The sequence below is a fragment of the Dipodomys merriami genome, unplaced genomic scaffold, assembly GCF_024711535.1.
Source record: "Dipodomys merriami isolate MVZ:Mamm:240054 unplaced genomic scaffold, mDipMer1.0.p SCAF_39, whole genome shotgun sequence".
Lineage (NCBI taxonomy): Eukaryota > Metazoa > Chordata > Mammalia > Rodentia > Heteromyidae > Dipodomys > Dipodomys merriami.
The window spans coordinates 7,831,371-8,386,841 of NW_027205492.1; the positions used below are offsets into that span (position 1 = coordinate 7,831,371).

General features: G+C 57.1%; 11 protein-coding genes and 3 long non-coding RNA genes across 27 annotated transcripts; 7 read left to right on the top strand and 7 right to left on the bottom strand.

Moving 5' to 3' along the window:
• Nucleotides 1–8,680: 8,680 nt before the first annotated feature.
• On the bottom strand, nt 8,681–47,662 carry LOC138805265 (ubiquitin-conjugating enzyme E2 variant 1). 3 transcript variants are annotated; one of them, XM_069989984.1, is made up of 8 exons: nt 47,492–47,652; nt 41,740–41,859; nt 37,616–37,707; nt 36,446–36,590; nt 35,797–36,009; nt 17,119–17,267; nt 10,904–11,029; nt 8,681–10,286 (listed from the first exon to the last, which is right to left on the bottom strand). In XM_069989984.1, exons 1-8 carry the CDS (start codon nt 47,616–47,618, stop codon nt 10,140–10,142), a joined length of 1,119 nt encoding a protein of 372 aa, XP_069846085.1. In that variant the 5' UTR covers nt 47,619–47,652; the 3' UTR covers nt 8,681–10,139. The 3 variants fall into 3 exon arrangements, with proteins under 3 accessions (XP_069846085.1, XP_069846084.1, XP_069846083.1); XM_069989982.1 differs by lacking the exons at nt 8,681–10,286; nt 10,904–11,029; nt 17,119–17,267 and adding an exon at nt 34,108–35,559 and having other exon boundaries at nt 47,492–47,662; XM_069989983.1 differs by lacking the exons at nt 35,797–36,009; nt 36,446–36,590; nt 37,616–37,707; nt 41,740–41,859; nt 47,492–47,652 and adding an exon at nt 27,112–27,215.
• A 14,362-nt stretch (nt 47,663–62,024) lies between these two features.
• Cebpb (CCAAT enhancer binding protein beta) lies at nt 62,025–63,717 on the top strand. Its single transcript, XM_069989981.1, has one exon. It carries the CDS (start codon nt 62,327–62,329, stop codon nt 63,368–63,370), a length of 1,044 nt encoding a protein of 347 aa, XP_069846082.1. The 5' UTR covers nt 62,025–62,326; the 3' UTR covers nt 63,371–63,717.
• Nucleotides 63,718–80,401: 16,684 nt separating this feature from the next.
• Nucleotides 80,402–93,042, bottom strand: LOC138805162 (proline-rich protein 2-like). Its single transcript, XM_069989747.1, has 3 exons — nt 92,560–93,042; nt 89,606–89,739; nt 80,402–80,603 (listed from the first exon to the last, which is right to left on the bottom strand). Exons 1-3 carry the CDS (start codon nt 93,040–93,042, stop codon nt 80,402–80,404), a joined length of 819 nt encoding a protein of 272 aa, XP_069845848.1.
• Nucleotides 93,043–175,474: 82,432 nt separating this feature from the next.
• On the top strand, nt 175,475–180,533 carry LOC138805279 (uncharacterized). The gene is made up of 3 exons (XR_011365476.1): nt 175,475–175,547; nt 178,295–178,467; nt 179,700–180,533. It is a non-coding gene; the product is annotated as an uncharacterized lncRNA (long non-coding RNA).
• Nucleotides 180,534–201,505: 20,972 nt separating this feature from the next.
• On the top strand, nt 201,506–251,360 carry Ptpn1 (protein tyrosine phosphatase non-receptor type 1). Of its 2 annotated transcripts, none has more exons than XM_069990000.1 (9): nt 201,506–201,740; nt 236,554–236,644; nt 239,561–239,661; nt 241,878–241,976; nt 244,326–244,472; nt 246,942–247,151; nt 247,464–247,625; nt 247,778–247,992; nt 248,742–251,360. In XM_069990000.1, the coding sequence occupies exons 1-9, from the start codon at nt 201,678–201,680 to the stop codon at nt 248,971–248,973; spliced, it is 1,320 nt and encodes a 439-aa protein (XP_069846101.1). In that variant the 5' UTR covers nt 201,506–201,677; the 3' UTR covers nt 248,974–251,360. The 2 variants fall into 2 exon arrangements, with proteins under 2 accessions (XP_069846101.1, XP_069846102.1); XM_069990001.1 differs by having other exon boundaries at nt 244,326–244,463.
• A 926-nt stretch (nt 251,361–252,286) lies between these two features.
• On the bottom strand, nt 252,287–323,083 carry Ripor3 (RIPOR family member 3). Of its 3 annotated transcripts, none has more exons than XM_069989992.1 (22): nt 323,013–323,083; nt 274,455–274,578; nt 269,507–269,653; nt 269,323–269,401; nt 267,900–267,923; nt 267,365–267,418; nt 266,094–266,243; nt 265,923–265,986; nt 265,642–265,685; nt 264,989–265,114; nt 264,736–264,881; nt 263,797–263,926; nt 262,976–263,518; nt 257,866–257,990; nt 257,587–257,734; nt 256,790–256,925; nt 256,478–256,645; nt 255,886–256,047; nt 255,420–255,622; nt 254,604–254,687; nt 253,654–253,744; nt 252,287–253,412 (listed from the first exon to the last, which is right to left on the bottom strand). In XM_069989992.1, exons 2-22 carry the CDS (start codon nt 274,568–274,570, stop codon nt 253,312–253,314), a joined length of 2,841 nt encoding a protein of 946 aa, XP_069846093.1. In that variant the 5' UTR covers nt 274,571–274,578; nt 323,013–323,083; the 3' UTR covers nt 252,287–253,311. The 3 variants fall into 3 exon arrangements, with proteins under 3 accessions (XP_069846093.1, XP_069846092.1, XP_069846094.1); XM_069989991.1 differs by lacking the exon at nt 323,013–323,083 and adding an exon at nt 292,144–292,227; XM_069989993.1 differs by lacking the exon at nt 323,013–323,083 and adding an exon at nt 277,655–277,700.
• Nucleotides 322,495–340,768, top strand: Pard6b (par-6 family cell polarity regulator beta). Of its 2 annotated transcripts, none has more exons than XM_069990002.1 (3): nt 322,495–322,667; nt 328,621–328,843; nt 338,065–340,768. In XM_069990002.1, exons 1-3 carry the CDS (start codon nt 322,602–322,604, stop codon nt 338,889–338,891), a joined length of 1,116 nt encoding a protein of 371 aa, XP_069846103.1. In that variant the 5' UTR covers nt 322,495–322,601; the 3' UTR covers nt 338,892–340,768. The 2 variants fall into 2 exon arrangements, with proteins under 2 accessions (XP_069846103.1, XP_069846104.1); XM_069990003.1 differs by lacking the exon at nt 322,495–322,667 and adding an exon at nt 323,151–323,872.
• A 3,277-nt stretch (nt 340,769–344,045) lies between these two features.
• On the bottom strand, nt 344,046–349,696 carry LOC138805280 (uncharacterized). Its single transcript, XR_011365477.1, has 3 exons — nt 349,502–349,696; nt 345,509–345,628; nt 344,046–344,191 (listed from the first exon to the last, which is right to left on the bottom strand). It is a non-coding gene; the product is annotated as an uncharacterized lncRNA (long non-coding RNA).
• A 223-nt stretch (nt 349,697–349,919) lies between these two features.
• Nucleotides 349,920–378,566, top strand: Bcas4 (breast carcinoma amplified sequence 4). Of its 2 annotated transcripts, XM_069990005.1 has the most exons (6): nt 349,920–350,075; nt 351,576–351,686; nt 357,782–357,853; nt 362,459–362,560; nt 365,460–365,594; nt 378,307–378,566. In XM_069990005.1, the coding sequence occupies exons 1-6, from the start codon at nt 349,989–349,991 to the stop codon at nt 378,409–378,411; spliced, it is 612 nt and encodes a 203-aa protein (XP_069846106.1). In that variant the 5' UTR covers nt 349,920–349,988; the 3' UTR covers nt 378,412–378,566. The 2 variants fall into 2 exon arrangements, with proteins under 2 accessions (XP_069846106.1, XP_069846108.1); XM_069990007.1 differs by lacking the exon at nt 351,576–351,686 and having other exon boundaries at nt 349,923–350,075.
• Nucleotides 378,567–388,284: 9,718 nt separating this feature from the next.
• Nucleotides 388,285–420,167, bottom strand: Adnp (activity dependent neuroprotector homeobox). Of its 3 annotated transcripts, XM_069989987.1 has the most exons (5): nt 420,055–420,167; nt 417,928–418,102; nt 397,144–397,256; nt 394,667–394,759; nt 388,285–392,432 (listed from the first exon to the last, which is right to left on the bottom strand). In XM_069989987.1, exons 3-5 carry the CDS (start codon nt 397,249–397,251, stop codon nt 389,337–389,339), a joined length of 3,297 nt encoding a protein of 1,098 aa, XP_069846088.1. In that variant the 5' UTR covers nt 397,252–397,256; nt 417,928–418,102; nt 420,055–420,167; the 3' UTR covers nt 388,285–389,336. The 3 variants fall into 3 exon arrangements, with proteins under 3 accessions (XP_069846088.1, XP_069846090.1, XP_069846091.1); XM_069989989.1 differs by lacking the exon at nt 417,928–418,102; XM_069989990.1 differs by lacking the exons at nt 397,144–397,256; nt 417,928–418,102 and having other exon boundaries at nt 420,055–420,165.
• Nucleotides 420,168–424,379: 4,212 nt separating this feature from the next.
• Dpm1 (dolichyl-phosphate mannosyltransferase subunit 1, catalytic) lies at nt 424,380–445,980 on the bottom strand. The gene is made up of 9 exons (XM_069990004.1): nt 445,790–445,980; nt 443,738–443,837; nt 438,105–438,138; nt 435,214–435,290; nt 435,088–435,113; nt 432,299–432,394; nt 428,581–428,649; nt 426,221–426,335; nt 424,380–424,662 (listed from the first exon to the last, which is right to left on the bottom strand). The coding sequence occupies exons 1-9, from the start codon at nt 445,948–445,950 to the stop codon at nt 424,558–424,560; spliced, it is 783 nt and encodes a 260-aa protein (XP_069846105.1). The 5' UTR covers nt 445,951–445,980; the 3' UTR covers nt 424,380–424,557.
• On the top strand, nt 438,852–469,742 carry LOC138805281 (uncharacterized). 2 transcript variants are annotated; one of them, XR_011365479.1, is made up of 3 exons: nt 438,852–439,184; nt 440,524–440,688; nt 469,636–469,742. It is a non-coding gene; the product is annotated as an uncharacterized lncRNA (long non-coding RNA). The 2 variants fall into 2 exon arrangements; XR_011365478.1 differs by lacking the exon at nt 469,636–469,742 and adding an exon at nt 443,918–444,964.
• On the top strand, nt 446,234–449,587 carry Mocs3 (molybdenum cofactor synthesis 3). The gene has a single exon (XM_069989999.1). The coding sequence runs from the start codon at nt 446,240–446,242 to the stop codon at nt 447,620–447,622; it is 1,383 nt and encodes a 460-aa protein (XP_069846100.1). The 5' UTR covers nt 446,234–446,239; the 3' UTR covers nt 447,623–449,587.
• On the bottom strand, nt 463,995–480,565 carry Kcng1 (potassium voltage-gated channel modifier subfamily G member 1). 4 transcript variants are annotated; one of them, XM_069989996.1, is made up of 3 exons: nt 480,512–480,565; nt 469,357–470,156; nt 463,995–465,465 (listed from the first exon to the last, which is right to left on the bottom strand). In XM_069989996.1, the coding sequence occupies exons 2-3, from the start codon at nt 470,128–470,130 to the stop codon at nt 464,695–464,697; spliced, it is 1,545 nt and encodes a 514-aa protein (XP_069846097.1). In that variant the 5' UTR covers nt 470,131–470,156; nt 480,512–480,565; the 3' UTR covers nt 463,995–464,694. The 4 variants fall into 4 exon arrangements, with proteins under 4 accessions (XP_069846097.1, XP_069846098.1, XP_069846095.1 ...); XM_069989997.1 differs by lacking the exon at nt 480,512–480,565 and adding an exon at nt 479,425–479,627 and having other exon boundaries at nt 469,357–470,147; XM_069989994.1 differs by lacking the exon at nt 480,512–480,565 and adding an exon at nt 479,425–479,627.
• Nucleotides 480,566–555,471: the final 74,906 nt, after the last annotated feature.

Below are 555,471 nucleotides of genomic sequence, written 5' to 3' on the forward strand. Positions count from 1 at the left end.
AGGGGGGAGGGGAATGGGGAGGGGGGAGGAGAAGGAGGGGGAAGGGGGAGAGGAGGGGAGGGGAAGGAGGGGGAGGGGAAGGAAGGGAGGGGGAGGGGGAGGGGAGGCGGCGGCCCGTGGAGGTCCTGCTGTCCCTGGCTGGGGGGGGGGGGCGGCCGCTCTCGGTCTCCGCAGCCCGGTTCTGGGTTCTGAGCGGCCCGCCCCGCCGCGGCCGCCCCCCCCCGCTGACGGCTTCCAGATGCGCCGGCGGCTCGGTGAACAGCTCTGGGCGCCAGATGCGGCGGCCGGGCCAGGCCGAAGGGCCGAGCCCGGGGCCGAGCAGCACCGAGGCCCGCGGGACGGGAGGCCGGAAAGGGCGCTGTTTTCCCAAGGACGCCGGGGACCGGGGCGGGAGCTGCGGGGCGACGCGGGCGGCGGGGCGGCGGGGCGGCGGGGCGGCGGAGCGGGCTCACCCCGGAGACGGGCGGCCGTGTGGGGAGGCGGGCGCGGGGGGCCGGGGGAGACGCGGGGGGCGCGGGGCCGCGGGCTGCGCACAACCTGCCGGCGCCTTCTTCTCTTTTTAAAAGAAAAAAAGTTGTGTTTATTAAAGTCCTGCCGAGCGGCCGGAGAGCGGCTGCGGGTAGAGCGGCGACCCCCCTGCCCGGACCCGCGCCGCCCGCACGCCCTCCCTCCTCCCCGCGCCGTCCCCGCCCTGCACGCCCTTCCCCCCGCACGCCCTCCCCCCGCGCCGTCCCCGCCCCGCACGCCCTCCCCCCCCCCCGCGCCGTCCCCGCCCCGCACGCCCTCCCCCCGCACGCCCTCCCCCCGCCCCGCACGCCCTCCCCCCCCCCGCGCCGTCCCCGCCCCGCACGCCCTCCCCCCCGCGCCCTCCCCCCGCACGCCCTCCCCCCGCGCCGCCCCCGCCCCGCACGCCCTCCCCCCCGCGCCGCCCCCGCCCCGCACGCCCTCCCCCCGCACGCCCTCCCCCCGCGCCGCCCCCGCCCCGCACGCCCTCCCCCCCCCGCGCCCTCCCCCCGCACGCCCTCCCCCCGCGCCGTCCCCGCCCCGCACGCCCTCCCCCCCGCGCCCTCCCCCCGCACGCCCTCCCCCCGCGCCGCCCCCGCCCCGCACGCCCTCCCCCCCGCGCCGCCCCCGCCCCGCACGCCTCGCCCCGCTTCTGCCCCGCACACCCGCCCTGTGCCTCCCCGTGCCCGCCCGGCGCGCCCTGCCCCGCGTCCCCTCCGCGCCCAGGCCCGGGTCCCAGTCCTCAGCACAGAGCAAGCCGAGAGCGGCGCTGTGGCTGGAAGCGGTGGGAGCGCTGGCCTTGGGTGAAAAAGCTCAGGGCAGCGCCCGGGCCCTGAGTTCAAGCCCCATGACCGGCCAGAAATAAAAATAAGAAGCAACTCCCCGGGCCGGGGTGGTGAGGCTCAGCCGCAGCCCAGAGCCCGGGAGGACCCGCGTGGTGAGGCTCAGCTGCAGCCCAGAGCCCGCCCGGGAGGACCCGCGTGGTGAGGCTCAGCTGCAGCCCAGAGCCCGCCCGGGAGGACCCGCGTGGTGAGGCTCAGCCGCAGCCCCAGAGCCCGGGAGGGCCCGCGTGGTGAGGCTCAGCCGCAGCCCAGCGCCCGCCCGGGAGGACCCGCGTGGTGAGGCTCAGCTGCAGCCCAGAGCCCGGGAGGACCCGCGTGGTGAGGCTCAGCCGCAGCCCAGCGCCCGCCCGGGAGGACCCGCGTGGTGAGGCTCAGCCGCAGCCCAGAGCCCGGGAGGACCCGCGTGGTGAGGCTCAGCCGCAGCCCAGAGCCCGGGAGGACCCGCGTGGTGAGGCTCAGCTGCAGCCCAGAGCCCGGGAGGACCCGCGTGGTGAGGCTCAGCTGCAGCCCAGAGCCCGGGAGGACCCGCGTGGTGAGGCTCAGCTGCAGCCCAGCGCCTGGGAGGATGGAAGGGTTGCTGTGGGAAGCCAGCCAGGCACCAACTTTGCAAGACTCTCTCTCCACAAGCAGCTGGCATGGTGGTGCATGCCTGTAATCCCAGCTAGGAGGGAGGAAGAGGCTGGAGGCTGGAGGAAACCCGGGCTTCTACCTGAAAACACCAACAGAGGCAGAAAGGGCCGGAGGCACGGCTCCAGTGACAGCTCTGCCTCACAAGCCCCAGGCCCCAACTTCCAACTCCAGTGCCACCATAAAAGAAAAAAAGGGCAAATTCCAAGTCAGGGGGCAAGCCTGGAGGGGCCAGGGCCTCCGTGCAGAGCAGGCGCAGACCGGAGAGAGGTGGGTGGGAGGCTCCCCGGAGGAGGCCGGGTGGAGGCAGAGCCAGGCCGCCGTGGGTGGCGGTGCTGCGGGGCGCCGGCCGGCCTGGCTCCCGGGCCAGCCTGGGCACAGACTGGATCATAGTCTCCCTTTGGTTTAAAGTGTGGTGGCTGTGACTGTGAGTTTCTCTGTCCGGCCTGCGTGCTGGCCGGGCCTGGCTGAGGACGCAGCTGTCCCTAAGGGCTTTGGCGGCCGCCGCATCCTCAGGGCGCACAGGTGGCGCTGGTGTGACGTCGAGTTGCGTCCCCTCCAGAGGTGGGCGGATTTGGAGATAGGGTCTCTCACGTTCATTCCTTCATTCAGGCTGTGGAGCTGAGGCGGGCGGGTGGGTCCAGAGGCGGCGGCGGCGGCAGGCCCGGGCCTGCGGGGCACACGGGGCGGCCCCCCCGAACCCCCCAGCCCTGGGTTCAGCTTCTGCCCCCAGAGCTGGGGGAGGGGCGATTTCTTTAGTCTTAACCAATCCTGGCCACGTTGGTTTGCGGTGGCGGTGGGGCTTGAACTCAGGGCTCAAGCGCTGTCCCTGGGCGCGTGTTCTCTAAGCCCGCGCTCTACCACTGGAGCCTCGCTGAGCCTCAGGGCCTCTCCTGCCCGGGCCGGCTTTGAACCACGATCCTCAGATCTCAGTCTCCTGAGTAGCTAGGATTAAAGGTGACCCCATTTTGGGGGAAGGGGGACCGAGGGGAGGGGAGGACCCCCGCAGGCACCCTCCCCCCTGTGCTGTGTGGGCCGCACGGCTGTGCCTCAGGCCCGGGGCTCTGGTGTGGGGGGCAGTGCCCAGTCTCTGCCCGTGGGACTTGGGAAGGAGCCCCCGGGGTGCAGCGTCCGCAGCCCTCCCTCTGGGGCCTGGAGGGCCCTCCCCTCCCCCTCTGGTCTGCACCAATGGGGAAGCTGAGGCTCGGCCCACTGGGACAGCTCCATCCACATCTGGGGTGCAGGTGTCCCCCCAGACTCTGGGTCCCTCCCTGTGTCGCCCCAGCCCCCAGGCTGAGTGGAAGGCGTGGAGTGTCACTCGGGAGAGCGAGGGGACATGAGGATGGGGGCGTGGCTCAGTGGCCACTGGCCACGGCGCCTCGGTGTCTCAGCCAGGACGCCGCGGCCACCTGGGCGAGGGGGGCCGGGCCCCGAGGCCACACTCACACCGGCTCACACCCCTACAGACGTGCGTGCACGGGCGCACACTTGATGCGTGACCGTAGCCCCCGCCTCACCAGGACCGGGACCTCGCCGCTGGCCGAGCCCCTTCACCGCGGCCCGCGGGGTGTCTGCAACGCGGTGCCCTCTCCGTGCCTCCCAAGGCCTCCCCACCCAGGAACCCCTGAGGCCCAGAGCCCGTCCTGGGGGTTGGCCTCCAAGCACCAAGCCCCGCAAGCATCTACACAGCTGGACCTTGCTGGCTGGCTGGACTCCACGCCCGCTCCCCGGGGTCCCCGGGACCCCGCTGAGGGTCACGTGGTTATGACCTCATCAGCGCTCTGGCCTTGAGTGATGCGTCAGGGCCGCAGCCTCATGGACTCGGGCCTGGCTGTGGAAGGACGCAGTCACGTCCCGCCCCGCACCCCTCGGATCCTCTCTGCCTCACTCCCCTCCAGCCACGCTGGCTTCCAGGCTACCTCTCCCAGCCCAGCCTGCTCCTGCCTCAGGGCCTTTGCACTGGCTGTTTCCTCTGCCTGGACATTCTTCCCCCAGATGTCAGCATGACTCACTGCCTTCCTCCCTCACGTCTTCTTCGCTCAAATGCCACCCTCCCGGCCGTCTCTCCTTTCCACTGGCGCCTCAGGCCCGCCCCTCCCTGCCAGTGCTGACACCGTGGGATCTGCCTTGCCCCTTGCCCCTTGCCCCTCAGCGCCCCTTCCTCCTGCCCATCCCGGCCACCCCCAGGGGCCTGGGAGGATTTCTGCTCCCCGCTGGGCCTACGCTCTTCCCAGGCCTGGTGTGCAAGCCAGGCTCCCGAGCTGGCCCCGATCTGGGGGCTGGGGCAGGAGGGCTGGGGCCCAGCCCGAGCCCCCGAGGGCCTGTCGCGGCCAGTGTGCCAAGTGCAGGGGTCGGGGTGTGGCGAAGCCTGTGTGGCTGGAAGTGGTCGGCCCTGTCTTCTGGCCTGAATAATCTGGGAAGAAAAACCACTCCTAGAAGCTGCAGAGGGGCCCGGAGCCGGAGTCGGGGGGCCGGGGAGGCCGGGCCACCGTTCTGAGCTGTGTGGTCCCTGAGTGCTGGGATTTTAGAGCAGGGGAGACCCCCCAGCTGATGTTGTTTGGGGGGCCGCGGGGCCCCAGCTCCCACACTCTGGACTGGAGCCCGGAGCTGCCTGGGCCTGGCCATGTCCCCGTCCCCGGGCCCATGGGGCCACTGAGCCACCAGGGGGGACCCAGGGGCCCCCAGCTCATGTGTCTGTCCAGCATCATTCAATGGACACGCGTCCGGACAGACTCTGGGGAAGTTGGCAGCCGGGCCGGCTCTGCACCTGGATAAAAGAGGCTGCTGCAGGAAGGGGGGGCCTGGCCCTTCCCCGCGGGTCCCCAGTGGGCGCCCGGGTGCCGCCCCAGCCCCACCTCTGCCCAGCGGCCACATCTGTCCCCACTGTCCTTCCCCCAGCCGGCCCGGGGAGCTGACGGGAACCCGGGCGTCGGCGGCCCTCGGGCGCCCCCCGCTGGCCCCGCGGGGGAGTTCATTGCGTTTGGTTCATCTTCATCGGGACCTGGGGCTTCAGCTTTTCTTTTTTCCGCTTGTGGGGCTTGAACTCAGGGCCTGGGCGCTGTCCCTGCGCCTCGGTGCTCAGGGCTAGAGATCTACCACCCAAGCCACTTCTACTTTTTGAGTGGTTTGTTGTAGAGAAGAGTCTCATGGGGACTTTTCTGCCCAGGCTGGCTTCAAACCATGATCCTCAGATCTCAGCCTCCCGAGTAGCTGGTGATAGGCATGAGCCACCGGTGCCAGTTTTCCCTTCTTTTTTCAGTGAAATGGGGCAAGGACTTCACCTATTTGAGTACTGGTGACATGGATCCCAAAAGGCACAGAGAGACTAAGGCAGCAGCCCAGGTCACACAGCTCATGAGAAGAGCCTGGTTCTGGAGCGGAGCGAGGCTGCAGCGCGCTCTCCCCGGCTTGCTCACCCCTGCACGCCCTTCCACCTTTATGTTTGTTTCTGTTTTGTGTTGGTACTGAGGCTTGAACTCAGGGCCTTGGTGGTCTTCCTTTTCTTCTCCTGCTCCAGGCTGGTGCTCTTCGACTTGAAGCCACAGTGCCACGTCTGGCTTTATGCTGGTTAATTGGAATTAACAATCTCACTTTTCTGCCCAAACTGGCTTCAAAATGCCATCCTCAGATCTCAGCCTCCTGAGTAGCTAGGATCGCAGGCGTGAGCCACAGACGCTCAGCTCAGTGTCTACTGAGCACCTACTGTATGCCAGACGGTCCAGTCAGCCCGCAGGTGGGGTGGAAGCGCGGATGACACACGGAGCAGAGCAGGTGTTTATCAGCTGTGATAGGAACCTGGCGATAAGCCTGCGCGTTCTCGATCGCACGCCCAGGTGACGCGAGGGCAGCCACAGGGGAGTGAACGCTGCCTTACCTGGCCTTTGCCTCTAGACAATGGCTTTTACCTCAAATGCGTCTTAGAAGCCACTGTGTCACATGAAGCCAGCGTCAAGGGTGGCCGTGTCCTGGGGTGGGGTGATGTCGTGGTCCGGTCAGCCAGTCCTTGCCAGCTGGCACTCACGTCTGCCTTGGGGACCCCAGATGACGGCAGCCGAGGCTGTGGATGGTGTCCCCTTGCCTGGCGCCCACCCCTGGCTGTGCCGGGGCATTGTTCCCCAGCTTGGGCCATGGGCCGCTGAGATGCTGGGCGCAGCAGGGGAACGCCAAACCCTCCCCCCCCCCCCCCCCCGCCCTCCCACCGCCCCGCAAGCAGCCGGCAGGGGGGACAGGGAGGGCCAGGCTGGGGCAGGTCAGGGGCGGCGGGGGAGGGGGACTGGCTTTTAAAGGTAGAGGGCAGCCAGGTGGGGCCGATGGCTCAGGCCTGTCACCCTAGGTACTCAGGAAGCTGAGATCTGAGGATCACGGTTCAAAGCCAGCCTAGGCAGAAAAGTCTGTGAGACTCTTACCTCCCATGAACCACCAGAAAACCAGAAGTGGAGCTGTGGTTCAAGTGGTAGAGCGCTTGCCTTGAGCTGAAGAGCTGAGGGACAGCGCCCAGGCCCAGAGTTCAAGCCCCACGACCGACAAATTAATTAAATAATTAATTGAAGGTAGAGGGCAGCCAGGTGTGGCCAGTGGCTCAGGCCTGTAACCTAGCTACTCAGGAGGCTGAAATAGGAGGATCGCGGTTCAAGGCCAGTCCAGGCAGGAAAGTCCGTGACACTTCCATTAACCAGCAAAATGCCAGAAGTGGAACTGCGGCTCCAGTGGCAGAGCGCCGGCCTTGAGGAGGGAAGACGCCAAGTGAGAATGTGAGGCCCCGAGTGTAATGCTGGCACTGGCAGCCGGGCGCTGGCGGCTCACGCCTGTCATCCTAGTCACTCAGGAGGCTGAGAGCTGAGGATCGAGGTTCAAAGCCAGCCTAGGCAGGAAAGTCCATGAGACTCATCTCCCATGAACCACCAGAAAACCAGAAGTGGCGCTGTGGCTCAAGCGGTAGAGCGCTCGCCTTGAGCTGAAGACCTGAGGGACAGCGCCCAGGCCCAGAGTTCAGGCCCCACAACCAAAAAAGCAACAAAACCCAAAACAATGCCAGTACTGGCGCAGCGACACAAAGGCAGAGGGCCACAGCTGGCCACAAGCCCACCGCGCTGCACAGCGCAGCCGCGGCCGGGGCGTGGCCGAGTGGTGTGAGGAGCCGTCCTTCCTGCCACGGGCTTCAGGGCAGCCCACCAGGTAGAGGCTGAAAATGCACCCACGGAGCCTCACGTTTCCCTCCTCCGAGTGCCACGGCCAGCACAGCTGCGCATGGCAGCCTGCCAAACCACCCGGAACCACTGGGCTTTACCTGGTTCTACAGGCGCACACCTGCAGTCCCGGCTACTCAGGAGGCTGAGAGCTGGAGGACTTTGGTTTGAGTCCCGGAGTGGGCAGCGCATGCTAGGCGGAGGCTTGGGCCGGGACAGTGGTGGCCTGAGGGGCTGCCGAGGCCTCCTGGCGCTGGCGGCACCGCCCGTTAGGTTTCCAGCCGCTCGTTCTGAAGCCGCCGCGCACTATGCCGGCGCAGGGGCTGGCCGCCCCACGCCGCCCTTCCCAGGCAGAGCTCACCCGGGAGGCAGGGGGGCAGGGAAGGGGGTCTGGGGTGTGGCCTGTGGCCGGCACTGACGCCAGAGCAGGCCCAGGGCCAGGCCCCCAGCTGGGAACTCAAATCCTGGGTGAAGCTCCACAGTGGGTGGCAGCGCCCACCAGAATTAGGCGACTTCACTAGTTTCTCCCTTTTGCAACCAAGACTAAGTAAGCCCAGCCAGTCAAGAGCTGTTTTTAGTTTTGTTTTGCCAGTCCTGGGGCTTGAACTCAAGGCCCAGGTCTTGTCCTTGAGCCTCTTTGTGCTTGTCTAGAGCTCTGCTCTACCACTTGAGCCACAGCACCACTTCTGGCCTTTTCTGAGTAGTTTACTAGAGGAGTCTCATGGAGTCGGGCATCTGTGGCTCAGGCCTGTCATCTTAGCTACTCAGGAGGCTGAGAGCTAAGGATTGTGGCTTGAAGCCAGCCTGGGGTCTCATGGACTTTCCCACCTGGGCTGGCTTCAAATCACAACCCTCAGACCTCAGCCTCCTGCGTAGCTAGGAAGACAGGCCTGAGCCAGCAATCCCAGATAGGAAAGAACTTTTATTGTATATTTAACAACCCAAATCCTACAAAGCAACAGAACCAAAGAACCTTTTTAGACAGAGTGGCGAATCTATCTGAATCTGTGGTCCAAATCAGCCCATTTTTGTGTGTGAATGCCAATGCTGGACTTGAACTTGGGGCCTCATGCTCTTGCTTGGCTTTTTCACCCACTTGAGTTACAGCTCCACTTCTGGCTTTTTGGTGGGTAACTGAAGATAAGTTCACAGCCTTTCCTGCCGGGCTGGCTTTGACGCGTGATCCTCAGATCTCAGCCTCTAGTGTAGCTAGCATGACAGGCTTGAGCACCAGCGCCAGCCTGGAACCTACTTTCAGGGCAGATTTCAAAACCAAAGCAGCTTCCGCCCTCACCTGGAATGGCAGGGGGAAGCGAACACAGCTCGGTAAATACTAACTCACACTTATTATTCCCACCCAGGCAATGTGGTGACTTCAAAGGCTGCCGGACACTGCTGAGAAACTTCCCCTACGGGATGTTAGATCCTCACCCCCTAGATTTCCCCACAAAAACATCCACGAAAAGAAACACTTTTCCAGCCGTTGTAGCTGCCGCTTCAGATGCCACACACACGAAACCCTTCAGAACACGATGAACTGCCTTTATTTCGGTTCACGTCCGCCCAGCGATTAGTGGTCCTAACAGAGAGGGCCACCCCCCCCACAATCCCCCACCTCCCGTGTTGCCCAGCTCCCCCCAAGCCGGCAGAGGGCCTCAGGAGCAGCAGTGGGGGGCGCCCCTTGGGGGGCTCCCACTGACTCGGTGGACCCGAGGGGCAGGGCGGGCCTGTGCAAACCTTCCACATTTCAAAGCAAAGCGGTGGGGACCGGGAAGGAGAGGATGTGTGCTTCGGGCCTCCTGTGGCCGTCCCCATCCCGGGCTGAGCTGGGGCAGGTGCCACCAGGAGGCTGTTACCTACAGACCCGAGCTGAGGGCTGGCTGAGGCGGCAGCAGGGTGGGGTGGGGTGGGGTGGGGCGGGCCTGGCTGGACTGAGGAGGTGTCAGATGCAGGCCTCACCTGGTAGCTGGGGTGTGGGGCAGCAAGCGGGTGGAGGAGAGGAAGGAAGCGCCCCCCCCCCCCCAGCGCAGGGAGAGGGAGGGTGGGAGCGCGTCCAAGGGGCTGGAGGGCTGCAGCGCGCCTCGGCCGCGTGGGGCTGGAGTGGGGCGGGAGGTCTGCAGAGAAAGCCGGGCCCGGCGGCAGGGAAGGCCTCACACCACGCGTCCCCAGGCTGCATCTACTCTAAGGAGCCACCGTGCTGGGGGGCCTCGGGGGACAGGGATTGGGAGAGACCCCGGCGTGCCACACGGAGAGATGAGGGGAAAAGGAATGAGGAGGGCAGGAACAGGGAAGGAGGGGTGCACCCCAGACGTGCCAGCATGGAGGGATGGGGACAGGAGCAGGGAAGGGGGGACAGAGCCCAGACATGTCAGCATGAAGGGCAGGACGTGGGGAATAGGAATGGGAAGGGGGGAGCACACCCCAGGAGTGTCAGCATGAAGGGCGGGGGTGGGAACGAGAGCAGGGGACAGGACTGGGGAGGGGGGCAGACATCGGGTGCACTGGCAGGGAGAAGGGGGGACGCAGGACAGGACTGGGGAGGGGGGACAGATGTCGGGTGCACTAGCATGGAGGCTGGGAGGAGGGGGGCAGACGTCGGGTGCACTGGCAGGGAGGGAGGCAGGGAGGAGGGGGACGCAGGACAGGACTGGGGAGGGGGGCAGAGACCCCAGGCGTTGCAGCAGCAGTGATTGTGTGCCGAGTCTGTTCACAGTTGAGTCAGCAGCGCCCGCCGGTCAGCGCGGGTCAGCTCGGCTGCGTCCGATCCCGGGCAAGGAGGACAGTGGTTACATTGACAGATGGTCTGTTATAGCACAACTCATATATTTCAAACGGACAGAATTAGTATCATGTACAGTGTCTTAGGATGAACTGCCTCGAATGGGAGCTTCCTTTCCAGTACTTGAAGGTCTACAGACGGATCTAGAAACTGACTACTGTGGAGGATGGAGGCCCGGAAATCGAGGGGCGGGGCTTTCAATTAGTTGCTGTAACACTGTCCTTCCGGCGGCTGGGGGAGTTTCATGTTTTCTTTAGACATCATCAGGCGCCGCAGTTCTTGCAGGACGACTTTGATGCTATAGGAGTTCTGCCACTTTGCTAGCACGGATATGGCTCTTGGGTCCACCTATGAAGAGGAAAGCAATCCCAGTGAACTCAGGCTCTCTGCAAAGGCAGTGCACGCGGGGCCGCAGCTGCTGTGCACCCTGGGAGCCACGCCGCAGCCTGGAACAAGCTGCAAGGGCCCAGCAACAGGATCAGGTCTGAAGCCCTTCTGGCCCCAAAGGTCAGGAGTGCTCAGAGCTAGTGCTCTACCACACCCGAGACAAACCTCCACTTCTGGCTATTTTGGTAGTTAGGAACTTTCCTGTTTGGGCTGGCTTTGAACCAGGATTCTCAGATCTCAGCCTCCGGAGTTGTGAGGCTTACAGGTGGCTGGTGCCTGGCAAGCCTGGTATTTTGCAGCAATCGGACTTCACATTTTTGTGTTAGGTGTTTGGCCTACACAAATGAGTTAAACGAGCAGCAAGCACAGGCAAGCACTTCACCTCTGTGCCTCAATTTCCTCATCCTGCTGAGAGGACTGAATGGGCTCACATCGTAGTGACTAGGAGACACGACCAGAGCCAAGCCTGTCAGCCCACCGCACCCCACCGCTCCAACGCGGAGCAGCCCACGCCCAGCGCCCACAGGAGGACGGAGAACCGCCAGAGGACAGGGAAGTGGGAGACAAAACCAACTTACCACTCCATTAGAACTATTAACTCCGTTCATATTAGTTTTTGTTACAAATCTTACAAAGGGGGGCGCTTCTGGGTACTTAGGTCCACATTCTATTTTAAGGCTGTATATTCGGTTTTCATAAATTGTCTGGAAAAGAAGAGGACAGAGATGTCAGGTGTCATGAGCAACAAAGCAGTGTGTGTGTTGCCCTGTCCCTGCCCCCACAGGCCACCTGCCGCACCCCAGCCAGGTCCCCCCCACACATCAGGATAGGGGCCGGGCATGTTCTCCACTCAGCACAGCCACTTGCCCCGCCCCCCACCCCCCACCCCCCGCCTGGGGCACAGACCTGCACTCAATGCCCGTCCACGGTGCACAGCACTGCGGGTGAGGCAGGACAGTGGCCCCTCCCGCACACTTCCCTCTGCCAGCCATGATGGACGGCCCTTTGTGGTGAAGGCAGAGGCCAAGGTCTGGGCCTACATGGCCAGAACCAGTCCTTACACCGCCAACAGAGCCACTGGGGAGAATCAAATAGGTCCAAGACCACACCCAACCTTTCCTGTAACATCCAGGCTTCTCCTCCCGCTCAGAGCACCTCCAAATCACCGGCAACTCCAAGGGCCCTGGACTCGGGACTTCCTGTCCTACATGAAGTCACCCTGTCACCATTTGTGTCTGTTTCAGGTTCAAAGGTGACCCAAGTTCCTCTGAGACCGATGGCATGGCAACCGCCCCACGCAAGGCATCACCTAGAGGTCTCCAGGGCGACTTTCAGCCCTGCCATGACAATGCCAGGGTGGGAAGTCACTCAGCACACACTCAACCCACTCTGTTGCCCCATGACAAGCTAGCACACTCCCTCAAATCTGCAGCCTCTGCCTCCAGGGAGACGGCAGGGCTCCGCTAGCAGGTTCCCTCAAGGATCGAGCTTTGCCCAAGCCCAGCCTCGGCTGCTTTGGTCTCCAAGAAGCCAGTATGCAAGCTGGAGCCCGTGGCTCACGCCTGTCATCCTAGCTACTCAGGAGGCTGAGATCTGAGGATCACAGTTCAGCCAGCCCAGGCAGGAAAATTTGTGAAACTCATCTTGAATCAACTACCAAAAAGCCCTAAGTGGAGCTGTGGCTCAAGAGGTAGAGTTAGCCTTAAGCAAAAAAATTCAGGGACAGTGCCCAGACCCTAAGTTCAAGCCCTAGGACCAGCACCACATAAATACATAATTTTTAAAATGTAAGGGATTTGACCCAAGTGCACTCTAGGTATGCATGAAAAATACCACAATGCAACTCCTTTGTACCATTCACACACACACACACACACACACACACACACACACACACACACACACACACACACACACACACACACACACACACACACACACAGTTAATGAGAGGGTTTGCCTATGGTATTATACGCGGTGACAGAGTGCACAGGCCGTCTAAGAGCTCCTCTGACCTGTGGGTTAGACGCAGCACAGACGCGGTGGATCGGTGAGGGTCTGTGGTGTCCCTGGGAACCACAGCAACATCCCACAGTAAACACGCAGGGGCGGAGCCAGGCTCCTGCACACTGCCTGGGGCGTCTGCTGGGATGCCCCAGTTGGGCTGTCAATCATCTTCCAGCTCCAGCCCGTGAGTGGCAGAGCTGGGGACTGTCCTCTGCAGGGGATCCTTCTGCCCCCTTCTACCTGATCAGCCTCTGCATGGAGCCACTCTGGCTGACTCTAGCCTGGCTTGGTGCTGTGTCTCCAGGAGGCACCTGAACACCTGGCTCCCTGCGGGGGAGCTGTTACGCGCGGCCCAACAGCCAAGACCAACAACACCTCGGCAGCAACAGACCAACAGATAAAGACAGACACTCACACACAAGTACGTGCATGTGATGGAATATTATTCAGCCTTATATAAACAAGAAAAGCCACCCTCCCAGTTGTACTGACAAAGACAAACATGGAGGGGCCGGGAACGCAGCTCAGTGGTAGAGTGCTTGTATTGCTTGCATGCATGAAGCCCTGGGTTCGATTCCTCAGTACTACATACACAGAAAAGGCTGAAGTGGTGCTGTGGTTCAAGTGGTAGAGTGCTAGCCTTGAGCAAAAGGAGCTCTGGGACAGTGCCCAGGCCCTGAGTTCAAGACCCAGGATTGGAAAAGGGGGGGAAAAAAGACAAACATGGAGGCATGACACGAAATGACAAATGCTACACGGTCTCACTCCCGTTTGCAACTGTAAAGGCTGAACTCAGAAACAGTGAGACAGGGTGTGTGTGTATGCATGCGTACACACACATACACATGTATACATGCAAGCCAGAGCCAGACCTCAGGCCAAAGAGCCCAAGCTTAGAGCTACAAGATGCTAACATGCGGGGTTGTGCAGCAGACTGGCCAGCTGGTACTGGATCACTCACATGAAGCCATCCTCGGCAGCACTGCTGTGGTGAACGCCACAAGGAGGAAACGACTTACAGAAGCCGATGCTTTGGCCAGCACACCACTACACAATGCACATGAACATAAACAGCCACACTAGTGGCTCACTAGCGCTGCCATGACGGTGTCAGGAGGGCTGGGGGAGGGCCTCACACTGGCCGCTGCACGCGCAGTGGCGCAGCCTCTTGGCAAACAATCTACTCAAAGCAGTAAACAAGGGCTGGGAAGGTGGCTCAGTGGCAGAGTGCTTGCCTAGCATGCCTGAAGCCCTGGGTTCGATTCCTCAGTACCACATACATAGAAAAAGCAGCAAGTGGCGCTGTGGCTCAAGTGGTAGAGTGCTAGCCTTGAACAAAAGCAGCTCAGGGGCAGTGCCCAGGACAGGCACTTGAACTCAGGGTTCAAGCCCCAGGACTGACAAAACAACAGCAGCAAAAACGTTAAACAGTTACCATGCTGGAAGTAGTTACTTAACTACTTAGGAGGCTGAGACCTGTGATTTGAAGACAGCCTAGGAAGAAAAGGTTGAGTCTATCTCCAATTAGCCAGCAAAATGTAATACTGGAGTGCCAGCCACGAGCAATAAACGGAGCAAAAGCTCAAGGCCCTGAGCTCATGTTGGGTATTGTATGTAAACACACACTCTGTCTCTGTCTCTCTCTCTCACACACTCACACACACACACACACACACACGCACATCCCCCAATAATTAATAAACCAGCACAACGTGTCATTTCCACACTGAAACACTTTGATCACGAAGAGATGCTGCAAGGCAAGCTATGCTAATTAAGGGCAGCAGGACAAACACAGCACCCGCTCTTCCACTCAATGCAGTCCTGAGGAGGTAGATTTGGATCCGAAAGCAGATCAGAGGCTCCATCTCTGGAGGGGGTTGGGGAGCAACACCAATGGAGTGGGTTTCTCCTTGGCGTCATGAAATGTTCTGGGATTAGCAATGGTGAAGGTTTATCCTAAGTCAGGTGTAGTAGAACATAACTGCAATCCCAGCGCTTAGGAGGCCCAAGCCAAATTTAGGGAGATTCCTTCTCAACAAAACAGCAGGGCACACTTGCCTGGCCTGTGCAAACACAAAGCTCTGGGTTCCAAATACAGCACTATTAAAAAAAAAAAAAAGACACCCTAGAACCTGAAGATTACATTTAATAAAGCTCTTATTAAAAAGATAGGCCAGGGCTGGGAAGGTGGCTCAGTGGTAGAGCACTTGCCTTGCATGCTCAAGGCTCTGGGTTCGATTCCTCAGCACCACATAAGAAAAAAGCCGGAAGTGGCGCTGTGGCTCAAGTGGTAGAGTGCTAGCCTTGAGCTGAAGAGCTGGGGGACAGCGCCCAGGCCCTGAGTTCAGGCCCCACGACCGGACCCAAAAAAAAAAAAAAAAAAAAAAGATAGGCCAGGCGTTGGTGATTCACCCTGTAATCCCAGCTATTTAGGAGGCTGAGAACTGAGGATCACAGTTCAAAGCCAGCCCGGGTAGGAAAGTCCATGAGACTCCTATTTCCAATAAACCAGCAGAAAACTGGAAGTGGTGCTGTGGCTCAAGTGGTAGAACACTTGCCTTGAGCTGAAGAACTCAGGGGCAGTGCCCAGGCCGAGTTCAAGGCCCACAACTGACCAAAAAAAAGATAGAGAGTTGACTCATGCCTCTAATCCTAGCTACTCAGGAGGGTGAAATCTGGAGGAACATGGTTTTGAGGCCAACCAGGGCAAGACATTCCATCTTCAAATTAATCAGCAAAAATCAGGGATTGGAGGTGTGACTCAAGTAGTAGAGTACTACCCAAGCAAGTGAAAGCATAGTGGTAGGTACATTCCTGTAATCTCAGCACGCAGGAGGCTAAAGTAGTTGGAGGGTCACTAATTCAAGGCTAGCCTGGACTTCAAATCAAGACCCTGTCTCAAAACAAAACAGATGTGGGCTGGAATGATGGCTCAGAGGTAAAGCCTGCCTAGCAGGCACAAGATCTTGATTTCAGTTTCCAGCAGCACACAAAACACTATCTCTCACTATCTCCCCCCACCTAAAAAACAAATAAAAAACCACAAAAAACCAGACATAAGAGCAGTGCCTTCCCGTCAGGACCTCTCCCTTGTAAAGAGATAAACCGAAGCAGTCTTAGACAGACAGAGGATTTTAAGTACACAATCTGTGGCCTTACACACGGGTTGGTGGTCTGCCCCACACCTGCCCCAGCCCCAGGCACTTCCAGAGCCTGGGGCGGAGATAGGGGTGGGGCCAGAGGAAGAGGCGAGGCGCATCCACAAGAAACCAAAGGAAACTATCTTAGGAAGAAGTTCTTTAGAGACATTGAACAGATTCAGAACAACCCAGTTTTCATAGGGAAGGAGGAGAAAGAAAGTAGCAAAAACAGAACCCCCTAGCCAGGCACAGATGGCTCAAGCCTGTGATCCTAGCTACTCAGGAGGCTGAGATCTGAGGATCGAGGTTCAAAGCCTGCCCAAGCAGCAAAGTCTGTGAGATGCTTATCTACAATAAACCACCAGAAAACTGCAAGTGGAGCTGTGACTCAAGTGGCAAAGTGCTCGCCTTGAGCTGAGGAGCTGAAGGACAGCGCCCAGGCCCAGAGTTCAAGCCCACGACTGAAAAAACAACAACAAAAAAACAACAACAAAAACAAAAAAAAAACCCCAAAGACCAGAGCCCCACGACCATCACACAAAACTATTCGGCAACAAAACTGACTTAAACAACATTAAAAGGTAAAAGTGGCCAAATGCCTGGAGCTGACACCTATAATCTCACTTCCAATCAGCTAGCAAGATGCCAGGCTGGAGGTGTGGTTCGAGTGGCAGAGCACCAGCTGAGTAAGTCAGCTACGTAAGCACCAGAAAAAAGGCACAGGCAGTCACTGGGCATGAGCCGACGCCGTCTCAGAAGAGTGCTGTGGAGCTCAGGACACTCCTGTGCCTGTCCAGCCCTCACTCTGCACACTGTGCCCTGCCCTCCCCACGGTGCAGGCTCGGATTGGAGCCTAGCCCGAAACCCCAGGAAGGAACAAAGCCTGTGAGGCTGGAAGGGAATACACCAAGTCAGCCCTGTGCCCCCAGGCAGGGCCTCCCGTGCTATGAATTCACCCAGCAATCTCTCCTGTGGCCTCTGGGTCATTCTGCAACGGTGACAGGAAAGCGTCACCATTATCTGCTTGTAAAGCCAGCAGTGTGCCGAGGCGGGCGGTCCTCCCTACGTGACAATGGGCAGGTGACCACATTTGAGACAGCCTCCTCATCTGTCACACGGGATGCGGTGACCCAACAGCGCCAGGACCCGCAGGAAGCGAATGACACTTCCTGCGTGTTTCCTACGGGCCCTCAAGAAAGGTGGCTGGCACTGAGGCCTGGGGCAGCAGCTGACCGCTGCGGGCCTCGGCTGCGGTGAGTTAGGACACCGAAAGGATGGATGGCGAGCACGGGCGCAGCCTCCCTCCTCGCATTCACCTGGTGCCTGGTGGCAGCTCTGCCAGCACCAGGCGCTCAGTGGTGAGCCGCTCGCTTTGTTCTAAACTACACCACGGGCACAGCGACCTCGGGCCGTGGCCCAGACGGTCACGGAATGTCGCAGTGGGAGTCTTCACGGGCAGGGTGCTTACCATTCGAGGGCTTAAACAGCATCAGAGGAGGCTCAAATACACACAGTGAAAGTGCTCAGACAGAGCAGGCACATGTGAGAGAGTATAGCCCGGGCGTGCCCGCGACAAGCGCCCGGGGTAAAGGAGGCACAGTGCATGTAAGACATTGACATTATAGCCGCAGCTCGACGCTTACTCTTGGAGGCCCAATTATCATCCCTGTCCATCTGGTAAGGGTCATGTCTTCGTCATCTTCCAGACCCCAGCTAACTGTGCCATCTCCTACTCCCTTCTGGCCTTCTTCGAGTTCTTCCAACAGGCGGAAATTGCGAGGGACTTTTACTCCTAAAATAAATGGAGAGAAATTCAAGATACTGGCAACTCCAAGAAACTCCATAGCCCAGAGCAAGCGGCTGGGTGTGGCACCTGAGACCACGCCACAGTGCCGACACCACCACCATGCTGTTCGGCTGTTCGCAGAGCTACAGGACAGGATGTGACCAGAGCAGCCCACCCTGGACAACTCTGCAAAGTGTCCCCGCGCCGCAGGCTGCCCGGCTCAGTCCCGCCTGAGGCGACCACCACCATCTGCAGCGCTCACCGGTGCACCCTGGAGCAGGGCTCTTTTCTGGGCGCTCCCGAGCACCCACATCTGAGGCATAGGCAGATGTGGCAGGCAGATGCGCAACGGCAGCCCCTTTTGCATGTGTAGGGCAGTTTCTCTGCTGACGGTGACTGCACGGAGCAGGGTGGCCAGTCCTCAGATCTGTTTGCACAGCCGGCCAAGAGGCTCCAGAAATCAAGGTGGGAATGCACAGTGCACCGCAGGCCACAGAACTCAAGTTCAGTTGAGGGCCTGGGCATCCTGGGTTGTGGGAAGACAAAAGGCCACTTTCTCCTGGGCCTGCGCATCGGACACTACTCCTAGCCACTTTACCAGCCTCTCCCACTTCTCTGGCACCTGCATCACACTCTGTGCATCCAGACTGGCTACTGGCTTGCCAGCCTCATGCCAAGTCCCCTCTGGGCAGGCTCTAGAAGCAAGTGGGATGCAGCATACAACTGTGGAGAGGGGGGGGTCTGAGCACACTATTCGCAAGGGAATAGATCCGACCCTATCTCCGGCGCTGAGATGCAGTGCCTGCCCCCATGGAGCTCTGCAGCGCATCACTGGATGGGAGAATGCGGGAAGCAGCAACGTGGCCTAGAGAGGGGGAGGGGTGTATTGCAAGAGGACCGAGGGGAGTGGGCCTGAGGCAGGGGCAACAGTAGGAAGGAGGCCATGGTACAGTTAAAGGCATGGACAAGACAGTGAGCAGAAGCAGATCAGGAATTCCATGCTTCCCAAGTGACAGGAGCTACTGGAGTTTTGAACCAAGTCTCACAGCTCCGGCTCCTTGGCTGCGTTGTACAGGGCGCTCCAGAATGGCGGCGGTGATGGTGGCAGATATGCAGGGCAGTGGTAGAGTGGCAGCTGTGAGTGGTGATAAAGCTAAGGGACAGCATCCAGGCCATGAGTTCAAACCCCAGTATTGACACCAAAAAAAGTGGGGGCGGGTGGAGCAGGTCACAGTAAAGGTTGCACTAGCTCCACAAATACGCACGAACATACTTTAGAGAAAATCCAAGCCAGGTGCCAGTGGTGCACGCCTGTAATCCTAGCTACTCAGGAGGCTGAGACCTGAGGATTGTGGTTTAAAGCCAGCCTAGGCAGGATGGTCCGTGAGACTCTTATCTCCAATGAACCTCAGAAAACCGGAAATGCAGCTGTGACTCAAAGTGGTAGTGCTAGCCTTGAGCAAAGAGCTCAAGGATAGCATGCAGGCCCTGAGTTCAAGTCTCATGACCACACACACACACACACACACACACACACACACACACACACACACACACACACACACACACACACACACACACACAAACTGATTTTCTATAGACGGTCAAGAACACAGATGTGAAAAAGCTAGCCAAGTGCTCCACCACTTACCCCCACCCTGAGCCTGTCCCTGCCTAGCAATCTAGCTAAGCTAAGTCACAGAGGGCCACCAGCCCTAGCTGTGCTGGTGACAAGGGAGAGGAAGGGAGGTAAGGCTGGTCTAGAGAGCACGCAGGCTTCTTACTGACAGGGTGTGTATGTGCTACCAAACCCTCCATCAGCACTGTCTCATCCAGCAGAGAACCAAACACAGGCGAACGCTCTGCTCTACCAGCCTTGAAGCACCACTCTCCAGTCCTCAGAGCCACAGCTCCCGGCCCAGCAGCCTCCTGGCCGTTCAACACCCTTACCTATTCACTCTGGTTCTCATGCCAGGGTACCCCGTCCCATCCCAGCTATACTGTGGGGTCTGTTCTCCTGGCCCAGCTTACTGGCTTCCTGTGCTAGAATTCCAGACCCTAGCCACCAGGTTCAGGATCCCAACCTCTGCCTCTGGGGAGTCTTGACCCAACCCACAGCTCAAGTAAGCTAAAGTTACCAATGTGCATTTCCAATCAGATGGCACTAATGACGGGTTTGCCCCAGCCCTCCTCCAGAGGAAGCAGCTGGGCCTGCTTCACACCCACTTCAACGTGAGCAGAGCCGCCCTCTCACAGGCTCCCTTCAGGCCTCGGATGGCACAGCTCTCACCCTCACCGCAGCAAGGCACAATTCCCCCCCCCGGCCCCCAACCTTGCTTGGCCAGTCATTTCGGGAGCTCCTGCTCACTGCCACCGCTAGCCGTGCTAGCCCGTGTAAGCCCTGCAGCTCTGAGATCCAAACTGGGGACTCCTCCACAGCCACCAATGAGCGGGATCCCCTCTCTCACCCGGTATCTTCTCCCACCTGATCAGCTGACCAGAACCAGGGTCCACCTGCTTCATCTACTGCCACATGAGCAGTCTTCTTACCCAGGCTGGCTTTGAACTACCCTCCTCAGATCCCAGCCTCTTGAGTAGCTAGGATTACAGGTGTAGGCCACTGACACGGGCTTCAGGTGAGCGTTGAACTACCTCCTGGGATCAAACACTGGTGCCATGTAATTGAGATTGCTAAGGTGTTTTTTTTTGGTTGTGGGGCTTGAACTCTGGGCCTGGGCGCTGTCCCTCAGCTCTTCAGCTCAAGGCTAGTTGTCTACCACTTGAGCCACAGTACCACTTAGGGCTTTTTCTGTTTATGTGGTGCTGAGGAATCGAACCTATGGCCTCATATATGGGAGGCAAGCACTCTACTACACTGTGCCACCTTCCCAGTCCTCTAAGGTCTTTTGACAGAAATAAAACTTGGAAGGTTATAGTTATTTTAATGAAGAAAAACTGGCTCACCACCCAAACTACACCACTAGAAAATGAAATTTGTTTTGTAAGATCCATTCTAAGCCAGGCGTTTGTGGCTCATGTCTGTGATCCTAGCTACTCAGGAGGCTGAGATCTGAGGATTGTGGTTCACGCCAGCCCAGGCAGAAAAGCTCATGAGTCTCCAATAAACTACTCAGAAAAGGCTGGAAAGAGGTGCTGTGGCTCAAGTGGTAGAGCACCAGCCTTCAGCAACAAGAGGCTCAAGGACACCACTCAGGCTTTGAGTGCAAGCCTCAGGATTGGCAAAAACAAAAACAAACTCACTCTAAACCACCTGAGAAGCTGCATATGAGGTTGGTGTATCAACACTTTCTTTTTATTTTTGTCGGTCGTGGGGCCTGAACTCTGGGCCTGGGCGCTGTCCTTCAGCTCTCCAGGTCAAGGTGAGCACTCTACCAGTTGAGCCACAGTGCCAATTTCAGTTTTCTGATGATTCATTGGAGTTTTCTGGTGGTTTATTGGAGATAAGAGTCTAACAGAGGGCTGGGAAGGTGGCTCAGTGGTAGAGTGCTTGCCTTGCATGCATGAGGCCCTGGGTTCGATTTCTCAGCACCACATAAGCAAAAAGAAAAATAAGCCGGAAGTGGTGCTGTGGCTCAAGTGGTAGAGCTCTAGCCTTGAGCTGAAGAGCTGAGGGACAGCGCCCAGGCCCAGAGTTCAGGCCCCACGACCGGAGCCAAAAAAAAAAAAAAAAAAAGTCCAACAGGGCTGGGAAGGTGGCTCAGTGGTAGAGTGCTTGCCTTGCATGCATGAGGCCCTGGGTTCGATTCCTCAGCAGAAAAAATGAGAAGTGACACTGGCTCAAGTGGTAGAGTGCTTACCTTGAGCTGAAGAGCTGAGGGACAGCGCCCAGGCCCAGAGTTCAGGCCCCACAAAACACACACACACACACACTCTCTCTCTCTCTCTCTAACAGACTTTCCTGCTGGGGCTGGCTTTGAACATGGATCCTCAGATCTCAGCCTCCTGAGTAGCTAGGATTACAGGAGTGAGCCACCGGTGGCCGGCAGTGTATCAATATTTTCTTACAAAGCAAAGGACATTTCTATCTGGATAAGGCTTAATTCTGGAACTTCAGATTTGTATCTGCTTCAGAGACATAAATCCAGATATAGATGAAGGTTGGAGATCTGTCAATCTGAGGATAAACCAGTTACAGCCAAATGGAGAGGGGTAATTGAAAATCATGACAACTCAACCCAGCAAAATGAAGTCAATTATGCTAGAGAGCAGCATCAGAGTTGACCACAGAGCCTGTACCAGCACATCTCACTCCTCTTAACTCAAATGTTAAGATTTCTGACCCTCTGTGTTTCTGACACTGAAACAGCTGGAAGAAGAACATCAAGTGCAGGCTCAGGAAAGGGGACTCATGTCAACCCTGCAAAGCCAGGGGAGCTCCAGGCTCTGTAAGAGCTGGCAGGGTGCAGGGAGACTATCCAACAGCAGGTGCAACTAAATAGGCTGTGGCTATTAAATTAACTATGGGCCAGAAACCAGTGGCTCACTCCCACAAACCTAGATAACTCAGGAGACAGAGATCTGAAGACTGTGATTCAAAGCCAGCCAAGGCAAGAAAAGTCTGAGAGTGTTATCTCAAATTAAGCACCAAAAAGACCCAGAAGTGTGAAACTGTGGCTCAAGTGGTAGAGCACTAGCTATAAGTATAAAAGCTCAGGGCCCTAAGTTCCAGCCTCAGGACCAGCATATACACACACACAAGTCAGCCTGCTTTTTTCTCTTGGCTAAATATAATTAAGTTAAAAGTCAGCAGGTGGACTGAGAAGGCAGCTCAGTTGTAGGATGTTCACCTAGAATGCATGAAGCCCTAGGTTTGATTCTTCAGCACCACATAAACCGAAAAAGCCAGAAGTGGCACTGTGGCTCAAATGGTAGAGTGCTAGCCTTGTGCAAAAGCTCAGGGACAGTGCCCAGGCCCTGAGTTCAAGCCACGGGACTGGCAAAACAAACAAAAAGTCAACAGGTAGCCGGGGGCCGGTGGCTCACGCCTGTAATCCTAGCTACTCAGGAGCCTGAGATCTGAGGATCGAGGTTCAAAGCCAGCCCAGGCAGGAAAGTCCGTGAGACTCTCATCTCCAATAAACCACTAGAATACCAGAAGTGGCGCTGTGGCTCAAGTGGCAGAGCGCTTGCCTTGAGCTGAAGAGCACAGGGACAGCCACCAATCCCTGAGTTCAAGCCCATGACCCAACTGGGGGGGAAAAAAAGTCAACAGGTATAAGATATTACAAAGAAAACTCTGACAGTCTGGTTCAAAAGGCTGGTCTGATAGTTTTATTCCATATCTTAATAAGACACTTCAACATAACAATAAAAAACATAACAACACACTCAAATACTTGTGGTACAGGATGATTTTGAAAGCCAGATGTGGTGTTGCACACAGGATTCACCCAAGAACCAGAAGATGAGGCAGATCTCAGGTTAGAGGCCTGTCTGGAATACGTAGCAAGATACTAGCTTCCAAGACAGAAAAAAAAAGCCCTTTAAAACATCTGAGGGGGGGCTGGGAAGGTGGCTCAGTGGTAGAGTGCTTGCCTTGCATGCATAAGGCCCTGGGTTCGATTCCTTAGCACCACATAAGCAGAAAAAGCCAGAAGTGGCATTGTGGCTCAAGTGGTAGAGTGCTAGCCTTGAGCTGAAGAGCTGAGGGACAGCGCCCAGGCCCAGAGTTCAGGCCCCACAACCGACCAAAAAAGAAGAAAAAAAAAAAAATCTGATGGGGAACTCATGGCCACAAAGCAGTAGTATTGGGCTGGAAAGGTGGCTCAGTGGTAGAGCGCTTGCCTTGCATGCCTGAGGCCCTGAGTTCGATTCCTCAGCACCATATAAGCAAGAAGAAAAAAGCCGGAAGTGGCGCTGTGGCTCAAGTGGTAGAGTGCTAGCCTTGAGCTGAGGGACAGCGCCCAGGCCCAGAGTTCAGGCCCTACGACTGGACCCCCCCCCCCAAAAAAAAAAAAAAACCAACAAAGTAGCAATCTTGGTAACAGGTACCACGGCCGAGCCTGTGTACCCATGCAGCCCAATGTGACAAGAGCTAGTGATAAGCTGTGATACCACAAGCATCTCTGCTGGTAGGCCCAACGACCACAGCCAAGGATCACACCTACTAATGGGAAAGGGGACACAGTGAGGCCTCTGACAGAGACACCCCTAGAGTCTTCTTTGCTGAAATGTTTCTCTAGTCTCAAATTCATACATGTGGCTAAACAAAGAGAGACCTGCAAGGACTTTGCTGGGTGCAAGGCAGAGAGGATCAAACGCAGGCTAGTACAAAGCAGACAACACAGGAAAACCAGCAATGACTTCACATGGGAAACTGCGCCATGAGGTGAGGCGCCAGGGTGGCCTTTCTAGGAGCCACCCCTGGAGAAAGGAAACAGACATGAGGACAAGGCACCGCCAGCAAGAGCAGATGGGACAGACCTGTGTGTGCCACCACATAGGTGCCAGGCAGCAGGGCCATGGGCAGAGGGAGGGCTTCCAGAGGGGCGGGCTGGGCTCTGACACTGTGTCTGCTCCAGAAAATGGATGGAAAAGGGCTACAGGACCCTCAGCAATCAAACAGTGATGGGGAGTGCTCTGCTCGGACTCGTGCTAGGGTGAGGTGCGGAGGCATCAGACCCCCACCCGAGGGTCTTACTGTCTACCAAATGTGTCAACAGCCAAGGCAGGGGCTGGAAGACTGGCCAAGCACACTTGTCCTGGGGCCCTGCAGGCCCATCCCTGAACTCTGGCTGTGGCCCCAGGCTGATCACGTCTCCTCAGAAGGCCTGTTTCCTCATCTTTCCAACAGGTATCTGCCTCAAAGGGTTCTGAGAAATGAGAGGACATAGTTAACACAGCAGCCAGCACACTGTAAGCCATGACGTCCAAGTAAGAAGTCTGAGGGCTGGTACACAAGCAAGGACCAGAACCTCCTTTGTGCAAGACATGCAAAGGCCCAAGCCCAGAAGATGTGGGCTACAAGAGCATCAGTAAAAACAGACCACGTGATGGGATGTGGCGGAAGTCAGGGAGGACGGAGGGAGGGAAGGAAGGAAGGAAGGAAGGAGGAAGGAAGGAGGAAGGAGGGAGGGAAAGTGGAAAAGGAGGGAGGGAGGGAAAGTGGAAAAGGAGGGAAGGAAGGAAGGAGCTGCAGCTCCCCTTCCAGTAGGCAGCACATTATCCAGAAGGCCAGGAATACTGTGGTGGAGGGATGGGTAACAGAACTTTTCCTTAAGTCTCTTCTCTCACCAGGACTTACTTTGGCACATGCCAAAATCCACTGGATCTCTCTCTCCTAGCTAAGACCCTGGAGCAGGAAGCCCTGCTCCTGTATGTCAAGGCTTCTCAGGCAGCCACCGACGTGGTCTCCTGGGGGGCCTGGCTCCTTTCTGGGGCACCCCCTCGCTCTGGGTGCTCACTGCATAGCTGCACTGGCTGATGGGAGACCAGAGGGCTGCTCTGTGATCTCTTCAGAATAAAGCAGAGGCTTCGCCAAGTTTGTCCTTCCCAGGACCAGACACAGAAGAGTTACAATTCACCAGAGAAGGAAAGGGAAAAGGAGACAGGAAGGGAGGAGGAGGGGGGGGAGGAGAGTGTTTTTGAAGTTCCTCTGAAGGTGTGAAGATTATCATCACAAAGAGCAAGGCCAATACCCCAGCGCCAATCTTTGGCTGGGTCTCTTCCCTTGAATCCAGGCCCAGGAGAGCTCCTGCAGGGAGACAGCAGGAATTGCAGCTCCAACCTTCTTCCCAGGCCGGGCGCTCAAGAATGGGGAAGGGATGACCACTTCATCTCCAGCATTCAAGAGGTTATTTTCATGAGCTGGGGGGGGGGGGGGCTATGCAAATTCACACCAGCCAGGGCTGATCCTCAGCAGGTTGACTGCCTGCCTGCTGTGGGTTGCAGGGTGAGAGGAAGACCCTGGCAGCCAAGGTACTGTGCAAGGTCCCACAGTCCTGGACAAGGCAGGAGGAAGCAACTGGCCACTGTGTGGGTATCCTGGGGACCACAGGGCTTCTTACAACCCCACTTTGTGCCATCTGTGCAGGTCTGGCACAGGCAGGACCACAGCAGTGACCACGGACAAGTTCAGCCTCACAGCTGGTTCCCAACAGCCGGGCACAGATTAATCAAGTTGATCACAGGTCCTGAGCACATGGGAAAAGCTTCTCAAGAGTCAAGAAGAAAAGAGGCCCAAACACTCCCTTCATTTTAACCCACCAAGGTTTTTCTGCCATGTATGTGTCCATTCATTCACCTAACCATTCATTCATTTATCCAACAAATACCAAAGGCTGTTTACTGCACACCAGACATTAGGCTAGTGACTTCTCCTGTACAATAAAATCCAGAGCCAAACCTCTCCAACTCATCTTTAAAATCTCCCGTGGGCTCTAAGGACTTTTATTCTGTTCCTACAAGCCAAGCTCCACCCTACCACAGGACCCTTGCACTGACAAGTCCTTCACCACTTCCTGCCTGTGACACCTGTGGCAGGGGGCCCAATCCATCCTTTGCCTTATCAAAGGCCCTCTCCCCAGGACCACCTTCGCAGACACTCTAACAGGTGCAGTTCCCAGTGAGACCCTCAGCGGCCTTCTCCCCGCTCTGAATGAACACTCCACGGGCAGGATGGGTTCACCTCGCTCGTCGTGCACCAGGGCATGTGCCAGGCTTTCAGTGAGTATCCATGTGGTTAGTAAAGACACAAGTTTCAGGAAGCCGACTCTAAGGCCCTGTCGTCCGCATCACACCCAGGGCTCTCGTCTCCTCCTCGGCCGCCGCCCCCAGCGGTACTTAGGGAGCACTCTTCCACCGGCAGGGCCTCAGGAGCGCGGGATGAAGTAGCTGTTCAACCGGACTGGAGATGCTCATCTCAAGCGTCTGTGCGCAGCACTGGCCCGCACCGCCCTCCTCCAGGACGGGCCGGCTCTGCCTGCGGCGAGCGCTGGGGCAGGCTCTGCCCGGCGAGCCGACTCGGCGCGGCGGCGGCTGGAACCGAAGCCGAGCCGGGTGAGCCGGCCCCGCCGGGCTCCAGGAAGACCGCGCGGCGGGAGGGCCGGGCCCCGGGCGGCGGGTCCGCGCCCGGCCACTCACCCCGCACCGCCACCGAGGGGCCACATCCGGGGAACACGGGCTCAAGGACCACCGGCCCCGCCGCCGCCGCCCGGGGTTCCCCGGCCCAGGGTGTCAGTGCCCGGGTCGCTCATCAGAGGGGGGGACCCTCCCTCCGCCGCCGCCCGCAGCAGGGCGACGCCCGCCCGACCCCCGGGCCTCCCCGCCCCCCGGCCGCGGCCTCCCGGTCCATCCCGGAGCCGCCGGTGGGCGCGGCGACCTCCACGCCGCGGGCCCCGCGCCGCCCCGGCAGCTCTTCCCTCCGGAGGAGGCCCGACTCCGGCCTCGCGCCCCCCGCGGGGCCGCCCCGCCGCCCCGGGGGCCCCCGCCGCCCACCGCCCGCCGGGGCTCGGCCCGGCCTCCTCCCGCGCGCCCCGGGCGGAGCCGCCGCGACCCCGCCGCGGGGAGGAGCCGCCGGACCCCGCCTCCCCTCCCCCGCCCCGCGGCTCTGGAGCCTCCGGAGCCGGCGTCCCGGGCCCCTCGCCCCCGGCCCGGCCCGCCCCGGCGGGGCGCTCGCCGCCCGCGGCCTCGGGGCCCCCGCCGCGCAGCCCCCGGCCCTCCGGCCCCCGCTTCCGGCCGCCGCCGGCCCCTCCCCGCCGGCCGTCGCGCGGAGCCCAGCGGCCGGAGGCTGGCGCGGGGCCGCCGGCCTCGCGGCGGAGGCCTCGGCGGCGGCCCGGCCCCACCCCGGCCCGCGCCCCGCCGGCCCGCCGGGCCCGCCGCCCCCGCTCACCCGAGCCTGTGGTGGCTGCCATCTTGCGTCGCTGTCGTTCGAAGGCCGGCCCCTTCTTCACCCCCCGGCGTCCCCGGGCCCCGGCGCGCACGCGCGTGCGCACGCGCAGCCGCCGCCGCCAGCCCCGGACCGGAAGGGCCTTCTCTCCGCGGCCTGAGACCGGAAGCGTTTACGTGCGCGAGGGCGCGCGGCCGGGGCGATGGGCCGACGTCGAGGAGCCCGGCGGGAGCGGCGGGGTGAGGGGCTCGGGAGGCCCCGCGAAGAGCCCCGGGCTCCGCCGCGCGTCGCCCTCTCCAGCTGGACCCTCGCGCGTCTCAGCCCCGGCGGGACTAACGTCGAAAATGAAGCCGGGAGCCGCAGCGTTCGAGCCCACGCCGGACGGCCTCGGGCCCGCCGTCCCCGCCAGCTCGTGCCTCCAGACCCTACGGACCCGCCTGCGCCCCGGGCGGGCAGCCTTGGCGGGAGCCGCGCCGCCGAGCACACGGAGGCCCGGCCGGGGCCGGGCTCTGCGCACCTACCGGGCCTCGGTGGCCCGCGCGGCCACCCCGGCTGCTCGGGAGGCCCAGGCCTGAAGACTGCGGTTCGAAGCCAGCCCGGGCAGCGAAGTCCCCGGGACTCCGCACCTACCATTCACCACCGGAAAACTGGACGTGGCCCAAGTGGTAGAGGGCCAGCTGGCTTTGGACCGAGGCCCTCAGTTGAGGTCCCAGGACCCACGCGTGCAGCACGCGCACACGCAGAACTCCTTTATCAAGAAGCCCTTGTATGGATGAGGAGCAAGAAACTGACTCAGTCACACTAACCCCAGCAGAGAAATGATGGGTACAAAAGGACAAAGAACATGGACTGGGAAGGTGGCTCAGTGGCAGAGCGCTTGCCTCGGGCATGCAGGCCCTGGGTTCGATTCCTCAGCACCACATAAGTAGGAAACCCGGAAGTGGCGCTGTGGCTCAAGTGGTAGACCGCTAGCCTTGAGCTGAAGAGCCGAGGGACAGCGCCCAGGCTGAGTTCAGGCCCCACGAGTGAGAAGAACATTGAATACTTACCAAGTATGTCCTCCCCCCCAGCAAGCCTCATTCACCACAAGCCTTACTGGACGTGCCAGCCAGAGTCCACATGGACACACGCTCCGGCTACAGCCATCTTTATCACGTCCATCTCTAGACAAAGTGAACAGTACAAACTGGTCACTGCCTGGAATCAGGGGCTCACGCCTGTCACCTTGACTACTCAGGAGGCTGAGGTCTGAGGATCGCTGTTCAAAGCCAGCCAGGGTAGGAAAGTCCATGAGACATCTCCAGTTAACCACCAGAAAACCAGAAGTGGTGGTGCTATGTCTCAAGTGATAAGAGCACAAAGAGGCTCAGGGACAGTGCCCAGGCCCAGAGATCAAGCCTCACAACCAACCAAACCTCTTCCCTGCCCTAGCCCCCCAAGACTGACTACAATAATCATCCACTGAGAACAAACGTCAGATGGAAAGGGCCACTGTCATCGCTCCAGGACTGCAGGAAACCAGGTCTATAGCAAACCAGGATGGATGGTCACCTTGCCCACAGGCTGTACACCCTTGCTGGCTTTTTGTTCTGATCTTCACTGTACACACTCCCCTAAGAGGGCCATGACCTTCAAGGGCCTCACTCTAGCATTGACACTGTGCTTGTGACATGCAGCACCTCTCTGTGGACACTGGCTTTTTGCAAGGACTGTGGGTCACATGTGCAACGCCACTCCCCCCCCAGTCCCTCCCACTTAGGACTTTTCATGTAGGGCTTAGGACTCTTCACTTCTCAGCTCCAGTAACACCCTTCAGGGAAGCCTTCCATGATTGCTTCAACTGCATCAACACAAGCTTTCCTCGGCTAAGACCAGGTGTTCCTCTTTGTCTGAGGTAATGAAATGGTCATTCTGTGCCAGATGATACAAATTTGCTTTGAGGAGGCACAGAAAACATTTGCTCTGCATTTTGGGCCACTGTAAAGCACCAGTGAGAGCTAACTAGAGCCGTTGAGCTTCTTGGAGAGTTCTAGGTTTGAATTTTCACCACTTTTCTTTGGTAGAATATTTGTGATGTCTGACATTCATTTCTTCTGGAAAGGGGAAAGATCTCATGATGGCTAGGGAGATAAGACAGTCAAACCCTCAAAAGATGCCACTTACTAGGCTATTATGTCGTTTACTCAGTGTGTGTCACACACATGTGCTAGACCATACCTTCCCAAAAACAGATAAAGGAACCAATGACAGAAAGCAGCCAGGTACTGATGGCTCACACCTATAATCCTAGCTATTCAGGAAGTTGAGATCTGAGGATCACAGTTAAAGCCAGCCTGCACAGGAAAGTCCATATGACTCATCTCCAATAAAATATTCAGGAAAAGCTGTGAATGGTACTATGGCTAAAGCGGTAGAGCACTAGCCCTGAGCATAAATAAGCTCAGGGACAGCGTCCAGGCCCTGAGTTCAAGCCCCAGGACCCACAAAACAACAAACCAGCAATGAAAAAAACACCTTGTTTCCATTTCCTGAAAATCATTTAAACATTTATATTTTGCCAGTCCTGGGGCTTGAACTTAGGGCCTGGGCACTGACCCTGAGATTTTTTTTTTTGGTCCAGTAGTGGGGCCTGAACTCTGGGCCTGGGCGCTGCCCCTCAGCTCTTCAGCTCAAGGCTAGCGCTCTACCACTTGAGCCACAGCGCCACTTCTGGCTTTTTTCTCTTTGCTTATGTGGTGCTGGGGAATCGAACCCAGGGCCTCAGGCATGCAAGGCAAGCGCTCTACCACTGAGCCATCTTCCCAGCCCTGGTGTTATTTTATAGGATGGGGTGTGCGCAGGCGCTGCGGCCTCTGTCCCCGCTCAGCGCGTCCTCCCTGCCGTGCGTGGACGCATCCCTGGTCAGGTCCCCGGCATTTCAGCTCCGGGCCTCCGCAGGCGAGGGAAGCGCGGGCTGGTGGCGTCTCGGCCTGGCTGACCCCACTTCACGTGGTTTGTGCTAGGTCCATCTCGCACCGCTTTCACGCAGCTCAGACGCAGCCTGTTCTAGAACGCGGAGAGTAAAGCGCAGGCCTTTCACCCGCCGCGCTCGGGGCTCACGGAGCCCCGCACGTTGGGAATGGCCGGCGAGCTAGACGGAGCCAGCGGGTTCCCACGCCCAGCTCCCGGAGGAAGGCGGCTCTGCGCGCGCACGCCCCCGGGGCATGCTGGTCATTGTAGTCCGCCCGTGTTGCGGCGTCCGCTGGGAGTTGTAGTATTCCCGCCCCGCGAGGCCCCGCCCGCGATGGCGTCACAGCCCCACCCCAGGGCAGGATCGCGCCGGCCGGCTGCCTGCGCGCTGCGGATCAGAGACCGTGCCTTATCGGATTTGCGAGGTTAATAGAATCGGGGAAGCAGGCGAGGGCTTGGCGCGGGCAAGTGCTGCGCGAGTATTAGTTGTTATTATAACTCAATCCTCTGTGACCCTTGCCAAGGAGCTGTTACCAAGTCCCGTAAGTCCGACAGGGAAACTGAGGCTGGAGAAGTTAGATGGCTTTGCTAGCCTTGGACGTCTGGAGTCCACTTCCTCCTTCTTCTTCCTCTCCTTTCCCCTCCTCCTCTTTCTTCCTCCCTCCTCCTCCTTTTGTCCTTTCTGTCGGCCTTGGGCTTGAACTTAGGGCCCTGGCTCCTTTGCTCAAGGCGAGCGCTCTACCACTTCGAGCCACAGCCTCACTTCCAGTTTTCTGGTGTTTTATTGAAGAGTCTCAGCCTTTCCTGCAGGGCTGGCTTTGAACCAGGGTCTTCAGACCTCAGCCTTCTGAGTAGGTGGGATTACAGGTGTGAGCCACCAGTGCCCGGCTTTCTTTACATGTGTGTGTTTACTGGTTCATGCCGATCCTGGCTTGAATTCAGGATCTGGGAGCTCTGGAGAGGCTAGGTTTGTAGCAGAATGTGGCTGGTTTTCCTTTCCGCCAGGCTGCCCAGCTGCGGCTGGGAGACTGGGCCAGAAGGCTGGACTAGGCCTCGAGCGTGTTTACTTCCCTCTTTGTTAAAAGCTGAGGAGAAAAACCTTTTTAAAAATGTCCTATGTAGTCGGGCGCTGGTGGCTCATACCTGTAATCCAAGCTATTCAGGAGGCTGAGATCTGAGGATCACAGTTCAAAGCCAGCCTGGTCAGGAAAGTCTTATCTCCACGAAACCACCAGAAAACTTCAAGTGCAGCTGTGGCTCAAAATGATAAGAGCACTAGCATTAGCCTTGAGCAAAAGAGCTCAGGGACAGCGCCCAGGCCCTGAGTTCAAGCCTCATAACAACAACAACAACAACAAGAAAGTCCACAAATGAAGTTGAGATAGTTAAAAGTTGTGGTAACCACAATGAGACCATAAGGCATAAAAAGAGAGACCAAAACAGAAAACCTGAGGCCTAAATATGGAGAGTACAAAGATGTGCACAGGCCCCGGAGGGTATAGTTAGTAGGTGAGGTAATTCTGGGGTCACCTACCTTGACGTTTTTCTTTAGGTATAGAGCCCAGAATTGAAAGTTGAATCAATCAACCCATCGATTTGCTCTATTCCAGGAGTGTGTAATTTGCAAATCTTGACTCAACCTTTATGACTCTCCTGATGTCAGTGCCATCTTAGAACAGAGACCACTGAGGCACAGCATGGGGAAGGACCTACCGTTCAAAGATTTGAACGGTAAACTTTTTTTTTTAAGGGGGGCAGTCAGTCATGGGGCTTGAACTCAGGGCTTGGGCACTGTCCCTGAGCTATCTTGCTCATGGCTGGTGCCCCAGGTCATACATCCCTTTTTATAGTCACCTGTAAAAGGCAACTTACAACCTGGTGCCAGTGGCTCACGCCTGTCATCCTAGCTACTCAGGAGGCTCAATCTGAGGATCTCTGTTAGAAGCCAGTTCAGGCAGGAAAGTCTGAGAGACACATCTCTAATAAACCACCAGAAAACCAGAAGTGGCGCTGTGGCTCAAGTGGTAGAGCGCTCGCCTTGAGCTGAAGAACTGAGGGACAGAGCCCAGGCCCTCAGTTGAAGCCCCACAACTGAAGAAGGAAAAGAAAAAGGGGGATGTATATGTGTGACCTTCAAGTCCACCTGGGTTGGTCATGTTGCTGCCTGGCTGCACCACCAGATGGCAGCAAAGGGCTTCCTCAGGCCAGGCCCTTGGCCCAGGCAGGATGTCCAGGCAGAAGTTAGCCTTTGCCAATGAATGTTTTTTTGCCCATGGTGTGTTGAAGCTTTTGTTGCTGTTGCCTTTTTTTGGGGGGGAGGCGGGGGTCCAGTTGTGGGGCCTGAACTCTGGGCCTGGGCGCTGTCCCTCAGCTCTTCAGCTCAAGGTAGCACTCTACCACTTGAGCCAGAGCGCCACTTCTGGCTTTTTTCTTTTTGCTTATGTGATGCTGAGGAATCAAACCCAGGGCCTCAGGCATGCAAGGCAAGCGCTCTACCACTGAGCCACCTTCCCAGCCCTGCTTTTTTTTTTTCCTTCCTTCCTTCCTTCTTCTTTCCTTTCTTTTGCAGTAGTGGGATTTGAACTCCAGGCCCCTTGCTTGCTAGAACAATGCCCTTTCCCTTGTGCTTAGGCCTTAGACTTCTTTTGAGACTCGGCCTGGTTTGCTCTTGTTCTTGTGGGCTCAAGCAATTTTTCAACCCAGGCGTCATGCTCAGCTTTTCTTGGTATGTTTTCAACATGGCATCAGTATGTTTAAAATTTGGATTTTTGGATTCTGTCCACCCCCATCCCAGCCACCTTTGAGTCCAGCACACAGCCCAGCCCACCCTCCCTCATCAGCCACCGGGCTTGGGGACAGACAGGAGCTAGATGCTGGTTCTGACCCCATTAGCTACACATCCCATACTTTCAGTCTTAAAAGTCTTAGGGAGGAGCTGGGAAGTGACTCAGTGGTAGAGTGCTGGCCTAGCAAGCATGAAGCCCTGGGTTTGATTCCTTAGTACCACATACACAGAAAAAACCAGAAGTGGTGCTGTAATCCTGGCTCAAGTGGTAGAGAGGGATCCTTGAGCAAAAGAAGCTCAGTCAGGGACAGTGCCCAGGCCCTGGGTTCAAGTCCCAGGACTGGCAAAAAAAAAAGGGTTAATTCCACCTCTGGCCCAGGAGACTGTGTCAGTCCTAGCCAATCAGAACACCCTGCTTTTCCTGGGCAACCTGACTCCTGGGGGGCACATGCCCACCCTGGGCCGGTGAGAGGCAATCTTGCAAGGCTGGCTGCAGCCGCAGCCCGTGGGTGGGGAGTGCCCCACCATCCCATCAATTCAGGAAAAGCAGACCGGAATCCTGGGTCCTGCCAAACCCCAGTGTGAACCGGCCAGGCACTTTCGCAGCTCTAGGAATTGACGGCCTTTAGTTCTCAATTGTGTGTGGTGGGGGTCGGGGGGCAAACTTCTAATACCTCTTTCTTTACCCATCCTCAGACATGGCGTCAAGTTAATTTTGAGGATGGGGTTATAGCCATTTGGGGGGGGGGTTGTGGGGCCTGAACTCAAAGTTAGCACTCTACCACCTGAGCCACATCGCCACTTCCAGCTTTTTCTGTTCATGTGGTGCTGAGGAATCGAACCCAGGGCCTGATGCATGCAAGGCAAGCGCTCTATCCCTGAGCCGCCTTCCCAGTCCCATGGGTTATAGCATTTTTAAACAAATGCCTTACTGAGGCTGCTCTTCCGTGCAGGCCAGACTCCCCCCACCCTGGGGATGGACACGGGTCCCCGTGCGTGTGGCACTCTACCAACAGAGCCATCTCAGCCCTGTGTCACCCCTGAGCCCCAGGAAGGACCTTTTAACGACTTGCTCAGAAGATAAGCACGTTTCTTCTCGTTCAGAGGTGCCCAGTGCTTACCACCTGGGCCGGCAGCTGTGTGACACACCCTGGCTCCCAGCTCCCCTTCCCCCCCCAGGACCTCTGCAGGAGGACCTCCCAGGAGGAGGCCCCTTTCCCAGGCCTCCTGCAGGCCCCAGGAGCCTGTTTCATTTTCACACATCATCAGGGGAAGTTCCATGTGCATTTATTCACATTTATTGTCTCCCCTCACCCAGCCCAGCGACTCCCGGGCAGGGCTTTAGTTCACTGTAGTCCAGTGTCAAGACCACAGTCTGACACACCCACCAGCCAGTGACATGAAGGAACTCTCCAGAATGGACCAGCCTTTATCTGTCATGGTCCCCTGAACGGTCCCCCACCCCCACCCCAAGCTGGGGTCCCCTTGGAAAGGTGACAGTAGTTTTCTTTTCTTTTCTTTTCTTTTTTTTGTAGGTCGTGGGGCTTGAACTCTGGGCCTGGGCACTTCAGCTCTTCAGCTTGAGCTCTTCAGCTCAAGGCGAGCGCTCTACCACTTGAGCTACAGCGCCACTTCCGGTTTTCTGGTGGTTTATTGGAGATAGGAGTCTCACGGTCTCTCCTGCCCGGGCTGGCTTTGAACCTCGATCCTCATATCTCAGCCTCCTGAGTAGCTAGGATTACAGGCGTGAGCCACCGGCGCCCGGCATGACAGTAGTTTTCTACCTGGGCTAACAGCCCCACCTGGAGGCCAGGCCGGGGAGCTGGGGAGGGGGCGGAGCTCATCCTGACCTCTTGGCCCCACCCCAGCCAACCAGGAAACACCTTGAGGCTGCCAGGGTGAAGGAGACTCTTGCTGCTTTGTTATAAATATATTATGTACATCCAAAACAGGACATTAAAATAGTATTCCGTGTTACAGAAAAGATATTAAGGCGTTCTATTATACATTAACAAGCAAGCACCTTTAAAAAAAACCCAAAATAAAAAAGCCCCGCTTCCTTCCCACACACCTTGTAAGGAGACAGGATGTCCTTTCCCAGGTGACCAGCCCTTCATCGGCTGTGACCGCAGCCAGCTGGAGCCGGGGACATCAGAGGCAGCTGGAATGGGGCGGGCGGAGGGAGAGGGTGCCCACACGTGACGGGGGTCTTGGCCTCTGCCGCTGGCTGCCCTCGGCCCCTCTGGCGGGCGCCATCTTGGGTGACCACTGGCGGCAAAAGCTGTCCACCTGCAGGGGCGCCCAAGGGTCCGGGTCTCCCTGGGCCACTGGGGCCAGAGGGCCATGTCAGTGGCCTCGTTCAGCCCTGGGGCAGGGCAGCGGGCGTGGGGGCGGGGCTCCCTTTTTCTGCAGTGCTGGGCTTTGGGACAGCAGCTCAGGCGCTTGGGGAGGGGCCCAGGAAACAAAAGGAAGAAGAACTGAAGTCAGTGGCTCAAGTATTGTCACGGGTGGGCGGGTCCCCTGGGCGAGGCAGGGATTTGGCAGATGGCTTCCGTTCAAGGCTGGGGAGGCTGGTCGTGGAGTGGGCTCCGGAAGTCACTTGATCTTCTGGGCCCACTTCATGTCGTCCGCCCGCGGCTTCTCCCCTGTGAGACCCTGGATGAGACCCTCCAGGCGCCGCCAGAAGCCCATCTTCTCCAGGGGGTAGTTCAGCCAGCCTGTGGAGACAGACCGACAGACATGGCCCTTCAACTGCTGGCAGGAGTCCCTCCCCCCTCAGGCCTTATTTAAAAGGCAAGGACCGCCCCCCATCTCTCCACCACCCTCCCCTCCTTGCGTCCACTCACTGCAGGCGGGACGCCTGCCTGCCTCCCCCAGCGCTGGAGGCCAAGCTCAGGCCACACTAAGTGCGGGTAGGTGCCAGGCCCCGCGGGGTGGGGGCGGGGCGGCCCCACCTGTGGTGATGCAGAAGTAGGTCTCGTGGGGCGACACGTGGTGGACGCGGTGGTGCCGGCGGGGCAGGATGATGTGCCAGTCCTGCAGCGCCTCCACCCAGCGCGGCAGCCCAAAGTACGTGTGCGACCACTTGTGGATCTGGTTGGTGAAGGTGCCGAAGAGGATCAGGCAGAAGACAAAGCACTCCCAGGGGTACAGCGGCTCCAGGGCTCCTGCGGGGATGTGCATGCCCTCACACTGGGTCCTGCCCTCAGGCAGCTCCCTGGGCCTCAGGCCTTCGGGTTCTGGGGCAGACAGGCTCGGCGTGGTGGGTAGCAGGCTGGGATGTGGGTGTCACGGGAGGAGAGGGGGTGCAGCGGCTTGGTGTTGGCATGAGGTGGGGGGGACAGGTTGGGACCTGGACCCCAATGGCTATCACTGACTGCCAGGAGAGGCTGGGAACTGGGGCCATCTTGTCCAACACCACAGGGATTTGAACTCTGGGCCTTGTAAAGGGCTCCACTGCTTGAGCCTTGGACTGAGATCCTCCGCTTCTCTGCCTCCTCCACACCCAGGACAAGTGTGCGCCACCATACCTGGCCCAGAACCATTCTGGCGTCACTGGACAGCCCTGGAAACGCACACCCAGCCCGAAGGTCCTGGCCTCACCTGGGCTCAGGGTGCGGAACTTGTAGGCCATGTTCAGCAGCGGCAGCAGGGTCACCAGGCAGTTGTCACCGTTGGTCTCGATGAAGTCGTGCCTTGTGATGGCTGTGGGGTCGATGTGGTGTTCCCGGAAGGGCCGGATGAAAGCCTGGGTGGTACAGGGGCCACCGTGGCCATCAGCCCATGGCCCGTGCCTTCCAGACCCAATCTGCCCATGCTAGGTCACCTCCTGGGCCTGGAACGCCCGCCCTGACCCAGCCCTGGAGCCCTAGACTCCTCCACAAGGTACCCCAAACCCTACAACACGGTGCGAGGCACGTGGAAATGATCCGACAAGGATGTGGAGGCCACCTGCTTCCCTGCACCCCCGGACTAAGTGGCCGCTTGCAGTAAGAGACACCGAGCACTGTCACCTTCCACGCCTGCCTTGGGTTAAAATCCTCCCTTTCTCTTAGCACCACTGTTGGGCGGGCTGACCCATCCCCACAGTGGGTATGTGACCAAGCCTGGCCAATCAGAATCCAAGTCCCTCCAGCCATTCAAGATGGCCACGTGACGGAGACTGGCCAATCAGAACCCAAGTCCTTCCAGCCATCACCAGCTTCAAGACAGCCATGTGACAGGGGCAGGGCCCTGGGACTCTGGTTGGGACCTAGGACTGGAGGCCTCTTCTCTAGAGAGAGGATGGAGGTGGGCAGGAAGGTGGGAGGCTGTCCTATGACCCCAGCTACCCTGCCTTCAGCTCTAACCCTGAGAGCTCAGCTCCTCGCAGACTTTAAGAAAACCACTTCACATTAGATTTTCTGACAGGTACAAGATAAATCCACTTTAGACAAAGCAAGACAATGGATAGTGCCTTCGATGCCAGCCTGGTCCACACAGTGAGACCCCCCCAAAAAAACGAAACCAAAAATCCAAAAGCTCTGCACAATCAAGTCTCCCCACTGTGCCTCAGCCAGGCCAGGAGAGCTGCTCTGACTGGGAGGGGGCCTGCTCTGCTCTGGTCTGAGAGAGAGCCTGCTCTGCTCTGCTCTGAGAGAGAGCCTGCTCTGCCCTGCTCTGCCCTGCCCTGCCCTGCTCTGCTCTGCCCTGCCTGGGAGGCCGCTGACCCCCGGACAGGGGGAGGCTCCAGGGAAGGGCACCCACCCAAGGCCGCACGGGCCGAATACGCACCTTCCCCACAACGGGCAGCTCCACGGAGCCCCATGTGTCGGCCCCCCAGTGCACCAGGCCAGACAGGAAGTCAGCAACGAGCGCGCCGGCAACTGTGAGGAGAGGAGGGTGAGTGAGGCCTGCGCTTGCTCACCCTCCCCGCCAGTCCATTCACTCCTTCTTGGGGCAGGGGCTCCTTTCCAGTTTTCTTCCCTGGAGAAAGGGGTTCACCTAACTTTCTTGGCCCTGAGCTGCCCCAGGGGTGGGGCACCCTCCCTGCTGGGGGGGCACTGGAGAGACAAGCGGGGGGAAAGCCACACAGCCCTCCCCGGCTTCCTCCTGCCTCGCTTCCTCCTCTGCTCTCTGCGCAGAAGCAGAAGCGGAGCCCTTGGAGACCCCGGCCCCAGCCCCAGCCGCAGGGCTGGCACCGTGGGCGAGGCTGGCAGGCGCCGCCCCTCTGGGGCGATGTGGGGGCCTGGAGACTCACATGTGACACAGCGGGGTGTCATCCTGCACACACAGGGAGGGCACGGGGGGAGGGGCAGCACCTCACTATCGCCCTGCCCACTGCAGCCTTCCTGCACCTGCCCCTTCCACACCTCCCCCACAAGACCTGGAACATTCTTGCCCCGTAGTACAGCTCCCCTCCTTCACCCCTGGGGTCTGCGCTTGCGCGCTCTCCACAGTCACCATAGCCTCCCAGGGCCAGGACTCAGCACGACATCCTGAATCCAAGAAGCCAGCCACACAGCCGGCCTGCAGCATAGCCCGCTCGGCCATGGGGTGCCTGTGTTCCCTGGGACCCAGGGCAGAGGACCAGAGGACCACGCAAGCTGGTGGCTTTGGGCCAGCCCCTCCCCATTTCTCTGACTCTGTTTCCTTTGTGAATTGCGTGTCTGCAGCCCCTGGGTGACAACCAAGCCCAGGGCACCTTCCCGGGGACGGGAGCCGCAGAGCACTGTGGCACAAGTCACGCAGCCACAGAGGGAGGATCTCCAGCGGAGGTGAGCACAGGAGCGGCTGGAGGGCCGGGGGAGGGTGGGACGTGGCCGAGACCAGCCCTGCAGAAGGGCAGAAGGCGGGTGGGCTGGAGTCAGGCAGCCTGCTGCTTGGCAGGGGTGGGTGTGGAGTGGGGGGAGAGGACAAAGAAGGGCTTTTGTGCGGCCGCTGGCAGGCAGCCTCTCCCCGGCACAGCCTCCCCAGGGCCCCACGCCTTGCATTTCCTGTCTCAGCTCCTAGGACAAGGCAAGGCCACGTCTGTCTGTCCGTCTGTCTGTGGCCACAGGTCTGGTGCCAGCATCTTGGATGTCTTACCTCCTCTGATCTCTGCACTGCAGTGAGCAGACCTAGGAGGGTCTGTGATGGTGGCTTGACATTCCTGGAGGCTGACTCCCACACTGTGCACGCTTGGTGTGTGCACATGGGTGTGTCAAGTGAACTCGGCACACACCTGGACCCACAGGCAATCAAGGGCAATGACCCACAGCACTGCTGACCCTGCTCCTACCTGGGCCTGGGACCTCTGCCCCCCTCCCCAGGCCTCTCCTGATCACCAGAAAAGCTCTGCAAAACAAGAGCTTGCTAGAGCGGTGCTCCGCCCACCACAAAACTGTCAGGGCCACCAGGAAATGGGAGGAGTCTGAAGGTTGGGTGTGGCTTTGGCCATGCAGATAGAGGCAGTGGGAGAAGATGGAGTGTGCGAGGCCTGGGTTCCACCCCCAGCACGGGCGCACACACACGCATGCACACGCACACACGCATGCACACGCACACACGCATGCACACGCACACACTAGATCACAGTTCAGAGTCAAATCTTCAAGTGACAACTCCACATAATGTGGCCCCTTGCTGGGTGCCGGTGGCTCACACCTGTCATCCTAGCTACTCAGGAGGCTGAGATCTGAGGATTGTGGCTCAAAGCCAGCCCGGGCAGGAAAGTCCATGACACTCATCTCCAATAACCCACTCAGAAAACCAGAAGTGGTGCTGTGGCTCAAGTGACAGAGCACTTGCCTAGAGCTGAAGAGCTGAGGGTCAGCGCCCAGGGCCAGTGTTCAAGCCCCATGACCAGGAAAAATGTGGCCCCTTTCCTGGGACAGGAAAGGGAAACGGCAATGGCTGGAATACAGCCTGCACGCCGTACGTCAGTTGCGCCAAATGTCCGATGTTAATGCAAGATGGCAAAGTCAGACACTGGAGGGTGTGTGGGAACAGTGCATCCATCTTCCTGTGCATCCCAACCTCCTAAAAACTAGAGGTTGCTAAGTAAGCAAGCACCGTCTCTTTTCCATCCCAACCGCTTGGCTTTCCTGAGGCTGCTCTGTGCGCATGCGTGGGGTGTGGGGCTCCTGCGGTCACGGGGAGCAGGGCCAGTGGGGCTGCCAGGGCCAGAGCAGGGCCGCGCTGTGGTCACAGAGGCCAGGCTCAGGCAGGGATGTGGGAAACGGCCCACGGGCCTCTCCGCAGGGTTCACGAGCGCTGGGTGGGCCGCGGGTGGCAGCTTCGGGGCTGAGGTGCCCTGGCCTCGGCATCTGTCCAGTGGGTGCCCAGGCCCTCCTCGCTGCCCCGCAGCACTGGCAGTGAGGCCACCGCCCCGGGCCCCGCACAGCCGTTCCTGGAGCACAGCTCTGGGCTGCCGGCCTACCAGGCTTTCTTCCACAGGGCAGGCGCACCGCCTCTTTGTCCCCTGAGCACAGAGACTGGACAGGGGTAGGCAGGGCTCCCTCCAGGCCCCCACCTCCGAGGCCTGGTGTGGAGGACACAGGGCAGACTGGGGGGGGGCTGTGCCAGGGTCCCTGGTAATTGTCACAAACCCAGAGGCCCCTGCTGCCCATGATGCTCCCCCGACTCAGCGCATGGGCACGCGCCAGCCTCGGGCCTTTGCGCTTCCTGCTGTGTTTCCGCAGGGCCGCTGTACTTACACTCCAGGCTTGGCATCGCTGTGGCTGGCTAACCTACTAGACACCTTTCGCGTTCCAGGTCCTTTGATTTCCTGTGCCAGCCTTGGGCGTGGAGCCCGGGGGCCAGGGCGGGGCTGGCAGTGCTGGCACGCACCCTTATCATCTCCTGAGGCTGACGGGCAGCCCGGGGTGCTGCTCCTATCAATTAGGGCCTGTGCAAACATCACTATCTGCAGACGGTCTCCCTTATCAGCCAGAGGTGGAGGTGTGGAAGTGGAGCCCTAGGACAGCTTCTCCAGCCACCCAGGCGTTGGAGGCGCTGAAGGAGGGGTGACCTGCCTGGGACCCTCCCCCCCACCCCCCCACCCCCGCCACCACCCTGCCCACCCTTTATTCCTTGTGTGTGCACTGGGGGCCGTCTGGCCCGGCTAGGGGTCTGTGGGGTGAGACGGACTGACCGGGTGCGGCCCAGGTGAGGCCTGACAGGCAGGTCACAAGGCTTTGTAAAGTATCCATGCTCAGCAGGGGCTTGGTGCTGGCTAAGCTGACCAGCAGCGGGTGTGGTGGCCATGTCTCTTCCCGCCTCTTGTGGTCCCAGGGCCAGGAGGCAGGAGTGTGAGCCTCACGCGTACCCGCCCCCTGCCTGCCAGGCACCCCCTGGACCAGGCCCCAAGGCTCAGAGCACCTCTGTCCAGCCCTGAGGCTGAGCAGAGGGCAGGCAGGGCTCCTGGGGCCTTCACACATTCACCAAGCACACAGCACCTGCTGTGTGCCAGGCAGTACTAGTGTTTGAACTCAAGAGTCCCTGCTTGCTTGCTTGCTCACCTAGTTCTCTACCAGCTGAGCCATAGCCCCTGCTTGGCTTGTTGCGGGCTACTTTGGGAGATGGAGTCTAGTGGACCTCTGTACCCTGTCTGGATCCTCCAGTTTGGTCTCCTGAGTAGCTGGGATTACAGAGATGTGAGTTACTGTTGCCTTGATTTTTGAGGAGCAATCAGGGAGAGCCTTTCTGGCACAAGGAACAGCACAGGCCAAGGCCCTGGGGTAGGAGTGAGTCCTCAGGTCAGTGGCCAGTGCAGTGTACGCAGAGCGGCTGTCTGCACAGGGAAGGCAGTGCCTGTCTGGGCCGTGTGTGTGGATGCTGGGGGCAAGCTGGGAGCAGGGAGCGCATTGGGTGGGGGGAAGCATTTCGAATGTGCACACACGCACAGGCAGGTGGGCGCTGGGGGCCCCAGTACTCACCGATGCCCACGATGACCAGGGGCATGTGCTCCCAGCGGGCCAGCAACAGGAGGTGGACCAAGTTGTGGGCAATGAGGCCGAAGCACAGGATCACGCAGCACCACTCCTGGAACCGCTTGCCTGTGGGGAGAGGGGGGAGGGCCCTGAGAGCCTGAGAGCACTGCACCCATGCCCCTCCCTGACATCAGGCCACGCCCCACCCTCGGCACACCACCAACCACCATGCAGCACCAGCCCTCCCTCACAGCAGGCCTTTATGCAGGCCTCCAGGGCCTTGAAGCCCTTGGGAACGGTTTTACCCTGAAGCCTCTTGCACACCTGCTTCCCCCCTGCAGGTGACTCCCTAGAGACTGCCTGCATAAGCTGCAGACCATAAGCTGGGAGGTCCAGGGGAGCCAGGGCCTCTGGTAGTGGCCATTACCTCGAGGTGGCTGCAGGGAGGGAGCAGGTGCTGTGGGCTGTCAGGATGGAGGGGGGGGGCCTTAACACTGCCGTGTTTGGACAGTGCACTGTTCTGTCCACGCATCTGTCACCTGGGGACCGGCTAATGAGCTGGCCCTGGCATCGCTGTGGCCAGAAGGAGCTGGAGGCACAGCGCAGCAGCTCCGGTGTGGCTTCCCTCTGAACACACCACAGCAACACTCTTCCTTGCACTACTAACGGTACTAGAACTTTTTCACTCGAGTCTGGTGTTCTACTACTTATGCCACAGTTCCACTTTCAGCTTTTTTGGTCATTAACTGGACAGAAGAGTCTTGTAGACGTTCCTGCCTGGGCTGGTTTTAACTTCAGTCCTTAGATCTCAGCCTCCTGAGTCGCAAGGATTACAGGTATGAGTCACTGGCGCTCAGTTACTAGTGGCAAGGTGTTTTGTTTTTTGTTTGCTTTTTGCTGGTCCTAGGACTTGAACTCAGGGCCTAGGTGCTGTCCTTGAGCCTCTTTGTGCTCGAGGTTAACACTCTACCACTTGAGCCACCATTCCACCTCCAGATTTTTCTGAGTAGTTTTTTTGAGATAAGAGTCTCACGGTCTTTCCTGCCTGGGCTGGCTTTGAACCGCGATCCTCAGATCTCAGCCTCCTGAGGCATGAGCCACCACGTGTGTGAGCAGAGCCCGAGCTACTTTCCAGGCGAGACCTCAGCGGCAGCCATGCCGTCACTGCGTGTGACATCGCGAAGCCAGGCTCCGCCCTCCTGAAGCCAAGTAGAGATGGAGGAAGTAGCCCAAGGCCATCAAATCTGAGGGCCAGCTCCTCAAGTGCCCCAGTGCCCACTTCTAGTCTATTCCTAAGCAGGGCCCCAGCACTGCGCTGGTGCTCAATAAATGCTGGAGCGGGGGCACATTCCTGAGCAGGGCTGAAGGGACGGGGCCAGGCTGTGACGGGGGCCTGCCCCGTGCACCCTGGGAAGGAAGTGTCAGCACACAGCCGCCTCTCGTCCCTATGGTGCAGGGGACAGCGGAGGTCACCTGCAGGGAACGGGTCCCAGGGTTCCCCGCTCCTGCTTCTCAGCCAGCCTCCTGCTCCAGCTTGGGGTCATGGAGGCCATGGTAGCAGGCCCTCCCATTTCCAGTTCCGGTCTGTGGGACAGGACCAGGTTCAGAAGCAGGAAGCCCCCGGGGGAAGCCCAGCAGGAAATGAAGGGCAGGCGGCTCCCGGGCTGCCTGAAGGCTGATGCGGGCAGATCGATGACAGCGACCCCTCGTGGGCCCAGCTGCCAGCAGCTTCTGCTGTCTGTGGGCTTTCTGTTTGTTTTTAAGTGAGCTAAGTGAAGTCGCGCAAGTTCCTGGTTCTTGCTTCCTGTGAGAACACAGGGCGTGGGCACCCCAGGGCGGCCCAGCCTCTCCCCCTCCCTCCCAGGTGCCCATGGCCTGTGGCGCTGGGACAGCTGCATTTTCTTTTTTTTTTTTTTTTTTTTTTTTTTAATTTTTTTTTATTGTAGAGATACTATACAGAGGGTTACAGTTACATGAGTGAGGTAATGAGTACACTTCCACTTCCTCTTGAACATTGTTACCCCCTCCATTGTTTTCCCCCTACCATCCCCTCCCTCCCTCCCTTCCCCAAGGTTCTTTTTTTTTTTTTTTTTTTTTTTTGATCGTGATTAAGTGATTACTTAATTTCCGGAAATTCACAGTATTGTGGAATAATGATGCTCATTTAAAGTCACAAGTTCATTCTAACTTTCCTGGAGCAAATTGTCTATCACAGTCTGTAATATATAACGGTGCTCATATGTTATATGCCATATATGTGATCAGCAGCATGGGGATATTTAGTAGTGGTTCAACCAGATGAGTGGGAGTTCTTTGTTTCTTAAGTCCTTTTAGTTTTGTCATATCACCTAACATTTTGGATTCATCATCCACTTATCAGGGAGACCATGTACTGTTTGTCTCTTCGTTCTTGGCTTACCTCGCTCAACATGATTCCTTCTAGCTCCATCCATTTCCCTGCAAATGCCATTATTTTGTCATTTCTAATGGCTGCATAATATTCCATTGTGTATAGATACCACAATTTTTGGATCCATTCATCTGTGGTGGGGCATCTAGGTTGTTTCCATATCCTAGCTATTGCGGACAGCTGCATTTTCAAGCCCCGGTGAGCGCGTTTACTCAAGGAAGGGGCAGGAGGACTCTTCTAGATGAGGAAACCAAGGCTCGGCCGGGCTCAGGGGCCAGGCTCCGTGCTGGCCTGCTGTTCTGCGCTGCCCTGAGTCTAGAGACGGCTCAGCCCGAGGCCTGCGCCGCTCCACGCCCTGCTTCGCTTTGACTCTGGGGCCTCTGCAGTCTGGGCCCCCGGGCCTGGGACCTCAGTTGCTGCAAAGCCCGGACGGTGCCCAGCGGCCTTGGCCGGCGCCTGCGCTGCCCTGCGCTGCCCCGCGCTGCGGGCGGGCTGTCCTCCCAGCCTGGCGGGCCTGCACGCGGCGGGCCTAAGCAGTGTCACTGGCCTTCCGGTGGCGGCCCTGGACCCTCGCCCACCAGCTCCTTCCTGACAAGCATGGTGACCAGCTGAGTCACAGCAGTGACCTCTGGCTGGCTGGGGGGGGGGGGCTGTGCACCTTGTCCCCCACAACAAAGGCTTGGTGTCATCTCCCTCCTTTCTCTGTGCCTGGGCAGAGACATGCCTCAAATGCAGGAGGGACAGGTGCGGTGGGTGGACTGGGGAAAGATGAGAAGTGGACGAGAGAGATGGAGAAGAGAGGCAGCCGCAGGGCAAGGGCTCCGCCCTGCGCGGTGCGGACAGGGGCTCAGGCCCCAGGGATGAACCCCGGGCTCCAGCTGGGCTCTGCCCTGCGTCCTGACCTTCATGCCAAGGTGGGCGTGGGGGGAATCAGGACTGCTGGACCCAGGATGCTGCACCCACAGACCCCACTCCCCCTGGGGCTGGGGTACCTGTGTGGCACACACCAGGGGCTGTGGCGGGCCCTGGGGGTCCCCAGGCCCTGGAAAGGAAAGCCAAGCCCCGGGTGGAACGCTGCCTACGCCCTTCTGTGGAGCTCAGGTTTGGTGGGGCAGGCCTCACACCCTGGCCAAATCTGCCAGGCCATGTGCCAGTGTGCACCTGATGTCCCTCTATCCCTGTGGTGGCCGCTCTGGGTCCTCGGCCACCAGGCCACAGCCCCCCACCCCCCACAGCAGACAGCAACCGCCACACCCCAGCGAAGAGCAGGGACCCTGGCGCCGACCCTGTGGAACCACATCTCACAGGCCGACTCCACCCAGGCAGACGGGTGCTCCTACCAGACCTGAGCAGCGGTGGGGGCAAAGCAGCCTGACGACCACCAAGGTGGAGCCGAAAAGGGGGGGGGTGCAGGGCTTCCAGTTCCCTCCTCTGCAAGTGTTAATACAGGTGCACTTCACTCACTCTGAGGTGATGTAACAGCCCGCACACAGTTAGTGCCCAATAAATGCCAGTTACCGTCATTGTTCTTGCTGTGACTACCAGCTGTCACGTACCCAACACCCTTCCACCTCTGGACCCAGGAAGGACAGGAGTCCACTCCAGGGGCCCAGGAGCCTCTCTACTCGGTGGCTGAAAATGTGCCAGGCAGCGCCCACCTCAGTGCCTTTGCACTTGCTGTTTCTCTGGTCTGCACCAACCCTTCCTCAAATATATCCAAGGTTCCTCCTTCCCGGCCCTTCCTTCTTCAGGTCTGCATTCAAACATCACCTGCCTAGTGTGGCTGGAACTGCCTGCTCTGTCCCCCTTCTTCCGCCCCCAACCCCATTTGCCCTTCCTACTTTGTATTTGGCCACCATTAAGGAGGACAAGGGGGGGGATTCACTGCCCATCTCCCTATGAAATGCCAACCCCGGTTCTGTCCTGTTTGCTGTTAGTTTTGTCTTGTTAGCTGTTACCTTAATGTACATTGGACCTCGTCTCTCATTTTACAGGTCAGGTCCAGAGAGAAGTCAGGTACTTCTCCAAGGCCACACAGAGAGTGAGTGGACACAATCAGCTAGAGGAGCCCATGAAAAGGAACCTGGAGGAACCAGTCTGGCCAGTCTCAGACTCCCTGTCCACTCGGCGGGGAGGGTGGGCTGTGATTGTGAGAGCGCTGCGGGAGGACAGACATGCAGCGGGACACGGGTGGGGTGTGTGGATGATCTGCGCTGCCTGGCAGCAGGCAGGATGGGCAGAGGCTGGCAAAGGCGGCTTCGAACCCTTGCTTCAGCTGCAGCCCAGAGCCCAGGACTCACTCCCAATTAACACAGGGCAGACTGGGGTGGGGGGGTGGGGGGGACTGCAGGCATCCTCTGTGGTTGGCCAGGCCTGGGCACCTCGGGGGGCCACATTTCCTGTTCCTAAGGACTCCTGAGTCCTTAGGAAACAGCTGGGGAAGAAAAGGGGCCTGACCCAGGTCACCCCCACTCTCTAAAAACGAGGTTTTTACTTGGAAAGGCTGAGTGTTTGGGGTGTGGACCAGATATCTCAGCAGGTCTGGAAAAACATAGCTTGGGGCTGCCGGGCCGGGCCAGTCTCTGGTGACCTGGGTCCAAACTCCTAAGTGGCCCAAGGTCATCCAGCCGGGATGAAAGACACTACGTGGAGCCCAGGCTGGCGGGGCAGAGGGCAAGGGGGAAGCAGCCTGGGGGTGAGGGGGGTCCCCAAGGCATGGGCTGCCAGACAGAAGAAAAGCTGTTCGAACGCTGGACAAAGCTGGCGGTGAGGCCACACCGGTGGCTCCGGACACCCGACTCGGGGTGGTCACAGGCGCTTCCTCCAGGCTGGGGAGCGCTCGGGATGGAGGTTCCCGGGGACCGGGGCGCCCAGCGCAGGGCTGCAGACCGGAGCTGGCTGCTGGGGGGGGGGGCATCGGGAGGGAACGGAGCCCAGCTGCCGACCTGGCCCGGTGGTACGGGGTCCGGGAACACGGGGGTGCTCCGTCCTCACGGAGAGTACCGTCCAGACCAACTGAGGCGCGGGGCCTTCGGAGGTCTGGAAGGAGGAGGAAGGGAGGCGATCGAGGTCTTCCCCGGACTAACTAGGGTGGGACGCGGGGGGCGCCCGGCCCGGACTGCAGCCACGCGCCCCCAAACCAGGGCCGCGGCGTGCCCGGGGCCGAGGGCGAGGGGCCCCGGCGCCACGGGTCCGGGGGTCCGGCGGGAGCCGAGGCCCGGAGGCTGCGCGGGGCGGCCCGGGGCGGGGTCCCGGGGGCGCCGCCGGCGGGCGGGGAGCCGGGGTCCGGCGCCCGGGTCGCGGAGGGCCGCCAGGCCGCTGCAGGCCCGGAGGGGCCCGGGGTCCTACCTGGCGAGTAGAGCGCGGCCAGCTCGCGGGCCCCGGCGTGCTGCGCGCCCCAGCGCCGGCCCGACGCCGCCTCCTCCTCCTCGTTGAGCTCCGGCCGCGGGCCCGGCCCGTCCTCGGCGCCCGCCATGGCCTCTCGCCCGGCCCGCCCGGTGCGCTCTGCTGGCGGCGGCGGCGGCGGCGGCGGCCGCCGAACCGCGGCGAGATCACGCCGCCCAATGACCGCCCCGCGCCCGCGCCGCGGGCGGGGCCTCGCGTCACAGCCAATCGGAACCCGCGCCCGCGACCGCTCCGGCCAATCAGAGCCCGCGGGTAGGAAGGGGCGGGTCGCAGCTGGATGCAGCTGGGCGCGGAAGCGTGGGGCGGTGGCACGTCGTCCCCGCCCCGCCCTCGGCCCCCGGGATTCCAGGCGCAGCACCATCCTACTCTGCCTCGATTTACCTGTGGGTGCCACGGGCGGAGGCCCGGCCCGGACGTGGGCGTTGCGCACGCTCGCATCGTTAAGCGCCTACTGTGTACGAGGGAGGGCGCGGGGCTGGACCCGGGAGCGCCCGGCGCGCACTTCGACGATCGACGGTTGTAGCTGAGGAAGCCTACTGTGTGCGGAGGGGCCACCGACTGTGTGCCCGCCCCGCGCGGGGGAGGACACGGCCGCCGCGGGCACCGGCGGGGCGGGCACGGGAGGAAGGAGGGGAATGGAGCGGTGAATGGGATGGGCACTGCGAGCAAATGCGACGTCCAAGTGAAACCCGCTACAGTACAACTCAAATACACCCGAGGAGTGCTCTACCTCGGGGGCTGGAGGCCCAACATCGAGCCCAAGGACCACTGACTAGCCGGGCCCTGCAAGCCCAGCCCTGGGGAGGCCGAGGCCGGGGACTCGGAGAGGGAGGCCAGCCTCCCCGCGTCCACGGAGCCAAACAAACAAAAGTGACCAATGCCTCGCCGTCCCGGGCAGGCCCCGCCTCCGTGACGTCCCCGGGCAGGCCCCGCCCCTATGACGTCACCCGACCGCCTCCCGGCTTCCCCTGGGCCCGGGCCGCCCCGGGTCAGAGCCGCTGTGTGGCGGGAGGGGAGGGGACGGGGCTGTGCTGCTCGCGGGGAGCCTTGGGCCGAGGCTGGGGGACCACAGAAGCCCGGTGTGGGAGGACGGAGCCGGGGTCCGCGGTGTCCCTGCACGTCAGCCTCCAGCCCCGCTGCCGCTGAGTCCGGCGGTGAAATACACGATCGCTGCCCCGCCCATGCCGTGGCTGTGGCCGGGTGTGGAAGGACGGTCAGCGGGCCTCGAGGGCTCCAGGCGCCATCTAGTTTTCTTTGAAGAGTGAGGCCTGGATTCTTGGGCAGGCCTTCTGGCCTTTGTTCCCTGGGCAGCTTTGCCTCCGCGGTCCCGGGGGCCTCCTCCCGTCTGTAACTCTAGTCCCTCCAGTGAAGCCCGCTGCTGGTGTCATCTGGACACTGCACGGTTAAAATTTTACCCCCTGGGAGCTCCCGCTTCCAGAAAAATCTTCCCTAGCTTGCTGCTGGAGTCCCAGAGCCACAAAGGGTGTGTGTGTGGAGGGGGAGGGGAGGTAGGATGAGTAGGGCTTTCATCAGTGACCAGCCCTGGACTGGACAGCTGAGGAACCCACAGACGCAAGATCCCACTCTCGCAGGGCCCGGAAGTGTCAGCCTGGCCCTGGTGCTGTTGGGAGCTCTGATTTGGGCCAAGGATCCAGCACACCCCACCTACTCGAGGCATGGCTAGGAGAGGGGGGTCCAAAACTGGCCTATGCAGCAACATGAAACCCCACCTGCAAAACAGCCAAAGCAAAATGGGCTGGGCATAGCTCCAGTGTTAGAGCACTTGCCTAACGAACCTAGGGCCCTAAGTTCAAATCCCGTTAGTGGAATTGTAGGCACAAGCCAGGCGCCAGTGGCTCACACCTGTAATCCTAACTACTCAGGAGGCTGAGAATTGAGGGTCATAGTTCAAAGCCAGTCCAGGAAGGAAAGCCTGAGAGACTCTTACCTCCAATAAACCACCCAAAACCAGAAGTGGCTTAACTGGTAGAGCATTCGCCTTGAACTGAAGAGCTGAGAGACAGCGCCCAGGCCCAGAATTCAAGCCCCATGACCACCACCACTAACAACAAAGTAGACACAAATGGTTGTGGGAAGGGTCTTGAGAGGGTCTACAGGTCTCTTGCTTTGCTTTTGCTTAAAAATGACCTGGGAAGCCCCTGAGTAGAGTGGGGCAGTGATTTATAGCTTTAAAAACCCACTGATGGCTCACGCCAGTAATTCTAGTGGCTCAGGAAGCTGAGATCTGAGGTGGTTTGATGTCATCCAGGGCAGGAAAGTCTGTGAAACTCTTATCTCCAGTCAACTCCTCAGTAAAGCTGGAAGTGGTGCTGTGGCTTAGGTGGTAGAACGCTAGCCTTGACCACAGAGAGAGGCTCAGGGACAGAGTCCAGGCCCCGAGTTCAAGCCCCAGGACTGGCAAAGTAACAACAAAAACCCCACTTGTGTTAGGGAAGACACTGTGAACGCAGTGCAGCGGTTGGCACGGCTGGCAGTGCCAGTCTTTTACATTCAACTTGGGGGGCACTGTCATCGGTGTGGGGGCCAGGGCACAGGAGGGATCCTGTCCTGGGGATGTGGCCACAGGTGGGTAGGGGACAGGACAGTGGGTCAGAAGTTGCAAGCCGGAAGGGAAAAGCTGGGGCTTTTAGAACCCGAGCGGGGGCGGGGGGGGGCGGAGGGGGTGGCGTCTCAGGGTGGCCAAGGAGGGCCTGGCGGAGGGGGTCATGGCGCCATGGCGCGGAGTGGCCTCGAAGGCAGGGCCTGGAGGGCAGCCCCGGGGCCTGGGAGTGGGGCGCGGAGCAAAGGGCTGGGCCGGGAGGGTCTCCTTGGCCGGGACTTTCCTGCCCCAGGCTGGCTTTGAACCACGCTCCTCAGAGCTCAGCCTCCCGGGTCGGGCTGACGGGTCGGGCTGAGCTGCTGAGGTCCGCGGCGGCGCTGTCGGTGGCTGGCCGCACCCGCGGGCCTCGCTGGCCGACGGGCCCCGGGGGCGGCACGGTGGCAGTGTGGCCACGAGCCGGCCCTGCGGCGCCAGGGTGGCAAGGGACCCGGGATGTCAGGGTGTCCCAGTGGCGGTGTGTCCGGCCGGGGCCTCGTGCTCCCCCAACCAGCCCCCGGGCAATGCCCCCGGTCCCCGCGAGCGCAGGAATGCTCGGCGCGCAGCAACGCCAGCGCTCAGCACCCACCGCGCCTGCGCCGCGTCCCGGCCTGGCGGCTGCGGACGTCAGCGCTCAGCACCCACCGCGCCTGCGCCGCGTCCCGGCCTGGCGGCTGCGGGCTTCAGCGCTCAGCACCCACCGCGCCTGCGCCGCGTCCTGGCCTCGCTGCTGCGGACCCCAGCGCTCAGCACCCACCGCGCCTGCGCCGCGTCGCGGCCTGGCTTTTGCAGACATCCATCTCGCACGGTGACAGTCAGGACACTATTGCTGGGCGGTCTGGATGGGCGGGGGGCGGGCCTGCGTGCCGGGCCCAGCTCCAGGGCAGCGGGTGTGGCCACAGCGCCCGGGGGCGGGGCCCGGCCCACTGCCCAGCCCCTGGCCCGGCCGGGCAGTCCGGCCCCTGCCCTGGGCGACCCGCGCCGCAGCCCGGCCGCAGGGGGCACCAACACCAACACGCCCCTGGCTCCTGGGGTCCCTCCCCCATGAGCGCGAGCACCCCAAGACCCCGCCCGACCCCACGCACACTTGTACAGTGCCAAGGCAGGAGACAGCTTCACCCAGACGCTGGAACCTTGAACAAGCCAGGTGCCTGTCATCCTGGCTGAGCGCTGAGGATCGCAGTTCGAAGCCAGCCCGGGCAGAAAGCCCATGAGACCCTGATCTCCCAGTAACCACCAAAAAGCTGGAAGTGGAATGGTGGCTGCTATCCTGGAGTGAGACAGTCCAGGGACGGCACCCAGGACCCTGAGGTCAAGCTCCAGGACCAGCGAGGAGGGGGGAGGGGGAGGAGGGGGCAGGAAAGGGAGGAGGGGGAGGAAGGGGAAGGAGGGAGGAGGAAAGGGAGGAAGGCGACGGGGAGGAAGAACTGGCCGTTCCCAGGGCTCTGCAGGGCTGACTTCGGACCACTGGGATTCTCTGGTGACACCTGCTGGTGCAAGGTGACACTGCAGGCCAGCGGGGCTAGGTTGGCGCAATTTCTAGAGGGAGCCGTGTACTTTGGGAAACCAGTGGGTGAGGGGAGGGTGGTAGGGGGAGGGAGGAGGGAGGGAGGTGGCCGGAGTTGAGAGCACACCTGGGATGGATTCCAGCCTTCTCCCTTCCTCTGTGGCAGGCGTGGGCAGGTCTGGACTCAGCCTCTCCTGCAGGTGACCAGCTGCATGGAGAATTCACTCCCAGTCCCCTGGCGGCTCGCTGGGTACCAGGGAGTCAAATGGAATCTGAGTTGGTTCTGTGTGAGTGACCACTTAGGGTGCCATCTCCTTCTCCCATTCTCTTCTGTGTAAACACTGGCATCCAATTAGCGTTCTCGGGAGTAGGGCTGGGCTTGGAGACTAGCTCCTGAGAGCAGAGGATGGCAGGCATGGGGCCTGGCTGGCTGCCCAGGACCCGGCCTCAGGCACAGATGCCGCCACCCCGGAAGCCACGGCCACACACAGCTCTGCAGCACCCACGAAACGTGGCAGCCAGGTGGGAGTGAAATGCGTGGAATTCCCACAGGATATCAAAGGCAGTGTGGGATTCTCAAATGTCTCACATGACATGCGTGTTCATCGCAAGAAAAACCTTAGGTTTAGTGGCTTCATGAACTCAAACTCAATTTCAACTTTTCTTTTTAATAGTACCTGGATTTGAATCCAAGGGTGTTTGCCCAGCTGGTGCTCTGCCACTTGAGTCAGGACTCCAGTCCAGCAATTTGCTGGTGTATTTTGGAGATGGAGTCTCAAAGGCTTTTCCTGCCCAGGCTGGCTTTAAACTGTTATAACCAATTGTGAATGCCAACTTTTTTCCCACTTTTAAAACATGACTACTAAAATGCATAATTAAATGTGTCATTTGCATTTGTGACTCATTCTGTCATTATTGTGTGTGCTGGTCTTTGGGCTCAATGTTAGGGCCTTGGCTCAAGGTTAGAACTCTACCACTAGAACCACAGCTTCACTTCTGGCATTTATGGTGGTTAACCTGAGACAAGAATCTCATGGCCTTTGCTGCACGAGCTGGCTTTGAACCACAATCCTCAGCTCTCAGCCCCCTTAGTAGCTAGGATGATAGGCATGAGCTACTGCGGCATGGCTCTCAATTCTATTTTAATAGGGATATGGTAGAGTTTTCCAGAAAACTATGGCTGCAGTGGAGGCCTGGTGTTTGCCTTGGTGAGTCTCAGGGCCACGCTGCTCCCCAGCACCTGACCCCCAGGAGAGGGGCAGCAGGAACGGGGACCACTGTTGTCTTCTGCGGCTAAATGCTGGGGTAATTTATTCTAAGTTGTGCTTCCTCTGGTTGGTCCATGTTAAATGGTAGGTGGGGCTGGGGAAAAGCAGGTTCATGGACAGAGGGGCTGCCTCTGTGCCTGCGAGGAAAGATGGGGTGCAGGGGGCAAGAGACAGGGGAAAATGCATGAAGGAGTGTGAATCTCGGCCAGTGCCCACTGGAGGCCAGCGCCCAGTGACAGAGGACGGGCTGGCTCTGGGGGTGGACGGCAGAGACAAGGCAGGCCAGAGTCAGAGGGCTCTGCGCCGCCTGGTGGCAACTCTGAGAACTGCAGCCATCCATGAGGAGCCCAACTGAGCGTGTCATCCTAGCTCCTCAGGAGGCTGGGATCCCAGGATCGTGGTTCAAAGCCAGTCCAGGCAGGAAAGTCCGTGAGACTCTTATCTCCAATAAACCACTGGAAAACCGGACGTGGCACTGTGGCTCCAGTGGTAGAGGACTCACCTGGAGGGAAAGAGCACAGGCCTGAGTTCAAGCCCCAGGAGCGTGTTATGCTTGTTTGTTTGTTTTTGTGTCCGGTTGTGGGGCCTGAACTCTGGGCCTGGGCGCTGTCCCTCAGCTCTTCAGCTCAAGGCTAGCGCTCTACCACTTGAGCCACAGCGCCACTCCCGGCTTTTTTTTTTTCTTTTTGCTTATGTGGTGCTGAGGAATCGAACCCAGGGCTTGAGGCATGCAAGGCAAGCGCTCTGCCACTGAGCCACCTTCCCAGCCCGGGAGCGTGTTATGCTAGCGTGCTTGTGTGGTGGGGTCTGTGATGTGCTGTCTTTGTGTCTAGCAGTGTGTCGTGGGCCTGGGTGTCGGTGTGGTAGGTATCTGTGTTATGTATTTATCTTGTGTGTGTGCTTGTGTTATGCGTGTTGTATGTAGTATCTGTGTGGTATGTGCCTGCTATGTGTATGGTGTGTGCATACATGTAGGGTGCCTGTATTATGTGCCTATTATGTGTGTTGTACGCAGCATGTCTATGTTATATGTTGTGCATGTGTGGTATATACCTGTGTTGTGTTTCTGTATTGTATGTGGTATGTGTGTCATGTGTTGTGTGCAGTGTCTGTGTTGTGTGCAGCACTTGTCTGTGTGGTGTGTGGCAATGTCACATGTATGGTGCGTGTGTCACATGTGTAGCTTGTGTGCAGTGCGTGTCAGCATCACATGCATGTAGCAGGCATCATATCTGTTGTGTGTAGCATGTTTAGGATATGTGCCTGTGTCGAGTGTGTGGTATGTAGTACATGTCTGTGTGCTGTGTAGCATGTGTCTGTGGTGTGTGCCCATGTCACATGTTATACGTAGCAGGTGTCATGTGTGGCTGTTACATGTGTTGTATATAGCTTGTCTGTGTGGTATGTGCCTATGTCACATATGAGGTATGTAGTGAATGTCTGGTGCATACCTGTGTCATATGTGTGTCATGTGCCTGTCATGTTTTTGTGCAGAGCATGTGTATGTGATGTGTGCCTATGCCATGTGTCAGAGGTAACAGTGCAACATGTGCACGTCACATATGGTATGCAGTGTTATATGTGTTGTGTGTAGTGTGTCTGTGTCACATGTGTGCTGTATGTAGTATGTTTGTGTCATATGTGTGCTGTATGTAGTGTCTGTCATGTGTGTGCTATGTGTAGTGTGCCTGTGTCATGTGTGCTGTGTGTAGTGTGCCTGTGTCATGTGTGTGCTGTGTGTAGTGTGCCTGTGTCATGTGTGTGCTGTAATGTGTGAGTAGTGTGTCTGTGTTGTGTGTGCTGTGTGTAGTGTGTCTGTTATGTGTGCTGTGTGTAATGTGTGTGTAGTGTGTCGGTGTCCTATGTGCTGTAGTATGTCTGTATCATGTATGTGCTGTGTGTAGTGTGTCACATGTGCCGCATGTAGTGTCGGTGTCATGCATGGGCTGTGTGTAGCGTGTCTGTGTCATGTATGTGCCGCGTGTCGTGCATCTGTCACATGTGGCATGTAATGTGTCTTTGTCATGTGTGTGCTGTGTGTAGTGTCTGTCATGTGTGGTGTGTAGTGCATCTTTGTCATGTGTGCTGTGTGTAGTGGGTGTCATGTGAGTGCTATGTGTAGTGTGTCTGTCATGTGTGTGCTGTGTCATGTGTGTGGTGTCTGTGTCATGAGCATGTGGTGTGTAGTATGTCTGTCACATATGGTGTGTAGCATGTCTGTGTCATGTGTGTGCCATGTACAGTGTGTCTGTGCCATGTGTGGTGTGTGTAATGTGGCATGTATGTGCTGTGTGTGCGGTGTGTCGGTGTCGTGTGTGCTGCGTGTAGTGTGTCTGTGTCATGTGTGCTATGTGTAGTGTATGTCATGTGTGTGGTATGTAGTATGTCTGTTTCATGTATGTGGCATGTGTAGTGTTGATGTCATGTGTATAGCATGTCAGTATCATGTGTGCTGTGCATTGTCTCTGTCATGTGTGTGTTGTGTGTAGTGTGTGTCATGTGCTGTGTATAGCATGTCTGTCACATGTGTGCTATGTGTAGTGTGTCACATGTGCTGTGCATAGTGCATCTGTCATGTATGCTGTGTGTAGTGTCATGTGTGTGCTGTGTGTAGTGTGTGTCATGTGTGTGCTATGTGTAGTGTATGTCGCATGTGCTATGTGTAGCGTGTCTGTGTCATGTGTGTGCTATGCGTAGTGTATCTGTCGCATGTGCTGTGTGGTGTGTGTCATGTGTGTGCTGTGTGTAGTGTGTCTGTGTCATGTGTGTGCTGTGTATAGCATGTATGTGTCATGTGTGTGCTCTGTGTAGTGTCATGTGTGCTGTGTGTAGTGTCATGTGTGTGCTGTGTGTAGTGTCTGTGTCATGTGTGCTGTGTGTAGCGTGTCTGTGTCATGTGTGCTGTGCGTAGCGTGTCTATCACATGTGCTGTGTAGTGCATCTGTCATGTGTGCTGTGTAGTGTCATGTGTGTGCTGTGTATAGTGCGTGTCATATGTGCTGTGTGTAGTGTCATGTGTGTGCTGTGTGTAGCGTGTCTGTGTCATGTGTGTGCTGTGTGTAGCGTGTCTGTCATGTGTGTGCTGTGTGTAGTGTATCTGTCGCATGTGCTGTGTGTAGCGTGTCTATATCTGTCACATGTGCTGTGTGTAGCGTGTGTGTTGGGGTCCTGAGGTCACTGAGCACCCTTCTGCTCCTGCCTCAGCCCGTTCTGCACACGTGTTGGGGTCTTGTGGAGGAGGGCTCAGAGGGCTCAGGGGGCTCTGGCCCCCAGCTGGGGATGGGAGGGGGGGACAGGACGCAGGCAGGGCCGGCCACGCATGTCCTGGCAGACTCATGCCGCTGGGGCGGTGGAGCGGCAGGGGCAGGGAGGCTCCCAGCCCGGCCCACGGGGCTTGAGCACCCCTCTCCTGACCGCCCCCCCCCGCCCCAGCTAAGGCCGCTGCGGTGCTCTGCGGGAGGTAGAGCTGGGCCCAGGAAGAGGCAGCGTGCGGGGGAATGGGGAGGCCCCGGTGTGGCCTGGTGCCCGGCCCGCAGAAGCCCGAGCAAACCTGATGGCCACTCTGGAGCCCCCACACTCAGGGCTGGGGTGCGGTGCCACTGTGGTGGTGGGGTCGCCCAGGGACCGCACCCCACACCCTGGCCTGCAACTGGCTCTCAATCAAGGGTAGGTCTTGCAGATGGTTCTAGAAGCATTGCTCTTCATCAGCTCAAGTTCATGGCCAAGTTGCATGTGCCTGCCGAGCCAGCCCTGGGCCCTTCTGAGCTGGGCACCGTGTGGCCCGGGGCGGGGCTGTGGCCTCCCTCTGTGATGGGGGTGGGGGGAGGACAGGGACACACGCACCTGACCGCAGCTGGAGGTGACCGGGTCCCGGCACCCCGTCCCATCCCACGCCAGCCTGTGTGTGGCTGGCACTAGAGAAGCTTCCAGGCCTTCATGGTGGCTGGGCCCCAGGACTCTGCTGTGTCCTCCACAGGGCTGCTGCATGCGGGAGGACCTGCTTCATTCAAGGCTGGTGCTCTACCACCTGAGACACAGCTCCACGCCCAGCTTTTTTTTGGTTGGTTGTGGGGTTTGAACTCTGGGCCTGGCGCTGTCCCTCAGCTCTTCAGCTCAAGGCGAAGGCTCTACCATGTGAGCCACAGCACCACTTCCACTTTTCTGGTAGTTAATTGGAGATAAGAGTCTAGTGGACTTTCCTACTCAGGCTGGCTTTGAACCGCGATCCTCAGATCTCAGGATTACAGGTATGAGCCACCAGCTTTCTGATGGTTAACTGGAGATGAGTTCCTCAGGTCTGTCTGGGCTGGATTTGATCCTCAGTCCTCAGCTCTCTGCTGAGTAGCTGGGATTACAGGTGTGAGCCACTGGTGCCTGGCTGCTTTTCCTTCTTTATGGAGTACTTGACACCCAGAACGCGGAGCTGGCTACCGGCAGGGAGGAGCGCCCCGCTCCAAGGCTCTGAGTGCAGCCTGCAGCACCCCAGACCCCCTCCCACCACCGCCCCTTCCCAACCCCATCCAGGCAGTTCCCAGGTCTGCCACTGAGCACGATGACCCCAGGGGCCCAATGGAAGTGCTGCTGGTAGTACTTGTCCGTTCATGTCCGGCTTCTTTCCCTTGCCCAGGGCCAGCCTTGGACCACAAGGCTGGGATTACGGGAGTTAGCTACCACGCCCAGCCCCATGAGGAGCTTCGCTGAGTCACGGCACGGAGTCCCACCGCGGCTGCACAAGGCCTCCCACTTCGTCACGTGCTCTTACACTTATTTTTTTGTTTTTGTTTGTTTCATGGTGTCTGTCCTGGGGGGAGCGGGGCTGCATTCACTCCGGCGGGTGCAGCCCTCGTTCAGGGGATAACAGCCTCTCAGGGAAAAACTCTTTCAACTTCTCGGTCCATTTAGTTGGCTTTGTTTGTTTGGTTTTTGGTCGGTCATGGGGCTTGAACTCTGGGCCTGGGCGCCATCCCTGCGCTCTTCAGCTCAAGGCTCAAGGCGAGTACTCTACCACTTAAGCCACAGCACCACTTCCAGTTTTCTGGAGGTTTATTGGAGATAAGAGTTTCAGGGCTGGGAAGGTGGTTCAGTGGTAGAGTGCTTGCCACACAAGCACAAAGCCCTGGGTTCAATTCCTCAGCACCACATAAAAACAGAAAAAGCCGGCTCTGTGAATCAAGTGGTGGAGCGCCAGCCTGGAGCTGAGGACCAGGGCCCAGGGCCAGAGTTCAAGACCCACGACTGAGAGGAAAAAAAAAAAGAGTTTCAGCGGGGCGCTGGTGGCTCACGCCTGTAATCCTAGCTACTCAGGAGGCTGAGATCTGAGGGTCACGGTTCAAAGCCAGCCCGGGCAGGAGAGACCGTGAGACTCCTATCTCCAATAAACCACCAGAAAACCGGAAGTGGCGCTGTAGCTCAAGTGGTAGAGCGCTCGCCTTGAGCTGAAGAGCTGAGGGACAGCGCCCAGGCCCAGAGTTCAAGCCCCACGACTGACCAAAAAAAAAAAAAAAAAGTTTCATGGACTTTCCTGCCCGGGCTGGCTTTGAACCGCGATCCTCAGATCTCAGCCTCCTGAGTAGCTGGGATGACAGGCGGGAGCCACTCGAGCCCGGCTTGTATTTTTACTCCTTGAGGTGGGTCTGTCTGTGTCTCGCGGGCGGGCCTTGGACTTCCAGGCTCTGGCCTCCGGCCCTGGCAGCGGAGGCTGGTGTCGATGTACTCTCCTCTGTGTGCTTTGGAGGCCCCGTGCTTTGTCCTTGTATGTGACCACAGAGCGGGCGTCCGCGCTGCGGCTGATCATTCACCGGCCACGCTCAGTGCTCCACGTGGTGGCCGATTCATCAGCAACCCACCTTCAAACAGGTTCAGAACTGGACCACATCCACTCCAGCTGAGTGCCCTTCCTCGGCCGCCCGGGAGTCTCCCCCCACAGCCTCCCCCCCCCCCACCTCCTCTGCACGGGCCCCACGGCAGCCACAGGGTCCCACCGGGGCCCGTCAGGTTCTGTCTCCTCTGCTCAGAGCTCTGTGGCTCCAGCGTCCTGGACGCGTCTTCACAGGGGCCCACAAGCCTGCTGTGAGGCCGGCCCCACTGTTTCTATGACCCAATTTTGTGCAACTCTCCCTCTACACCACACATAGCTGCGGGGCGGGTCATGCCCCCACCCCAGGGCCCTTGCACTGGCTCTGCCCCCTGCCGGGATGGCTCCGGTCACAGGCCCCAGGCGATTGTGTGTTCAGGTAAATGTCACGTGCACAGGCCTCCCGCGCTGCTCTCCGGCCAGGAGCGCCTCCTCCCGTTTCCAGAATCACTCAGGACGCAGGCTTCACCCACTGAGCGGAGGGCAGGGGCCAGCCCCCTTCTCTGAGTATCTCCAGGTCACAGCCCCACTCCGTGACCAGCGCTGAGCGGCGTCTGTCTGTTCTGTGGACGTTTTCTGTTCTCCTCTGTGGCTTGTAAACATCTGTCATAGCCGCAGCACTGGCCTCCAGGGCTTGGTCCTCTAACCGAAGGAGGCGGCCAGGCCGCTCCTGCAGTTCCAGATCCTGCCACACGGTGGAAGCACAGGCCCGGACAAGTTTTCACTGCCGCCCGCTGCCCCTAACTCTTCCAGCCCCAGGTTTCCCTCTGCCAGGCCGGCAGCGGAGATCCCGCCCCATGGAGCACATTTGGAGGTGGGGACGCAGCTGGGGGGCAGTGTGGTGGGCAAATCTCTGATGTCAGGAACGGGGCGCTGGTTTTTAAGTCTGGCTCCGGGTTATTCTGCCGGGATCTCGGGGAGTCCCGAGGCCGCAGCGGTCCCAGGTGCTTGCCGGTGAGGTGAGGGCCGGGTATCTGGGGGGATGAGGGAGCTGACCCCCATGTCAGACCGGGGACATGGGCCACGGGAGGGGCAAAGCAGCCGCAGAGGCGCAGCGAGGAGCCTGCAGAAGAACCCGCCACCGGCCTCCAGTTCCTGTTCCCCCGGCAGTCTGACTTCTGGTCCCACCACCATGGTGTCTTCTCCACCTTGGAGGCCACTCCTGGCTCCGGGGCATGGGCCTCAATTTCCCCTGCGGTACATGGGTAGGGACAAGCAGCCGGTTCCACTCTCCCTGGGAGGTCAACTGAAAACTCCAGTGAGCCCCTACGAACCCCAAAAGAGGACCCCATGCTGGCTGGAAGCCAGGAGGGACCGGAGGCCCCTGGGCTGGGCCGGCGCTGGCCTGGGCAGCGGGCAGGGCCTGCCCTGCGCGGAGACGGGAAGGAGGGCTGGCACCAGGCCACCCTGGCGGGGGCAGTGACAAAAACAAAGCCCGCCCTCCACCCACGGCGTGTCCCAGGTCACCGCTCCCCAGGCCTCAGCTTTTCCTTCATGAAGATGGGGTGCAGCGAGCCTTGGGCGTCTTTATCCGGAAAGCAGAGGCACAGGATCACATCCCGCGCAGCGCCAGGAGCTTGTGCTAATAGACCACGTGTTCAGAGAGGGTGGGGGGACACACAGCACCCCTACAGCTCTCAAGGCTGGGGGGGGGGCTCTGAGGCTCAGGGCGGATGGCGGGCTTGCCTGAGGGCCCAGGGCCGGGCTGAGAGGCCCCTCCTGAACTCACAGGGCTGGTATTCACTGGACATCTCCGTGGGCCGGACCCTGTTCTAGGTGTGGGGAGCAGGTCAGGAGATGAAGAGACCCCTCCCCGCATCGGGCGGACAGGAGGCCCCAGCTGAGACCTGGGGAGGGAGGGAGGGAGGGAGGGAGGGAGGGAGGGAGGGAGGGAGGGAGGGTGAGCTGAGAGCTGTGAAGGAACCAGCCGGGCTTCCCATGTGCAGTCAGGGAGGGCTTCTCAGAGGAGGATGCGGCTGAGCCAGGGGAGGTAGGGGACCGGGGGAGGTGGGGGCTGTCAGAGGTGGGGGGCTGGGGGTGCTGGTGTAGAACAGCAGCCACCGGCCCTGGACTTCCACTGCCTGAGTGACAATGGCCCCCATGGTGCACAGATGGGGGGAAACTGAGGTAGAGGGAGGCCTTTGGAGAACGATGGCTGACCGGCAGTGGGGCCAGGGGCCCCAAGGAGCCCTACTTTGAAGGAGGGCCTGGCTGGGTGGCCCTGGGGACGCTGTCCCACCTCTCTGGGCCTTGGTCCCTCCCCGGCCCGGAGGCTGCCGGGAGAGGCGGCTGGCCGGGCCAGTGTCTCCCGTCCCTCCCCGCCCCCAGCCCCAAGGGCGCACGGAGATGTCATTTCTCCAGTTCTTGGGGGCGGAGGTCACCCCAGCTCAGCAGATAACACCCAAGGTTGAGCAACGTCTGCAGGCCTCTGGGGCCAGGGCTGGGTTCAGTGGGCCGGGGGTCAGCCCCGGGCAGCCCGGCCGGCACAGCGGGCCACGGAGGCCGGCCTGGTCCCCCGCCCATCCAGCAGGGGGACGGAGGAGAAGGGCCGTAGGGGGCGGCGCCCCCAAACGCAGAGCCCCAAGCAGACCAAGCTGTGGGGGCCTGGGGCCGGCGAAGAGGGCTAGGGGGGCCGGCGGCTTTTCCGTGGGACGGGCGTGGGGTGGGGCCGTGCGCAAGGCTCCGCGGGGCCTCTCCCGGCGGGGCCTCCCGGGGCCGTCACGTCTCCGAACCCGCAAGGTCTGAGCACGTCCGCCTGGGGACCGTGCGCGGTGGGGACGGCGCCCCGGGAAGCCCAGCGAGGCCACGCGCCCGCCCGCGGTCACTCAGCCCCGGCCGGGGTGGGCGGGAGGGGGCGTGGCCGAGCGGAGGCCGGGCCGGCCTCCCCGCGCCCGGGCCCGCGTCGCACGGCGGCCGCGTCCCCGGGGCTCCGCGGCGAGCGCCTTCCGACCGGCAGGGGGCGGGCGGCGGCCGCGGCGGGGCGGGGAAGGCGCCGCGCTCTGCCCGCCCGCGCCCCGCCCCGCGCCCCGCGCGCCCCGCCCGCCTCCCCGGCCCGCCGACGCCGCGCGCCCAGAAGGGGCGGCCCGGGGGCGGGGCGGCGCCGCCCCCTCGGCTTCCCAATCCCGGGCCGGGCCGGGGGCGGGCCGGGGGGGGGGGCCGCGCGGGGCCGCCCCCTTCCCCCCGGGCCGGCCGGGACCCCGGGGCGCGAGGCCGCCGCCCCGCCGCCCCCCGCTCGGGGTCCCGGGCGCCGCGGCGGGCGCGCTCCCGGCCGCGGGAGGGGCAGGGGCGGCCTCGGGCCGTGACGCGCGGTTGCCAGGCGCCGCCTTATAAATAACCGGGCTCGGGAGAAACTTTAGCGAGTCAGAGCCGCGCCCGGGACCGCGAGACCCCGCCAGCCCCGCACCGCCGCGGCCCCCGCCGCCCGCCCGGAGCCCGGAGCCCCAGCCGCCCACCTCCCCGAGCCCCCAGCCCGAGCCGCGCCGGCCGAGGCCGCGCCGCCCGCGGGCCGGGCCGGGCCGGGCCGCTCGGGGCCCCCGAGCCGGCGCCCGCGTTCATGCAACGCCTGGCGGCCTGGGACCCGGCATGCCGCCGCCTCCCGCCGCCGCCGCCGCCCGCCTTTAGGCCCATGGACGTGGCCAACTTCTACTACGAGGCCGACGGCTTGGCTGCAGCGCTCGGCGGCAAGCCGGCCCCGGCGGCCCCCGGCGGCCCCGCGCCCCCCGCCGCCCGCGCCGGCGAGCCGGGCAGCATCGGCGAGCACGAGCGCGCCATCGACTTCAGCCCCTACCTGGAGCCGCTGGGCCCCGGCCCCGACGCCTTCGACGCCGCCGCCGCCGCCGCCGCGCCCGCCGCGCCCGCGGGGCCGCACCACGACTTCCTCTCCGACCTCTTCTCCGACGACTACGGCGGCGGCAAGGGCGCCAAGCGCGCGGCCGACTTCGGCTACGTGAGCCTCGGCCGCCTGGGCGCCGCCAAGGGCGCGCTGCACCCCGGCTGCTTCGCGCCGCTGCCGCCGCCGCCGCCCCCGCCGCCGCCGCCGCCGCCCGCCGAGCTCAAGGCGGAGCCGGGCTTCGAGCCCGCGGACTGCAAGCGCAAGGACGAGGCCGCGGCGCCCGGCGCGGGCATGGCGGCCTTCCCCTACGCCCTGCGCGCCTACCTGGGCTACCAGGCCGTGCCGAGCGGCAGCAGCGGCAGCCTGTCCACGTCGTCGTCGTCCAGCCCGCCCGGCACGCCGAGCCCCGCCGAGGCCAAGGCGCCGCCCGCCGCCGCCGCCGCCGCCTGCTTCCCCGGGGCGCCCGCCGCCGCCGCGCCGCCCGCCGCGCCGCCCGCCGCCGCCAAGGGCAAGGCCAAGAAGGCGGTGGACAAGCACAGCGACGAGTACAAGATCCGGCGCGAGCGCAACAACATCGCCGTGCGCAAGAGCCGCGACAAGGCCAAGATGCGCAACCTGGAGACGCAGCACAAGGTCCTGGAGCTCACGGCCGAGAACGAGCGGCTGCAGAAGAAGGTGGAGCAGCTGTCGCGCGAGCTCAGCACCCTGCGGAACTTGTTCAAGCAGCTGCCCGAGCCCCTGCTCGCCTCCTCGGGACACTGCTAGCGCCGCGCGCGCGCCCGCCCGCCCGGGCCCGGACTCGCCGGCCGCGCGCCGGCCCGGGGTGGGGTGGGGGGGGGGGGTCCCCGCGGGGGGGGTCGGTCCGCGGCCGCGCGCGTGTGAGGCGAGGGGGGCCGGGTGACGCCGCCGCCCCCCGCCGAGGCCCCCCCTCCTTCCCCGGCCGGACCCCCCTCGGCCCGCCGGGCGCGGTGACGCCATCGGGCGCCGGGTCTGACGCAACCCACGTGTAACCGCGGCCGCCCGCGCGCCCGCCCGCCCGCGCGCCCTGGCCCCGGCCCCGGCCCCGGCCCCGGCCCCGGCCCGCGCCGGCCGCGCGGTTTTTGTATCATATAAAGACGTCTCTTTCTACGAGCAGACGCGCGTGTGTGTGCTGCCGCGCGTCCCCAGCGCCGCCGCCGCCGACAAACTTCCTTCCAGGACGGGGGGCGAGGCTTGGGGCGCCGCGGGCCTCCGGGCCCCGCTCGGCCCGGCCCGGCTCGGCCCGGCTCCCGGAGGCCGCTCCCCGAGGCCCGGCCCGGCCCGCCGCGGGCTTGGCTCGGTGGTGTTTTGCTTTTGCTTTTGCTTCCCCGCCCCGCCTCTGCCGCGGCTGCTCGGGCCGGGTCCTCGCCCGGGACCCCCCACCCCCCCGGGCCCGGCCTGGGCCGCGCCGGTCAACCCCGCCGGCCTCGGACCCGGGAGGAAGGCAAGGCGGGGTTGGGGTCCCGAGCCAGGCAGACGCTCCCGGGACGCGAGGGGTCAGGTGTTTAAAAGCAGCATGTGTGTGTGTGTGTGTGTGTGTGTGTGTGTCTGTCTGTCTGTGTGCGTGCGTGTGCGCACGTCTCTGTCCAGCCAGCCAAGAGACCCGGCCAGTGCAGGGGGTAGAGGCCGGAAGGGGGTCCCCACATTTCTTCTCCGTCTCTTGGGCTGGACACCCCACCCCCATCCCATTGGGGTCTGGCCCGATCTAAGTCAAAAGCGGCTGAGGCTGGCCTTGAACTTGGTCCTGGCTGTCCACAGGGGCCAGCTCCCCTTCCCTGCTCCCGGTGCCCCCGTCCTCCTTGCGGGTCCTCTTCGCTGCACCCCCCATCCCGGGCAGCACCCCGAGTGATTCACGGCCAGCGGCGCCTGCATGCCACAGGTGTCAGTTACATAAGCCTTTGCTCTGCTGTTATGTGTTGCTGGTTGCTGGCATCTGGCACCCTCGCTCCCAGTGGGGTGAGTGTTGGAGGGCTCACTCACGCTCGCTCACCCCGGCTGTCTGCTAAACCCAGGCCTTCCCAGCTCAGCCCGGGACGACCCTGGGGGAGGTGGGTGCCCAGCGGCGGCTGTGGTTGGCAGGTCTCGGTGGCCAGGACACTGGATGGGTTCCCCTTGCCAGGCAACACAGAGCGGCGCGCCAGGGCCCAGGGGCGGCCTGGAGTCTCGGGCAGCCACTGGGATGGCTGGAGAACGGGGAGAGCTCAGGCCAGGGGCGCTGCTCAGGCCTCCGCACCTGCCTCGTAGGTGCCAAGGTCCCGGGTGCCATTCTCAGCCCTGTGAAAGGACAACAAAACTTGTGTGGGAACCGGGGACGCTGTCCCCTGCCTCCCCTGGAGGGGTGGGGCTGCCGGCGCAGGGGGCAGGTGACTGACGAGGCCGGGCAGCCTCCCGTTCCCCAGCCTGGAGTCCTCCCAGCCCTGGACGGCTGGCCAGGCCCGTCCTCTGGCCCAGCGGTGAGCGCCAGCACTGAGCTCCTCTGCCCCCGGGATTTTCCTCTCCAGGGCAGAGTGGGGGCTGGGGGGGGTCGTCCCGCCTCTGCACCCCTTTACCCCAGGCAGGCAGTGCCCTTTCCCAGAGAACAGTGTGGGGTTCCAGAAGCGAGGCTTCAGCTCAAGGCCAGGGCTCCGTCTGCTCCCCACACCCCCAGGGAGAGTTCTGGGATGTGCAGCTGACCTCTGACACCGGCTCTCCCCACCTTGGCCTTCCCGCACACCCCCAGCCCCCCCCCCCAGCGCTGGGCCGGGTGCTGGGCGCTGCAGTCTGGCCTGGCGCCTGGCCGTGAGCCCGAGGCAGGCAGCAGGGCCGACCCCCGCGGGGTGCCGGGAGGAGGAGGACGGCGGAGAGGTCACAGGTGGGTGCCACCCCCACGGGGCACCGGGCTGCAGCTCTGCTCTTCAGACATAGCAGTCACCCATAAAGCCCACACTCATGCGGGACTGGGCCGGCCCTGTGTCCCGAGCCCACCCGGACGGCCGCTCGCGGTACCTGCGGCCCAGTGAGCGGAGCCCCAACCACAGCCGCCCCGGCCGGGTGAGTGGACACCGCGCGACCCTCCAGGGTGTCTGTGGGGCCTGGGCCTGGGCGGAGGCCGTTCACCTGCGCAGGGGCTCAAGCCCACCCTGTCGGCCCCCAGCGCCGTGGGTCGCTTGTGTCCCAGCCTCCCACCCACTCAGCGGATTTTCCTTTATCTGACACAGCGTTTATTGAGCACCTGCTACGTGCCGGGTGGGGTCCTGGGCCAGGAGGGACGTCAGGTATCCCGCCACGGAACGAGCGTGACGGGTGGCTCAGAAGGAAGAAAGTGGGGCAGGGAGGGCGGGCGGTCCCCAGGGCTGCCTGGAGGTGTCATCGCTCCTGGCCCTGTGGTATGCCCGGCGCCCGCTGCTGCTTTCCCTCCTCCCCTCTCCCCCCCCCTCCTGCAGTGCTCGGAGAACTTCGTCCTTCACAAGATCCAGCCAAGGGAGAGCCTCTAGCTGCCCTCCACATGGGGAGACTGAGGCACAGAGTTGAGGCAGCGGAGACTCGGGCCGGCCTGGGGCGGGGACGGGGGGGGGCAGGCCTTGTGGGGCCCAGGCCTCTCCGTGTGCAAAGCTCTCCCCAGGCTGACCCGCCGCCGTCTCCTGCTATGGGCGTTCCCTGCTCAGAGAGCCCCCGGGAGGGATTTGAACCCGGGGCCCTCCGTGCCCTCGGCTCAGGCGCCTCTCTCCAGTCCTGGCTGCTCGTGGGGGTGACAGCACTGGAACCCGCAGACCGAGGGGCCAGGCAGCAGCCCCGGGGGCCGAGGCAGCCCCGCCCCGCCCACCGCCGTTCGTGGGGGAGACAGGAGGTGGGCAGCCGCAGACAGCCGTGCCACTTCAGTTGAGATTCGGGTCTTGAAGCGCACGAAGCGGAGGAGTGGTAGAAGCGCTACCTACCATTGGGGTGACCCCAGTGGCAGGGATGGCAGGTGCAAAGGCCCTGGGGCAGCCTGAGCTGAGACCCTGGGAGGGGTGGGTGGGGCCGGGAGAGGAGGGCAGGAGGTGGCTGGGCCTCAGCGCGAGGCCAGGGCAAGGCTGAGGGAGGTTGTTTTGAGGATGAGGGAGTGGATATCCCTGCCAGGGCCTGGCACCCAGAAAGTCCTTGATAAGTCTGTTGACGAATGCAGCCGGCCCCTCGGCCCTGGGGAGGAGTTGTGGTGCAGTGGGTGAGGGAGCACGGAGGCCTGACCCAGGGCCTCAGGCCATGGCAGCCTTCGCCAGGCAGGAAGAGGGGCAGGGCTGGCGGGAGGGGGCCGGGAGAGCTGCGGTCCAAGGGAGGGAGAGTTCTCTGGGAAGCCCAGACTGCAGGGCAGAGGGCACCAGCCTGGCGTGGGCTGCAGCCGGTGAGGCTGCGAGGGGGGGAGGGAGGGGGAAGGTGGGGAGCCCTCCTGGGGGAGCCTTCGGATGGGGGGGGACAGGCAGGCATCTGGACCCCCCAGGAGGTGTTGTCTTATTTCATTTCCCAAGTCCCATGTGGACCCGGACAGAGGGCGGGGGACTATGGAGCAGTCACAAAAGACAAATACAGCCAGGCCGGGCACTGGCGGTGCTCCCTGTAATCCCAGCCACTCAGGAGGCTGGGAGCTGAGGCTCAGGGTTCCCAGCCACCCTGGGTGGGAAAGTCTGTGAGACTCTCATCTCCAAGTAACCACCAAAACGCTGAAAGTGGCGGCCATGCGGCTCTGGTGGCAGAGCACCAGCCTTGAGTGAAACAGCTCGGGGACAGCCCCCAGGCCCTGAGTTCAAGCCCTGGTGATGGGCCCCAACGAAAACAACACCAAAGATGGAAATAAAGAGTACCCAGCATTCCAACACTCAGAAACTCTTGCTGTGTGGCCTTGGGTCCAGGACTTTACCTTTCTATGCCTTGGTTTCCTTACCTAGTGAGTGGATTAACCACCCAGCCTGCCTCACAGGGCCGAGGGCTGGGCTCATCCACCACTGTGGAGATCATTACCCGTGGAGCAGAAGTCCCCGGAATCTTTTGTAGGCGATGGCAGGCCGTTAACTCACTTCCAGAATTGTCACTCCGTGTGTGTTCCTCCCCGCAAGCCAGCGTTCTGCTGCTCTTCACTCCCTGTCCTGGCATGGCGGGACCTCTCTGATGTTGGGGGCAGGTGCTCTATACAGAGAGACTGCTTTGGAAAGCGTCTCTTGCAGATAGGGGTGAACAATGAACTCTTAAGTGGGCGGGAGGTGGAGGTGGGTCTTCCAGTCTCAGCCCTGGGGCCCGACCCTTTGCCTTCTTTTTCCTTCTCCCTCACTTCTTCCCACTTCCTTGAACCTCGGGTGTGATGGCCGGGGCTGGCGGCGCCATCTTGGAGTGTGAGGCACATGCTGACACCTAGGCTTGTCCTTCATGTGCGGTGGGGAAATCAGAAGACAAAGGGCCTTTGAGTTCCGGCGGAGGAGCCGCCACACCAAGTCCTTGCCTGCCTCGCTCTGGGCTTGTTTGTGTGAGAAGCAGCCATCATGCTTTTGTTAGGGACAGCCCCGCGGCTTCCTCGCGCTGCCGCGCTGACACTTAGGGCTCTGAGGTAGAGGAAGGGCTTAATTGACAGTTTTTGCTGTCATGCCCGAAGGAGGATGTCCTGCCAGGAGCACCCCCTGTCTGTTGCCCTCCCCGGAACGCCGGGACCTCGGCGGGGGGGGGGGGGCTGCAGGTCAGGCTGGAGCCAGGCCCTTGGGACAGAAAGCCACGTCTCGGCTGACCTCAGACCCAGGGACCCTGAGTTTGGAAACCAGGAGGGCCAGCTCCCCGAGCGTGCGGGGACCACATGCCCCGGGCCGCCCCGAATAACCCCTGAGCCGCCCGGCCGCTGGCCCCCGCTGCCCCAGCACCCCGGGCACCCAGCTGCCAGCGGCCGCCCCGCTGAGCTCCCGGCGGGCGGGACCGCGGGCCAGGCAGCCAGCCCGGCGAGCTTTTATTTTTATAGCCGTCACCAGATCCCTGCCCGGCCCCGCTTCCCTGGCAGGCCAGAGGCTGTGGGGGAGAGAGCACGGGGCGCCGGGCACCGCTGCCCCCCTCCCCCGGCCTCACGGCCTGCGTGCGTCCGGGCCTGGGGTCCCCGCTGCTCCCTGGGGTGGCACCCCCGCCCCTTGGCACAGAGAGAGGGGCCCGGGGACGTTCCACGGCGAAGGACTTCTGTGTCGTGGCCGTGGCCTTCTCTGTCCGTCTGTCTGTCCGTCCACCCCCGAGGGCTGTCACGGCAGATCGGCCACGGTGCGCTTGCTCTGTGGCTGGTGGGGGTCCGTGTGCCCCGCTCCTGGGTCTCTGAACCAGGCCAAGGGGAGCCCCAAGGGCTCGTGCTGCCCCTGCCCCCCGCCCCGGAGCCCAGGCTGAGCCCTGGAAATGCCTGGGGCCGGCTCCAGATCCGCTTCTTCAGTCTTTCTCTTCGGGGGTGGTGATGGCGGCGCTGGGGTCTGAACGCAAGCGTGGCAGGCAGACGCTTTTCCGCTTGAACCACATCCTCAGTCCTCTTGCTTTATTTTTCAGATACAGTCTTGCCAGTCCTGGGGCTTGAACTCAGGGCCTGGGCACTGTTCCTGAGCCTCTCTGTGCTCAAGGCTAGCGCTCTACCACTTGAGCCACAGCGTCACTTATGGCTTTTTCTGTGTATGTGGTGCTGAGGATTCGAATCCAGGGCCTCATGCATGCAAGGGAAGCACTCTACCACTGAGCCACCTTCCCAGCCCCTAAAAGTGGATCTTTGATTGAAGTTACTAGAATACTAGAAGCCAGGCTCATATCTGTCATCCTAGCTACTTAGGAAGCTGAGATCTGAGGGTCGCAGTTTGAAGCCAGCCTGGGCAGGAAAGTCCGTGAGACTCTTCTCTCCAATGAACCACCTGAAAACCAGAAGTGGAATTTTGGTTCAGAGTGCTAGCACATTAGCCTTGGACCTGAGAATACTAGAGGATTGATTTCTCCCCTTTAATTTTGGCAGTAATGGGACTTGAACCCATGGCCTCACAATGACTAAGCAGGTACCCTACCATCCCTAGCTCCTGGCTGTGTGTGTTTATACTTTTTAAAATTTATCGATTATTTTTTAAAGTCACAAACACCTTTTAACCGTCACCGTGACAGCTTAGGGACACTATGACCTTTCACAATAAAACTGTTTTTTTACCAAAAACAAAAAAGTGGGCCTTTGTGTCCACGCGCATGCGTGCGGCTGTGGGCGCCCGAGGCCGCTTCTCCGTGGGACTCCCGCGGTGTTCTCCCCTTCAGGACGGTCGCTGGGCACACAGCCACCGTCTCTTCAGTCGGTCTTGTGTGTGTGTGGTACTAGATTTGAACTCAGGATGTTTCTGCTGGGCAGGTGCTCTACCACTTGAGCCTCGCCCGTCTGTGGTCTGGGTCACTGCAGCATCTCTGTGCATAACTCGGGTCCCCACCCCTGCAGGAAAACCCCAGAGTAACGCCGCATTCTCCGCCCGTGCCCTAGGCCGGAGGAGCTTCAGTCCCTCAAAGCTGTGCAAATCCGTTCAGTCATCAACCTTCCTGTCAGGACAGAGCTCCCTGTCCCCAGCCCTCACAGCGGTGACCCCCGGCCCAAAGATAGAGAGAAAGCAAGAAGGCCAGAACCACCCCCGTGGCTCACACCTGTAATCCTAGCTACTCAGGAGGCTGAGATCTGAGAATTGCAGTTCAAAGCCAACCTGGGCAGGAAAAGTCTGTTGAGATTCCAATTAACTACCAAAAAGTTGGAAATGGAGGTATGGCTCAAGTGGTAGAGCACTAGCCTTGAAGGAAAAGGCTCAGGGACAGTATACAGACCCTGAGTCCACACCCCAGTGTTTAACAAAAAAAAAAAAAAAAAGAAAGGGTAAAAGAGGTCAGGCATTGGTGGCCACGCCTGTCATCCTAGCTAGCAGGAGGCTGAGATCTGAGGATCACGGTTCAAAACCAGCCCGGGCAGGAAAGTCCATGAGACTCTTGTCTCCAGTTACCACCAGAAAATTGGAAGTGGAGCTGTAGCTCAACATGGAAGACCACTAGCCTTGAGCTGAAGAGCTCGGGACAGCGTCCAGGCCTTGAGTTCAAGTCTAGGTATGGAAACACACACACACACACACACACACACACACACACACACACACACACACAAGAGGAAGAAAGACCGAGATGGCAGTGCTGGGTGCACAGTACCCTGGCTTTCTGTGACGATCCTTCCTGGCCCTGGCTGAACACGGGGACCCTCTCTGTGGACTCCTTGGCCCTTGGGGTTCACCACGGGGCAGCTGTGGCTTCCCGGGGTGCTGGGTGGCCTTCCTGCTCTCCCCCCACCAGAGGCCGGGAGCCCCACCCACAGCTGTGACGGGGTGTGGGCCGGGGACCCCCGTCCCCTCCCCCAGGACCGGGTGAGGCCCAGCCCGCGGGAGCACCCACTCCTCTGTGCCCGTCCATCCGCCTGTCCGTCTGTCCGTCTCTCTCCCCGTGTAGGGCCTGGGCCACAGAATGGGCTCCTTCCCCCCAAGCGGGCCCGGGGCCAGGCCATGCTGTCCTTGGGGTCCCCCCGAGAGGGGGACGGGTCACAGTGAGTCACCCCTGTGCACCCCTGCATCTGCCCCGGAAGCAGCACACCAGCCCCATGCGGGCACCGTGGAGCCGGGCACGGCCGCCGCCCCGGGCTCCGGGCCCCGAGGCCACGGGGAGCCGTGAGGGTCAGAGGGTTAGGAAGAGCTGGCTGGAGGCTCCAGGTGGCCTCCATGATCCAGGCGAAGGGGAGGTGGGGGTGCCGGAGGCGGCAAGGGCGGCGCATCCATCCGCTCAGTAGAACACGGCTCAGCCCTGGTGGGGGTGAAGTGGAGCGTCGCCCTGCACAGCCAGGCCGAGCAGCGGCCGAGCAGCGGCCGAGGCAGGAGGACAGCGCGGGCCCCGGGCCTGAGAGCTTCCGCCCGGCCCTTCCTGCCACCGAGAAACTTCTAGAGCTCGACTCAGAGCGTGGTCCTGTGCAGGTGTCAACATCTACCCGTGCGACACCGAGGGCTTCAGATCGGCCTGCGGGAACCACGGCTAACCAGAGCGCGTGGAAGCTGAGGGCCCGGCCGCGGTGCGCGCCGTCACCTCAGCACGCAGGAGGCTGGGGCAGGGGATCGCACGCTGGGAACCCGCCGCGGCTACTTGGTGAGACACTGTCTACAAAGAAGGGGCCGGCAGCCTGGCTCAAGGGGTAGAGCACCTGCCCAGCAAGCGCAAGGCTCTGCGTTCAAACCCCAGGACCTCTCCTGCCCCCCAAAATGACAGAGGGTGGAAAAAAGGAAAGAAGGCCCCACCGTGCGCCAGGGAGGGTGGGGGTGCAGGAGCGGCAGCGGGTCAGGCAAGGTGAAGGGCGTCAAGCTGTGAACCACGAAGGAGCTCAGAGACACAGGCATCTTGCCTGAGGTCACACAGGATTGGAGGCTGGGTCTTGGGGTGGCCGGGCAGCCTTGCTGTGCTGTGAGGTTCTCCAGGGCCGGGGATGGGGACAGCAGCCCCAGGGGAGCCGTCCAGGCCTGGGGGGCAGCCTCCCCCCCGCAGTGAGCGGGGAGTGGAGCAGAGGCCGCGGCTCGCTGGCTGGCTGGGCACAGCCGCCGCCGGGGCCTGGGGCCGGGCCAGCGGGGCCTGCCGCTGCCAGCCCAGCCTTTGCCTTCCTTCCTGCGCCGTGCGTGGGCTCCGGAGCCGCGGGCTCAGGTGCCGGCCCAGGTCTGCTTTCAGCTGGCTGAGCGCCGTGGGTGAGCGGCTGCTCCGAGCCTCAGTTTCCTCTCCCGGAGCCTGGCCAGGCCGCCCGCCCCCCCACCCCGACCTGCAGGGCTGGGGAGCCCCAGGGGCCCTCCTTCCCCGCCCCCAGCCTGCGTCCCGCACCAACCTCTCTCGGATAGAAAGGAAAGTTCTGGAGAAGGGGCTTGCTGACCGCCTGGGGCTGTTGCCAACGTGCAGTGTTTACCAATGTTCTTGACAACTTAAGAGGCCGCCAGTGGGCTTCCTGGGGCTTGCCGGTGAGGTGGTGCAGGCCTCTAATCCCAGCATGGGGGGTGGGGGGTGGGGGGGAGTTTTAGGCCAGCCTGGGGTACACAGCCTTCCTGTTTCAAAAAGCAAAAGCAAGAGTAGAACGGAAGGAAAACTGGAGGAAGAGGGGGAGAAGGAGGGGGAGGGGAGGAGGAGGGGGGAGGAGGGGGAGCAGAAGGGGGAGGAGGGAGGGGGAGGGACCTGGCGTGGGTGCATCTGGAGCACAGGTGTGGGGGGCTGCTCCTGGTCTGTCTGTCTGTCTGTCTCCTCCCTGGGGACGGTGTGGAGGAGCAGCAGGCCAGCTCTGTTCTCCTCCCCCAGCCGAATGAGCCAGGGAGGCCGAGCTCATGGATGGGGCTGGGCGGGGCTCAGCAGCCCCTGCTCACGGCCGGGGCTCCTGGTTCAAGGGGTGCGTGATTCCCACCAGCCCGTTTGGTCTCCTGCCTCTGTGCTGGGGAAGGCCGAGTTCACTCCGTGCACAGTGCTCAGAAAGCGCAACGGTGCTCCCCCAGCTCAGGTCCATCTCGGTGACGGTGCTCCCCAGCTCGGGGCCGTCTTGGGTGATGGTGCTCCCCAGCTCAGGTCCATCTCGGTGACGGTGCTCCCCAGCTCAGGGCCGTCTTGGGTGATGGTGCTCCCCCAGCTCAGGTCCATCTCGGTGACGGTGCTCCCCAGCTCAGGGCCGTCTTGGGTGATGGTGCTCCCAGCTCAGGTCCATCTCGGTGACAGTGCTCCCCAGCTTGGGGCTGTCTTGGGTGACGGTGCTCCCCAGCTCAGGTCCATCTCAGTGACGGTGCTCCCCAGCTCGGGTCCGTCTTGGGTGACGGTGCTCCCCAGCTCGGGTCCATCTCGGTGACGGTGTTCCCCAGCTCGGGGCCGTCTTGGGTGACGGTGCTCCCCAGCTCGGGGCCGTCTTGGGTGACGGTGCTCCCCAGCTCGGGGCCGTCTTGGGTGACGGTGCTCCCCAGCTCGGGTCCTTCTTGGTGATGGTGCTCCCCAGCTCGGGTCCGTCTTGGTGATGGTGCTCCCCAGCTCGGGTCCTTCTTGGGTGACGGTGACGGTGCTCCCCAGCTTGGGTCCGTCTTGGGTGACGATGCTCCCCAGCTCGGGTCCATCTTGGTGATGGTGCTCCCCAGCTCGGGTCCGTCTTGGGTGATGGTGCTCCCCAGCTCGGGTCTGTCTTGGTGACGGTGCTCCCCAGCTCGGGTCCGCCTTGGGTGACGGTGCTCCCCAGCTCGGGTCCGTCTTGGTGAAGGTGCTCCCCAGCTCGGGTCCGTCTTGGTGACAGTGCTCCCCAGCTCGGGTCCGTCTTGGGTGACAGTGCTCCCCAGCTCGGGTCCGTCTTGGTGAAGATGCTCCCCAGCTCGGGTCCGTCTTGGGTGACGGTGCTCCCCAGCTCGGGTCCGTCTTGGGTGACGGTGCTCCCCAGCTCGGGTCCGTCTTGGTGAAGGTGCTCCCCAGCTCGGGTCCGTCTTGGTGAAGGTGCTCCCCAGCTCGGGTCTGTCTTGGTGACGGTGCTCCCCAGCTTGGGGAACCACCCACCCCAGGGTTTGAATCCAGGGCCCTGTGTGCGCCAGGCAGGTCCTCCACCGCTTGAACCACGCCCTCGGCCCTGTGCTTTCGTTTTGGAATAGGGCCTCCTGGAGGGGCCTGGGTCTTCCGGTCCCTGCCTCCTCGGGGCTGGGTGACAGGCAGGCGTGTGAGCGAGCGTGCTGGCCCAGGCCTCACGCCTTCCTCTCACCGCATTGCGTGTGTGTGTTTTCTGTCCTTTTTCTCCATGAGACCTTTGAAGATGACCTTTATATAAAACCCCTGGGGAAGTGGCGCTGTGGCTCAAGTGGTAGAGCGCTAGCCTTGAGCTGAAGAGCTGAGGGACAGCGCCCAGGCCCAGAGTTCAGACCCCACGACCAACAAAATAAAAATAAAAAGTAAATAATTCATGTATCAGTGGTAGAGCGCTTGCCTTGCATGCCTGAGGCCCTGGGTTCGATTCCTCAGCACTACATAAGCAAAAAAAAATAAAAGCTGGAAGTGGCACTGTGGCTCAAGTGGTAGGGTGCTAGCCTTGAGCTGAAGAGCTGAGGGACAGCGCCCAGGCCCAGAGTTCAGGCCCCACGACTGGCAAAAAATATAAATAAATAAATAAATAAAACCCCTGGCCTGTGTGTGCAGAGCACCTGGAAGTGCAACCCTGGGGCCTGCCATGTCCCCTGCCATGTCCCCTGCCATGTCCCGCCCCAGCTCCCCGCCGCCCCTCATTGGTCGCTTTTCTAGGTCCCTCATTGTTGGGGGCGGGATCAAGGGGAGAAGGACAGGTGGAGTGCGGGGGGGGGGGGGGGGTCAGGGCCTGCCCAGGCCACGGGCTGAGCCAGTGGACGGGTGGGGCAGCCTCCCTGGGGCACCTGCCCCGCTGTGGGTGTGCAGCGGGACCCTCACTGCCGGCTCCCCTCAGGGATAGGGCTGAGCCGGCCCGAGGTGGAACCCGGCTAACTAGTGACCCTCAGCCTCAGGACCCGCAGCTGCAGGACCTCCGGCCGTGCAGGCAGCTGCTCCTTGTCCTGCCCAGGGCCCGGCGTGGGCCTCACGGCCCTCAGCCTCTCCTCGGTCCAGGGGGCTGGGGGTCCGCCTGGCCTCCAGCCTCGCCTCCAAGGTGGCTTTTGCTATTCTGTGAGCCCTCCACACTTGGCCTGCCCCAGGACCTTTGTGTATGCTGCCCCTACCACCCCCCCATGTCTCTTCCACCTCAGCCAGTCACCCAACAGGGAGATCCCGCCCGGCCTCCCTCTCCCTTCTGTCTGGCCTCTCCTGCCCAGAGCCTGGCCATCTGCACTCTTGGTAGCTGTGTGTGTCTGTGTGTGCGTGATTTGTCAGTCATGGGGGCTTAACTCTGGGCCTGGGCGCTGTCCCTGCGCTCTTCAGCTCAAGGTGAGCGTTCTACCACTTGAGCCACAGCGCCACTTCCGGTTTTCTGGTGGTTCATTGGAGATAAGAGTCTCATGGACTTTCCTGCCACCGTGACCCTCCGATCTCCGCCTCCTGAGCCACCAGTACCCGGGGCAGCTTTGTGTCTTTGAGGCTGGCCTGGAACTCAGGGCCTCCTGTCTCAGCCTCCTGTGTGCCAGGACTATGGGTGTGCGCCACGGTGCCCGCCTTCTCGGATCCCGCCTTCCTCACTTATCCGACAGTGCTGTGTCCAGGAGCGCGGCTGCCCAGCTGGCCTCTGCCATTGCCCAACGAGTCCAAGGGCATCACAGAGCAGACCCCCAACCCGGCACGCCCTCGGCCGGCCCACAGGGTCCCATCGGGCCAACGTGAGGCTGAATCACCGGCCAGCGGCAGTGGCGGTCATCTCCGGGCCAGCCTCCAGCCTCCAGCCTCCAGCCTCCAGCCAGGTGAGGCAGGCTGGAGGTGCGTGCACGTGTGGGCGAGTGCTCGGCCCCCACCGGGCCTCGGGGCTCCCGAGGAGGAAGTGAGGTGCTGGGCGGAAGTGGGGGGCGTGCGGGGAGCGCAGGAGCCCTGAGCAGAGGCCGGGCAGGAGTGCGGGGCAGGGGGCTGAGGCTGGAACTTCGGGCGACTCCATGGGTGCTGCTGGGGTGACTCACCGGCCCCAGGGCCTCGAACACCAGAGGCCCCCGCTGCCTCTGGGGGAGCTGCCCGGGCTGGACGCCCCCCCCCCGCCCTGCCCGGCATGGAGGGCCCTGGGCGGCCACTATTGCCCTGGCCCCACCGGTCCCAGCCTCTCTTGCCTTCTACCACACACAGCTCCGCACGGCAGTCAGGTGTGAGTCACTCAGAGGATGAGTCCAACAGCCTCCAGCTGCCACCCCCAGCCCTCCCGCCCTCAGGCAACGTGAGCTGGCCCGGACCCTCCCCCTCCCCCTCCCCCTCCCCCTCCCCCTCCCCCGCTCCAGAATCAAGATGAACTTCCTTATTCTCAGCAGCTGCTCCATCCTGGTTCTCCTGGCCCTCCCTCCCCGACCCCCCCCCCCCACTCTGTGTGTCTGTGTGTGTCTCTCTCCTTACACACACTTCCTACTCTCCATTAGAGGCTGTGGTTCTTTCAGCACACCTGGCTCCTGCCTGCCCCGGGGCCTTTGCATGTGCTGTTTCTGGTATTGGAATGCTTTCTCTCCTTTCACCTCCTTTGTGCCCAGGTGTGGGCTGGAGCAGAGAAATCCCCTCCAGTGCAGGCTGTGAACCCCACCCACTCCTCATCTCCAGGCCCTGAACCCCCAGCTGCCACCCATGCTGGCTGCTCTGGGCCCAGCTGGAGACCTTTCTAGAAAATCAGGTCCGAGCTGGGTGCGGTGCCTCAGGCCTGTGATCTTAGCTACTCAGGACGGTGAGATCTGAGGATCGCAGTTCAAAGCCAGCCCCCGTCCCCACTCCATCCTGCTTCCTCACCGCGGCCCGCACCGCGGCCGGCCCTGTGTACGCACCCACTTCAAAGTACTCGCTGGCCCATTGTCCCTGCTCCAGGGAAATAAGGCATCAGGCCTATCTACTCGTTCCCTGTGTCTCAGGGTGTGTTGATAAATACTGGTTGGCTGATGGGATGGACAGCTGGGTAACTCAGAAGTTGCAGGCCTGGGCAGCATCAAGATCCTTGGTCCTTCCCACCTGGTGGTGATGCCAACTCCGCCCCAGCCCAGATCCTCATGGCTCCATCGTGGTTGCTGAAGCACCAGCCATCTTGTCCTCACTCCGCCAGGCAGAACAAGGTCCTTCTGTTTGTGGTTAAGAATGAAGAAATCTCCCCCAAGGGCCCTTGGCAGAGCTTCCCATCTCACTGGCCGCCTGTGCCCTCCTTGCCCAGCCTCAGCCAATCACTGAGGTGGAGGAGAGGGCATCATTTGTCTCTGGGGGCTGGTGTGGGTGGGGACTCTAGGTGGCTGCTAGTTGTGAGCCCCCTCCCGCAGGGGGTGTGTGCGGAGCCCATGGCAGCCGTTCTGTTACCACGGGGGTGCGGGGAGCTGTCCCCCGCGGAGGGGCACTGAGGTTCCTGGTTTCAGTCCTTCCTGCTTTATAAATGTGCCAGGCACGAGGGACGGGCCTGGGTCCCGCGGGCTGGTGGCCTGTCACGTCCTCTCCAAGCCCCTGCCGGTCCACCGGAGCCACAGCTCCACTTCTGGCATGTTGGCGGTTCCCTGGATCAGAGCCTCACAGACTCGGTCCTGCCCGGGCTGGTTTCGAACCTTGCTCCTCAGATCTCAGCCTCCAGAGTTGCTGGGATGAGAGGCTGGCTTTCGGGCAGCGTGTCGATGAGGAGGAGCTGGGGGGGGGGGATGGCCGTGGCTCTGAGGGCGGGGGGGGGGCTCGGTCCCCTCAGCAGGACGACGCCCAGGCCTGGTGCCGTGCGGGTCTGCGTGGTGCGCGCGTGCTTGCGGGCTGGCGGCGGGCGCCCGCACGCGGCCTCCGGGCCCTGCCTGTGATAACGGGGTGGTTGCAAAAGCAGAGGACAAATCCAGGGTTGTGTCATCCTGGGTAGCCTGGCTCTTCTTCCTTCCTGGGGCTGGGTGGGGCGGGCTTCCCGCTCCCCCTCCACCGCCAGCCCTCCCCACCCTCGGCCCGGAGCAGGGGGCTCCTGCTGCCCCGCCCCTCCCCCTCCTCTCTCTCATTTTATTTTTTCTCAGTCCTGGGGCTTGAACTCAGGGCCTGGGCGCTGTCCCTCAGCTCAAGGCGAGCGCTCTACCACTTGAGCCACAGCAGCACTTCCGGCTTTTTCTGCTTATGTGGTGCTGAGGAATCGAACCCAGGGCCTCAGGCCTCGTGTATGCGAGGCAAGCGCTCGACCACTGAGCCACCTTCCCAGCCCCTCTCTCTCATTTTCGTGTGTGGCAAAACTGGTATTTGAACTCAGGGCCTTGCGGTTGCTAAGTGAGGGCTCCACAGAGCGCGCTGCCGGTCCTTTGGGCGTTGGTGACTTTGGGGACAGGATCTCGCTGCGTGCCCAGGCCGCGGGCCCTGCTCCGGTCTGTGGCAGGGTGACCGGCCTGCGCCCCAGCACCAGCCATGGGCTGAGACGGAGTCTCGTGAACTCTGATGCCCAGACTGTCCGGGAATGACAGTCCCCTGATAGCCATCTCCCGAGGAGCTGGGATGACAGGTTGGGGCCGCCGCACCTGGCCCCTTGACTCATCTCCTGACCTACATCTGCGCACTGGCAGGAAATCCTGGCAGCGCCGCCTCCACCAGCTCCCCTCCCCACCTGACTCAACCTCCCCCCTCACCCACCGCGCCTCTGCGGCGGCCACGGCCTGCCACTCTCCCCGCTAGTGCGGCCCATCAGCTCCCCACCCCCTCCAGGTGGAAGGAGACACCAGCTCCACCCGGAACAAAACCCAGAGCCTTCTCTAGGTCCACAGTTGGCTTTGCACCAGCCACCCTGAGCTCTGTGCTGCGCCTCCGACACCCTGGGGACCGTGGACCCCAGGGCCTTTGCATCTGCCTAGAACACTCTTCCTTCCCTTAACTCATCCACACCATTGTGGGCTCTGTCCCTGGATGCAGTATCCTTGCACCTCCTCCTCCAGGAAGCCTTCCTTGCCCACCTGCTGGAGTCCCGTCAGCCCAGGCTTCAGTCTTTTTGTTTTTCCTGGACGTTTAAAGTCCTTGATGTTAAAATGCCCCCTTCTTCGGGCAGGGGCTGTGGGCGGCGCAGTTCGCAGTGCTCTGTGGGTCCCCAGTGTGGGCCTGGCAGGGAGATTTGCTGTCACTGGGTGGGTAAGAGCGGTGGCGTCGACTCTGGCTACAAACAACTCGGGTCCCCTCCTCAGGCTCCCAGGAGAGGGTCCCCGAGAACACAGCGTGGCTTTGAGGAGCCCCTGACGGGTACCCCAACCACCCGCCTCACCCCTGCCTGTACCCCCACCTCCCCGCAGCTCCCCAAGCTGCCCTGCGCCTGTTTTGTTTCAGACATGCTCTCTAGGGCCAGGCCTGTGTTGGCCTCGTGCCCCTCCCCCCGTGCCCAGCCCAGGGCCTGGCAGGGCCTGGGACTTGGGAAGCGATGCCTGACCAGGACTAGCTTTGTCCCCAGGCCCCGCAAGCGGCTCGGAGGGGTCGGGTGAGACGTGGGCTGGGCCTGCCAGGTCGAGATGCACAGGGGCCTCCGACACCCCCCCCCCCCAACTATCTGATACTCTATCTGCCTTTTTACAATAGACAGGATCAGCAAACTCTCCTTCCCGATCTCCGCCTCGATCATTCTCACGGCTTCTTAATTAGAGGCAGGCCCAGCTCTGGGCCAGGCCCTGGGCCCGGCTCCCGGCTCCGCTCTGCCCGGCCCTGCCTAAGCCGGGATCACAGCACTCCTACATGGCGGGTGGGGCCGCCGCGCCAGGCCTCCCTCGGCCGCCAGGCCTCCCTCGGCCGCCAGGGCTCCCACGGCCGCCAGGGCTCCCACGGCCGCTAGGGCTCCCACGGCGGGCCCCCGGGCCAGGCCAGCCCGGAGTGCTTTGGGCTGGGTCCCACAGACACCGCGCTGGGCGGAGGGCCGCATCCTGGCCGTGTGGGGCGGGACCACCCAGCCACCTCCTGGCCTCGTCCCGGCCTCTGAGTCCCGGGGCAGCCCTGCTCTGGGGCTTGGAGAGCAGTGGGTGGCAGAAAAGGGCCGGCCGAGAGTAGCCGCCCTTCCCCAGGTCTCCCCAGAGTTCTGAGCGCTGCGCCGGGGGGGACGGGGGCTCTGACAGGTCAGGGCAGACTCAGTGCCTGCCCCCCACCCCCCGCCCTACCCCCCTTCTCCCCCCCTCTCGCAAGCAGCCGCTTGCTTCACAGCTGTCCCGTGACCCTCACGGCCCGGCCACAGCGGCTGTGCGTGACGGGTGCCTTCCGGTCCCCTGGAGGTCCCCATAGCCGCTGGGCCCTCCGCCCCGAGGCCAGACAGGTGCCATGTTCAACCTGCATCCGGGATGGCAGGAGGGTGGGCTGGCGGGGGCAGGGCCCGGGGATGGGTGAGCGACAGAACACCATCCTGGTGGCACCCCGAAAGCGACAGGGAGGGGGGCGGTGGCCAGATGCCTACGCTGCCCGCTGGCCTGTCCAGCCACCCAGGGCAGCGGCCCCGCCCCTCCGTGGCTCCGCTCCACAGCGCCACCCATGGCCAGGAGGATGAACTGCAGCGCAGGGCCGGCTCCAGTCCCCAGCCAGCAGCCCAGATTGGGTCATGCTGACCCCTGGGCCAGCTGGCCCGGTGGGGGGGCACATGTGGAGAGCATCAGGCAGCTTGCCCGCCGTGGGGCCGGCTCCCCACTGACGCAGGGGTGAATAAGTCCTAGCCCTCGTGTGCGTCTGCTAAAAATACACTTGACATAGTTCTGCGTTGGGAAACAGCGTGGATTCCACACATTCTCGAATAGCAGAGAGGGGGAAAAAAGAAGAATGGAAATCAGGCTTGTGAGCTTAGTAATTAATTAGTGCTCGTAAACAAATGATTCATGTTCTTTCCTGGCTGTTTTTCTTTTCCATTTTGCGTGGATTTTCGCAGGGACTGGGGAAGGAGGCTGTGTGGGAGGGAGGCCCTGGGGGGGGGGAGGCTGGACAGGAAGGCCCTCAGGTGGAGGTGGTCCTGAGACCTGGGAAGTCTCTGGCCAAGAGACAGCTAGAGGCCTCAGGTGGTCGTAGGAGACTAGGGACCGGAGGTGAAGTCAGACCAATCCCTGGAGCCCAGGCTGTAGGGCCCCTCGGGGCTGGGTTACTTGGGTTGTGAAGTTGAGCCTGGGAAACATTGAATTATCTGATTATATAGTGGTGTCCTTTAAGAAATGGGTACAGGGCTGGGGGGCGGGTCTGTGGCAGAGCGGCTGGCCCAGCAGGCACAAGGGGCTGGGTAACAGGCTCAGCACGGCATCAAGAAATGGGACTTCAGCAAGATGTGCTCTATGTGGGCTTGTGGTTAGGAAGCTTCTGGAACTCGAATTTCCCACACAAACAATTACCTGGTGGTGACATTTCTTGAGGGTTTGTGCCTTTTTTTTTTTTTTTTTGGTCAGTTGTGGGGCTTGAACTCTGGCCTCAGCTCTCCAGCTCAAGGCAAGCACTCGACCACTTGAGCCACAGCGCCACTTCTGGTTTATTGGAAATCAGAGTCTCACGGACGTTCCTGCGGGGGCTGGCTTTGAACCGTAATCCTTAGATCTCAGCCTCCTGAGTAACTGGGATGACAGCGTGAGCCACCGGCACCCAGTGGGTTCCTGCCTTTTTTTTGGGGGGGGGTTCGGTCATGGGGTCTGAACTCTGGGCCTGGGCGCTGTCCCTCAGCTCTTCAGCTCAAGGCTAGCGCTCTACCACTTGAGCCACAGCGCCACTTCTGGCTTTTTTTTCTTTTTGCTTATGTGGTGCTGAGGAATTGAACCCAGGGCCTCATGCATGCAAGGCAAGCGCTCTACCACTGAGCCACCTTCCCAGCCCGGGTTCCTGCCTTTTAAGTGGGTCCCTCCCTGTGAAATACCAGCTCCGTGACAGCAGAACCTGGTCAGCCTGTTTTTCTTTTATTGTCAACACTGTTACTGTCTTTATTTTCAATTTTATATTATGATGATAAGGTGCTGTACAGAGGGGTTCCAGTTACTTTCTGAGTCCCGGACCGCCGCTGGGGTGTGGTGGGGTCTCTCCCCAAGGCCAGAGCTCTGCCCCCCAGCGCTGGGAGCCCTCCCAAGGCCGCACGGCCGCTCCGTCCCTGGAGGAGGCGGCTTTGATCAACTCCAAACTAGGGGGAGGTTTCATGGCTCAGAAATGTGACCTGCCAGCGGCTGAGCGCCCCCAGAGCAGGGCCATCATGGTGCCCACCACAGCCTTCAGGGTCCGATCTGACTCAGGACCGTCTCTGCTGGAGCCTGAGGCCCAGGAGCTGTGGCATGCTGCCGGCCAGGCGGAGACAGGGGCTGGACTCCATCTGTCCGAGAACGGCTTCGCTGAGCACTGCTGCGCGGACAGAGGACGGGCACTGTGCCTTCTCATCTCTCTTTTTTGTGTTTGTGTGGGCTTGAACTCAGGACCTGGGTGCTGTCTCTGAGCTGCAGCAGCTGCTGCTGCCGCCTCTTCTTCTTCTTCTTCATCGGGCCTGAACTCTGGGCCTGGGCGCTGTCCCTCAGCTCTTCGGCTCAAGGCGAACACTCTACCACTTGAGCCACAGTGCTACTTCTGGTTTTCTGGTGTTTAATTGGAGCTAGGAGTCTCACGGGCTTTCCTAACCTGGCTGGCTTTGAACTATGATCCTCAGATCTCAGCCCTCTGAGTAGCTGGGATGACAGGCGTGAGCCACTGGCACCCGGCTATCCCTGAGCTTCCTTTGCTCGAGGTTAGTCCTCTACCACTTGAACCACAGTTTCACTACTGGCATTTCTCTGGTTGATTGGAGATAGTGTCTTACAGACTTTCCTGCCACGGGCTGGCTTTCAGCCTCCATCTTCAGATGGCAGCTTCCTGAGTAGCTGGGATTACAGGTGTGAGCCACCACACCTGGGCAGCTGCTGTCTGAGCTCTGAGTCTCCCTCCTTTCAGTCCCTGCCTCGCAGGGCTGCGTGGTGGGGGGGGGGCTGAGCAGAGCGGGGAGCACCGCGCTTCTGCTTCAGCCCTTTCTCAGCTGGGTGCTGTCCTGGGGCTCTGGATTTACCCCCCCCCCCCCCGCAGGCTGGCCGCCCACTCCATGTGATTCACTTCGCCGTGAGCTCCCGCCTGTCTGGGGCCGGCATCTTCCTCCTTTTCCTGGTAAAACCACTGCCTCCCCTGATTGCCAGAGCTCCCCCCCGGGGTGCAGGGCAGAGGGGTACAGCCCCCCTCCCAGCCCCCCCCATGTGGCTGGGGACACGGGTTTCCACACGTCCTCACGGGGCAGTCTGGGGCGGGGTGGGAGGAAGACTCCCAGGGGACCTGGTGCTCAGCACCCGGAGGTCCGGGTCATGAGGGTGGGGGCGGTGCCGGGCCTGCGGGGGGGGGGGCTTCCTGGAGGAGGCCTCGGCTGGGGCATTGCTGCAGGACTCACCCTCAGCCCCGCCCCTTTCCTGCCTGCGGGGGGGGTCAAGTTCACGGTCCTCCTGTGCCTCAGTTTCCTCCTTTGGACAATGCGGCTGACCTGTGTCCCCTGCCTGGGGCCCAGTGACGCCTACCGTGGGGCCAAGGGAGAGGAGGCCACGCCTAGTGCGCAACAGCCCTCAGGCAAGATGGAAAGTTCTAGAACTTGGGCTTTCAGCGGGCTGGGTGCAAGTCCTTCCTTCTGTGTTTCCATCTCCTCACCTGGACACGGGGCTCTGAGGCGAGCGGTGGGGGCCTCAGAAGCCGAGTGGAGCCTGCGCGGAGCCCCTGTGGGCCTGGGCGCGCCGTGGGTGCCCGGCCAGGCCTGCCCGGCGCCCGGGGGCCCGGTGGCCTCATGGCTTGGCGGCGGCCCCTGGTGCGTGATGGGTTCGAGTCCGGCTGTGGCCTGAGCCAACTGCCCGCACTGCGTGGGTCCGTGGCTGTCTGGTGGTTGTGGGGTCCTGGTGGCCCCCGGTGTCCCCGGCACCCCTCTCGTAGGGAGGGGGTGCCGGCTCTGGGGCGCGTGCTGAGCTGCCCCGCGGGGCCTTTGGCCCCCCAGCCCGGGCCCGTGCGCTCCCACCCTGGCTCACAGACTTTCCTGCCCAGGCTGGTCTGACGTCACCGGGCCGGGCACCGCCTGGCAGCCGCCGGTGCGCGTGGGTGAAGCCGTGGTGGGGGCCTCCCGCCTGCCCCGCACCTCCATGCCGCGGGTGGGCGGCTTTGAGCCCCGATCTTCAGATCACAGCCTCCTGTGCGGCTTGGATTGTGGGTATGAGCCCCCCCACCCCACCCTGTGTCCCGCTAGCTCACCCCATCTTAACCCAAGCTGGTCACTAACTGCCCATCTGCACGGGGACTCCTGCGGGCCGGCCAGGCCTCCTCGGCTGGCTCCGGCTCCGTGCAGGCCCTGGGCCTGGCCCTGTGCTCCTGCCCAGCCGGATGCCAACAGGCCCCTGCACAGGCTGCCAGATGAGGAAAGCAGGGCGGCCACGGGGAGCCCTAGATTCCCTCCGGAAGGGCGAGTCAGCACAGGCCCAATGTGGGAGGAAGGGCGTTTCGGGCTGAAGGAACAGCACGTGCAAAGGGGCAAAGGCGGGATGGAGCGGGCCGAAGAGGCAAGGAGGCTGGAGGAGGGCCTGGGGCAGCAGGGAGGTGCGGGACAGGGGAGGGGGGGGGACAGAAGAGAAATGCTCTTCGCAGCATCCAGGGCCCTGCGGGGAGGAGGGGGGAGCGAGTCCCAGATCTGGGGAGACAGAAGAACACGGAAGAATTTTTTTTTTTGGTTGGTCGTGGACTTGAACTCAGGGCCTGGGCGCTGTCCCTCAGCTCTGCAGCTCAAGGCGAGCGCTCAACCACTTAAGCCACAGCGCCACTTCTGGTTTTCTGGTGGTTCACTGGAAATCAGTCTTGCGGCCTTTCCTGCCCCGGCTGGCTTTGAACTGCGATCCTCAGGTCTCAGCCTCCTGAGCAGCTAGGATGACAGGCGTGAGCCCCAGCGGCCGGCTTGTTTGTTTTCTTCTGTGGATCTGGGGTCTCACATTGTAATCCTGGACTGGAAGTCAGCCTCGGGAGAGCAGGATGTCTCGTCTGCTCCGCGTGCCCAGCACACACACAGGAGGCTGATCATGAAACAGCAGCCGGGCGGCCAGAATTTCCGTTACCAGCGTTTGAGTTGGGGCAGCACCCCCCCCCCCGGGACCCCAGCCTGTCGGGGCCTGGTACTGCTGGCCTTTCACAGGGGGAAAACCGCGGCCCAAGATCTCCGTGGAGGGTCTGGATGTGAGCCCCAGGTTGGAGAATTTTCCGCATTGGCAGATCTTTGGAAGGTCATTCGGCATGGACCAGGCCCAAACCCCTCTGTCCTGCTGTGCTGTCCCCCCTCCCACTGCCATGCAGAGAAGCCATCTAACTGTTCCCTGAGCCACCTCCATCCCGGCCTCTGCCTCCTGACCTCCCCTCCCCCCTCTGCTGCAGCCTCCTGCCACATAACCGGTTTCCCGCCCCGGGCCCTTTGCACATGCCAATCCCTCCGCTGGGAGCACCCTCTCAGTGCCTCCTCCCTGGGTTCTCAGCCCTGAAATCACCTTAGCTCCTCAGAGTGGTCCTCTGAGCACCTGAGCTCCGGTCCCCTCCTGTTCCTCTCGCGGGCTGCACGGGAGGGCTGGGGCTCCTGCAGGCAGGCGCGTGTCCTGTCTCCCGGCACACAGTAGGTGCTCAGTAAACTCAGGTGCACTCCATGGCTGGATGAGCTGAGTGCCTGAAGGAAAGGCTGGGAACAAGTTAGGGCTCAGGAAGCGGACCACAGGGCCAGGCCTGGCCGGGGCGGGGTGAGGCCTCCCTGACCCTCCTGCCCTGCGGAGGGGCTCTGCCTGGGCAGGAAGGGGGGAGGGGCAGTGCAGGGGGCCGCGGGCAGGGCGCCTCCACCCTCCTCCCTGTTTTCCTCCTCTGGGTAATTAAGGGCTCAGACACTGCGCCTTGCCCTCCCAGAATAATGGAATAATAGGACGCTGTTATCGGCGGCATCTCTAGGGCCTTCTCACAAACAGTCATTAATCAAGACTCCTGCGTCTCCCTCCCTCCCTCCTCGGGAGCCCAGCACAGAGAGGTGAGGCCACTTTTGGGGTGGCACACAGCAGGCGTGGGGAGGATGGGCCCCATGGCTCATCACCCTTGGGTTTGGGATGGGGAGAGCCTGCCATGACTGGGGTGCCCGGCCCCCAGCCCTCCCCGGGCCCCAGGGCCCTTGCACGGGTGGGCTCCTAATGACTGTTGGTTAATTAAGGATGTTAGACAAGTGGAGCCCCGCGGGCCTTCCTGGAGGAGGGGGGGCGGGTTCCCCTCCCGCTCCAGCAGGCCTGGCCCACCTGGGGTTATGGGGCGCACCTCCCTCCTTCACACCCCCTTCCCGGCCGTGGGGTGGGTGTGGGGCTCCAGGCCGGGTCGCAGAGCCCCTCCCCGCAGGCCCGCGCGTGGGAGGCCCTGGCACGGCTTCCCGAGGCTGGGCGCTGCCGCGGAGAGGAGGCGTTGGGACAGGTTGCAGGTCAGGTGAGTTTCGTGGGCCGGGCAGCCTGGTGGCTCCATGCCACGGGGGTGCCCTGGGCGTTGGGGGTCGGCGGGGATCCCTGGCTGCCCCGGCCCTGCCCTGGGCGCCCCCGGAAGACGTCTGGGAGGCTTGGGAGGGAGGGGGGGTGGGGAGGAGGTGGGGGTGGAGGCCATGGCACAGGTCCCAGAGGAGGGCCTCCCGCGGGCCAGGGGCTTCCACAGGGCCCGCGCCGGCCTCCAGCCACACGGGACCCCTGGACAGCTGCCATCTCTGCCCAGTGCTGGACACGCCCGTCCACCGCCGCCCGCCCACGCCACCTGCGGCTCCCAGGGAGCCCTGGGGCCGGGCCCTGGGGGCTGGGGCTGGGAGCTCCGGTCTCTGAGCTCCACTGAGCCGCTTTTCCCGTCACAGTGTGTGCCCGCGGGAGCTGATGGCTTGCCCCTGTCACGTGGGCACCACCACAGCGCCCCACAGCCAGGAGGGCCACGCGCCCCGCAACCCTGCAGCACCCCCGTCAGTCTACCCTACTTGTCCTCTTCTATTTTTGTGGTGTGTGTGTGTTGTGTGTGCCAGTCCTGGGGCTTGAACTCAGGGCCTGAGCGCCATGCTTTTGTTCTCCAGGCTGGCACTCTACCACTTGACCCACAGCACTACTTTTCTGGCTTTATGGGGGGTGGTTCATTGGAGATAAGAGTCTCGTGGATTTTCCTGCCTGAGCTGGCCTCGATCTGCGATCCTCAGATCTCAGCCTCCTGAGTTGCCAGGATGACAGGCGGGAGCCACCGGTGGAACTTTTTCTATTGAAAACATTCAAACATGGGCTGGGAAGGTGGCTCAGTGGTGGAGCACCTGCCTTGCATGCATGAGGCCCTGGGTTCGATTCCTCAGCACCACATAAGCAAAAAGAAAAAAGCCGGAAGTGGCCCTGTGGCTCAAGTGGTAGAGCGCTAGCCTTGAGCTGAAGAGCTGAGGGACAGCGCCCAGGCCCACAGTTCAGGCCCCACAACTGGACCAAAAAAAAAAAAAAAACATTCAAATGTGACAGAAAAATGCAAAATCCTCACCACACTGCGCCATTTGTCCAGGTGCTCTCTCTCTCTTTCTCTCCTCTCTGTCTCTCTCTCTCTCCTGTCTCTGTCTCTGTCTCTCTCTCCTCTCTGTCTCTGTCTCTGTCTCTCTCTCCTCTCTGTCTCTCTCTCTCTCTCCTGTCTCTGTCTCTCTCTTCTCTCTGTCTCTGTCTCTCTCTTCTCTCTGTCTCTCTGTCTCTCTCTGTCTCTGTCTCTCTCTCTCTCTCTTCTCTCTGTCTCTGTCTCTCTCTTCTCTCTGTCTCTGTCTCTCTGTCTGTCTGTCTCTCTCTCTCCTCTCTCTCTCTCTCTCTCTTCTTTCTGTCTCTGTCTCTCTGTCTCTGTCTCTCTCTCTCTCTTCTTTCTGTCTCTGTCTCTCTGTCTCTGTCTCTCTCTCTCTTCTTTCTGTCTCTGTCTCTCTGTCTGTCTCTCTCTCCTCTCTGTCTCTGTCTCTCTCTCCTCTCTGTCTCTCTCTCTTTCTCTCCTCTCTGTCTCTCTCTCTCTCCTCTCTGTCTCTGTCTCTCTCTTTCTCTCCTCTCTGTCTCTGTCTCTCTCTTCTCTCTGTCTCTGTCTCTGTCTCTCTCTCCTCTCTGTCTCTGTCTCTCTGTCTCTTTCTCTCTCTGGTAGTTCCAGGGTTTGAACGTGGCCTCACACCCTTGCTCAGCTGGTGCTCTATGGCTTGAGCCATGCTGCTAGCCTTGCTTTTTGCTGGCTAATTGGAGATAGGATTTCTAGGACTTTTCTTCCCCCACTGGCCTTGAATCAAGATCCTCTAGATCTTAGCCTCCTGAGTAAGCTAAGACTACAGGTGTGAGCCACAGGCCCTGGCTCCAGGTACATTCTTGTACTTTCCCTTTCCCTTTCTCTCTCCGCACACTCTCTCTCGCTGTCTGTCTGTCTCTGTCTCTCTCTTTCTCTGTTTCTGTCTGTCTGTCTCACTCTTCCTCCCACCACCTGCCTCGTTTGTACTGATCCCTCCCGGCATCCTTACCCTTCACCCTAAATCCCCAGTAGGCACCTGAGGAGCCGTGACACCTCCATGCCCACAGGCCTGGCCACAGCTGAAAATTCAGCATTGACTCCACCTTGCCCCAAACCATCCATGCCGGAGACCAATGTGGCACCCCGAACGCGGGGAGCTGGGGAGCTGGGGAGCGGGGGGCTGGCCTCTGTGATTTCATTTCCTTCATGCTTCAGGTTGAGTCCAATCTGGCTGAGCAGGAGGGGGTGAGCCTCCTTGATGTCCTTTTCTCTAGAACATTCTCTCTGTTCTGGCTGCACACCAGAACACACTCCACCCTCCTATTTCCCTAAACTGGGGAGGGGGAAAGACAGAGAGCCAGAAGGACAGACAGAGACAGACAGAAACAGGAGAGAGAGAGAGAGAGACAGAGAGACAGAGGCAGGGTGGCGCTGTGGCTTCATTGTGTTAGCGTCTGAAAGTTGCAAGGCTGTGGGGCACACGGCAGAAGTGTCCCCAGGTTGCTCTGAGGGCCACTCTGCCCCCCGCCACGAGGCGTGGGCCTGGTTTTACCCGTGGGGCCTCTCCATCCCCCGCAGTGTCACAACCACAGAGCCCCAGCCGCGGGCACGTCGGCGAGACCGTACCCCCACTTTCCCACCGTCCCCGTTCCCTGCAGCTCACACCCCACCGCCAAAAGCACTGCAGGCCCTGAGAAGCTGGCCCTCCTCTGCCTCCCACTCTACTCCTCACGGCCAGTTCCCTTTCTAGATGGTTCTAGAAGGCTCAGGAAGAAGTGTGCCCGTGCCCGGGCATTGTCCCCACGTGGGCCTGGTCTGGGAAGGGCCGGGATGAACCGCAGTTCCCCAGCGGCTTGGGCTCCCACCACCCCGCACCGCGACGGCCGGCGCTGGGCGCGGGCGGCACGCACGCCGCCTTCCCTGCGTCGCTCCGAGCGGCCGTCCTGGGTGGGGGCCACGGGCGGGGGCCGGGCTGTGCTCGTGGATTTGGGCACGGCCCACAGCCGCTGCTGGGGACGTGTGGGTGGCACCGGCACCGCACAATCGCCTCTTTGTGCGGCCGGGGAATTCCCAGGCCCAAGAGGAAGTGGGGAGAAGGGAAAGCTGAGCCTGGGGGCTGCCGGGGCGGCGGGGCGTGGGGCTGCGGCCCTCTCGGGCCCCAAGGACGCGGGTGACCCTGACCTTCCTGGCTCAGCGCGGGGGGCCCCCAGTCCTTTCCCAGCCACGTGAAGGCAGCACCTGCTGTGTGCGTGTGTGTGCGCATGTGTGAGTATGTGCACGCGTGTGTGCACGCATGTGTGTGTGTGCCTGTGCACGCATGCTGGTCGTGGGGCTTGAACTCCAGGGCCTGAGCACTGTCCCTGAGCTTTTCACTCAAGGCAAGCGCTTGAGCTACACTCCACGTCCGCCTTTTGCTGGTGCATAGGAGATAAGTGTCTCGGGGACTTTGCAGCTCAGGCTGGCTTTGAACCGCAATCCTCAGATCTCAGCCTCCCAAGAAGCTGGGATGACAGGCGTGAGCCGCCGTGCCCGGAGTGAGGGCTGAGCCGCCGGCGTCCGTGCCGGTTACAGACGAGAGGCCGCTGCCACCGCTGACCATTGGCGTGACCACGGCCACGCGTGTCCCTCTCACACCATGATGTGGCACAGCAAGTACACAGTAAACGCTCCTGCCTGGCAGGGTCAGGGGTCAGGGATCAGGGGTAGGGCAGGGCTATCTGTTGCCCGCCGTCCTCTGCTGTCCTCCCACGCCCCATGGCTGTCTGCTCAGTGCGGGTCCCCCCCCAACGGACACCAACCCCACGGACCGGGCGCCTGGCCACCTCCCACAGACTCGTGTTCCATACGGAGGCAAATGGTGGGACCAGGGCTGCGTCCTCCAAGTCACAGACACGTGAGGTGTGTCTGTCCCACAGGACACGGCCCTGGCTTTTTTTTGGGTGTCACTGTGGGTCTGGGGGCTCCAGAGACCCATCTCTGAACCCCAGGCAGCCGGGACCAGCCCCCCCCGCCCCCCCCCCCCCCCCCCCGTGCGCCACCAGAGGCTCCTGAGCCCGGACACCAGCCCCCAACCACATCCCTGCCTCATGGGACAGATGGCGCGCAAACCCGCAAACGTGCAGAACTACTTCAGGTGCAAACTTCTGGAAGAAAATGGTGGGGTGCTACAGAAGAGAGAGGTCCCTGGTGCTGAAAAGAGTAGCACGGTGTGAATTCCAACAATGGTGTGCTGAGAAGGAGGCAGGCCTGCAAATACCCGGGCGAAGGGCACATGGGGCAAAGGGGAGAGCAGGTGCAAAGGCCCTGGGGCAGCAAGGGGCTCGGCCGAGGAGGACAGGTGCTCAGACGCCAGACAGTCCTGCTGAGCATCTCCTACAGACCACTCTCCTTCTCGGATCCTTTGTGTGTTCCCCCCCCCCCCCCATGGGGAGGAGGAGTGCGCTGGGGAGGCAGCCGAGGCGTGGGTGCCTGGGTTTTTGGAAGTTGGTAATGGACATTATTTGGGGCTAAAAAGGACGCTGTGTGCTGCGTCGGCCCCGGTGTGAGGCGTTCACAGCCCACAGCTCTGGGCATGGCCGGGCCTTCCCGGTGGAGGGAGGCGGGAAGTCGGGAAGCTGGGGCGGGGTGGGAGGGAGAGCCTGGAGAGGCTGGAAAGACAGGTTGGGGCCTGGCAGCCCGAGCAGAGCAGCCATGGGGAATGCTTGGGTTTCTGGTTTGGTTTTCGATGGAAAGAGCATCAGTGTTCACGCAGTTAACACTCAGCGTAAGGCAGAAGGCGGCGGAGCGGCCCGGCGCCCCTCCCCACACCCCTGCCCGTGGCCCCCAGGCACCTTCCTTGGTGACTCGAACCCGGGGCCTTGCGCGCTCACGTGTGCTGGCGGCACTCGAGCCAGGTCTCCAGCCTGGCATCTGGCTAGTTGCGTTGGAGACGGAATCTCTGGATCTCAGGCCGTTCTGCCGCTTGCCTCGGCCGTGCAGGGCGGAGGCTGCGGGGCGCTCGGTGGGCACGCGGGCGCCTCCGCCCGGGAGCCCTCCGGGCCGGCCCGCGCTCCCCCGTCAGGCGCTCGGTTGTTGGCGTCGTTGCGGGAGCTGCTGGGCTCTGCTTTCTTCCCACGGCTGTGCGCGTTCCACGCACGGATCGGGGGAGGCCTCGGGTGGAACGTTCTAGTGTCCGCGGGGTCCTTCCTCCCGTCCTCCCGTGTGGACCACGTGCCAGCGCGCGCTCGTGGGCGCTGCGGGGTCTCCTCTGCTGAGCGGAGTGTGCGGGCGCGCGCGCGTGCGCACCCCGGGCTCGGGCGCGGCGCGGTGCTGCGGCCGCAGAAGGCTTCGCCGGGCCGTGGTTCCGCTCCCCGCTGGGCTGCGCGTCACGTGGGGGCGCGATGGGGAGCACGTGAGGAGGCGCGCGTGACGAGAGGCGTGCGTGACGGGGGCGCGCGTGACGAGCGTGACGGGGGCGCGCGTGGCGGGGGCGCGCGTGACGAGAGGCTGCGTGGCGGGGGGCGCGCGTGGCGGGGGCGCGCGTGGCGGGGGCGCGCGTGGCGGGGGCGCGCGTGGCAGGGGCGCGCGTGGCGGGGCGCGGCAGGTGGCTGTGGCGGCGGGGAAGGCGGGAGCCGGGGTTCGGGGTGGGGCTGAACCAGGTCTGAGCCCGGCTTCCACTTCCGGGCCGGGACTGCAGTTCACAGCCTCAGTTTCCCTCCCCATCCGGGGCCTTTATTTCCCTTTCCTGGCCAAGGCTCTGTAGCGTCGAGTCTCAGCTTCCTGGTCTGTGGGATGGACGTGCGTGCGTGCGTGCGTGCGTGCGCGCGCATGTCCAGCGTGCCCGGGACCACCTGGCGTCCCGCCCACGGGACCCCGTGTGCCGTGTGCTCCGGCCGGGAGGCGGGCCGTGGGAGGCGGGCCCAGGGGCCGGGAGGCGGGCCCGTGGGAGGCGGGCCGTGGGAGGCGGGCCCGTGGGAGGCGGGCCGTGGGAGGCGGGCCCAGGGGCCGGGAGGCGGGCCCGTGGGAGGCGGCCCGTGGGCCGGGAGGCGGGCCCGTGGGCCGGGAGGCGGGCCCGTGGGAGGCGGCCCGTGGGCCGGGAGGCGGCCCGTGGGAGGCGGCCCGTGGGCCGGGAGGCGGGCCCGTGGGAGGCGGCCCGTGGGCCGGGAGGCGGGCCGTGGGAGGCGGGCCGTGGGAGGCGGGCCCGTGGGCCGGGAGGCGGGCCGTGGGAGGCGGCCCGTGGGAGGCGGCCCGTGGGAGGCGGCCCGTGGGCCGGGAGGCGGGCCCGTGGCGCGGGAGGGCCCGGGGGTCGTGGGCGCCGGGGTGCGGCCCGCCATGCCGGCCTGGCTCTCCTCTGGCCCGGGCTCTGCCCTCCTCCCCCGGCGGCGGCCTGCGGGGAAGGTTCTAGAGCTCTGAGGGCGCCCAGGCCCACGCTGTCGGGAGCCCTAGAGACGCCCCGGGGCTTCGGGCTGAGCCCGGGGCGGGCTGGGGTTCGCAGACTGGGGTGCAGGATGCCCCAGCTCCTGGCCGCGGGGGGGGGGCCTGGCGCCCCGTGCCCCGCAGCTGCCCTCTCCCTGCTTGGGGTCGGGAGCTTCCAGAAGCTTCTGATAGCTGGCTTTCCTGGTCGCCCTGCGCGCGCCCCTCGGCCGCCCACGCGGGCACAAAGGCCCATTGTTTGGCGGGAAGCGGGCGGAGCGGCCCCCCACCCCGCCCGACCCGCCGGCCCACGCCGCTCCCCACACCGGGCCTCAGTGTCCCTGGCTGGGGGGAGCGGCTGTGACGGGCCGATCCTCGCCCAGCCAGGTGTCCCACAGGCTCGGGGAGGGGGGAGGGGATGGTTTGGAGGTGGTCTGAGCGCTGGCAGCCTCAGTTTCCCCATCTGTACGAGGCCCAAGTCATCTGGGGGATTTCTCGTTCTCGGGACGTGTGCCAGGCAGCCTGGGCAGCCGCATGGGTGGTCCCAGCGTGCCTGGGCTGGAGCTGGCCAGGGAGGAGGGGAGAGGAGGAGAAGGGGGGAGAGGGAGGGGGAGAGGAGGGGAATGGGGGAGGGGGGAAAGGGCAGGGGAGGGCGAGGGGGGAGTGGGAGACAAAGCCAGGAGCAGAGGGCCGGGGCTGAGCCCCCCCTCCCGTGGTGGGCCCCCTCCCGTGGCCCCCTCCCGTGTTGGGATCACCCTCCTGTGGCGGGAGCATCCTTGTGCTCAGCGCTGCTCGGCAGGGGGCCGGGTTCTGTGTCCCAGCGGGACCCGTGGGCGAGTCTAGGAGCAGTGGGAGCCCACCTTATGTGTTCCGAGGGGCTGGGTCCAGCTCCCTTCCCAGAGCTCAGGGACGCCCCCCAGGCCTGTGCGAGGCCCAGGCTGCCCCGCCTCTGCTCCCTCTCCAAAAGTGACCCCCAGTCTGTTCTGGGTCAGGGCCGCCCTGCACCCTGGCTCCCGCAGGCCGCAGGGTTTCTTGGTGGACCAACCTGCCATTCCTTCCCAGCTCTGACCGCTTCTGCTGGGGCATTGGCTGCGTCCCCTCCCTGGTGGAAGCCCGGAATGTGTTCTGTGGGGATTTTCAAAGACTAGGCCAGGAAGAGGCTTGTGATGGTGTTTGTGTGTGGTGTGTGTATGTGTGTGTGTGAGACCGGCCCTGCACTGTGTGGGCCATTGCAGGTCAGGGAGCCCAGAAGCAAGGGCTTCCTCTGTGTCTGTTAAGTATGAGGGTCTCAGAAGAGGGACCATTTGGGCAGGACTTCAAGGCATGCATAGGAGTTGGCAGGCCACACAAAGGAAACAGCACAGAAAGCAAAGCCACTTGGTGAGTGTCTAGCCACTGAGTCCTGTCAAGTGCAGGGGCCCAGGCCAGGCAGGGCGCATCGGTGCCGCCTGTAGATTCCTGGTCACTTCCGTCCCCGTTCCTGCCTATATCACCGCTGGCCAACAGGGGTGCAGATGACTCTGATGGCCGCACAGGGGATGGGAGCTGGGACGTGAACCTGGGTTGGCATTGCAGGTCTGGCTGAGTCCCTCACTGGGTGCCAGGCCCCCTAGCATCCAGAGAGCTGGCCCCTGGTGCCTGGGACGGGGGTCTGTGGGGGCGGGGAGGTGGCGCCACCTGGCCCCGTACCAGGAAGAAAGGGGTGAGCCGGCTTTGACCCTGGGCAGCTGCCCCTGTGTCCACGTGTGTGGGAAGGACACAGCTGGCGGATCAGAGAGGTGAAGTGCTGTGTCTGGAGCTGCACAGCGGCTGAGGGCGGAGTCAGGGCAGGCGTTTACTTTGACTCAGCGCGCTTGGCTCAGAGGCTCCCATTCAAGAAAGTGTTCCTCCCACGTCCCGAGGGCTGGGCTTGCTTTGTCTCTGTGCCCCCCTCCGCGCTGGCCCCTGGGTTGGGGGACCCCGTGGTGGATGCGCCCCCCCCACTGTCCCTGGCCTCCCCTGGCCACGATGGCGGCCGGGCTCGGGTGTCCTCAGTCCTTGGTCGGGAGACTGGCCGAGCAGGTGTGGGGGCGGGGCGGGCGGCGCGGAGGAAGTCCCTGCTCCTGGCTAACCTGAAGCTCCGCCGCCGGCCGCCAGGGGTCTTGGAGGCCTGGGTGGGGGTGGGGGCACCCCGGGGTCCGGGGCTGGGTGGTGTGGGGGCGCCCGGGCCAGGCCCCGGGAAAGCTGGCCCCACTGTGAGCGCCAGTAGACATTTGGGGAAACCAAGGCACCGAGGTTTGGCTGAGGTTTCGCACCCACGGGGGCCGAGTGTGGCAGCCCCCCCCCACTGCCCACGCTGTGGCCTCACTTTGATGGGGGCCCTGGACGGGGTCCTGGCTGGGGAGCTGGGCCGCGCCCTTCCCCCAGCCCAGGGCCTCCCGGCTGTGGAACGGGGGCTGCGTGGGTGGGGGAGCAGGTTAGGGAGGGGCCTCAGTGCTTCGCCTCCCTTCCAGAACCTTCTGGAACCGATCCTCTTTGCTCCCTGGTCTACCCCTGGGTGCTGTTGGCCCGGAGGCCATTGGGAGGCTGTGGGCAGGGATGGGGGTCAGAGCCCCCCCTTCGCTGGACCACCTTGGCGGGGACAGGGGGGCCCAGGGGCGCCTGCCCGAGAGAAGAGCTGCGGGGCGGGCGGGCGTGCGGCCTAATTGCAGGGTGGGGGCGGGGTGAGTCAGGGTTTCTCCCTGGCAGGGTGGGGGTGGGGCTGCCCCTCCCCCAGGGCTGGGCACCTGCGGGACGGCGGGGGGGGGGGGGGGCGCGGTGCCGACGCGGCGGGCCTTCCCAGTCCTGTCCTGGGTTCTGGGAGTGGGACGGGGCGGGAGAAGCTGCTGCGCACCGCCCGGCAGCCTGGCTGCGAGCCCCGGGCCTGGCCGGGCCGGGCACGGGAGACGGAGAACCTGCCAGCGTGGGGCATCGGGGCTCTGAGGCTGGGGTGTCCCCGTGGCTCGCCTTGTTCACAGTGGGAGGAAGCCGGGCGGGCCGCAGAGGCCCAGCCGCCGTCCTCGCGCGGGCCATGTCAGGTTGGAATCAAACACCACCTGCTGCCCTCCTCCCTCCCCCCCCCGCAGTGTCCCCCCCCCCGCGTGGCGGGCTCACTCCCTGCACCTGCCTGCCCCCCCTCCCGGCCGGGCACTTGGGGCGCTTTGCATACATGAACCCACTGCGGGGTCTCCTGGGGGCGGGGGGGGGGGATGGCACTGGGAGGACACGGCAGCCCGTCCCTGTCCCCGGGGAGTTTGGCCAGAACCCCAAATGAGGGGCAGCAGGCAGCTTGTCACAAGGCCCGGGGGTCTCAGGATCCTGGAGGGGCAGGGGGCAGGGGGCAGCCACCGGGGTCCCTGAAGGGGAGGATGGGGGCCGGCACGGGCCCTGGCAGGACCTTCAGCCCACCCACAGCTGCTGCTGCTGCGGCCTCGAACACCCCCTCCTCCTGTCCTTCCTCCCCTCCCTGCTCCAAGAGCCCTGGAGTAAGAGCCCGGCACTAGGCACTGGAGAAGAGATGGAGAGAGAGGAGCACACTGGCCAGAGACACACAGCCACGAGAGTCCAGGTGGCTCCCTGGCCCTGGCTGGTGCCCGGCCCCGCCCCACGCCTGCCCTGGGCCTGGGTGGCTCAGAGAAGCCAGGGGAGGGACTCCAGCCCGGCAGGGCTCCATGCTGCTCTTCCCATCCCTGTCTGGGGCTCCAGGTGGGGCTCAGAAATGTGGGGAGCGGCCTCCTCACCCCCAGCAGACATGGGTGTGTGTGGCCCCCAGAGCAGATGGGGCCACAGGGTGGAGGGTGGGCGTGGCCGCCCTCTGTGAGGGAGTCCTGTCCCCCAGCATGCACTGGGGGCCTGGGGGCTGCCCTCAGCTCTTCAGCTCAAGGTGAGCACTCGACCACTTGAGCCACAGCACCACTTCCGGTTTTGTGGTGGTTCACTGGAGATCAGAGTCTCACGGACTTTCCTGCCCAGCCTGGCTTTGAACCACGATCCTCAGATCTCAGCCTCCTGAGAAGCTGGGATTATAGGTGTGAGCCACAGGTGCTCCACAACCCATCTGCTTCATATTGAGCCAGCGTCCAGCAAGGTCCTGCGGTGTGTGTGTCCCCAGGGAAGTCTGGGGTCACCCCAGTCTGTGGCAAGGGCGGCCCAGAGGAGGGGAGCAGCACAGGGCGTGGGGGGAACGGGCCTGGGCACTTCCCAATGGTGCTGCAGCAGCCCTGATGTGAGAGAGAGGTTCGAAGGAAAGCTGGGGGGTGGGGGGCTGCGGATCACTTAAGGCAGAGCTGAGAATCAAGGGTGATGATCAAGAGCAACCGTTTTAAACCAAGACCAAAGTGACAAGGGCAACAGTGAAGTGTAAGCTCACCCTGGCTCACAGCCAGCCTGGCCCTGGGCACCTGGGCATCAGGACCTGTGCCACCTGCCCAGCCAGGGCCCAGCCATCTGTCAGCTGTAGCCAGGGTGGCAGATCCCACCAGGAGGGACTCCAGGGCCTGCTAGGGGAGAGTGGAGGGTTGGGGAGAGGGCAGGACTCTGGCAGCCACCATGTCAACAGCCCAGTGTCATTTAGGGAAGGCCAGGCGGTCAGCTGGCCTCACTCCTGACTTCCAGATGAGGAACCTGAGGTTCAGATGAGGGGAAGTGAGGGGCCAGAGGTGACACCATGAATGCGGGCAGAGGCAGGACTTGAACCCAGGCCCCCTCACGCCTGACCCAGACATTCTGAGAAATGGGCCTACGCTTCCCCTCTGTTCCTTCCTCCTAGACAAGGGAAGGGGGGTTGAGGTCGGCCCCCCATCCCTCTCCAGGGTTCCTCATCTGGGGCACTGAGCTGGGTCACTGGGCTGGGCAGCTGTCCTCAGTGGAGAGGGGCCGAGGGGGTGGAGTGGGGATGGCTGTGAGGTCAGCAGCCAGGCCTGGCTTCAGCAGCAGGCGCCCGGGCCTCTGGGTGGCTGTGGGGAGGGGACGGCCCCTGATCAGCTGAGAGGTGCGGTCGCCATGATTCTGCAGCCCCTGGATGAGACCCAGGACGAAGATGGAGCCCCACAGCGGGGGCCGTGCTGCGGGCTCCGCGGTAGACAGTGGGGGCCAAGTGCCCGGCGTCCTCACGCCCTTGGGTACTCGTTTATTTACTCATTTGTCAGCCCTGGGGCTTGAACTCTGGGCCTGGGTGCTGTCCCTGCGCTGTTTTGCTAAAGGCTGGTGCTCTGCCACTTAAGCCACAGCGTCACTTCCAGTTTTCTGGTGGTTCATTGGAGATAAGAGTCTCACGGACTTTGCTGCCCGGGCTGGCTTTGAACCGTGATCCTCAGATCTCAGCCTCCTGAGTAGCTAGGATTACAGGCGTGAGCCATTTTGTGCAAAGTATTTATTTTTAAATTATTATTAGTATTTTTATTGCCAGTCCTGGGGCTTGAACTCAAGGCTTGGGTGCTGTTTCTGAGCTTCTTTGTGCTCGACTACTGCTCTCTACCACTTGAGCCTCGGTGGCACTTCCAGCTTTTTCTGAGTAATTAATTGGAGATACGTTTCCTGCCTGGCAGCTTCTAACAGTGATCCTCGGATCTCAGCCTCCTGAGTGGCTGGGATTGCAGGCATGAGCCACTGGCGCCCAGCCACAGACTTCTTTTCTGGTCGGTCCTGAGGTTTGAACTCTGGGCCTGGGCGCCTTCCCTGAGTTCTTCAGCTCAAGGTGAGTGCTCTACCACTTGAGCCACTTCTGGGTTTGTGTTGTTTTGTTGGTGATGAGTTTCATGGACTTTCCTACCCTGGCTGGCTTTGAACCGTGATCCTCAGATCTCAGCCTCCTGAGTGGCTGGGATGACAGGCGTGAGCCACCGGCACCCGGCTCTTGCAGTTTTTACCTGTTGGCTTCCTCTGTCCCTGAGCCCCTCCCGGCAGGCCTTGAGGAGACTGGCGGGGTGTTTTGTGGGGTGACCCCTATGGAAGGTCCTGGGGTTGTTGTGTGTGAGGCTTCTGGGGGGGGGCAGTGTGGCTTCTGTCACCAGGGAGACAGGTGGCCCCTCCCGCGATCACTGTCTCCACATCAATTATCTGTGAGTCTTCTGCTCTCCTTCTGCCCTCAACCTGGGTTTACCCCAGCAGGAGCTGGATACATGCATTCGGTGCTACATCGGGTTACAACACCCTTCTCCGTTTCCACAGTGCTGGGGTTTGTGCTTGTTAGGCGGAGGTGCTATGACTGAGCCATAACCTCCAACCTTTTTCTGCACTGGCTGTTCATGAGATAGGGTCTGGCTTCTGGCGTGTGCACTGGACTGTAATCCTCTTGTTTTTACTTCCTGCCATACATGGGGTGACAGGCCAGGGATGTCATGCCAGCTTCTCCTGTTGAGATAGTGTCCCTGTGACCTGTCCTTCTGGTCTGGCCTGAACCCATGATCCTCCCTGCCTCAGCCTCCTGCTCCGCTGGGAAGGCGGGACTTACCACCGTGACTAGTTTCTATCAAGCAGACCAGGTGACTGGAACTTTTCTGTCCAGGCGGGACTTGCACAGCAATCCTACCTTGGCCTCCCTAGGGAGGGTTACAGTGGGAGCCACTGGCGCCCAGCTCCAGGTCCTCTTCTTACTTTAATAACTTGGCTTGATTTCGAGGTGCTGGGTAGAGAGCCCAGGGCTTTGGCCTGCCAGGAGACACAGGTGTGGAGGAGGCCCCAGCCTTGTCTCCTCAGCCCTGGACAGCTGCTCGTATCTCCTTCCTCCCTCCCTCCCTCCCTCCCTCCCCTCTCTTCCTTTCTTCTCTTCCCTTCTCTCTCTCTTACTTCCTCCTTTCCTGCCTCTGTTACCCCAAGGCCACCTTGTGGCCCTCCTGCCCGCCCTCCCAGGAGCCCAAGAGTCTTCTTGGAGGATGGTGATGGGAGCCAAGGTCTGCTCACCCCGGTGCTCAGCATGGCTGGGCTGTCATTTCACTTTGCCGCTGGCTGGCAGAGCAGAGGGCTGTGAGCATGGCCACCTGGCAAGAGAAGTCACTATGAGACAACATTGCCTGTCACCTGAGACAACACCCTGTCCACCTGACGCAACACCCTGCCCGTCACCTGAGACAACACCCTGCCCGTCACCTGATGCAACACCCTGCCCGTCACCTGATGCAACACCCTGCCCGTCACCTGATGCAACACCCTGCCCGTCACCTGATGCAACACCCTGCCCGTCACCTGAGGCAACACCCTGCCCGTCACCTGAGACAACACCCTGCCCGTCACCTGAGACAACACCCTGCCCGTCACCTGACGCAACACCCTGCCCGTCACCTGAGACAACACCCTGCCCGTCACCTGAGACAACACCCTGCCCGTCACCTGACGCAACACCCTGCCCGTCACCTGAGGCAACACCCTGCCCGTCACCTGAGACAACACCCTGCCCGTCACCTGAGGCAACACCCTGCCCGTCACCTGACGCAACACCCTGCCCGTCACCTGATGCAACACCCTGCCCATCACCTGAGACAACACCCTGCCCGTCACCTGAGACAACACCCTGCCCGTCACCTGAGACAACACCCTGCCCGTCACCTGAGGCAACACCCTGCCCGTCACCTGAGGCAACACCCTGCCCGTCACCTGAGGCAACACCCTGCCCGTCACCTGATGCAACACCCTGCCCGTCACCTGATGCAATACTCTGCCCGTCACCTGAGACAACACTCTGCCCGTCACCTGATGCAACACCCTGCCCGTCACCTGATGCAACACCCTGCCCGTCACCTGAGACAACACCCTGCCCGTCACCTGAGACAACACCCTGCCTGTCACCTGATGCAACACCCTGCCTGTCACCTGATGCAACACCCTGCCCGTCACCTGAGACAACACCCTGCCCATCACCTGATGCAACACCCTGCCCGTCACCTGAGACAACACCCTGCCCGTCACCTGAGACAACACCCTGCCCGTCACCTGAGACAACACCCTGCCCGTCACCTGATGCAACACCCTGCCCGTCACCTGATGCAACACCCTGCCCGTCACCTGAGGCAACACCCTGCCCGTCACCTGAGACAACACTCTGCCCGTCACCTGAGACAACACCCTGCCTGTCACCTGATGCAACACCCTGCCCGTCACCTGAGACAACACCCTGCCCGTCACCTGAGACAACACCCTGCCCGTCACCTGATGTAACACCTGCCCGTCACCTGATGTAACACCCTGCCTGTCACCTGATGTAACACCCTGCCTGTCACCTGATGCAACACCCTGCCTGTCCACTTAACACCCTGCCTGGCAACCTGAGTGACACCCTGCCACCTGAGATGTCCCCTTACCTGTCACCCAAGACAACACCCTGTCCACCTGAGACACCCTACCTGTCCATCTGGGACAACACCCTACCTGTCACCTGACAACACCCTGTCACCTGACACAACACCCTGTCAACCTGAGTGACACCCTGTCACCTGAGATGCCCCCTTACCTGTCACCCAAGACAACACCCTGTCCACATAACACCCTACCTGTCACCTGAGAGGACACCTCAGTCAGCCCCCTGCCTGCTATTGCTGTTTATACCAGCTGGGTGCACCTCTGAAATGGTAGTGTCCCAGATTGCAGTTCTTTTTTTTTTTATTGGGGCTTGAACTCTGGGTCTGGGCGCTGTCCCTCAGCTCTTCAGCTCAAGGCTAGCACTCTGCCGCTTGACCTACAGCACCACTTTTGGTTTTCTGGTGGTTCATTGGAGATAAGTCTCATGGATTTTCCTCCCTGGGCTGGCTTTGAACCGCCGTCCTCAGATCTCAGCCTCCTGAGTAGCTAGGATGACAGGTGTGAGCCACCAGAGCCCAGCCCTGTTTCTTTTGAGACAGGGTGTTGCTGTGGAGCCCAGGCTGGCCTTGAGCTTGAGATCCTCCAGCCTCAGCCTCCCAAGTGCTGGGATTCCAGGTGTGCATCACCGCACTCAGTGTGTCCCTGGCCCACGTCCCAGCCCGGGAGGCCCGAGGCTGGGCGCACAGGGCCCTGGCTCTGAGTCTCCCCTGGGAAGGGAGGAAGGCCAGGGCTGGAGCACATCTGGTCTGTTAGCATGCCGGTCATCTTGTGTGACCCAGGGCCACTGGGTGTGCACCGCCGGCCCGCAGGCTGCGGTGGTGTCCACAGCCACGTAGCTTGTGAGCTGACGTCTCTGGGTTCTGCTCTGACCCTGCGCTGCCGGGCTCTGCCTGTGCTGTTGCTGAGGACGGGAGGTGGACAGCGCCCTGGACCACACTGCCCAGGGGACATGGGGGGGGGACACAGCACCTTGTGGGGAGGTGGGGAGAGGGGTGGGTGAGGGTGGGGGCATGCCCCAGGGCCTCCACAGGGAATCTGGTCTGACCGGCCTGGCCTCCACTTCTTGGCTGGGCCTACCTTGGCCCCCAGCAGGCCCTGAGGGCAGCCCAGCCCCAGTCGGGCTTCCTGCTTCTGCTGGGGGGAGGGGGAAGCCTGTTTTTCCGCTGCCTCCTCCTCCTGGAAGCCTTCTTGGCTTGGCTTCCCGCCTCTACAAGCCTGCTCCATAGGCCTCACGGGCCATCTGTGGCCTTCAGCTTGTTCTAGAATGTCTGCTTGGGCCCACGTGGACTCACAGGTAAACGTGTATGCTCAGCGTTTCCCCTGTGTAGAAGAGAGCCCGACACCTTCTCCACCACCCGCCCCGCCTGTGCCTGGCCCCGCTGGTATTTGGCCAACGCTGGCATCGGGTCAGACAGGGGCTGTGGGTTTGGTGGCAGCCTCAGTTTCCTTATCTGGCGCTAACTCCACCTCGTGGCTCGCGTAGGCTTGAGCAGGCCGGGCCTCCGGAACGTGGAGACACCTTGCCCTCTTGCTTTCCCCCACTTCCTTGGCTTGGTCCCTCATGTCCCCCCCCCACCTGGACCCCAACCCCATTGGGAAGGGGCCGTGGGTGTGCGGGATACAGGGAGGGCGCCTTGTGGCTGGGTCTGGAGGGGAACTCCCCACGAAGGGGGGAGAAGTGCAAAGGTCCTGTGGCAGGGAGACCTGGCGCGTGCGGAGACGGCCGGGGCATGAGCTGGGTGGTTCCCCCTCCCCACCTCTCTCATCTTTCATTTTCTACTTTGACGGTGTGACTTGGCATTCTGTGATTCAAACACACCGCAGTGATTTATGAATGCAGGACCAGAGTCTGGAAGCTGGGGAAGGGTGGTGACTCTGTGGCAGAAGTCCTTTTCTGGGGTGTTCTGGAAGTTTCTAGAAGGGCATTTTGGGTGGTGGGGGTCTGTGGGCAGCCCCTGTGGTCTTCAATGGTGGACCCGGCATGGGGTCCCTGAGCCTGGAGTTTTGCCAAGGGCTGTCTGTGCCCAGCGGCCGGCTTGGTTGGACCTGTTGTCCCCCTCTTCCCCCGCTATCTGCCCCTCCCCTGCCCTGCCTGGGACAGGGCGCCATCCACGCCAGGGCCTTAGTTCATGCCACCAGGCTGCCCGCTGACAGGGCACAGCAGGACAAAGTGGCCCTGTGTGCAGCAAGTGCTTAATGCTTGGTGGAGCAGAGGACCTTAGTGTGTGTGTGTGTGTGTGTGTGTGTGTGTGTGTGTGTGTGTGTGTGTGTGTGTGTGTGTGTGTGTCTCGCTGCGGCTGGCAGCCCTGGGTACAACATCCGGTGGCCCTTCTGTCCCCGCTGTCCCAAACTTGAACCCCCGGGCTGCCCGGCCGCAGGGCCTTTGCAGGGCCGCGCCTCCACCTGGGGGGTCCACTTCTAAGTTCCTGCTGGGATGGCCCGGCCTCCTCCAGGAACCCTCCCCGGGCCTGAGGCGGGTCCCCCTGCTGACCACTTCCTGTGGCTGGCCCTGTCGCAGGCTGGGCCCCGGGCTCCGCGAGGGAAGTCAGGGCTGGGCCGTGAGTCAGCTAAGCTGCTTCCCCTCGGGCACTTTCCCTGGGAGCTGGGGGTTGTGGTCTTCAAGGCGGAAGCCTGCGGACCCCCAGATCCAGGGGTGTCATCGTGGGGATCGCTCTCCCCATCCCATCACACCAAGCTCTGCCTGAGCAGCACTGGGCTCCCCTTTCCCCTCCCCCAGCTCACCAGGCCTCCCTCCTCCCTGCATACCCTGCCCTCTGCACCCAGCTCCTCAGCATACTGCCCCCGGGCCTTTGCATCTGCTGTTCCCACCTTTGGAATAGTTTGCCCAGATGAATGAAAGACACAGGCCCTTCCCTCCCTCCCCCACACACAGAGTCCTCCTTCCCAGCAAGGCCTGCCAGAATTCCACCTTCCAGCTGGTCCGGCAGCTCATGCTGGTCATCCTAGCTACTTAGGAAGCTGGGATCGCGGTTCAAAGCCAGCCCAGGCAGGAAAGTCTGTGAGACTCTTAACTCCAATCAACTACCAGAAAACCGGAAGTGGCTCTGTGGCTCAAGTAGTAAAGCACTTACCTTGAGCTGAAGGGCTCAGGGACAGCGCCCAGGACCTGAGTTCAAGCCCCACGACTAACAAACAAAAAGAATTCCACCTCCTGGGCCTAACAAACCCACCACCCCTGACCCTGGAGGCTGGAATTGGCCCATGGCTTGTGATTCATCTGGTTTCCTCCCTGCCCTCATAGGCAAGTTGATGCCCACCTCTCCTTATTGAGGAATGAGCGTAGCTCTGGGTTCAAGATCTGCTCCATCATTTCCTGGCGTTTTCCTTGTTAACTCCCAGTGTTCTCTTCTGAAGAATCAGGGTGCGCAGGGTCAGGGCAGGCTCGAATGCAATCACAAGTGCTAAGGGGCTGTGGCATCTTGTGTTGGAAAGGAGGATGAGGCCTGGGCATCATCTGGGTGAGCAGATGTTTCCTCTTGGACTGTACAGCATGGATACTATGCAGGCATTAAAAGCCAACTGCTGGTTGTCCCAGGTAACTCTTTGTGTGTGCATGTGTGTGTGTGTGTGCGCGCGCGTGTGAGCGCGTGAGCGCGTGTGGTTAATCATGAGGCTTGAACTCAGGGCCTGGGAGCTGTCCCTGAGCTCTTTTGCTCAAGGCTAGTGCTCTACCACTTTGGGTCACAGCTCCATTTCTGGGTTTTCAGTGGTTTATTGGAGATAAGTGTCTCCTAAGGACTTTTTCTGCTCTAGGTGCCTTTGAACTGTGATCCTCAGATCTCAGTCTCCTGAGTAGCTAGGATCACAGGAGTGAGAGCCCAGTGCCCAGCCCATTTGTGTGTTCTCACGTTTGTAAACTAAGATCCACATGTTCCACAAAACTGCCAGGTGCGGTGGTGAACACCTGTGGTCCCAGCTCCCTGTCGGACGAGCTCAACTGCAGAACAAAAAAGTCCAAAGAGCTGGGGGCTGGTTCCCGGGTTAGGACCCTGGGCTCTGCCCGACACATGCGCGCACACATGGACACACGCGCACACACATGGACACACGCGCACACACATGGGCACGCGCGCGCACACACATGGACACACGCGCACACACATGGACACACGCGCACACACATGGACACATGCGCACACACATGGACACACGCGCACACACATGGACACATGCGCGCGCACACTAACCATTTTAATGAGCCGTCAACAGCCTAGAGGAAGCGTGTGACGGGAGCGCCGGTGGGCGCGCACTGCTGCTCCGTCCTGGTGTCCCAGCACCGGAGGGCCCGGCAGGAAGCCGGCTCACCGCCGCTGGGGCCGCGCCGCGGGCGGGCGCTGCGAGGAGGGGGCCAGGCCGCGCAGGGCCTCGGCTCTCCTTCAGGGCGGGAGCGTTCCACCGTGCCGGCCCCGCTGGGCACTGGCGCCGCGGGGCACCCCGTGCAAGACGGCCAGAGGACAAGCCCTCTGCCACGGCAGGCGCGTGGCAGGACTCCCCACGAGCGAGACCAGCTCACCCGGGAAGGCTGCGTTGAAGGCGTCGCGCTCCAGCCGGGCCCACCGCGCGCACAGCAGCGCATGCGCTGATGGCCCGCGGACCTCCCCACGCGCAGGAGCGCATGCGCCAATGGGCCCGCTGCCCGCCGTGCGCCCAGGAGCGCATGCGCCAACGGGCCCGCTGCCTACCACGTGCCCAGGAGCGCATGCGCCAATGGGCCCGCTGCCCACCACGTGCCCAGGAGCGCATGAGCCGACGTGCCCTCTGGCCACCGCATGCCCAGGGGCGCATGCGCTGATGGGCCCAAACCCCGCGCACGGGAGCGCATGCGCTGACGGTCCCGCTGCCCGCCACGTCCACCCAGAGACGGCAGTGAGCCAGCTCTGATTTTTTCTCAGTCCTGGGGCCTGAACTCGGCCTGGGCGCTGTCCCTCAGCTCTTCAGCTCAAGGCTAGCGCTCTACCACTGAGCCACAGCGCCACTTCCGGCTTTTCCTGCTTATGTGGTGCTGAGGAATCGAACCCAGGGCCTCAGGCATGCGAGGTAAGCGCTCTACCACGGGGCCACCTTCCAGCCCCTCGCTCTGCATTTGCTGGTTATTCTGGAGACGAGCCTGGTAAGCTTTTCTGCCTAGCCGGCCTCGCACCCCAGTCCTCCAGATCCAGCCTCCTGGTGCGAGGGTGAGGCCGAGGCGCCCCGCCGGCCGCCTTCCCCTCTCCCAGGCGGAGACCACGGTGGCTCCGCAGACGTGCGGTGGCCCCTGGTGCGGAGAGGCCCCTCCTTGCCCTTCAGTTCTCCGCTCTGCTTCTTCCAGGAAGCCCTCTGGCCTGCTGCTTGGCCCCGCTGGGCTGGGGCTTCGTGTGGACACGGCTCCTGCCCGGGCGGCCCAGGGCAAGTGGGACTGAGGTGACATGGGGAGGGAGAGGAGGAGGGCCACAGGCCCGGACCAGCCAGGAGCCTTTTCCCCCCAGGGAAGGTGTGTACTGTAGCAGGCTTTGGAGCAGGGGGAGGCCGAGGCCGCTGAGATTCCTGTCCAGACCCCACTTCCCTGGTCTGGGCCGTGGCAGGCATCTGGGTGGAGGCTGGACTGAGGCTGGGGCTGCCCCTGAGGCCCCATCTCTGTTCCCCTGCAGGAAGTGGGGAGCTGGCCTGCAGATGGCCGCCAGGCAGTGTCGGTGGGGTTTGGCCTCGGTTTCCATTTTCCTCTCACTGGTGGGGGCAGGGCGGCGGACTTTCCCAGGCGGCGCGGTGGCCATGGCCCTGCCCACAGCATCCCCATGCCTCGGGCTGCCGGCCCCCCCCAACCTGGCAGACCTGGCTTGTTCCTGTCCCCCGGACGTCGTCCCAGGCCCCGTCCTCTCTCCAATCCTGCTGCAGTGCAGAGCCCGAGCCTCGAGGCCAGCTCTGGGGGGGCTTGGTGGAGAGACCCCTGTGCCAGCCATCAGCCTCTGCTGCCAGCCTCTACCGCCAGCCTCCGCCACCAGCCTCCACAGCCAGCCTCCATCACCAGATTCTGAGGTCTGGGCTCTGGGAGGGCAGGTGGGGATGGGTTAGTGATGCCACCGCGCTCCCAGGAGGGGCCTCACCCAGAGGTGCTCGGCCGCCGCCCCCTCCCTGCATCTCCAGCCTCGGCCTCACCACGCTCAGCGCTGCTCCGGCCTCAGCTTTCTGATCTGGGAAGCACCGGGCCGCACAGCCCTGCGGACATGCAGGATTTGAACCCGGGGCCCTGGTGTCGGGGGAGAAGCGCGGCCGGCCCTGTGACCCAGGCCCCGTGACCCCACCCCGGTGACCTCAGGCCCTACTTCTGCTCTCCGGGCGGGGCGCCGGGCACACAGGAAGCCTGGTGGGGCCTCCCTGGCCACCGGGCAGTGTGCACTGGGGGGGGGGCCGCCCATGTTGTGCAAGCGGCCGGGGGCCGGGGCCGGGGCAGGCCGGTGGATGCCGGCTGGTGGCTGCCCGCGGTGCCCGGCCCGGATCCCCCCAAGATCAGGGGCCTTGAGCAGGAGTTGGGACCCCCAGGCAACATGGGGGTGTCCCAGCCACTGCACACATGCACGTGTGTGTGCACATGTGTGTGCACGTGTGTGTGTGAGTGTGTGTGTGAGTGTGTGGTTCTGTTTGGGGAGCAGCGGGGCCTTAAACTCGGGGTCTTGTCCTCACATGAGCCGTGCCTCCAGCCAGCTTCTTGCCGCTCAGCCCCCGAGGGGGCGTGGGAGCCGGGCTCTGAGTCCCCGCTGTGGTCCCGGCCGTCCCGGCCACACAGCCCCTGTCCACCCGCACACCCGGGGCCGCAGCGCCGCGGCCTGCCATGGACACGAGGGTTCGGAAAGTGGGTCCAGGCAGCCCAGGGCCTCAGTTTCCCTAGCCATCCCCGCTGCCTCTGAGCTAATGCTGGGGACAGGGCTGATGGGAGGAACCCTGTGCTGATGATGGAGGCTGGGGGAGAAGGTCAAGGGCGGCCAGCAGAGGCCAAGGGAGGAGGCTGGAGAGAGGAGGCCGGCAGAGGCTGGGGGAGGAGGCTGGAGAGAGGAGGCCGGCAGAGGCTGGGGGAGGAGGCCGGAGAGAGGAGGCCGGCAGAGGCTGGGGGAGGAGGCTGGAGAGAGGAGGCCATGGGAGGCTAGGCCACTGCCTCCCTCTCCCCGACAGTGCCCCACCCCCATGCTCCAGATGTTCTGTGAGGGATTGGGGGTGGCGCTCGAGCCCGGGACGGGCCTGCACACCGTCTCTCTTCATTCCTGCATCCGGGAGCTGACTTAGCTAAGCGCAGGCCAGGGTGGAGGGCACAGGGCCCTGCGTCCCCCTGACCCGCGGGGTGAAATGCACGGCCAGATCTGGTAGCACGTGCCTGGAGTCCCAGACACTCAGGGGGCTGAGAGGTGAGGACGGAGGTTCCCCGTCAGCCCCCACGGAAAGTCCATGAGACTCTATGTCCAGTTAACTGCCAAAGAGCTGGAAATGGCACGGTGGCTCAGTGGTAGAGCACTGGCTTTGGGCAAAAAAGCTCAGGAACAACGGAGCCCAGGCCCTGAGTTCAAGTCTTAGTATACACACAGACACATGCACACACATGTGCACACACACGCACATGCACTAAACCCCTCCCTCTCCCTTCTCTGCTCAGCTGCAGCTGGCCTGGCCTCATCTTGGTGCCGCAGACACACCCACACTGGCCCCAGGGCCTTTGCACTGGGCCGGGCTCTGTCCATGGTGCTCTGTGTGTGCGGTCAGCCTTCTGCTCCTCAGCTGCCCACAGAGGCCCCACGGCCAGCCCTCCATCCTCTGGCCTTAGGCCACTTAACTTTCCTTCGAGAACGTACCACCCCGCCCCCCCAGAAGTGAGCCTTGTTTTTCCAGTTTCTGTGCTGGAACACCCCGTTGCCGGCAGGGGTGGGCCCGTGTTGCTCATGGCCGCACACCCGGCCCCCGTGTAGGCCAGCCACAGCGGGCGGACGAGAATGGGTGGGTGACCGTGGGTGACATGGCTTGGGTCCAGCGTCCTGGCCTGGTGTGGCAGCTGATTCCCGGGCCGGGGCTCCCGGGAGGGGCTTTGGGAAGAAGGTTCTGGAAGGCCGGTCACTGCTAGCCCTGGGCCGCCCCCCCCCCCCGCGGCTGCTGACCCGCACTCCAGGCACGGACCACTGGCTGCCGCTTCCTGCTGGCACCCCAGGCCACGGCCCAGCAGCCCACAGCACCCCGCAGTAAGCCCCCCGCGTGGCTGCCCCCCTGCTCTGCTGCTGTGGGCTGGCATCTCCAGCTGTCTGGGAGTGAACCCCCCAGGTCCCTCCTTGGATCCCCAAATCCTTCGCCACCCTCTGTTCGCCAGATTCCCTGCGCCGCCGGCTCCAGGGCCTTTGCACTAGCCATGTCCACACTTCCACAACACGGATACCCGGTGCGGCTGGGAGATGGAGGACCAGAGAGGGAGGTTCAACTTCCCAAGGCCACACAGCATCCAGGGTGGGAGAGAGGGAGGGAGGGCGGGGCAGGGGGGCTTATTGGCCACTCTGGGCACTGACCCGACACCTTCCCCGCCCCACCTGGGGGTCCCAGCCCCCCTGGTCCCCTCCTGGTGTCTTTGGCCCAGGCTGGGGGGGGGCAGGCGTGGACCTGCAGTTCACAGACAGGGAAACTGAGGCCCCAGGGGCCGCAGCAGTCACTCATACCTTAGTATGAAGAAGCTTCCCAGATTGTGGGTCCCCTGTGACCTGGGGGGTGGGGACTGGGGGCTGAGCCGGACTTGGCTGGGGTCAGGCCCGCGCTCCTGGCCTCCACCCGCCAGGCCTCCACCTGGCTGGCCTCCGCCTCCCATCCCTGCCCGGCCTCTGCCCTTCCGGCCTCCCCCCCCCCCCAGCGGGCTGAGTTGCACAATCCCAGCCTCCCACGGTGACACTCGGCGACGCGCCCTGCTCGCGGTGGACTGGTACCTCTTCCTTCCTGCCGCGTCCCGGCTTCCCGGCCGGCTGACTGGGGCCAGTCCCGGCCCTCCGGGCCCGGCTTCCTCTTCTGCTGGGGATCTGGCCCCCCGCCCCCCACCTTGGGCTGTGTGCGGGCTGTGGTCTCGGCTCTTTGGGAGCCGGCAGTAAAGGGATGCAGTCAGAGGCCACTCTGGCCATCTCATCTCAGCCAGCAGGCTGGGCATGGTGGTGCACGCCTGTCTCCCCCGCGCCAGGGGAGCGTAGTCAGGAGGAGCAGTGCTGGGCTGGCTCCAGGCAAAGCCGCGCCAGACCCCGATCTGAACACGCAGGAAAAGCAGGGCTGGGCGCGGCCCAGGCGGGAGAGCGCCCGCCAGAGCACAGAGCCGCCTCAGCGCCAGCGCCGCCCAACCAAGCGCGGGTCCCTGCTGCTGGGGGGGGGGGGAGGGGAGCCCCGGGTCCCTGCTGCTGGGGGGCGGGGGGGGGAGCCCCGGGTCCCTGCTGCTGGGGGGCGGGGGGGGAGCCCCGGGTCCCTGCTGCTGGGGGGCGGGGGGGGGGAGCCCCGGGTCCCTGCTGCTGGGGGGCGGGGGGGGGGAGCCCCGGGTCCCTGCTGCTGGGGGGGGGAGCCCCGGGTCCCTGCTGCTGGGGGGCGGGGGGGGGGGAGCCCCGGGTCCCTGCTGCTGGGGGGCGGGGGGGGGGAGCCCCGGGTCCCTGCTGCTGGGGGGGGGAGCCCCGGGTCCCTGCTGCTGGGGGGCGGGGGGGCGGCCCCAGCTGCTGGCCGCCGGCTGCTTGTGCGTGTCTTGTGCTGCGTGTTGTCTGTCCTCCATAAGTGAATGGCGCCGTGCTCACCCGTGGCCGTGCTCACCCGTGGCCGTGCTCACCCGTGGCCGTGCTTACCCGTGGCCGTGCTCACCCGCGCGCCGCACGCCGCGCTCTTCCCGGCTCGGGTTTTGGGTTTTCCGTCACCCACAGACCACAAGGAACTGCAGGAGGGGCCTGTCCCTGACAGCGGCCTCTGGGCCTCTCCCCACGCGCCTCCCCGGACCAGCCTCCCTCAGGGTCCACAGGGTGGCTCAAAGGACATGGAAAACGAATAGACAGCACCCCGTCCTGGGCTCTCTGTGATCTTGTTGGCCGTTTCCATTCTAGAAGGTTCTAGGAGAACAAGCCTCCTCCACTGTGCAGATGTGTGTGGCCCTCCTGGTCTTGCCTGGGCTGCCCCCCCTGACCTCCCCAGCGAGGGGTCCCCAGGGTCAGGCACCTCCAGCCCCCCAGCCTCCAGGGACACCCCCCTCCTGCCCCTCCCCAGCCCACCACGCGTTTTGCCTATGTTGTTTGTTTCTAAGGCGGGAAATCTCTGGTCACTGATCACTGAAAACTCGGGGTACGCCAGGAGGACCCCAGTCCTGGCCACTGGCTGCTGTCATGTGACCCGAGCTGGCCAATCCCAGGCCTTGACCAGATTTATGAATCAGAAGTTGGAAATGTGCGGGGTGGGGGGGAGGGGGGGATACAGGCGCGCAGGCTGGGGTGGCTGCAGCCAGACTGCTTTGCCGAGGCAGGGCTGGGCCAGCTCTGGGGCGGTGCCAGGGCTGCTGCAGTTACATCCAGGAGGCTGCCCGCAGTGGGGGGGGTCACAGGATCCCCCTTCCCGCCCCCCGGTGACTGCAGTGTGGCGACAATGAACCCCTTTTCCTGTCACCCCACTCTGAGCCAGCGCCGGGCCACTGTTCTGCTGGTCGCTCACCTTACTGGCTTTGTCCTCGCCCACCCCAGCCACGCCCCTGTGGGCTCCTGGGATGTGGGGTCCCTGCTCCCCCCCCCTTGGCTCCCGAGCTGGGCCAGGGTGAAGCCGAGAACGTGGGATCCCGGGGACTGGAACCTGCAGACCGGTTCTGAACCCCCAGTGTGCTGCCCTGTGACCCCTCACCCGCCAGGCCGCCCGTGCCCCCAGCGCTGCGCGGTGGGCCGCGTTCACCTGCGCCCACAACGTGCGCGGCGCCTTCCACCAGAGGCAGGAGCGAGGGAAGGGCTCTGCGCGTGCGGACGGCCACGCGGGGCCGGGGAGACGGAGGCCCGCGGGCAGCTCGCAGGCACGGATTGTTCCAGATGTGGCAAAGGCAGTGCAAAGGCCCTGAGGTGAGCGAGGGCTGGAGTCTCGCGGGGCTGGGGGGAGGGGGAGATGCGGGGGCATTCCAGAGCAAGCTGCGGGACTGGGCCCGGGGGGCGGGGGCGCTCAGCCGGGCCCCCGGCCGGCGTCGGGCAGGAGCGTGGCTTTTCCTGCCAGTGTCTCCGGCACCGCTCTCTGAGCTTCTGTACGCGTGGCTCCTGACCTGTGGGTGGGGAGCCTTCCCTGTGGGCACTGTTCTGCGTGTGCCCTCCGGCATAACACCCCACCCTGCCCAGATGTCACAGCTAACGTGTCTCTAGACATTGGCAAGTGTGTCCCACAGCGCAGGGCACCCGGCAGGCAGCCCACGGTCTAAGCTGGAGCCACTGGTCTAATCTGGGAACCTGGGGTTCAGTCTGGGGGCGGCTGGTCTAACCTAGGGACCAATGGTGTAGCCTGGGAGCTGCGGGTCTAACCTGAGCATCAGCAGTCTAGCTTGGGAACCCACAGGGGCTAGCCTGGGAACCGATGCTGTAATCCTGGGGACCCGTGGCCTAGCCTGGGAATCTGTGTTCTACACTTGGGGACCCACGGGCTGGCCTGGGATTGGTGGTGTAGGCTGCACAGTCGCCAAGCACGAGCCAGCCTGAGGCCTCGCAGCAGGTTGGTCCGGGGCGTGCTGGGCCCAGGTGGCTGCCTGGAGTTGTGTGGAGAGCAGAGACTTCCCAGGAAAGCGGTCAGGAGGATCACGGGCACCAGGGACTGGGCCTCGTTCAGCAGACAAAGGCTGGGCCCAGGAGGCACCGCGGGAGGAGCTCCGGGCTCTGTGTCGGTGATATTCATTCATTTATTTATTTATTTATTTATTTACTTGTTTTGTCCGGTCGTGGGGCCTGAACTCTGGGCCTGGGCACTGTCCCTCAGCTCTTCAGCTCAAGGCTAGCACTCTACCACTTGAGTCACAGCACCATTTCCGTTTTTTTTCTTTTTTCTTATGTGGTGCTGAGGAATCGAACCCAGGGCCTCAGGCATGCAAGGCAAGCGCTCTACCACTGAGCCACCTTCCCAGCCCACGACATTGAGATTTAAAGCTTAGACGTTCCTAAGAGGGCAGCAAGTGTGACAGAATTGGGGACCCATGGTCTAGCCTGGGAACCTGTGCTCTAATCCTGGGACCTGTGGTCTAGCCTGGGAACCTGTGCTCTAATCCTGGGACCTGTGGTCTAGCCTGGGAACTTGTGTTCTTATCCTGGGACCTGTGATCTAGCCTGGGAACCTGTGCTCTAATCCTGGGACCTGTGGTCTAGCCTGGGAATCTGTGCTCTAATCCTGGGACCTGTGGTCTAGCCTGGGAACTTGTGTTCTTATCCTGGGACCCATGGTCTAGCCTGGGAACCGTGCTCTAATCCTGGGACCTGTGGTCTAGCCTGGGAACCTGTGCTCTAATCCTGGGACCTGTGGTCTAGCCTGGGAACTTGTGTTCTTATCCTGGGACCTGTGATCTAGCCTGGGAACCTGTGCTCTAATCCTGGGACCTGTGGTCTAGCCTGGGAACCTGTGCTCTAATCCTGAGACCTGTGGTCTAGCCTGGGAACTTGTGTTCTTATCCTGGGACCTGTGATCTAGCCTGGGAACCTGTGCTGTAATCCTGGGACCTGTGGTCTAGCCTGGGAATCTGTGCTGTAATCCTGGGACCTGTGGTCTAGCCTGGGAATCTGTGCTGTAATCCTGGGATCTTTGGTTTAGCCTGGGAACCCATGTTCTAACGTTGGGGACCTGTGGTCTAGCCTGGGAACCTGTGCTCTAACCTTGGGGACCCATGGTCCAGCCTGGAGACCCGTGCTGTATCTGTAGTGCTGTCGTGTGTGTCCTGTGGTGCGTGTGCACCTGCAGTGTGTGTGCCCCCGTGCTGCCATGTGCAGAGGTAGTGTGGGGGGTGGCGGGGGTGGCAGTGGGCAGCGGCCCCCCGTGGCACCTCAGGTCTGCCTCACTGTGCATGCCAGGAGCTCTGCCCGACGGGCAGCGCGGTCCGTCCCGTGTCCCCCACGGCCCGGGGCCTCACACGTGCCAGGCCAGCAGCCGGTCCTGTGCCATTGCTCTGAGCGGACCGCGGGACGTGGGAGTGAACCTGGTGACCTCCTGCCGCCCGCCCCAGGCAGCGCTGGGTGGGTGAAGGGGGTGGAGGGGGTTGGTGGGCTTCCTGGAGGAAGGGCTGTGGAGCACAGAGAGGTTGGCCAAGTGCCCACGTCACACAGCAGGAAGTGTTGCTGTCATTGAACCCAGCCTTTCCCCTGCTGCTCTACAGCGGGTCTCACGGGTAAACAGAGGCTCTAGAGGTGGCGTCTGGGGCTGGGGTTGGGCAGCAGGAAGGCCGAGGTCCAGCCTGAGTCCCAGGGCCGAGGGAGTCACCGCCAGCAGCTGAGGCCTGGCGCGGGTAGGTGTCCACCGCAGACACGCGAGGCTGTCCACGCCACACACACGAGGCTGTCCACACCACACACACACGCGAGGCTGTCCACAACACACACGCAAGGCTGTCCACACCACACACACGTGAGGCTGTCCACGCCACACACGCGAGGCTGTCCATGCCACACACACGCGAGGCTGTCCACGCCACACACACGCGAGGCTGTCCACACCACACACACATGAGGCTCTCCACACCACACACGCGAGGCTGTCCACACCACACACACACACGCGAGGCTGTCCACACCACACACACGCGAGGCTGTCCACGCCACACACACGCCAGGCTGTCCACACCACACACACGTGAGGCTGTCCACACCACACATGCGAGGCTGTCCACGCCATACATGCGAGGCTGTCCACACCACACACACACGCGAGGCTGTCCATGCCACACACACGTGAGGCTGTCCATGCCACACACACACGCGAGGCTGTCCACGCCACACACACGCCAGGCTGTCCATGCCACACACACGCGAGGCTGTCCACGCCACACACACACGCCAGGCTGTCCACGCCACACACATACGCCAGGCTGTCCACGCCACACACACACGTGAGGCTGTCCACGCCACACACACGCCAGGCTGTCCACACCACACACACGTGAGGCTGTCCACACCACACACACACGCGAGGCTGTCCATGCCACACACACGCCAGGCTGTCCACGCCACACACGTGAGGCTGTCCACGCCACACATACACGCGAGGCTGTCCACGCCACACACACACGCGAGGCTGTCCACGCCACACACACACGCGAGGCTGTCCACGCCACACACACACGCCAGGCTGTCCACGCCACACATACACGCGAGGCTGTCCACGCCACACACACACGCGAGGCTGTCCACGCCACACACACGCCAGGCTGTCCACGCCACACACACGCGAGGCTGTCCACACACACGCGAGGCTCTGTGGCCGGGTGGCTGGGGCCTGGCTCACAGTCGGCACTGCAAAAACTACAGCTAAACCGGGCGCCGGTGCTCACGCCCGTCACTGCGCTGCTCAGGAGGCTGAGAGCTGAGGATCGCGGTTCAAAGCCGGCCGGGGCCGGAAAGTCCATGAGACTCTGATCTCCCATCAACCAGCCCAAAGCCACAGATGGAGGCGTGCTCCAGTGGCAGAGCACCAGCGTTGAGGGGAAATGCTTGGGGACAGCACCCACGCCCCGAGTTCAAGCCCCGGGACGAGCACACATGCACTCACACACACGCACGTGTGTGCGGACACCGTCGGCAGTCAGGCAGTCGGTGGGATGCAGTTGTGGGCAGGGGGTCTGCGCCCGGCCTCCCTCCTGCCTGACCCGCGGGGTTGGGACTTGGGGGAGCTGCCGGGGGCCTGTGGTGGGCCATGCCGGGCAGTGGTGGGCAGGGGAAACAGCAGGCAGGGTGGTGGTGGGCGGGCGCAGGCGGCGCAGGGGGCGGTGGGCGGGCGCAGGCGGCGGTGGGCAGCGGTGGGCGGGCGCGGGGGGCGGTGGGCGGGCGCGGGGGGCGGGCGCGGGGGGCGGTGGGCGGGCGCAGGGGGCGGTGGGCGGGCGCTGGGCGGCGGTGGGCGGGCGCAGGGGGCGGTGGGCGGGCGCTGGGCGGCGGTGGGCGGGCGCTGGGCGGCGGTGGGCGGGCGCTGGGCGGCGGTGGGCGGGCGCTGGGCGGCGGTGGGCGGGCGCGGGCGGCGGCCCCGCCCCGCTTGGCGGGCGGGCTGTGTTTACTGAACCCGCTGACCCTTCCGGGAACGCGGCCCGGGCTTCCCAGAACTGCCGCGCGGATGACGGAGCCGCGGGCGAGCGTGACACAGCACTTCTGGCCGTGACTCATGACTCCGGCTCCCAGCGCCGCCCGCCGCCCGCCGCCCGCCGCCCGCCGCCCGCCGCCCGCCGCCGCCCCGCAGCCTCGGCCCGTCCCGGCACCGGCTCCGCTGGCCGAGGCCGTCCGCCCTGCGGCGGGGTGTCCGCGGAGCCCGGGCTGGCCTGGGACCCCTGGCCCCCCGCCCGTCTCCCGGGGCACAGCGGCTGCGCCGGGAGCCCGGGGCAGGGCGGAGGCCGGGGCAGGGCGGAGGCGGGGCCGAGCTGTGCCTCTCGCAGCCCCTGCCTGGAAGGATGCGGGGCTCGCGGGTAAACTGAGGCACGGCGGGGCCGAGCTGTGCCTCTCGCAGCCCCTGCCTGGAAGGATGCGGGGCTCGCGGGTAAACTGAGGCACGGCGGGGCCGAGCTGTGCCTCTCGCAGCCCCTGCCTGGAAGGATGCGGGGCTCGCCGCTGTGAACAGTCAGCGGGTAAACTGAGGCACGCACCCCCCGCACGGTCTGGCCCAGCACCGGCCCCGAGCCCCATGCTCCCTTTTGCGGGGCCTTGTGCAGAACCCGAGGCGTGCCGGCGGTGCCTCAGTTTCCCCACCTGTGGTCCCACACGGACAGTGAAGGACGCTGCGCCCGGCCTCGGCTCCCGGCAGAGTGGGGGCGGTGGTTTTTATGGGGCTGGGAACCAGACAGGTCTGGGGCACGGAGGGGCCTCCCGGCCCGGCCGAGCCCGGCTGGGGTGGCCAGGGCGGGGCCCACCTTTGATGTTCCTTCTGCCTTTCATTCCACAGCCACTGCTTGAGCGCCTGCTGTGCGCCGGCGCGAGCGCTGCTGTCCCGTGCGGGCCTGGGGAGGACACGGGCCCACAAAGCGGGCGGCATAACTAAAGCCAGGGGCGCTGAGCGGGGCGGCGGGCAGGAGACCCAGAGGGATGGCTAACCGGAAGTGTGCCAGCCAGTGTAAAGGCCCTGGGGTCACTGAGGATAGGGGAGGACAGCAGGGGGTGGGGGTGGTTGCGGGGAGGCCCAGGGGACAGTCACCCCCACCCGTGACCGTGGCAGGGAGCTCCCCCGCTCTGCAGCCTTGCTGTGGGACCCAGGGACCATGTCTTCACCCCTCTGACGCTTCCGAGGAATAGGGGCTTGGTGTACACTGTGTGGCAGGGGCGTGTGGAGGGAGCTGATGGAGGCTGGTGGTGTCATGGGGTGTTCTGGGCTCTGTCTGCTGAGCCCCAGGCCTTGTGGTCGTGGGGAGTCCGGAGCAAGTGGGGACCTGCCCGCATCCCTGCAATGACCCCGGAGCCGGCTGGGGAGCAGGGCCGCTGGCACCAAAGAGGGGGTCAGGGCGGAGGTCAGAGGTCAGCTGTGCCCCCCCCCCCCGTCCCCCCCCCAATGTGGCTCCAGCCCTGTAGCTCTGGCTGACACCATGTTGAGCTGGCTGGGAGAAGACTCTGGAAGTTCCCAATGCAAAGAACACAACAGAAAATATGAGCAGCAACTTGCATCAGGCTATGGACGGCCGTGGACGCTGCAATCACAGCTCCATGCCGGACCCAGACGCGCACAGTCAGGTGAGGAGAAAGAGAAACAACAGCCCCAAGTCCTGCAAGAGGCAGGCAGGGCAGAGGCTGGGACACCAGTGGAGTTCACAGGAGCAGGAGGTGGGGGTCAAGGGGCCCCGCAGGACCATCCAGATCTGGAGGAAGACTTCTGGGCAAGAGGCCGGGCAAGTGCAAAGGGCCTGTGGCCAGCCTAGCTCCGTGGGGCGGGCGGCAGCGGGAAGCAGCCGGAGGAGAGGAGAGAGGGGGCAGGCTGGGCCTTGGCTGGGGTTGGAAGTGTGGGTTCAGGTCTAGGTTTCTTGGGGAGCTCATTTCTGGGACTCTGCCAGGCTGGCTGTGGCGGGAGGGCGGCGGGGAGGGACTGGCGGTGGGAGGCGCAGACAGGAACGTGGGCTGCTCAATTTGTGTTTGAACCTATTCACCGAGTTCAAACCCCGGCTTCCCCAGCCTGTTATTAACGCGGCTGTGCCCTGGGGCGCCTGCCTTTATCCTCAGACAGGCCCGGGGCCGCCTGCCCCCAGGTCGACCCGAGGGGGGGGGAGGGGGGAGGCGACTGGCCGGGCAGGGCCCCCCCCCCGCCCTGCCAGCACCCTTGGGCGCCTGGGGAGGGGGGGGAACGCCAGGGGAGATGGAATTGGACCTGGAGAGCCGCTAAGCCAGGCCCCGGCCTGCAGCTTCCTCCTCCCCCACGGGGAGGGCAGAGGGGCCCTTCCAGAACCTTCTCTCCCAGGCTCTCTTCCCCCAGCCATCTTTGTCAGGAAATCAGGGCACACCTGGGTGGTGAGGTTCCCCTGGCCAGGCCTGGCCCCGCCGCCCCCCACCCACCCCTAGGCTCTCTCCAACTCGGCCCTGCCCTCCTCCCGCCACCCCTCCCATCCCACGGCCCCCTCCCATCCCACGGCCCCCTCCCGCTGCCCCCCCCCCCCCCCCCCCCCCGTCTCCCAGCAGCCCCAGCAGGCCGGCTCTTCTCTGGGATCTGACACCGAGGTGAAGCAGGATTTGAATTGAGGCGGCGCGCGGGCTCCTACACGCTCCGCTCTTCGTCTGCGCGCGTCCACCCCCTGCGGGAAGCCCTCCGCCCCCCCCCCGGCCCCCGGCGCCCCCCCGCGCCCCCCCCCCCCGCCGGCGGCACCGCACGTCCGCAGGCACACGGCACCGCACGCCGCTCACGGCCCAGGAACTGGGGGGAGTCCGAGCCGTCGTGCCTCTCAGGAGAAGCTGCCCTGCCCCTGCCCCTGCCCCTCGCGTTGGCCTCTGCTCCCCTGCGCACACCGAAGCGCCCAATAAGTGCTCTCTGCGCCCCCGGGAGGGGTGCGGGGCCGTGGGTGAGGCCGGCCGGCGTGGGGTCCACCGCATGGCCAGGCGGCGGAGGCCCGGCCGCAGAGGCTGGCGGGAGCCTCGGCACCACGTGACCGCCAGACCCTTCCACCCCCCCCCCCCCAGGGACACGCCGAGGTCACCCCGCAGTCAACAGCGGCAGAACGGCCAGGCTGTTGGCCAACACCGGCAGCTCATGCCTGGAACCCCAGCCACTCAGGAGGCTGAGATCAAAGCCAGCCCGGGCCGCAGAGTCCCGAGACTCTCCAGCCAGCCGCCAAAAGCCAGAAGTGGAGCTGTGGTTCAAGTGGTAGAGCATGAGCCTTGAGTGAAAAAGCCCAGGGACAGCGCCCTTCAGTGGAATCCTCAGGACACACACACACACAGGTTCCTGTTGAAGTGACTCCTTCAGTGACAGTGTGTAGTGGACGCGCAGTTATTGGGTACTTACTGTACCGCGCACGGCGCCTGCGCCGGGCAGCTGTGTCGTGGAACTCTGTTTTATTTTTTGTGGAAACATGGTGTTTGGAACCAACCAGCGTTTTCCAAGCATGGCTGCGAGGGACCAGCGTCTCTGGGATGGTAGGGGGAGGGCTCTGTGGTCCAGGAGTTTGGGAACTGTTTTGTTTGTGCATGGACATTCCCTGAAGGCCAGGGTCTTGGTGACCCTGGGGTCACCCAGGGGTGTGGTCCAAGTGACATCAGGATACGGGGCAACTGCACCCTGCCCCATCCTGTCCCCCCTGCCCTGTCCTGCCCTCCCCTGCCCCATCCTGTCTCCCCTGCCCCGTCCTGTCCCCCCTGCCCCGTCCTGCCCTCCCCTGCCCCGTCCTGTCTCCCCTGCCCCGTCCTGTCTCCCCTGCCCCGTCCTGTCTTCCCCTGCCCCGTCCTGCCCTCCCCTGCCCCGTCCTGTCCCCCTTGCCCCGTCCTGTCCTCCCCTGCCCCGTCCTGTCCCCCCTGCCCCGTCCTGCCCTCCCCTGCCCCGTCCTGTCCTCCCCTGCCCTGTCCTGTCCTCCCTGCCCCGTCCTGCCCTCCCCTGCCCCGTCCTGTCCCCCCTGTCCGGTCCTGTCCTCCCCTGCCCCGTCCTGCCCTCCCCTGCCCCGTCCTGCCCTCCCCTGCCCCGTCCTGTCTCCCCTGCCCCATCCTGTCCCCCCTGCCCCGTCCTGCCCTCCCCTGCCCCGTCCTGTCTCCCCTGCCCCGTCCTGTCCCCTCTGTCCCGTCCTGTCCCCCCTGCCCGGTCCTGCCCTCCCCTGCCCCATCCTGTCTCCCCTGCCCCGTCCTGTCCCCCCTGCCCCGTCCTGCCCTCCCCTGCCCCGTCCTGTCTCCCCTGCCCCGTCCTGTCCCCCCTGCCCCGTCCTGTCCCCCCTGCCCCGTCCTGTCCCCCCTGCCCCGTCCTGTCCTCCCCTGCCCTGTCCTGTCTCCCCTGCCCCGTCCTGTCCTCCCCTGCCCTGTCCTGTCCTCCCTGCCCCGTCCTGCCCTCCCCTGCCCCGTCCTGTCCCCCCTGCCCCGTCCTGTCCCCCCTGCCCGGTCCTGTCCTCCCCTGCCCCGTCCTGTCCCCCCTGCCCCGTCCTGCCCTCCCCTGCCCCGTCCTGTCTCCCCTGCCCCGTCTTGTCCCCCCTGTCCTGTCCTGTCCCCCCTGCCCGGTCCTGTCCTCCCCTGCCCTGTCCTGTCCCCCCTGCCCGGTCCCGTCCTCCCCTGTCCTGTCCTGTTCCCCCTGCCCCGTCCTGCCCTCCCCTGCCCCGTCCTGTCCCCCCTGCCCGGTCCTGTCCTCCCCTGCCCCGTCCTGCCCTCCCCTGCCCCATCCTGTCCCCCCTGCCCCATCCTACCCTCCCCTGCCCCGTCCTGCCCTCCCCTGCCCTGTCCTGTCCCCCCTGCCCGGTCCTGTCTCACCCTGTCCCGTCCTGCCCGTCCCCTGTGGCTGGGCTGTGACCCTCTGAGTCCCACCTGGAGCTGAGTCTCTCTGGGAAGACGCCTGCTTGCGCCTTCCTCTCACCGTCCCCGCCCAGGCTGAGCCGGCACTTGTCACTTGTCACCTTGCTTCTCGGGTGAGACACTGTGCGTCATCCCTGCTGGTGTAGGAAACAGAATGCTGGGTGCACAGACGGGTGTGGGTGGATGGTGAGTGGATGGGTGGATGATGGATGGATGCTGGGTGGATGGTGGGTGGTGAGTGGGTAGATGAGTGGATAGAGGGATGGGTGGATGACTGGCTGATGGATGGATGGGTGGATAGATGGGTGGATGGATGAATGGATGGATGATGGGTGGATGAATGGACGATGGGTGGGTCGGAGGGTGGGAGGCTGCATGAGTGCGTGTGTGTGATTGGATGGATGGATGATGGGCGGGTAGGTGGGTGGAAGGCTGCATGAGTGCGTGTGTGTGATTGGATGGATGGATGATGGGCGGGTAGGTGGGTGGAAGGCTGCACAAATGCGTGTGTGTGATTGGAGGTGGGTGGAGTGGGGTCTCTCTGGTGGAAACCCACTCTTTCCTCCCAGAAACCCCAGTGTGTGTAAGTTTTGGAGTTTGGAAATTCAGGGAAAGCCACCGATCGCATCCTCAGAGCCCAGTGCCCGTCATGGGCTGCAGTCCCATGCTGGGGCGGTAGTCGGAGCCTGGGGCCTTGAGCAGAGAGAGGCTGGGGGGAGGGTCAGGCCGTCCCAGAGCCCATGTGTGTTCCCCGAGTTCCTGCAGAGTGTCCAGTCCCCCTGTGGTCTGGGAGACCCGGCTGTCATCCCCTGCAGCCTCAGTTTCTCATCTGGACACTGCTTTAGGCAGAAGGTACCAGAAACCAAAAGGCAGGAAATACGATTGCATGCTCTGTGGGGCTGCGTGGCCCTGGCCAGTGCCTTGACCTCTCTGAGCTCTGGTTTGAGGCGATCCCTGGCTTCTGCCGTGTGCCTGGTTATTGTAGACGTGGGGGTGTGGTGTCTGGGGCTGTGGGTGCCTTGCGCAGTGTTCTGCGGGGAAGCACCATGTATTGAACAAATATTTACTGAGCTCTTCCTGTGGTTCAGGCTCGGAGAGCAGGGCTTAGGGAGGCCAGAGGCTGCTGCCACTGTGGACCTCACACTTTCCCCAAGCAAGTGAGAAAGGGGGGGAGGGGAGGGTGTAAATGCACAGTGCTCAGGGGTAGGCTGGGGAGGGGAGGGTGTGTGTGTGTGTGTGAAGAAAAGTTGCAAAGGCCCTGTGGCAGGTATGTGGATCACATGTGCAGCCCTCAGGAGCCCCCTGTGGAGCCCCCTTAGGTCCAGGTATCTTTGAACCAGGCGCTAGGGAGGCGGGACTCCCCCTCCCCCTCCCTCCCCTCCTCCCATGGACCCCAGGCCTCTGCAGCCTGGACGGCTCAAGCTCTGGCCAAGGCCCAGGACTCCTGGGGGCTGTCCATCAGGGTGATGGCTCTTCATGGCCCCTGGCCTGGGTGCCACACTGGAGCCACGCCCACAGGCCGGGGGCAGGTGTGTGTGGGGCCCGGGGCTTGAACTCAGGGCCTGGACGCTCTACCTCGTGAGCCACAGCTCCACGTCCACTCTTTGGTGGTCTGTTGGAGGTAAGAGTCTTGCAGGTTTCCTGACTGGTGGCCGGGAGCTGCCCGCGCCTCCCAGTGCTGCGCTCCTCGATCGCTGCCTCCAAGTGGCTGGCACGCCAGGCCTGGACCGCAGCCCGGCCGTGACGAAGACATACTCATACTAAAGGGCTGGGAAGGCGGCTCGGCTCGGTGGTAGAGCGCTTGCCTCACATGCATGAGGCCCTGGGTTCGATTCCTCAGCACCACATAAGCAGAAAAAGCTGGAAGTGGTGCTGTGGCTCAAGTGGTAGAGCGCGCTTGGGTGGAGATGTCGGAGGGGAGGGCTCTGTGGGGAGGACGGAGGGGAGGGCTCTGTGGGGAGGACGGAGGGGAGGGCTCTGTGGGGAGGACGGAGGGGAGGGCTCTGTGGGGAGGATGGAGGGGAGGCTCTGTGGGGAGGATGGAGGGGAGGGCTCTGTGGGGAGGATGGAGGGGAGGGCTCTGTGGGGAGGATGGAGGGGAGGGCTCTGGTTGGACATGCACTGGCTCCATCTCTGCGCCTGCGCTCAGGGAGCAGGGACAGCCGGGCCTTCTGGGACCTTCTGCGACCTTATGAGTCCTCCATCAAGTGAGGGGCGGCCCCGCTGGCCACTGGGTCTTCTGACGAGTATCCCCTGCTCCTCTCCCCCTCTCCTGCCCCCTCCCCCTCTTCTTCTTCTTCCCTGGAGAGCAGCCCATGGCTTCCCGGGTTTCGCAACAGCTGCACTGAGTCACGCACCATCCGAGGCTGGGATCCGCGTGGAGCCGGGAGCCTCGGAGCCCAAGCCTCCTTCCCCCAGGCCCCGAAGGTTTCCCTGCCTCCGGAGGCTCCGGGCAGAGTCCGCGGTCACTGGGCTCTCAGGGGGTGGGGGGGCGTGTGCAGGGCGAGTGGGGGGGTGGGGGCATGTGCAGGGTGAGTGGGGGGTGGGGGCGTGTGCAGGTGAGTGGGGGGGTGGGGGGCGTGTGCAGGGTGAGTGGGGGGTGGGGGTGTGTGCAGGGCGAGTGGGGGGTGGGGGTGTGTGCAGGGCGAGTGGGGTGTGGGGGTGTGTGCAGGGTGAGTGGGGGGTGGGGGGCGTGTGCAGGGTGAGTGGGGGGTGGGGGGCGTGTGCAGGGTGGGGGTGGGGGGTGGGGGCGTGTGCAGGGTGAGTGGGGGCTGGGGGGTGTGTGCAGGGTGAGTGGGGGTGTGGGGGTGTGTGCAGGGTGAGTGGGGGGTGGGGGTGTGTGCAGGGTGAGTGGGGGGTGGGGGGCGTGTGCAGGGTGAGTGGGGTGTGGGGGTGTGTGCAGGGTGAGTGGGGGTGTGGGGGTGTGTGCAGGGTGAGTGGGGGGTGGGGGCGTGTGCAGGTGAGTGGGGGGGTGGGGGGCGTGTGCAGGGTGAGTGGGGGGTGGGGGTGTGTGCAGGGTGAGTGGGGGGTGGGGGTGTGTGCAGGGTGAGTGGGGTTGGGGGCGTGTGCAGGGTGAGTGGGGGGGTGGTGGTGTGTGCAGGGTGAGTGGGGTGTGGGGGTGTGTGCAGGGTGAGTGGGGGGTGGGGGTGTGTGCAGGGTGAGTGGGGGGGTGGGGGTGTGTGCAGGGCGAGTGGGGGTGTGGGGGTGTGTGCAGGGTTAGCACGGGGTGGGGGCGTGTGCAGGGTGAGTGGGGGCTGGGGGGGGTGTGCAGGGTGAGTGGGGGGTGGGGGGCGTGAGCTGGGTTTGAACCCAGGCCCCTCCCACTGCTGTGGACAGCCCTGCCTGGCCAGCCGGCCTCTAGTGACTGACTGGGGACGGTGGTGATCTGGTGGTGATCTCGGTGACTGATGGTGATGGTGGTGAGGTTGTGGTGCGCCGGCCCCTCCCACTGGGACAGGAGCCAGGTCTGGAGGGAGCAGAGCCAGAGGCCCTTGCCCCCTCCCCTCGGCGGGTAATTACCTGCCTGGTTAACAGCATCCACTTCCTGTACCTTTCATCCGGCTCGGGCTGCGGGCAGCAATTAACCCTGCCAGCACCCTCTGAAGTCCGCCCTAGACACAGACATGTTATTAAGTCCATTTTTACAGGTGGGTAAACTGAGGCAGGGCTCCTTGTGACCCCGGAGCCTGCAGTTCCCTATGAGTCTCGTACAAGCAGCGGCCGGCCTGGAGCCCTCCCGAGGGCCAGGGTTAGAGTTGGCAGAATGAGGCTCTGCGGTGTGACCCTGGACAAGCCCCTCCTGCCCACCTCGGGGTCTCCACGTCCTCCTTGGTAATGGTGCGCCTGTCCAGAGCAGAAAGCTCTCCCTCTCACACAGCCCCCTTCCTGCCACAGGGCCTTTGCATGTGCAGCACCCTCTGCCTGTCTCCCCACAACTGACTTCCTCTCCCGTCTCTCCTTAGCCTAGGGCCCCCCATTTAGATCTGACAGCGCCTAGGGATCCCAGTGCCTCCCCCTCGGACCCCATCCCCGAGCAGGGGTCATGCCAGACGGCTGGCCCCTCCCTTGCCCCTCCCTTGCGTCTGTCAGCGCCCTGGGGGCACTTGGTAGGGGGAGTGAGGGAAGAAAGCGGGGTACAGGCGTGCCCTGCACCTGTGCAAACACTGCAGCCTTGGCCCACTCGGCCTCACCCCTTCCTGGGTGTCTGGCTCTCCAGTGTTTTCCTTGGCAAAACCCTGAGGTGTGGGATTTCGGCCCTGGGGACTGGGCTGTCATCTCTGAGGCGTGTTCCCAGGCCAGGGCGGGGAGAGCGCCGGCCACACCCCGTTCTGTCCCTGCAAGTGCCCCCCCTACCCCTGTTCCAAGGGAGTTCAGGACTGTCAGGGTTTGATCAGAGAGGGTGAGAGCTGGCTGGAGGTCACCCAGCAGGCAGGGTGAGCCAGCGCCCACACGGGCAGGGCCCGTGGTGGGCATCTCCTCTTCCTGGCGGCAGCACCCTGATGTCCTGCTGGAGAGCCTCCTTTCCCCTTGGGGGGGCCCGGGCTCCTGTTCTAGGCACCCAGCGGGTCTGGTCACAGACTGAGCTGGCCAAGGAGGCTCCATCCCGGGACCTCAGCGCCTAGGATTTAGGGCAACCATGGGAGGAGGGGCGGGCGCCCAGGCTCGGGGATCCGGCCACGCCTGAAGCCGGCTGCTCCCCAGGGACAGCACGAGCCCTGTGCCCGAGGCCCCGACTGCCCTGAGGGCCGGAGAGGGAGGAGGGACGGGGCTGGTGGAGGAAGCCAGGGGGGGACCCACGCCCACGGGGAGGCTGGGACCTGAGGGGAGACCGAGAGAGAGACAGAGACAGAGAGACAGACAGAGACAGAAACAGAGACAGAGAGACAGACAGAGACAGAGACAGAGAGACAGACAGAGACAGAAACAGAGACAGAGAGACAGAGAGACAGACAGAGACAGAGAGACAGACAGACAGAAACAGAGACAGAGAGACAGACAGAGACAGACAGACAGAGACAGAGAGAGACAGACAGAGACAGAGAGACAGACAGAACCACCATTTGGAGGCGGCCCTGCTGCCCGCCTTCCGTGCCCACAGGCCTGACACATGCTCTGGAACTTTCTGTCACAGGAAGGCCCCCTCGGGAAGAGCCCAGGCTCTGCTGCGGTGCCTTCGAGCTGTAAATGCCCTTTCCCGTGTGGCTGTGTTTTCCGTGGCGCGGGTGGCGGTCAGGCGCGGCCCGCTCCGCGGTGCAGACCTTGGGTTTTCCCGTTCTAGGCACCTGCGCGTGGAGGTGTGTTGGTGTGACGTCACGCCGTGGTTTCAGTGGGCCATCCCCCCCCTCCGCCCCCCCTTCCCCTCCCCCGTGTGGCCTAGAGCGGCCACCGGCATGCCGTTCCCCACGCCTGCATTTTTGGTGAGACGTCTGTTGCCGCCATTAAAGAAAAGCCCAGTGGTTTGCGCCTTCCATGTTCTTCAAAGACGCCCCTGTCCCTCCCCGTCCCCCAGCGCCCCTGCAGGCCAGGCTCCACTGCCATGACTTTTCTGGTTCACAGCTGCTGGCAGGGCCCCACTCCCGCCCGGCCGTGGGCTCAGTGCCGGGGTCACAGCGACCAAGGAGACAGCTCCTGCCACTTGGGTGAAATTGTCTCTGGCAAACTCCTCCATCCTTCAAAAGCCAGTTCCAATAGCCCTTCCTCTGTCCAAGCTGTCCCCAGCACACTAGTGCTGCGCTGAGGGCTGGGCCACAGGTGTGGCCACCGCAGCGGCCTTTGCGATCCATAAATCACACTTCTTTATTATTTCATAAATTAGCTAATTAGCTGATTTATTTATTGTGTTCCTGGGGCTTAAGCTCTGTCCCAGAGCTTTTGTGCTCAGCGGTGTTCTGCCACTTGAGCCACAGCTCCACTTCTGGCTCTTTGGTGGCTCACTAGAGATGAGAGTCTCATGGACTTTCCTGCCCAGACAGGCTTTGAACCACGATCCTCAGACCTCAGCCTCCTGCGTGCTGGGATGACAGGCCCAGGCAGAGGGGCTTTGTCCCCTCTTGCACCTTATGGTGTCTGGAGACGCTGTGGTGGTCTCAGCAGTGGGGTTGGTTGGGGCGGTTTCTATCCCCAGAGAGAAGGGACAATCTGGCACCCAGGGGTGGGCAGGCAGGGACGGGGAGCAATGGCTTTGGGGTGCGGGCTTCCCTTTGGGAGCCAGCTGCCCCCCGGGAATGAGAGGAGTTGCAGCATCGCTGTTTAAGAGGGAAGCCGAACTGTGCGAATCGCAGTGAATCAGTTGTTAAAAGCCCAGCAGACAACAAATCAATTTACTCCAGAAGCGGCCTGCCCAGCTCCCACCAGTGTCTTCCTGTTCTTCTCTCTTTCCAGCCCAGGCTGGATGCCGTGGGAGACCTCCACCTCAGCCCTCAGCGCTACTGCGTGCGTGCCTGTGGTTGTGTGTGTGCACGTGTGTGTGCCTGTGGTTGTGTGTGACTGGTTGTGTGCACCTGTGGTTGTGTGACTGGTTGTGTGCGCCTGTGGTGGTGTGCGCCTGTGGTTGTGTGCCTGTGGTTGTGTGCGCCTGTGGTGGTGTGCGCCTGTGGTGGTGTGCGCCTGTGGTGGTGTGCGCCTGTGGTGGTGTGCGCCTGTGGTGGTGTGTGCCTGTGGTGGTGTGTGCCTGTGGTTGTGTGCGCCTGTGGTGGTGTGTGCCTGTGGTGTGTGCCTGTGGTGGTGTGCGCCTGTGGTTGTGTGCACCTGTGGTGGTGTGCCTGTGGTGGTGTGTGCCTGTGGTGGTGTGCCTGTGGTTGTGTGATTGGTTGTGTGTGATTGGTTGTGTGTGCCTGTGGTTGTGTGCACCTGTGGTTGTGTGCCTGTGGTTGTGTGCGTGTACGTGTGCTGTGCGCACACGTGTGCATGTGTGCTGTGTGTGTGCCCATGTGTGTGCTGTGCGCTCGTGTGTGATGCGTGTATGCTGCATGTGTGCTGTGCATTCGCGTGTGCACGCGTGTGTGCTGTGCGCGTGCGTGGTGTTCATGCACATGCGCGCATGTGTGCTGTGCTCACGCATGTGCTGTGTACGCGCGTGTACTCTGCGTGCGTGTGCACGCGTGTGCTGTGCGTGCGTGCATGTGTTGCTGTGTGCCGTGCGTGCGTGTGCTGTGCATGCACTTGTGCTGCGTGTGTGCGCACGTGTGCTGTGCACGTGCATGTGTACTGTGCACGTGCATGTGTACTGTGCATGTGTGCGTGTGTGTATACTGTGTGTGCGCACGTGTGCTGTGCTGTGTGCGTGTGTGCTGTGCGTGTGTGCACATGTGTGCACGCGTGTGCTGTGCATGCACATGTGTGCTGTGCGTGTGTGCACGCATGTGCCGTGCGTGCGTGTGTGCTGTGCGTGTGTGCACACGTGTGCTATGCGTGTGTGCTGTGCGTGTGTGCGCGTGTGCCGTGCGTACGTGTACTGTGCGTGTGAGCGCTGTGCGGGCGCGCTGTGTGTGCGCGTGTGTGCTGTGCATGTGTGCGTGTGTGCTGTGCGCGCGTGCGCTGTGTGCCATGCGTGCGCTGTGTGCGCGTGCGTGCTGTGCGTGTGTGCTGTGCGCGCGTGCGCTGTGTGTGCCGTGCATGCGCTGTGCGTGTGTGCTGTGCGTGTGCGCTGTGCGGGCGCGCTGTGTGCGCGTGTGCTGTGCGTGCACGTCCGTGCGCTGTGTGCGCGTGCGTGCTGTGCGTGTGTGCTGTGTGTGTGCTGTGCGTGTGTGCCGTGCGTGCGTGTACTGTGCGTGTGCGTGCTGTGCGTGTGTGCTGTGTGTGTGTGTGTGTGCTGTGCGCGCGTGCGCGCTTGCGCTGTGCGTGCCGTGCGTGCGCGTGCGCGCGCTGGGCCTGAGCTCCGGCCTGGCGCTGCCCGGCAGCCCCGCAGCCCCGCAGCTCGGGGCAGCGCCACTTGGGGCGCTGAGGAACTGAACCCGGGGCCCCGGCTCACACGTCGGGCGTGGCCCAGTCCGGAGGGGCTTCGGCGACCCCCGCGGCCGGAGGGGCGCTCTCGGGCCTCCTCCCCAGCCTTGACGGGCAAGGGCCGTCAGGGGGCTCAGGGCCTTTGGTCCCGCCCCTCGTGTTGACTGACAGGCACCAGGCTCCGCCCCCTTACTTGACGGACATGCAGACAAACTCCCAGAATGCACCTTTACTCTACGGCTCAGCCTGTGACCTTGGTCCAGTGCTTGGCTCACCTCCGCCCCGTGTCCTGGCTTCTGTCCCCTCTCACTTCCTGGCCCGCAGATGCGGGACCCCGTGAGACCCTGTCAGTACAGCGCTCTCAGCTCGCAACCCCAGCGGTTTCCAGGCCTGCCTCTGCCCGCGCCTCCTCCGCCCCAGCTCGCCTCCTCCGTCCTGGGTCTCCTTGCCAGGCCTCCACCCCGGGCCCTTTGCACTTGCTGTCTGCCTCCCTGCCCCCTCTGGGCCACTGGTTCACAAGCCGCCTGCTGGGCGCGCGTTCCCTGGCCTGGCTGCTGTGGGCAAAGCTCCTGGCCAGGCCCGGGCGGCCCCGTGACTCAGGAGGAGGACGGTGGACGGGGCCTGCGCTGCGGAGGCAGGCGGTGCCCGGCGGTACCCGGCGCCCGGGCCTCCACCCGCCGGCCGTGGGAGGCGGCCCTGCAAGGACTTCTGGGGTGCAGACGGGAGGACCCGTCCTCTGCCTGGGTGGTCTCTGCACCCCGGACGCCCCACAGCGGGGCCCGGGTGGGAAGTCAGGGCCGGCCAGCAGGCCTGGCCCCAAGGCCAGCCGTCACCCCCAGGCCTGCCATGACCTCCAAGCCTGCCCCCCCCAGGCCTGCCCACCCCCAGGCCAGCCGGCACCCCCAGGCCTGCCATGACCTCCAAGCCTGCCCCCCCAGGCCTGCCCACCCCCAGGCCAGCCATCACCCCCAGGCCTGCCCCCCAGGCCTGCCGTCACCCCCAGGCCTGCCGTCACCCCCAGGCCAGCCGTCACCCCCAGGCCTGCCCACCCCCAGGCCTGCCGTCACCCCCAGGCCTGACCACCCCCAGGCCTGCCCACCCCCAGGCCTGCCGTCACCCCCAGGCCTGCCGTCACCCCCAGGCCTGCCGTCACCCCCAGGCCTGCCGTCACCCCCAGGCCTGACCACCCCCAGGCCTGCCCACCCCCAGGCCTGCCGTCACCCCCAGGCCAGCCGTCACCCCCAGGCCAGCCGTCACCCCCAGGCCTGACCACCCCCAGGCCTGCCCACCCCCAGGCCTGCCCCCCCAGGCCAGCTGTCACCCCCAGGCCTGCCCACCCCCAGGCCAGCCGTCACCCCCAGGCCTGCCGTCACCCCCAGGCCAGTCGTCACCCTAAGGCCTGCCGTCACCCCCAGGCCTGCCGTCACCCCCAGGCCTGCCCCCCCAGGCCAGCCCACCCCCAGGCCTGCCCACCCCCAGGCCTGCCCACCCCCAGGCCTGCCGTCACCCCCAGGCCTGCCGTCACCCCCAGGCCTGCCCACCCCCAGGCCTGCCCACCCCCAGGCCAGCCGTCACCCCCAGGCCTGCCCACCCCCAGGCCTGCCCACCCCCAGGCCAGCCGTCACTCCCAGGCCAGCAGTCACCGCAGGCCAGCTGTCACCCCCGGGCCTGCCGTCCCCCCCAGGCCTGGGCTCCGGGAAGCTCTGCCCCTGTATGCGTTCCCCCCTGGCCTCTGTGGCTAGAGCAGGGCCTGGCGTCCCCACCCCACTCCTGCGTGGGCTCCCCAGGCCTTTGTCCTGGAAAGGCAGCCCGGGCTGAGATGCCTGGCTGGGCCAGGCCACAGCTGGGGGGGGGTCGCCGACCCCATGACACCAGGACCCTGAGCCAGGGCCTCCCTGCCCTCCCTCCTTCCCTCCCCTCCCAGCCCCCCTCCAACCTCCACTCCCCCATCTCTTACCAGGGTCCATCTCACCGGACACCAGGCTGCCCACATTCACCCCCTGCCCCCACCCCCAACCCCCCCACGCCCCTCCACCCACCCCATCCCCCTCCACCTCCACCCCCCTCCCCTCCACCCATCCCTCTCCACCTACCCCTACCCCCTCCACCCACCCACCCCCACCCCCATGCTCCTCGTGCTCCTGGTACTCTCGTGCTCCCCATGCTCCCCGTGCTCTGATGCTCCTCGTGCTCTCTGTGCTCCCGGTGCTCCCCATGTTCCCTGTGCTCCCCATGCTCCCGGTGCTCCCCATGTTCCCTGTGCTCCCCATGCTCCCCGTGCTCTGATGCTCCCTGTGCTCTCTGTGCTCCCCATGCTCTCGGTGCTCCCCATGTTCCCTGTGCTCCCCATGCTCTCGGTGCTCCCCATGTTCCCTGTGCTCCCCATGCTCCCCATGCTCTGATGCTCCCTGTGCTCTCTGTGTTCCCCATGCTCCCGGTGCTCCCCATGCTCTCCATGCTCTCTGTGCTCCCCATGCTCTCCATGTTCCCTGTGCTCCCATGTTCTTCGTGCTCCCGGTGCTCCCCCATGCTCCCCCATGCTCTCCATGCTCCCCCATGCTCTCCGTGCTCCTCGTGCTCCCCGTGCTCTCCCATGCTCTCTGTGCTCCCATGCTCTCCATGCTCTCGGTGCTCCCCCATGCTCTCCGTGCTCCCCGTGCTCCCGGTGCTCCCGGTGCTCCCCCGTGCTCCCCGTGCTCCCCGTGCTCTCCCATGCTCTCCGTGCTCCCCGTGCTCTCCCATGCTCTCCGTGCTCCCATGCTCTCCATGCTCTCGGTGCTCCCCCATGCTCTCTGTGCTCCCATGCTCCCGGTGCTCCCCCGTGCTCTCCGTGCTCTCCGTGCTCCCCGTGCTCCCATGCTCCCATGCTCCCGGTGCTCCCCCGTGCTCTCTGTGCTCCCCGTGCTCCCCCATGCTCTCCGTGCTCCCATGCTCTCCGTGCTCTCCGTGCTCCCCGTGCTCCCCGTGCTCCCCGTGCTCTCCGTGCTCCCCATGCTCTCCGTGCTCCCATGCTCCCATGCTCCCAGTGCTCCCCCGTGCTCTCCGTGCTCCCCGTGCTCCCGGTGCTCCCCCGTGCTCCCCGTGCTCTCCGTGCTCCCCATGCTCTCCGTGCTCCCCGTGCTCCTCGTGCTCCCCGTGCTCTCCGTGCTCCCCGTGCTCCCCGTGCTCTCCGTGCTCCCCGTGCTCCTCGTGCTCCCCATGCTCTCCGTGCTCCCATGCTCTCAGTGCTCCCCCGTGCTCTCTGTGCTCCCCGTGCTCCCGGTGCTCCCCCGTGCTCCCCGTGCTCTCCGTGCTCCCCATGCTCTCCGTGCTCCCCGTGCTCCCCGTGCTCTCCGTGCTCCCCGTGCTCCTCGTGCTCTCCGTGCTCCCCGTGCTCCCGTGCTCCCATGCTCTCCGTGCTCCCTGTGCTCCCATGCTCTCCGTGCTCCCCCATGCTCTCCGTGCTCCCGGTGCTCTCCGTGCTCCCTCTGGCTGCCTGTCGTCCTGGCAGTTCGCAGGGCCGTGGCCGCAGGCCATGCTCTGGTCTTCCTGTGAAGCCAGAAAGTTTTATCCTGTTTTTTGTTTTGGAGCTAACAACAGGGGTCTGAGCTCAGGGGCTTGCCGGTGCTAGGCAGGTGCTCCACCACTTGAGCCACGCCCCAAGCCCTTCCTGCTTTTTTGTTTTAGTGATGTTTGGATAAGGTCTTAGTGCTTTTGCTTTGGGCTAGCTTCAGATAGCAATCCTCCTGCTCTGGCCTCTCACATACCTGGGCTTCCAGGAATGCGCCACCGTGCCCGACTGACTGTTGTACTGAGTCCTCCTAGCATGTTGCCTGGGCAGTGCTCTGCACATCTAGCCCCACAGTGGCTGAGATCACAGGTGTGAGCCATGGTGTATTTGCCAGGCTGATTTCAGCCTCTTGTCCCTCCACTACTTTCTCATCTGCCAACAATACTGACAAATTCTGCAGGAATGTGTAAATGTCTTCCACCAGTCCAGATCTTTCAATGCGATGCAGCTGAGTTAGTGGCGCCTCCCAGAGGCCCTGGGCTTGGTGACCCCCCACGGGGACGGCTGACACTGCTGGGGCAGGGCAGCCTCTCCACCCCGCGCTAGCCCATCGCCCTGGGTGGGGGCTCTAGGCCGAGTCTTCATCTTCTCAGGGTGAGAAGCAGAAGTGAAAGGACAGGGCAGCATTACAACATGTCCCAGGGGAGTGGGAACCAGGCGGGGTGAGTCAGGAAGTTCCCTCCCCCCACCCCTTCCCCTTGGGGGGGGTGCCCTGTGACACTGAGGAGCGCCAGGCCATGAGTGAAACAGAAACGCAGACACAGCACCAGCACCAGCACTCTCGCCGCTCACCCTGGCTACTCAGGAGGCTGAAACCTGAGGATAGCAATTCGAAGCCAGCCCAGGCAGGAAAGTCTGTGAGACCCTTATCTCCAGTGAACCAAAAAACGAAGTGGTGCTGTGGTTCAAATGGTAGAGTGCCAAGCTTGAGCGAAAAAGCTAAGGGACAGTGCCAGGTCCTGGATTCAAGCCCCAGGACTGGAGAGAGACGGAGAGGGGGCCCGGCCTCCCCGCACCCCGTCAGCCTCTGTGGCTGTGGCTCAAGGGGTGGAGCACTAGCTTTGATGAAAAACGTCAGGGATAGCACGCAGGCCCTGAGTTCAAGCCCCAGGATCAGCACGTGTGCACACACACACACACCGAAATGTCTACATTAGTTCTACAATATATAAAAGGTTCTTGTAGAGCAATGAAAAATAGAAGAGTGGCTGGGAAGGTGGCTCAGTGGTAGAGTGCTTGCTTAGCTTGCATGAAGCCCTAGGTTCAATTCCTCAGTGCCACATACACAGAAAAAGCTGGAAGTAGCACTGTGGCTCAAGTCGTAGAGCACTAGGGTTGAGCAAAAGCAGCTCAGAGATAGTATCCAGGTCCTGAGTTCAAGCCCAGGACTGGCAAGAAGAAGAGGAGGAAGAGAAGGAAGAGGAGGAGGAGGAACAACAACCACCCTACTAGAGCAGGGGTGGTGGAGGTAACAGTTTACAGAAAATGAAATCCAGATGGTAAATGAACAGGCCGGCTCAGCACACAGGACCTGGCTGACAATGGCATTTAAACAATAAGGAGAGCTGGATGCGGTGCTCACAACTGTATTCCAGCTACTCCAGTGGCTGAGATCTGGGAATCAAAGGTCAGAGCCGGCCCAGGCAGAAAAACATCCTGGAGACATTCATCGCCAATTAACTAGCAAAAAGCCAGAAGTAGAGCTATGGCTCAAGTAGTAGAACATCAGACTTGAGTGTAAAAAGCCAAGAGAGAGTGTGAGGTAGGTGAGTGGTGAATTTTTTAGGTGGATGGGTGAATAGGATAGATGGATGGATAATTGATGGATGGATGGATAGATAGGAGGATGAGGTGGAGGGATGGATGGATAGAGGAATGGATGGACAGATGGATAGATGGATAGATCTGCATGAGCAAATGGATGGATGGATGGATGGATGGGTGGATGGGTAGATGGGTAGTGGATGGATGGATGGGTGGATGGGTGAATGGATGGTGAATGGATGGTGGGTGGATAGGAGGATGGGGTGGAAAGATGAATGGATGGATGGAGGGATGGATGGATGAATGATACATGGATGGATGAATGGACAGATAGAGGGATGATGGATGGGGAGGGATGATGGACAGTTGGATGGAGGGATGGGCGGAGGACAGATGGAGAGATGGGTGGGTGGGGATGAGTGGCTGGCTGAAGGCTGGCAGGTGCTGGAGGCTGGGTTGCTCAGAGGGCTGGATAGGAATAAACATCTTTTACATCTCCTCATGACCTGTGGGTCTCTGGACTGTCCTAATTTGTCCCGTGAGCCTGGGCAGGGGCACAGGGTCTCCACAGGATGGGGCGTGGCAGGCCCTGGGGTCAAACCCTAGTATGGGAAAACAACCAGCGGAGGCACACGGGCACAGGGCGGGAGGTGTGATCTGGGAGGAGGAGGGAGCGGCCGGTGCGTGGACCATGGCCCAGCCCTAGCACACGGCACTGCAAAGGGCCGGAGAGCCGGACCTTGAATGGCAATTGTTTTTAGATTTACTTTTATTTCGTTGCCACTGAGCCACACACTCACACACGCAGACGTGTTCACCTCAGTTACTTTTGCAGATGAGGCCTTTAGCTTTTGCTTGGATCTGGCCTGGGACTGCGGCCCTCCCACCTCTGCCTCCTGAGTAGCTGGGATTACACGCAGGAGCCACCACTCCCAGCCCCCTGAAGGGCATGTAAATGCTATGAAATCCAGGCCGAGCGTCAGAGCTCAGATGGGCCTCAGCGGCTGTCTGGGAAGGTTCGTTTACCCTGCAAGGAATTAGCGGCCATTTCATCTCCATCTCTTTATGAGGTGGACACCTTTTCAACCCCTCGATTGTGTAGTGGGAATCGGAGGCACTGTGTGGCTAGAGGCCGTGGCCGTGCCTTCGGTGGCCCAGTCCTTGGCCACGCCCTCCTGCTCCCCCCCCCCCAACATCATCCCCTGCTTCCCCCTTTGGCCCATTCCCTTTGGAAGCCCCAAACACTTCTGTTGTCTTCCACCATCCATCCTTCCCGCTCTATTCTTCCCTAAACCTCAGTGTGCCCGGGCGGCTCCCACATCCCAGAGGCCCTCGGCTACGGAGGCCAAGACTTCAGGCCAAAGTTCTGTTTATTAGAGCTTATGTTAAATTGTTTCCCAAACCTCATCAAAGGTGGGAAGTGTCCTCCTCGCAGGCTCCGCCCAGCCCGGAGGCCCCGCCCCGCCCCACAGGAGTTATTAATCCTCATTTGTGTGTGTAATCCTCTGCTTGGAGTCCCGCTCACACTTGCCCCGTCTTGCCTGTTCCTTCAAAGCCGGGTTCCGAGCTTGCGTGGAAGCCAGTTACTTCAGCAGGGGAATGGCGCGGGCTCTGCCGGGCATTGGCTGTGCGGCCCAGGGCAAACCCACTTCCTCTCCAGTGGTGGAAGCGTGTGCCACGTCATCGTGACTCCACGTAGCTCACGGCGGGGCACACTCTGGGGCGCATTTTTTAATTTCCAATGTTAACATTGAGCACTGTTGAAGTTAACATTGAGCACTGTTGAGGTCTTTTTATTTAGTTAGTCATTTGTGGGGCCTGAATTCTGGCCCCGGGCGCTGTCCCTCAGTTCTTCAGCTCAGACAAGTGCTCTACCACTGAGCCACCCTCCCAGCCTAAGTCTTTTATTTTTATGGTGTGTTTTGTGCCTGAACTCAGGGCCTGGGCGCCGTCTCTTAGCTTTTCCACTGACGGCACGAGACGTGGACGCCGGGATCCCACTTCACACCACGTTCCTGGAGAGGGGAATTTGCACACCTCCTGTCTGAGCACCCCTGGTGTGCAAGGCCTGTCTGCGGTGACTCACGGAGAGGGGCGGGGCCCATGAGGGGGAGGAGCTAAAACATCCAGTGGACAATTAATTATAGAAATAGAGCAAAGGTGGGAAACCTCATATCATTGCTTAATTCTTATCCTAAACTGGGTGCTGGTAGCTCACGTCTGTCATCCCAGCTTTCCAGGAGGCTAAGATCTGAGGATTGCAATTCAAAGCCAGTCTGGGCAGAAAAGCTGGGGTAGAGCACCAGCTTGGAGTGAAAATGCTAAGAGACAGTGCCCGGGCCCTAAGTTCAAGCCCTACAACAAATACACACACACATACACACACATATATACACACACAGATACATGTACATATCTACATATGTGTGTATGTGTGTGTATGTGTGTATTATTGAATCAGAATAGGAAACAAGCAGTAGATCGGGACAAGCAGAAGGCGGCTGCTCTGACTGTCCTCCTCCTTAACCAACCACAGTTCATGGAGGTGGCTTGGTGTTTGCATGCCTGCCTGTAGATGATTCTAGAATGCCGAGGGGTGGCACCAGCACAACCTGGGCGTGCGGGGATGCCGTCCTCGGGTGAAGGATCGGGAAGGCCCCGGGCAGTGGTCTTGCCCCTCAGCACCCGCGGGGCACCGCTGGGTCCCACCGCAGAGCCGGGTCAGAGACCGCGCTGGAGGTTATGCACGGTGTCGAGCCATTTATAGAACCTTCTGGAAACCACAGTCATAGAAAGTGAGAACAGGGCTGGGTGGGAAGCGGGTTTGGCTGTGCCGGGGCAGCCCCGGCCTCCTGTGGGAAGACAGTTCCGGCCTCACGGTGCCCCGGTGGGCGTGGTCAGCCAGGAGGCCGCGGGGTCGTGTGCCCGGCGTGTCCAGCCCACTGGGCACTGGAAGGGCCCGGAAGCAGACGCGGGGTCGTGTGCCCGGCGTGTCCAGCCCACTGGGCACTGGAAGGGCCCGGAAGCAGACTCGGGGTCCTCTGCACACCGCACTCAGACAACAACCAGAACTGCATAACTGTGTAACCCGGGGGCCCTGCGGCCCTGAGACTGGGCAGGGGTCCTGTGGCCGGCCCCTCTCCTCCTGGCCTCAGCTTCCCTATGGGTGATACCAATGTGGTATCTGGGAAGCCGGCCTTGGGTGACACTCACGGATGGGCCTCCCCAGCCCCCAAGGCTCCCCGACAGCCGGGGCCTGGAGCTCCGTCCCCCAGCTGTGCCTGTGGTCAGGAGGTTTCTTGTGGGGTCTGTGGGCTGCCTGGCTGGGGGGGCCTAGGTAAGCACCATGCCGGCTCCCCTGCGTGCTCCCCCGCCGTGCATGTGCTCCCATGTGCGTGCTCCGGGCTGGGCGCTCGCTCCTCCCCGGTGCACCCCCTAAGCTCTGCGCTCTGACTCCCTGAGATCCCTCAGCCCTCCTGAGTAGTGGGTGTTTTTCTCCCCCTTGACTCGGGAGAAACTGAGTCTGGGAGAGATGAGCGGACTGGCCCATGGCCGCACAGGCCAAGACCTGAGCCCGGTCTGCAGGGTTCGTCTGTGGGATGGAACCGGCGCAGCCTCCAGGGTGAGCAGGCCAGGCCGGGCTCGGGGAGGACAGGGAGCCGCGTCGTGACCGTGGCTGGCAGCGTGGATGACAGACGTCCCAGCACCGTGGCCGGGTGCCGCCCCCCGCCCCGCCAGCCTGGCGCCCCGGACTCTGACCATGGCTGTGATATTTGGACCTGGGCGTGGCTGGGGGGCACGGGGACAGGGCCGATGGCCGGGCGGCCACGGCGGTTACGGAAAGGCCGCGGGGCCTCACGGTCCAGGACTGGAGGACGCCACAGCCCAGGGTGCACGGGTTCAGGATGGTGGAGAGGAAAACCGAAGCCACAGCCTCAGGCGGGGTGGCGCCGAGGGACGCCCCATTGGTCGGATGGACAGACATGGACAGACAGATGGAAGGTGGCAGGGTCCCAGTCACGCCTCCCCCCCCCCCTTCCAGGTTACTGGAAAGACACCACTCAGAGCGAAACTCCTGATTCCTCTTCCTCTTCCGAGAAGCCCGCGGGCCTGCGGCCACCAGGACTTCCAGGCGCCCAGACTCAAGGTTCCACGAGGGGCGGGCTGGGCGCAGGGAGGGACAGGGGCGCCCCCGCCCCCCCGCCCGAGCTGAGCTGCGGCCCATGTGCGGGGCCACGCCCAGAACCGGCAGGAGAGGGGCACGGAGGCCGAGAGGCCAGCCGGGCATCGCAACGGCCACCCAGAGGGCGTTCTGCATCCTCCACTCTCGTCCTCCCCATCGTCCTCCCCCACCTCCCTTTCAAAGCACTGGAAGCCAGGCTTTCCTCACCTTCCGTCCATTACTGGGCAACCATGGCCTCCCGAGGAGCACGGAGCCTGCACAGCTGCCCGGCCCGAGGGGGGCTCTGGAGCCGGGGTGACTGCCTGCCGTGTCCCTCCACACCGTGCCCCCTGCCGTCCCCTGCGGTGGGCTTGAAGCTGGGTGCACGAACCCCGAGCATCCTCCATCTCCCCCTCCTGGTGTGCTCAGCCCTGCCTGGAGGCCAAGTCGGGCAGGAGCTAGGAGCCAGCTTCCAGACCCACTCAGGATCTGTGACTCAGTTTCCACAGCTGACCAGAACCCCAGGTCACTCACGGTCATTTTGTGCTGTCTGGGCTTGAGGCCGCAGGCTGTCTCAGCCATAGACAGAGGGCGCTGGGTGGGGGACAAGGCAGGGGTCCCTGCAGGGGTCCCGGGGCTCCGCCCAGCTCCCCGTGAAGGCCTTCATGTATGCGAGGAGAGAGCATCTTTGTGCCAGATCTTTCTCCTTCCTTCCCTCCCTCCGTCCCACCTCTTTTCCTTCCTTTCTTCCTTCCTTCCTTCCTTCCTTCCTTCCTTCCTTCCTTCCTTCCTTCCTTCCTTCCTTCCTGTCTTCCTGTTTGGGTACGGGGAATCAAACCCAGGACGTTGCATTTGCTGGGCAAGTGCTTTGCCACTGAGCTACATCCCCTACCCCTGTGCCAGATCTTTCTAAGGATGAAAAAAGGAGAGGTGTGCTAGGCACTGGTGGCTCACACCTGTCATCCTTGCTACTCAGGAGGCTGAGTTCTGAGGGTTGAGGTTCAAAGCCAGCTAGGGCAGGAAAGTCCATGACACTATCACCAATAAACCACTAAACTGGAAGTGGCGCTGTGGCTTAAGAGGTAGAGCTGAAAAGCTGAGGGACAGCGCCCAGGCCCAGAGTTCAAGCCCCATGACCAACCAAAAAAAAAATCCAACCAAACCAAACAAAAACAAAAACACCAAGAGGCAGCCAATTGCAGCACCTCATCCCCTGTGCTGTGGTTGATTGAGGCTGGCTGGGGAGGGCAGTGCTGGCCAATGGGACGTGTCAGCAGCCTGGGGGGCTTGGGCTTCTGGGAAAGATCCCGGCCATCTCCTTTTGGGGGCTGAGTAGTACTCCACCGTGCACAGCCCTGGGCTTCCTTTTCCCTTCGTCCTTTTCTGCCGCGTGCAGGGTTTGTTTTCACACTTGGCTTTCGTGAGGAATTCTGCAAGAGTTCAGCTGCTCTGAGTAAACACCCAGCCGTGGGAGGCGGAGGCAGAGCCCAGGGCGGCTGCCAGGCCCGGGAGAGGGGAAGTGGGGAGCCGCGGTTCAGCTGGGGTAGAGTTTCTGTTATGCAAGAGCAGAGATCTGCCATGCGGCCGCACACCTACAGGCAGGCGTGCTGCATGGGAGCCACTGCCTGCTAAGAGCCTGTTAATATACTCATAAGCCAGGCACCAGTGGCTCATGCCTGTAACCCTAGCAACTCAAGAGGCTGAGATCTGAGAATTGTGGTTCAGAGCCAGCCTGGGCAGGAAAGTCCATGAGATTCTTATCTCCAATGAACCACCAGAAAACCAGAAGGAGAGCCATAGCTCCAGAGGTAGAGCACTTGCCTTGAACAGAAAAAGCTCAGGGTCAGTGCCCAGGGCTAGAGGTCAAGCCCCACAACTCACAACAAAAATCCAAAATATCATTATGTGGAGTTCTCCAAGACATCCACATTACAAAGATACATAGGAACGAGCGTAAAGAGAAGAGTAGACAATGTGTGTGTGTGTGTGTGTGTGTGTGTGTGTGTGTGTGTTGGGGACGGTGTGTGAGCTTTGGAGCAGCAGCAGCCTATTGGAACAGTGAAGCGAGTTAGTTGGAGGGCAAAGCCCAGGGCCCCGGGCCTGGGTCCTTCACTAGTGGCTGTGGGTAGTTTGTGGGCATCTGGCTGGGAGATGGAAAGTCCCCAGCTTTTGAAGCCACTTTATGTCGAGTGCCCGTGTGCCCAGCCTTGTGGCTAGACGGAGATCCCAAATGACCTTGACCGTCCACACTTGCTGTCCAGAGGGGTGTGCCAGGGAGCCCGGCCTTCGCGAGGCCAGATCCCCGAAGTCTCGCTGGGTGTTGGGGAGCCCCCAACGCCCCCCCGGGTGTTGAGCCAGGTGTGGCAGGCACAGTGCCCGTGCCTCCTCCCCCGGGGCACGGGGCACCCCGACGACCCCAGGAAGGCTCCACTGGCTGGTGGGCAGGAGCTGCCGGGCTGCAGGGCAGGCCATGCTGTGGCCAGCGTCCTCGGGCCCCGCCGAGCTGCGGGCGATGGCTCAGGCCGCGCCCCCCCGCCCCAGCCGTGACGGGGGCTGACCAGTGTGCGCTGGCCATGGCTGGGGGGCCCCATATCCTCCCCAGAGCGCTGTGAGGCCTGCAGCCCCACCGGGGCTCTCAGACGGAAACGAACCCCAATCATAACAGCGAGGACGGGCCACGGTCCCTGGATCCCGCTTGGGCCTGGACCCACGCGCCTAGGCGCTGACCCTCCACCCGCGCCATGAGGGGTGCGGGGCGGAGCTGAGGGGTGCGGGGGGGGGGCCCGGGGGGGGCTGAGGGGCGGGGCATGGGGCGGGGGCGGGGCTGAGGGGCGGGGCATGGGGCGGGGTGGAGCTGAGGGGTGCGGGGGGGGCCCGGGGGGGGCTGAGGGGCGGGGCATGGGGCGGGGTGGAGCTATGGGGTGGGGCGGAGCTGAGGGGCAGGGCATGGGGCGGGGGTGGAGCTGAGGGGCAGGGCACAGGCGGAGGGGCGGAGCCGAGGGGCGGGGCGGAGCTGGTGTGGGGGCGGAGCCGAGGGGCGGGGCGGAGCTGGTGTGGGGGTGGAGCTGAGGGGCGGGGCACAGGGCAGAGCTGAGGGGCGGGGCGGAGCTGGTGTGGGGGCGGAGCCCAGCATGGGGTTTATCAAACCTTTAGCCGAGCACCTAGTTTAAGCACACGGAATAAGGGAGGACGGTCATTAGAGGCGGGAGGCGGCCTGGCAGGACGGCGCGGGCTTGGCAAGGCTTTGTGGGTCATGGAGGGAGGCCGGAGCGTGGAGGATCTCGGTGGGCCCACCTCACGAAGGGCTGAGAGGCCGGGGCCGAGCTGGGCCCTGGGCCTAGGGCAGGGGCCTGGGCTGCACACCAGGACCGGGGTTCTCGGGCTGAGACGTCGGGGTATAGGCCCCGCTTCCTAAGCTGCTCCACCCCGTCTTGGCTTCTTGGGGAGCCCCATCTTTCACCTCTAAAACAAGCCACATACCTGCCTGGCAGGACCTGGGCGTGGGATGACAGGGGCCTGGCCAGGCCGCGGGCATCAGTAACCCACCGCCAACCATCTGATCTGAGGAGTTTCTTCCTAGAGAGGGCGTGCCCGCCTCGCCCTCCGCCGCCTCCCCCCTGCCCTTGCCCTCCACCAGGCCCCGCCCTCCGCCTTCCACCCGGCTCCGCCCTCCGCCTTTGCCATGCCCTCCGCCCTGCCCCTCCCTCCGCTCCCTCCACAACCCCTCCCCTCTCAGCCCCGCCCCCTCCAGGCCCCGCCCTCTGCCACACCACGCCCTCCGCTCCGCCCCCTCAACCCCTCCCCTCTCAGCTCCGCCCCCTCCATGCCCCGCCCTCTGCCACACCACGCCCTCCGCTCCGCCTCTCCCTCCGCCCCCTCAACAACCCCTCCCCTCTCAGCTCCGCCCCCTCCAGGCCCCGCCCTCTGCCACACCACGCCCTCTGCTCCGCCTCTCCCTCCGCCCCCTCAACAACCCCTCCCCTCTCAGCTCCGCCCCCTCCTGGCCCCGCCCTCTGCCACACCACGCCCTCTGCTCCGCCTCTCCCTCCGCCCCCTCAACAACCCCTCCCCTCTCAGCTCCGCCCCCTCCTGGCCCCGCCCTCTGCCACACCACGCCCTCCGCTCCGCCTCTCCCTCCGCCCCCTCAACAACCCCTCCCCTCTCAGCCCCGCCCCCTCCAGGCCCCGCCTCTGCCACACCACGCCCTCCGCCCCGCCCCCTCCGCCACGCCCTCCGCCCGGGCCTTGTGGGAGGTGGCGCCTCTGTCACGGGCGGTCGCCGTGCGCCCCTCTGCGAGGCCGCGGGGCCCGGGGACGCCGTCCTGGAAACCCGGCTGTCGCGGTTTAAGCAGAGGGGATGGATCGGCCCTGCCTCCATGGCCGGCTTGCTTCCGGCGCGGCGGGGTCCAGGCGCCGGTCTGTGCAGGCCCCGAGCTCGGCCTGTCGGCCGCTGCCCAGACACCCGGCTCCGGACCCGGGCTTCCACCCGGTGGGAGCCGCGGGCGGTGCGGCGGGTGAGCGAGGCGTGCAAAGGCCCTGAGCTGGGGCCTGGCGGAGCCCTGCTCTTGCTCCTGTGGGGGAAACTGAGGCACAGAGTGACAGTGCCGGCCGAGGGGCGAGCTGGGGGGGGAGGAGGAATGGGGGCCGAGACCTCTGCGGGCTTCGGCCCTCCTCCGGCCAGAACCTTCTGGAGGGACAGCCAGGCCTCCTGAGCCGCCCCAGCTGTTGTGGGGGCCGCGGTTTCCTGCCCTGGTTTCGTTGGCCCCACACAATTACACAACTCCCCCGCGAGGCTCTGCGGCCGTCCCCGCACCGGGGCGGGGTCGGCGGGGTCGGCCGGTTCAACAGGGCCCCGAGGTGGGCCTCGGGGCTGGGCAGCCCTGCGGCGCGGGGACCCCCTCCGAGGGCAGCCCTGCGGCGCGGGGACCCCCTCCGAGGGCAGCCCTGCGGCGCGGGGACCCCCTCCGAGCGGCAGCCCTACGGCGCGGGGACCCCCTCCGAGGAGCAGCCCGGACGGCGCGGGGACCCCCTCCGAGGGCAGCCCTGCGGCGCGGGGACCCCCTCCGAGCGGCAGCCCTACGGCGCGGGGACCCCCTCCGAGCGGCAGCCCTACGGCGCGGGGACCCCCTCCGAGGGGCAGCGTCTGCGGCGCGGGGACCCCCTCCGAGGGGCAGCCCTGCGGCGCGGGGACCCCCTCCGAGGGGCAGCGTCTGCGGCGCGGGGACCCCCTCCGAGGGGCAGCCCGGACGGCGCGGGGACCCCCTCCGAGGGGCAGCCCGGGCGGCGCGGGGACCCCCTCCGAGGGGCAGCCCGGACAGCGCGGGGACCCCCTCCGAGGGGCAGCCCTGCGGCGCGGGGACCCCCTCCGAGCGGCAGCCCTGCGGGGGCCGCTGCGGCTCCCCAGCCGGGCTGACAGCCAGGCGCCGGCCTGCGCCCGCCGCTCCTCCAGGACTCCGCTCCCAGAGCTCCCGCGCTGCCCTCTCCGAGGATGGCTGCTGTGACCGCCCCGCCGGCCCCCTGCTCCTGCCTCCCCCCCCCCCGCCGGCCCCCTGCTCCTGCCTCCCCCCCCCCACGCCGGCCCCCTGCTCCTGCCCCCCCCCCCCGCCGGCCCCCTGCTCCTGCCTCCCCCACCCACGCCGGCCCCCTGCTCCTGCCTCCCCCCCGCCGGCCCCCTGCTCCTGCCTCCCCCCCCCCCCCGCCGGCCCCCTGCTCCTGCCTCCCCCCCCCACGCCGGCCCCCTGCTCCTGCCTCCCCCCCCCCCGCCGGCCCCCTGCTCCTGCCTCCCCCCCCCACGCCGGCCCCCTGCTCCTGCCTCCCCCCCCCACGCCGGCCCCCTGCTCCTGCCTCCCCCCCCCCCACGCCGGCCCCCTGCTCCTGCCTCCCCCCCCCCCGCCGGCCCCCTGCTCCTGCCTCCCCCCCCCCACCCCCCCCCCCCGCCGGCCCCCTGCTCCTGCCTCATCCCCCCTCACCCCCCCCCCGCCGGCCCCCTGCTCCTGCCTCCCCCCCGCCGGCCCCCTGCTCCTGCCCCCCCACCCCCCCCCCCGCCGGCCCCCTGCTCCTGCCTCCCCCCCCCCCCCGCCGGCCCCCTGCTCCTGCCTCCCCCCCCCCGCCGGCCCCCTGCTCCTGCCTCCCCCCCCTCCCCCCCGCCGGCCCCCTGCTCCTGCCTCCCCCCCTCCCCCCCGCCGGCCCCCTGCTCCTGCCTCCCCCCCCCCCCCCCCCCCCGCCGGCCCCCTGCTCCTGCCTCATCCCCCCTCACCCCCCCCCCGCCGGCCCCCTGCTCCTGCCTACCCCCCCACCCCCCCACCCCCCACCCCCCCACCCCCCACCCCACCCCCCGCCGGCCCCCTGCTCCTGCCTCCCGGTGACCTCAGCCCACACGTCACCCTGGCTCCTTTCCTGCTATCGGGCGGATCGCTTTCCCGGTGCAGAGGAGGAGGCCCGCGGCGCTGTGCCAGACAACCCTTTACACAACGATTTGATTACAGCGGTATCCTGCACAACCAGAATTCAGAGCCGGTAACTGCAAGCACGCGTGCACACACACACACGCACACACGCAGCCATCCCGTCCCGGGAGAATGAGCAGGGTTGTGTGTCCTACTGGTGGTCTATCCCCAGCCATTTCCAGGGACTGCCCTTCCCCTCAGCCCAGCGCACCGAGATCCCAGCTCCGCAGCTTCCTAAGCCATGTTGATGTTGATGATGATGATGATGATGATGATGATGATGGGGAGGATGGGAGTGTCCACGAGCTGCCCAGAGCCCCGCTTCTTCCCTTGGGGAAGGTCAGTGTCAGCCTCCAGCCTGGGAGAGAGAAAGCCTCAGACACTTGTTTGCCACAAGAGAGAACACAACTGAACGCTTGAAGGTATGAAACATTTCACCGAGGGAAAGAGGAGTGAGGTGATGGGATCCCTCATCCCCTCCCGCGGGGCTGTTTGATTCTGGAGGTGTGAAGCTGTAACCAGAGACTCACATTCTTCCCCTTCTCCCACTCTGATTCCCTGTAAATGACAGCTGTTTCTCCTGGTCACAATATGGCTGCTGCCCCTCCAGGCATCACAGACAGGATAACATCAGGGAGAGAAGAGGAGGAATACTTCTTCCCCGAGTGCTCCTTTGATGAGAAATCCACACCACCGACTTCTCGTTAAAGGAGATTATGTCAGTGCATAATTGTAAGTCAATTGCTGACCGGGAAGGGAAATCCCTTAGATCTCAGGTAACAGAACCTGGCTTTGAGGTGCTCCCTGAACACACCAGTGGATGCACATGCAACGGAACCACCAACCGTGGAGGAAGAAGCCACAGCTCCCAGTGTGCATCGGGTGCCCAGAGATGGGCCCCAGCTGGCTCGGCCTCAGACCCCCTGGCCCGGGCTGGCTTCCCTGCCAGTCAGTCCCTGGGCAGCCCGCCTGCCCCAGGCTCCGCACAGCTCCCCACGCCCGAGGCCCAATGCCCTGCCCCGGCACCCCGCAGGCCCACCTCTTCCAGAAACTGTCTAGAAAAGTTTTCCACATGGTACAGCCCTCCTGCCCACTCCCAGAAGAACTAAGCACCCCAGAGCCGCAGCGCCCAGTACCCAGCACCCACAGTACCCAGAACCCAGCATACCCAGTGCCTAGCACCCACAGTACCCAGCACCCAGCACCCACAGTGCCCAGAACCCAGCATACCCAGTGCCTAGCACCCACAGTACCCAGCACCCAGCACCCCCAGTGCCCAGCACCCACAGTACCCAGCACCCAGCACTGACAGTACCCAGCGCCCAGCACATGTGCCCAGCACCCAGCACCCCAGCACATACACTTTCCCTCCGCCTGGGCCAGCAGAGGCGATGTGTGGTAGCAGTGGAGGAGGTACAGGGACTGGCCAGGTTGGGAAGACCTGAGCAGGAGCTCTGTCAGTGGTCCCACCACCCCATCCTCAGCCACCACGCCCCTCAGTGGCCACACACCCCCCCCCACTCCGGCCAGTGGGAAGAGAAGGCTGTGCTGAGGCCTGGGCTGGAGCTCGGGGCTGGACGCGTCCTTAGCTTCCTCAAGCTGCACTCCACCACAGCTCCACTTCCGGCTTTTTTTTTCCTTTTGCCAGTCCTGGGGCTTGACCTCAGGGCCTGGGCACTGTCCCTGAGATCTTTTTGCTCAAGGCGAGCGCTCTACCACTTTGAGCTGCAGCGCCACTTCCAGCATTTTCTGTGTCGGTGGTGCTGAGGAATCGAACCCAGGGCTTCATGCATGCAAGGCAAGCACTCTACCACTGAGCCACACTCCCAGCCCCAGATTTTACTTACTTGTTTTTTTACTGTTCATTGTGGGGCTTGAACTCACTGCCTGGGCACTGTTCCTGAGCCAATTTGTGTTCAAGGCGAGCGCTCTACCACCTGAGCCACAGCGCCACTTTTCTGGTGATTCATTGGAGATGAGAGTCTCACGGACTTTCCTGCCCGGGCTGGCTTTGACCCGCGATTCTCAGATCTCAGCCTCCTGAGCAGCCGGGATGACAGGCGGGAGCCCCGGTGCCCCGCTCCAAGGCGGTTTCTTTTCTGTCACGGAGACAGACCTGCATCAGCTCCATGCGGGGCCCGCAGCCCGCTCCCGCGGCGGGGCAGCCGGGCCGACGCTGCCAGGCCCTCCAGCCTCAGGCGCTGTCCCCGCACTGTCCCCTGGATGCTGACCAGGCCAGGCACTGTCCCAGGCTGGGTCTCCCCGTGTGCCCCACCCGGAAGTCAGTCATTCATTCATCACCTCTGGGATCTGGGTCCGGTCTGGGATCGGCACCTTTGGGATCTGGGCCTGGCTTGGGGTCGCACCCTGGTGGGCTTGCTCCCACGTGTCACTGCCTGCTTGGGGCCGTCCCCCCGCTTCACAGCCAGGGAAGCCGAGGCTCACACCGCGGCAGGCAGGCCTCGGGCTGTGGGATGCCCCCTCCCCCCGCCCACCCCTGCCACCCACCCGAGCTCCCGTTTGTTTTTTCCTCCAGCACTGGGGATTGAACTCAGGGCCTTGAGCCTCCTGGGTGGGAGTGGTCCGGCAGAGCTACCTCCCGAGTGCTGGGATTACAGGTGTGCACTACCATGCTTGACCATGGTGTAGGTTTGCAGTTGGGGCTCTGAACCCCAGGGGAGCCCCCCTTGCTCTCCTCGGGCCTTGCTGGGCCAGAAAGCCCACAGGACACAGAGCCGGGCTTGGCTGCGGGCTCCGAGGACGTGATGTGGTCACCTCGGGCAGGAGGAGACAGCCCGGCCCCGGCTGCGGGCCGCGGTGCTTGTGTCCGGTGAGGGCAGCCTCCCTAGTTCAGCGCCCGGGCAAAAGCCACGGGTGCCCGGCTCCCAGGTGGGCCCTGTGCTGGGGGCAGACTGCGCCTTTCCTGCCCGGGTGCTGGGGCCGGGGCCCCGCAGTGCCCACGGTGCGGGGGGCGGGCTCACGGTCATCCCCGCGGTGGGATTACACACTGGGGACGGTCTCCCACGCGGCTCCCCTGGCTGAGGGGGCCCGGGGCGGCAGCGACCCCAGTGGGAGCGGCCAAGGCCTCACTGCGGGGCACGGGCCAAGCAGACCCCGACTGCCCGGGGACCCTGACTGCCCGGGGACCCCGACTCTGCCCGGGGACCCCGACTCTGCCCAGGGACCCTGACTCTGCCTTGGGGCTCCTGCCACAGTTTACGGGGCTCAGCTGATGAGTCAGTCAGTAACCACAGCCAGGATCCACTCCCTCGCAATTCATTCATTCACTCATTCATTCATTCACTCAATCCAGATGCACTCGTTCATTTGCTCATCTGCAGTTCACTCATTTGTTACACACCGAGTCACTCACAAATCCATCCATCCCTTCCTCCACTCATTCCTCCACTCATTCACTCATTCACAGTCTTGGCTGAGCCCCGGCCCCGGCCCCGGCCCCGCGCCCACAGCTGCAGCTGGGAGCAAGACGGACAGGATGGAGCAAGACGGGGGCGCGCACTGGTGGGATGGAGCCAGAGCGGGGGGGGGGGGGGGGCAGGTGGGCGGGTGGAGGGGGGGGCGGGCGGGCGGGTGGAGGGGCGGCGGGTGGGCGGCAGGCGGGTGCTGGACGCTCGCTGGTCAGACAGGCATTGAATGAGAAGCTGACGTTTGAGCAAAGGCCTGAAGGAGCGGAGCTGACAGTCCAGGCAGAGGGCACAGCCAGGGCCAAGGTCCTGTGGTGCGCATGCGCCTGGCTTTTCAGGGAGAAAAAGGGTTGAGGTGGATTTCACGGGTTTTGGTGGTGGTCGTTCAGTTATAAAAGCAAGTGCGGAAAGATGAACACAGCGGAGCAATGAACACAGGAGAAACAGTGTCTCGTGGGGAACCAAGATGTGGCTGTCCCCTCAACCCATCACCAAAGTGACTGTGAGGTTTTTAGTTTTAGTTTTCTCCAGTCCTGGAGCTCGAACTCAGGGCCTGGGTGCTGCCCCTCAGCTCTTCAGCTCAAGAACCACAGCGCCACTTCTGGCTTTTTCCTCTTTACGAGGTACTGAGGAATCGAACCCAGAGCCTCATGCTTGCGAGGCGAGCACTCTACCACCGAGCCACCTTCCCAGCCGCACGGGTGTGAGTTCTGACGAGGGAAAACCCTGTCTCCGCCCAGCAGCCCCCTGGCCGGGCCCTGGCTCCCGGGCTGTGCGGGAGGCTTGTCCCACAGCGGCCGCCTGGGCGGGGCCGGCCGCGGCCTGACCTACTTTCCTGTTGGCCGCTGCCCCGTGGACTTTTCCTAAGGAGAGCACGGTGCCCAGACGTCCACGCTAAAGATAAGCCAGGCCGAGGAAGGGGTCGCCCACCCGGAAGTTCCTCAGGACGTCTGACCGCAGGACGCCGAGTTCCCGCACCGACAGCGCATGCGCGGCGCCTTCTGCCCTCCACCTCCCTTCCCTGGGAACCAGACAAGCCCAGGTTCGAATCCTGCCTCCGCCACTGGCCAGACCACTCACTCACTCATTCACTCATTCATTCATTCAACACACCACAGCCAGGATGCCCTGAGACTGGAAACCCAGCATTCAGGGGCCCCGCGCCCTCCTGGAGCCAAGGTGTGCAATGGGCATGACCCAGAGGCTTCCGGTGAGGGCAGGGGCTTGTGGGACCACCTGGCTGGAGCAGGACAGAGGGCTGAGACCCAGCAGAAGGCTCGGGTGGAGGGGCACCGGCTGCTGGGTTCATCCATGGACAGGCTGGCAGCTGAGGGCATCTCCTCACACTTCACCCCGGGACCCCCACATGCCTCAGCTGGGGCCTCCTAGGAAAGAAACCCCAGCAAAGGACACAGCACATGCAAAGGTCCTGTGGTAGGAAGCAGCCAGCGCTGTGGAGCAGAGAGGGAGTTGGGTGAGCAGGAGACAGGCAGGTGGGGGAGGGGGGCTGCAGAGGACTTGATGGAGGTGGGGGGGTGCTGGATATAAAGGAGATCAGACAGGAGCAGAACTGTGGCTCAAGTGGTTGAACTCCAACCCTAAGCAACACGTAAGAACAGTGTCCTGAGTTCAAGCCCCACTATCAATATGAGGACTGCTGCTGGGCTGCTCTGGAGGGTGGCAGGAGGCAGGTGACCGGTGGAGGTGGGCTAGTGCATCCCCGGACAGCGAGGACGATGCACACGGCCCCCAAACACAGGGCCCGGCCGGCCCTGCGCAGCTAAGTGGCACCAAGAGGTGCTGTGGCTCCGGGGCCGGGGTCCACAGGCAGCCGGCGGCCAGGCCAAGGTTCCCTTCAACCCCGTGACCACACGGGGCTGTTTATCCGCTGTGGCAGGGTCAGCACGGGCCCGTAAACACACTTGTTCCTGTACAAACAGAGCATGTACACCGGGGACACTTAGAAAATGCAACAGGCAGGCGCCGGGGGCTCACGCCTGTCATCCCAGCTACCCGGAGGCTGAGATCTGAGGATCGCGGTTCAAAGCCAGCCCAGGCAGGAAAGGCCGTGAGACTCTTATCTCCAGTGAACCACCAGAAAACTGGAAGTGGCGCTGTGGCTCACATGGTAGAGTACTTTGCCTTGAGCTGAAGAGCCAAGGGACAGTGCCCAGGACCTGAGTTCAAGACCCAGGACTAACAAGAACGGGGGGGGGGGGGAGGAAAACACAGAGGGAGGGGAGAGGGAGAGGAGGTGGAGGCGGGGGAGAGTGGGGAGGGACGGGCCTGTGCGTGGGCCAGATGTGTCTCTGCGCCAGCCCCAAGGCCCCCGCCACCCCAGCTGTCCCAGCAGGCCCTTGGCCAGCATGAGACGCCCCATGGCCGCAGGCCCGGCCGACTCCGCTACCGATCTAGAAGCTCTGCCAGGATGTAACGTTAGCTGAGGAAAACAAGCTGTGCTGCGCGCGCGTGTGTGAGAAGGGACTGGGGGGGGGGCGGGCGGTGGGTGTTCTGGCTGCCTGGGCCGGCCTGCGCCCTGGGGTGGGGGGTGTCCCTCCTCGGGGCTTGGGGACAGTCTTGGCTGGCATCCCTGCCATGCCGGGGGGGGGGGGGGGACCAGGGTTGCAGGCAGGGAAGCTGAGGCCCTGTGCAGTCCCCCTGTTCCAGGGTTGAACACCAGGCCAGGGCTGGGCTGATAAAGGTTCTGATGGCTTTGAGGTGAACTTGTCCAAAAGCTTTGATCTGGAAGAATCTGACCTGGTGAGACAGGCTTGGTCAGGAGCGGAGTGGGCGGGGCTACAGGGGGGCGTGGCCAGTGTGCACAGGCACCTCACCCAGCTTCATCCCTCCTGGGCTCCGGGATCCCCCCTCCCCGCCCCCCCCCCCCGACTTGAAGTCCTCCTCATTGCTGGGAAGAGCAGCAAGTGCAAAGGTTCTGAGGCAGAAAGGGCTCAGCAGAGACTGGTGATGGTGAGAGAGAGCCTGAGTGAAGCGGTACCATGATTGGGCCTTGAGCAGTGGAGGCACAGACAGACAGACAGACAGATGTGCCCCCATAGGTCTCCTCAGGGTCCCGTTGGCTGCTCATGGTGAGGTCTGTATGAGGACCGAGGCAGAGGCCGGAAGCTGGGCTTTGCAGGCCTGGTGACACTTGGGTGTCACAGGGGACCTGGTGTTGAGTGACATTCTGGAAAAGCACAGGAACATCCAACATGGTTTTTGGGTTAGCCTGAAAACTGGATGCTGGGGTTTCCCCCCTCCTGGCCCTGTCTGCTGCTGTGTGCTCATGTGGGTGACACACAGGCCACTGGGCCCAGGTCCCAAAGAAGCTGGGGGTGGGGGGTGGGGGGTGGGGGTGGGGGGTGGAGACAGGTGCAGCTGCTGGTGCCAGGTGAAGCAGCGTCCACACATGCTTACAGACCCCTGCTTCGCTCTCACTCAGGGCTCTGCCTGCCCCCCCCCCAAGAACAACACCCCTATTTACTTCTGTGGTTTGGGTTCCCCAACCTGGGATACCAAATAGGCACGCTTTCCAAACAAATAGCATGGCCACGCAGCGGGAAAAAAGCAGACGGGAGCCGGCCTGGACTTCTGCCCCCCAACCCCCAGTCCCTCCTGGAGCCCCCTGGAGCTTCGCCCAGTCTTTGGCTTGTGGGGCGCCTGACACCCTGGGTCACTGGGTGATGTTACTTGACTCCTGACCTCCAGTGGGTCCTGGCCTGAGCAGCCTGGCCACGCCCCCTGCCCCTGCCTCTGTCCCTGCCCGGCCTATCTGAGCATGGCAGAGTTGTCTGCCCCCTGCAGGTCTCAGGAGACCCCAGCCAAACACGGCTCGCCTGGCCGGCGCCTCGGGATTTTGCCATCATTTAATGAAAAGATGTTGAGGCGCGTCCCTGGCAGCTCACGCCTGTCACACCAGCCATGCAGGAGGCTGAGATCTGAGCCTGCAGTAGGAAGCACAGCAGATTCCTAGGTTCAGTGACCCAGCAAAAAGCTGGAAAGGGAGGTGTGTCTCAGGTGGTAGAGCACCAGCCTGGAACAAAAAGGCTAAGCCAAAGTGCAAGGGCCAGAGCTTCCGCCTCGCGCTGGCAAATGAAAGAAAACATCACCAGGGAAAGGGGGTTTCACTTCATCTTGGGTGCCGGGCAGCATGGCGTCAGCGAGAAATAAGCATGGCCGTCCCTCTTCCAGCACCAAGAACAAACCTGGAGCTTTCACATCAGACGCTTGCGGCTCTGGCCTGGCCCGGCCCGGCCCTGGGCGCCCTCCCAGCCCGGCCCTGCAGTGGGATTCAAGGGCCTCCACGGCTCCCTCCGAGTGGCCAGGCCCAGCCTTGGCTCCTGTCAGGCCCGGCCCGGTCAGGTTCAGGTCAGGCTCAGCTCTGGCCAGGCCAGGCTCCGGTCAGGTCCAGCCCTGGTCAGGCTCAGTCAGGCCCAGCTCCGGTCAGGTCCGGCCTGGTCAGGTCCAGCCCAGTCAGGCCCGGCCCCGGTCCAGTCAGGTCAGGCCCAGGCCCGGTCAGGACCGGCTCGGTCAGGCTCAGCTCAGGCGGGCCAGGCCCTGGCCCTCAGGCTTGGCCTTGGGTCACCTCTGGTGACCGGCTAAACCCTGCTCCCGAGCGCTGGGCTTTGACACTCAGCTTCTAAGGGAGGGGGGCAGGGGGGGCGCTGGAGGGGAAGGTGTGCGTGAGGCCGAGGGCTGACAAGGCCGAGAGCTAGCGTCCACCTTTGGCCTCCCTGGGTGGAAAAGGAGGGGAGGGTACACAAACAGCCCAGCGGCCGCTTTGATCCCGGGCTCATCTGCTCAGTGATAAGAACAGCCAAATCCAGCCTGGCAGCCTCGTCCGGCCCCGCCCCAGGCGAAGCTCCGCCCACCGGCCGGCCACGCCCACCCCTAAAGTCCCCGCCCTCCACCGGGGAGCCACGCCCAGACTGGAAATCCCACCCTCCAGCCTGTCCCCGTAGGGCAGCCCTGCCCGCCACCCAGAGAGCCACGCCCTCCGTGCCCGACCCCCACCGGGAAGCTACGCCCAGCCTGGAAGTCCCCGTCCTCCACCCGGGAAGTCCCGCCCTGCAGCTCAGCATGGTAGCCCCACCTCTATCCAGGAAAGCCACGCCCAGTTGGTAAGTCCCGCCCTACAGCCACACCCTCCACCCAGAAAGCCACGCCCAGCCTGGAAGTCCCGCTCTCCAGCCTGTCCCCAATATGACAGCCCCGCCCTCCGCCCAGGAAGCCCCGCCCATCCAGTAAGTCCCACCCCGTCACGCCTCCATCAAGGAAGCCCCGCCCTGCAGCCCGGCCTCTCTTCCTGAATCCTGGCTCCCTGGGCCCACCCCTGGGCCCTTTTACCTTTCCTGGTGAAGACTCCGGTGCCAGACAGACAGCAGAGTCCCTCCAGGACCACCCAAGCAGCTGTTTGGTTTGGGGCCAGGGCTTCGGAAGGCCTCTGAGCCCAGGAGGGACGAGTGTGACTGTCACGCCCGCCCCGCCCGCCCGAGGGGCGGCCCTGGACCGAGGGCTCTGCCGATCTCGGCTCCCGGTGCCCAGTGCTGCCGCCGGTGTGATTGTGCCAGCTTCCAGCAGTTTCTTCTCTGTGCTGGACACGAGGCTGGGAGGAAACGCAGACCCCTCTCCTGTCCCTGAGGTGACAGTGACAGGTGAGGATCGCAGCTGGCACTGCTCGTGAGACAGCAGGAGCCACGGTCTGCGGAGGGTGGCGAAGGCTGGGTAGAGGTGCCTGGGTGTGGGGAGGCCTGGGAGGGGGCGCAGGCCAGGACGGGGTTTGTGCTGATCCAGAGGCCAGCTGGGCAGCCAGGGCTCAGCCCCTCCCTGTGGAGCCTTGGACAGCTTACACGATGTCTCTAGGCCTCAGTTTCCTCTAGAAAGCAGGAGCACTGATAGCACCTGGGCAAGGCCTGGGCATCTGCATGGGTAGAGAACATCACTACCACAGGAAGCTACAGACAGCACTTCCCTCACTGGAGACCTGATCCTCTTCTCCCATCTCCAGGCATCACTAAGCCTCCAGGCCCTCCTAAGCCTCCTGACCTTTGGCATCTGACATTTGGCCTCCTGACCCCTGAACCTGCTTCCTTGTGTTGGTCATTGTGGGTCACATCCACACTGGGCCCTCTTTTGCAAATGCACAGGAAGACAGGAAGGGTGGTAGAGGATTTCTGAGCCTTCACTGTGTGCCTAGAGTGCATTCATTCATTCATTCATTTATTCATACCCCAAATCCCCAGGGTGCCTCTTGTGACCTGTGGGACATGGATTTCATCTGTAAACAGCAGGCAATGTCCCTGGCCTCCGGGTCATGGCCCGGCTCACATTTCAGGGGCGGGAAGGGGAGGAACTGGCAATAAATAACCCCCAAAGTCTCCAGGCTGTCCCTGTGTACACAGAATCTCAACCACCACCTTAGAAATATTTATCCCTGTTTTCCAGGCGAGAAAAGCGAAAAGCAAGGCTTGGAGGGAGGAAGTAAATTTTTCCCAGCTGGGAAAGGCCCAAACTAGGATGGGAGCCCACACCTGTGGGCCACTAGAAGGAGTTCAGGAGCTCATCAATGTCAAGTTCGGGGGCTGTGCCTGGAGCCCCTTCATTCCCACGAGGCCTCAGGCAGCTGAGGACCTGAAGGGCCGAGGGTGTGGCCACCCTGGCAGAACTGGGGGGGGGGGACAGGACGTTTCTCTCCCCCACCCCACCCCTGTGGGACCCAGTGAGCTATTTCAGGCACGTTTGTTGATGAAAGTCGGTCTCTGCTTGGACTCATTCCGGAGAAGGCCCAGGCTGGCCCCGCATGGCTGTGTCCAGGCTCTGCTTCCCTGCCGCCACCAGTGAAGGGTCTGTTCCCTCCACCGGGCCCCCAGTGCAGCTCGAGCTGGCTCCGACATGGCCGGGATCTATAGATGGATGTGGGGATCACACAGACGGCTGCTCCCCAAAATTCTGCCTAGGTGGGCAGGGTAGAGACAGGAACAGGTCTGAAGGTCGGACATGGGCTGGAACCCCAGCTGTGTCCTTTCTACAGATGAGGAAACTGAGGCTCAGGAAGAGAAATGGTTTGCCTGGTCATACCACAGGTCTGTGGTAAAAGAGCTTGCCTTTGAACTCAGGCCAAAGAGGGGAGATGCTGAGCCCCGGGTCCCCGGGCCGGGGCCAGAGAGCTGCACCAGGCTGCAGTCCACTCCATGCGCCCTGGGTGGCCCCCAGCCCCAGGTGACCTCCACCCGGGACAGTCCCAATGGTAGAAAGCCAGAGAGCAGGCGGGAGCTGCAGGGCTCTCCAGCCTTTCCCTGGCCTCAGCCTTATTTTGTTTTCCTGGTTCATTGGCAAAAAAAGTCCCCAAAGCCACTGGGTCACGATGGCTCTGAGCTGGGGTGGGGGCTGGTTAGCTACATGCAGGGGTGCTTGGGGCTGGGCAGGTCAGGAGCTCCCACAGATGGAAGTCAGTCTTTGCCAAAAGCACCCTTCCTGTGTGCACCTCGCCTAGGTTTCCTGGGGTGCTGCTCAGTGGTTGTGTTTAGCTTGGGGTTCCTCACCAGCATTCCACTCTCCCCATCCCCTAAAAATATGCCTGTAATCCTAGCCACTGAAGAGGCTGAGATTGGAGGATCCCAATTGGAAGCCAGTTCGGCCAGGGAAGTCCAGGAGAGTCTTTTTGTTTGTTTGTTTTGGTCAGTTCTGGGGTGTGAACTCTGGGCCTGAGGGCTGTCCCTCAGCTCTTCAGCTCAGGTGAGTGCCCTACTACTTGAGCCACAGCGCCACTTCTGGATTTTTTCTGCTTATGTGGTGCTGAGGAATTGAACTCAGGGCCTCATGCATGCAAGTCAAGAGCTCTACCACTGAGCCACCTTCCCAGCCCTCTAGGAGAGTCTTTTTTTGGGGGGGGGTTGGGTCTGGTCTTGGGGCCTGAACTCTGGGCCTGGGCGCTGTCCCTCAGCTCTTCAGCTCAAGGCTAGCGCTCTACCACTTGAGCCACAGCGCCACTTCCGGCTTTTTTCTTTTTGCTTATGTGGTGCCGAGGAATCGAACCCAGGGCCTCAGGCATGCAAGGCAAGCACTCTACCACTGAGCCACCTTCCCAGCTCCTCCAGGAGAGTCTTATCTCCAGTTTTCCACCAAAATGCCGGAGGAGCCTCAGGCCAGGCCTGCCACAGCCTGCCCGGTGTGTGGGCAGCGCCAACCCCGGGGCCCTCCGTGCAGCCGTGGGCCTCCGCAGGCCCTGTCTGCAGTCCCCCACCCCCGCCGTGGAAAGATTGGTTCCATACTGCCTGCCGTCCCCGGCGCAGGAACAGCTGGACACACAGCCCCTCTGGGTTTCATGTCAGAGGAATCTAGAGGTGGTGGGAAGTGTGCCCAGACCTCTACACCTCCACACCTGTGCATGTGTGTGTGCGCGCACGCGTGCGTGTGCATGTGTGTGTACTGGTACTGGGACTTAAACGGCCTCCCGCTCTAACTTGGCTTTTTCACTCAACGCTGGTGCTCTACCACTTGCGCCACAGCTCCACTTCTGGCTTTTTGATGATTAACTGGAGATAAGAGTCTCATGGACTTTTCTTCCCAAGCTGGCTTTGAACCTCTGTCCTTAGATCTGAGCCTCCTGCTCCGCAGTGAGGATTACAGGGATGAGCCACAGCCCCCAGCCCCCACCGCTGGTACCGGGCAGTGTCTACACACACCAGTGGCTCCCTGGGTGGAGCTGAGAATCCCCTTCAGGGCTAATTGTCCTCCGTCAGCTGCTGATAGAGTGGGACGAGGCCAGTGGACGTTGGAGGGGTCCCCAGAGTCCCCCAGTTTTTACCAGGATGGCTTTAACGCTGGGCCCAGGTGACTTGGGGTTTGGTAGTTCTGGGGAGCAGCTCTTTGGCCAACTCCTGGATTGGGTGGCCAGGCCAGCGTAGCCTTGACTTCCCGTGGGCTCCAGGGCTGTGGGCGTGCAGTGGGCACATGCAGTGATCACGGCGCCAGCCCAGGCCGCAGGGGTCGCAGTGGCCACGCGCTGGCTCCCAGCCCATACAGGTTTGGTTCCACTCCCAGAACGCCGCTGCCAGACTGGACCTCTGGGCCCACGGTGATCTCTACCTGTGGGAGGCTGACCAGGGGCCGCAAGAATTTGGGTCCAGCCTGAGCTTCACAGTAAAACACACACCCCCTACACACACACACACAGAAAAAGAGAGAGCGCGAATACAAAGAGGAAAGGAGAGAAAGAAAGAGAACAGTAGGGGAAAACAACATTTAGAAAAATAACATCTGCCTGGCACCAGTGGCTCACGCCTGTCATCCCAGCTATTCAGGAAGCTGAGATCTGAGGATCGCAGTTTAAAGCCAGCCCAGGCAGAAAAGTCCGTGAGACTCTTGTCTCCAATAAACCACCAGAAAACCCGAAGTGGCACTGTGACTCAAGTGGTAGAGCGCTAGCCTTGAGCTGAAGAGCTGAGGGACAGCGCCCAGGCCAGAGTTCAAGCCCCATGACCGAGGGAAAAAGAAAGAAAGAAAAAGAAAACTAACATCTAGAAGTTGAGACTTTTAAAAAAAGTATTTACTTGCACAAAATGTCAGGAATCTAGGCTGATGGCCTTCATGGTGCTGGGGTCCCTGATCGTGGGCATGGTGTGTGGCTTGGGGGCTGGCGTCCCGTCTCCCCATTTGTGTGGTCCCCAGCCCCTCTCTGGAGTCTACCCTGGCTTTGCCCCTTTGCAGCCGTGTGGCCCGGTCAGTCGGACCATGGGCTCTGGGCATGGGCATGGGCTGGGCAGGGGGGGACCTGATTGAAGAACCGAATGAAGGTTTGTTGCTCACGGAAGCTGGGGTGCGGTCACCCTGGGGGCATGCCCTCCCGCCGAGCCCGCAGGAGGGAGTGTGACAAGAAGGCCGGCCAGGGCCACGGTGGGAAAATCCTGCAGGCTCCTGGGTGCCACGTGGCGGGCAGGTGGGGCTGCACTGCTCTGCTGGCCTGCCGGGCCAGGTGGGTCGAGTGCCGGCCGCCCTGCTGACCCTCAGCAGCCCCAGGAGGCAGTGGCACACGGGCAGGGCACGCAGGGACAGCAGGCAGCTCTCCCGAGGCCCTCAGAGCCGCAGCGCGGCCCAGATCCCCAAGCCACGTTTAAAAATAACGCGGAGCCCAGTCCCTGGGGGCCGGCCAGCCGGTGCTGGACAGGACAGGGCTGCTCTGGACAGGGCAGGGCCGGTGCTGGCCGAGCACCCACCAGACCCTCAGAGCGGTGAGCCAGGGGGAGGGGCTCACAGCAGACAGGACACTCTGGCAGGTAGGGAACCCGACGCTGGAGAGGAAGACCTGTTTGGGGGGTGTGGGTTCCCGGGGAGGGGGAGTGCTGCCCCACCAGCCTCCTCCCGCACTAAGCCTGCTTTCATGCTGGCTGCCCACCACAGCGGCAGTGCTGCCCACTGCGGAGGCCCCGGCCCCAAAGCAGGACAGCCCCTCTGTCACCCCGCCCCGTCCCGGCGCTCCACCCAGGGCCGCGCCGTCCCGCTCCCTGGCCCAGCCCAGCGCCTGGTCAACGGCAGCCAAGCCGGGTGTAGGGGAGGGGGCGGGGCAGCGTGGAGGGGCGGGGCAGCGTGGAGGGGCGGGGCAGCGGGAAGGGGCGGGGCAGGGTCACGATGGGGCAGGGCCATGGAGGGGGCGGGCCCTGGGAGGGGAGGGGCTGTGGGGAGGGGCGGGGCAGTGGAGGGGCAGGGTCATGACAGGGCGGGGCTATGGAGGGGGCGGGGCCCTGGGGAGGGGTGGAGACCTGGAGAGGGGAGGGGCCTGGGGAGGGGCGGGGCCTGGGGAGGAGGCGGGGCCCTGGGGAGGAGGCGGGGCCCTGGGGAGGAGGCGGGGCCCTGGGGAGGAGGTGGGGCACCGGAGAGGGGCGGGCCGTGGGCTCAGCAGGGGCTAGGGAGGGTCCGCTTGGAGGAAGGGAGGTCTGTGGGCGCAGATCCTCGCTCAGGGCTCAAAGGATGGAGATTTTCCTGCGGTAGGTGGGAGCCAGGGAGAGCTGCTCCAGGCTGGAGCTCCACCACTTGAGCCACAGCCCCATTTCTAGCTTTTTGGTGGTTTGTTGGAGATAAGGGTCTCATGACTGGGTGCTGGTGGCTCAGGCCTGTCATCCTAGCTACTCAGGAGGCTGAGATCTGAGGATCACAGTTCAAAGCCAGCCTGGGCAGGGAAGTCTGTGAGACTCTTATTTCCCATAAACCACTAGAAAACCAGAAGTGGCGCTGTGGCCCAAGTGGTAGAGCTGAGGGACAGCGCCAGGCCCAGAGGTCAAACCCCATACTGACAGAAAACAAAGTCTCCTGGCCTCTCTTGCCGGGCTGGCTTCCAGCTGCTCCTCAGATCTCAGCCTCCTGCGTAGCTGGGATGACAGGCGCAGCGTGGACAGCTGCACGCGGCGGGCCTGTGGTCTGACCCGGTTCTGAAGGAATCCAGCGGGCCATGTGTGGAGGAAGCCAGGGGTGCGGGGCGGGAAGGGGAAAGCGGGGTTGTCTGGTTGGGGTCTCTGGGGTGGGGGCCCGCTGTGCTCTGGGGGGCGGCTCCGGGGTGGAGTGGGCAGCGGCAGCGCTTTGGCTCCCCCAGAGGCAGGGGCAGCCCAGGCCCAGGCCCCGCAGGGGTGCCGGGGCTCGCTCGAAGGCCTCGCTCCCCGCACGCTCAGCCGTGGTCAGCCGCGGGCTCGGGCACCCTCGCTGTGAGCCGGCCACTGCCCACAGGCTGAGCACCCACCTGTACCCGCTCATCTTTTGTGGGGTGGGCATCGTTGTCCAGATGAGGAGACCGAGGACCCGAGACGGCAAGTGAGTGTGTAAATCACACCAGGCCGCAGGTGCGTGGGCTGGGGGGGGGGTGTGCGGGGCTCAGGAGGCCCCAGATCTGTCACCCCTGTCCCTGTCCCTGCGCCGCAGTGCTTACTGCCACAGGGTGCTGCGGGGTCCCCATCCCTCGGACAAGGGACGGGGTGGGTGGCTCCAGCGCTGGGCCGGACCCTGGAGCCGCCAAGGCGGCAGCGCGTGGCCGCCCCTGGCTCTGAGGCCTGGGAAGAGGGGCGGCTGCCGCGGGCTCGGCTCAAGGTCGGCTTGGGGCAGAGGTCCCCTGGCCGTGCCTCAGTTTCCACCTTTGGGAGCAGCCAGCCGCTCGTACGAGGTAGCGACTGTACCCCGCCCTCGCTGCCCCCCCAGGTGAGTGCCACATCACCCTTACCTGGCAGGGGAGAGAGCAGCCAGCAGCGAGGTGGGGGTGCTGAGCCCCGTCTCCCAGCCCTGGGCCCCCACTACACAGACACAGCAATGCCAGGCCTGGGGCTCAGAGCGGACCCAGCCGGCCTGCAAGGGCCCCGGGTTCCATCCCCAGGATTGGGGAAAAAACCACACAAGTGAGCATATGTGAGTGTGCATGCACTCACAGATACACACACACACACACACACACACACACACATCCCCACACACGGATACAAACACATCCCACACACGCACACACACACATTCCCCCCACACACATACATATACACATGCATCCCCACACACGCACACACACATCCCGCTACATGCATACACACACACACACACCCTGGCCTGCTGGCGTTGGACACTTGGTGTAATGCACTATTCCAGGCTTTTTATCTACATGCTTTAGCCAGTATGAATCTTCACCCACGCAGGTGAGAGAGGACCTGCTTTCCGTCGTGTCTTCTGGTTTAGAGGTTTTTTTGTTTTGGGTTTTTTTTTGTTGTTGTTGTTTTGTTTTGCTCAAGGCTGGCGCTCTACCACCGAAGCCACAGTTCCGCTTCCAAGGTTTTGCTGGTTCACTGGAAATCAGAGTCTCTTGGATTCGTCTGCCCGGCTGGCCGAGAGCTGTGATCCTCAGGCATCAGCCTCCTGAGGAGTGGCCGGGATGACAGGCAGCAGCCACTGTGCCCAGACAGCGTTGTCTTCTTCCCTTTCCCACAGGCGGGCAGTGCTGTGGAGCTGTGTGAGTTCTCGGAGCTGGTCACTGCCCAGGCCGGGGTCGGGCCTGGGATCTCAGACCTCAGTGTCACAGTGTTACAGTGTCACAGTGACCACACCGCGCACACAGCCGGCGCTGACTCAGTCTGCCTGGAGCGGCGCCCTCCCCCCCCAGTCCTCCCGCTGGCCACACGGGGCCATTTCCCCTTCTCCGCCTCCCCTGGGAAAGTCCCGTGCGGGCCCTGCCCGGCCCGGGCTGCCGGCCAGAGGCGCGCCGGGGCAGCGGCCGGCCAGGTCACCAGGCTTCATGGTCAGCCACCTTCGCCCCGACCAGAGCTGTCTTCCAAAAACGAACATGCCGTCCCTGCCCGGCCCGGGCACCGCTGTCCTTGCGCCCCTAGCCTTGCTTCCTGGAGGCTCCGCCCAGCATCCCTTGCTCCCGTGTTGTCCACCACCACAGCCGGAGCAGAACAGGCAGAGGATGACAACCAAGAGACTGACCAGGAAGGACAGACAGATACCGAGACAGAGGACAGGGTGTAGGGACGGGGGGTGGGGAGACAGACAGACAGACATGCAGTTACCCCCAATGCCTGTCCTTCTTCCAGGGGGTCCTGACCATGCCACCCTCCACCCATGCGTGACCTCTTGCCTAACCAGCTTCTGTTCAGCCCCTTCCTCCTCGAAGCCCTCCCTGCTTGCTCAGCCCACCTGATCGCACTCAGGTGCCTGCACTGGTGTCTGTGGGTTTGTTCCCTGCGCGGGCCGCCAGCTCCACAGGACAGGGCTTTGCACCCTGCCCAGCCCAGCATCTGACATCCGCAGACGTTCAGTGGGTGCTGCCTGTGGGTGTCTAGGAACACCCCCTCCCCCATCCTTCCACGCTGCGGCTCCAGGTCTCAGCCTGCAGTCAGTGTCTGTTGAATTCCCCGTGTCCCCTGCCCAGAAGAGCCCTGGGACCGCCATGACTCAGATACTGGCTGAAGAAATACGTTCCTGCCATCCTGACATTCCAAATGTGAGTGTGTGTGTGTGTGTGTGTGTGTGTGTGTGTGTGTGTGTGTGTGTGTGTGCACGTGTCCGTGCACGCTAGTACTGAGGATTGAACTCAGGGCCTGGTGCACTCCCCTAGCTTTTTGGCTCAAGGCTGGTGCTTTACCACTTGAGCCACAGCTCCACTTCCAGCTTTTTGCTGGTTAATTAGATGTTAAGTTTCTTGGATTTGTTTGTTCCGGCTGGCTTTGAACATCAGTCCTCACATCTCAGCCTCCTGAATAGCTAGGATTACAGGCGTGAGCCACTGGTGCCGGGCTTGAATCATTTTTAACCCAGTTACATACAGGGCAATTTCTCCCCGCAGCCCTTTAAATTGAACCCACATCCTAGCTAGGGCCACCAGACATGTGGGCTACTAGCCCCCCCCCCGCAGGGCTGTTCCAGGTCTGCACCCCCATACACCCCCCCCCCGGCTCTAGGACACGGGTGCGGGGATGACCTTGGCCTCTGAGGTCGTAAGTCATGTTGCACACTTGTTTTCTCTGTGAGCAACTGTCTAGAAGAGACGAAGTGTGTTTGCACAAACAACTTCAATGTCACCAGTGGGCCTTGGTGGCCGGGAGAGCTGCCGGCCTTGTCCTGAGATGGATGGGGTTTGAGCCCCGGCGGGTGGCCCTCCCCCTCTCCCCCCACCCCGAGGCCGGCCAGTGGGGGAGGGCCACGCAGGGACTCCACATCTGAGGAGGAAGGAAGGGCCTGGGACCCAGCAGGGGGCAACCTAGTGACCCTCCAGAAGCTTCTTCCATCTCCCCCCTGCCCTTGTGCACCTGGAGGTAGAGTGCAGGGAAGGGCCCCTGGCAGGACCCGTCGGCCCTGCCGCAGTACCTGCGTTCCCGGGTCCGCCCCGACCTCCGGCAGCACGTGCGTCCCCTCATCTTCTAGTCCACTTGCTGCCCCAGTGTGGCGGCTGCCCGGGGGATCTGCGGCCGTCCTCATTACTCAGGGTCTCGGCCAAAAGCACAGCTGGGCACAGTGGTTTGCTTTATTTATTTATTTATTATTTATTTTGCCCGTCCTGGGGCTTTTGTTGTTGTTGTTGGTCGTGGGGCTTGAACTCTGGGCCTGGGCGCTGTCCCTCATCTCTTCAGCTCAAGGTGAGCGCTCTACCACTGGAGCCACAGCACCACTTCCGGTTTTCTAGTGGTTTACTGGAGATCAGAGTCTCACGGACTTTCCTGCCTGGGCTGGCTTTGAATGGTGATCCTCAGATCTCAGCCTCTTGAGTAGCTAGGATGACAGGCATGAGCCACCAGCGCCTGGCCCTGAGATTTTTTTACTTAAGGCTAGCACTCTACCACATGAGCCACGGTGCCAGTTTCAGCTTTTTCTATGTATGTGGCATTGAAGAATCGAACCCAAGGCTTCATGCATGCTAGGAAAGCGCTCTACCATTAAGCCACATTCCCAGCCCAGGCACAGTGTTTTAGTAAGTGAGCTGGTAGGTCATAAACTGGTAGGGGATGAATAGGTGGGTGGGTGGGTGGACAGGTGAATGGATAGATGGTTAGATGATGGAGGGACAGGTGAATGGATGGATGGATGGACAGGTGAATGGATAGATGGTTAGATGATGGAGGGACAGGTGAATGGATGGATGGATGGTAGATGGATGGGTGGACAGGGGAATGGGTAGATGTCTAGATGATGGATGGATTGACAGGTAGATGGATGGATTGATGGTGGATGGATGGACGTATGAATGAGTAAATGGTTAGATGGTGGATGAATGGACAGGTGGATGGGTAGATGGTTAGATGATGGATAGATGGTGGACGGATGGATGGATAGAGAGATGAATGGATAAATGGGTAGATGGTGGATAGATAGACAGGGGATAGGTAGATGGTTAGATGATGGGTGGATGGCTGGATGGCTGGATGGATGGTAGAAGGATGGATAGACTGGTGAATGGATGGATGGACTGGTGGATGGACTGGTGGATGGATGGACCAGAAGTCACTGGGGAGCTGAAGCACACAGCGGCAAGCGTGCTCATGGCCCCATTTCCTCTGCGCTCACTCAGCACCGGTTCCCCCGGTCAGCCGGCCCAGGGGCCAGCGTTTCCAGAGGCCTCACGGCCATCCTCCCCAGCACAAACCTGAAGCTGTGTGTGTATGTGAGAGAGAGAGAGAGAGAGAGAGAGAGACAGAGAGACAAAGAGAGAGAGACAGAGAGAGAGAGAGAGAGAGAGAGAGAGAGAGAGAGAGAGAGAGAGAGAGAGAGACGCTCCCTGACTCAGACCACAGAGCCGGGAGGTGGACGTGCAGAGAAGCCAGCAGAGCTGCGTGTGATTCAGGACCAACCTCCCGACGTCCCGGCGTCCGCCGCCGCCGCGCGGCTGAGGCTGGACTGGAAGAGCCTCCCTGGGCACCTCTGTGTTCCAGGTTGCTTTGGGCAGCACCGGGCTGCCCGGAGGGCGCACGGCCCCGGCCCCTTGGGCATGCAAGTCCGCGATGTCCCCTTGCGTGGCTGGGGGCCCGCGCAGCGCCAGGCTGTGGCATGTCACCGGCTCTGACTTCCGGGCCAGCTTTCCTCAGCGGGTCTCTGAGGAGCCAGGGCTGCTCGTGAGCTCCCTCCCGCCAGCCGGGTGCATTGCCGGCCACAGCGGCCCACCGTGGCCCGGTCAGGCCCCTGGACAGGCCGCCCGGGAGCCTGTCTTTTGGGGAAGTCAAGTGTGCCCAATTATCGAGGATTTGTAAAATCGAGACTGGAAAGGAAAAATAAAAATGCTATTAGATCAGCCACAAAGGCCAATTTCCTGCCAGTGCCCCCCACGACGCCCTGCCAGTGCCCCCCACGACGCCCTCGGCTCTGAAATCACTTGGAAGTTTGAGCCACCTGCAGGCTCCCGCGGCCCTCACCCTTCCGCAGCTTTCCGTTCCCTTTCAAAGAAACTTACTGTGTTTACCTTTTGGGTAAATACACACTGAAGCTGCTGAGCCAGGCACCCGTGGCTCGCGCCTGTCACCCCAGCTACTCAGGAGGCTGAGATCTGAGGGTCACAGTTGGAAGCCAGCCAGGGCAGGAAAGTCTGTGAGACTCTTATCTCCAATGAGCCACCAGCTGAAGTGGAGCTGTGGCTCAAATGGTAGAGAACCTGCCTTGAGCAGAAAGCTTAGGGACAGTGCCCAGGCCCTGAGTTCAAACTCAGGACTGGCACAAAATGAAACAAATACCACACTGCACACACAACTTCAAGTCCTGCTATCCCCCCAGTCACAAAATGGCAACATCTTCTTGATCTTTTAAATTATTTCCTGTTGTATCAGAGACCCCGCTTTCTCTCCAGCTCTTCCCTCATCTCTCCTTCCCCATCACGCAAATCCCAGGCTTGGGCTACACAAGCACAGCCATCCAGACACACCTGCGCCTCCCAGACTCTCTTGCAGCTAAGCTCTGCCCAATGAGATATAAATGAAATCTGAGCGGAGCTCTGTCGGTACAGGTTCTCTCTCTCTCTCTCTCTCTCTCTCTCTCTCGCTCTCTCTCTCCCTCTCTGTCTCTCTCTTTCCCTCTCCCTCTCCCTCTCTCTCCTTCTCTTACAGAAGGTAGGAAGGCTCCGGACAGCCGGAAGTGGGTCAAAGGTCAGCTCTTCAGGCAAAGGAGAGGTGGGATGAGGGGGGAGGGGGAGGCGCAGAAAGTTTGCTCCCTCCTCTCTGGGTCCTCTCTAGGGCCACTGTGTCTCCTGGAAATGTCAGCACAGCCCCCTTGGCCACTATGAGCCCCCGATGCCCCCCTGGCCCCCGCTGACCCGGGGCCCATAGCAAGCCCTGAATGCACAAACGGTTGCCCATCGGCTCCTACCTTCGAAAAAGCCCTCGGGGGCCAGGACTGTGCATCTACCCATTTGGCTGTGGTTTCCCCAGCACTGGGACTCCAGGCTCTGATAGAGGCTCCCACTGCAGGAGGAAAGAGAGATGAGGCCCAGCGGCCTTCACAGCCGGGGAGAGGGGGAGTAAAGAAGACACGGATGCAGGAGGGAGGCGTCTGGGAAGTCCTTGCTGCCTGGGAAGGGGACAGCTGAGCAGAGGCCAGGCGAGGAAGGGAGGGAAACTCAGGCAGCGGCCAGTGCAAAGGCCCTGAGGCAGGAGCGCAGCAGGCGCAGGCCCGTTCTCCGCAACTACGGGGTGGGACTGTGGGCTCGGCAGCCTGTCTGGGAAAACCATCAGAGATGACTGTAAATCTCGACTTGTCCCAGAAAACAATGGAGCCATGGAACCCACCCCGTGCCTGGCTGGCTGGCCGGCCAGAGGCGCACATGGAAGCTGTTAGCGGATGTGTTTGTCCCAGTGGGGCAGAAGAAGCTTCTGGCAAATATCACAAAGAGGTTAATTGTGGAGCCCGGAATACAGACGCAGTCTTGAGACTCAGAGGAGGCCCTGCTCCCGTGTGCCCGGGAAGAAAACAAAAACCAGGCGGTGCTGACGCTCGCTCGGCCCCTTTTGAAGATCACGTCTCAATTCAGAAAATCTCCCTGGGACCTACTGTGCGCCCGGGAGGCGGCGGCGGTGACCTCACCACGCAGACACACAGGGTTAGAAGGAGAAACGGAGGCCGTGCGTCAGGACGGGGCCAGCCCGGCCGAGGGGCCGGGCTTCGGCGACTCCCCGAGCCAGGGCTTCATCCTGTCATATCTCATAACTGACAGGCTCGAAAACAACAATAAATGCTGAGGGGTGGGGCTAGAACCACGAGCCTGCGCAGGATTCCAAGCCCAGGAAGGAAGAGCCCAGCAGCCAAGGCAACTAGGGGAAGCAGATGATGGGGGTCGGGGTGGGGGAGGTCTGTCCCCAGAGCCGCTGGGAACCTCCATAACCATAAACAACAACAACAACAACAACAACAACAATAATAATATAGTAACAGCAGGCAAAGGCCTTTTTAAGTCAGGGCTTATAGTCACCAGAATGACAAAAGCAGGCTAGGGGAGCCCAGTGGGAATGTTGGGGAGCAGGCCGGGGGTTCCTTTCCTTGTCTCCTCCTTGGTACTTTTCTCCTGCCCTGAAAGGATGGAAGGGGCGGAGGAGCGGGCCGCGAGGTGTGCCCGTCCTCCCTCCCTCCCTCCCTCCCTCCCGGGCACTCCGCCAGCCTGGCCCTGAACTCTCCCCTCCTGACACCTGGGGAAACTGAGGCTGCCACCAGCCCGAGGGCTGGGTTGGACTGAGTCTGTCTCTTCTGACATTGGGACACTCCAGTGCCCTTCAAATGTCCTTCCAGGAGACTCCTGGCCTTGCAAGTCCCACGCGAGGAAAGAAGCAAAGCAAACAAGAAATACGACATTGCCGAGATGCTGGCTGGAGCTCCCGGGCCAGGCGAGCCTCGGTTTCCCGGCAGGGCGCTGCGTGGGTCTGGGCGGGGCTCACCCCTGCCCAGAGGGCCGGCCACTTGTGGTCACTGTGACACCAGTCCCCACTTCCGCCCGGCGGGGGCCCCTGGGGCTTCCTTTTATCATAGGACAGGCTCCAGGAGGCTGCGGGACTCTCTGGGGTCGCACAGCGCCCCCCCACCGTGGTCCCTGGGGCCGGGGAGGGGAAGGCCCAGCTTTGGCCGGGCAGCAGGACTAAAGCCCTGCGCTCCACAGCCCGGCAAGGCCGGGCAGGCGGCCACTGCCGGGGAGACTGGGAAGGCCAGCTCCCTCCGCCTGCCCGGCAGCGTCCCTGGACGGTGGCCAGGCCCCGCCTGACGTCAGGCTCTGAGTGGGGACATAATGTGCTGGCCTGGGGACAGGGCTGGGGGGGAGCGGCTGGAGGGAGGGCAGGAGGGGTGACAGCTGGAGAGGGCCACAGAGAGGAAGCGGACAGAGAGACGGGACGGAGGCCAGCAGAGCCAGGGCAGCCCGGGTGGGAGGTCAGAGGGGCGGAGCCCCGAGGCCAGGGTGGGACAGGCCACTCCCCCGTGGGACCCGCAGGTCCCGCCCGGGCCCTGGGCGCCCCTCCCCCCCTCCCCGAGGTGACTCATGGAGGCCCTTGGCCTGGCCTCGGGTCTGCCGGCTCGGGACGGCCACGGCCCCGGGCTCTCCTCGCTGAGGCAAGGCCAGCCTGCTGCTGCCCGCCTTCCTCCTCACCCCGCATCCGGGCTTGACTACTACCTGTCCCACGGAGCTGAGGGGTGCAGCCGGCTCCCATGGGGGTCGGGACGGCTGTGCACATGGCCCCACCGCCCCGGACACCTCGGGGCCCCCCTCCTCCTCCCCGCCCTGGGGCCACGCGCAGAGCCACCGTGCTCCCTTTTCATAGACCCGGCCACTGAGGCCCGGGCCACTGTGGGCGCTGGCTGCGGCTGTCCACTGGGGGCGCTGGCGCTGTCCATGCCGTCCACTGGGGGGCGCTGGTGCTGTCCGCGGCCGTCCACCGGGGGCACTGTCCGCGGCCGTCCACTGGGAGGCGCTGGCGCTGTCCATGCCGTCCACTGGGGGGCACTGGCGCTGGCCGCGGCCGTCCACTGGGGGGCGCTGGTGCTGTCCGCGGCCATCCACCGGGGGCGCTGGCGCTGTCCATGGCCATCCACTGGGGGGCGCTGGCGCTGTCCATGGCCATCCACTGGGGGGCGCTGTCCACAGCCATCCACTGGGGGGTGCCGTCCACAGCCGTCCACCGGGGGCGCTGGCGCTGTCCACAGCTGTCCACTGGGGGGCGCTGGCGCTGTCCACGGCTGTCCACTGGGGGGCGCTGGCGCTGTCCACAGCCATCCACTGGGAGGCGCTGGCGCTGTCCATGGCCGTCCACTGGGGGCGCTGGTGCTGTCCATGGCCGTCCACTGGGGGGCGCTGGCGCTGTCCACAGCCGTCCACTGGGGGGCGCTGGCGCTGTCCATAGCCATCCACCGGAGGCGCTGGCGCTGTCCGCGGCCATCCACTGGGGGGCGCTGGCGCTGTCCGCGGCCATCCACTGGGGGGCGCTGGCGCTGTCCATGGCCGTCCACTGGGGGGCGCTGGCGCTGTCCATGGCCATCCACCGGGGGCGCTGGCGCTGTCCACAGCCGTCCACTGGGGGGCGCTGGCGCTGTCCATGGCCATCCACTGGGAGGCGCTGGCGCTGTCCACAGCCGTCCACTGGGGGGCGCTGGCGCTGTCCATGGCCATCCACCGGGGGCGCTGGCGCTGTCCGCGGCCGTCCACCGGGGGCGCTGGCGCTGTCCATGGCCATCCACTGGGGGGCGGCAGCGGCATGTGAGCCACTGGCTGCACCCGGCCTTGTGACACCCCTGTGCCGGGGTCCCCGGGGACATGTGGCAGCCAGATGGGTGGGGACAGGACCCCACCACACGTGGCGGGTGACCACCTCGGAGGCCAACAGCCCTGTGACACAGTGACCGCCCTTCTGGGTGGAGGACGTGGGGGAGGGGGCCCCAGGGCGAGACCACCACCCTGTTGCCCGTGGGCCGCACTGAGCCCCTGGGCTCTGGGGGTCACCCCGAGAATGGGGCAGGGAGGGAAGGACCTGGCTCAGGAATGTGGGGCTCAACCTGTCGCACCCCCCCACAGCCCAGAGACTGCAGTGCTGGCAGAGCTTTGCTGACCAACGTGGCTGGTCCCAGCCTCCTGGGACCAAACTTCCAGAACCTTCCATCCCAGCCACACAAACACCAAGAGCTGACAGGCAGGGGAAATCCGATTTGCTGAGGCCAGGAGGACGGGGTACAGTGTCCTCATAGTGTCCCGGATTCAGGTGATTTCCCTCTGGACTGTTTGGGGACTGAGAATCCTTCACACAATCCTTCTGCAGCCTGCAAACCAGCCTCTGGCCCTGGCGCCCATGTCCCTGCTGAGGCTGGCTGCTGTGGTCACCACGGTCCAGGGGACCATGCAGCTCCCTCTGGGACCTGCCTCAGGACCTTTGCACTTGCTGTTTGCATGCCTTCAGTGTGGCCCACAGGTTCCTCCGTGGCCTGCTCCCTCTTCCAGTTCAAACCACTGGTTTTCCACACATACATCACATCGTACATCATCGTATGTACCATCCTGCTGGGCAGGAGAAATGTCATCCAGATGGTTAGGGAGAATGTAGACAGACTTCTGAGCCTGGCCCCCGTGCTCACGCCGGTCATCCTCGCTACTCAGGAGGCTGAGATCTGAGGATGGCGGTTCAAAGCCAGCCTGGGCAGAGAAGTCCTTGTGAGACTCTTATCTCCACTCCCAGTGGTAGAGTCTAGCCTTGAGCAAAAGAGCTCAGGGACAGCAACCAGGGCCCACAACCCACAGAGAAAAATAAAAAGGCTTCTGGAGTGGGAGGAGGTGAGAACATGGTAGTGGAGGCCACCAATAAATCCCGGAGGGCTCCCCGCTGGAGGAGGTGGTCAGCTCATTCCCAGGGGGCCAGCCCAGGTGGGCTCGGCTGTCCCGGGGTGGGAGGGGGTGGGAAGGAAGCCGCAGACTCCCAGGCCGGGCTCAGCAGCTCCAACCTGCTCCTAAAGAGCCCAAGTCTCACTTACATCCGCCTGACCGTGTTCAGTCAAACTATTTACAAATCAGGTGGCTGGCTGGAAGGGCCCACGCTGCGCCCTGAGCAGAGGGGGCGGAGGGGGACGGAGGGGGCAGAGGGGGGCAGAGAGGGGCAGAGGGGACGGAGGGGGCAGAGGGGGGCGGAGGGGGCCGGAGGGGGCGGAGGGGGGCGGAGGGGCCGGAGGGGGCGGAGGGGGCGGAGGGGGCCGGAGGGGCCGGAGGGGGGCAGAGAGGGGCAGAGGGGGCCGGAGGGGGGCGGAGGGGCCGGAGGGGGGCGGAGGGGGCGGAGGGGGGCGGAGGGGGCCGGAGGGGGGCGGAGGGGACGGAGGGGGCCGGAGGGGGGCGGAGGGGCCGGAGGGGGGCAGAGAGGGGCGGAGGGGCCGGAGGGGGGCGGAGGGGGGCGGAGGGGGCCGGAGGGGGGCGGAGGGGACGGAGGGGGCCGGAGGGGGGCGGAGGGGGGCGGAGGGGGGCAGAGAGGGGCGGAGGGGCCGGAGGGGGGCGGAGGGGGGCGGAGGGGGCCGGAGGGGGCCGGAGGGGGGTGGAGGGGGCCGGAGGGGGGTGGAGGGGGGCGGAGGGGGGCGGAGGGGCCGGAGGGGGCCGGAGGGGGGCGGAGGGGGGCGGAGGGGCCGGAGGGGGCCGGAGGGGCCGGAGGGGCCGGAGGGGGGCAGAGAGGGGCAGAGGGGGCCGGAGGGGGGCGGAGGGGCCGGAGGGGGGCGGAGGGGCCGGAGGGGGGCGGAGGGGGGCGGAGGGGGGCGGAGAGGGGCGGAGGGGCCGGAGGGGGGCGGAGGGGGCCGGAGGGGGGCGGAGGGGGGCGGAGGGGGGCGGAGGGGGGCGGAGGGGGCCGGAGGGGGCCGGAGGGGGGCGGAGGGGGGCGGAGGGGCCGGAGGGGGCCGGAGGGGGCCGGAGGGGGCCGGAGGGGGGCGGAGGGGCCGGAGGGGGCCGGAGGGGGCCGGAGGGGGCCGGAGGGGGGCGGAGGGGGGCGGAGGGGCCGGAGGGGGCCGGAGGGGGCCGGAGGGGGGCGGAGGGGGGCGGAGGGGCCGGAGGGGGGCGGAGGGGGGCGGAGGGGGGCGGAGGGGGGCGGAGGGGCCGGAGGGGGCCGGAGGGGGCCGGAGGGGGCCGGAGGGGGCCGGAGGGGCCGGAGGGGGGCGGAGGGGGGCGGAGGGGGGCGGAGGGGGGCGGAGGGGGGCGGAGGGGGCCGGAGGGGCCGGAGGGGCCGGAGGGGGGCGGAGGGGGGCGGAGGGGCCGGAGGGGGGCGGAGGGGGGCGGAGGGGCCGGAGGGGGGCGGAGGGGGGCGGAGGGGGGCGGAGGGGGCCGGAGGGGGCCGGAGGGGGCCGGAGGGGGGCGGAGGGGGGCGGAGGGGCCGGAGGGGGCCGGAGGGGGCCGGAGGGGGCCGGAGGGGGGCGGAGGGGGGCGGAGGGGCCGGAGGGGGGCGGAGGGGGGCGGAGGGGGGCGGAGGGGGGCGGAGGGGCCGGAGGGGCCGGAGGGGGCCGGAGGGGGGCGGAGGGGGGCGGAGGGGCCGGAGGGGCCGGAGGGGGCCGGAGGGGGGCGGAGGGGGGCGGAGGGGCCGGAGGGGGGCGGAGGGGGCGGAGGGGGCGGAGGGGGCCGGAGGGGGGCGGAGGGGGGCGGAGGGGGGCGGAGGGGGGCGGAGGGGCCGGAGGGGCCGGAGGGGGGCGGAGGGGCCGGAGGGGGGCGGAGGGGGGCGGAAGGGGCGCGGCGGGGCAGGGGCGCCGGGTGCGGGCGCAGAAGCAGCCGCGGGACCCCACAGGCCTCAGCTTCCACTCCAGCTGGGAGAAGGAATGGAATTCATCCATCTAGAATGTTCACCCGTGCCAGCCTGGCCCTGCCCCCCACACGGGACAAGAGGTGAGCAAGACAGACGGTCTCGGTCGGGGAGACAGACAGATGGACCCCCGGGAAGCGCCCTGACCCCGGGCCAGCCCACCATTCGTGGGGCGCGGCCTGGGCCTGGCGGTGCGGCCTGTGCGCGGGACCAGGGCGGGCAGGCGCGGCGGCCCGGCGGGGCCTGCGGCTGCCCCGTCAACACGCCGAGGGGCGGCGGGGCGGAGGGGCCGGGGCACCGGGCGGCCCCAGCCTCCCAGGAGGCCCCCGGGGCTCCGTCTGGGGGCAGCAGGCGGCCGCCTCGCAGGTGAGGCTGTAATCGTGTGGCTGCAGGACTAAGGAATGGGGGAGGAGGGGGCGCTCGCGGGAGCCGGGCCTGCGGCCCCGCGGGTACAGCCGCTGGGGTTGAGGCCTGTCTGCAGGTGCCGTCCCCATGGGTGTTTCGGTCGGTCGTGGGACTTGAACTCAGAGCCTGGCGCTGTCCCTCAGCTCTTCGGCTCGACCACTTCCGGGTTCCTGGTGGTTTACGGGAGATCAGCGTCTGCCCGGGCTGGCTTTGAACCGGGATCCTCAGACTCAGCCTCCCGCGTAGCTGGGGTGACAGGCGCGCGGCTGGGCCCGGCTCCGTCACAGCGCTGCGGTCGCTGCCACCCGCAGGCCCCGCCCGCTTTGCCCAGGGGCGCTGGCCTCGGTCCCGCGTGCTGGGGGCGCACCCCCGTCCTGACCCGTCACCGTCACCGCGCCTCGAAGGCCGCGCTCGGCTTCCGCGGCCTGACTGGGGTGGGGGCCGGGCCTGGCCCCGGCGGGACTCGGGATCGGAACAGGGCGGGGCGGGGCGCGGGGCGGGGCGGGGCGCGGGGCGGGGTGAGAGGCGCGGGGCGGGGTGAGAGGCGCGGGGGGCGTGGCGGGGCGCGGGGCGGGGTGAGAGGCGCGGGGGGCGTGGCGGGGCGCGGGGCGCGGTGAGAGGCGCGGGGGGCGTGGCGTGGCGGGGGGCGGGGCGAGAGGCGCGGGGGGCGGGGCGAGAGGCGCGGGGTGGGGCGCGGGGCGGGGCGAGAGGCGTGGGGGGCGGGTCGGGGCGCGGGTCGGGTCGCGGGTCGGGTCGCGGGGCGGGGCGGTGGGCGGGGGCGAGAGGCGCGGGGGCGGGGCGGTGGGCGGGGGCGAGAGGCGCGGGGGCGGGGCGGTGGGCGGGGGCGAGAGGCGCGGGGGCGGGGCGGGGGCGGGGCGAGAGGCACGGGGGGCAGGGGGGCGGGGCGGGGCGGGGGCAGGGCGGCGGGGGGCGGGGCGGGAGGCGGGGGCGGGGGGCGGGGCGGGGGGCGGGGGCAGGGCGGCGGGGCGCGGGGCGGGGCGAGAGGCGCGGGGGGCGGGGGGCGGGGCGGGGGGCGGGGGCAGGGCGGCGGGGCGGGGGGCGGGGCGGGGGGCGGGGGCAGGGCGGCGGGGCGGGAGGCGGGGCGGGGGCGGGGGTCGGGGGCAGGGCGGCGGGGCGGGAGGCGGGGCGGGGGCGGGGGTCGGGGGCAGGGCGGCGGGGCGGGTCGGGGGGCGGGGCGGGGGGCGGGGGCAGGGCGGTGGGGCGGGGGGCGGGGCGGGGCGGGGGGGCGGGGCGGGGGCAGGGCGCGGGGGCGGGGCGGGGCGGGGGGGGCGGGGCGGGGGCAGGGCGCGGGGGCGGGGCGGGGCGGGGGGGCGGGGCGGGGGCAGGGCGCGGGGGCGGGGCGGGGCGGGGAGGCGGGGCGGGGGCAGGGCGGCGGGGCGGGGCGGGGAGGCGGGGCGGGGGCAGGGCGCGGGGGCGGGGCGGGGGCGGGGCGGGGCGGGGGGCGGGGCGGGGCGGGGGGCGTGGGGGGCGGGGCGAGGCGCGGGGGGCGGGGCGGTTCGGGTCGGGGGCAGGGCGTGGGGGGCGGGTCGGGGCGGGTCGGGGGCGGGTCGGGGGGGCGGGTCGGGTTGGGGGGTGGGGCGGGGGGGCGGGTCGGGGCGGGGGGGGCGGGTCGGGGCGGGGGGCGTGGGGGGGCGGGGCGAGGCGGGGAGAGGGAAGGCCGGGGTGTGGGGGCGTGGCGTGGTGTGGGGCGGGGCGCGGGGCGCGGGGCGCGGGGCGGGGGGTGGGAAGGCCGGGGTGTGGGGGTGGGTGGGGGCGTGGCGTGGGCGTGGCGTGGGGCGGGGTGCGGGGCGGGGTCGGGGTGAGGGGGCGGGGCGCGGGGGCGGGGCGAGGGGCGCGGGGCGGGGGGTGGGAAGGCCGGGGTGTGGGGGTGGGAAGGCCGGGGCGTGGGGCGCCACTCCCCCCACCCCACCCCGCCCCGCCCCGCCCCGCAGGGCAGGACTGGCGTCAGCCCGGGGTCGGCTCTGCTCCCCTGTGGCTGGGCAGGAGGCGCCTCCTCCTGCTGCCCAGGCTGGAATCAGGATTCGCACTCAGGCCTTGGTCGGGGCTCTGAGCAGAGGTCAGAGGGTCGTGGCCGGGGGTCCCCGGAGCTGGGTCCTGGGATGCAGGCCTGCGCCCTGGCTCCTCTTTGTGGGGTGAACACGGGCGCCCTGAGCCCCGGGGGGGGGCAGGTCATTCTGGCACCAGCTTCCGGACTCTTGGCCTCCCTTCCCGCCCCTGCTGGCCGCTCGGGCCGCTTTGTAGATCAAACACTTCCCCATGGGGGAGGCGAGGACCCGACAGCGGAGGGCATGGAGGCTGAGCTGGGAGGGGAGGCTGAGCTGGGAGGGGAAGCTATGGTGAGAGGGGAGGCTATGGTGGGAGTGGAGGCTGAGGTGAGAGAGGGGAGGCTGAGCTGGGAGGGGAAGCTATGGTGGGAGGGGAAGCTATGGTGGGAGGGGAAGCTATGGTGGGAGGGGAGGCTGAGCTGGGAGGGGAGGCTGAGTTGGGAGGCTGAGCTGGGAGTGGAGGCTGATTTGGGAGGGAAGGCTGAGCTGGGAGAGGAGGCTGAGCTGGGAGGGGAAGCTATGGTGGGAATGGAGGCTGAGCTGGGAGGGGAGGCTGAGCTGGGAGGGGAGGCTGAGCTGGGAGGGGAGGCTGAGTTGGGAGTGGAGGTTGAGGTGGGAGTGAAGGCTGATTTGGGAGGGAGGCTATGGTGGGAGGGGAGGCTATGGTGAGTGGAGGCTGAGTTGGGAGGCTGAGCTGGGAGTGGAGGCTGAGGTGAGGCTGATCACCAGGCCCCCTGGCACCGCCAGCGGCTTGTGGACAGCTCGTGTGGGCCCAGCTGGCAGCCTTTAGAATGGGGTGCATGGACGCCCTGTGTCCGTCCGTCCATCCGTCTGCTCCCCTCCATCCAGCAGGGGGGAGAGGGTGTGGGGATGCACGGCAGTCGGGGTTCACTTTGTTCTAAGCTCTTTAAAGGAATGGAGAGCTGGGCCCCGTGGCTCACACCTGTCATCCCAGCCGCACAGGAGGCTGAGCTCTGAGGATTGTGGTTCAAGGCCAGCCCAGGCAGAAGTCCCTAAGACTCTTATCACTGGTTAACCAGCAAAAACCAGACATGAAGCTGTGGCTGAAGTGGTAGAGGGCCGGGCTTGAGTGGAAAAGCTCAGGGAGAGCCTGAGACCTTGAGTTTGAGTCCCAGGATGGGCACCAAAAAGATCAATCAATAAAGAAATTGGGTTTGTTTCTCCAACGGGCTGCCCGGAATTACTGTCCATTTTATGGAAGGGCAGCTAAGCCTGGAAGAGAGAAGTCCTGGCAGCAGTGTGGTGGCTTTCCTGCGGGTGGCTCTGAGATCTTCATTTCCCTTCACCTCCCAGGGCCAGAAAGCTTTAGTCTTTGTTTGTTTGCTCTTGCTGGAGGGAAGGAGAAGGTCCTGGGACCTGAACTCAGCACCTGGGCGCGATCCCTGAGCTGCTTCTGCTCAAGGTTGGTGCTCCATCACTTGTGCCATAGCTCCACGGCTGACTTTCTGGTGGTTCATCAGACCTAAGAGTCTCACGGACTTTCCTGCCTCGGCTGGCTTCAAACCATGGACCTCAAGCTCAGCCTCCGGAGTAGCTGGGATGGCAGGCGTGAGCACCGTTACATGGCTTCATTATTTTTTAAACCATTTAAAAAGACGAGCAGCACAGCCTATCAACGATGGATGCAAAAACAAAGCATGGAAAAGCATAAGAAATAGAGATAGTAGATTGTGTGTGTGTGTGAGTGAGTGTGTGTGTGTACACCTGCTCACACATGGACGGGAGGAGAGGAAGAGAGATTCGTCAGAGACTAGTGCTCTGTCATTTGAGCTATACAGCTCCACTTCTAGCTTTTTAGTGGTTCGCTGGAGATGAAAGTCTCATGGACTTTCCTGCTGGGCTGGCTTCTAATCTTGAGCCTCAGATCTCAGCCTCCTGAGTAGCTGGGATTACAGGCAGGAGCCACTGGCTCCCATGGGGAAAAGTTTGTTTTAAACTACATTAAATAGCAGTGTGATTTACAACTCTGCAAACACACACACACACACACACACACACACACACACACACACACACACACAAATATGCCTGTCTTGGGGAAAGGAAGATGGGACAAAAGGCAATTTTTCTTCTTTCTTCTTTGATGTTTGTTTGTTTTCCTAATCTTTAATAAGCGTGGTTTCAGTTTAAATGGAAAAATAACCAGAGACGTAGATTCCTGTCCCAGCTTTCCCATAAATGGGGGCGGGGTGCCTCTGGAAGGCCGAGGCTCTGCGGGTGACGTCTGTGGGTGCTTCCTCCTCTGGGAAGTCCCCGGGATTGCACCGCAGCCTGGCCTGGCGCAGCTGGCGTGCGGCTCGCTCGGCCAGAGGCTCCCGTCCCGCCTCGCCCCCAGGCAGCCAGGAGCCCCGGTGGCTGCTCTCAGACCCTGGATGGCTTAGGGGTGGTCTGTGCCCCAAATTAGGGTGGGAATTCAGTTGCCAAGGTAACAGTGTGGAGGGGTGGGTCTCATGAGACGGCTGGTCATGGGGGGTGCCCACCCTCACAAAGCTGCTGACTGAGCTGGGGGGGCCGCGGGGCGGAGTCAGGGTGGATACGGAGCTGGTCCCCACCCCCCGCTAGCAAGGGGGGTCTGTGTGCTCCTCCCCAATGTTGAACCGTCCCACAGTGCCAGGCATCTTGGTGTAGCCACACTAGATGGATGAGACAGTCTAGTTTTACAAAGGGGAAACAGAGGCACAAAGAGGATGATGCCTGGAGGGAACTTCCCAGCGTGTGTTCCATCCTGTCCCTGCAGACGGAGCCGGAGCCGGAGCCGGAGCCGGAGCGTCCCTGCAGCACCAGGCCTGGGGCGGCGCTCACTGGGTCCCAGCGCCTGGCCTCCTGCCAGCACAGCAAGCGAACAGCGGTGTGGAGGAATCAACCCAGGGATGGATGGACAGACGGGGGGATGCTGAAAGAATTGGAGGAGTAAGCGTGTGTGTGTGTTTGTGTGTGTGGTGGGTGATGGATTGTATATGGATGGATGGATGGATGGAGGAGAGGAGGGTCAGATGGTGGATGGGTAGATGGGTGGTGGATGGATGGATGGATAATGGATGGACAGATGAGTGGATGGATGGATGGATGGATATGATGGATGGACAGATGGGTGGATTGTGGATAGATGGACAGATGAGTGGATGGATGGGTGGATGGATATGATGGATGGACAGATGGATAGATGATGGATGGAAGAGCTGCAGCCTCCTGGGCCTCGGTTTCCTCATCTGCCAAGAGGGCCGGCGCCTGTCCCCAGCTGGCGGGGCCTCTGGCCGCTGCTGTGACCTCGCTGCTGGCCGTCCGTCCGCTGCCCGGTCATCCTCAGACGGGAGCAGCTGTGCGGGCTGAGGCGTCAGGTCTGGGTGGGGACCCCTCCCCCCTGGGGCGAGGCTGCAGGATGCCCACACCCGCAGGACGGCCGCCGTCCCCAGCAGGAATGGGGCCCAGGACCCCAGGACCATGGGGCTGAACTTAAGTCTCTAATCTCAGGGATCAAAACCCCAGCGGGCTGGCCCCCCACCCCAGGAAGTGAGGCTGTCACCTCCTGGCCACAGGAGACACCCCACCCGCTCCTACCCCAGGGCCGCCCCGTGCTCCCAGCCCCCAAGCCGGGTAGGAACCGTGTCTCTGGAGCTCCCTCTTGTGGCTCAGCCCCACACTGCACACGCGTCTCCTGCCTGCTTGAGCAGCCCCTGGGGACTCTGAACCGGACATGCCGTGGGACAGGGGCCTCCCTGCCCGCCAGGGCCACCTTCACACCAAGCCCACAGCATGGAGCAGACTTCCGACGGCCGTGGTGACCGTGATAAATAATTCTGTGGCAAGGCATGCTCACTGACAAGGATGTACCGTCAGCTGACTGGGGTGGACGCAGGGACAGGGCCCTTCTCTGACACACCCAGGGCTAACGTGGGAGACATGAATACTTCAGCTGTCTTTGCAGACCACCTTAAGCGGCTACCTGACAGGGAACAAGGCAGAACAGAGAAATGCTGTCCTGTGGTTTAGAACACCAAACCTACAAAGAACCCACAGCCGGCCCAGGGCGGACAGCGCGTCCTCCACCCGGGGCCGCCGTGCGGAGGTGTGACCACGCATGGCCTTGGGTCAGGGAGAGAAAGCAGCTCTCACGCGTGGCTCAGTCTGTGTATTATCTGCAGGTTCAGCGTTAATCAACCAACGCCAAAATCCAAAGTGTCATGCGGCTCAGGATGCCATCCTAACGACTCAGGAGGCTGAGGATCACAGTTCGAAGCCAGCCCAGGCAGAAAAATATGGTGACACTCTTCTCTCCAATTAATCAGCAAAAAGCTGGAAGTGGAATTGTGGCTCAGATGGCAGGGCTCCATTTTTGAAAGACAAAGCTAAACACTAGTGCAAAGCCCTAAGTTAAAACTCCAGTAACTGACACCAAAAAAAGCCAAATGCTTCCCTGAGGGTCACCAGAAAATGGCTGGTGCTGATGGCGGGACCTGGGTTCACCGAGAGACAAGAAAAACAGCCCAGTGGAGAGCCGGGGGCACGGTGAGGTTCGGTGTGGACACGGATGTGTTTGGGGCTCTGCCAGTGTCTCTGTAATGAACCCCAACCATTGCTGGGGGGGGGAGTTCCAGGGCCCTGCAGGGGCTGTGGATGAGGGCTGGGCACACACACGTGTCTTTTGGTTGCGGGATTTTTCACGAGAAAATGCTTATTATGTGTTTTATTTTTACTATTACAAAGGTGATGTACAGAGGGGTTACAGTTAGGTAAGTCGGGTAAAGGGTACATTTCTTCTTGGACCGCTCACCCTTCCCTGGCTCTCTGCTGGTTCCCCCCCACCTTGTGAATGAAGGTGACAGATTCCTTCCCGTTCCTGAGCAGCTGGTGACGCTGCGCGCTTCCTCTCTGCTTTGACTTACACAGACTTTCTCACTTTAAAGAGTAACCATTAAGGTGCATTCGGGTGGATTTGGGGCAGCCGGCCACCGGGAGGCTGGGGCCTGAGGCTCGCAGGCGGGCAGGGCTGTCCGTGGGACTCTGATCCCAAATCGGCCCCCAAAGCCGGAAGCGGCGCAGAGCCTTGAGCTGAGAGCTCAGGGCGGCGCCCAGGCCCCGAGTTCAGGCCCCGGGACCGGCTCCAAAAGGCAGTTTTGTACCTAAACCCCGGCGAGTTCCTGGCCGCGGAGAAAACCGCGTCCGCCCGAGCCGGCGGCCTCCGGGAGCCCGACGTCCCCGGCCCGGCCGAGGCCCCGCAGCTCGGGAACAGTGACACCCGGTGGCCGTCCCGGGAACTGCGCCTCGGGCATCGGGTCCCGGGACCAGAAGCGTCCCCGCCGCCCCCCGTGTCCCTCGCCTCCCAGCACGCGGCGCGGCCTAGGCTGAGCCTGCGCCAGACTGCGCCCCGCGGCCCTCCGACGGCAGCCCCGCCCCGCGGCCCTCCGACGGCAGCGCCGCCCCGCCCCGCGGCCCTCCCCCGTGGCCCCGCCCCGCGGCCCTCCCCCGCGGCCCTCCGACGGCAGCCCCGCCTCGCGGCCCTCCCCCCTGGCCCTCCCCCGTGGCCCCGCCCCGCCCCCGCAGCCCTCCGACGGCAGCCCCGCCCCGCGGCCCTCCGACGGCAGCCCCGCCCCGCGGCCCTCCCCCGCGGCCCTCCCCCGTGGCCCCTCCCCCGTGGCCCTCCCCCGCGGCCCTCCCCCGTGGCCCCGCCCCGCGGCCCTCCCCCGTGGCCCCGCCCCGCGGCCCTCCCCCGCGGCCCTCCCCCGTGGCCCTCCCCCGCGGCCCTCCCCCGTGGCCCCGCCCCGCGGCCCTCCCCCGTGGCCCTCCCCCGTGGCCCCGCCCCGCCCCCGCGGCCCTCCGACGGCAGCCCCGCCCCGCGGCCCTCCGACGGCAGCCCCGCCCCGCGGCCCTCCCCCGCGGCCCGCTTCCCGGGTCCAGGCGTGGCCCTCACCCCGACTGCCCTCCGGAAAGGACTCTCCGCGGGACATCGGGGCACGCCGTGTGACGTCAAGACCCCCTGGGTGACGTCGGAACTCCTCGCGGGACGCCGGGCCCCGGTGACACAGCCCCGGCCTCCTTCCTGCCGTGTCCAGCCTCAGCCAAGCGGAGGCGCCGCCCGGACCACGAGGGCCGCCGTCCCGGCCGTCCACGCGCCGCTCCTGCTTGGCTCCTAAAGCGGGGCCCGGCCCGGGCCGACCAGCAGTGGGCGGCGTGGCCGGGCCGCCTCGGCCGGTGCCGGACCCCGGCTCGCGCCCGGCTTCGATGGAGCGCCAGGCGGCTTTCCGCGCCCTCCTGCCTCCACCGCCTGCGGAGACCAGGGCGGTCCCCGCCCCCGAGGCAGCCCAGGCGGCCGTGGCGGGTCACCTGTGTCCGGAGTCCGCCCCCCGCCCCGCCGCGCCCCGCCCCGCCCCGCCCCGAGCCCACGGAAGTTCAGCGCGACCCGCCAGGGGGCGGCAGGCGGCCTGCGCCGGAGACTCCAATTCCCAGCCTCCTTCGCGGCACGAGGGTCATGTGACCACGGTGCAGCCAATGGGGCGGGAGCCGCCCTGGCCCCGGAGCCCGGAGGCCGCGGGACGGCGGGCCCCGGGGACGGGGTGATGGGAGCCGGGGGGTTGGGGCCCGGGCCGGGCGGATCGCGCTCGCCCCGGTCCGAGGACCGGCACTGTCGACCGCGCGCTCGAGCGGGGCCCAGCCCGGGACTCCACCAGCCGCGCCCGCGAATGAATGGACTTCGTTTTCGTTGTTTCCTGCCGGGGTTTGAACTCGGGGCTTGGTTCCTGCCCTGCTCCCGGAGCTGCGCAACCCAACTCTTTGCTGTCGTTAGTTTCCAGAGTATTCGCCTGCGGCCCGGCCTCAGACCCCCATCCTCCCACGCCTGCCTCCCACATTGCTGGGATGACAGGCGTGTGCCATCATGCCCTCCTCCAGCTGCTCCTCCTCCCCCTCCACCCCTCTTCCAGCAGGAACTTGCGCATAGGTTATATCAGCCCAGGACTGTTCAAACCTTTAACAGCGCCCAAAGGAGACCCCAGCCTCCGTGCTTTGGGTCTTGGCTGTTTTAAGGAAACCTCTCCTGAGAAGCAGAACCAGAGGCCTCCCTCCAGGCCCCGAGTCCCACGGCCCGCTGAGCACCAACATGTGGACGGTTCTTCTAAAATAGACTCCTGGACTGGGCCAGCTCCTTTGAACAGGATGGAGATGGGTGATCTGAAATGAGAAAAGCCCACCCCTTGCCCAAGTTCATGGTTGGTGCTCAGCAAAGGGGGCTGCGGGGCCTGGCCAAGGCTTGCTGTGGGGTAGATTATGTCCTGTGGGCCAAGCGCCCAGCACAGGTCCGGACAGAGAGCAGTTCTGTGTGCTAGCTATTCTGGTGATGGAGTCTGGGGGATTTTCTACCTGAACAGGCTTCAAATGAGATCCTCCGGATTTACAGGCGTGGGTCAGCAGTGCCTGGTGAGAGAAACTGGTTTTTAAAACCCACCATCTGGAGATACAGAGCAGCTGATATTTGAAATGCAAAAGTCCCTTCTGTTCCGTCGTCTGTTTATTTTCTCCTGTCAGACTGACGCGAGATCGCATCCCCGCATTTCATGTGCCTGACCTCTGTGCCGTGTACACACGGGGACACTGAGGCTGGAAGGCGGGTGCGGGCCGGGCTGAACACAGGAATATGAGGAGCCCCAGGATTTGCCCTGGCCCAACCGGGAGCCGGGCAGGGACCCAGGCCGAGCCCTGGGTGGGGGACAGGACGGGAAGTGACCCCAGAGTGACCAGGATAACCCAGATCCCGCCCGGGCTGCCTGTGGGAACAGAGGCTCCGTGGGGTGCCTCCCACCCACAGAAGCTGGCGGTGGGAACGGCTGAGCCCCTTGAGAGCAGACGGAGGACATCTCAGACCTGAAACAAGTGGACGGTGGTGCGGACGCTGCGCTACGCTGCCCAGCTCTAGGGGGCAGGAGCGGCCTTTGCTTTGAGGGCCGTGCGGCCGAGGTCTGGGCTGGGGCCGGTGTCAAGGCCTGGGACCCCGTGCCCTGCCTGCCCCAGGCGGGCCCCGCGGAACCTCACACCCCAGGTCTGGCCCAGCACGGAGTCCTGGGCTCTTGCTTAGTCTACTGCACTGGATCTGGATACAAACGTGTTATGAATTCTCCATCTCAGGAGGTACAGATTGGGAGGATTGAGGTTTGAGGCCAACTTGGGCAAACAAGCTAGAAGACCCCTGTCTCCAAGGTAAACCGGTGGCTAAGACCTGAGCACCTCAGACTGAAGCCGTTCTACGCAGACAAAGCCAAGGGATTCTGGTCTCCAACTAACCAGTAAAAAGCTAGAAGTATCTTGTGTGACAGAGCGCCAGCCCTGAGCAAAAAAGCCAAGGCAAAGCATGAGGCCCTGGGTTCAGGCCCCAGTACAGGCTCATACTTACATGTGCACATGCACGTATACACACACACACACACACATGCACACGCACACGGCCCCATCTCAGTCATAAAGCTGGATGTGATGGTATATGCCTGCCATCCCAACTACTCTGAAAATAGAGACCAGAGGATCACCATCTAATCCAGACAAAAAGTATGAGACCTTTTCTGGAAAACAACTAAAGCCAAAAGGGCAGAAGGCATGAACAGTGGGAGAGCACCTGCCTAGCCAGAGCAAAACCTCGAGCTCAAACCCCAGCATTAAAAAAACTAATAATAAAAATAAAAAAGTTACTAAATCAGCGAGTCGTGAGTGAATAGCTGGTGAGTGGAATCCGGTTTATGGGGTTCCCACACTCCCATAGGGCACACAGTCAAGCAGGTGCTGGAAGAGAATGGCCAAGACTGGCACCCCCTCCAGGGTGGGACCGCCCCTCGGGTGCCAGCTCCTGAGGTCCCATCCTGCCTCTCAAGTTTGGTGATGGATGATGGCTGCCTCTTAACTTGAGCCAGGAAGCTAAGCTTTGTCACTTAGATTTAGCTACACAGAACAGAAAGGCAACTGAGCCACTGGAGCAGGGTAAGAGCTGTCTCCCTGGGAGGCCTCCAGGTTCACAGGCATGGTAAGTCACCAGGGTCCTTGGCTTCTGTCTTTCTATTCCATCAACCTCAAGGACCAAAGTAGCTCCCAGGGTGCCAGCCATCATGTCCACATCCTTGGCAGGAAGGAGGAAGGGAGAAGGAGCTAGTTGTTACCTGACACAATAGTTCCACTTCTGCTTGATTCCCACCCCCCCCCCCGCCCCCTGTAGCTCCCCAGGAGGCATGTTGCAGAACAAAACCAGTCTGTGAACAAGACCTGGAAAGGAAGGACAGCCAGCCAGGGCTGGCACAGGAGGGCCTGACCAACGCCCGCTAGCATGCTGACTACCGTTATCCCCCTGGCGGGAGGGTGGTGGGTTTTGGTTTTCCTGGTCCCGGGCCTCTTGGCGGGCACTCTACCGCTTGAGCTCCTGTTACCGTCATTGTAGAACGGAGAACTAGTGGCTTAGGAAGGATTAGGCAGTTTCTCTGAGTCTCCCTCAGTCTCTTCAACAAGTGAGCCCCCGGGATACAGACCCCGAATGTGACATGGGGTCTCTTTCTCAGGATGGGAAATCAAGGCACTTGGACCACAAACAGAAGGCTCAGCCCCAGGGGCGGGGGGAGGTGGGAAGGGAGGGGCTCCAGGTCAAGGTCACAGGACACAGTCAGTGGTCAGGACTGGGCAGTGGCCACTGTCTGTCACCTCCGCCCTCCCCCTTACATGATGGTACAACACACGTGTGGACATGGCCGCAGCCCACCCCCGCCCCCCTGTGCATCGTGCTTCCCAGCGCTCCATGAACAGAAGTGACTGCAGCAGCAGCCGGTGTTGTGGGTTCTGCACTAGCAGGCGCTGCCTGCAGCCAAACTGCAGCCCTAAGCAGGAGACTGAGTGGGAAGAGCGGAGGAGGAGGGTGTGGGAGAAGACAAGTCCTCCCGGCTCAATGGGTGGAGGCAGGAGGCCACCAGACTGTCTTACAATGCTCACAAAGAATTTTTCAGTCCAAAACCAGGACACCACTAAGGTCAAATACTCAGTACATCAACCATGAAAAGTTGACAGCTGCATTTCCAGGAAAATCTTTTGCTGGCATGTTATTGTTCCTGGAATACAATATGTGATGGCTGGAGCCTGAACAGTTGCTTTGTGAACTAGAGGGGAGAAACTCTAGGCTGAAATGGGTTCCCCAAGAACTTCGGAGCGTGGCCATAGTTCCAGACACGACTTTGTGTGAATGAAATAAAGGTCTTGTTTGTGTGGCTGCTGGGGTGCAGTCTCTCTTACCGCCAAGCATGAACAATATATCAACGATGAGTCTGTGCCAGCCCTCTGCTGGTGGAGGAAGGAAGGAGAAGGTAAAAAGGATGCAAAGGAGGTGATGGACAGCCCTTCCCTGGCTTGGCCCTGCAGTCTCTTGCATTTGCTTTTTGTGGACCAGTTCACCTAGCTACTCAAGAGGCTGACCTATGAGAACGCTCGCCGTGAGCAAAAAAAAAACCCCTTAGGGACAGTGCGCAGGCCCTGAGTTCAAGCCCCATGACCAAAAGCAAAAAGGCAGGGGGAGGGAAGGACAATGCTAAGAACCCTCGGGGTGCCAACAGGAACTCGGGGGTGCTGGGGCACACTGAAACGCAAGGAGAACGGTGCTGGTGACACGGCAGAATCCTAGGCAGGAACGAGAATGGGGAAGCCGCGCGTCTCTCCGAAGGCTGTGCCTGGGGCACCTGCTCGTCCCCTGTCCCAGCGAGCTGGTCACGCCCCTGAGCACTCACCGCGGGCTGAGAGAGGCCAGGGCTGGCCTGGAGGCCGGGGGTGGGACGGGTGTGCACCTGCTTTGAGCAGCCCTGGGGGAGGGGGGAGTCTGCGCTGGCAGTAAACTCAGGAGAGGAAAGGCGGAGAGTCACCCGACCCCCGACCCCCGTGGTGGAGGGCAGGGACACAGGGCCTGGGCACGCCTGTCCCCATGTGCTATGCCTGATGAGTAAGGGGACACTCGACAAGGTGCGGCTCAAAGTCTAGCTTAGGTTTATACTTGAAGGTTAGGGTTTCTTCGGTTCTCTCCTACCTCTTCTCATCTCTCTCCTCTCCTCTTTCTCCTCTTCCTCTTCCCCTCGTCTGTCTTCTTTCTCCTTCTCTTCCTCCTCCTCCATCCTCTTGTCTTCTGTTGTTGTTGTTGTTATCATTATTATTATTGTCAGTCGTGGGGCTAGAACCCAGGGCCTGGGCGCTGTCCCTCAGCTCTTCAGCTAAAGGTGAGTGCTCTATCACGTAAGCCACAGCCACACTTCCGGTTTGCTGGTGGTTTATTGGAGATAAGAGTCTCATGGTCCTTCCTGCCTGGGCTGGCTTTGAATGGTGATCCTCAGCTCTCGCCTCCTGAGTAGCTGGGATGGCAGGCGTGAGCCACCGGTGCCTGGCATGTTATTTGATTTTATATTATTATTTTTTGGTCATGGGGCTTGAACTCAGAGCCTGGGCACTGTCCTTGAGCTCTTTCACTCAAGGCTAGTGCTCTACACTTTGAGCCAAAACTCCTCTTCTGGTTTTCTAGTAGTTACCTAGAGATAAGAGTCTCGTGGACTTTCCTGCCTTGGCTGGCTTGGAACCATGATCCTCAGATCTCAGCCTCCTGAGTAGCTGGGATGACAGGCGTGAGCCATCAGCACCCAGCTTGCCTCTTCTTTTTGATTGTATGTCAAGGTGCTGTACAGCGGGGTCACAGTTATATAAGTAAGAGTACATTTCTTGTCTTCCCTCATTTTCTGCCACTTTCCCTCCCCCCCCCTCGCCTCCTCCTCTTGATCTTCCTCCTCCTCCTCTTCGCCCCTCTTCACCTCTTCTTCCCCTCCCCTCCATTCTCTTCCCACCTCTCCTCTCATTTTCCCGGTTGTTCTGGGATTTTTGTCTGTGTTCAAGTGAACCCCTTTGGTGCTGGTAACGAACCCCTCTTGGGAGGCAGAGCCTCTGGTAGTTACACAACTTCCCGTTCCAGTGGAGGGCTGGGGACTTCCACAGTCACGAAACCGGGAAAGCTGTCACAGCGCGGGAATTGGTGACAGAGAGGCGCCCGCATCTGTGTGTTTACACAACTTCATTCCCACCCTGCCCAGCCGAGCCTGAATGTGGGGCCGCGGGCCTGCCTCTGCCACAGAGCTGGGGGGAGGGGGGGCGGGCTCCACCCCCTGGGCCAACTTGTTCCTTCTTGCCTCTGAGCTGGAGGCCATGGCCTGCCTGCTAGAAGTAAGAGGATTCTGGAAAAGACTCAGCGAGGCGATGGAGACTATGAGTTTTCTTCTGCTGCTGTGACCCAGGACCATACATGCCATGGCTTAAAGCCACACAAATATATTGGTTAAAGTGCTGGAGGCTGGGCGCCGGTGGCTCACGCCTGTCATCCTAGCTACTCAGTGTGAGGTTTTTAAAAAGAGGTCGAGTAAGAACAGCAGCCCGCATGTGGTATTCAGGTAAGGGGTAGGTTTATTCATCGTTCCGGCTGGCACCAGGCCACATTGGCACTCCATGCGGCTGGGAAAGGCCTGGGAAAGGCCTGGGGAAGAGGGCGTCGGGGCCTGGGCTAGGCCTTATCTAGGGTATGGGCGGAGAAAGGTGTGGCCACATGGAGTTCAGATGTGACCTCAGTGGATGCAGATGTGACCTCTTCCAGGTGTGCTGGTTGCCTAGGTAACGCAGCATTTCCACCCTCTGTGAGGACCCCTGTGGCCCTATCCTTGCCGGCCTGGGCCCTCCAACGTAAGGTCCACAACTGAGCCACCCCTGCACAGTCTCTTTCTGTGGGGAGGGGAGGTGCTCAGGCATTCTATCCCTGCCACGTTGGGGAAGTACCAGGAGCCCCTCCCATGCGCACGGAATCCCTACTCCTCCTGTGGCTCCCTGGATACCCATAACATCTGAGAAGTGTGATAGAAAGATAGATAGATAGATAGATAGATAGATAGATAGATAGATAGATAGATAGATAGATAGATAGATAGATAGATAGATAGATACATCACCAGATAGACCTGTATTTGTCATTTTGTATTAAACCGGTATTTGCCATTTTGTGTTTTCTTTAACTGGCCTTTCTGCTTCTGTACACATGCTTGCTAAACCTTGAAGAATGCAGCTGCTATTCTAACTGCCCTTGAGCCCCGGACACTCCTGGATCTGGAGCTGAAATTAACGACCCTCTGGCAGGGAGTACCTGACAAAGTACCTGACACATTCCAGACCACTTTCTCCGGGCCTAGGATCGGAGATAGTGGCTGCCCGGCAACCACTTCCTCCGGGGTCGGGGTCAGAGATAGTGGCCATCTGGCAACCACTTCTCCTAAATTACCCTAGAAGTACTGCCTAATTAGTTTAGAGCACAATAGCTCGCTAGGCTGACCAATTATTAGCCCCAGCCCCTTTCCCGCTTTGTACTGTGCCAATCATCCACTAGAATTATGATTTAGATTTCCCGCGTGGTGTATTGATTCGTTGCCAATACATACTGAGGCCTTACCCCTACCAAAGAACATATAAAAAGAGCTGTAACCCTGTGCTGGGGGCCACTCTCTGCACTCGGACATCAGTGCACAGAGGGGTCCGTGCTCAAGCTCGTCAATAAACGACTCCTTGCCGCTTGCATTGATCTTTGGTCTCTGGTGGTCTTTTTAGGCGCTTCAAGTCTCTGGGCATTACACATCAACATAGGATAATTGTGAGGGCCGAGCGACAGTGGCTCACGCCTGTCATCCTAGCTACTCAGGAAGCTGAGATCTGAGGATCACAGTTCAAAGCCAGCCTGGGCAGGAAAGTCCATGAGACTCTTATCTCCAATAAAACCACTAGAAAACCAGAAGTGGCGCTGTGGCTCAAGCGGTAGAGTGCTCGACTTGAGCTGAAGAGCTGAGGGACAGCGCCCAGCCCAGAGTTCAAGCCCCACAACCATCAAAAAAAAAAAAGAATAATTGTGAGGATGTGACAGTACAGGGGAAGAGGCTCCGAGACAGCTCTATTAAAACCTTACGTAGATTGGGCAAGGTAGCACATGCCTGTAATTCCAGCATTTGACAGGCTCAGGTAGGAGGATCATGAATTTGAGGCCGGGCTCTGGTTATGTCAGGAGACCTTGTCTCAAAAACAAAAACAAGGGGGCTGGGAAGGTGGCTCAGTAGTAGAGCCTTGACTCGTATGCATGAGGTCCAGGGTTCGATTCCTCAGCCCCACATAAGCAGAAAAGACTGGAAGTGGTGCTGTGGCTCAAGTGGTAGAGCGCAGCCTTGAGTGAGAGAGGTGGGTGAGAATGAAAGGTCTTGAGTTCAAGCCCCATGCACACACACAAAAAGGCTTCCTACGAGGAAGAAGAGCCCTTGCACGTGGCTGGTGAGATGTAAATGAGTACAGTCACTATGGAAATCAGTAGAAGTTCCTCAAAAAAGTAAGAAAGAACCACAGTGTGATTCCGCCTCCTCCCCACCTGGGAATCTTTCTGGAAAAAAAAAAAATGAGGTCAGTGGAAGAAACACTCTCAGGTCTGCATCTGAGGCAGGATTGCTCACAATTGCCAAGAACCCCAGCAGCAGAGGGATGTGGTGCCCAGACCCAACGGAATGCTTCTCTGTCGTAAAAACGAATGGGATCCCGTGGTTTGCCACGCAGGGCAGGCGTGGTGGCCATTAGGGAAAGCGCGGTAGACCAGGCTTGATTTACCTGGCATGTGGAATCCACACAACCAAGTTGATGTCCAGGGCTTGAGTGCACTGCACATGGGGGCGGGGGGGGGGGGGTGGGAGGGACGGGCTGTCAGGGCTGTCAGTGGGTACTGGCAGCGAGTAGTTGCTTGTTGCACTAGAACAGTTCAGAGAGTTAGGGGAGGGCCGGCCTCACCCAAGGAGACACCACTTCCCCCTCTCTCTGCTGCGTATTTAATGAATGACCTTCTTGGCTTCCTTTTTATTTATGTATTTATTTAGTTTTGTCGGCTGTGGGCCTCCAACTCTGGGCCTGGGCGCTGTCCCTCGGCTCTTCAGCTCAAAGCAAGCACTCTCCACGTGAGCCACAGCACCAGTTCTGATTTTGTGGTGGTTCATTGGAGATAAGAGTCTCATGGAGTCAGGCGCTGGTGGCTCACGCGTGTCATCCTAGCTACTCAGGAGGCTGAGATCTGAGAATCATGGTTCAAAGCCAGCCCAGGCAGGAAAGTCTGTGAGACTCTTATCTCCAATAAACCACTAGAAAACCAGAAGTGGTGTTGTGGCTCAAGTGGTAGAGCGCTCGCCTTGAGCTGAAGAACTGAGGGACAGCACCCAGGCCCAGAGTTCAAGCCCCAAAACTGACAAAAAAAAAAAAAAGTCTCATGGACTTTCCTACTTTGAACCGTGATCCTCAGACTTCAGCCTCCTGAGTAGCCAGCATGACAGGCGTGAGCCACCGACTCCCGGCCTTTATTGGCTTCCTACAGCCTTTCAGACTCTTTTGGTCCCCAGATGGCGTCCTATCCACGCCTCACATTGGAATGAAGCCGATGGCTGGGTGGTAGAGGGGAGACGGAGAGGGGGTGGAGTTGCTCAGGGGCTTCTCAGTCCCCCAACTTTGGAGCTGCTGTCTTACCAGTAAACTCCCTCGGCTTTTCTGTTGCTTGCAGGCCGGGCATCCTAGGCAACACCCGCAGGCAGAGCTGCGGGGAGCAGCCAGGGCCTCCACATCTGTTTCCAGAGCTCTGCAAGCTAGGTGAAGGGCTCTCTCTCTGCAGGTGCAGAGCCAGTATCTGTGAGAAGTCTGGGGAGAATTCTAGAACCTCTGCTGGCTGAAGGAACCCAATTTCCTGCTCACCTACCGGCGGGTACTGCTTTTGAGACCCGCAAGAAAGAGCACACCTGCTGGGAGGGGGGTCATGTCATAAGTGGGGTCACCCTGAGGGCCTCTAGATCCAGAGGGTAATGAGATGGAGGCCACGGGACAAAGAGAACAGGGTGTTTGCGGGTCGCAGGTCTGGGCTCCATGCCTCCCTGCTCCATGGCGCTCGCTGCCTCTGCTGTCAGATGCACAGTGCTCCAATAACGTCTGGATGGTCGTGACCTTGACGCCTGACAAGGCATCCAGCTTGACTTCCACCCACGATGACCTTGACCTGGGATGACACGTCCGGCATATTCTGGATGCTGTCAGGATAACTTGAGGGTAACTGAGAAATCGTTCTACATCACATCCTCTATGGAACCTGCCCCTCCCTCCATGCAGCCATGCAAACAGGGGTCTAGCCGTGGTGGGCGGGGCCATCTCACAGCCCAACCTGCCAAATCTTCCAGCCCTCTAGAACAGCGAAGCCAAGGCTCAGCCCACGTTACAGACACAGACACAGGAGAAGGGAATTTGCTAGAAGCCCTGGAGCCCCCAAAGCTGGCTGGGCTCCAGTGCCAGTGTGGCCCAGCTGTCCTCAGCGCCCCCTGCAGTGTGAGGGGGCGGTGGTGGGGAGCAGGGGGCTCTCCATGGCGGTCCCCAGCTTTTTGCAAGCTGGGTTCAGGAGTTTCTCTCCATTTCCTTCCAGAATGAAATGCCAGCCTCAGCAGGGGAAGTACAGCCGGCCCTGCCACGGGCTGGGGCCAGGGCCAGGCCAGGGCCGTGGCCGGGGAAAGAGGCCAGGGCTAGTCACCAGCTGGGGCCCCCCCCGATTCAGGTTTGGGGGGTGCCTACGAGGGGTACAAGCTGACTTTCTGATATTTCTGGAAATTCTTTAAGCTGTGCAGTCATCTTATATATGTATGATGTGTGTGTGATATGTGTGATGTGTGTGTGTATATCTATCTATCTATCTATCTATCTATATCTATATCTATCTATCTATATCTATATATATATATACTTTTCTGTGTTTTTATTTGGTACCAGTCCTGGGGCTTGAACTTAGGGACTGGATGCCATCTCTGAGCTCTTTTACTCAAGGCTAGTGATCTATCACTTGAGCTATAGGCTCCATTTCCAGATATTTTTAGTGGTTAATTGAAGATAAGAGAATTTAACTGAAGAACTTTCCTGCCTGGGCTGGCTTCAAACTGTGGTCCTCACGTCGTGGGGCCTGAGCTCTGGGCCTGGGCGCTGTCCCTCAGCTCTTCAGCTCAAGGCTAGCACTCTACCACTTGAGCCACAGCACCACTTCCATTTTTTTTTTTCTTTTTGCTTATGTGGTGCTGAGGAATCGCAAGGCAAGTGTTCTACCACTGAGCCATCTTCCCAGCCCCCGCTTCCCTTTCTACCTGCAGGATTCATCTTGTCCTGGACATTAGGTAGGTGGGCTGGGCCATGGGAGGGTAACAGCTTTGTTGGTGGTGGTCATGGGGCTTGAACTCTGGGCCTGGGCGCTGTCCCTCAGCTCTTCAGCTCAAGGCAAGTACTCTACCACTTGAGCCACAGTGCCACTTCTGCTTTTCTGGTGGTTAATTGGATATAAGAGTCTCAAAGACTTTCCTGCTCAGGCTGGCTTTGAGCCATGATTCTCAGATCTCAGCCTCCTGAGTGTAAGGTCTGCTCAGGCTGGCTTTGAACCTTGATCCTTATATATCAGCCTCCTGAGTAGCTAGGATTACAGGCCTGAGCTACCAGCGCCTGGCTGGCTTTAGGTTTTGATGATCCACTCCTTCAAATATCCATTCAACACGTACCTAGAGAACCCCTTCTGCCCAGGTGCTGAGCCGAACACCTGGGAAATCCTTGAAGATGGTGCCTGGAGACTGCACTGTGGGACAGGAGACACTGGGGGAGAGCACTTGGGAGTAGCCCCAGCAGGGGATCCACAGAGGCCCAGTTCTGTTTTCAAGGCAGCCTGCTCCTGAAATGTGGAATCGGGCATGAGGAGGGAGATTCTGACCCAGGGTGCCAGGGACAAGTGAACACTGGTGCTTTCCAACCAGGAAACGGGGAAACGGAGCCTGGGGCTGGAGGAAGGCGGGGATGGGATGACAGCCCAGGGTCCCAGGTAGCAGAGGCAGGAAGGGGGCGGCTTGCTTCTCTTTGGACCAGCACCCCTCTCCTTTTTCTTCCCTGGAGCTTGGAGCCAACCCTGGAGGCAAGCATGGTGCCACACGCCCGGGCCGAGCATCCATGGTGGGGGGGGGCTTGGAGCCGTGCAGCCCCAGCCTCTGGGAGGATGAGTGGGAACCCCTCTGTCAGCAGGGAGGGGGGAAAGAGGAAGGGAGGAGGCACAGACCCTGCACGCAATTGGCCTCAAGGCAAATCAACACTGCCGAGCACTGTTTATCACCCCAGTAACCCCTAAATTTCCAGCTTCCCCTTTAATAGCTAATAATAGGACCCCATGACTAAGAAGACCAGACTCTTACCCACTCTTTCCGCAGGATCTTACTCAGAAAGGGGTGGGTCTTTCTCAGCACCCAGGACCCAGCCTTTCCGTTGCTTGGCAACCACCATGCCAGGCCCTGATGTTCTCCCAAGGTTTTAGACCTCAGGCCTGAAGCCCAGGAGGTCCAAGTTTGATCTGGCCGCTCACCCCAATATGCCACATGTTGAAGGGCAGAGAAGGGAGATTTATTCCTGGCAGCCACGGGAAGACATCCTGAAGAACTTTGGGGGTGCAGACATTGGTTGGGTTAAAAGGAGTGAATTGAGGGCCGGGGAGGGAAAGGGTCTGCAGAGTTCAAATTGCCCAGGTCCCTGGCGTGGCCTGGCTGACCACGAGCTCCGTTTGTGTCCGGGAGGAATTCTGGAGATTATTACTCTGTTACTTGATCAGAGGGTTCCGAAGGTGGCATCTGAATTTTTGGCTGTGTGATTTAAGATATAATAAGAAGGAAACGTTGGCTGTTTACCTTCTGCACACAGTGCTTCTCATGGAATCTTTTCTCTTGCGCCTCCCCCCCCCCCCCCCGCCCTCCCCGCAATGCTGGAGCGAGTGGAATCAGGTTCATTGGGTTAACTGAGATTCCTAAGCAGAGAAGTTTATTTCTGCCCTCGGAACGATGTCTTGGGTGGCCAGGGTGAGCATGGCGAGTACATCAGCCGTTATTTACCTTCCCACCCTCAGCAGGTCTCCTGTGTAGAACCATCAGTGTGCCTGCAGTCTGAGGCTGCTGGGGCAGGCGTGTGTGTGTGTGTGTGTGTGTGTGTGTGTGTGTGTGTGTGTGTGTGTGTGTGTGTGTTCCAGGATCCTCCCATCCTGTCCTTTCTGTCCCTTCTAATGAACTCTCATCTGCACAGTCCCAGTGGCTGCCTGCTACATCAGATCCCAGGCAGTGGGAAAGAAGGGTATCTCCCCAGGCTTTGGGAGGTTGTGGTGACTATAGCCTATGACACGCCCATTCACTTCCTATTGGCCAACTGCGGTCACACAGGAAGTGGGTGATGTAGGAAGGCAGGAAAGAAGGATGAGGGGAACCGATCCTAAGGCAGTTAGCATCTGACCTCACAACTAGGATAAGGCCTAGAACAAAATCTCACCACAACCTTTGGGGATAAAGGGTGAGAGTCACAGGAAAGGAGAACAACCAGGAGCTAGTGGCTCCTTCCTGTCATCCTAGCTCCTCTGGAGGCTGAGATCTGAGAATCTCTGCTCGAGGTCAGGCCAGGCAGAAAAGTCCATGAGACTCCAGTCTCCAGTGAACCACCAAAAAGCCAGAAGTGGAGCTATGGTTCAAGTAATAAGAGTGCTAGCCTTGAGTGAAAAAGCTCAGGGAAAGCAAAAAGGCCCTGAGTTCAAGCCTTCGTGCTGGCATGCAAGAGAAAAGAAAGAATGAAACATAAAGAGAGGAAGAATGGAATCCTTTTGTTCTGAAGGGGTCCATTCCTCTACAGATCCACCCATCTTCCACACATTGTTGTGAAGCTGCTTCACCAGGCACTGCAGATAAAGCGCTCGCTTCGCAGAGCTGGCCCACGGCGGCAAATGTCCAATACACCCCCATCCTAATTATAATGACTCATCTGCCATACTGGATAACGTCATCATGTTTAGACTTCTCCCAACAGCAGGGGCTTCTTCCTGAATAAAGGGACAAGAGCCGTTTAACTCCTTGGAGAACACAAATACTAGATAGGACCACCAGAACCGGCCTCAGAATTTGAAATGAATATTCACACTCCTTGACCAAAAATGATTAAGAATGTCAGGACAGTGAGAGGAAGGCAAACCACGCGTGGGTGTGGGCTGAGGCGGTGCAGTACACTGCCCAGGTCCTCACCTTACGGGTGAAGCGGGCGCTGGGGGGAATGTGATCGCAGGTCCTGCAAGCACTCTCCAAGCCAGCTCTGCTCATGTCCTGGGGGCCAAAATGAGATGGAATCCAGCAGGTTGTAACATGCATTATGAAGGAATCCAAACCAGACCGCAACCTGGTCTTCCCATCCAAATGGCCGACACCCTGATAATCACAACAACCAAACTTCCTGTAGGGCCTTTGCCCCTGCCAATCTGGTCATCATCTTATTTAATCATTGAACCCCTCACCTTTTGTAATAATAATCATAATCATAATCATGGTCATAGTGCCGCTCCACAGTGCCCTAAAGTAATCACATTATCTCCAGTCATACCATCTCACTGTCATTAGCTCCTTTGGATTGTGTGTGTGTGTGTGTGTGTGTGTGTGTGTGTGTGTGTGTGTGTGTGTGTGTGTGTGTGTGTGTGTGTGTGTGTTTGGTTTGCATTCTGACAGTACCTTTTTTTTTTTTTTTTTGCCAGTCCTGGGGCTGGAACTCAAGAGCCTGGGCTCTGTCCCTGAGCCTCTCTGTACTCAAGAGTAGAGCTCTACCACTTGAGCCACAGCACCATTTCTGACTTTTTCTGAGTAGTTTATTGGAGATAAGAGTCTCATGGACTTTCCTGCCTGGGCTGGCTTTGAACTGTGATTCTCAGATCTCAGCCTCTTAAATAGCTAGGATTACAGGTGTGAGCCACCAGAGCCTGGCTCTGAGAGTAACTCTTTAAGAAAACAGTTTTGGGTTTTTTTGTGCCAGTGCTGGGGCTTGAACTCAGGGCCTAAGCACTATCCTTTAGCTTTTTCTGTTCAAGGCTGGTGCTCTACCATGTGAGCTACAGCTCCACTTGCGGCTTGTTGGTAGTTAATTAGAAATAAGAGTCTCATAGACTTTCCTGCCTGGGCTGGCTTTGGACCACAACCCTCAGATCTCAGCCTCTTGAGTAGCTGGGATTATAGGTGTGAGCTACCAGTGCCCGGTTCCTGTGGGAAGTCATGGGAAGTCTGTACAGCCTCCAGCTTGAGGACACAGAGGCTGAGACCAAACAGAAGCCTGGCTTCTTGGTCTATTTGCCAGGCTCTCCTCTGGATAGATTGGCTTAGAGATGGCATGTGTGCCTCATTAGGCCAACGGGACCCAAGGCCAGGACACAGGCTGGGACCTCCACTCCTGCCCCCGGGGAAAAGAGGTTTTGTCCAGGGTAACTGAACTCCGGGCCGCCAGCATGCTGCGTGGCTGGGCAGCCCTGGGTATCTGAAGGAGGAGAGCCAGGCTGGAGTGCAGCCAGCACAGAGGAAGCCGATAAGTGAGCTGGAAAGAGCCCGAGTCATGATGACGTTCCTCCAGCCCCTAGATCACACTGGGCCTGAAGCAAGACCTGAAGACTTCCCACTTTCCTCAGCTAGTAAATTTCCCATTTTGCAAAAGCCACTTTCAGTTGGGTTTTCTCATAGGAAGGCGTCGAGGTGGACAGAAGAGGTCAAGCAACTTGCCCCAAGCCTGTGAGGTGGGGGACAGTAGGGCCAGGCCTTAGAAGCTCTGTGCTCCGCGCCTCACTGCCCCTCCCTCCAGACCAGCCTCCTGGGTTGACCCTCTCACGCATCCACTGCCTTGTCTGTGAAAGGGGTCCCCGCCTCTGGCAGGGCTGTTGGAGAAAACCCTGGAGTTTAGTTGGGGTCCCCATGTTTCTGGCTTCTAGTGATTTGGCCTGACTCTGTCTATTGGCTTGTCCATCTTCAGGGGTGTCTTTTGCTCCCCTAGTTTGGCCAACCAGTCCAGGCAGCCTCCCTCTGCCAGGAGAGTACGTCTCCATCTCAGAGAGAAGCTCCCCTCTCCTTCCCCCCATCTCCTCCCCCACTCCCTGGCCTGGCTGTGTCCTTGGTGCTGGCAGGAGAGCTCTGAGGACCTTCCAGCTCAGTCTACTTGCAAGTTGCAAAGAAGCAACTTCTAGAACCTTCCAAAGATTGGAGGTGCTCTGGGAACGACCCAAAGCTCATGGAAGACAGAATGGCACCAAAGTAACTTCTCTCGCTCTTTCTCCTATGAAGTTTACATTTAGTAGTGGTGACTCATAAACAACTTATGCAACTGTAACACTCCTGTTCATCACCTTTACAATACAGATATAAAAAAAGAAACTCATCAACAAATATAAAACTAGATACCTAGAAAGAAAATCATCAAAAGACTGGTGAACTGGGGGAAGGTGGAACTCAACTCAGGAGGCTGAGATCTGAGGATCACAGTTTCAAGACTCCCATCTCCAATTAATCATCACAAAGCAGTAAGTGGAGCTGTGGTTCAAATGACAGAGCGCCAACCTAAGTGAAAAAACTAAGAGTCAGGGCTGGGATGTGGCTCAGTGGTAGAGTGCTCGCCTAGCATGCATGAAGCTCTGGGTTTGATTCCTCAATACCACATAAGCAGAAAAAGTCAGAAGTGGTGCTGTGGCTCAAGTGGTAGAGCGCTAGCCTTAAGCAAAAGAAGCTCAGGGACAGTGCCAAGGTCCTGAGTTCAAGCCCCAGGATCGGCAAAACAACAACAACAACAACAAAAAAACAACCCAAAAAGCCAAAAAAAAAAAAAAAAAACAACTAAGGGACAATGTCTAGGCCCTGAGTTCAACCCCAATACTAGCAGAAACAAAACAAAAGGCAAAGGGACAGGGTGATGGCCACTGTGTATGGGGAGGGCTGGCGGGGCCCCTGGGCCACAGTTTGGGCTCTCCGGATCCAAGACCTGGGCACTGTGTACTTCCCAGGACCGTATGGTACCAAGGAGCCAACTACCAAGACTAGAGCCCACTGCGTCTAGACGCTTGCTGGCAGTGCCTGGCAGGGCGCTGATGCCCAGGAGACCAGACAACAGCTGTGGGCCACAGACAACTCTGAGGACATTAAAAAATTTAACTAGTTATGGATTTGTCATTGACCTTCCCAGTTAGCTAAACCCGAGAGAAAGGCTGAGGAGTCTTTCAAGACCATTTTTTCAGGCTTGCCCCCTTGGCAAAGCTTCCAGCTCCATGCAACCGTCACCACCCTCAACCAGGCGTCAGGATTCCCAGGCGCGGCCTCGCCGCCATGGGCACCCCTAGGGCGAGGCTGGCTCTGGCCAGCAGGGCAGGCAACCTGGGGGTCAAGTGGAAAGCCAAGTCTTAGCGCCCCATCCTTCCTCCCAACCAAATGTCAGGTGTGTGGGATGGGAGCAAGTCACCGGCAAAACACCCTTCTAGAACACAAGGCAGGACAGGCACAGAAAATAAGCCAGAAAATAACAGAGAAGCCAGGCCTTCGTGGCTCACGCCTGTAATCCTAGCTTCTCAGGAGGCCGAGATATGAAGATCTCTGTCCAAAGCCAGTCCCGGCTGAAAAGTTTATGACACACTTTTCTCCAATTTACCACCAAAGAGCTGGAAGTGGTGGAGTGCCAGCCTTGGGATAGGGAGAAGCCAAGCAAGAGAGCAAAGCCCTGAGTTCAAGCTCTAGTACTAGCACTATGTGTGAGTATGTGTGTGTATGTATCTATATGCACAGGTAAACACATCCATGCATGTGTACATAGAGTTCAGTGCTATGATACAAGTGGCAAGGGCTGTGGGAGAGAAAGAGCTAGAGCTGTTTTACATGGAACCTGCCTGGGGAGGTGACACCTGGCCTGAGACAGAAGTGGCAAGGCGATCTCTGGTAGAGTGAATCACTGGAGGCGGGTGTGGGAACCAGCTGGTGCAAAGGTCCTGAGGTGGAAAGTGGAGAAGTGTAGGTGAAGGACACAGTTTGTGTAGTGGGAGAAGGCAGGGGTGGGTCAGTGGGCTTGGGAGCTGGGATTAGGAATTCAGTTTTATTCTAGGAAGATGGGGATGGTCTTGGAGGTTTTCTCCAGGACAGGGCAAAAACATTCTATATGCTGAGCACAGGTGTATGGGCACCTGAGATTAGGTATTTTATTCAGGATTAATATTTTAATGATGTTTTGGAAGTGGGAGTCCTAACCTAGGCTAGAGGCCCCACTCCAGGACTTCCAACATATCAGGCCTAGCCAGTGGCCTACCAGGAGTGGTGAGGGGAAGAGAGAGGAGGGAAGATGGAGAGACCATCTCTGGTACTGACATGAGCTTTAAGTGTAAATACAGGGAGGGGAAGGGAAGTGGCACAATTGAGCAATCCTGGTAAAGCGAGGCCTGGTTGACTGGATCTCAGTGCTGGCTCTTTCAGGGGTTTTCCAGGTTCTTTTCTTGCTTGTGAGAAGCAATCTGGTTCCCTGAGATGACTTTTGCTGCAGGTGTAGCCTTGTCATTACAGGAAATCGTCCCTCCTTGGAGAGCCGTCTGCCCCAGGGCTCTGCTATTCCTTACAGGTGGCTAGTTGCTCATTGTGGTCCTGTCCTTCTTGGACCCCAGGGCAATTGCAGGAAAGAGACTCAGGGCAAAGGAGACAGGTGCAAAATGCAAGTGCAGATGTCAAGCTTTCTTCCCGCTCTCAGAGTTTTCTAGCAAAGAAGGAGCTTTCACTCAGGGCCTGGATGCTGTCTCTTAGCTCTCTACCACTTGAGCCACAGCTCTGCTTCAGGCTTTTTGGTGGTTCATTGGAGATAAGAGTCTTTGCCCAGGCCGGCTTTGAGCTTTGATCCTCAGATCTTAGCCTTCAGGGTAGCTAGGGTTACACAGCATCAGGCATAAATTAAGGCTGGAGTCACCCAAGATCTTCCCCACAACAGGCCACATCTGATCATTCCCCCATGCAACATTTGCCTGTCAAACCAATTGTACTTATTCGGTAAGATCTCAGGTCCTCGGCCTCTGGTTGAAGGCACTAAGGTGTGGGTGAGCTCACCAGCGTTCGCACGTCCTCCTCAGCTCCTCCTCAGCGGGAATCTTTATCATCTCCTTCTACCAAGGAGAAACCAGAGACAGCGCGACCAGCCGTCGCCTGCCCAGGTCCTCTCGAGGCACTCACTGGACGCCTGGAGTCTGGTCCGGGACGGCGTGGTTGGAAGGAAGCACTCTGAGGTCGCCAGCTTCCAGTCCTCTCCGCGGGGCCACGCCGGAGGAGAGGGCTGGCCTTGGCGGGCATCCGGGTCTCGCCTGGGTAACCGGAGGGTGGTCGCCAGGGGGGAAAGGGGCGCAGGCCTGGGCTGCGGAGCGCACTCGGCCGTGGTCTGCACGGAACTCGGCCTGACGGGCCCAGGCCGCGGGGGACGGGCTGGGGCCGTGGAACCGGAGCAGGGCAGTCTCACCTTCCTCCCCACGGGAGCTGCAAGATCACCGGAAGTGCAGTTGGCTGGGGATGCCGGTGGGGAGCAGATGGCCGCCGGGCCGCCGGGGGCCTTCGGAGGTGTCCAGACCGCCTCACCCCGCGCATCCCAGGTGACTGTGACACGGCACCCCGGTGCCCGGGAAACTCTCCGGAGCTGCGGGACGGCGTGGGCCTGCTGCCCAGCTGGAGCCCGGCGCGGGGCCTCGGCGCTGCCTGCCCAGTCCTCTCATTCGCCCCGACTCAACTTCTCCGGTCCGGGATTGAACTCTGCGGCGCGCGGCGCGAGCGCGGCGCCGAGGGTGGGCACTCGGGGTCGCCTAGGCAACGGCGCGCGCCACGCCCGCGCGCGGGTTCCCGCCCCCCCCTTAGGGGGCCGAGGAACGCGCGCGCAGCCAGACGTCTCGCGGGGCCGAGACCGTTTCTCTTCAGCCCCACCCCCGGCTCCGCCCCGCGGAAGTGCTTCTTAAGATCCTCGAGCGCTGATTGGCTCTCCCGTATATAGGGCGGGGCCTGCGGCGGGCGGGGTGCGCACTTCCGGCTGCCGGGTTGACATGAAGAAGCGGCGGCGGCGCCGGCGGCTGCGGCGAGGGCGGCGGTAGCGGCGGGAGTTGAGGCTGACGGTGGGCCTCGGGGCTCCGGAGCACGACGCGGCCTAGAGCGGCCGACAGCGGGTAGGGTCGAGGAGGACTGCAGTTGCCGCACTGGTCCGCCATGGAGATGGAGAAGGAGTTCGAGCAGATCGACAAGGCCGGGAGCTGGGCGGCCATTTACCAGGTACGGAGCGCCGGGCCGCGCGGGCCCTCGCCTAGGCCGCTGCCTCCTTCCTGCTCCTCAGGCCCGGCCCGTTCTCCCTCGGGTCACGCCCTCCGCCTCGGCGCTCCGGCGGGGGGACTCGAGCCCTCCGCGGCGCCGGCCGCCGCCGTCTTTGTCCCCCGCCGGGGCCCGCACCTCTTTGAGCACCCGCTCCCCTCCGCATCCCCTCCGGGGCCCGCATCCCTTTGCGCCCCACTTCCCGGTGCCATCCGACCCCGGGCCCCGCACCCCTTTGCGCCCCGCTTCCCGGTGTCTTCCGACCCCGAGCCCCGCACCTCTTAGATGAGTCCCCAGGGCGCCCTCTGGGCCCCGCACCCCCTGGGTCCCGCTCCCCAGTGCCCTCCGGACCCCGCACCCCCTCAGCCCCACTTCCCGGTACCCTCCAGCCTCGGTGACCTCTGCAGCCCGGAGGAGTCCCAGCTCCCGGCCCCGCCCCCTGCCGTCCACCCTTTGTCCCCCAGGTTGATTGAACGCCCCCACGACTTCCTTTTCTGGACAGGACCACCCCAGACTCTCTTCCTTTGTCTCCCGGGGGAAAGCCCCCCCCCCCCGCCATCACGTTTCCTCTCCCCCGGCTCGGTGTGCGTCGAGGCCCCAGGATGACAGTCCCCTTCCCCCTTCCTGTTCATTCATTTATTGGTTTGAGCTGGTCAGCGATTCCGTGCTTAGGCGCTGGAGGTGGCCTTCGTTGAAGAAGGCAGGCGGGACCCCCATCTCCCGCAGAGCTTGGGACGGAATAGGACTGACACAGACGCACATAATTCGGGGTGGGAGAAGGTGCGGTGAACAGAATAGCATCGTAGACGGTGGAGGGTGACAGCCTCCTCCCCCCACGGCGCCCCCCCCCCCCTGTGTGAAGGGAGGGAGGGCGAGCCTCGGGCAGGAGTGACAGGCTAGCTAGCCTTCCAGCCAGGGGCCTGCAGCACCCACCCCTCTTGGTCCACCTGCTCCTGTTTCAGGCCAGGCGCAGGGAACCTTCACGGCTAACCTTCTCTGAATTGGGCATCTTCTACCAGCGCTGAGATTGATCTTGTCTCATCAAGGGGTGGGTTGTGGTACGAATAAATAGCTAGGAAGGTAGAATTTTTCACATGTATATAAAACATCAGATTAAGAACACCAAGAGGTCTTCCACAAGCTCCTGATTAAATGTCATTGCGGGGGTGTGAGTATTAGCCAAAACTACACTTGTTTGGTATCTTCAACAAGCCCTGTAAAAATAGGTTTTGCTACATGTGTCAAGGAAGAGGACAGTTTATTCTGTTTCCAGCTTTTAGACCCCAAAGGAAAACTATGAGATCCATTTGCTTTAGTATTGAAATCTATTTTGAAATTTTTTTCAAGGGGAAAAAATAGTTTATGCAGTTTTTTGGTGTGCTGGCCTAACAAAAGCCTTTTCTTGGCGGCCTTGATTTCAAGTCTCTTTGTCAGGATTCTTTCCACTTGGCTGTTGGGTAGATAAGCTTCTGACAGACTCATCCGTATAAGCGTGACGAATGCCACTGTAATGTTCGTCCACCAGTGACTGGAAATAAAGGAACACATTTTCTGTATCCAGTAGCAAACAATATGGTAGAACACAGAGCATCTTTACATGAAATTAGCCCATCACAATAAGTTTATGACACAGAGAAGGTTTGTTTGATTGGAGTTTCTTAGAGCTTCTGGTCAGAGTGGTCTGACCTGACACTCAACCGTAACTGTTCAGAATGCCAGTGGCCTGGACCAGGTTGAACTTCAATTAATTTTCCTGATTATCCTTTAATCTCTCTATTTAAATATCAAGATATTAAGATTTCTCCAGCTGCTTAATGGACTGCTACTTTCCTTGAAGTGGTTTCTTTCTTTCTTTCTTTTTTTTTTTGTCGGTTGTGGGGCTTGGACTCTGGGCCTGGGTGATGTCCCTGAGCTCTTCAGCTCAAGGTGAGCACTCTACCGCTTTAGCCACAGGGTCACTTTCGGGGTTTTTTGTGGTTTATTAAAGATAAGAGTCTCATGGACTTTCCTGCCCAGGGCTGGCTTTGAACTGTGATCCTCAGATCTCAGCTTCCTCAGTAGCTAGGGTCACAGGTGGGAGCCATGTCTGGCTTGCTCTTCTCTTTTCTAAACTTAAAACTGGCTTTTTATCTTACCATTGTGCCATTTAAACAACTTAAAATGACCTTGAGTGAGCTGAAGTTAGCTACTTTTCCACTGTGTGTGTAATTTACTAAAACTCATTATTTGTTTTTCAAGAATTAAAAGAAATGTGTTTACTACTGGCAGAAAATGGAAGTTTAGCAAGTTAATATAGCACATCGAAATGGGGGCAGATTTAGACAAAGTCATTTTGTCTGCTGCAAATACAATACTACACATCATCTGTGCCGTGTAATCATTTCTCGTTCTGACTTCTCTAATTAGAACAAAAGGTGCACAGACTTGGAACAAATGGGAAAAGAACAAAGGGCCAAGTGGACATTTTGAGGGCTGACAACTGGCAGCTTAGAAAACAAATGTTTCAGGCAAAGATCTTTCCTGGCTGGGTTTGATAAAGTGAGTGTGGCCATGCTTTTAATCTGTAAAGCTTCTAAGTAGGGTTGGTCTAATACACAGCCGGCTCTATAAAAAGCCAGCTTTGTCAGCATATGTGAACAGCTTTCAAATCGTTTTTAGTATGTAAGTGATGTAAGATTGTCTGGTTTGAGGTCAGTGAGCCTCATGTTGAAGTTGGCCTTGTGTCCTAAGAGAGCCTGTAGAGGAAAAGGGCTGGTGAGCAAGAGGCAGGTGCCCAGAGAGGTGCCAGTGAGCACCGATGGCCTGAGCTGCTGGGGGCTATGCCTCACAGGTGCGCTGCCTTCTGTCTCTAGATTATTTGCTTTGTTTTGCTTTTTGTTGTTGGTTGGTTTTTTTTTTTTTTTTTTGTCACAGGCCACCTTTTTCAATGTGAATGACTTGACTGTCTATCAGAGTGAAGGAGATACCCCAGTAGCTGAGACTGGGAGGCACAGTTTAGTCCAGGTTACAGACAGGCTTTGTAAAATGGGCCATGCTTCCGGCTGGCATTTGCTTTTATAGCTAGCTTCATTGTGAAATGCAGTCTAGTGTCTGACTGGGTTTAAAACCATCTTGCAGCGTAGTTACAACGCACTAAAATCTCCTGCTGCTATATAGACTACATTCCAAGAAGACAAATAGTAAAAGCTTCCAAAATGTTTATTTAAACACCATTGTCTTTGGAGGAAGAAAAAAAAACCCTGGATTTTATGCAGAGGAGAAAGATCTATATACTATGACTCATTTTAATTAAAAACAACAACAACAAAAAGACAAGCGGAAATGCCATGGAGATTGGGGCGTTCTAGTCATCGTGCGTGACCCTGTAGCCTGACATGCTCTATAGTTCAGCCCTGCTTCTTTGTGTGAACTAATTTTAGGTGTCTGGTCGCCACTTGGGAAATGGTGTAAGACCTCTGTGATTGTCTGGGAGCACAAGTTGAATCTGTGCAAGGAAGAACTCTGCTGCGTATGTAAGGGAGAGGTTTGTGCTTTGGGAGGAAGTGAATCCTGTCAGTTGGTGCTGAAGTTAGCGGGGAGTAATGGAAAATGGGTAAATGATCCTATTACCTTCCTCTCGATGCCATTTAGCATTTCAGGTTGAAGAACTCTTCAAAACCTATACAGAATACTTGGTATTGAATGGTATAATTAATTGAATGTGTACTGCTACAAGGATAAAAGTGGATATGAAACTTCCTGGAGAGGTTTTTCAGATTATGAACTACAGAAATACTGCTCCCCCCACTTCCACCCTCCACCCCCACCCCATCGTACTGGGGATGGAGCCCAGGGCCTTGCATATCCATCCCCAGCCGAGCTCCATCCCCAGCCCATGGTTTTTTGAGGCAGGGTCTCCTTTGCAGCCCAAACCGTCCTTGAACTTAAGCTGTCTTCACATCTCCCAGTGGTAGGATTACAGGCCTATGCCAGGCCACCTGGCTCTCTCATTTTTTAGATTGTCTCTTCTGATGGCTTTGGTTGCGGAATCCTTTTGGCAGTGTTTGTTCTGTGCCATTCTTTTAGTCATGGATCCTTTTCAAAGACCCATATGAGTGCATATGTATTTTGTACAATTTGGTATTTTCCCCTGCAATGGTTATGTTAATTTGTTCCTGGTAACAGCTAATACTGGAAAACAGGCTGATGTTGCCCGTGCCGGGAAACCTGGAACCTACCTGGTCTTTGTCTCCCAGGTGAGGTAGTCTGGCACCAGCCATGCCATGGCGTGTTTTGAGTGTCCAGGAATGCTGGGAACCTTGGAGAGCTAGCTCTCAGTTCTCTCTCCCACATTCCTGGGTGGGTCACTGGCCTCCATTCCAGTTTGTAGCTGGCCCTGCAAAAGTGACTAGAACTATTCTGTTAGTCGGGCCCTCAGCACTCTCCCACGTCCCCTCCATGGGTCACTCCTCTCATGGTCACCACAGCTCTGGCTTGAAAACAGATGGAGCCTGACACTCCCACGAATCATAATGCACAGCAGCCAAGGTGCAGTCGCCTTTTCCCCTGCAGCCCCAGCCAGCCAGCCCTGGGAGAGGTGGGGAAAGGGGCTGGGCTCTGGGCTCAGTCTTATCTGTCAAGGCGGTGCCTCGGCACAGCTTGTACCTTCCTGTTCCAGTGTGTGGAGCTCAGGGGGTTCTGCTCTGGGCCCCGTGTCTGCCTTCCAGACAACCAAAGTCCTGCTCCTTCTAGCTGCTGCTGTGTGTTTTTATCCTGGATCTGGCTGGGGCCCCTGCTGCCCCAGGTCATCTGTGCCATCTGTCCCGTTCATCATACAGTTCCACAAGCGTTGGCACTGACTCCGTTGTCATGCTTGGCTAGCCCAGTTGTGTAGCTGTATGAGACTGGGCCCCAAGTCCTCTTGTAGAAGTAGGGCCAGCAATGGAGGAAGCTGGAAGGAAAATGCTGCATTTGGGCTCTGTTCCACCAGAATTGTGTGTGTGGCCTGAGAAGAGAGGCTGGAGATTGGGCCCATAGACTCACCGCATCCTTTTGAGATGTAACAGGAGGTTTGCACTTGGTGTAGGACCGGCTCAGGAACCAGGACTGCCAGAGGCCTCGGCATACCCCACTTGTCCGCACAGGCCTTCCATGGTGCCCTTGTGAGGAGCTGTTTCTTAGAATATTCTAATTGTGGGACACAGAAAACACTTCCCCTTAATAAAGTAAACCCTCACAGAGTCTGAGCTTTTCAGACTATAGCAAGGAAAGGTATGTTTTCTTTCTTCTTCTTCTTTTTTTTTCAAACCCTTTGATCAGACCACCGTAAGGCCAAGAGAAGGCTGTAACCTTTCTTCCTGATGTCCTTGGTGACTGGTATGAGTTGTAGTCTCAGCTGTAGCGCTCAGTGCCACCTGGGTCCCTTCCTGTCTTCTTTCTGGCTTATCCTCTTTGGTAAAAATGGTCTTGGCCCAGCTTACCGAGAATGAAAGTAATAAAAGTCTTTAATGTACTCAAAAGAGCATTGAGTGTTTCTGAAATAATCCTTGTAAAAGCTGCAGTGGTCCCTCGATCTTGTCAAGGGCAGGCAGGTACAACGGGACATCATGGGGGCTTGCTGGTGGGTTTAGCAGCCCAGGACTTGGTGTTTTTCCCAAGGGGTGTGGACCACTGAGGAAGCGGGGCTCACGGCTGGGGAGTCCGGCTGCCTGGCCCACTTGCAGTCCTCTCATGATTAGGTGGTTTTCTTGTAACGAGAGAGGAACTGATTCTTGAGAATTCACGGAAGGTTCAGCTGAGTGGTATTCATGAAGACTAGCTGCTCTTTATGCTGTGATTTTAGAGAGAAACCTCTATGTGGCCTCTTTATTTGAATAAGGTGCCGCTTTACACACTGCTGCACTTGGGAGGAAGTGCTGGGGACCCCAGCGGTAGACATGGCGCTCTGCTGCTGCCTGTCCTTCCCAGAAAGCTCAAATGTGCATTGTGCATGACGAAACTGATTTGTCACATTAAGGACAAAACAGTACAGATGTGACAGGTGAGTGTGTGTGTGTGTGTGTGTGTGTGTGTGTGTGTGTGTGTGTGTGTGTGTGTGTGATGCTTACAGTTGTGAGTGCTTACCTGTGGTGAGTGGAGAGAGAACATTTCCTCTGGGAAACCTGTTTCCAGGTCCAGGTGGGCTCATGTAGAAAACTTCTTTTTTTTGGGGGGGTCCGGTCGTGGAGCCTGAACTCTGGGCCTGGGCGCTGTCCCTCAGCTCTTCAGCTCAAGGCTAGCGCTCTACCACTTGAGCCACAGCGCCCACTTCCGGCTTTTTTCTTTTTGCTTATGTGGTGCTGAGGAATCGAACCCAGGGCCTCATGCATGCAAGGCAAGCGCTCTACCACTGAGCCACCTTCCCAGCCCTCATGTAGAAAACTTCTAAGATGTAGCTTTCTTTAAAAATGAAGGCAGGGGCTGGGAAGGTGGCTCAGTGATAGAGTGCTTGCCTTGCATGCATGAAGCCCTGGGTTCGATTCCTCAGCACCACATAAGCAAAAAGAAAAAAGCCGGAAGTGGCGCTGTGGCTCAAGTGGTAAGGTGCTAGCCTTGAGCTGAAGAGCTGAGGGACAGCGCCCAGGCCCAGAGTTCAGGCCCCACGACTGGACCCAAAAATAAAAATAAAAATGAAGGCAAACCCTGGCTCTTGGTGGCTTTTGTGGGAGAGCCGCACCGTTCCCAAAGAGTGTGAAGCCAGAAGACGGTTTGCAAAACAACAGGGTGGTTCCTGCTGAGGGAGAGGTAGGAGCTCTGTGTAATGGATCTCCTGGCTCTTCTCTTCCTATGGAAGAGTTATTGAAAATCCTCACAGCAACTTCCAGCAAACAGCTCGCTGTTTTTATTCTCATGGGTTCTGGTTACTCAAGGAGTATATGTTGTTGTGGGATTGTTTACAGGAAAGCGAGTATCAGATAATTATTCCACATTGTTGGCATGCTCTTAAAACATGACTTATATAAAAACCTCTAAGGGTGAAATCATGTCTGAATGGAACTTCCCTCAGAACAAACAGGGCAACCATCTGCGTAATACAGTGACTTGGGTGTGAGCTCCCCTGACGGCTGAACACGTACCACTGAGCAGATCCCTGGTAGTTTTGTCCTGCTCCACTATGTGGACAGTCATGGCTTAGTTTGCCCTTCTCTGAGTTCTGAGTTTTTGTATGGCTAAAGTTTGCCCAGACTCTGAGGCTTCTGAGAAGGCATCCACCTAGGGGTCTTTTATGGGGAGGATATTTCCTCCTACGCTGTGATCATTGTTGCTTTGCTCTATTGTTTTGCTCTGATCTGCACAATATTTGAACAACACCTTGAATTAGAAGCTTTACCACATGTTGTCCATGGCCTGGACACAGCCCCCTGTGGCCAGGGTCCGTGAAGTGGGCATTCAGCCTACCCAGGTTGAAAGCCACGTCCTCTTTTCATTTGTGCTAGGGGTTAAGCCCAGGGCCTCCTGCAAGCTGGGTACCACTTGAGCCACACCGCTAACCATGTTGTTTGTATTTTGGGTTTTGTTTTGTTTTGTTTTTTTGAGACAGTGTCTTGCTAACTTTCTCGGCTGATCTTCCTGCCTCTGCCTCCTGTGTAGCTGGGATTGCACCCAGCTCCCAGTTGCTTGAGTACTCCTCCATGGTGCCAGCTGGTTTAGGCACTTAATTGTTATCTAGTCTACATCTCTGTTGAAAAACTTGAATTCCACTCCCCCCTTTTGTGGCTGTGTGTGTGTGTGTGTGTGTGTGTGTGTGTGTGTGTGTGTGTGTGTGTGTGTGTGTGTGTGTCTGTCTGTCTGTCTGTCTGTCTGTCTGTCTGTCGGGACTGGACTCGGCTGGCTGGGCACTTAGTAGGCAGGTCCTCTGAGGAGCACACCACCAGCCTCTATTACTGGGTGCTCACGGGTCCTTTCTATTCTTCATAACTCCCATTTCCTAAGCATTTCTACATACTCATTCTGCACTACTGGCAGTGTGTATAAATCCTAGAAGTTTGAGTGCCTTTAGCAGAGTTTTGTTGAGCCTGCTCACACTAAACATACCCAACCAGGCCTGCCACTTTTCCTTCTTTGCCAGCCTGCTCTGCCTGCTCACCAGAATGCTTTGGGAGCTTGAGCAGCTCACCACCTGATGTGAGCAGTTGCAGGGCCTCGGTCTGTTCTCTTCCCTAACCATTGCTCTCTTCCCATAGGAGCTTAAGTTTTCCCCAAACAGATCACAAAACTTGGGAGGACATTTACCAACAGGTAATCCTGAATGGTGTGAGGCTGAGCTGGACCAAACCTCGTACCTTTTCCACAAACGCCCACTTTCCACTCAGCCTCCTTTCACAACTTGTTCTCCTTGACAGAGACCAAGAAACCCGGTCTTCCCCAACAGACTTTGTTTGCTGGAAGATGTGGCTTTCTGAAGTAGGCAATGGAAGATGGAAGCCCACTTGGGTTTGAGGGAGAAGCCTGGCATTTCCTGAGCTGTCAGTGTGGCCACAGCTGGAGATGGGTGTGGCCAGCTTGAAAATTTCCTCTGCTGTGTGTGGAGGTGGCTGCTCTTCTAACAGCAGAAGAGCTGTGTGGATCGTGCAGTTCTGTCTATGGTGAGACTGTCTGGTGCTCCCTGGTTAATCGGTGGCATCCTGAGCATGTTTATGTGCCAGCGCCTCTGTGGAGGGAAGAAGGGGCACTGGAGTGAAAGGACTGGGCTGGCATCTACCTTCAGTTTGGTAAATGCCTTTAATGTCTGGTCTTGTAGGCTGATCACACGGAAGTGCTAAGTATGTTGAGTTATTTGTGGCGTGAGCTAATTTTAGGCCAGTTCCCTGCTAACTTTGCATCCTTTGCCACTAATACATGCTTTCTAGAATGACAACATTTAGAAGGTAGATTGTAATCTATACTCTGCATTGGATTGTTATGCTTCAATCTTTTCTCAATTCTTTGAAGGTTGGACAGTTTGGAAGGTGATGGCATCGCGTTAAAATCATGGATCCTTTTGCTCCATAGTGCCTCACCTTTTCCAGCAAGTAAATTAAATTTTTCTATCCAGGTCTGGAGCTTTTGCTGAAGGGTAAGCTCAGCTTAAAAGGCATAGGAGATGCCAGGTGCTGGTGCTACTCAGGAAGCAGAGAACTGAGGGTGGCGATCTGAAGCCAGCCCAGGCAGGAAAGTCTGTTGGACTCTTACCTCCAGCTAATGACCAAAAAGCTGGAGGTGGAGCTATAGCTCAAGTGGTAGAGTGCCAACCTTGAGTGATAAAGTTTAGGGACAGTGCCCAGGCCCTGAGTTCAAGCCCCAGGACTGGCAAAAAAAAGATTATGGGCAGCACTGCAAGGTTTTTTTGTTTTTTGTTTTTTAATTGGGAAAATACTGTACAGAGGGGTTACAATTACATGGGCAAGATAGTGAGTACATTTCTTATCAAGCATTGTAGCCTCCTCCTTTGTTTACCCTTCCCATCCCTTCCCATCCTCCCCCCCCAATCCTCCCCACTGCAAGGTTTTGTTGCTGGAGATAGAAGCCCTTCCTCAGCCCACCTGTGATAGACAAAGCCTTTTCCTTAAGTAGATGCTAGTCTGCCTGGGTCTAAGCCTGGCTTCCAAGCTGTCTTTATTCTCTACCCTGAGCCCTCCCCCTCCCACCTCCCCCCAGCCAGGGCTGTGGGTGGCCTGGAGTCCCAGTGGCTGTGACTGCTGCAGGTCCTTGAGTGGCAGATGATGAGACCTGTGAGCCAGCATGGCTTTACTTCCCAGTGATGCAGGGAGGAGCGGCCTCACCTGGCCTCACCTGTTAGCACATATGAAAAGGTACTTGGTAGTTTTGACCTTTGTCCAATTTTCTTTTAATCTCGATAAATATTATTTTGTATGATCAGAGGCACATAGGCATTGTGCTTTTGTGCTCCTCCCCTAGAAGTATCGGCCGTTAGTCTCACTGTGTGTGTGGATACTAGAGCCCTGTATGATTTATCACCTCCTGGTGAGAGCTTCTGCATATGAGAGAAACATATGTGGTTTGTCCCTCTCAGCTTGGCTTACCTCCTCTCTTAGCCTGGCTCACCTCATCCAGTTTTCTAACCTCTTACCTATGTGGTAGCTGCTGACACTCATGTTTTACTTGGTTCACACAGTGGAGAGGTGGCAAGCGGATTTGGGTTTCTGGCTTCTTACATAGAGTCACCTTGCATTGAGCCGTGTGGCACTAGTCTGCTAAACTGAAGGCCGTGGCTCCCTTCTGTGGGTTGTGGCCATGCTCTCTGGGACTCACACCTGGTGGTAGCGAAAATTGACGTCAGAATCCCCACTCCAGGGTGGCCTTTCTCTTGAACTTGAACATCAGTGCTAGAACTAACCTGATGCCTAGCTTTGTGTGTGGTTGTATACTGCCCTGAGCTCAGGGATAAGGGCTGGTTGCTGAAGGGAGGGAGCACTTTTGACTGTGAAGGTCCAGACAAGGGCACCAGCCATGCACCGGGCCACTCTCCCTCCTGCCCTCCCTGGTGTCTTCTCCTGTTTTGAGGAAGTTGAGTTACCACCTCAGATTTTCCCACCTTGGGCAACTGAGTATGATTATGTGTTGGTCCCATGTTCAGCTGTTTCCATGAGCTATTTTTGATGACAATTAGAGTGAATCTGGTCATACCGTGGGAGTTTATCAAAAGTGATTTGCCTAAGTTCACTTGCTGAGCTCCCCCGGAAGCAGTGCTGTTAATGACTGGGCTTGGTGGCTTTCTTAGGAATGACTCCATTCATCGTGGGCTGAGCTCATGATTAGATGGTTTGTCTACTTAGTCTCTCTGACAGTATGAAGAAAGCAAACATTTAGGCTACAGAGAAGCTGTGGTGTTGAGGCTCTTTCCATCCCTGTTTAGCAACAAAAGTGCTTGTTAGTTGTATGCTGAGCTCTTTCTTCTGTCCTTAAACATCTGTTATCAGGACAAATTAGAGCAAGTCATAAAGATGGTTGTTTCCATTGTGAGACACTAGCTCCCCCCTGCACCCCCTTCCCTCCCTCAAAAGGACCAACACTGGGTCCTGATCCCTGCCCCCCAAATGGCTAGGATTATAGTTGTGATCCACCATACCCAACTGAAAAAAAAAAAAAAGAAAAAGTCTAGCCCTAAATTTTATATGTAGGAATAGTTTGTTTGTTTGCCCGCCCACCCTCTCTCCTTTTCTTGCTCTTTCTCTTTAGTGCTAAGGATGGAACATATTCTAGGTCAGCCCTTTACTGTAAGTTATCTTCCTAGCCTACTTAGTTAATAAAAAGTGTTGAACTGGGCATGGTGATGCCTCCCTATAATCCCAGCATCAGGGGGTGGAGGCAGGAGGATCACAAGTTTAAGGCCAGCCTAGGCTACATAGGAGATTCTGTCTCAAAACCAAACAAACCCATCCCCCAATAGTCATCCTTTGGCCTCACTTGGAGATACAAAAGGGAAAGGCCACAGCAGGGTAAGCAGCGCCTCGACCAAGAACAGGGGTGGTCTTGTGGGTTTCACCTTCTGGTTCCCCTCTGGGATTATTTCCCTGTCACTGAGGGGACAGCCTGAGGCACAGGGGGCGGTGCAGCTTCTCTGTTAGGACTCACCTGCACCCTGGGCCTCCAGACCTGCCTTCACCATCCTGGGCCTTTCCCACTGGCTCCTCCTGGAAGCCCGGGCTGCTGAGGCCCTGCAGCCTCACCCCACCCAAGTGCCATGTTGGGATTTAGTCCCTGCTCCTCCAGTGACCTTCACTCTCCCCAGTCATGGCATAGAGATGCCACTGGCTCTGAGGTCTGGCCAATGTTCTTGTTCTCAAACTTAGACAGTCTTGGGAAGGAAGGTCTCCCATGCATGCTGGATGACTGTTGGCCAGGATGTGTGTGGGGTGTGACTGTCAGCCACCGAGGATGTGTGTGTGCATGTGTGTGTGTGTGTGTGCGCGCGTGTATGTGTGCATACATGTGAGGGTGTCAGCCACTCTGCACCTTGTTACATCTGCCCTCCGAGTCTGGTATCTTCTTCTCTGGTTCCAGGAACTCTTTCCTTCCCTCTCCTGCTACTCTAGGTCTGGCATTGTCTGTGTGTTCTGGGCCTGGGTGAGGAGGTCCTCAGGGTTGACCCCGGTGTCTCTTCCTCTCTTCCGTGCCTTTGGTCAGGTCGTCTGGCATGCATTGGCCCAGGGAGCAGTAGTGGCCTCCCATTGAGAGCTGGCCCCTCCCAGGTGCTCCACAGCTTTCTTCTCTTGGGAGTTGGTGGCTGTGCAGTCCCCCAGGAGCCTGATAGGGCTTCCCCTCCCTGGAACCTCCTTTATTCCACTTCTCACTCAGGGCAGTCTTCTCTTTGACAGGACTACATTTAGACCTGTTCTGTAATTCCTGTCTCTTCCTTATAGCAACTCTGTCATGTCTTTCTTTTGTGTGGCAGTAATGGGGTTCAAACTAAGACTTCTTGCTTACCAGGCAAGTACTCTACATTTGAGGCAAACCCCCATCCCTTTTTGGGCCCAGGTGACCCAGACAATGATCTTCCTACCTCCAGCCTCCCATGTAGTTGGGATTGCAGGTGTGGACCACCATAGCTACTTGTTGATTGGGATGGGGCTCTCATTAATTCCATGGGCTGGACTCCATCTGCAGTCCTCTAGATCTCTATATCCCAAGTAGCTGGCATTGTAACTGTGAACTTCTACCCCTGTCCAGAGTTTCAAGTCCTTTGTTTCCAGTGATTTTCATCTTTTTGTGCCAGCCAGTCATTTGCACTTGTCTGGTGCTGCTGGGTGGTTCCGTTCAGTTTTGCAGGGCCTGATGTAGGAAACAGAAGACTTCTAGGAAGTAGTTCTCGCGGTGCTATCTGACAGGGTCATGGATTGGATACTTGTTAATAGTGAGTGGTTAGTAGGGAGTTGTGAGTTTGTGGTATTGTGTGAATTATGGGTTACTGACCTACCATTTATTCAGCATAGTTTTCTCTTACTCTTTATACTCTTTATATTAAATTCCTGGGCGTAACCTGCCCCCCAGTGAGAGAACTAGTGCTTTCTGCAGGTGGGGGAGGGGCTGTGTAGCTCCTGATGTCCTCTGACCCTGCCTTGCATGTCCCTGGGCTTCATTCATGTCCATGGGTTTTCCTGGCTATGTTGATTCCTGTGGGCTGTGGCTCGGTCACTTGGCTTTGCCTCCCCGCCATGCGCAGGCCCTGGCACTTTCCCGAGGCTTCTCAGTCTGCACTCCGGGTGCCAGCCAAGTACGAGAGCCAGTGGTGATGGGTAGTCAGTCTACTTCATGCAGACTTCATGGGTTTGGAAGCTGAGCTGAGCAATGCTGACAGGAAACATTGCTCTAGCAGCATATGATTTTGTGGTTGATTGGTTGGTCCTCTGAACCAGAGCTGGATGAGAGTAGGAGTGTGCTTGATCTCCAGAGTTAGCTCATTTTTCCCTAAGTAATTTGCCTTTGGAGTCATTTGTTTGGAATTTCCTGAGATTTTGGTCTTGGGTGAGTATTTGTGCGCATGCAAATTCTGGTACTGGGACTTGAACTAAGGACCTTGCTCTCTTTCTCTCTTGGCTTTTTTATTTAAGCCTGGTGCTCTTACTACTTGAGTCACAGCTCCACTGCAGCTTAATTGATTAATTGGAGATTAGAGCTTCTTGGATTTGTCATTTGTGACCAGCTTTGAACCAGATTCTCAAATCTCAGCATCCTGAGTAACTCGGATTACAGGTGTGATCTACTTACACCTGGCTAGGACTTTGATCTACCAGAAAGTTCCTAGCAGAAATTCCAGCCAGGTAAAGTATTTCCATTTGGAGTTTTACCTTTTTATCCTTGACTCAGCCTCAGTTGACTCTCGTTGCTGCAGTTCTCAACTTTGCCTTCATCTTCTAGTCCTAGGAAATGAGCGTGTTCTTCAGTGGAGAAGGGAAGGCGTGCAAATAATCCTGAATACCTTCTTCTTGTCTGGGCATGCTTCTTGGCTCCGTGGCTTAGAGCTGGAGGGTGTGTTGTGTCGGTTCTTGCCAGGAAGGGAGATTTAGGGGTGGATTGCTTCTCCCTGCTTTGGACATTGAGTTTTGTAGGTTTGTCTTAACTGGCATTTTTGTGTGGAAGTAGTTGATTCCCCAGTGTGCGGTGCTTTTTGTCATCAAGTGGCATGGGCTTCTCAGGCCAGCTGGGAGCAGTGTGATGGGTGGACACATAGACCCCCACCCAGTGTCATCTGTTCTGCTTGGCTGCAGCAGTCTTCACTCCCATGGGTGAGAGAGGCAAGCAGAGCTGGAGAGATGTTAACTTGCAGACAAGAAACAAAACTGCAGTAGGCCATAAAAGAAAGCAGGCTGTGTTCATGGGGCTACTTTTATTTTTTTTATTTTCTAAATTTTTTATTGTAAAGATACTATACAGAGGGTTACAGTTACATGAGCAAGGTAATGAGTACACTTCCTATTGAGCATTGTTACACCCTCCATTGTTTTCCCTCTACCATCCCTTCCTTCCCTACCTTCCCCGAGGTTCTTTTTTTTTTTTTATTGTGGTTAAGTGATTACATAATTTCCCAAATTTCACAGTATTGTGGAATAATGATGCTCATTTAAAGTCACAAGTTCATTCTAACTTTTCTGGAGTAAATTGTCTATCACAGTCTATAACATATAACGGTGTACACTATACGCCATACATGTGATCAGCAGGATGGGGATATTTAGTAGTGGTTCGACCAGATGAGTGGGAGTTCTTTGTTTCTTAAGTCCTGTTAATTTTGTCGTATCACCTAACATTTTGGATTTAGCATCCACTTATCAGGGAGACCATGTACCGTTTATCTCTTTGCTCTTGGCTTACCTCACTCAACATGATTCCTTCTAGCTCCATCCATTTCCATGGGGCTACTTTTAAATTTTGCTTTTTTGTTGTTGTTGTTGTTGGTGGTGGTGGTGGTCATGGGGCTTGAACTCATGGCTTGGGTACTGTCCCTGAGCTCTTTTGCTCAAGACTAACACTCTACCACTTTGAGCCACAGCACCACTCCTGATTTCTGGTGGTTAATTGGAGCTAAGAATCTCACGGACTTGCTATCTGGGCTGGAGAGCAGTGACAGTGACCTGGGGACTCTTTGGGCCCTCTGTCTCCAGGGCTACCTTTACTTTGCTTTCTTCCGTGGTTCCCTGGCATAAGCTTGAGGTGTTCCTTTTCTATAGAACAGGCTTTTGACCTAGTCTGTGATTGAACATCCATCCAGCAGTGTCCCGTTTGTGAAATAAACTGGGTTTTTTCAGTGTCCCAGGGAGTTTCCAAAAGTCACCATGATGCCAGGGTTTCTCATGTGGGTGGTGCTGGAGGGAGCCCAGTGGGGGTGGAGGGGGGGTGGCGGTGGATGCAGGCCTCTCCTGGGCCCTGGCCTCCACAGAGGCTCAGGTCGCAGAAGACGCCAGCACTTGGGGTTCACATTGCTTCTCTTGATGCTGTTGGGTACCTGAAAATCAGATGCACAGCCAGGAGGCCCCTAATGTGCTAAGACCATCTCTGCCACCTCCCAGAGTCAGGAGTGCGGCCGGGAGGACTTGGGGCAGACGGATCTGTCTGTGCTGCACGCTGTGTGTGTGTGTTAGGATGGGGACTGTCAGCTTCAGCAGGGGACGTGGGATGACCTGTGGACAGCTCAGCCATGGTCCATGAGCTCCTTTTCCCTTAGCCCGAGGTGCTGCAGACACCTCATTGTGGGCACTGCAGGCAGGCCCAGCTGCTGCCTTGGAAGCTGCTGTTTGCTTGGTGCAGGAGAGCTGGGCAGGCTCCTGCTGGTCACGTAGTGCCTCGTCCCCGGCTTGACAACTGCCTCTTCTTGTCTGCAAAGGCATCCCTGCCCCCTGCTTCACCCAGGAAAGGAAGGTGCCAGAGCTCTGCGGGAGGCTGGCAGTACACAGCCAGCCACTCCTCAGTTCAGTATTCCTCACGTACTGCTGCCTAAGGACAGTGGAAGTTTCATTTTTTTTTTTTTTTTGGTCGGTCGTGGGGCTTGAACTCTGGGCCTGGGCGCTGTCCCTCAGCTCTTCAGCTCAAGGTGAGCACTCTACCACTTGAGCCACAGCACCACTTCTGGCCTTTTCTGTTTATGTGGTGCTAAGGAATCAAACCCAGGGCCTCATGCATGCAAGGCAAGCACTCTACCACTGAGCCACATTCCCAGCCCCCTTGATTTCACATTGATGCCTTGGGTGGCCAGGCACACAATCCTTCGCTTTGCCTTCCCTTTACAATCAGAAAATGTCCCCAAGGCTTCAACAGGAGAGTGCAAAGGCAAGAAGTCTTGCAGGACTGGGGGTCGGCTGAAAGCTCTTCACCAGAAAGCGTCCGGAGATGAATCTGCCAAGGACGCTGTCCACTCCAGGGAGGGGCTTGAGAGGAAAGGCCAGGCAGGTGCAGGGAGGGTCCGCTTTCTGTCTTGGTTGTTAGTGGATTTCAGCTCTCCTCAGGGAAAATGTCCCTGAGCTCTAGCTAGCCTTCACAATGCCAGCTTAGTACCCGCAGGGAGAGGGGCCTCTGATAGCAACCTGCCTGTCAGACGTGGAGGCCATTCTTGTTAACTCTGCTTTTATTGAACACGGGTTTGGAGGTTCTAGTTAAAATGATAAGCTAAGAAAATGGAAGTGTTCCTAAGCTATAGGGAGAGACAAGAGTATTACATTTGCCTGGAAAACAGTCTAGAAAGCACCGGAGCAGGTGTATGGGGCGGGGCAGGTGGCTGATGCTCAACAGCTGGAGCTGTGCGTGTGGGGAGCACTCACCGGGTTTCCCAGTGTTGGACAGAAGTGTAGAGGACGCCCTTGCAGACTTGGTCCTGGTATGGGGACATGCTATTTCCAGAAGGATTTTTATAGTGATGAAACCCTCTGGTATTTAAGAATGTCTGTATTTTCTAATATTTCCTAGTTCTACACCCCTGTTCTTATTATCTGGTCATCATTTCTCACCTGAGCCGCAGCTGTAACTCAACGTGAGCAATTTTGAAATTAGCTGGAAGGACCTTCACCCCCATGTCACCCACCCCTTGTCTGGTTGGAAATATTCTCAGAGGCTGTGGACAACATCCAGCAACAAGGTTGTTCTATGTTCCAAAAACTTGTCTTGGTGATTTCTAGGGTTTTATTTATTTATTTATTTATTTATTGGGTCCAGTCGTGGGGCCTGAACTCTGGGCCTGGGTGCTGTCCCTCAGCTCTTCAGCTCAAGGCTAGCGCTCTACCACTTGAGCCACAGCACCACTTCCGGCTTTTTTTTTTTTTCTCTTTGCTTATGTGGTGCTGAGGAATCAAACCCAGGGCCTCAGGCATGCAAGGTAAGCGCTCTACCACTGAGCCACCTTCCCAGCCCCTTCTATATTTCTTTCTTTTTTTTTGGTCGATCGTGGGGCTTGAACTCTGGGCCTGGGCGCTGTCCCTCAGCTCTTCAGCTCAAGGCAAAGGCTCTACCACTTGAGCTACAGCACCACTTTCTTCTTAGGGTTTTAAACTCAAAGTCCTACTCTTGCTAGGCTGGCGCTCTACTACTTGAACCATGATCCTACCCCTCAGTTCATGTTTATGATTTCAGATTCCTTGCACCTATTTTTAAATCTTTTTGTTTTTGTTTTTTCCTCCTGAGGGAAGGTCACCATGTAGTCGGGGCGGCCTGCCTGCCTCCACCTCCTGAGTGCTAGGATCACAGGTGACAGCAGCCTTCCGGCCTGTCCAGTCACTATTTCTTTGACCTCTCCTTCAGATTTATGTCCTTTTGCAGCTTCTGTCACTCCATTCCTCAACCTTTCCCTTTACTTTCACGAGTTTGTCATTGTTTTCTAAAGAAATGGGATTTTTCCTCCTTTTTGCTCCTAATTAGATGGCAGTGGAACTCAGCCACTCCTTGTCGGTAGTTGTTCAAGGCCCCAGGCTTCCCCCTGGCTTTAGGAAGGAAGAGGTGGGATGGGTTTTCTAGCCTGGGCCATGAGCTCCCCCTTTGCAAAATGAGTTTATAAATGACCTTGCACTTTCTGAAGGCTGTGTCCCGGCCCTTCCTCCAATCCCTTGCCTTTATCTCAGCCTGTTCCTTCCTCTTCTGTCCCAGCACAGGGCTTCTCTAGCTTAGCATTCAGCTTCTGTTCTGAGAGGCCCAGTGGGGCTGGGGCCTATATCGCTCAAACTTTGGGAATTCCCACTGCCACTGTCTCTGCCACATGCCTGGAATCACACAGCCACGCTGAGCCCTCAGGAGCACGGTCTGATTGTATCATCCTACATGTTTAAAAGCCAGATCAGCATAGTAAACCCCTACAGGCTACCTGCCATGTGTTGCCCGGACTTAACCTTTTACACACACACATACACACATGCATGTGCACACACGGAGGTAGGGATCAGAAGGGCACCACTGCTAGTTTGGACTCAAGGATAAAGGCAATATGCTAGTGTCCAGGGCCTAGGCCATTGTCACCCCCTCCACCAGCAGGTGCATCCAGGGCCCAGCCTGGGCTGCCATGGGTGTGGTGTGGGTGTGGCTCAGTAAATGAGATGGTGCTCACCACAGGTGCCTGAGCAGTGTTCTCTGCAGAGCTGGGCACACTGGACTGCTGTGAGCTCTACTAGTGCTGGCTGGTCAGTGTGTCTCAGGGCACCCTGGAGGAGTCTCCCCTATGTCCAGCTGTGGACCTTGCCGCCTTCCATGTCCAGTGGCATGTGGCCTTCTCCAGGAATGTGCCCTGTCAGGAGGTGTGCTGCCTGCGGGAGAAGTGAGGGGAGAGGCATGTTCTTCCAGGAATGGTCCTCTGCCCACTCCCGGCCAGCAGCTCCCTGACTCCCACAGCAGGGACACCTAGTCATCACTGAAGGGATGTGCAGCCTCTGGCAGAGTCTGCGTCCATTCTGAGTGGCTTTGGTTATTGCCAGTGTCTTCTGCAGTTAGTGTTTGCTGTTTCATCATCCAGCTCCACCGCTTCCCTGATCTTCTGCCATGCTCACTGAGCCCCCACTGCAGGAATCGTGCTGCCTGCCATGCCCGCTCCTTTAGGGTACAGCGGGGCTCACTCGCCCCCTCTTCTCCACAGCCTTCTTTGCCCTGTTGAGTGGAGGCAAGAAGCTTAGCCTATGCCTTGTGCTCCCCTAGGAGTCAGGCCAGGAATTTTCTAGCCAGATGTGGTAGCTATGACTGTAATCCCAGCCCTGAAGAGGGTAAGACAGGAGGATTGGGAGTTCAAGGACAGCCTGTCCTACATACAGAGACCCTGAGTCATAGGGAAAACCAAAGTAGTATCATCCTTCTTCCTGCGTTGCAGGCCACTACAGTGATCCCTCTCCTATCATGGGAGTTAGGTTCCAGAGACCACGCGACAGGTGAAAATCCTCATGATAGCAGTGTTAGATAGTCGTCCCTTGGTTCACTTATTGCTACTTCGTGGATTTTCACCTGTCACAGGGGTCTCTGGAACATAACCCCTGTGATGGATGAAGGATCACTATTTACTTTTTTTTTTAACCTTTAATATGGGGATGTAGCTCAGTGGTAGCATGCTTGCCTAGCATACTTGAGGTTCTAGGTTCACTCCCCAAAAGTCCCCACCCCCCCACCCCAAAAAAAGAAAACCCCTTGACCCAGTGAAGCCACAATAAGTGAACCATGATATAGCGAGGGATGACTGTAGTGTGTGGTGCCAGCTTGCCTTTTGTTTAAGGTGGAGAGCTTTGAGAGTGAGCCAGGTGGCAGGCCATGAGCCTGCACACAGTGGAGAGAGGCCCTTGTTGGTGAGCTTGCCTTTTGAGCAGTGGGGTCAGGACAGGCTGGGGGAAACAGCTCGGACACAGCCGTTCATGCCAGCCAGAGTCTGCATGGACAGGCGCGTCATCTTTTCCTTCTAGCTACATGGGTTCCTCGGAACTTGGGACTTCACTAGCTAATTGGACATCTTTCGCTTCTTCCCTCCGACCTCGCCTGCTACACTGCAGCCTATTTTTGAAGCCACCTGGTCTCCCCTCTAGAGCAAGCTCCCTGACAACAGAGACCATGATGTAACCACTGTCTGTCAACCTTAGCCTGTCCTGAGAGGCAACGTCAAGAGCAGCGACAGCTCCTGGTCTTGATTCTTTTTTTTTATTTGGCGGGGGGCGGCGGTCGGTCGGTCATGGGGCCTGAACTCTGGGCCTGGGCGCTGTCCTTCAGCTCTTCAGCTCAAGGCTAGTGCTCTACCACTTGAGCCACTTCCGGCTTTTTTTCTTTTTTGCTTATGTGGTGCTGAGGAATTGAACCCAGGGCCTCAGGCATGCAAGGCAAGCGCTCTACCACTGAGCCACCTTCCCAGCCCCATGGTCTTGATTCTTAAAGGTACCCTCAGCATGCTTTGGTGTTCCCACCTTAGATCCACAGATAAGCCGAGGTAATGTGTTGTTAAATGTCTCTCTTCCTTCCAGGGTTTGCAGGTCCTTGTTTCTTGAACTTTGTAGGAAAAGTATGTAGCAAATTGCATAATATTTTCAAAGGCTGTTACTCCACATCAGCTACTTGAAGGCTTAAGTTATTTATGTAATAGTTCCAACCCTGGCTGAATCTGGCAGTGTGTATATGGATTCTGGTTCCTGTCTAATTTAACTTGGGGCATTGAGATATTGAGCAAGCCCTCTTAAGGAAGTATTTGGCTCCACTCTGCCTTCACAAATTGATCATGTTATTAGCCAAGGTTTACTGCTGGCCTCCATAGTATAGAAAATGTGTTTCTTTAATGTATTCATCTCTTCAAGTTAAATCACAATGTATGCCAGATAAGTATTGGGTATGAATGGAATATTTTCCTTAAGGAAGAAGGATGATACTTATTTTCTTGGATATAGGGTTTCTCAAAGTAAGACAGCCTGGCCTTGAACTCTCAATCATCCTGTCTTATCCTCTTCAGTCAGGTGCTACCACACCTGGCTAGAATAGTTCCTAATTTTTAACCTTTCATTCCTTTTGATCTTTAATTTGCTAGTTGCAAAGAGTAAACTTAGGCTGCATAATCTGTTTTTGTTTATCTTTATTGTCTTTTGATGGTGGTGGTGGCACTGGGGTTTGAACCAGAGGCCTTGCGCTAGCCAGGAAGGTTCTGTTGTTATTGCTCCAATGACAGTTTTGTGATTATCTGCCTTCCTACCTTTAGTTTCCCATACATGGAACTTTTTAATTGTGTGAACAAGTTGAAAAAGTATTCTTTGGCAGTTGATGTCTTTAAAATTTGCATAAGGCTGAGTGAAGACTAACCTAATATGCCAAATGATTAGAAGGCAAAGGTCAGAGAGAGACAAATTGTGGCAGCTTTGGATGATTGTATACACATTGTCCAGCAGACACAGAGTGTTTGCCAGCCAAGTTACATTATATACATGAGCAGCTGCTAGAAGGGCAGATATAGGCTGGTCATGATGGCACACCTCTGTTATCCAACTTCTCAGGAGGTAGAGCTAGGAGAATCATTGTCTGAAGCCATCCTATAATAAATTGATAAAGCAAAAAAGGCCTGGAGGCATGATTCAGGTGTAGAGAGTCTCCTTGAAAGGGGATTAGCATCTGAAGCCCTGAGTTCAAACCCCAGTACTGAAGAAAAAAAAAAGATATATATATTATTGCTTGAATTCTTTTATTAGCATCATTGTGAGGCAAAATAAGATATAAGATTAAGCCAGGTATGGTGCTTCCCACCTGTAATCACAGCACTTGGGAGACTAGGAGGCCTAGTGTGGGGTGGGGTTGGGAGGGGAGGGGAGAAAGGGGTGGATTTAAGTATTAAAAAAACTTTTTTTTTCCTTGAGATGAATTTCCAGAAGATAATTTAAGAGCATGAACTTGCAATAGGCAGAGTTTCTGAAAAACTAACGGTGAAGGAAAAGCTTGAGGAGGTGAGCTGCATTTAGTGAACTCCTGCTCAGGTTGTTTGCAGAAGTCACAGACCCTCTCCCCAGGCTGCCCACACTCCTGGGTGTGATGGCCACTAGCCTGCACACAGTCTCTTTCCTCATGGCCAGGGACAGGAGGTGGTTATGGCGTAGAGGAATCCTGACAGAGTGCATGAGTGCTGCCGCTGGCCTTCTTGATCCTCTGGAGAGCTCCAGTGCCCCCTTGGGAACAAGCTCGTGCTAACTCACTGGCCACGGGTGACACCCTAAGCCTTGCCAGCCAGGAGCACCCATGTGTGCCAACACTGAGCCACAGCGGACCCCTCCCCACCCCGCCTCTCAGCTGCAAGCCCCTAGCCCAGAGGCCACACTGCAAAGCCGTGGCCTACCGTGGGTCAGATGTTGTGTGTCACTGTGTTGTATAGTAGTTTGATGCACAGTGATAGTTAAGATACTTGCAGTATTTATTGTCATTGAAGGACTTGGCCCAGCGCCCATTAAGGAACAGTGTATATTATTAAGAAAAGAAATGAGGTGCCAGTAGCTCATGCCTGTAATCCTAGCTACTCCGGAGGCTGAGATCTGAGGATCTTGGTTCCATGTCAGCCTAGGCAGGAACCTCCATGAGACTCTTCTTTCCAATTAACCACTAGAAAGCCAGAGGTGGAGCTATGGCTCAAAGTGGTAGAGTGCTAGCCTTGAGCAAAATAGCTCAGAAAACAATATCCTGGCCCTGAGTTCAAGCCCCACGACTGTAAAAGAAAAAGCTGGACAGTCTGCTATGTTCCTCCATCAGTGTGCCTTCCTGTAAGACTTGGCTGTGGCTGCCAGGAGCCTGAGGCGGGGAGGGATGGGGAGGCGGGGCCAGGGAAGGGGGCGCTTGAAACACACTTGAAGTACACTGTGGTGGGTGGTGTCTGTGCAGGTGTCATCCCATGGAAAGCAGGGGGGATGCACCTCCTGAGACCCACCAAGGGGCCTGGTGGCAAGGACATGATGGGCAGATATTAGGACAGAAGTGACAAATGCCACCGGTCAACGTCATTTTTATAACAGTATTTCAACTTGACTGTATTTAGAAATGCTTTTGTGAGCCGGGCGCTCACAAAAGCTGGCTGAGATCTGAGGATCGCGGTTCAAAGCCAGCCCGGGCAGGAAAGACCGTGAGACTCCTATCTCCAATAAACCACCAGAAAAGCGGAAGTGGCGCTATAGCTCAAGTGGTAGAGCGCTCGCCTTGAGCTGAAGAGCTGAGGGACAGTGCCCAGGCCCAGAGTTCAAGCCCCACGACCAACAAAAAAAAAAAAAAAAAAAAAAAGAAATGCTTTTGTGAGTTGGCGTTCCAGGTAGTTGAGTACTGCTTGACTCACTCAGAGTGGACTTGTAGTGTGGCTGGTGCCCTGTAACCCCACAAGGAGACCTAACAAGGCTCGGGTGGCAAGCAGGGGCATTAAACCCATGACTTGAGTTTTTGTCAGGAAGCTCTCACTGCCGGGTGCTGGTGGCTCACACCTGTCATCCTAGTGACTCAGAAGGCCAAGATCTGAGGGTTGCAGTTCGAAGCCAGCAGAAAAGTCTGTGAGACTCTTATCTCTAATAAACCACCCGGAAAAAGCTGAAGTGGCTGTATGGCTCAAATGGTAGAATACTAGCCTTGAGCACAAAGAGGTTCAGGGACAGCGCCCAAACCCTGAGTTCAAGCCCCAGGACTGGCAAAAGAAGAAGGAGAAGGAGAAGAGGAGGAGGAGGAGGAGGAGGGAGGATGGAGGAGGAAAAAGAGGAAAAGAAAAAGAAGAAAAAGAAGCTTTCCCTCTTCAAACTGCCTCAGAGATTATCTCCTGACTTCCTACCACTGTTTATCCCCAGTGTCCTAAATTAACTTTAGTAGAGTTCCATCTTGCTCATAGATGAACTTCTAAAAAAGATGAGTCTGTGTGTAGGCCGAAGTTACCCTTAAATTGCTCATATTAGGGGGTATGTAAAGGTTTTTGGGTATAGCCTGGTGCATGTGTTTTAGGAATGTTTAGTACTAGAAGCCTTCATTTATTCCCCAGGAAAAAACAGGAAGAGAGAGGCCAGGACTAGAGAGGCTGTGGCCTTTGAGCCTTTCTCTCTGCCTGTGCAAGTGACCACCCCTGCTGTTTGCCCTGGACAAGCTGCTCGGTTTCACTGTTGGTCTTCTGCAGCCTTGGCTGTGGGGCTGCCTGCGCCAGCCCAGCTCAGGGCCTGGCGTCTCCTCCACTCAATCCTGACTGCTGCCGTGTAGCTAGCTGGTAGCTGTTGCTGCCGAATCTAAAACCTTGCTTCATATTCAGAGTTCTTTGGAAAGCTATACCTGCTTCCTCCCTCCCCAACCTGTCATTTTACTTCTATGGTCTCACAGAACTCTCACTTCAGTGCTCTGGGGCATGCATTGGTCAGGTCTTGTTCTTTGTTCCCTCAAATGGTGTCGGGAAAGTACATGATGGGTGGGAAAGTCCTGCATGGACTCATTTGGTCTGTGGTCCTGCAGATGCCTTTCCTGGGTTTTAGCTAACAGATCTCCTGTCACTCTCAGAGTACTGGAGAAATTCTTTACTGAAGTTATTTTCCTTCTGAATCTGTTTTCTTCCCATTCCCATTTGTAAATTATGCTCCAGAGCATTGCAGGAGTTTTGTCGGGGTGGTGGAGATACCCAGATACCCGAGAGCACACTGCCACACAGGCACCTGGGCACCTGGGCTGGGCGTGGAGGAGGGGAGGGGTGGGGCTGGCAGAGCCCTCCTGGGAGGACAGCTACAGCTTTGCTGGCTGCCAGCTGCTGTGTGGGTCAGCTGTCCCACTGTCTTCTTCACCGGGCCTGAAGACAGAAGGTAACAAAGCAAAGCGAAAGGAGCTTTGATTGTTTAGACTGCTCTGAGCTTACAGGAAAAGTCCAGCTGCTTCCAGCCATTTGATTGACGTTGCTTACTGGAAGCCTTGTTCTTTCTATTCTGCCCAGGGGGTGACATTGAACAGAAAACTATTGTGAAAATAAGGTTCAAAGTCTGTAAAAATAACTGTGTAAAGTCAGTGACACTTAAAAAAGCAGGGTTTTTTTTGTTTTTGTTTTTGGTCAGTCGTGGGGCTTGAACTCTGGGCCTGGGCGCTGTCCCTCAGCTCTTCAGCTCAAGGCGAGCGCTCTACCACTTACGCTACAGTGCCACTAAAAAGCAGTTTTTCTACCTCTTTGTGAGCAGTTCTAATTCTCTGTGTTAGCAATACCAAGCTGCTCACTGCAGACATTCGGAAGGCTGATTCTAAATTCTAGTTTAAGGCATAAATCCATTTTTTTGTGCATTAAAGTTTTCAGTATAGACCACTTATCAATGTGCTCCCATTAATAGCAGCGTTGCTTTCAAAGTAGGGCGCTCTAACTCCAGACCAACTCTTCAGTGCAGCTGGGAGATAATTTCCAGTTCTGAAAGTACATCAGACCTTGAGAATCAAAAATAGCCACGCACTCATGCACAAAATGTGGCTTTGTAGCTGGGCGCTGGTGGCTCACGCCTGTAATCCTAGCTACTCAGGAGGCTGAGATCTGAGGATCGCGGTTCAAAGCCAGCCCGGGCAGGAGACACCGTGAGACTCCTATCTCAAATAAACCACCAGAAAACCGGAAGTGGTGCTGTAGCTCAAGTGGTAGAGCGCTCGCCTTGAGCTGAAGAGCTGAGGGACAGCGCCCAGGCCCAGAGTTCAAGCCCCACGACCGACAAAAAAAAAAAAAATGTGGCTTTGTGCTTGAAAAGGACTCAGGGTCAACACTCGAGACTGTGGTCCCTTTTTTATATTTGCTTTTTGAATGGGCTGGATAACCTGGGAACTTTTTGAAATTAAGCGACAGGGATGCAGCTCTGTTCAGCTTCCAGACAGGAGTGTGATTTGCTGTGTGGCCTCGTGCTTAACTCCTCCCCTGCACCCTTCCCTCTCATCTCTGCCCCTCCCTGTATCCACCCCCTCCCTCCAGTCCCTGGCGAGTCTCTGTACAACTCTTGTGTTGGTGTGGCTGCAGGCGGGCTATCCTCCCTCACATTTCTCCTTATCTCTCCAGCTCTCTACTGCAGCTGGGGTTATGCCTCCCTAGGCACTGAATTTTCTAATCTTTTGCTCCATCTAGAGTTCTGCTGTCTGTGTTGGGTTTTTTGGAAGAATTTCCATGATGATCACATTTACTTCTAAGTTTCCCATTTGTTCTGTTCTATCTCCCGTTTCCTTGTTCGGGTTCATTTCTTTTTGTTTTTACTCATGACAGCTTTTTTACACATGGTTCCTTCACTTGTCCCTGGTATGAAGTGCAGTCCTCCTTAAGTCCCTGACACAGCGGCTTCCTGGTGCGGTTGATCTGCCACTCTTCTTGTCTAGAGCTGGCCCCCTCTGTGCTTGGAACACTGCTTCCCTTGCAGGCCATTTTGGTTCTAGGAAGCCTTTCTTTTTCGTTCTTCTCATTCTGGTTTGGAGTCTAGCTGTGCTCCATGCTTTTCTCTGGATGTAACTGACCAGTGTCATTTGTTTAGAGTGGAGGGTGTGCACAGCACATCAGTGTGACTTGGCTTGCTGTCTCCACCAAACGTTCCCTTCACAGCCTTGTGGAGGGCGTCCCTGCTCCCATTCCTGCCCTCATCCCCTGGTTTGTGGGGGAAGTTAACTTGTTTTGGTCATGTAGTTTTCCCTGTGTGGGTAGTTGTTGTTAGTGATTTGTAACTCCATTTCTTTAAGCTGTGTCCCAGGCCCTGTTGGAGATACCCAGCAGCTTCTAGAGCTCTGGCCAGTGGCAGCGCTGGCTCACCCGACTGCCTTTATATGCCAACCATTGGCCCTTGTCTTCCTTCTCCCTGCCATCTCTGCCAGCCACCCTGTGGGTCTTCCAGTATTCGTGACTTAGCATCTGTTTTTACTCAGTACATAGACCCATTTTAATTTCTAAATCAAAATTGGCTTGGTATGGATCAGCTTAATTTTGTGCCTTTTATTTATTATTTAAAACAAATGACCGGGTGCCCATGGTTTACACCTGTTGTAATTCTCACTGCTTTGAGAGGCTAAGATCAGGAAGCTTTTGGGCACTAGCTAGCTCCGGCAGAGTCCACGATTCCCCTTCCTCAGTGGAAGAAGATGGGCATGGCACATACTTGCCATTCCAACAACTGCGAGAAGCCTAGACTCGGTGGATCTCAGTTTAGGTGCCAGTCTGGACAAAGAGCAAGACTTGCTGGCACTGGTGGCTCACACCTGTAATCCTAGCTACCCAGGAGGCTTGAGATCTGAGGATCACAGTTCAAAGCCAGCCTGGGCAGGAAAGTCCATGAGACTCTTATCTCCAGTTAACCACCAGAAAACCAAAAGTGGCGCTGTGGCTCAAATGGTAGAGTGCTTGCTTTGAGCTGAAGAGCTAAGAGACAGTGCCCAGGCTTAGAGTTCAACCCCCATGACTGACATCCCCCCCCCCAAAAAAAGAACAAGACTCCATCTCAACATACCAGTGCGGAGAAGCACTGGAAGTGAGGCTCAGTGGTGGAGCTCTTGCCAAGCTCGTGAAAGGCTCCGAATTCAAACCCCAATTCCCCCCCAAACAAACAAACACTTAAAACTGTGTTAATTATACAGAGTATACGTAAACTAAAAACATTTCCCTACGGTGTGTCCTGTGGTGCTGAGGATCAAATCCTGAGCCATGCAGCTGTCATTTAAAGACATCCTCAGTTCTTTCCTAAGGTGTTTGTAGTAAATTATGTTGGCCCACTAATTTGTGGATGTAAAGAATACATCTTGCTTTTCATTTGCAAGACAGCTGACCTCTAGTCAGTTGTGTAGTTCTTAGAGTTTACTCTGCTATAATGAGATGTTGTGTGCTCCGTGATAATGAGATTCATGAGTAACGAAGCTTATTCAGCACATGTCACTTTGAGGTCTGGTGTGTAGAACGTGGGGCGAGTCCCCATTTCTGTTTGTGTCCTCTTTCAGGCTTGCTGTGGCATGCCCCTCTGCTAGCTTACCTGCTTTCTTTAAGTTGCTGCTCTGTTCTATTTCCGCATTTCCCTGCAGGCGGCTCTGCCTCCCCGTTTCCTAAGTAACTCCGTGAGCCAACCCCCTTAGCTACCCTTTGGGGAGGGGCCTTGGGGCGGAGCAGTAGGTGCCAAATGCCGCTGGAGGACCCTTCCTGTGCACACCCCTACCCGAGCTGCTCAAAAGTAGCCCTCTACCTTTACATTGGTATTTTTCCTTCTGATTGCTAGTGTTAGTTTTTCTTTTTTATTCAGTTTTAATGTTTGGTTGGCGTTTAGGGTTTTGTCTTATTTCACTGGGTAGCCCAGGCTGGCCCCAGGATCCTCCCACTTCAGCCTCTAGAATGGGTGTAAATACCACATCTGCTACCTTTTCTGCTTTGTGGGCTCAGGTTTTAGTAATTATTTCAGTGTTCTGTTGTTAGGAGGCTGTATAGGCAACTGCAGAAGCAAAACAGAAATTCCAAGATATTTTATTTTGTAATAGTAGGAATAGCATCCATCTGGCATTGTCTCTGCCCTCCCTTCCCAGGAGCTTAGCACTGCCCTGAGCATGTTCATGAGCGGCCGAAGACACTGCCCGGAGTAGCGCTGAGCCTTCCGTTCACTCAGCCAGCAGTTACTGAGTGCCTGCTGCAGCCCTGGGCTGTGACCCAGTGCCTGATGATCTGACTGCTGTCTGCTGACGGGAATCTCCTCTGCTCCTTATGCACACTGTTTACACAGATGGCCACCTAGTTGTGGAAGTGGAGAGAAGCACAGTAGAGCTGGTAATGATGTTTTGGTTAGTGAAATAAAAACATGAGACAGTTTCAAGAGAACTATGATCTCAGATCCAGGGGTGGTGGTACATGTCTATAACCTGAGCATTTGGGAGGCAGAAGCAGGAGTTCGAAGCCAGCCTGAGCTTTAGAGCAAGACCCTGTCTCAAAAGCCACAAAAGAAAAGAAAAATGCCCGCTTTGACCCATGTTTGACTTTCTGCCTAATTGGACTTGGGAGATGTAAGTAAATACAAAAGCTAATTCATGAGGCTCAAATGCACTCCCTGGGAGGCATTCTTCAGGTCTTGGGCCTTTGCAGGTTTTCTTGCCTCTCAAGATCCCTAGCCCAAGAGATGCTTTGTTTAAACTTGATCAAGTGTTGATGACTCTTTCTAGCCTAGGTAAATCATAACTTTGGAAAAACTTGCCTTTTCTTCTCTCCTGAAAATCAGAAGACAGCTGATTTGGATCTCTTAGGGTGTCTGATGCCTATATAAATATACAACGGAACTGGATCCATTTACCTGTGAGTGCCAGGCTTGTTGTTTGCCAGGGGTTGTATTATTAGTCTATCACGTTTCTGAAATCTACACCAAGAAGAGCAAGTAGGCTCTTGAAGGGGCCAGGGAACAGAGGAAGCAAAGAATATGCTATTGATTGTTAGCCGGTTTAATTTCCTATGCAAGGTTTCTGACTGGGCATATCCCTCGTGGCATGCTTCTGGCTCTTGTTTGTGGGGGCACTTCTGGACCCCGTTTCCATGGCAGGTTATTATATCTTTCTGGCTCTGAATTGTCTCATCAGTTCAAGGCCTTTATTTTACTGTTTTCTCTATAGGAAGTTCATACACTGGGTAGATGAGAAGTGTTGTTTCATCCTTGATCAGCTTAACAGCACAATGGTCTAGTTGGTTTTTCTTTTTTTGGGGGGTTGGGTGGGGGTGGTGCTGGAGATTGAACCTAGGATGATGTACTTGCATCTTTGATACTGTCCTGGAATCTAAAAATTTGATTTGCTATAAATGTGTAAACTTTTGTGGTATAGAATGGCATTTTCTCTCTTCTAATTCCGTTAGTGACCTTGACCTATATAGGTGCTGCCAGCCCTCAGAGTGAGAGAGAGAGAGAGAGAGAGAGAGAGAGAGAGAGAGAGAGAGAGAGAGAGAGAGAGAGAGTGTGTGTGTGTGTGTGTGTGTGTGTGTGTGTGTGTGTACGTGTACACGTGTTGGAGGGTTGCTAGTCAAGGACTCTGCCATATATCATCTTGGGACTGCTAATCCTGACATCATGATCACTGCCCTCAGGGCATGCCTGCTTCCTACCATCGCTAGGGATTCACCCCTTCTCTCCACCTCTGCCATGTTTCGGCACCAGCTTCTCACTGCATCCTCTACACCACATACCCTGCATGCAGCAGCCGAGAAGGGCTCCTGGCTGAGCCCTGAAACCCTCATACCATACCAAAGCCAAATGCTGAGGATTGTTTCTGTCCCCTCACAGCGCTCTCTCCACCCCTTCTGCCCCACTCCAGCCGCAGTGGCGCTGTTGCTGTCCCTCAGGCACACCAGACGCTCTTCTGCCTGGCACACTCCCCAGATGTCCCTGCTTTCCTTCTGGCCTCCTGTAGGTCTCCACTCCAATGCCACTTGACTGCGAGCGAGGCCTCTTGTGGCCAGCCTGCTTAGAATAATCTGCTCTTTCCTGTCATTCTCTGTTTTGTAGTTTAGTACCACTTGACACATGATTGGCTTTGTCTTTTTCCTTTAGAGAAGCTAAATTCCATGAAGGAAAGTATTTTTCCCTGTTCGTTATAGCCAGCCCCCAAATCCAGAACAGTGCTTGGCACAGAGTCTGAAGTGGAAGTTTTGCTTAGTGACTAACAGTAAATTATGGAGCTATTAGAGGTATCACCTGAGTAGTAGACGGAAAGGACTTAAGGTGAGCCCCTGACTAACTTCCTGCCTGGCAGACTCCTGGGTTTGGGAGGCAGACATGGGAACTCAAAGAGGCTGAAATGGCTACAGCGTGCCCAGCATACCTTCACCAGTGAGCGCTCTGCACAGAGAACACTTCCGAAGGCTCCAAAGGGAACACCTTTTTGGCAGTGAACTCCTTAGAGTGAGGCTCCTTGAACCTGGGTAAAGATCAGCTAATGGAAGCAGCCCAACTGCCAGCGTCCACCCAAGTTCACAGAAACCATGAGAAAAACACCTTGGGGATAATTGGACCAGGCAGTGGAAATGGCCAGCATGCTGACATGTGTGGGAGTCTTAGCCAGAGAAGACCCAGACAAGAGAAGCAAACCTATAAGTGACAAACAAGGATCTTACAGCACCAGTGTAAATAACTTGGGATGTGTGAAGGACAGTAAGACCCAATGAGAAGTAAGTGGAAGATAACCAGAAGTTCCCCAGAAGAAAAAAACATGACCCAAAAGGAAAATTGCACTTCTGGGATCATTAGCAGGTCAGGCACTACGGAAGAAAGCACTCCTGGAACTTGAAGACCCACAAGGAGGAAAAGAATGTGGACAAGGCTAAAGCAGGCCAAATTGGTGGAATTTGAGTTCCCTCCAAAATGTTGGAGGAGTGCTGTCTAGATCTTCAGAGAAAACTAAAACTGCTGATTCACCCATTTCCATAAACTAAGCAAATTAGAATGAAAAACCATCAGGTACATCATCACCAAATATTTATGGTCCACACATACTAGCATTTAAGGAAGACATTTGCCAGAGTAGATTTAAAAACATAACCTAACTATATGCTGACTACAAGAATTGTGCTTTAAAAATAAGGATATGGCTGGGTGCTATAATCCTAGCTAGTCAGGAGGTTGAGATCTGAGTTTCACAGTTTGATGCCAGCTTGGGCAGGAAAGTCTATGAGACTCTTCTCCAAATAGCTACCAGAAAAGTTTGAAATAGAGCTGTGGCTCAAATGGTAGAGTACTAGATTTGAGGGGGGAAAAAAAAAGCTCAGGGACAGCACCCTGGTCTTAAGTTCAAGCCCCAGGACTGGTGCACATGCGCGCGCGCACACGTGCGCGCACACACATACATACACAAAGATAGGTAGACAAAGGTAAAGGGATAAAGTTACACCATACAGAGACTGATCAAGAGAAAGCTGGGATGGGAGGGGGTGTGTGGCTAACATGGTAGAGCCCTTGTTTAGAAGCACAGGGCTCTTGAGTCCTGAGTTAAGTGTTCATGCCACAAGAAATACACATATTGTAGTTTTATGTTTATTTTAAAATTTTGTATATTTATATATTAGTCTCAGTGGCATTATTATTATAATAATTATTATTATTACTTGAGTACCAGGGCTCAAACGCAAGGCCTGAGTACTGTTTTATAATTTTTCTGCTCAAAGCTAGTGCTTTCCCACTTGAACCACAGCTCCACTTCCAGCTTTTTGGTGGACTCTGGGCTTTTCCCACTGTAGTTTACAGTTGTGCTGCTTTCTCAGGCCAACTGAGTCATCTGATTTCCAGCTTCCAGAACTGTTTCCATTGCCCTCTTCTGCTCTCCCCGGGGGCCAGTTTGCCTGGCTGCCTGCCTTCTTTTCTTCCTTCCTTCTTTTCTTCCTTCTTTCTTTTCTCCTTTTCTTCCTTCTTTCTTTTCTCCCTTTTTTCCTTCCTTTTTTCCTTCCTTTTTTCCTTCCTTTTTTCCTTCCTTTTTTCCTTCCTTTTTTCCTTTTTTCCTTCCTTCCTTCCTTCCTTCCTTCCTTCCTTCCTTCCTTCCTTCCTTCCTTCCTTCCTTCCCTCCTTCCTTCCTTCCTCTTCCATTTTTGTGCCAGTACTGCCACTTGAACTCAAGGCCTGGGTGCTGTCTCTTAGTTTTTTCCTGCTCAAGGCTAGCTCTAACACTTGAACAACAGCTCCACCTCTGGCTTTTTGGTGGTAAATTGGAGATAAGAGTCTCATGGATGTTCCTGTTTAGGCTGGTTCTGGCTTTGAACCATGATCCTCAGACCTTAGTCTCCTGATTAGCTAAGATTACAGGTATGGAGCCACCAACACTTGGCTTGGCTTTTTTGATGGTCATGGGGCTTGAACTCTGGGTCTGGGCACTGTCCCTGAGCTCTTCAGCTCAAGGCTAGAGCACCACTTTGAGCCACAGCGCCACTTCTGGTTTTCTGGCAGTTAATTGGAGATAAGAGTCTCACAGACTTTCCTGCCTGGGCTGGCTTTGAACCGTGATCCTCAGATCTCAGCCTCGAGTAGGTAGGATGACAGGCTTGAGCCACCAGTGCCCAGCTTCTCTTTCTTTTTTAATCATATAAAGCTTAGGCTGTCACCAGGTGTTGGAGGAACTGCTTCGTGGTGGTGGTGTGTGTGCGTGTTGTTGCGTGTGCTTGTCATGTGGCACTGACAGAACAGCCTGAGGTCGGTGCTGTGGGGGAGCAGTGCTGCAGGAGCACGCCCAACTCAGCCGCCCGGCCTCCCCGCCTCCCGGCCTCCCGGCCTCCCCGCCTCCCGGCCTCCCCGCCTCCCAGCCTCCCGGCCTCCCCGCCTCCCGGCCTCCCCGCCTCCCGGCCTCCCGGCCTCCCCGCCTCCCGGCCTCCCGGCCTCCCCGCCTCCCGGCCTCCCCGCCTCCCGGCCTCCCGGCCTCCCGGCCGCCTCCCGGCCTCCCCGCCTCCCGGCCTCCCCGCCTCCCGGCCTCCCGGCCTCCCCGCCTCCCGGCCTCCCCGCCTCCCGGCCTCCCGGCCTCCCGGCCTCCCCGCCTCCCGGCCTCCCCGCCTCCCGGCCTCCCCGCCTCCCGGCCTCCCCGCCTCCCGGCCTCCCGGCCTCCCCGCCTCCCCGCCTCCCCGCCTCCCGGCCTCCCCGCCTCCCGGCCTCCCCGCCTCCCGGCCTCCCGGCCTCCCCGCCTCCCCGCCTCCCCGCCTCCCGGCCTCCCCGCCTCCCGGCCTCCCCGCCTCCCGGCCTCCCGGCCTCCCCGCCTCCCGGCCTCCCGGCCTCCCCGCCTCCCGGCCTCCCGGCCTCCCCGCCTCCCGGCCTCCCGGCCTCCCCGCCTCCCGGCCTCCCCGCCTCCCGGCCTCCCGGCCTCCCGGCCGCCTCCCGGCCTCCCCGCCTCCCGGCCTCCCCGCCTCCCCGCCTCCCGGCCTCCCCGCCTCCCGGCCTCCCGGCCTCCCGGCCTCCCCGCCTCCCGGCCTCCCCGCCTCCCGGCCTCCCCGCCTCCCGGCCTCCCCGCCTCCCGGCCTCCCGGCCTCCCCGCCTCCCCGCCTCCCCGCCTCCCGGCCTCCCCGCCTCCCGGCCTCCCCGCCTCCCGGCCTCCCGGCCTCCCCGCCTCCCCGCCTCCCCGCCTCCCGGCCTCCCCGCCTCCCGGCCTCCCCGCCTCCCGGCCTCCCGGCCTCCCCGCCTCCCGGCCTCCCGGCCTCCCCGCCTCCCGGCCTCCCGGCCTCCCCGCCTCCCGGCCTCCCGGCCTCCCCGCCTCCCGGCCTCCCCGCCTCCCGGCCTCCCGGCCTCCCCGCCTCCCGGCCTCCCGGCCTCCCCGCCTCCCGGCCTCCCGGCCTCCCGGCCTCCCCGCCTCCCGGCCTCCCGGCCTCCCCGGCCTCCCGGCCTCCCGGCCTCCCCGGCCTCCCGGCCTCCCGGCCTCCCGGCCTCCTGCATCGGGAGGCGGCGGGGCTTCTGCTGCTGATCCAGGGGCGGTGGCTTGATTTGCCTTCTCCCAATGGTTGTTGGCATCAGTGTCCCTGTACAGAAGGTTCCCGTTGGAACTCCCAGCCCTGGCATTCTAGGCTCAAGATCTGGCCTGCCCACCCATGTCCTCCAGCCGTCTGTCGTCCTCCCACACCTCCCACTGTTCTTGGCATCCTGTGGGGCTCTGCAGCCCCCGTGGCTTTGTTGTTCTGGTGCTCCTGCCCCCTTCTTCCTACTGGTAGTTTTCAGCCCCCCACCACATCCCGCTGAGTCTGTGACCAGTCCCTTCTGCTTTCCTCCCGAGACCACCTGTGTGCCTCGACGAACGCCTTGCTCTTTCCTTCCCGCCCCGCCGGCCAGGCCGATTTGGTGTCTGTAGCTCTCTGTGCCTCGCACAGGGCGGGAGTCTGTGACGTGTCTGGATGAGTTCTTGGTGCCAGAGATTTCAAAAGAGAACGCTTTATCCTTTTTTGTAGGACATCCGTCATGAAGCCAGTGACTTCCCGTGCAGAGTGGCGAAGCTTCCCAAGAACAAAAACCGGAACCGGTACCGGGACGTGAGCCCCTGTGAGTACCCGCGCTCGCAGCCCCTTCCTCAGCCCGGGCCTTGCCCGGCCTCCTTCGGCCCGCGGGCCAGACTCTCGTGGAGATTAGTCACTGCTGTCACACGTCAGAAGGGCACTGGCCACTTAGAGTAATGGTTCATTTCTCCACCACTCTGGAAGGGGGAAGGTTTCAGTTTCTGGAAAATTCTGCGAAGTTGAAAGCACTTGTGTTTAGCTTGGGCTGTTGTGTGATGAGTCATTCTCCCACAGCTGAAGCGGAGTGCGGGGCCGCGTACACAGCCTTTCCGCGGTGACTCAGCATCAGAATTGTGCCGAACGTGGCGGGCGCCCACTGCCCCCCACTCCTGCCGGTTCTCTTCCCCACCCTTCATTCTCACAGCTGTCTTCCCAGAGATTGGTTCTCTGCCAGTGCCTTGAAAAGAAGAAACTGGACAGGTTAGGGTTTGTGGGAAGCGGGGAACTCAGGGCTGAGTTCGGGGCTGGACATCGCCAGGCCTGGTAGGCCTCAGAGGCCTGGCAGACCCCTGCAGGACCTGTAGGCATTGTCCGTCTGCAAGGGCTCGCGGCCGCTGATGCCTCTCAGACAGTCGCTTCCGTTCCTGGGAACGCTGAGGAATGGGCCTGGAATTGGTGCCGAGTTTGTGCCTCTCAGCCTGGTGCCTGGTGCACCTCAGCCCTGCCCCTTAGCACTGCATCACTGCGGCGCATTATGCCCCTTTCTAATTGGCAGTAAAGCAAGTCGCACTCAGCCTGTCACAAGCTGCTTAGCCTGGGGTCTCACTCAGGTGTGAGTGGCGGTGAATATGGCCACCGGGCCATCTTCAGTACACTGCCAGGGCCTCGGGGACACTGGCTCATGCCCGGCACCCGGTGCTCTTGCTCTGGCACTCTAGGCTGCGGCCTCTCCCTTGCCCATTGTTTAAAATAGCAGCAGCTCTGCTGTGGAGTTCTGTCCTGGCAGCTGGCGAGTGTGACAGGACAGCCACTGTTCACCCTTTCCACACTCAGGAGTGGGTGAGGGCACAGCAGTGTTCCCTCGCCATGTTTAACTCCTTTCTCTCACCCGTTCCCCCGCCGCCCGTGCTCTCCAGTAGAAAAGTGACTTGCTGTGGGGGCTGTGGCAGAGCAGGAAGGACACCTGGGTTGGCGGTGGCCTCCTGCCCAGCTCTCGGGGCTGGGGGTGACCCTAACAGCGCTGGCCCTCGTCTTCCACAGAGCAGGGCTCTGCGCAGCCGCCGCTCCCTCCGAGCATGCCTCCCCTACCCGCAGGGCTTTCCCAGGCTCGTCCAGGGCCACCTGACCTGCTCAACACACAGGATTGGCCACCCCACATCTCCTGAGTGTCTCCCTTTCCGCTAACCTCTGTGATGATGAAGGCTGTTCTACACTGAAGCTCTGCTTCCTGGGATCTTTAGAACAGAAGCCACATATAGCCCAGTAACTAACGTCTCCTTTTCCTGTGGCTCTCATGCAAGATGCTGCGTAAAGGAGTCACTGAATCCCACGTCCCCTGGACTGGGCCAGAAATAGAAGGAACCGCCTGCTCTTGCCACCCAGTAGGACAAGAAAATGGCTCTGGGTGACACTGCTTGAGGCAAAGTAATGATTTAACAGGGGTGTGGGGGAGAGTTAGGGGGTGGGTATTTGGGTTTTAGTTTTTTTGTTGTTGTTCTTTAGTAACCTGGGGCAGAACTTCTAAACTTATATGCCTTCAGTGTTTTGGGCTTGGGGCTGTTTCATTTTCCAGTTAAAATCTTTTAAATGTCTTTTGTTCTTTGGGGTTTTGTTTTGATTTGTGGGTATATGCCTCTCCTGGGCTTGAACTCAAGGCCTGAGTGTGGTCCTTGAGCTTTTGTGCTCAAGGCTAGCATTCTACCACTCGAGCCACAGCTCCACTTCTTGCTTTTTTGGTGTTGAATAGAGATAAGAGTCTCACAGGCTTTCCAGCCTGGGCCAGTTTCGAACCATGATCCTCAGATCTCACCCTCCTGAGTGGCAAGGATTACAGGCATGAGCCACTGGCACCTGGCTTGTTCATTTGTTGTTTTTTGTTAGTCATGGGGCTTTAACTCTGGGCTTGGGCACTGTCCCTCAGCTCTTCAGCTCAAAGAGAGCGCTATGCGGCTGGGAAGGTGGCTCAGCGGTTGAGCGCTTGCCTTGCATGCATGAGGCCCTGGGTTCGATTCCTCAGCACCACATAAGCAAAAAGAAAAAAAAGAAAAGAGAGCACTATGTCTTGAGCCACAGCGCCACTTCCAGTTTTCTAGTGGTTTATTGGAGGTAAGAGTCTCACCAACTTTTCTGCCCGGGTTGACTTTGAATGGTGATCCTCAGATCTCAGCCTCCTGAGTAGCTAGGATTACAGATGTGAGCCACCAGCACCCGGCTCATTTGGGTTTTTTGGGGTTTTTTTTGTTTTTTTTTGTTTTTTTTTTGAGGCAGGGTCTTACTCTATGGTTCAGGCTGCCCTGGAATTCTAAAGCTTCAGCCTTATCTTCTCAGGTGCTGGGATTATAAACATACACCATTGTGCTTGTCTCCTCTCCAATTGTTTTGATAATGAGATATGAAAGGTTTAGCGTCATCCAAGTTCATTATACTTGAACTTCAAAAATTTCAAAAGCTTGTTTAAAGGACTTCAAGTTGAGCCAGGCGCCGGTAGCTCACGCCTGTCATCCTAGCTACTCAGGAGGCTGAAATCTGAGAATCACAGTTCAAAGCCAGCCCGAGCAGGAAACTCCGTGAGACTTTTATCTCCAACTAACCATCAGAATACCAGAAGTGGCACTATGGCTCAAGTGGTAGAGCACTCACCTTGAGCTGAAGAGCTCAGGGACAGTGCCAGGTCTTCAAGTTGTGACTGTGCCGTGTGGACACTGACCCTCCAGCACTAACCTGAGTCTGCTTTGCCTTTCAGTTGACCACAGTCGGATCAGGCTTCATCAGGAAGATAATGACTACATCAATGCCAGCTTGATCACCATGGAGGAAGCCCAGAGGAGTTACATTCTCACCCAGGTATGCCAACGGCCCGAGCTATGTCTTCAATGGCAACCTGAATTTCAGGATGCTGCTGCCCACGCCTTTAGAGTGTGGTTTTTCATGTGCCAGAAAGTGCCACAGAAAGCAGGAAAACCTTCTTCGAGACACTCAGTTTGGTGGCACTGGCACTGTTTCTGGGGCATGTGAAATGGGTTGTTGGGAAAGGAAGCATAAGAAAACCTGGACGATGGGCTGGGAAGGTGGCTCAGTGGTAGAGCGCTTGCCTTGCATGCATGAGGCCCTGGGTTCGATTCCTCAGCACCACATAGGCAAAAAGAAAAAAGCCGGAAGTGGCGCTGTGGCTCAAGTGGTAGAGTGCTAGCCTTGAGCTGAAGAGCTGAGGGACAGCGCCCAGGCCCAGAGTTCAGGCTCCACGACCGGACCCCCCCCCCAAAAAAAAAAAAAAAAAAGAAAACCTGGACAAAATTGCCAGTGGTCTGTTGGCCAGGACAGCAGAGCCAGGGCCAGAGGACGGCCCGCACCTGTTGGGGATTCGAGGTTTGCCCTCCAGCACTCCTGTGGCTGATGGACAGGTCAGCAGAGGCTGGACATCTCTGGAAGGAAGCCAGTCAGTATTGCCCTGAGCTCATTCCGTGCTCACTAGAGTACAGGAACGCGCAGGGAGTCACTCGTGTGCCGGTGGCTCTCGGCACCTCTGGGAAAGGCCATGGAAGTGGCTTGTCTCAGAGAGCCCACGACACTTGGAGGGGGAGGACGGAAGGTTTCCTTTTCCTCCGTTCTCTCCAGTCTTCACCTGTGCCCAGAGTTCGCCGTCACCTTTCTCTTTGGTCACCATGTGGTTTCCCGTCTCCCCCAGCCTCTCAGTGCCTACCTGGCTTGATCCCAGGTGGTGGCCAAGTGCACCCTGTGAGCCCCACACCACTTTGGGCTTCTCCACCGTGGCCCAGATCAGCCTGGAGGCTCCCATGGGTGGCACTGCGTTGGGTCTGTGGGGCAGAGGAGCGTTGGTGTGGGGTGCGGGCTGTGCTGGGCTGGCCTCCAGGGCCTCACTGCTGGGGTTGATACGGAAGGAACCTCCCGAGGGTGGATCTTTGTAGGAACCCCAAGTTCCTACTGACTTCTTTCAGCTATTCGACTTTGGTTTTTAATGCCAAAGGCAACAGCATGGAGAAATTCCCATGGAAGCTCTCGTGGCTCTTCCTCACCCCCTCGCTCTTCCTACTCAGCCCTCTTCTTCCTCCTACCACCTCATTACTTGGAACCTGTGGCATCGGGTCCATTTTCTAAAGTGGGGGCTGCTAGGCTGGGACTCTGTTCCTTCGGATCTCCCATGTCTCAGACCCATCTAACTAGGGTGGTGTGCAGAGAGCTGCAGTGTGGAGGGCCAGCCAGTGGAGTTGGGCAAAGGCCCGGTGGCCAGCCAGGTGCTGAGGACTATTCCTTGCCAGGAGCTGCCCTCCTGTTAGCCGAGGACAGGTCAGGCACGTGGTGGCTCAGGCTGGAGCGCACCTGTTGGGTGAGGAGGAGAGCATGCTCAGAGGAGAGCATGAGGCTGCCGAGGGCTGTGTGGGGTGGGATCTGGAGATCGGGGGCCCTTGAACAAGAGGCACAGTGACAGCCACACTCCTCCCAGGCAGTGCTGATAGCTCAGGTCAGCGCCAGGCTCTGGCTTCAGAGCACCCACCACTAGGTGGTGTGCTCGCTGCAAGCACCCTGAGACCAGGGCACCAAGCCCCAGGACAGCCTGTGAACCACGTCTCTTAGATCCCTTGTCTCGGGGCGAAGGCTGCAATCGAACTCGTGGGTGCCTGGGAGAACGGTGCTGGCTGTCCTCCTGGACCATGCCTGCCCTTCTCAAGGTGGACGTAGCTCGTTTTCACGCAGTGGTGTCCTCATCAGACGTGGTCTTCGAGGCTGGTCTCTGTCCACACTGCCTGTCACCTATACTTGGTGGTTCTGTCCCACGTTCTACCTGTCCTCAGCTAAGAGTGGGTGGAGCCCCTCAGTGGCTGGCACAGGCTGGGAGGCAGCATCTTCCGTATGTGGTGAAAGGGACCTTTGCTGCGTGCCAGAAGGTCAGATGGCTTGACAGCGGCTGCCCACTGCGCAGAATGGGGTGGGTCCTGTGCCAGCTCAGCCACCACTTGCGGCATGAGTCGGTGAGCACTAGGGAAACTGGCATCCACTCACCACCCATGTCTCCCACGTCACGGGGCATCTTGTGTTTGCAGGGCCCTCTGCCGAACACGTGTGGGCACTTCTGGGAGATGGTGTGGGAGCAGAAGAGCAGGGGCGTGGTCATGCTGAACCGCGTGATGGAGAAAGGGTCGGTAAGTCTGCTGGGCCGTCCGTGTGCCCATCCAGAAGCCACCATCGCACCCGACCTTCCTCCTCTTCCTCGCTTTATCTTCCCTGTGCGGGATAGCTTTGGTTTTAAAAATGGAATGAAGCAGAACATAGATAGACTTGTTATAAACAAGTAGATTATGTGAAAAAGGGAGAGAAAAATAGACTTGGTCTTGGCCCTAGCCAGGCCTCCCGGAAGTCAGCTGTCTCTTCCTCACCTGCGCTTCTCACCACAGCCCCCGTGTCATGGACTTGGGCATCGTTGCTCTGCAGAACCTTCTGGTTGTCCCACCCAAGGCCGACCATGAGGAGCCGCAGGTTGGCTGTGGTACTTTCCCCAGGGAGCCACGGCTGCTTGGATCTGTTGCCATTTATCGTGAGAGGTAGCAGCGTCCTAGTCTGCCTTCCTCTGTGTGTGAGTGGGTGCGAGGGCCATGTGTGCTGTGGGACCCACGTTTTCAACTCTGCATCAACATTGTCACCCACAGAAGGGCTGGCAGTGTCCCCGCTCATCTCCCAGCAAACTGTCCCCACAGCCTGTGGGAAAGCCTTCCTGCAGCTTCCATAAATGTGTGGGGCTCCCCGTTCCCTCTTGTACACAGGGCAGGATGCACACTAACCATTACCTTGCCGGGCCTTGCACTTCCCAGAAGCCAGCTCTGTAGACAGGGTCAGCCAAATGCCCTGATCTTCACTGGCTTGCTCTTTAAGTTGACTCTGGACCTGTTGGCTAGGCTGGTGCTGTTGTCCAGGTGGGAGTGAGCTAGGGAGCTTAGCTTGACCTGGAGCGCGACCCAGGCTTCTTACCCTTACACTTAGACCTACACAGACACAGATGGGAGCCTGGGCCCACATTCCCTCTTGGACTCTTCTCTTGGTTCCCTGAGTTGGTTGGTTATTGGGAGAGTTCTCTGTCAGAGAGCTACGGGGCAACTCCTGTGGGCTCTTCTTTAGATGCTCTGGCTGTTTGGAAAGCTCCCAGGATGTGCTAGCATCTGTCTTAGTGGCAGAAACAACTGCTGGGGACCAGGCAACATTGGCTGTGCCAACCAAACAAGGCCCTGGTTAGGTCCCAGGGAAGCTGGGCTCTTTGCAGTGGGGAACTGAAAGTGGTGATCTCCTGCCCTTTCTTTCTTACATTTTCTGTGTTTAAAACAAAAATTCCTATAGGCAGCGACAGAGCAGAGCTTGTTCCTATAGATACCTAGTTACACACTAGTTGATGGATGTACACGTGGTCTGGTTGTCCCTGGGTCACGGAAGGTGGTCAGACTTCTTTACACTTCTAGAAGTTAGTGCTCCCTGGGGAGGGCTTGAATAGCTCATCTGCCCTTTTTTGGTAGTAGCGGGATTTGAACACAGGATCTCAATACTTGCTAGGCAGACAGGTTTTCTATCACTTGAGCCATGCCCCTTGTTAGGGAAAATCTTTTTTCATGTGTGCCATTCCTAGAGCTTGAACTCAGGGCCTAGATGCTTTTGTGCTCAAGGTTAGTACTCTAACAACTTGATCCACAGCTCTGCTTCAGGATTTGTATTGGTGGTTAATTGGAGATCAGCGTCTCATGGACTTTACTACCTAGGCTGGCTTTGAACCTTGATCCTCAGATCTCAGCCTCCTGGGTAGCTAGGATTATAGGTGGGAGCCATTGGAGCCTGGCTTGGGGAGAACCTTAAATCTCTTTGGTCTCCTCTGTCGGGGCATGCTGTCAGTCCCTCTCCCTCCGACTCCAGCAGCGCTTCCTGGCCACCACCATCTTTGTCTGGATAGCCATCTATGAGCAGAGGAAAGCATGCCCCCAAATTGGAGTTCACTGTCCCTGTTTAAACTTCAAATGAACCAAATCTTTGGGTTTGTTTGTTTCAAAGAAAATCTTAATGATCACCATTAAATCGAGATAATCAAGTAGATTCTGAACTTATTAAAAACCTACCACAGATATGTTTTGAGAAGTTAAACTAAACCAGGATGGGAGGGTGAGCCTGCTCCTCCCAGCCACCTCTGAGCAGGTCAGAGTTCCCGGCATCCTTTGCCGGCATCCCTCAGCCTTTGTGAAGGCTCCCTCAGGCCATCCAGCCCCTTCTCCCTTGCCTGTGGGCTTCCTTGGGGGTAAAGCTCAGTCGGCTTGGCAGTGAAGGAGGAGGCCACATGAGCCTCTGGCCAGGGGCAAACCCTGTGCCATGTAGCTGGCAGGCTAGGCCAGGTGGAAGGTCTGACCTCTGTCTGTTGCAGCAGACAGGACGGGGGACTGCGGCCTCAGTTCATGCAGTGCTCACCACTGTCTCAGCACAACAGTTTCTTGCCCAGTAACCAAACTTCTTTCCTCTTCTAGTTAAAATGTGCCCAGTACTGGCCGCAGAAGGAAGAAAAAGAGATGATCTTTGATGACACGAATTTGAAATTGACATTGATCTCTGAAGACATCAAGTCATACTACACGGTCCGCCAGTTAGAGTTGGAAAACCTGACAGTGAGTGCGGTGGGTCCTTCCCTGCCCTGGGGCCTGGGGTGTTACCTGTTGCAACAATCCTGCCCAAGAGAAGGGAGGTCTGGGCACTGAGCCTGAGAACACCTGTTCTCACCTGGAAATGATCCTCTTCCCCCCACCCCTCCCCATGCATGGGGGAACCGAACAGGCCTTCCTGGCCTGTGGTCCAGGGTCTCCACCTGAAGATGCGCTGTCTCCCCACGGTCTCCAGTGTCCTGGGGTTATTTGCTGTGTGGACATTTGTGACACATTAGTGACAGTGAAGAGACAGGGCCTGTGCCCACCCATGGCACCACAGGAGGCACAGGGGCCACCGCCGGAGCCAGGCTTTCACCTGCAGTGTCTCCATTTCCTCTTCTGTCAGCCTGGGGCTCACAGGGGCTCAGAGTCCACACGGGGAGAGGCAGCGGGAGCAGTCCAGAAACCTGTCTGTGGGAATGTGGGGGTGCCGGGGCTGCTGCACCCTGCCAGGCGGTGCTGCATGGCCTTAGCAGGGCCCACAGAGGCCTGGCAGGAAGGGGACAGCCAGGATGAGCCCTTTTTTTCTGGTCCTGGGCTTGAACTCTGGGCCTGTGCACTATCCCTACCATGTGAGCCACAGCACCACTTCTGGCTTTTTCTGAGTAGTTTACTGGAGATTAGTTTCCTGCCCAGACTGGCATCGAACAGTGATCCTCAGATCTCAGCCTCCTGAATACCTGGGATTTACAGGTGTGAGCACCCAGCATCCAGCGGGAAGGAGCCTTTCCAGCTAGCTGACTGCCCACTGCCTGCTGGGGGAAACGGCACGAGATCATTGTGGCTAGGCAAAGCAAACACCAGAAGCTCTGAGAGGTTTTTGTTGGTTGTTTTTTTGTGTGTTTGTTTTGTCAGTTGTGGGGCTTGAACTCTGGGTTTGGGTGCTGTCCCTGTGCTCTTCAGTTCAAGGCGAGCACTCTACCACTTAAGCCACAGCGCCACTTCCAGTTTTCTGGTGGTTAGTTGGAGATAAGAGTCTCACAGACTTTGCTGCCCTGGCTGGCTTTTTGTTTTGTTGTTTTGTTTGCCAGTCCTGGCGCTTGAACTCAGGCTGGCCACTGTCCCTGAACTTCTTTTGCTCAAAGCTAGTACTCTACCACTCGAGCCACAGCACCACTTCTGGCTTTTTCTGTATATGTGGTGCTAGGAATTGAACCCAGGACTTCATACATCTAGGCAAGCACTCTACCATTTAGCCACATTCCCAGCCCATTGTTGGTTGCTTCTAAGACAGGTCTGACTGTGCAGCTCACACTGGCCTAGTACTCACAGTGTTACTGCCTTAGCCTGAACAAGTGCTGGGATTAAAATGTGTACCCCCACACCTGGCCACTTGTAGGGGTCTGATTGCCCCAGTAACTTAGTCATTAAAGGTCTTTCTCAGCTATGATGACTACTGATGCTTGGGCCTCGCAGAGGCTTTGTGAATGAGGCCAGGCTCAGGAGGCTGCAAGGGCTCTTTCAGGTCTTGAAAGAAGACTGGAGTTTGTCCTTTCTTCATTTCCAGTCTTTAAAATCTGTTTCCAGTACTTTCTTCCCTGCCCCCCAGGAAAATAGTCACAGCATTCTCCCTTGTCTTCCCAGTTCTGTGGAGTCCTTTTGTAGTAAGAAGAGAGGGACTGCCTCTCCACGCTGCAGATGAGGTCTCTGCGCGAAGCTGGGCATGTCCAACAGGCCCGGGTTAGCGATTCTTCTGTGAGATGGGCGGTGCCTGGGCCCAGCACCGTGGCAGGCACTTGGTAGACAGAGGGGCAGGTGGTTTGTAAGCAGGCCGGTGGCTTACAGCACAGCATTTGGGCTGCACTGCAGGGAGGACAGGGCAGGCCCGGGGCTCCGTCCTCCCAGCACCTTGGGGCCTTGCTCTCCATGTGTACCATATGGGTTTCTGGGAAGGTGGAGGAGGGGGCAGAGTGGACGCAGCACTCTGCACTTAGGACAGAGGTCCCGCACCTCTGCCTGGGCTCCCGCAGCCGCGGCTCGCTGGAAACCGCAAGCGCGGTGTGGGCCCTGGAGGCCGGCAGTGTCGCCAGGGCCTGCTGTCGCCATGCCTCCTGTGTGCTGAGCTCCACGTGCAGCCCCACTGCAGAGATGGCTTTCCCGTGAGAAGTCCCAGTGGTCTTGGAGCCTGAGTGACCAAGGCCAGTGCCCCAGTGCAGTCCCTTCCTTCCTCTGGGGATCCTGTGGGTGGCACTGAGGGTCATCATGACCCGCGAGGCGCTGCGTGTGAGAGATGGAGAGCGCGTGGGGCCACCAGGAGGTCGAGACAGAAGCAGCTGCAGATTCACGTCGGGCACTTGCCTGGCACCTGGCGCAGCCTGTGCCTGGGTGTGGGGAGTGTGAGCCCGCAGTCACCCGGCGGGGCCCCACGCGTACAGGCCTGTGTGGGGAAGCAGTGGCCTGCGCAGATGGTTCTCGTCCCTCATTCGTATTTTTCTCTTCCAGACGCGAGAGACTCGAGAGATCTTACATTTCCACTACACCACGTGGCCTGACTTTGGAGTCCCCGAATCGCCAGCATCCTTCCTGAACTTTCTTTTCAAAGTCCGGGAGTCGGGGTCTCTGAACCCCGAGCACGGCCCGGTGGTGGTGCACTGCAGTGCTGGCATCGGCAGGTCGGGAACCTTCTGCCTGGCCGACACGTGCCTCTTGCTGGTGAGTGGGGGAGGGGTGGGCGTGCAGCGGCCCCACCCTGCAGCCAGGCTGCTCCTCAGGAGACACGCGGCCTTGACCTTGCTGCCCTGCCCCCCATCCGCCTTAGGCCTGGCACCGTCCCTGGGTTAACGGGGATCCATAGTCACAGCCCCCTTGCTCTGGTTCGCAGCCCCCCAGCCCCGGGTGCCGAGGGGCCAGTTTGGCTGCGTCTCTTAGGTTTCCAGGCTTCCTGCCTGCAGCACTGGTTTCCCTGGGTGGTAAGTCTCTGCTGGAGAGTTGCGCCAGCTGAACACATCCACTCTCTGCATCCAGATGGACAAAAGGAAGGAGCCATCCTCAGTGGACATCAAGCAAGTGCTGCTGGAAATGAGGAAGTTCCGGATGGGCCTGATCCAGACGGCCGACCAGCTGCGCTTCTCCTACCTGGCCGTGATCGAAGGCGCCAAGTTCATCATGGGAGACGCCTCGGTGCAGGTTTGCGCCGCCCTGCTTCAGTCCGCTGCACCGATTCTCAGGGTGGTGTGGTGGAATCCCAGGCGGGCTGGCTAGGCAAGCGTCTGGCCACTGAGCCCTACGTCCATGCTGGTCAGTACTGTCCACTCATGGCCTTGCCCTTCTCTTCCCAGGATCAGTGGAAGGAGCTCTCCCACGAGGACCTGGACCCCCCGCCCGAGCACGTGCCCCCACCCCCCCGGCCCCCTAAACGAATCCTGGAACCACACAATGGGAAATGCAAGGAGTTCTTTGCTACCCAGCAGTGGGTAAAGGGTGAGATGGAGGAGGACAGGCCCAGCAAGGAAGAAGCCAGCACCCTCTTAAACGCCCCCTACAGCTTGGACAGGTAATGCACGAGGGGCTCCTTGAGGCAAAGGGAAATGATGTTCCATTCCAGAAACACGCTGGCACTGAGAAACTATGGCACAGCCTCCCTTGGCAAGTGGCGCTCCCAACCTGGTGGGTTCTATCGCCACCTTGTGGCGATGGCTGGAATCGGGCTCAGCCTGGCTGCCTGCCATGACAATGCCCATCCACAGTCTTCCTGACGGCGTACTTCAGTCCCCACAGGAAACTTTTCATGCACTCCTGATTAAATTTCATTTTGCTTCCTGGCACTAATTGAGTGCCCATTGATGCCCCATGATCTATGGTGTAGACCATGGTATTGGGAAAGGCGAGCTCGGGGTGCTCTGTAGGAGTGGCGGTGGTCAGGGAAGGCAGCCACGGGAGGTGGCTGGTGCGTCGTGGGTAGCAGCGAGCCCTGTCCCGGGCCCTCCGTTCTGGAGGGCAGTTCTCAGGCTGTGAGCAGAAGCCAGGGAGGTAGCGGAGTGCCCGTGGCAGCCTTCGTAGGTCAGAAACGTGAGACAGCTGGGTGTTTGCTGCACTGAGAGCCAGGCGCACGCCGTGCCCACCAGTGCCTCGACCGGACTGGTCCTCATGGCAGCCAACCACCCAGGCTCCTGGGGGCCTGCGTGGCATAGGTACTGCCCGAGGTACCGTCGCGACCTGTTGTTCCCAGCATTCTTCGATGATGAGAGTGTCCTTGGCGTCCGTGTTCCCCAGGTGAGTAACCCTCCACCCCTCGTCCTGCAGCACACGGCAAGACACTGAAGTTAGAAAGCGGATTGCGGGCGGCGGGCCGCGAGGCCCCCAGGCAGCCTTCCCCGCCAAGACAGAGCTGTCTCCACCCCACGAGGAGGAGGACGCAGAGCAGCGGCCACCAGGCCACGCACCAACTCCCTGGAAGCCCTTCCTGGTCCACATGTGCATGGCCACGGTCCTCACAGCGGGCGCGTACCTCTGCTACAGGGTGTGTTTTCACTGACCGGCGTGTGGCCGGCGCGTGTGCACGAGGCACCGGCGCAGCCCGGTGGTGGGATTTGGTTCTGTGGAGCATCTGAGCCAGTCTCAGAAGAAACAGGTTGCAAGTTCAAAAGTCCGCAGCAGCGGAAGGGCTACCCCGAGAACGGAGGACTCTGCACTGGGGTCAAGGAGCCCTGTGGTCCCAAGAATATAAGAGTCTAATCTCAGGGCCTTAACCTATTCAGGAGTAAGTAGAGAAAATGCCAAATACGTCTGTCTGTCTGTTTCTCCCTCTCTGTCTCTCTCTTAAACTTTTTTTTTTTCCTTTTATTTTGGTTTGTTTTTGGAAAAAAATGCAGAATTACAACACATTGTTGTTTTTAACCTTTATATATATATATATATGTATGTGTGTGTGTGTGTATATATATATACATATATATATATATATATATAAAAACAGCTTTTTTTTAATTTCTGAAGACTAGGCACTTAACGACTTTCTCGTACGGGAGGTGGTGTAGCCAGATTTGTATTTGATTCCCGGGAAAGAATCCCAAACTTGATGAATGTCTGCTCCCTCGGAGAGGAGGCCCCTCCCCCCCGCCCGTGCACGCGCCGCCGCTCTCCCCGCTCTCCCCCTCCCTGGCTGAGAAGGGGAGCCCCGCGGAGCCCCTCGGAGGCCAGGCCGGCCTCTGCGCTGCTGTCCCCAGTGCACGTGCACCTCCCTCCCGGCAGCCGCCGCGCAGAACGCACCCTGCTCTCCCTCACGGAGGAGACGGTCTCGGAGGGCATGGAGACGCAGACTTTTTCCCTTAGGGGCAGTGTTTGCAGGTGGCGGTTACTGTTTAAAAATGCAAACCACAAAGCCCCTCGCACTGTGGAGGTTAGTATCGCTCTTGCGTTGTGGCTCTGGGGCGTGGCCACATTCGGGTTCAGCCTGACCCTCCACTGCCCACCTCGGCCCTTACTGCCCTGCCCGCCTCTGCCCTGCAGATACCCGTGCTGGCGGCCTGCATGGCAGGTGCGGCCGCCAGCCGGTGCAGGGAGCAGAGAGCCTGGAAGGGTGCTTGTGCTCCCCCCAATTGCGTCCCCCACGTCTTCCCCTCCTCCTCTTTCAGTACCAAATCCTTCACTCTGTGAGGAGGGCGCAGAGGCATGTGGCCGCTCCAGTCTTGGGGCTCCCCACACCGAGTGCCGCTGTGGTGGCACGCCCCAAGTGGGTGGCAGCCAGCACCCCCCCTGCCCCCCGCAGCCTGCGTGCTGTAAGCCTGTCCGCTCTGTATTTATTTTTAATGTTTCCCCCAAAGGCATCCGTACCGCACTAGCGTTTTTGGAAGTACTGAGGCGTTTTTGCGCCAGGGCTTTTTGCAGTACGGTAATGATGAAATCCTCAGGTGGCGCCGTGGTCTCGTGGATCTGGCACGCGGGGACCGGGCACGGTGTGTGCCGTCCGGGGGCTTTGTCCTGGTCTCGGTTAGCTGCTGGAAGCTAGTTCTCAAGTGCGGTCCTTGTTCTCGAATGCACACGAGGTGTGGCCCGGCCTGGCCCCGTGCCGGGTGCTGGAACGAGGCGCTGACTCCTGCTTCCTGCTGAGCCCTGGCACGGCCCCTTATGTGGCTGTGGCCCTGCGCCACCGCTTAAGGAGCCATCCTCCGCCCATGAGCCATGACATGGGCCTGAGTCCTGGTGTGACACTCCGGTGACTTCCGGCGAGGCCTGGCCCGGCTCTACGGACACTCAAGACATTCCACGGTGTGGCCAGCCCTGCTCACACCTACGCTCTTGGACAGAAGCAGGACCCCCACTCGGGTCCCAGCATCCTCTTCCACATCCACGCCTTCTGGAGCTGAGCAGGTTGGACGCCAGGCGGCCGCAGGAAGCGCCTGGTGCCAGCCTGCCAGCCACTGCCATCTCTGCCCCGGCCCGCGGGGACCGACGGTGCTCGCCACTGGCTGCCTGACAGCACGGCGGCCGCGGCTCCCAGCTGCACCTGCTCTCGCCAGCATTTCACGTTTTGCCTTTCCCATGGGAGAAGCCGTCCAGAGCGACCCTGGGGAGCGGGGCTGTCCCCGCCGAGCCCAGGCCGCGCGGGAGGCTCTGTGCGCGTGTCCGGCAGCCCATCCACCCGTGGAAGGGAGGGAGCGAGCTGCTCGGCTAGATGCCTTACGCGGTAGTTACTCATCAGGCCTTGCCTCTTCCAGCGGCCGGGGAATAAACCGTTTTTACAGACATAAACTTTAAAAACAGCCAGGTGTTTCCAGGTGGGTGTGGACGGGGTGCATGCCGGGTGGGGTGGCTCAGGTTCTTCTGTGACCTCACGGAACTGTCACTTGTACAGGTTCCCAACTCGCCATGTAAACGATGGGTTTGCATTTTAGTTGCAACAATAAATTTTTTTCTAAAGAATACAGACTTGGTGCCTCCACTTCTTCCGCTGTGGAGCTGAGTTGGGCGGGTCTGTAATCTGCGCCCCCCCCCCCCCCCACACACACACACAGGGCCCAGGAGCTCACCTCCGCAGCCCGCCTCGGCCCTGCCCCCGCCCTGCCCCTCGGCGCCCTGCCGGGGCTCGGGCTCAGAGCTGCCGGACGAACAATTCCCCTAACCCGTCACCCGCCAGACACGGTGTAGTGCCCTGATCAGAAACGAAAGCACAAAAACTGTTGTACTTCTGTGTACAGAATTCACTGTACATCCTTCAAAGTGATTTGTGTGAATGTGTGCACACATTTGTGTGTGTGTGTGTGTGCGCGCGTGTGCACGTACCAGTCCTAGGACTTGAACTCAGGGTATCAGTACTGTCCCTGAGCTTTTGTGTTCAGGGCTAGCGCTCTACCACTTAAGCCACAGCTCCACTTTGGGCTTTTGTGGTATTTCAATTGGAGATTAAAGAGTCTCATGGACTTCCCTGCTTGGGCTGGCTTTGAACTGCAGTCCTTAAATCTCAGTCTCCCGAGTAGCTAGGATGAGATGACAGGTGTGAGCCATTGGCTCCAAAGTGATTCTATGCACTTCCTGTTTGGAGTCACTTCTGCTTTGCACGCAGCCTCACTGTGGCCACAGCACCCCGCAGACAGCTGGCAGCCCGTACCCACGGTCGTGCCGGGTGTCCCATGCAAACTGGCATCTAAGCGAGGAACGGGAGGAGAGCCACCAGTGTGGAGAACCGGCTTCTGACACGGGGTAGATATGCTGTGGGGCAGACGCCACTCGCCAGACACCCCCGGGAGAGGCGGGGGCCCGGCGCACACAGCCAGTCCTGGGACAGCACCAGACAGCCCCCCACTCCCCCGCATTCTCTGCGCTTCAGGCAAAACAAAGTACCTGTGAAAATTGCTTTTAATGGCAATTTCAGAACATAGGCCATAGAACAAAGCAAATAAATATTAAAGCAGAACACAGTACATGGCACATAGAAGCAGAAAAATGAAAATGTTGCAAAGCTCAGCCACGCCATGGGGAGCAGCCATCCCAGCCCGGGCTGGCTCCTGATGGTGAACAGACGCTGCGGGACATGGCTTTATCATTAAAAAAAAATACATTTACTGGGAATGGTGTTTCTTTAAAGCTACAGTCTGGCAGAGGGGGCCCTGAGTGCTAGAGTGCCCGCCCAGCAAGCCCCAGGCCCCGGATCATTCAATCCCTGGTACTGCCAATAAATAAATAGAAGGCAAGAAAAAGCTACGCTCTGGCAAAGTCTTGCAAACCAGTGCTGGCTCTTGGAGCCCTGGGTTTCTTTAGCCAGCCTCAGCCATGTGGCGGCGGTGTTGGCCTGTGTGTTCAAAGGCGCCAGAATCAAGCCGGTCCCCACCTGTGAAGCCCAGGCCCCTTGTCCGTGTCTTGTCTTCCATCTTCACGCTGCCAGCACACTTCACTGGCGTTTGGGCCATAGCCTGGCTGCAGTGTGGCTTGTACAGACCCCAGGACCTTGGCTTCACACCCCCCACCCCGGCTCTCCAAGGGGACAGTTGGCTGCTGTTGAAGCCACTCGAGCCACCAAAGCATCGTAGACGCGGGGCTGGCGGGCGGGCCCGGGCGGGCCGCCTCGCCCCGGTGGGTATTAAGCAGGCAGCCCCGAGCCGTGGCGTGCAGGGAGGCTCGTGCTCCACATGCCCTGCCTTGGCGTCTATGCAGATCTCCACCAGCCTGGCCCTGGCACCTGGCAAGCCACACACGCAGAGAGGCAAAAGCGTCCAGGACTCGCTGAAGCCGGCTACTTCGGAGGCACCGTGGGCACCCCTTTTCCTGCTCCACAAAAAGCTGCATTTGTGCCATGGGACTTGCTCCCAGCCACCGCCCTGGCCAGGCCCTGGGTGGAGACCGGATGGCGGCAGGGAAGCCACACCAGCCAAGACCTTTAAAAGACTGTGATCTCCACCTCGGCCTCCTGGTGGCAGAGTCCTCCCTGCAGTGAGCGGAGCTTGTCCATCTTCTCGAAAGCCCAGCGCCCTTTCTCTCCTGACACAGAAAACTGACATTACTGGACATCCCCACCACCGTGTCCTGCTCCGCCGGACCCTAGTGTGGCCCCGCTGCTCGAGCGCCAGGGGACCTCCACCCAGCCTGGCCCCACACCTGGGCGGCTGCCTGTGACAGCTGTGGCCAGCTGTGGCCAGGCGGCACCTCGGGCAGGTGCGGTGCGAAGCCCCCTCCCGCCAGTCCCCGCGCTTCCCCCGGGAATCCCGAACCCCTGCCTCACCGAAGGACAGCGTGGCTTCCCGCGCCGCTGCTCGTACAGCCTCCACGTCCGACTGGCACAGGCTGGCAAGCTGATCCACGCTCTCCGTGCCCTGTGGGAAGAGGACAGGTCTGCTGGCGGCGTTTTGTCTTCTTTTGAGCCCAGGCTGGCTTCTGCGTCAGCCTTCCAAGGGCTGGGGTCACAGTGAGGTGAGAATGAGCCCTCTGCACCCCCTGGGCCCCGCCGGCTCCCGGCATTGACCCCGCCCTCCTGGCCACGGCTCTCGCACCCCGCAGCGCCCTCTGCTGGCCCCGCGTGGCTGGACATCCGTCAGAGGCAGGCCGCCTACGTCCACTGGGTTTTATCTGTGTGCAGCAGCCGTGGGGATGTTTTGGAGTAAACTGCCGGGGTGGGGGTGGGGGGGGAGGCAGGCAGCCCCTCACATCGGAGTGTGCAATGGGGGGAGCAGAGGGTCAGGTCCTGTACAGGCATAGGTCAGAGGCCCATGCTGTGTGCACAGCGCTGATGGGGTCATTGGGGAGCAGGAAAGGTGGGGGATAATGACTGGTTGCTCACGTGTCATAAAATGAGGTCACACTGGGCCCCAGGTGCCTGCACAACCCCGTTCTTTGTGTTCACTTGTTAAACTGCCCAATGCCATCATAGGTTTAAATGCCCACACTCTCCACCAGCAAAAAGGACATGAGCCAAAACACCAGCCGGCGCTCGGCCCAGTGCCCGGTGGGCGTGGTTCCAGGGGCTCACTTTACTTTTTTTTTTACTTTTGCTGGGTATACTTGCAAGCACTCGGGAAGGCCCCCGCTCCTTGGCCTTCACCGCCGGAGGTGAGGCGCACAAGCCACTCACCGCCTTTGCAGTTAGGCTGGCAGGGCCGCTCGCAACCTGACGTCCACACCTTAGTGTCAGCCCCAGGATCGCTCCCTCCACTCAGCCAGGACGCTGGGACTCACCCTGAGCTGCTGGAGCGCCACACACGCAGCCTGCTGGAGCTTCGGGTCTCTGTCAGCCAGGGCATTGGTGTAGAAGATCAGAGCCTGGGAGGGGAGGGGAGGGGAGGGGTAGGGAGGGGAAAGGAAGGGCATGAGAGAGGGAAGAGGGCATGGGGGGGGGGTCTCCAACCTGCATCCTCTGGGCATAAGCAGGGAGGGGAACCGTGCTCTGTCCAACTTAAAAGTGCCTTGTGTGGCATGTGGGTGTGGTATGCGGCTCTTTCTAATGTGTGTTCAGCCTCCACACTGAGTCTGAGGCCCCAAAGAACAGCTGGCAGTGAGGCTGGAGACCCCCGGGTCTGGGGTTACCCCTCCCCCTCCCCCCCCCCCCCCCCCCCGCAGGCTCTGCTGCCTGTTGTGGCCAAGGAGCCATCCCACTGGGCTTAGAGCAGATTAAACCCAGTGAGTGAGTGCTGCCACGGCTCAAAGCCAGCCTGGGCAGAAAAGTCTACAAGACTCATCTCTAAACCACTCAAAAAGGCCAAGTGAGGCTGTGGCTCAAGTGGTAGAGTACTATCCTTGAGCAAAAAGGTTAGGACAGTGCCCAGACCCTGAGTGCAAGCCCCGGGACCAGCACACACAAAGTTAACGGGACCAAGAGCACTCGAGATACCGCGCAGGTGACATCTCAATGACGTCACAGCAGCCACTGTGGTTGTGTGGCACTCAGAGTGGCCTGGCACTTCAAGCCAGATCCAATCCCGTCCCTAGGCCCCAACCTCCGTGGGTGCTGCCCTGGCCCCTGCCTTGGGCGTCTGTGCCCTGGTGCCCCATCACCTTTTCCCGGAAGCTTCTGTTGGCGGCGGCCCCGGCCAGGCGCGCCCTGGCCGCCCGGCACAGCTTCGGGCGCCCGTCCAGCTGCAGCAGGGCCCAGGCGCGCAGGGTCTGGGGCAGGGGCTGGAGCCGGCCCAGCCGCTTGCCCTGCAGCTTCCGGAGGGCCCGGGCCTGCCCTGCCCAGCGCAGTTCCTCCACCAGCACCACTGCAGGACAGCGGGGGAGGGGGAGTAGGCTGTGGGTGGGGCAGGCAGGGTCCCCAAGGGTGCTCAAAACCACCACTAAACCTCCAGGCTGGCAGCCAGTACCCACTGCCCCCCAGCCCTGATCACGGTGCTTTTAAAAACCACCCCTTCCCCTCCCCCCCTCGCTAGTCTCCCCCCCCCCCACTCTACCCCCAGCTAGACACGATGTCCAAGTCACCGGAGCGTGGCACTGAGCAGCTCCCAAACCCCCGCCTGGCCCCTACCTTCCTTGGTGAGCTGGGTCAGGTGCTTGTCCAGCTCGGAGACACGCTGCCTCCGCAGGTAGCCGTGGAACTGGAACCACGTGATCGTGCAGTCCTCCGGGAGGCCAGCCGTGGGCAGAAGCCCACTGCAGCTGACTACCTGCTCCAAGAGCCTGTGGCACACTGGCCCGAGCGAGCCAGAAGGGGAAACTGAGTCCTCATCCAGCCGCTGAGTGGAGAAGGCTTTCTAACAGCAACCCCGTGGCCTGGCCACCGGGATGCCGGACACGTCACACAGGCTGTGTCTGCCACGCTGGACGTGGCCAGCGCTGAGAGCTGCCCCCGCCCCGCAGAGGAAACTGCTGCGGCTGGCCCCTGAAGAGTGCAGCCAGCATTTCAGGACCCGGATGGCACAGTGCCCGCTGCCTGCACCCCTCCTGGCATCCCTGACCCTTTTAAGGCTCAGGCAGGGGGCGGGGACTGTGTCTCTGGAGTTGGCATTTCTGGGCATTTGGGGGCCCGGCCTGGCACTGCGGGCCCTGGCACAGGGGGACAGCAAGACCACCGTCCCTGTTCCCCGGGCCTGCCCTGCGTGGGATGGGCGGGGTCGCACCTATCTCCAGCTGTCCCGGGTACTTTCCGCGCACGCGCACTCGGGGCAGGATGGTCTTCTTGAGCTGGCTCAGGAGCGTGAGAGCCGGGCAGGACAGCACATGGCCAGGCTGCGTGCAGCCCCGCCACAGCAGCAACCAGTCCTTCCGGCACCAGGCCTGCGGGATGACTGAGAGCAGATTCAGAAGCCTGAGGCTGGGCGAGAACCAGCCACCACACCACAGCCCGAGACAGGCTCCTTCCTATGAGCCCCATCCTAGTGGGGAAGGGAGGCTCTGGGCGTTCACCGCCCGGCCCGTGCGCAGCAACTTACTCTCTTCCACACTCATGGCCTTGCCGACCTTCTCAAAGTCAAGGTCAGCAAGCACCTCCAGGACCTGCCTCTGCTGCTCCGCTTCTTCCAGAAGGTAGTCGTGGACCAGTGCTGACAAGTTAGGGGAGGCGAGTTTCTGGAAGGAGCCCAGGGTGCCCGGGTTACCAGGGAACGCCCTCGAGGACAGCCAGGCCGGGCCCTCGAGGCCGGGGGGAGGCCGCCAGGAGCCACTTTCCCATCAGAAGGGGCTCAGTTCCCAGGAGGACATTGAAAAGCAGAGCCAGAGCAGGGCGAGAGTGGATGGGATGGCATTTGAGCCCCTGAACACGGCCGGACCTGAAGCCCGTCAGTCCAGGCCCTAAGTACCGCGAGCCACATTTTCCTTTTGGTTGAGCCCGTTTGGGCTGAGGTTCCGGCATCTACAAATGAACACAGCAGCCGAGGGGGGGGGTGCACAAAGTCACATGACCCCTCACCCACCTGGCCTGCACCTGCACCTCCCACAGGGGGACTTCAAGGTCATCGGCCCAGAGGTGGACCAAGGCAGCCTGCACCAAATGTCCACTACCTTTGTAGCGCGGCCTCCCAGCGCCCAGGCCGCCCAGCCCCGCCCACCACCGCGGCCCCGCCCACCGCCGCGGCCCCGCCCACCACCGCGGCCCCGCCCCTACCGCAGCCTTGCCCACCGCCGCGGCCCCGCCCACCGCCGCGGCCCCGCCCCTACCGCAGGCTTGCCCACCGCCGCGGCCCCGCCCACCGCCGCGGCCCCGCCCACCGCCGCGGCCCCGCCCGGCCACCTGCAACAGGGCCTTGCAAATGTGGAGGTGGACGGTGAGAAGCACGTCGAGTTCGGGGTCTCCGGCCGTGAGCTCCCCATCCAGCTCAGGGTCCCCGGCAGTGAGCTCCCCCGACGTGCTGAGCGATGCGGGAGAGGGCGGGCCCGTCCTGAGCAGAAGGGTGGCCTCTCTCAGCGCGCTGGGCGGGGGCTGCACCCCGCGGCTCCCACGGGTGGAGGCTGCTCCCGCAAGGCTCCCCGGGGCGCGGGGCGCGGGGCCCGGAGGGCGGCGCGCACTCACCCGGCGCCCTGGGCGCCCGCGAAGAGCGCCAGCTCCTCCGGGGCCAGGTGGGCCTGCAGGAAGGCGAAGCTCTGGAGGATGCAGTCCATCAGGCTCTCGGCCGAGGCCCGCCGCGCGGCCCAGGGCTGTGGACAAGGCCGCAGCTGAGGGCTGCCCGCCGCGCCCTCGGCCGGCCCACGGGTGCATGCGGGGCGCGCCGGCCACCGGGCAGGGCCGCTGGTCCAAGGGAGAGGTCCAGAACCCCGCAGGGAGGGGGGCTGGGGAGGCCGACCCACGCCAGACACCCCACCCGTGGGCACAGGCCCGCGTGCAAGCTAGTGCAAGAATAACCAGGGGCCGGCGCCCGGTGGCTCACGCCTGTCATCCTAGCTACTCAGGAGGCTGAGATCTGAGGATCGCGGTTCAAAGCCAGCCCAGGCAGGAAAGTCCGTGAGACTTTTTTTTTTTTTTCTATTTTTGGCAGGTTGTGGGGCTTGAACTCAGTGTCTGGGCACTGTCTCTGAGCCTCTCTGTTCTCAAGGCTAGCGCTCCACCACTTGAGCCATAGTGCCACTTCCAGCTTTTTCTGTGTATGTGGTGCTGAGGAATCAAAGCCAGAGCCACCCTCCCAGCCCCTGTCTTTTTTTTTTTTTTTTTTTTTTTTTGCTTTTTGTTTTGTCAGTTGTGGACCTGAACTCTGGGCCTGGGCGCTGTCCCTCAGCTCTTCAGCTCAAGGCTAGTGCTCTACCACTTGAGCCACAGCGCCACTTCCAGCTTTTTCTGCTTATGTGGTGCTGAGGAATGGAACCCAGGGCCTCATGCATGCAAGGCCAACACTCTACCACTGAGCCACCTTCCCAGTCCCCCCTCCCCTTCCCATCCAGTTTTTAACAGTGACTTCCATCTATTTTATATGAGCTGAAGGCTGGCCCACTACTCACGCTGGAGGCCAAGGGGTGCCCAGGAGCCCCATCTCCTCTCCAGGGAACCATGGCAGAAGAGGCTGCTGCTGCCAAAGTATTGGGGGCTCCTCCCAGTGGCAGCCCCCTCGCTAGAGACTGTGTGTGCATATGTGTGGGTGCGTGCATACGCACTCTTGCATGCACACACGTACTTCTAGAGCTTGAACTTAGGGCCTTGTGCTCTTATCCTTTGCTCTCAAGGCTGAGACTAATCCTTTGAGTCACTCCTCCACTTCTGGCTTTTAGCTGGTTAATTATAGAGCAGAATCTTACGGACTTTGCTGCCCAGGCTGGCTTCTAATCACGATTCTCAGATCTCAGTCTCCTGAGTTGCTGGGATTACAGGCATTAGCCACTGGCTCCTGGCTCCAGAGAGTCTTCTCTGTGCCTGCGCTGGCTCCAGGGCCGCATCTCAGGCCCTCTCAGCCCGGCCCACCCAGGCCTTGTCCTCCACAAACCACACCCAAGGCCCAACCAAGCAGAGGCTGCTCACGGCCAAACGTGGTCCTAACACCAGCCTGCAGAGAAAACCCTGAGCAGCTGGAGAGCAAGGCAGGCTGGGGGCTGTGTGCAGCACAGGCGTGGAAGCCCTTGCTTCAATTCTAGTACATTCTGTGGTCGCTCCAACACTGAGCTATGCAGCCTACCAGGGACACTCGATCCTAGGCCGGCAGATGCCAGGTCACAGTGTTTTCAAGAGTTCGTAACCATCAAGCCTTGTGCAAGTTTTATTTAAAGATAGCTTTATGTGCATGGCCCTTGAGCTCAGGGCCCATAGCTCTCAGCTGGGATGCATGTGTGCCTGCTGGCTCTGTACACAGGGATGTGCAAAAGACACAAAAATATGACCCAAGAGGCTGTGAACTGGACACTCAATTGCAGACCATGAAGCAAGAAGACAGGGCTGTGCACGAAGGATGCCATCCAAGCTTTTGCTACTGCAGAAGTGACTGGAGTGCTGAGCGTGACAAACAGCCAGTGGTGGAATTCCAGCATGCAGAAAGCCAAGAAGAGAGACGGCCGTGTGTGGACTCTGCATGCCTGCGGGCTTCACACACACATCTGCATAGCCAAATGTGTGCAAGCTGGCTGGACGTGGTCACACGTGCCTGTAATCCCAGCACGGAGGAGACCCAGGCAGAAAGATCATAAATGTGATACGCTGTCTCTTTAAAAAAAAAATAAAGTACATAAATTCCTGACTAACTTCTCTTTAGAAAGTCAAACTAAGCAAGGCATAGTGGCTCACCCAGTAATCCAAGCTCAGGAGGCTGAGCTCAAGAGGACCTCAGTTCAAAACTAGCCTAGGGGAAAAAGTAAGACTAGATCTCAGCTACCAAACAGGGCAAGGCAGTTCATGTCAGTAGTCCCAGCTGTGGAGAAGCATTAGATAGGATGATTGAGGTCTGAATAATTCCAGACAAAAGTGCAAGAGTCTTTATCCAAACAATGAATGCAAAAAAAAAAAAATGTAGAGAAGCCAGGCACTGGTGGCTCACGCCTGTCATCCTAGCTACTCAGGAGGCTGAGATCTGAGGATGACGGTTCAAAGCCAGCCCAGGCAGGAAAGTCTGTGAGACTCTTTATCTCCAATAAAACACTAGAAAACCAGAAGTGGTGCTGTGGCTCAAGTGGTAGAGCGCTCACCTTGAACTGAAGAGCTGAGGAGAGCGCCCAGAGTTCAAGCCCTATGACTGACAAAAAAAAAAAAAAAAAAAGAGGGAGGGGGGGCAGGAGGAAGGGTGAGGGTAGAGTGCTTGTGCTTGCAAGGAAGTCAAAGTCAAACCAGGACCCAGAGTTCTTAGTGTTTTCACCTGGTTGGCCAAAGAAGAGAAGTTCTTCAGAGCTACTTAAGACTGCAGTGTCAGGACTTGCATGTCAGGTGGAGGGACTTTTCAGAATACAGATATGGAGCAGAAGCTAGGTGCACACTGACGCGTCAACCCTGCAGTGGCTTTCAAAGGACAAGGGGCAGGGCCTTTGCCTGCTGAGGCATTGCCCAGAGAGTCACGCGAGTCCTTTTTTTTGGGGGGGGGTCTGGTTGTGGGGCCTGAACTCTGGGCCTGGGCGCTGTCCCTCAGCTCTTCAGCTCAAGGCTAGCACTCTACCACTTGAGCCACAGCGCCACTTCCAGCTTTTTTCTTTTTGCTTATGTGGTACTGGGGAATCGAACCCAGGGCCTCAGGCCTGCAAGGCAAGCGCTCTACCACTGAGCCACCTTCCCAGCCCCATGCAAGTCCTTTAAGAAGACTGTAGCGCAGAGCAGGGCTCCAGGGCTCACGCCTGTAATCCCAGCTACTTAGGGGGCTGAGATCTGCGGCTCAAGATTCAAAGCCAACCAGACAGAAAAGTGCATCAGGCTCATGTCCAGTTAATCACCAGAAAACTGGAAGTGGTCTGTAGCTCAAAGTGGTAGAGCCCTAGCCTTGAGTGAAAGAGCTCAGAAACAGCACACAGGCCCCAAGTTCAAGCCCCATGACAGACAAAAAAAACAGTGGTATATATGTATACACATTTATAATACACACACAGAGTTTAAATGACTAAGAAAATGTGGACATTTGAAGTCCTGGGGCTTGAACTCTGAGCCTGGACGCTGTCCCTGAGCTTTTCACTAAAGGCTAGCCACTCTACCACTTGAGCCACAGCTTTACTTCTGGCTTTTGGGAGATGGGGGTTAATTGGAGATGAGTCCCATGGACTTTCCCGCCCGGGCTGACTTCAGATCCTCAGATCTCAGTCTCCTGTGTAGCTAGACTTGCAGGTGTGAGCCACCGGCACTTTGCTCCACTGTGAACATAAATGAAATAAAATGAGGCACAGAGCCAGGTGCTGGTGGCTCCCGCCTGTCATCCTAGCTACTCAGGAGGCTGAGGTCTGAGGATCACAGTTCAAAGCCAGCCCAGGCAGGAAAGTAGTCCATGAGACTCTTATCTCCAATAAACTACCAGAAAACCAGAAGTGGTACAGTGGCTCAGTGGTAGAGTGCTTGCCTTGAGCTGAAGAGGTGAGGGACAGCGCCCAGGCCCAGAGTTCAAGCCCCAGGACTGACAAAAAAATTGTTTTTGTGTTTTTGTTTGTTTTCTGCTGGTTATGGGGCCTGAACTCTGGGTCTGGGCGCTGCCCCTCAGCTCTTCAGCTCAAGGCAAGTGCTCTACCACTTGAGCCACAGCGCCACTTCCAGCTTTTTTCTTTTTGCTTATGTGGTGCTGAGGAATCGAACCCAGGGCCTCATGCATGCAAGGCAAGTGTTCTACCACTGAGCCACCTTCCCAGCCCCTGACAAAAAATTTTTTAGCTGGGCGCTGGTGGCTCACGCCTGTAATCCTAGCTACTCAGGAGGCTGAGATCTGAGGATGGAGGTTCAAAGCCAGCCCGGGCAGGAGAGACCATGAGACTCCTATCTCCAATAAACCACCAGAAAACCAGAAGTGGCGCTGTAGCTCAAGTGGTAGAGCGCTCACCTTGAGCTGAAGAGCTGAGGGACAGCGCCCAGGCCCAGAGTTCAAGCCCCACAACTGATCAAAAAAAAAAAAAAATTTTTTTAAAAGGAGGCATAAAACTTCCTCTCACCTGTGCTGGTTTTCATATTGAAGTAAAGTTAGGAATAAAACAGAAACAATCGCTGACGATGGCTGTTGAGCAGTTTGGGGACTTCTGGAATTGATTCATATGTAAGTAGGCGCACGTGTAACGTTTTATTTGGGGTCTAGTTGGCTTATGTAATAGAAAGATAGAATGATCTGCCCATCAGGCTGGCGGGGCCGCTCGCCCCCATGCCTCCCGTGGACAGCAGCCCCAGCATGAGCCGCGTGGGAGAGAAGGCTCTGGGTGCGGGTGAGTTTGCCAGGTGGCTGGGGTCTTCCATGGGGCCAGCTCTGCTCCCGAGTGTGGGTTGTTAACCGCCAAGCAGCAGCCCAGCCACCCAGGTAGAAGGTTCTAGTTAGAGCCAGATTCTGGGCCGATGTGCAGGAAGGTACCCACTGCAAGCCCTGGCTCCCCTCGCCATCCTTGTCCCAGCCCTGTGAGGACTGTTATCCCCCCCTTGACAGATGAAGAAACTGAGGCCTGGAGGGAGATGCCCCCACCCCAGGCTGGGCCTGGGTGAGGCCGTACCCCACCACGGGCCCCTGAGCCGGGCAGGGCCGCCCCGCGTGGGCCTCGCGTACCTTCAGCCGGTCCCTGAAGCCCAGGACCTGGTACTCCAGCTCGCGGAGCTGCGGCTGCGTGGGGCCCGTGGACCGCAGCAGCTCCAGCACCTCCTTCAGGGGTCTCGCGGGGGCCCCTGCGGGCCTGTCCTCTCGGTCCCCGTCTTCTCCTTCCTCCTGCCCCTTCTGGCTTGGTGGGAGGCCGGGGCTGTGGAACCGGAGGCCCCGGGGCGGGGGGCGGCCGTCCACCCCCGGCTTGCTCCAGCCAGGCCGCCGCAGGCCGGGGCCCCGGGGCAGGCCGGCCAGCTCGGGCAGCAGGCCCAGGGGCAGGGGGGCGGCCCCGGCCTCCTCCACGGAGGGGGCAGGGCTGATGCCCGAGGGCAGGAAGCCCACGTCCAAGGTGGACGCCGACGTGGGGGCCTCCTCTCGGGGTTCCTCGGAGCTGAAGGAGTCCATCTCCAGCGGCTCCTGGCTCTGGCTGCGCAGGCCCGGGCCCCGGAGGCCACCGTTGGACAGGGGGCTGAAGACGGAGGTGGTCCGGGGCGTGCCCAGCAGCGCCGGTGGCTGTAGAAAGAGGGGTGTGGGACCTGGGCGCCTCACCAGCCACCCGGGCCCGGAGAGCCCCGCCCTGCTCGCCCCAGCCCACCAGGGTGGCGGGCGTCCCTGGGCCCCGCCCCTCTACCTGTCCTCCCTCCAGCTCCCATGCCACCTGTGCCCTGAACCCCGAGGGCTTGAACTGGGGAGGGGAAACTGCACCAGAAGCTCCCCAGGGGACCCCAAGGGAGGCTGACCCCGCCTCCTGCCCCCCTGGGACCATCGTGTCCCTGTCCCCAGGGGCTCACCAGGTAGTATCTTTCCCGGAAGCTGGGGGTGCTTGGGGGCGTCCAGCTATACACCGAGCCCTTCCTGCTGCCCAGAGAATACTTGCCCATGGAGCTGGGTGACACCAGGATGCCCTCTGAGCTGAAGGGGCTACAAACAAGACAACAGGCCCTTGGTCCCTAGGGCGCGGGAGCCACGGGACTGCAGGGCACAGGTGGGGCCCAGGGGTTTTGTGGTTCCCAGCTGCTGTGTCCAAAACACTCGGAAGCAAAGGGCTCTGCTGAATTCTTTTTTGTTGTTGTTGGTCATGGGGCTTGAACTCTGGGCCTGGGCGCTGTCCCTCAGCTCTTCAGCTCAAGGCGAGCGCTCTACCACTTGAGCCACAGCACCACTTCCGGTGTTCTAGTTGTTTATTAGAGATAAGAGTCTCACGGACTTTCCTGCCCGGGCTGGCTTTGAACCATGATCCTCAGATCTCAGCCTCCTGAGTAGCTAGGATGACAGGCACCTGGCCCCTGCTGAATTCTTCACATGAAGTTTTCTTTCCACTCTGCTGGGAGCGGGAGGAACAGCTCCAAGACAAGGAATGTGAACGGATAGAACTGAATTCGCACCCAGCTCCGACCCTGAGCCTTAACACATCCACAACCGATGCTGGGGGCTTGGCTGGCCTGGTGGCCGGGTGGCCTCACACAGGAGCTGGAGCCCAGTGCCACCCTCCCCAAGGTCGCGGCCAGCCTAGGACTACAAGGCTCACGAGACCGGGCTGTAGCCGGGGGACCTGGGGCGCCTGCGCGGGCTCTGGTGGCCGGCAGGGCCAGCCAGGGGCTGGACAGCGCGGGCTGCCCGCTGTCCCACACGCTGCAGGGGCTCCGGGCGACGGCCAGCCTGGGTCCTGCAAGGCCAGAACCCTCTGCGCATGCTCGGGGGTGGAGCAAAAGGGGGCGGGATCCACTCACTTCCACAACACCTCCAGCTGCAGCTTGATGGTGCCCAGCTCAGTGATGTCCACCACGATGACCTGCGGCCGGGTCGTGAAGAAGTCGGCCGTGTCACAGGACACGGTGCCCACTGCCAGGGAGCTCAGGCCCCGCTGCTCTGTCACCTGGGGGTGGGAGGTGAGGGTGGACTCTGAGCGGGCAGGGGTGCCTGGCCCCGCGCGCCTGCCCCGCCACCCCTAACCCCCAGGCTCTGGCGCAGGCCCCGCCCCACCTTGATGTCCAGGCTCTCGTGCACCATGGGCACGAAGGCCTTCTCCTCCTCCTCCCAGGTCTGGCTGTCATCCGACTCGATCCGGCCCTTCAGCTTCCAGCGCTGGCGGCCCAGACGCATGAGCACCTGCGGGCGGTGCCCGGCAGATGCACTGGATCAGCTTAAGGGGGTCACTCAGGCCGCCTGCCTGGGACCCCCCCTCACTGCCCCTCAGTGCCCTCACTGCCCCTCAGTGTCCTCACTGCCCCTCAGTGTCCTCCCCTCACTGCCCCTCAGTGTCCTCCCCTCACTGCCCCTCAGTGTCCTCCCCTCACTGCCCCTCAGTGACCTCACTGCCCCTCAGTGCCCTCCCCTCACTGCCCCTCAGTGTCCTCCCCTCACTGCCCCTCAGTGTCCTCCCCTCACTGCCCCTCAGTGTCCTCACTGCCCCTCAGTGTCCTCCCCTCACTGCCCCTCAGTGTCCTCCCCTCACTGCCCCTCAGTGTCCTCCCCTCACTGCCCCTCAGTGTCCTCCCCTCACTGCCCCTCAGTGTCCTCCCCTCACTGCCCCTCAGTGTCCTCCCCTCACTGCACCTCCACTGGGCCCTGATTCCCAGCACCAACTCCCTCCCTGGCTGGCTGGGATCCCCAGGCCTGGCCCCGTGCTGCCCTACCTCATACTGGTCTCCAGGACAAAGGCGCGCGTAGCCCACCAAGCCTAGAGAGAAACAGGAGTTCCTGGCCAGAGGCTCTTGGGACCCTGCCGGTGAGCCTGGCAGTCTGGAGAGGACACGCTGTCACCAGGGAGGGGGACGGACGGGAGGGTGCCCTGCGCACAGCCGGACACCCATGGGGCACACAGTCACATGGGGACCCTGCCAGGGCTGCTCTGGAGCCCTGAGACTGTACTATCCAGCCCGCCTGAACCCCTCGGCTCGCAGCACACAGCCCTTACCTTTCATCCGGAGGACAAACTCACCCAGGTGGACCTCCAGGGCCGCCTCGATGAGCCACATGTCCTGCAAAGCCCCATGGGTGGTTCAGGAGCCAGCCAGCCCGGCCTGTCTGGGACCCAGGGCCTCCCGCCCTGGCCCCCCAGGGGGAGGGAGGTCTGGGGGGCGCACACCTCCGTGCACTCCAGCAGGCTGCGGCCCAGCTCCTGCAGGCTGTCCCGGGACGCGCGGCTCAGGGGGCCGCAGGAGAAGGCCCGCTGCATGTTGGAGGCGCCGTCCCGCAGGCGCTGCTGGATGCAATAGCCCTCGTAGAGCTCGTCCACCTGCGGGCACAGGCCGTGGCACTGTCCCGCAGGGTGGCCACGGTGCCCGCAGGCCGCCCCCAGCCCGGCTGCCCAGCAGCTGCCTGGGTCTCATCCCGGGCACCGTGAGCGTGCACCGTGAGCGGGCACCGTGAGCTTGCACCGTGAGCGTGCACCGTGAGCGTGCACCGTGAGCGTGCACCAGCAGCGACGGGCCGCTGCCTGCCCAGGACCCAGTGCCGCCTAGCCCACGCCCAGACCACAATAAACACGCACGAATGTGTCACCCCCCCTCCCTCAGGGCTGCTTTCCTCCCCCAGTACCAGGGCTTGAACTCAGAGCCTGACACTCTTGCTTGACTATGTTGCTGAAGCCTAGCACTCTGCTGCTTGAACCACACATCCACTTCCGTTTTTTTGTTGTTGTTGTTGCTGTTATTTGGAAATAACAGTCTCATGGACTTTCCTGCTCACAGTCCTCAGATCTCGGCCTCCTGAATAGTTAGGATGACAGCCGTGAGCCACCAGTGCTTAGCTTTGTCTAATTTTCTTTTTTTAGGGGTGTGGGTTGGTTGTGGGGCTTGAACTCAGGGCCTGGGCACTATCCCCAAGCTCTCCGGCTCAAGGCTAATATTCTACCACTTTGAGTCACAGCGCCATTTCAGGTTTTTGAGTGGTTAATTGGAGATAAAAGTCTCATGGGGACTTTTCTTTCTGGGCTGGCTTTGAACCGCGATCCTCAGATCTCAGCCTCCTGAGTAGCTAGGATGACAGGCGTGAGCCACCTGCGTGGGGAGGCTGGGTTAATTTTTAACTGGTAACACTTGCGCATGCGCCTCCCAGGGAGTGCCGGGCAGACAGTTGTGAAGGTACTGCAGGCCTTAGTCAAGCCGCACAGGCCTCTGTGTGGTATGGGAAACACTGTGCTGTGGGCCTCCACTTCCCATCTGTGCCACAGGGGGGCGCTGGGCCTAGCCGTCCCACGCCCACCCCTCCTCACCCTCACACCCTCCTCAGGGCTCAGCCCCTGCTGCTTTCCACCGGCCCAGGGCTGAGAGTCAACGGCAGCCCCTCCTCCACCAGCCCCAGGCCCTGTGACCCCCATGCCCTGTGACCCCCACGCATGACCCCACAGCCGCTCACCTTGCTGATGTAGAACTCCATCTTCCGAATGTACCTCTCCACCGAGCGCGTCTGCTGCTCCCAGGAAAAGAAAAGATGCTTTAAAAAAAAGCCTGGGGGCTGAGAAGGTGGCTCAGTGGTAGAGCGCTCGCCTTGCATGCCTGAGGCCCTGGGTTCGATTCCTCAGCACCACACAAGCAGAAAAATAAAAGCTGGGAGTGGCGCTGTGGCTCAAGTGGTAGAGCGCTAGCCTTGAGCTGAAGAGCTGAGGGACAGCGCCCAGGCCCCGAGTTCAAGCCTCATGACCAACCACATAAAAAAGCCTGGGCCCCTGCCAGACCCTGGTGCCCTCTGCTGGACCCTAGCAAGGACAACTAGGTCCACCGGCCTGGAGAGAGCCTCAGTTTCCCTATCCAACATGAGAAGGAAGCCAATATTCCATGCAAAGATGGAACACAGCATTCCACGCAGGCGGGAGGGGACGGCCAGCCAGGCTCCTCCCTGCCAGGCCCCGCGCATGCGCCTGCCTGACGCGCAGTGCAGGAGCTCTGCTTACCTTGTCCAGGTCGTAATAGAAAGCCTGCGGGTAGGACAGGGGAAAGGAAGAAGAGTCAGAGTCCAGATGCCCTCCCAGGCCCAAGTCTTCATCCTGGGGCACCTGAACCCAGAGGACAAGAGGCCTGTGTCCAGGACCAGGCCAGCAGCTCACACCTGTCATCCTCGCTACTCAGGAGGCTGAGATCTGAGGATCGTGGTTCAAAGCCAGCCGGGCAGCAAAGTCCATGAGACTTTCTAGCAAAAAGCTGGAAATGGAACTGCAGTTTAAGTGGTGAAGCACTAGCGTTGATCAGAAAAGCTCAGGGTCTGGGCTGGGAAGATGGCTCAGTAGTAGAGCGCTTGCCTTGCATTCATGAGGCCCTGGGTTCGATTCCTCAGCACCACATAAGCAAAAAGAAAAAAGCTGGAAGTGGTGCTGTGGCTCAAGTGGTAGAGCGCTAGCCTTGAGCTGAAGAGCTGAGGGACAGAGCCCAGGCCCAGAGTTCAGGCCCCACGACCGACAAAAATAAAATAAAACACAGCAGGGCCAGCATGAAGCTGGGTCCCCCTTTCCCGTGAGCCTGGAGTTCTGAGATCCTAAGGCACGCCAGGTGCAGCTGGGTGGGGGTGTGGCCTGCTCTGGGGTGGGGGGTGTGGCCTGGCTCTGGGGTGGGGGTGTGGCCTGGCTCTGGGGTGGGGGTGTGGCCTGGCTCTGGGGTGGGGGTGTGGCCTGGCTCTGGGGTGGGGGTGTGGCCTGCTCTGGGGTGGGGGTGTGGCCTGCTCTGGGGTGGGGGTGTGGCCTGGCTCTGGGGTGGGGGTGTGGCCTGCTCTGGGGTGGGGGTGTGGCCTGCTCTGGGGTGGGGGTGTGGCCTGCTCTGGGGTGGGGGTGTGGCCGGCTCTGGGGTGGGGGTGTGGCCTGCTCTGGGGTGGGGGTGTGGCCTGCTCTGGGGTGGGGGTGTGGCCTGCTCTGGGGTGGGGGTGTGGCCTGCTCTGGGGTGGGGGTGTGGCCTGCTCTGGGGTGGGGGTGTGGCCTGCCCTGGGGTGGGGGTGTGGCCTGGCTCTGGGGTGGGGGTGTGGCCTGCTCTGGGGTGGGGGTGTGGCCTGGCTCTGGGGTGGGGGTGTGGCCTGGCTCTGGGGTGGGGGTGTGGCCTGCTCTGGGGTGGGGGTGTGGCCTGCCCTGGGGTGGGGGTGTGGCCTGCTCTGGGGTGGGGGTGTGGCCTGCTCTGGGGTGGGGGTGTGGCCTGCTCTGGGGTGGGGGTGTGGCCTGCTCTGGGGTGGGGGTGTGGCCTGGCTCTGGGGTGGGGGTGTGGCCTGCTCTGGGGTGGGGGTGTGGCCTGCTCTGGGGTGGGGGTGTGGCCTGCTCTGGGGTGGGGGTGTGGCCTGCTCTGGGGTGGGGGTGTGGCCTGGCTCTGGGGTGGGAGCGGCCTGGCTCTGGGTCTCACCAGCCTGGAGTTCCTCCGCGTGTCCCCGTGGCGGCAGCACAGCGCGTCCAGCTCGGCCTGCTGCACACACAGGTGCTCCCTGGGGACGGCGAGAGGACAGAGGCTGGCGGTCCGGCGGGCGGCCGCCGCCCAGCGTGACCATCACCATGCCCCAGCCCTCCACCCACTGGGCTTCCGTGCCCACCTGAGGCCTCTCTTCAGAGCCTCGAAGATCCTTTTCACCTGCTGGGGCCGGGGATCCGGGCCGGCCGCACTCCGGCGCAGCGTGCCGTACACCTTGGAAGACCGTGTGAGCATGCGCGATCTCACAGAGTTCCGGCTGGTGGACTTCCTGTGACAAGGGACGGGGCGGCCTGGGGTCAGTGCAGGGCCTGGATGAAGCCCGCCCAGGCCCAGGCACTTTGGGAACAGTGGCCAGGGTCCCAGGGAGTTGGGGGGCGGCGTCCCCCCCCAGCACCTCTCTGCTGTGGGGTCGTGAGAAGGCTGAGCCTCTGGCACTCAGCCTCCTGTCTATCCACGACAGGCCTGCCTCTGAAGACTAAGAGAGCAACAAATACCGGGGATGAAAAAGGAGCGAACGGGAAGAAATGAGCAAGCAGCTTTCCTAAATGCCTCGGCAAAGCTGCACGGGAGGCCAAGTCATAGCCCTGTGGTTCCTGCAGATGGCACCGCCCAGCGTCCACCCCCTTCCTTGTTAGTAGCACCTGGACTCCCATGTGATGCAGGGCCCCAGTTCTGCTTGATACTCCTGGGGGAGGTGAGCTGATGAACCTCCATGCTCACACCTATGCACACATTTAACACGCACACACACACACACTCCTCAGGCATGGGCTACAACTATTTCACTCTTCCTGGCCTGGGGACCTGGAGCCCTAGCAATGCGTGAGGCTGAGGCAGCAGACCGCCCAAACCCAGATAAAGGTCAGCCCAGGTGACACTTTAAGGCCCTGTCTCTGCCTCATTCTCCTAACAGCGACCACCAGCAGCCACCAGAGACCACCAGAGACCACCAAGACCACCCAAGATCACGAGACCACCAAGACCACCAAAGATCATGAGACCACCAGAGACCACCAGCGATCACCAGAGACCACCAAGACCACCAGAGACCACCCAGACCACCAGAGATCACCAGAAACCATCAGAGACCACCAGAGATCACCAGTGGCTACCAGAGACCACCAGAGATCACCAGAGACCACCAGAGGTCACCAGAGATCACCAGAGGTCACCAGAGATCACCAGAGACCACCAAGACTCTCACCAGAGATCACCAGAGACCACCAGAGATCACCAGAGACCACCAATGACCACCAGAGACCACCAGTGACCACCACTTACCACCAGAGATCACCAGAGATGACCAGAGACCAGAGACCACCAGAGAAACTAGAGGCCACTAGATACCACCAAAGATCACCAGAGACCACCAAAGATCACCAGCTACCACCAGAGATCACCAGAGACCATCAGAAACCACCAGTGACCACTAGAGACCATCAGAGGCCACCAAAGATCACCAGGGATCGCCAGAGGCTATCAGAGAACACCCGAGAGCACTTGAGATCACCAGAGACCAACAGAGATCACCAGAGATCACCAGAGACCAACAGAGATCACCAGAGACCACCAGAGATCACCAGATACCACCAGAGACCACCAGAAATCACCAGAGACCATCAGAAACCATCAGATACCACCACAGATCACCAGAGATCACCAGGGATCACCAGAGGCTATCAGACTACCAGAGATCACCAGAGACCACCAGAGATCACCAGAGACTGCCAGAAACCACCAGTGACCACCAGAGACCACCAGAGATCACCAGAGACTACCAGAAACCACCAGATCACCAGTGATCACCAGAGACCACCAGAGATCACCAGTGATCACCAGAGACCACCAGATCACCAGTGATCACCAGAGACCACCAGAGACCACCAGATCACCAGTGATCACCAGAGACCACCAGAGACCACCAGATCACCAGTGATCACCAGAGACCACCAGAGACTTGGCTCTGGGCTTCCAGGACCCCTCACAAGACCCGGTCCCTGGGATCACCAAGAGCCTGGGCTCCGGGGCCTTGTCCCACAGCACATGTGGTGGCTCTGCACTGGCTCAGGGGAGGCGGAGGTCAGGAGGTCCAGAGAGCCTGGCCCTGGACCAGCAGGATGGAGCTCCCTGCCCGGGTCCCCGGCAGCTGCTGGAAGCCAGGCTGTGTTTCCAGCTGGGCCAGATGCTGTGCATTCCACACAGACACAGCACACTGTTTACTGCCGCCGCGACCTGGCCGTCCACGCCCCGGCCCATCGCCGCCCAGCCCCACACTCGGCTCCCACGGACCCTCGGGGCCTCCACACACTGGGGCTGGCGTGTGCTGTTCCGGGAACCAGCAGACCCGCTGCGACCCCAGTCCCAGGACTCTAGGGGCCTCATCTGTGAAAGGCTGAGCATCCTGGAGCCGTCACTTAGTCATTCACGGACAGACATTACTGAGCGCCTACTGTATACCTGCCAGCATTCTAGGGGCTACAAGCCAACCGGGGGTGAGAAGGAGCAGTGGGGTCAGCCACGGGGAGCGGGAGGCCACGGAAGTACCACAGCGCAGGCTGCAGAGCAGACCTGGGGTCTGGCAGGCTGTGTGACCTCGGGGAAGTTACTGAGCCTCTCTGAGCCTCAGTGTGCTCATCTGTATAAAAAAGAGACCAGTGTAGGATCGGCCAGCTACTGGGGGGCAAGTCCACATCGGGGTGAGAGGTCAGGCCATTTACCCTACACCCCCACCCCATCCACCAGCCCTCACTCACCTTCCGGACCCAGCCTGCCACCAATGCGCCATCCTCAGTGCAGTGGGGCTGTACCCTGGACCAGGTGGGCAGGGGGGCAGCGATGGCCCCGGGGCCAGCGCGTGGCAGGCGGCCGGGCACACAGCGGGCCTCCCCTCTGTGGACGCCAGCACTGGGGCGCCCGGGGCCGTGTGGGTGGGGACTGGGCAGGCCGGGACGGGGTGCGGCGGCCTCCTGGGATGCCAAGAGATATGACGTGGCCTGGCCGGCACGTGCCTGCACGGAGAAGTTCTCTCCGGGGTCCTCATCACCTCCCCCGTATTTCCTTCCTAATAAACTTTCCTATCGCTTTATCTTGGCTGAGAAGACCTCAGGCCGGAAGCAAGGAAGGAGGCTGACATGAGCTGAACTTCCTGTAACTGCCCATCACTCCGCTCAGAGCTTTCTGGGGTTTCTGCTTCCGCCTTTGGTGGCTTCGCACACGAGAACATCTCCCCTCTTCCCTGAGGCCCGCAGCACCCTCCTCCCTATCTGACCAGGCTCCCACACGCCAGCCACACATCTGTCCCTCACTGCCAACCCCTGCCCCAGGACCTTTGCACCTGCTGTTCTTTCTGTTCTCCCTCGCCCCCATCTCCACCATCTGCTCTTCTGTTCTCTCGGGTCTTGGCTGACTCGAGCTCCTGCCCGGTGAAGCCACCCGGGAGCGCAGCCACCCTCCCTGCCTGCTCTAGTTCCTGCCCAGCATGCATGGTCCTGGTGGTTGTTGGTTCCTTGTTCCCCACGCCAGGCCTGCCGGCTGGCGGGCACATCCCCGGGGACGTGCAAGGTGCCCAGCGTGAGGCACCGGAACCCGGGTGTAGCAGGCTGGGGCCCCTGTAGCAGCAGTGAATCTCCTGCCCATGGACTTGCTGCCTCCCGAGAGGGGACTCTTGGTGGCCACTGAGCCAGGCCCATCCTGTGGGCTCCATGCCTCCCAGCTACTCAGGAGGCTGAGCTCTGAGGATCGCTGTTCAAAGCCAGCCCGGGCAGGAAAGTCCATGAGACTCTTATCTCCAATAAACCACTAGAAAACCAGAAGTGGCGCTGTGACTCAAGTGGTAGAGCGCTCGCCTTGAGCTGAAGAGCTGAAGGACAGTGCCCAGGCCCAGAGTTCAAGCCCCACAACTGGGGGGTGGGGGGGAGCCAAGGCTCACAGTCATGAAGACTGAAGAGAACAGGACGCACGCCCTCAGACCCCCGTGGAGATGTGACCCAGACGCTGCACGGTGCGCGCTTGCGCGAGATCAGCCTCGATGTGCGCCTGCGTCTCATCTGCCACAGGAGCCTGCTGTGCTCTGCCAGGTCTTCTGGGGTGTGTGTGTGTGTGTGTGTGTGTGTGTGTGTGTTCGACTCAACCACTTTGAGCCACAGTGCCACTTCTGCACCGGCACCTGGCTTATTTATTTATTTAATTTATTATTATTAATTTTTTGTCGGTCATGGGCCTGAACTCCGGGCCTGTCCTTCAGCTCTTCAGCTCAAGGTGAGCACTCTACCACTGGAGCCACAGCAGCACTTCTGGCTTTTTCTGCTTATATGGGGCTGAGGAATCGAACCCAGGGCCTCATGCATGTGAGGCAAGCACTCTACCACTGAGCCACCTTCCCAGCCCGGCTTATTTATTTTTAATGTGTGCTGATCCTAGAGCTTGAACTCAGCTTGGGATCTATCTCTGAGTTTTTTGACTCAAGGGTAGTGCTCTGCCACTTGAACCACAGCTCAGCTTCCCACTTTTTGGTAGTTAATTCAAGATGAGGGTCTCAGGGACTTTCCTGTCCAGGCTGCCTTCAAACTGTGATCCTCCTGAGTAGCTAAGATGACTGGTGAGAGCCACCGATGCCCGGCTCTGGTATATTTTATCTATTTATTATTTATTTTTGTCAGTGGTGGGGCCTGAACTCTGGGCCTGGGCGCTGTCCCTCAGCTCTTCAGCTCAAGGCTAGCGCTCTACCACTTGAGCCACAGCACCACTTCCGGCTTTTTTCTTTTTTCTTATGTGGTGCTGAGGAATCAAACCCAGGGCCTCATGCATGCGAAGCAAGCACTCTACCACTGAGCCACCTTCCCAGCCCCCCTGGTGTGTTTTAAATGACAACTTTTCAGGTCTCTTGGAAATTATGTTTGTCATGGTGTGTGCGTATGCATACACACCACACACACACACACACACACACACACACACACGTGTGCGCATGCACGCATGCCCTCCCTGGCCAGTCCTAAGGTGACGGGCAGCACTGAGGACCCGAACCCTTGCCCGATGGCCCCACTCCCGCCCCGGCCCGCGACACTCACGAGCTCCTCCGACTCTGGGTGCCACCGAAGCCGGCAAAGGAGGAGCTGCGGCTCACGGTGCCGTAGACCATCGTCCCCGAGTCCCCGGGCGACAGGAACCGCAGCCTCACCGACATGCTGGCGCCTGCAGGGGAAGGAGAGGGTCAGCCACGGCCAGCGGGCACTGCGTCCCAGGGACAATGGACCAAGGAGGGGTGGGGAGGGGAGGGGCGGCGGGAGCGGCACCTGCAAAGGCCCAGAGGCTCCAGGGCCGGTCAGACGTCACAGTCCCCAGGGGCCTGGGTGGCTATGGCTGGCGAACCCAGCTCACGGGCGGCTGGCATCACAGCACCAAGGCCGTGGGTCCCATCTCTGACCCAAACCCTGGCCATCTTTTTCCAAACCATCTCCAGGTGGGAAATGCCCAGACCAGACCCACAAGCAACAGCAGCAGCAGCAGCAGCAGCAGCAGCAGCAGCAGCAGCAGCCTGCTGCGGCCACAACCACGTCCACAGCCACAGACTCAGCCCTCCCCTCCGGGTTCTGGGACAGCCCTGCCCCGCCGGCCCTCAGCAGAACCCCCTCCTGCTGTCTCCACGCTGGGGCAGCGGCCCGGTGCTCGGTGCTGCCCCCTGCTGGGGCATAGAGCCAACTGCACCTCAGCAATCTGCCACAGGCCGCCCAGGCCCACCTCCCTCCCCAGCCCCGTCCCCCCCAGCCACAGGCCCTGCACGGAGCCTAGTGAGGAGCGAGAGGAAGGACGGCAGAGCGGAGCGGGGCTCATTCCATCTGGGCCCTGGATGGCTCCCGGCCTCCATGGTCCCCATGGCCATCTGAGGACTCAGAAAAGCCTCCTCTGGAGGCCACGGGCGGCCAGGACACAAGGCACCGAGGCCCTGGGTGTGCAAGGACGCGCGGAGCTGGCTGGAGCTGGCTGGGCAGCACGGAAGGCGGGGTGCGCTGAGCCGGTTACCCCACTAATGAGCCGGGTCTGGGTGGCCCCCCATATCCGCTCCCTCAAGGTCAAGCAACCTCCAGCAGGAGCTGCAGACGATCTCACTCCACAGATGGGGAAACCGAGGCTTGAAGAGGCGCCGGGGTCTGCCCAGGGCCCCTGGGGAGGCCGTGGAGCGGGCGTGGGGCCCGTGCACCCGATGTCAGCCTCGGCACTGCCTTCTCTGCCTGGCGCTGTCTGGTGTCCCCGGTGTGGTGCCAGCCACCGGGGACCCAGACCCTGGCAGCCACCCTGCTCAGCAGAGCCCAGCCTCAGGGTTTTAGAACCTGGATGAGCGGGGCTGGAGGGGGTGGGAGGGGCAGGGTGGGGGCTGGGTTGGGGTGGGAGGGGTTGGGGGACTGGGAGGGTCTGGAGGGGGCAGGAGGAGGCTGGGATGAGAGGGGGTAGAGGTGGGGGCAGGAGGGAACAGGAGGGAGGGGAGGGAATCGGAGGGGCCTGGAGGGAGTGGGAAGGGGTGGGAGGGAGCCTGAGGGTTTTGAGGGGTTGGGGGAGTGGGGGCAGGAGGGGGACAGGAGGGAGTGGGAGGGGGTGGGGGTGGAGGCAGGAGGGAGCAGTAGGGGGCTGGAGGGAGTGGGAAGGGGTGGGAGGGAGCCTGAGGGTTTGGGGGGTTTGGGGGGGATGGGGGGGACAGGAGGGAGTGGGAGGGGGTGGGGGTGGAGGCAGGAGGGAGCAGTAGGGGTCTGGAGGGAGTGGGAAGGGGTGGGAGGGAGCCTGAGGGTTTGGGGGGGTGGGAGGGACAGGAGAGGACAGGAGGGAGAGGGAGGGGGAGGGAGGAAGCAGGAGAAGGCTGGGGGTGGGGATTGGGGGGCAGGAGAGGGCTGGGGGTTGGGGGTGGGGAGCAAGAGGGGGCTGGAGGGATTGGGGTGGGGGTGGCAGGAGGGGGGCTGGCGGGGCCACCCTACTGTGCCCCAGGGTCCCCACCTCCCCTGGGGTCCTGGCCCCTCCGAGGCTGCTGGGAGAGGACAGAGGAGACACACACACACACACCCTGTTCCTTCCCTGGACATGGACACACACACACACACACACACACACACACACACACACACACACACACACACCCTGTTCCTTCCCTGAACATGGACACACACACACACACACACACACACACACACACACACACACACACACACACACACACACACACACACCCTGTTCCTGCCCTGGACATGGACACACACACACACACACACACACACACACACCACACACACACACACACACACACACACACACACACACACACACACACACACACACACACACACCCTGTTCCTGCCCTGGACACAGCTCTGGGAGCCGGGGCTGCGCCAGACCCAGGCCTGCTGGAAGGATCACAGCCATATGGGGGACGAAGCCTCTCCACTGGGTTTGGGGGACAACCACCCGCTCCCAGAGGAAGTGGCCACAGGCACATGCAAATGAGGGGGCGGGGCCGAGCCTGCCAAGCAACAGTTGGGGGGTGGGACGAGGGATGGGGGTCCCCTGCTCCCCCCACCCGAGCCAGGCTGTGTCTGTGCCTGCTCCCCACACCACACAACACCCCATCCCCAGATAAAGAAACAGAGGCTAAGCCGCTAAGCCGGGTGCACATAGCTCTTGCTGGTCATCCCAGCTACTCAGGAGGCTGAAGATCGTGGTTCAAAGCCAGCCTGGGCAAGAAAGTCTGTGAGACTCTTACCTCCAATAAACCACCAGAAAACCAGAAGTGGTGCTGTGGCTCAAGTGGTAGAGCGCTCGCCTTGAGCTGAAGAGCTGAGGGACAGCGCCCAGGCCCAGAGTTCAAGCCACACACACACGCACGCATGCACGCACGCACGCACGCACGCACACACACACCGGGCTCCTCCGAGGTCACTGAGACACCAGAGCTGGGGCTCGAACCCAGGCACCCTGGGCTGTACCCACCTCTCCCCAGGCGTTCTGGGCACCCACCCAGGAGCAGGGGCCCAAGACTGCAGCAGGCTTGCGGTGGGGACCCACGAAGCTGGACGCAGGGCACCAGGTCCCTGGGGGCCGCGCTGGCAGCCCTGTCCCCATCAGGAGCCGGCTGGCCCCGGGCCGGACCCCAAGGGGTCAGCAGAGGGCCCGCGTGTCCGTGCGACCTGAGGGTTTCTTGTGAGGACAGCAAGTTGGTGGGGGACCCTGGGGCGGTGCCCAGGGCGCTGGGGGCAGAGCAGGACAGGGCATCCCGGGGTTCACAAACCTGCGGGGAAGCAGGATGCCGCTCCGTGCCTGGCTCCCCGGCGGCCGCCTGGCTCTGGCCTCGGCCCCCGCCCCGCAATCTGGGCCGCCGCGGACGCCGCCCACAGGGAACCTGCAATTTCCCCTCGCGTGGAGGGATCAGCTAAATTTAGCGCGTGGGCTGCGGGCGCAGCTGCCCGAGCCCCTCGGCCAGCGCCGGCCACGGCCTCGGGCGCTCACCCCAGCCGCCAAAATAACTGCTGCGGTCGAGGAAGAAAGGAAACGGCAAAATAGCCCAGGCGGACACGGGAGTGTTTAGAAGAGAAACAGGCGCCCCTGGCAGAAGGTTCTAGAACTAGCCTGTCTGTACCTGAGGGGGACTGAAGGGAGGAAGTCTGCATTTTACCAGCAGCTGGACGGGGCGTGCTGCCCTCCCCCTCCTCCTTCCCCCTTTGCCCCCTCCCCCCAACCTCCGCTGCTCTCCCCCCTGCTGGGTCCCCTGTGGGCCCTGCTGAAGCCCCTGCCCTGCCCACACCCTTCAGGGCCCTGCCCTTGGACCTGGCACCAGGAACCTCCAGCCCAGAAACTCCTCTCCAGGGCTGGCTGTCTCCACCCTGTCCACCATTTGCCACCATGGGATGAGCAGGTGAATGAATGATGTGGGCTGAGGGGGGAATGAATGCTGGGGTGTCTCTCCCGTGTGGCTCCTCCCTCCTGCCGCTCGGGGCAGCTGTGGGCTGGGGGGGGGGTGAGGTCCCTGTGGGAGAGGCCAGGCCCTGGCCCAGCAGGTGACTTCAGCCCCTGGGAAAGCGGCTTGTCCGGCCACAAACTGAAGGCGGCAGAGGAGGGAGGGGCGTGGTGGCGCACCCTGTAATCCCAGCTGCCCCAGGATGACTGGCTGAAACCAGCCCCAGGCAAATGGGAAGACCCAACTGAAAATCCACATAAAACCAAGAGGATTGGAGCACCTGCCTGGCAAACATGAGGCCCTGAGTTCAAACCGCGGGTTGAAGTCTACAAACTCAGTCACTGTCCGGGGAACGCTCCCTGGCAGCCACGGGGTGGAGGAGACTCGGGAGTTTCCCCACGCTGTGCCGCACCAGCCCTGGCATGTGCATCCTCGGCTGAGACGGGAGGACGGGAGGACGTACCCTGCCCGCGGCCTGCCCAGCACTGTCCCCAGACAGCATCATGGGCCCCAAGACACTGCACACAAGCTGGGAAGGTGGGTGCTAGGAATGCAACCCGTCTGCCAGGGCGTGGGTGCCACCAGGACGTGCGTGCCACCGGGACATACAGACACGCGTGCCACCAGGACATAGACATGCATGCCACCAGGACATACAGACATGCGTGCCAGCAGGACATACAGACATGCATGCCAGCAGGACATACAGACATGCGTGCCAGCAGGACATACAGACATGCGTGCCAGCAGGACATACAGACATGCGTGCAGGACATACAGACGTGTGCCACCAGGACGTGTGTGCCAGCAGGACATACAGACATGCGTGCCAGCAGGACATACAGACATGCGTGCCAGCAGGACATACAGACATGCGTGCCAGCAGGACATACAGACATGCGTGCCACCAGGACATACAGACATGTGTGCCAGCAGGACATACAGACATGCGTGCCACCAGGACATACAGACGTGTGCCACCAGGACATACAGACATGCGTGCCACCAGGACATACAGACGTGTGCCACCAGGACATACAGACACGTGACACGTGTGCCACCAGGACATGCGTGCCACCGACTCCAGCAGGTCAGTCCCCCAGCCCTCAGGGGCCTGCCGCATGTGGCCTGTGCAGCCCGGGGAGGCGGCTGCATCCGGAAGCGCTCTGGCCCCGAGGTAAACAGTTTACTGGAGACAGAAGCCGGCCGCAGTTTTCCCTTTCCTCCCGGTGCCCGTAAGTATACAGAGACTGCTCCGGAGCCCTGGCCCCTGTCGGTGGGGGCCGCAGCGATCCCTTCCCGTCCCATCCCCAGGACTGGATCACCCGTCCGGAGGTGATCACATGTCCTAAGGAGAGCACAACTCCTTCCCAAGGACTCTGTATAGAGAACCTTCTGGAATCCAAAGGGTCAACTGCAATGCACTCCAGCCCCGCTTCCCATTGCTACTGGGAGACCCCTGCTGGCCGCTCGCAGTACGGCAGCCCTGCTCTACCAGCCCCACCAGCCCAGCCAAGAGGGGGCTCCCTTCTCCACCTGGGCCAGGCCCCGGGGACTGTGCTTCCCAAGAACCCCGAAATAAACAGCGGGGCTGGGAGGCAGGCCTGGCATCTCCAGCGTGTGGCCAGGCATTCTGGACAGACACTGGGACGTGCCTGCCACCAGCTTTCATCTCCCGAGTACCGCAGATGGGTTTGCAGGGCCGAGAGTTCCCCACACCATTCTTATGAATCAAAGCGCACTGGAGCAGGCGGCTCCCAGAAAGACAGAGATAAGAACTGGATCTTAGGCTCATGTTAAAGGGGTCACAGTGGCAGCTCTGAGCACACCCTGCCCGGCAGGGCCTGCGCCCCGCAGGCCACCACGCCGCCTACTGGGCTCTGATCCTAAGCCTGTCTTTCTTGATTCGTGAGGTAGACACACAAACCAGGCCCGGTGGTGATTCCTGTAGTCACGGCTCCCCACTTGCGCAGTGGCGGGCTCTTAGGGAAGGGCTCCCCTGGGCCATGCAGGCTGGAGGCCGACAGCTCCCGTTCCAAGCACGGTAATGAGGCCGGAGGTCTCTAACAGAGGCAGGGGCTGCCGTGGACACCGAGAGCCTTGGACACGGAGCGGAGCCTCTGGGCCCCTAGCCCCGGCCGGCTGACAGCCAGACGCAGGCTGAGCCGAGCTCTGCTCCCATCACCAGGAAATGGGGATAGAGAGCCACAAACCTCTCGCCCCAAGCCTCCGCACCTAGGCCTCCCACCCACAGCCTCCACACCCCAACCCCTTGCCCGCCAGCCTCCCACACCACCACCCGGTCCTCGGCCAGCGCTGCTCTGAGCCGGGTGGCCTGCGAGCAGCTGGTGCTTGTTTCCCACTGTCCTGGGGCTGGAAGGTCAGAGTCAGGTCAGCACAGTCGGCCTGGGAAGGCCCGCTCCAGGGCGCATGCGTGAGACCCGTGTGACAGAGAGTCCTTCAGGCGGCCTCCGCCCTCCCTCAAACCGGGTCACCACCCAGAGGCCCCAGCCAGACATCCTCCACCCCCCACACAGGGGTCCCGGGCAGCAGATGAACTTTGGGCCGATACCCGCAGCTCTAGCCTGGTGCTCTACCACTGGAGCCACAGCTCCACTCCCAGCGTCTTTGGTGGTTTATTGGAGAAAAGAATCTCACAGACTTTCCAGGTTGGGCTCCCTTTGAACCATGATCCTCAGCTCCTAAGTAACTGGGATTACAGGCCTGAGCACCAGCGCCCGGCTCCAACCCTAAGGCTTTCCTGCAGATTTTCTCCACCAGGCATTGCCGAACCTGTGGTGGGGAAGGCTGGCTTCTCCGTTCCCGGTGCTTTTCCGTGTAATGAAGTGGTGGAGATTATTAGACAAAGATCACCAAATGTCTTGGGGGACCCAGATAGTTTGGGGAAAGCAACCCTCAGGCACAAGCTCCTCATATACACACACACACACACACACACACACACACACACACACACACGCCACGCCCACGCTCCCCAGCAACCCTAAGTGCATCAAGATGGGCAGCTGACGCCGGCCGCGCCGAGCGGGTCTGGACTGAATTGGGGGTTTTAAGCTCTTCTACAGGAAAAATATTTACTTCTCTGAACTTCGCTCTTTGGAAAGCGGCGCCCATGAGCCGTCAGCAGGGATCCAGCAGTGTTTTGGCTACTGCTGGCTTTGTCTCTCCGATCTGTGTGAGTGTGCGTGTGCGTGCACACGCACATGTGCGTCTGGCTCCACAGCCCATATTCCCATTAGAGAGCAATCAGCCAAAGACACCGCCAGACATACTGCCTGCCAGCCACGGAGAAAGCAGACCAGCACTATCTTTGTGGCACAACCACAAAACCTGCGTGTTCATCTCCAGAGATGCCATTGCTGCTTGCCTTTCTTTCCTCCCTAATGCATTGCTTTTTGCCTGTCTCTTACAGACAAAATAAGAAAGTAAAAAACAATCAGGGCCAGCCATCCAGGAGCCTGAAATCCAGGACTTCAGAATTTGAGGCAAGAGGCTCACAAGCTGGAGGTCAGCTTGGGCTACATATTGAAAAGAAAAAGAAAAAGAAGAAGGAGGAGGAGGAGGAGGAGGAGGAGGAGAGAGAGAGAGAGAGAGAGAGAGAGAGAGAGAGAGAGATCTTGCCAAGTGCAATGGCACACACCTGTAAACCTCTCTGCTCAGGAGACAGAGATTGGGAGAATCGAAGTTTGAGGCCAGCAGGCAAAAACACAATTGAGATCTCAGCTCAATCAGTAAGCTGGACGTGGTCACATGACTGTGGTCCCAGCTATGTAGAACTGTTAAGAAATACCAAGCCGGGCGCTGGTGGCTCACACCTGTAATCCTAGCTACTCAGGAGGCTGAGATCTGAGGATTGCGGTTCAAAGCCAGCCCGGGCAGGAGAGACCGTGAGACTCCTATCTCCAATAAACCACCAGAAAACCGGAAGTGGCGCTGTAGCTCAAGTAGTAGAGCGCTCGCCTTGAGCTGAAGAGCTGAGGGACAGCGCCCAGTCCCAGAGTTCAAGTCCCATGACCAACAACAACAAAAAAGAAATACCAAAGCCGGGAGCCAGTGGCTCATGCCTGTAATCCTAGCTACTCAGGAGGCTGAGATCTGAGGATCGCGGTTCAAAGCAAGCCCAAGCAGGAACACCCATGAAACTCTCATCTCCAATGAACCACCAGAAAACTGGAAGTGGCACTGTGGTGCAAGTGGTAGAGCACTCACTTTGAGCTGAAGAGCTGAGGGACAATGCCCAGGCCCAGAGTTCAAGCCCCACAACTGACCAAAAAAAAAAAAAAAAAAAAACTAGAAAGAAAGAAGTACCAAAGGGTGAGGCTGGCCCCAGGCAAAAGCATGAGACTTTTCAGGGGGGGAAAAAAGGCAAGAAAGGGCTGGGGACATGGCTCAAGTGGTAGAGCACCTGCCTACTGAACATAAGGTCCTGAGTTCAAACCCCAGTACCATCCCCACCCAAATTTTTTTTTTTGCTGGTCATGGGGCCTGAACTCTGGGCCTGGGCACTGTCCCTCAGCCCTTCAGCTCAAGGCTAGTCCTCTACCACTTGAGCCACAGCGCCACTTCTGGCTTTTTCTGCTTATGTGGTGCTTAGGAATCGAACTCAGGGCCTCATGCATGCAAGGCAAGTGCTCTACCACTGAGCCACCTTCCCAGCCCCCCCACCCAAATAATGGTGAGAGCCTCTCCATTTGGTGGATGTTATTACTACAGCCCTCTCCCCCCTCCTTGGAAGATAATAAGCTGGAGCTCAGAAAGGTCAAACTCTCGAGAGAGTCACACAGCGCGGGGCAGAGTGGGCTTTCGACGGTGGGCTGTGAAGGTTCTGTGGCCCTGGTTCAAGGTGGCAGGAGGGCGAAGCAGCGTGCGGTGCCAAGTAGAACCCTCGCCCTGCAGGCCCAGAGGTCAGCTCTAAATTTATCCTCTGGCCTTCTTGTTCTAATTTTGGCCAAACAAGTTCTTCCAGCCCCAGTGGATGACACAGGTGAGCACAGTGTTTACCAAACGCGTTTCCTGGTATGCACCACGCAAGAAGGCAGGGTTCACCGCCCGGGCCACTGCTGGCAGGTCTGAGCTCCGGCTGACGCTGGACACACGCTGTCCACCGAGTTCTCAGCCACAGTGATGACAGCCGCTTCCTGGACCCCAAGTCTGAAATGAGTGACCCGGAAACACACCCTCTCAAAGATGATCCAGAGCCAGACGTGCAGTTGTCCCCAAATTAGACACAGAACAAGCTTCTTTGGGAGGTCCCAGGCCCAGGGGAAATTACAGGGCTGCCGGGGACTGGCTGCCGGGGACTGGCTGGCTGAGCCGCACATCCCCCCGGCGCCAGGCCCCTGGGCAGGTGACCCGCAGGCCTGGCCGGCGGTGACCGAGCCACCAGCCCAGGAGAGGTGGGACTTCCCTCCGTCAGGAATGCAGATTGCAAAGCCCCGGGTGGGGGGGGGTTCACTTGGCGTGTATGCTAGAACTGGAAGGCTCAACATCTGGGGTCTGAGTGGCCATTCGAGGGGTCCACGGATATGTGTAGAAGAAGCCAAGTCCTTCCCTGGGACTCTAGATCCCAAGAAGAGTCGATTAGCTGGATCAGCCTTTACCTGACACCCACCCTGCCTTTAGTTACATGAACGGAATCTTTCTTCCAGTGAACTACAGTGGGTTTTCTGGGTTTAAATTTTCTTTAATAGCAAGAAAAGAACCAAAAAAGTCAGTATAGCTTTACAGCATCCCTTTCCAACCTGAACTTGTTGGAATAGATGTCTGAGCCACAGGACCCAAAGCTCGGGAGAGCTGAGGTCCGAAGCAGTGTCCCAGCACCTCCCCAGAGACAAGTTCCTCCTTTCTGGAAAGAGCAGGGGGTGGGTGGGCGGGGCCTGCGTCTGGGCAGCGCCTCTGTCACGGTCCGGTAGCACTCCTGGCTGACCTTTCTGAAGGTCAAGGCCCAAGGGCAGGCCAGGAGCCTGGGGGAGGGGGGGGGACATTCAGTAGGGAGGCTGGGCAGGGGCAGGGACATGGCTTCTGTTTCTCCGAGGCTCAGGAAGCTCACCTGTGGTCAGTCAACAGGATGAACCGTCCTCCCAGAACAGGCTGGGGAAACTGAGTCTCGCTGGGGTGAAAGGCCTCAGGAAGTGGAGGTGCTGGGCTTGGGACCCAGTGTGGCCCCCGTCCCCACATCCCTCCCGCTGGAGCTCTGCTGGCGGGGCTCTGCGTGGGGGGCTGTCTGCCCCGCCTCTCCTGCGCCAGATGGCTCTGTCATCAGTGATGCGCGTGCATTTGCCGCTCAGTTCCCTGGGAGGCTCTGGAGGCTGAGCGCGTGCGCGGAGGAGGGCAGGCCGCAGCCTGTCCCAGCCCCGCGCAGCTGCTCTGGTCATCAGATGAGGCCAGAGGCCCCACAGAGGAAAGGGGGGAGACAGAGTCATGCGTGCCTTCCCTGGGGCCTGGGGCGCAGCTCAGGGGGAAGGCCCAGGCCTATCACGCACGAGGCCCCGGGGTGCAATCCAGCACCCAAAAAACAAAGCAAAGTGGGCCCTGGTGGCTCACACCTGTCCTGCTAGCTACTCAGGAGGCTGAGATCTGAGGATCACAGTTCAAAGCCAGCCTGGGCAGAAAGTCCATGAGACTCTTTTTTTTCTTTCTTTCTTTTTTTTTTTTTTTTTCTGATCATGGGGCCTGAACTCTGGGCCTGGGCGCTGAACTCTGGGCCTGGGCGCTGTCCCTCAGCTCTTCAGCTCAAGGCGAGCGCTTTACCACTTGAGCTACAGCGCCACTTCTGGTTTTCTGGTGGCTTATTGGAGATAGGAGTCTCACAGTCTTGCCTGGGCTGGCTTTGAACCGCAATCCTCAGATCTCAGCCTCCTGAGTAGCTAGGATGACAGGCCTGAGCCACCAGCACCCGGCGCCGTGAGACTTTTTTTTTTTTTTTTTTTTTGTGGGTCACGGGGCCTGAACTCTGGGCCTGGGTGCTGTCCCTCAGCTCTTCAGCTCAAGGCTAGAGCTCTACCACTTGAATCACAGCACCACCTCCGGCTTTTTTCTTTTTGTTTATGTGGTGCTGAGGAATCGAACCCAGGGCCTCATGCATGCAAGACAAATGCTCTACCACTGAGCCACCCTTCCCAGCCCACCATGAGACTCTTGTCTCCAATAAACCACCAGAAAACTGGATGTGGTGCCATGGTTCAAGAGGTAGAGCGCTGGCCTTGAGCTGAAGAGCTGAGGGACACAGCGCCCAGGCTGTGAATTCAAGGCCAGGAACAGCCTCCTAAAATAAAAGCATGCGGGGGGGGGGGCTGCTACTGGGGTTACTCTGAGTGCACTGTGGGAATTTGGTGACCTGCTGTCTGCCCAATGCTCTGAGTCTCCACCACTGCTGCTGAGGCGCGTGAGATAGGAGACCAAGCGCAGAGTCTGGAAGCTTCCCCGCTGCCCTGCGGGGTCCCAGGGTCTGGCAGAGTCTGGAAGCTTCCCCACCGCCCTGCGGGGTCCCAGGGTCTGGCAGGAAGCGGCCGTTCGTCCGAGGTTCTTCACCCTGCCCCATCACAGCGTGCATGGGCGACGGCCAGACAGGCTGCCATCTGGTTCCTGCTGGGGCGGGGGCCGGGGCCGAGTGAGGGCAGCCAGCCTGGCTCCTGCTGGGCATGCGATGCGGCGCCGGCGCCCGCTCCACGCCTCACTGAAGTCAGCCACGCAAGCCACAAACGACCCACCCCTCCACCCTTCCTGTAGTGCTCAGCGGCCAACACTGCAAGACAGGGGTCCCCCTGCCCCCTACGCCAACTCCATCGTGGTGTGCCCAGCCCTGTCCATCCATCCCCTGACTAAGCACCAACTACACACGCACGGCGCTGAAAGATTTGCAGTTGACACCAACAATGAGCCAGCAACTGGACCAGGATCAGAGCACAGGCCTGTAATCCCTGCAACAAAGGGCAGGAGGATCCTGAGTCTGAGGCCAGCTGAGGCTTCATAAACAGACCTTGTCTCGAAAAGAAAGAGAAAGAAAGAAAGAAAGAAAGAAAGAAAGAAAGAAAGAAAGAAAGAAAGAAAGAAAGAAAGAAAGAAAGAAAGAAAGAGGGGGGGAGGGAGGGAGGGAGGGAGGGAGAGAGGGAGGAAGGAAGCCTGGGAAGGTGGCTCAGTGGTAGAGCGCTTGCCTGGCATGCATGAGGCCCTGGGTTTGATTCCTCAGCACCACATAAGCAGAGAAAGCCGGAAGTGGCGCTGTGGCTCACGTGGTAGAGCGCTAGCCTTGAGCTGGAGAGCTGAGGGACAGTGCCCAGGCCCAGAGTTCAAGTCCCAGGACCGACAAAAACCCAATTTGCCACCACCTGTTGAGGATGTTGCTGAATCTCAGGAAAGCAGGCTCCCGTTTTCCTTGTTCGGTTCTGCTAGCGTCCATGTCTGCACGCAGGTCCCCACGCGTGGCCTGCTCCACCAGACCAGGTGTTGCGGCTTCTTTTGGAGCTGGGATATCTCATGGACTTTACTGCCCCAGCTGGCCTCAAACCTCAGACCTCAGCTCTCAGCCTCCGGAGAGCTAGGACTGCAGGCGTGAGCGGCCTAGTGGCCCCGCCCCCTTTAAGTCTACCGGTGTGGAGAGCTGTCTGCCTAGTCCCATGTTGCTACCTCTATGGTGGGGAAGTGACCCCCACGGAGCCCGACCCCCCAGCCGCCCACCTCCAACACTGGGGGACGAAGGGGAGCTTCACGCCACAGGCCATCCCTGCGCCGGGCCAGGGATCCCATCCGCCCGGGCCAGGGTGGCCGCGGGGCTCGGGGCCCTGCACCCAGGTGCAGCCTCGTTTGTGGAGATTGGAGCCGTCCCAGGGCAGGGCCGCGGGGACTGGGTCCCTGGTGGATGAATGAAAACCAACAGCCGCTGCCTGCGGAGCCTGAAGGGCGAGGCTAGGACTCACTTAATCCCTGCATCCCTGTGGTGGCCTAGAAACCACGCCCATCCCTTACACACGGGGAAACTGAGGCCTAGGAACAAAGGCTCCGGTAGCAGAAGCTCCTGTGGCCTCCATCTAGAGCACAGGGGCAGCCCGAGGCAGGCCACCGCTCCTGGCCCTGCAGGAGGCAGGGCGAGGAAAGCCAGCCCCAGGGCCTCTGCATCACCACATCCGGTGATGGTCAGGTGATGGGGTGATGGGGGCAGGGCGGCACTACACTGAGCTGATGGGAAGAACTCAGGGGTGCGGCCGACGTGTCACTGTCAGAACGACAGTTCCTGGCACAACACCTGGGAAATGGGGGCCCCAAGGGCAGTCTGTGCTGTTCACGGCTCAACCGGGCAGTCACTGACAGTCACAGAAGTCCATGGCCGACTGGACATTGGCCCCCGTGGACACCGGGCTTCCTGTTGCCTGGCACCAGTCCTCTCCTAGGCCCCACTGGCGCTGGGTAGGGGCTGCCAAGGTTTGTCCACGCTGGCTGGGTCCCGTGGATGCGGACCCCCGCCCTTCCTCAGCTCCAGGGAGCCCCAGGCAGCGCACCCCAGGGACACGTCCAGGAGGGGAACCCGGAGAGAGGCTTAGCCTGGGGCTCACGCCTGTCATCCTGGCTACTCAGGAGGCGGAGATCTGAGGATCGCCATTCAAAGCCAGCCTGGGCAGAAAAGTCCATGAGACATTTCTATCCCATTAACCACCAAAAACCCAGAAGTGGAGCTGTGGTTCAAAGGGTAGTGTGCCGGGCTTGAGTGGAAAAGCTAAGGGACTGTGCCCAAGTCCTGGTTCAAGCCCCAGGACTGGGAGGGAGACAGAGAGAGAGGAGGCCCGGCTCCCCGCACCGCCCGTCAGGTCCTCCGCTGCCCAGATGAGCACAGGGCGGAACTGGGCGCCAGGAACGTTTTCCTCTCCTGCTCCACCAGCCACGGACTCTGGGCTCCGAGGGGAGCCACAGATAGACAACTGTGGGAACTTCCCTGGCGCTGGAGGAGGAATCACACAGCAAGACCCAGACAGGTGGAGAGACAGGCAGCCGCCGTTCCCGGGACGCGGCCGTGGACACGACACAGTGGACACGGGCATGGTGCACATCTCCACTTCCGCTCGGGCACAGGGGCATTCGGCCACCTGTCCAGTTCTAGTGAGGGCAGGAAGTGCAGGGACCGAGGCCCAAGGCCCTGAGTGCAGCTGCTCCGTGGGTCCGAGTTCCCTTGGTGGGTGTGTAGCACATCGTATCCAGGTAAAGGATGTGTATTTTACAAATAAGACCATTGATGTAGCTTGGCCTGGTGGTACATGGCTGTAATCACAACACTCTAGAGGCTGAGGTCTGAGGATCTCAAGTTCGAGACCAGCCTAGGCTACACAGCAAGGTCATGTCTTAAATACATAAGAGTTGTGTGCTGATAGCATAGGCCTACAATCCTAACTGCTTAGGAGGCTGAGGACTAGAGGATCATGATTTGAGGCTAACCCCAGGCAGAACAGTCCTCAAGAGGGGCTGGGAAGGTGGCTCAGTGGTAGAGCGCTTGCCTTGAGCTGAAGAGCTGAGGGACAGCGCCCAGGCCCAGAGTTCAGGCCCCATGACTCAACCCAAAAAAAAAAAAAAAAAAAGTCCTCAAGACTCCATCTCCAAAATAACCAACCAAAAGCTGTGCTAGAGACATGGATCAAGTGGTTCAGTGCTAGTCCAGAGCACACTAATAATAATTATTATTATTATTATTATTATAACATTGCACTGCCCTTTTGCTGGTAGGCTTCCTAGATCAGTGCCTTGCACAGAATATTTTTGGGGACTTTTGGCCCAGCACCTGCCTGTGAGGCCACGCGGTGGCTCAGGTGAAGGGACGTTGGCCGGGGTCCCTTAGGGAGTAAGGGGAGGGCACGTGGGCTCCACCTTCGCTCCAGCTGAGGACAGCGACAATTCACCTCAGGCGGAACGCACCCTGGGATTTTACATTTGCTCCCGGCCAGGAACTCTTCCTCGCTCCCTTTCTCAAATCAATGCACTGAGGCAGGTGGCAGTAGGCTGGGCTGTGCAGCGTAACCCCGCCACCCGCCACCCCCCACCCCCCACCCCCCCACCCCGGCCGTGACAAGTGGACTACCCTGCTGAGCCCAGGGAGCTCTCGGAGGGGTTCAGAGGCGGAGCTCAGCCTTCCAAGTCCCAGGCCCGGGCGCCCCCAGCCCCTCCGGGGATTTCCACTCCTCTGGCATGGAACTCAGATGCTGTGTGCAGGGGGGGGGGGGACAGGGCAGACCAGTGTGTGGGTGCACGTGAGACACCCCAGGAGCTCCTGAGAAAGAACTGGGCCCTGTGTGCACGTGGTGTCCCCCAAGCATACATCCAGGTCAGGCTCCTCCCACGGAGCCGAGGTGTGGGACCCCCGTGCTTCACTGTCCCCCTCCTCCTGACACGGGTGACCTGCCACCACCAGCGGCAGCCTCAGCCCCAAGCCCACCTGCGCCCCAGCACCCCAGCACCCCAACCAGCCTGAATAATTCCTGGGCACTGCCCACCCCTCTAGTTTTGAGCGGAAGTTCTTTTCAACCAGAGTCATCAAACCCCAGAGTTACAAAGTTGCCTTAAACATGAGAGGAAACTGAGGCAGGAAGGAGGGAAAATGCGGGGCGGAGATGGGCTAGGCCTTCCCCACCCAGGGCCGCTGAGCAGGGGCCTTGGGACCACACAGGGGCCGGGGTGGAGGGGGGTGGACTGGGGGGGGTGGAGGGGGAGAGGGGGTGGACGGGAGGGGGGCAGGGGTGTTCTGAGCCAACCCCGGAAGAGAAGGGAGGCCTGGGTCTCTCTGGAGCTGCTGAGGGCGGAACTTTCCACGGGAAGTGACAGACGGCCACATCTGGCAGCCGGCCTCCACATCTGGCTGCCGGGGCTGCCCCCTCTGGGCGGGCGCCTGGCTCCTCGGCCCCCCCCTGCCCTGCAGCGGCTGCCCAGGGTGTCCTGGGTGGGGTGGCGCCCACGTCACCCACACCAGGCGTGGGGACAGCGCTGTGCGTGTCTCACAGTTGGGTTTCGTCCAGTGGGGCTGAGCAGGCCAGGAATGATTTGAAACAACAACACAACACAACACAAGATGGGAACAAAGCCTGTTGGGGACTGTGCCCCCCTCCGCACCCCCCGCCTCGTGGTCACACCAGCCTGACGGGCAGCTGCTGCCCCTGCCCACTCCTGCCCGCCACCCGCGCCCCGTCCACCGCACCTTCACCCTGGAACAACCTCAGGGCCAGGAGCACAGAACAGACTCGTGGGTGGCCGGTGAGTTCTGTGACAAAGCCCACGCCACAGCGGGCCGCCGGCTTCCCTGAGCTGGGCTTCAAAAACACCCAACAGAGCCACAGATGAGCCGGGCGCGGGCGGCTCACGCCTGCCAGCCCAGTTACTCAGGAGGTGGAGCTCTGAGGATCGAGGTTCAAAGCCAGCCCGGGCAAGAAAGTTCGTGAGACTCTTCTCTCCAGTGAACCACCCAGAAAACCAGAAGTGGTACAGTGGCTCAAGTGGTAGAGCACTCGCCTTGAGCTGAAGAGCTGAGGGACAGCGCCCAGGCCGGGAGTTCAAGCTCCACGACCGACAAAAATAAAAAATAAAAACAGAAACAAACAAACAAAAACAACAAAAACCAAACACCCAACACCATGTCTGCCTGCACAGAGCAGATACACAGTGCAGGCTAAAATCACCTGGAGTGCCAGGCACCATTGGCACACACCTGCAGTCCTGACTCCCCAGAAGGCTGAGACCTGAAGATCATGGCTCAAACACAAAAGCTTACAGGCTCACACCCCAAGTAACCACCAAAACACCAGACGCAGAGCCAGGGTGCATGCGGTGGAGAGCCAGCCTTCGGAGAAAAAGCAAGCAAGAGCACGAAGCCCTGAGTTCAATTCCCAGTACAGGTGTGTGACACACACACACACACACACACACACACACACACACACACACACACACACCACCTAGTTAAGTTGCGCCTGGTAAATCCCTGCACTCAGGAGACGTCCCAGGCCAGCCCCAGCTGTGAAGTGAGACCCTGTCTCAAAAAGAAAAATGACAACAACAACAACAAAATCCCCTGTCTCAGCAGTTTGTTCCGAGAAGGATACACAGAAACTCAGAAAGGGAGACGAGCTGGCTAGGACACGCAGCAAGAGTGTGCCACGCCACCTGGCCGCGGCTGCTGGGAGCTCCCAGTGGGATGTGCAGAGGGACAGACCCCTGCGCACACACGGACACACATGGTGCACATGTGTGTGCACATGTAATGCACATGAGCATACACAGTGCCCACATGGCACACACACACAAGATGCATGACGCACACCTGGCAATGCACACAAGCACTCACGGTGCACAGCCGGCGATGCACACCAGCACACACTGTGCACACCAGCACTCACGGTGCACACACGGTGATGCACACCAGCACACACGGTACACACCTGGCGATGCACACCAGCACTCACACAGTGCACAACAGTGATGCGCACAGCACTCACACGGTACACACCCGGCGATACACACAGCACTCACACGGTGCACACCCGGCGATGCACACCCGGCGATGCACACCAGCACACACACCGTGCACACCTGGCAATGCACAGCAGCACTCACAGTGCACACACGGTGATGCACACCAGCACTCACACGGTGCACACCTGGCGATGCACACGAGTACACACGGTACACACCCGGCAATGCACACCAGCACACACTGTGCACACACTGCGGTGCACACCAGCACACACACTGCACACACGGCGGTGCACACCAGCACACACATGGTGCACACACTCATGTCCCAGACTCAGCAGGACCCCTGACCACGCACTCACCCGGCGAAGGTCGATTCCAGTCGGGCTGGCTGCGCGGCCCGGACGTGGCGGCTCTGGCCCGGGCGGCCCGGCCCCCAGCGGGCAGACGCGGCGCCGGCTGAGCCTCCCCGCCCGCGGCTCTGACAGCGCCGCCGCCTTATCGCCCGCGGCGGGGCGCAGGCGGCCGCAAGGCCGGGGCTCCCGGAAGCCGGCGAGGCCCGGCCACCCGCCCCGGATGCCGCCCGGCTCTGGACCCGCCGATTGCGGGTCGCGGCCACCGCGCCGCGGCCTCGAGCCCGCCCCGGCCCCGCCTCCCGCCCTGGGCCCGCGCCCGGCCTCCGGGCTGAGCGCCGTCGGGCCGCCGTCAGCCTAGGCCTGGCCGCTCCCTCGGGGCGGCTGCGCTAATCACGAGAGGACGGGCCCCACCCCTGCCCCCCTGCCCCCCCTGCACCCACCCCTGCCCCCTGCACCCCTGCCCTGCCCCCTGCACCCCTCCCCTGCCCCCTGCACCCCTGCCCTGCCCCCTGCACCCCACCCTTGCCCCCTGCACCCCACCCCTGCCCCCCTGCCCCCCTGCACCCCTGCCCTGCCCCCTGCACCCCTGCCCTGCCCCCTGCACCCCTCCCCTGCCCCCTGCACCCCTGCACCCCTGCCCCCCTGCCCCCCTGCACCCCTGCACCCCTCCCCTGCCCCCTGCACCCCTGCCCCCCTGCACCCCACCCCTGCCCCCTGCCCCCCCTGCCCCCCACCCCTGCCCCCCACCCCTGCCCCCTGCACTCCTGCCCCCCTGCACCCCACCCCTGCCCCCTGCACCCCACCCCTGCCCCCTGCCCCCCTGCCCCCCACCCCTGCACCCCTGCCCCCACCCCTGCCCCCTGCACCCCCTGCACCCCACCCCTGCCCCCTGCACCCCTGCCCCCCTGCACCCCACCCCTGCCCCCCACCCCTGCACCCCTGCCCCCACCCCTGCCCCCTGCACCCCCCTGCACTGCACCCCTGCCCCCCTGCACCCCACCGCTGCCCCCTGCCCCCCTGCACCTACCCCTGCCCCCCTGCCCCCCTGCACCCCACTCCTGCCCCCTGCACCCCTGCACCCCCTGCACCCCCTACATCCCCACCCCTGCCCCCCTGCACCCCCTGCACCCCTCCCCTGCCCCCTGCACCCCACCCCTGCCCCCTGCCCTCCCTGCCCCCCACCCCTGCCCCCCACCCCTGCACCCCCTGCATCCCCACCCCTGCCCCCTGTCCCCCCACCCCTGCCCCCACCCCTGCACCCCACCCCTGCACCCCCTGCACCCCTTGCACCCCCTGCACCCCACCCCTGCCCCGTCCCCCCACCCCTGCCCCCACCCCTGCACCCCACCCCTGCACCCCACCCCTGCACCCCCTACACCCCCACCCCTGCACCCCACCCCTGCACCCCCTGCACCCCTTGCACCCCCTGCACCCCACCCCTGCCCCGTCCCCCCACCCCTGCCCCCACCCCTGCACCCCACCCCTGCACCCCACCCCTGCACCCCCTACACCCCCACCCCTGCACCCCACCCCTGCACCCCCTGCACCCCTACCCCCACCCCTGCCCCCACCCCTGCACCCCCTGCACCCCTTGCACCCCCTGCACCCCTTGCACCCCCTGCACCCCACCCCTGCCCCATCCCCCCACCCCTGCACCCCTACACCCCCACCCCTGCATCCCACCCCTGCACCCCCTGCACCCCCACCCCTGCCCCCTGTCCCCCACCCCTACACCCCCACCCCTGCCCCCCGTCTCCTACCCCTACCCCCCACCCCTGCACCCCACCCCTGCACCCCTGCCCCCACCCCTGCACCCCCTACACCCCACCCCTGCACCCCACCCCTGCCCCCACCTCTGCCCCCTGAACCCGGAACCCCCTGCCCCCCAGGGCCCCTGCTCCCCTATCCCCTGCCCCCCATCCCCCAGAGCCCCTGTCCCCCACAGAACCCCTGCCCCCTGTCGAGAGCCCTGCAGGGAGTCTCTCTGCATGATAAGCTTGACAATCTCGCAGGAACATCTCTCGAGGCTATTTACAGAATCTGGTCTTTGCATCCTGCCCCAAACAAAGACCAGGTAGCTGCTATTGACCACCTTTTCACATTGCCCTAAGCAAACGTCCTGCAGCTGCTACGCCCAATGAAAAAGCTTCCTTATTCTAAGCATATAAATACCCCTGTGTGAAAAATAAAATTTGGCAGCTTGATCAGAATCCTTGTCTTGCTGTCCTTCTTTGTGTCTCTTGTCCCTTCATTCCTTCTTGCTTAGGTTCACTGCCCTCGTTGAAGTCCTGCGGGTCGGGACACCCCCCAAACCTCCTGCCCACCAGAGCCCCTGCCCCCCAGAACCCCTTGTCTCCCAAACCCCTGCCCACCAGAACCACTTTCCCCAGAACCCCTGCTCCCTGAACCCCCTGCTCCCCCAGACTCCCTGCTCCCCAGAACCTCTGCTCCTGAAGAACACCTGCTCCCCAGAACCCCTGCCCCCCAGAACCCCTGCTCCCCCAGAACACCTCTGCTCCCCAGAACGCCTGCTCCCCCAGAACCCCCTGCTTCCCCAGAACACCTCTGCTCCCCCAGAACCCCCTGCTCCCCCAGAACACCTCTGCTCCCCCAAAACACCTCTGCTCCCCCAGAACCCCCTGCTCCCCCAGAACACCTCTGCTCCCCCAGAACCCCCTGCTTCCCCAGAACCCCCTGCTCCCCCAGAACACCTCTGCTCCCCCAGAACACCTCTGCTCCCCCAGAACCCCTGCTCCCCCAGAACACCTCTGCTCCCCAGAATCTCTGCTCCTGAAGAACACCTGTTCCCCAGAACACCCTGCTCCCCAGAACACCTCTGCTCCCCCAGAACACCTCTGCTCCCCAGAATGCCTGCTCCCCCAGAACCCCCTGCTCCCCCAGAACCCCTTGCTCCCCCAGAACCCCTGCCCCCCAGAACACCCTGCTCCCCAGAACACCTCTGCTCCCCAGAACACCTGTTCCCCCAGAACACCCCTGCTTTCTCAGAACAGGCCTGCTCCCCTAGACCCCCTGCTCCTCCTCCTTCATGGAGCCTACCCTGAACCTCCCTCCACCTCCTCCTCCACAGCTCCACTCCTGCCAGAGAGGCTGGTCAGGCCTCTTGACTGTGTGTGCCACTGCTGCGACTTGAACTCAGGGCCTCACGCTCAGCTTTTTCACTCAAGGCTGGGGCTCTACCACTTGAGCCACAGCTCCACTTTGGGCTTTTGCTGGTTAATCAGAGATAAGAGCCCCTGGGACTTTCCTTCAGACTGTGATCCTCACATCTCAGCCTCTTGAGGAGTAGCTGGTATAACAGGCGTGAGCCACTGACGCCCACGGTGACTGTATTTTTTAAATCCCCTCATTATCTCAGGGTCCTACTGGCTTCAAATTGTGATCCTCAGATCTCAGCCTTCTGAGCAACGAGGTTTACAGATGTGAGCCTCCAGTGCCTGGCTAACAAATTTCTAATCAACAGTGAGCAAAAAGAATCATACATTTGCTATGAACCTGTGCTTAATACTATTCTATACTAATATTTTCTTTTATTTTTAGAGACAGGGTTTTGCTATGTAGGCCAAGCTGGCCCCAAAGTCCTAGGCTCAAGTATCCATCCCTGTATCCATCTCTCAAGTAGCTGGGACTACAGGTGTGAACCACTGCACCTGGCCAAGATACTCCTGAGTATGTCACACACACACACACACACACACACACACACACACACACACACACACACACACACACACACACACACACACACACACACACACACACACACACACACACACACACACACACACACACACACACACACACACGAAATCCAAGATGGAAAGCCAGAAAGAGGGTATACACCACCAGGCTGACAGTTGGGGCTGGGGCCAGGGCTGGGGCTGCCCCCTTACCTGCCCCAACTGCATTTCTGGGATTCCAGGGCTCTGTCTATGGCCTGCCTGCCAGAGTTCTTCTCTGGGAACACACTGCACCCTTTGTGCCAGAGTTCTTAGTCTCCTCCTTCAATGGATTCAGAGAAGCCCACCAAGAGAGGTCAGAAACCCACCGAAGCCTTAGAATGAACCAGAAACTCTGGCCCCCAGGTGAGCCACGGTGAGCTGTCGAGAGCCAGCCATGGAGGGCGGGAGAGCGGCGGGTCACCCTGGTGGAGGGGTGGGCGGCACACACGTGGGAAAGGACTGAGCTCACAACCATGACGTAGTCTCAGGCCACACCATCCGCTCCAGCGTGTAACACGCACAGGACATTTGCATGCAGACAGGCTCCAAGGTCAGGCCCCGGCTGTTGAAAGGCCAGTTTGTGCCTCCAGCCCTGGGTCCAGCTGAGGTGCTGCCCTGGAAGTCCTCCAGGGGGCGCTGTGCTGTCCTGTCCTGCAACCAGCCAGGGTGGCCCGAGCCCTGCAGGGGCTGCCCCGCCCCGCCCCAGGGCACAGGGAAGTCCAGCCTGTGAGATGCAGGGTCCCCCATCCACACAAGGAGGCACAGAGCTAGGCCACCGGGCTGGTCACAGGGGGCTGCCAGGGGTGGCGGCCACACTAAGGCAGGGGGCATGCAGGATGGTGCCAGGGCCCTGAGCCTTCCAGGGCAGAAGTCATTCTACCTGGCACTTTCTAGAGGCTCTGGGTCACGGCACATGGGGCTGGTCAATCCTTAACATCTGCCTAGCGCTGGCTCCGGCGGCCCCAGGCTCCGGCCACTTTGCTGTCCACTGCCAACAGTGTCTGGCCAGCCTCCTGCCACAGGGAGCCAGGGTTTGGGAGGGACGTTCGCTCTCCTATTTCTTCCTTCCTTCCTTCCTTCCTTCCTTCCTTCCTTCCTTCCTTCCTTCCTTCCTTCCTTCCTTCTTTTGTTTTTGTGCTGGTTCTAGGGCTTGAACTCACAGGCCTTAACTCACCGGCTCCATGTTCTTGCTTAGCTTTCTTCCTCAAGGTTGGTGCTCTACCACTTGAATTACACCTCTACTTCCACCTTTTTGCTAGTTAATTGGAGAGAAGAGTCTCTCAGACTTTACTGCCCTGGCTGGCTTCAAACCCTCATCCTCAGATCTCAGCCTCCTCAGTAGCTAGGATTACCAGCACAAGCCACCAGCATTCCATTACTGTTTTTAATTTCTTTTTCTTTCTTTTTTTTTTTTTTTTGGTCAGTCATGGGGCTTGGAGCTCTGGGCCTGGGCACTGTCCCTCAGCTCTTCAGCTCAAGGTGAGTGCTCTACCACTTGAGCCACAGCACCACTTCTGGTTTTCTGAGTGGTTTATTGGAGATAAGAGTCTCATAGACTTTCCTGCCCAGGCTGGCTTTGAACTGTGATCTTTAGATTTCAGCCTCCTGAGTAGCTAGGATTACAGGCATGAACCACCAGTGCCTGGCTATTTTCAGTTTCTTAAAATTTTTTAATGGGAGGGCTGGGAAGGTGGCTCAGTGATAGAGCGCTTGCCCTGCATGCATGAGGCCCTGGGTTTGATTCCTCAGCACCACATAAACAAAAAGAAACAAGCCAGAAGTAGCGCTGTGGCTCAAGTGGTAGAGCACTAGCCTTGAGGCTGAAGAGCTGAGAGACAGCGCCCAGGCCCAGAGTTCAGGCCCATGACCGACCCCCCCCCAAATAAAAAGTTAAAAACACCAGGCCCTGGGGGCTCACACCTATAACCCCAGCTACTCAGGAGTCTGAGATCTGCTCCCAGTTTGAAGCCAGCCCAGCCCAGGCAGGAAAATCTATAAGACTCTTATCTCTAATCAAACAGCCAAAAGCCAAAAGTGAAGCTGTGGCTCAAGTGGTAGACAGCTAGCCTTTGGCAAAAGAGCTAAGGGACAGTGCCCAGGTCCTGAGTTCAAGCCCTAGTACTGACAAAATAGCTAAACAAACTTGTTTCTACGTCCTTTCTTTTTCTTCCTTAAAAAAAAAAAAATGGGGCTCGGAAGGTGGCTCAGTGGTCGAGTGCTTGCCTTGCATGCATGAGGCCCTGGGTTCGATGCCTCAGCACCACATAAGCAGAAAAAGCTGGAAGTGGTGTTGTAGCTCAAGCGGTAGAGTGCTCGCCTTAAGCTGAAGAGCTGAGGAACAGCGCCCAGGCCCAGAGTTCAGGCCCCACGACCGACAAAAAATTAATTAATTAACTAATTAATTATGTATTTACTTTGTGTTTCTGAGATGGAGCCAGGTGAGCACATGCTGGCCAAGCACTCAACCACTTAGCCTCACTCCTGCCTTATTTACATAGATTTAAAGTGAGCCCAGAAAAACCCATGCACAAATGCCTACAAGGAGAGCAGGGCAGGAAGGCCACGTGGCAGCCCGAGGTGCATCCGGGTGTGGAGGATTTTTGTATATTCATTTGACATTCCCCACGGCTTGACGTTTACCTCAATGAAGGAGCTGGGGAGCAGCGAGCCAACCCACGCCAATGGGAAGCACGTAAGTGGTTGGGTGGTAGCTGGGTGCCGTGGCTCAGGCTACTCAGGAGGCTGAATGCTGAGGATCGCGGTTCAAAGCCAGCCAGAGCAGGAAAGTCCGTGAGACTCTTGTCTCCAATGATCTGCCAGAAAACCAAAAGTGGAGTTGTAGTTCAAAATGGTAGAGCACTCACCTGGAGCAAAAAAGCTCAGGGACAGCGCCCAGGCCCTGAGTTCAAGCTCCAGGACTGGCGCTATATATATAAAAGTGAATGGCCCCCATAAGCCAAAGTTGTCACCGATATGTCTGTATCTGGACCCTAGCAAGTAGCGGGGCCACCTGGGTGAGCCCTCGGGATCTCTCAGGTCCCTCAGCACCACACCCACTCTACCAGGAGTTCTGCCATCCAGACAGAGGACAAGATGGCGCTGGAGGAGCAGGGAGGGGCAGAGTGAGGAGCGGGGAGGGGCAGAATGGGTCCTCAAAGTCCTGTGTCTGATTCACACAGAAGAGTCCTGGAGATAGTGTCCCAACCCACCATTCCCACGCATCTTCTCACAAGCTGAAGTCTGCTTCCAGACCCCTCCCCCCCCACCATGACACACCAGGGGTCCAGGCACGGGACAGGGGGTATAGAGGAGGGAAACCTGTGCTAGGCTGGAGCCTCTGGCAGGGACCCATAAACAAATGTTGGTTCTACAGAGGAATGAAATCCTGGAACCCTGGAGTCTTATCAGCAAGGGGGTGGGGGCTTAGCGCAGGCCCAGGCCTGCCCCCCCAGATGCCTGCACCCCCCACCCCCGCAGGGTCACGTGCTGCAAAGAGCAAGTCCATGAAAGTAAACAGCTCACACACGTGAGTGCCCAGGGGCTGTCCCGGAGGACCCTGCCCCCCTCCCCCCCCCCACCCTCCACCCCCTCTGCAGTGACTGTCATTTCCTTGCAAAGACCAGAATCAAAGCAATCCTCGCATTCCCCGAATGACTCCCACTCCAGCTGAGGAATTCCCAGATTTCCCCTTGAGTTCAGGGTTTCTGCTTTATTTCTTGCTTTGTGACCACACCCCCAACCATGTCTCCCACCCAGTGTGATGAGAGCCTTCTGTGTGTGTGCACACGTGTGCACACACACGCACACGCACACATGCCATGCCTTTCTGTGCCACAAATTTCTAGTAAACGCTGCAAATATGCACAGCCTAAAGTGAAGCCAGGTGCTGTGAGCGCTCCTGGGGGGAGGCTGGGGGGGAGGGGCTTCAAAGCTGTCTGCACAACCCGGGGTTTGCACAACACCCATCACAGTGTGCTGTAGTGCACAATTTATTTGGCTTGGCTGGGTTTGAAGCTGGTCGGAATTTACTTTGGGGGAAACAAACCTGTATGTCTTTAGCTTTATAATTTATATTAAAAGTACAAATAGGCCGGTGCTGGTGGCTCATGCCTGTCATCCTAGCTACTCAGGAGGCTGAGATCTGAGGATCGCAGTTCAAAGCCAGACTGGGAAGGAAAGTCCGTGAGACTCTTATCTCCAGTGAACCACCAGAAAACTGGAAGGGGTCTGTGGCTCACATGGTAGCCTGCTGGCCTTGAGCTGAGGAGCTGAGGGACAGCACCTAGGCCCAGAGTTCAAGCCCCATGACTGACAAAAACAAGAAAAAAGAAAAGTACATGCCCATGTAATTGTAACCCCTCTGTACAGTATGTTCACAAAAAATAAAAATTAAAATTAAAAAAAAATACAAATCCCTCATCCTAGAGCTAGAATGAGAGCCAGTGTGTGTAGGACGTTTTACACCAGTGCTGCTCAGGATGATGTTCTAGAAGATTCTTCCTTAGGCTACCTTAGGCTACTTCACATGCACCCTGCAGAGAAACCTGGAAGATTAGTGACACAAACACTCCCAGCTTTCCTCACTCTGTGCCCGCTCCATTTAGTCCCTGACATTTACAGGTGCAGGTGCTTGAGGTGGTTGTATTAACAGCGCCCCCTACATCCTCCCAATCCCTCTAGGCATTAGGCACCCTCATGAAATGAGGGAGAAACTGAGGCACGGGAAGGTGAAAGTTCTCTCCCAGGTTCTACAGGGTAGAACGGACACTGACCAATTTTTCATTTTCTCCCCCACACCCAGGGCCTGGTGGGCTAGACACGCGCTCTCCCACTCCACGCATGCGCTCCGCCCTTGTTTTCTACTGAGACAGGATCTTGCTATGCAGCCCAGGCTGGCTTTGAATTCACAATCCTCCCGCCTCAGTCCCTGGAGCGCTGGGATAACAGGAATGCATTCCCATGCCCGGACAGAGCCCAGGCTTTCACGCGACGAGTCCTGCTCAAGAACCACAGCCGGAACCATCTCAGGTGCCTCGAGGTCGGACCTACACAACTGCCCCAAGTGCCCCTTGCAGGTGAGTTGGGAGAGAAACAAGATAAGTAGCCATAAAAGAAGCCTGGGCTGGGAAGGTGGCTCAGTGGTAGAGTGCTTGCCTAGCATGCATGAAGCCCTGGGTTCGATTCCTTAGCACCACATACACAGAAAAAGCTAGAAGTGGCGCTGTGGCTCAAGTGATAGAACGCTAGCCCTGAGTAGAAGAAGCTCAGGGGCAGTGCCCAGTCCCTGAGTTCAAGCCCCAGGAGGACTGGCAAAAAAATAAGCCAACACCAGGAGCTTTAATAAGCCAGCCCCAGGAGCTTACACCTGTAATCCTAGCCATTCAGGTGGCTGAGATCCGAGGATTGGAGTCCAACAGCAGCCTGGGCAGAAAAACCCATGAGTCTCTATCCCCAATTAACAAACACAAGCTGGAAGTGGAGCTGTGGCTCCCTCCGCCACGCCGTTCATCCTGGCCTTCCCACAGGGCTGAACGTGACCTCCCACCCCCAGAGAGTGGGGTGTGGGAGTCAGGAGGGGCAGCGGGGACTCAGCTTTGGAGCCTGGGCCTCAGCTTCCACTTTCTGCCTTTATTTTCAAACCTCCTGGGATCACTCAGGTAGAAGCTGCGCCAGAGCACTCGGAGAGGAAGAGCTGCGGAGGGCAGCCGTGAGGCCGGGCGGCGCAGTGAGGGTGGAGAGTCGCAGGAGCCTTGCAAACGACGCCGACGCCGGCACACAGCACCCCGAGGGGCCCTGGCCGCTTGCCTTAAGCCATACGCTCTGGCATGGTTCGCCCACAGCAAAGCAAAGCAGAAGTCATGGTTAGCCCAGTGGACGCCATGACTTGCCAGGGCCCTCACAGCCATGAGAGCCCGGGTGCCACCCCTCCGGCGAGAACGGTGTCCCCTGCCAGCCAAGTGTGTCCTGTCTGTCCTGAGCTCACTCCTGGGACAGATGGTCTCACTGCCATTTTGCTATTATTCATTCATGCTGGGTTTTGTTGTTGTTGTCGTTTTGTTTTTGGGTGCCTGTACTAGGACTTGAACTCAGGGCCTGGGTGCTATCCCTTAGCTTTTTCACTCAAGGGTGGTATGTTACCACTTGGGCCACAGCTCCACTTCTGGCTTTTATGGTTAATTGTAGGTAAGCATCTTACAGACTTTCCTGCTTAGGCTGGCTTCGAACTGCAATCCTCAGATCTCAGCCTCCTGAGTCACTAGGATGACAGGTGTGAGGCACCGGTGCCCAATTTCCTTCTATGTTTGACCATTGTTCTTTTTTTTTTTTTTTTTTGTCGGTCATGGGGCTTGAACTCCGGGCCTGGGCGCTGTCCCTCAGCTCTTCAGCTCAAGGCGAGCGCTCTACCACTTGAGCTACAGCGCCACTTCCGGTTTTCTGGTGGTTTATTGGAGATAGGAGTTTCACGGTCTCTCCTGCCTGGGCTGGCTTTGAACCTCGATCCTCAGATCTCAGCCTCCTGAGTAGCTAGGATGACAGGCGTGAGCCACCAGCGCCCGGCTGACCATTGTTCTTCACCAATGAGACAGAGCTGCCCTGGCACTGGGGACCCTCCCCCCTCCCCCGCCCCGGATGAGGAACTGTCCTCTAGGAGCGCCCAGACCACGGGGAGGAGGACGGGCAGGGTGGGCTCCATGGCTGGGCGGCCCTGACTTCTACTCCCCGCAAAGGGAAAGGAGATGGCGCTCCGATAAGATCCCTCATTCAGACAACGTTTGCATAGGAGGCCACAGGTGCAGGGCTGGGAGTGAAATGACAGGTATGTCACACATCCAGCCCTCCCAGCCCGAGACCCATGGGGCTCTGAGACCCATGGGGCTCGGACACTGGAGCAGAAAACAGAAAGGCAGGGGCTGGTCAATTGGGTGAAAGGCCGTGAGGTGCCAGCCAGGGCTGTGCGGACAACCGCAGGCCACACTGCCAGGTGACCACGCTACAGGCCGCGAGCAGTGAGACACAGAGGCCTGACAGAGCGGGCAGTGAGGGGAGGGGAGGGCGTGTTCTAGGCTGGCCAGCGCCCGTGACTGCCTGCAATCCTAGCCAGTCAGACCTGAGGATGGTGGTTCGAGAGACCAGCCTGGGCAGAAAAGTCTGAGACTCTTATCTCTAATTACCCTGTAAAAAGCCGGAAGTGGGGACATGGCTCACTTGGTGAAGAGCCAAAAAAGCTAAGCAACAGTTCAAGGCCTTGAGTTCAAGGCTAGTAGCAGAGCACACGTGCATGTGAACACACACCCAGACACACATGCTGTGCTGTCTGCTATTCTTAGAGTAACATAATAGCACCAGCGCTGCTACACTCAACATAGCTCTCACCTACAGCTGTCACCTGCATGGTGATTGTACCTGTCACCTGCGGGGTGGCTGTACCTGTCACCTGGGTGGCAATTATGCCTGGCCCTGAGTGGTGGTTGTGCCTGTCACCTGAGTGGTGGTTGTGCCTGTCCCCTGTGTGGCGGTCATACCTGCCACTGTGTGGTGGTTGTATCTGTGAGTTCATCATCTGACTCCCTTGTTAGGACTCCTAGTGTTCAAATATCACCAACCTTCTAGTCATCCTTCTCTGTTGTTTGACTTGAGAATGACACATTCCTGCTTTGACCTTAGAGGTAGGACGGTTACAGGATTTATACATTTCAGGACCCACAGGACCATCAAGTCAGTCCCCTGTTTGCCAGCAGAGAGGAGCAAGCAGGCCTGCGTGAGAATGGACAGAGGCTGGAAGGGCAGGCCAGCTGCGCACTGCGGCGGGAAGACCCGGGGAAGGATGTCTCTGGCGCTGCTGGTGGGGATGGAAGGGCGCAGCACCCGTGCACGCGCCTGAAGGAAATGAAAACGCAAGTTGGTGCAGAAACATGAAGACAAGCCAGGTCTCCTGGGGCATGCCTGCAATCCCCTCCTTAAAAAAAAATTCTAGCTGGGAAGGTGGCTCAGTGGTAGAGTACTTGCCTTGCATGCCTGAGGTCCTGGGTTCGATTCCTCAGCACCACATAAGCAAAAAGATAAAAAGCCAGAAGTGGTGCTGTGGATCAAGTGGTAGAGTACTAGCCTTGAGCTGAAGAGCTGAGGGACAGCACCCAGGCCCAGAGTTCAGGCCCCAGGACCGGACCCCCCCACCCCCCGCCAAAAAAAAAAAAATTCTAGGTGCCAGTGGCTCACACCTATAATCCTAGCTGCTCAGGAGGCTGAAATCTGAGGATTGTAGTTCAAAGCCAGCCCAAGCAAGAAAATTTCTGAGATTCTTATCTCCAATTAATCACCAGAAAATTGGAAGTGGAGCTGTGACTACAAGTGGTAGAGTGCTAACCTTGAGCAAAACAGAGGGACAGTGCCCAGGCCCTGAGTTCAAGCCCTACCACTGACAAAAAAGGAGAGAAAGAAAAATGAAGGAAGGAAGGAAGGAAAAGGAAAGGCTACTGAGTGTTATACTGTGTAGCTGAGTGTACTGGTGCCTACCTGTAATCCTTCACTCAGTAGGCCAAAGCAGGAAAAACTCAAATTCCAACCAGACCCTGTCTCTAAAAAAAACAAAAAAGTAAATGTGTGTTAGGTGAATTCTCTCTCAGGAAACAAAGCTTTCTCTGCAGAGATGGCAGGGCCGGCCATGCGGCCTGGTCTAACCCATCAGTAACGTTTAGTCTTCAATGTCACACTCCTGGGGAGCCAGTGATGGTTTTAGGCCCTGGGTGGTACAGTAGGATTTCCTTCAGAAGGGCCACTGTGGAGACTGGGCTGGGGATGGGCTACCACAAAGGCAAGCAGAGGTGCAGCCGGGGCTGGCCCTGGGGTGGAAGAGGAATTCGGGAGGAGGGCACTTGGAGATAAGTGTCTGGGTCCACTGAGGTTTGATAAGATAAGAGCGCCACCCTGGAGGAAGCCTGGGGTGGGAACGGAGCCCCCCAGCCCACTGTGGGCCTGGATTGTGGCGGGAGGGGCTGGGGGGCAGGAGGAAAGACCAGACGTGAAGTTACAGCTCTCTGTCCTCGCAGATCTGTTTGGCAGAAGAGACCCCAAGGGGTCCCGGACACTCCTAGCAGGGAGAGACTTCATTTCATGGTCAATAAACTCTCGTGCTTTCTCCTCTGGAACCCAGCGGCCCCTAGGGGTTTGTTTCAAGCGTTCCATTGGAACGTCAAAGTTTGACACTGGCTTTGGCCTTGGGGCAGACCCGTGACCCCTGCTGTCCGGAGCCTGGGTGTCCTCAACATCTCCTCCTCCTGCCTGGGCCTCCCAAATGCTAGGTTTCCAGGCATGAGCCTACACCTGGATTTGAGTGCCTTTTTCTTTTGTGGCCCTGGGCATCACACCAGGATGCTGCATTCGCTGGGCATGCACTTCGTCACTGAGCTATACCCCAGCCCTGAGTACATGTTTTTCATGCACTTCAGAAAAGAAATGATGATTTCTTCACAACTGGAATGCAAACAGAGTGAATAACCATTCAACAAAGAGTGTCTGGCTTTGGTATTTGTTGCTCAGAGCAAAGTCAGGGGTGAAGAGCTGCGCCTCCCCCTTGTTATAAGGCAGCTGTGGCGGCGTGCGGGGTCAGCGCTCGGGGCGGCATGCGCAGCCGCATGGCCTCGACCTGTGCCACCAGAGGTCCTCCCCACCCCCTTTCCTCCCCGGGGGAAACTTGTTAGTGACAGTCCCAGGGGTGGAAACATGTAACGCAGAGCAAGAAGATGGCTCCCGGCTCCACTGAGCTTTCTGAAAGAGAAGCCAGCCTCATACTTAGACAGAATTCCATGCAACACTTCAAACATCTCCCCAGGGGATGCTGGGACGGCCACCACTTCCCGATAAGTGGCCTTGAGCAGTGCTGGCCCTGGGTTTCCTCCTCTGATGAGGCCTAATAATAGCATCTGCCCCCAAGACCTCCCAGCTGGGGACATTAGGCTGCGAAGGTACACACACACACACACACACACACACACACACACACACACATACCACACACACACACACACACACACACACACACACATACCACACACACACACACACACACACACACACACACACACACACACAGTGCACAAGCAGCAGAGGCCAGGGCTGGGGCACACAGCAGGACCATGGGGGCTGGGGCTAGCCGTTGTGGGAGCTCCAAGTCCCACCCAGGGGTGCTGCTGAGTGAGGGCAGGGAAAGGGGGGTGTCGGGTATTGAGAGGGATTGCTAGGGGAGTCTAGAACAAGACTGAGGGAGATGGTCCCAAGTAAAGCAGCTGTCACCTAGATGGTCTGGGGGGAGGCACTACAAAGTCAGGAGCCCCCCCCCCCCCGGGGCCGGTGCTGCCGGCCATGATGGTGTGGGCCTGGCTGGGGAATTTGGGACTGTGGACACTTGTCCCCAAGTGACCTCATGTGCAACAACTTTATCTGAAGCCGTGATAAGAGAAATTCCACCCCAAGGAATCTGGGGATGAATCAGTACCACTCGCTCCTGACGCCTGCTTCCAGCTCAGACAGCGCCCCCTGTTGGGCCCACAGCAAACATCTCCCCATCCCCCACCCCCAGATCCACAGAGAAAGAGGAAGGGGAAAGGGCAGCCCTCCCCCACAGCAGGGCCTCTCTTCACCTCTGCTCTGGGCACCATTACAGTTTCTAGGATGGGGAAACTGAAGCCCAGAGGTGAATGCCCAACCCCAAATCTCAGCATCAAAGCAAAGCTAAGGTCAGAGCTCACACCTCACATAGTACTCACCCCACCGAGAGGCAATGCGACACGTTGTGGGACTTGGGACACAATCTGATGGACAGTTCACACTTGATGTCAACACAGCTACTTCAAGCCACACACACACACACACACAAGGTTGCTAAAACACTGGAAATCAGAAGGTGGGCTTCATGTCTGTGCTCCCAGCATTTAGAGGCTGAGGTAAGAGGAAGGAAGTTGGAGGCCAGCCCAGGTTACATAGTGAATCTGAGATCAGCCTGGGCTACTTATGAGGCTCTTTCTCAAGACGAAAGAAGAACAACTACAAATCTACTGATGATAACTGTTGTCTCTCAAGAGGCTAACTTAGAGAGACATATACAATTGCGAAGATGCACACTCACTGACTTCTTGAAGTCTGTCCTAGAGATATATACACATACGTACCCTGATCACACACAAGATGATCACTGAAGTGCTAGAAGTAATAAGAAACCCACTGCCCACCACCCAGGACTGCCTGATGATGATACACCTTTCCCTCAGAAAACTAGCCAGAAAAAGAGGAAGCATCAACATGAAATACTGCTGAGTGTAATAAGAAAGACCAGTGAGGGGCGCAACTCAGTGGTAAAGAACCTGCATACCATGCACCAGGCCCTGAGTTCAAACAGCATTAGTACCAAAAGCTGGACACTGGTGGTTCATGTCTGTAATCCTAGCTACTTAGGAGGATGAGATCTGAGGATCAGGGTTCAAAGCTAGTCCAGGCAGGAAAGGCTATGAGATTCTAATGTCCAATTAACCACCAAAACACTGGAAATGGCACTGAGGCTAAAAGTGGTGGAGTGCTAGCCTTGTTCAAGTGGTAAAGCACCTGCCTAGCAAATGCAAGGTCCTGAGTTAAATCCTCATTGCCTAAACAAACAAATAAGCAAGACATAGAGGAAGAGTGAAGGGAACCCCCTCCCCCCACACAGGCAAAAGAGTTTATTTGTATAAACATTGGATGTGGTGAGCTCTCAGAGCTCTGGAGGCTGAGGCAGGAGGATGGAGAGTTCAAGTCCATCCTAGCAAAGTGCTGTCTCCAAGAAATGAGGGCTGGTATATAACTCAGAGGCAGGTTGCTTGCCTGGCATGCACAAGGCCCTGGGTTCAAATCCTCAGTATCACATAAACAGAAAAAGCCAGAAGTGGTGCTGTGGCTCAAGTGGTAGTATGCTAGCCCTGAGCAAAAAGAAGCTGAGGGTTAGTACCCAGGCCCTGAGTTCAAGCCCCAGACTGGCAGAAAGAAAGAAAGAAAGAAAGAAAGAAAGAAAGAAAGAAAGAAAGAAAGAAAGAAAGAAAGAAAGAAAGAAAGAAAGAAAGAAAGAAAGAAAGAAAGAGGAAGGAAGAAAGAAAGAGGAAGGAAGGAGGGAAGGAGAGAAAAAAAAAGGCCCTTGGTTCCATCTTCAACACTAAAAAATAAGTTTCGTATACAAGAAAAAATTGCTTTCAATGGGGCTGGGAAGGTGGGTCAGTGGTGGAGTGCTTGCCTCGCATGCATGAGGCTCTGGATTCGATTCCTCAGCACCACATAAGCAGAAAAAGCTGGAAGTGGCGCTGCGGCTCAAGTGGTAGAGCGCTAGCCTTGAGCTGAAGAGCTGAGGGACAGTGCCCAGGCCCAGTGTTCAGGCCCCAGAACAGACAAAAAATAATAATAAATTTGCTTTAAAACACTCCGTCTGCAGATTGCACCCCAGGCAGGCTCTTGTGGACCTCCCCCATGTAATCGAGTTCTCAAATGGAACGTCTGGAGGAGGAGAGCTTTGAAGAACAAACATTCCTGAGTCAGGTGCTTCTTGCTCCTCTAAGCAGCAATGTTCAGACCCGGCCGACAACAGTGGATCCCTGGTTGTATTTTCTATTTCTTTGGGGTTTAAAATTTCATTTTTTGATAACTCATTATTATGTTTTACAAAAGTGTCCATCTGCAATGGGGATAGAAAGGGGCACTGTGTGTTTCAGAAACCTCCCCCTCTGCTGTGCACAAAAACATGTAGAGCACATGTTCAAACGGTGGGAAGGGAGCTTCTCGGAAGCCCCATGAATGAATCAGTCACTAAAGGAATGAATGAACTGGATAATGCAACAGAAAGAAAACTTCAGCCGGGGGCTGTGGCTCACACCTGTAATGCTAGCTATTCGGGAAGCTGAGGTCAAAGCCAGCTCCCAGCAGATGATTCTAAGAGACTCTGATCTTGAAAGAACCACCAAAAAGCCAGAAGTGGAGCTGTGGCTCAAGGGGTCAAGAGCTAGTCTTGAGTGAAAAAGCGAAGTGAGAGCGAGAGCCCTGAGGACAAGCCAGACACTGACACAGGAAGAGAACAAAACACTGGAGTGCGACTGATAGGAAGAGTGGCCAGAGGCCAAGGTGAGCGCCCTCCTCAGCCCCGGGGAACAGAAGGAGCGGGCCACGGGAGTCTATTTTAAGTTCGGCTGTGACTAGTGGAGCTTTTGAACACTTCTGACTCAGGGCGAGGAAAGTGAGAGGTGAGCCAGATTCACTGCGGACTGAAAAGGTCAGTCCTTGGGGCAGCCTTGAGGACTCTAGGTTGGCTAGACACTCCCTCCTCCCTCCCTCCCTCCTTCCTTCCCTCCTCTTTCCCCCTCTGCCTTTGTTTGCCTGCTTGGGGAAAAAGCTCTCTCTCCAGTGAAGAAGGCTGCCTGACATACCAGGTTCCATCTCAAAAATTCCCCAGGCCCTTTTCAGAATCAAGTGGGTCTGGAATTAAGAAAATGGTTAAGGGGCTGGGAAGATGGCTCAGTGGTAGAGCACTTGCCTTGCATGCCTGAGGCCCTGGGTTTGATTCCTCAGCACCACATAAGCAAAAAGAAAAAAGCCGGAAGTGGTGCTGTGGCTCAAGTGGTAGAGCGCTAGCCTTGAGCTGAAGAGCTAAGGGACAACGCCCAGGCCCAGAGTTCAAGCCCCACGACCGACAAAAAAAAAAAAAAAAAGAATAAAAGGAAATGATTGTGAATTGGTAATGGAAGGGATTACGCAGGGTTACATGTGCCCTGTGGGAGGAACGCGTAGTTCAGACTGGCACCAGCCAATCCAGACCAGCGTTAGGAAGGGTCATTTTCTAATCAGACCAAGGTAAAACCCAAAAGGATCCTGGCCAATCCCGGGCTGCTTAGTTGGCCCTAACCCTGTGGTAGAAGTGGAGCCCAGGGTTGAGGGCTCCACCCCCCTCTGCACCCCATCAGGACCAGGCTCCCCAGTGGGGGTGCCTGCTGCTATCTCCTGTCTGGGGGTCCTGGCTTTTTTTTTTTTTTTTTTCCTGTTGGCCCTGGGTCTGGGCGCTGTCCCTCAGCTCTTCATCTCAAGGCTAGTGCTCTACCACTTGAGCCACAGCGCCACTTCCGGCTTTTTCTGCTTATGTGGTGCTGAGGAATCGAACCCAGGGCTTCATGCATGCAAAGCAAGCGCTCTACCACTGAGCCACCTTCCCAGCCCCATGATCACCAGTCTTGAGCATCATCTTCTGCTGGCTTTGTTGTGCTTTTATTTATTTATTTTTGGTGGGGGGCAAGTGCCAGTACCAGGGCTTGAACTCAAGGCCTCATACTGTCCCTTGGCTTTTTCCCAAGGTAGGCTGGCGTTCTACCACTTAAGCTACAACTCCACTCCCAGCTTTTTGGTGGTTAAGGGGAGATAAGCGTTTTCTCACAGACTTTCCTGCCCAGCTGGCTTCATACCGAGATCCTCAAATCTTAGCCTCCTTAGGAGCTAGGATTACAAGTGAGAGCCACCAGCTCTGGCTCCATTGTTCTCAAGACTCTGTTGTCACTGGGTTCATTTTACATAAACTTGGCATTCCTTGAAATTCTTTCAAAAATATGTTCACTTCTTAAATGTCACCTGAGGAAAACAAGATTTCACTATTTGACTACACTCTCCTCCCATCCCTGGGCCTCTGTTTTGTTAACAGAAGGTTAGCTGAGTTGTCTCAGCTTAGTTTTATTTGGGAAGCTTTCCTTTAAAAAAATAAAAATAGAAAAGTCCCAGAGCCAGGCACTAGTGGCTCACACCTGTAGTCCTAGGTACTCAGGAGGCTGAGATCTGAAGATTGTAGTTCAAAGCCAAGCTAGGCAAGAAAGTCCCTGAGACTCTTACCTCCAATTAACCACACACACACACAGACACACACAGACACACACACAGACACACACACAGACACACACACACACACACACACACACACACACACACACACACACACATGGCCAGAAGTAGAGCTGTAGCTCAAGTAGCAGGGTACTAGCCATGAGTGAAAAAACTAAAGCAAAGTGGCCAGGCCCTGAGTTCAAGCCTCAGTATCAGCAAAAACAAACAAACAAAAAACAACAACCCTAGCCGGGCGCTGGTGGCTCACGCCTGTCATCCTAGCTACTCAGGAGGCTGAGATCTGAGGATCGCGGTTCAAAGCCAGCCCAGGCAGGAGAGACTGTGAGACTCCTATCTCCAATAAACCACCAGAAAACCGGAAGTGGCGCTGTAGCTCAAGTGGTAGAGCGCTCGCCTTGAGCTGAAGAGCTGAGGGACAGCGCCCAAGCCCAGAGTTCAAGCCCCACGACCGACAAAAAAAAAAAAAACAACAACCCAGGAACAATTCTGATTGGTAGTTAGGCTGTAAAGCAGATCCCCAGATGGTAGGTGTTCTTTTTCTAGAAGTCTCTAGAAGCCAGCAAGCTCTGCAACTTGACTCCCTTTCCCAGAGCTGAAGGAGGACAGGTACACCTTCTGCTCTTGCTTACAAAAATTATAGAGGAAGAAAGGGCCCCAATTAAGTCCTGCAATGCTACCTGGCCCCAAAGAGGCCGAAGGAAGGGTGAGGCCTATGTCCCAGAGCTCAGACCACACCTGGGCCCACTTGAGTGAGGCTGGACAAGCCAATCAAACCAGCATCTCCGTCTGGCACTGCCAGATCTGGGAGCCAAGGGGGGAATGGTCCTATGACCACAGGCTTTGGAGAAGATGAACCACGGTTTGCCAGGGCCTAGGGGTTCCCAGAGACGCTGAGGACAAAATTTAGGAACTCCCAAGGTGAACTGACAGAGCTGAAGACAGGAAGAGGGGAGGAGAGTACACGGCCTCAGGACAGCTCCTACATCTGGCCAGCCTCTACCCCTCACCATTCCTGGCCTCCACACCCACTGTGTAGAACCTGCACTGGGCCTTCTGTTGTTGCTGTTGTTGTCGGTCGTGGGGCCTGAACTCTGGGCCTGGGCGCTGTCCCTGAGCTCTTCAGCTCAAGGCTAGTGCTCTACCACTTGAGCCACAGTGCTACTTCCAGCTTTTTCTGCTTATGTGGTGCTGAGGAATTGAACCCAGGGCCTCTTGCATGCAAGGCAAGCACTCTACCACTGAGCCACCTTCCCAGCCCCCTTTTGTTGTTGTTATGCTCAAACTGGGGCTTGAGCTCAAGGCCGCTAGTGTTCTACCACTTGAACCACATTTCTGGTCTGGCTTTTTGCTGGTTAACTGGAGATGGAATCTCGAAGACTTTTCTGCCCTTGAATAGTTGAGATTACAGGTGTTGGGCCACAGCACTGGCGGCTTCGCAGTGCCTTTTATCCTAGATGACCCAGTGCTGATATTCCACCAGTGTCTGTAAATGTCTGACGGGGTTGTGGAGCAGGTAATTATACTTGTGTTTCTCTTTCCCTTTTCATTCTCATCTTCAATTTTTAGACGGGGGAAAAAAAAAGTTAAAGTGGGATGATGAAAGGAAAAAAAAAAAAAAAAAAGGCCAGGTGTGGTGTGGCATGCCTGTCATCCCAGCACTCAGGAGACTGAGGGAGAAGGATCTCAAATTTGAGGTCAGCCCTGAGCTACACAGGGAGACCCTATCTCAAAACTCAACAATAAGCTCGGTGCCAGTGGCTCACGCCTGTAACCCTAGCTACTCAAGAGGTTAAGATCTGAGGATCACAGTTCAGAGCCAGCCTAGGCAGGAAAGGCCGTGACCCTCTTTGCTCCAATAAACCATCAGAAAACCAGAAATGGTGCTGTGGCACAAGTGGTAGAGCACTAGCCTTGAGCTGAAGAGCTCAGGACAGTGCTCAGGCCCAGAGTTCAAGCCCCATAACTGACCAAAAAAAAAAAAATCAACAACAATAAAACCAGAAACTTCTAGAAGTAGCACCTCTCCTCTCCTCTTCTCTCAGGCTATTTCTTTTTTTTGGGGGGGGGGTCCAGTCGTGGGGCCTGGGCCCTGAGGGCGCTGTCCCTCAGCTCTTCAGCTCAAGGCTAACGCTCTACCACTTGAGCCACAGCGCCACTTTCGGCTTTTTCCTTTTGTGGTGCTGAGGAATCGAACCCAGGGCCTCATGCATGCAAGGAAAGCACTCTAACACTGAGCCACCTTCCCAGCCCATCCTCTAAGGCTTCTATCTAACCATGTTCCGTCTCTTACCAGTTGAACAGCACCAATTATAACCATTACTCTTTTCTGCCATGCTGAGAGTCAAACCCAGGTCTCCATGAGCTAGGCAAGTGCTCGGGCATCAAGCCGTACCCCAGCCCAGTGACAATTTTTTGAGAGCTTACTGTCTGATCTAGGTACTGTGACAAAACACTTTACAAGTATCTCATTATGTCCTCAAGATGAGCCCAAAGACTGAATTCTCCTGGTCCCATTTTACAGATAAGAAAACTGAGTGGAGGAAGCCAGTTTGCTTTCACCAGAGGCAGACCAGGATGGGAATCCTCCTGAGCCTCTGCCCCCCAACTCTCTACCATGCTGTCCCCCTCTTCAGCCTCCTCTGAGCTTCAGGCCTTTACCTCTTCTAGCCTTCCTGCCTCCTCCTCCTAAGAAGAGGCTGTGCATTGATAACACGTAGTTGTGGAGATGGAATGCTTGTGATTATTGTTACATTTCTATTTTTTAAAAAAGGTCCTAAAAAGGGGGCTGGGAAGGTTGCTCAGTGGTAGAGCACTTGCCTTGCATGCCTGAGGCCCTGGGTTTGATTCCTCAGCACCACATAAGCAAAAAGAAAAAAAAACGGAAGTGGTGCTGTGGCTCAAGTGGTAGAGCGCTAGCCTTGAGCTGAAGAGCTGAGGGACAGCGCCCAGGCCCAGAGTTCAGGCCCCACAACCGGACCCAAAAAAAAAAAAATGTCCTAGTGGTGGATCGGAAATTGCTTCCCTAAAAGGAGGTGTGGACCTCTTCACCTCACGGGGCTGCTCCAAGCTATAATCACATTCTGATTAGATCATTAAGGCAGGCCCTAAATCCAATCATGACTGTCCTTATGTAAACAGGTGCAGAAGTACAAGGACGTCAGCAAGCCAGGGGAGGCTGGAGGAGAGGGAGGAGAGGCCACAGAGGAGAGGCCCCACAGCCATAAGCCAAGGAATGCCAGGGCTTGCTGGTCACTAGGGGAAGCTGGGAGGGGCCCTGGGCAACCCTTCCCTGGAAGGCCCAACCCGGCCAACACCCTGATAGCAGCCTCTTGGCTGCGGAACGTCAGAACACATTTCTGTTTTGGAAGCCACCAGCTTGCGGGCAGATGGCCCCAGCCTCGGAATGGTACAAAAGCTATGCATTTCGTGGAAACCGTACTTGGAACTTGGAGCCTGGGCTTTCGCCAGGCAAGGTGAGGTGTGCAGGGAGATGCCCCCTGCCATGTGGCGCAGTGACTCCCGGTCGCAGCAAACCACCGGCTGTCCCTGGTACCTTATGGTGTGGCTGAGCTAGTGTGACTCCCCATGTCCTCTCCATCTAAGAGTTTTCAATTTATTTAGTAACTTTCTTTTTGGGTTGTTTTTGTTGGTCGCGGGGCTGTCCCTCAGCTCTAGCAGGTAATCTTAGCTACTCAGGAAGGTGAGATCCAAGGATCTCAGTTCAAAGTCAGCCCAGGCAGGAAAGTCTGTGAGGCTCTTATCTCCAATTGAACACACACACACACACACACACACACACTCTGGAAATGGTAGAGCACTAGCCTTGAGCAAAATCAGCTCAAGGACAGCACCCAGGCCCTGAGTTCAAGCCCCAGACCAACTCCCATCCCACCCCCAAAGAAAAAAATAGGCATCCATTTTATTTATTTTTATTTATTTTTTTATTTTTGGTCTGGTTGTGGGGCCTGAACTCTGGGCCTGGGCGCTGTCCCTCAGCTCTTCAGCTCAAGGCTAGCGCTCTACCACTTGAGCCACAGCACCACTTCCGGCTTTTTTCTTTTTGCTTATGTGGTGCTGAGGAATCGAACCCAGGGCCTTGAGCATGCAAGGCAAGCACTCTACCACTGAGCCACCTTCCCAGCCCCTAAGCATCCATTTTAATAAGGACTTTAATAATAATTCTTTCCCTCAGAGACACCAGGGACACTCGGGCCTTAAGATAAAATCTGAAAGAGGCTGAAAACCTCTGGGTCCCCATGCCATTTCTCGAAGTTCGCAGCTCTCCAAAGTCCCCCTGGGGTGCCTGCCCGCTGGCCTCCAGCTTGCTTTTCCTCTGAGCAGATCTCTGTCCTGGCCAGTGTCCTTCCTGGTCACCTGCTTGTCCCTCTCATCTTCTATGTTCAGATGCCATGGGCCTTAAAGTGATTCTGTGTATGCTGAGCTGGTGCCGGGCTCACCTCGGGAGGAAGTCCAGACCCCTGTCCTGCCGACCTCACTAGGCCCATTACAGACCACCAGCAGAGGCCTGCCTTCCTCACTGGGCGGAGGATGGGGCTCAGTGGTAGAGCCTTTACCCAGTAAGCGGGAGGCCTGGTGACAAACCCCAGGAACTGCCAACAAAAAGAAGAAACAAATAAGATAACCAAGGCAACAACAACAAACCACTCCAGGCTCAAGCTTTCCTTTTCTTTTTGCTTTTTTACGGTGCTGATCTCCAATGAGAGCCCAGCCCAGCTAAGGAAGTACTCAGTCCCTGGGCTTTGCTTTGATTCCTCAGGCACCAACATTCTCCCCTGCCTGGAAGCTTGGCTCTACTGTCTGCCTGGGAAGATACACACCCTCCCCCCACTGCCACACTTGCATGTGCTTGTGTGTGTACACACCTGCCTTAAAGATGGAGGCTCTTCAGATCACCTGGCCATCTGTGCCCTCTCTTGGGAGAACAGTTTTCTTTCCCGGGTAGCCAAGCAGCTGGCCCAGGCTGGCACACAACTGGCCATCCACACATCTGCCCGGGCCGATTCCTCCGCTATCTGTCCATTTTGGCAGCCACCACGCTCATGTAGCCATTTAATCAAACCGCCCTGTAAGTTTCATTAATTAGCTGCCCGGTGCCTGCCTCCTCCTCAGTGGACCTTACTGGAACACAGATTTGGTCTCACACACACACACACACACACACACACACTTCAGTATTAATTTGGCACACGTCTTTGAGGACCCTCGGATCTGCTTCCCACCTTCTCTGCACCTACCCTCCACAGAGGCTCCCACTCTGTGCACTGACCAGGCCTAGATCCACCCCAGCTCTCCTCCCCTCCACCCCTGCCCCTCCCCTCCCCCTCCCTGGAATGCCTGCCCCCAGCTCCACTGCTTCCTATTCAAATGGCCCCAGCCAGGGACCTCCCCACCCCCACTCCACCCCTGCCCTCCCATCCCCACCCCCACCCCCTTGCTAGTTAGCCCTCCCCTCCAGCTCCCACCTGGCCTCTGCACAGGCCTTGGCTGAGTAACAGCTTCAAATAGCAGCTGGGGTCTCCCTTGAAAGCCTGTCTCGGTGCCAGGCACCGGCCCTGAGTACTTTATCTCCTTCATTCTCCCACCAGCCTCCCCCTGCCTCAGAGCCTGGAGAAACGGGCTCACTGCCCCACCTCCGCCCTCCCAGACTGTCTGCCTGCCTATCTACCTACCTATCTATCCAGCTATATCTACCTATCTTCTATATTTTGAGACAATGCCCCCCCCATTGTACCAAACACCTGAGCTCAAGCAATCCCCTAACCCCAGCCTTTCAAGTAGCAAGTAGCTTATACACACTCATCTTACACACACACACTTCAGTATTAATTTGGCACACGTCTTTGAGGACCTTCGGATCTGCTTCCCACCTTCTCTGCACCTAGTCTCCACAGAGGCTAGGTGGATTACGGTATACCATGCCAGACTCTTGCCATCCCTTTTTTTTTTTTTTTTTTTTTTATTGCCAATCCTGGGGCTTGAACTCAGGGCCTCGGCTCTGTCTCCAAGTCTCTTGGTACTCAAGGCTAGTGCTCTACCACTTAAGCCACAACATCACTTCTGACTTTTTCTGAGTTGTTTATTGGAGATAAGAGACTCGTGGACTTTTCTGCCTGGCCTGGCTTCGAACCTTGATCCTCCGATCTCAGTCTTTGAGTAGCTAGGATTACAGGCCTGAGCCACCGGCATCTGGCTTTTTTTTTTTTTTTTTTTTTTTTTACCAGGTCTTAGGTAGTGCAGGCTGGCCCTGAACTGTCAATCCCCTGCCTCAGTCTCTCCAGTGGTAGGATGACCAATGTGGGCCACCACACCTATTTTCTGCTTTTTTTTTTTTTTATGCTAGTCCTGGGGCTTGAATCCAGGACCTGGGCATCGTCCCTGAGCTTTGTGGCTCAAGGCTGGTGGTCTACCACTTGAACCATAATTCCACTTCTGGCTTTTTGATGGTTAACTGAAATAAGTGTCTCATGGACTTTCCTGCCTGGGCTGGCATTGAATTGAGATCCTCAGATCTCAGCCTCCTGAGCTAGGATTACAAGCGTGAACCACTAGCGCAAGCTCCCTGGGGGAGAAAAGAGAGGAAGATAGACTGGGTTCCACAGCTAGCTGGTGATAGGATCAGAGGTGACCCTGGATGGGCCACCCTTTTTATTTTATTTTTTTGGTCCGGTCATGGTGCCTGAACTCTGGGCCTGGGCACTGTCCCTCAGCTCTTCAGCTCAAGGCTAGTGCTCTACCACTTGAGCCACAGTGCCACTTCCAGCTTTTTTTTTTTTTTTTTTTGCTTATGTGGTGCTGAGGAATCAAACCCAGGGCCTCAGGCATAGCAAGGCAAGTGCTCTACCACTGAGCCACCTTCCCAGCCCGGGCCACCCTTTTTAGAGACAGGGTAGTTCCCTCTTAGGGGTGTGGTGGGGGCAGGAGCTCTGCTGGTCTGCTGGCTGTGGCTGTTCACAGAGTGTCTGTGGACAACCCGTGTGTGGACAGTGCGGGGCTCTGGGCGGACCTGGATGGCAGGAATCAGAATCTTTCCTTTCCTCTTCCCTTAGGAGCTCAATTTACATACTGACACATTTGGTACTTAATAAATAATTGATACACTAGTGAACCATGTGCACTTAATAATTGATAAACTAGTGAGCTATGTGAAGGTATTATGTAGTAGGTAACAATTAGAGAGCAATAATGACAGTTGAGAGTAATATTTATGGGGCTCTTACTCAATGCTGGGCTCCCTCCTCAGGGCTTTGTACATGAATTAAGGCAAGTATTGCTCCTATTAGTCTCATGGTACAGATGAGTTAACAGAGACTCAGAGAAGTTAAGAACTTGACTGAGGTCACATAGGAGTGGCAGATGAATGTCTACTGTTAGGTATTTAGCTCAAGTCCTGAGTTTGGGAGATTTTTGTTGTTGTACTGGGGACAGAACCCAGGGTCCTGATCTACCATTGAGCCCCCCCCCAGCTCAAGGGATGTCTAGGCACTTGGGGAGACCTCTTTCTTATAGGAGGACAGCTGGGGGGGGGGAGGCTGCATGCTTAAGAAAACAGGGTTAGTCTCCCAGCGAGCGAGAACTGCATGCAACCAACAGCTATCAGCTCCAATCACCAGCCCCTTCTGATGTGACAAGACTCATTGCTTTTCCATGCAACTTAAAACAAAGTTAAGTTCATCCATGGAAAAGCACTCAGCCAAGGTCCTGGCTCCTGCTGTCTCTTGGAAATAGCAGCCATCCTCATCTTCATTACTGCCTCCTGGGATGGAGCGTTTAGGCGGGTGACCGCAGCCTGTCTGTGTGCTCCTGGATCCACAGTTTATGGTCATCCTGTGGAGGCTGAAACAAGCTCATCCCCCATGATCCCCTGGGAGCCGGGGACTGCTGAGCACTGGAAGCGGGGAGGGGGAAGATGACCTCATCCCATGCCTGCCTTTACAGATGGAGAAACTGAGTCCCAGAGAGGGCCAGGTTAGCACCAAGCCAAAGCTAAGAGTTAGGCATGATGCCTGGCCCATCCTGCCCCTCTCGAAGGTAGGTTTTTTTTGTTTTTTATTTTACCTAAATGGGCATGAAGCTCCTTAGATGCTACCCGAAATATTTCTGTTTCTCTAGCAGTGTGCCTTTTCCCCCAGCCCCCACACAAACGGGTAAAGCCTCATAAGCCATTAACCAGAAAGCAGACCACGTGATTTAATTTGGCCTCTGCTAAAGGACTTAAAATGCTTCACTGAGTAGCCTGGGATTCCTAAACATACACTTCAGCCCTTTTTCAAAGAATTATTAACCAGCTCCACCAAAACCAGAACTTGAGCAACCAAGAAGAAAAAGAGCTGGCAAGAGAAATTCCCCGGAAAAAAAAAAATTATGACCTCTGCCACCTCTTTTCCTTCTCTGTGAGTTGGAGGAAGAAGGAAAGACAGAGTTATCATTAAACAAAATGTGAATTAAAACCACCCATTGTGGAAAATTACAAACTCCACCACATAAGGTAGGTTTCAAAGGAAGCTAACAGCTGTTTGTAGAACTTAGACAGAAAGTTATGCAAAAGCATAACCCTCATTAACTTCTCCCAGAGGGCAGAGAAGGTCAGAGGCCCAATGTGTGTGGGTGTGAGACTATGGTACTATACCCCACTCCCCCATAGCCCGCTCCTGACTGATGATTTGGGGAACCTATAATTTACACAGCTGGTCAGATATTCTCCTTTCTTATCTCTCTAAGCCACTGGGTATTAATTCTCACAGGCCATGGGACCAGCTTTCTTGTCCACATGTAGGTCTTGAGCAGCTTTGGCTAGAGGATTTGGGGGTGGGGAGAGAAGGATGATGGAGAGAAATGAGGTTAAGCAGAAGAAACAAGGTTGGGTGTTGTGTGCATACATGTAATCCCAGCTCTTGGGAGGCAGAGGCAGAATTGTGATTTTGAAGCCTGGGTAGGCTACAGAGTAAGACTCTATTAAAATAAAAACAAAACAAAACAAAACACCTGAAGAGACAGGAGCAGAAGTCTCTTTATGATGTTTGTCTAGGTTTCATGTTTCTCAAGAAATCAAGCTTGGAGAACAGTCTCCCTGGGCCTCGCCGCTCCAGGAATGAAGGCGAACCCTCCCTCCTCCACACACCTTTATCAACCTCAAGTCATTCCCCACATTCCTCCTGTACACTACCCAGGCGCCCAGTGACGTCGCCAGGTCTGTGTTACCAGATCCAGGAAGCTTTGGGCCGCCCCTCTCTTCTGGAAAGGAAAATCTATGACTAGGGGTGCCACACCCCAAGAAGGGGAGGGCAGGGAGGATGTGAGGACACCTCCAGGAATGCAGGGCCCACGCAGGTGAGTTGGCACCCCTGAACTTCCTCTTTCAGAGACCTGATACATCAGTGTGGATAACAGTCACAGCTGTAAAGCTCAAAGCTCAGCCACCCATCAGCCAGTGACCCCCCCCCCAGTCCCAGTCCCCATCCCCAGCAACAAGCAGAGGCCTACCAACCAGGTGGAGGGTAAAGAAGATGGACGCTGGGGGTTCCTCCAGGTAGTGACAAGTTTATCAGTGCAGACTGGGGCACCGCTGAGAACCCCAGAGATCTTCTCATGGAGCTCCTGAGGCCAATCTGATCACATACCACTAAGCCGTCATTTTGTCTCATCTGTCTTGTCTCACAAGAACATGACAGAGTTTTCCAGAATGGAGATGGTATGCAGTGACATTGTTGTTCTGATGTGTGTTGTTTTATTTCTGTATCTATTTATTTTGATGCCGGTACTTGAGGCTCCAACTCAGGGCCCCGGTGCTCTCCCTTAACATTTTGTTCAAGGCTGGCACTCCATTTCAGGATCTTTGCTGGAAAGCTGGAGGTAAGATTCACGGTTTTGTCTGCCTGGGTAGCTTTTGAACTGTGATCTTCAGATCTCGGCTAAGTAGCTAGGATTACAGGCGTGAGCTACCAGTCCCTAGCAGATGGGTACTGTTTGAAACTTGTCTTGGTTCCAATTCTAATCGGATCAGTATTGATAGAACACACATTAAAAAAATACTTGGAGGGGCTGGGAATGTGGCTGAGTGGTAGAGTGCTCCACTCGCCTGCGTGAAGCCCTGGGTTGGATTCCTCAGTACCACACAAGCAGAAAAAGCCGGAAGTGGCTGCTGTGGCTCAAGTGGTAGAGCGCTAGCCTTGAGCAAAAGCAGCTCAGGGACAGCGCCCAGACCCTGAGTTGAGGTCCCAGGACTGGCAAAAAATAAAAATAAATGCTCCTACAGTGCCAGATAGGCCTGCACGGCGGCACCCACCCAACAGGCCTGCAGCTACCCCGCCAGCCCCCGCGCATTTCCACCTGAGCTTGAATCACACAGGTACTTTCTGCAGGGGGGCGGGAAGGTACTCATTATTCAGCCACCCCCAAACAGCCAGGAAAAACCTTAGAGTCGCCCACGAAGATGTCACACTGAATCCGCCAGGGGGAGGGGCGGGTGGGCCTCTCACCTTTGAACCTACGGGGCAAAGGTAACCCCCAAAGACAACCGAGGGCCACACAGGGCCGGGGGAGCAGAGCGGGGTGACCGCAGCCTGGGGGGGCTTCCGGGGCGGGTCAGCGGGAGGTGGGGCGCCGGCGGCCCGGGCCCCGCCCCGGCTCCCCGGTGGGCACGGCCGGAACGCGGCCTCCCGGCCAGGCGGCTCGCTGTCGTCCGTCGCCAGGGCCACGCCGGTCACCAACACAAACCAGAGCCCAGGAGTGGCCGGCGCGGAGAGAAGACGGAGGTCCGACAGGAATCTGAAGGGCGCGGAGGAGCCTGGCGGGCGGCCGGCGGTGCCCACGGCCCGGGCGGCGTGGCGCCGCGGCGAGGCCTCGGGCCGCCGCCCTGCCGGCCGGCTTGGGGAGGGGTGCGGGGACCCCGGACACGACCCGCCCGCGAGCCCGAGGTTCTCCGCGCAGGGGCGGGAAAGCCTGAAGAGCGGCCGTGAAGCGCGCCGCGGCTGGACCGGGCGGGGACGCGCGGGGCGGGAGCGCGCTTCGGAGCGGGCGTGAGACCCGCGCGCGCCAAGCTCAGCGAGCCTCGGGTCGGGCACGGCTCCAGGCGCGCCGCGCGTGCGCAGAAAGCACCCCAGGGCCGAGCCTCTCTCCAGGTGCGCTCGCGCTTCCGGCAAGCCTCCCCGTACCGCCTTCCCGGGGCGGAACTCCAAGGCTGACGCATGCGCCCTTCCGCTCTCCTGCTGAGTTCGGAAGGCCCACAAGCTTCAGGTGATCCGCCCCTCCCTCTTAATTCAGCACCAATCGAGTGCTAGTGGGCGTGGCCTATGCGAAAGTGGCCCGCCCATCCATCGCGCAAGACGTGTAAGGATTGGTTGGCGCTGCGGGCGCAGGTGCGCGCTTCCTATTGGGTGTGGGCGGAGCGCGAGCGTCCGGGGCTGCTCAGGGGTTGCAGGTGAGCGCGCGCACGCGCCCAGGCGCTGGCCCGGCCTGGGTTCGCGCGCGCGCGGGCGCGCGGGCGAGTGGGGGGGCGCGCCCGAGGCGGCCGAGAGCGAGGCTGCGGCGGCGCCTGTGGCCTCCGCTCCGCCCTCTCCACCCACCGCGGTCGCCGCCGCCCCCGGGGCCCCGAGAGTAGAAGGGAATCGCGACTCCGCCGGTCGCGCCGCCAGTCCAGTCTGACCGCCGGTCCCGCCGCGGGAGGAGCTGGCCACGCGCAGCGCTGCGCGGACGCCCGGGCCGCGGCCGCCCCTCTGCAGGTGCCGGTGACGAGGCGCCGGGCCCCGGCGCGCCCCGAGCCCGCGCCCGCGCCCCGCGCCCCGCGCTCCGGAGGGGCGGCCCGGCCCCGCGCTCAGCATGAACCGCGGCCACCGGCACGGAGCGAGCAGCGGCTGCCTGGGCACCATGGAGGTGAAGAGCAAGGTGCGCGGCCGGGCGGGCGGGGAGGCCGCGGGGCGCCGCCCGCCGCGGGCCGGGCGGGGCCGGGCTGGGGGTCCCGGGAGGAATTTACCGGATCGGGCGGCGGGGGCGCCTGCCGGGTGACCCCGACCCTCCGCAGCGATCGACCGCGCTCGGGCTTCAGGGGCGGAGCCGGCGCCCAGTGCGCCCGCGGGCGGCGGCACGGAAGCCTGGGGATCTCCCCGCCGGCCGCGGGGCGCCACCCGAGCTCGGCGCTCGGATACAAGTTACCTTTGCCTCCCGCCGGAGCTGCGCCCGGCTCCAACTTCGGGGTGCGCGCCGTCTCCAAGGCGAGCGCGCTCGGCTTACCGTGGGGAGCCGCCGGAGGCCCGCGCGTCCCGCGGCCGGCCGGCCGGGGGGCGATGACTTCGGGGTGCTCGGAGTTCCGGGGCGCGGGGCCGCGCGGGGGTCGGTCCGGGGACGCCTCCCAGCTCTTCCCGAACGTGGTCGCGGCCACGGGAGCGAGGAGCGCTTTCTGCAAGCTTCTCCGGAGTCGAACCGGGTGTGGGGGGCGGTTGCCTTGGCGGGCCCAGGTCCGCCGCTGCGGGGAGACGACGAAGCCTTGCACTGGAGGCTTCTCCCAGTGTAACGCGGAGAGGAGACCTTCCAGAACGGGAATCAGAAGACACTGCCCAGGCCCTGGGAACGTTGAAGATAGACTTGAGAAGGCCGGACCACATGGGAGGAGAAATGTAAAATCGTATCAACTTTAGAAATAATGAGGCTCACTGATGAGAAGTAACTGGGAAGGTGCAGGACGGGACCGAGGAGTGACTGGAGTATCGCCTGGAAAGCTGCCGAGAGCCAGTGGAGAAAATAGTGTTATTGTCTAGGGTTGATAGCAAAGTTCTGTATGTTTCTCTAACCAAGAAGCTGTCATTGCTAAAGGGATTTGTGTGTGTGTGCGTGAGATATTTAAGAACATTGAGCATCAGAAGCAGGGTATGGTGGTGCCCACCTGTAGCCCAGCACCCAGGAGGATTAGGAGACTGGAGGTCAGCCTGAGCCCACCTAGCAAGAAAGACCCTGACTCAAAAGGAGAAAGAAAAAAGTTTGCCTCTGAGGACAGATACTGATGGCAGAAATGGTTCTGCTTAATTAAAACAGAAATGTGCGGAGAACAGTTGAAGACCTGCTGGGCCCTGGGCCCTGCCTGTGTGGGGCAGTGGGTAAGGTGGAAAGTCCAGCCAAGCAACAGGGACCAGGGGTTGCCGTGTTGTGTCCAGCAGTTACACCTTTTCCTGACGTTACTCTGGGTTTGTGGGGGTTGACATATGAAAAGGGGGAAAAAATTGTGATGTTGCATAATCCTAAAACTCCGTGTTTGGTCTCCGTGTTTGGGGAGTGAGTCTTTAGTTTTTTTAATCATAGGAAAAAATTAGTAGGGATTGTAGGTATACTGATAAGTAAAATCATAGGAATTTGTCTCTAGTAGTGAGAAGTGGAGAGGAAGCAGAGACTGGAAATTCAGGCTTTTTTGCCTTCCTCTTCTGCCTGCTGATTTTTGAATGTTTTACATACTTAGGTCTAAGCTACATGCTGTGTTTGATCTGCCACACTGTGCTTCTAGTGACCCATGTTTCCAAGCAAGTGGTCTGAATGTGCATTGGGAGCATGGGGCTCACTTTAGGTAGATAGTGTCCGGGCTGTGTCTGTGGCACTTGAGGTTGTAAACACATGTTGTAGATACATGTGTTTTTTTTAATGGATTAAAGAAAACATGTCGTCTTTTCTTGACATAGGACCTAGCTATGTAGACCGCGCTGGCCTCTTTAACTTGTGATCTTTCTGCCTTGGCCTCTTGAGTCTCAGAATTGCAGGCATGCCATACCACGCCCAGCTTAACATCGATCATCTCAACTATTTGGGCATAAGTTCTTCTCCCATTACCCAGGATCAAATCTAGGGCCAAACACATGCTAGGCAGGTGCTCTACCACTGACTTGTATCCCAGCCCAGGTTTTTGGGAGTATTTCCTTTCTGCTGCTTTAGTGCTTCCAGTTTTGCCAAACTGATCATCATTGTGAAGGGTCTTATCCCAGGCCAGGTATTGCATAGCTTCTTTTAGGATCTTCGTTTCTCTTGTTCTTTTGCATAGGAAACAGTAGTGTCAACTTTGTTATCTTTACATAGGTAAAAATAGTGCAGATAGTAAAAATAATGGGTAATGTAAATATAAGGCTAGTTAAATTTGTGATACCAGCAATCATGTGACTTCTCTGGTGACTGATTTATCTTCCTAATTGTTTCTCCAGAGTTGGAAATATTCTCAGTTAATGTAGAGGTGTCCTTTTAACAACCTTGTACCTGGGCTACGGATGACATAGTAGCTGAGCTCTTGCTTAGCCTATGTGAGACTGGATTTGATTGTAGCACTATGAAAAATAAAGTGACCTTGCAACATTCTTGAAGCCATAAACCTTCTTAACCATTATTCCTAGGAAGACAGAATATTCCAGTTACATTTGCCTTTCTAAAATTTTCTCTTGTAGCCTGATTGGGCGGGGGTGGGTATTCTGCATGCCCAAGACATACAAGACCAGGCAAAAAATTGTAAGTGGTTCACATGGTGGGTGATTACTGATTGAGTCTTAATTTTTTCATTGTCATTTTCTTAATGTGGTAAAAGTTCTCTACTTATTTTGCTGCAAGAAGCGTAACTGTTTCTCTTGCTCTCCCCTCTTGCTGCCAGCGTTTGCAAAAGCACAATCTGTGAAGCCAGTTTCCCATTGTGTATGATGTGTGTGTCCCTCCCTCCTCTATCTGTCTGTCTGTCTCTCTCGGCATGAACTCAGGGCCTGCTCTCTGGACTCCCCTCCCCACAGGGCTGGTGCTGATAGAATTGGAGCTACACCTCCACTTCCTTTTTTTTTTTTTTTTGCTGGCTAATTGGAGATAAGAGTCTCACAGACTTTCCTGTAGCAGCTGGCTTTGAGATCCTGAGATCTCAGCCTCTGAGGAGCTGGGATTCCAGGCGGGAGGAGCGGAGGGGGTGCTTGGTCCCTGTGGTCTGTATGTTCACAGTGAGTGCTTGAGGTGGCTTCCTTGGGCGGCCGCGGGAGGGGTGGGGGAGGGGATGAGTCTGAGCCGGGACTGCTAGTCAGAAACTCGGCCGAGAAACTCTGACTGATAGCATCACCAGGCTAGCTGATAGGAAGGGTGGGCCCCAGTCTTTATTGACTCCCGAATGAGAAGGTGTGACTAGGCTTTCTGAGATCTTTCAGTGTGAGTCACCTGACTTTCTTGACAAATGCTAGTGTTCATATTTCAGGAACGTGTCTCCAGAACTGTTTTAACTATTTGTGTTTAGTGAGTTTTTACTTATATTTGATGTATGTTAGTGAGTGGAGGGGGACTGAACAGGCCCAGTGAAACTCTACAGCCACAGTACCAGCAAAAGGGGGGGGTGGGCAGAGGCAGAGGGAGAGGGAAACTGAGTCCTGGGATCTGTGCAGCCCTGCCCTTGCACAGAGGCTTCTCTGCATGGGCTTCAGGCTGCTCCGGTTAGTGTTACCTGGTGTTAGTTGGGGTTTAGGGGATAATCAAGGTTAGTAGTCAACCTGCTGGGCAAACATTTGCTTAAAACGTTTTGTGGTACCAGTGGCTCATGCCTGTAATCCTAGCTACTTAAGGAGGCTGAGATCGGAGGATCACAGTTCAAAGCCAGCTTGGGCAGGAAAGTCTGTTGTGGGGCTTGAACTCTGGGCCTGGACACTCTACCACTTGAGCCACAGCGACACTTCTGGTTATGGTTAATTGGAGATAAGAGTCTCATGGAGGGGCTGGGAAGGTGCTCAGTGGTAGAGCGCTTGCCTTGCATGCCTGAGGCCCTGGGTTCGATTCCTTAGCACTACATAAGCAAAAAGAAAAAAGCCAGAAGTGGTGCTGTGGCTCAAGTGGTAGAGTGCTAGCCTTGAGCTGAAGAGCTGAGGTACAGCGCCCAGGCCCAGAATTCAGGCCCCATGACCAGACCCCCCCCCCCCCCCCAAAAAAAAAAAAAAAGAGTCTCATGGACTTTCCTGCCCCGGCTGGCTTTGAACTGCGATCCTCAGATCTCAGCCTCCTGAGTAGCTAGGATTACAGGCGTGAGCCCTCGGTGCCTGGCAGCCCTGCTTTATTTGGTTAGTCATGGGACATGAACTCAGACCCCTGAGCTGCCCCTCAGCTCTTCCACTGAGCCATTGGTGCCCAACTGAGCCTTAAAAAAATTTAATTTTCACTAATGGCCTTTTCTGTCCAGGCTGGTCTCAAACCTAGGTTCTCTAGATCTCAGCTAGGATTATACGCATGAGCCACTGGTTCTGGACAAAACACAGAGGACCTGGGTTTTTTGGTTTTGTTTTCCTTGGGTGTCCTGACAGAACCCAGGGCCTGTAACACGGTAGGCAAGCCTCTGCCAGTAGCCGCACCCTGAGTCTTTCGGGTGCTGGTTTTCACAGTGATCCCTAGGGGGCAGTTAAAGTGACCCATGGTTTCCCAAACTTAGGTGAATGGGACACTTGAAGGAGACTGCTTCAGCCTTCTTAAGTTTCCAAACCCAGTGGAGGAAATACCATGCCAGTCCCACAGTGAGGGATAAATCCGTGCTGGTGCTGAAGACAGCCACTTCCTGATCGGCCCTGGGAGAGCTGAGGTGTAGGGCAGGCTGGAGACTGCGCCGTGACCACTGCTGGCTGCGGAGGGCTACCTCCCTATCTGCAGGATTCCCGAAGAGATTATTCTCTTCACCCACTAATTGGGGAGCTAATAAAGCAGAGCTGAGCCTTTTGGGCTCTGGGGTCTAGCCCTGGGCCAAGCACATAAACACTTTTTTTTGTCCATTGTGGGGCTTGAACTCAGCCTCTTTGTGCTCAAGGCTAGTGCTCCACCCCTCGAACCACAGGGACACTTCCGGGGGATTTTTTTTTTTTGAGTGCTTAGTTGGCGATAAGAGTGTCCTAGGGTGGGGCTGGGAAGGTGGCTCAGTGGTAGAGCGCTTGCCTTGCATGCCTGAGGCTCTGGGTTCTATTCCTCAGCACCACGTAAGCAAAAAAGCCAGAAGTGGTGCTGTGGCTCAAGTAGTAGGGCGCTAGCCTTGCACTGAAGAGCTGAGGGACAGCGCCCAGGCCCAGAGTTCAGGCCCCACGACCGACCAAAAAAAAAAAAAAAGAGTGTCCTGGGGACTTTTCTGTCCAGACTGGCTTTGAACTGCGATCCTCAGATCTCAGCCTCCTGAGTAGCTAGGATTACAGGCGTGCTCCTCCAGTGCCCAGGTCAGCACATAAAACACTTATGAATTTCAGGATAGTTGTAGCACACAATGTATTTAGACGCTTATCATTTTGTATTTCCGTGGGGAAAACAGTGCTTATCTCCAGACCTAGGTCTTAGATGATACACCCTGAGTAGCCCCTGCTGCCCAGCGTAGTCTGTTCTGGAAGCCTGTTCTGATTCTTGCCACATCCCATGAGAACATGGGAGAAGAGATGGAAGTGCTCAGGCTCGTGGTCAGACTGAAGACCTGGGCGTCATGTTTCCTCCGCCGTGACCACCGTGGAGAGAATGTTGCTGTCAGCTTAGGCTCCAGTCAGGCTTTGAGCTGAGTCCCTGCAGGACAGGTCCCCGAGGGACCTGGGCTCCCGGGGTCGAGCTGAGCCGGTGCCTGGTCAGATGCCCTTCCCGTGGGAGCCACGGCAGGGCAGAGGGAGACACATTCTCACGCCATTCTGCTTTTTCTTCTCTGGCAGCGGACTTTCTCCTTTTCTTTTGGAGTTTTCAGATGGCTTACTATATTGCCCAGGTTGACCTTGAACTCTCAGCCTCAGCAGCTGGGATAGCTGGCGGGTTGGGTTCCACCACACCCGCCTTTGTTTTTGTTTGACCTGCGTGTTTCCTAGTTGAGTCCCTCTGTTACTTCACGTGCTTGTTGTCTTTGCAGTTTGGTGCTGAGTTCCGGCGCTTCTCCCTGGAAAGGTCAAAGCCAGGGAGATTTGAGGAGTTTTATGGGCTGCTGCAGCACGTCCACAAAATCCCCAACGTCGAGGTCTTGGTGGGCTACGCAGACATCCACGGAGACCTGCTGCCCATCAACAACGACGACAACTACCACAAGGCTGTTTCCACCGCCAATCCGCTGCTCCGCATCTTCATTCAGAAGAAGGGTGAGTACGGCTGAGCGTGCCACTGATCACAGGGTGGAGTTACAAGTAGGAATGGTTTTCTGCACAGAAAGGATGCATAGACTTTGCTGGGAACCTAGTGAACATGCATTCTGCATAAAGCTCTCCACGTTAACAAGGTTTAGTGGCTTTTCCCTTCTTCAGGGGCCCTTTGGCAATGTGTGTAGGTTTGAGGTGGGTTTTGTTTTGTTTTTGCCATACTGGAGTTTGAGCTGAGGGCCTTGTGCTTTTGCAGCTGGTGCTCTACTGCTTGAGACATACCTCTAGCCTTAAAATGTTCTCTTTGTGTGTGTTCGTACTGGGACTTGAACTCAGGGCCTTGGGCTTTTCTTTTGGCCTTTTCCACTCATGGCTGGTGTTCTACCACATGAGTTACATACCGCTCCAGTCCTTAAAACTTTTTCTTAAATTGCAACTATCTGAACTCAGGGCTTCAAACCTGCTTGGTGAGGTGCTCTTGCCGCTGAGCCACAGCTCCAGCCCTGAGGTTTACCTGTTACTTTGGGGATAAGGAAGGTCTTACTTCCTGCCCAGGTGTGAGCCACCCACATGAGGCTTCCTGTGTGCCTAAGGTGACAGATGAGCCACCATGTCCAGCGTTTCCTTGAGTCTTGAACTCTTCTACCCCGATTGGCCTCAAACCACCGTCCTTCCAATGTCAGCCTCCCAAGTAGTTAGGATTACAGATGTGAGCCACTGGCTTCTTTTTGATTTTTGAGACAGGGTCCTGCTGTGTAGGATTCAGGCTGGCCTCACATTTGCAGTTTTCCAATCCCAATCTCTCTAGTTCTGGGATTATAGGTGTGTATCACAACACCTTGTACTTCAGTTTTCTCTTAAACTTTTCCTGTCGGGTGATGGTGGCTCCCATCTGTGATCTAGCTACTCAGGAGGCTGAGAGCTGAGGGTTATTTATGGTTTGAAGCTAGTTGGGGCAGGAAAACTAGTGAGACTCTTATCTCCAGTTAATCACCAAAAAATCAAGAAGTAGAGCTGTGTCTCCTGTGGTAAAGCAGGGTAGTTTTGAGCAGAAAAGCTCAGGGTAGCACTGAGGTTCTGAATTCAAGTCCCACCCCACCCCCAAATTTGTCTTTTTTTTGGTGTTATGACATAATCTTTTTTTTTTTTGTCAGTCGTGGGGCTTGAACTCTGAGCCTGACTGCTGTCCCTGAGCTCTTCAGCTCAAGGCAAGCGCTCTACCGCTTGAGTCACAGCACCACTTCTGGTTTTCTAATGGTTATTGGAGATAAGAATCTCATGGACTTTCCTGCCTGGGCTGGCTTTGAACAGTGATCCTCAGATCTCAGCCTCCTGAGTAGTTAGGATTACAGGTGTGAGCCACCGGCACCCGGCTATCTCTTAAAATTTTTAAATCAACCTTTGAATATTTTGATTGTTTGGAAGTATTTTTTGAGTTGTGTGTGGTGATACATATCCTTAATCCCAGCAGCTAGAACTTTGATGCAAGGAGCTTAAGCAACATAGTGAGACCCTGTCTAAAATAAGCACACGTACACACGCACGCACATAGTACATTGTATGAGCAATGTTTTTTTGTTGTTGTTTGTTTTTGCCTTTTTTTTTTCTTGCTCATCCTGGGGCTTGAACTCAGAGCCTGGGCTCTGTCCCTGAGCCCTCTCTGTGCTCAAGGCTAGAGATCTACCACTTGAGCCACAGTGCCACTTCTGGCTTTTTCCTGTTTATGTGTTACAGAAGAATTGAACCTAGGGCTTCATGCATGCTAGGCAAACACTTTACCACTAAGCCACATTCCCAGCCTTGTTTTGTTTTGTTTTGTTTTGTTTGGCTGGTCGTGGGGCCTGAACTCTGGGCCTGGGCTCTGTCCTTCAGCTCTTCAACTCAAGGTGAACACTCTATCACTTGAGCTACAGCACCACTTCCGACTTTTTTCTTTTTGCTTATGTGGTGCTGAGGAATTGAACCCAGGCTCTGGTGCTGAGGAATTGAACCCAGGCCCATATACACAGAAAGAGTCTAGGGCTGGGAAGGTGGCTCAGTGGTAGAGTGCTTGCCTTGCATACATGAGGCCCTGGGTTCGATTCCTCAGCACTACATAAGCAGAAAAAGCTGAAAGTGGCTTGCTCAAGTGGTAGAGTGCTAGCCTTGAACTGAAGAGCTGAGGGACAGCGCCCAGGTCCAGAGTTCAGGCCCCACGACCGACAAAAAAAAAAAGAAAGAAAAAGCTGGAAGTGGTGCTATGGCTCAAGTGGTAGAATGCTAGCTTTGAGCAAAAAGCAGCTCAGAGACAGAGCCCAAGACCCACAACTGGCAAAAAATAAATAAATAAAAAATAAAAATTAGGGGGCTGGGAAGGTGGCTCAGTGGTAGAGCGCTTGCCTTGCATGCCTGAGGCCCTGGGTTCGATTCCCCAGCACCACATAAGCAAAAAGAAAAAAAAGCCGGAAGTGGCGCTGTGGCTCTAGTGGTAGAGCGCTAGCCTTGAGCTGAAGAGCTGAGGGACAGCACCCAGGCCCAGAGTTCAGGCCCCACGACCGAACCAAAAAAAAAAAAAAAATTAAAAATTAGCCAGGTGCAAGTGGCTCATGCCTATAATCCTAGCTACTCGGGAGGCTGAGATCTGAGGGTCATGGTTCTAAGCCAGCCTGGGCAGGATAGTCTGTGAGACTCTTATCTCCAGTAGACCACCAGAAAACTGAAAGTGGCACTGTGGCTCAAATGGTAAAGTGCTTTCCTTGAGCTGAAGAGCCGAGGGACAGCTCCCAGGCCCAGAGTTCAAGCCCCACAACTGACAATAAGTAAATTGTTAATTATTTAAAAATTAAAAGTTAGCCAGGCACTGGTGGCTCACTCCTGTAATCCTAGCTACCCAGGAGACTGAGATCTGAGGATCACGGGTCAAAGCCAGCCTGGGCAAGAATGTCCGTGAGACTCTTATCTCCAATGAACCACCAGAAAATGGGAAGTGGCGCTGTGGCTCAAGTGGTAGAACGCTCACCTTGAACTGAAGAGCTGAGGGATAGTGCCCAGGCCTAGAGTTCAAGCCCCATGGCCGACAGAAAAAAAAAATTAAAAATTAACAGTTAGCTGGGCGCTGGTGGCTCATGCCTGTAATCCTAGCTACTCAGGAGGCTGAGATCTCAGGATCGCGGTTCAAAGCCAGCCCTGGCAGGAGAGACCTTGAGACTCCTATCTCCAATAAACCACCAGAAAACCGGAAGTGGCGCTGTAGCTCAAGTGGTAGAGCGCTCGCCTTGAGCTGAAGAGCTGAGGGACAGCGCCCAGGCCCAGAGTTCAAGCCCCACGGCCAACCAAAAAAAATAAATAAATAAAATAAAAAATAAATAAAAATTAACAGACACCAGCATGACCAGAAAAATATGGGAGTCTGTTTGCATCTCGCTGGTTCCTGTGATGGCTTCCCACCGCAGCCAGACCTGCGTGTTAGGGACAGCAGCCCTGCCTCCCCGACTCCAGAGGCACCTGTGCCCACAGCCGCTGGCATTCTGTCCCTGGACTGGCAAGCTTGTTGCTGTCTGGCGCAGGCCTGCCTTTTCTTCCCTGAAGAGCATTCCTCCCTGGCTCTGGGCAGGCAGTCCCCTTGCTGTGCCCAGCTGGAGGCCAGGGGTCACCTCCCTGCCCCTGCCAGCTGTACTAGATCCACAGGACTCAGTGAACTGCTGCAGTTCCATTCTGTTTACCACAGCCTGTCAGTGTCTAACTCAGGAGAGACTTACAGTGTGCTGGAGTTGTGTTGACACTTTCTTCCCTTTCAAGCAAAGCCAAACATGCTTACATAGAAAGCTGATTTTATGTAAACCTTCCTGAATCAAATAGCATGACATTAAGTCTCGTCCGACTTCATTGCCTGATTACAACACATTATCTGCTGAAACAGTGACTTTAAAAAAATTCCAAAATGACTTTAAAACCATGTAATCTTTTAAAATCTGATATTCCACTAAGTAAAGTTTCTTTGAGTGCAAGCTTATGGTTGAATATGTAATACTTCATAGCACAGACTCCGAGATGGGGTTATTTCAGTTCTTGAAAAGCTTCTTAACAGCCTAGCACGAGTGGCTCATGCCTATGATCCTAGCTGCTCAGGAGGTTGAGAGCCAGGGGTCTGAAACGTTCAGAGCCAGTCCAGGCAGATGAACAGGAGACTTTTTTTTTTTTTTTTTTGTCGGCCGTGGGGCTTGAACTCTGGGCCTGGGCGCTGTCCCTCAGCTCTTCAGCTCAAGGCGAGTGCTCTACCACTGGAGCCACAGCACCACTTCCAGCTTTTTCTGCTTATGTGGTGCTGAGGAATTGAGCCCAGGGCCTCATGCATGCAAGGCAAGCGCTCTCCCAGTGAGCCACCTTCCCAGCCCTGCATCCTATTTTCTTAGGCTGTAATCGAGGAAGCAAAAACAAAGCAAAAAGGTTTTGTATGGCGGATCCTCAGCTCCTTTGCTGGCCCCGCCTGGAGCCCTGGGCTGTCCTGGTTGATTGGGGAGACGGACAAAAGGAGGGTCACAAAGTCCCGTCTCTTCTGGTTTAGGTGGCACCAGAGCACTAAGCAGTTAGTGAGAAGAGAGAACACTTCCATGTTGTACCTTTACAGTGACACACTGCTCCCATAAGGTTGGGACTGAGCCGGTGCCACAGGTGGCCTTTTAGCTGGCTGTGCCCACAGGAGCTTAGACATCTCCCTCCCCAAGATCGAATTAGGAGCCATACCTCAGTTTCTCTGTGCCGGTACCGGGGCTTGAACTCAGGGCCTGGGCACTGTCCCTTAGCTGCACTCTACCCCTTGAGTCACATCGCCATCCCTGCTGCTCTTTGCAAAATATGTTTGTATCATGGCTTTATTCAGAGGAGATGAAGAGAAACTAGAAGGTTAAGCTTGGGCTCACTCAGGATCTTGAATAAGAAATTATGGGGCTGGATACCAGTGGCTCACACTTGTTATCCTAGCTACTCAGGAGGCTGAGATCTGAGGATCGCGATTCAAAGCCAGCCCGAGCAGGAAAGGCCATGAAACTCTTATCTCCAATGAACCACCAAAAAACTGGAAGTGGCACTGTGGCTCAAGTGGTAGAGTGCTGTCCTTGAACTGAAGAGCTGAGGGACAGAGCTCAGGCCCAGAGTTCAAGCCCCTTGAATGACAAAAAGAAAAAGAAAGAACTTGTGGAGTCACGTCTCAGACATGACCGTAATGGCTTGGGTGTAAACCTGGATGTCTTATCATAGGCCCTTACCCTGCCTGCTTTCAGCTCCCCAAGCCTGCCAGAACTGTGCTCTTAATTACCCTCCCCAGCCCCTCCCCAGGGGGGGGGGCCTCCTGCAGAGCCTCCGTCCTGTCCTTTCCAGCTTCCGGGTGTGGAGGGATACTCTATGGGGGGAAAAACCAGATGAGATTACCTTCCCTCTTCCCGGTTTTCTTCCCCCACCTGGGGCTGAGAGCGCAAACCTTGTCACTCGCCTGGAGGCCTGGTGTCTGCTTTTTACCCTTCTGTCTCTCCCCACCCCTCCATTGGACTTCCCTATGGGTCGTACCCTGAGCCTGGAACCTTCCTCCTCTTCCTGGTTACCTCACTTCCCCAGGAAAGTCCTGCATCACCCTGCCACCAGCCAGGCTGGGTCCCCCGGCTGCCCCTGCCCCCGCCCCTTTCGGTTCCATTGCTCCTGACGGACGTTTGCTGCTGTCTTCTGGGGCAGCACCACCCAGTGCAGGGCCTGGCCTGGCGCGGTTGGCTGAATATTTGGTGATTGGTATGTTTCTGTACTGCGAAATGAAGAGTGTGCAACATCTGCATGCTGCTCGTAGTGGCGTCCAGCCCTTTCAGGGACTGCCAGGCCTCGCACTGGATCAGAGCAGGGTCAGTGAACTCAGGCTGCTGGCCGGTCTTGTCGAGTTTCTTGGGGAACACATCCCTGACGGCTCCTCTGTGTGTTGTTATGGCCACTTGTGCAAGAGGAACCCACCAGCCCCCAGTACGGGAGACACACACTGTGCGGCTTTTTCTTTTGAGATAGAGTCTTGCCGTGAGGCTCAGGCATGCCATGCCTCAAATTCCCCAGTGCAGGGATTACAGGCATGCCCAGCACTGTCTGGATTTGCTGGAACTGGAGCCAGCCATTTTTGTTTTTTGTTTTTTTTTCTTGCCAGTCCTGGGGCTTGAACTCAGGGCCTGGGCACTGTTCCTGAGCTTCTTTTGCTCAGGCTAGTACTCTACCACTTGAACTACAGTGCCACTTCTGGCTTTTTCTGTGTATGTGGTACTGAGGAATCAAACCCAAGCCTTCATGCATGCAAGGCAAGCACTCTACCACTGAGCCATATTTTCAGCCCTAAGCCTTTTTTCTTTTTTTCCCCTTTTAGTGGCAGGGCTTGAACTCAGGGCCTGGGCTCTGTCCCTAGGCTAATCTTTAGCTCAAGGCTAGGACTCTACCACTTTGAGCCACAGCTATACTTCCGGCTTTCTGGTGGTTAATTGGAGAGAAGTGTCATGGGTTTTTCTGCCTTGGCTGGCTTTGAACCATGATCCTCAGATCTCAGCCTCCTGAATAGCTAGGATGACAGACATGAGCCACCAGCACCGGCTTTCATTTCTTGAATCTGTGTGCTGCTCACAAGTCCCTCAGCCTGTGCACCTGCGTGGTTGGAGTCTGCAAATTGCTGAGGATGGGAGAGGCAGGCTTTTCGAGGTCACATTAAAGAGGCAGAGGCCCTGGTGGCTAGGTGGAGTGTGGGATGAAGGAAGACTGTTGGCGGATCCTTGCTTAGAGCCGGGCTGGGGGCCAGGAGGTGTGCTGTCTCCTCCCTGTTGAGTAATCCTCCCGTGCTGGGCAGAAGGTTCGCTGTGAGTCAGGTGTGCTGCTGTGAGTCAGGCGCGGACTTCTCCCACCCTGGGTCCACGCCGAGGGACACCAGCCCCGGCCCGTGGACATTCACCTTTACACTTCACACCAACACCCTGCACGCTGGCTTCCCGCCAGCACAGCCCTTTCCCAGTGGCTGGAAACTGATTAGCTAGATGGACGCACAAAGGTGCCTTTGTCCTGGGGCGCATTGCTTCTGAGAACTCGGTGGCGAGCGTTCACACGGAGTCTGCATGCCATGCCAAATTATGCAGATTTGGAGTTTCTTGGTCAGGTTTCCCATGGGGAGATGCGTGGGCAGCTGATGTGGGTCCCAGTGTGTAGGGTCTGGAATTTCCCTTGTTCATGCTGCGTAGCCTCTGGTTATTGCTTGTTGTCAAATAAAACTGCACGGCAGAAAACACACCCAGTTTCTGACAACGTTTTGCACAAAAAAAGATTCTTGCATCAATGGTTTTATTTCCAACAGTGTGTGTGTGTGTGTGTGTGTGTGTGTGTGTGTGTGTGTGTGCGCGCCTGCCTGTGCATGCGTGCCAGCAGTGGGGTTTTAACTCACAGCCTTGCACTCTTGGCTTGGCTTCTTTTGCTCAAGGATGGTGCTCTACCACTTGAGCCATAGCTCCACTTCTAGCTGGCTTTGAACCATGATCCTCGGATTTCAGACTCCTGAGTAGCTAGGATTACAGGGGTGAACTACTTGGCTTCAAAACTATATTATAAACCTGTAATCTTAGCTACCCAGGAGGCTGAGATCTGAGGATTGCGGTTCAAAGCCAGCCTGGGCAGGAAAGTCTGTGAGACTTTTATCTCCAAGAAACTACTCAGGAAATGCCGGGAATGGTGCTGTGGCTCAAGGGGTAGAGCACTAGCCTTGAGCACAGAGAGGCTCAGGGACAGAGCCAGGCCCTGAGTTCAAGTCCCAGGCCAGGCCGAAAACAACAACAACCATATATATATATACATATTTTTTTTCTTTTTTTTTTGTGCCAGTCCTGGGGCTTGAGCTCTGGGCCCAGGCACTGTCCCTGAGCTTCTTTTGCTCAAGGAGAGCACTCTACCACTTGAGCCACAGCACCACGTCCGGCTTTTTTGTGTAGGCGGTACTGAGGAATCGAACCCAGGGCTTCGTGCGTGCTAGGCAAGCGCTCTACAGCCACATTCCCTGTCCATAAGGTATTTTTTTTAGTTGTTGGAAATTTGACTTTTTTACATATTCTTTCTCCAGTTAGTTACGGTTTTGCTTTTTGTTTCTTTGAGTTCTTTCCTCCTTTTGTAACGGGGTGCAGCCTATGTAACCCTGACTGCCATGAAACGCCTGACCCTCCAGCCTCTGCCTCCCCAGCGCTGGAACTGCAGGTGTGTGTCGCCACACCCAGCCCTAAACATCTGATTTCAGCCTTCATGAGTATCCCTTGGTACACACAGTGCAGAGTATTAAGGTGCAAAACTTGGGCCAGAAAGGCAGACTTTCTGGCATGAGGAAAATGGGCCTGGGATTGGGGATGGGTGCCAGAGTCCCTGCTACTCCCTCGTGTCTGCTGTGTATGACAATGTCATTGTCCCTTATTGCTCACACAATGAAGGAAAATTAAAGGCCTTGCACTGAGAAGCCCAGTAAGGGGTGGGGGGTGGCTCCAGATTTGTTTGCAGAAGAGCACGACCCTAAGTACTTGTTGCATGCCCACTCACCCAACATCAGCCCAAGATTGATAGTTCTTTCTTTCTTTTCTTTTCTTTTTTTTTTTTTTTTTTGGTGCTAGTCCTGGGGCTTGAACTCAGGACCTCAGTGCTGGTTCTGAGCTGCGTTGTTTTTTTTTTTTTTTTTTTTTTTCTTAAGGCTAGTGCTCTATTGCTTGAGCTACAGCTCCACTTCTGGCTTTTTGGTGGTTCATTGGAGATAAGAGTCTCATGGATTTGTCTGTCCAGGCTGGCTTCCAACCTCCATCCTCAGATCTGGTAGTAGCTAGGATTACAGGGGTGAGCCACCTGCACTCTGCTTAAAGCAGCTATTATAAAGTGGTGCTCTGGAATCAGTCTGTAGAGGGCAGTGCAGTGGTGTGCTGCACACTTGTGGTCCAAAGACTGGGGAGACTGAGATAGGAGGAGGCTGGAAGCTCACCTGGGCAGCTGGAGAAATCTGAGAGGTCTGCCTCCAGATGTAGTGTGGTTCCATGTTGCTGAGAGAGCGCCCCCTAGTGCTCCTTCCCACCCTTCTGCCTGAGGCTGCTCTCCGTCGGTGTAGCCCCGCTGTGTACCAGCCAGGTACCCCTGCCTCACCTGTCCCCTCCAGCTCCGCGGTGGGCAGACGTGCATTTCATAGCCCTTCTGTAACCGTATTATATTTGACTTTTAAACAGAAGAAGCAGACTACAGTGCCTTTGGCACAGACACACTCATCAAGAAGAAGAGCGCGCTCACCAACGTGCTGCGTCCCGACAACCACAGGAGGAAGCCGCACCTGGTCATCAGCATGCCGCAGGACTTCCGGCCGGTGTCGTCCATCATCGATGTGGACATCCTCCCGGAGACGCACCGCAGGGTGCGCCTCTACAAGTACGGCACCGAGAAGCCGCTGGGCTTCTACATCCGGGACGGCTCGAGCGTCAGGGTCACCCCGCACGGCCTGGAGAAGGTCCCGGGCATCTTCATCTCCCGGCTCGTCCCGGGAGGCCTGGCGCAGAGCACGGGGCTGCTGGCCGTCAACGACGAAGTTCTGGAAGTCAATGGCATCGAGGTGTCGGGGAAGAGTCTTGACCAGGTAACGGACATGATGATTGCGAACAGCCACAACCTCATCATCACCGTGCGGCCGGCCAACCAGAGGAACAACGTGGTCAGGAACAGCCGCACCTCGGGCAGCTCGGGCCAGTCCACGGACACCAGCCTGGGCTACCCACAGCCGGCCGAGCCTCGCTTCGAGCCCGGGGACGAGGACAGCGAGGAGGAGGACATCATCATCGAGGACAACGGGGTCCCCCGGCAGATCCCCAAGGCCACGCCCGACGCCCAGAGCCTGGAGTCCCTGACGCAGATAGAGCTCAGCTTTGAGTCTCCCCACAATGGCTTCATCCCCTCCAGTGCCGGGGCCTTGGTGCCTGCGGCCAGCGGCCCAAGCCCGGAGTTCGAAGCCCGGGCTCCTGGTCAGAAACTCTTGGAGGAGGACGGAACGATCATAACCCTGTGAGCGTGTGGGCGCTCGTGGGTTCGGGCATACCCACCCCGACACCAGGCTGCAGGCTGGGATGGGGAGCAGCCCTGCGGGCTGACAGTGCTACACACGGCGGATTTGTGACCCGGCGCAGGTGCAGTGTAAGGCGCAGCCACTGCTGGTGAAATCGCGTGCTTCGCTTCTTCTGTGTGCTGACCGGAGGCTGGGCACACGGCCGGCGGCCGCCTGGCCTCTTAACTGCTTAACGCCCCAGGACACACGAGGGCCCCGAGCTCTGCCCCGGGAGCCTCAGCCCTGTGTTGTTCCTAGTACTGTGTTGTGGTTTTTTTGGCTTTTTTGTTTTAATTAGTAGTCCGGTAGTGTTAAGTGTAACATTCCTTTTTCAAATGCATTGCTCTCCACTTTGCAAGAAGTCCCATCAGTGGGCTGTGGGAGTCCCCCCCCCCCCCCGCGTGGCTGGGCTGTGGCACGGGCGGTCCCTCCTGTCTGCCCACTCAGCTCCAGGCTGGTTCCCTGGGGGCCTGGTGCGGGTCTCCCCGCGGGCTCCTGCCAAGAGCCCCGGCTGCTGTTCTGTGCTGTGCGTGGCTCTGTCAACCTGTTTTCGTGGTCCCAGGAATCACTGGACTCAAACACCTCGCAGGATACACTTGTGCACTTTTATCCAAAAGCCAGGCTTTCCACCACGTTGGGGGGGGGGGGTTTCCGGGACCACCGCCTCCACTTAGGAAGAACGTGTAGCATTCGCTTCTCACAGCAGCGCGCACTCACGTTGCAGGCTATTTATTTTATGACTTCACGATGGATGCCTCCACTGAGGGCCGGGGCAGACAAAGGGCTCCGCCGCCTGGCTTGCACACCTCCAGCTCCCGTGGCTGCTCAGACCCAGCGTGCCCGGGACTTACGGTATTTATTAATTAATGCTATGCTAGGGCTAGAATGAACGCCGCGGCGGTGTGCCGCGCACCATGAAGGTTCCGATGACTCCGTGTTGAAGGATGATTTCTTTTCTCTGTGGTAACTATGAAGATGACACGCAGATTGCTGGACGCAGCCCCACGCTGCGTGTCCATGGGTCTCCAGCGCAGTCCTCTGGTGGCTGCGTCGCTGAGGGCCCCCCTCGGTCCCCACTTCCCTGTCCCCTCCAGGCCGGGCCCACTCTGTGAGCCCTCAGGGGCCAGAGGAGACGGAGAAGGGACCAGACCTGGTGCCAGGCAAGCAGCTCACAGAAAATACCTGTACACACTACCTCTCTCTCTATCTCTATCTCTCTCTCTCTCTCTCCCTCCCCCTCTCTCTTCCTCCCCCTTCTTGTCTCTCCCTCCCCCCCCCCTTTATTTTAAACAAAGTTTTAACATTAGAACTTTTCTCTTGGGGAAACATACTTCAGGGCTTGACTTTTGTACAGATTTTAAGAGTACAATACAGATTTGTCTTGTGTCTGTTCATAGAAATGTAAATCAAAGCTGCTAGTACTCTTTTAATTCTACATACTATGTGTTCACTAGATCTGTCATCTAAATTATTGGCTCAATGATTAAGCATTATAAAAACCAATAGGTCTCTGTTACACAATAAAATATCAGTTCATTGGTCATCAGAATTAGTTGTTTCAAGTGCACCTTACTAACAAAAGTATCAGTTAATCCAGTGTAAAATGTTATAGTTCTAAGTGTCAGGCCTAACTGTGAATTTTGTTCTGAATCCTAAGTAAAATTATAATAATGTTCTCAAGCTATCAACAACATATATGTACTTTTGTGAACTCTGAATTTTCTAATTAAATTTTACATGCTAAACATGATTTTTACATGAATGATACTTTGTTTAAACTATCAAATGTCAGTATTTTACTACAATTTTATTATAAAATGTACATTATCACTAAATGAAGTTTGATTTTAAAAATCAAATTAGCTTTAGTTGTACATTATTTTTTACAAATAAAGGTAGACTTGTGTAAAGGCTCCTTTCTTGTTTGAAGTTGTACGAAAACCATCCACCCAGGACAGCAGGCCGGAAGCCCAGCGTGCGAGCCCGGAGGAGGGCTGCTGCGTTAGATCTGCTTCCCCAGCTTGGTTGTTTCCTCCCTGTAATCCTAGCTACTCAGGAGGCTGAGATCTGAGGATCCCTGTTCAAAGCCAGCCCGAGCAGCTAAGTCCTGTTAATTGGAGACCAAAAAATTAGCCACCAAAAAGTAGAAATAGAGCTGTGGCTCAAGTGGTAAAGCGCTAGGCATGAGCATGGGACAGCACTCAAACCTCAGAACTGATGTGTGTGTACACACACAGAGAGACAAAACTTCTGAGGAAAAAAGTTAGAGTTGATGAAAGCCTCTTGTCTTGCAGCCCAATTCTGTGTCTCTGCTAGCCAGCAGAGAGTCTGAGGAACATGGGGTATGAGTGTGCCCCAGCCTGGTGCTGGGAAAGGCGGCCTGGTCTGGCCATGCACGGCCGGGGGGGAGGGGGAGGGGGCTGGGGAGGCTGTATGCCGTAAGGCCCATCCTGGCCGCCCCCAGCGCCCTGACCTGTACCCACATGCTGGTGCTGTCAGTGACATCCGGAAATGAGTTAGCTGTGCCTCCTGGGACAAGGGCCTGCTGTTTGCTGGATGCCCATCTCTGAGAAGATGATGGAGAAGAAATTTGCTATGTTTAGCCATGATTTTTTTTTTTTTTTGCCAGTCCTGAGCCTTGAACTTGAGGCCTGGGGGCTGCCCCTGAGCTGCTTTTTGCTCAAGGTTACCACGTGAGCCACAGACCCACTTCTGGCTTTTTCTGCTTTTGTGGTCCTGAGGAATTGAACCCAGGGCTTTATGCATGCCAGGCGAGTGCTCTACCACTAAGCCACATTCCCAGCCCCCAATTTTATTTATTTATTTTTGTCGGTTGTGGTTCTTGAACTCTGGGCCTGGGCGCTGTCCCTCAACTCTTCAGCTCAAGGCAAGCGCTCTACCACTTGAGTCACAGCACCACTTCCAGTTTTCTGGTGGTTCATTGGAGATAAAGAGTTTCACAGACTTTCCTGCCCAAGATGGCTTTCAACTATGATCCTCAGATTTCAGCCTCCTGAGTAGCTAGGATGACAGGTGTGAGCCGCTGGCACCCAGCCTGAAAAGTTATGTTAAATACAAAATTTTGCTACAGGAAAGACTAGCACTTTCCTCTCACAAAGTGAGGCTTGCACACCAGGCCTCACACTTACTCGGCAGGCGCTCTACCACTTGAGCCAAGTTGTCATCCCTTTTGCTTTAATTTTGGAGTAGGGTCTGATTCTATTTTTGTTTTGGTCACAGCTGGCCTTGGGCCATCACACCCTATTATTTGAGATGGGGTCTGTGACTTTTCTCCCGTGCTGGCCCTGGATTTCAATCCTCTCAATGTCGACCTCACGAGTAGCTGGGGTTACTGGTGTAAGCCACCATGCCTGGCTGTGCTTAGTGTTTTGTGACAGGGTGATGGTGGCTTCCTTCCCTGCCTTCCACCTTGACAGGCAGGAGGCTGTATCAGGTTTTTTCCAGTCTCCACTGCCGGGTCAGGTATGCAAGAAGAAACTCAATCATTAATGGGATGAATACCTGGGGAGGACGGGGAGGGCGAGGGGGGGAGGCAGGGCCTCTGGAGCAACCTGCCGAGGCCAGCAGCCCAGTCCTTGGCCAACCCAAGAATCATCTGGAATCAGGAAGGGCCCTGGGTAACCCCCAGTTTCGGTCGTGGCTTGAATCGCTGTAGAAGTTGGGAAAGCACGTTGACTCAGCAACACGCTGTCCACACAGGGCGCATGCGCTCACACACCCCACAAAGACCCTGGTGCACACTGGCCTGTCAGGAGGTGACCTGAGTTTCCACGCACGCGTGCATGGCTGTGCCGGGAAATGCTTGAACCAGAGCTACAAACAGATCTCATCCCAAAATGCTATCGTGGAAAGCCGTGGGGTGGCTGGGGAAACATTTTATCCCCAAACACCAGCGATTCCACGGACCCGGCTAGCCCTGCACCCTCTGACACTGGGGAATGAGACGTGGAGGAAGGCAGGGAAAGCAAATTGATTATGAGCTGGGCGATGGTGGGAAGAGGAAAAGCAGCATTTGAACCCAGCTCTGCCTTTTGGTCTAGACAGACACTTGCCTGAGGTTAAGTGGGGAGAACTGGGGGCCGTGTGGAGCTGCACGTGGATGGACCCAGGCACAGGTCTGGATGGGCACACTGGGCAAGCTCTGTCCTTCCCAGAGCCAAGATGGCTGCAGAGTGACTGCAGGAGAAACGGCTCGGGGCAAGGCGCGGGCTGCAGGCAGAGGCCAGGTGTGCAGTTTGCACCTACAAGATGGGAGAACAATTCATTCCTGGACCCTAGTAAGAGCTCAGTGCTTCCCAGAAAAAGCTTTGTGCTGATCCTGGGGCTTGAACTGGTCCTTGAGCTCTTCAGCTCAAGGCTAGTGCTTTACCACCTGAGCCACAGCGCTACTTCTGGTTTTCTGGTGGTTAACTGGAGATCAGAGTCTCATGGACTTTCCTGCCCAGGCTGGCTTTGAACCATGGTCCTCAGATCTCAGCCTCCTGAGAAACTAGGATTATAGGCATGAGCCACTAGCGCCTGGCTCTCTGAGCTTTTTTGCTCAAGGCTAGTGGTCTGTCACTTGAGCTACAGCTCCACTTCCAGCTTTCTCCCTCCTTCCCTCCCTCCCTCCCTCCCCCCTCTTTCTTTCTTTGGAGATCAGAGTCTCATGGACTTTCCTGCTCAGGCTAGCTTTGAACCTCGATCCTCAGATCTCAGCCTCCTGAGTAGCTAGGATTACAGGCGTGAGCCACCGGCGCCCAGTGTGCTGCTGGTTTTGAGCCCACCGTCCACCCCTAGCAGCCACGCACTTGCTCCTTTCCCACACACGCCGCATCCCAGCCTGTGTTGGTGGCACTTTTTGAGGGGAGGGAGGAAGGGTGACAAAGATGGATCACGCTGTGGTGTGGGCCAGCTCCTTCCCGTTCCCCTTTTAGCTGCAGGAAGGCAAATAATGGTTAAGGATGGATGAAATATTTAGCAGCGGCCATGCATAATTTATTTCCCAGTGCTGGCGCATGCCTACTGCAGCCAGAGACGCTGCTGTCAGTCAGGAGTTCCCAGAACAGGAAGCTCTGCCAGCTCCCCCCCACCACCCCGCCCTCCTGACCCCCTCCCTCAGGCTAATTGTTTCTACATTTTTCTGGTAGATCTGCTCATTCCTGGAGGTTGTTTTCATCCACAGACAACAGAAGTAAAAACTGCAGACAGGATTTTTTTTTTGTATTCATGGCTAGACCTCAGTTGGAACTTCAAAGGGAGATCTGAAAGGGGATAAAGAAAATGTATTTCTTGATATAAATGTATCTTATGAAAAATGTCGGAATGTGTGTGCTGGTGCAAGCAGTGTGTAACTGCAGGAATATTCAGGGGGAACTTTTTTTTTGGGGGGGGTCGGTTATGGGCCTTGAACTCTGGGCCTGGGCGCTGTCCCTCAGCTCTTCAGCTCGAGGCGAGCGCTCTACCATTCGAGCCACAGCACCGCTTCCTCAGGCCAGCTCTTACAGTGGTTCATGCTCCACTCCTGGACAGATAAACCATTATTTTCTGCTTTGTTTTTATACCAGGACTGGAACTTGAACCCAAGACTTCACCTCATGCTCTTGCCTAACTTTTTCTGCTCAAGGCTAGTACTTGACTACTTGAGTCATGCCGCTGCTTCTGGCTTTTCTTTTTTTTTTTTTCCTGCCTAATTGAAGAAAAGAGCTGGCTTCAATCCTCGATCCTCAGATCTCAGCCTCCTGAGTAGCTAGGATGACAGGTGTGAGCTACTGACACCTGGCTGTTTAGCAAATAAATTCTGTGTGCTAAACTCTTTAAAAATCACTGGGCAGGCCGGGCGCTGGTGGCTCACGCCTATCATCCTAGCTACTCAGGAGGCTGAGATCTGAGGATCACGGTTCAAAGCCAGCCTGGGCAGGAGAGACCGTGAGACTCCTATCTCCAATAAACCACCAGAAAACCGGAAGTGGCACTGTAGCTCAAGTGGTAGAGCGCTCGCCTTAAGCTGAAGAGCTGAGGGACAGCGCCCAGGCCCAGAGTTCAAGCCCCATGGCCGACAAAAAAAAAAAAAAAAAAAAAAAAAATCACTGGGCAATGGGCAGGAAAGTCCGTGAGACTAGTATCTCAATTAACTACCAGAAAACTGGAAGTGGCACTGTAGCTTAAGTGGTAGAGTGTTGAACAAAAGAAGCTCAGGGACAGCGCCCAGGCCCCAGTTCAAGCCACAGGACTAGCAAAAAAAAAAAAGGAAGAGGAAGAGGAGGAAGAGGAAGAGGAGAAATTCACTGGGCACCAGTGATCACACCTGCCATTCTTAGCTACTCAGGATGCTGAGATCTAAGGATCATTATTAGAAGCCAGCCCAGGCAGGAAAGTCTAGGAAACTCGTATCTCCAATTAACCACTTGAGCTGTGGCTCAAGTAGTTGAGTGCTAGCCTTGAGCAAAGAAGTTCAGAGACAGTGCCCAGGCCCTGAGTTCAAGTCCCAGGACTAGCACAGGAAGAAAAGAGAGAAAGAGAGGGGAAGGAAGGAAGGAAGGAGGGAAAGAGGGAGGGAGGGAGGGAGGGATCCTACTGGCCTCTGTGCAGGCAGTTTGAACCGGCAGTGGTCTTCGGGAGTGGGCGGGGCGGCTCAGGATCCTCACTGTCTCAGGATCCTCATTGTAGCAGCGTCTGGCAGTTCACCAGTTCATTCTCATCTGGGGATGGGAGGTGAGCAGAGGCAGCAATCTGTCCACACCGCCTCCTGCCCGGCACGCCCCCTCCATGCCCTCCCGGGTCCCTCAGGGGGCACGGATGCCTGCACGGCCAGCCTCTGAGCCCTGCCCAGGCTGGGATTCCACGCTTGCTCCCATGCTGGCCCCCTGCTGGCCACCGGGCGGTGCCCTCCTGCTCCTCGAAGCCCGCACACCCCACCCAGAGCCACAGCAGCCCACGCCCAGCTTTAATCTGATGCCCACTCAGTGGCAGAGGCTGTTTCCCGCAGGGTTTTCTGTCACCTTATTACCCGGCCATCTTTGCCCGTTTACAAGCATGTGTGTGTCCGGTGCTCTCCTGCCAAACAGCCTGAAGCCACGCACGCGGATGAGCCAGCGCCTTGGGGCCTGTCATGTACTTACATGAGGCACAGAGAAGTTGAGCAACTGCGAAGGTCACACAGCGCTCAGATGAGCAGTCAGGATTTGAACTGCAGAAGCCCAAAGGAGCCTTCCCAGAGCCTGGAACATTCACCAGGCTCTGCTCTTTCTAGTGAATTCCATACATGGTTTCCACCATTTGAAACACAGCTCTGCTTCCAGCCATTTGGTAGCTAGTTGGAGATAAGACTCTCAGATTTTGCTGCCTGGGCTGACTTTGAACCAGAAGTGGAGCTGTGTCCTGTGTCGAGGGCCCTAGAGTCACTGGGGACCTGCTAGGCCTCCATGTGGGAGGTGGTGGCCAGTGAGGCAGCTCCTTAAATGGCCAGTGCAGGCCACTGTACAACACCTGCTTTCCTCTTTATCAGCCTATAGCATTCCTAGGCATGGTGGCTCATGTCTGTAATCCCAGTTAGCAGGGAGGCAGAGATGCAGAGGATTGAGGTTTGGGACCAAAAGCTAGTGAGACCCCCCTCCTGCCCCCACTCCTTAGCAAGCCAAGTGTGGTGGTATGAGCCTATGGTCCCCGATACACAGAAGACAGAGGCAGAAGGAAGGCTGAGTGGAGAAGTATGAGCGGTTACCTGAAAACTAAAGCAAAAAGGGCTGGGGGCAGGGTTCAAATGGTACGATGCCTGTCAAGCAAGCTCAACCACCACCAGGACACCGGCATTCAAGCTACAAAAACACAAACAACCTATCCTTGTCCTCAAAAGGATTTAGCTGGGTGCCTCTAGCTACTGAGGAGACTGAGATCTGATTGTGTGTTAGGTGCTGTGCCTGGGCTTCTTGCTCAAGGCTAGGGCTCTACCACTTGAGCCATAACTCCATGTTAGCCCAATGAGCTCCCTTCCCACAGCTCAGCACGCTCCTCTCCCTTCCCACAGCATAGCACGCTCCCTTCCTGGGCAACACTAGGCCCACTTAGTAAAGGCAGTAAGTAATCAGCCTCCAGCCCCCTCTACCTTGGGATGGCACTCCTCTGGGGCAGCTACCACCAAATAAGGCAACAAGAGCCCCTTAGAGTGACCTTCAGGTCTGGGCAGCTGCAGGACCTGATCTGCTACTCAGGCAGCAGCCATCAGTCCTAGTCCGCCATGATGAAGCCTCTGGCCCTCACATCCACACTGGAGTCTCCACCTCCTAGCCCTTTCTAGATCTCCTAGGTTAAAGGTCACATAGGTCAGCTCAGACAGGAGCCTTGTGAGAAGGGGTCTTGCTGGTCTCCTTTCCGGCAATAAACCTTTTCTTTGTTCTTTGGACCTGGTCTCTGCGTAGTTTTCTGGCAAAGTCTAAAACACTCTAACACTCCGCTTCTGGCCTGTTTGTTTTTCCCAGCCCTGGGCTTGAACTCAGGGCCTGGGCGCTGCCCCTGGGCTTCTTCAGCTCAAGGCCAGCGCTCTCCCGCCCGAGCCATAGCGCCACTTCCGGCCTTTTCTGCGTATGTGGAATCGAACCCGCGGCCCTCTACCACTGCGCCACCTTCCCAGCCCGACATCGCTCCTTTCTGGACGTTTCTCCAGAGTGTCCCGCGGTGGCCGGTGTAGGACCCGCGCGTGAGGCCGGCACCCGCGGGGCTCGGCGGCCCGGGCGCCCCGCGGAGGCCGCACCGGCCGCGGGCGGCGCACGCTCGGGCGCCAGGGGGCGCTCGCGGGGACGCGCCAGGCTCCCGCCCTCGGCTGGTTCAAACTGGTTTGGGCAGGGTGCGGCCGGGCAGGCTGCATTCCAGGCCTGGCAGGCCCCGCGGGTCTCGGCCCGCCCCGGGCCTGGACGGGGCCGTCCCCAGATGCGGGGCGCATCCCGGGCCCCCGCCCCGCCCCGCCGGCCGCGGCCCCGCCTCCCTGCCCGCCCGCCGGGGGCGCTCCAGCGCGGGTGCCCCGCAGGGCCGGGGACGCGCCGTGGCCACGGCCTAGGGAGGCGCAGACGGCTCCCAGGAAGCCCTCCTCCTGAGCACCTGCGCCGCGGGGCTTTGCGGGAATCTTCCAGAAAACGCCTGTGGCCTGAGGCCCCGTGGAGAGACCTGCGGTGGGCGGGTGGGGAAGCGGGGACCCGTGCGTGCCGGACGCGTGGCCCCCACCGGGGCTGCAGACAGAGCTCAAGGCTTTGGCAGCGCCAAGCCCAGCCTGGGCCTTTTTGGTCGTCGTGGGGCTTGAACTCGGGGCCTGGGCGCTGTCCCTCAGCTCTTCAGCTCCAGGCTGGCGCTCTACCACTCGAGCCACCCCCAGGCTGTTTAAAACAGGACACGAAAGCCAGTCCTGGCAGGTAAATCCAGCGAACGAGCACAAAGCCAGAAGTAGAACTGTGGCTCAAGCGGCAGAGCACCAGCCTTGAGCAAATAACCAAATTAAGAGTTCAGAGTCCTGAGTTCAAACCCCAGTGCAGTGTGCATGCGCACGTGTGCACACACACACACACGCATTTCAGCTGGACACGGCCAGTGGTCCACACCTGCTCTCCCAACTACTCAGGAGACCACGATCTGAGGATCCAGGTTCCAAGCCAGCCCAGGAAGGAAAGAGTGTAATACCTTTATCTCCAATTAAACACCAAAAGGTAGAAGTTGAGCTGTGGCTCAAGGGGGAAAAATTTAATACTTTAAAAGAAAAGTCGGGGGCTGGGAAGATAGCTCAGTGGTAGAGCGCTTGCCTTGCATGCCTGAGGCCCTGGGTTCAATTCCTCAGCACCACATAAGCAAAAAGAAAAAAGCTGGAAGTGGCGCTGTGGCTCAAGTGGTAGAGCACTAGCCTTGAGCTGAAGAGCTGAGGGACAGCGCCCAGGCCCAGAGTTCAGGCCCCGTGACCGGACGCAAAAAAAAACAAAACAAAACAAAAAAATAAATAAAAGAAAAGTCGGGCTGGGAAGGTGGCTCAGTGGTAGAGTGCTTGCCTTGCATGCCTGAGGCCCTGGGTTCGATTCCTCAGCACCACATCAGCAAAAAGAAAAAAGCCGGAAGTGGCGCTGTGGCTCAAGTGGTAGAGCACTAGCCTTGAGCTGAAGAGCTGAGGGACAGTGCCCAGGCCCAGAGTTCAGGCCCCATGACTGACAAAAAAAGGAAAAGTCATAACAGGTGGACCCATTGTAACAATGAGATGTACAAGACACTATGTTAAAAACGAACTTCACAACTTTGGGGGGGGGAGGCGGGTAACAATGCTCGATAGGAAATGGACTCATTTCCTTACTCATGTAACTGTAACCCCTCTGTACAGTATCTCTACTATATATATAGTATATATATATATATAGATAGATAGATAGATAGATAGATATGTATACATAGTTAAACAACGAACTGAACACAGAGGCATGAGTTTTCGAACAGTCCGGGAGTCCCCGTGCTTAGCTCAACTGCATTGTTTTGGGGGGCTACCCCTCCTTTTTGGAGCACGGGAGGGGTCACGCTTAGTGACTAAGAATCCCCTGCAGGGAACTTACTTTACGTGGAATGGGGGCCTAGGAGGGAGAGGGGCCTGGTTTCTCTCATTTCCTGGGCCTGGCGCCGCGGGGGGCTTCCCCCCACTTCCCGGCCCCTCCACTGCCTCCTCTCCAGCTGCCCGGGCCCCGGTGTCCTTCCTTCCCCAGCGTGGCGGTCCCGAGTGGGCCTGGGATTCGCCCCATCCCCGCTGGGGTGCGGCCGGTGGGCACCCGGAGGCCCGGCGTTAGCAGGTTCGCGGCGGTCACAGGCGCCCCGCGCAAACGTTCCCGCACCTGGCGAGCGCGGGCCGGACGCCGCTCCAGGTGAGGCCGGGGCTCCGCGGGCCGCGGCGGCCGCAGCGCGCGCCGCTCGCCACCGGGTGGCGCTGCCGGCCGGCGCGCGCGCCCCAGCCCCGCCTCCGCCAGGCGGGCCTCCGGGCTGCAGCGGCCGGGGCGGGGCTCCGGGGCCGGGACCGCGACGCCCTCCGCCCGGCCTGCGGACCCCGGGATGCTCGTGGACGCTGGCCGGTCGGAGCCGGTGCGCAGCGGGGCGCGCGAGCTCGCGCTCTTCCTGACCCCCGAGCCGGGGGCGGAGGTAGGGGGCGAGGGCGAGGGGGAGGGGAGGGAGCCCTCGGGGGCGGGGGTCCCGCGGCAGCGCCTCGGGCGCCCGGGAAGGGGGCGCCCCGTGCCCGGCGCCGCGGCCGCCCCGGATGCGCGCAGGGCCGGGCCCGCTCCGGCTGCGCCGACGCCGGGCCCCATCCGCACTCGGCCCCCCAACACCCGAACCCCATCCGCACCCGGCCCCCCAACACCCTGCCCATCCGCACCCGGCCCCCCGACACCCTGCCCATCCGCACCCGGCCCCCCGACACCCGGCCCCATCCGCACCCGGCCCCCCAACACCCTGCCCATCCGCACCCGGCCCCCCGACACCCTGCCCATCCGCACCCGTACCCCCGACACCCTGCCCATCCGCACCCGGCCCCCCAACACCCGAACCCCATCCGCACCCGGCCCCCCGACACCCGGCCCCATCCGCACCCGGCCCCCCAACACCCGAACCCCATCCGCACCCGGCCCCCCGACACCCTGCCCATCCGCACCCGGCCCCCCGACACCCTGCCCATCCGCACCCGGCCCCCCGACACCCTGCCCATCCGCACCCGTATCCCCGACACCCTGCCCATCCGCACCCGGCCCCCCGACACTCGGCCCATCTGCACTCGGCCCATCCGCACCCGGACCCCCGACACTCGGCCCATCTGCACTCGGCCCATCTGCACTCGGCCCATCCGCACCCGGACCCCCGACACCCGGCCTCCCAACACCCGAACCCCATCCGCACCCGGTCCCCCGACACCCGGCCTCCCATCACCCGAACCCCATCCGCACCCGGTCCCCCCGACACCCGGCCCCATCCGCACCCGGCCCCCCCCACACCCAGCCCCATCCTTACCCGGTCCCCCAATACCCGGCCCCTTCCGTACCTGGCCTCCGGACATCCGGCCCCACCCCCCACCCCTGGCCCCATCCTCACCCCCTCCCCCGGCCCCCAACCCCTGCCCCATCCGCACCCAGACGCCCAACACCCAGCTCCATCCACACCTGGGTCCCCTCATCCTCGGTGCCCTGGGACCCCCAGCCAAAGGCCCTGGGACCTCTTCTCCTCCTCCTCCTCCCCACCTCCTCTCCCCCTCCTCCCCCTCCTCTCCTCTGCCCCCTTCCCCCCCTCCTCTATCTCCTCTTCCCCCTCTCCCCTGTCCCTCCTCCTCCCCCTCCTTCCCTCCCCTCTCCCTCCTCCCCATCCCTCTCTCCTCTCCCCCCTCTTCCCCTCTCCTACCCTTCTTCCTCTCCCCCTCCCTCCCCCCTCCTCCCTCCTCCCCTGCCTATCCTCCCTCCTCCCTTCTCCCTCCTCCCCTCCCCCTCCTCTCCTCTCCTCCCCCCAGCTGTGCCTGATGCCAGCCGTGGGGCGTGGGTGCAGGAAGCCCCAGGCCTCGGTGGCTGTGGTTGCTAGGAGGGAAATAGCACGTCGCTGTCTGCACTTCTATTTTAAAGCATAAATACAAAGTGGGTCTCAAACTAGACTTCCTTCCAGCTGCCGGCGGTCTCGGCGGTGAGGTGCTGGGCAGAGTTACCCGGGTTCACCAGCCAGAAGCCCAGCAGGTTCCAGGGTTACACAGTTCACAGCGGGCCTGGTGCTCATCGGGTAACCCAGCCACTCTGGAGCTGAGATTGGAGGAGCAAAGTGGTGCAGTGCTAGCCTGAGCCGAAGAACAGAGCCCAGGCCCCAGCTCAAGACATACGACTAAGAAGTAAAATAAAAACCCGCCTTCCCAGAGGATGCATCTGTGTGTGCATATGCTGGTCCTGGAGCTTGAACTCCAGGCCTGAATACAGATTTTTTTCTTTTTGTTCAAGGCTCTACTACTTGAGCCACAGCTCTTCTTCCAGCCTTTTGGTAGTTAATTGGATATAAGAGTCTCATGGACTTTCCTGCCTGGGCTGGCTTTGAACCTCCAACTCTCAGATCTCAGCTTCCTGCATAGCTAGGATTACAGTTGTGAGTCACCAGTGCCTGGCGCTCTCTTTCTTCCTTCCTTCCTTCCTTTCTTTCTTTTTTTTTGGGGGGAGGTCTGGTAGGTTGTGGGGCCTGAACTCTGGGCCTGGGCGCTGTCCCTCAGCTCTTCAGCTCAAGGCTAGCGCTCTACCACTTGAGCCATAGTGCCACCTCCAGCTTTTTTCTTTTTTGCTTATGTGGTGCTGAGGAATTGAACCCAGGGCCTCAGGCATTCAAGGCAAGCACTCTACCACTGAGCCACCTTCCCAGCCCCTTTTCTTTTCTTTTTTTTTTTCCGGTCGTGGGGCTTGAACTCTGTGCTTGGGTGCTGTCCCTATGCTCCTCAGCTCAAGGCAAGCGCTCTACCGCCTGAGCCACAATGCCACTTCTGGTTTTCTAGAGGTTTACTGGAGATAAGAGTCTCACAGACTTTCCTGCCTGGGCTGGCTTGGAACCCTGATCCTCAGATCTCAGCCTCTGAGTAGCTAGGATGACCCCCATGAGCTACTGGTGCCTGGCTCTTTCTTTCTTTCTTTCTTTCTTTCTTTCTTTCTTTCTTTCTTTCTTTCTTTCTTTCTTTCTTTTCTTTCTTTCTTTGTGCCTGGCTCGCTCTTTCTTTCTTTCCTTCCTTCCTTCCTTTTTTTTTTTTTTTTTTTCAGTTGTGGGGCCTGAACTTTGGGCCTGGGTGCTGTCCCTCAGCTCTTCAGCTCAAGGCTAGCGCTCTACCACTTGATCTACAGTGCCACTTCCAGCTTTTTCTGCTTATGTGTTGCTGAGGAATTGAACCCAGGGCCTCACCCATGTGAGGCAAGCACTCTACCACTGAGCCACCTTCCCAGTTCCGAATGTGTAATTCTGTGAGAGCATGTGTCCCCACAGTGTATGGTCCTTGGTCCTGGGGTTTTCAAAGCCTTGCTCTTGGAGAGATTGCTGGGCCAACAGCACTGGGCAGGGGCTTGGTGCTGCTTCACGGTCCTGCCAACACCCATCACTTCCACTGTGGAGATTGTGACCTTCTCAGTGGGTGTGGAGTGGCCCATAGTGGATGGTTCTGAGCAGATGGAGGTTTGGATGGTTCTGGTAATGCTGGGCTTTGAACTCAGGACCTTGAGCTTGCTTGGCAGGCATTCTACCAGTTGAGCCACACCTCCAGCCCACAGATTTGCTTTTTTTTTTTAATGCTTTTTAAAATTTTTATTTTATTTTTGTCGGTTGTGGGGCCTGATCTCTGGGCCTGGGCGCTGTTCCTCAGCTCTTCAGCTCAAGACTAGCACGCTACCACTTGAGCCACAATGCCACTTCCAGCTTTTTCTGTTTATGTGGTGCTGAGGAATCGAACCTAAGGCCTTGTGCATGCGAGGCAAGCACTCTACTACTGAGCCACCTTCCCAGCCCCCTGATTTGCTTTTAACAGCACCCTATAGATGAGATTGAAGAACAAAACAGGAAGTGGGCCAGAGAGCACCCAGCAGGCCTGGATGGTGCTTCATGGCAGGGCAGTGATCAGGGAAATGGAGAGATGTGTGTGTGTGTGTGTGTGTGTGTGTGTGTGTGTGTGTATGCACGTGCGTGTGTGCGTGCAGGCACATGCACTCTGCTGAGGCTTAAAGTAAAAGCCTGGGTACGGTACACCCCTTAGTTTTTTCACTCAAGTCTAGTGCTCTACCACTTGAGCCACAGGGCTCCTTCTAGCTCTTTGGTGGTTCATTAGACAAAAGAATCTTATGGACTTTCAAAGTCCTCCCAGGGCTGATTTGGAATCCTGATCTTCAGATCTCAGCCTCTAGCGCAGCACCGGACCTCCCAGCTGAGCTAGAGAGATTTTGAAGGTTGAACTTGGAGGGAGGGAGGGTGCAGGGTCAGCAGAGCTTGCGGGTGTGGGGTTGGAGGGCCTTCTGTTCCGTGTGCCAGCTCTGGGGGAGCAGCGCTGGCCTCTCTGCCAGGCTTTGGCACGTCCAGCTGGCACCTTTGGAGAAGGAGGAAGCTCTGGGTGCGAATGGCGCAGGTCAGCCCCTCTGTTTCTGCTGCTCCTTCCCCAAGTCTGCCGGTGCGTGTCTGGGGCAGCTGGGGCATGCAGCCTGCATCTGGCTGGTGGGGGCGTGTGGCGCGGAGGCCCATGGGGCCACTTAGAGGATTATCGTGGGAGGAAACAGTCCCATGGTAACTGTGGGCCTGGTGGGGTGGCCAGCTCCCTGGCTTCCTGTTGGTGGGGAATATTCTGGGCTTTTGCCTCTGTTGGTTCGCTAGGCATTACCTGCTTTCTTCTTTCTTCCCTCCTCCCAGCCTCCTGGCACTGCCCCAGACCACAGAGGGGGGTGGGGAGAGGCACCCAGTGCCCCCCCCCAGGGCAGACACCCTTCAACAAGCAGACTTCCATTCTGCTTCAGTAGTTCTTAGCTGCATGACTGGAACAGGTGACGTGTGGGTGTGGCGTGTGCCTGTCCTGGGGCTGGAACTCAGGCCACAGCGCTGTTCCTGTACTAAGCCACTGCTCCACTTCCAGCTTTTTTTGGTTTAGTTGGAGATAAGAGCCTCAGAGCTGAGCGCCCGAGGCTCACACCTGTCATCCTAGCTCCTCAGGAGGCTGAGATCGGAGGATCATGGTTCAAAGCCAGGCAGGAGAGTCCATGAGACTCTTACCACCAAGTAACCACCAGAAAATAGGAAGTGGAGCTATGGCTCAAAGCAGTGGAGCACTGGCCTTGATCACAAAGAGCTCAGAGACAGCGCCCAGGTTCTGAGTTCAAGCCCCAGGGCAAAAAAAGACAAAAGAAAGTCTCATGGACTTTCCAGTCCAGGCTGGCTTTGGCTCTCAGTCTCTTGAGTAGCCAGCATTACAGGCGTGAGCCACCAGCCCCGGCTTGAGCAAGCGGTTTAACCTCTCCCATGCTCAGTCCTCACAGAGGGGAAGTGATGGTACTCAGCTGTGCTCCTCTGGGGGAGAGAATGCCGGGTACACTCCTGCGGCCGCAGGGCTGGGAGTTAGAACCTCAGGGTGGCTTCCCAACAACCCATCACCAGGCTGTGAGGCTCCTGTCACAGGCCAGACCCTTGGGATGCAGCCAGTGAGGGTCGGGGCAGCAGAAGAGATGAGATTTGAACTCAGGACTTGAACATGCCCTTAATCCCCTCCCTCCCACCACGCCCCTGCCAGCCAGCTGCTCTGTCTGGGCCTGGCCCCCAGTCCCAGCCCAGCCCCCAGGCTTGGGCCCCGCCCTTTCTGTGCTGCTTGGCCTGCTAACCCTCAACAGGGGCACCTGGCACCCTGGCTGGCAGCCTCCATTCATCTGCCATCAGGGCTTAGCATCTGGGTGGTCTACCTTCTGTTCCAGGGCTTCCAGCTCCCACCAGCATCTCCGACCCCCACGCTCCCCTTCCCCTTCCTGTTTAACCTCCCTCCTTCTTTCAGGGCTGGGCTGGAGTTCTTCCCTCCTGGCCTCCCCTACGCTCTGGCCCCTTTTTTCCAACCTTCCTATCGAGGCCCAGAAATAGCCCAGCCCCAATGGGAAAGAGGATTTCTGCCCAGCAGTTTATTCTGTGTGGTAGCGAAGGCTGGTGCTGGAGGCGGGTGTCTGGTTCTTTCTAAACCCGGGGGACAGGTCGGTGGTGGGGAGCTTCCAGGTATGGGGGGTCCAGGCCTCAAGGTCCTGTCTGCCTCCACCTCCCACACAGAGCCCTAGGCCCAGCAGGGGGGAGGGATGGTGGGGGGGCGCCCTCCTCCAGGTCACAGGAGCAGGAAAGTCCACTCTGAGTTTTACATGAGTGAGTGACTGGGTTTGAACACCTGGAGAGCTTTGGTCCAGGGAGAGGAAAGACTTCTTTTTGGGTATATGCCATGACTTAGAAATTGGGGTACTTCAACTTGGGTGCTGGTGCTCATACCTGTACTCCCTGGTACTTAGGAAGATGAGATCTGAGGATCACTGTTCAAAGCCAGCCCAGGCAGAAAAGACCATGAGACTGTTATCTCCTATTAACCACCAAAGAGGCAGAAGTGGAGCTGTGGCTCAAGTGGTAGAGCACCAGCCTTCAGAGTGTGAGGACTCACTATCGGCACATACACACAATATAAACTGGGGCATTTCCACAGAATTGGAACTTTTGGCTCCTCTTGATTAATGAGCAAATGGGACAGGTCAGGGCCAGCGTTCCCCCGGGACCTCGGGTGGCGGGACCTGGGCATGCACCTTGCAGCTAGACACCAGCCCAGCACTGCTTTTCTTTTCCTTTGTTCTTCCCTTCCCTTCTCTTCCCTTCCTTTCCCTTCTCTTCCCTTCCTTTTCTTCTCCCCCCGTCCTCTTTCTTTCTTTGTTGGTCATGGGGCTTGAGCTCTGGGCCTGGGCGCTGTCCCTCAGTTCTTCAGCTCAAGGCGAGCGCTCTACCACTTGAGCCACAGTGCCACTTCTGGTTTTCTGGTGGTTTATTGGAGATAAGAGTCTCACAGACTTTCTTGCCCTGGCTGGCTTTGAACCACAATTCTCAGATCTCAGCCTCCTGAGTTGCTAGGATGACAGGCGTGAGCCACCAGTGCCTGCCTGCCTGCCTGCCTGCCTGCCTTCCTTCCTGCCTGCCTTCCTTCCTTCCTTCCTTCCTTCCTTCCTGTTTGATTTTTGGTTTCTGGTGGGTTTTTTTTTTTTTTTTTTGGTCATGGGTCTTGAACTCTGGGCCTGGGCGTTGTCCCTCAGCTCTTCAGCTCAAGGTGAGCACTTTACCACTTGAGCCACAGCACTACTGCCGGTTTTCTGGTGGTTCATTGGAGGTAAGAGTCTCACAGGGGCTGGGAAGGTGGCTCAGTGGTAGAGTGCTTGCCTTGCATGCATGAGGCACTGGGTTCGATTCCTCAGCACCACATAAATGGGAAAAGCTGGAAGTGGCACTGTGGCTCAAGTGGTAGAGCGCTTGCCTTGAGCTGAAGAGCTGAGGGACAGCACCCAGGCCCAGAGTTCAAGCCCTATGACTGACAAAAAAAGAGTCTCATGGAGTTTCCTGCCTGGGCTGCCTCTGAACAGTGATCCTCAGAGCTCAGCCTCCTGAGTAGCTAGGATGACAGGCGTGAGCCGCTGGTGCCTGGCTTCTTTCTCCTTCCTTCCTCCCCCCCTTTCTCCCCCCTCTCGTGGTGCTGGAGGTGGATCCAAGTGCACGGCCTCTGAGCCCCCAACCCCAGCCCAATGGGGAAAGCTCAGTCTAGGGCTTCATCGTTGGTATTTATTCTGTGCTCTGCGTGGGCCTCCACCTCTGCGGGGTCAGAGCAGCTCCCCAGGGTCCACCCCAGGGCCCCCCATGCTGGGCTAGAGGTTTGGTTAAACGTGAATTCTCAACAAACCCCAAACATACCCCGTGGGTCTGGCATGTCCTCCTCCTCCATCAGATGGTGTTCTGGCTGTGCGTGTTTCTACCTCTTCTGGGGCTCACTGCTCTCGTCTGTGGCTTTGAGTCTGTGGGGTCTAGCCACCCTTAGCATCTCCCCTGCCTTTAGCTGTGTGACCTTGCTCAGGTCACCACACCTCTCTGGGCCTCAGGTTCCACATCTGCACACCAGAGGGGATTGGAGCAGCTTCGGTATTTATTCCTTGATAGATCTACTTGCCCCGTGAGGCTTTAGCAGGTCCTCTGTGGGTGGGGTCTAATTCCTTCAGGACTTGGAAAAGGCAGGGTCTTGAATGAAGTCTTAAGAAGAGCAGCCTGGAGGGTTTGTCTCCCTTGGAAACCACGTGCTAACGCAGGCCGGTGTGGTCTCTTGGCAGGCAAGGCAGGTGGAGGCCGCCATGGAGGGCTTGTTTCTCATGTTGGAGGAGTTCTGCAGCCTGGTGGACATGGTGAGTGGGCTGCAGGGTGGGCTCAGAGCCTTGATGTAACCACCAGAACTTGGGCCAGGGGTGAGGGGCGTCGGTCTGTGTGTCTGTCCGTCATCTGTCTTTCTCCCAAGGGCTTCCTGGGCAGCCATCTTGATCTCCTTCTTCCCCCAAGATGGTTTCTGGTCCTCAGAGGCGCCGGCGCCGGCCACGAGGTGGCGCTCTGGGGTTCTCCGGGAGCCCGCTGCAGGGACGCCTCTATATTTAACTCGCCCTTCAAGCATGGAGCCGGCCAGGAAGTGGCCGGGCCTGGAGGCCCGCGAGGAGCCTGCTGCCCGCCCCGCGCCTGCTCCTGCTCCTGGCAGGGCTGGACACCGAGGCCCTTCCAGAGCCCCTTTGTTCTCTTCAGGGCTTGTTGGGTCAGGTCCCCAGGGCAGGGGGCGGGGAAAAGATGGGGGACAATGAATGACCAAGGCCCAGGGGCAGGTTCAGATTCCCAGACATTTCCTCACCATCCACGGGGCCCCAGGATGCTGCCTGCCACGGCGGACCCCCAGGGTGGGGATCAGTGACACCCCACACTCACTAAGGACAAACCAGCAGCCTAAAGGGGAGAGAGACTCCACGCGGAGACTGCGTGCGGTGCCAGGCCCTGCCTTTCCCCACAGAGTGGCTATGCTGCCCGGTGAGTCCCAGAGTAGCGCACAGAGCACCGACCTGTGCCGGCAGCGGGCATCCACAGCCCTCCCGGACAGCCTCTGACACAGTGCGATCCCGGGAATGATGCTTGGTGATGGCTGGACGCTGGTGGCTCACGCCTGTATCCTAGCTACTCAGGAGGCTGAGATCTGAGGATCGTGGTTTGAAGCTACCCCAAGCGGGAAAGTCCGTGATTCCCTTCTCCCTCCTTGGCCTGGGGCCTTGAACCCAGGGCCTGAGTGCTGTCCCTGAGCTCTTTTGCTCAAGGCTGGTGCTCTACCATTTGAATCATAGAGCCACTTCAGCATTTTCTGGGTGGTTTATTGAACATTAGAGTCTCACAGACTTTCCTGCCCAGGTTGGCTTCAAGTTATGATTCTCAGATCTCAGCATCTCCAGTAGCTACAATTCCAGGCGTGAGCATCAGTGCCTGCTTCTGGAGACGCTTATCTCCAATAAACTACTCAGAAAAAGCCTGAAGTGGCACTGTGGCTCAAATGGTAGAGCGCTAGCCTTGAGCAGAATAAGCTCAGAGACAATGCCCTAGGCCCACAGTTCAAGCACCAGGACTGGCACAAAGAAAGAGAGGAAGGAAGGGAGGGAGGGAAAGAGGGAGGGAGGGTGCTGTGGGGGGCCGTGTTGCATGCTGGGGAGTCTGGGGGCAGAGGAGACGTGGCAAAGCCATGGGCATCTATCTCGAGCTGCTGATGGCTAGCGTGTAGTCTGCGGGCTCAGGGCAGCCAGATCCAGGTGCCCAGAACTGCGGGAATTGGAGGCGTCAGCCTTTCGTTCCTGGGACAGGGCCCCGGGCCCATGTGGGGCCATGGAGCAGCCTGGGTTGGGATCTCATTTCCCACTTCCAAGCCCCTCGGCCTTAGCCAGAGGGACCTGCCCCGTGCACGGGCCATCCGTCCTCTGGTGACGCGGTCGGGCCAGTGCTGGACAGTGCCTGCCACCTCTCACTGTTCCTGGCCCAAAGGGGAGCCTGGAGGGAGGGTTGGGGCTCTTTCCATCCCCTCCATGCCTGCCGCGTGCTGGTGGCAAGTGCGCCCAGCTCTCTCCTGCCTGCTGTTGTCCGGGAGAAGCGGGCCCTGGGAGCGACGTGTGTCTGGGCCCGCAGCTCCTCTGGTCCTCCAGTGAGGTGGAGTCGGGGCTGGGGGTCCTCACCTTTCCAACCCTCACCTCCGCATCGCCTTCCCCATCTACCTGGTTGTGGGCACTGGGGTTGGCATTCTACCCCTCCCCCCTCCCCCAGCCCTTTTGCTATATCGTTATTTTTCAGGTAAGGTCTCATATTTATATGTCCAGGCTGGCCCGAGCAATGATCCTCTCATTTGCGCTTCCCAGGTAGCCAGGATCACAGAAGTGTACCACAGAACCCACTCTTGCTATTGAGATGGGGGCTCGTGAGCTTTTTACCTGACTGGCCTGGAACCACAGTTCTCTGGATGTCCATCTCCTAAGTAGCTGGGATTACAGGGATGACCCACCCCACCCCGCTGGCTCGAGGTGGTTCTCTAGCGATCAATAGGAAAGAAAGACAAACCTGGCTCCTCTGCTCTGCCCTTGAGCAGAGCTGAGCCTGCGCTTGGGAAGTGGGGCCGGCGGGAGGGGGGGGGGGGGGAGGAAGGAACAGTTGCTCCCTTCTGACTCCTTGGGAAGAAGAGTGCGCTGGCAACATGGCCTCCATGCTAGGGGGCTCTGGGAGTGATGGGGATCCCTGGATTTCAAAACCTGCTCAAGCCCAGGTCCCTGGCAGGAAATGGTGTAGTGTTTGTGCAGAGGCCACACACACACACACACACACACACACACACAAACACAAACACACACACACACACACACACACACACCTGCAGCACTTTTTTTTTTCCAGTTGTGCAGAGGCCATACACACACACACACACACACACACACACACACACACACACACACACACACACCTGCAGCACTTTTTTTTTTTTCCAGTTGTGGGGCTTGAACTCAGGGCCTGGGCACTGTCCCTCAGCTCTTTCATTCAAGGCTAGCCTTCTAACACTTTGGGCCACAGCTCCTCTTCTGGTTTTCTGGTGGCTCCTTGGAGATAAGAATCTCATAGAACCAGGCGCCAGTAGCTCGTGCCTGTCAACCTAGCTACTCAGGAGGCTGAGATCTGAGGATCACGGTTCAAAGTCAGCCCAGGCAGGAAAGTCCATGAGACTCTTATCTCCAATAAACCACCAGAAAACAGGAAGTGGCGCTATGGCTTGAGTGGTAGAGCACTCACCTTGAGCTGAAGAGCACAGGGACAGCGCCCAGGCCCAGAGTTCAAGCCCTGAGACTGACAGAAAGAAAGAAAGAAAGAAAGAAAGAAAGAAAGAAAGAAAGAAAGAAAGAAAGAAAGAAAAAGAATCTCATAGCCATTCCTGCCCTGGCTGGCTTTGAACCGCTATCTTCAGATCTCAATCTCCTGAGTAGCTAGGATAACTGGTGTGAACCACCAGCACTTGGCACTTTTGTCTTTTTGATGGTTGATGGGTGATAAGAGTCTCACAGATTTTTCTGCTCAAGTTGGTTTTGAACCATGGTCCTCAGACCTCAGCTTCCTAATTACAGTTACAGGCGTGAACCACCAGCACCTGGCTTCATTTTATTTTAACTACCTAATGAATGTAATACCTGGCCTTACGTTTTCTTGTCGCGGCCCTGGACTCAGCCGCTTACTTCTCCAGGCTCTCTGGAATTTTCAGTCGGAAATTCAGTGAAAACCCCAGCAGCTTTGTGGACAGAGGAGGTGCAGCGTGCAGACCGGCGTCCCCTGGGCTTGTGCAGGAAGCAGGGGGGACGTGTGGACTCCAGACACAGGAGGGAGCTCAGGCCTGGTGAGGGAGGGGTGACAGGGGCCCAGGCCAGGGCCCCGATGCCAGGCGCCCCCTGTTCTCAGCTCCTCTCCAGCCTGCTGGGGTTGGATGGGGACTTAGACACGGGGTCTGCAGAGAGGCCTCTGGGCCTGCCTGCACATGCTCGGCTGCCATCTTGCCTGTCTCAGCTCAAGGACCCTGTTCTCTGCGGTCACCTTGGATTCCAGTGGACTCGGCTCAGGGATAAACATCTGGGATGACAATGGAAATTCCCCTGGGCCAGGGACTTCTTATCTCACAAGGCAGGGCCTGAGATAGCTCAGTCCTCAGATAATGGGAGCTCACAGCAGACCAAAGCTCTGGCCAGGTTTAACCCTGCTCCCCTCCCCCCCTGCCCTGTCCCCAGGCGTAATCCTGCTGCTCCGGAGCACTGGGCTTTCTCACCCGCTGTGCGCAGACCGAGCCCTCTCCTGAACCTCCTCCTTGTCATCAGTGGTGTGATGGTGATGGTGGCGGCCGCTGCTGGGGCTGGCTCAGGACAGCCTGGCCTAGCACGTGCAGGGCCCTGTGAAAATGAATACATGGCCGGGCACCCATGGCTCACGCCTGTCATCCTAGCTACTCAGGAGGCTGAGATCTGAGGATCAGGGTTCAAAGCCAGCCCGGGCAGGAAAGGCTGTGAAACTCTTATCTCCAATAAACCATCCAAAACCAGAAAGTGGCGCTGTGGCTCAAACACTGGTCTTGAGCTGAAGAGCTGAGGGACAGCGCCCAGTCCCAGAGTTCAAGCCCCGCGACCAACAAAAGTAAAATAAATAAATACTTGAAAGTTAGATACGTATTAACATCAACAACACTAACAACTAGTGTTTGTTCCACGCCAGGTTCCTGGTCCCAAGGGTCCCAGGGGTCCCAGGATAGCTTGGCCCGGCCCAGATCCTCACAGTGGTGGCAGGGCCCTCCTGGGCTGAGTCTGCCTGGCTGAGGCAGGGTCCCCTGCAGGTGCTGGACCCTGGGGTGCTGTGCTAGCCATGGGTGGGATTTGTGCAGAAATGGCAACCCAGAGACCTCCCGTCCTGCTCTCTTCCAGATCAGGAGTGACACCTCCCAGATCCTAGAGGAAAACCTTCCACTCCTGAAGGCCAAGGCGGTGGAGATCCGGGGCGTCTACGCCAGAGTGGACCGGCTGGAGGTGAGTGCCTGCCTCCTGCGGTCAGGACGTGGGAGGGGGAGGGGCTGTGCGTGTGGCCTGGCCGTGTCCGTGGCCAGGACGTGGGGGGGGCTGGGGGGCTGTGCGTGTGGCCTGGCCGTGTCCGTGGCCAGGACGTGGGGGGTCTGGGGGGCTGTGCGTGTGGCCTGGCCGTGTCCGTGGCCAGGACGTGGGGGGGGCTGGGGGGCTGTGCGTGTGGCTTGACCGTGTCCGTGGCCAGGACGTGGGGGGAGGCTGGGGGGCTGTGCGTGTGGCTTGGCTGTGCGTGTGGCCTGGCGTGTCCGGCGGGCCAGGGGAGGTGGGAGGCAAAGGAGGGGCTCACGTGGGAATATTTCTCATATTCAAGACATTGAGCTCCCGCTGGGCTCCCAAGGCTCACGCCTGTAATCCCAGCTACTCAGGAGGCTGAGACCTGAGGATCGAGGTTCAAAGCCAGCCCAGGCAGGAATGTCTAGGCGACTCTTATCTCCAATTAATCTCCAGAAAACCAGAAGTGGTGCTCGGGCTCCAGTGGCAGAGGGCTAGCTTTGAGCAAAAGAGATCAGGGACAGCGCCCAGGCTCCAAGTTCAAGCCCCAGGACCAGCACCAAAAGACTAATAAATAAATAAACGGAGCTCCTTTATATAAAAATCTGCATTTGAAGCCGGGCGCTGGTGGCTCACGCCTGTAATCCTAGCTACTCAGGAGGCTGAGATCTGAGGATGGCGGTTCAAAGCCAGCCCAGGCAGGAGAGACCGTGAGACTCTTATCTCAAATAAACCACCAGAAAACCGGAAGTGGCACTGTAGCTCAAGTGGTAGAGCGCTAGCCTTGAGCTGAAGAGCTGAGGGACAGCGCCCAGGCCCAGAGTTCAAGCCCCATGACTGGACCCCCCCCCAAAAAAAAAAGAAAAATCTGCATTTGAGCCTTGTAGATTCAGCCTTGGGCTCCCATTGTCTGCTTGGTGCCCCAGGGGCCGGTTGTTATATTTTGGTGGATTCCCACAAGATGACAGGGCTGAGGGAGAGTGCTCCCTCCCAGCTCCAGGCTGAGTTCCTGCCGCCTCGGTACTCCGGCCTGCCCCCCCCTCCCCCAGCTGGCCTCCATCCCCAGGGAGGAGCAGGAGCTCCCCGAGGGAAGGCAGTAAGCCCCTCTCCAGGGCTGCAGGAAGCAGCCAGGGCCTGGGCTCTGGCTTTGATGGGGAAGGGGGATGGGAGCTTGGTCTCTCTCCCTGGTGAAGGCCAGAGGGACCCAAGGCTGCGAAGTCTCTGGCCAGAGGCGCTGGGGTCCTCAGCGCTAAGCCTCTGTGGAGCACGCATGCGTGGTGATCAGTACTGACTTAGAGAATTAACATTCCTGTCAGCAGAGAATGGGGCAGGGATGTAATTAAAACTTTGCCCTTGGAATGGCTGATTCATTTGAATTTTATTCTGCACATTGGAAAGGGGAGAGACGCGGGGAAGATTCTCACACTGGTTCTTTGTAATATAGGCGTATTTGCTTTTGTGTGGTGGTTACTGTTTTTATTTTTGAGACAAGGTCTGGCTGTATAGGCTGGGCTGACCTTGAAGTCCCAACACTCAGGCCTTGGGCCTCCTGAGTGCTGAGATTACAGGCAGTGACACTGCACTGGACTTAAGTCCAATTCTTTCCTTACTGTTCAGTTGCTGACCTTGTCAGTCTCCTGCCCGCGTGGCACACTACTAAAAACACGGCTTCTGGCAACATACCATCGTTTTAGAGATAGGGTCTCCCTGGGGAGCCCAGGCTGGCCTGGGCCTCTGGGTCCTCTTGCCTGTCTCCTAGGCTCTGGATTACAGGTGTGCACAGCCACACTTGGCCACGCATTATCTTACAGCTCTGAGGTCCGAAGCTCCAAATGTGCATCCCCAGCCCAGTGAAGGGTTGGTAGGTTGGTGACTCTCACCTTTCAGCTTTTCATCCATTTCAAGGCCTGCAGGGCAGCACCCTCCAGCCATTCGCTGGAGAGAGCCATTGCTCTCTTTCCACTCCTATCCTGGGCTCACCCAGACGAGGATGCTCGCCCCCATGTAGGTGGTTTTTTGTTGTTGTTGTTGTTGTTGGTCGTGGGGCTTGAACTCTAGGCCTGGGCGCTGTCCCTGAGCTCTTCAGCTCAAAGCAAGTGCTCTACCACTTGAACCACAGCACCACTTCTGGTTTTCTAGTGTTTTATTGGAGATAAAGAGTCTCATGGACTTTCCTGCCCGGGCTGGCTTTGAACTGCAATCCTCAGATCTCAGCCTCCTGAGTAGCTAGGATTACAGGCATGAGCCACCGGCGCCCGGCTAGGTAGGTTTTTTAAAAATTAAATTATTTTATTTTTTTTGTCAGTCGTGGGGCTTGCTCTGGGCCTGGGCGCTATCCCTGAGCTCTTTAGCTTAAGGCAAGCACTCTACCACTTGAGCCACAGCACCATTTCCGGTTTTCTGGTGGTTCATTGGAGATAAGAGTCTCATGGACTTTTTTGCCCAGGCTGGCTTTGAACCGTGATCCGCATATCTCAGCCTCTTGAGTAGCTAGGATGACAGGTGTGAGCCACCACTGCCTGGCTGGACCCTAAGCTTTTTTACTCAGGGGGATCACTCTACCTCTTGTTCTACTTTCAGCTTTTTTGGTGGTTCTTTGGAGGTAAGAATCTCCGACTTTTCTGCCTGGGCTGGCTTTGAACCATGACCCTCAGATCTCAGCCTGCTGGGTAGCTAGAAAAGAGGCTTTAGCATCTGTCGATGTACCTTGCCTCTCCTCTCTGCCACTTCGTGCTGTGTGGCTCTGGTGAAGCGACTCAAGCTCCCTGGGCCTCGGGTGGGGCTGAAACGAGTTCGCTGTGGTCAAAAGTATGGACAGGGCCGACGAGGCATCACGCTCCCGTCTCTCCTCCAGGCCTTCGTCAAGATGGTGGGGCGCCACGCCGCCTTCCTGGAAGCCCTGGTCGTACAGGCCGAGCAGGAGCATGGTGCCTTCCCGCAGGTCCTGCAGAGGTGGCTGCGCTCCGTGGGGGTCCCCTCCTTCCAGAACGTGAGTAGCTACCCCAGCAAGCCAGGGCCTCCCTCCCCATCCAGCAAGCAAGCCAGGGTCTCCCCTCCCCACAACCAGCAAGCCAGGGGCCCCCCCCCATCCAGCAAGCCAGGGCCTCCCTGTCCCCCAATCCAGCAAGCCAGGGCCTCCCCCCCCATCCAGCAAGCCAGGGCCTCCCCTCCCCCCAACCAGCAAGCCAGGGCCTCCCCTCCCCCCAACCAGCAAGCCAGGGCCTCCCCGCCCCCCTCATCCACTGCTGTGGTCCAGGGAGCCAGGAGCTCAGCCTTGTCCTGACTTCTTTCCCTGTGCATCCACCATTTATTGAGCTCCTGCTGTTTGCCAGCTGCCATACTGACCGTAGCAAGCAGAGGCCGCTTCCCCCCACCCCCCCAATCTCTTCAGGCCTCAGGGCCACCATGACAGCCTCGCCCTTCCTGGGTCTCCAGCCAGCCCGGACCTGAGCCAAGGAACGGGGAAGTGACCTGCAAACAGCCTCCCGAGCCGCCTTGCCCCCATCTCCTCTGTCCTGGGGACTCCACAACACCTCCCCCCCCCGGACTGCTGTGCCCCATCCTGAAGTAGAGCCCCCCCCCCCCCCCCGTCTTCCTGCTAATCTGTGGGTCAGGCCATGGTCAGCCGCGTGTGGGGCAGCTGGGTTGGGGCAGTTGTGTGCGTGGTGGGCCAGATGCCGGCATCTCGGGTGGGGTGGGGGCCCCAAGCCGTGCCAGCCACTAGCGGGCCTGGCCCTGCAGGCAGCGGCTGGCGGCACTGTGTTTGTAGCCATGGCTGAGGCTGGGGAAGGGAAGGGACGTGGCCGGGAGTGCCCAGGCTGGGGAGGCCTGGCTGGCGGTTCTCGGGGTGTCGGCCCTCCAGCGCTGCCCTGCCGACTTTGTGCCCGCTGGGTCACTGCGGTCACCTCACCGCCCTTGGGCAGAGGGGGATGGGGCTTTAGAAAGCGCCGCAGCCCCGGGCCGCCACGTCCTGTTGGCCAGGCGGTGGGTTTAGCCTCCATGATTCAGGGGTCCTCTGGGGCCTTCGGCTTCAGGCCTGGCCCTACAGGGGCTCCGTCCCATCCCCTACCTGCCCGGAGCACCTGCTGCGCAGCTGCCCGCCTCCTGGGGGGTGAGAGAGGCTGGAAGACCCAGGCTGTGGCAGGTGTGGCGGTCACCTTCTCCAGGGTCAGACCAGGTGCGGAGGGCGGTCGGTCAGTGCTGGGCCTCCCCGGGGGACCCTCCTCCCTGTGGCAGGGTCCAAAGGGCTGGGACATGCCAGGACCCGCGCCCTCTCACCTCTCCCAGACTTCCAGAGAGGCCCCCGGCCTACCTGTGGAGACTTGTCCCAGGAAGCGGGTCCTGCTGGGGCGGTGAGTCACCTGACAGCCTGTGTGTGCCCGGGGGGAAGGTGCAGTGAGCGCGTGTGCACAAGTGTGCAAGGCCGAAGCGTCGGGGCTGCGGCTGCACCCCAGGCGTGGAGAGAGTCTTGGGGTGATGTTTGTTGGGGACAACCCTGTAGGCACCCCACAGCCCACCCTGAACCTCGCTCCTCAGATCTCTGCCTCCTGAGTAGCTGGGTTGACAAGCGTGAGTGCCGGCGCCGGGAACCTGATGGTGGAGCAGGGTCCTGGTTCCCTCTGGGCTGCAGAGTTAGTTCACTTGCTGGTGGTTTTCTTTCTGTGGATCCCAGGCTCCCCAGAATCCCTGCATGCCCCTGTGCTGACAGAGAGGGGAAGAGGCTGGGGTGGGGCCCTGTCTCCTGCGGCCCCACACCCCAGGGCTCTCGGGTCTGGAGTGGTCCTGAGGTGGGTTCTGGAGATGGTTGGAGCCGTGAGGCCTGGGGCTTAGGCCTGGCGGGTGCCCCCGGCCGGCCCGGCCTCGCCCTGGCCTCTGTGCTAAGAATGCAGGGCAGCCTTGCTCATTGGTTGTAAACCACTGTTTGTTTTCTGTGAAGCCAAAATGTCTTGTTCCCGAGCCAAGACATCTTGTTCACGAGGTGTCATTTTGATTAATTTTTCCAACCGAGCGGAACGTGGTGCTTTCCAAGAAAGATGCCGGCGAATGGTGGAACCAGCTGTGGCCAGGGCTGGCCTCCTGCGCAGAGCTGGCTGCCAGGCCCTGGTGGCTTGGCCTGGCCCGGGCCGCCCGGCCATCCCTGTCCGGCAGGGCCAGCGGCGCTGGCCGCACCACGGTGCTGGACCTGCCCGGAAGGAAACACGGTCCGAGGCGCCTGGGTGAGGCCCAGCGGGAGGTCAGGCACAGAGTCCCAGCCCCCCACCCGTTCTGACAGCGGGGCCGGTGGGCACTCAAAGGGGTGCACGTTGCCAGGCTGTGGCTGGACAGAAGTAGGGGCCCCGTTTGGACAGGTTTTCCTGCTTGGGGGAGAAAGCGGGTAGTGGGTATTTTATGCCCGTTTTCTTGTCTTTCTAACGTTGAACCTGTTGGATTGTGCCAGGGCCTTCCCAGCTCTGCACTTTAGCCCCGCCCTATGCACCTGGTCCACCCGAGCCTTTGGCCCTTGGCACCAGCCTGCGTGGCAGCCCACGGAGTTACTGAGCGCCTATCATCGTGGCAGGGCTTTTGGTGCCTGATCCCGGCTTCCTATCCCAGCCACGGAGGTAAATGTCATGATTCCATTTTGTAAGTAAGGGACTTGAGGCTCAGAGAGGGCTGTTCACTGGCCCTGGGTCACACAGCAGAAGTGGCAGAGCTGGGATTGGCTCAGTTATGTCTCCTTCCTCTGTCTGCCCGGGAGCCTGGGCTGATGACCCTGGGTGCACACTATCTACCCAGTTGACACATTCTTGGGCCAGCCCAGGGTGTGCATGGCTTTCATCAGACTTCATTGCCAGTCTTTTTCCTTGCGACGTAGAGGTCGGATGGCCTTGGTCAGCTTCTGGGCCCAGCTGGTCTGCCCAGGGACATTCCCAGTACCTACTGTGCGTGCGTGTGCTGCCTGCCCAGTACTAGCACACAGTAGGTGTTCGGTAAATGCCCACCAGCAGGGGTTGGGAGGCCTCTGCCCACCAGCCTCCCAGGCTTCTCTGGAGGCCCAGGCCCTGGAGCCCTGGGCGGAAGGCAGGCTGTGGGCAGAGCTGCCCTGCCCAGGCTGGCCTGTAGGAGGCGTCGGTGCCAGGCCGGAGTCCCGCCCCTCCCCCTCGGTGCCTCACCCAGCTGGCTGGCAGGGAGGAGGCCGGCGGCGGGGCCTCCTGGGGGGATGGCTGGGGTGGCCGGGCCTGCGCAGACACAAAGAGCGGCTGGAGGTTCCAGGCGCCTGCTCGGGCCCTGAACCGGCCTTCCCCCTGCCCCAGCAGCCCTTGCGGCAAAATGGCGGATATTAAGGGGACCATGGAGGACGGAGCCCCCCTCCCAGCCCCCACCACACAGGGGCCCAGCCAGAGCCGTGGGGGGCTGCGCTCTGGGGGCGTGGTGGGGGCTCCGGGGAGGCCCGGCTTTGAGAACCAGATTCTGGTTTGAAAGCATTGCATTCTAGTTAAAATGTTAAAGGGGGGGGGGCTGGTTTTTCTCACCTCGGGTTTTTGTTTTGGGGGCTATTTGTGGAGGCCTGGGAAGCACCCCGACCTCCCTGTTTGGGGGCAACCCCCCATGGTGTCCTGCTCCCAGCACTGTGGACAGAATTCTGACCTTTGGGACGGGGCTGCTTTTTGGGGGGAGCGGGACCGCCTCCCCAGGTGTGAGCACTGAGCAAGGCCAGCGCCCCAGGGAGAAAGGGAGCCCTGACAGGTGCCAGGGTGAAGAGACACTGGTCCTCGCTTGGCTCTCCTGTGTTTCCTGTAGTCGGGAAGTTTCTAGAATGCAGAATGCCAAGTGCCCCTGTCCTGGTCTGTCCTGGCCGCCTTGCTTTCGGCCCTGGTCTGGGATGGAGCCCTGGGCTTGGCGTGGCTCTGGTGGGCGGCGGCTCTGTGGCCTGGTGGCCGCAGGCGGAGACTGGGCTGTGTGTGGCTCTGGCCGGCCAGGCCCTGGCTCCCTGTGGTCATTGCTTGGTGTCAGAAAAAGCGTCCCCCATTCCAGTCCCCTGTGCCAGTCCCTGCAGACTGAATGCCACGCTTGGGCCCCACCCCAAGAGTGTCACACACGACCACAGGTCCTCCCTTTGTCCCCTGCCCGCATCTTCCTGGCTCTGGCCGCCATGCCAGGCCCTGGCCAGCTCGGGATCCCCACGGCGGTCTGCGGACCCGTGCAGGGCCGAGGCTGCTGACATCAGAGGCGAGCGGCGCCTCGCACCCAGTGCCCTCTCTGAGCGGGCATCCTGTCCGGCGGAAGGGTACGCGTGGAGCCCACAGGGACTTGGTAGTGTGCCTTGGACACACGGGGCTGGGGGTGCTGGCTGGGGGCCGGGCGGGCGGGCCGGGCTTGCCCTGGGCGCGGGGCTAGCGCTGCCACACTCCGGCTAGGACCCGCGTGCTGCCATTGTGCTGAGCCGCAGAGCAGCACCCACTGGCCAGCCTCACCCCCTCCTCCCCAGCCCTGGGGACCCCTCCTCTTGGTTTCCAGAAGTGTTTGATGGGATTTCAGCAGGGCGCATGTTTGCGTTGATGCAAATGTCCTGCGTGTGTCAGTCAGGAGGTGCTGCTGTGACAGTCAAGCCCGATTTACAGGGTTCACAGTGGGAGTTCAAGCCAGGATTTATGGGGGTTCACAGTGGGAGGGTGTGGAGGAGCAGACAGGATAGAGAGGGAGACAGGAGAGGGAAGGAGGGAGGGAAGGGAGAGAGAGGGAGACGTCCCCTCTAGGCAGGTGAGTTCCACCACAGCAGGCCCCTCTCCTGAACCTTCCACCACCTCTCCGGGCCCCAGCCGCACGGTACGGTGCGGTGCGGGCAGGCGCAGGATGCTGGGAGGAGGGGCCCGCGGGTTCGTGGCTGTCAGGGTCCCCTCTGTGGTCTGAGGAGGTCGGGGCAGGGGAGGCCAGGGCCAGGGAAGCCGTGAAGCCGTGAAGCCCAGGCTTGCTGGGGCTGCCCCAGAGGTGTTCACACCTGTGCACGGTCACCAGCGTCAAGGCCAAAGTCCCCGCATTGGGGAGTCCTAATAATTAACCCCAGACACCGGTGGGGGTGAGGGAGAGGGAGAGACCAGGACGGGGAAGTGGCGCTCGGGCCGGGCCTGGCTGCACTCCAGCGCTTCCCGGTCCGTGGGACCCGGGCTGGGCTTCCAGGTCCTCTTCCCATGCATGCCTGGTGGCTCCCGGGGTCCCGGACCCCGCCCCTCGGGGCCGCCGGGCCGGTGGTCAGCCGGGATTGGGAGGTGGACCGCCCAGGCCAGGCAGCCGCGGCTCCCCTGCGCCCGGCGCCTCTCGGCGCTTCCGCGGGCCGGTGTCGGCCCTTCCAGCGCCTGGCCGGCAGCCTGGCCGCCCGGCTGTCTTGGAGCCGCCCTCTAGCCATGCACACGTCTCACGCACCTGCTCGCTGAGGCCCTTGGCAAACTAAAACCGGAGGTGCTCTTGAACCAAGCCCCGTGGCGTGGGTTAAAGGGCTCGTGTTTAAAACGACGCCTCTGGTACTGCAAACACGACGTCCCAAACCACACTCCTGGGCTGTTCACAGCTAACGGCGGCATCTAAAAGCAAATGTGAGGCCGGGGCCGCGACTGCTACGAAGCTAGCAAGGATTCTCTGCGCAATGTGCATGTTATTTATTTAGTTATTTATTTTTTGGTTGGTCGTGGGGCCTGAACCCTGGGCCTGGGCGCTGTCCCTCAGCTCTTCAGCTCAAGGTGAGCGCTCTACCACTCAAGCCACAGCGCCACTTCTGGTTTTCTGGTGGTTTATGGGAGATAAGAGTCTCACTGACTTTCCTGCCCACTCTGGCTTTGAACAGCAATCCTCAGATCTCAGCCTCCTGAGAAGCTAGGGTGACAGGCCTGAGCCGCCAGCGCTGGGCACTGTTTATTTTTTGAGATCGCAGCTTAATATGTAGCCCAGACTGGCCTCAAACACCCAATCCTCCAGCCCCTGACTCTGAGGGCTGAGATTACAGGTGTGCACCATCACACCCAGCATTTTCTAAGCTTCTGACAGTAGGTGGACATAATGCCACATAAGGTTAGGAAGCGTCCTTCATCCTCATGGGTGCCCAGATGAGAAGACAGGCACAGAGAGGTTGGTAGCTTTGCCGGTGTCTCACAGCTAGAAAGTGGGGTGTGTGTGTGTGTGGGGGGTAAGTGCTAACAATGCCAGGCAGGGGGCACAGCTGAGTGAAGGGATGCCCGGGCTGGCAGCCCTGTGTGGGCCGCTGGGATGTGACAGTGAGCACTCCTCCTGTGAGCGTCAGGGCTCGGTAGATGACAGACCCTGAGCCGGCCCCCAGCCCCAGGGGGACTAAGTTCAGGTTCTGTTGGGTGCGTCCAGGGAGGGGGTGGCGGCCAAGCTCAGCCTGCAGCCACTGCCACTGCCAGGCTGCTTTCCCTTCCCCGTGTACCGGGAGATCCTCCCAGCACAAACCCGCCAGGCCTACCTGGCCCTGGGCCCTGGGCCGGGTTTAACTCCGTCCCTGCCAGAGTGCCTCCCCCCCCCCCCCCCCCCCCCCGCCTTTGGCCCACCTTTCTAGTTAATATGTGCAAGTGACTTACTTGAAGTTACTTGCTTCCTCTTCCTAGGCAGATGATTTACCACGGAAACATATCCTCTTGCCTCAGCCTCCCAAATGCTGGGATTACAAGTAGAGGTGACTACAGTGGCTGACTCTGTGTGTGTGTGTGTGTGTGTGTGTGTGTGTGTGTGTGTGTGTGTGTGTGTGTGTGTGTGTGTGTGTGTGCGCGTGCATGTGCGCGCACGTGTGCGCGTGCATGTGCTCTGCTCCTGGGGCTTGCACTCATGGCTTGGGCACTTTCTTTGGCTTAAGGCTAGCCCTCTATTGCTTGAGTCACACCTTCACTTCCAGCTTTTTCTGTTCTTGTTGGTTGTGAGGTTTGAATTCAGGGTCTGGGCACTGTCCCTGGGCTTTTTTGCCCAAGACTAGCACTCTAACCACTTTGAGCCATAGCTCAACTTCTGTTTTTTTCTGGTGGTTCATTGGAGATAAGAATCTCACAGACTTAACTGCCTGAACTGAGATCCTCGGATCTCAGCCTCCTTCGTAGCTAGGATAACAGGCGTGAGCCTCCAGCTCCTGGTGTCTTCTTTAGTTACTTTCTGCAAGGTTCTGTAGTTGATCAGACCTAGACGTGTCATGGAGTGTGAATTGTGTCATCTGATAATAGGGGTCATTTGAACTCATTTTCCCCTACCTGAACACTTTTTTACGTCTTTCTCCAGACTTATTGCTCTGGCTAGAAATTCTAGCTGAGAAGAGAGGAGAGACCCGGTTAATAAACGGCTGGGTGAATTGAGCAGACAGTTCTCAGATGTGCAAATGGTGAATAGATTCATGGACCTAGGTTCCACTTCCTTAGCCATAAAGGAAATGCAAATAAAACTGCACCAAGATCCTGTCATCCTGTCCCGGTCGGTGCTGGCGGTGTGGAGGCCCGGGCAGGAGGTCTGCAGCCTGAGGCTGGCCCTGGGCAAAAACCTGAAAGCTACCTGAAAAATAAAGCCAATAAAGGCTGGAGGTATGGTCCAAGTGGTAAAGTTCTTGCTTAGCAAGTATGACTGAATTCAACTCCCATTACTTAAAAACAAATCAGGTGGAGGCTGGAATTTGGGGTTCACAGGAGAATTGGGAGGGGCTCCCTGAGCTGAGACCAGCAGCAGCCTGGCAAGAAGCCGGGAAGGGACAGCGGGTACCAAGCGCCCGAGTCGGGATGGGCCCTGGCGAGACCCAGGGCAGGTGCGGCCCAGGCCGGACAGCTCCCATGGTGCTGGGGGGGGGGCACCCGCATTTAGGGTGGCAGGCTGGGTCTGGAGTCCCCAGCACCGAAGGGCCTAGCAGGTGCTAGAAATGGGAAGCCACTGCCAGGGAGGGGGACACACTCATCCCTGGACCAGATCTGCTCCGCACAGCTCCCCTCCTGTGCGGGTTTCCCATCCTACTTTCTTCCCCCTGCCCACCCCTCCCTGCCCCCCAGCTGGAGGCAGAGCTGGGGGCGGGGAAGCTTCTGGAACTGCCACCATGCCTCGAGTGAGCCGGGATGCAGCTGCCCTTCCCTCCCCTCCCCCCCTCGTCCCTCCCCTCCCCACCCCACCGTCAGGACCCTGTGCCTGGCTATAGGAGCCTCTGGACGTTAGCGGTCCCCAGCAGACACCCAGGCTGCAGGCGGGACCCGCAGACGTCCCGGGTCCACGTGGAGGGGGGAGGCTGGGAGGCTGGGCCCCGGGAAGGCCGTGGCCGCACAGCTGCCACACCCTGCCCGGAGCTCAGCAGAGCCTGGTTTGAATTCCAGCCTGGCGGCTTGCCAGCCCAGCGCGCCTGGCCTCGCGCCGGCTCTCTGGTGCGGCAGGGGCCGGAGGGCCCTGGGCCTGTGGCAGCCCCCGGCCGTCCTGCCCACGCCTGCACGCTCTCGATGCCCGCGGGCCGGGCGGTGGGCGCGTCCTGCGGCGCTGGCCGCTGAGCCTCTGCGGAGCCCGCCGCGCTGAGGTCTCTGTGCGGGAAGGGGCGCAGGTAGAGCCGCACAGGCCTGGCTTCCAACCCCCGCCCTGCCCGTTTCTTCTCGGTGGTGTGGCCGGGATATTCGGAGGGTTTTCCGCGTGGCCACGGGGTTGGGGACCCCTGCCCCTCAGCGGTGGGCGGGGGGAGAAGGCGGTGCAGAGCTGCAGGGCTCCCCAGGCCTGGGGTGGGGAGGGACAGCGGGCGACGCGCCTGCATTGCAGCAAGCTCGTGTGCTTGACGGCGTTGGGCCGCTGTGTTCAGTATTTGCCTTTGTGTGTGTCTGTGTGTACCTGTGCTGGGGCGTGAACTCAGGCCTGGGCGACTAGCACGTAGCTCTCTCTGATCAAGGCTGGCGCTCTACCACTTGAGTCACAACCCCACTTCAGAATTTTTGGTGGTATATTGGAGATAAGAGTCTCATGGCCTTTCCTGCCCGGGCTGGCTTTGAACCACGATCCTCAGATCTCAGCCTCCTGAGTAGCTGGGATGACAGGTGTGAGTGAGCAGGGGCGCCCGCTGCTCGGGGACGCCCTCCCCTCTCAAGGCGCCTTCCTCAGCCGTCCTGGGCTGGGTGAAGGTTTTGAGGGCCTCTCGGGTGGGTCTTAACAGTACCCTCCTTTGGGGCGGCTGCCAGCGTCTCGGGAACGGGCTGGGGGGGAGGGGTCGGTCGGGTGGCCCCTGTCACCCCTCCCAGCCAGGACACACGCCCTGGCTTCTCAGCTGTCCTTGGGGAGCTGGCCCAGGTGCCCCCCGCAGACACCACGTTCAAGTTCTGGTGTTTGTGGATGATTGGGGGTTGCAGGTGCCCTGCTCACTCTTGGAGCCGGCCGGCCTCTTCCTGTGGAGATCCCCCATTTCCTTAGTCCATGGCCCTGCCCGTTCTGGCTCCGCCCACCACTATCCGCATAGCCTTGGGGACTATGGGCGTCATGGTCACGTGGGTCAGGCTGCCTGTGGCTGTATCCTAGAAACCTGACCAACGTGGTTTAACCGAAAGGGTTTTGTGGCTTTTCCTCCCATGATAAAGAAGTCCTGAGGTAGCCATTTGAGCTCACTTGGCTTCTCAAGAAGCAGACTCCTGGGGGCTGTTGCCTTATCTTTCCTGTGTGGACTTGTCTTCTTGGGCCCAAGATGGCTGCAGCACCACCAGCATCACAGCTGTGCTCCCAGCAGGACTCAGTAAAGTCTTTGTTTAGAGTCTGAAACCTAGGACAGCCTAGGGCTGCAGTGGTCACCCAAAAGCTACCCAGCAGATGGGAACTCAGGCCCGCGGACGGTCTGAGGCAGCCTGGCCGCCCACCCTGCAGCCCCTGGCTGGTCTCCTGCTTGGAGGAGCCCCCTAGGGTGGCCCATGTCGGGAGGGTTTCCCGGTTCTCTTCTGTTTGGGAGGACAGATTTGCTATTAGCATCAGACTTCACTGGGGGCCAACTGGCCCGCCATTGTTTTTGTAAATAGTTTTATTGGAGTTCTGCCATGCTTTGATTTACATATTGTCTAAGGAAGCCTTTTTTTTTTTTTTTTTTTTTTTTTTGTCGGTCGTGGGGCTTGAACTCTGGGCCTGGGCGCTGTCCCTCAGCTCTTCAGCTCAAGGCGAGCGCTCTACCACTTGAGCTACAGCGCCACTTCCGGTTTTCTGGTGGTTTATTGGAGATAGGAGTCTCACGGTTTCTCCTGCCCGGGCTGGCTTTGAACCGCGATCCTCAGATCTCAGCCTCCTGAGTAGCTAGGATTACAGGCGTGAGCCACCAGCGCCCGGCTAAGGAAGCCTTTTTTTTTTTTTTTTTTTTTTTTTTTGGTCATGAGGCTTGAACTCTGGGCCTGGGCACTGTCCCTCAGTTCTTCAGCTCAAGGATAGTGATCTACCACTTGGGCCACCAGCTCAGCTTCTGGCTTTTTGGTGGCTAATTGGAGTTGAGAGTCTCATGGCTGGCTTCGACTGTGATCCTCAGATCTCAGCTTCCTGAGTAGCTAGGGTTACCGGCATGAGCCACCGGCTCCCGGTTTGAAATGTTTTTTTCTTTTCTTTTTTTCCTTGAACTCAGGGCCTGGGCGCTGTCCCTCAGAACTTCAGCTTAAGGCGAGCTCTGCCTCTTGAGCCACAGCACCACTTCCAGTTTTCTGAGTGGTTTATTGGAGATAAGAGTCTCACAGACATTCCTGCCTGGGCTGACTCTGAACTGTGATCCTCAGATCTCAGCCTCCTGAGCAGATAGGATGACAGGCGTGAGCCACCAGGGCTAAGGAAGCCTTTTGACTACAGGACAGAGCTCAGTAGTTACAGCAGAGACTGTGGCCGTAGCCTGGCACCAGTGGCTCTGCCTGAAATCCTGACCACTCAGGAGGCTGAGAGCTGAGCATCCAGGCTTGAAGCCAGCCAGCCCATGAAAGCCCCTGAGACTCTTATCTCCTGTCAACAGCCAAAAAGTCAGAAGCGGAGCTGTGGCTCAGCAGGGAGAAGGCCAGCCCTGGACGCCGGCGAAGCTCAGGGACAGTGTCCAGGGGAAAAGTAAAAGGAGAAAAAGAAACTATCTGTCCCTAAACCTGACAAAGTGGCGAGAGAGAGAGAGAGAGAGAGAGAGAGAGAGAGAGAGAGAGAGAGAAAGCAGAAAGCAGGGCCTTCTAGAGACAGACAGGTTGGGCTGGGCCTTAGGACTTTGGAGCTGGTGGAAGTTTCTGGAAGCAGGAGTGGCATGGGGCAAGCAAAGGCCCTGAGGTCCGCGGCTTGGCTTGATTCAGAGGCTTCAGAAGAGGTGGCCCCGTCTTGTCGGGGGGCTGTGACGGCCGCTTGGCATCTGTCAGATAAAGGGGGTGCTGCGGTGGGGGGGCAGGGCCGCGCATGCGCCGTGCTGGGGCCCTGGGCACCAGGTTTCCGGTGTGGACCTGGCCGTCCAGGGCAGGGGACAGGCCGGCCCGTGAGAAGGGGGGGCGGCCTCCTGGGGTCCCCGCCCCTCACAGCCAGGCCCGGGCCTCGCCTGCCCCGCGGACCTCGCCTGCCCCGCGGGCTCCGGGCCCTCGCTTGTGTGGCGACACGCGGCCCGATCCCAGGCAGCTTCTCATTGGCTCCGCCGGGGTCACGTGCTCGGCGCGGGCCCAATCGCCGTGGCGGGGGCGGGCTGCTCCGCCGCCCCGGCCTGGCGCTGCCGCGTTTCTGGGACAGAAGGTGCGGTGGGACGGCGGGGGCGCGGGGCGCGGGGGCGCGGGGGCGCGGGGCGCGGGGGCGCGGGGCGCGGGGCGCGGGGCTGGCCCAGCCGGCCCACCCACCCATTCACTCACGCGTTTCATTTTGGTGCTGGTACTGGGGTTGAACTCGGGACCTGGACGTGTCCCTGGGCTTTTTCCCTCGAGCCACGGCTCCGCTCCGGCCGTTCCGCGCAGCCGCCCTCCCGTGCTGCGGCTCCCTCACTTTGAGGCTGCCAGGGTCCCCACCCCGCCCCTCCTGGGTTTCATCGTGCAGTGCTGGCTTTCTCCCTGCTCGGGAAGTTTGTCTCGCTGTCGGAAGGCAGTGGGCTTTCCCTGTGGAGGTCCCTGGCATTGGGGTCCGCTTAAGGGGGCCGGAGCCCGGGCTCTGCCCGCAGCAGCGACTTCCTGCTCCCTGGTGTGGATCTAGGGCCTGGTGTTTCCCAGAGCCCCCAGGAAGGTCCAGAGCCGAGCCCCGAGCCCCCCGGAAAGCTCCCCGGCCTGCCCCCTGCCACCAGGGCTCCTCCCAGGTGCGGGTCGCACAAGCAGCTCAGGCCCCCCCTCCCTTGGATGACCGCACATGCAGGCGTGACCCCCTCTCGGCCACCTGCATAGCCCCGGCCCTCCCCTGTCCCCTGGGTGAGATGTCTGCGTACCCACGGGCTCCCCAGAGCCTCCCCAGTGGAGGTGTCCCCTGCTCCCCACTTCACTGCCCCAGAGAGCACAGACATGGCCACGGCAAGCCCGGCACCCGGGGCTCACCCCTGTAATCCCAGCTACTCCGGAAGCTGAGATCTGAGGGTGGGGGTTCAAAGCCAGCCTGGGCAGCAAAGTCTGTGAGACTCCAGTCTCCAAGTAACCTAGCAAAAAGCTCAGGGGCAGCGCTCGGGCCCTGAGTTCCAGCCCCAGGACGGGCACCAAAAAGAAGCACGCAATCCTGAAGCCTGGGTGGGTGCTGGGGTCCCGTTGCTGACACTCGTGCTGCTTTTATTCCAGAGGCCGTCTGCGCCAGCCCCTGCCGGCTACCAGCTGCCTGCGCTGTACAGGACGGAGGACTTCTTCCCCGGGGACGCCAGAGACGCCAGGCCTCCGGCGCCCTAGCAGCCCGCGGCCGCCGCCTGTGCTCCTCCCCGCGCTCCTCCCGCAGCACTGCACCGCACAGCGGACCCCGGGACGCCTGCGCCCTCTCCCTTTTCCTGCTGTTGGTTGTGTTTGCATTTCCTCCCATGGGGTCTGGGGTGGGGTGGGCACCCAGCTGTGGCAGGCTGGGTGGCGTGGGGTGGGGGGTAGGGGTGAGTGCGCAGCCTGCAGACCCCAGTGCCCTGTCTCGTGAATCATCTCAATAAACGTGTCCAGAGCTCCCTGCGGCCAGCCTGTAAGAGCAATGGGGAGGGTGGCTTCCCTTTCTGCGCGTGCCCACGTGCTTCTTGGGCTGCATGGTGGGTGCTAGGCTGTGGCAGAGGAGGGAGCAGGCCTGGCCTTCCAACTAGCTGCAGCGGGAAGCCAGGGACTCGCTGTCCCCAGCTTCTGCACACAGCTCATGCCATCCCTCCGGAGTTCTCTGTGCAGCTCCCCGTGGACTGGAGAGCACTTAGTCCCCCCACCCCCCCACTCTGCCCCCAGCCAAGAACCCCCCCTTACTTCCCTATGCACACACACAACTGAACCGTAGGAAATGAGAAGCCAGTGGCTCAGCTGTAATTCGAGCTACTCAGGAGGCTGAGATCATAGGATTGCAGTTTGAGGTCAGCCTGGGCAGGGAAGTCTGAGACTCTTATCTCCAGTGAACCAGCAAGAAGCTGGAAGTGGAGCTGTGGCTCCAGCGGTAGAGCGCCGGCCTTAAGTGAAAGAGCTAAGCCGGAGCAGGAGGCCGTGATTTGATTCGGAGCCCCAGCGCTGGCGCACACCACACGCAGCACGACTTCAAGGAAAGCTAAAATGATGAGTCTGGCAAGACAGCAGTGAAAAAGCAGGAGATATTTTGGGAAACTTGGGGACTGGAAAATAGAGGTAGATCCCGTGTTTCTGGGAGTCGGCATTTTTTCTGTGGAAACCATTTTGGTCCATCTTACAGAGGTGAAGTTCACACTACAGAAAGGGCCCTGCATGTGTCCCTGGATTTTCACAGACCACACACATCTGTGTAGCCTACCATGCTGTCCACACCCAGAGGCCCCCTCTGGCTCCAGCCGCAGGAGGCTGCCCGACTAGATGTGGGGCTTGCTGGCTGCAAGGGCTGCTGGGACTAAAGACAGCTATAGATCGTAGTTCTGATGGCAGTGTTGTATTGATCAGGGCCGCGATTAACCAAAGATGCTTACACACCCACCACGCCCCGCTGCTCATGCACAGTTTAGACTTGCTAGGAAGTTTGTATTTAGAAAAGTAGAAGACAGGGCTGGGAAGGTGGCTCAGTGGTAGAGCGCTTGCCTTGCAATGCATGAGGCCCTGGGTTCGATTCCCTAGCACCACATAAGCAAAAAGAAAAAAGCCGGAAGTGGCGCTGCGGCTCAAGTGGTAGAGCGCTAGCCTTGAGCTGAAGAGCTGAGGGACAGCGCCCAGGCCCAGAGTTCAGGCCCCACAACCGGACCCAAAAAAAAAAAAAAAAAAAAAAAAGAAAAGTAGAAGACACCAATTTCCAGTAGGTCTGGTGTTTAATCGCTTCTGGCAGGGCCTGAACCAGAAGCCAGGACACTGTGGAAGGGCGTGTCATGTGATTAGGGTCCTAAAGGTTCAGGGCGTGGCCAGGAACAGGTAAGGTCTGAGGTGAGCTTGCTAGTGCAGGTGTAGTCTACATTCCTCAGCTGTGTGACCTTGCCTTTGTTGCTTACCCTCTCTGTGTGGTTGGCCCAGGGCCTGCCAGGGCACTAGGTGACAAGGGGCTGGTGATGATGGCTGGGTCGCATGACCCTGCGCTGTTTTATCAGGTGATTGGAGCATCCAAGGGCTTCTACAGCAAGTGGCTTGGGGACTGCCCCTAAATGTCCCAGAACGAGTCACAGAGAGTTGCTAAAAGTCACATGAGCCTTCCCTTGGGTTCTCTGAGGGGCTGAGAGACTCTTCCCCCAGCGAGCAGGGGGAGGGGCCACCAGTGACCGGATGTGGATTGGGCTTTCCTGGGAGTTGCAGTGGCAAATGACCTTTTTTGGTGTGTGTGTGTGTGTGTGGTAGGGCTTGAACTTTGGTGTGTGTGTGTGTGTGTGTGTGTGTGTGTGTGTGTGTGGTAGGGCTTGAACTCAGGGCCTGAATGCTGTCCCTGAGCTTTTGTGCTCAACCCCAGCACTCTGTCACTTGAGCCCCAGCTCTACTTCTGGCTTTTTGGTGGTTAAGTGACAAAGAGACTTTCCTGCCTAGCTGGCTTTGAACTGTGCGAGCCTCAGCACTCAGGCTCCTGAGTAGCTAGGATTACAACTACAACCACCTGTGCTCAGCTAAAAGACTTTGGAAACAGGAGTCCCCTTGGGGGAGGGACGGCAGGGTCCTGACTCTGTGGGAGCGCTCATGGTACACTGCATGTCCTGCTCTAGACGGCAGCCTGCCTTATCCCTGCTGGGCCAGGGGAGTCCCCAGCTGCCCCTCCCCCCGGGCAAGGGTCGCTGCGGTGTGGGGGAGGTGCCTGGCCTTGTGGCCACTGCTGGTCAGGGACATCGGGAGAAAGGTCACTGCAGATGCTCACAGTTGCCCAGCCCCGGGGTCGCACGCTTCTCCTCCCTGTGGACCGGGCTTGGCCCGAGGCTGTTTGATAGTGTTTTATGTTGAGACACCTGGGGAATAAAACAGGACTTCCACGCCTCGTTCTGCTCACCTGGCCGGGTTCCAGGCCCAAAATGGATCAGGGAGGCAAGCATGTGAAATGGAGGAAGCAGGCGAGCGCACAGGCGTGAGCGTGAGGCCCGAGGCCGCGAAGAGACGTCGAGTTACACAGAATCACGAAAATCTCCATGCGGCAGAAAACGCCAAGGCCCCCAAGCCCACACCAAACAGAATGATAAGCAAATTCAAGACGGATGGCAAACCGGGCAATTTCACAATTCCTGTTACAAAGGGATAACCTCCTCACATGTCAACAGTAACTACAAGTAGATTAAAAAAAAAAAAGGAAAAATAGGCATTTCACAGAAAATAATGCAAGGCGCTTAAACATCTCAAGGGCTACTCAAACTCAGTTGATGCCAGTAAGGACAAAGGTCACTGCAGATGGGCACAGGAGCCAGGCTAGAGCATGAAGTGCAGAATATTGAAAACCCTCTGAGAGGAACAGGTGTAGCTCAGTGGCGGAGAGCTTGCCTGCCTTGCCCAAGGCCCTGGCTTCAATCCCCAGCACTGATGAAAAGGAGAGGAAGAAATGAAGAAGAGAAAGAAAAAAAAAAAAAAAAGGAAAGCCGGCGCCAGTGGCTCACGCCTGTAATCCTAGCTACTCAGGAGGCTGAGATCTGAGGATCACGTTTCCAAGCCATCCCGGGCAGGAAAGTCTGTGAGACTCTTTTTTTTTTTGGGTCCGGTTGTGGGGCCTGAACTCTGGGCCTGGGCGCTGTCCCTCAGCTCTTCAGCTCAAGGCTAGCGCTCTACCACTTGAGCCACAGCGCCACTTCCGGCTTTTTTCTTTTTGCTTATGTGGTGCTGGGGAATCGAACCCAGGGCCTCATGCATTGCAAGGCAAGCGCTCTACCACTGAGCCACCTTCCCAGCCCTCTGTGAGACTCTTATCTCCAATAAATTACTAGAAAACCGGAAGTGGTGCTGTGGCTCAAGCAGTAGAGCACTTGCCTTGAGCTGAAGAGCACAGGGACAGCGCCCAAGCCCCGAGTTCAAGCCCCACAACCAACCAAAAAGAAAAAGAAAAAGAAAAGAAAACCAAACGAGGGGCTGGGAAGGTGGCTCAGTACCAGAGCGCTTGCCTTGCATGCCTGAGGCCCTGGGATCGATTCCTCAGCACCACATACACAGAAAAAGGTGGAAGTGGCACTGTGGCTCAAGTGGTAGAGCCTTGAGCTAAAGAGCTGAGGGACAGTGCCCAAGCCAAGAGTTCAAGCCCCATGACTGACGAAAAAAAAAAGAAAAAAGAAAACCAAACTAAGTTGTGGAAATGCCTTAGATTCTTCACCTGTCAGGCTGAGAAGGTTAACTTCGATGACACTTGGTGACATTTTGGGCAAAAGTATTCCCATGGGTCAAGGGTGTGTGCGCCCTCAGCCCAGTAATTGCACCTCTAGGAATTCAGCTTCCAAGTGCAAGACTGAAATACACAAGTGTGAGCTAATAAGAAAAATGCTGAGGGCTGGGAAGGTGGCTCAGTGGTAGAGCGCTTGCCTTGCATGCATGAGGCCCTGGGTTCGATTCCTCAGCACCACATATGCAAAAAGAAAAAAGCCAGAAGTGGCGCTGTAGCTCAAGTGGTAGAGCGCTAGCCTTGAGCTGAAGAGCTGGAGAACAGCGCCCAGGCCCAGAGTTCAGGCCCCACGACTGGACCCAAAAAAAAAAAAAAAAAAAAAAGAAAAATGCTGAACAACTACAGCAACAAACCCCAGCAACGTGCAAGGCAAGGTTATTTGCTGCACTTGGAAAAAGCAGAAGACTGGCGGAAGCGGAGGCTCCCATCCCATGGGGCTCCTGTGGTGTGGCGAGGATGGGTGAGAACTCTTTGAGTTGGCACAGGAACATTGCCAAGAGACAAAAACCAAGCAGAGAAAGGCACACACAGCATCACCCAGATGTGTCTGCATGAAAACAAAAGCAGCAACTCCCCCAGGGTGGGCACACTGCTCCGCCGCGGGGGCCAGCACTGAGATGTGTCCTTCCCACCGCCCTTACCATGTTTGTTTCTTTTTGACATTTGGTGTTTAACTACTCAATACATGCATTTAAAATCAGTTACCAGGGCTGGGAGTGTGGCTCAGTGGTCGAGTGCTTGCCTAGCATGCATGAAGCCCTGGGTTCCATTCCTCAGTACCACATAAATAGAAGAGGCCAGAAGTGGTCCGTATCTCAAGTGGTAGTGAGCTAGCCTTGAGCAAAAGTAGCTCGGGGACAGTGCCCAGTCCCTGAGTTCAAGCTTCAGGACTGGCAAATAAAATAAAATCAGTTACCAGCCACTAAAACTTAGGAGAGACCCCAATACCCAGTGCCCACAGCCCTGGGCTCCATGGCGCCAGGCTGAAGCCTGGCAAAGGCAGCAGAGCTAACAGTCAAGTGGCCAGCTCGGCTTGTGGTCATGCCACTCCACTCTCATCCTCCACATGCCTGGACCTTTAGAACTCAGGCCCCGGCCTGTGGGGGAATTATTGCAAGGATATGCAACGAGATCTATCACCATGGAAAGGATGGCAGCTGTGTGCTCCCTGTGGCGCCAGCAAGATTCCACACTCCTTTGGGGACAGGAGTGGGCCTACTCTAGCCATATGTTGTAGCAAAGATCTTCTTTTGGGGAAACTGATGTCAAGGCAGATATGCCTTTTCCTGCAAAGCCAATGAAAGACCAGCAAACTGAGCAGTGTAGGAAAAGGGCAACATGCCACGGCCAAACAGATTTTCCTAGGCATGCAAGGTTGGTTTAACCTCTGGAAACAAAGCCTGTGTCACATACCCTAATAAAGGAGAAAAGCCACATGGTAATCTCGGTGGAAAGAGAGAAGTGGACAAACTCCAGCAACCACTCAAACATGTCCTGGGGTGAGAGGGGAGCTCAGGGAGGGTTGGCAGTATGGCAGACACCCCTCCCACCAGTGCCTGCCTATGGGGTCCTCAGCTCTCTGTACAGTTTCAGGCCTAGGCAACTGCCAGCACTGAGCAATCTCTTAAGGCAGAACTCCCTCATCATGGTCAGGTGTACAAGCAGCCTGGGTTAGGGGATCTCAGTGCCACCTGATTGGAGGTGGTTGACACATAGCTTCCTGGCAAGGCCCAGGGGCTCGATGTGGACTTAAAAGCATCAAGACTGCCAGGAAACTATTAGCAGATATGTTTCAGGCCTATAAGCAGCTAGGTGGGTCGAGGCTTTCCTGAACATCTAGCAGGGTGTGCCTGGTGGCTCTGGGTGGAGTTAGGGAGTTAGGGAGTCTGTCAGGGAATGCGCACTTGGTGAGGACAAGCACAGGTTTTCCTAAACTGACTAAACCAGTGGAGGCTGCCTGCAGGAGGCCACCTCTTCCATTGGAGGGCCTTCTTGGGCCCTGCAGGGAGATGCTCCATGGCAGATGGTACAGACCTGGGGTGCAGGAAGAGCCAGGCTCCCAAGGACCTGAGGAGACTGGGGTGCCAATGGTTATTAAAAAGTGATGTACAGGGGAGCTAGTTACATAAATCAGGTAACGAGTATATTTCTTTTGGGGCAATGTCACCTTTTCCCCTTTCCCGTCTCCACCCAGTTGTGTAGTTCATTTTCAAGTGTCTAGTACTGCAATTCTTGCACACCTAACTTCATCTATGCTGGAGTGCAGGACCAGTGAGGCCCATCAGGCTGCAGGTTTGGGTGGAGCTGGTTCCATGCTAGCACCTCAGGTTCAGAGCTCAGATAGCATTCTTGGTGCTGCTCAGGGTGGTTGATGGAAAGCACCCTACAGACACCAAGGCACCTGCCTATGGAGAAGGTGAGCGGACCCCTGGCCCCGTAGGCACAGGCATATTTGGCTTTCTAGGTGTTGGAGGCTTGCTGGGTAAAGCAAGTTGTGTGGCCACTGCCAAAGGAAGCCAGTAACTGGGATAACAAGTTCTGCAGATAAGGTGCCGCTGTCTTCTGACCTCCCAGGGTCAAGGAGAAAAGCTGCTGCTGGACCGGGCTAGTGTGCCCTGGCCTAGGCTCCCGTTAGGGAATGGAGCAAGTGTCCGGCTCACAACAATAGATAGCAACAATGTAGTTTTGTCTTGTGCTTATTTTTATGGATACATTTATTAATAGCAAAGTCTTCTTGTTAGCAACATGATCCCCTTTATAGGAACTTGAACTCTGGGCCTCTCTTGATTGCTTGCTTGCTTCCTCAGCTGGCCCTCTACTGCTCAAGTCACATCTCTAGTCCTGCTTTCTGCCAGTTACTTTGGAGATGGAGTCTCAGAGACACTGCTGTCCTGACTGGTCTTGAAGTGTTATCTTCAGATCCTAGCCTCCTGAGCAGCTAGGATTATAGGTGTGAGTCACTGACACTGCTTGTTTTCCTCAATTTAAAAGGAGAGTTAAGGTAGACCGAGGGCTGTGGCTCAGTGGTAGAGCGTTTGGATAGCATGCCTTTCCTCCTGAGCACTTCAGGGTGGGAGAGGCTGGATGCGCTGGGGAGCAGCAGCTGTGGGCTGGGACATGCCAGGTCTGCGTGGCAGCATCACCTTTGCCAGCGGAGACCTCAGGAAGAGTGGGTTTCTCTGAGCCTTTGGGGCAGCGCTATCCCCTTTTCTGAGGCCTCAAGCCATTAGGATTCCAGGCTAGCCCCTGTGGTGATCTCAATATACCAGGAGAGTCTGGCTGGCATGTGCTCCATGAAGGAGCAAAAAGGGTGGAGTCAAGCCCACAGCCCAGGCCCTCAGGACAGGGCCATGCGTCTCTAGGGCTGGGTGAGCAGCAGCAAGCAGACTTGACAGCAACCACCTCTCATCCCTCCTTCTAGTTGTCCAGGCACACGGCTGCCAGCCTGCTCCAGTTGGTGACAGCTAGTACACAGAGACGTTGTCATTTCCAGCTGCTTTATCAGTTTGCAGTCTGCTCCCAGTCGTTTTCCTCCTTTACAGAACACAAGCCACTTGAGGTTGAAGTTGCCCTATGCCTCCAGGGCAGATGGTGACTGTGTGTGTGTGTGTGTGTGAGAGAGAGAGAGAGGAGAGAGAGAGAGAGAGAGAGAGAGAGACAGAGAGAGAGAGAGAGAGACAGAGAGAGAGACAGAGAGACAGAGAGAGACAGAGAGAGACAGAGAGAGACAGAGAGAGAGGATCAGACTTCAGGCTCCGCAGTGTGGGCATTGTAGGGATGCCACCACACCCAGCTACTTGCTCTTTTCATCCAGCCCCACCCCGTGCAAGTTGGAAGCTTAACTTCTAATACTGCTGTGAGGCCCACAGAAGTGAAGAAGCCTTATGGCTTTCAAGCTCCATCCACGCCGTCGCCGGGGACATGCTGGTGCGGCGCCTCAGTGGCGGTGCAGACTCTTCTTATTCTGCCTCTTGGGATTGTTGACTGCCCACAGTGACACTCAGCCACCGCAGCGGTGCCAGCCCTGCAGCAGGGGTCAGAAGTGAGGACCATGCTGGGAAGTGAAGCCATGCTGTGTAGATGCGTACTCCGTTTCTCGCTCAGGAAAGGGGTCTGCAAGGTCGGTGGCATGGTGGCCTGGAGACTGACTTCTGGCCCCTCCTCCGGGGCCAGTGCTGCAGGGCTCACGTGGCAGGGAGCAGGTCCACACCCCTCTGGGCCATTTCAGATGGCATCTCTCATCTCATGCACGTGGCTCACGTCCAGGATGGGCATTTTGCAGAGCAGACTGGGCCTCGGCACAAGTGCAAGCCCCTCTGTCCCTCAAGAGGGGACAAGGCCTTTCTGAAGACAGGCTTCCTTGTCCTTCTAATGGCAAGAAACCGAGGTGGGAACAAAGTGCTTGAGCCTGGGCCAGGGGAGAAAGCACAGCCCCAGCCACCCGGCCCCGAGGCCCACGGCCACAACCAAGTCCGAAGGGGAAAAAAAGCGAAAATGCTTTGGCCGAGATCGTTTTACACATCTACAAGAACTGTTCAGCAGCTACTGGTGGCAGAGTGCCCTGGCTTTTAAACGAAATGACCTCTCCCTTATTCCAAAAGCAAGCAGCATTAATGGTCCCCATCCCTTCCCTCCCCCCACCCTGCCAACTCCTGGGGTTTGAACTCAGGGCCTGCATGCCTGTCCCTGAGATTTTTGCTCAAGGCTGGCTAGCTCTCTACCACTTGAGCCAAAGCTCCACTTCCGTTATTCCATCTTTTTTCTCTTGCATAACTGGCCATTGAGTCTCAAGGTCTTGCTTTCCCAGGCTGGCTTTGAACCCGTGATCTTCAGATCTCAGCCTCCCGAGCAGGTCTGTGTGGCAACAGGGGTGAGCCACCAGCACCTGGCAATAACGTTTTTTTTTTTAAAAATAAAGGTCTAAGAGGCACACAGCGTTTTTGCAAGCCATTTCGTCTGACCCCTGCCAAAGCTCCCCCGCCCCCATCCAGCGAGCCGGAGGCCGCAGCCGCATCAGCTCAGACAAGGCTCCGTACTCCGTGAGGCTCTTCCACTTGCCCCAGGCAGACTAATTTCTGTAAATGTGACATGGCTTACACTCGGCGGGGCTTTACTTGGTAACAGGTAGTATCCTAATTTGGGGACATCTTGCCATTGGTGTTAGCAGGGGAGCACCTAATTTATATTGTTTCTGCCAAAACATTTCGAAGCAATCCGTACCAGCCCCTTACCCTCGAATGCCGAGTTTATACAACCACATGGTCTCCCTGTACTGTTCTGGAAAGCCAGATATTTTAGGGAGCTCACCAACGGCTTCCTAATTCCGCTTCCTCGTAACCTCCTCCCCTCAGCAGAACTGCTCCAGGAAACCTATGCACAGCAAACATGGCCCGAGGTGGGCTCACCAAGCCTCCGTCTTTACAAGAGGCCACACACTTAAAGAAGGCAGAGCAGCGGCCGTCACACTTTGATCCCATAATAAAGTGAAAATGAATGCCCAAGTGATTCAGAACAAAGATTCTCAGACTGCTGGTGAAAGTAATGTCAAATTATGTTCACATTCTTTTATCAGACCTTTAGCTCCTTAACATAACCAAAAGCAAAACACAAAAACAAAGTATTTGTAACAGGTGCCTTGAGAGAAAGCATCCTCTATGCAAATAGCAGATGCAGGTTCCCACACATTTCCAGGGTGACTGGCTGCCATTTCCACCAGAAGGGAAGCATGCTGTGGCATCAAACAGCCCGGGACACACTGGACACGGGAGACCGTTGTGTATAATAAAGCGAGTATTTACATTAAGCACAATACAACAATTTATTTAATAGATGCTTAAAATGAATACAAAGGGAAATAAAGACCACAAAATTATACATACTACAACAGTGTGTCATATATTAGATGGTATAAATGAAAACACCAAGATGGTGTTCAACTAAAGAAAAAACTAAATATCCAAAACGCAGCACAACTGTGCTTGCTGCTTTAACACATCACACTTTTATACAGACCTAAAAGGTGTCAAAATTAGTAGCTGCAAAGTCAGTTCTCGTGTGTGATTTTTTTTTAACCTTAAAAGATTTCAGAACCATATCTGAAATAGTTTTTTTTGACAGCTGTAATGTCAAGGATACTCAGAACAAGAAAAATTCTATAATACAAGAGAGTCCAGATATATATCTTATGTGGCTGGCCTCTGTTCCAAGATTGTACAAGATTATGTGCAAAAACTAAGCCTGTCCAAAGGTCCATACTAGCGCAGGTCCAAGCTTTTGCTAAGTAAGCTAGATACAGCGTTTATTACACAGCAAGGGCAACTCTTAAAAAAAAAAAAAAGAAAAAGAAACAAATCTAGATGGAGCACACAATAACAATTATCATAAGCATCACTTGAATAGGTCTAAAAGACTGTACAAATATACATTTTTAGCTATCCAGAATGAATACGTGAAAAAGAAAGGTTGTTTTCCCAGAGTCTACTATACACATTAGACTGGTAGCTTGAACGCTGGCCTGCATGCCCGCCACGTGAGCTGGACACCGCCTCTCAAGGCGATCCAACCACACGTTGACAGTGGGAAGTGGTGTTGAAAGGCAGATAAAGCAAGCCTTTGCTTTCCCCATGTGCGTTCCTGAGCCACCAGCTTTCTGGCTTGTCACATTTAGTTACCGTGCCTACCGGAGAAAAGTCTGAAGCAAGATCAGCCAATCAGTCGTGCGCCATAGACTGAGAAATAGCCACATGTCCCCCACAGCCTGCTGCCAGTCTCCACAGGTGGCACCAGTCGGGAGCCAGCTCTGTGGCCAGGTGGGCAAAGAACAGTCTACGAGTCCTTGGGTGGAGGGGTGAGGCACTCAGGCCTGCTGGCTGCTCAGTTTCACTCCCGCCAGGCTGCCATGCATGGGCTCGGCTACCCCGTCAGTCACGCCGTCAAACTGCTCCCCCTCCTCACTGTCAATGGCGCTGTTCTGCCACTCCATCTGGGGGCTAGATAAGCGCTCAGCACTCTCCGATGCACTCTTCCACTGTGACTGGTCCTTGGACCAAAACCCTTCCACTTTTCCATAGGAACTATTCTTCCACTTCAACTGCTCCCCGTCAGCTGGCACAGCAGCCTTTCTTTGGGCAGCTGGCTTGCTGCTCCTGGCGTCTTCGCTCTGGGAAGACTCATCTGACCAAGTTCCTGGCTTCATTTCACATGCGTTATCCTCAGAGTCTGACACCTGCTGGGAGCCAGGGCCGCTCTCGGCTGGGGAAGGCCCGTCCTTCCACTCCGCCACGTCGTCGTCCTGCTCGTCCTCGCTGTCGGAGGCAGGCTCCTCAGTCAAATGAATGGTTTCGTGTTTTGGACTCTCCTCCTCTTTTTGGCCTGGCTCCTCCTCAGATTCTAAGGCCTCGGCTGGAGTTACCTTCGGCACGTGTTCCTCCGGATCATCATTAGGAATTTTGGGCTCAACTTCGAAAACAGGCTCGAAAGGGCTACCACTTGCGTTGGAATCTTCTTCTAAATTTTCAAAGCTATCTGAGGAACTGTCCTCTTCCTTCCCAAGGCTTAGCTTCTTGTCAACTGTCTTACTCACGTTGACTCTGGAGTCCTTCTCATCATGATTCTCAAACAGCCACTCAGCATCGAAATCCATCTCGTGTTTGACTTTATTCAGTTCTTTCATGTTGAAGCCCAGGAGCACACCGGGCTTGTACTTTTCACAATCGCGAACACACTTCTTCCTTTTGTTACTGAAATGGGAAGCGATGTCACTCTTCCACAGCCATAAACTGGCAGCTAGCTTCTCAATTTCTCTCCTGGTGGGGTAGGGCTGTTTGTTGAAGTACTTCGTTAGAAAGCTTTTCCTGGCTTCGTATGAATCATCCTCATGACCCTTGGGGTCTAAAGCTAAAACAACAGGCTCTTCGGGCTTCTCCTCAAAGAAGCCAGGGGCATCACTGTCATCATCCAGCTTCCGCTTCTTCAGCAAGGGAAACTCCACTGGCTCATAGGCGCGCTTCACCGGGGCCACACCTGGAGACTGATTGAGCCTCGAGGGCGCGTTCGTCTTGTCCTGGCCGTTCTGGGTCTTCCCCACTCCCCGGCAGTGCACCAGATGCAGAGTGATGGTGGAGGCGGTCATGTTGCTGGTGTACACGCCCAGACAATGGATGCATTTGTAGGTGAGCTTTTTCTCCACCGGGTGCACTGTCTGGATGACCTGGTGGCGCTCCCGTAAGTGATGGGCAAGGGCATCGGATATGGGTCCTTTGAGGATTGAAAAGCAAAGAGGACAAAGCGTTTTTCCGACATCCTTTTTGTAGGGCACTGCAGCTTGAGGGGAGCTCTTCACGGGGACATCGGCCTTCTCCTGCACTTTGGGCTGTGGCTTCGGAGGAGCGGGAGGGTTGTTCTGGGCATGGTAGGCCACGGACTCGGCGGGGGCGTCCCGCAGGTTGTACGTGGTGACCAGGAGGTGGATGTTCGTGTGACTGCCCTGCTGCAACGTCAAGTCAAAACTCAAGGTGGAATCTGTCTTGGGGCCCATCTCTTCGTCCACATGAACCATCCGCATGTGAGCAGCCATTTTCTCCACATCATTGAACGTTGAACGGCAGTATGGACAGGACAGACCATGAATTAACATATGATTGAGCAAGGTATCTGTGGGCAAATAGCGATTACAGTAGAGGCATTTGCTAGTGAAATTGTGTATTTTCATAATGTAGTTGGCTACCGCTGGGACTTTCTCGGCTTTATGTTCTTTTTCGAAGTGCACACTATATACATTTTCAGGAAAAAGCTCATTACAGATTGTGCAGATCTTCCACTTCTGGGTTGCGGAGGTGTTGGGTGGGGAAGGGCCGGTGGCCGCGGCGGTGGGTTTGGAACTGGACTGACTGAGGACTCTAGATGCCTGTGCCTGGGAGAGGGACGGAGACTTCAGCTGACCGGACGAGAGCGCGGCAGCACTGGCAGACTGTAGGGAGTACCTGGCTGGAGCCTGGGACCTCTGCTCCGCCCCAAGCCCATAGGACCTTCCGTTTCCACTCGGAAGCAGCTGCTTCACAGACTGAGACTGCTGGGGGATGGAAACAGGAGCATTACCGCCCAGGCCCAGCCTCATGGACTGACCAACGCCGTAGCTCTGGCCCACAGCCTTGACTCCAAAGCTGTTCTGCTGCAGGTGCACACCGGACATCACACCAACCCCTGTGGAATTTAGGTTAGGCTTTGGTATTGACAGTCTACTGACCATCTGTGAGGGTAAAGACCGGACGTTTCCAGAAGCGAGGGAAGCGATTCTTGTAGGGAGCCCCACACCCTTCTTCTCTTGGGGCTTGGGGGCAATCAGCATCAAGGGCTTGGACCGGGGAACCACCACGTTTGTGTGCCCAATCATGGCAGTGACCTGATAGCCTATGCGTTCATGGTCTTCAATGACATGCTGCACCAAAGCCTCATAGGACTTTGGCATGAAAAGGCATCGCTTGCAGTGAATACTACACTCTTCCCGGGCACCTGCACCCAAGGGGACTGCACCATTGAGTGACTTCTCGCTGGCCTTTGCTATGTAGGGTGCTGCCACATGCTGAAAATGTTCCCTGTAAATGTGCTTCCTAACGATTTCGTAAAGAGGGTCTCGGTAAGTGCACTTCTTACAGTAATAAACAGCCTGCTCTACACTGTCAGCCTGCTTAGGTTTAAGGCCATCATTTTTGTTTTTATCTTTGAAAGTGCTGAGGCTGCTGCTACTTGGTGCGCTGGCATTTGGAGCATGAAATATTTTAATGTGTGTTTCCAAAGTCTTTTTGTCGGCATTGAAGGTACAATAGGGACAATTAAGGAGAATCCGATTTTCAAAGTCTTCGCTGTGGACATTCCGGAAATGACTTTTGTAGGCAGAGAAGAATTTTGAGGAAAATGGACAAGCACTGCAGCAAAAAGGTTTTGTCCGATAGTCCTAGAGAGATAAGCAGAACAAGCATCAGACATGAGAACGCCACTTCAGGTAAGCCGCATAGGCTGGCTGGCTCCCCAGACTCCCCAGGATCCATCCGGTTCTAGAAGGGACTGTAATAATGCACAGATTTCAGTATGAGTTTTCCTCGAGCAGAACTTATGAGAAGGTACTTTTATGTCCCCGATACAAGTGAAAGACAACATTTTAAGTTCTTCCTCGGGATTTAGAAAGGACTGGTCCTACATACCGACTTGTTTCAGGCAAGTCAAAGGCAAATGGCTTCAAGATAAACACTGACAGAAACAACCCTATGCTAACATGAACTTATCACCACTTTTGATCAAAGGCTCAGATTTACAATATAGTAAAGTGGCCTAGATGGTTTCGGTGTAGTTAGACAACTGTAAAGAATAAACATGTACATTTTATCCTTTCTATCATGGACAATTTTTCATAGAAAAAAGGCAAATTTCAAAAAGTTTCTTCTCTAACCCAAAGTATAGTTAAGCACTTGGGCTTTTCTGTGGACCAGAAACCTGATTGGGGATGTCAGCTTCCTCTTATAAAAGACAGCAGCTTCACAAGGTTGATGAAGTGACAGCTACTGCTGGTTTTTTTTTTTTTTTTTTTTTTTTGCCTATCCTGGGGCTTGAACTCAAGGCCTGGGCACTGTCCATGAGCTTCTTTTGCTCAAGGCTAGTACTCTACCACTTGAGTGACAGCACCATTTCCAGCCCTTTCTGCTTATGTGGTACTGAGGAATTGAACCCAGGTTAGGTAAGTACTCTACCACTAAGCCACATTCCCAGCCCAAATGACAGCTTAACTCAAATGGAGAATTTAAATGAAAGTATCCTACAGACTGAAGGGATATGGTGTTTAAAAGACAATAATGTGATGCAAAATATAGCGACACCAAAGAACTTTCAGAATTTACTGGAGTTGATCCCCTTAGATGAACACAAGTGAACATATGTTAGGTGAGACATTATCTTTTCTCCCTAGAAACTGGCTCCCCTTCAGATACTGGTAGGAACCCAAATGAAAGTCTCTTCCTCAAAGCTCAACCCTGCTGCTAAGTGCTAAGGACTCATAGAAAGGGTGGAAAGCTGTCCTACTCTAAGATTGTTGGTTCATATTTTTTCCTAGAGGGTTAGTAAAAATTCCCTCAAATGTCTTTGAATTGAAAGTACAGATTGTTAGCTAAGTATGTTAGAATTGGAACAGATAATCATTTCTCTTTATGAAGAAATATCATTTATACTTTTATTTTCATTGTATCTTCATCTATTGATAACTGTTGGTGCTGCAGATTAATGTTCTGAACATAATTTGTAACCCTCCCATACAGATAGTGCTATCAATACAGAGCAGGAAAGTTTAGCTTTTTTCTTTCTAGAAACACAAGGCTGGCAACACAGACACAGGACAGTGATGCCTAACTGGAGAAACAGAATGTTGGAGAGTCAAAGCACCTATGGAGGGAATACTGGTGGATCATAAGCCTCAGAACTTGGAAGGAATAAAATTCCCCTTGATTCTTTTTTTTTTTTTGGTCGGTCATGGGCCTTCAACTCTGGGCCTGAGCACTGTCCCACAGCTCTTCAGCTCAAGGCCAGCACTCTACCACTTGAGCTATGTTGCCACTTCTGGTTTTCTGGTGGTTTATTGGAGATAAAGAGTTTCACGGACTTTCCTGCCCGGGCTGGCTTTGAACCTCGATCCTCGGATCTCAACCTCCTGAGTAGCTAGGATTACAGGCATGAGCCACCAGCGCCTGGCTCCCCTTGATTTTTTTTTTTTTTTGGGTCTGGTCGTGAGGCCTGAACTCTGGGCCTGGGCGCTGTCCCTAATCTCTTCAGCTCAAGAATTGCACTCTACCACTTGAGCCACAGCGCCACTTCCGGCTTTTTTCTTTTTGCTTATGTGGTGCTGAGGAATCGAACCCAGGGCCTCAAGCATGCAAGGCAAGCGCTCTACCACTGAGCCACCTTCCCAGCCCCTTCCCTTGATTTTTATATGAAATTTCAATCTCATGAGAAAAATAGCAAAAAGTTGTTTTCCCTACTACTTATCACACACACACACACATACACAACACACACGCACGCACGCACGCACGCAGTATAGACCTTCCAAAATTCAGTAACTGTGTTAGTATGAAAGGGTATAGCTGAAAATGTGCACCAAGGCTACTGTCTGTCACTGTGGGATATCCCTGTGTGTGTACTTACCTGGTTTTTTGTAAGCGAAGGGTCCCATAGTCCTACATCCTCCCATGTAGTGTTTTTCAAATAAAAGTCATTAGGTTCAAACTGTTTAAAATCCTAGAAAACAGTGAAAAAAAGTTTATAATGGTATTAACTGTATGATATCAAGTCTACATCTAAACTAGGGGTAGGGAAAGGCACAATAAAACCAACTCTACCAATAACTAAACTAGGACTGTTAAAAAGTCAAGGGCCAGCTTTCTGAGAAACTACTGGAAGCTGTAATTAGGCATAAAAATGTAGTCACAGGGCTGGGAAGGTGGCTCAGTGGTAGAGTGCTTGCCTAGCATGCATGAAGCCCTGGGTTTGATTCCTCAGTACCACATACACTGAAAAAGCTGGAAGTGGTGCTGTGGCTCAAGTGGTAGAGCGCTAGTCTTGAGCCAAAGAAGCTCAGGGACAGTGCCTAGGTCAAGCCCCAGGACTGGTTAAAAAAAAAAAAAAAAAGCAGCAGTGGCACATGAATACATTTGGGCAGCAGCACCAGTTACAGTGGTGGGTGTTCCAGCAATAGTCACTGCAGGTGTCACACTGAAGAAAAATTAACAATGAGGAGACTCTGGGAGACTGAGTCAGGAAGGAAACTCAAGAATTTGTTGATGGGTCAGGTGTCTGTGGGCTCCAGCCTATGATCCTAGCCACCTGGGAAGCTGAGAGCTGAGGACCGTGGTTTGAAGCCAGCGTTGGCAGACAGCAGTGCAGGGACAGCATGCAAGCCCCAGGACCAGCATAAAAGAAAAATTATTGGTGTATTGGATCTCATACTTGCTAGGCAGGTGTTCTACTACCTGAGCCACACCTCTAGCTACTTTTGCATATTTTTGTGTCAATACTGGGACTTGAACTCAAAGTCCAGCTTTTTCACTCAAGGCTAGCCTTCTACCACTTGAGCCTCACCTCCACTTCCAGCTTTTTAGGTGACTCATTGGGGATAAGAATCTTACAGACTTTCTTGCTACAGCTGGCCTTTAACCCCAATTTCTCAGCCTCCTGAGTAGCTAGTTAGGACTACAGGTGTGAACTACCAGTGCCCAGTGGCAAGGCTATTTGTGAGGTAGAGTCACTTTATCTATTAGCTGGCCTGGGCTATGATTCTCCTACTTCTGCTGCCCTGTACTGCTGGAGACCACAAGCATGTGCCACTGAGTCATCATGCCCAGGATGACCTTGAACTGTGACCTCCTGATCTATGCCTCCTAAGTAGTTAGGATTATAGGCTTAAGCCATGGAGCTCAGCTGAAATGTAAGATTTTTAAAATAAAAAAAGGAAAGATAGCTTTACTTTCAAAGAAAGTAAGCATATGATGTTAAATTCATACTCAAGTGAAAATTTAAATGCCACCCTCCACCATAGACAAGAAAGGTAAAATCTAGGGTGAAGTTCCCTTGCTCTGAAATGGCTCATAGTTCTGGGTGGAAAATCAAGTATAAGCAAATTCCAGAGTTATCAAATGTGTGCAATAATGGGAGGGACAAATCAAACGCAGACCTCTGTGAAGATGATGCCCTCCAAGGGCAGAGCGAATGGACCGTGTCATCCAGGACATCTCCCTGACCCAGGTGGGCTGGAAGGACTCCTTCCACCCTGGATACCCACCATTAGAGAAGCCCACTTTTGAGAAACTTGTTTTCCATGATGTGGTCCTAGAATATTATTAATAGCACTCAGCAGAGGAAAACCTGTTTTATGAATGGACTGCTCTCTAATTCTAATTCCAGTCACCAAACATGCTCAGAGCAGGTACTACAAGTGCTAAGTCCTGGCCTGGGTGATGGGGTTACATGGTCAAACAAGGCAGCTGCATTCTTTGGCCAGCTGGAACTTAAAGGGTTCACGGGAAAACTTCTCAACATTTCAACCGAAGGATCTGACCAACTAGTGACAAGATCTGGAAAAAAAGGGAGTCTATTGCTCAGGTGTGGGAAAAGCTCCAGCTGTAAAGGCTGGACTGCTCTACAAGGGGAAGACAGTATTCTCCAGAGGGCCAAAAGGGCTGACAAAAGTTCAGATCCTAAGGAGAGAAAACAAGTACCCCAACAACCTTGCCCAAGACCTAGAAAGTCCTCCAGAACACTCTCAGAATGTGAACAGACCCTGGAGTCCCACAGCCCTTTGCTCAGCTGTGAAATGGAACTACTCCTATCATTTCCCTTTTGTAATCTGTAGACTAGAATTCCTACATTCCTGCCTTCAAGGTTTTAAGCACTAAAGTTACAGGCAACTTTAAAGTACCTGGTACAATGCCTGACATCTTTCAAGACAGCTGTTTTAGCTTAGGATGCAAAGATGAAAGAGCCCATGTTAGGGAGAAGGGAACAAGTGTACTGAGAGAGCTGACCAAGTTAGTGCTGTAACTAAAATTCAGATCACATCTGACCCGAAACACAGTAACGGATGAGAAGTGGAGTTAGGTTAAAATTAAAAACGGCATGCTACTTACTTCTATATGTTCTTTACAGTATTCCAACCCAATGTCACTAAGTATTTTTTTCACAGTTTTCCGGGCTTTTCTTAAACTGCCAAGATTGTTGACAGGAAGTTGGAACATAGTTTCTATTGGAAAAAAAAATTTAAGTCAAAGTCAAAACATGTACAACGTGTAATATTTACTAATTGCACTGCTATAGGACCCCAAACCCTGGTTCTATCTGACTAGAGAGGAGAACACTGTTCTAGTAGATTTTACAACAAAATAAGTGCTCACTATTTCTATTTTCTAATAGAACACCTGCTATTAGAAATTGACCTTTGAGTCTAACCTGACACAATTCTGCTTGTTTTAAAGAGCAATTTTAACAATAAACTTGCAAAGTTGAGAATTAGGGAAACAATACCAACCAAGTAATTATTTTAAAATCAAGTGTGAGTGCTTTTTTCCTCATGGTGATGAACCTCTGAAAATACCAAAGTGCTCACCCTCTCACCATGACTACCAACAATTGTGAGGGCCAGGGAAGCTTTGTTGTCTGGGAAATGTCCTGCTCACTGCTGTGGGTTCTTAAACAGTATGTTTAGCAGTGTCTGTCCACAGCCAGTAAAACACACCTGGACAAAGGAATCCACATATGTCTGGGTTAAGTGTGGAGGAGGGAAGAAGTCTGTGCTCAGCACCAGAGCATATGGAAACTACACAGGCTTTAGGGGATCCAAAACACTGCTAGTGATCCTAATACATCAAGTCAGAAACTTTGATCAGCTTATTAAATAAGTAAAATTAAAAAATCTGATCAATTTATTAAATACAAATCTTGGTTAGTAGGTAATAAAATTTGAGAATACTTTATAGGGTTCTAACATGACTATAAATGCTTCCATAGAATTGAGAATTTACCATCATTTTACTAATCTGAATCCAAAATAATTTTGCAGAATAAAGTACCTCTGCTGGGTGCCGGTAGTTCACCCCTGTAATCCTAGCTACTTAGGAGACTAAGATCAGAGGATTGTGGTTCAAAGCCGGCCTGGGCAGGAAAGTATGTGGGACTCTTATCTCTAATAAGACACCAGAAAACCGGAAGTGGTGCTGTGGCTCTAATGGTAGAATGCTTGCCTTGAGCTAAACAGCTGAGGGACAGTGCCCAGACCCAGAGTTTAAGCCCCACAACCGATTAAAAAAAACAACAACAAAAAACCTTCTAAAACCATACTAGCACAAACAAATGCCAAAGCACCAAGAACTAAAATTTAACATAGGTAAATATTTTAATAAATGTACTACTTTTAATGCTACTTCCACTGCAAGTCAATTAACCCAAATGTAATAAAGCTGCTTCATTACTCCAATCAAAAAAATTGTTAACTATGAAAAGTGGAAAGAGAAAAAAGTGAAATCTCCTCAAGCAAGAACTCCCAGAAATTGCAGACCTGGATACATTTCCATAACTTAGATGTCTCAAAATATCCTCTGATGTACCGAAGTTTAACTGGGCTCCAAAGAGGAAAAGCATTCATTATAAATGACATTTCTGCCCTCTCACAGTCCTGGTAGGTAGCTATGAAGCAGGAGCTCGTGTCTCTGCCCTTTCTCTGCTAGGCCAGTAAAGAAGACAAGCAAAGAAGGCACCCTTCCATATCCTCTAGCCACATAGCTCCCTTTCCCAGAATAGACACTTCCTGAGCCTGCAACAAGGAAACAATTGCTTAAAAAATAAAATCTCCACTAAAATTTGCTTCTGAGATCAAGGGCTAGTTCTTCATTTTTCAAAACAAAGGAAAATTATGTACTGTGTATGTGCTGGTACTTGGGCTTGAACTTAGGGCCTCAAGCTTTCACTAATTTTTTGTCAGTGCATGGGAGCTGTCCCTGAACCCTTTTCTGCAAGGCTAGCACTCTACCACTAGGAGCCACAACTTCTGATTTTCTGGTGGTTAACTAGAGATAAGAGTCTCACAGACTTTCCTGCCTAGGCTGGCTTTGAACTGGGATCCTCAGATCTCAGCTTCCTGAGTAGCTAGTAGCTCCTGGCTTCATGTGGCTTGTTTGCTCAGAGCTGGTGATCTACTACTTGAGCCACATCTCCACTAAATATTTATAATTATTACTTTTATGGATGAACATTCCTAATAATAATCTAAAAATTGTCATAGAGCTACATGTTTACAGGAACACACAGATGTAGTGTCTTCACCTCTCCCTAGGTATGTCCCTGGAAGCCAATCCTCTTTATTCTTCTTGGTTATCATGCTGGCTGCTTAACAGGCCAGCATCATTACCCCAATACCAAGGAGAGCTCCTCCTAGAAAACCATCACCTGTTCTGCTCATGACAGAAAAAAGGGAAAATATCCAACTGAATAGCACTGTACTCTCCCTATTCACCCATCATTTCCAGGGCACCTACTCTGTAACAAGTCATGGTGCTGGAAGACACAGTTTTCCTCCCCCCTTTTGCTTCTGGAAGATGGCCCTCAGGCAGTAGAGCTCAGATACTTTGCTTGTCTGTCCAGACTCCTACGGGAACACCCTACCATAACTGATAGGCAGGACATCCCTCCTGCACCAACATCACACACACAGAGGGACTAATCCTAGCACTGCGTCTCTGTGGACATGCAGCACGTGCCCACACAAGGCTGACAGGGGTGCTGTCGGTCATGAGGAAAACAGAGGAGATGCTCACAGGTAGAGCCTGTCTTCATCCCCAGCCCATTCAGACACAGGCACCATCCTTCAGGCAAACACATCATCATTTCTGCTTTTGCTTTATTGGAATTAAAAGTCTTGGTAGCTGGGCGCTGGTACCTCATGCCTCTAATCCTAGCTATTTAGAAGGCTAAGATCTGGGAGTGGCGCTGTAGCTCAAGTGGTAGAGCGCTCGCCTTGAGCTTGAAGAGCTGAGGGACAGCGCCCAGGCCCAGAGTTCAAGCCCCACGACCAACAAAAAAAAAAAAAAAAAAAAGAAGGCTAAGATCTGAGGACTGCAGTTCAAAGTCAGCCCGGGCAGGAAAAGTTTGTGGGACTCTCATCTCCAATAAACTACTCACAAAAAGTCAGAAGTGGTGCTGTAGTTGAAGTGGTAGACTGCTAACTTTTAAGCACAAAGAAGCTCAGGGGCAGCATGCAGGCCCTGAGTTTAAGGCCCAGGCCTGGCCAAAAAAAAAAAAAAAAAAAAAAAAAAAAAGGCTTGGAAGCGTCAATGGGCCGTGGCACGTAAGACAGGAAGTAAATACTAAACAGGGAAAACGGAGAATCTTCTGCAAAATGGTAACACTTATGAAATGGGTCTAGCAGGACAAACAAAATTTTCAGAAGATGTTATTCTTAGAAATGCTTTGACTCGGATTTTATTAATTAAAAAAAAACTACATGGAAAGAGCCAAAACACTGTCAAAATTCTAAAGGGATTTGCAAAAGCTCAATGCAAATGCTCTTTTCACAATGAAAAGGACTAGCTTTTTGGGGGTGATACTGGAGATTGAACTCAGGGCCTTATTCTTGCTATGCAACTGCTCTACCACTTGAATCATGTCCCCAATCCAGAAGTTAATTTTTGTTGCTATTCTGTTGGTTCCTGAGCTTGAATTCTGAGTGCTGTCCCTGTAACTTTTGTGTTCAAGGCTTGTACTTTACCACTTGAGACCCAGCTCTATTCCCAGCTTTTTTGGGTAGTTAATTGGAGAGAAAAGTCTCAGTGACTTTCCTGCCTGGTCTGGTTCTGAACCATGATCCCCAGCCCCAGATGTCAGGTCCTGAACAGCTAGGATTACAGGCATGAGCCATCAGCCTTCCACTGAATTAATTTTTTGGTAAACATATAATTTGATAAAGTAGACTCCAACCATTCATTTAGAAAATGTTTTTAACCCTCTTTTGGCTAAATTAACCACCTCCTTTCCCATCAATCTTTGCACTGATACTCTCCACCTATGGTGGAGGCCCCACCTGGATTAGTTGTACTAATTCAGGCCAAATCCCTTCTTCTATTTTTTTCTAGGATACAAGAGTCAAAGGCTGGGATAAAAATATGAGATGCACTCAGTCAGGCCCTAAAGCTATACAGATTTAAGGCACAAAATACTATATGTGTGACCTTTCTCTCAAGTATCTGGAGCAAACATGTTTCTTACTTCAAGTAACAAGAGGGTAGGTAAAATCAGACAACCTAGAATATCAGGAGATGATCTACATGTAGGTCCAGTCTACACAGGGGAAGGAAGATACATTGGGAACTAAGAGCAGAGTCCACCAGACAAACCAGATTATAACTACATATGAAGACAAGCACTCTGCTAAAAACTCTGGGTCTAATCAAAGGCTAGGCTCAGTTCTTCTGGGCCAGGAAGATGGAAGAATCCAATGGATGACAGACAGTGCCAGGGTAGTGGCCCAAGGTCGAGTCTGAAGGACCTGATCAGGATGTGGCCCCAACTAGTCCCATTTTTAAAAGCAGAAAAAGCACTTCATACTATGACATTAGAAAGTAAAACAAGATTAAACAAAGTGACAAAAACAAAAGTAATGAATAAATAAATAACCCAGGCTAGGGCTGGCAGCTCATTGACAAGGCTCATTAGTAGCAGTAATGCATGTGCCCAGCACCCTCAAGACTAGGTGTGATTCCGACCATCTCAAAAAGCAAAGCAAGGCAAACTAAGCCTTTGAAGAATCAATGCAGGAAGGAAAAAGAGCCTTTAAATTGCACATATAGATTGCATTCCCAAGAATCAAATGGCATAGCATATTCTATAGTGTGCAATTTTTGTTATTTCATGTTTCCAAACTCTTGTAAGTTTTGGGCACTAACTTAATATGCCAAAACACACTAGTAATGGTACAAATTTAGGCCCTAGTTTCTGACATGTAGATCGGGGCCAGTGGTAATTCATCCAAGCATAAAGTTTGAAAAAAGCAGAATTCCAATAGTTTACTTAATTTTTTTTTGTGTGTGTTAGTCGTGGGGCTTGAACTCTGGGCCTGGACGCTGTCCCTCAGCTCTTCAGCACTCTGCCACTTGAGCCACAGAGCCACTTCCAATTTTCTGAGTGGTTTACTGGAGATAAGAGTCTCACAGACTTTCCTGCCCGGGCTGGCTTTGAATGTGATCCTCAGATCTCAGCCTCGAGTAGCTTGCTGAAATTTTCTAATAAAATAGTTCGATCAATACATAAAGTTACAGGGAGGGCTGGGAAGTTGGCTCAGTGGTAGAGCGCTTGCCTTGCATGCCTGAGGCCCTGGGTTCAATTCCTCAGTACCACATAAGCAAAAAAGAAAAAAGCTGAAAGTGGTGCTGTGGCTCAAGTGGTAGAGCGCTAGCCTTGAGCTGAAGAGCTGAGGGACAGCGCCAAGGCCCAGAGTTCAGGCCCCACGACTGGACCCAAAATAAAATAAAATAAAAAATAAATAAAGTTACAGGGAGTCAGTTCATTAACCTAAAGAATCAGATGTAATTTTTTTTTTTGTGCTAGTCCTGAGGCTTGAACTCAGGGCCTGAGCACTGTCTCTGAGTTGTTTATCTTTTATTTTTGGCAAGACTACTGCTCTACCCATTCGACTCACAGCTCCACTTTTGCCTTTTTTTTTTTTTTTGGTTGTGGGGCTTGAACTTTGGGCCTGGGCGCTGTCCCTGAGCTCTTCAGGTCAAGGAGAGTAGTCTACCCCTTGAGCAACAGTACCATTTCTGGTTTTCTGGTAGTTAACTGGAGACAGGAGTCTCATGGACTTTCCTGTCCAGGCTAGCTTTGAACCGTGATCCTCAGATCTCAGCCTCCTGAGTAGCTAGTATTACAGGCATGAGCCACAGGCACCTGGCTTCTTCTGCCCTTTTTTTGTGCCAGTCCTGAGGCTTGAACTCAGGGCCTGGGCACTGTCCCTGAGCTTCTTTTGCTTAAGGCTAGCACTCTAACACTTGAGCCACAGTGCCACTTCTGGCCTTTCTGTTTATGTGGTACTGAGGAATTGAACCCAGGGCTTCATGCATGCTGGGCAAGCACTCTACCACTAAGCCACATTCTCAGCCCTACTTCTGGATTTTCTGGAGATAAAAGTCTCACAGACTTTCCCACTCTGGTTGGCTTCTAATTACAATCCTCAGATCTCAGCTTCCTGAGTAGCTAGGATTATAGTAGGCTAGTGAGCCACTAGCATGCAGCAATACAAATATCAACTCCAATTAGTACATATGAAGGTCAGACCTTAGCCAGGTGCTGGTGGTTCATGCCTATAATTCTAGCCACTCAGAAGGCTGAGATCAGAGGATTGCAGTTTAAAGCCAGCCCAGGGAAGAAAGTCTGTGAAGACTCCTGGCTCCAAATTAACCACCAGAAAACTCAAAGTAGATCTGAGCGCCAAGTGGCAGAATGCTAGCTTTGAGCAAAACTGCTCAGACAGTGCCCAGGTCTTCAGTTCAAGCCCCATGATCAAAATATAAGAAAGTCAAACCCTTGAAGTTAAAACCAAGTACTCCAATTAATGTGGATGTTAGTATTAAAATATTGAAACCTGTATTGGTGTTTGAGTCAGAGATTTACAATGGTTTAAGTGATGCCAACAATGTTCCTCTCTTTCTCTGAGAGGAGACCCTGTGATATAACATTTAGGTAGTGAAAAACTATCTAGACAGAAAGATGACAACATCTTCATATTTATGCAGCTTCTTTCCTTTCTACTTTGCTCCAGCAGCATACAATACCTGTCTATACCAATCACCAAGTCCAAGTATGGTCACAGTACAATTTTGCAATACATAAATCTTCCAATGTCCTGACTCTACTAGTCTGCATCCAAAGTGGACGCATAGACATTCACATTTAAGCCAGTTGTAAAAAGGCTATATATTTCTATTTTTACAAATGGAATGACCCTCCAATGAGTGACCATATGGATAGCCTACATTCAGACTGGACGCAATCAACTACTCACTGCCCTTTTGTGTAGAATCAGCTTTTGAGCTCTGAAAGGCAGTACTAAAGCCTTTTCCTCTCCCAACCCCAACCACCACAGAACAAGCAGGTAATTCTAACTATCCAGGAGCAGAATGTTCTGGATTAGCAGATAGAACTGAGGTAACAAAAGTATACTCTCCTCTTTCCTTAGTCTTACTGGAAAATAGTTAAGAACTGAAGCTTAAAAATGAGATTCTTTTAGGTAAGTTGGAAGGACCAGGAAAAGAAACTACTTTGTGCAAATAGTGACACACTTGTACTTAAAGCTAATCTTGAATAATGAGCAAAAATTATATTGCTTAGGGTAATTGCATTAGAAAACTCAAAGTCAAGAAACCGCAGGCAATATTATTGAGTCTTGTTTGCATTTTTGTTTTTCCTGTTGTGGGGCTTTCACTTCAGGCTTGGGTGCTGCCCCCGAGCTCTTTTTTGCTCAAGGCTATAACACTCTACCACTATGAGCCACAGCCACTTCTGGTTTTCTGGTGGTTAATTGGAGATAAGAGTCTCACAGACTTTCCTGCCTGGGCTGGCTTTGAACTGAGGTCCTCAGCTCAGATCTCAGCTTCCTGAGTAGCTAGGACTGCCAGCCACCAGAACCCAGCTTGTTTGATATTTTTTCGAGGACTTTTTTTTTTTTTTTGGGGGGGGGGTCCAGTTGTGGGGCCTGAACTCTAGGCCTGTGCACTGTCTCTCAGCTCTTCAGCTCAAGGCGAGTGCTCTACCACTTGAGCCACAGCGCTGCTTCTAGTCTTTTTTTCTGCTTATGTGGTGCTGAGGAATCGAACCCAGGGCCTCATGTATGCAAGGCAAGTGCTCTACCACTGAGCCACCTTCCCAGCCCTTGTTTGATATTTTAAATTACTAACCACATTGGACTTTTACTATCTTCCCAGTTGGATAATAAAAAGTATTTCTTTATTTTTGGGGGTCCATTCGTGGGGTCTGAACTCCGGGCCTGGGCACTGTCCCTCAGCTCTTCAGCTCAAGGCTAGCGTTCCACCACTTGAGCCACAGCACCACTTGTGGCTTTTTTCTTTTTGCTTATGTGGTGCTGAGGAATCGAACCCAGGGCCTCAGGCATGCAAGGCAAGGGCTCTACCACTGAGCCAACTTCCCAGCCCATAAAAAGTATTTCTTTACTAAAGCACTATACAATGTTGCCTACACACAAACCCATTTTCTTCATGTTAACTTTATCAATTACTCAATGTCTTAAATTAAGTTTTCATAACTTTCTTGAAGACTAAATTGCAGGGCAAAATAATTATATTTATCTAAATATAACATCGTGTTTGAAGTAATATTTTTTGGCACTTTAGATGGACAATGAGCGAGTCTCCATTACCTGACCATCTATAGTGAGGAGACTATGTAAGAACACTGATGGCTTGTAGCACATTGGACAGACAGCTCCATTCACAAGCTTTATTTTTTTGCTGGTCCTGGGGCTTGAACTCAGGGCCTAGGTGCTGTCTTTGAGCTTTTCTGGTCAAAGCTAGATGCTCTTTCTCTCTACAACTTGAGCTACAGTTCCATTTCTGGCTTTGTGGAAGTGACAAATATGGGCTAACGAGACAACACTACTCCTTGACTTCTGGGATTATTTTTAAGTTAATGCTCCTGAAGTGTGTATGTTGACAGGAGCCACTTCACATATATGACGATCATCAACTAAAGAAAGAAAATATGGGTGGGGCTGAATTTGGTAAAAACACTTTCAAACAACAAAACCATTTGAAATTGCTCTAGGAAGGGAAGCAACAGGGAGTGAGATGGAGTATGGAAATATTTACAAAGAAATCTACTTTGCACAACGAATGTATGCTACTGAACAAGGGGATAAGAACCCAAGGGAAAAAGCTTCTGTGTGTTGACTCACACTTGTCATTCCAGAACTCACACAGAGTGGAAGCGAAAGGATTTTGACTTTGAAGCCAGCATGGGTTAGCAATGTAGTAAAAAAAAACAACTCTAATTCTTTTTTTTTGCCAGCCATGGGGCTTGAACTCAGGGAATGGGCATTGTCCCTGAACTTCTTTTGCTCAAGGTTAGCGCTCTACCACTTGAGCCACAGTGACACTTCCAGCTTTTCTGTTTATGTGATACCGAGGACTCAAACTCGGGGCCACATCCCCAGCCCCAAGAACTTTGGTCTGCTTGTTATCTGGGAAGGAAAGATCCTTCTAAACGCCCATCCACCCACCCATGTGCTGAGGACAGAAGTGCATGCTGAGCAAAGGCTCTAGCACAGAGCCACACCCCTAGCCTGATACTACATATGCACCTAAAAGCAGCCTTGTCTTTCAGGGTTTGAAAGGATACAAGCATTCTGTTTCCAAAAATGACCCCAAACCCACAGCCAATATAAGCCTGTGAGAAGGCACAAGACTGAGGTCCACTGTCTACCTGGCAGTATCAAGTGAAACTGGACAGTAAACACTGGAATTATTCTGCAGACCAGCAGCTGAGATGAAGCAAGGCTCGCCGGGGAACTGTGTCTCCAGCCCCTCTCCCGGTGTAGACATAGCCCTCCTTTCGTGTGTGTGTGTGTGTGTGTGTGTGTGTGTGTGTGCGCTCTCACTCACGTGTGTGTGTGTGTGTGTGTGTGCGCGCGCGCGCGCGCTCTCACTCACTTCAATACTCAAGACTGAAAATGGCCTTAAAGGGAAAAGCTCAGCCAAAACAGAAAAGTGTGATGCAGAGATCAAGCATCTGTACACATCTGGGGTCAGCCCAACATTCACCACATCTAGCAAAGAATGGCAACAGGAACTAAGACATTTGTGCCTCGGTGCTGTCACCGTTTCAGAGTACGCAGATACCCACTGGACAGCCTCCCCAGAAGGAACTCTTTCTATCGAAGTCATACTGCTAATACTTGCCACAAGGCAAGAACCACAACAACTCTGGTATCCTAACGCAACCACTTTTCCAAACCAGATGTCTCCTTCACCATCTCCTCATGGCTAATACTCTGCCACGTTCTTCTCGAAGGTTGCCTAGGAAAGGGGGAAGCTCTAACAGTAGTTTCCTTTTCTTGTTTTTTTTTTTTGGGGGTCTGGTCGTGGGGCCTGAACTCTGGGCCTTGGCGCTGTCCCTCAGCTCTTCAGCTAAGGCTAGCGCTCTACCACTTGAGCCACAGCACCACTTCTGGCTTTTTTCTTTTTGCTTATGTGGTGCTGAGGAATTGAACCCAGGGCCTCAGGCATGCAAGACAAGTGCTCTACCACTGAGCCAACTTCCCAGCCCCTAGTTTCCTTTCTTTGGAACTACCAAACTTCCTGTAGGCTGCTTACCCCAAATATATTGTGTTCCTTGTTTCAAATGAATTAAGAAATCAGAACATTTGCTGAAAACCTTGTACATGAAAGTTCTCAGAGAAGAATTCAGTATCTCCATATGATGGAACAGGAATGGATCAAAGGAATCAAGTAGTGGTGATCTGCTCTAACACAGAATGCCAAAAATTGCTAAGTGAATGAAGCTAGCCATAAATTACCACATTGTATGGCTGCTTATATGACATTCAAGGCAGACTAAGGACTCTGGTGGCCTGGCACTAGGGGTAGGATAGGAGGGAGACTGCTAATGAGTACTGTATTTCTTTTTTCTTTTTTTGTCTGTTGTGGGGCTTGAACTCTGGGCTTGGGTACTGTCCCTGAGCTCTTCAGCTGAGGGCGAGCACTCTACCACTTGAGCCACAGTGCCCCTTCCAGTTTTCTGGTGGTTAACTGGGATGGGGCTGGGAAGGTGGCTCAGTGGTAGAGTGCCTACCTTGCATGCATGAGGCCCTGGGTTCAATTCCTCAGCACCACATAAGCAAAAAGAACCCCCCCCCCCAAAAAAAAGAATTCTGGTGGTTAACTGGAGATAAGAGTCTCATGGAGTTTCCTGCCTGGACTGGCTTTGAACTGCGATCTTTAGATCTCAGCTTCCTGAGTAGCTAAGGTTACAGGCGTGAGCCACTGGCGTCCGGCTGAAAACTGCATTTCTTTCTGGGGTTGACTGGCTGGATAGCTGCATAACTCTGAATACTCTCCTCCTTTTTCTTTTGGGTGCTTAATTGGAGATAAGAGTCTCGGACTTTCCTACTAGGGCTGGTTTCCAACTATGACCCTCAAATTTCTCTCTGCCTCCTGAGTAGCACCTGGCTCCAAATACTCTTAAGACTACTTAACTGTACACTTTGCTTGGTATTTGAACTATATTACAATAAAACAGTTACCAAAACAAGCAAGCAAAAAAGACACAGACAAGTACAGGTCAACCAAAGAACTTATAACTTTACCAAAAGGTAATACAGTGATCCCTCTCCTATTGTGGGAGTTGCATTCCAGAGACCCCTGAGATAGGTGAAAATCTGCCAAGTAACAATGTGATATAGCAAGGGATTTAACTGCTATTTTACAAATTTTCACCTATCATGGGGAGGCGGGTGCCTCTGGAACAAAACTGCCATAGGTAAGGATTACTATTTACACATTAAAAGAAAAATCAAAACAGCGACACAGTGAAGCTACAATAAGTGAACTGTGATATAACAAGGGACAACTATACAATAATTTGTGTACAATAATTTGCACACATAACTTTTCCTTAAGTTTCTAATTTTAATTTTTTAGTTTTTAATTTAGTGTTGAGACTGAACCCAGGACCTTGCATATAGCTCTATATACTCAGTCCTGTTTTTCCTTAAAAAAAAAAAAAAACAACACAAAAAACCAGAAACAAAATGCAATTTAGGTGGCTCAAGTCATTATAATTGTAGCTGTTCAGGAGGCTGAGATCTGAGGCTTGTGGTTCAAATCCAGCCCAGACAGGAAAGGTCATGAAACTCTTATCTCCAACAAACTACTCAAAAAAAGCCAGAAGTGGTGCTAAGGCTCAAGTGGTAGAGTGCTAGCTTTGAGCAGAGAACTCAGGGACAGAGAGCCCAGGCCCTGAGTTCAAATTCCAGGACTGGCAAAAAAACAAACAAGCAAACAAAAACCAACAACAAAAAACCAAACCAAACCAAACAAAAAAAAAAAACAACAAAAAAACAAAAACAAAAACCACCACCCAACAGCAACCCAATGTAGTTTGAGGCATGGCTCAAGTGCAGTTAACAATATCTTGAATACACTGAGCTAAATGAAACAAGCCAGTCAGAAGGACAATACAGTAAGATCAGGCTCATAAGGGAGAGTAGTCCAATTCACAGAGCAGAATAGCTGCTGCCAGGGGCTGGGAAGAGGAAAGGAGGGTTACAGCTGAATGGATACAAAATTTCAATTTTGTAAGAAAAAGTTCTTTTTCTTTTTTTGGTTGGGTTGTAGGACTTGAACTCTGGGCCTGGACACTGTCCCTGAGCTCTGCAGCTCAAGTCTAGTACTCCTCCCAAGTAGCTAGGATTACAGGCATAAGCCACCAGGCGCCCGGCAAGAAAAAGTTCTTGAAGTGGGTATGGTAGAAAGTTGTATTGGAGATGTCAAAGTACTTAATGCTACAGAACGGTACATATGATGTTGTTCAGTATATCTTATCAGCATTAACAATACATTATAAAAAAAAACTTCTGGAAAATTTAATAAATACCAACTATGAAAGTAGATAAGGGATGCTTGGAATTTTAAGGGTGGTCTGGTTTCAAAATCAGGGGTACTTATTATTGAGGGCCTTTGTCAGAAATGTTTATTATGCATAGGTTATGATTACCTGAAGCAGGGCAGATCCTTTACAGCAAGTCTCTGGATGTGAAGACCACCACAACTTTTCAGACTATTGTGGACACTTAAATTAGTAACTCTTTGCCCCCCCCAAAGACATGAGTGGCCACCAAACTTTGAAATATTTAAAAACTCCTAGTTTTCTTTGCCTTGATAGATTAATACAGCTAGAGTCACCATAATGAGAAGTTCAATTCATTTTTAGTTTTGAAAGAGCATGTGTCATTACAGAAAGATCTTCAGAGAATTCCCATGTTTTAAATTTCAAAGCTATCTTAAGTTTCTTTCAAGTAGCTGTAAGAGGAGAACTAAAAAAAAAAAGGAGGTCTCAGTAAAGGTGAAGTCTTTTAAAGGAAAACTGGTAAAAATTTTGATGTAGCATTTTGTTTGTTTTTGCTTTTTTTTTTTTTTTTTGCCAGTCTTGGGGTTTGAACTCTGGGCGGGGGCGCTAGTCTCAAGGGTAGTGTTCTACCACTTGAGCCACAGCACCACTCCCAGTTTTCTGAGTGATTTTTATTGGAGATAAGAGCGTCTTACAGCCCTTCCTGCCTGGGCTGGCTTTGAACCTGATCCTCAGATCTCAGTCTCCTGAGTAGCTAGGATTATAGGCGTGAGCCACCAGTGCCTGGCTTGTTGTAACATTTTAAGTCTTACATATAGCGTACATATAAACAATGTAATGATAAATCATCAGCTAGAGACATGACATGATCAATTATAAAAATAATTACACAGTGACTTAAAAGCTTTCATATGAAATGCTCACATTTATATACATGATCTGAAGCCATAAACCATGCAGCTGATTTACGGAGGTACATGGCTGATATGCAACCACAACACATCTTCATCAACAAACCCTTACAAAATGCTGTTGGACTGGATGCCACCTCGCCACTCAAGATAAAGAAGGCCAGTTATAAGTTTTCTGCTTGATTTTTCCCCCTGCTGGATTCCCAGCATCTTTGTTGGTGGCTAGCACAAAGCAGGCACTCAATACAGACTGAATGAATGAGTCTCTGCCTAGAAAAGAGTTAAAGACAGGACATTCCATAGGTATCTATAGTATGTAATGTATGCTGAACTTGCCACAAACATCTTTAGAAAAGAGTTCACAGGTTGGGAATGTGGCTTAGAGGTAGAGTGCTTGCCTAGCATGAATGAAGCCCTGGTTTCGATTCCTCAGTACCACATAAACAGAAAAGGCTGGAAGTAGCATTGTGGCTCAAGTGGTAGAGTGCTAACCTTGAGCAAAAAGATGCTCAGGCATAGCGCCCAGGTCCTGAGTTCAAGCCTCAAGACTGACACAACAAAAACGAGAGAGAGAAATAGAGGGGGAGGGAAAGGGAGGGGAGGTTTTTCATGCTTAGCAGAGGTTAGAAATAGCTGTGGAGCTTAGACGGTGCGCATCAGCACAGCATCACTACAGGTGTAATGCCAGAGGCGGGAACACAACGACTTCTAGGAACTACTCTACGAAGCAGAAAGGCTGCTTTGTCAAGGCTCTAGGTAACCATGAATGACAAGGCTGAAAAGTGGTTTGAGGACAAATAAGATGGGTGGATCTTTGAATGTTAAGTTACTGTCTGTTGCCATGTCTGTTGGGTGCTTGGAGCGCATTCTGCAGGTATTGCAGTAGAAAAGTGGGCAAAAGATGTCTTTTTCTTGTGCCAGGGATTGAGCCTAGGAATGCTAGGCAAGTATAGCCCCAGAAATGATTTTAATGACACTTTAATAGGAATAACCTGGTTGCATAACCAGGAGGTCCCATTAAGAAAGACCCAGACCCCTAGAGCCAGGGGATCACGTCGATAATCCTAGCTACTCAGGAGGCTGAGATCTGAGTATTGTGGTTTGAAGACAGCTGGGGCAGAAAAGTTCAAGTGAGACTCATCTCCAATTAGCCACTCAAAAATCGGAAGGGTGCTATGGTTCAAAGTAGTACAGCACTAGTTTTGAGCAAAAAAGCTCAGAAACAGCACACAGGCCCCGAATTCAAGCCCCAGACAGGCACGCACGCATGCGTGTACACACACACACACACACACACACACACACACACACACACACACACACACACACACACACACACACACACACACACACACACACAGTCAACTGAATAGAGCAGAAGCTAGACCTAGTCAATATTAGAATCCCCCAAGGGAGTAAGCCCATTCCAGAACTACGCAATCTGAAAGACCTGTAAAACCACCACTGACTTAGGCATGAGGGAGTAAGATACTGAGGTCATAGCAAAAAGGAAAAGGGATGGGTAGAGGCACGGGTCAGTGGTTAAGAAACATGTCTTGCAAGTACAAGGTCAAGTTCAAATCTCAGTACCACCTGTACCCCCAAAACCAAAACAAGGAGAGGGGAAAGAACTTGTTCAAGAGTGAAGCTTACAGCCTAAATCAAAGTTTGTATTTTCCAGTAAAATTACTATTTTCATAAGTAGAAATTTGTATGAATGAGTCACAATGTAAAACTCCAAGAGCTAGGTGATGTAGGATAATAATGCTTCCACTGTAAGAAAAAAGATGGAAGATGCAGTGACTCTATTGTAGAATTAGACAGATCTTTGCTTAAGCCCTTGCCCTGCACCTTTGTAACCTAAAAATGTTACACAACCTCTAAAGGCCTATTTCCTTATGGCATATGCAGAACCAAATGTCAGGACTAACAAGATGATGAAAGCTAGTGCTTAAACTGATGTTCAGATTCGCAACCACTAAAAATTTTAAGTTCACACTAGGGTATTAACTTTGTAAAAAGCTTAGACTGTTACTCTTTAGAATCAGATGTGGTTACCATATCAACATCTGTTCACATATATATTATAGACAGCATTTGTACTTACACTTTTTTGCAGTATATCCAAGCAAGCTAATCAAGTTATAAATTAGTATTATCTTAACTTTATAAGCTCCCTGGTAATTTTAAATGTAGAAACATAAAAGTGTTACCAAGATTTTATAGTTTTTTCCCCCCCAAAACTGTGGGTCAATCCTTGCTGGACATAGGGCTTTAATGTGGAGCCCTGGTTACATAGTCTGGCTTCCAATTCATGATCCTCCTGGCCGGGTCACTCCTTTTCAAAGAAGCCTTTCAGATTAATTTAGGACTATCCCTTTAACTGGATACTATGTTGCTCCTTAAATAATTTAGATCTCAAATATGAATCCTGTCCATCAGAATCTCTAGCGCACCAACTTTACCTACAGTTTTCAGGTTGCCCTCCAAGGCAAGTGTAATTATGTATACAGTTGAGTGTGATGGTGTACTTCTACAAGTCCAGCGCTGAGGAGGCAGAGGCAAAAGATCAAATTTGAGGCTAAGCTAGGCTAGACTTCATGAAGATGATGCTGGAGAGACAAAGGGAAAGTGGAGCACACAGAGGGCCGATCTTCTAACCTTCCTTTCATCAGTGTTAAGTGTTCACATAAAATTTTATGTGAAGCAGGAGAAAGATGCCTTGTCACTTAAAAACAAAGCTAAGAAGACAATTTGTAATGTTAGGTATCTACTGCCTATGATAAGAGTGCCACAAGCTTAGAGCCAACTTTGCTTTTGTCAGTTTAGGTGAAAAATCTAGCCTGAGAGAAATAAGAGAAAGGGAACTATTTCATAAGTAGGCTAACAGGGCAAGTAGATATGACCATTTATAATAATTACAGAGCAGGCCACATCTTTGCATGTAAATGTCATAAAACAAAGTTCTTTTGATCCTCTAATACACTTTTCATGCTCCATCAACACCCAGAAATAACCTTTCCATAGTAACGAGGAATGTATTTTTTCTCAATAAATTGATCTAAATCATGTTCAAGATTTTCTTTTCCTCTCCATTTTCCCTAAGCCACATCCAGAGTTAAGGCATTTCTGAAATGCATCCCTGTGCAGGTCAGGCCATCTGACGGCGCAAGCTTCACGCGTTCCCCCAGGGAACTTCACTTGGGTTTTCATGTTAAGTAGAGATGATCTCGAACCAGATCCTTGCATGACATGAGGATTCTGTCTGCTCATCTCTTTCACAAGAGCACAGATTCTGGTAAATTCGTAATTCCAAATTAGAATTTACTAAGTTCTGCCATATTTCACCAGGCTGAAGTTTCTTCCCATATGCCAGGTTTCAAAAGAGATGACATAGGGGTTGGAGGTGTGTCTTACTTGGTAGAACGCTAGTCCACGAGGAAAAGTGTTACCTACTAATTTTAAGTCCTGGTCTTCCACCTTTAAAAAAAAAAAAGGAAGCCAGGCGCCAGTGGTTCATGCCTGTAATCCTAGTGAGTGACTCAGGAAACTGAGATTGAGGTTTGAAGCCAGTCTTGGCAGGAAAGTGCGTGTTATCTCCAATTAATCACCAGCGAATGGAAGTGGTACTGTAGCTTAAAGTGATAGAGCACTAGCCTTGAACAAAAAGAACTCGAGGATAGTACCCAGGCCCTAAGTTCAAGCCCCACTACTGACAAAACAAAAGACAACACACTCACCCCAACCAAAAGAGGCCACTTACAAGATTCTTTCCATTAAACCAACTCCCACCAGAAAAGGGAACATTACAGATTTTCAAGCAAAGCACAAGTTCCACAAGCTCTTATAGACCATAGAAAATAAAGGGGGGGAGAGGGGGGGAGAAGGTGGGAAGAACCCAGCAATTATCTAGGAAAACCAATGCTCAGAGAAGGAAGAAGACTTCACTAAACCAAAACACTGGGAAAAGTAAGGGAATCAGAAGCTATGATTCTTTTTAGACATCCGGGTAACTTCAGGCCAAACACAGGCTCCTTAACTGAACACTAAAGGTTACCAGCAAAACTGACACGATTCTTCGGCCTGGGGATGTGTGACCAGTTTCTTTAACTGTAAAGTCCATTTTCGCCATAGGGGCTGACCACATAAGCACAAAGCATCATTATGAAATTACCAAGCATTCACTGGAGGCCTCATTAGTGAAATACCTCACACAGGAGCTTATTCTAAGTTCTTAAACACTGGTCCGGGAACCAGCCCAGATACCCTCACTTCTCCATTGAGCATGGTGGTGGTGACTTGATTTTCCTACTTATCTAACAAGATAGTACTGAGAATTGAGAGTAGCTTATACATCACTTGGAAAAATAACTGGCAAGCCATTAACATTATTTCATAATACTATAAAACCAGAAATGGGGTCTGGGCCATAACACGACATTACAAACTTACAGCTAACAGAATCAGTGATGAATCTATAATCTTACTAGACAAAGTATCAGGATGTGTAGAGCCTTATTTGTATCTGTTCAGAGTAGTTTCCCTTTGTAAAACCTACTCAAAATCTTCAATGCCCCACTCTTCTTCCGCTATTTCCCAGACTTTTATTTCTGAACACTGGTGATATTCCCAACAAGTTCCAGGATTCCTCTAGCAGCTGTCTTGGAGCTAAGGTCCAGTAGGATCAGTTGGGACGCCAGGCAGAGGACAGTGAATGCATACAGAGACAGGGGAAAGCCCATACCAAAAACAGTAGTCAGAATCTTACACTGTCCACAGGAAAGAATAAAAGTGTGCATCCCCAATCAAAATCGTCACTTTACTTAGTTGGTAGCCTACATTTTACCTGCTACTTCCTGTCTCAATTCCTGCACATAATCAAGATCCCTCAATGAGAAACCAGGATCTGTGAAAAAAGGCCTCTCCCAGTGAGGCAGAGCAGTCTCACTAAACTGGCAGACAGCAAATGCAGGACATTCTGGAAGGTGGGTTTTAAGGAGTTGTAACATACTAAGATAGGGAACACAATCTTCCTCCCCACCTAAGAAACAGAAAAGGCATGTACTCCAGTGACCACACAGGCTCAGCAAACACAGAGGGCTTATTTCATATAAAGTGTCTCAATGGCCAAGTGCAAGGTGCCAATTTGTAAACAGTGATTACATTAATTAGCACAGGACTTTACATTTAGCAGTTTTAAACTAAGTTTATAAACTAAGAATGTAACAAGTCTGACAGTGGTGGTTATCAGCAAAACTCTGCATCAGCACCAGGAATAATACCACAAGGTCTTACAGATCTAGGGGAGGAAAACATCGTAAGTTCATGTGGCACTACTAACATGCCAAGAGCTTTGATTTCAATAGTAAACACACCATTCACACCGGGGAGCAGCATTTCTAACACACAGGTCCTCACAGGCAGGCAAATTGCTGTTAAACGCTCACTGAAAAGGGTGTTACTTCCCTTGGAAGTCCAGGTTAACAAGTATCCCATTGCACAACAGCTATGGGCACCCTGGTGAGAACAGTAAATTAGAATCTAATGTTTAAAAAGTTTCAACTTTTCTCTTGTATCATTTAATTCTGGTATTCCCTCCAATATTCAAACATATTACCTCCAAACTACACTTCTAGTGTCTTATCTGTAGTTAATGTAACAATCATTTCCAACTCTAAAAAAAAACACAACTACTTTATGTGTATGTGCACACATATCTCATCAATTAATGGGTTAAATGTGTCAGGGTCGATGATTGCTACTGTACTTTGTTACACGTAATTCTCAAAATAAACACACACTTAAATCTGAAGTTATTCTTTTATCTCTTCTTCTCTCTACAAATTAGTTCTTAATTTCTCCTTTATACCAAAAGACCCCATTTTTCTTTTTAAGTGGCAATTACCACAACTAAATTAATTTGCTGACAGTCTGTGTATACAATTTAAACAAGCAATTTTTCCAAATATTTTAAATTTCTACAAATATTTTTAATAAGATGTTTTCAAAATGTGTTTCAAAGAAGGAGACAATTTCAGGTGTGGTAGACCTTATGTACTCAGGCTTTTCTTGCTTGTCTATTACCCTGCAAGCGGTGCTGAAGTTAAATCCCCTCAACACTGTCAAGTTTCATTTCAATATAAATAGTATTAGAACTTCTCCTGCACTCTGATTAAAGGAGAAAAAAAAGTTAAGGAAAGCAAATTTGTATTACTTTTACAATCAATGACTTCCAGAACTGGCAAGTCCAATAACGATGAGAAATTCACAATCCAAGTGATCCTGTTTCCTACACAGGAACTTTAAGGCTTGGTTAGTTTCAATAGAGTAGCTTCTACTAAGGGAATTTTTCAACAAAGGTTAAGATAAAGGAATTTTGATTTAAAGGGTGCCCATTATCTCTTTTAGTTAATTGAGCTATTTATTGTACAATGAACCCTTAGCTTATATACTGTTTTGTGCTGCTCTTCCTTTGGTGTCAGAACCAGGAAACCTTTGAAAAAACAAAGTACGCGCTTCCAAAGTGCATACAACAAGCTTTCCTTTAACGGGAAAATGGTTATTGCCACTACAGATATCACAACACTTCATCTCATTTATAATAGGCCAAATGAAAGCACCTTCACAAACTTCACATCCAACATATACTCAAATGAACTCTCTTCAAACAACTGCTTTAAGAACTTGTAACTGTCTAACAACAGATCCGCATTATCTGTTTAATAAATACTAAACAGCATTTTCAAATTAACCAACTTGCCTCATTTTCATTCATCAAAATGCTACTAAGTAGCAATTATCAATGGTAAATTCAACTTTAAGCACCAACTGATTAACTATGTATCAAATACATCCTTTGGTTTCTTATCAATTTATCTTGACATATGCAAGATGCTTGCAACAGCATTTTAAAAGTATCTTTAAATATCAACCCCCCCCCCCCACTGTCAATCTTGGGCAGCAAGAACAAGAGCAGAAAAAGGAGAAAATTTTCTCATCAGAGCTTTATTGCAAGGTGCTGGGGATCAAACCCAGGGTATTGTGCATGTAAGGCAAGCTCTCTACCGCCACCAAGTCACCACTCTCAACTCCAATCAGTCTCATCAGATCTTTAAGGCTTTAGGAGTTTAGCAACTCTTGAGATTGAGATTAGAGCTCTACATACAAGAGGACAGAATACAATTGACTACAATTCTATTTAAAAAAACCTTAAATTTTCTCTTAAACCTAACTCATTTTTTTTGTTAAGTGTTCAGAACCAGCTCTAACCGGTTCGTTGAGGAATGTGGCTAGGCTGAAAAGTGTTGGCTTTGGAAGGAGGAGGAAGTCTCTGACTTCCCTACTGCTGCAGTTCCCAACCTCCAAAATGAATATACCCACCGGTGTGAATTGACAATGTAGTCCAAAGAGCAAGGCAGGAAACGGAGTCCAGATCCTCAAAATGGCAGTACAGGGCATAACCACTAGGCCACCTATCAGTTCAGTACCAAAAGTACAACCCTGTGCATCATGGTGCAAAAGCTGGGGCCTAGGTTTCGCATTGTGCATCTCACACCTATGGAAATAACAAGAGGAGTAAAATCTATAGAAATCAGCACACCCTAAGAAAGTGGGTGCTCACAGAAGACCAGTGTCAACACTTGCAAAGGTGGTTGGCTACCGATATATCACATGGCAACTACAAGAGCAAAGTTGGGAAGAAATAGAAATTTGAACAATCAACTTTGTTGATTCATCAATGAAGAACTCAACAAGGGCTTGACGTTTACCAACAAAGCTTTGCAAATCATGACACCCATCTCTCATGCTTATGAAAATGACCACCCCACAGAAGTCTAACACCCTTCAATCATGATTTGGCCCTTTCAAAGAGCTGGAAAGATTTGAACCAATGAGCAATACCCCAAACCTGTTAACTCTTCAGATTTTAAACTCTTTACCACCTGACCTTGGAGAGACATGTTGACACACTCAAAGCTTAAAAGTGAAAGAATTCCAGAGAAAGGGAACCTCTGACCCAAGGATGTGCCAAGGTCTTCAAGAACAAATGTGGCTTGTCTGAGGGTCAATGGTTTTGTAAAAGTAAAAAGGAGAAAACTTTCAAAAAGTGCAGAGTGGATTTCTTAGAAGAAATAAAATCACTGCTCTTTACTCAATCCTTCGCCATGTTGCTGTCAGCTCACCAACTAGGAGTGCAAGTGTGTGTGTCTGGCTGGGCCCATTTTCCCATGGTCTGTAGAAGGCGCTGTGAAGCACATCCTGTTCTAGCTCAGGGGCCCTTCCCCCCTCTGCAGCCTTACCCAGTGCAAAGAATGCGCCCCCTACTGACTCCAACAGTCATTGCCTTTAGCCGACTTGGCTGCAGTGCATTTTGGGTGGGGGCTGGTATTTTCTTCATGGCCATAAACCAGAAGCAACAATGCAGGTTTATAAAGAAACTATCAAGCTATTTAAGATCTATCTATCTATCTACATCTAAACATGTATTCTTCCTGCGTTTTAAAGGATCAAGACAGACACAAGCAGCATCAGGAATAGAAACTGGGTGTGTGGGGATGGCCAGCATTAAAATGGCTAACACAGGAAACAGTCTGGGTTCTTTTTCCCTCCTAAGCCTTTGTCTGTGAAATGGGGTTATGGCAAGAACCGTGCAGAGGAACTGGTGAATGCTGGAGCACTGAGACTCAATGTGGGACGTGTGTGGCTAAAAAGGATATTAGACTTCAGTTCAGAGCTGGGTCTTGGACAGAAGAGGAAGAGAAGCGATCGCGCCTTTTCCAGCAGTCAGGCATCCAGGTTGGGGGGGAGGGGAAGGCAGGCAGACAGCCCAGAGGAAAGAAGAGGTTGAGTAAGAGGCTGCTTGGAGAACTACTCTCATTCATTGCATTTAAAAAAAAAAATCGTCTTTTTGCAGTTTTCTGGATTTCCGTTTTCTGTGATCTTACTGCAAAGTTGGGGCTCAGGAAGCTCGTAAGGGAGGTCGTGCTGCCCAGGCAGCTGAGACTGAGGGGAGAGTAAGGTGGGGGCCTCAGGTTGGGGTGGGAAGGAAGCTGGAACGCGGGGAAGACAGGGTTGCACGGGGAGGTAAAGACTTTCACTCGGTGCCATGCCTGCTCCCCGCCCCCCGCCCCCTCCCCCTCCCCGGCGCAGGGTGGGTAGAGCGGGCACCAGGCCCCTGCCCGGCCTTGGGGTGTACGCGGGGAGCAGGTTTGGGGGGAGGGAGCGTCAGAGACCAGTACCGGGGATGGGAGAAACGGGGTCCTGGCTGGGGGCGGGGTGTGGAGGATGCCACGAGCTGCCACAGCCCGGGGCGGCGGGGCTGGCGGAGAGGGTCCGGGCTGCAGGGGGAGGCGCCCGGCCCCCGGAGCGGAGCGGGGTAGCGGTCCGACGGGCGCGGGGCGGGCGCGTGCGGACGGCGGGGCGCACAAAGCGTCCGCGGGCGGGCGGGCGGGCGGCGGGCGGCGGGCGCGGGGCAGGGCCGGGCCGCGGTCCGCGCGGCGGACTTACCTCGACTCGGCCTCGAGGCGCGCGCGGGGCCGGCGAGCTCGGGGGCCGGGCGGCGGGCGGATGGCGGCGGCACGGCGGGGAGGACGCGCCCGGGGCCTCGTCGCGCTCCGGCTCGTCGGGGTCCGGCTCGCGCCGCGGCCGCGGCTGCTGCCGGGGGGCGCGGCGGGCGCGGCAGAGCGGCGGGCGGCGGCGGCGGCGCGAGCGGCTCCTCCAGTCCCGCGCGGGCGGCGGGCGGCGGGCGGCGGCGTCGAGCGGTGCAGACAAAGGAGGGGCGGAGGGAGGAGACGCGGGCTGCGCGGGCGGCGGCCTCACCGGCGCGGGCGGGCGGCGGCGGCGGCGGCGGCCGCGCGGCTCTCGCTCCGGCCGCGGGGACCGGGAGAGGGAGCTGTGTCTGAGGAGACGCCAAAATCCCCTCGGCGCTGCCCGCGGGAGGGGGAGGGGGCACAAGATGGCGGCGGCCGGGGGGCGGGAGCCCGGCTCATGGGCCCCGGCGGGCGGCGGAGGGGAGACCGGGCCGGCGGCGGCGGCGGCGGCGGCGGCGGGGGAGGGGGCCGATCCCGCGTCTCCCCTCAGCAGACAATACAAGCGCCTCGGAGCGAGTCCCCGAACCTGCCCTAGCCAAAATGGCGGCCGAGAAAGAGCGGAAGTGACGTAAGTGCTCATTAGCATAAGAGGACTTATTGTCCAGTTGAGATGGGGGGGCCGTGGGGACGGCACCCCTTCCCCCCCAGCCCCCCGAGACCCCGCTCCTGCCCACACCCGCGCTGGCACCCAACTTTTCCAGAGAGGGGTCGCCCCCGGTGCCCCCACCCGCGCCCGGGGGAGATTATATAATCCCCAGCGAGGGGGAGCTCTCGCGAGAACCACCACTTGCCATTGACCCGCTAGGAGGCGCCGTGGATAATGGCCGCAGTGCGCTCCCGGGCCCGAGAGCGCGGCGGGCGCCTTCTCCCGGCCGCAGCGCCCGCGGCGGAGGCAGCAGAGGCGGGCCGCAGCACGCCGGCACTCAGTCAGGTGGCCGCGCGGGGATCCCTGCGCGGGCCCAGCTGGGCCAGGACTACATCTGGCGGGCGAGCGGGGTGTGCGGGCCGCCCGCGGCTCCACGTGCTCGGCGCGCGCGCTCAGCTGGGCCGCCGCGGGCGGAGCGGGGACGCCGGCGGGCCCGGGGAGGTGCGAGGGCTTCGAGCTTCGCCGGCGGGGAGGCCGCCCTGCCCTTCCGGGCCCGGCCTGGGCCACTCAGGCTGGCCCTCCGCTCTGGAGGCCTAGGGGTGGAAAGGACGCGGTCCGCGGGGCCGGCGGGTCCCCGGAGCCGCGCGGACGTCGGCGCTCGCACGGACAGTCGACTTGGAGACTTCCCGGCTGAACGCGGGAAGGCCATGAATGCCAAGCCCCGCTTCTCAACACGCGGCTGTTTTAGTTCCACACGCGCCTAAAAGAATCTCATCGCGGTGGCAGGAACTGGGGCTGACGTGAAAGTTTAGCCAGCTTTCACCCCGCGCAGCTTTCCATCAGTTGTTGCAATTGCGAGACAACGTATCTTCGAGGTATCTTTCCTTTTCTTTTCTGCCGGGCATGGGGCTTGAACTCAGATACACTGTGTCTTTAAGAGCCACGAGGGCATGTCGATGGAAACGAGTGGAAGAAGGGTTTTAAAAGGCTGGAGTGGAGGTGGGGGCAAAGCATTAGGTCCGGAGGGTGAGATGAAGGATCTAACTACTACTGCGGAAGACAGGCCGAAGCTAGTCTAATGAGCAAACGAAGCTGCTCTCTAGTGTTGCAGAGATAGGCTTGGCTTCTGAACGGTGACAATATGAACACGAAGGAAGATCACCTGGAATTCATCCGTGGCTTCATTTATGATTCAGATGTAGATTCACAGTGTTTACGTCACCAGATTTACTATGAAAAATGCACCAAGACATTCCAGATTCTTTTTAAGATGACTTCCACATGGTAAGATAGTGTAACAATTGCATAAATAACTCGAAAGACTAAAAAGAAATTTTACTCTAGTGGGGTACAGGAAGACAATGCAATCTCTACTTGGGTTCTTTGAGGTGATTAATTTCTGTTCCATGTGGCTGGACACTTAGAACACTGGGTTTTAAAAAAGTAGATTCTCAACACCAAAACAAATTGAGAACACTGTCATCCTATACTGTTGAAATAGAATTAAGCACTGATGAATGTTCTAGTTGCCGTGAAGACAAGTCACTTCCCTAAGGAAAGTTGGTCTTTGCCGGGCTATCAGATCTGTTCTTGGTGAAAGGCAACTAGATTAGTACTGGTCCCAGTGGACTGTGTAGTCTGGGTTCACCACTGTGGGGAGGGGGTTTCTTTATTCAGTATGACACTAAAGGTTTTAGTCCCCCCCCCTTTTTTTTTCTGTTGTTGCTGGTCCTTGGGCTTGAACTCAGGGCCTGGGCACTGTCCTTGAGTATTTTTGCTAAGGGCTAGAGTTTACCACTTAAGCCACAGTTCTGCTTTATGGTGATTAACTGGAGATAAAAATCGCTTGGGCTTTTCAGCCTGGCTGGCTTCAAGCCATGACCCTTGGAATCTCAGCCTCCTGAGTAGCTAGGACTACAGGCCTGGGCCATTGGCATTTGGCTAGTTTTTATTTCTAATAGACACAGGGCTGGAGTTTAATCAGTTTCCTGGTACATTCAGCAGCCCAGCATTGAATAAACGTAAGCACTTCACTAAATATTAGGTAACTTTAACCTGATTTTGTTTTTTGTTTTTAATCTACAAGGAAACTCAATAGATCTTATCCTTTATTTTAACTTGCAGTACATTTTCCTGGATGAAGGAAACAATCTTCCTATAAGATTCTTGCTCCAGGGGCTGGGAATGTGGCTTAGTGGTAGAGTGCTTGCTTAGCATGTATGAAGCCCTGGGTTCAATTCCTTAGCACCACATAAACAGAAAAAGCCGGAAATGGCACTGTAGCTCAAGTGGTTGAGTGCTAGCCTTGAGCAAAAAGCAGCTCAGAGACAGTGCCCAGGCTCGGAGTTCAAGCTTCAGGACTGGCAAAAATAAAATAATTAAAAATTTTTGCTCCATTAGCAAAGGCTCAAGCTTTGTTGTTGAAGGTTGTGAAATATAAAAAGTATTTTAAGATAAAGCAAAGTAAAATGCGTTTTTTTTTTTTTTTGCCGGTCGTGGGGCCTGAATTTTGGGCTTGGGCACTGTCCCTCAGCTCTTCAGCTCAAGGCTAGTGCTCTACCACTTGAGCCACAGCACCACTTCCAGCTTTTTCTGTGGTGCTGAGGAACCAAACCCAGGGCCTCATGCATGCAAGGCAAGCGCTCTACCACTGAGCCACCTTCCCAGCCCCATAAGCGTCTTACTTTTATCAATGGATTTTTTCTGCCTAGACTAGCTTTGGACCATGATTCTTTTTTTTTGGGTCCAGTCGTGGTCCCTGAACTCTTGGCCTGGGCATTGTCCCTCAGCTCTTCAGCTCAAGGCTAGCGCTCTACCACTTGAGCCACAGCGCCACTTCTGGCTTTTTTCTTTTTGCTTATATGGTGCTGAGGAATCGAACCCAGGGCCTCATGCATGCAAGGCAAACACTCTACCACTGAGCCACCTTCCCAGCCCTGCGTTTTCTTATTGATTGAAGTTTTTGCTCAAAACAAAGACAAACTCAAAAACCCAAACTCCTAAAAAAAGCGATGTGAGGCCGGGCACCAGTGGCTCACACATGTAAACCTAGCTACTCAGGAAGCTGAGATCTGAGGATCCCGGTTCCAAGCCTGTCTAGGTAGGAAAGTCCTTGAGACTATTATCTCCAATTAACCATCAGAAAACCGGAACTGGTGCTGTGGCTCAAGTGGTAAGAGCGCTCCCCTTGAGCTGAAAAGTGCAGGGATAGCGCCCAAGCCCAGAAGTTCAAGCCTCATAACCCCCTCCCCCCCAAAAAAAGCTATGTGACCAACTGCCCAGCAGTTCACAATTCACACCATACATTTAAATACACACTGAAGTATATGAATTCCTGTAAAACCCTACTCTAAGTTGCTCTAAATGTAGTTTTATTGGCTTAACAAATTGGATACATTTATAGGAAAAGATAGACACCTGTATTTCTTTCTTAACTATGCAGAAACCATATGTGTTTTGAAGATATAATTAATCTTTCTTTCCGAACACCTATTAGGTACCGATATGATTATAGTTTTGTAATGAGTATCTCAGTCTTTGCCATATAAAAACTCTGCATCCACCTATTCTAATGAAAGCAGCAACATTTTATGCCATGTGCATTTATTTATAACTTAATATAGCAAAATGTAAATAAAAATCAAGAACATCAGTCATTAAATCAGTAACTTTTAATTTGGAGTACAAAATGGGAATTTTTTTTAGAGAAAATATTTGTATGTAATATGCCTTACCTTATGATCATGCTCTAAGAGTACATTTTTAATCAGTAACCAGGCTTCTTGTACTTTTACATTGAAATGAACATGGTAAGAATAAACGAGTAACTTTCTTTCATGTAGTAGCAAAAAGAGTCAATAATCCTTTCAGGAAAGAGACTATTTCATTTCCTCCCAACTTGGATTCACCATAAACTCGATCCACAAATGATATTGGAACCTGAGTAAAAAAGATAATTAAAGTTAGTCTTTACAAACATGAAGTGCAGCACTAACACAAGAGAAAAAGGTCAGCTCTTTAGGTTCAACAAAGCAACTGTCCATCCTTAACCAAGCATTTTGTCATCTAAGAACAGGTGATCAGAATGCAGTCTACAACAATCTGAAAAATGTCAGCCCTGTATATTATGCTAGTTTACTCAAGTTGCAGGTTGCATCTTGAAGAACAAACACACTTTCAGAATGTAGAATGACCTCTCACTTAGTTTTTCAGTTTGTCATGTTACTGCTGTTGCAGCATTTTCTTAAAAAACCTTCTACAAGGAAGTGGCATGCTAGGTGGAAACTGTTGTAAATAAGAGCTGGTAAGCAAGACTTCCCTAAGAGCTCACTAACCAGCAGAAAATATAATCTCAGCCCTCTGCTGTAGTCTCTGGCCATTTCCATTTGTCACCGGAAATGGCACATGTGATCCACTGATCCATTCAATAGTTGTTGGCTACAAGAGGAAAAGCATCCAAGGGACGCACACCATAATGCTGACTGGTCTGAAGAAAAGTGCAGGGTGGAGGAGACACTAGTAACTTAATTATTTAAAAGTAAAGCTGCACTTGGGCAGTGGCTCCCACCTACTCTGGAAGTGGAGAAATGGAGGACCATGGTTTGAGGGCAGCCTTGCCAAACCAATTAGCCAGGTACGGTGGCAGGACCTGCAACCTCAGCTATTCAGGAAGCATGGACAGGACTACTAAAAATGGGTGGGGGCTGGGAGGTGTGACTCAAGTAGTACAGTGCCTACCTTGCAGTTCTGAGTTCCAACCCCCAAGAAGAGTGATAAGTGATGAAGTGAGGTGGGATAGGGTACATTGCATGCATGCCTGTGTATGTCACAATGAAACTGTTCCTGAACAAATATGCTAGTAAGTCTTAAAATTTTAAAGAAGACTTGAATGTTTACTCCTAATTGTTATGAAATGGGAGCCATGAGAAAGAACAGAAAATGACCTCAACCAATGGGATCAATTTTAATGTAAGGTTGAAGAAAGAAGCCACAGTGACTTAAGGAGAGACAGGAGGCTGAGCAGAGGTAGAGGGGCTTAAATAGGGTAATGGGAGGGGGCAAGATGCTAGGCATGGAGGGTTCAAAGGGTAGGAGGCAGGATTGCAGGTAGCTCAAGGGCTCAGAGTTTGGAGAGCTTAAGATACAGGTTTGGCTTGGGGAAACTTACTGTTAAGCAAGTGTCCTGTCCTGTCTCACAGGAGCCTATTACCTGATAGGCTGGGGGAATGGGCTTTCATATTTAGATTAAGATTCTGAGCTAAAGCATGGGTTGGAGAGTTTCGGGAAGATTCCCTGGGGAAATGGTGGTCTGTGGGCCAATCCGCAGGAGCAATGTTGAGTTATGACAACAAAGCAGAATCCCATCACTAACAGTGCATGAACACTGTACCCACTCACATGCCCACAGGTTGGCGCTGCAGCATGAAGGTGGGTTTGTCAGGTCTGTGCCTTCCGCTTCCTCTACAGAAACACACACGTGGCTTGGCTGGCTTCTTACCTCCCCAATAGTGTAGTTCAACTGTCTAGCCCGAACAATCATCTCCATCTGGAACACATAGCCTTTAGAAACACACTTTTCGATTAGTTTCTGTAGAACCTCTTTTCGGTATAATCTGTAAGAAATGAGAACATGTATGAATGTTTGGATGATTCATGACCTCTGCAGGGAGCTCAGTGGGATTAAATCTAAAACTTTTTTGTTGGTCCTGGGGCTTAAACTCTGGGCCTGGACGCTGTCCCTCAGCTCTTAAGCCCAAGGCAAATGCTCTACCACTTGAGCCACAGTGCCACTTCCCATTTTCTGGTAGTTTATTGGAGATAAGAGTCTCATGGACTTTCCTGCCCAGGCTGGCTTTGAACCTGGATCCTCAGATGTCAACCTCCTGAGTAGCTAGGATTATAGGCGTGAGCCACCGGCACCTGGCAAGTCTAAAACTTTCTCTAACCATTGGCCTTGAGAAACATTCTTACAGGTGACGACCATGCCACATTTATCTCAAACAAGGAGGAAGGGAGTCTCCGCATCTCCAAGAGGACTGTCATACCATTAGGACTTACTTCAACATAACCAAATCATTGGCTACATTACTTTTACTGTGTATAAATATCCTCAGCATTTCCATGTAAACTTGAACAGGGAGAAACTCTTTCAAACCTGGAAGAGCAGAACTGACAGTGGATGATGAAGCAACAATGTATACTTGGTGGCCAGAGGGGGTCGGTAGTAATAGTGGAGTAATAATGGAGTTGGTTTCCATGAAAACCTGTACCGAGACAGGCACAGCCTAAGGCATCTGCAGGTCCCCAGAGATCACCATCACCAAGTAAGACAGAGGAGCTGGGACGCGCTGGGCAAACCTGAATAGCAGGGAGTTCTTTTATTTATTTAAATCAGTGGGTAAGAAGGCAGCAATTCTTATCTAAGGAGGCAGTTCTCTTTGAAGTTAGGACCCTAAGGGTGTGACCTGGAACCCAGGCTTTTCTCCAGGCTTCCTGTAAGGCTTGTGGTTGTTAAGAACACACAGCACATTCACATATATAGAGAAAATAAGGTAAGGCTTAAAATAAGGCTTCTCCTAGGCATGGAAAAATTAGCAACTTTTCTGCAGAATACGCTGCAGGAAGTTGCTATATGCTCTTCTTCTGCTGTTCCAGATGAGCGGAGGGTCCTAGTGCTCAAATGAACAATCCTCTATAAACTAGGTCCTGCATTTAAACTTTGGAGAAAAAGTACAATATTCCTTTGAGAAGATATTAGGATACACTACCACCTAATAGGGAATTTCAGTCCACCTTTTCTAGCATTCTAGAACAAAAGAAGGGTGGGATGAAACTTTTTTTTTGTTTTTTTGTTTTGTGGGTCGGTCATGGGACTTGAACTCTGGGCCTGGGCGCTGTCCCTCAGCTCTTCAGCTCAAAGCCAGTGCTCTACCACTTGAGCCACAAACTGAGTTTCCAGTTTTCTGGTGATTAATTGGAGATAAGAGCCTCACAAACTTTCCTGGCTTTGAACTGTGATCCTCAGATCTCAGCCTCCTGAATAGCTAGAATTACAGGCATAAGCCACCACGTCTAGCTGAAAAGTTTTTTTTTGGTCTTGGGGCTTGAACTCCTGGCCTTGGCCCTGTCCCTGAGCTTTTTTTTTTTTTGCTCAAGGCTAGTGCTCTAGCACTTTGAGCCATAGCTCCACTTCCAGTTTTCTGGAGGTTAATTGGAGATAAGAGTCATTAGGTGGGCACTGGTGGCTCATGCCTATAAGCCTAGCTACTCAGGAGACTGAGGTCTGAGGATTGTGGTTGAAAGCCAGCTGGGCAGGAAAGTGTGAGACTCTTATCTCCAGTAAACCACGCAGAAAACCGGAAGTGGAGCTGTGGCTTAAGTGGTAGAGTGCTAGCCTTGAGCTGAAGAGCTCAAAGACAGCAACTAAGCCCAGAGTTCAAGCCCCATGACCTACCGAAAAAAAATCTCATCAACTTTCTAGCCTCGGCTCAAACCGTGATACTTAGTTCTCAACCTCCTGAGTAGCTATGATTACAGGAATGAGCCACCAAGGCCCAGCGAAAAGTATTTCTTTTTTTTTTTTTTGGTCTGGTTGTGGGGCCTGAACTCTGGGCCTAGGCACTGTCCCTCAGCTCTTCAGCTCAAGGCTAGCGCTCTACCACTTGAGCCACAGCGCCACTTCCGGCTCTTTTTTTGCTTATGTGGTGCTGAGGAATCAAACCCAGGGCCTCAGGCATGCAAGGCAAGCACTCTACCACTGAGCCACCTTCCCAGCCCGCGAAAAGTATTTCTTTACAACAGCCATTATAATTCAAGAATCAGATAAGAAGTTACAAACTGTAGAAACTTTCACTGTACCTGAAGCTGCCGGTTAAATCAGATGCTCCTGGTCTCAGCAAAATCTGAGTTATAAAATTGGCCCCACGGCTGCCAAATAAAACAGATTTTTTTTTTTTGTTGTTAAATACAATCTAGAAACAAGAGAAATAAATCCAAGAGCAGATTGTAAAAAATGCAACACTAATTTCACAAATGCTCAACTAATTTCACAAAAATATTCTCCACAACAAAGAGATTTTTACTTAGTAAATGAGATGTGATATTCATTTTTCAGAGAAGAGCAACTTTCCTCTTTGGAAGTGCAATTTACAAGAGAATAATACAGTAACCATCTTTCCAAGCATTCTCCAGTGAGAAGCACAGCTAGCAGAACAAAGATCAAGGGTTTGATAGAGAACTTTGCAGGGTCTCCACTGGGCTCCCCCTCACTGGAGAAGGAGAGCCGCTGGGAGAGCCTTGGTATTATCAGGTGATTGCTGGAAATCAGTGACAGTTACCACTGTAACAGAACATTAGACCTAGGGAGGTTTAAACTGTGTGGATATCTCACTTTTAGAGATCCACAATTAAGGGAGAGAGGAGGAAGCTCTCTGCTCTCTGGTTAAGGGCAGCAATCTCACATGGGGGCCATGTGGTCTGCAGGGCACCTCAGGCCTTTTACCTCCCAGAGACTATTGGGGAAGGAGGTTTCCATTCACATAGGACCTTTGATGGGACAAACTTTCAGTTTGTAACAACAGCTTTACAGTAACATCTTCACACACAAATGAGTATCAATAATTTATTATCAGCACTAGTGGCCAGTAACTATTAACATTTCAAAATGATGTCAAGTGCCTGAGGAAAGTGATTTTTGTACCACAGTCAGTTGGAATGCTCAGTCTTAGGAAAAAAGTTTCTGGACAGCCCAGAAACAGTCTCTCTCCAAAGTTACAGACTCATAGGCAAGGACCACCCTTACACAAACCACAGGGTTAGGAAACACGGCTGGGATGGTGGCTAAAACACCTCATCTCTCTTCAGTGTATTTCCAATAGCTATAAGAATATCCAGCCAGATGCCAGGGGCTCATGCTTGTCATCCTAGAGCTTAGGAGGCTGCAATCTGGAAGATTGTGGTACAAAGCCAGCTGGGCAGAAATGTTCCCTAGAACCTATCTACAAAATAACCTGTAAAAAGTCACTCTGGAGGCAGGGTCCAAGTGGTAAGGCTGAGTAAGCAGTGAGGCCCAGGTACCACAGCCAACAACAACAAAAAGAGGGCATGTCCAGGGGTATTTATACTACTCCATCTACCAGAGCATAGTTTTAAGCTGAGGAATGTCTATAAAGGCACATGTGTATATCTTTGTACTTCTGTGCAAAATAATGATTTTTCTTGATATGTGTGTGGTTGGGGGGGGGGGGGGGAGGAGAGCTTGAACTCCAGGCCTGGATGCTCTATGTCCCTTAGCTTTTTTGCTCAAGTTAGTGCTCTAACACTTGAGCCACAGCTCCACTTCAGGCTTTCTTTTTTTTTTTTTTGGTCGGACATGGGGCCTGAACTCTGAGCTTGAGCTCTGTCCCTCAGCTCTTCAGCTCAAGACTAACGCTCTTACCACAGGAGCCATAGTGCCACTTCCAGCTTTTTCTGCTTACGTGGTGCTGAGGAATCGAACCCAGGGCCTCATGCATGCAAGGCAAGCACTCTACCATTGAGCCACCTTCCAAGCCCCTTATATGGAGATATAAGTCTCACAGTTTGCTGCTGGGCTGGTTTTGAACTCTTCAGACCTCAGCCTCCTGAGTAGCTAGGATTACAAGTGTAAGCTACTGACACCTGAACATTTTTTTTTATTATTTATTTATTTATTTATTTTTGGGTCCGGTCATGGGGCCTGAACTCTGGGCCTGGGTGCTGTCCCTCAGCTCTTCAGCTCAAGCTGGTGCTCTACCACTTGAGCCACAGCGCCACTTCCAGCTTTTTTCTTTTTGTTTATGTGGTGCTGAGGAATCGAACCCAGGGCCTCATGCATGCAAGGCAAGCACTCTACCACTGAGCCACCTTCCCAGCCCCACATTTTTATTTTTTTATTTTTTTTAAATCTTATTTGAAGTAGAGTCCTGCTAAATAGCCTAGGGTGGCCTCAAACTCTCGATCCTCCTGCCTCCAGAGTGCTGGGATTGCAGACATGTGCCATCTGTCTAGCTTTCAATTGAGTCTTGTGATTAAAATTTCTAAGTCACTCAGGCTTGGGTTTAAATGAAAATTGTTGGCCATATCAATGAAACCTAAAGTTACTAATGAGGAAGGGTGAATAAAAGATTCGTTCTAGCACTCTCTAGTTTTAAATAGCAGGTCTTGATACAGACAGCTGTTAAAAGAGTAATCTGATCTTCCAACTGCTGGGAATGAGTTTAGAGAGATTCCAATGTTTGTTGGCAGTAATGGAGTTTTGAACTCAGGACCTTAATCACTTGAGCTATAATACTTCAGTTGAGGTGGAACTGACATGAACTTAAGAGAATCTTTTTTTTTTTTTTTTGGTCTGGTCGTGGGCCTGAACTCTGGGCCTGGGCACTGTCCCTCAGCTCTTCAGCTCAAGGCTAGCGCTCTACCACTTGAGCCACAGCGCCACTTCCGATTTTTTTTCTTTTTGCTTATGTGGTGCTGAGGAATTGAACCCAGGGCCTCATGCATGCAAGGCAAGTGCTCTACCACTGAGCCACCTTCCCAGCCCCGTTAAGAGAATCTTCTATAGGAATGAAAAGGGTGATAAAAAGGTATTAACTATAGGAACATATCTCACCTTCCCATAACCACTGGAAATAGGTGAGGTAGACGGAGTATGACATTCCCTTTGAGGATGAGGGCGATTCCCTTCCCCCACAGAGTGAGGGACACAGGCCAGCTCACGCCTTTGTGTTCTTAGACATTGCTCTAACTAGGATGCCCCGCAGGAAGCTGGCCTGGCCTTCTGAAAGAGGCCCCAGGTGACAAGAACACAAGCAGAGGCGACCAGGGACCTGCCCACTCAGCTGACCCTCAGGCTCTGGAGGCTGTGTGATGAGGCCCACGCGAGCTGGTGAAAATGCCACTAGCAAATCCACAGAATCGCAATAAGCTGTAGTGTCCCTCAGCCTGGGATGGTTTGTTAGGCAGTACCAAAACACCAAAGCAGCAGGTTTCACTTCCAATTTGAGATTAGGAAAGTAAACTTTAGAATGGTAAAATATACAAAATAACAGTTCATTAAATGACAAAACTTTAATTCAGGCCTGCCTTGACTCCAATTCCCCTCTACTCTATGCTTCTCAAAATAAGCTGAAATCGTAGTGTCATCTGATAAAAATATTGACATATGGGTGGAAATATTACTTATTTTGTCCAAAATTATAGATGAATGGTTTGCTGCAAAAAGTTGAACGTCTAGTAGAATAATATAGGCAGAACCGGTAAGTTCAACCAAAGGCTCAAAGATCTGTGTTGACAAACATCCAAAATAAAATATTTGGGGCAAATATTTTACACACACACACACACACACACACACACACACCCTATAAATATTTTACACACACACACACACACACCCTATAAATATTTTACACACACACACACACACACACACACACACACACACACTATAAATTTTCACCTACAGTTACAACCCAATCCTATAATCCTACAAAAGTGATATGGTTGTTGAATCCAAATCCCCACGACAGTAACAAAATCACAGCATATGTCTATGTACCTGATTATTTTTCTTTTCAAATCCCAGCCATATACACCTCCATCTCCTCTGTATCGAGTTCCAGAGACAATATCAAAATCACCTTCTTTTTGCTTTCTGTAGGGAAAAAACAATTGTTAACTAGAAAAAGGTTTTGAGTTAACAGGTATCTTCATAATCTACACAAACAGAACCATGAGGAAACTGAGAAAAGACATAATGCCAAGGAAACAGAACTTACTTAGTTTTAAAGCAAGGCTTTCAAAACTGTTTTCTTTCTTTTTTTTTTTGGTCATGGGGCTTGAACTTTTTTTTTTGGTCATGGGGCTTGAACTCTGGGGCTGGGTGCTGTCCCTGAGCTCTTCAGCCCAAGGCAAGCGCTCTACCACTTGAGCTACAGTGCCACTTCTGGTTTTCTGGTGGTTAATTGGAGATAAGAAGTCTCATGGACTTTCCTGCCCTGGCTGGCTTCAAACTGAAGATCAGCCTCCTGTGTATCTGGGATTATAGGTGTAAGCCACTGGTACCCAATTCTTTTTTTAGTGGTGATACTGGGATTTGAACTCAGGAGCTTTCATTTGCTAGGTAGGAATACTACTGTTTGAGCCACACCTCCAGTTCTAAATTTTTTTTTTTTTTTTTTTTTTTTTTGGGTAGGTCGTAGGGCTTGAACTCTGGGCTTGGGCGCTGTCCCGGAGCTCTTCAGCTCACAGCCACAGCACCACTTCCAGTTTTCCAGTGGTTTATTGGAGATAAGAGTCTCATGGACTTTCCTGCCCAGGCTGGCTTTGAACTTTGATCCTCAGATCTCAGCTTTCCTGAGTAGCTAGGATGACAGGTGTGAGCCACTGGCATCCGGCTTCCAATTGTTTTAATATCTGCAAAAAAGTTTAGACTATTCAAGCCCCACGGCCGACCAAAAAAAAAAAAAAAAGTTTAGACTAAATATAGACCTGTGGTTGTTTTCATGGTAAGCTCACTTCCTTCCAACATAACAAATAATGCAACAAACATTCTTAAAAATGTCACCATAGGTCTGGGAATGTGGCTTAGTGGTAGAGTGCTTGCCTAGCATGCATAAAGCCCTGGGTTTGATTCCTCAGTACCACATAAATAGAAAAGGCTAGAAATGATGCTGTGGCTCAAGTGGTAGAGTGAGCAAAAGAAGCCCAGACTTTGAGTTCAGCTCCAGGACTGGCAAAAAATAAAAAATAAAAAAAATTCACCATAGTTCTCAGATTCTCCCAAATGGAATACAGTGGAATGGTCAAAATAAAGCTGAGTAACTTTAACATACTGCTAGAAACTTTTCCAAAATGGTTCTACAACTTAACCCTTCAGCTCTGGGTGTGTCCTTCTTAATACCTTTTCCAATACTGGATATTACTGCTCTAAATGTCTTATTTTTGGCCAACTACTAGGTAATAATTGTCTTAATTTGTATTTCCTTGGTTGTACACAGGAAATTATGTTTGCTAGCCACTCGAATTTCTTCTATCCACTTAGCTTGTATCTCTTTTCACTTGGTCCTTTATGGGCCACAGGAGCACCTGAATATTGGAGATATAGAGCAGTGAAGGTGCCCTGAAGCAGAGGCCAAAGGATGAGCAGCAGTTAGCCTCAATTAAGGAGCAGGGCAGGAGTGTTTCAGGCAAAGATCGCTAAGCCCTGTGAGAACTGAGAATCAATGTATGCAGGCACACACTGGAGGCTGGGAAAGCAAAGGGCGGGGTCCCAATTCCAGGCCACAGAGGGAGCCAGGGGACAGTTGCAGAAGGTTTGAGGGACAAAGGGGTTTGGGTTTTTCCCAAGTAGGAGAGCTCCTTGAAGGAAGGTGACAGGATCTCAGTGTCTTCATATTAGTTAGCTTACACTCACAACAGTTTCAAATGCTTATTAGCAATGTTTCTCTTGGGATTCCTAGGAATTTAACTGTTACCACCTAGGAATGAAAAAAAATTTTATATACTTTTCCAGTATCTCTTAAAATCCTTATCTTACTGCACTAGTTGAATCTCTCTGCTTAACAACAGCTGGCTTACCCATCTATGAACTTACTGGAAATGATTCTGTATTTTCACATTTGGCACAATGTTTGCATTAAGATTAGGTCTTCTTGGTTTATGTCTGTCTGTCTGTTGTCTCTCCACCTTTCCCCCTATTCCCTTTTGCCATCCTGGGGCTTGAACTCAAGACCTAGACACTGTCTATGGTCTTCTTTTGTTCAAGGCTAGCACTCTACCACTACTGAGCTTCAGTACCACTTCCAGCTTTTTCTGTTTATGTGGTACCGAGGAATCAAACCCAGGGTTTCACGCATAGTAGGCAAGCACTCTACTACTATGCCACATTCCCAGTCCTCATGCTCTATTTCTATGCTAAAGTTTTTAGCAAAGCTTAGCAAATAAAGTTTCTTTTCTTAGAGATAATTACAGTGCTTTCTTTGCAACATGATGAATTGTCTAGGATTCTTGGTAAGAACCACTCCGTTATTGCTGGAATAAACCCTATTTACCCAGGATGTTTTACTCTAATGACTTAAGGTTTAACTGAGCCAAGAGAAAATTCATCTTTTCTGTAGTCTAAACGAGTGTAGATAATACTTGTTGAAATACTCCTCAAGACTTCTAAAAGACTATTTCGAAGTATCATCTATATTTGAGTCCCAAATCCATGTTGTTTAATTTTTGATAGAAAAGTTAAAGCATATACATTTTTAATTAGAGCTAAAAATAACATTAAGTCCAAAACCAACAATCAGATCAGTTGATTTGTTCCTAAGTCTTTCAAATATTAGAAATAATACCTACCTAATGAATTCAGGAATAAATTTTGGCTGAAATTTAGAAAGAATAAACAGCAAGTCAGTAAAATAAGCTGGGACTCTTGACAACAGTTCCTAGAGAATCATGCCCCTGACAAAGCATGCCACTTACATGATGTGAGAGGTCAGCATCCATAATAATCACAAAATTTCCTGTGGCATGCTTCATTCCATGAATGTACGCGGTTCCTAAAAATAGAGTATTCACACATGACCAACGCTACCAACAATGCTTGGGCAGATGGGTAACCAAAGAAGAAACTGTTTGGTACCCCAAAAGCAAACACAGTCCTCTCTACAAGGAAAGCCAATAAATGGGTAACTTTCCATCTTCAGTAACTGAGTTCATGTGTACTACAAGCACAGTACGACAGCAGCAGGCCTAGCAGAGGGCATGGATCAGGTGGTAGACCAAGAGCAAGGCTGAGTCAACCCCTAGTACCTCAGAAAGATAAACTTGAAAAAGGAAGTTGGCTATCCTTTCAGATGTCAATTAAAAAAAAATCCGACCTACATTCCAGGTTAGTAAAGAAATAGACCAAAGTCTCAGATTTGTCATATTCTCATTATTATTAAAAAAATCTTCATGTGCCCACCCAAGGCACCGAAGAGGTCAGACTTCTTTTCAGAGCTCCAGATCTACATAGCAGCTTTCTATCTGTGACCTCCACTGTCTGGGAATGTTTCTCCTTTTTCTATTTCTCCCCACTTTAGCCCCGTTATACTAAAAGAAATCCCTGCTAAAACCTAAAAAAAAATCCTCAAGTACAACATTCCAAAACCACTCTCCAAATTCCTCCCTCTGTAACTAATACTTCTCAGGAAATGATACCAATGATCTGACCGCATCTTGGAATTCCTGACATGTCTAGGAATGGTCACTAATTTCTTGTCTTTGCCAATGATTTCTGAACTTCACTCCAGCTGATTCCATGTCCATATCCACCGACCTCTCAATTCCTGCCATCACTAGCTAATAAGTCTCTCTTGCTTCGCTCTTTCCAGCATTCTTAGTCCATTGTTACAGAAGCTGCCCACTGAAGACCTTCCCTCGGCCAGGTACTCTGGATCCCTATCCCATAGGGATCCCATACAGGGATCCCTATCCCTGTGCCTGATGGCACAGCTGTCAATTACTTATTCCACCTCAAGTCTCCCAGGGATTTGGCAGGCAGGTGAACATGTGGAACAGGACTTGGGAATTCTTGCATTCTAGCCAACTATCACAGCACAGTACAGTAAGATAACAAAATTGAGACTAAGTATTTCAAGAGTATTGAATATTCTCAACACACATAAAAAAAGTTTTGTCTAAAGTGATACACCAATTATCCCATCTGATCATTACATCTTACACACACACTGAAATGTACCTCATAAATATGTACAATTATTGGTTCCTAATTAGAAAATAAAACATGCATTTTTGAAAATCATCAGAAGTTTCCTATCAGGAAGACTTAAGCTCTTGTACCAACTTTGGCTAAGAAGTAACTATCCTGTGTTTGTGCGTATCACTGACCACCAACTGAGAGCTCCCAACGGCTGTTTCAGATCATTTCCAGCTCAAATATCCCTCTAGATTCAGATACTCAGAACATTCATGATGCCAGGGTCTTCAGGACAGTATATTTACATCTATAATACCAGCTACACCAAAGGCATCAGTCCTGGACAAAATATAAGATCTTAACTAAAAATCTATAGCAAAAAAGAGTTAGAGATGTGGTAGTGTTTGTCTAGCATGATGAAGCCATGAGTTTTTTTTTTTTTTTTTTTTTAGGGTCCGGTCGTGGAGCCTGAACTCTGGGCCTGGGTGCTGTCCCTCAGCTCTTCAGCTCAAGGCTAGCACTCTACCACTTGAGCCACAGCGCCACTTCTGGCTTTTTTTTTTCTTTTTGCTTATGTGGTGCTGAGGAATCGAACCCAGGGCCTCAGGCATGCAAGGCAAGCACTCTACCACTGAGCCACCTTCCCAGCCCTGAAGCCATGAGTTCTATCCCTAGTGCCACAAAGGAAGCATGGCAGTTCTAAATATAACCAACTATGACCAACAATAGAAATAAAGGTGTTCAGATTTTTCTTTTTTAATCTCAAAATTGATTGAGATATTCTAGATGTAGGCCAAGAGATGGACAAAGCTTTCTTTTTTAAGAAATAAAAAAACAGGCTGGAGCCGGGCGCTGGTGGCTCACGCCTGTAATCCTAGCTACTCAGGAGGCTGAGATCTGAGGATTGCGGTTCAAAGCCAGCCCGGGCAAGAAAGACCGTGAGACTCCTGTCTCCAATAAACCACCAGAAAACCGGAAGTGGCGCTGTAGCTCAAGTGGTAGAGCGCTCGCCTTGAGCTGAAGAGCTGAGGGACAACGCCCAGGCCCAGAGTTCAAGCCCCACGACCGACAAAAAAAAAAAAAAAAAAAAAAAAAAAAAACAGGCTGGGAAGGTGGCTCCAGTGGTAGAGCGCTTGCCTTGCATGCATGAGGCCCTGGGTTCGATTCCTCAGCACCACATAAAAAAGCCAGAAGTGGCACTGTGGCTCAAGTAGTAGAGCACTAGGCTTGAGCTGAAGAGCTGAGGGACAGTGCCCAGGCCCAGAGTTCAGGCCCCATGACCGGACCCCAAAAAAAAAAAAAAAAAAAGAAAGAAATTAACCTGGTCTCCTCCCTGTCCCTTCCACTGTGGGTCTACCCTCTCTGTAGGGTGGCAGCAAATCTAGCCCTTTCTCACCTCGTAGCAGCCACACACTTCCCCTAGGCTTCTCAACAGTTGCTTCACTAGTGCAGCCAGAGTCCCCGTATTAAATTCCCTATACTGAAAAGACTTAAAGGGTAGTTTCTGTTTTCCTGAGTGGGCCACCCTATATATAGGCCACCCAGGTTCACTTAAATGTCATTAAGAACATTAAAAACCATCACAGAAGGTTATGTTTGGCCCTGTTCCAAACCAGGAAAAGATGTAATGGGAAATTTTACTAAGGAGTTAGACATTAGACATTTTACTTACCTAGTCCCAACTTTTTCTCTCGTGGTCTTAAAAGCTGTAGGAATAAGAAATATTTTAATACAAATAAAAATCTTTCAAATTTTACTCTTCTAATAGAAATATATCTGTCACCTACTAGATATTGAAATAGAATGATTAATTCTTTGTTGTTGTTGTTGGTGGTGGTTGCGGGGCTTGAACTCGGCCTGGGCACTGTCCTTACACTCTTCAGCTCAAGGCAAGCACTTTACCACTGGAGCCACAGTGCCACTTCCCGTTTTCTAGTGGTTTATTAGAGATCAGAGTCTCACAGACTTTTCTGCTTGGGCTGGCTTCAAACCGTGATCCTCAGATCTCAGTCTCCTGAGTAGGATTACAGGCGTGAGCCACCGGCACCCGGCACTCTTTTTTTTTTTTCCCCAAAGAAAAAGTTTGGTAACCAATCAAATTAAGCTTTGGAGAATAATCAACGTTCTTTAGCCTTTAATCTTAGCATTTGTTTTGTGGTGACACTCACTACCCTTTCATTTAAACAATATTATCTTTACATCTAGGGCTTGAACTATCATTTTAAATCATACTGATGCTTTCCAGGCTTTCACTATTGTCCTATGCCCTTCTTCCTGAGCGTCTAGTAGCTATGTCTACTCTCCTAATTTGCTTTGTGATTTTAAGTGCTGTCCTGCTCTCACTACTTGCTCTTCCTCCATAAACTTAGATTAGCTCCATACTTCCACATCTACTGTTCCAGTAATAAGTGATATTCCTAAAAACTGGCTACATTCTTTTCTTTTAACAGCTTTTAAATTACTTGTTTTTGTAAGCTTTCTGTTTCCTATGTGATCCTTGACTTTACTGTTCAGCTTGTGCCTCTGGCTGGAAACTAATAACAGATATTGTCCCCTTTTGTACTAGGCCATGGATAAGCAGGTTGCTTCAGATACTAAATCTCTAAACCAAGCAATTTCAGTTCAAGTCAAATGGGAGCAAATAATTAAAAATGAACAAACAAAACTACGTGCCATCTACTGAAGGTCTTGGGGAGACAAAAGATGAACAAAATACATGAACAAAATAAGAGCTTGTGGAGAGAAAAAATAGGTAAATAGTCATCTACAACTAAACAAAACCAGACAAGCTATGTCATATCACAGCCAGGATTTATTTGATTTTGTGACTGAGTTACTGACTGACTGCACCTGGTGTCTGCCCTAACTGATTTTCTACAACCCTGTTCCAGCTAGAAAATCTTTCTTTTAAAAACATCCCTCTGCTACTCATAATTTTCAGAGTGTTCAAAGGTTTATAGAGAACACAGTATATTATTAGAGCAATTTAAAAAAAGTGTGGGAATCTGGAAACAGAACCTCTCCAAGGCACTCGCATAAGTACTAGTGACAAAGGAGGACTACATTGTGTTTAAAAAGAAATAATAGATGGAGTGCCAGTGGCTCATGCCTGTAATCCCAGCTACTGAGGAGGCTGAGATCTGAGGATCACGGTTCAAAACCAGCCCAAGCAGAAAGTCTGTGTAACTCATCTCCAATTAATCACAGAAAAAGCCGGAAGTGTTGCTATGGCTCAAGCCGTAGAGTGCTAGCCTTGAGCAAAAGGAGTCTAGGAATAACACCCAGGCCTGGAATTCAAGCCCCAGGACTGGAGGGGGGAGGGGGGAGAAAAAGAAAGAAATAACAGCCCTGTACTACCTAATTCCACAGATAATATCTGCATAGAAAATTCCTTCCAAATTACTGGCCCATATCTCCTCCAGGGAGACTGTGATGCAGATTATGTGTCCTTCAAAGGCAACTTCTGTTTTATTGCAGACAGACACATTTTATAAGAATATAAGTATTTATGCATTTAAGTTTGAATCTTTCTATTTATTGTATTTTCCTCCAGGCCCTAATCCCACCTATGACATGCTCTGGTCCGTTTCTGCCTCTTTCCATCAATCTGGTGGTCCCATTTTTGTGGGGCAGGGCAGGATGGCATGTAGGCACCTGGACTCTGGAGCCACACTACTCCATTGCCAGTTGACTCTGGGCACATAAAGAGGCACAACAGAGCCACCTCTCTTATGGTCAGCATGAGGAATAAATGAATTCATGAGTCCTTGAAGCTTGCCTATATATTTATATGAGAGTCTCACGTGGCTAGTTATATTACTACTATCACATGACATACTTAAAACTTATAAACATGTTTTTTTGGTGGTGCTGGAGTTTGAACACAGAGCCTCATGTTTGTTTGGCAGGCACTAGCTCTTACCACTTCAGTTGTGACCCCAGAGCAATAACACTGTCAGTGCCCACACCAGACAAGCAACATGCATGCATACACAGAGGGGTCACCATGAGACAGTATCCCAACCAAGGTAACCACTTCACAATGTACACATGTATCATCACACTGAACACTATAAATGTATTTTGTCCAGTATACCTCAAAGATCTGGAGAAAAATGACAAAATAGAGGAGCTTCACCTAATTTCACACTGGAGGGCAGAGCGTGCTGGATCAACCCAATGGAAGTGTTCAACACAGGCTGAGTCCTTCACAACACTGAATCTCTCTGTTCTCTAAGGACTACTATCAGTACAGAGTAAGTACCCCTCATTTTTCTGTAGTCCTACTATACTATTAGTGTTGATTGAGTTGGGAGTACTGTAGCTCAAGTCACAGAGCTCCTTCCTGAGAAACCCAAGGCTGATTTCAAAAACCAAAATCAACCCCCCCCCCCAAAAAAAAGTGCCTCTTAGCAATTCATAATCTTAGCAAATAATTAACCTCTTGCCACAGTTTCCTCAGCTAGAGTTAAGAGGTTTTTTTTTGGGGGGGGGGGGAGGGAGGGCAGTCCTAGGTCTTGAACTCAAGGACTAGGTGCTGTTCCTGAGTCTTTTTGTGCTCAAGGCTACAGCTCTACAACTTGAGCCACAGAACCACTTTTTGGCTTTTTCTGACTAGTTTATTGGAGATGAGTCTTGTAGACTTACTGCCTTGGATGGCTTTGAACCTCGATCCTCAGATCTCAGCCTCCTGAGTAGCTAGGATTACAGGCATGAGCCTGGTTAGGTGTTTTTGTTTGTTTGTTTGTTTTTTGAGACAAGATCTTCCTACATATACCAGGCTAGTCTGGAACCCCCAATTCTCCTATTTCAGTCTCCTGGGATTACACATATGTACTTATTAAGCCTAGAAAGTTTTAAAAAATGTATCTTCCGGGCTGGGAAGGTGGCTGTGGTAGAGCGCTTGCCTTGCATGCATGAGGCCCTGGGTTCGATTCCTCAGCACCACATAAGCAAAAAGAAAAAAGCTGGAAGTGGCGCTGTGGCTCAAGCGGTAGAGCGCTAGCCTTGAGCTGAAGAGCTGAGAGACAGCGCCCAGGCCCAGAGTTCAGGCCCCACGACCGGACCCCTCCCCCCCCCAAAAAAAAATTCACTATCATGATTTCCTTCTGGTGCTATATAAAATCCCCATGTATTCATTTTGTCCTGTAAATCGCTTAAAAGTAGAGTGGGGCACAGTGATTCATACCTGTAGTTCCAGCTACTTTGGAGGCTGAAACAAAAGGATTGATTGGACCCAGGGGTTGAAGATCAGCTGGGCAACATCGTAAGACTTCATCTCCCCCCTCAGGATCCTGCCCCCTCCAACGTTTTAGTCTGTGAATCACAGACTAGAAAAATGACTTTAAAATCATGCTAGGAATGGCACTTACTTACATTTAAGTGAATATGTACATGTAGTTGTGGGGGAGAAAAATGACTAATGAAAGCAGCTTGGAATTCCTCAAATAAGTACCTATCCCACACAGACACTTTGTCAGCTAGCCTCTCAGACTGGCTAAAATGAATGCTTCAGGAAAAAAGCCAAGGAAGATACATAGCCCCTGAATGCTATTTTTTTTTTCTGAGGCTGATGCTGTTTTACAGTTTGAAAGGTTGGTTTAGTAAGCATTGCCTAAAATCAATCAATCAATCAATTAATCATACCCCAAGGCTGTAGTTTTATGTAAAAGTATTCAAATGTCATGGTGATGGCCAGATTAGTCAATAGCATATAAGTCAGAGGGCTTCTGAAAGAAAAACTGGGGGCATTATTGGCCCAAAACATGAACATAGCATTCAAGTCACTAGCAAGTTGACTTGAAAAAAAATTCTTTTTGGTTTCTATGTTCTATGCATTAAAATTCCAAAGATGACTAGATACGACAGATTCATTTGTGAGACAGATGGAAAGAACCTGCAGTAGAGATGGACTAATATTAATACACTCTGGTAAATTTTTCCCACAACTCACCTGGGCCTCTATTCAACAATGGTTGTAGACATTATTTCTACTATTGAGCTTAATCAAGAATACGGTTTTGGGCTGGGAATGTGGCTTAGTGGTAGAGTGCTTGCCTAGCATGCATGATTCGGTTCCTCAGTACCACATAAACAAAAAAGCCAGAAGAGACACTGTGGCTCAAGTGGTAGACCGCTAACCTTGAGCAAAAGAAGCTTAGGGACAGTGCCCAGGTCCTGAGTTCAAGCCCCTGGCTTGGACCTCCCCCTCCCCCAAAATATATATATATATACAGATCTACAGATATATAGATACATAGATATATAGATTTTATGGTGATCAACTACCATTTCTTGAAAGTCAAGTATCAATATTTTTTTAATCAGTGAAGAGAGAAACTTTGTCCCTAAATGGACATTTAACAACATCAAGATACATTTTTGGATACCAAGTGAGAAAGAGGTTGCTATCAGCACCTCATAGGTAAGGAAAGAGATAACTCAACATCCTATTTTGCACAGGACAGATCCCCAAAGCAAGCAGTAATCTACCCCAAATGTGAACAGTGCTGAATGAGATACTGACTGGCCTATAATAAATGACAAAAATAAATCTCATACCTAGAAAAAGTATTGTTCAATTAAATCTATATTATATGCTTTTGGGCCCCAGAAATGACCCAAAGTAGAACTCACAAATAAATATACAGAAGCACCTACAAATCAAACTAGTAATCAAAAATACAAATTGTCCCCTCTATACAGTATTTTCACAATAAAAAAAAAATTGTGACGTACTGTAAAACAAACTTGGCATTTGTCCAAATGACTCCAATGAAATATATGCTTCAGGGTACAGTTGGAAAATCTAAAATTTACAGCTCAAGAAAATCTCTTCCCACTGAAGTGTTCTGCCAGATACAATTTAAAATGCCAACAGTTCTGAAGTCATTGAACAATTGAAGTCATTGAATTGAAGTCTTTCCCACCTACAAGATCCTGCTATGGGCAGTATGCTGACAGTGCAAGCATAACAAAGAAAGGGACCCCAAAACACACAGTAACTGCAATCCTATCCTGTGACAGTCCTTTAGAAATGCTGTACTTTAATTTTGCCATTCATAAAACCAGACTGCATCCCAAGGCTCTGCTCCCTCTTTTGCTTTAAAATTACCACTGCTCTGCTACACCAGATATGGAAAAACTTAAGCACAATGAAAAACTGTTTAAATCCCAAGGGCATAAAAGATGCCTGTCATCTGTTCAGTTTTTTTGGCAAACACCACTTTAAGGCATTGCCTATTTATCATCTTGTCCCTTTACAAATATTACTCCTAGGACAGCAAAGTGTTCATTGCAACTTACAATTCTGTCCGACCCGTAGATCTTTTCCAACTGTTCAGCAACATCCCTTGTTCCATCTGGACTTCCATCATCTATGATTATAATCTCATAGTTGATTCCACTAAAATAAATAAGTAAATTTGCATTAATGTTTGTAGACAGTGTCTCAAATTTCAAAATAAGTTTTTAATTTCTCATCAGTCTAAGTGGAAACTGACTGCCTGCAAGATGTACACAAGAACATCATCATGTCTTACCTACTTTAAGACATCAAGAAAAATGAAAGAAAAGGAGGCAACAACATTGTTTCTTCTTGATCTTGCTTTAAGATACCTTGCTAGGAAATCAACCAGAAAAGCCATTCCATTGTTAAAGGCTTTAAAAAAGTTAGAGCCCTCACAAACTATTTAGAAACAAAAGTAGTCCATTCTTCACATGGATACAATGACTTCCACTTACCACAGTACCTTAACTTTGATAACAAAACATGCCTCAACAAGGAAGGTTTTAATCTTAGTAGACTAACAAATGAAGTCTTCAAAAACAAAATTCAGCCACTCACAAGCAACATTATTACCCTCTCCATTTCAGCAACACCTCCCTAACATTGAAAATTCAGAATACAAACCAGGAACAAGACTGGCTACAGGATGGTTAACTGATCTTATTTAGAAGGAGTCAGCAGAATCAAATTAAAAAGATAAGCCAGCTGGGTGCCAGTGGCTCATGCCTGTAACCCTAGATACTAAGGAGGCTGAGATCTGAGGATCATAGTTTGAAGCCTGCCAGAACAGTAAAGTCTTCGAGACTCTCATCTCCAATAAACACTCAGAAAATGCTCGTGGCACTGTAGTTCAAGTAGAGCACTAGCCTTGAGCTCAGGAACAGTGCCCAGACCCTGAGTTCAAGCCCCAAAGCTGGCAAAGAAAAAAAAAAAAAGGAAAAAGTTACCAACAACTGTAGCTGGCCTGCTGGCTTATGCCTGTAATCCTAGCCACTCAGGAAGCTGAGATCTGAGGACTGCAGTTCGAAGCAATGAGCCTCTTATCTCCAATTAGTCACCAAAAAGCCGTAAGTGGAGCTGTGACTTGAGTGGTAGAGTGCTAGCTATGAGCAAAGAAGCTCAGAAACAGAGCTCGGGCCCTGCGTTCAAGCTCCTGGACTGGCACAAACAGCAACAACAACCCATCATTTTTGCACAGTTATTTTAAAAAACACGTGAAGAACAAACGGCTTTCGCCAATTAATAAACGTTTCCGCAGCAGTTTTGGCTAACTGGTTGTATCCGTGTTTGCAGCAAGACTGAATGAATAACGAGAAACTGGGAAATACAGTGGGAGCTCTATCCTCACATTCTCCGGTATAAAACAAAGCCCCAAACATAGTTCTCCAAATAGCCCGTGTTCACCGGCACGATCGGGCTAAATAACGGAGCCTAACTGCCAAGGAAATTCACTGGTGTGAAAACGCAACCCTTCCAAAGGTTTGTCACAGCATGGTCTCCTTTGTCCAGCCGCAGGACCTGTTTATTTTACACTGGCACCGGGATTTTCTGGGTTATTTTTCATTTCTGTAACTGCGTAGTAATTCCACACCCGAACGTCAACGCTCCCGGTCCCCCCGCCCCCCGGCAGGGGTGAGCGGCGTTTCCCGAGGGGTCAGCCCCGCACGAGTGCCCGAACCTCGGGCTTACATAAGCCCCGGGGGAGGAGCGAGCAGCGCACGCTCAGATTCCCGGCTTCGGCGGTGGGTCGTGACGGCCCGGAGCCGGGAGAGGCCGCGCTCTCAGCCTCGCCGCCCAGGGAAAACGGGGACACGGGCGGGGGAGGGACGGTGACAAACGGGTGTCTCAGAGCCCAAGGGCAGGAAAGAGTCACCCAGGGCCCGGGAACCCGGGAAGACCCGCTGCTGCCCGCCTCGAAGGGTGTCCTCGCCCTGCGAGGGCCGGGCCGCGTCGGACAAGGGCCAGAGGAGGCCGGGCAGGGCCGGGCCGCCTCGCGCAGCCAACGGCCGAGAGCGGGCCGGGGAGGCCGGCTCCGCTCACCACTCGGGCAGGGCGGCCGGGGACGCTACCTCTCGGAGAAGCTCTTCACCAGCAGCCACACGATGAGCGGCAGGTTCTCGCGCTCGTTGTAGGTGGGGAGAAGCACCGAGTACTTGTCCGGCCCGCGGGAGCGGCCCCCGGGCTCCCGCCGAGACCCCGGAGCGCTGCGACCGGCCCCCACGGAGGCCATGGCGGAGCTGCGCGCGACGCCGGAGGCGGAACGGCGTCATCGGCGTGGGAGCGTACCAAGCGCGCGCAGGGGGGAGCGGCGTCACGGGGTCCAGCCTGAAGGCATCGAGAGGTTCGATCGGAAGCGCAGAAAACGTAGGACAATTTTACTGAAGTTGGACGGTCTCTCAGGAACATGCTCGTCGGTTCGGCCGCGCCCCCCAAGCTTCCCGCAGCGCCGTGGTTTCTTCCCGTCGCTAGGCGACAGAAAGCCGGAAGCGGAAGTCCTCACGTTTCCGGAGGAGGTCGCTATGGCTGCTCGCGAGGACGTCGTCGCCTTACAGGCCGAGGTTGCCCTGCGTGAGGAGCAGCTGAGCTCCCTAAAAGAGAGGCTGGCGGCGGCCCTGCTGGCCGAGCAGGGAGCGGAGCCGGAAAGGCTGGCTGCTGTGCCGCCGCTCCCGCCGAAGCCCGCCCTGTCGCGGGCCGAGATCCTGCGCTACAGCCGCCAGCTGGTGCTGCCCGAGCTGGGCGTGCGCGGGCAGCTGCGCCTGGCGAGGGCGTCCGTGCTGGTGGTGGGCTGCGGCGGGCTCGGCTGCCCGCTGGCGCAGTACCTGGCGGCCGCGGGCGTGGGCCGCCTCGGCCTGGTGGACTACGACGTGGTGGAAGTGAGCAACCTGGCCCGCCAGGTGCTGCACGGCGAGGCCCTGGCCGGCCGCGCCAAGGCCTTCTCGGCCGCCGCCTCGCTGCGCCGCCTCAATTCGGCGGTGGAGTGCGTGCCCTACGTGCAGGCCCTGACCCCCGCCACCGCCCTGGACCTGGTCCGCCGCTACGACGTGGTGGCCGACTGCTCCGACAACGTGCCCACGCGCTACCTGGTGAACGACGCCTGCGTGCTGGCCGGCCGGCCCCTGGTGTCCGCCAGCGCCCTGCGCTTCGAGGGCCAGATCACGGTTTACCACTACGACGGCGGGCCTTGCTATCGCTGCGTGTTTCCTCAGCCGCCCCCGGCGGAGACCGTGACCAACTGCGCCGATGGCGGGGTGCTAGGGGTCGTGACTGGGGTCCTGGGTTGCCTGCAGGCCCTGGAGGTGCTGAAGATCGCGGCGGGCCTGGGGCCCTCGTACAGCGGCAGCCTGTTGCTCTTCGACGCCCTCGGGGGCCGGTTCCGCACGATTCAGCTGCGGAGGCGCAGGCCCGACTGCGCGGCCTGCGGGGAGCGGCCCACCGTGACCGCCCTGCAGGACTATGAGGCCTTCTGTGGCTCCTCGGCCACCGACAAGTGCCGCGCCCTGCAGCTGCTGAGCCCCGAGGAGCGGGTCTCCGTGACCGACTACAAGCGGCTGCTGGATTCCGGGGCACCCCACCTGTTGCTCGACGTCAGGCCTCAGGTGGAAGTGGACATCTGTCGCCTGCCTCACGCCCTACACATCCCTTTGAAACACTTGGAGCGGAGGGATGCGGAGAGCCTGAGGCTCTTGGGAGAAGCCGTCCAGGAGGGGAAGCGGGACACCCAGGGCGGGGCCGCCCTCCCCCTCTATGTGATTTGCAAACTGGGAAACGATTCCCAGAAAGCCGTGAGGATCCTGCAGTCCCTGAGCACAGCCCAGGGCTTGGACGCTGTGACGGTGCAGGATGTTGTCGGGGGCCTCATGGCCTGGGCTGCCAAAATCGACGCCACGTTTCCGCAGTACTGAGGTGTCCGTGCGCTCCGTCCGCGGGCTCGGCCCGAACGCCTCAGAGACAGACTTGCCTTCTTCAGGAACGCAGGAGGAGGAGCCTGAGAGGGTGCAATATTGAGGCTGTTATAGACCCTTTTTTATAGGGCGCTTTTCGTGTGTCTCGTTTTCTTGCAGTGCTGAGGATGAAAGTCAGGACTGGCGCTCTGCCGTTGAGCTCCCTCCTCGGCGCCTCAGCTTGGTTTGGAGCCTTTCGAAGGCGTCACAGGATTAACATGAGTGGATTATACTGTGTCTGAGAATCGCCTGCGTTTTCAGCAATGGTGGGGTGTCTTGAATGCATGAGATGTGATAGGACTTGATTTTGTATTTTAAGCTGCAGATGATTTACCCGTCTTGCTTTCTTTTTTCCACTTCCTTCAATCAAAAAGTTCTCTAAATAGTCCATTTTATGTTTGTTTTTTTGCGGGGATCGATATCCAGCCCGGGGCCTCCCATAGGCTGGGCTGGTGTTCTGCTGCCGAGCTACATTCCTAGCTTCCGTCATCCGCGTTATGCCTGGAATTAAAATGTACTAAACAGTCTGATTTTATTGATCACATGATGTAGCAGTGAGAAAAACTGCCTTTTCTATCAAAGTGCTTAAAAGTACTGCTTTGACCTGAAAGTAAAAGAGGAATTTCTTTTCTTGTGATAAGGAAGGATTTTTGAAATGTAAGTTTGTTTTTGTTTTTGTTTTTGTCAGTCGTGGGGCCTGAACTCTGGGCCTGGGCGCTGTCCCTCAGCTCTTCAGCTCAAGGCTAGCACTCTACCACTTGAGCCACAGTGCCACTTCCAGCTTTTTCTGCTTATGTGGTGCTGAGGAATCAAACCCAGAGCCTCATGCATGCAAGGCAAGCACTCTACCACTGAGCCACCTTCCCAGCCCCAGAAATGTAAGGTTTTTTTGTGTGTTTTTTTGTGTGTTTTTTTTTGTGTTTTTTTTTTTTTGGGTCCGGTCATGGGGCCTGAACTCTGGGCTTGGGCGCTGTCCCTCATCTCTTCAGCTCAAGGCTAGTGCTCTACCACTTGAGCCACAGCACCACTTCCAGCTTTTTCTGCTTATGTGGTGCTGAGGAATTGAACCCAGGGCCTCATGCATGCAAGGCAAGCAAGCACTCTACCACTGAGCCACATTCCCAGCCCCATGTAAGGTTTTCTTAGCTGATTTCTTTCTCCCAAGATCGAAACACACCTCAGAGAACACACCTTTGATAGTTATAGAAATAGAAGATGTGATTATGTTTGTTTTTTTCCAGTCACGGGGCCTGAACTCTGGGCCTGGGTGCTGTCCCTCAGCTCTTCAGCTCAAGGCTAGCGCTCTACCACTGGAGCCAAGCACCACTTCCAGCTTTTTCTGCTTATGTGGTGCTGAGGAATCAAACCCAGGGCCTCATGCATGCAAGGCAAGCACTCTACCACTGAGCCACCTTCCCAGCCTCTGTGGTTATGTTTTGAGACTAGTTGTATACTGTTGACCTTATTTCAGAGTCTTTCTTTTAATGGTCCCCCTACATAAATACATCTTCAAACTAGCCCATCAGGAGCAGATTGTGAACCTGAGCTTAACCAATCAGAGCAGAGGGGCTGGGCCTGTTGTGGGTGTGCTTGTCAGGTTTTTGGTGGATGGTGCACCCTTCTGCAGAAGTAAATCTTGCCTTGCTGAGACAATCCATTACTTTCATGCCTATCATTGTGACTCTAGTGGTTCTAAGAGCATATTTATAACAACTTGGCATGTATTTTCTTGTTTTGTCTGTCTTTGGGTCTTATTTCTACACAGAGAATAGCACATATTCTTCAGAAGTAAGTAATATGTAAAGTCTTTTAGTGATTTAATATGTGGTTATTCTAGAAAACATTTTGAATGAATATCAAAGCAAGGTAGACACAGCCTAGCAAAATAAATGAAACAGTCTGTCAATTTCATAAGTTAGTATTTACTGTCAGGATCCATCATGTATTGTATACATTTAACACTTGCTATATATACTATATACTGTGGTTTGACTTGTTTCAGAAGTATCAGGTCCAAGTCCCGGCTTTTTGCCCCTCTGTGGAATGTTGTAACTCTCTCTGTGAACAGGTGTGCTACGCAGTGCGCTGTGTTCTCAGGACGGGGGAGCAGGGCTCTTCCTACTGCTTCTCGAGAGTTAGAGACTAATTGAGGCCTGGCCTGGAGAGCAGAGAGGGCTGGCATCTGGCTTCCAAGTGGTAATTCCAGGGAAAGCTGATTGAATGCATACCCAACAGCAAGATGAAGGAATGGGTGCTTTTGTATTTTAAAGGCTCGTGTCCTCAACTCAGTAACTGTGGCTCTGTAAGCCTGGTTGTCAGTGGGCCAGGCAGTGGAAATGACTCCCCCTTAGTCAGTGAGGTCTCAGAGTGATAGGAGAAGCTGGGTGCCAGAGACTCACGCCTCTACTCAGGAGGCTGAGATCTGAGGATCCTGGTTCAAAGCCAGCTTCCACGAGACTACTATCTCCAATTAGCCAGTGAAAAACTAGAAGTGGAGTTGTGGCTCAAGTGGCAGAGCCACCAGCCTTGAACTAGGTGATAGTGCCCAGGGGCTGAGTTAAGTTACCGTACCACCATACACACCCATGGGCTGGGAATGGGGGTTAGTGGTAGAGTGCTTGCCTAGCATGCATGAAGCCCTGGGTTCGATTCCTCAGTACCACATACACAGAAAAAGCCGGAAGTGGCGCTGTGGCTCAAGTGGTAGAGTGCTAGCCTTGAGCAAAATGAACAAGACATTTTCTGTTTCTGTGGCTTAAGTTTAGGGAGACATCAATTACATTAGTGATCAGTGCTGTAACAGAAAAGAAACTGAGGAGCTGGGGTGGGGAGGAAGGGAAGGTGATTTGAGGTAGATTGGTGCGGAGTGGCCTCTTGAGAGACAATATCAATCCCAGAACCTGAATGGTGAGGTTCCAGTGGTAGAAGATCTGAATCTGGGGGTGGAGGGCTGTTCAGAATCCCTCAAGGAAAGTGGGTTGTGAGCAGCTGCAGCTGGAGCCGGAGGCCTGAGGGGTTTGGAACATGTAAGGATCAACAGGCTGAGTTTTATTTCAAGAACAGCTGGTGTTGGTGTGGTGTTGGCGTGATGTTTGGGATTTGCCTCTGGATGCGGTGGCTGGACGGTGTACTTCCGCCGCGCTGTTACCAACGCTCCGCCCAGCCTCGTTGCTTTCTCCTTGCCAATCACCATCTTGCTGAGAATCAGAACAAGAGGCTGGCAGCCCTCATGCGCTGCATACAGTGGGTCCACGGGGGTGTTGTGCTTGGTGAGCCAGCATCTCCGAAGGAGGGCCCAGAGCGAAGCCCACAGCCCTGCCCTCTGTCCCGTGGGTACTGGCCAATGCCAGCCCACTTAGTTTGAGCAAAGTGAAAAGCAGCGCCTCAGCCTAGGAAGCCGGCCGGTAAACAAGGGTGGTGGAGGCGGGAGGTGTGAGGGGCACTAAGATCCCCGCGGTCCCGTGGAAAAGGGTGGGTCTCCCCACTCCCCCAAGCCTCAGTTTTATGTTTTGGTTCTCTTTCATTTCAACTCAAGGCCCTGTGCTTGTTCAGCTGGCACTGCACCACTTGAGCCAGCCTCCAGTCTTGCCTTCTCCTAGTTAATTGGAGATGGAGTCTCATAGACTTTTCAGCCTGGTCTGGCCTTAAACTTCAGTTCTCCAGATTTCAGCCTCCTAAGTAGCTAGGTTTGTAGGTGTGAGCCACTAGCACCAGCCTTTATTATTGTTTTAAACATTGGCTTCGAGCTTAAAGAAGCAAGTATACTCCCCAATTTCTATACTGAAGGAACATCACACATGTAATTTAAAAATTACGTTTTTTTTTTTTTTTGAGGGGGTGGAGTATATACTACTGGAGATTTAATTTAGGGTCTTAAGCTTGCGAAGATGGCATTTTAGTTCTTGGTCCACTGTGCCAACCCTCTCTGTGTTGTTTTTTTTTCTTTTTTCTTTCTTTTTTTTTTTTTTGCCAGTCCTGGGGCTTGAACTAGTGCCTGGGCTCTGTCCCTGAACCTCTCTGCTCCAGGCTAACACTCTACCACTTGAGCCACAGCACCACTTGTGGCTTCTGTGTATGTGGTATTGAACCCAGGACTTCATGCATGCTAGGCAAGCACTCTACCACTGAGCCGCATTCCCAGCCCTGTGTGGGTATTTTCTTGGTCTGGACCATGATCCTTCTGTGCACGCTTCCCTCTGTTGCAGTGACAAATGCGCACCCTCCGTCAGCCGCTGGCTGGCTGAGGAGCACTGGCAAACCTGTGTGCCGGGCTGGCCTCTCACCACAGTTCGCCATCTCCACCTCCCATGTAACCAGGATTATAGGCATGAGTCACTGTATCTAGTCACGTATATAGGTTTTAAAAAGTAATCTGCTCAAATCTAGGCAACAGTGGCTCACGCCTGTAATCCTAGCCACTCAGTAGGCTGAGATCTGAGGATTGTGTTTCAAAGCCTGGTCAAGAAAGCCTGTGACCTTTTTCTTTTCTTTTCTTTTCTTTTTTTAGGGGAACGTGTCAGTTGGGCTTAAACTCAGGACCCGGGTGCTCTCCCTGAGCTGTTTTTGTTCAAGGCCAGCACTCTACCACTCTCAGCCACAGCACCGCTTCCAGTTTCTGCCAGCGCTGGCTTTGAACCAAAATCCTCAGATCTCAGCTTCTTGAGTAGCTAGGGTTACAGGTGGGAGCCACCAGTGCCCGGCCTCTGTGAGACTGTTAGTTCCACTAGACTACCAAAGAAACTGGAAGTGTGGCTGTGCCTCTAGTGGTAGAGTACTATCCTTGAGTGAAACGAAGCTCAAGCACTGAAGCCTTGAGTTCAAGTCCCAAGACTGGTGCGTGCGTGCGTGTGTGTGTGTGTGTGTGTGTGTGTGTGTGTGTGCCTGCACACACAGACAGACACACAATCTGCTCAGGATAAAATGCAAAGAGTGTGTGCACCAAATGCTCTGCGTTGCTTTGGCCACCTGACGGGGGAGTGGGGTGTGTGGGGGGGGGAGGATGAAGTGGGGAGGAAGGGAGGGATGGACGCAGGTGGGGCCGGGCCTGGAAGAGGGGACAGGGGCGCAGGTGGGGCCGGGCCTGGAAAGGTCACTGGGCCAATATTAGCTACTGGGCTTGGACGGATGCACCATGGGTTTATATAATACTAAACTGGAGTTCATCTCTGACACCCAAAAAATTATATCCAAAACAAGTTTAAAAACCAAATCGTCTGTACAGGAAATGAAGCTGTCCCTGTCCTGTCAGTCTCTCATCATCCTAGATTATCTTTGTGATCAGTCTCCTCACACAATCACACTTAAACTTTTATTTATTTTGTTGATTGGGCTGGAACTCTGGGCGCTGTCCCTCAGCTCTTCAACTCAAGGCGAGAGCTCTACCATTTGAGCCACAGCGTCACTTCCAGCTTTCTGGTGGTTCATTGGAGATAAGAGTCTCAGGAACTTTCCTGCCTGGGCTGGCTTTGAACTGCGATCCTCAGATCTCAGTCTCCTGAGTAGCTAGGATGACAGGCATGAGCCACTGGTGCCAGCTGCCTGCTTAGTTTTCTTACTGTTATTATAACTATGTCTCCCCTTCCCTAGCTCTCTCCCAGTTTTTCCCTCCAGTCCCTCTACAAGTTGTATAGTTCATTTTCAACATAGTATCTAGTGTATATATACTTTTAGAATGTGAGTGGTAGCATTCCAGTTACTTTGTTACTATTTGCTTTTAAAATGTATCACGCTTGTAATCCTGCTACTAGGGAACCCAGTCTAGAGGGCCAGGGTAACTAGGGAGGGCCTCCCTCTTTCCCTCCCTCATTTCTTCCTTTCCCTCCCTCCCGCCATGCTACTGAAAACAGCATTCAAGTGTAGCCTGGCACCTGTGGCTCATACCTGTAATCCTAGCTGCTCCAGAAGCTCAGATGGCGCTCTGAAGCCAGCCAGGGCAGGAAAGTCCGTGAGACTCCTGTCTCCAACGAAACACCAAGAGCAGCTGGAACTGGAGATGCTGCTGGAACTAATCTGCAGCCTGAGTTCCTCAGGAAGCTCTCAAGAAGTTTTCCTTGGAGGGAAAGAGAGAGGAACGGCTCTGGAGGTTAGCGATGGAACATGGCAGACACACTGTCACTGGCCGCTGGGCAGGCACTGCTTGTTCCCATAGTGCCTTGGGCTCCGCTCAGAATGCACCTCTTCCCATGATAGCTAGGTTTCTCGCTCATAGTTTACATCGAGAGTGAAGTGATGGTGCCGTGTGCTCCGTCGGCCATGACCGTCCACTCTGCCCCGGGATGGGGCACGGCCAGTCAGACTTGCTACCCCCCCCCCGTGTGCTCTGTGACAGACCAGAGTGGGGCCCGAGTTGGCACGTGGGCTCTCCCGGATGCGTCACATCCTGGAGTGGGAGACGATGAATGAAGGGCAAAGGCCGCGTCTCTGGGGATTTCGGCAGACGTCTGGGATCTCAGCTTGCTGAGTAGCTAGATTACAGGCATGAACCACCTATCCCCGATCCTCTGCTTCCTAATTCTTCACCTGGCAGAGGACTGGACCAGGGCCCCCGGGACAGCAGCTTCTCCCAGGGAAATTTCCCACCCTTAACCCCAGCCAGCGTTTCACGTGCTTGTCAGCATGTAAGTGGCTCACCTGTCCTGTGATTGACCTTTCCATCCTTTTGTTTGATCAAATCCTGGTTGTTGAAAACCTCAAAAGTTGAATTTGCTCATTATTTAAGTGGGGGTCTGGGAACCCCATCTTTTGTTTATATTGTGTGTGTGTTTGTGTTTGTACGCATGCCAGTCCTGGGGCTTGAACTCAGGGCCTGCACACTGTCCCTGAGCTGCTTTTGCTCAAGGTGAGCACTCTACCACTTGAGCCACAGCACCACTTCTGGCTTTTTCTGTGTCTGTGATACTGAGGAATCAAACCCAGGGTCCATGCATGCTGGGCCAGCGCCCCGCCCCCCAGCCACGTGCCCAGCCCCACCTCCAGCTTTTTTGGAGCTCACGGCCCCTCCTGACACCCTCCTCCCTTGACAACACCTCCCCTCCCCCCCCCGGCTTCTCTGCCAGGTCCGGGGGTCCCAGGGGCAGCATCTGCCATCCACTCCCCGTCACCGTCAGGAAGAGCTGGCAGCCAACGCGACAGCGGCTCACACTTCCCTTGGCACCAGACCCTCTCGCTTCAAGCTGTCCAGAGAGAATGCCTGCCGGTGCCAGGGACAGAATGGGTGCTGAGCGGCTCCAAGTGCCGGTCTTCACGCCGCGCATGGCCGCCCCGCGTGCCACCCTGGAGGCCAGGGTCGGCAGATGTGAGAGAGGTGGCTGCCGCGTGGGGACCCGCCCAGGAACAGTGGAAGGCTGGTCACACTTCAGTGTTTACAAAGACGCCAGGGGCGGGGCGGTCAAGGACTGAGGGATCACAAGTGGGTGGGGCTTAGCCCATGTCCAGGTCTGCACGCCCAAGGTCTCTACACACAGTCCTGCACACCTAGCTCACCTTGACCTTAACAGTTCTGTCTGGTCCCAGCCTGGTAGTGTGTGTGTGTGTGTGTGTGTGTGTGTGTGTGTGTGTGTGTCCATGTGATGTGTGCTGGTATTAGGACTTGAACTCAAGGACTTGCACTCTGCTTGTTTTTTGTTTGGTTTTTCACTCAAGGCTGCTGCTCCACCACTTGGTGCTATACTTGCTTGTACTTTACTGATTTGTTGGTGATTTACTGGAGATAAGTCTCATTGACTTTCCTGCCTGAGCTGGCTTTGAATTGCAATCCTCACAGCCCATTCCTGAATAGCTGGGATTACAGGCGTGAGCACTGAGCACTGACTCCCTGCTAATGATCAAGTTTTTTTTCTTTTCTAGTTGTGGGACTTGAACTCTGGGCCTGGGCACTGAGCTCTTTGGCTCAAGGTGAGCACTCTACCACTTGAGCCACAGCACCACTTCTGGTTTTCTGGTGGGGCTGGGAAGGTGGCTCAGTGGTAGAGCGCTTGCCTTACATGCATGAGGCCCTGGGTTTGATTCCTCAGCACCACATAAGCAGAAAAAGCTGGAAGTGGTGCTGTGGCTTAAGTGGTAGAGCACTAGCCTTGAGCTGAAGAGCTGAGGGACAGCGCCCAGGCCCAGAGTTCAGGCACCATGACTGGCAAAAAAAAAAAAAAAAAAGAGTCTCATGGGTTTCCTGCCCAGGCTGGCTTTGAACCATGATCCTCAGATCTCAGCCTCCTGAGTAGCTAGGATGACAGGTGTGAGACACTGGCACCCGGCTGATGATCAGGTTTTTGAGGGCAATCATTTTGGGGATTTAAATGCATTTTAGGCCCCAGGCCCAAACTCCTGGAGTTCCCCATGTCCAGTTTGTCAAGGAGCTGAGTGAGGGAGAAAAGATACTTTGATGGTCTGGCATGCGGCACACTGTGGGGGAAGCAAACCTCTCTGCCATCTTCTGGGGACAGAAGGACTTTTGGTTTAAAGAGAATTACACTGGGGAGTGACCGCAGGCATTGCTAGACAGAGCTGGTCACAGGTGGGGCGTGCTGGTGAGTGTCGGGGTTCCAGAGGTGTGAGGGGAGCCCAGCAGTCAGGATGATGAAGTCATGGCTGTGTCAGGTGCTCTGTCCCCCAGGGGCTCAGCTGTTGCCTTCCTTGAAGGCGTCTCCTCCTCAAAGATGTCAGGACGGGGTGGAAGCAACTCCAAGATGAGCGGCCAGCAAATGGGAGGGGGCGCGAGAGATACTGGACTAGAGGTTTGGGAAATGTACAAATCTGGCCTCGGGGAGGAACTTGGGATGTCTGTGGGAACAGACGAGGAGCCTTCCATGCGCCCCGTGGGCCTAGGTTACCTTCCACCACCGGGCCTCGGCCACAAGGTGTCACCAGGAGCGTTTTCCACTCTGCAGCCTTGCATTCTCAGAACCAGCCATTAGTGTCACAGCTTTCCAACCATGCCCGAGCACCTGCTGGGCAGCACCAAGTGGCACCAGCAGGGGGCACCAGATCATTTCAAAATCCTCCTTGTGAAGTCTTTGAAACAAGATTTTTTTTGGGGGGGAGGGTGGGAGGGTCTGGTCGTGGGGCCTGAACTCTGGGCCTGGGCGCTGTCCCTCAGCTCTTCAGCTCAAGGCTAGCGCTCTACCACTTGAGCCACAGCGCCACTTCCAGCTTTTTTCTTTTTGCTTATGTGGTGCTGAGGAGTCAAACCCAGGGCCTCATGCATGCAAGGCAAGCACTCTACCACTGAGCTACCTTCCCAGCCCTTGAAACAAGATTTTTAAATCAACTTTTTTTTCCTGCTTAAAAAAAACTCGTCTCATTTTAAAATCAGAAGACCTATGCATTTCTTAAGACTTTTTTCTTTACCTGTTTGTCTTCCTGATCAACATAAAAACAAATAACAGCCACCACAAGAATAGCAACACTGGGACAGTATGTCCTGAGTCCAGTCCTAATTTGGCTTCTCTTTAAAAGCTCTTTTCCACTGGGCACTGGTACCTCATGCCCGCAATCCTAAGGAGGCTGAGATCTGAGGATCATGGTTTGAAACCAGCCGTGGCAAGAAAGTTTGTGGGACTGTTATCTACAATAAATACCAAAAGAGCCAGAAGTAGTGCTGTGGCCTAGGTGGTAGTGCTAGTTTTGAGCAACAAAGCTCGGGGAGTGCACCTGGGCCCTGAGTTCAAGTTGCAGGAGCAGTGTGTGTATGTGTGTGTGTGTGTGTGTGTGTGTGTGTGTGTGTGCATGCATGCACGCACACACATACACACAAAACTATTTTCCTGTAGGTTCTCAATTTCCTATCCCATGTAAGCATTGTCTTTAACTTAACTCAGAATATTTGTAATGACAATGCGGAAGAGCAGTGGTGAGCTGAGGCTAGGCAGAAAGATGCATGCTTGTCTCTGTGAGAGCGGGAGCTGTGGCTGAAGCAGGAGCTGGGAAGGAGACACTGCGGGTGGTGCTGGGCAGGGCAGGGCAGGCTTCCCACACAGTCCACGCCGAGGTCAGTGAAGGCCTGGGGAACAGCTGCTGTGGCCAGCGCAGGCCATGGAATGAAGACACAGCCTGAACATTTTCCCGTAGAACACCAGCAATAATGGGGGTCCTGGCATGGGACGCGGCCACTTCGGGTCTCACAGGTTTGGGAAATGTACAGCAGTGTCGGTGTGGAGCAGGTTGTAATTCTGGAAATGGCCAGGAGGTGGGGGTGAAGGACAAGGAACGGACCACGTGCCTCAACCTGCAACACCGCCGCCCACCCCCTCAATATGGGTGAGCTGCTTTGTGAAGCCACAGGGCCAAGCAACCTTAGAGTAAAACCGCCAAAGCCATGAGCCTAAATAAGTGTATCCTCCTTCAAACGGATTTTCCCAGCTGTTTTTCTCTTTTTTGTTCTTTGTATTTTTTTTTTTTCATGGTACTGGGGTTTAAATTCAGGGTCTTGAACTTGTTTGGCTAGTACTTTACCACTTGAGCAATTCCTCCAGCCTGACTTTTAGCTGTTTGTTTACTGGGTATTTTGAAGATGAAGCCTAGTGGACTTTTCTGCCCTGGTGGCTTCAAATCTCAGTCCTCCAGATTTCAGCCTCTTGAGTAGCTTAGATTAATTACAGGTATGAGTTACCAGCTCCTTCCTTCCTAACTTCCTTATTTCCTGCCTTCCTCCCTCCCCCCCCTTCTTTCTTTCCTTCTGTATTGGGGCTTGAACTTGGCTTGGGCATTGTCCTTTAAGACTAATGCTCTACCACTTGAACCACACCTCATTTCCAGCTTTTTGGTTTGTTGAAGATAAGACTCTCAGAGACTCGCTGGGTGCTGGTGGTTCATGCCTGTCATCCTAGCTACTCAGGAGGCTGAGATCTGTCCGAGGATCGTGGTTCAAAGCCAGCCCAGGCAGGAAAGTCTGTGAGACTCTTATCTCCAGTTAACCACCAGAAAACTGGAAGTGGTGCTGTGGCTCAAGTGGTAGAGTACTTGCTTTGAACTGAAGAGCTGAGAGACAGCGCCCAGGCCCAGAGTTCAACCTCCCCCCCCCCCCCAACAACAAAGACTCTCAGAGACCCTCTGGCCCAGGCTGACTTTGAACAGCAATCCTCAGATCGCAGCCTCCTGAGTAGCTACAATTATTGACATAAGTCATTGGCATCTGCCTCCAAGGTGCATTTCTTCCACACACACACTCCCCCCTCCCCCCGCCGCCCCCACTGCCTGGGTGGAGTGGCTGTGGGCCTGGGCAGTGCTTCAGGTGGACCATTCATCCCTCCTCCCTCCCAGACCACATCCTCAGGGACTGACCAATCAGGGCATTCCTTCTCCTCATGACCTCACTGATTGGCTCATGGCTGGGCAAGTGATCCCAGCTGCTCTAGTCAGAGCCAATCTCAGGATTTAGGAATGATCCAAGATACCTTGGTCTTTCCTGGTGGATCTGAATGTGAGAAGATGACCGGTCTCCTGCAGCCATGTTGTCATCATGAGATGAGAGTCTAGAGGTGCCAGGAATGGGACACAAAAATAGAGCCCAGAGAGAAGACATTTTAAGACAGAAAGTCACCACGTATGACACAGACCGGCTGCAAGGAAGCTGGCTGTGTTTGTTAAATGGGCTCAACACGACGCCCCTCACATCATCTTCCATAGCCAGCTTGAGTCGGGTTTCTGCCATTTGGGAACATAACAGTCCACCTAACACGATGGCTTCAGAGAGAGGCTGCTACTGGCCTCACATTCTCTCCAGACACCGTATTGCCTGGTCCTTGCTCACTCCCTTCCTGTCCCCATGGCCCTGGGAGGCACAATCACTCCTATCCCCTTCCCAGGCAAGAAAAACTGCTCAGAGAGGTTAAGTAACCAGCTCATGGGCCACCCAGCTTGTGATGGTCCAGGCAGGACTTCACTCCACCCCATGTTTGCCCATGGCTTGCCTGGCCCAGCGTCCAGGCCCTCCCCCCCCCCCCCATGATGGAGCTGTGAATGAAAGGATCTCAAGGGCGTGTCTGCCAGGTCTCTCCTAACCAAGCGGGAAATGCACTTGTAACCAGCGGCTGCGGCACAGGCACAGGAGGAGCCAAGTGGCTTGGAGCACGGTGGAAACGGAGCGAAGGAAGCCGGGAGGGAGCCGGTGCCGCGGTGGCTGCGGCCGGCCGTCTCTCTGCAGGCCCCAGCGTTTCCTGGGGTGTCGTGCACTGCCCGCGTCCCTGCTGGGGTGGGGACCCCCAGGGAGGAGCAGGACCCTCAGGGGGCTTTGCTCACCTGCCCAGAGGTGCACAGCACGGCCGAGACCCTCAAGGCTGAGGACTTGACATTCTGAAGCCCAGGCTTCTTGGAGCTCTCCTTGACCTTCTAGTGCTTTCTGTGACCCTGGGTTGGCTGACTTTCAGTGTGCGGCTCCGACGAAGCCAATATTGAAAGGCCCTTGGCCTACCAAGGGAAACTTGTCTGTGGATGGGCGACTGTCCCCGCAGCGGTCACTCTGGCCCCTGCTAAATGGGCTGGCCGTGAAGACGGAATCTAAGGGCCTTGGCTGGGGCCTCTAGCTACGGAGCCACGCACAGGAACTGGCGAACCGCCACAGGCCCCGCAATCTGGCCGTGGCCTTCAGCCTGTTCCAACAAACCGAGCCTGGCCATCCTGGGCCGGCGCGGTGAATGGCACACGCTTTCCCGAAAAGCAAATGTTGTGTTTGGGCTCTGGTATCTTACCCAGCTGCAGAGACAGCTCCCAGCCCCACAGTGTCTTCTCAACATCAGATTCAAAAGGAAAGGTCACGCTGGGAGATGTGGCTCACCCCTGCAATCCCAGCTACTCTGGAGGCTGAGATCTGAGGATGGAAGTTCAAAGCCAGCCCAGACAGGAGAGTCTGTGAGACTCTTTGTTTAGGTCCGGCCGTGGGGCCTGAACTCTGGGCCTGGGCACTGTCCCTCAGCTCTTCAGCTCAAGGCTAGCGCTCTACCACTTGAGCCACAGCGCCACTTCCGGCTTTTTTTCTGCTTATGTGGTGCTGAGGAATCGAATCCAGGGCCTCAGGCATGCAAGGCAAGTGCTCTACCACTGAGCCACCTTCCCAGCCCCCGTGAGACTCTTATCTCCAGTGAATCAGCAAAAAGCTGTTCGTGGAACTGTGGCTCAAGTGGTAGAATCCTAGCTTTGAGTACAGAGGCTCTGGGATGGCACCCAGGCTGAGTTCAAGCTCCAGGACTGGCACAAGAGTGCGCGCACGTGCGCGCGCGCGCGCACACACACACACACACACACACAGAAAAGGTCATTGATGGAGTCCATTTCTGAGTAGAAGCCATTAGGAGCCCTGGGCGTGGACTGTTCTTAGCGTGACTGTCACCACCCTAGTGGCTGTGGTGTGAGTAGGGACTCACATTCATCCTTTCTTTCCTTGTGTCTCTACATGGGCTCTGCGAGCCAGTTCCTGCCTTCCAGGGCTGACTGCCACATAGGGGCAGAAAGGTCAAGAACAGCTGGGCCCTGGTAGCTCACACCTATCACCCTAGCTACTCAGGAGGCTGAGACCTGAGGATCGCGGTTCAGAGCCAGCCCAGGCAGGAAAGACTGTGAGACTCTTATCTCCAGCTCAAAGTGGCAGAGCACTATCCTTGAGCAAAAGGGCTCAGGGACAGCACCCAGGCCCTGAGTTCAAGCCCCACAACCAACAAAAAGAGAAAAATACAAATAAATATATATGTGTCTCATGATAACACAGCATCTAGAAAAGGAGGAAGAGCAGGAGGGGGTTCATTTTTATTGGACAGTGGTGATCATGACTGTCGAGGGACGGTTTGCTGATTCCAGTATCTGGGATGCGTGGGAGCTAGGCCTACAGGGGGCCTGGTGAGTGGAGCGGTCAGGGGGTGAACAGGCCATGGGAGCCCTGGGCCAGGGGCTTCATCGTGGTTGCCGTGGGAAGGACCAGGCCAGGCCAGGAGGGAGGCTGGGGCTGGCTACTCTTGAGCTGCCCCGGTGGGCTCTTGGTTACCAGTGCCTGGCCCTGTGACCACGACAGTGGGGACAGTACAGGCCCAGGCTGGCTGGGTGGATTTGCACCCGACAGCACACACCTGTCACTTGCCATCTCTAGGAAGTGGCAGCCCAGGGAGGGGCCCCTCAGCGCGGCAGGGCCCCAGGTGTCTCTCTGTGCCATGGTGGCCACTGTGTAGACCCCAGACCCCGCCATCCCAGACCCTGTCCACTCTCGGCTTGTCAACATCAGGAATGACTTCCTGTAATCTGCACGTGCAGGCTCTCCCATCAATCATCGTAAAGCCCGCCCACCTGGACACGCCAGGACCAGAGCCCAGACGAGGCCGGTCAGGCCAAAACTACAAAGACGGATCTAGTTTTCATTTTGATATTTTATTCTTCGAAGGTTTTTGGCATTGGTCAAACTTTTAAAAAGAATGCATTGGGACCGCGGTATCGATGGCTGAATTTCCTGGTCCCCAGGCAATTCCTGGGGAAGTGCTGGAGGCAGTTTCTGGGCTTGTCTCCCCCCAGCCTGCCCCTGCTCAGAGGGGCCTGGGGACGGTGTGGCTTTACTGCCTTCCCACTCACCCAACGGCCAGCCAGCCTGAAACAGGAGGGTCACGTGACCAAGAAGTGAGGCTGGCCCACGAAGTCGTCGGGTTCAGATGGAGGCCCCCCTGGACGGACAGGGGGCAGTGGCCACGATCAGGATGGCTGGGTGTCTTGCAAAAGAGGCAGAGAGGTCTCAATCTAGGTCTGTGGGCTCTGGAAGCAGCTTCTCAGGCCTCCTGGGATGCCAATTCCTAATCGAGGCCAGAGGGCCCAGGTGAGCTCCTGGGTGATGGCCAACCATGTCTCCTTGGTGATCGGGACAAATGAGAAGCTGCAGGATGAGGCCGGTGACCCTGGCCACAGGGACGTGAGCCTCTGTCCTTAAGTTGGGGGGGGTCCAGGTTTTCAAGGCCCCGTTTGCCACCTCCTGCCTTCCACTTCAGTCACTTTCCGTAAACCTGAGGCGTCACCTCGCCAGAGATGGCAGCACCCATTGCTATGGCACCTGCTGGGCTGGGAGAGGACGGTTAATTAGCTGGAAAACTTACGCGAGGTGTGAGTCACTGGAAGCAGGTGTCAGGAGTCTCTAATGAGGCCATATGGCAGGGACGGCATTTACACTCTGCTGAGCCATACGTATGCCTGAGAAGTGCTGGAGGGGGAGGAGGAGGAGGAAGTGGGGGAGGAGGATGAAGGGGAGGGAGAGGAGAGAGACAGAAGACAGAGGAAAGAGAAAAGACAGAAGAGAGGGTGGAGAACAGAGACAATGATAGAGGTAAAACAATAGAGAGATGAAGAGATAGAAAACAGGACACCCACAGAATGACAAGACAAAGACAGGGAAGAGAGACAGAGAAGGCAGAACAAGAGACAGAAACAGAGAGGGAGAGAGACTAAGCAAACTGAAAGAGAAACTGCCGCAAGGGCAGAAAGAGACAGGCAGAAGACAGGGACAGCCACGGATGGAGACATGGTGAGGGAGAGAGGGAGAGACAGAGGGGCTGGGGACCAGCCTCCAGCTGGCCTGGCGCTCTGCTCCTGGGCGGGAGGAGGATGTTCTGAGGTGTCCCCTCGGACACAGCACCACGGAGTCCGTCCTGTGCGTGGCCTGGTGGGGCAGAGCTGCTCGCCTCCTGGCAGCCAGGAAGCAGAGAGAGAGGGGCAGGGCCAGGGGGAGGGTCCTCAGCCTGCAAGGGCGTGCCCATGGCTTCCTCCAACCAGGCCCCGCTCCAAAGTTCCCATCCCCTCCCGATAGCCAATAAGACGAGGCCTCATCCAGCCTTCAGCATGTGAGCTTTGGGGGATACTGTAAGATGCAAACCTCAAATGCTGCTCACATCTCTGGTCCTCTTTCTTTCCTTTTTTTTTTTCCTTTCTGCCCATTGTCATGAAGGACAAAGGTCCTGAGGTGGGAGTGGGCGGGACATCCGCAGAGGAGGCTGGAGAGGCGGATGGATGAACGTGACAGAGGTGTGCTGGGTGGGAATTGGAGAGGAAATGGAGAGGAGGGCAGGGCCAGACATGGGGGGACTAAACGATGGACAGTTGCCAGGATTTGGGCCCCGCAGCCAGTGGCTATGGCGGAGCAGCTAGACACCCTGGGATGGAGGAGAGGGCAATGCCATTGTGTCTGTGAAGCTTGGGCTGGCTGGGGCCTCTGTGGGTTAGGTGGGTGCTGTGTAGGTCTGGGGGGACATGGGGCTTGGGGGGGGTGGGTTCAGTATGCGCTTCCCAAACTGTCCAGGGAAGCACACTATGCAGCTAGACGGGCAGGGGGCATGCAGCACTTGCTCCCAGTGTTAAAATAAATGTGGGAGAGAAGAAAATCTCACCTATTTATTTCATTTTATTTTTTAAGATAAGCAATTTCGGTTGGAGCCAGCCAAATGGACTGGCTTCTACGTCCTGGCCACCCTTGCACTGAGAAATGCCTTGTTGGGAAGTTGGGGAATCAGGGATAAGACGGGGGACAGCAGATGGGTAAGAAGGGAAAAGATGAAGATGGCCAGGCTTTGAGGAGCAGGGAGGGAAGGTGGCATGACGGGGTATTTCCCCAACTCTGTCCTCTCTTGTCCCTCTGGGGCAGGCTAGGCCCCTGGCAGCTGACGCACCCCAGAAAACGGGTCCTTTCTTTCCGCTGCCTCCCTGGGCGGCTTTGCCGGGAGACACAGCTCCCTCTTTTAAGACGGGCCCCATGGAAGGTGTTTTCCTTCTGGCCACAGGACAGACACATTGGTACTGGATGTTTCTGGTACTGGCTTTTTCTCTGCCGGGCAGGTTTTGTGGGTGTGTTATTTACACGGCGGGGGGACGGCTGAGCGGCTCCCCTACTGAGGGAGAAGATGATAGTGCCCCCTCAGACCAGGCTCCCTTTCCCTGCTGGGCACAGGGGGCAGGGTAGGGCGGGCGGGGGCCCTGTGATATGGCTGGAGTCGGTTGCAGGGCGGGTGACCCGTGGCAGGCTTCCGTGGTGGGCGGCGATGGCGTCGGGCCGCAGACGGCGGGCGGGGCACGGGTGTTCTCTGGGCTCAGCTGTTGTCCCTGGCGTCGGAGGAGGCACTTCCGAACAAGATGTCACTGTCCTGGGACACACCGCTGAGCTGGGACTTGGTCTTGATGAGGAACTGGGTCCGGCGGAACATCAGCCTCTCCTGCTCCTGCTTGAGCTCCAGGTAGGAGCGGGAGAAGGTGTGGAAGATGGAGGTGACGGGGAAGGCCATGAGCAGGATGCCGCTGAGGATGCTGCTGAGCGCCACCACCTGGCCCGGCGTGCTCCTGGGTACCATGTCGCCGTAGCCCACCGTGGTCATGGTGATGACGGCCCACCAGTAGCAGGCGGGGATGCTGGTGAACTCGGGGCTGTCGGCCAGCTCATTCTCGATGACGTAGAGGAGCGGGGCGAAGAGGGCGATGGCCACGCACAGGAACAGCAGCAGCAGCCCAAACTCGCGGGTGCAGCGGCGGGCCGTGAGCCCCAGCGTCTGCAGCCCCAGCGAGTGGCGCGCCAGGCGCATCACGTAGAGGATGCGCAGCGCCCGCAGCACGCGCAGCGCCAGCCCCACCTTGTCCAGGTAGCTGTTCCCCGCGCCCGGCTTGCGGCGGCCCGAGGCCGCGCCGTCCACCAGCAGCGTGATGTAGTAGGGCAGGATGGCCACCAGGTCGATGAGGGTCAGCGGGCTCCGCAGGAACGCGAACTTGCTGGGCGCCTGGATGAAGCGCAGGAGGAACTCCAGGGAGAACCAGCCCACGCACACCGACTCCACGATGAACACATTGTGGCACATCTCCGAGCACTGGCCCTGGAGAAGAGGGACAAGTCCCCTCAGGGAGGGGCCACCAAGAGTGGGGACCCGGGCCTGGCCTGCCTGCTCCCCATCTTACCAGGCCCTGGGCTCAGCTCTGTCACTCCCTGACCCCAGTGTGAACAGGGTTTGTCTGTCTGTCTGTCTGTCTGTCTGTCTCTCTTGCCAGTCCTGGGGCTTGAACTCAGGGCCTGGGTGCTGTCCCTGAGCTTCTTTTGCTCAAGGTTAACACTCTACCACTTGAGCCACAGCACCACTTCTGGCTTTTTCTGTGTATGTGGTACTGAGGAATCGAACCCAGGGCTTCATGCATACCAGGCAAGCACTCTACCGCTAAGCCACATTCCCAGCCCCTGAACGGGGTCTTCTGTAGGCCTCATTTCTCTCCGGGTCTGACCTCAGGCCCCCTCCCCCACAGCTGCTGCTCTGGCTCCTAGCACCGCCTGGGTGCTGGAACCTGATCACGTCCAGAACGGGCCCCTGATTTCTCCTGCCTGTGGTTCCTCTCCTGAGCTGCTGAACACCCATTCCTCTAGTGATGGGACGTGGGAGCCCGCTCGCCCCGGGCCTCTATTTCTTCCGTCTTCCCCTCCACTGCTCTTCATGGAACCCCTCAACCCGCCCAGCCCTCTGTCCTCAGCATGTCCCCTGCCTGCGACTTGGCGCCTCCCGTCAGATCCTCCGCCCTCAGTACCCACTCTGCTCCTGCCTTCCCTCCTCCAGCTCTTTGCTGGAGCAGCAGCTTCTCAGACAGACCTGTGAACTCCCTGCTTGCAGGAATCCCATTTGCTTGCACTCCAGTTCCCTTCTCCTGCAGTGTCAGCTCCTCTCTGCACAGGCCTTAGGAGAGTCCCCTTTCTGGGAGATTACAACCCCTTGGGGCAGAGCCGCATTACTCAGAAAAGCCCAACCCACCTCAGTGCCCGGAGAGGCCCCGCCCCTGGCAGGTTGTCTCAGGGATGACATTTAGAGGGGTACCGGAAGGGAACACAAAGCTGTCATGGGCCAGGCAGGCAATGCCGCTGGGGAGGTGAGGTGTGTGTGGGGGGGATACAGAGGATGCTGATCTCTGCCCTCAGGGATTCAAGCCAGGCTGCTTTGGGGAGCTTCCCAGAGACCTTGGGAACCTGCAGTTTTATGGGGAAGCCCTTGCTGAGCATTTTTCATTAACTAGCCGGGAGTTGATTTAAATGCTGACTGCACAGATGGAAGAAAAGCTGCTCTGGCCCCTGGACACAGAGGCCCTGGCCTACAGGGGAACTGGGGGCCTGACTGTCTTCCATCGCCTGGACCCCATCTTCCCAGAGGCCAGAGAGGACAGAGACCAAGGTTCCAGCCCGGCATCTCGTGGCTCTCGGAACAGCTGGATTCTCAAGGTCAGGCTCTGTCTGGTCTCGTTCTAGGACTATGCTAAAGGCTGGTGATGTGAGCCATTTGGCTGGGCCTGTGAGGTCTCAGACCTCTGGGGCAGGAAGCCCCTCCAGGAAGCCTCCGGGCACCCCTCTGAGGAGCCCCGATGTCCACGCTCTCACACACAGCCTCCTTGTCCTGCGAGGGTGCTGCTCCTCACCCTACCCCAGAAAGACTTGAAGTCTGATCTTGTCTGGTCACCTGTCTCCCCTACAGAGCCTGCATGCAACAGGCGCCCAAATGTGTACACGCAGGAGCAAGTAGAAGAGTGAACCCTCCCGTCCCTCCCCCAAAATGAACCTGAAGAGCAATTCACCAAGTCATTATTAAAAACGACCACCTCGACACTTTCCTAGCATGGGAGGCCTTCCACCCACACCATGGTCCCCAAACCTCCCCCATCAGCCCCCCCCCCCATAAAAACAACAAGCTGGGCACTGGTGGCTCACGCCTGTCATCCTAGCTACTCAGGAGGCTGAGATCTGAGGATCATGGTTTGAAGCCAATCCAGGCAAGAAAGTCTGTGAGATTTTTTTTTTTTTGGGTCCGGTCATGGGGCCTGAACTCTGGGCCTGGGCGCTGTCCCTTAGCTCTTCAGCTCAAGGCTAGTGCTCTACCACTTGAGCCACAGCGCCACTTCCAGCTTTTTTCTTTTTTCTTATGTGGTGCTGAGGAATCGAACTCAGGGCCTCAGGCATGCAAGGCAAGTGCTCTACCACTGAGCCACCTTCCCAGCCCGGTCTGTGAGATTCTTATCTCTATTAAACTACCAAAAAACCCAGAAGAGGAGCTGTGGCTCAAGTAGCAGAGTGTTAGCCTTGGGCAAAATAAACTCAGGGGCAGTGCCCAGGACCTGAGTTCACGGCCCAGGACTGGCACCAAGAAAACAAAACCCAAAAAGCAAAAACAAAACAACAATCAACATTAAAATCCCCCAAACAATAAGCAGTCTCAGAAGTTGAACACAAAAGGCTTTACTGCTATTTTCCTGATAAAATTAGAGCATCGGAAGCTGAAAAGAATCTGTACGAAGTCCAGGGACTTCTCTGGTCTGACATGGTGAGCTCGCTCCGTGGCCTTCTGTCCCCCTCCACTTTCTCTCTGGCTGGTTTTGTAAGCCCTGTACATGCTCACCCCTTCACATAGACTCGAGTATCCACAGCACTGTCACGGGCCCAGGGCAGATGAAGAAACTGAGGCACAGACAGGTGGAGCTTTGCCCCAGCCTCCCGCTGGTGGGAGCTGAGGATGGGGGAGGGGGAGAGGCACGGAGGCCGCTGGGCTCCTCCTTCCTTCCCTAGCATGGCCCCCTCCGCTCATCAAACATTAATTTTGTTGGCTGAGTGCTGTTTAATACCTTTGTAAAAAATTCAGTGGATAAAAAGTGCCAGCCGTCCTCCGTGGCTATCCACGCCCATGGGGAGGGAGTTTGTGGTTGCTCTTCTAGCCGATGTCTCACTATGCAGCCCGGGCTGGCCTTGCAGGCTCAGTCCCTGGCCTCTACACCTCTGGTGCGAGGCCAGGCCCCGCCCATGGTAAGCACTTAAGAATGCCAAGCCGCCGCCGTGCGCATGCCAAAAGAACTTAGCACCTTCAGGGCATGCACTCGGATGGCTTTGAACACTTGGTACTCAATAATGCTGGATGGCTTTGAACGTGTGTTGGGTTCACTCTATTATTTCTCAAATGCCTACTGCCCTGAATTTGTACCTGACATCTCATTTTTTTTTGGAAACTTCCTCCCAGAACCCCATGCAAAGGGGGTAGGGAAGAGTTACAACTCAAAGTCCAAAGTCTGGGGACTCATCTACCAGGAGGGTGTAATGGGGCGTCCCTACCTCCTGTGGAATCGACTTCCACCAAAGGCTTTGGTGTGGGGTGATGGCAGGAGCTACCCTCTCCTTCTGAGAGGCTGAGGGTGCATCTTCCCATGGGAGCCACAGGCAGTGTTGTGTGGCCGGGGCGGGGGGGGGGGAGTGGGGGAATCTCCCCATCCCCAGGCCGAAGACACCGGGCCTGCTGGGCCTGCCACAGCGTGTGCATCTGCCAAGAGGGCAAGAGAATGACACACCACAGGGATGCTGGAGGATTTGAGAAAAGATGAGGGCGGAGCTGCAGGCAGCCCCTGGCAGCCTGGGCCTGCTGGGCCCGCCAGGGCCGAGGCAGCTTTTCCTGTGTCAGGCCTGGGGTGAAGCCTTCCACAGATCTCATCCTCAGCACCACACACGCCTCCTCACTTCTGGATGAGAGTCGCATTCAAGACTCAGACGATGGCCTGGTGCTGGTGGCTCACGCCTGTCATCCTAGCTATGCAGGTGGCCAACGCACACTCTTAACACACTGACCCCACGGTTCAGCCAGTGTGCAGTCAGGGAAGACCTCTCAGAGGAGGTGGCACCGAGGATGGACGGCTGGTGTGCAGACTGCCCTGTTCCTGGCGCCCAGGGACCCTTCCCTCATCCAGAGTCGGCGTCCTACCTGCTCCTCCTCCTCCCGCAGGCTGGGCAAGGTGCTGACGGACAGGTTGATGGCGGTGACCGTGACAAAGAGCACGGACAGGCAGGCGAACACCTTGCCAGGCAGCCCCGAGTGCGGCCTCTCCACCATGTCGCGCAGGGTCTGCATGCAGCGGCCCAGGCGGCCCTGGCTCCCCGCGGGGCCCTGGCTGTCCCGGCCGTCGCTGTCCAGCGGCTCCTCGTCCTCCTCCTCCTCCTCCTCCCGTTCCACCATCTCGGCGAACTCCTCGATCTTCTGCAGGTAGCGGCGCTTGCAGCAGCCGTCCAAGTGGTCCTCGGCGATGCCCCAGTAGAGCAGCTCCTCCTGGAAGGACAGGGCGCACATCTCCCTGAGCAGCCGCAGCTTGCCCGCCCGCAGGAAGGTGAGGATGGTGCCGAAGGCCCCGGGGTTGCGGTCGAAGAAGAACTCGTTGCAGGTGACGTCGTAGTCGTCACACACGCTGAGGATGTCGTCGAAGTTGGTGCAGGCCTTGAGCTGGCCCAGGCGCGTCAGCGGGAACTCGTCCAGCGTGGTCCAGGGCAGCGAGTACTTGATGCCGCCCACGTTGATGATGATCTGCCGGCGGCGGTCCCCGGGCGGGGGTCCGTCCTGCGGCCGCAGCCGCTGCGCCCGCCGGTAGAAGGCGCCCTTGATGGCCTGGCGCGGTGGGAAGAAGGCCGGGTGGAAGGTGGCGTCCGAGGTGCAGCTCAGGGCGCTGTAGTCGTAGTCAGAGTTGTCTCCCGGTAACAGGGTCATTTTGGGGCTTCACATCCCTGGAGGGCCTGGGGCGGGGGCAAGGGGGAGAGAAGGGCAAGAGAGACCCCGGATGACCCCAAGTCTCAGCCAGGCTCTTCCTTTCCACTATCTAAGCCACTCTGAAGTCGGGAATCAAAGTGTGTGTGTGTGTGTGTGTGTGTGTGTGTGTGTGTGTGTGTGTGTGTGTGTGTGTGTGTGTGTGTGTGTGTGTGTGTGTGTGTGCGCGCATGCCTACAGCTTGAACTCACAGTGCTATCCCTGAGCTTTTTTTTGCTCAAGGCTAGTGCTCTACCACTTGAGTCACACACCCACTTGTGGCTTTTGGCTGGTTTCCTAGGAGGGAAGAGTCTCACAGACGTCTCTGCCCGAGCTGGCTTTGAACCGTGATCCTCCGATCTCAACCTCCTGAGGGACTAGGATTGATTACAGGCGTGAGCCACCAGACCCTGTTAGGGATTAAATTCTTGCTGTCCCAACCTGCAGACCTGGCCCCTCCCCACCACCCGGAGGCTCCGCCCCACACCCCTCCTCTGCCAAGCCCTCCCTGATCCCTCTCCCACCAATGCAGCCCCCAAAGCCCAAGCCACTCACTCCCACCTTGTTCCGACCCATCGCAGGGCTGACACTGGGGTGCATTTACTTGGACACTGTCTCCCCTAGAGCGCCCCCCTCCCCGGAGGCCAGGCCAGGCCATCTCACTCTTTCTCCTGTCCCCAGACTCAGGGACGAACGGGTAAGTGAATGGCCAGTTCCTCGGCTTCCAACGCCTGGCTCGGAACTCATCTTCAAAGGGACCCTTTGGACTGGCTCCAGAAATGGGAGACAGACACTAAGTACCAGAGGCAGGAGGCAGTGGACAGAGACGCGCCCTGTGAACACAGGTCTGCACATGCGCCAGCCGGGGCCGCCTCGTGACTCACAGTGGTGGGGGCCCAGCTGCACTCCCGCCTCCTGGAAGCCTTTGGCCCTTCCAGCTAACTCCGCTGCCCTTCCCTCGAACATCGGTGCGTGGCTCTGGCCCCTGCAGAAGGCTGCTGCCTGGGGACGCGCAGGTCCTCCCTCACCCCCAAGTCCCTGCGCAGAGACAGGCTTGCCCACCGGGTAGGTCTCCTGCCAAGGAGCACCAGATGACAGGCACTTCTGGGAAACTGAGGCCAAACTGCCAGCTTGCACAGACTCCTCCCTGTCAACCCTCAAAGCCAAGGGTTTGCGCTGCTGAGGAGAGACTGTTTATTCAGTACCAGCTCACAAGCTGAGCTCGGTTCAGGAATATTTTGCTTGGCTTAAAGAAGTTTCTGCAAATTGAGAAATTTCATGTAAAAAAAAAATCCATATTCTTGGCTTCTCTTGAAAAAAAAAATCCGAATATCTGACAACACTCGGTCCAAATTCCAACTGCGAAATGGCTGTCCCCTGCAGCGCCCCACTCCTCCGGGACGCCCACTTCACTCACGAGCACTTCGTTCCCTGCCCTGTGGGCATTTGAGCCGGGCCTCCGGGTGACCCAGCAGAGCGCTGGGGAATCAGCCATCTCGGAGACGGTGGTAAGCTTCAAGGACTTCGGATTTTATAATCACCATCCGTCCCCCTGCCCGACCCCTAGCCGAAGCAAGCAGGGCAGTTCCAAGTGGCGATCACTGTCCACTTCCACCCCCACCCTCTGTAGGGGTGAAGCGGCCTGACAGGAGCCAGGATGTGGGACCCCCTGAAGGGGGCCCCCAGCAGGAATCACATCACAGAAGTCTGTCAGCTCCCCACTCATGGTTGAAGAGAGCTAACATTTCACAGAGCGGGCTTTGGAACACGGGGGCGCACCCGTGTTTGGGATACACACCGTGGGGGTTTTGCGTTCCTGACCTCCCCAGGCAAAGCCTGCCAGGCGCCTGGGGCGTGGGAATCAACCCTCTGGGGTGCATCACACCCAGCCGCGTCCCCTTCCAGCTTTATTCTTGCCACCAAAGACAAGAGCAAAATGACAGATTAGCAAGAATGACACAGAAGCCGCCCCAGCCCCAGGGCTGCGCTGAGATCCCACGGCCTCCGCTCTCCAAGGGTCGCCTTCCCACAGTCTGGCTGCTCTCCCCCTCCCCCACGCCTTTGCTCCTTTCCCCCCACATCCCTCCCACGGCCCCTGCTGTCTCCCCACCCCACGGCCTCCCCACGGGCAGACAGCTCTTCCCAGCAGGCTGCTTTGCACAGGGGACGGGGAATCTGCAGGACAGAGGCCCTGGCAGGGAGAAGCTGGAGTTTGCTGGATGCGGAGTGGGTCCCTTTCTCCATCTGTGAGATCAGATGGGATGATCTAGGGGCTGTGGAGAACAGTGTGTGGAGGATGGTATATGGAGGATGACTGTGGAGGACAGTTTGGAATTCTAGACTCCAGTCAAGTCCACCAATCAAACAGGCCCCGCAGGCCGGGAGACACAATGCTGCCGTCACCACCAAGCCAGCTACACCGTTCAAGGACCTCAGGTCTCTCCTGTTGCAGCCTGAGCCCTCTCATTCTGGGGGAGGGCTTTGGGAGCCACACTGGTGGGGGGGGCTTGTCAGGGGAGCCACACTGGTGGGGGGGGCTTGTCAGGGGAAGGGGTGTGGAGCCTCATGGGTGGAAGGGGTCCAGGCTGCTGATTCCCAGGGTGATGTCTGCAGTTGAGGAGACAGAAGAATCTGGGTACTATCTTGAGAGTAGACAAGACAAGGAGCAGGAGAGCTGGCAGGCAGAGTTAGGGAAGGAAAGAGGGAGAGAGGGAGGGAGGAAAGGAGAGAGTGGGGAGAGGAAGGCCGGTATTTCACTTGGAGATGGCGGCAGACATTCTGGGCACAGGTGGAGAGGAAAGAGGGCTGGGTGACCTTTGGAATTCTCCTGGAAGAAAAGCCACTGGACTTGCAGATGGATCGAGGGGTGCTGTAGCATTTTCTGTGGTGCCATTTACTGAGGAGACAGGTAGGTGGCGCTGTGATGAGCATGCGTGAGAGGGAGCACTTCCTGGCTGTTGGATGATGGACAGAGGACGACGAAGCCAAATCCAGGGAAGGGTAAGGATGGAGTATCTTCCATGGCCAGCATGGGGCCATCACAGATGACGTGTGTGTGTGTGTGTGTGTGTGTGTGTGTGTGTGCGCGCGCGCGTGCGTGCACAGGCACATAGGTGCACGTGCACGCATGTGTACAGGTACAACCTGGATGGTATGGTAGGCAGGATGGGGCCCCCCAGTGGTGTCTCCATCCTTGGGTCTGTGACTGTCACACTAGTGAGATGGCACTGGGTAATCACTGGTGGGGTTGACATCAGCTAATCAGCTGATACCAAGTTCAGGAATGTTCTGTGTGGGCTCCGTGTCACTGCAGCACTCCACGTATGTGAGGGGCAGAGGAGAGAGCCAGGGACATGGCGGCGGAGGAGGGGGGAGAGACTGGATGTGGGTTCTGAGCATGGGGGAAGGGGCAGGAAGGAAGCAGGGTGGGGGTGGGGTTCCGAAGACTGGGAAGACAGGCCTTCAAAATGGGGCCCAGCCTGGCCCAGCCCTGATTTCAGCTAAGCCAGCCCCCTGTGGAAGCTCTAGAATGGTAAGTTCATCCATGCGGTTGCCTCATCTGCTTGGTTTGGGGTTGGCTGGGGGTGGGGGAGGGGACTCGGCTGGAGAAGAGCCCCCGGGCTGTGAAATCAGGAGCCCTGGTTCAAGGTCAGTGGCTCCACCTTTGGGTTTGGTTTCCTCCTCCTCCTCCTGAGTTACAGCAAAGACAAAAGGCAGAAGGCCCCGGCCCGTCACTGCACTATCACCGATTTACCCTCCACGTGCAGCTGTGATGTTAGACTTAGCTGTGACGTCATCCTCCTACCCACACGAACATGCTGTCCCGGCCCCACTGGGGTTTGAACCTCAGGGCTGGAGGGAGCTCAGGCTGGGTGGTGCTCCGGGAAGGCCACGGAGCACTGCTGAGCATGATGAAGCTCACTGTTGCTCTGTGACCCCCAGAACCCCACTCCCAGCTTTGTTCCCCAGACCTGCAACCAGAAGCTGAAAGACACATTCTTTTTTTTTCTTTAATTTTTGTACCAGTATTGGGGCTTGAACTCAGGGCCTAGGCACTGACCCTGAGCTTTACCATGGAAGCCTGGTATTCTACCACTTAAGGTACAGCCCTACTTATGGCATTTTGCTGGTTAATTGGTGATAAGAGTCTCAGGGATTTTCCTGCCCAGGCTGGCTTTAAACTGTGATCCTCGGATCTTGGCCTCCTTAGTAGCTAGGATTACAGGCACGAGCAGGCTTCTAGCTCCTGCACTGGAATCTCGAATGCAGGTTTGCTTCTTGGATTTATTTGATCTTAGGACAAGGTACTGTCCTGTGTGGCTTGGTTAGGGACCCTGGTCTCCCCTGGCCTCCCCATCAGACTGCTAGGTGCAGAGGGCAGAGGCTGCAGATTGCTTGGGAAGCAAGCCATGGATGAGCTGTGGGCTCAGCCACACACACCGAGCGGAGAGGCAGTTTACAGCACTGCACTATTTACGTAAATGAATGCACACGTCACACACGTCAGAAGGGCTCAGACACAGTTAAGGGTCCCTATCAAACCAAATGGGCAGTCCCCACAAGGTCAGAAAAGGGGGACTGGACCAAGAGGGAAAATGTGTAAGGCAAGTCAGCCTGCCCAGGCCAAGGAAGAGGAAAAAGAGGAAGAGGAGCAGCAGCAGCAGCGCTGAGGTAGACTTGTAGGTCTCATAACTGCTTAACAGGTTAAAATGGAGAAGCCCTGGCTTCCCTAATGCCCTGGGTGCTCAAACTGCCCAGGGCTCAGCTTGCCAGACAAGCAGTTCCTAGCATCAACTTTAGGAGAGGGTGGAGAGGAGAGGAGGGGAGGGAGGAGAGGGGAAAGGAGCCGCGGATGGGACACCACCTGTGCCTGGACACTCTCGAGGGGCCGCCTGGGCTTCGGCAGGCGCTCGCTGGCCCTCTGCTCAGGCCCCTGTGGGAGGCAGCAGGGCTGTGGGGTCCTGCTTCCCTGGAGAAGTGGAACCCCTTTTAACGTTGCCAGAAACACCGTCTGCAGTGGGGTCCCCTGGATCACGTTCAGACCTCCCTGCCCTCAGGCCACGTCCCCCGTCCTGGAACAAAGCTGATGCTCACACGCCAGGATTCAGGCTAGGTGGAGAACACGTTTCTGAAGACAAAATGGGAGGGGAGGGACATCCCGCCTCCTAAGGCTCTAGAATCACTGGGTACGTGACGGACAGACGGTGAGTGTCCCCTGTGCTTCCCGCGGGCTGCCGGTGGCCGCCCGTTTCCTATGGCCTGCAAATGATGTTATAAACATGTAAATGGCCCTTGGTAGAATAAAGGTTCTTCACCCCTGAACTGTAAAGCATCACTGAGCGGAGGCCCCATCCTGGGCTCAGGGCGTGACGGAGGGCCAGGAGGCCCCAAGGGACGAGAGTCTAAGCCAGGCTGGCCTGGCCATGTCTGGTGCTGACCGGAGGAGCCAGTGACTCAACCGGAGCCAGCCAGCCTTTCCCAGCTCTAAGCTCCATACAGTCTCGGTAAGAAGCCACTACAGGGCTCCTGGCGGCTCACACCTGGGATCCCAGCTACTCAGGAGGCTGAGATCTGAGAATCATCATTCAAAGCTAGTCTGGGCAGGAGCGTCCATGACACTCTTATCTCCAGGTAAGCAGCCAAGAGCCAGAAGTGGAACTGTGACTCAAGTGGTAGAACAAAAAGCTAATGTTAGGTCAGCTCCAAGGCACTGAATTCAACCCCCCCCCCACCCCCCATACTCACACACCTGATTCCATCCCACAGCCACGACTATGAAGGACACAAAAAGATTCCCGCAACCGCCAATCAGTGAGCCTGACCGTCATGGGCCTCTTTCAATAAGCCGCTGGCCTCTCTGGCCCCTTGCCTCTGCTGGTCCCGTCTGAGGGGCCCTCAGCCCCTCTTCCACATTCAAGGATGCAGAGTGAGCGCTAGCGGCCACACTCTGCAAAAGGAGCCTGGACTGGGACAGTGTAAAGCCAGGCAATACCACAAATACCTCCACCGTACACAGGACGCTGAGGCTCCAAGACGTGAACAGGAGAAAAACAATGAGCTCAGAATCCAAACCACACCCTGCAGCCCCTCGGATCTCCTGACGGGTGGTTCTTCCACCCCCCGTGCTGCTCCAGGGGCTGGGTCCAGTCTCTCCAGTCTACAGACAAGCTTCTGGAAAGGCCTTGGGAGGAGGGGGTGAGAAGCAGGCTTGCTTATGGCTGGGGAAGTATTGTCATCCCTGTGAGACTTGCCATAAAGCACCACAGAAAAACCAACAGAATCCCTGGCTTTGTCAAACTCAGCCTGGCCATCAGAGCCTGTGGGAAGGATACAGGGCAAAGGAAGCAGATGACGGAGCAATGCGGGGCCACAAGCCAGGGAATGCAGGCAGCCTCTGGAAGCTGGAGATGGCCAGGAGTGGATTCTCTTCTGGCAGCCCCTGGGTGTAGCCCAGAGATCCACCTGGGATGTCTCCAGATAGCGTAAGGTAAGTTGGAGATGCTTTAAGGTACAATAATATGCTAATACATAAACACGGGAAACTCATACCACCCAAAGCCACGTTCTAGAAGAAAAGCATTTCCTTCCTGAGTCTCCTGGCCTTTGGCTTCTGCTTCTCGAATGTGCCATTCCTAACTCGGAGCAGGAGGTGTTGGAGACCCCTCCATTTCAATCCATGCGGTTCTTCCCTGGCCTTGCCTGGGCCTAGTTTCCCTGCTGGTTCATCTGTCAGGATGAGGGCTCCTGGCTGGGCTGACTCAGGCTGCTCATGCTGCCTTTAACCCCAATTAACTCGTTCATCAAAACTGTTCTGGCCATTAGCTCACCCAGAGCCTGGCAGGCCGGATCGCCCAGTCCGAACCTGCCTGGGGACTGTGGCTTTGCCACCTGCCATCCATCCTCACCACCACTCAGTCCCCCCGGACCCTGGTCTCACACTCTGAAGTCTGAGGGGGCCTCTATTCCTCCTTCCCGCAAATGAGAGAATGTGCCGGAAGAGCCTTCTCCACAAAAAGACAAGCTGCCTCCTGCACTACTGGCAAAATGACACCCAACTCATGTCTGCCTCCGGCAGGTGCCAGGGCTGAACACCTTTCCCACAGCCAGAAAATGAGAGCGAGCATACAGGCTTAAAATCAGGGGTGCGTTTCTTGGGGCAGCAGGAAGGGGGGTCACCTGCTGCTACACCTCCGAAGAGGGAGACCAGGGCCTAACTGGAGAGGGGCAGGCATGTGGCAGAGGTCACCAGGCCACATGAACAGCCCTGGGCCCCCCCCCCAGCCAGGACTCAGCAAATCCACTGCCATCGCGGACACTGCTCATCCAGGTCTGTCCGTGAGGTAATAAAAATGGCCACTGTGATGGAACACTTGCTGACAGACTCTTTCTGGCCTCTTTTATTTTTTTTTTTTAACTAATTCTATTTAGAGGGGCCGTACCAGCCACCATGTTACCCCCAAGGGCTCCATTTCTGGGCTGAACAAACAAATGAATTCCCAGATCCCTATACTTCTGGCAACTGGAAATACAAACTCTTAAAAAGAAATCCTTTTTTTCACCCCAGTACTAGGAATTGAACCCAGGGCCTCACACCTGCTAAGCCAGCGCTCTACCACATGTCCTCAGACAAAAACCTCTACGTGAAGACAGAGGGGTGGGGGAAAGGACAACAAGATCAAGGCACCCTCCCGGGGCTGGGGAGGGGCTTCCTTAGTCCCGGGCAAAGCCTCTGGACCCCTGTGGCCAGGGCACAGCCCTTGGCCCTTCTGTTGGGGGGAGGGGTGTGCCCGCCCCAGCCCAGCTACCTGTCAGGTGCAGCACACGTAAAGGGGCCCTCCGATCTGCCCCCAGCAGCCTCGCAGCCCCCACAGCCCAGGCCCTTCCCCCCCCCCCCCAGCTTCAGAAGGAGACAACTGGGCTTGCCTGCCTTCCAGCGCACTCACAGTTCCCTGTGGGCTTGGCGCGTGTCCCACGACAGACATCTTTCCACTGGAACGAGCTGGCTTACAGCACGATGGAGAAGAGCGGTCCCCGGGGCCGCCGATCGCCTGCCGCCTGCTCAGTGCTGTCTCTCCAAAGCCCAAGGTAGAGATCTGGCCTCTCTGGGCTGGGGCAGCCCACCCAGGAAAGAGGGTGTGTCCTGGCCACGAGCCCACAAAGGCCCCCGCCCCATCCCTGGCTGGCAGGCTCCCCTGGTGAGGCTCCCCGCGGTGCCCGCAGGTGAAAGGGCTTGGAACACACCTGGCCAACTCCCTTCTGCTCCCGCCCTCCCGCGGTGAGTCAGACCCGCTTCTGCGGGTCCCTTCTCCTCAGCTCAGGATGTCAGAGAAGGAGATATCTACACCACTGTCTCCTTCCCATCACCCACCTTTGGGCGGGGGGCTTTGGTGCATGGCACCCCTGAAGTGCTTAAGAAAATGCCTGCTGAATGCACAGCTTTGCAAATCAACCCCACTGGAGAGCGCCTGCACCCGGCAGTAACCTTAAATCAATGCGCCCCAGCACCCAGGCCCGCCCTCCCTGATGGAGCTTTTGGGTCCCCTTATTCCTGTCTAACCCCCCAACACACACCGCAAGGAACGCATTAGATCCACCCGCATGGGGTGTCCGGGGGTAGCCCAAAGCAGCCTGACCTCCCTGGGGCTGCCTTAGCCCCCCACGTCTCCCTAAGCCACCCCGACCCTCCGGCCCAGTCTCGGCCCGCCCCGGGGCTCGCCGTCCCCTGCCCTGCCCCAGCCTGGTGGCAATAAATGTTTGTTGAATGAATACGCGGCTGTTTGCTGCAGTGAGCTGCCCACACCAGGTGCTCAGCCAATCCCAGGAATGCATGAACTCCGTCTTTCCTTCCCCACCGGAAGGCTCCGGAGCGCCGCGTGCGCCCCTCGGGCGTGGGGGCCCCGGGCTCCGCTGGGGCGCGGTCGGTGGCCGTTCAAGTACACCAGAGGTGCTCAATAAATGCGTCCGAGTTCACAGTGAACGGCTCCCCGAGGCCCGCGGGTGGGGTGCGCCATCGGCGCCTCGGGGCGCTGGGAAGGGGCGAGCGGCGGACGCCCCTGCACCCCGCCGGTCTCCTCCCGGGGTTCGGGCTGGAGAGGCCGCCGCCCGCCGGCGGGGCGCCCCGCCCCGGTCAGCCGGGCGCGGACGCCCCTCGCTCGGCGTTTCCGGGGACCCCCGGGAGGGGCCGGGGCCACGTGCGGCTCCCCGAGCCCCGGCGTGCGGCGCGGGGTCCGGCCAGGCCGCCGCGCGCGAAGTTCCCACCTCAAGTTCCCGTCGCCGCGTCCCCGGCGCCCGGAGCCGGCCGGGCGGCAGCTTCGTCCCCGCGGGATCCGCGGGTCCCGGACGAGGGCGCGATGGGGGCCCGGAAGCCGCCGGGGGCGCCCGCTCGGCCTCCCCGGGCGGCCGCCCGACCTGAGCCCCGGGGGCCGGCTCAGCTCCCGCACTCGGACCCGGGGCCGTCCCGCCTCCGCCTCGGGTCCCCACAGGGCTGCGAGTGCGCCGGGAGCGCGGCGCGCCGGCCTGCGAGGGAGGGGGCGGGACGGAAGGCGGGCGGAGGGCGGGAGGGGGCGGGGCGGCGGGCGGGAGGGGGCGGGGCGGCGGGCGGGGACTGCGCTCGGGGCGGAGAGGGCGGGCGGGCGCGGCGCGGGTCCTCCCCGCTGCGCGCACCGGGCCGCGGCGGCGTCCCCGGCTCCGGGCACCGGCGCGCCCCGACCCCGACCCCGACCCCGACCCCGGACGGCCCGCGCCGGCTCCCCTTCCTCCGCCGTCCCGGTCCCCGCCCGGCCCGCCGCCCCCAGCCCCGGGCCCGCGCCGTCCCGCGCGCGGTGGTCGTGCGCGCCCCCCGCCACCGGCCCGGGCCCACGCGCGCCTCGTCCCCAGCGCGGCGGCCCGGGCGCCTCGGGCGTGCGGGACGGCCCCGCAGGTGTCCTGTCAACTCCTCAGGGGCGGCACGTGTGCGGATCCACGCGGCCCGGGCGGGACCCGGGTTCCCCGGGGTCCGGGCTGCCATCTCCTGGCCTGCCCCGGGGACACAGGCGTGGTGCCCCGTACTGCCCGCTCGGCCCGGGCTATGTCCCCACCGGCAGAAGCCAGCTTCCCCCCTCCCTCCCCCCGGCCCTGCGCCTTCTCCCCTCTTCCTGGGGGTCTGCTGCCTTGCTCTGCCATCAGAGACCCAAGAGAGGACGCGCGCAGAAGCCGGCCAGAGGCCGGCTAGGCGGCTCTTCCTTCGTGAGGACAGATGGGCAAGGACCTGCCTGGAGGAACTTGCCCTGGGCTGGGCAGAGGCGAGCCGGGGAGACGGCTGCCACGGCGCAGGCTGTGGTCAGGGGCGCAGCGGCCGGGCAGAGACCTCTTAGAAGGATGGTGAGCACTGGACGCTGGGCTCTGAGTCAGGAGGAACTCGTCTAGAGCGGATCCTGGCTTGGGGGGGGGGCGAAAAGGCTTGTGGGAGGAGCTGGCTAGAGCCCGCGGCCGGAGCCTGGTGGGTCCTTGGGCCTGGTCAGCGGCCTCTGGAGGCGTCATTTGCCCTGAGACTGAAGCCCCGGCTCCACCAGGGCCAGGGCTCGCCGGCGGCTCCATCAGGACTCCCCACATCCCCGTTCTGCCACAGCATCACTGTGGGAGGGACTGGTCCTTTGAGGGGAGGGGGGGATGATCTTGGGGTCAGACTGCTGTCCTCGAGGGAGACAGAAAGCCCCGGATGTAGCAGAGGGTCCCCAAATGTTCCTTTGGGCACTGGAACTGACCATTCCTCAGGCCTGAGGTGGAGCCCTTCCAGCAAGTTCTCTGTTGATTCAGATACACTGGTTTGGGGGCAGGGGTGTCACACTTTGAAGGCTTGAACCTTCAGGTGTATCTGGCTAGCAGATCTCCTGGGGGCTCAGGGCATGTGGTGGTCATGTGCCAGATCAGAGGGACCCCCAAAGGCCCTCCAGCAGAGAAGCTGTCCCCGAGGGAACAGGGTACGGCCTCATCAACTATTGGGGGGAGCATGGACAGAATGGCTGTGCCCCTCCCTGACCCTCTCCCTGCCAGGGCTCAACTACGTCCAATAAAATCTTCTAAATCCTTTTAAGGAATTCCCTCCGCAGTCCCTCCCTCCTTTAGAGCCTTCCAGATTTACACTCTTCTCTTCTTCATTTCCTTGCTGAGGAACTTCCCCTCCCTCCCCACCCCTCCCCTCCCCACCGCTCCCCTCCTCGCCTCTCCCCTACCATAGATGTGGATACAGCCACTGATGCCTTCTGGCACCAGCGCCAGGTGGCTGCTGGGTGGTTTGTAGCTGTCAGAGGCATGCAAGGGACAGCAGGAAGTTCTGGCACAGTCTTGGTTTATTTGTACCTACCGGGTTAAATCGTTTTTAGATTAGTTGTCAATCTTTAAAAATCAGGAGACCTCACAGAATTTTTTTTTTTTCTTTTCGCCTTCCAGAACACTAGGCAGTGATCTTGCCAACCTCCTTTGGAGCACTGTACTGGTGTGTGTGTGGGGGGGGTGCTCCCCGCCTCTCCCCACACCCCTCCCCGTAGTGGCTGGTCCCCGGGGTCCCCGTGGTTTGCCCCTCAGCCCACATCATGCTGTTTAAGTTCCCACTAGGCCCCTCCCTGCAAGCCAGATTGGTGATTTGTCATCTTGGCAAATGACCTAGAGTTGCATGGTAGATGGCAAAGGAGGATGGGAACTCAGGTCTGTCAGGGCCCAATGCCAAGCTCTCGCTGAGAAATGAACTGGGGTAAATATTGGGGGCAGGAGGAGATTGGCATCGCTGCCTGGTTGACATACCCTAAAAAGGACGTCACTGTCAGGGGTTTAAGGATGTGTTTTCTTCCCATCTATCACCAGCAGTCAGCAAGTCTTAGGTTGCTTTCCCAAGGCAGGAAGGGTATCCTGAGTGGTCTGATTTCTTTGATCCCTCTGCCTTGAGACAGGTGGCAGTGAGTGTAGTAGTGCTCTGAAGGGCTTGGGGGGCTGGCCGGCCCTCGCTTGGGTCCACTCTGCCGGCAGCGGGGCTCACAGGTGCGCATGCTGGTCTCTGACTGAGGTGGGGGGGAGGGGGGAGGGTGGAAGTGCTTCCTGTTCTCTTAGGGTCTCTGTGCTCTGGAACCCCGGCCTTGTTCTGTGTCTGGGATCTCCTGGCCCATCTCTGCCTGGAGTCATTTTCCCATGAGGCTCCTCAGGACCCAGGACCCCATCAGTAATCACTTGGGACCAGGAGCCGGGCAGGAACCAGCAGGGCCCCTGAGGAGGAAGCACACAATGGGGTACTTTGATTTGTATCTTGCTGAGAGATTTTGATATTTTACTTATCCTGGATTTTTTTCTGCCCCGATGTTGATGTAAAAAATATTACATCACTATGTAAAAAAATGATCTATGCAACTTGGGGGCAGGGACAGGAGGGGGAAACTGAGGAAAGTGAAGGGAGGGGGCGACATTGTCCAAAAAGAAATGTGCTCCTTGCTTGACTTACGGAAGGGCAACCCCTCCGTACAGCACCTTGATAATAACAAATTATATGAAAAAAGGGTCAAAGTATTATTGGTCCCCGTCCCCAGACTCTTTGGTGGCCTCTTAAAGCTTGCACCCCAGTTGCTTCACCCAGCTCGCATCCTGCTTCCAGCCTAGGGTTTGTCAAAAAGAACCCGGATTCTTGGGCTGCAAGTGTGGCTTAGTTGGTAGAGTGCTTGCCTAGCACGCATGAAGCCTTGGGTTCAATTCCTCAGCACAGAGAAAAACTCAGAAGAGGCGCTACAGCTCAAGTGGTAGAGTGGGAGCCTTGAACAAAAGAAGCTCAGGGACAGGGCCCAGGTCCTGAGTTCAAGTCCCAAAAGGATTCGGAGAACCCGGGCTCTGGTCTAGCTGTGTGTCTGGACACAGGACCCATGGTGCTCTGAGCCTTGAAGCTCAGGAAGAAAAAGTTCTCTAGTTCTAGAATGATCCAGCTTTCCCCTGAGAGCTGACAGGTGGTGCACTGGCTCCCTGTCCGGGTGCTCTCAGGCTGAGTCACTGGACTTTTCCTGGGCTCTCCAGGGCCAAGAGTGTCAGGCCCATCACAGCCCCCAGAGGCCTCCCCAATTCCGGGGGGTGGGGGTGGGAAGTGTGGCGGGCACTCTGGTCTGTGATCTGCAGCATTTAGTTCTTCGGTCTCATTCACTACATTGTTTCTTGAAGGACCTTTGTGAATGCGTGGGGTACAAAAGCCAAGTCTCCAGCCCTGGGGGAGACCACAGGGGAGCAGAGCCGGGCACTGAGCTGGGGGTGGAAGAGGAGCCCTTCCCCCTGCTCCCCCCTGACGCCGCCTGCCCAGAGCTGCTCTGCCAGCTCCCTACAGAAGCCACGAGAGCGCTGCTGTGCCACACCGGGGAAGCTGACTCTCTGGGCACCGCTGGGAGCTGAGGCGCTCTGCTCCACCTGCCCTCCCAGTGGGGGCTGTGTATGCACGCGTGCGTGGTTCTTCTTAGTCCTGACAGTCCACACAGCCCATGGGAAAGCCCACCTCCTTCACTCAGCTCCCCCCAAGGCTACAACCCTTGGGATGAGACTCTTGCTTCCTAGGACTTTAGTAACCAGCAGACTTGCCTAGAAGAAGGTCTGTGCGGCTCCCCCTGCTGCAGCCCTGCCAGACGGCTGGCTCTGCGGAGGACACGCACTTCTGCCCCTCGGGAATGGACAGGAGCTCCGTCCCCTCCACCCAGAGGGCAGACTGCATGGTTGAGCAAAATACCATAAGCCGGGCGGAACAACACATGTCTGTAGTTCCAGCTTCTAAGAGTCTGAGGCTGCAGGTTCCTTTGGGCCCAGAAGATCTAGATCAGCCTGGCGAACCCTCTCTCTGAAAATAAACACAAAAAGCTCACATGGGGGTATTTACTAGGTAGCAGACAATCATCCCTCACCCTCGGCTTTTAGGTTTAGCCCACAGTCACCCCACACACGGGGGCCATTACTGCCCTTGTTTTCAAGACAAGGAAAGGAGATGGAAGTCAATAAGTTGCCCAGGATTACAAAGCTGGAAAACAAGGGTTCTGATTGCAAGCGGGATGCTGGCTGTCTGGCAGGACGCAGGCCGTCTGTTCTGGTCTCCCTTGCTCCCCTGAGGGAAGGGGGTGCCGCGTCTCTGCTTTGTGTCAGTCCAGGACTGTCATCGCCTCCCTCCTCTCAGAATGCATCAGGCTTGACACCTCCTTTCTTTGGCACAGGGTTGGATGGCTCAGCAGACGGCTCATCTGGCCAGGGGAGGGCAGACTGGGGGTGGGCGGCACAAGCAAGCAGTGGACCTGCCGGCCACGGCCAGGTAACTTCCGACAGCCACGGGTCCCAGCCGAGCAGGGCCCCCGGGGAGCCCTGGGCCTGAGCTCCTTTGCCTCCCCGTGTTCCCCACGCCTGAGGTCAGCACAGTGCTCCTCGCACAGATCCAGACATCTGCTTCGTTACAGTGGAAGATTTTCAGTCCCCCTTGCCGTGAGCGCCTTGGTTCTGGGCTCCGTTCCCTCTGATTTCCATACGAAATCCTGAGCTCACCTCCTCAGCAGCTGATGGGACCATTTATTTCTTGGGCCTGCAGCCGTGGAGCAGTCTAGGCAGGCTGGGTCTGTGCCATCTCATTTAGTTCCTGCAGACAGGGTGGAGGGGTTGGGGGGAGCACACCGTCACCTGGCAGCCACAAAGCTGTCCAGGCCTTGGCACCTCAGCCCTCCTTCCCCATGGCTGGAGATGAATTTTGTCTTGCTGTCCCTTGGCCACTGAGCCTTTGGGTCTGGAGAAGGAGAAGCCTGTGCTTTGCCACTGTCCCCTCCAGGGGTCCCCAGGTCATCATAGTTGGAACTGCTCCTAGCCGTTGTGTCTCTATGTTCGGTTGAGACCTGGGGACTGAATTACTTTAAAAATAACAATGAAAAAGCCCAATTATTTTCGTGCGCTGGTGCTAGGGCATGAACTCAGAGCCTGCGCACTGTCCCTGAGCCTTTTTTTTTTGTTGTTGTTTTTGTTTTTTTTTACTTAAGGCTGGAGCTCTACCACTTGAGCCACAGCTCCGCTTGCAGTTTTGGCTTTGAACTGGGATCCTCCCATCTCAACTTCCTGAGAAGCTCAAGTTACCCTGTGAGCCATCAGCACCTGGCTTACATTCTTTCAGCGGCTGCCTGCATAGTGAACACAGATTGCTCTCTTACTTTCTCTCTCTCTAGACAAGAACAGTCATGTTTACTCCTTGTCAGAAAAGATTCAGGTTCCTAATTATTGCTTAGGGAGAGGAAAGTCATGCAAGGAACACATTGCGCATCTCTGCACTGGGCTTTGGGAAGAGCTGGTACAGGAAAATGCCAACTCTGGCTCCAGATGTCAAGCTACTGCCCTTTGAGGGTGACCCAGGAGGCTCGTGTCACCAGCTAGCATGGCCAAAGCTGTGGTCAGCCGACTTGCTAGCTTGCACGTGGAGTCAGTCTCAGACCCCTCCCAGATCGTAACAGCAGTGAGCAATGCATAGTTTGTTTGCAAGACAGTGACCATACTGGCTCCTACTTATACCTACGTGTTAGCATGCCTTGCTCTGTGTGCTAGCACAGTGCCTGGACCATAGCAGAAGTTCAGTTTGCAGGATGTTTGCAGGATACCTGCCCGGATCAACGGTGAAGGTCTACTGTCTCCATCCTGCTGTCTCTCCATTAGGAAGAGGTTTTCTGGAGCACACGGCCTGGTTCATGGTTACAGCTCCTAGGAGGCCCAGTACAGGGCCAGGCTGTCTCTGCTCATGCACCCTGGCCCCTGGGGATTCTCTCCCCTCCCCTCGTGAATCCTGGAGGCTGGGGGTGAGGATCTTCCTGGAGCCAGAGCTCACTTTTCTCCATCTGCTGTTTGGGAGGTCTAGCTCTGCCTTGTTCCTCTTGCATCTTGGCAGCGCTGGATTCAAACTCAGGACTTCCCACTTGCCAGACAGGCACTCTACTACTTGAGCCATGCCTTCAGCCCCTTACCAGGAGAGGAAGCAAAAGGTGACACAAATGACACACCTGGGCTTGATGACCTGCCATCCAGGCCCGGGTAGGGCCGTGGTGCTGGAGCTTGTGGCCCTGGATGACGGGAGGGCGGGGCTTGGCTAGCCTTGAGCTGTGTGTGGACGGCTTGGTCCACACTGGGCCAGCCAGTGTTCCACTCAGCCTTGGGGTTTTGGGGGGATGGGGTGGGGGTAAGGGAGGGAGCATGACCCTCCTGTGTAATCCTCAGTAACCCCAACTAGAGACTCCAGAGAGCTGTGGGAGTCTGCAGGGTGGGACTTGGTGTCGTCTCAGATATCACCTGACCTCTTCCTGTCTGGCCTCCTTTAGCAGTCCTCCCTTCCCAGCCCAGCGCCTTCAGGATGGAAATGTAGCAATTTCTGCATTCTCTTTGCTATCCTTATTCGAGTGTCAACTTTATCCTTGTCTGTCCTTGAGACCTTAAGAGCTTGCTTTGGAAGTAGGGGAAAAAATGACAAAAGGAACCTTATCGCTTTCTCTGTTCATTTCTGCAGAAACAATGTGAGTCCTCTTGCACACTTAGCCGAAGGGGCGGGAGCGAAGCAGCAAAAGCACCAGGTGGGTAGGAATTCTGGGATACATTGAGGCAGAATTTGGGTTCCCCAGCTGATGCTTTTCTCCTAATACATAGTCAACTAATATTTATCGAGCCTATTACGTGGTCAGTGCTTCAAGGATTCGTGGGTTTCCAGCTGCTTTCTTCTCAGTGGTCAATCCGCAGTTCCTCCCTTTCTTTGCCTGTGACTGGAATGATAGTCTTCTAGACTATGATTTGATCTTGTTGATCTACTTATTTATTCCTCTTAAACAACATGCATTGACCCCCTACTGTATGCTAAGACTTGTACTGGATCGACTTGTACTTTGACCACAAGAGAAAGTCAGTATTAGCAAGCAAGAGAAGCAAGCACAGCAGATAGACACATCTGTCAGCACACAGGAGAAGCAATTGGAAGGACTGGGAAAGGGGGCTAGGCTCAGCACACTTAGCTGACTCAGAGATTACATGTGTGTGTGTGTGTGTGCGCGTGCGTGCGTGCATGTGTGTGTGTGTGTGTGTGTGTGTGTGTGTGTGTGTACTGAGGCTTGAATTCAGGGCTTGGGCACTGTCCCTTAGCTTTTTGCTCAAGGCTGGAACTCTACCACTTAAGCCACAGCTCCATTTCTGGTATATTGCCAGTTAGAAATTAGAGTCCCATGGACTTCCCTGTCTGATCCTCAGATCTCAGCCTTCTTCTGAGTAGCTGGGATTATAGGTGTGAGCCAATGGCTCCCAGCCAGGAGACTCAATTCTTGCTGGGGCTGTGGATATGGCCTTGACTCCAGCCGGTCCAACACCTCCCTCTACTCTAGTCAGAGGGAGCAGGAATGCTGGGATGGAGGAGGACTGGGGTGGTGTCTGGGCCGTGGGCTTCTGAGATGGCTGGAGGAATAGCATGGGGGCCACAGGCCTCCTCTTTTCAGAGCTGGATGCCCTACTTCAAGGACAGCAGAGAACCTGGCCAGCGGTTGCCAAGGTGTTTAGCTGTGGAGGACATGTCACTTTGGCAATCTGGGCCAGCAGTGTCTTGTGAGGCCCACGGGTGCGTGTGACTGTGTGACTCCGGTGGTCTGACATGCCCCACGGAGCACACAGGCTGTGGCCATCCAGCCAGCTCCTCTGCCCAAGGCCAGACTCCGCCATTGAGAACCCACTGGGAATCTAGCTTATTCTAGAAGGCACGAAGTGGCCCAGCTTTCATCGTCATGGTCATTTCCAGAGTGGGAAAGCCTGCAGTTCGGTGGCCAGACTCCAGCCTGGGCAGAGAAGTGCAGGGTATTCACCTCCGTCCACTCTGGACAAAACTGCGTGGCTTTCTTGTGCCTCAGTTTACCCAGGATAAAAGAAGAATCATGGACTTAAGTATTTGATGAGGGTTCTTCCATTTGAGGCTTCTGTGCTGGAGCACATGCGGCGGGTGCGGCTGGCCCTGGGTCACTGATACCAAGCAGGAGGCAGGAGAGTCGTGGTGGCTGCTGCCATGCTAGGGCACTTGCGTGATCTCTGCAGAGTGAAGTCATTATTGCTGCTCTTCAGCAGAGGGGCTGGCTACGTACAAGGTGCTAGGTTCACCAAGGACCAGGCCAAGTTGGAGCAGCACCTTTAGAAAGGTGCTAAGATGTGGTACTTCATGGTGCCTGACTGACTTGTTTCTGATTTAACAGGTTTGAAAGCTTTGCACTAAAATCTTCAGAGTGTAAGAAGCATCCGGCAACACAGGCAGAGGTGTGACTGGCTGGCTTTTCAGCTGCACCAGTGAGGATTATGGGAAAAGCCCTTTGCTTTCTAACTTCCGTTGAAGTTGGTCAAATACAGTAATAGGTATTTGTCATTAGAAGGCTGTGTTTTGTTTTGAGTGGCCGCAGTTGAAAAGCACTATAAACCACGCCCCCTAAAACAATGGGCATGGATTCTCTCAGCATTCTGGAAAACAAAAGTTCACAATCGAGGCGTGAGCTGGGCCACACATCCTCCAGTGTTTGTTTTTGTTGCTGTTGTTGGTTGTGGGGCTTGAACTCTGGGCCTGGGCACTGTCCCTCAGGTCTTCAGCTCAAGGCAAGTGCTCTACCACTAGAGCCACAGCGCCACTTCCAGTTTTCTGATGGTTTTTGGGAGATAAGAGTCTCATGGGGCTGGGAAGGTGGCTCAGTGGTAGAGTGCTTGCCTTGTATCCATGAGGCCCTGGGTTTGATTCCTCAGTATCACAAAAGCAGAAAAAGCTAGAAGTGGTGCTGTGGCTCAAGTGGTAGAGCGCTAGCCTTGATCTGAAGAGCTGAGGGGCAGCGCCCAGGCCCAGAGTTCAGGTCCCAGGACCGAAAAAAAAAAAAAAATCTCACGGACTTTTTCTGCCTGGGCTGGCTTTGAACCTTGATCCTCAGATCTCAGCCTCCTGAACAGTTAGGATGCCAGGTGTGAGCCACCAGTGCCAGCTACATCCTCCAGTGTTAAGGGGAAAGGTCTTCCTGCCAGTGTCCAGCCTAGTGGCCTCCAGTGGCTCTCGGCTTGTAGCCACCACCTCTATCTTCTTGGGGCTTTCCTTCTGCTGTGCTCCTGGGCTCCGGCCTCCTGTCCTCTCTCTTGCAAATATGAAGACCCTGAGTTAGCGCTCCTTCCCTAGTCCAGGGTAATTACAGCTGTCGAGACCTTATTCCAAATGAGGCCACATTTGCAGGGATAGGGGTTCACAGGGAGGTGGGCACACAGACCAGTCCACCTCAAGACTGGATGGAACAAGCACGAAGCTCAGATCTGTCTCCTGAGTAGCTAGGATTATAGGCGTGAGCAACCAGACTGGGCTCAGACTTCTCCCCAATGCTAGATATGGGGCTCTAGCTCCTTCCACAGAAGCCACGTGTGGGGACCATATTCTGGGTCCCCGAGTGCTCATGGTGACCAGGTCCTCCCAGAGGGCAGAGTTAGGAAATCTACATTTATGATTGACACATGAAATCAATCACGTCACTTCAAAGCCAGCACCACAGGGTGTTAATTTACCTCGTCAATTTCACTCTATCCCCAACCTCTAGCTCATCAACACACATAATTGCTCCGTGCTTCTGTCACATCACACTGACACTGTGTCAGAACAACAATGTTGACGTCGCTGTCAACACCACGATCGCTGAGCACCACGTGCTGTGGCAGCTGTGCCAGCGGCAGCCACAAGGCCATATCCAAGGTCACTGGAAAGCCCTCCTCCCCCGGAGACGTGTCATCTCTCACTTGTTTTTCCTTTTTCTTTTCTTTTTTTTTTTTTTTGGGGTCCGGTTATGGGGCCTGAACTCTGGGCCTGGGCGCTGTCCCTCAGCTCTTCAGCTCAAGGCTAGCGCTCTACCACTTGAGCCACAGCGCCACTACCGGCTTTTTTCTTTTTGCTTATATGGTGCTGAGGAATCGAACCCAGGGTCTCAGGCATGCAAGGCAAGCGCTCTACCACTGAGCCACTTTCCCAGCCCCTTGTTTTTCCTTTTTCAAGCTTTAAAAAAATTGAACTTGTTTATACAACATGGCGTCAGTAACCTGTGGGAAGAGGCCGGCCAGGACCAAGGGATGGTGCCAAGAGGATCATGGGAAGGGACTGGCCAGGACCAAGGGATGGTGCCAAGAGGAGCATGGGAAGGGACTGGCCAGGGCTAAGGGATGGTGCCAAGAGGAGCATGGGAAGGGACTGGCCAGGGCTAAGGGATGGTGCCAAGAGGATCATGGGAAGGGACTGGCCAGGACCAAGGGATGGTGTCAAGAGGATCATGGGAAGGGACTGGCCAGGGCTAAGGGATGGTGTCAAGAGGATCATGGGAAGGGACTGGCCAGGACCAAGGGATGGTGCCAAGAGGAGCATGGGAAGGGACTGGCTAGGGCCAAGGGATGGTGCCAAGAGGATCATGGGAAGGGAGATCTTCCTGGGTAACCCATGCGATTCCAGTGAGGCAGAGAGAAAATGTAACGGGAGAAGAGACTGGAGAGAAGAGGCCTCTGACATTGAAGATGGCAGCAGAACCACAAGCCAAGGGACACAGGTGGCCTCTAGGATCTGGCAGCGGTAGGAAGAGACTCCTCCAGAGCCTCCAGGGGGACAGCACTGGCCACACATTGCATGTCAGCGGGTCCCTGACAGTCCAACAAGGCAGGAGGACGCAGGAGCCGGACACCAGTGGCTACGCTGTCATCCCAGCTGCTCAGGAGGCTGGGATCTGAGGATTGTGGTTCAAACCAGCATGGGCAGGTAGAGTCCATGAGACTCATCTCTAACGAAGCACCAAAAAGCTGGGAAGAAAGCTGTAGTTCAAGTTGTTGGGCACTAACTTGGAGCACAGAAGAAGCTCAGGGACAGCGCCCAGGCTCTGAGTTCAAGCTGCAGGAATGGCATGCGTGTGCGCATGTGCACACACACACACACACACACACACACACACACACACACACACACACACACACACACACACACACAGAAGATGGTCAAAGCCTAGCCTTTAGACACCGGCAAGTCTCTCATTTTCCTAGCACTTTATATTCTGAGGACCTTGTTTTCTTCCCTCCCTCCCTCCCTCCCTCGCTCCCTCCCTCCCTGCCCCACTCTGTTTCTTTCTTTCCAGTCCTGGGCTTAAACTCTGGGCCTGGGTGCTGTCCCTGAGCTTCTTTAGCTCAAGGCTAACGCTCTACCACTTGAGCCACAGTGCCACTCCCAGCCTTTTCTGTGTATGTGGTACTAAGGAATCGAACCCAGGGCTTCAAGCATGCTAGGTGAGCACTCTACCACTAAGCCACATTTCCAGCCCCACTACTTTCTTTTTGATTTGTCCTGAATGCATCTTCCTCTCTCCATTTTCCTTATTGTCTAACCTGAGTTCATCAGCCACAGCAAGGAACGACGGCTAGGCTAAGCCAAGCGTGGCCACAGCCTGGTCCTGGACAGTGGCTTTCCCAGCGTTTCTTATGGCTTCAAGTTGTCATGGTACCTTCTGGGAGAAGGGCTGTTCTTTGGGAAAAGTATTTCAGAGGAAAGCTGGCTGGTGTCAGCTCCTATGGCTTCTCCCTGCCAAGCCCTGCTGTGAGGATGTGATGTGTAGGACTGTGCAGCCATCTTGTGACCAAGAGGTAAGTCAGAAGAATTGCAGGCATACCTGTCCTTGGTGAGCCACTGGGTGGACCCTGAATGAATTGCTTGTGAAGTAAGCCATGAATATTCTTAGGGTTTAGACTTGACTTGATACATCAGAGCAGGTAACTTCTCTGTCTTACTTCACTGTAAGGAGAGGGTGAATACTGCAGAAAGTTATGGAGGTTTAATGAGATGATCAATGCAAACATCCTGATGAAGTGTTAGGCCTTTGTGTTGACACACTGTGGATGTTTTGGTTGCTGTGCCCATCAACTGAATTAATCGGGGATGGCATGGTGGCTCTTACGGTAAGTTTCTTCTATTGATTATTTACTCAATTATCCAGTAAATATGTATTAAGAGCCTGCCATGCTTACACAGTGGAAATGTACAAAATCATTCAAAGAGAACATAACGCAAGGAACGAAACCTAGCAAGTTTCCTATCGGGCTCCATCCTAGTTTCCTTCCGAGAGAGGTGTTTTGTAGACCTGATTCCTGCGTTTGATCCACTCAGCAGCACATCCAGGCACCGCTGTCCAACTCCTGTGCTATTACTGACTTCAAGGTTCTCTTAAAACGAACTTACTTGTTTGGGTTGAGGAGGTTCATTTCAGAATTGAAAGAAATCTATTTTTTAGTCTTAAATCTTTCTACAGATCATTTCTACACGTCTTATTCAAATGATCTCCATCTGCGGGGGGTTATAGCACAGTTGGCAGGCAGGCTACCTGGGTCAGAGCTATTGTAAAATCCACCATGAAAGTTCTTTTTGTGTGTTTACATTGCAGCGCACCCTTCCTGCCTCCCTGCCTTTTGCCAGTTCTAAGGACCTGGCACTGTCCCTGAACTTATATTGCTCAAGGCTGGTGCTCTACCACTTGAGCCACAGCTCTGCTTCTGGCTTTTTTTGGTAGTTCATTGGAGAGAAGAGTCTTACAGACTTGCCTGCCGGGCTGGCTTTGAACTGTGATCCTCAGATCTCAGCCTCCTGAGTAGCTAGGATTGTAGGCATGAGCCACCGGCACCCGGCCACATTTTCTTTTTAAAAATTAGAATCTAACTCGAAGCAAAACAAATTCGTAGTTGGTTTATTCTCCATGTCAAGAGGAAAACTTCCTGTTCATAAGATCCAGTGCCCTGGAGGAAAAGAATTGGCCATCCCCAACAATCACCCCTGACTTACTCTGGAAGAGCACTGTTACTCCATGTTGCTGTTCAGTTTGTCAGCGCTGCGGTCTATACTGTGAGGCACAAGCCAAGGAAGGAGTCATGTGGCTCAGGGGTCAGAGTTCCAGTCTATGCTCAGTCAGCCCCATGGCTTTAGGCAGGTGGGAGGCAGAACATCTTGGTGGAAGGATGTGAGGGAGGAGAGCTGTTCACCTCTCTGTGGCCAGGAAGAGAGAGAGGGGACAGGAAGAGGCCCAGGACAAGAGTTAGCTCCCACAACCCACAGATCTCCTTCCTCCCAGTGAGTCCGCCCTGCCCCTGAGAGCATACCAGCCTCGGACCAACCCCCAGATGACGTCAGAGCCCTCAGGATCACATGCTTCTCAATGGCTGTGCAGCTGGGGACCAAACTTTTCACAGTCACGTGTCACAACCAAACCAAGCTACTAGCCCAGAAGCCAAGATCCAAACGCAGACAGAATCTTTCCCATGGTTAAATCAAGGCTGCACCTTCGTTGTGTATCAACTAGCACCGTCTTGCACAACAAAAGCTGTACCTAAACCCTGAACAGAATAGTTCTGCTGAGCGAAAATACTTTTTTTTTTTTTTTTTTTTGGGTCCGGTCGTGGGGCCTGAACTCTGGGCCTGGGCGCTGTCCCTCAGCTCTTCAGCTCAAAGCTAGCGCTCTACCACTTGAGCCACAGCGCCACTTCCGGCTTTTTTCTTTTTGCTTATGTGGTGCTGAGGAATCGAACCCAGGGCCTTGAGCATGCAAGGCAAGCGCTCTACCACTGAGCCACCTTCCCAGCCCAAATACTTTATTTTTGTGCCAGTACTGAGGCTTGAATTCAGGGCCTAGGTGTTGTTACTAAACACTTTCCGATTAAGCCTGGCTCTTTACCACTCGAGCCACAGCTGTACTTTTTTTTCCCCCACCAACCTTTTGCTGGTGAATGGGAGATAAGAGTTACAGATTTTCCTGCTGGCTTGGCTTTGAACTAGGATCCTTTGAGCTCAGCCACCTGAATAGCTAGGCTTATGGGTGTGATCGCTGGTACCCAGCAGCGAAAAGATTTTAAAGCCGAAAAACCCCAAGATTCATAACTGCTGCAGTGGATCTTGGCAGGGAAGTTAGACATGAGTAATATGATTATTATGTCTAATTATTCCTCAGCATTCATCATCCTTAGTGGAAATTAAGAGGAAATGCAGTGTGGGTTTCTGGTCAGCATCCTCTTTCCTTAGTAACTCTGTGAAACATTTCTAGGAATACAAAAGCACCTTCCACTGTCATTTTGTCAGCATGGGGCACCCATCAGAATGACTTCACTTTTGCAGGCTTTAGACTTCCTGAGAGGTTATCAAACCCACCTGAGCAGATCCAGAATTATAAATTGTTTTCCTGTTCTGCAACACTCTTCATGCTGCTGTTTCCTGCAAAATTCAGCCCAAGACGACAACACTTTTCAAGTCGCTGACAGAAAGCTCACCCTCCCGCCGCAGCCCTGTGCACTCAGGGAGTTTCATGCATGCACGTGCGTGGTAGGAGCTGGCCCTGGATAAACCTGAGCCTGCATCACGCAGGCTTCTGGAAACGCCCTGGCGTTGGTTGGCTGATCTTGTGACTGGCAGGTGAACGCGTCGGGGTTTGGGAAGGGTTCCACTCCCAGCGCCTTGTCCTGGGAAGCAGGCTGTGACGGCGGCACTGGGCAGGCAGGATTTTAAGGCTTACTATAAACCATGGGGAGTGGGGGGTCCTGAAGGATGCCACCTGGGGTCAGCCTGGCCCTGATGGCTCACACCTATAATCCCAGCTACGCGGAAGGCCGAGTCCTAGAGATTGAAGATGGAGACCAGGGGTTGTGAACCTCTGAGAGAGTTCATCTCCCATGGACCAGCAAGAAGCCAGCAGTGGTGCCGTGACTGCAGTGGCAGAGTACCAGCCCTGAGTGGAAGAGCTCAGGGACGGCGTCCCGGCTCAGAGTTCAAGCCCCAGGACTGGCACAAACAAACAAAAAAACCCTACCTAAACAGTGGAAGCTGCCGTGGGAAATGGCAGACCTCCCTGCCAATGGCCGGTGGCGGCTTTAAGCCTCCACAAGGAGATAGGGAAGGAGAGTGAGAGGGTTAGGTCTGCGTGGGACGGCCGGGTGGAGGGATGGCAGGCCGGGTGGAGGGACGGCAGGCCGGGTGGAGGGACGGCAGGCCGAGTGGAGAGACGGCAGGCCGGGTGGAGGGCCAGGTGGAGGGCCGGGCCCGGTGGAGGGCCGGGCCAGGTGGCTTTGGCGCAAAGCAGACCAGACCCGTCTCCCTCCCTCCCTCCCCGCAGGTGTGCTCACCAGCACTACCCAGCTGCTTCTTCTCAGGCTGGGCTGGTGAAAAACTGCATTCCAGAATGTTCTCACATTGGACAGCTTGCTCCTGTAGGAGCCGGAGTGGGTGGCAGGGTTGGCACCGGGTGTGACACTAGAGCCAGGTGGCTTTGCTCGGCGCCAGCAAGGCGTCCCACACAAGGCCTGTGCTGTCAGATGGCGCTGTGTCGAAGGAGGAGGTCGCGGAGCAGGGACGCCTAGTGACAGGCCCGACCCGAGGCCACCTCCCCGTGGCTCTCTCTGAGGGTCAGGGACAGGAGGCCACGTTCCCTCAATCCTGACGTCCTTCTGGAATGACTTCATCACCAGATTCCCGCTGCAGCGTGCGGGAAGCCAGCCAGGCAAGTAGCAGACACCGAGGGCCGGGCGCGGGGGTCCCGGCGCGGGGAGGGACTGGTGTAATGAGGGTCATTAATTAGTGTGGAGAGGAAGCGCGCAGGCCTGCCGACCTGCCGTCTCAGGAGGCAGTCTGTCTTCTGTCTGCAAGAGGAAGCCAAGGTCAGCCCTGCCCTGGCCTTCCTGTGGCCGGGTCACTCTGTCTGCCCCCCTCCCCCCGGGGGGGGGAACGCACGGAGGGGGGCAAGCAAACCTCGGCTGGATTCCCCGCCAGCAATAACCACCACCACAGCCACAGCTGATGGCCGTTAACGGCTGGGTGGCTCCACAGCTGTAAGGACTCCCCATATTAGATCATTGACCAGGCCGTGAGGTCTGGAGCGAAGGAAGGAGCGAGGCTCGGAGGCGAGGGTTCAAAGCTGGCCGGCAGGATGCAAGTGCAAGCAGCGGGCCACGGCTAACCACTGTGCGAACCAGAGTCCCAGTGTCACTGTGCTGCACACCTGGCCACTCACAGCCCAGGTCAGCAGTGCCGTGTGCAGACCCGCAGGACCAGCAGGATGCCGGAAGCTGGGACCGAGCTGCCTCGGATGCCAGCACTGGTTCTAGTGTTTTCTTGCGCCTGTGTGGGGGTTTGAACTCAGGACCTCACGATCTCAAGAGAAGCCCAGAGAGACAGGGCTGAGTGCTGAGGGCGGGAGGCAGTGGACAGGGGTGGAGCCCACAGGGCTGAGAGCTCAGAGGGCGCGGTCCTGCCAGCCCCATGGGGGTGGCTATCGTTGCTCCAGGCCGGGGCAGTTGGCCTTACCTGGGTAGGAGGGATGGGGCCTCACAGCGAGCCGGCTGCTCATAGGTCACGGAGGCCTCTCAGAAGGAGGAGGGGCACAGACAGGGCCTCCTCCCACAGCTGCTCCTCATTCCCTGCGGACAGCGCTGCTCCTTGGGGGGCCCTAACCCCGCTGTGGTGTGTGGTGGGCCTGTGTGTGCATATCCATCCCCCAGCCTCGGCCCAGTGCCTTTTACCCAGATGCAGTCTCCTCATTCCTTCAGCCGTAGTGGTCCCAGGGCTTGAACTCAGGGACAGGGCCCCATCCCTGAGTTTGTACTCAAGGCTAGCGCTCTACCACTTGAGCCACTGCTCCACAGCCAGCTTTTCTTTTTTATTGGTAGTTTTTTTGGAGATAAGAGTCTCATTGACTTCCCTGCCCAGGTTGGCTTCAAACCACGATCCTCAGATCTCAGCCTCCTGAGCAGCTAGGATTTTAGGTGTGAGCCACCTTCTGGCCTTTGGCTGCACACAGAAGCCACTGGAAACATTGCCGCAACTGAAGCCAGAGAGATGAGATCCTCAGGGGCTCTTGTGAAGTCGCTGGGCGAAGCACCTTACTGTAGAAACAGCAAAGGGGACGGTCCCTAGCGGTCCCCAGGGAAGCGAGGGCCCAGGTTCCTCATGGAAGGGCCCTGCCGAGTGTGCACGGCTAGGGTTTGACAAATGCAGTCCCCTTGGCAGGGATGCAATGGCCATGAGCTAGAAGAAAGTGTCTGGCGGGGAGTGGGGGGAGGAGGCCTTTGATCAGAAGACAGGCAGAGCCCAGAAAGCTGCGTCTTCTACGCTAAAGACCCAAGCAAGGTGTAGAAGCTGCCTGTGGCCTCTGAGGGATGAGAGCAGAGTGGCTTGGGAACAGTCGGTCCTAGGAACAGACACAGGGAACAAATGCCAGGTGGAGAGTGTGTGCAAACTTGCTGTATTTACCCTTCCACCTGCCCCATCCATTGACCCACCCATCCATTGACCCACCCACCCATCCATCCATCCATCCATCCATCCATCTAACCATCCATGCACCCATCCACCCAACCACAATCTACCCAACCACCATCTACCCAACCATCCATCATACACCCACCTAGACATCCATCCACGCATTCATTTACCATCTGTCTATCTACCCACTCACCTATCCATCCATTCACCCACCCATCCCTCATCTTTCGTTAAGTGTTTTTTTTTTTTTAATAATAGCTATCACATTCATATGGAAGAAACTCAAATAGAACAGGAAGATTAAAGGTAAGTCCAAGATCTTGGCAACTTGGTTTTTCTCCCTAGAGAAAAAGTTGCGCGTTTCTTTCATTCCTATGAGGAATTCTGTTTGCCCGGAGAGCATGCCTGCTCGCTGTGCCCTGTGCCCCACCCCCACGGGACGCAGATGGGGTGCGAGTGGCATCTCCAGCAAGCTGCAGCTGGCCATGTGCGTTCAGGTACCGAAGACAAGGCTCCGGAATGTTCTGCTAAGGGGCTTCATGGGAATTAGACTTGAGCAGGATTGCCGCGTGCACCCCCTCCCCCACAGTATCACCAAATCCATTCTCCCCAAGGTCAGTTTCTCATCAGGAAGTGGCCGCTCTGGCTGGATGCTAGTGCTTTCCGTTCTATGGCCTTCCATTCTAGTGCATTTGTTCTAGTGTCTTCCAGTAGCTGTGTCTTCTGCCCTGAGTTTATAGGTTGTTATTGGAGGAGGGTCAGTACAATAGCGCTTTCCTTGTCGTGAGCAGAACTTGAGTTCATTGTACACAACGGCTGAGGAGTGGCTCACGCCTGTAATTCTAGCTACTCAGGAGGCTGAGATCTGAGGATCATGATTTGAAGCCAGCCTGGGTGGGAAAGTCTGTGAAGCTCTTATCTCCATTTGCCTAGCCAGAGGCTCCAAGTAGAGATGTGGCTCAAGTGGTAGAGTGCCAGCCTTGAGTGGAAAAGCCAAGGGAGGGTGTGAAGCCCTGAGTTCAAGCTGGCAAACAAAAAACAAAACCACAACATATTTTTTGTTCTTTTTTTTTTGTCCGTCGTGGGGCTTGAACTCTGGGCCTGGGCACTGTCCCTCAGCTCTTCAGCTCAAGGCAAGCACTCTACCTCTTGAGCCACAGCACCACTTCCAGTTTTCTACTGGTTTATTGGAGATAAGAGTCTCACAGACTTTTCTGCCCGGGTTGGCTTTGAACTGTAATCCCCAGATCTCAGCCTCCTGAGTAACAAGGATTAAAGGTGTAAGCCACCAGTGCCCAGCTACATTTTTTGTTCTTTCTGTCTTTTCTAAGAACTGGTTCCTATTGTACTTACCATATTCATTGTACTTACCGTATTCATTGGTCAGGATGTGTATGGCTAGACCTTCTAAAATCTTTCAAGCATTCTTTCCTAAGCCACATGCCTTTGGTGCTTTAGAAACCTCTGGATACATCTATCATCTTATTGTTTTACATTCTGTGTGTGTGTGTGTGTGTGTGTGCGCGCGCGCGCGCGCGCGCGCGTGCTGGGGTTTGAACTCGCGGCCTTTCAGTTGCTAGGCAGGTGCTTTACCACCGAGCCACATCCCCAGCCCTGTTTGCTGGTGGTTATTTTTGAGATGAGCTCCCACCTTCTGCCCAGGCAACACAGTGGATCGTGACACTCCTATTTGCAAGCTTCCCATGGTCGCTGGGAAGGCACCCACCTCTGTGCCCAGAATCTCCCAGTGGAGATGGAGTCTGTCAACATTTTCTGCCTTTGGTGGTGGTCTCCCAGTGGAGATGGAGTCTGTCAACATTTTCTGCCTTTGGTGGTGGCCTGGAATTCCATCCTCCCATGAAAAAAAAAAAGATCATCTATAAGTGGTTGTACAAAGGTGATTTTGTGCAACAAGTCAGTTCATGAGTACAGTGCGGTCACCCAAGGAGCTAAGATGGCAGGCATGACCAACCAATGCCGGCCTCATTTCAGATCCTCTCTGGCTGCTACCTGTTGGAATTAATTTTGGCTTTCCTCCTTTTGTGGGAGAGGTGCCCCTTTGCCTGTCTGTCCCTTAGCTTTAGGCTTGTGCTCAGGTATCCTAGCAACAAAGCTAATAACTGCAGTAGAGTTTTCTCTTTTTCTAGTATTCCAGTATACTATTCTATTTTTAAACACCAAAATACTGTTTTTAAAAAAAAATAAAGTGTATGGTACTGTTATTTTTGGTATTTACATCTTGAGATAGTGTGTGAGAGTTTGCTGCTGCAGAAAGAAAAATTCGAATAGAACAAAAGATGGTCAGTTGTTTGGAAAAATACCCTTTTCTACCTTTCTTGTCCTCCCAAGATGGGGGGGGGTGGGGGAGGAGAGCAAACCTGTTTTGTGTCTATAGTTCCTGCTAGCCTGGCACAGGTCAGGCCCAGGAGACTCTACCTGCAGGTGATAAAAAGCTAGGTTCTTCCTCTCCAAGCTCCGGATCACATTTCCTATGGTGGAGCAAGTCATTCTAGAGGCCCAGAGGTATTTGAAGTGGGTGGGTGGGGTTAGTGTTCTCATGGGGACACATATGTTTAACAGCTGGATAATTAGGGTTCAGCTACAACACTGTCTTTACCTGGAGGAATTGCACTCAAAGAATCAAAGCAGGTTTAATGTAAACGTGTGCTTGGCCCGCTCCCCTGTAGTCTCTGTTGTTCATGAAACGCAAGAAGGTTGAGGTTGGAGGCCAGCCCTGGGCAAAAATGTGAGGCCCTAACTAAAGCAAAAGGGTTGGTGACATGGTTCAAGTGGTAGAGCACCTACCTAGCAAGTAGATGTTGAATTCAAACTCAAGGCCCTGATTTCAAATCCCAGTTCCACAAGAAGAAGAAGAAAAAGGAGGAGGGGGAAAAGGAGGAGAAGGAAGAAGAGGAGATTCAGTTGTTTAAATTTACTTTCCATTCAGGTTTGAATTTGTTGCTTTTGCAATGGTCTGTTAACTTCATAGTGCTTAGCTTGTAATAAACATCTGCTGTACCACTTCTTCGTGGGTAGAGTCATTGTGGTGTTGGGTATTTTGTAATGTTTATGAATCTGCATGTTCAAGGTATAGCCACTGGCCAGTTTTAGTGATTTACAGTCATTTTTACGAACCCCGTGTGCCGAGTGTTACATGCGTTTCATTGCTGCAATGCAGGCAGTTTTCTCTCTGGCATCGCCCCCCGCAGCTCTGGGACGATTGTGTTCTTTCTCTGGTCAGTGCAGAAGATCCTTCTCTGAGGAAGCTCCATCTCAGGAGGGCCTCTGGAGGGCAAAGCCTCAGCTCAGGACCCCTTAAGAGGCCCAAGCATGGCAGCCAATGGGGAACTGGCCAGACTGCGAAGGCAGCCAATGGAGTGCCAGCAAGGCTGCTCAGAGCAGCCAATGGGGCGCTGGCCAGGCTGCCCAGGCAGCCAGTGGAGTGCCAGCAAGGCTGCTCAGAGTGGCCAATGGGGCGCTGGCAAGGCTGCTCAGAGAAGTCAATGGGACCCAGGAGTTGATGTTTGCTTGAAAAAACAGTGCTGGGGTATTCACTGGACACCATGTTGAAAATGAACTATACAACTTGTGGGTGGAGATGGGAGGGAAAAACTGGGAGAGTGGGAGGGAAGGGGCGTCGTGACATCGTCCAAAAAGAGATATCCTCATATCCTGACTTAGGTAACTTTCCTCTCTCTGTATATCACCTCTATAATAACAATAAAAATGAAAAATATAACCAACGCTGGGAAGAGGACGGAGGGGCAGCTTCTCCAGGCTGCCGTGGAGCTGACTTTAACCTTGTCAGTGACCTTGGGGACTCTCCAGTGAACTCCTTCCCCGGAATACCACAACACAGGGGCCCGCCTGTTTGTTTGTTCAGGAATTCAGAGGAGGGAGCTCAGAGGCCGGGATGAAAAGCGTGCCAGAGTTGTGCACGTCTTGCTGTGTGGATGTGTTTGCCCAGCCTCAGTTCCCCGGCTTGGCAGCGTTGCCTGATGAGCTGCTCTTGCTCAGATACCACCCAGGCTGGGATGAGCGGTCTCTGCAGGGTGGCGTGCTGAGTCGAGTGAGTTCAGGACACTTGTGGTGGTGTTGATTGAATGCCAGCTCTGTGCCGGGCGGCTGCAGCAGACTCGGCTGCAGGATGGATGGGGTGATGGAGCTTGCTCACAGGAACAGGCCCTCGCCCCCCTTCCTCCTCCTGGGCACAACTGGAGCGCACACCGAACACACCTGGGATGTGTCCTGCCCCAGCGCGCTGCTCCCGTCTCCCTGGCTGGGTGGCCGATGCCCCTGTCCCCAAGAGCAGGGCACACCCCGGCATCCGAGTTCTTGCTGCCGCAAAGCCTCTCTTCTTCCCCACCCCTCTGCCCACCCCACACGCCTGCCTGGCTGGGGTGTCTGAGCCCACGGCATGGCAGGGGTGGGGACCTATAGCACATCCCCCCAGGGGCCTCCCCACCCCCACACCAGGCCAAGACACACCCCTCCCCCCCATCCTGCAGAGCTGGTTCATCCCGAGGGAGCCCCTGTCTGGTCACCTGAGGTCACGTGGGTGCTGGGGAAGCAATGATCCACGCGGGACTTGGCTGGTGGGGGAGGGACCTCCTGTCCCCGTCCCGGAGGTGCTACCTGCTTGCAGGCAACTGGAGTGAGACCACAGTCAGCCATCTTGCAAGGGATCATCGGCAGCCCCCCAGCCCCGCCCCCCGCCACATCCCTCCCAGACTCCACCTGCTGCTGCTCGCCCCCTCCCTCTGGAGAAGGCCTGCGGGGCTCCTGGTCCTCCACTTGCCCCTGTGGTCATGGGAAGCCCGGGTCCCACCCCGGGCTGCTGCCTGAGCGCCCGCCCCGCCCGGCCAGCCCCCCTTCTCTCTGAGCATGCCCTGCCCTTGCCGGCCTGGACCCTGAGGTGGGAGGCTATAACTAGGCCACCACGGTCCTGAAGACATCATCCAGAGACCCCAAGAGCCGAAGGGCCACAGTTGGCAGGGGTGACAGCAGGTCTGCACTCAGCCTGACCTCAGGGCGGCCCCGCTGCGCACCCCCTGCAAACACCTGTTCCTCCGGTGGAAGTCTTTTTTATTCTTTATGGTGCCGGTCCCGGGGCTTGAACTCAGAGCCCAGGCGCTGTCCCTGAATAGATTTGCTCAAGGCCAGCATTCTACCACTTGAACCACAACTCCACTTCCGGCTTTTTGGTGGTTCCTTGAAGATGAGACTCATGGACTTTCCTGCTGGACTAGGTTTGAACTATAATCCTCAGATCTCCCTCTGAGGAGCTGGGCTGACAGGCGCGAGCCACCATGCCCGGCTGGAAGTCGTTGCCAGCACATCCTCTAGGCACCCTGGTGCTTCTGCCAGGAGCTGTTAGTGAGCAGGGAGAGACGGAGCAGGCTGGGTCGAGTGCCGAGCGTATCCGCACCCCGTCTCCGGACAGCAGAGTACCAGGTGGCTGACGAGCACAGTTACTGTGGCCGGGGAGGCTGTCCGGGATCTGGGAAGCATTAACCAGCCCGTGCATGATCCTTGCCTTGTAACCGTGTCTGAGCTTCCCCGTGGCCTCCAGCCCCTGCCACTGCACCCCTGACCTGTCCCCCTTTCTCGGGGGACAGTGAGGTTCCGCCAACGGGTGAGTGTACAGTCAAATCTGGTCATGTCCTCACATGGGTCCTCTCTGCAGACGGAGCATCCTTGCTGCAGGCCCCGCCTCCCTGCCCCGCCCCCTTCAATCCAGCTCGGTGCCGGCAGCTGCAGGGGGGGGGCGGGGGGCTGTGTCCCAGGCGCCTCCTGAATCTGCCTCCAAACAGTGGGAGTGGGGGGTCCCCATATATTTTTTGGGGGGGAGTCAGTTTTGGGTCTTGAACTCCGGGCCTGGGCGCTGTCCCTCAGCTCTTCAGCTCAAGGCGAGCACTCTACCACTTGAGCCACAGCACCACTTCTGGTTTTCTGGTGGTCTATTGGAGATCAGAGTTTCATGGATTTTCCTGCCCAGACTGGCTTTGAACCGCAATCCTCAGATCTCGGCCTCCTGAGTAGCTAGGATGACAGGCCCAGCCACTGGCGCCCGGCCCGCACCCCACTTCTTCCCTAGAGCCTGGCTTGTACTTGGTTCTTCGGCCCTTCTCTTCAGGTCTGTGCAGGGCTGATGGGTGCAGTGCACGCAGAAGGCACTGAATAAGCGCTGGACGGATGCACGAGTCACTACAAGCCATGGCTGGGGGGCTTTGCGCAAGAGCGTGGCTGCTGGCCATCGTCCTCGCCCGCTGAGCTTGCAAGGCACGGGGACCCGCGCCCTTGCCTCTGACCTTTCCTTGCCCTTGAATTTGCGATCAGAGGTCGGGGGGGAAAGGAGGGGCCTGTGAGGGGTGGCCACACCCCGCTCGGTCCCCCTGCTCCTGCTGCCTTTTGCTCCCAAGTTCTCTCCTGCCATCTGGAAAATCAAATTTTCCTGTTTCAAAATAGGCTTGCGCCTTGAAAACAAGCACGTTCCGCGTTAGCGCCTCTGGTAGCCGTCAGCAGACCCGGCCCCTGCGATTTCTAGGATCGTTTCCAGAAAAATAATTTACTTTCCATCCTGGAGTCTGTCAAGCCAAGTGGACTTCGCTCTCTCTTCTGAGGTTGGAGGAGTGAATCCAGCCCTAAAAAAAAGACGTGGATTCCAAAGCTTCTCTGCGGAGGCGGCTCTTGGGGGGTTTAGGCTGCAGATTAAACTAAAAAGGAGCTACCAGGAGAGCCTGGGGTACACCCCTGCTGCCATCCATCAGCACTGTTTTCCCAGAAGTCACAGCGTTTGCATTAATGATAATCATCGCTCTATCAAACGTCACTTCTGCAGGCTAAAAATAGCTCCTTTCCTAGCATCCCAAGCTCAGGGCTTAGGCTGCAGATGAATGGGCCGAGATTCAAGTCTAGACGGGTTAGTTTTCCTCTGGCCTCAGTTTCCTGGTCTGAAAAACAGGAGCAATAATGTGCCTTCTCACCAGTAAAGGGAGGGAATCAGGTATGGCTGGCTCAAGCCTCGTCAGGCCCAGGGGATGCACAGTCCAGGTACTGCTAGGGTACCACAAAAACCTTTCCTCCCTCTCTTCCTCCCTTCCTTCTTCTCTTCCTGCCTTCCTTTCCCCTTCCTTCCCTCCTTCCTCCCTCCTTTCCCTCCTTCCTCCTTTTTCTTTTCTTTTTTTTTTTTTGAGACAGGATTTTGCCACATAGCTCAGGCTGGCCTCGAACTCAAGACCCACCTGTCTCAGCCTCCTGAGTGCTGGGATTGCAGGCAGCACCACCTCACCTGGCCACATTTTTATTTCTCCTAAAACAAGAATAAAGTCATGGTTATAATAGTAAGCACCTAACAAATCCAGCCTGGATTATCTTAGCCTTTTACTAATACAGCCATAAAAATGTGATTTTTAAATGCATTTTTTAGGGGCTGGGAAGGTGGCTCAGTGGTAGAGCGCTTGCCTTGCATGCCGGAGGCCCTGGGTTCGATTCCTCAGCACCACATAAGCAAAAAATAAAATAAAAATAAAAAAAATAAAAATAAATGCATTTTTAATATGGCAGAGGGAACTCACAAAGGCCAAACTATTCAAGACCTATGAAAGTCATAACACAGCCCTGGTGTATGTACCAGGGCCGTCCAGACCGGGCTGTGTGACACTCTGCTGACAAATGCCTTGATCTTCAAGGCCCCAGGACTTCTGTGTTCCATCACCACTTTTCTCATATTTGCCTCATGATGCAAAAAGGCTGCTGGAGCATTAGCCAACAAGTCTGCATTCCAGGCATCAGAAAGGAAGGAGTAAAGCGTAACAGGAGCCCAAGTTGTGCACCTCACTGAGGAACATGGTGAACTTTTCCAATAAACATGGACATGTCTGTGCTCTGTCCCTCCTGAGAGAGGGTTTACACAGCGATAAGAGAACGGTGGAGACAGAGGAGAGCATGGCAGACAAGCCTCCTGCCAGGCCCCCTACCCGGCTGTGGGTGCTTGAGGAGCAGGTCTAGGCACGGGGCTGCTTTCCACCCACGGCAGGGGTCCTCACCAGACCCCCCACTGGGCAGGAAGCTCATGGCCACTCCTGGCCCGGAGCAGCTGCTCTGTGCTGCTCCTGTAGCTGGATAGACGAATAGATGGACAAGTGGATGGATGGATGGACAGATGGACAGATGGATGGATGGATGGATGGATGGGTGGACAGGTGGATGGATAGTTAGATGGACAAGTAGATGGATGGATGGACAGATGGACAGATGGATGGATGGATGGATGGATGGGTGGACAGGTGGATGGATAGTTAGATGGACAAGTAGATGGATGGATGGACAGATGGATGGATAGTTAGATGGACAAGTAGATAGATGGATGGACAGATGGACAGATGGATGGATGGGTGGATGGATAGATGGACAGGTGGATGGATAGTTAGATGGACAAGTAGATGGATGGATGGATAGATGGATGGATGGATGGATGGATGGGTGGATGGATAGGTGGACAGACAAATGGAGGATGGGTGGATGGATTGAAGGATAGATGGACAAGTGGATGGATGGAACCTTCCCTGGCTCCCCTCCCCTTCCTACTCCTCATGACCATGGACAGTCCCTCAGCGAAGGCTGCTAGAGCTTTCTCCATGCCCGGTGCTGCCAGGCCGCGGGACCCAGCAGTCAACGGGGAAGGTAAGGGTCCACAGCCGTGTGGAGTCTGTCTTCTAAAGGGCACGGGAGCAGCTACAGGAACAGCCCAGCAGGAAGGGGCCGATTCCAGAAGGGCAGGGGCAGATTTTGTGAAGGAGCAGCCACAGGATGGATGGAGGGCCAGATGTGCAAAGGCCCTGGGGCAGGCCTGAGAATCAATAGCCAAGATCCGTGCAGCTGGCTGGGGGGCGGGGGCGGCAGGGCTCTCAGTGTCTCACAGGTTGGAGAGGGCCGTCCTTCAATTCTGAAGGACATGGGAAGCTGGGGGAGGGGAGGCGGGCTGGGGGGGAAGAAAGTGTCATGACTGAGGATGGGGGTCTGGTGACAATGACAGGTGCATGGGGTAGTAGCTGCCATCTGGCTTCCTGTTTCCCTCCTGAGGCTTCCTATGAGGTCCCCTCCCATGTCAATCTCGTTTCCAGCGGGGGGGGGCTGCCCCCATCAGCGGGGTCTCCTGGGTCAATGGCTTCCGTGGGGAAGGCCCCACCCCGATGCCCAGTGGGCGCAGCTGTGGGCGCCTCAGCCAGGCCCCTGAGTGTAGCCTGCAGGCAGGCGCCGGGAGTTGGGAGCGTTGCTGTGGGAGCAGCTGTCTGTGCCTCTGTCACCCCTGGCCGCATCTCACCCTTGGCGGGTGAGTGGGAAAGCGGGGTGGTCGCCCAGCAGTGGGTGAATTCATTTCCAGTACTGACATGACCGTCCCAGGGCCATGGCTCTCAGTGCAATTGTAGCTTTCTGGCTGCCAGACTCTCCATCCTTCTGTCCATCCATCCTTCTGTCCATCCATCCATCCATCCACTTGTCCATCTATCCATCAATCAATCCATTCATCCATCTGTCCATCCATCTGTCCATTCATCCATCCACTTGTCCATCTATCCATCGATCATCCATCCATCCATCCATTTGTCTTCCATCTATCCATCCACCCATCCATCTGCCCATCCATCCATCCATCTATCCATCTACTTGTCCATCTATCCATCCATCCATTTATCCATCTATCCATCAATCCATCCACCCATCCATCTACTTGTCCATCTATCCATCCATCCATCCATCCCTCTGTCCATCTATCCATACACCCATACACCCATCCATCCATCCATCCACTTGTCCATCTATCCATCCATCCATCCCTCTGTCCATCTATCCATACACCCATCCATCCATCCATCCACTTGTCCATCTATCCATCCATCCATCCCTCTGTCCATCTATCCATACACCCATCCATCCATCCATCCACTTGTCTATCTATCCATCAATCCATCTGTTCATCCATCCATCCATCCATCTATCCATCCCTATGTCCATCCATTTGTCCATCCATCAATACATCCATTCATTCATCCACGTATGCATTCATCCACCTATCCATATGTCTCCCTGCCCATTCACCCTTCCATCCTTCACCCATCTTTCTATCCACTCACCCACCCACCCATGGCACTGGCTTCATTGTCAGCGAGAGCGCTGGTAGGAGCACTCTTGCTTCGCTGGTCAGACCCTCATCAGTGGTAGAAGACTCCAGAAACAGAGCCTGGGGAGAAAAGTAGGAAGGAAAACTCTCACAAGGCTTCTCCAGTATGCAGAGCCTGGCGGGTGTCAGTGTGAGTTCACAGTGGAAAGCTGTCCACACAGCATGAAGCTCACAGGCTGTATCCAAAGCACAGAACCTGCTGCACGTGTGGGCAGAGCACGTGTGACTTTACACCCAGCCCCAGGCCGCTGCTCCACGCTCCTGCCCGCCTGCCCTGGGCAGACTTAGTGGTCAGTGGCCTGAACAAACCCTGGCTGGGAAAGGAAAAGGGCCCAGAGTCAGGACTGTCTGTCAATGGCTCCCTGGTGGCCCCCAGTACTGAGTTTAGACTTATCTGCTGTGGCCTGGGGGTGGGGGGCACTGAATAGCCAGCCACTTACCTTTTCCCACATTTTCTTAATCTGTTCCCATAGCAACCCTAATAGGAATCGGGTTGCTAGAAAAGCATCCGTTTCTATAGAAACAATTTGTTCTATAAGAGAAAAAGTTTACTTGGTAGCACATGAAATCTAATATTAGGATTTTGGTTTGGTTGGGGGAGTGCATATATATATGTCACAAGAATACTTCCCAACCACCTCCAGGCCTCCGTGGCCTTCAGCTCTCTGCATTCATCTTGGTTCCTTGGTGGAGGATGCAGAGCTCTGTCCCTCGAGATATTTACTAAGAATATAAAAAATTTAAAAATTGTAGGCCACATGCACACCTGGATGCAAGTGGCCAGACAGAAGCTTGCTTGAGACTGTTGTGGGTTTTGTTTTTGTTTTTTGTTTGTTTTTTTTGTGTTGTTTTTGCATGGGAATTTGCTGTTTTCCTTTAAAAACCTAAATGAACTAGGCAGTTTTGTTTGGTTGCAAGAAGCTGGAACTCAACTCAAAACTGGATAAGAAAAAAAAATTTTTTTAAGAAGAAGATGTATTAGTTTGCATCTTTAATAACTTTGGAAGTGTCGAGTATGGCTAGATCCAGGACTTAGGATGACCTAGCTGTGTCTCTCGGCTCTGACTCACTCCGTGTGTTGGTTCATTCCCAGGCAGCTCTTAGAAGGTTCCAGCAGGTCTCACCTTATACTTGGGCTTTGCTGATGCTCTCAGGGCAGAGGAGGCACCGCTTCCCAATAGTTGCAGAAGAAGTTGTGGCTGTGGCTCATGGCATTGGGGTAGGTACGTGTGCCACCCCACAACCAATCCCAGCAGGCTGGGAAGGGATGGCATGAGCTGATTGGCTAGGCCCTGGGGGTGGGGCAGAGGTGAGGTTAGCACCTTCCTGTATCTGATCCCAAGTCTGGGATGGGGGGGGATGGTCAGCAGAGATGGTATTCACTCTGCTGACTGACTCCCCTTGTCCCCCACCCCATTTAGAATCAGAGGCCTGGACTGGAAAGTTCCTGCCACGCTGGGACCCCAGAGCCAGCCAGGAGGGCTTTACTCCCCTAATCTTTCTTTCTCTTTCTTTCTTTCTTTCTTTCTTTCTTTCTTTCTTTCTTTCTTTCTTTCTTTCTTTCTTTCTTTCTTTCTTTCTTTCTCTCTCTCTCTCTCTCTCTCTCCCTTCCTTCCCTCTTTCCTTCCTTCCTTCCTTCCTTCCTTCTTTCTTTTCTTTTCTTTTCTTTCCTCCCTCCCTCCCTCCCTCCCTCCCTCCCTCCCTCCCTCCCTCCTTCCCTTCCTTTCTTTTTCCCTTTTTTTTTTTGTTGATATTGAGGCTTGAACTCAGCCTGGCGCTGTCCCTCAGCTCTTCAGCTCAAGGCGAGCACTCTACCACGTGAGCCATAGCACCACTTCCAGTTTTCTGCTGGCTTATTGGAGATAAGAGTCTAACGGGGACTTTCCTTGCCTGGGCTGGCTTTGAACTGTGATCCTCAGATCTCAGCCACTTGAGTAGCTAGGATTACTGGCGTGAGCCACCGGTGCCCAGCTCTTTCTCCTAATCTTCATGTGGCCTAATTCACCTCCTCCCAGCTCTGCTTCTAGAATGCTCTGAGAACAGAACACCAATCTTCTGATGGGAGCTGGGAAAACTCAGAATACATTTGCACGTTATCTAACCTATTCTAGAAAGATGAGTCCTGTGTCTCAGCTCTGGCGGCTGCTTGCGGGCACCTGTGCCAGCACTGCCGCCTTCAGCCGCGCCAGCGCCAGTGTGCCAAGGTGACTGCAATCAGGGACAAAAAAAGATGGTCGGGAGACACGGCCTTCCTTCCAGGGCCAGAGAGTTCTGGAAAATCATGTCAGCAGAAGCAGTGCGCGCACACACACGCACACACGCACACACGCACACACACACACACACACACACACACACACACACACACACGGTGGGTTTTTTTTTTTTTCAAAAGTATTTCCTGAGTTGACGGAAGGTGTGAATTATTTCAGGCAAGGTGTTGGTGTGTGGCCAGTAATTTAAATATTTAAATTAACAAGATTTCCAAGGCCTATTAAGAATTTAAAAATAGGATTATTGAAATTCAGAGTTCGTTTTGATGTGAATTTAACTTCTGCTCTGGGCGCTTTTGACTTCAAAAAATGCTTCATTTTCATTGCCATTAGCTTGCAAAGATATTCTAAAAGTTTTAAAATGTCCTCGGGATTTTCTTCCCCCTTGTTAATAACCAGGGCTAATCCTTTTCATGAAGACGACTTCTAGTAAGTTCTCAGTGCCCGGGTGGGCCAGTGGGCAGGGGCTGGGCTGCGGATGGGAAGGGATTGGCCAGCAGCTACCTCTGGTAACTACTTTTTCCTCCCTCTCTCCCTCTCCCCCTCTCTTCCTTCCTTCCTTTCTTCCTTCCTTCCTTCCTTCCTTCTTTCTTCTCTCTCTCTTTCTTTCTTTCCTTTCTCTTTCTTCTTTTTCTCTCTTTCTTCTTTTTCTCTCTTTCTCTTTCTCTCTTTCTCTCTTTCTTTCTTTCTCTTCCTTCCTTCTTTCTTCTCTCTCTCTTTCTTTCTTTCCTTTCTTTCTTTCTTCTTTTTCTCTCTTTCTTCCTTTTCTCTCTTTCTTTTCCTCTCTTTCTTCTTTTTCTCTCTTTCTCTCTTTCTCTCTTTCTTTCTTTCTTTCTTTCCTTGCAGTAGTTTGGATGCAAGACCTCACATTGGCTAGGCAGATGCTCTCCTACTTAAACCAGGCCTCCAGACCATTTTGTTTTGCTACTTTTCAGATAGGGTTTTGCTCTTTATCTGGGTTGGCTAGGATCGTGATCTTTCTGTCTCCCTCTTATACCGACACTCCCAACTGTGGGTTGGGATGGGAGTTCAGGAACTTTTCTGCTTGGGCTGACCTTTAACTGTGATTCCCCACAACCTCAGCCTCCTCAGGGGTTAGGATTACAGAGCCACTTTGCCTGGCTCTATGCTCTACTTTGGTGAGATCAACATATCTCACTACTGGGTATGAGTGAGAACGGGGTGTTTGTCTGACTGTGCCTGGCTTATTTCATTCATCCAGGTTTGTCCAGATTCTCATGAATGACAGGATTCCATCCTTATTTAGGCCTGGATAGTGCTCCACTGTGCCCACCCACTGTGACGGACATCTCGGTTGGTTCTGGCTCTTGCTGGTAGTAAACAGCTGGCGGCTGTCTGTTGCCCGTACTTACTTCCGTTCCTATGCAAATAAACCTAGCCGAAGATCGCTGGATCTTCTGGTAGTTCTAATTTCAGTTTCTTTCCTTTCTCTCTATCTTTTTTTGTTTGTTTGTTCTTTTCAAGCTCTCCATGTGTAGCCGAGCCTGGCCGCAAACTTGTTATCCTCCTGCCTTTTCCTGCCAAGAGCTTAGATTACAGGCAGATGCCACCACGCCTGGCTATCTTTAGTGTCTAAGGAACCTCCTTCCAGTTCCATTGTCTGCTTCTGATGCAACGCTCCAGTTTGAGCGTGTAAACCTGTGAGAACAGGCAGGCCTTCTCCACTGAGCCCTTCCTTTCCTTCCTTACTCACTCGCTCCTTCTCTCATTCACTCTCCCGTCCATTCATGGAGCGTTCCTCGTTTCTCTCCTGCAAAGCCCAGGGCTCTGATGGGCTCTGACGGGCGCTGCTTCCAAGTTGCCCTTGTCAGGAGCACACCACCCCTCCTCTCCACCCCCCCCATCGTCTCCGCGTGGGACCAGCTGGCAGCCTGTGCCCGTTCCCCGGGGGGCTGCTGGCACGGTGGGCTTTCCGCCTTGGAATGAGGGGGTCCCTCCCCCAAGGGGTCACCGGTTCACACCAGGGTCTGGCCAGACTCACAGCAGCTGCCCAGCCTGCCTGGCTCGAGGGGTCCCGTCCGGGGCCCCCACGGGCCTCCCATGCAGCTCACTGCACCTCGCCCCACCTTGCCCAGGACAGAAACACACACCCCTCATCTCCCCATCTTACAGCTGGAACCACTGAGTCAGGGAGCCCCGCAGCTCCCAGTGAGGAGAGGCAAGATTTGAACCCAGAGCCCATTTAAACTGTCTTCCCAATTTGTACCTGTTCCTTGTTGTCGTTGATACTGTGGTTTGAATCCAGGGCTTGGTGCTTGCCAGGCCGGTGAGAGATGGCAGAGCCACACAGCCAGCCAGCCCGGTTCCCGCTTCCTCTCATTCCCCACTTCCGGCCCTGCCCTTCCCCGGGCCCGGCAGGGCCCTCCTCCTGCCTTGGCCTCCAGTGAGGCCGGGGTGACAGGTGTGAGCCCTGGACCCACTGCTAGATCAGCAGGGGTGGCCTCTAACTCCTAGGGCCAGCCTCTGAAGTATGCAGCTTTCTTTTTTTAAATAGTGGCTTGATGGAAGTTTAATTTACATACTTATAATTTGACTTTTTCCTGTGCAGTGCCAGGGACTTAGGCAAATACGTCATGATTTCCTGGACCAAGGTGGGGGGGGGGATGTCTTTATTTGATCACTCTCAGCCTATTCCTCCTGCTTGGTCTGGGAAGGTTCTGGGACCTTGTGGGCCTCTGATCAGAGGCTTGTTACAACATTTGTCCTGCCTCCCCCAGCTGCCCCGTCCCTTCCTGCAACCAGGCACCACAGCAAGGAGCCTGGGCACTGGGGATGAGGCCTGGGGACCGGTCCCCCTGCTGTGCCGATCAAAAATACAAATCAGAGAACTAGAAATAGAAAATCAAAGTAGAAAATAGAAATCACCTGAAAGTCGCTGTTTGGTACTTAAAAATCAGGCTGTGTTTAATCAGGGAGGGAGGGGGGACTGAATCACTGATCATAGTATTGTCTACACAGCCGAGTGGATTTGTAAATGACACGTGACTGGCTATTTTTAGCTCGGGAGTTTGGAGGCTGAGGCCCTCCCCCCTCCCCGCTCCCCTGATCAGCTCTTTACTCTGACCTTCCCGGGTCTCCTCTATCAGTCTTCAGGGGAGGTGGGAAAGGGAGTTGAGCAAAACCCTTTCTCCTGGGCTGTTTTGGGGCCTGCGATCCTTGGATTGTAAGCAGAGCTTGGCAGGCAGGCGGGTGTGGGTGGTTTGCGCTTCCTGAATGTCTTTCTCTCCCCTGCAGCAAATCCTGCGGCATATGGGAAGAAAGATCTGAGCAGTAATCTCCACCAATCCCAGGGTTTCTGGAGAGCCAGGGGCGGCTGGTCTCCTAGGACCTTCATCCCTGGGATTCTTGGCCTCCGGTGGCCCAATGAGTGACCTTGTCCGGCCACGGTGTGACCTTGCCCTCAAAAAGGGGCACTGCTCCTTTGGGGACCCCAGGGCTTTCCCCGTGGCCTCTGTCCTAGAGCTGGAAGTCACTGAATTCTCATAAAATTATGCTTCGGAGCCAAGGCTGGCGGCGCGGGCTCTGTGCCCCTCTCGGCGCTGCCTGGGGAAGCTCAGACGTCTCCATCACTGCACACCAGTTCTGCCCCAGCATGCTCTGCTCCCAGCGCTGTCCACGTCCCAGCCCTGCGCTGCTGCGGCCTGGAGCAGCCGCCTAGAAGCTGCTCTGGCCGAGAAGCGTCCACTCCCCACTTGGGCCCACACACGCGCTCAGAGCAGGAGGACATCTTGGTGCGCAGCCTCCATTTTGATCTGTGTCCCTTGGCCCTCACAGAGTCTCAGGGCACAATCCAGGAAGGGCAGGAAGATGTGCCGGTGCTGGGGCCCGAGGCGGCCATCCCCTGCCAGCGCAAGGGACTTGGTCACCCCGACAAGGCTGCTCCCCTCTGGGAGGAGATGACCCCTCACAGGACTGCGCGTGCACGCCTCTCGCCCGCTTGTCTCCGGCCTTTTGTCTATTTAAAACTACAGCTCACGTCTGCATCCAAAGATGGGCAGCAGAGCTGTCTTCCCATGGCTGCCCCGTAAGGAATCTCCTTTCTCCACCCTTCACCGTGTCTCTGTGTCAGGCATGTTGGAGAGTGGCTGGGCCTGATGTGGAACTCCTGGAGCTTGGGTCTGGGCCCCGTTGACCTGTGAGGCCAGATGATCGTTTGTATGTGGGGCTGCCCTGGGCACTCAAGCAGACACACAGCAGCCCTGACCTCTCCACCACGAGCACCCCTCCCTGGGGACAGCCAGAATGCCTCCAGACACTGCCAAGTGGGGGGCCGGGGTGGGGGGCATCTCTCCAAGTGGAAAATCAAGTGAGTGTGTGAGGAAAAAGAACAATGGCCCCCGGCCCACACCTGGGCTCGCTGCTCGCAGCGTGTGGCGGGGAGCAGACGCATGGTGTGAGCGCGGGCGCCGGGCCGGTGCACGCATGGCTCGTCATCCGTGTGGTTGCGTGAGCCAGAGCTCGCGTGGCTTTTCCACTCAAGGCTGGCGCTTTCCTGCGGGTGCCGTGCCTCCACATCCAGCTTTTCTGCCAGTGAACTGGAAGTGAGAGTCTCCCGGAGCTGCGCCTTCCCCTCCCAGCCTCCTGAGTGGCTGGGAGGACAGGCGGGAGCCACGGCGCCCCTCATTTCCAATCAGAGAAGAATGTGCTGGAAAGCACGTTTGGCCCATCAGGACAGTTGGCGGCAAGTTTTATAGCAGGGAAAACGGATCGGATGAGAATGTCCAGGTGTAGAGTCTGGGTGGAGGGCCTGCTGGGCAGGGCTCAGGGGCGGGGCCTTCTCGGGGAGATCGGGAGGACGAGACCCCCCACACTCTTCCTGGCCCAGCGCGGCTCTGCGTCCATCTTGGAGGGCCGTGTCTTCAGCCCTCCCAAACCCACGTGGAGCGGCCCTGGTTCCCTGCGGGGTAAGAAAGGCTGGTAGAGGCCTCGCCAGCTCCTCTCCCCTGCCAGCCCACCGCGCGAGGCCCGGCCCCACGGGAGCCGTGGTCCTGCGTGTGTGTCCCACTCCCGGTGCCCCAGGATGCAGGGCTGAGTCTGCCATGCGCTGTTGCGCTTGTGTCTTCCCAGATGCCCCGAAGCCGGAACTTCCGGTCCCTTTGGCCAAGGTTCCAAACCACAGAGAAGAGCCCATGCTGCACTGTAGGGACCAGTCTGCAGACTCAGTTTCCCCAGCTGAACTCTCTCAATGCAGTCCGTCCTGGGTGCAGGCCCGGGAAGAAGCCCCAGGTGGGGACAGCTCATGTCAGTCACTTTTGTCCCAAGCTTGGTGACCCAACACAGCAGGAAGGCTGCTCATGAGGAGGGCCTGTTCCTCTTCAATGGAGTCGTGCGGCTCTGACATTTCCTCCCTGCCCCCCCACTTCCATCTTCGTGGTTGTCAAGGCAACAGTTTCCCCAGCAACCTGTTGACTTACTTGGCTGCCAAGTTTGTATTATCCAGAGTGGGGAGCTGTAGTGGAGGACTTTTAAAAAATGTCACCAAGGTAACCGCCGGCAGCCGCTTAATTATAGTTTTAGGTAAAGATAAATTCTCTTTTGCAAATGTTAGTATATTTTTAGTTTGGGGAGGGGGGAGTCACCCAGAGATGAATGCACTTTGTAATTATGAGCTCTGAGTTGTGGACAATTCCGTCCCACCTGCAGGAAGGCTGGGTTGCCCTCAGGATTGATCCGTTTCCCCAGTAAAGAAGAATAAAGGAAAGAAAGGATGGAGGGAGGGGAAGAAGGAAGAGAGCTGGGGCAGAGGGCAGGGAAGAAGGGGTAAAGAGAAGGGAGGAGGGAGGGGAGGCAGGAAAGAAGGAGGATGGGGAGGAACGAGTCCCCCGGCCGAGTGTTCCGCAGCGGCGTGCTGCCGGGAGCCCAGGGCAGCTTCGCCGCAGGTGGTTGGGTTTCCAGGTGCTCTGACAGACGCTCGAGGGCTTGGCCACCCTGGCCTCGCCTGCCGCTGTCCCCTGGCCTGGCGGCAAGCCGGCTGCCCCAGCCAGCGGCCATGCACGGCTGTGACGTGACCCGGTGTCCTGTTTGCACCTGAGAGCCCAGCCACTGTCCACAGTGACCCGAGTGGACAACTATCGCTTTCCTTTGATGAGGAGGAAATGGAAGAGGGGAAGAGTATGTTTTGGAGGGGAGGAATGGGGATCCTGGGGCTTGAACTCAGGACTTGGGCACTGTCCCTGAGGTTTTTTTTGCTCAAGGCTAACACTCTAGGGCTGGAAAGGTGGCTCAGTGGTAGAGCATTTGCCTTGCATGCTTGAGGCCCTGGGTTCGATTCCTCAGCACCACATAGCAGGAAAAAAGCTGGATGTGGCGCTGTGGCTCCAGTGGTAGAGCGCTAGCCTTGAGCTGAAGAGCTGAGGGACAGCGCGCAGGCCCAGAGTTCAGGCCCCACGACCAGACCCCCCCCCCAAAAAAAGGCTAACATTTGAGCCACAGCTCCTCCTCTTCCTCCTCCTTCTTCTCTCCTTCTCCTGCTCTCTTCCTCCTCTTCCTCCTCCTTCTCCTTCTTCTCCTTCTCCTTCTCCTAATTGGAGATACGATTCTCACAAACTTTCCTGCCTAGGCTGGCTTTGAACTGTGATCCTCAGACCTCAGCCGCCTGAGTAGCTAGGATGACAGGTGCGAGTCACTGGCGCTAGGCAATAGCTTTCTTGTTTTCGGTGAATAGGTTGACCTTCAGCCCGTTCTGGGCCGTGTGTGCCTGCCTGGCCTTTCTGTGAAGAATCCAAGTGTCTTCTGTCCACCTGGCTGGCAGGTGCGCTCGGTCCCCGGGGCTTCTGGCCTCTCTAGCTTCCCTCCTTTGGTCCAGGCCCAGGGCCGGGTGAGCCATGCTTTCTCTCCCCGGCTATTTCCCTCAGAGGGTCTGACGGCACCCGCCTTCCGTCCGGCTCACCAGGAGGCTGCTGTCTTTCCGGTCCTGTGAACCAGCGCGAGGAGGCTCACTCAGGCTGGGGTTAAAGCCGAGCCCGTGGTGAAGCGGGAGACCGGGAAGGCCATGGTTATGTGTTCTCCTGCTGCTTTGGGATCCAAGAGCTTGGTCCTGACTCTCACGGCTGCCTTCCTTGGCCTCACAGGGCTGAGCCCACGCAGCCGTGGCGGGGGGGGGGCGTGCCCCGTTTGAAGTCTGGTGTTGCTTTACGTGGCTGACTCATATCTCATGGGGGAAGCGCTGTAATTGCTGGTTCTCGGACCCCCCCCCCGAATTGAATCCTTACACAACTCCCAGGAGAGAAGTCATTAAGCACGAGGAATCCCTGCGCTCACCTTTGCTGGGTATGCCCATTACCGCCCATGCTCCGGGCAGCGTCGCTCTGTCTTCCAGCCTCCGTCTCTCGTCGCGCGTGGACTCCTGTGCTCCCTCGGTAGATAATTCATTCCCCTCCACCCCGTCACTGCCTCTGCCACCCCACAGCAGACGCGGAGGTCTGGGCACCATCGCATGCCCTTTGTTCTGTCTGGGAGATTCATTCATTCATTCATTCATTCATTCTTCCTTGCCACCTTGCAGCCTACAAACCTTAGGCACACCAAATCCTACACTTTGGTGTTGGTCCGGATGGTTTTCCTGGCGCTATCTGGTTGGGCTGAGGAACACCCCCCCACACACACCCCCCACCTCCTCCGCCATGAGCACCCCTCTGTCTCTGGTTTTTTCAAGTTCCTCCCTCTCTCCCCAGCTTTCAGAACCCACCTTCTGTCTCCACTCCTGGAGGACTCGCTGTGCCCCCTGGCATTTTGCTGACCTACCTGCAGGCACCCCTGGTTTCACAGCTGCTTGGTCTTCTAGCCCGTGGGGACCCCCTCCCCGCAGAGCCGGGCACTCCTAAGCCTTTCACAAGCCACACCCAGAGATACAAGGAGATCACCCCCCACAATTTAGTTCTTCAAGAAAGAAAATTCTGTCACCTTCCATAAGGGCTCTGAAGAGTCCTTCAGTAGAGACTCTTTCTTGAAGTCAGTTTTCTCCAAACTTATTTGAGCACCGAACTTCCTGTATTGCACCGCAGCTCTCTGGCTTTCCGCAGAGTTGGGTCAAATGCACTGGAAAATTCATAATCCATCTGATAACTTCAGCCACTGACAGATGAGGAGACAGATTCTGAAAGGTTAACACTGTATTTGAAGTCCATCAGGCCACATCCATTACCGTAATCTGACTGCAGTAGGAGGCCGGACTTCATGGCCTAGAGATGCACAAATGCTCTACAAAGGACTGAAGAACATGCCAGGCAGGTCCTGCTTTGATCCCGCCGAGGGGACTCGTTATCTGAAGGCCTTCCATCAGAATTATTTCTACAAAGCAGCAAGAGAAATCCCTCTCCGGCTGTATCACTGTATTTTTGGAGTTCAGTGTCTGGCGCGTGCCCCAGTCCTGGCTCCAAAATGTCACCGGCGGCTTAAGACTCATCTCAGAACCAGGGCTCTGACCTTCTCACCTCAGACCCCAATTTCTCTATCTGCAGGGCCCAGACAGCGCCCTCCCTACATCACCAGCTACTGGTTCGCTCTCGAGATGTGGATGGCTGATTACATTCAAGGAGAGAGAAGGTGGTTCTGGAAGACCTCTTGTCTGTCTGAGAGGCTCTCAGGAGGAGAGCGGAGAAGAATTGGCAGAGACCATTGCAAGTCAGATGATAACATGTTGTTTATCTTAACATTCTATTTACTCTGTAAAGAAGCGATCGATCAATTGAGTAAACCGGACTTGACTGTTCAAACATGGCTTGGGGTGTCTCCTGCCAGGGCCCCGCTGCTTGGTCCCCTCCCGTGGGGACTGAGCTTCTGCCTGTCCACTCTCAGGCTGAAACCCTAGCAGTGCTGGGAAGAGGCAGTTAAGCTCTGAGGTCTCCTGTAGGGGCAGCCCAAGAGACCCCGCCCGGCCCTGGCCTCTGGAGGACTGGGAAAGAGCCTGCCTGTCTGTCTGTCTGTCTGTCTCTGCCTTCATCTTGGGCCTTTGCTGCCTCAAGAAAGCAGTGCTTCTCCTAAGCCGCCTAGTCTCGGGTGGTTTGGTATGGCTGCTGAATGCACTAGGCCGACCTCCAAGCAGGGTCCATGCACGGACCGAGGACAGAGGACTCGGGGGACGCACACGTGGAGGCTGGATTCCCGTAGCGGCCATTCCCCGCCTTGCCCGGCGCAGGAAGGCAGTGATGTGTTTCTCGGATCCTCTGTCCACCCACCTTCCCAGGGTTTGTCCTTTCATACGAGATCAGTGGCCTCAACTGGGCTTGAGTGTCCCCCACCTGGGTCCCGGGGCGACGGTGGAGATGTTGCTGACTAGGACCCATGGGACCCCAGGGGGGCACCCAGGAGGGACATTCTGTGCCCAGCAGAGCCCCAGAGGCCCGCGATGGGGTGGGGGTGGGGTGTCACCTGAGGGCCACAGGGCCTGAGGCCAGGCCCTCACCACCCTGGGACAGCCCCTCAGGAAGGGGCGGAGCTTGGCAGGCGCTGCCCCCTCCAAGCACTGAGGAGGCGTGGCTGGCCCTGGGAGGGAGGAGGGTCTCTGCTCCCCCAACCTCTCTGTGGCCGTCATTAAGCAGAATCTTCAAGCTTTTAATTAGCAGCGTATTAGCATATTTACAAGCAAGGAAGCCGCTCAGCGGCCGGCCGGGAGGCACAGCCTATTTTTACCCCTCATTCAGAGACTATTAAGACGAGCTTGAGAACCAGTTGTGCTCAGCGCATGCTGGCTGGGGTTGGTGGCCAGATGAAGATGGCTTCTCCTCCCTTCCAGCCATGGGGGCGCGGGACAGGGACCCCACGGGAAGCCCGCAGTGCCCCGCGGGACAGGTGGGGGCTGGCCTGAGCAGCCAGGACAGAGCCTCTGACGACGTCACCAGGCCCCCCCTCCACTCGCTTCTTTAAAACTGGCCATTTTTCAAGAGGAGGCGACAGCTTACTTTTTCATGAAGTCTGTCTCTTGTCACCAGCAGATGTTTAATTAAAACTTTTATTACTGCCTCTCCAGGTGACTGTGGACAGCCAGGACCATGGCAGCCGGCTGTTCCTACCCTGATGGAGTCATTAGCCAAGCTCTGTCCTGTGCCCACGTGCCCAGTGCCCATCCTGTGCCCACGTGCCCGGTGCCCATCCTGTGCCCACGTGCCCAGTGCCCATCCTGTGCCCACGTGCCCGGTGCCCATCATGTGCCCACGTGCCTATCCTGTGCCCAATGCCCATCCTGTGCCCACATGCCCAGTGCCCATCTTGTGCCCAGTGCCCACGTGCCCAGTGCCCGGTGCCCATCCTGTGCCCACGTGCCCAGTGCCCATCCTGTGCCCACGTGCCCAGTACCCATCTTGTACCCATGTGCCCAGTGCCCGATGCCCCTGTGCCCATGTGCCCAGTGCCCATCCTGTGCCCAGTGCCTGGTCCCCCATGCCCACATGTCCAGTGCCCATCTTGTACCCATGTGCCCAGTGCCCATCTTGTGCCCAGTGCCAGGTGCCCACATGCCCACATGCCCAGTGCCCATCTTGTGCCCAATGCCCGATGCCCCTGTGCCCATGTGCCCAGTGCCCATCTTGTGCCCGGTGCCCGGTGCCCATCTTGTGCCCAGTGCCCATCCTTTGCCCACATGCCCAGTGCCCATCCTTTGCCCACGTGCCCAGTACCCATCTTGTACCCATGTGCCCAGTGCCCGATGCCCCTGTGCCCATGTGCCCAGTGCCCATCCTGTGCCCAGTGCCTGGTGCCCCGTGCCCACATGTCCAGTGCCCATCTTGTACCCATGTGCCCAGTGCCCATCTTGTGCCCAGTGCCAGGTGCCCCATGCCCACATGCCCAGTGCCCATCTTGTGCCCAATGCCCGATGCCCCTGTGCCCATGTGCCCAGTGCCCGTCTTGTGCCCGGTGCCTGGTACCCCTGTGCCAGGCGCAGGCCATGCCCCTTAACCCCATTTAGAAGCCACCTTTGTCTTGGGGCTTCCCTTGAAGCCCGCCTCCCCTCATCTTTGCTGTTCCCTGTGCCCGCTCTCTTCCAACGGCCAGCTCTCTGCTGTGTGGCTGGCCTACCTTTTCTCCGTAAGCTCTCCAGCAGGAGGGCCGCACTCCTGTCCTTACCCCGGGGATGGGGCGTTGACCCAGCCTTCTACTCATGGTCCAGTACGGGCTCCTTCGGTGCGTCCTTTCGCCCCGGGCTGTGGAGGGAGGGGGGTGTAGAGTCGGGACAGCAGCGGCCCGGGTTTGTGGGGAGGAGGGGGCTGCAGCCCCTCGGGTCATTCTCCCCCCGAGGCTCAGCCCCTTTCTCCCCTCCCACCCATCAGACCAGGTCTGCCCTGGGCCTCCATGCCCAGCCCACTGGGTGCCTGCCAGGCATGCGCATGTGCCAGAGGTGGGGGTGACAGGCCGCCTGGAGGAGACCCAGCCCCCACAGCTGAGGTCAGACACCCCCAGTGGTCCTCCCTGGCGGGTGCGCATCAACGTCTGCGTCACTCTGCCCGCTTTTCCTCAGGGGCACTGGTGGCCTGGCCCTGCCTGGGGGGCCTCCAGCCCCTGCCTTTGTGCCTAGGCTACATCCTGGTGACCTCTGGCCCCTGGCAATGCCACTAGGCCTCCCCAGCTTGAGGACAGGCAGAGAGGCTGATGCCAGGGACGGGGCGGCTGCAGCCCTTTTGGGACTGAGTCACCCTCTGCAGAGTGAACACAGGCTCTCAACGCTCAACCCGAGCATCGCTGTGCACGGCAGTGCTGAATCATTCAGGGCAGGGGCTGGTGGCGCGGGGCCTTTTACTCGTAAAGAACTCCAGGCTCCGTGTTTCCCGGGGGGCGGCTGGTGCGTGGAGGGGAGAGGCAGCCGCAGTGGCTGTGGGGGGGGGGGGAGCCAGACCTTCTACACACACATGCACGCACGCACGCCCGGTGCGCGGGGGACACAGCCCGCACTGTCCTTTGATTTGGGGGTACAGCCGGTTCAGGCTGGCCGCATGCTGGGTTGGGTGGATATTTTAAAAAGCAAGGGAAAGAGGAAACGACTTCTCCAGACGTCTTTGTGGATTAAAGGCAAGCAAGCACGTGGTTGTGGGCACACGTATTAGTGAACAGATTATCAGGCCACTCTCTGCCAATGGTTCAAACTGAGTGAACTCCATGTGTAGCACGCTGCCTGAGACGCAGGATTGGGGCTCTGCCTCATGAAATGTTCTTACCTGTATGACAAGGAGGGTGGGTCCCGAGTGTGTGTGTGTGTGTTTGTGTGTGTGAGAGAAAGAGAAACAGACAGAGACAGAGACAGAGAGACAGAGACAGAGAGAGAAATGGTCCTGGGGCTTGAGCTCAGGGTCTAGGCACTGTTCTTTAGTTTTTTTCTCCCCTCAGAGTAGCATTCCACTACTTTGAGTCACAGCTCTACTTCCAGCTTTTTGGTGGTTTATTGGAGATAAGAGTCTCACAGAGGGCTGGGAAGGTGGCTCAGTGGTAGAGCGCTTGCCTTGCATGCTCAAGGCCCTGGGTTCGATTCCTCAGCACCACATAAGCAAAAAGAAAAAAGCCGGAAGTGGTGCTGTGGCTCAAGTGGTAGAGCGCTAGCCTTGAGCTGAAGAGCTGAGGGACACCGCCCAGGCCCAGAGTTCAGGCCCCACAACCGGACCAAAATAAAAAAAAAAGAGTCTCACAGACTTTCCTGCCCAGGCTGGCTTTGAACCGTGATCCTCAGATCTCAGCCTCCCCAGGAGCTAGGATGACAGGCGTGAGCCACTGGCACCTGCTTCTGTCCCAGTTCTTGTAGATTATTACAGGATGTGCAGGCACCTAGGTAAACATGGGATTGGTGGAAATTGCTCCAAACAGGCTCATCACTAAGAGTGGATCAAAGTCCTCACTTCCCAGAGGAGCCGGTGGCTCAGCAGGGAGGTGATGGGCAGGGACGGGGCTGACTGTGCCAGTGTCACTGTATGACCTTGAAATGCCCCCGCCACCGCACATTCTGTGTGTTTTTTTTGGCCAGTCCTGGGGCTTGAACTCCGGGCCTGGGCACTGTCCCTGGGCTTCTTTTTGCTCAAGGCTAGCGCTCTACCACTTGAGCTACAGCTCCCCTTCTGGTTTTTTCTGTGTATGTGGTACTGAGGAATCGAACCCAGGGCTCCATGCATGCTAGGCGAGCACTCTACCACTGAGCCACTTTCCCAGCCCCCAGGGACTCTGTCTTTCTCACCACTGCCCACCCCTTCCCAGGGCAAAGCCAGATGCAGGGCAAAGCCAGGCACGGGGCAGGCCAGGCCCTGGGCTTTGGCTGAGTGAGTCCGTGGCTGGATGGGCCACAGGACACGTGGCCAATGGCTTTAGCTGCTGCTTCATCCGCAGAGAGACAGGACACGGGGTCATGGTGGCTCACAGAGGCCCAGCTATCCCTGAGGCCAGGGAGAGCAGGTCAGCAGAGGAGGGCCGGGGACAGGACAGAGCTGGGAAGCCGGGGAACGGGGCAGGCAGCCGGCCCAGCGCGGGGCAGGGCAGGCACAAAGGCGGAGAGCCCCCAAGTTCAGGAGGAACAGAGCAGGCTGGGAGGATGGTACCCGGCAGGGACAGGGAATGGCTTCGGTGACTTGGTGACATGTGATTTTACCCAGGGAGACACCTGCTGTGGAGGCCCTAGCCTGCTGCGTCCGGCTGTCCCCGCCCAGGGCACGCCCGGCCCCGCCCGGCCCTGTCCCGCGGGACAGCGTGTGGTTTATGTCCAGAGCATCTTGAAGTCGTAAAAGCTAAGTGTGTTTATCCACAGCCGGCTGCCTGGATTGCGCAGGCTGGCGGCCCCCACAGGAGATGCTTACAGCCAGGGCCAGCAGCCAGGGCTGCGGCAGGGAGCCCAGCATGCCCAGCGGACGCTGAACCAAGTCTGGGGGTGCAAAGGTGGGAGACGAGGCCTCCGTCTCAGGCCCAGCTGGCACGGCATGGGGGAGCCCCAGGGGCTGCTGGGTGCCGGGGGGGGGGGGAGAGGGGGACACAGCCCCGGGCTATTTGTTGGATTTAGGCAGCTTTACTTGTTTATTCTGACAGGAAGCACTCGGGGTAGCTTGTAGCATCTCCATTTATTTTATTTTGTTTTATATTCCCTCAGTACTGGCGTTGGACCCAAGGCCTCAAGCTTGCTCAGCTGGTGCTCTACCGCTTGAGCCACCCCCACCCCGCCCCGGCCTGGCTCTCCGCACTGTTCTGTCCAGGGTTGGCAGCTCTTGAGAAGCGAAGATTTACAGGCGCTGGGCTCATTTCTACTTTTGCATGGGCACCAAAGGCACAAAGATGCCAATGTTTGTCCCAGGGTGGAAGGACTGAAGTCCCAGAGCAAGGACTGAAACTTGGGCCCGTGGCTCTACACCCAGGCTGCTGCTTGACCGTGGTGTGGGCAAGGCAAGGGAAGGAGCCTCTGGCATCCTGCAGGTGTTAAAACCTTGCTCTGATGTCCCCAAACCTCAAGTCGTGGTCACCAGAAACTCTGTGAAAGTGTGTGTGTGAGTGTGTGTGTGTGAGTGTGTGTGTGTGTGAGTGTGTGTGTGTGAGTGTGTGTGTGTGAGTGTGAGTGTGAGTGTGTGTGAGTGTGAGTGTGTGAGAGTGTGTGAGTGTGTGTGTGTGAGTGTGAGTGTGTGTGAGTGTGTGTGAGTGTGAGTGTGTGTGAGTGTGTTAGTGTGTGGTAGTGTGAGTGTGTGAGTGTGAGTGTGTGTGTGTGAGTGTGAGTGTGTGTGAGTGTGTGTGAGTGTGAGTGTGTGAGTGTGTGTGTGAGTGTTAGTGTGTGTGTGTGTGAGTGAGTGTGTGTGTGAGTGTGAGTGAGTGTGTGAGTGCGTGAGTGTGTGTGAGTGTGTGTGAGCGTGTGTGCGTGAGTGTGCATGAGTGTGTGAGTGTGTGTGTGTGAGAGTGTGTGTGAGTGTGTGTGTGAGTGTTAGTGTAAGTGTGTGTGAGTGTGTGTGTGAGTGTGAGTGTGTGTTAGTGAGTGTGAGTGTGAGTGTGTGTGTGTGAGTGTGTGTGAGTGTGTGTGAGTGTGAGTGTGTTAGTGTGTGTGAGTGTGTGTGTGTGAGTGTGTGTGTGTGTGAGAGTGTGAGTGTGAGTGTGAGTGTGTGTGTGTGTGTGAGTGTGGCCACCTTCGATTCTCACCCTGGCCCTGTGTAGCCAGGGATATGACAGGCCCATTTTGCGGCTGAGCAAGTAGAGGCGCAGCGCCCGTGCCCCTTGGTCAGCGTCCCCTCGGCCTGCCGCCATCCAGCTGCCCGACGCCAGGACCCCTGGCCAAATCCCTTAGCACTGGCCGCTTCCGGTTTTCTGGTTGTTTCTTGGTGGGGTGGGATGGGGCTTTTGTCTCTGTGGCCATCCAAGCCAGCGCAGCCTTATTTCTCTCATAGGCCCTGAGGCCCAGAGCGGTGGAGCACTCTGCCCAAGGCTGCACAGCACCGGGTGGAGAGGTGGGACCCGGAGGCCAGCGGTTGTGCGCCTTCCCGCTGGGCTTCGTTTCTGAGCCGCTCAGGCTGATGTTGGGTGAGGAGCAGCCAGCATCTTCCTCTGGGGAGCGGCCTTCCCCGGGGAGGCCTGGCGGCGGCGGAGGCCAGCGCCATGGAGGCCGGGAGCCTGGGATCCGGGTGCAAAACATCCTCGCGGCGGCAGAGACCACAGCTGTTCCTCTCCTTGCCCGGCCGCGGCGGGGCAGAGGTCACAGGCTGGTTGTCAGGACAGGGAGAGAGGGTGAGACAGCACCCCCCCCCCAGACCTCTGGAAGGAAGGGAGCGAGTGAACTGAAGAGAACAGAGGAGGCGGCATCCATTTAGTGGGACTCCATGCCTGGGGGGGGCAGAGGGTGAGGTGCTCTGCCCATTTCCCAGTGTCCTCTGCCCCTCCCCTCCATCTCCCTTCCCTTCCTTCCCTTCTCCTCCCTCCCCCCACCCCCCTCTCGTTGGTCGTGGGGCTTGAACTCTGGGCCTGGGCGCTGGCCCTCAGCTCTTCAGCTCAAGGCGAGCGCTCTACCACTTGAGCTACAGCACCACTTCTGGTTTTCTGGTGGTTTGTTGGAGATGAAAGTCTCACGGACTTTCCTGCCTGGGCTGGCTTTGAACCGCGATCCTCAGATCTCAGCCTCCTGAGTAGCTAGGCTGACAGGCGTGAGCCCCCGGGCCCTGGCTGCTCCCTCTCCTCTCTCTCCCCCCTTTCCTCTCTTTGTCGCACAGCTGACCCTGAGCGCCTGGGCTCAGGGGACCCCCCTCCCCGCCTCTTCAGTAGCGGGGACTGCGGCTGTGCGCCACGGCTCCCGTTCATCTCTTTGTTCTTTTACTTTTTTGTGTTTTCTTGGCGATATGGAGTTTAAGCTCAGTTTGAACTTTGCCCCTCACTCCACGGCTCCGTTCCTGAGGTGGGTCTGGCTCCTTCGAGGCGGAGCCCTTCGTTTCTGCCCGAGCTGGCTCGGACTGCAATCCTCCTGTGCACACTTCCCACCCTAGCTGGAATGGCAGCCCGTGCCACTATGTCCAGCCCTTTTCTGTTGAAATGGGGTCTCATGAACCTGGGGGGGCACTGACTTGGAGCCATGATCCTCCTAATCTCTCTCTCCTGAGTAGCTAGGACTACAGGTGTGAGCCATGGTGTCTGATCTCAGCTCTTTGTTCTTCAACCTCTCTCTCTCTCTCTCTCTCTCTCTCTCTCTCTCTCTCTCTCTCTCTCTCCATATAAATGTCAGAATTGCAGTTGACATGATACAGAACAGGAGGGGGAGGAGGGGGAGGAAGGCGAAGAGGATGGGGAGGGGCAGGGGCAGAGGAGGGGGAGGAGGGAGGGTCCAGGCCTGTCTTCCAGGAAGGCACAGAACAGTCCCCCAGAAACACCCAGTTCCCTGCCTGAGCCCAGCCAGGCCTCCTGCAGGCCCAGGAGCCCACACCCGGGCCCCTTCGCTTCATCTCTCCGGGGCAAGATTGAAATGGCGGACTTGTCCGCAGGAGGCGTGCTGGGAACGAGGTGTCCGCTGGACGGGCTGCTAGCTAACTGACCTTTACTAAGTCGCACTTTGCTTATCCTGCGCTGCTGCTCCCCGACCCTCGGCCCCCGCCCAGCAGGGGGCGCTGCTCCACGCTGTCGCTCATTGTTCAGCGGCTCCCCGACCTCGGCCCCCGCCCAGCAGGGGGCGCTGCTCCCCGACCTCGGCCTCCGCCCAGCAGGGGGCGCTGCTCCACGCTGTCGCTCAATGTTCAGCGGCTCCCCGACCCTCGGCCTCCGCCCAGCAGGGGGCGCTGCTCCACGCTGTCGCTCATTGTTCAGCGGCTCCCCGACCCTCGGCCTCCGCCCAGCAGGGGGCGCTGCTCCACGCTGTCGCTCATTGTTCAGCGGCTCCCCGACCTCGGCCCCCGCCCAGCAGGGGGCGCTGCTCCCCGACCTCGGCCTCCGCCCAGCAGGGGGCGCTGCTCCACGCTGTCGCTCAATGTTCAGCGGCTCCCCGACCCTCGGCCTCCGCCCAGCAGGGGGCGCTGCTCCACGCTGTCGCTCATTGTTCAGCGGCTCCCCGACCCTCGGCCCCCGCCCAGCAGGGGGCGCTGCTCCCCGACCTCGGCCTCCGCCCAGCAGGGGGCGCTGCTCCACGCTGTCGCTCATTGTTCAGCGGCTCCCCGACCCTCGGCCTCCGCCCAGCAGGGGGCGCTGCTCCACGCTGTCGCTCATTGTTCAGCGGCTCCCCGACCTCGGCCCCCGCCCAGCAGGGGGCGCTGCTCCCCGACCTCGGCCTCCGCCCAGCAGGGGGCGCTGCTCCACGCTGTCGCTCATTGTTCAGCGGCTCCCCGACCCTCGGCCTCCGCCCAGCAGGGGGCGCTGCTCCACGCTGTCGCTCATTGTTCAGCGGCTCCCCGACCCTCGGCCCCCGCCCAGCAGGGGGCGCTGCTCCCCGACCCTTGGCCTCCGCCCAGCAGGGGGCGCTGCTCCACGCTGTCGCTCAATGTTCAGCAGCGCCGTGGTTCCGCCCCCGGAATGCTGTGTGCCACAACCACGAAACAAGTCACGACATGGAACGTGGCGGAATAGGACCCAGGGCCAAGGCAGAGGCAATGGCCGCATCCCGCTAGCAGCCAGCTCTCCCTGCGTCCTCCGCAACCTCAGGCCTCCCCTCCTGGGCCGAGTGTCTCCTGACTCGCCTGATTCCTCCCATAGCCTCCTCCCTGGCCTCCCTGCCTCCACCAGCCCAGAGGCCATCCAGCCTACACCCAGCAGCCAGAGACACCCACCTCTCGCCAGTCCTCTGCTTTGAACACTTACGATCTCTCTGTTCTGTCTCTGTCTCGGTCTCTGTCTCTCTGCCTCGGTCTCTGTCTCTCTGCCTCTGTCTCTCTCTTTCTTGTGCTGGTACTAAGGCTTGAACTCAAGGCCTGGGTGCTGTCCCTGACTTTCTCACTCAAGGATAGTGCTTTACCTGTTGAGCCATAGCTCCACGTCTGGCCTTTTGGTTTCTAATTGGAGGTAAGAGTCTCATGATCTTTCCAGCCCAGGCTGGCTTTGAACCGTGATCCTCAGATCTCAGCAAGTTGCTAGGATTACAGTGTGAGCCACTGGTGCCTGGTTCCTTGTAGCTTCTTGTGTGGAAGATGTCTGCTTCCTTCCTTCCAAGCAATGGCTGTTAATTGACGGTTTGTATGTGTGAGTGTGTGTGTGTGTGTGTGTGCGCGCGCGCGCGTGTGTTTATTTGAGGTCTCCCCTGCTTGAATCGCATGCTCCACCCAGACTTGCTGTGTTTATATCCAGTGTCAAGCACACGGTACGTGCTCAGTCTGTTTGCTCTGACCACGGAAGAGCAAATGTGTGGGCAATGCACACTCACCCAGAGGTGCGAGGCTCCTCTCTGGGCAGCTGACCAGTATTCCAGACACCAAAACAGCCAGTGCAAAGGCCCTGAGGCATGTGGAGGCATTCTGGGCCCTGGAGGGCTCTTTCATCAGCAAGCTGGCTCAGGGGAGAGACGCCGAGCCCAGCTCTGGCATTGGCACTCTGGCCTGGAGTCCCAGCTCCGCTGTTTCTGGCTGGGGACCTGGAGACCCCGTGGCCCCCATGGGGTGGAGGTGAAGTCCACTTTCTGTGTGGACTTAATGAGGTCTAGGTCTGTGAAGAGAGGACAGATGTGTCTGACCGGGGAGCTGCGGCTGATTCCAGGCCTGGGTTCGGGGACGTGGGCGGCCACCGTGGGCCCCGTGAGTCACTTCTTCCCCCGACAGGGACCCCCCCCCCCCCCCGCGTGGCTTCTCGGTGATCGGCAGGACCGCGGGGCGTGGCGGTGCCTGTGAATCACAGGCATCTGCCGTGCCGGGCAGCATCCTGTGCCAAGCGGTCTTTCTCAGAGCCACAGGAGGGAAGCCAGGACTCGCTGCTGGGATTTTCTCCAGGCCTGGGCCTGGCCCAAACCTGAGGACCTCCCTGGAGCCCAAGGGTGCCATCCTGACCCCAGCCTCTCCCACGGCGGCAGGCAAGGGGAGGCCATTTCTCTACCAGAGACCTGCAACCAGCGATCGGAACAGCCTTAGCAACTGAGACACGCACGGGTTTTCTTTTTTTTTTTTTTTTCTTTTTTTGGGTTCGGTCATGGGGCCTAAACTCTGGGCCTGGGCGCTGTCCCTCAGCTCTTCAGCTCAAGGCTAGCGCTCTACCACCTGAGCCACAGTGCCACTTCCGGCCTTTTTCTTTTTGCTTATGTGGTGCTGAGGAATCGAACCCAGGGCCTCGAGCATGCAAGGCAAGCGCTCTACCACTGAGCCACCTTCCCAGCCCCACGCACGGGTTTTCTTACATGGAACATAACGATGATTGCTTGTGGGGTTTATCTGACAGCCCTTCCCGGGCCCCCACTTCCGGGACCCACTTCAGGGTCCCTGGCATGGACATGGCGTCCAGGCACAGCCTCATCAGGACCCAGGTCCTAACTGAGCTGCAGACAGAACAGTAATTTCTAGAAGCTTCCATTTCCCATCAGCAAACACAGATACTCATGGCACCCATCCCTCATGGCTGTTGTCACTGTAAAACAAAACGATCTCAAGTGCCTACTAGAGCTTAGCAAATGGCAGCTTAGTATCTTCTGTCTATTGTGTCGGGAAACAGTGCTGATATGTTATTCGTAATTGTCAGAATTACACTTTCCTTTTTACCAATTATAAGAATGCGTGTTATGGAAAATGAGACAATGCAGACAGATGTGAGAAAGGAAATAAACTCCCACATTTCCATCCTTCAAAGATCGAGATTTTGAACTTTTGGAGGGGGCCTTGTTTGCTTTTTTGATGACTAATTATTCTTGCAGCCCTTTTCTTCTTAAAAAAAAAATAAGTGTACAGAAAAAACAGCTTCAGGCTGTGGCCTTGCGTTCTCCAGTGAACGTTCTATCATAATTTGTTCAGTCTTTGAAAAACATACTAATCTCTGCCTGGCTGTGTGCAAATGTTTCAGCCCACCTCTTGTGATCGGCTAGGGCTTAGTTTATTTTATAGGCAGGACTCTAACGAGCTTTTTCCTTCCTTCCTCTCTTTCTTTTTGGTGGTCCTGGGATTTGAACTCAGGGCCTGCAGCTTGCTAGGCAGGTGCTCCGCATCTGAGCCTTTTGTTGCAGTTGGTATTGTTTGTGTAGGGTCTTGTGCTTTTGCCCGAGGCCAGCTTCCCTCTGTAATCCTCCTACTTCTTACCTCTTCCTTGGAGTCGCTGAGATTGCAGTTATGCATCACCACACCTGGCCTGGTTTCTGAGATGAGATCTAGCTAATGTTCCAAGCTCCGGGGTTACAGGCATGCACCCACTCTTAGCTCTCCATCTTCCATTAAGGACTGCACTTGAGTCTGTGATCTGTCCCAGAGGACTTCCTCCTGACCCTTCTGTGCTCTGCTGCCTCCCGCTATTGGCAATGCGCCCTAGCTGCCCTTCTGGTGGTTCGTGGGAGATAAGAGTCTCATGGACTTTCCTGCATGGGCTGGCTTTGAACTGCGATCCTCAGATCTCAGCCTCCTGAGTAGCTAGGATGAGCCCAGCCTTTTGTTTTTATTTGTTCCCCAAGTATGAGGGCTAGAACTCGGGGCTCTGCGCCTGCTAGTCAAGAACCTGCTCCCCGTGGGTGGGGTGAAGGGACACCTGCCCGGCTCTGTAGGAATGTGTGGGGTGGGCGTGGATCTTCCGTGACCCGCGCTGTCCCTTGGGCAGCAGCCTGGGCAGTGACGGGCGCAGAGGCAGACAGCGGGGCTGGGTGAGGTGGCCCTCTGGCTGTACTGCTGAGGTCTCAGTGCTGAGTTCAGCTGAGTTCAGAGAGCCACGGCGGCGCTCAGGAGTGACGGAGCTGGACTCTGATCAGCGTGTGTGTGAGTGTGCGTGGCCTCCAGCTGTGATGTCTCTGTGTGGTCTTTCTAGGACACGGGGTGGCGAGGAGAGAGAAGTTCGGGCGAGCGTTGACGTGGGTGACACGTGGGAAGGAAGCTCTTGGGGTGTCTGGCTCTTCCGGCCTTGTCCCCGCAGCAGCGAGCCCGGGTTTCCTTTGTGCGTTTGTTTCCTCTAACGCTCAGGTTTTGCTCTCCGGGCTGCGCGTGTTCGGCGTGTCCAGCGCTGCCTGCCGCGGCCGCCTCTGGCCCACGCGAAGCTATATCTTCATTACTGAAAATTGAATTTCAGGTTTCAAAAGCATCACTAGAAAGATTGCACTGGGACCCACAATTCAATTTGCCCACGTCCAAATGCGGCTGGCTGCCATTGAAGCCCACGGGTCTCTGTCCTGAACTTCCGCAGCCCCGGGGCCGCTGGGGGGGGGGAGGGTTGTGCACAGAAACCACAGCGGACCAAACATGGCCTCTGGTCGCCGGCACCTTCCACCCAAGAGACGGAATGATTCAAATCTCACTGCTCCAGAGCCCGTCCACCACGGCAAAGGCACAGCAATCAACAACTTGCCTGAGGCCACCCATCTGAGAAGTTGGATTTGAACCCAAGTCCCACGTTCTCCTGACCTGGGCCCTCAGGCCATGATCATGGATCTGAGGGAGGCAGGGCTGGTTGCTTCCTGCTCAGGACAGGAAGTGGCCTCGTGCACACCGTGGGGGGCCAGGGAGGAGGCAGTCTGTCCTCCCCACCCCAAGCCCGGCTGCTCCCTCCCTCCCATTTCTCAATGGCCACCCATGTCTTTAAGAATTTCTTCCTCAACCACGTGGCTCATGCCTGGAATCCTAGCTTCTTGGGAGGCTGAGATTGGTAGGACTGGAGTTCAAGGCCAGCCTGGGCACAGAAGTTTATGAGACCCCTTTGCAAAGGAGAGCTGGCTGTCACCCCAGGAGCTGTGAGGGAAAGCTGACACATGTGGGTGCGGTGAGACCACATCTCAATGGAAAATAAAGTAAAAGCAGGGCTGGAGGCGTGGCTCAAGGGGAAGAGCACCTGCTTATCACATGAGCTTCTCAGCTCAAACTCCAGTATCAAAAAAAGAAGGTTTTCCTCATTATGGCATCTCTGTAGGAGCCAGTGCAGTGTTTTTTCCTTTTGGTGATGCTGGGGTGGGGTCTGAACTTGGGACCTTGCTGTTCCTGCCGTTCAAGCCACGCCCCAGCCCTCTTGCCTTCACTGTTTCTGAGCTAGGGTTTGGCTTTTTGCCCAGGCTAGCCTCGACCATGAACTTTCTGTTTATATTCACCCCGTAGCTGGGAAGATATGGATGAACCATCATGGCCCAGCTTTTTCTGTTGAGATGGGGTCCCTTTCTCTTTTTTTGCCACTGTACCTGGTGTGTGTGTGTCTGTGTGTCTGTCTGTCTCTGTCTCTCTCCTCCTTTCCATCTCTGGTTGAGCAGGTTCTCATTTTGTAGCCCAGGCAGCCCTCAAACTCACAGTTCTCTCCCTTTCACGTCCCCAGTGCTGAAATTACAGGCATGTGCCGTGACACTTGGCACACTTCTTTTAAAGCCGGTACTTTCGGCTCTGCTGGCCACACACAGGCTGTCGTAGCCTCAGCTTAGCTCTGAACCGCGCCGGCGGCCACAGAGTGCCACGTGCGCCTGGTCGCGCCGGCGCTCAGAGACACCGAAGATGCAGGAGGTGGCCTGGGAGGGGGTCTTTGCTCGGAGCCCCATGTTGTGTAGAGGAGCGTGGCTGCAGCCAGGGGACCGTGCAGGACGCAAGTGGGTTCTGAGGTCGTGTTAGTCCCAGTGGGCAGTCCTTACCGGAAGCGCGAGACCCTCCCTGGCCTTGGGGGCCGGTGATCAGCTACTTGGCCTCCGGGTGCAAATGCTGGGGGCGGGGCGGGGTGCTGCCCAGGCGCTGGGAGCTGTCTGCCGTCCAGCAGCCCGAGCGAGCGCAGCCAGCCCCGGGGAAATTTAATTCAGGTCTGAGATCGATGCTGATGCCACCAACGGCCCCGCCCCCTCCACGAAGTCACAGGGCGGGATCGTTCCTAAGCGGATTGTGCGCGCCAGCCGGGGCTCAGGACCTTGTCATGGCCCAGATAATCGAGTCCTGAGCTCCGGGGCCCACGGACCATCTGCCAGTAGCTGAGCGGACATTTCATCCCATTCTCCCTTTGGGGAGGTTCCTCCATTTGGGGGGCCATGCTTGTCACAGGGGTCACCTTTAATCAGCAGTCTCTGAGGACACATCTAACAGGCCAGCCCGAGAGCTGCTGCCTCCCGCCCTCCTCTCCCTTCCTTCCCTCCCTCTCTCCTTCCCTCCCTCCCCCTTTCTTCCTTCCTTCCTTCCTTCCTTCCTTCCTTCTCCCTATCTCTTACATTCTCTGAGTCCTCCATCCCCCACCTCCCCCCACCACCCATTCTCCTCACTGTGTGGGTGTTCATCCCCAGGGGTGGCAGGGACAGGGCTGGTCCACAGAGGTGTGTGTGTGTGTGTGTGTGTGTGTGTGTGTGTGTGTGTGTGTGTGTGTCCCTGGCTGGGTCTTTCTCCTTCTCACCAAAGGAATGGTCAAATGAAAAAGTGAAAGATTGAGTGGTTGAATGAATGAATGAATGAATGAATGAACCCGTCTCCTTCCCGGTTCCGGGGAGGCAGCAGGGGCCCAGGGCCATTGTCTGTGACTTGCTGTTCCCGGCCCCCGCTGGGGCCCGTCCGTGTTTGCGTGCCCCTCCGCGTGAGGACTTCGTATGGTGTTTGCTTGCGTTCCTAGCAGCCACGAACATCACCGCGAGGGGACCCCCAGCCCTCCTGTAGCCGGGCGATCCCCTGAATAAGCTTTCCTAATGATAGAAATACAAGAAGGACTGGCGGACACGGGCCTGAGCCGCTCTTTTTGGCTTCAGACAGTGACTCGCTATGTGGCCCAGGCTGGCCTCCAGCTCACGATCCTCCGGTCTGTGCCCCCCCGTTCCTGAGCCGGCCCTTTGCCTGCGTGGGGGATGGGCAGGTGGTAGCGAGAGCCCAAGCACCTCTTCACCCGTCCAGAACCTTCTCCCCATCCCACGGGAAGGCCCGACCGAGGACGGAGGAGAGAGGAGGCCACTGGGGGAAGAAAGCGGCTGTGTCTCCAGAGCCCTCTTCCCCCTGTGTCTCTACCGCGCCTTTCCGCGCCAGCCCCGCACCTGGCATTTTTTTCGGTGATCCACAGCCCTCCGCGACCCTGGAGTGAAAGCCTGGCGTCTTCTCAGGGAAGGCGTGGGCTGCGGTTGCGTCCTCTCTCTGTCTCGGTTTATTTGGAATGACTACCGCGCCTTCCCGGTTGAAGGACGGCTTCATCTGACTGAGAACGCTGGGCTCACTGGTTTTCCTTTTTCTTCTCTCCCGGCACTAATGGGAAGTTGGCCACCATTCATTTTTATGATCGTGTACAGAATGTGCTGCATCTCTTTCTGGCTTCTCTTAAGATTTTTTTTTCTTTTTAGATTTGGATTTTAGGCATTGCACAGTACTATACCTAGGTGGCGCTTTCCCTGCGTTCATATTTGGGGTTTGGGGAGCTTTCTGAGCTTGCAGGTTTGTGTTTCTAACCGAATTTGGCGGTGTTTCTGGCCATTGCCTCTCTGGTCGCCTTCCTTCCTATGCTGTCTTCTTTTCCAGGACTGTAAACACACATACAGAAGGCCACGAGCCGTGGCTCCCAGGTTTCTGGGGCTCTTTTCATTTAAAAACAAACAAACCCTAGTTGTCTCCTTCTACTGTTCATGGTGTTCACACTTCTCTCCATTTCTGGAAATGTCTATAGTAGGCCCTTACATTTCTTGCCTAAAACCCTTGTAACACCTGTGATCATTTTCTTTTCTTTCTTTCTTTCTTTTTTTTTTGTCAGTCGTAGGATCTGAACTCTGGGCCTGGGCGCTGTCCCTCAGCTCTTCAGCTCAAGGCGAGCGCTCTACCACTTGAGCCACAGCAGCATTCTGGCTTTTTCTGCTTATGTGGTACTGAGGAATCAAACCCAGGGCCTCTTGCATGCAAGGCAAGCACTCTACCACTGAGCTACCTTCCCAGCCCTGTGTGATCATTTTCTATGAACCGCTTTTCCTTTTGTTTTTGAGACTAGATCTTGCTAGGTAGACCAAGCTGGCCTGGAGCTCACGATCTTCCTGAGCCAGCCCCCCAAGTGCTGGGACTATAGCCATGACCCCCACGCCTGGACAACTCTTTTCATTGTTGATGACAAAACATGTCCTGCCCCTTGGTACAGCTGGTGACTTGGGATGTGATCCGCCATGCGTGGTTGCTGGTGAGGTGTGATGTTCCCGACCTGTTGTGTTTCTCTGAAGAGTGATTTTCTTCCCCCAGCAGAGAGCCCATTTAGGATGGGCTTGGTGTCAGACTTTACCTTCCTCCTGTCTCTGTTCTTTCCGAGTCTTGGCTGTGGTCAGCTGCTTCCCGCAGCACGTGCGTGGCCTTGTGGTCAATCCCGGGCTCGGGAGACACGGGGTCTTGCCAGGCACAGGCCTTGTGCGTCTAGGATTGACCCCCGGCCTCTCCAGCCGCGTTTCCAGCCCTGGCTCGGTCCTTCCACTCCACAAGCCAGGGAGGTCACAGCTTCTGGTCATTCTAGGCCACTTCTGGACTGGTGAGAACCTTCAGGCAAAATGCTAAGATGAAGATAAGCGTGACACCACCCTGGCTGGGAGAAGGTGCTGTCACCCTAGCTACTCAGGAGGCCGAGATCTGAGGACTGAGGTTCAAAGCCAGCCTGCCAGGGCAAGTCTACGAGACTCTTATCTCCAAATAATCACCCACAAATGCAGAAGTGGAGCTGTGATTACGTGATAGAGCACTAATCTTGAGCAAAAAAGCCCAGGCCCTGAGTTCAAGGCCAAGTACTGGCACCAAGTACTGGCTTCAGAGAGGGAGAAGGAGGAGAATGTGGTCAAAATACTTCATGTGCGTGTGTGACAAGAAAATCACAAAGCTTCCTGAGGCTGGTGTGGGGAGGGAGGGAGGGAGGGAGGGAGGGAGGGAGGGAGGGTATGATGGAGGGGGTGGCTCTGATGAACATGTATTGTATACTTAATGGATAAATGGGCAAAACAAAACCCCTCCTTGGACGACTAATTGATGCTAATTAAAAAATCAGAATATTATAAAAGCTAAAAAAAAGGCGCAGATCCCACACATATGGGATTCCTGTCTCTTCAGTGTGGAGTTCCCTCTCATTTTTACCTTTTTTTATTTTTTCTGGTGGCTTCCAGAACTTTCAAGTAAGCTGTTATTTAAAATATGTCTCTGGCTTTGCTAATGGTGTGTGGGCAGGCTGCTCATCCAGCCACGCATTTCTGTAGCATTGAACAGAGTCAACCACCGTGGAGCACATCCTGGCAGCCCAAAACATGGAATGACTTCACACACACACACACACACACACACACACACACACACACACACACACACACACACACACACACACACACACACACACACAGAGTTTGGAGGTGATGTTCCAGTGGGACGAGCGCTGGTGTGAGCCCCCATCTCCCCCCAGCACCAGGTTTCCGGTGTGGGCTGTGCCCGCCCCTCACTGTTGTCTTCTGGGTCCCAAGCCACAGGTGGCTGTCCCCGCGTGGCGTCCCAGAGGCTCCGTTACTGTCTCAGTGGTCTATGGTGTCCGGGGAGAAAGTCTCCGAAAGGCCAGAGGCCTCTGCTGGCCCCCCTGGAACTGAGTTCTTAATGTCACAGGAAAGAACGGGAGAGGGGCTGGGACTGAGGCTGGGTGGTAGAGTGCTCGCCTAGCATCATGGAGCCCTGGGTTCGATTCCTCTGTCCCACATCCACAGAAAACACCGGAAGTGGCGCTGTGGCTCAAGTGGTGGAGCGCTCGCCCGGGCCGCGAGTTCAAGCCCCAGGACTGGCGGCAGCATCCTGTCCCCCCTCCCCCGCACCTCCACGGGGACACAGAGGTGGACAGCAGCCGCCCGGCCTCTCCCCCCCCAGCACCACGGAAGCCGCCGGGAAGGGGGAAGGGCGTGAGGCAGGGTGAGACGGTGGGGTGCGGTGCGGCGTGTGGGCTCCCCCTGCGGCCGTTGTTGGGGGCCAGGGGCCTGGGTGGACCTGAGTACCCAGTTCCAGGGCTGCAGCCTCCAGAGCCAGAGAGCACTGGAGAAGCTTCTGGAACTGTGAGCTCGTGGCTTCCGTCTGGTGCTGCTTCCTGGCTTACCTGCGGCATCTCTGCGGCCGCTGGGTGTGCTTGGCTGGGGCCAACGTGGCATCGAGTGCCCGATCGCCCGTCACCTGCTGCCCGGGTCTGGCCGGCTCCGTGCTCACATCTGCCCGGGCCACGCTGCTTCGGGGCCGAGTGTTGCTTTTCGGTCCTGGGGAGGGGTGGGCTTAGGGGACAGAGTCATGTAACTGCCACACAGCCAGATGGCTCGTGCGCGGCAGGTGCTGTGGACCCGTGTCCAGGCCCCCTCACGCCGCAGGGCTTCGCCAAGGGCCACCTGCCACCAGCGCCCCTCGCCCCCAGACCCGCCGTGGGCTAGGTGCTCATCCACCACAGCAGGGACTTGTTCTGCAAAGTGGGGTGCCGACACCTCGGGTTCTGCTCCCCTCGGTGGCCGGTGTTAGTTAAGAAATGGTGGGGCAGTGATGGGCAGAAACCCAACCACAGTGGCTTGAACAAAACAGTTTATTTCTACACCAGCCAGAGGGGGCAGTGTGGGCTGGTTCTGCACCATGATCTCCCCAGCTGTCCAGGATTCTTCTAGCTTATCCCTTCACCCTCAGTGGTTTCTCCTTTTTATAGTTGCCTCAGTAGCCAAGAGGGCAGCCACAGCTCCTGCCATCGTGACCAAATTCCAGCCAAAGAGAGGGAGAAATGGCAAAGACTGGCAAGCTGTTCTTTTGACGGACTCCTACACCTGAAGAGACAAACCATCCCCAGAACAGAGCAGAATGACGTGTAGTACAAGGGCCAGAAACTGGTGGACCTTGAGTATTTGTTATCTTTGTTTTTGTTATTGATGTTTGGTTTGGGGATGGGGGCAGTAGAAGGGATTGAACTTGAGGCTTCATATCGGCTAGGCAGGTCTACCACTCAGCCCCCTTTCCCATTGGTTATTTTCCAAGTCTGGTCTCATTTGACAACCATCTTTCTACTTGTGCTGCCCCGTGTGCTGTGCTACTACACCCAACCATTGATTGAGATGATCTCCTGCATGGTTAAGCTCAGGCTGGTCTGGACAGATTATCACACCATCCGTGCCTCCCAAGCAGCTGGAATTGGAGGCTTGAGCCACCACGCCTCACGTTTGTTTAACGTAATGTCTTGAATCATAAGTGTGTTTTTTTGTTTGTTGGTTGGTTGTGAGGCCTGAACTCTGGGCCTGGGCGCTGTCCCTCATCTCTTCAGCTCAAGGTGAGTGCTCTACCACTTGAGCCACAGGGACACTTCCAGTTTTCTGGTGGTTTATTGGAGATCAGAGTCTCACAGACTTTCCTGGCCGGGCTGGCTTTGAACCAGGATCCTCAGATCTCAGCCTCCTGAGTGGCTAGGATGACAGGCATGAGCCACCAGGGCGGGCTCGAGTCCTAAGTGTGTGTGGTTTAATGGTGCGGCCACCACTGGAGAGTCCACGCGGTGGATTTCAGAGTCCAAGGCCTTGGGCTATTTTCCTTTCCTGGCACTTGGGGGTCAGTTTTGGCCCTCTGAGCCTGTTTGCTTTTCTTGAAACGGGTTGACAAGCCCTCCGCTCCGGGGCGCTCTGAGCAAGACTGCCATGCTGGGCACGGGTGGTCTCAGCAAATGACATGCCAGTGACCCTGAGGCAGTGTGCGCCCACGTGGGCGTGCGCCTGTCATTAAATATGGGCAGAGCCTGGCGCTCAGCTGGAGGGTGCAGCCCTGGGGCGATGGGGGCGGAGCTTGGTGGTTGGCAGGTGGTTGGGGCGGGGCTTGGGGTTTGGCCAGTGGTTGGCACGGGGCTTGGTGGTTGGGGGTGGGGCTTGGTGGCTGGGGACGGAGCTTGGTGGTTGGCCAGTGGTTAGGGAGGGGCTTGGTGGTTGGCCAGTGGTTGGGGCGGGGCTTGGTGGTTGGCAAGGCGGCTGGGAAGGAGCAGGGCTGTGGCAGGGAGGGATCAGAAAGGCCCGGGCACTGCGGGCTGAGGGCGAAGGCACGCGGCTTCCCAGCTTCCCGTGCTGGTGCGAGGAGGAGCGAGGAAGGTGGAGGAAACGCTGCTGTTCCATCTGCCAGGGACAAGGGGCAGCACGCACCCACTTGACTTCCTTTTTTTTTTTTTTTTTTTTTTGGTCCGGTCATGGGCCCTGAACTCTGGGCCTGGGCGCTGTCCCTCAGCTCTTCAGCTCAAGGCGAGCACTCTACCACTTGAGCCACAGCACCACTTCCGGCTTTTTTCTTTTTGCTTATGTGGTGCTGAGGAATTGAACCCAGGGCCTCAGGCATGCAAGGCAAGCGCTCTACCACTGAGCCACCATCCCAGCCCCACTTGACTTCCTTTTACAGCCAGGAGAAGCCCTGGCGGGCTGCGGCTGCTCCCCCTGCTCCCCCTGCTCCCCCTGCTCCCCCTGCTCCCCGTGCTCCCCCTGCTCCCCATGCTCCCCATGCTCCCCCTGCTCCCCGTGCTCCCCGTGCTCCCCCTGCTCCCCGTGCTCCCCCTGCTCCCCCTGCTCCCCGCGCTCCCCCTGCTCCCCCTGCTCCCCCTGCTCCCCCTGCTCCCCGTGCTCCCCACACTCCCCCTGCTCCCCCTGCTCCCCCTGCTCCCCGTGCTCCCCACACTCCCCCTGCTCCCCCTGCTCCCCCTGCTCCCCCTGCTCCCTGCGCTCCCCCTGCTCCCCCTGCTCCCCCTGCTCCCCCTGCTCCCTGCGCTCCCCCTGCTCCCCTGCTACCCCTGCTCCCCACACTCCCCCTGCTCCCCTGCTCCCCCTGCTCCCCGCACTCCCCCTGCTCCCCCTGCTCCCCGCGCTCCCCTTGCTCCCCTTGCTCCTCCTGTTCCCCCTGCTCCCCCTGCTTCCCCTGCTCCCCCTGCTCCCCCTGTTCCCCATGCTCCCCCTGCTCCCCCTGCTCCCCGTGTTCCCTCTGCTCCTCGTGCTCCCCCTGCTCCCCCTGCTCCCCCTGCTCCCCGTGTTCCCCCTGCTCCCCGTGCTCCCCCTGCTCCCCCTGTTCCCCGCGCTCCCCGTGCTCCCCCTGTTCCCCGCGCTCCCCCTGCTCCCCATGCTCCCCGTGTTCCCCCTGCTCCCCCTGCTCCCCGTGCTCCCCCTGCTCCCCCTGCTCCCCCTGCTCCCCGTGTTCCCCCTGCTCCCCCTGCTCCCCGTGTTCCCCCTGCTCCCGCGCTCCCCCTGCTCCCCCTGCTCCCTGTGCTCCCCCTGCTCCCCCTGCTCCCCGTGTTCCCCCTGCTCCCGCGCTCCCCCTGCTCCCCCTGCTCCCCCTGCTCCCTCTGTTCCCCGCGCTCCCCGTGCTCCCCCTGTTCCCCGCGCTCCCCGTGCTCCCCCTGTTCCCCGCGCTCCCCGTGCTCCCCCTGCTCTCCATGCTCCCCCTGCTCCCCATGCTCCCCGCGCTCCCCGTGCTCCCCACGCTCGGCCGAGACCAGCCGCAGTCTTTGGTGTTGTTGATGTTTGTTTTTGTTTCTGCCAGTCCTGGGCTCGAACTCCGGCCCGGGCGCCGTCCCTGAGCTGCTTTTGCTCAAGGCGAGCACCCGGCACCCAGGCGGCGTGTGGAGGGAGCCTCTGGAGGCCCCGCCGCCGCGGGGTTTCCATGTTGGGAACAGAGTCATCGGGATGCGCGCAGGGAGCTTTGGCTGGTGAGGACGAGGCCATCAGGAAGTCCCTGTTATGATCTGGCCCGGGGCCTGGTCCAAACCAAGATGGAGCTCTGAGATTGAAGAAGCCGCTCACGCCCAGCCTCCCAGGAGCTGAGATCTGAGAATCGCAGTTGGAAGCCAGTCCACGCGGGCGATCCGCGAGACTCTGACCTCTGATGAACCCGCAGAAAACGGGGATGGAGCCGAGGCTCCAGTGGTCGCACTCCAGCCTTGAGTGAAAAAGCCAAGCGAGGGTTCAAGCCCCAGAACAGCACCCAGAACAAACGAGCCCAGGAGAACAAAAAAGCACCACGCAAGGCACAGAAACAGAAGAACTTTCTTTCTTTCTTCTTTTTCAGTCTTTTCCCCTCCTATGGCCTTTTTCTTTCAGTTTGCACTTGATATTTAATGCTGTGCTAAATAAAGACAAATTAAATTTAAAGATTTTAAATTAGCATGAATTTTCCTGTTCACAGCTCTATTTCTCCTGTCATGCCAGTTCAGAATGCAAATCCACATGCCCTAAACTTGTATGGGAAATGGCTCACACGCCACCTTGTCCCTGGGTGGGGGAGGAGATGGGGGTGGGGGGAAGGGAGCATCCGCACTGGCCAGTCGCGTATCCCACAGCCCTGCCCTGGACTGGCCAAGCCCCCCCCCAGGGAACGGGGCAGGGAGGGGCTGCCCTCAACCTTCCCTCCCTCCAGGGTGCCCAATTCACAGGCATGGCATCACCTGGTGAAGGCTGGACAGGACAGGGCTCCTTGTGCTGAGGTTTCCTCATAGATCTATCTATTCCAGACAGGCACCCCCTAAGAAGTAGCGAGCATTCATATCTGCATTTTACCAAGGATAATTCTTGGAAAAGAGATCAAGTTGGGCTGGGAGTGGTGGTGTGTGCCTGTAATCCCAGCTACTCGGGAGGCAGTGGTAAGAGGATCAAGTTCTGAGGTCCCAGAGTAAAAGTATAGGCCTCTTCCTAAACATACCAAACACAAAAGCAAAATAGTCTGGAGGCATAGCTATAGTGGTAGGATGCTAGCTACACAGGCCTGGGCCCTGAGTTCAAACCCTAGGACTGTCAAAAAGTGGGTGGTAGAATGATTCAACTCCAGAATTCAAGTCTGGCCACCAAGGTTTGTTCTGATAAACAGTGCTGGGATATTTGGGTCTTAAGCTCTCCTGGGGGAGGGGGTCACCTTTCCCAGTCTATACCCCAAACTCCAACCCCCCCCTCGGCATTTGAAAACACGGAAGGACATTCTGGAAAACACTCTTGTCACTGCAGGTTGAGATGACGGCGCTAGAGAGCCGCGGAATCTGAAATGTCATTAGATGGACGAATTCCTTTGCCTACACAGAACTTTTTAAACATCTCTGGTAAATGCCACGAGAATCAATTAGCATGAATTTTAGAAAAAATTCATGCTAATTGACAAAGTCCTATTATCCGTGAAATTAAATATAAAGCGCTCTTGAATGTCTGTAGGAAAGTCAAATAGGACTAAAGGAAAACAAACCATCCTTGGAGAAAGAAGGACAAATGGCGGATCTACACAGGAAGAGGGTTCATTCTGAATAATACAGAAGACACTGAGGAACGAGATGGGGGAGGAGGGCAGGAGGGGCGTGGGGGGACCAGGAATGCTGCATGGGTGAGCTTTGGGGACAGGAGCCTGTGTCTTTGGTCGGCGGGGGTGCTGCTCCGTGTGTCTGGAACCTCCACCCGGTGTTTGTTTCTCATCAGCTCTCATCCCTGGGGACATCCGCAGTGTCTTGTCCCTGCGTTTCTGGTCTCCTCCCTCCCCAGACTGTGAGCTCCCTGAGGGAATGGGGAGGGGGAAGCACACAGTAGGTGCTCAATTAATCCGTGATGGTCAGATGAAGACCAGGACTAGATTGTGCGGTGCCTGCAGAGGACATTTTCACAGGCCCCACACACTGAACAACACCTGTTCCTTTACCCAGAAACTCTGCCCCAAGAAACTGAGATCCTCGTCTCAAAAACCATCAGCAAAAAGATAGGATAGAGGTGTGGCCCAGGTGGTAGAGCACCAGCCTAAGCAAGCATAGGACCTGGAATTCAAATCCCAGTACTGACAAAAAGAAACTTACGCTACTGAAGTACACCAGCTAAACTCATCTGTGTGTGTGTGTGTGTGTGTGTGTGTGTGTGTGTGTCCTCACATGGAAATCAACCCTAAGAAAGAGTTGCTTGAACAAACCTGGGGGGCCTCCATGGGACATGGGACAGACACTCTCCCAGTTCTGGGGGGTGAGGGGGAATGGACAGAGGCACCGTGCAGCCAGGGCCCGCAGAGATGGAACAAGTGGAGTTTTGAAGTCTGTGGTTTGGAGTTGTTCTGTGTGCACAAGGACCGTGATTTTCTATCCATACAGATACTCGGGAGAGACCTGCAGGGCTGGTTCCCAGCCAGACTGCTGACAGGGAGGCTGGAAAACTTCACCTTCTTTGTTTGGTCGGTCATGGGGCTTGAACTCTGGGCCTGGGCGCTGTACTTCAGCTCTTCAGCTCAAGGCTAACGTTCTATCACTTGAGCCACAGCACCACCTCTGGTTTTCTGGTGGTTTATTGGAGATAAGAGTCTCACAGACTTTCTAGCTTGGGCTGACTTTGAACCTGGATCCTCAGATCTCAGCCTCCTGAGTTGCTAGGATTACAGGCATGAGCCACCAGCACCCGGCTTTATTTTTTTTTAAGATGGAGCCACACAGAAGCTTGAACTCAGGGCCTTGAGTTCTTACTTGGCTATTTTGCTCAAGGCTGGTGCTCTACCACCTGAGCCATACCTCCACTTTCAACTTTTTGCTGGTGAACAGGAGCTAAGAGTCTCTCAGGTATGTGTGCCTGAACTTGGCTTGGCACTGCAATCTGCAGATTTCAGTCTGGTGGGTAGCGTGGATTACAGGCATGCACCACAGGTGCTCAGCTTCAATTAAAAATTTGAGTTCAATGAGCACCTATGACTTTCTAGATTTCCATGGCGAAATCATTTTGGATTCACAAGCCGTCAGTTTTGTGATCATAAAATGCCAAACCTCGTGTAAGGAAAAGGGTGGGGGCTGGAAAGAGTCGTGATGCTCTCCAGCAGAGTAGACTCAACATTTCTGAAAGAGGACAATGGTTCTAGAGATCAGCATCAGGTCTGTCCAGCCTGGACATTCACCCCCATGGCCGCCTTCTGCAGTGCTCACGGGGCCGTGGCTTTTAGGGTCCTGGCTTGGGTGTGGGGGGCTTGGCCTGAGCAGGTGTCGACCCCCCTGGGTGTGAGTCCCCTCGGCCCCAGCCACTTCCCACCAGGTATTGCCCTGCGCCAAGTGCTGGCTCAGGGCCATGTTAAAGATCCCAGCACAACCCTTCAGACAGAGAACTTTCGAGTTCCCCAGGGAGAGTGTTTATGTTGGCATAGTTTTACATGAGAACTATGATCCACAAAAATGTCTACGCGCCAGACCACTGTAAATAAGCACAACTTAGATTTAGGATTGTCTACAGAATGCTCTCTGGCTGGATGTGTGGCAATTGCCCCTAATCCTAGCTACTCAGGAGGTTGAGAGCTGAGGATCGGCGAGGGCTGACTAATCCGAGAGACTATGATCTCCAATTAACCAGCGGGATGTGATCGGTGGAGTTGTGGGCCAAGTTCTGGAGGGCAACAATGAGCTCAGGGCCTGCGCTAGACTTCAAGAACTGAGCAAGAGGGCAGGAGAGGCAGAGGGCCTGGCCGCAGGGCGCCTGTGGTCTAGAAGAAGGGGAAGGAAACGAGTCTCGGTGGACACAGCTGCATGCTGGGAGCGGCTCCACTTTCTCTAGGGGAGGGGCAGCGTCAGCGCCCAGCCATCCGGGGACTCAGGTGCCTGGCTGCGTATCTGGGTAGCGTGTCTTTTTCTTTCATAGGATAATGGTTCTGTGGCCTGAAGCTCGTTGCAAGCTTTTCTACAGCCCAGAGGCCTTGTCCCTGCCCCCCCACCCCTTGACCCCCTTCCTCCAGCACAGGGACCGAGCCCACCAGCTGTCCCACTTCCCCGCTCTGAGGTTCTGTCTTCACAGAGCCCGCCCTTGCCGGTCCCTCCCTGCAGTCCCTGAGGGCAGCCGGCTGGGGATGAGCGCTTGTTCGGCTTTAGAGAGCAATCACTGTCTCCGTCAAGCGTCCGCAAAGCCTGCTCTGGTCATGATCTGATCAACTTTGTCCAACTTATGATAAAGTGTGGAAACCTGGCTCTCCAGGGAGATTTTGATCCAGCCGAGCAGACAAAAGACACTGTACAGACCCGGGATTTTGACATGGTGGCCTGCCACTTGGCTTGGTCAATAAAGTTTTATTGAGACACAGCCACACCTCCTTGTGTGGGTCATGGTTGCTGGCTGCTCTCCTGACACCCCCCTCCCCGCGGCCCCCAGAGCAGCTGCAGGAGAAGCCCACAGCGCTCAGGCCTGCGAGACTGTCTCACAGAAGTTGCTGTCAGAGGCTGGAAACCACTGACTTGGATGGAGACAGACACTGTTGCTGAAAAACTGAGCAGAGAAGCTTTTTCTTTTGCTTTTTTTGTGCCTGTCGGTCCTGGGATTTGAACTCAGGGCCTAGACACTGTCCCTGAGCTATTTCTGCTCAAGGCTGGTGCTCTACCACCGGAGCCACAGCGCCACTTCTTCGTGTCACATTTAAAACATGTTCCACACCTGCAGGGTAGGCGCTTAGGAGATCCCCTCTGCGCACAGCAGCAGGTCGCCAAGCTGTGGGGACACGACCTCCCGGCCCTTTGGGGAGGCAGCCTCCCCAACCCCGCCTTGATTCTTTAACAAGAATCAAGAATCCAGCTGGGGGCTGAGAAAGTGGCTTAGTGGTAGAGTGCTCCCCTAGCATGCATGAAGCCCTGGGTTCAATTCCTCAGTACATCATATACAGAAAAAGCTGGAAGTGGTGCTGTGGCTCAAGTGGTAGAGCACTAGCCTTGAGCACACAGAGGCTCAGGGAGAGTGCCCAAGCCATGAGTTCAAGCGCCAGGACTAGCACGAAAAAATGAAGAATCAGGCTGGTGCAAGTTTTTGTTTTTTTTTAACAGAGTTTTGTTATGTAATCCAGGCTAGCCTCAAACTCACGAGCCTCCTGCTTCAGACTCCACAGTGCTGAGGCTGCAGGTTGCACCCCCATGCCCAGCTAGCTAGGTTCTTTTCTTTGCTGAAACACTAGAGGAGAAAAGCAAGCAAATATCATTCCTATTCCCTGGGTGTCGTCTCCAGACGCCTTCCGGCCCCACAGGCTTGGGAAACGTTACCTCATAAATATTGAACTATGTCGTTACCTTCTGCCAGGCTGGTGACTGCTTCCTAGAGATGAATTTGGAGCCATGTGGTAATTACCCCTTGGAAGTGTTCGTTCAATCTGGGGACAGATTAAATAATGAATAGGAATGTCATCTATTCCATCCAATTTAGAACCCTGGCCTCATTCTTTTTCTGGATGAAACTGAATGTCAGGAGGGAGAGAAACTGGAGGAAAAGGGATTCATGGGCATGGAATGTGTTGGGAGGGACTGGCTCAGCCTGGGTGTGGGGACAGGACTTTGGGGATAGGGGCCCCTTGGGCTCTCCAAGGACTATGCAGGTGGCAGGAATGTGCCTGCAGGTCCTTGCTCTGGGAACACCATGCTTTCTGTCACTTGGATTTTCCCCACACACACACTTGGAGGAAAAAAATGGCAAAATGCAGAAAGGCACTAATGGGAAAAGAATCCGTCCATTGTCCTGCGGCCCAAAGGCAGCTGCTGTCGGCCCCGTGGGACTTGGTTTTTTCTGTTGAATTTTAAAGACCCTAACTTAAGACCATAGTGTAAACATACAGGAAGGCCTGGCACTGGGGACACGCACTTTGGAAGCAGTGAGCTGAAGGGCCCTGGTTTTCCCCACCCCTCCACCCCGTGCCGGTGCCCAGTGCATGTGCAGTAAAGCACTGCTCACGTTTAGTGTCTGCACTCCATACTGACTAACAGCAGCCAAGAGTGCGGGCCCTGCGGTGTGCCAAACATGCTGAAAGCATGCTGGGGTCCCTCTCCCCCCTGCTTAGCTGCTCACTGCCCTCAGAAGGAACAGATTTGTGTGTGTGCACTCGCACGTGTGTGAATGTCAGTACTAGGACCTGAACTCAGGGCCTTGCACCTGTTGCTTGGCTTTTCCACTGAAGGCTGGCATTCTATCACTTGAGCCACAGCCCCACTTCCAGCTATTTTTGGTGGCAAACTGGAGATAAGAGTCTCATGGACTTCTCTGCCCTGCCTGGCTTCAAATTGCCATTCTCAGATCTCAGCCTCTCCAGTAGCCAGGATTACGGGCGAGAGCCACCAGGAGGGTTTTAAGCTACATATTCAGCCGTGTGGGGTGAGTGCGGTGGCCGTGCGGCGGGCCGCAGCCACCAGGTCCCGCGCTTTGCCTGTGGCTGATCTGATTCTTGTGTCTCTTTCTCTAGTCGGTCTGGCTAGAGCCTGATCAATTGTCTGCGTCTCTTCCAAGCAGCGGCTGCCTTCTGCTCATTCATCTCCATTCCCCTCAGTTGGGTGGCTTCTGCTTCTGCCTTGGGTCTTACCACGCTCCCCTTGTTCCCGGCCTCATTTCCTTTTCGTGCTCTGGGCTGCGAAGGCAGAAGCCCTGCCCGCTGCTTCCCGTTCCTCCTCGGCCGCAGGTGCAGGCGCGGGGGGGGGGGGGGGGGGGGGGGGAAGGGATCCAGACCCGGTTCTCCCCGGTCCCCCCCCCCCCCAGGGTTCCGGTGGATTCCTGCTGGAGCCGGGCCCGGGCCCGTGGCTGACTCCAGAGCTGCTCTTGTTGTCAGATTGTGATGGGTACTGGTGGTGTGTGCATAACTGAGGCCTGGGGTTCGCACTCAGGGCCTCGCGCTCGCGGGGAGCACACGCGGGACCCCCCCATCCCCTTACCTGCGGGGGGATGCCTGCCTCTGCCACGCCCCCGCCTCTGCCACGCCCCCGCCTCTGCCACGCCCCCGCCTCTGCCACGCCCCCGCCTCTGCCACGCCCCCGCCTCTGCCACGCCCCCCGCCTCTGCCACGCCCTGCCTCTGCCACGCCCCCCGCCTCTGCCACGCCCTGCCTCTGCCACGCCCCCTGCCTCTGCCACGCCCCCGCCTCTGCCACGCCCCCTGCCTCTGCCACGCCCCCGCCTCTGCCACGCCCCCGCCTCTGCCACGCCCCCCGCCTCTGCCACGCCCTGCCTCTGCCACGCCCCCCGCCTCTGCCATGCCCCCTCTGCCACGCCCTGCCTCTGCCACGCCCCCCGCCTCTGCCACGCCCTGCCTCTGCCACGCCCCCCCCGCCTCTGCCACGCCCCTGCCTCGTCCAGAGTTGGCGCATGCTCTCCGCTGCCTCGCCTGGCAAAGGATGCGCACCTGGCGCTTGCGCAGAGCCTGGGCTCCCGGGCCCCGCCCTGCATGGACCGGAAGTGCTGCCCAGGCCCCGCCCTGCACGGGCCGGAAGTGCCTCACAGGCTAGACCCACGTGGAGTGTCTACAACCAGACTCAGGTGGGATGGTCTGGCAGTCTGTGCGTCTTTGTGGGTTCCCCGGTGTCCGGGTGTCCCTAGGAAAACAGGGTGGGAGTCAGTCCGTCAGATTCTATCTTTGGGTGTGTAGGAAGTACGGGCCAAGCGAGGAGGGACAAGTCCTTCAGTGGGGGGGTGGGGGGGCAGGGCCCAGGAGGAGGGGGGCCTGGCCGCTCTGACCCGCATTGTGCTGGGGGGGGAGGCAGGGCCCAGGAGGAGGGGGGCCTGGCCGCTCTGACCCGCATTGTGCTGGGGGGGGGGGCCTGGCCGCTCCTGACCCGCATTGTGCTGGGGGGGCAGGAGGAGGGGGGCCTGGCCGCTCCTGACCCGCATTGTGCTGGGGGGGGGCAGGACCCAGGAGGAGGGGGGCCTGGCCGCTCCTGACCCGCATTGTGCTGGCAGTAAAGAGTAGTAGCAGGCCTGAGCGCTGTCCCACCTGCACCCTGCCTCAGTTTCTTTTTTTGCTGTTCCTGGGACTTGAACTCAGAGTCCAGGTACTGTCCTTGAACTTCTTTTGCTCAGAGCTAGCGCTCTACCACCTGAGCCACAGCACCACTTACAGCCCTTTCTGAGCAGTTTATTAAAGGTAAGAGTCTTACACACTTTCCTGCCCGGCCTGGCCTCGTAGATCTTAGCCTCCTGAGTAGCTCGGATTGCAGGCATGAGCCACTGTCTCCCAGCCTCAGTTTCCCTTTGTGTACATTGAAGATGACAAAGCTAAGGATCAAGCATGGCTGGGGACTAAGAGCCTCACCTGAGAACTGGAGGACACCTTCACGGAAGCCCTGCCCACCAGGCCCTGGCCAGCCCCTGCAGCGTTCCCAGGTGCACTGAAGCTGCCCTAGTGTTCTTCCTCCTCCCACATCAAACAAGCGAAGCCCAGAGCAGTTGGGAAGGCTGGGGTTTAGGGCAGGACCTCTTGACTTCTGTCTGGGTTTTTATGAAGTCTGAGTTCACCGTCCATCCACCCCTTACCACCCACACAAGGAAAAGCATCAATCACTTGTTAACACTTGTGAAGAAATAACCTTTGGCAATTTAGTTCTTTTTTTTTTTCTTTGCTCAAGTGCGCCTAAGGGAGCTGCTGTAGATAGAAGCCCCACCAGGAGTAATTCAGCAGAGCAAATAATTGTCAGCTAATTCATCCATTTTTAAAAGCTCAAGTCTTACAGGGTACGGCTTTCAGAACAAAGCTGGTTGAGCTGTTGGAAGCTTCAGTTCTTAGCAATATTCAAGATTTTTTTAAAAATCTAGTAAAATAGGCCTCTTTCCCTCTCTTGGTGGGGGACAGACCACTTGTGGAAGTTTCCTTTATATCCTTCTATTCTTGTGTGTGGGCATACTGAGGCTTGAACTCGGGGCCTGCATGCTGTCCCTGAGCTTTTTTTGCTCAAAGCTGGCACTCTACCATTTGAGCCACACTTATACTTCTGGCTTTTGGGTGATTAGATGGAGACGACTTTCTTACCTGGGCTGGCTTTGAATCTCAATCCTCAGCCTCAGCCTCCTGCATAGATAGGATGACAGAAGTTACATACTTTTGAACCATGCAAACCTCCATGTATGGCTTGATCATATTTGCACATTGTAATGTGCCCGTGGATGGGTAGATCCAGACTCGGGCGCTCTCTCTCTCTCTCTCTCTCTCTCTCTCTCTCTCTCTCTCTCTCTCTCTCTCTCTCTCGCTTTCGCTCTCGCTCTCTCACTCTCGCTCTCTCTCCCTTCCTCTTTCTCTCTCCTTCCCTCCCTTTTTTTTTCTCTCTCTTCTATTGCATTCCCTTCTCTTTCCTGTTTTATTTGGTTTTGATTTTGGCAGTACTGGTTTTTTTTTTTTGTCAGTCGTGGGGCTTGAACTCTGGGCCTGGGTGCTGTCCCTCAGCTCTTCAGCTCAAGGCTAGCGCTCTACCACTTGAGCTACAGCGCCACTCCTGGTTTTCTGGTGGTTTATTGGAGATAGGAGTCTCACGGTCTCTCCTGCCCGGGCTGGCTTTGAACCGCGATCCTCAGATCGCAGCCTCCTGAGTAGCTAGGATTACAGGCGTGAGCCACCAGCGCCTGGCCAGCACTGGGTTTTGAACTCAGGACCTTGTACTTGCCACATGGGCATACTACAGCTTAAGCTACACCCCCTAGTCCTTGTTGCTTTAGATTTGTTTTTTTTTTTTTTGCATGGAGTCTTGCATTTTTTTGGCCCAGGCCAGCCTGGATTGTGATCCTCATATTTATGCTTCCTGCACAGCTAGGATGTCAGATGCACACCCCAACCATGCCCAGCTTTATTGTTTGAGATGAGGTCTTGCATACTTTCCTTCCCAAGCTAGCCTTGAGCTCCTGTCCTCTCTCAACTGCAGGCACGCACTAGTTCCCTGGGTTTGCCTCTGTGTGGGAATGGCCAGTTTGGGGTTGGTCATCAGCAATGTGACAATGTGCAAAGGCATGCTGACAACCAGACACAAGATGGAGCCTTTGTCGAACCTCTCTGGAATTCTGTGATCTGGAGAGAAGGTGCTTGCTTGTGTTTTATGGCTTCTTTTACTGGGTAGAGTGAGGGGCTTTTACTGCGGTTTGGGTCTAAATGTCCCCTCCCTGCAGGCTGTGTGTGGAAGGCCTGGTGTCAGCCTGGGGCAGGGCTGGGAGGTGACGGAACATTTAAGGGGCAGGGCTGGTAGGAGGAAATGAGGTCACTGGGGGCGTGGCCTCAAGGGAGCATTGTGGAGCCCTGGGTCACCGTCTGAACTGTCATTCTCAGACTCCTAAGGCTTGGAGAAGGAGGGACAGCTCTCAGTGGCCCCAGGGAACAAGGCTTTCTGACTTCATCTCTGTGGTCCTTGAAGAGTTCAAGGACTGAGGTCAAGCAAGTCCAGAAATGCCAGGGCTCCCATCCCCCCCTCCCCTTCCTCTCCCTCTTCCTCCTCCTCCTCTTCTTTCTTCTCCTCCTCCTCCACCCCCCAGCGAGTTCTATTGCCTTGAAGCTACAAGGCATAGCAAGTCCTAATTACTGTACTTATAAAAATTATATACAATTAGAGCCAAGTTTCAGGAACTGAGCCAGCGCTCCCCGTGAGCGCGTGCCGTAAGTACATTTCAAAAGGACACACTCCCGGCTGGGACCACCATGTGACACCTCCCTGGGCCATTTTCGTTGTTCTTAGGGGCCCAGTATATGTTGTTCCTGGGGAGTCTTTGTGTTTGCTTGGATCCAAGCGTTCTAAAAGAGGGAGAACTCTCTCTGGAGATCGCAGGTGGAAGAATGGCGTTGCCCGGACACGGCTGGGGCGCGTGGCTCTCTGGAGGCCGGCACATGCGTGGCGGGGCTGAATGTGGCTGCAGTCACTGCGGAGGATGTAGATGTGAGAGCGACGCCAGGGCCCCTGACGGGAAGATGGCAGGGACCTCAGAGCCCGCAGGTGAACTCTCAGCAAAAGCCACAGAAGGGCGTTAGCGTCTGGCCCTGGTGAAACGCAAGGGGCAGAGACCTCAGGACCCCCCGCTCCTCATACCTCGGTCGCAGGGCACCCCACAGCCGTGCAAGACGGCCCAGGCCGGACAGAGGCCTGCTCCTGAGCCGGGCCTGCGAGGGGCTTCCAGTGAGACGGACCCACACCCGCCTGTGCCTGTCACCTCTCCCTCGCCCAGAAATCCAGCCCATGTTTGGTTTGCCGATCTCCAGGTCTGGGTGAGGTTTGTGCCAGGAAACCCCTCATCCCTTGCCTGCCTGTCAGGATCAGGTCACCCAGATCCACCCTGGCACCCTCTGCTCTGAGCTCACATGACCTGTGACACTGTGTGGGGGTGGGTCTTCTGTATTGGGGCTCAAAACAGCGGTGGCAATGACTGCCCCTTTGTGTGTCTCAAGTTCAGATGTGGCTGGTCCAGGCTGGCCACCATTTCGAGAACGACTACCAAGATGTCATCCCAGCCAGCAGGAAGACCACGCCCCCGTGGCCACGCCCACAGCCGCAAAGCCACGCCCCATTGGAGTCACAAGGAGAGCATCTTTGCACACTCACTGACGCAGCTCTGCACGCCTTGTCCCCAAGCCGCCTGCCCCCAGCGCGGGGGTGATTCTGAGAGACCCCGCATTTCACCCTCAGCCCCGACGCTGGCTGCCCCCCCAGGGTGCTCCCCTCGTATCCCCCCCCCTGGGGGTCGAGGCTCCTTTCTCTGGCCTGCGTTTGAGGACCAGTCACTTCCTTTTTATTTCTTCTTTTGCAACAGCAGGCCGTCCCAGCCTTTCCCTTTTTTCCTTTTGTTCCCAGGTTTCACCAAGACCACTACAAAACACCAACCACGCTGCCCGCTGCCCCCCGGCAGCCTCCTGAGGTGAGGTGAGGGGCAGGACACCGCGGCGTGGGACGCACATGCTATGCGGGACATCCACGCTGAGAGATGATCAACCATTTGCTTTTTCACACGAGACGTCAGATCTGCCCAGATGGGCTTGTGGACCCTGGAGTCGCGCGTAAGGACCTGCACAGGGCCGTAAGAGCACACAGCGCCTGCGCAGGACCAGGGCGATGGTGACGTCGGCGTCCTCGGATCGCTGGCCGCCCCACCATGGGCAGCAGCGCCCCCCAAAACCAGATTTGGGTGGATTTTCCTTTTATAGACGTGTGATCATGATAGAACATCAGAGGTGCCTCCAAAACCCTGTTTCAAATAAGCAGTGGCACAGAAGCTTCCAGATGACCGGGGATGCTGAGACGGGGATGACCAGATCAACACCAAACACCACTCAGAACCCCTCACCAGGTCAACACCGATCGCCACTCAGAACCCCACGTGGCCCCCCGCTGGCCAGGCTCCGATCTGCCCTGCAGGCTTCTGGGGCGGAGCGGGCATTGCTCCTTCCCCAAGCACCCCTGGGGCGGTGCCCAGGCAGGGGTCACACAGGGGTCACCCGGGTAACAGAGCACGGACAGCCGGTGGATGGCACCGACACTCGCGTAGCAGTGAGACGGGGCAGCGGCATGGACGGGGCAGCGGCATGGACACTCGTAGCCATGAGGCCAGACAGCAAGACGCCCAGCGCTGTCTGGGATTTCTCTGGGAGGGCTGAGAAACTCCTGGGCACGGATAGCCATGCGTGTGCGTGGATGACTTCGGGAAAGTATGAAGAGACTGCAGTGTCGTGGCAGTTATCCGCATGGCCGACCCTACCTTCCCCCATCAGATGAGGAGAGTTAGTAACTAACATATCTCAATGACTATATATATATATCTCACTGACATCACCTGAAGGGCTTTCCAACTCCTCCTCTGACACTGTACACGGGAGAACTGTAGAAGTTGTAGAGCTCCACCTCTGTTTTTAATGGCCGTATGGTATTCTACCTTAGGGCTAAATTCTGTTTTCTCAGGCTGGTATTGGTGTACATCCGGCTTTTTGTAATGGCAGAAGGGCGGTAGGGGATGGCTCTGGATTTGGATCTTAGCTCTAGCACCGTGTAATTAGAGGCAGGTATGTGAAGAAGCGTGCCCTGCCCCCCAGGATCACACCCAGAAGTTTCCATCCCCCCCCCACCCCCTGAGCAGAGACGACACACTGTAAGGTTAGCTGTGACCCCCATTTTCCCCTCACCAGTGGGGTGACGGTTCCCAGCGAGGATGCAGTGCATGTCCACACTCTGCGTGTGTCTGCTTCGTGTTCTACTTGTCATACACGTGTCAGCCTCGTCCAGCTGGCCCGTGGGGCGCAGGCAGGGCAGGGGGTTCAGGGCTGGGTGTGTCTTGGACTGCGGAGCGGCTGCAGCGCAGGCTGTGAAGAAGGCAGCGCGGCAGGCGTGGCGTGCACGCACTCCCTGGCGGGTGTGGCGGGTGGCGTGGCGCTCACGCGTGGAGGCGCGGATGGTGTGGCGTGCACGCGGAGGCGCAGGAGGCGTGGCGCGTGCATGCGCAGGCGCTGGTGGCAGGCGTGGCGCGCACGCGCAGGCGCGGTAGGAGCGAGGCCAAATGCGGCACAGGCTGGAAAACATGCAGAATCCGGCGGTCGCCGGCCGGCCGGCTGCGGCTTTCCCCGGCTATTCATGCTTCCCGGGCCCGCGGAGGGCGCCCGACGTGAGTGGGCGCCTGGTGGGGTGCTGGGGCTGGACGGGAGGGGGTGGCGGGGAGGAGGCGGCGTTCCCAGCGCGGGAGTCACCCACGGAGACGCCCGCGCTCCCGGACCCGCGACCCCGGCCTGAGCGCGCCCGCGCGGCGTGGCGGGGCCTGCGAGCACGCGGGTGCTGGGGTCGGCCGTGGTCGTCGTGGACTCCGGGGCGGCTTCCGAGCGGACTGGTTAAGGAACGATTCTGGGGAGCCGCTCGGGGGTTGAGCAGACCCAGCACGGACCCCGGCCAGGCCCGGCCCGGGGCCCAGGACGGGAGAGCCACGCGGGGCTGGGGCGGCTGCCGTGGGCCGAGGACCGCCGGACGGGGCCGCAAGGCTCCCCCGGCCTGGGAGTCCCGGCCCGGCCGGCCTGGCCGCAGGCTGCGGGCTCGGGCGGAGCTGGAGGGTGAGCTCCAGAGCCGACTCCATCGCTCCGCCCTCCGCCTCGCCTGCTCCCGCCTCGTCCTCCCCTCGCCCGCGCCGACCCTGCGGCCTCGCCCTGCGGCCTCGCCCGCGCCGACCCTGCGGCCTCGCCCTGCGGCCTCGCCCTGCGGCCTCGCCCGCGCCGACCCTGCGGCCTCGCCCTGCGGCCTCACCCTGCGGCCTCGCCCGCGCCGGCCCTGCGGCCTCACCCTGCGGCCTCGCCCTGCGGCCTCGCCCTGCGGCCTCGCCCGCGCCCACCCTGCGGCCTCACCCTGCGGGCCTCGAGCTCCGACTCAGAGGAGGCCGCACCGGCTGTGCGAGGCAGGAGCAGCCTCGGCCGGAGG

Excerpts from the sequence above, each read along its gene's own strand:
- LOC138805265 (XM_069989984.1), bottom strand. The coding sequence starts at position 47,618 with ATGGCGGGCGCCGAGGACGGGCCGGGCCCGCGGCCGGAGCTCAACGAG. Across the intron at positions 37,708-41,739 it reads CCTGGTCATCGTGGGCATCG|TTGCCGGCGCGCTCGTTGCT; the intron begins GTGAGTACTGGG and ends CTCTCCTCACAG. Across the intron at positions 10,287-10,903 it reads TTAATAGTTCTAATGGAGTG|GTGGACCCAAGAGCCATATC; the intron begins GTAAGTTGGTTT and ends TCCTCTTCATAG.
- Cebpb (XM_069989981.1), top strand. The coding sequence starts at position 62,327 with ATGCAACGCCTGGCGGCCTGGGACCCGGCATGCCGCCGCCTCCCGCCG.
- LOC138805162 (XM_069989747.1), bottom strand. The coding sequence starts at position 93,042 with ATGGCGGGCCGCACCCCGGCGCCCACGACCCCCGGGCCCTCCCGCGCC. Across the intron at positions 89,740-92,559 it reads TCCCGTGGGCGGGACGCCAG|CAGCGGCTGTGGGCCGTGCC; the intron begins GTGGTCCCGGGC and ends ACACGTCCCCAG. Across the intron at positions 80,604-89,605 it reads GCCCAGCGCCGGCCGTCGCG|GATGGTGTTCTGTCGCTCAC; the intron begins GTGCGGGGTGGT and ends GGGTGCCACCAG.
- Ptpn1 (XM_069990000.1), top strand. The coding sequence starts at position 201,678 with ATGGAGATGGAGAAGGAGTTCGAGCAGATCGACAAGGCCGGGAGCTGG. Across the intron at positions 244,473-246,941 it reads AAAACCTGACAGTGAGTGCG|ACGCGAGAGACTCGAGAGAT; the intron begins GTGGGTCCTTCC and ends TTTCTCTTCCAG. Across the intron at positions 247,993-248,741 it reads GCCCCCTACAGCTTGGACAG|CACACGGCAAGACACTGAAG; the intron begins GTAATGCACGAG and ends CTCGTCCTGCAG.
- Ripor3 (XM_069989992.1), bottom strand. The coding sequence starts at position 274,570 with ATGTCGGTGAGGCTGCGGTTCCTGTCGCCCGGGGACTCGGGGACGATG. Across the intron at positions 256,048-256,477 it reads CCCGGGACAGCTGGAGATAG|TGTGCCACAGGCTCTTGGAG; the intron begins GTGCGACCCCGC and ends CGCTCGGGCCAG. Across the intron at positions 255,623-255,885 it reads GACCCAGCTCACCAAGGAAG|TGGTGCTGGTGGAGGAACTG; the intron begins GTAGGGGCCAGG and ends GCTGTCCTGCAG.
- Pard6b (XM_069990002.1), top strand. The coding sequence starts at position 322,602 with ATGAACCGCGGCCACCGGCACGGAGCGAGCAGCGGCTGCCTGGGCACC. Across the intron at positions 322,668-328,620 it reads CCATGGAGGTGAAGAGCAAG|TTTGGTGCTGAGTTCCGGCG; the intron begins GTGCGCGGCCGG and ends TTGTCTTTGCAG. Across the intron at positions 328,844-338,064 it reads CATCTTCATTCAGAAGAAGG|AAGAAGCAGACTACAGTGCC; the intron begins GTGAGTACGGCT and ends ACTTTTAAACAG.
- Bcas4 (XM_069990005.1), top strand. The coding sequence starts at position 349,989 with ATGCTCGTGGACGCTGGCCGGTCGGAGCCGGTGCGCAGCGGGGCGCGC. Across the intron at positions 362,561-365,459 it reads CCAGAGTGGACCGGCTGGAG|GCCTTCGTCAAGATGGTGGG; the intron begins GTGAGTGCCTGC and ends TCTCTCCTCCAG. Across the intron at positions 365,595-378,306 it reads GGGTCCCCTCCTTCCAGAAC|AGGCCGTCTGCGCCAGCCCC; the intron begins GTGAGTAGCTAC and ends CTTTTATTCCAG.
- Adnp (XM_069989989.1), bottom strand. The coding sequence starts at position 397,251 with ATGTTCCAACTTCCTGTCAACAATCTTGGCAGTTTAAGAAAAGCCCGG. Across the intron at positions 394,760-397,143 it reads ACTGTAAAGAACATATAGAA|GATTTTAAACAGTTTGAACC; the intron begins GTAAGTAGCATG and ends ACTGTTTTCTAG. Across the intron at positions 392,433-394,666 it reads CTTCGCTTACAAAAAACCAG|GACTATCGGACAAAACCTTT; the intron begins GTAAGTACACAC and ends TTATCTCTCTAG.
- Dpm1 (XM_069990004.1), bottom strand. The coding sequence starts at position 445,950 with ATGGCCTCCGTGGGGGCCGGTCGCAGCGCTCCGGGGTCTCGGCGGGAG. Across the intron at positions 432,395-435,087 it reads TTTATTCCTGAATTCATTAG|AAAGCAAAAAGAAGGTGATT; the intron begins GTAGGTATTATT and ends TTTTCCCTACAG. Across the intron at positions 428,650-432,298 it reads TTGAAAAGAAAAATAATCAG|CCGTGGGGCCAATTTTATAA; the intron begins GTACATAGACAT and ends TTTATTTGGCAG.
- Mocs3 (XM_069989999.1), top strand. The coding sequence starts at position 446,240 with ATGGCTGCTCGCGAGGACGTCGTCGCCTTACAGGCCGAGGTTGCCCTG.
- Kcng1 (XM_069989996.1), bottom strand. The coding sequence starts at position 470,130 with ATGACCCTGTTACCGGGAGACAACTCTGACTACGACTACAGCGCCCTG. Across the intron at positions 465,466-469,356 it reads TGCGGGAGGAGGAGGAGCAG|GGCCAGTGCTCGGAGATGTG; the intron begins GTAGGACGCCGA and ends CCTCTTCTCCAG.